Source organism: Cetorhinus maximus, chromosome 4 (genome assembly GCF_964194155.1).
Source record: "Cetorhinus maximus chromosome 4, sCetMax3.hap1.1, whole genome shotgun sequence".
Classification (NCBI taxonomy): Eukaryota; Metazoa; Chordata; class Chondrichthyes; order Lamniformes; family Cetorhinidae; genus Cetorhinus; species Cetorhinus maximus.
In genome coordinates, this window is record NC_135882.1 from 10,292,975 (window position 1) to 10,869,690 (window position 576,716).

A 576,716-nucleotide genomic window follows, 5' to 3' on the forward strand; every position below is an offset into this window, starting at 1 on the left:
GAACACTCAATGCACAATCAGGATCTCAGTCCACGCTACTGCACAGTAGCATCCAGTTACCAGTTTGCTTAATACTATGTGGTTTCTGGACTAGCTAGAATAGTAGAGACTTCTCTTAACTTACAAAGATAGAACATAACAGACTAGAAGTGCATTTCCTTACCTTTTGCAATTCTGCCAGCACTTTAGGAAGTACAGTACAAGACAGTACAAAGAAATCTGCCTCAGCAGGTAGTTTTAATATTTTTTTTAAAAATCTCAAGTCAGACTTAGACTTCTTGGCTCACAATGCTGTAAAAAGAATTTTAAACATTATCTTAAAGGCAAGCAACTGCTACTGGACTATTGCATTAATGGTATGTTAAATCTTTAAATATTGTGCTCTAGATAATAGTTGATCATAGTTTTGGTAGCTGAAATAGAATATCAGACCATATAGCTTAACTAGGACTAAATAATTGCTCTTTTAGGTTATGTTTTCATTATAGATTGAGTCTGATTTCATACAATAACTATGTTAATTGTTTCCAGTTTGAGTGCCTTAACCAGTAGTGCCCTCTCTAGGTTTTGCCCAGGAATTACATGGTTGCATTTCTTGGTTAATATATCAAGTTCCTGGATCGTGTTCACAGTATCTAATGATAAACTGCAATTGATAAGTGTGAGGTGTACAGTCACGCACATTACCTAATCAAAGAAGTGAAAATGGATTCATTGCTGTGCTCAAGCCATTGCCTTATTTTGATCCCTTGCCTCAAAAGCCACCCTAGTAGTGAAGAGTTTACAACATATTGTGGCAAAATGAACTCCCTTAAGAGTTATCAATAGGGCAAACTGCGGAGAACCCCACTTTCCAGGGGAAGATTCTGCTTCCCAGATTCGGGGAATTAAAAAGCAATGCAACCTCATCTGCTTACAAGTAATGAGAGACTGTCCCTTCAGTTGTCAGGTCATTGAATGCCTCTTATTCTTCTCCTGATACCTCTGATCCATTGTAGCCTGTTGCACCCTTATCGCTGTCCGCTGCCTAGATACCAATCAGTGCCACGTGTATTGGATGGACTCTGCTTAGGATCATGTTTGTCTGTTATTCAAGTAGTGGCTTTTGGTAAATAAATGTTAATTTAGGTTAGCTTTGAGAAGTGCCACTTGTAACTTAAAAGAAAAATGGGGAAACAAAGCTCAGTTATGCTTGGAGATAATCTCATACATGTTCTGCATTCTATTAAAGCTGTTAATGTAGGAGTACTAATTTTGTTTTTTTTTTTAAGATTACTATCACCCCCTAAGCCTGTTGTATAGAAGTATAATGAGAAATGCTGAAATGGTTGTTCATACAATTTGTATAGCAGGATGATCTTATTCTACTAATACTTGGACAGGAAGAGCAGCCAGCACGTTACAATGCTGCAAAATAATTGCAACGTTGGTTTTGTCTGCTGGTGTAAACTTGTAAAAAAAAAATGGTTTTAGCAAGGCAGCTTATTGTTGGCAATACAACTGCATTGTGTTATAGGTGAATACTGGCAGTTTTCTATGCTGCACTAGTCCAGTCCTAGTCAACAGGCCCTTGATGAGTGACAACCATTTCTGATCTCCTAAGATGCCAGCTGCCATTTTTTCCTATTTTTATTTGTATACTTTTCTTTTTGAATTTGTATTTTTGCTGCATTTATTTAGGGAAAAGAATGTCTCTGCTTTTTGGACCTGACCCCAGAAAGAAAGCAGAGGAGAGAGGCTGGACTAGGATTCTACTTTAGAATATACAATAACATTGTGTCACTGGTTAATATCTCTTGGGCAAAACACACTCCACTTTTTCACTTCGTTTCAGGAATGGCTGTTAAGTTAAATAGACAAAGTTCCTGTGTTGTGTGTTGTGTCTTTGATGTTTTCCAAAGCTTGGATTTTCCTGTATATTTGTATCAGTGTTTTTATTTTTTCGTTCTTGCTGTTAGTGTAACCTGTTTCATGGAAATTATGCAAATATTTTCTACATGTAATATAAAATAAAAGCACAGTTTGAAATATCTCATTGTTCTCCCTCTTTTTCTCTTCCTTGTTGAAAGTAAGATGGCATAGATGTTCTATATGTTTGGAATTATCCCTGTAATGTTGGATGCATGCATTTACTTAAAACTCGCCTTTTACAAAAAAGAACAACAACATGTATTTGTATAGCACCTTTAATGGTAAAATGCCCCCAAGGTAGTTCACAGGAGCATTATCCAAAAAAAATGGCACTGAGCCTCAAAGGGGGAGATGAGGACAAATGGCTAAAGGCTTTATTAAAAGGGTAAGTTTCAGGGTGCCTTAAAGGAGGAGAGGGAGGTGAAAAGGTTTACTGGGGCAATTCGAGAGTTTGGGGCTGAGGCAAAGCAAGGTGCAGTTGCCAATGGGGGAGCAATTAAAATCAGGGATGCTCAAGAAGTCAGTGTTGGAGGAGTGCAAAGATCCCGGAGGGTTGTAAGGTTAGCGGAGGTTACAAAGATAGGGAGGGGGCGAGACCATGGAGTAATTTGAAAACAAGAATGAGAATTTTAAAATTGAGACCCTCTTGGCCTAGGAGCCAGCAAGTCAGTGAGCGCAGGAGCGATAGATTAATGGAACTTAGTGTGAGTTAGGGTACAGGCAGCAGAGGTTCGGATGAGCTCAAGTTTATATAGCATAGAAGATAGGAAGCCAATATTTCATTGGAGGAAATTTCTGCTTATCCAGTACTGGGTGTTGGACAAGGATTCTGACAAGGTTCAAGACGATGGAAGGGTCGAGAGAGATGGCGGTGAAGTAGAGCTGGATGCCAGCAGCGTGCACATGGGACTGGATTTTCATCCTCAAGACAGATAGCGGAAGTTGGGAAAATTTGCTACTTGGCCCACCCGCCTTGGGAGAAAGTGCCAGGAAAGATGGGATTTTCATTGTGACGGGTAGCGGGTGCGGGATGCACTCAGGCCAACTGACCTGTGGAAAAAGTTCGGAGGCAGCCCAAAAAGCCCGCATCGGTGCTGTGGGACTTTGTCCTAGTTATAATGAAAAGCGAAAAGCCCTCTAGCCCTCATCCCCCCCTCACCAATCACACACTCCCCATGCCCCATCCATGCCACCTAATGCCCCACCCACCCACTGTGGACCCTTATGACCCCCATGCCAGTGTATACCCCTCACCCACCCCGATGGCCCCTCATGCCCCCATTGCCAAGCTATGACTCTTCCATGCCCATTCACCCAAAGTACACTGGTTAGAACCCTATACTGACAATAGGATGTGTAAAATAACTTTTTAAAAAGAAAGTCATTGATTGATAACTTCCCACTATCTTAAAAAAAATCTCCATTTTACTATAGGCCAATAAAATTGTCAATCATCCAGGCCCTTAAAGTATCAATAGCTGAAATTGCAAGCACTTGAAACAATTGTGCAATTGACAGAAGAGATCTGAGAGCCAGAGCTGTTAATCAAACAATGTTTTCCCTGGGGCTCGTGTGTTTCAGTACTCTAATGGATGTTTAGGCTCCCAGCCAAGAATGCATAATGAGGCATGGCTGACAGCCCAGGAATCGATTGCAATCTGAATCAGCCCACACCTGTAAAAGGCACACCTGAAAGTCAGAAACCCAGGGAATGGGATCGGGAACCCCGGAATCGGGTCCCAGCTGCCATTTTCACTCCTCTACGGAGTCTCCCAGACTCAATGAAAATCTAGCCTGTGGAACCTGACATCTTATCATATTGTGTTGCTGAGAGACATCGTGTAGATGAGAAATGGGATCAGGCCAAGGATAGATACCGTGCTGCTATCTAATATTCTGTGGGAGATAATGTCTGACCTAACATGTTAATGTTGTATAATCTTGTCTATATTCATAGACTCAGTGAAGTGTCCTTAAAAGGTTCAAATGTTCCCTAAAGGGACTAGTAAAATATTATACTGTTCAAAGAAAAACACTAATAAACACTAGATGCCAAAAAATATCCACATTCTGCAACTGATGCTGTCTCATGTGTGAACTATAGGGCAGGATCTTCTCCCCGTTGGGGGGGTTGTGCCTTGGCAGGCGGGTTCCCTATTGGCGCCCCCAGTCGGAGGGTGCCGCCATTTTACGTGGGTGGGCCAATTAAGGCCCGCCCAGCGTGACGTCCACCAGGAAGCGCTATGAGCTCCCTGTGCGGGCGGGGGGTGTTGGGGGGGGTGGAATTCCCTCAGCCGGTAGTGCACTCTTTCACGCATGCGTGGGAAAGAGGGAACAGATCTCCCTGAGGCTAAGTGTTGCCTCAGGGAGATCGGCTCAGGTTTGAAAGTTCCAGTAAAGAAGGGGAAAAAAATGACTGACATGTCCACTCCTGTGCCACTGTCACATGAGCTGGGACATGTCAATTTCTTTCATTTCAACATTTCATAAACATTTTAAATCCCTCATGAAACCTCATCCCGCCCATGGATGAGGTTTCATGTTTTTTCTGAAGGCCGCCTGGCTTCCTTGCCTGTCCGCCAACCTTATGTTAACTACCTTAATTACTGTTTTAAAGGCTTTAAGTGGCCATTGACAGTTCGGCGACGCGCAGTGATGCCGGGACACATGCCTGATGTCACCCCACTCCATTTAACGCGTCGGCGAGTGGGCCCCGCCCCCACTCGCCGACCGGAAAACACAGGCCATAAAGTTTCGATGACCAGCTGTGCCTTTGCTTTACTGTAGAAGAATGCCATAACAATAAGTTCACGCAGAAGTGCAGGTATTAATTCACATCCAGTACATCATTTCACTTATTCATCTTAATTGCTGTCCATTCATTCTGTAACTCTTTACAACACAGCAATTCAAATTATCCACAGATACCCAAAACTTCGAACAAAAGGAAAACTTCAACATTGTGAGATAGTTCTGGTCATCATATTTTAACCCCTTTTTTTATCAACTAGTTCAAATCCCAATAATCGGATATCTGTTCACTCTTGAGCAGGTAATCTGTTACAGAATAATGACCTTGTCTAAGTGGCACTGGGTATGATCTTATTCGTCTTTGCAGACCTTAGGACACATCAGCCATAGTATGAGCAGCCCCCAGTTATACTTAGGGCAGCTGTCATTCAAAATGTAACTTTTTTTTCTTTATTGGGATGTGGGCGTTGCTGGCAAGGCCAGTAGTTTTTGCCCATCCCTAACTGCCCTTGAACTGAGTGACTTGCTAGGACATTGCGGAGAGTAATTAAGAGTCAACCAAGTCACATGTAGACCTAAGATAAAATCAAAATACAGCGGATGTTGGAAATCTGAACCAAAAATAGAAAATGCTGGAAAAACTCAGCAGGTCTGACAGTATCTGTGGAGAGAGAAACAGAGTTGACATTTCGAGTCCGTGTGACCCTTCTTCAGAGCTGAAGAGATGGGAAATGTGATGAAATTTATACTGTTTAAGGCGGGGGGGTGGCGGTGAAGCAGGTGAAGCTGGATAGAAGGCCACTATCAGCATGTTTTTTAGCCCTTACCACTACCATTAACACTCCCTTTGTTCTTTTGTCCATGACATCTTTGTTAATCTCTCCTTTGCTCCCACCCATTGCTGGCCTTCTATCCAGCTTCACCTGCTCCACCCACCCCCTTAAACAGTATAAATTTCATCACATTTCTACTTCTCTGTAGCTCTGAAGAAGAGTCACACGGACTCGAAACGTCAACTCTGTTTCTCTCTCCACAGATACTGTCAGACTTGCTGAGTTTTTCCAGCATTTTCTATTTTTGTTTCCTATGTAAACCTGACTGGGTAAGGCAAGCAGATTTCAGTCCCTAAAGGGACAGTGGCAAACTAGATGGATTTTTATGACAAATGGAGATGGTTTTCTGGTCACCATAACTGAGACTAGCTTTCAATTCCAGATTTATTGATTGAATTTAAATTCCACCAGCTGCCATGTTGGGCTTTGGACCCATGGGGAGTATTTTCTCTTCGTCGGGGGAGCTGAGCGAGAGCGGGCGGGTGGGGGGGGGGGGGGGGGGCGCACAGCTGATCGCTGCCCACGATCGGCTGCGTGCCGCCATTTTACATGGGCGGGCCAATTAAGGCCCGCCCAGCGTGACGCGTACCCAGAAGCGCTGAGTGCTCCCTGTGCGAAAAAGCACAGAAATCTCCCTGAGGCACAGAGTTGCCTCAGAGAGATTAGTTTGATTTTGAAAGATTTAAATAAAGAAAAAATTGTCAAGTCATGAGCTGGGACATGTCTATGAATTTTATTAAAAATTTTTAATAAAGTTTAAAAACCTTCATGAAACCTCATCCCGCCCATGGATGAGGTTCCATGAAAAATGCGAAGGCCGCCTGGGCTCTTCGCCTGCCCCCCGGCCGACCTTAAGGTTGGAGGGCAGCTCTGGCAATTATTTTAATTGATATTTAAATGGCTTTAATAGGCCTTTGACAGTTCGGCGGGGGCGCGGCCGACTCGAATGCGCGCCTGCCAAACTGAAAGTCGGAATGGCGTGTGGCGACGCGGGACGCACACCCGACATCACCGCGCATCATTTTACGTGTCGGCGAGTGGGGCCCGCCCCTGCACGCCAACCTGAAGATTCTGGCCCATGTCACTAGAGGATTAACCTGGGTTTCTGGTCCAGTGACATTACCATTATGCCGCCCACGATCGGCTGCGCGCCGCCATTTTACATGGGCGGGCCAATTAAGGCCCACCCAGCGTGACCACCATTTCCCCAAAGTGTATCACTTTCAATAAAGCTTATTTGTCAAAACCTGTCACATCCATATATAAGCATGATACAATAGTGTAAATTCAACTGAAATTTATATCACATATACCTGCCTTGCTCTTGTACTCCCAACAAATCCAAACTATTAAAACACTTTTCTATGAAGTCAATGCCCTTTACACTACACAATTTTCATGATACCAAATAGACCATTTTGTCCAGCAAAAGCATGTCTCAGCACAATTAGAAAGCCCAATGGTTAATTTTTTTTTAAAAACTAATTTCCCACCAGCAAAACTTATAAGAAGTATCATTGTACTTGCAAATTCCACTCCTTGACCATATAACTTCTTTGGCAATTTCTAAGTACTCTTTGATAGCCTAAACATTCCACAAGTTATCACCTCAACAATAAAGCAGGTGAAAAGGAGCATTAAATTTTAAGGACCAACATAGTAAAAGAAAACTTTGTGCTTAGGAAGGGATTTAATAGCAACCATTTAGAAATAACAAATTACCTACTCATACCAATTGACCAATTTATTTAACGAGGAACAATTGTGTTTAAAAATATAATTTTACATTCTTTTAGAACTTCTTGCCAACTTATGCTGATATCAAGGAACCCCATGAAATGAAGTCCACTTGATGAAATATGTCCTTTCATGTTCTGTCTCAAAAGCGAGCGTGTATTTAGTTGTCTGATTGCTTCAGTCTGATCCCCGCTGACTTGCCCTCCAATAGTTTGTCCCTCTGTGGAAGAAACTACAGAGTCTCTGCTTAAAGCTTTCATACAGCAGCACCAAGATCAGCTCAGTGTGTGCGTGTGGAGCTGTAGACACAAATTCAAGTGGGACAGTGAGTTGGAAGTCAGTACTGCCTTCTAATAAAAAAATATTACAGATGATTTACTATTTCATATTTCAATTCCTTCACATTATTCGGGCCAAGGCATGCTCTGTCTGTTACTGAGTGAAGCAGGGCACTTTGCAGACAATAATTAAATCAATGTGTGGGATTTATTTTCAAAGCACTGAATATTCAGGCATTCTATTTAATGTGCACAGAGGCATCCTGAAGTTTAAGTTTATCCAAGCGTAGCTTGGCCAGCAGAACCAAGTCAAGTTCCTTAGCATTGAGCAAGAGGCAGGAAATAGCATTCATCAATATTTGGATTTCATCAGGGTTTGCGTTAGATTTGGCTTTACGTCCTTCTTAGGCTATTTAGTCATCCCCTCCATTTGATATTGAATGCCACTTTCACAGCAACCATATTCGCAAATAAAACACGGCATGGCCCTATTGTCCTCGAGGGCCATTTCTGAGCCGAGATTCAGCACAACTGTAAAACATCACAATTTGGTGCAGAATAATATCGTGTGACCCAGAAATTGTAGGAGAAGGAACGTTGTAGGTGTAATAAACCAAAGGAAAATAAGTCTGTGATTTTAGAGGATTTCATGATGAGTATGGTTTGAATTTAAGCTGTAAAAAGAGATAATAGTCGTTTGGAACTCGTTACAGTTGTAACTCGGAAGTCGTTACAGAACTTGAGTATTGCTTAAAAAAGAGAGAGACATGCTTTTCAGAGTCGATCTGCCTGGTTTGAATTTAAACAAAAGCTTGGAAGTTAACTGTTCCCTGGTGCATTCTCCATGGCCACACCCCTGCCAGTCAATTTCCACTTGCCAACCAATCAGCACTCACTCTCATGCAGGATGAATTGATGTCCCCTTTACAATTGATATTCTTGCATATCCTGCAAGACAAAAGCTTCGAAGGCAAGTCTAATTTTTCAGCAATTTAAAGAGATAAAGGAACAACTAATTGGAAATAACATACAAATTCCTTATCCACACAGTCATAAGTTCACTTTGTTTAATCAGAGACAATTGTTAAAAAAAAAGCTTCACATTTTCCAAGATGCCAAAACCGATACTACTAAATGAATCTAAATGTGACACCATTTCTTCTTTTATTGTGTGACATTGGTTTGAAATGCATCAGCAAAGTTTAAACTCATTTCATTCCAACCCAATTGAGGCAATAATGAACAATAAAGTGCGTCTTTATTTAGAGATTTGCTATTTGAATGACGGAATAGGACCTTCAAGGTTCCTGCATTAGAAGCAGAAAATGCTGGGAATGCTAAACAGGTCCGTCAGCATCTGTGGAGAGAGAAACAGAGCTAACGTTTCAGGTCTGTGACCTTTCGTCAAAACTGGGCAAAGTTAGAAATATGATAGGTTTTGAGCAAGTGAAGTGGGGTGGGTGGGGAAAAGGACAAAAGGGAAGGCCTGTGATAAGGATGGAGGGCAGGACAGACTGTATCACGGAAACACAAATGAGCCTAAATCTGCCTTCACATGCTGTCCATACAGATATATGTCCAGCATGGTTTGTTGTACAGAGATCAGGAGTAGGAACCATGCCCCGACACCCTTTCCCTTACATCATTAACCAGCTCTCTGGGCCTTAGCCAATTTTGTTTCTGGTCTCGCAGCATGCAAGTGTGCAAGAATGATTGGAGTTGACTTTCCCCAATAGTTCCCTTGCTCCTTCCAGAGAATCCTCCTCCCACCGCTTGCACATTTTTGTAAGTTACGTTCTTCTTGGACAGTATTCTGTGCAGTATTCTCTAACTTTCCGTTGCAGTGTGCTGCTTAAGTCGACTCTGTTTACTGTTGGCTGAATGAATGGACAGTTTGCTGTAAAATAGACGATTTACTGCAAGGCCTACCCTATGTCCCACCCTGCCTCTGACTCATGGGCAGACACAGTACGACTCATGTCAACACTCTCTTTGACATTTTAATGACCGTTTACTGCCAGCCATTTGGAATCCACCAAGTGGTAGGCTGTGCAATCCAAGAAGAGTCTCAGTGCACTTGTCTTTACCTGGGCAGGTGGAATCGTAGAGCGAGTCAACCTTTGTTGCACACACGTTTTTTGATAGCCGGTCCAAAGACAACATGGCAGAGGTCTGGGAATAGATTGTTTGCTTGCCCTCTCAATCAGTATGTTGTGCAGCTGCAGAAAGATCCAAGGAGCTGGGGAATAAATGGCTCCCCGAAAGGGAGAAGAAAAGATTTATTTTTGATTTTTAAATGGATAAACTCGGAATCGTCTATCTGCCTTGGCTATATTTGTGAAATGTGACGTGTCACCTATTAGCTTTTAAAACTGATCTTTGGATATCCCCCAATCCTAACAAGGAATTTCCTTTCCTTATCCCTTATCTCCTATAATCGTGTTTTGAAAGCTGACTCACTGGAAATTGTCAGTGAGCTGGGCAAGCAGCTGTAAATACATCCATGTCTGTTAACTTGATAAGGGACACTTTCTCATCAAACTCTAGCTTCTTTTGTTATTTGGCGACAGGAATTATTTCTGGCTGCAGTAGTATTTATAACCTGCCACCACATTTGCCCCTCCACCCCCACTTGCCACCTTCCCCATCGCCTTCCTAATTATTTCTCAATTAAATTACAGAAATAGAATAAAACCATTGTTTTCCCCTTCCTAACCCCAGGGAAAAGTTCTCCTTCCTTTCTCACCCTCGTTAGCACCACTGTTTGGGTGAACAGGTTTGCAACATCGGTAATAAGGGGCAGAATCATCCGTTCGGTGGCAGGCACAGAAGCGCAAGTGGTTCTTGCTGGGGAGGCGAGACTGTTGAGCATACGAAATCTCCGCTGTTCAGCTCACTACTTGTGCATTCATGTGGAGTACAGTGAATCCCGTGGCAGAGGTGAGCAGGAAGTTACCCTCCCCGTCATCACCTCATGGGCTCGAAGGTCCGGGTGCCATATTTAAAGGGCAGTTTCCCCCTTTCGCCACTTAGCCTGCCTCCCAGCTCCAGCCTCTGCTCCACCCTAACCAGCACCACCACCACACCACCCCCCCGCCACCCCCCCACCACTCCCCCCACCCAGCCACCTTTCCAGCCTTGCTTCTGGCACCCAGTATGAGTGCAGCTCCTCCAGGTTGCCCCCAAAACAGTAATGTGGGTCTCAGTGTATCACTTGCTGCAGGGCCAGAACCCATCTCTTCACCACCTTCTCAGGGTGACCTAGACATGGGCAAAATCTGCTGGCCCACCCAGCGAAGGACACATACAGTCAATGATTCAATGTAGTCACTACACTCAGACTTGGGGGGGTGGGGGGTGGTGCCAAGGGGGAAAGTCTACCTGCTGGGTTAAGTGACCAATGCCAACATGGTACTCACCCTTTTCGAGCGCAACAGGTCGTTGAAGCGCTTGTGACACTGGATCCACGTGTGTCGCACCACATCGCGGGAACTCATCACTCCCGCCACCTCCTCCCAGGCACGTTTGGTCATGTGGGGGGGGCCTCCTCCTCCTGTCCTGGGAACGAGGACCTCCCGCTGTGCTGCCACCTCCTTGAGGAGGGCAGCAAGGCAATCGTCTGAAAAACGAGGGGCACAGTGGCCCCCCTGCCCTACCCCCCTGCCTGGCCTGCTCACCAGCAGCGCTCTGGGGACCCCTTCCACTAGCTATGTTTCACAGCCTTTGAAAAGGCTGCAAAAGCTTTTTTAAACTGGCGGCCGGGTCACCATTGGACCCGGCGGCCATTGCAGCCCCGCTGCCTCCCGCCCACTCCCGCTGTCCTCGGGAGCCGCGTTTCACCTTAATTGGCCCGCCCGAGTAAAATGGCGGCGCGGACCCGATCGCGGGGGGCGATTGGGTCCACTCCCGCCCATGTCCACTTCTACACAGCCCGCCCGACAGGCAGAAAATTCTGCCCTTAGGGACCTTAATCAGAATCAATGGCAGTTACACAAATGCGATAGATTCCAACTCTGATCAACACTTAACTGAAAACAGGCTGATAGTCTTTCATCAAAAGGTTATCTCAGATTGAATAGCCTTCCACGATGGCTGTTTGAATTTAAGGCTGAGCTCCATAATCGTTTTTGACTGTATTAAACACAGTCTGATATTTTGCCAAGCTCCCATACAGTGTGAGATTGGTTTCAATTATTCTTCAATGTTCTCTTTGGCTTCTCTCTGAATTCTTAAGTATGATGGTAACAAGGATGTTAGGCCTCCTCTTCAAGATTTTTGTCATGACCAAATGTAAAGGTTTATTGTTTAATAAACATGGGCTTTCCCAATCTCATCTGTAAAGGTGCAATTTTTTGGAGCCATTTGTTCTTAGTGTTCTTCACTGCGGTCATCAAAGACAGACTGGTGAAATGGGCAGACATGTGGAAGATGAAACTTAACACCGAGAAGTGTGATGTGATACATTTTTGAAGGCAGAATGAGGAGAGGCAATATAAACTGCAATTTTTAAGGGGTTGCAGGAAGACAAGGTTGTGGGGATGTAAACGAATATTTGAAGGTAGCAGCACAGGTTGCGAAGGCTGCTAAAAAAGGACATGTGATCCTCATTAATGGAGGAATAGAGTACAACAAGAGGATGATGTGCTAAACCTTTATAAAACATTGTATTCAGGTTGAGTATTCTGTTCAATTATGGGCACCTCATTTGAAGAAGGATGTCAAGTCCTTAAAGAGCGTGCCAGAGAGATTTGGTATAGGAGATGAGGGTCATTAACATGGACAGACCGAATAAACTTGGGATGCTGTCTTTTGTGCAGAGAAGAGTGAGAGGAGATTTGATAGAGGTGTGCAAAATCATGAATGTTTTAGATAAAGTAAATAAAGAGAAACTTTTTCCAATGGCTGAAGGGTTGGTAACCTCTAGGTACGTGAACCCACATCTCCCCTCTAATATTCCCACCTCGAAGGTTCAGCCTGAACCCATCCAGATGGAGAAAATGGTCAAGACTCACAACTCTTTTTAACAGTTCATTGTAACATGGATTAACTTACAAATGTAAGTATCCTGCTCCCCTTACTTCCTGGGTTTGTGAATAGTCTATTAACATAACGAAGGTGTAATGATGGGGAAGATCCTAGTTTTATCAACGTGAAAAAGTTCTTTGGGATTAGCATTTCCCAGGAATGTTCAGGCATACGCCGACAACAATGGTTCCATACTTAATCAGCTGCAAATTCTTATTGACAGTTTAATAACAGTTCATAACAATCCAATGGTTGAGACAAATCATTTAAATCTTGGATAGACATTTCATTCCATGGCTTAATTTCCTCTGCCATCTGTTGACTAGCACATTGAAGAAGTCACTTATTATGTCTATGTGTGGCTTTCAAGGTCCAGTTACAAGGTCCCGTGGAATGCTGGGAGGCAAAGTTTGACCAATTTCTGAAAATTGTCCATTGTGAATGGCATTTTGCAGTACCTTCTTTTGGGCTTTTAAATGCTAGCTTCTTTGATGTTGAATGCGTTCTTGCTGAATGACTGCCAGAAAGCAGAGGCCATAGGTTTAAGGCGATCGCTGTAAAAACCAGGGGGCGACATGAGAGAAAAAAAATGTTACGCAGTGAGTTGTGACCTGGATGTGTTACTGAAAGGGTGGTGGTAGCAAGATTCAGAAGCAACTTTCAAAAGCGAATTGGATAAGCAGCTGTAGAGAAAAAAAGATACAGAACGATGGGGAAAGAGCAAGGAAGTAGGAATAATTCGATAGTTCTTTCAAAGAGTCAGCAGAGGCATGATGGGCCGAATGGCCTCCTTCTTTGTTGCACACCATTCTATGACTCTACAGTTTCTAGCTTATGGAGGTGGTGAAGCGAATTATTGAAAACATGTGCTATGGTAGCTTAACCTATTTGAAGAATAAAAATCATGTCCTTGGGAATTTTCTTGGAACTGCTCAGGCTCTGCAGAAGTCAGACGCCTGCAACTCATCCACTCGACTTAACTGAGGCCTTAACATGGCTCCAGCTTTTCACTCTCAGAATGGGCAGGCAGCCTGCAATCTACACCAGGCGGCCGTCCAAATGTTAAAATCAACCCCGATTTGAGAGGTTCTGGGCAGGGTTTTCAGACCCTATCGGGGGGGACAGGAATGGAGACAGACGGGGCCCGAAAATAACAGCGCCAGCCTGCGCGATGGTTTCACAATGCCGTTCCCAGCGCCGGCCATTCGGGGACGGCAGGACTATCCTTCCCCAATGTGGTGGGCAGCTATTTGGGCTTGTTAAGAGTCTGGTTAAGTCCAATTTAAGGAGGTTTCCAACTGGAGTTTTCTGAGTGGATGGGGGAGGGGGGGCAGTGCTTCAGGCAGGCCCAAGGTACCCCCTTGCCTGCCTGGGTGTGAGAGCAGCTACACGCAGCCCTGTGATGGGACTTCCCCCCTCCCCACTGTGGTGACCTGGCTGCCGAAATATATTTTTTAAATCAAAGCGTTGGCAAGAAGGTGCCTCCATGTTGAAGCGCCCTCAGTTACTTACCTGCCATCGTAGCCTGCTATCCCTCTCACACTAGGAGGCCTCTCATTGTCCCTGCAGCTTCGAGAGCCTGCCTACCATCCTTAATTGGACAGGGAAGCTGTCTCTGTGCCAACTAAGGAACACCCTCCGCAGAAACCTCAATGAGTTACTGTCTCCATCCCCTGCCCCCCTCCCCTACCCCTGCTGGGGGCAGGTTTTGGACCCGGAAACAATCCCAAATCCCGGTTCCCAACTCCATTGGGAAAATCCAGCCCTCCATATCTCCTACATTTCATTGCCTCATATCCTGCCTCTCAGCCACACTGCATGATTTTATTTGAACACCTCAGTTTTATTGCCACCCATATCACTTTGAATCTTTTCAAAAGAGACATCTTACAGAGAAAATGTGTTGCTTCCACAGTCCCCCCCACCTCCCCTTACAGTACCCTAATATCTCAGGATGGGGATTGACAGGTTAATTTTGCTTTGCTGGCTCTTTTTTCTTCCAAGTTTCCATTCCATTATTCAGCTGTTGAATCCACAGTGGATTAGGCAGTAACAAATATATTCCAGTAAACATTGGTTAGAAACTATTTCAAACCCATGCGGTAGTTGTATGATGACTGAACAGAGAGCAACACATTATCCTTCCCACCCATAGTCATGTGTCTCCTCCCTTTCAGGCTTTTAGCTATGACAATGGGCTATCTGAAAATCTAAAACAATGCTTGTTTTTCTTCCTTATAGCTTATATATTTTGGAAAATTATTAAAGGAGTTCCTCAAGGTAGAGTCCTGGGTCCAAACATCTTCATCTGCTTCAACAGTGACCTTCCCTCCAACATAAGGCTCTAAGTGGGGATGCCCACTAATGATTGCACAGTATTCCGTATCACTCACAACGCCTCAAGTAACGAAGCAGTCATATGTCCCCATGCAGCAAGAACTGGACAATATTCAGGCTTAGGCTGATAAGTGGCAAGTGACTTTCATGGCAGACAAGTGCCAGGCAATGACCAACTCCAACGAGAGAGAATCTAACCATCTCCCCTTGACATTCAATGGCATTATCGCCGCTGAATTCCCCCCCACCATCAACATTATGGGAGTTACTGTTGACCCGAAACTTAACTGGACCAGCAATATAAATACTGTGGCTACAAGAGCAAGTCAGAGGTTGGAAATTCTATGTGAGTAAGTCACCTCCTGATTCCCCAAAGCCTGTCCACCATCTACAAGGCACAAGTCAGGAGTGTGATGGAATACTCTCCACTTGCTTGGATGAGTGCAGCTCCAACAAAACTCAGAAGCTTGACACCATCTGAGACAAAGCAGCCCACTTGACTGGCACCCCATCAACCACTTTAAACATTCACTCCCTCCACCACTGGTGCACAGTGGCTGCAGTGTGTACTATCTACAAGATGTGCTGCAGCAACTGGCCAGGGCTCTTTTGACAACACCTTCCAAACCCACGGCCTCTACCACCTAGAAGCACTGGGGCAATAGATGCATGGAAATACCACTACCTCAAAATCCCTTACCATCCTGACTTGGAACATATCGCTGTTCTTTCACTGTCACTGGAACACGCTCCCTAACAGCACTGAGTGTGCCTATACCACACGGACTGTAGCAGCTCTTGGAGACAGTTGACCACCTTCTCAAAGGCAATTAGTGATGGGCAATAAACACTGCCCTTGCTCACAATCCAGGAACAAAGATAAAAAAGATTATTAAAGTAAGTGTCTGCTGGGCCAACACTGTACTTAATTTCGATATAAGAACGATATCATATGTAAACCGGACAGATTAGCACTCACTTACAAAGGTAACAAAATAATTCACTGAACAGAGGAGAACACAGACCCATTGGGGGTCATTCAATTGGTCATGCCTCTTGCGTCAGGGTGGATTGTGACCACGAAAGGCGTCACAGCCCAGCCTGATCCTGCCTTCATATCAGGTCCGTAATAACCCTTCTTCCGGTAGAGCTTATCTTGGCTGGATTCCCCCTGAATACAAAGGCCCCTCCTTCAGTCCCAGATCCTACTCAATACAGATCAAAGACCACATTTGGGACCTTTCAGGTTTGGATGCCTCCAATTTTCACGACTGCTACCAGCTGAGCCTTTGGTGGATCCTGGGTTTTGAGATTTTATTCATTTAACATGAATATTCACTTGTCTCATTCACTTGACTTAATTTTAAAAAAAAATATATAGCATGGTTTCATAATAGAATATGCTCAGTAAAAATGGAACAGTCATTTCTTTTCGAATGAACTGTGGCAGACTGAGCATTGTAAAAAATTTTGCTTCCATGCATTTGACACCTTATTCAGATGAAATAATTATGGCGTTAACAGACAAGCTTACTGTTGGTGAAGCTTTCTAGGCTTCAAGTTACTTATTGCATAGACCCTTACATATTTAAATGCATACTATTCCAAAGCAAGCCCAAGAAAATAAACTGCGTATTAAAATTTGGAATAATTTTAATCTGTCGGAATGTAGACAGGATGAATTTCACATCTCTAGCTCCTGAAAATTTTATTTGGCAGAAGAAAAATAGTGGTTGAATGATGACGAAAGGAGAAATTTGCGTTTTTTTTTTAATGCTGCTTTTTGATTGCACTTAATAAATGGTGTGGTTACAAGGACACACACAAGCCCAAGCACACACATAAACCCCAAAGCAATCAGCAACTCACAGGCACATTTGTAATTCAGCTCAACAGTACGTGCTAACAAGTAGTCTGGGGTCCAAGCTTTCTCACGTTGTTTAGTTGTTAACCTGGCCTGTTTCTTTCAGGCTGTTTCTTAAATGTACCTTGCAGGAAATCCAGGCAATTATAGTTACTTTTTCCTGGCTAACGCTCCTCGCTTGATCAACGCCACAAAAGAACTGATTATCTCATTTACTTGTGGGATCTTGCTGTGTACAAAAACCATGTGATAATGCACAATGTATTGCTTTGCTGCTAAAATGAAGCTGCGCCCCTTTAAGGCTGTAATGTCTAAATGGCATGCAATTAGCAAATCAGTTCAATCAGTATTTAATTGTTATTAAACTCTTAGACTGTTTATCTGACATCCAGTACAAAGTGAGCAAATATTTTCTCTAACTAAATGCTGGGAAGACCAAAGCCATTGTCTTTGGACCCCATGACAAACTCCGTTCCCTGGCCATTCACTCCATCCCCCTCCCAGGCAACTGTCTGAAGCTGAACCAGGCCATTTGCAACCCTGGGTGTCATATTTGACCTGACGGTGAGCTTCCAAACACATATCCAAACCATCATTAAGTGCCCATTTTTCTATCTCTGTATCTTCTGACTCTGCCCTGCCTCCGCTCATCTGCTGCTGAAACCTTCGTTACCTCAAGTCTTGACTATCCCAATGAACACCTGCCTGGCAGCCATGTTCTACCCTCCATAAAATTCAAGTCATCCAAACCTCTGCTGCTGGTATCCCAACTTGCACCAGGCGACATTCACCCTTTCACCTCTGCTTGCTGACCTATATTGGTTCCTGGTTAAGCATTGCCCAAATCTTAAAGCTCTCATATTTGTTTTCAAATACCTCCATGACCTCACCCTTCCCCACAATCTCTTCCACAAACCTTATTTATTGCCCATCCCTAATTGTCCTTGTTCAGAGTCAATCACATTGCTGTGGGATTCACAGGTAGGCCAGCAGATTTCCTTCCCTAAAGGGACTTAGTGAACCAGATGGGTTTCTACAACCACCTACAATGGTTTTCATTAAACTTTTAATTCCAGATTTTTATTTAATTCAAATTCCACCATCTGCCATGGCAGCATTCAAACCCAGAGCATTACCCTGGGTCTCTGGATTAATAGTCCAGCGACAATACCACTACACCATTACCTCCCCATAAGGTAGGGTTAGGTCAGTGCACAGGGTGAGGTCAATTACAATATGATTGATCTTCAGGTTAGCATGTCAATATCCAAAATAAATGTCTCGTTTTCTCTCTTATTTCAGTTTTTAAATTATTTTAAGTAATAGGCTACATACGATCTGATTCCTGTGTTAATAAGGTTTTTCCTGTTGGCAACAAAGCTTCTCTGTACATTTCTCCGACTGGCTTTCTAACCACTCTTTGACCGGAATTTTCCAGCCCCTCACACCAGCGAGATTTTCCGGTCCCGCCGATGTGACCGGAGATTTCAGTGGCTCTCTGGCCCCACCGCGAGGGAACCTGCTGCGGGAGTGGCTGGGAAATCCCAGCCTGTTGGAAGAAATTTACATGTAAACTAAACCATTACAAAAAATCTCATCGAACCTTTGAACAATACAGCACAGAAAAAGGCCATGTTGTGCTTATGACAGCTCTCTGAAACAGCTACCCATTGGTCCCACTCCCCTACTCTTGTAGGCCTGCAAAGGCTTTTTTTTCCCCAAGTATTTATCAAATTCACTTTGTAAAGTTTGAATCAGCTTCCACCACCCTTTCAGTCAGTGCATTCCAGATTATAACAATTCACTGAACAAAAAGTAATAACCTTATCTCCCCTCGGCCCCTCTCTTTTGCCTGTTATCTTAAATCTTTGTCCTTTGATTACTGACCCTCCTGTCACTGTAAACAGTTTCTCCTTATTTACTCTACCAAAGCCCCTTGTAATTTTGAATGCATTAAATCTTCCGTCGCTTTAATCAGAACAGCCCCTAGTGTCTCAGTATCACTCAGTTCTCTTAAATCTGTTTCCATACTGGCTCTTGCAAGTTGAGTATGTTTGACACCATCCAGGGAAGAGCAATTTTCATGGTCGGTGACTCTGCCACGGCATTCGTTAGCCGCTCACCCCACTACCAGTGCCCTATCACCACAGTGTGTCCGGGCTACAAGATGCACTGCAGGAACTCCCCAAAGTTCCTCTGATGGAACCACCCTTACCTCTATCGCAAGGAAAAGAAGTACAGTTATATTGTGGAGACACCACATTCCCTCCAAATCACTCATTATTCTGACCTGGATATACATACAGTTTCTTAATTATCACTGCGTCAGAATCCTGGAACCCTCTGGCTCAGAGTCCTGGAACCCTCTGCCGAGCACCATAAAGAAAGAATTTGCATTTATATTGTGACTTCATGACCTCAAGATGACCCAAAGCACTTTACAGCCTTGTGAAGTGTAGTCATTGTGGTAATGTAGGACCCGTAATTTGCGCATAGCAAGGTCCCACAAATGTTTTAGTGGCATTAGTCTGGGGATAAATATTGGCCAGGATATTGTGGAGAGCTTCACTGCTAATTCTTTGAAAAAGCACCAGGGGATCTTTTACATCCACCTGAGTGGAATCTTGGGTTACTGTCACATCCAAAGGATGGCACCTCAGACAGTGCTGCACTCCCTCAGTATTGCCATTACTTCATCACTGCCCAGAAAAATCAGACCATGGTTTTATATAAATTGTCTTTTTTATTCTGGGAATTTTTTTTTCCCATGAGGCGTCCTCTGTCAGAAAAGCTTTATATAATCATACAATATAAAACTTATTATATTTTACCAGTATAGTTGACTTTCACTGCCTGGTAAACTCTTCTAAGAGTTACTTTTAAAATTTAATTATGGGATGCCTTGATTGTCTCGATCAATAAGCAGAAAATCCAAAATCAACATTGTAAACCAGCCAGCAACTCGACATTTTGAGACACACAGCACATTGATTTTCTGTGGTGAACCTGCATTCAATTATTGCTATGTTGTGTGTGACTCAGAAAACACTAGTCACAAACTATACCCTATTTGCAGCTTCAATACCTGTAACTTTAATTCAAGCTGAAAATGGTTTCTGTTTATTTAAGATTTTGAATGTAAATGTTCGCCGCAGCATTGCTGTTATAAATGCACATAAAACATTATTACAATCATAAAATACATTTGCCCTGGTCTTCTTAGGTTAATTAACTTCATGCTTTTATTGTTTCTTTGTGATACTATCCAGTAAACAGGGTCCACACGGGTTATTTCATCAATCTGATGTAGTATATTTGCAGCAAGAGGGACTGATGTCGGAGCCAAATTTTAAAGTGATAGAAGGTAACTCATCCATTTTAGGTTAATTTGTCAGGAACTGAATTTAGCCCAGCTCCCATGAATTTGGGTAGAAGCTGGCCTAGCCTTCTAAAAATTGGCAGTGCACTTATAATTTTGCACTAAATATTTGTCTGCAATTTGTGGATGTGGAAGTTTTATCTATATATATATATATAGGCAGATGGTGGGGTTGTAGCTGTAACTGGCCACAGCCACACAACAGTATGTTTTTTAATGTTACCAGTATGGCTAAGTGGGAGCTCAGATTGCTGGGTATTTACTGGGAAGCAGGGTACTTGAAGTCCCTGGCATCTAGTGGGAAAAAGTGCACTTTGTTCTCCCTCGAGGAGTGGCTGATCAGATGAAAAGTTTTTTGGGGCTTGTGGTTCATAAATTACAGGTACTGAGGCATGGAGAGAGGGCAGATTTCCCAATGGGCAGCTCGACATTGTAGTGGAAACTGGATTTACCGACTTATTACCCAATGTGCTGAAAGTTCAGACAGCCAAGAAACAGCAGGCAGGTAGTGGAGGAGTACCCCACTCTCCAACCAGCATTCAGTCTGGAAAACTGATAAAGTGATTGTTCACGTAGGGATTGCAGGCGGATCCAAGTCCATGGTGCCACGGGGGATGGGTTCAGTTACACATTGGGGGAGTGGGGGTACAAGGAAGTCTGGGAGAGAAATAGTGACAGGTGATTTGATAGTTAGGCAAACAGATAGGCATTTCTGTGGCCACAAACGTGAATCCAGGCTGATGTGTTGTCTCCCTGGTGCCAGGGTCAAGAATGTCACGGAATGGCTGCCTCACTGAGGGGGAGGGTGAAAGGTCAGCTGTCGTGGTTCACATTGGTACCAATGACATCGGTAGAAAGATGGATGTGGTCCTGCAGCCTGACTTTAGGGAGATAGGTAGGAAACAAGCAAGCAGGGCCTCAAAACTGGATTACTCCCAGTGTCATGTGTAAGTGAGTACAGAAATAGGAAGATAAGACAGATAAATGCGTGGCTGGAAAGTTGGTGCAGGCGTTGCTTCAGGTTCTTGGGACATTGGGACTTGCTCTGGGGGAGATGATGGAATCTGCACAGGCTGGACGGGTTGCACCTGAACAGAGCTAGTACAGAGTCTCTAGCTAGTGTCCCCAGAGCAAGGTCACCAATCCAGCATAGGAGGCAGTGGCACCGGTGGTCAGCGCCAAAGCCCTGTAAAAGAGGACAGCCACCCAGTGCCGATAAAGGATGAATGATCTCCTCCATTACACCAGGGTAAGTCACTCTTCTCATCACTCTCAACTCACACATTCACAAACCCATCACACATCCACAGGGATCTCACTCACTGCCAGTTCAAGGGACATCACCATTCACTCTCTCACACACATCTTCATCTGCCCTGCGGATCATGTCCTCATCCTGTCAACTGACTACCCACACATGCCGGACATCCTTCTCACCTGGCCTGGCAGGTGTCCTGCTTACACTATCTCCATCTCTATTCATGCAAGACAAGCTGGCACACAACAAGAGGGAGAGGTCGCAGACTGGTGGAAGAATGTCCAACATTAAGGTCCTCACAGACTTTGGAAGTAGAGCTATCCAGCTGGCCAGTGACAATCTTGACGGTGGGGTCAGCAGTGCTCAACCAAGCAGTGCAACGTCCATCAGGCAACCATGCTGTGAGTCAGTTCCCCTGTTCCCCAGTCCCCTGCCATGCACTAATTACCTCTCCTTGCTTTCGCAGGCATGTCTGGCAAGCAGCTGAGGGAGTCCATGACCCAGGCCCTCTATTCAAGCCCCGATACACCTCAGAAGAAGAATCTGATGACACCGTAATTGAAGTCCCGTCACAGCGCTCACCCACACCCTCCACCAGCTCAGAGACACACACCTCGGTGGGACCTAGTTCTAGAGTAGCCTCAGGATCACAGTCTACTGCGCACATCACACTGTCTGATCCAAAGCAGGCAGCGACAGGGAATTCTCAGGTTCCTGGCACTCGGGGGACTGCTGGAGGCCAGAAATCTGCTCAGTCCGAGTCAGTTGAGGAGCCTCTGGACTTGATCATATCTCAGCTGCTGGAACTGCAAAGGCAAGTTCGGGAACATCTGGAAGGGATGTCCGCTACACTCCTCAGATTGCAAGGCACGATGGAGGCGTGCGTCCGCCTTTAGTCTGAGGTGATAGCACCGGCATGCCAATGCATGAAGGTCAACACTGGAAGGATGGTGGCCGCCATGGAGACCTCGGTTCAGGACATCACTCTTACACTGCTGCATGGACTCAACTCCATCACTGATGCCATAGTTGGCAAAAGGAGGAGTAGGGATGATGAGGAACCAAAAAGGGATTTTACACATGGAGACAGAGGGCATAGCTGAGGTGGTAAATTAATACTTTGCATCTATCTCTACCAAGGAAGAGGATGCTATTTAGGCCATGGTAAAAGAGGAGGTAATTCAGGCACTTGAAAGGCTTAAAATTGGTAAGGTGGTGGTATTAAATAGGGTGTCTGTACTTAAGCTGATAAGATGCCAGGGTTGGATGAGATGAATCCAAGATACTGAAGGAAGTAAGAGTAAAAATTGCAGGGGCACAAGCCATAATTTTTCAGTCTTCCTTAGACTCAGGGGTGGTGCCAGAGGGCTGGAGAATTGCAAATGTTACACCTTTGTTTGTAGAAGGATGTAAGGATAAGCCCAGCAACTACAGGCCAGTCAGTTTAACTTCAGTGGTGGGGAAACTTCTGGAAAGATTAATTCAGGACAAAGTTGTTAGCCACATGGACGAATGCAGGTTAATTAAGGAAGGAAAGCCAGCATGGATTTCTTAAGGGAAAATCATGTTTAAGTAACTTGCTGGAGTGTTTTGAAGAGGTAATAGTGAGGGCTGAGAGGGCTCTGCTGTTGATGTGGTTTACATGAACTTCCAAAAGGCGTTTGATGCAGTGTTACCTGTCAGACTTGAGAGCAATGTTATATCTCTTGGAATAAAAGGGACAATAGCAAAATGGATACAGAATTGGCTGAGTGACAGGAAACAGAGAGTAGTGATTAATGGATGTTTTTTGGGCTGGAGGTTTGTTCATAGTCAAGTTCCTCAGGGGTCAGTGTTGGGATCCTTGCCTCTTGATATATATTAAGGACCTAGATCTTGGTGTATAGGGCATAATTTCAAAGTTTGCAGATGATACAAAACTTGAAAGCACTGTGAACTGTGAGGAGAATAGTGTAGAACTTCAAAAGGACAAGTTGGTGGAATGGGCAGACAGGTGGCAGACGAAGTTCAATGCAGAGAAATGTGAGGTGGTTTATTTTGGCTGAAGGAACTTGGAGAGACAGTATAAATTACAAGATACAACTCTAAAGGGGGTGCAGGAACAGAGTGACCTGAGTGACCATATATCTGTATAAGTCATTGAATGTAGCAGGACAGGTTGAGAGTGTGCTTAATAAAGCATACAGTATCTTGGGTTTTATTAATAGGGATACAATAGAGTACAAGAGTGAGCAAGTTACGTTGAACTTGTATAAGTCACTAGTTCGGCCTCAGCTGAAGTATTGCAGCTGGTTCTGGGCATCACACTCTAGGAAGGATGTGAAGGCATTGGAGAGAGTGCAGAAAAGATTAACAAGAATGGTTCTTGAGATGAGGAACTTCAGTTATGAAAATAGATTGGAGAAGTTAGGACTGTTTTCTTTAGAGAAAAGAAGGTTGAGAGGAGATTTGATAGAGATATTCAAAATCATGAGGGATCTGGACAGAGTAGATAAGGAGAAACTGTTCCCACTCATGAAAGGATCAAAAATAAGAGGCATAGGTTTTAACTAATTGGTAAAAGTAGCAATACTGATATGAGGAAAAACATTATCACGCAGCGAGTGGTTATGGCCTGGAATGCTCTGCCTGAGAGTGTGGTGGAGACAGGTTCATCTGAAACATTGAAAATGCAATTAGACTAAGATGGAAGAATGTGCAGAGTTACAGGGAAAATACAGGAGAATGGAACTAGGTGAGTTGCTCGCTTGGAGAGCTGGTGCAGACATGATAGGCCAAATGGCCTCCATCGACGCCATAACAATTCTGCGATTCTGTGAAGAATCTCAATGGAGTATGTTTGAAGAAGTTCACAGGCTTTCCTTGGAATTTCCCCTCTTATTCCATTCCCCGTCCCTAAAATTAAGCCTATTGGAACTCACCAACTGAAAGCTAAGCCCAACAGTTACTAACATAAAGGTGATGAATCCTGAGGTGGACTACATCTTAAAAGTAATTATTTGGCTCTGCAGCCCTTTGCGGCAGCTTGATTATGTGAAAATATACAAGTTCTTTCTTCTTTCTGTCATTGCTTCAAATGAAGGTAAATGTGCTTTACAAGTTATGCTGGGGAAATTGTAGTATAGAGGTTTATACCCATTGTTCCTGCTGTAGTATAGAGGTTTATACCCATTGTTCCTGAGAAGGTGTATTTCTGGGCTCCTTGGATAGGCAAAATGCTAAAGCAAAGTTCTTTCTTAACACAAAGTGAGAGGTAGAAAGCTAGGGTATTTAAGTAACCTGTTCTTAGCTCCAAGTGAGTAACTACAGAGTAACACTGGCAGAGATTGTTTGTTTGTTAATGCAATAAGTTGGGGAATAGGTGGACCCAAAGACAGGGAAAGAAAATAATTTGGTTCAAAGGATGAATAAAAAGGTAATTGATCTAAACTACCTGGACATGATCAATCACAAACACTGCATTGTACGTTTTTCTGCAACAAAAGCACAATACAAACTGTGGAAAGTAAATTATGTACTAGATACCAAAGCTTATATAGTATGTTATTGTCCCCATAAAACTTGTGTACTGGCAACTGATTATGGGTTGGACCATCTCCACATGTGTGACCACAAAATGACAAATATTTGCCAATAATCCCGAGCTGGTAGATATTAACTCCTTTTAACATTTTTGAAAGCGTATGTAAAAGGTTTCAGCTATGTGTTGTGGAAACAACAAACTGTTGATGGAATGCTTAAGAGAAAATCAAGTGGAAGGCAGATGATGATTCCATAAAGTACTTGTCTCTGCAAATTCTTACTGAAGTAAGTTTTGTGGTTTAATGTGGTTTTCAGCTTAAAAAAAAATGTCAGAGCTCATTTAATTTAAACTGTCTCTTATTATTTGCAGTTGCTTGCTCCTAACCTCAATTGTGCAACACATGATAACATTTCAGGAGAGTTTTGAATATGAGTGTTCATTGAAAATGCATGGCTCAGGAACAGGACGAGGTTGGCCACTCCACTACAAAATCAACGTCCCAGTACCAAGCAGGAAATTCTTATTCTGTTTAGCAAAGTTTCGAGTTAAAGAGGTGGTGAGAGGAAGTGTACTGCTGAGCATCACAAATAAAGTTTTCCAGGGATTGGTTTTGACACGCCTGCAAATTGTTATTGTTCAAACGATTTTTGTGGGTGTTGCCACCCAAATAGTTATACAATTCACATTTTATGTCTAATAAGGAAGTGAATGCATGAGCTAAAAAAAGAATTCTGCTTCCAGCAATGGCTTATAATTAAAAACACATTCTGGCTCCAAATGCAATATTATCATTGCATCCAGGGAACGGAGGTTCTGAGGAGTAGCAGCATTGTAATTTTAAGTTTTGGTTAATTCTGTGTTGATCAAGGTGATAAGAAATAGGGGCAGGCCATTCGGCCCCTCGAACTTGCTTTGCCATTCAATAAGATCATGGCTGATCTTTTACCTCACACTCTATTCCCAGATTCTTGACTTCCTTAGTGCCCAAAAATCTTTCGATTCCAGTCTTGACGATGCTCAATTGACTGAGGGTGGGATTTTCTGGCCCCATCGTGGCGGGACCTGCCGCGGGAGATTTGGCGGCCCAGCCAAAAGCCCATTGACTTTTGGCGGGACCGGACGATTCCATCAGTGGGCGGGGCCAGAACATCCCACCCTGAGCATCCACAGGCATCTGGGGTAGAGAATTTCAAAGAGCCATGAAGATATATCAGTGCTGGACAACAGAACATCTTTCCTGTTTTCATACTTAATATCAGTGTTTAGTGTTTCTCAATTCTGTGTAGCACAAGTCAAACCCGCTGTCCCAATATAACATGCCTCAGTATCAACCTCAGCAGAATGCCCCATGCTGGGCCAGTGTCAATTTTCCCTCTTCCAACTCTACGGCATCTCGAGGTTTCACAATTTAGTGCCAAGAGAGGGGCGATTTTATGCCAATAGACCATCATTCACAAAATAACTAAGTTGAGAATGTGGGGCTCATTTCGTGTAGTAGCAAACAAGGCAAGGAGGTTTAAGTCTCCTCAGCCTGGGCTAAACTGGACTCAAACGTCAGAGGTGAAAAGTTGGTGTGCTAACCCACTATGTTACCCAATGGACTGAATTTTGCACTCGTCAGGCGCACGTGATCGGTGGGCCCGGGAGTGGTTGGGAAACGGGCCCCCGACTGCGATCAGCCCCCAACCGCGATTTCATGCTGGATGGCCAATTAGCGGCCAGCCAGTGTGAAACGGACCCTGAGAAAGGCTCAGTACTGCCGGTGGGGGCGGGAAGGGGGCGGGTGCTGGTGAGCGCTTCCACTGAGCTCCCTGAAGGCTGACAGCTCCCTCAGGGAGCCGCAGACCTCCAAATAATAAAAAAGAAGCCCAAAAATGCTGCAAAAAAATGTCCATGCAGCACAATCAAGCACCTGAAAGCAGACCCCATAAAAATGCTGCCCCCAGATATTTCTTTTTATTTTCTGTCCTATCGGACATTTCATCCCGCCCTTGGATGAGGTTCCATGAAAAAATGTAATGGCCGCCTGGTCGATTGGCCCGTCCGCCAACTGTAAGGTTGGACAGGCCACAAAAAATCGCTGACATTTGCACCGTTAATGAGCTTAATTTCCCGCTTAATTGTGGCGGGTGCTCCTCTGACTGCTGCACGCGCCTACCGAGTGAAATCTCGTGCGATTTTAAGTCTGTTTGGGTCGGGCATACAGCCACCCATGGAACATAAAATTTTGCGCAATAAGTTCTAGAAGCATTACCTATAAGAGTGGAGTAATTGGTCTCAGTCATTTTCCACTGCTTCCATTTTGCCTGTAGAGATGTGAACCTCATAAAATTCCAAGAGTTCATTTTATAGTTTTATTTCATCATTTTCAATCAGAGACTCGGGACCACTATTATTTTCAAAGTGTATTCATTTCCATTTCAAGCTAGCTTGATTAGCAAAGAGTGTAATTCTGTTGCAATGATGATATTATTTCAATCAGATCATGGCCCAGGCCATCAGGTAATGTATCTTTTCTGAAGCACTTGCCTGGTTCTTGTCTGAGACGCAAGAGAAAGATGCAGCCATATTTGGTGATGGTAATTCAGTGTTTATTATTGCAATCGGGTTTTAATTCTTCATTTTCCTTCAATTCTCTTTGCAACCTCATTAGAACTTCTCTCAATGTGGCACCTGCCTTGATGAATGCTTTTCACCCACCTGCTTTTAGCAATCTGATCCAAGAGTTTCACATGTTTTATTATAGTTACTTTTCAAATTGATGATCTTGTTTAAGTTCAAAGTAAAAGGACAATCTTGGCCGCCTATAATCAGACGTTGTCATGATATGCCCAGAACATTTCAACCGAGCTCTGTTCCTTGGTAAACTGGTAGGACCCATGGCCTTGCCATCTGATGTCAATGATGCTGAGGAAACAGGAATTTTCAAACCCTTTCTGTATACTGTCCAGGTCCTGCAGGTATAAAGATACAGCAGGGATATGACATTGTACACTTCAAACATAGCCTGGAGTTTATGGGATGAACTTGATTTTCAATCCATGTACATCCCATGTGCACCTCCTAAGGCAAGCCTTCCAAAATCAACAAAACATTCCTTTATTCAGATAGACATAAGAGCATAAGTACATAACATAAGAATATAACATAAGAATATAAGAACATTAGAAATATATATTGATGATTGGCTATTGCTAAGGTTGGCAATAGCCAATAAACTCAGAAGTGTTCCTCGATAAGCAGTGATGATGATGTGTAATGAAGACCAAGTGTTGGCTAGGACATAACCACGAGTCTGATGAAGACAGGGATTAAACTGTAGTTCTTGGCAGCAGATGTAAAATGATGCTGGTTTGGAAGCATTTTAATATTTAGAATAGAATAGAATCATAGAACCATAGAATGGTTACAGCACAGAAAAAAGCCATTCAACCCATCGAGTCTGTGCTAGCTCTCTGGAGGTGCAAATTTGGGCCACATCATCAATTCATGAATGGTGACTTCTTTCATGTTGTTATTTGTTTCTAGCTTGTTTAAGTTGAATAACTTTCAATCTCTTTTCAATGAGTTGTGCACTCATTCGTGGACGTCTTAGGTACTTTTAATCTAATCTTTCATGTTGATCAAGATCAGGCATTACCCCCAATAGAAATTACCCTTCCTGGCATCCAGCAATAGATTGGCTAGCACAAGTTTATCACTATAATATATTTGTCAGGCCATCCAAAATGGCCATCTACTGCTTACAGTGTCAATGCCCTTTGTCAAGTTGATGAAGGTCGTGTTTTTTGTTTTTGTCAATTCTTCTGATTTTGTCTTGTTACTAAGTTGGATGATTATTTGAACAGAATCAATGTACAAGGGTACAGGGAAAAGGCACTAGGTCATAATTCTCATTTGGAGAGCCGGTGCAGACATGATGGGCTGAATGGTCTTCCTCTGTGCCGGTAAGATTCTGTGATCCACCGTGCTTCACGGGTCGAGAGCAGCACTCGAAGAACAATGTTTGCCATGATTTTGTTCAATTAGTTCAGAAGAGACAAGAATATGCTGAATAGCAAAGAGGTTGGCGATTTCTGCAGTCGGAATGGTCACTATTTGTACAATAAGGTCACAAGCGTGTTCCTCAGCCAACCCCAGAGGAATGGTCTCTTCACTTTGAAATATTTAAAAGACTCTGAAGAAATATGTTACAATGCTGAGATTGCCATGTTTGGCGTCAGCCTAAATGTCATACTCAAGTCAAACTTGAACCCAAAATCTGCCAGTTCAGAGGTGAGAGTGCTACCACTTAACCATGGCTGAAATTTAAGTTGTAGATCTCCAAGATTGTGTAGATAACTTGATGAAAAATAAGTACCAAGCAACTGGACAAAAGACAAAAATAGCAGATGCTGGAAATCTGAAATAAAAACAGGAAATGTTCAGCAAGACTGTCAGCATCTCTGGAGTGGGAAACAGAGTTAGCCCAGGCCCTGCAGTTGGGTTACATAATGGTACAAATGACATAATGAATAAAAAAATCCACTTGTTTTGTAGGGCACATATATTGACCTAATAACAGACTTCCAACTCTGGAATGTAAGGGTTGTAATCTAAGGGCTAACACCGGCTATGATCAGGTTACTGGAAGTGAGCAGTCAAATCAAAGGGTTGATAGCCAGAAAGATTTAAGATGGTTGGCAAAAGAACCAGAGGTAACATGAGGAAAAGTGCAACAGGGGTTTAGGATATGGAATGCACTGCCTGATAGGGAGGTGGAAAAATTCAATGGTAGCTTGCAAAAGGAAATTGGATAAATACTTCAAGGAGAAAAACTTACAGGGTTATGGGAAAAGAACTGGTGAGTGGAATTAGCGGGATTGCTATTCAAACAAACAGGACATTTGATGGGTCTGCGCTGTACTATTCTATGATTCAATAAATCATTGGACTCAACATATGGCTTCAGGATTGTTGAAAAATGAAACTTCTTTTAATCGAGAATTGGCAGGCAATCACAGGTCATGGTAAGTTATTAAGGAGAGATAGGTTCCACTTCAACTACTTGGTGCATAAAGGTTGCTGGATGTCAGTGAGCTAGGCTTTAGGTAGCATTTAAACCAGTTCAGTCTGGAGATAGCACAGCCATGTTTAAAGATAACCTTACCGCGTTAAAGGGTCAGTACCTCGATACAAAAGATATATTTAACCTAGCTAGCGGGCGCATAAGAAAAAAGGGCTCTTAAAAAAAAGTAGTGGTAGATTTTTTAACTGCCGGTAGTTTTTGTACAAATGTGAGCAGCATAAGCAACAAATTGTTTGAGACCCAATCACATGCTGGAAAAATTAGATGTTTTGTGTATTACCTAAAAGGCTGCCTGGGATGCAGGGAGGATAAGAGGTCAGTGAGGAGGTGGGGTTACTGTCTTTGTCAGTGAGGACCTAACAGCTCTAGAGAGATAAAAACAAAAAGCTAAAAGCTACTGCGGATGCTGGAAATCCAAAACAAAAACAGAATTACCTGGAAAAATTCAGCAGGTCTGGCAGCATCGGCGGAGAAGAAATCAGTTAACGTTTCAAGTCTTCATGACCCTTCGGCAGATCTGAAGCATAGTTAGGAGTAAGGTGAAATATAAGCTGGTCTAAGGTAGGGGGGCGGGGGGAGAGAGAAGTTGAGGGTGGGGTGATTGTGGGGATAAGCAAGCAGTGATAGGAGCAGATAATCAAAAGATGTCACAGACAAAAGGATCAAAGAGGTGTTGAAGGTGGTGATATTATCTAAGAAAGGTGCTAATTAAGAATGGAAGACAGGACACTCAAGGTACAGCTCTAGTAGGGGTGGGGTGGAAAGACTAACAAAGTTTTAGTTTTAGATTTAAAAATAATGGAAATAGGTGGGAAAAGAAGAATCTATATAAATTATTGAAAAAAAAGGGAGGGGGGAAAAACGGGGTGGGGATGGGGGGAGGGGGAGTTTAAGATCTAAAGTTGTTGAATTCAATATTCAGCCCGGAAGGCTGTAAAGTGCCTAGTCGGAAGATGAGGTGCTGTTCCTCCAGTTTGCGTTGGGCTTCACTGGAACAATGCAGCAAGCCAAGGACAGACATGTGGGCAAGAGAACAGGGTGGAGTGTTAAAATGGCAAGCGATGTGATTTTGCTTCATAAGGTTCAGCTAAAGCTGTTTTGGTCCAAGTGGCTGAGCTCATAGGCGGTGGCCAATGATTGGTTAGTCCAGGATCCAATATGCCAGACACTATGGAAACAGATCCCTGGAGCATGCCATCTCGGTCTGACGGCAGGGTGGGGGGAACAGACTTCAATTTTCCTGGAATTCAGTGACATGATGGTTTTGCTCTGTTGTGGTGGGAAGTGCAATTGACTGTTTTCTGGCTTGATACGCCAAAGAGCAAGCCTGAGGTCATCATAAACTAGACTACTGTTTAATAGTAAAACTAATCTGGTATCAAACCTCCCTGTGGGTAAAGGTGACCACAATATTTCAGTTCCAAGTGGCTGATAGAACCAAAGGGGCTGAAAATCTATAATTCATTCTAGATTAAAGAAGGCCCAGATTTACTAAAATGGCAGAAGACTTGGAATAGGTTCATTGGTTAATCCTATTATGAACCTGATGCAAAATACAAATGGAAAGTTTTTAAGAGCCAAATAAAAAATATGAAAGCCACTTATATGGCTAAAATCAAGAGAAAGAAACGTGGGAAGGATAAGATGGCTGACTGGTTATGTACACAGACAAAAAAAAATGAAAACAAAAAAGCATTTTCAAATTAAAGTCATATATTACAAAACAACGATAGATAAGGGGAACAGTTTAAAAAGAAGATGGCTCTTAGGTTAACTACAAGGTTAGTGGGGAAAAAGGATCATTGACAATGGTGGTATAATGGGAACAGCTTTCTCAGCTATGGGCTAGCAAAGGACGTTGAAAGGACAGGTTACAAAGGACTCATGGGTATGGGCTAATATCTGTTTCCTCACCTCTCCAAGGAGATTATGGCTACTGGGTGGGGTGGGGAGTGTATGTATTGTGACACACAGGGCACAGCCATGTTGGACAAGCTGGATGGGACGTTAGGTCTCTTCTTGTACATCATTGTCCGCATATTCGTAAGACACCATGGCCTTGAGATTATTGTGGAATATTAGTGCATGTGAAATTCCTTCCAATGGTATTATATTAATATTTTAATTTCAAGGTCCATGTAATTCGCGATTATCTCACCTATGGGATTTATTAATGTTCTGAGATTCATTTTCCCACTGGCAAAGGAAATCATGCCCCTTAACCGAGTACAGCTACACCACTGCCATCTACCAAACAATGTGGAACAGATGTTTTCTGTCTACAACAAGCAAGGAAAATCCAATTCAGCTAATTACCATCTGTTCAGTCTACTCTCCATCATCAACAAAGTTATAGAAGTGCACTTACCAATAACCTGCTCACTGTTGCTCAGTTTGGTCTTCACCAGATCCATTCAGCTGCGGGTCTCATTATAACCATGGACAAAAGAGCTGAATTCCAGATATGTGGTGGGGGTGCATGCCCTTGTCATCAATGTAGCATTTGACCCAGTGTGGCAACAAGGAGCCCAAGAAAAACTGAAGTCAGCGAGAAAACTCTGCACTGGTTGGAGTCATACCTAGCACAAAGGAAGATGGCTGTGATTGTTGGAGGCCAATCATCTCAGCCCCAGGGCATCGCTGCAGGAGTTCCTGAGTCCTAGCTGCTTTATCAATGAACTTCCCTCCATCATAAAGTCAACAGTGGGGATGTCCACTGATGATTCAATTCACAAGGCCTCACTGAGACAGCCTGTGCCCACATGCAAGACATGGACAGCATCCAGGCTTCAGTTAACTAACATTCACACCACACAAGTGCCAGATAATGGCCTTTTTTTTATTGTGAGCATCACTGGCTAGGCCAGCATTTATCGTCCATCCCTTGGTCAGATGGCATTTTAAGAGTCACATGTAAAGGATATTAATGAACCAGGTGGGTTTTTACATCTGAATAATGGTTTCATGGTCATCATCAAACTTTTAATTCCAAATTTCTATTGAATTCAAATTTCACCATCTGCTGTGGTGGGATTTGAGCCCAGGTCCCCTGAGCATCACCCTGGGTCTCACATAATGCCAGCCTACTGACAATACCACTATGCCACTGCATCCCTCCAACAAGAAAAAGTCTAACCACATCCCTTTAATATTCAATGGCTTTACCATTATCGAATCCCCCACTTTCAACATCCTGAGGGTCAACATTGACCAGAAACTTAACTGAAGCAGCCACAAAAATACGATGGCTAAAAGAGCAGATCAGAGGCTGGGCATTCTACAGCAAGTAACTCACCTCCCGACTCCGCAAAGCCTGTCCACTATCTACAAAGCACAAGTCAAGAGTGTGATGGAATACTCTTCACTTGCCTGGATGAGTGCAGCTCCCACAGCACTCGAGAAGTTTGACACCATCCAGAACAAAAAGAGGCTGTTTAATCAGTGTCCCATCCATCATCTTCAACATTCGTTCCCTTCCCCGCCCTTGCAGCAGTGTGTACCATCAAAATGCAGTGCAGCAACTCATCAAGGCTCCTTCAACAGCACCTTCCAAACCCGCGACTTCTACCACCTAGATAAACAAGGCCAGGAGGTGCATAGAAACACCACCTGCCGGTTCCCCTCCAAACCGCAGATCATCCTGAACTGGAATTATATCACCGTGCTTCACTGTCACCGAGTCAAAATCCTGGTACTCCCTACCTAACAGCACTGTGGGAGTGCCCTACACCAGATGGACTGCAGCAGTGGCTCACTATCACATTCCCAAGGGCAATTAGGGATAGACAATGAATGTTGACCTCACCAGCCACAACCTGCTAATGTTTTAAAAAATCATTTTAATGGCTGTGCCCTTGCTTTCCATTGTACACATGGGAAATCACACATCATAACTGCAGGACTCCATTGCATTCACTTTCTACAACACAAAGAAAGGCACCCAAAATCCCAATTTTAAAAGGGTCAATTTATTTGGAACTTGTTTTTGAATTAATATGATACTGGAACACAATGTTTTGTAAATAGGATGTTGGACGGGAAGTTATTGAATTGGTTGTTTTTCTCCACTTGTGAAGGGAACTTTTCGAACGCAGATCTGCTTTTGTCTCCTGAACGAAGCAACTGTTCAACAACTTCCTATGTTGTATCCTTTATGTATCCAGGGGATCAAGCCTGGTTCAATGAAGAGTGCAGGAGGGCATGACAGGAGCAGCACCAGGCATACATAAAAATGAGGTCTCAACCTGGTAGCTACAACACAGGACTACTCGCCTGCTAAACATCTTAAGCTGCATACAATAGGCAGAGCTAAGCAATTCCACAACTAACGGATCAGATTTAAGCTCTGCAGTCCTGCCACAACCAGTCGTGAATAGTGGTGGACAATTAACAACTCACTGGAGGAGGTGGCTCCAGAAATATCCCCAACCTCAATGATGGGGGAGCCCAGCACATCTGTGCAAAAGTTAAGGCTGAAGCATTTGCAACAATCTACAGCAAGAATTGTCGAGTGGATGATCCATCTCGGCCTCGTCCAGAAGTCCCCAGCATCACAGATGCCAGTCTTCAGTAAATTCAATTCACTCCACATGATGTCAAGAAACAGCTAAAGGCACTGGATACTGCAAAGGCTATGGGCCCTGACAATGTTCTAGCAAAGTGCTGAAGACTTGTGCTCCAGAACTCGTCGCGCCCCTAATCAAGTTGTTCCAGTACTGCTACAACACTGGCATCTACCGGTAATGTGGAAAATTGCCCAGGTATGTCCTGTACACAAAAGCAGGACAAATCCAACCCGACCAATTACTACCCCTTCAGTCTACTCTCGATCATCAGTAAAGTGATGGAAGGGGTCATCAACAATGCTATCAAGCGGCAGTTGTGTAGAAATAACCTGCCACACCGACGCCCAGTTTGGGTTCCGCTAGGATCACTCAGTTCCTGACCTCATTGCAGCCTTGGTTCAAACATGGACAAAAGAGCTGAACTCCAGAGGTGAGGTGAGAGTGGCTGCCCTTGACTTCAAAGCAGCATTTGTTCGAGTGTGGCATCAAGGAGCCCTAGAAAATCTGGGTTCAATGGGAATCGGGGGAAAACTCGCCGCTGGTTGGAGTCATACCTAGCACAAAGGAAGATGGTTGTGGTTGTTGGAAGTCAATCATCTCAGTTTGAGGACATCACTACAGGAGTTCCTCAGGGTAGTGTCCTCAGCCCAACCACCTTCAGCTGCTTCATCAATGACATTCCTTCCATCATAAAGTCAGAAGTGGGGATGTTCGCTGATGATTGCACAATGTTCAGCACCATTCGCAACTCCTCATATACTGAAGCAGTCCATGTCCAAATGCAGCAGGACCTGGACAATATCCTGGCTTGGGCTGACAAGTGGCAAGTAACATGCCACACAAGTGCCAGGGAATGACCATCTCCAACAAGAAAGAATCTAACCATCGCCCTTGAAACTCAATGGCATTACCATCCCTGAATCCAGGGGGTTACCATTGACCAGAAACTGAACTGGACTAGCCATATGAATACTGTGGCTACAAGAGCAGGTCAGAGGCTAGGAATCCTGTGGCATGTAACTCACCTCCTGACTCCTTAAAGCCTGTCCACCATCTACGAGACACAAGTCAGGAATGTGATGGAATACTCTCCACTTGCCTGGGTGAGTGCAGCTCCAACAACACTCAAGAAGTGTGACACCATCCAGACAAAGCAGCCCACTTAATTGACACCCCACCCACAAACATTTGCTCCCTCCACCACCGACTTACAGTGGCAATAGTGGGTACCATCTGCATGATGCACTGCAGGAGCTCACCAAGCCTCCTTAGACAACACCTTCCAAACCCACAACTGCTACCATCTAGAAGGACAAGGGCAGCAGATGTTTGGGAACATCACCACTTGGAAGTTCCCCTCCAAACTGTTCATCATCCTGACTTGGAAATATATCGGCGTTCATTCACTGTCGCTGGGTCAAAATCCTGAAACTCCCTCCCTAATAGCACTGTGTGTGTATCTTCACCACGATCATGCAGCAGTTCAAGAAGGCAGCTCACCACCTCCTTCTCAAGGGCAATTAGGGATGGGCAATAAATGCTGGCCCAGCCAGTGAAGTCCGCATCCCGCGAATGAATAAAAAAAGAGAAAAACTTGAATATATGGCTCCCTGTTGCATTATCTAAATCATTAACCAGTATAGTGCATAGTTGAGACCCCAGCAAAGATCCTTGTTGGATCCCACAAATCAGTTTCCTCCAATTCAAGAGCATGCCTATTATCCCTCCTCTCTGTCTTCTACTGCCTATCAATCTTCTAGGCAGGCTAATAATTTTCCTTCAATTCCATGAGCTTTCATTTTAGCTAACAGCCTTTCATGTGGAACCTTACAAATGTCTTCTGGGAGTCCATGTTAACAACCACCAGTAGTAGTTAAAGCAAACAGTATAGATACTTTTAACTGGAAGCAAGACAAGCAAAAGAGGCAGAAGGGAATACAGGATTATGATGATAGATTTAGATTAGGAAAGATGGGAGGAGGCTCGAGTGGAGCATAAAACGGACATAGACTCGTGAGGCCAAATAGGCTGTTTCTGGACCGTATGTCCCATGCAATTCTATGTAATACTGTAAACGCCCCTGTAAAAATCGAGTTTCCAAGGCTAAATTATTAGTTAAAAGTAGGGGTTTGGCTTTTACATGAGTAATATTTTCGAGGGGGAAACCCACCCTCTCCCATTGCCTCGCTATCGCAGAGTTGCCAGGTCGGAAACTGCTCCCACCAACTCCACCCCCAAAAGTAATGCAAAAGGGCCCTAAACTGTGTCAAGCGCTTCCACCAATCTCAAATGTTCTTCTCTAATATCTTGAGCTCTCTCACTGCTGCACAATTCTCTGTCTGCCCTGCAATCTCTACCACTTTAAATATGAACTGGGCTGTGTATCTGCCATTCCTTCTTGATACCATGTTGACATGTTAGAGGGCGGGATTGGTGGGAACGCAGAATGCAGCAGTCAGGTGGCCACCTTGACATCATGCGTTGACAGGCGCAGACACGAGGGCCTGAATCTTTTGGGTGGTGGGGGTCTCGCTTCCCCCCACCCGAAGAGTCAGTGGGGGATACATCCCCACCAGCTCCGTGCCCCGCAGCCATATCATGCTCGACCGAGCGTTTAGCGGCTGCGGGCAGGCCCTCCCTCCGCCCCTCACTTGGGAGGAAGTCCTGCCTTAGAGAGCTGCCAGCCAATCTCTCCAGCCCCTGTAGGGGCCGGGTCTGCAGTGGACAGGAGAAGAAATGCGAGAGGACGCCTGAGACTAAGTCCGGGTACCTGAGGCCCAGGTAAGTTCAGAGGGTCCCAGGGCAGGGAAGATAGGGGAGGCCTGTGGGGAGGGAGGTGGTGGTGCGTGAAGGGGGCAATCAGGGTTTCAGGGAGAGGTCAGGGTAGGGGGGAGGGAGGTCCAGAGGCCACTGGACCTTAAGGGAGGGCACCAGACTTCAGAAGGCAAGGCTTCTGATGGAGGAACCCCCCCACCCACCTCCTCCCACCCACCTCCTCCCACCCGAGATGTAACTCTGTTGATTTTTGGGCTTCCCCCGTGCGGGACCAACCCTCCTGTCAGCCTAAAAATTGAAGCTGGGTGGGAAACGGCCCTTAAGTGGCCAATAGTTGGCCACTTAAGGATCTCAACTGGGGCCGGGCTGGGCTTCCTGTCCAAGGCCTTGAATGTCCAGTGTAAAATCGCTGGGCGTGCAGCAACCAGGAGGGAATCCTGTCCCTTCAATTTCACGCTCCCCCCCACACCCCCCGCCTAAAAACCCGCCAGTGCAGGAGCATAAAATTCTGGCTGAGGCTCCATCAATGGTGTGCTATTCTATGATCCTATGAATGAGTAGGTTTGCACCAGGGCGAGTTTCACTTCAGTGCCAAGCGGGTGGTAAGTACAAAGGGTGAGGTTTTCCGTCCCCCAGCCTGGCAGGTCCCTCCGCAGCGAATGCGGAGAGCCAGCCAAAAATCCATCGGCTTCAGCGGGAGCGGAAGACCCTGCTGGCAAGTCAGGGTTGACTTATACGCGAGATATATGAAAAACGAATGACATTTTGGTCAAAGTTTGAGGGTCGACTTATACACGAGGTCGACCATTACTCAAGTATTTATGGTATATCTGTAGGCATTCACCTGTCTACTAATTTAGTCGCTTCCTCAAAAACTTCAGTTACGTTCGTTCGACATCGCCTGCCTATTGTAAATCCATGTTGGCTCTCTCTCATCAGCTCAAATCTTTCCATCGCTCAAGTCACTGCACCACACATGCAAACAGAACCAAGCTACACCAACCTATATTTCTATTACTTCATTTAAAAAAAAATTGGACTGGAGCGATTCTGAGTGCAAATTCAGAGACAGAGCAGACAATCTAATAAAGAAAATCTTTCATTGTTTATTAGCCTAGTTTCCAGCTGGCCTGTCTCAGCCATCTCCGATCTCTTTCTGCTTCGCAGAGTATAAAGGTTACTCTCCGGGATTTATGAGGCAGTAAGTTATTCCAACGGTTCCGATGATGTCCAAAAGCGAGACTGAAGCTCCTATAATAGCGCATGACTCCGACTGTGTATATTACCTGTTATCATTTGAACGATGTACAAAGTTCTGAATGTTCGTACGGTATTGGGTTTTCTTGACATTGTAGTGTGACATTTCCTTCATCCCATTTGACCATTTCTCCAGCGTGAATTGAAAATTCCCGCCATGTGCAGCCAAACAGCAACAGCTTGCATTTATATAGCACCTTTGACATAGCAAAACATTCCAGGATGCTTCACAGGGGCGTTCGCAATCAAATTTAGACACCGAGCCACATAAGGAGACGTTAGGGCGGGTGAGCAAAATTTTGGACACTGGGTAACTCCTGGGGCTGAATTTTGAGGTTGGCAGGTGGGTGTGGTCGGCGGGCCCGGAAGCAGCCAGGAAATTCACCTGCGATCGGCCCCCAACTGCGATTTCATGCTAGTGGGCCAATTAGGACCCGCCCAGCGTGAAATGTGGCTCCTCATTGCTCTGGAAGGGGTGGGTGGGGGAGGATGCCTGTCGGGCACTGGGTCCAATGATGACCCAGCGGGTGGTTTACAAATGGCAACGGGCAGCCCCTGGCAGGCTGCCACGGAGAACTTCTCTGCATGGTCAATATTCAAGTTTTGGGGTCCAGTGCGGCTGGAAACGGCAGGTGGAGGGCAGATCGGGTGGGCACTCGGACCCCTGCTTTGCCGATGAGTGCCTCGCGGTCCTCCTGGTGGCTGCCAGGGGGGACACCCTTGTCCCCAGAGATGGGAGGAGGAGGCCACCGTGTCTCACAAAGAAGGCTTGGGAGGAGGTTGCAGCACTAGTTAGCAGCCATGATGTGGTGTGGCACATATGGGTGCAGTGCGGCAAGAGATTCAATGACCTGCTGAGCTCAGGAAGGGTGAATACCGTGTTGGCATGGGTCAGTGTGCCGAAGTGTTAGGGTGTCTCCGTCCCCACCGTGGACCTCAGGGGCGCTAGAGCCAACTGTCAGTGATGCCGGAGTTGGCCAAGGGGATGTACCCTGGCTGCTTGGACTGAGTGCCTTGTGGCTCGAGGGCCACAATTCGGATGTGCCCTGCGATGTGTTCCTCAGTTGGGGTCGGCCAGGCTGCAATGGCGCTGCAGGTAGAGAGTGGACTAACCAATGCTCCTCTGTCCTTTCAGGAGAAGACAAGCCATAACCAATTGGAGAGGTCATGGACAGACAGAGGCCCATACAACCTGCTGCTGCTCACCAGGTTCAAGCAGGATGCCCTTGAGCTGGAGAGCAATCCTGTGCAACCAGATGTGGAGAGGCGGGGGTGCCAGACAAAGTTAAGAGCACAGTGCACAGAGGTGCAAGTTTTGGATTGTGCAACCATTCTAGTGTAATCTCTTCATTGATGGGAGCCTCAAACCTGGCGTCCCCATTGAACATTGAAAGACGATGGCACCATGATGCAGATCTCCATTGTCTCACCAGGGTGCCTGCCATGCACTGTGACAGTGTGATCACTTAAACTAATGACATGTCCTTGTTCTCCTTTTTGGGTCTGTCAGCACGCAGTTGCTCTGTGGACCCCGAAGGATGCCGGAGGACCACTGGGTTTCATTTGCACCTGTGTCACACCCGCTCTCTGAACCAGGCACCAGCACAGGTACCAGCACCTTAGTGGGCATTAGATTTGTGGCTACAATGTCGGTGCACATTGGTGAGGTGCAGGCGGAGGCAGAGAGTGTCCAGGGTGCCGGCAGTTGGAAGGCTTCTGGAGATCAGGACGTTGCTCAGTCAAAGGCAGATGATGAGCCTCTGGAGTCGTCCATTAGGTGGCAGATGCTGGATGTCCAGCATTATGTGTGGGAGGATATGGTGGAGACCCATGAGGGTCTGTGTGCCATGGTCTCCTTTGTGGAGGAGTCCATGAGGAAAATGAGCGCTGTGTTGACCCTCATGGCCGAGCGCACTGCCTCCTCCATTGAGAGAGTGGTGACTCTCATGGAGAGGCAGCTCCAGGGAGAGAATAAGGGGTTCCTGGGGTTACGCTCGGACCTGCAAACCCTCACACAGGCAATGACCTCAGGTGGTCAGTGTCAGTGTGGGAGATGGATGGGGCACCCAGTATCCCAGCTAGGTGCCTGTCCACCAGTGGTGAGCAGGGAGGTCCAGAACAACTTCACGTTGGCGCACGAGCTGCCTGAGGTCTCTGCGGGCTCCTCTCAGGGTGCCCTCTGTGAGGGCAGTAGCTCCTCCGCCCCTCCACCAATGACCTTCACATTTGATGAGGCTGCGATGACTGGGGAGATGCCAGCCATAGCACTGTCCACTCCCTCCCAGGCGGGGCCAGCACAGGCTCCACTGGCCAGAGGACGACCGCCAAGGTCATCAAGACAAACAAGACATCAGAGTCAGCAGGCTGTCTCCAATGCCAGCTGGAAGGGGGAGCGTGTCAAGTCAGAGCACTCATAAACATAAGTTTAAGGCACCATGAGCACAAGGCGGACAGTTCACGGATGATTTTCTGTTCATTTATGTTTGGTTTATATGTCTGCTGGTGTGGACATCAACACCAGTAATTGTAATGTCTTTATGATTTCAATGTGACAATACCATTAAATTTGCTTTGGTTCTGATGGTCTGAGTATGCTTCACCTTTTTCTTTCCGGTGCAGGGTACGCCAGTATGTAATGCTCGATGTGAGTGGTTCGATTCTTTATTGCACAGGCATTGAATGGACTTTGAGTGCAAATGAAAGGATCATTTCAGACATCCAGGATGGAGGCGGCAGCCCTGGCATGAGGTGGAAGCAGACCTTTAGTAGCCTAGCTGAAGGAGTGTTGGATCAAGCTGTCCCTGGTGTCCCTGCTTCCCCGGAGGTTACCGAGGTTTGCCTCCACATCCTCAGTGTTCTCCACACCGTGCTCCTCTTCCTGACTCACTACTGGATTCATCACCTGTAGCCTGTGCAGATGGGTCAAGATCCTCTTCCTCTAGTGCATTCCCCCCTGCCAGATTGTGGAGAGTGCAGCATGCAACCACTGTCAGTGACACCCGTTCTGAGGGGTATTGTAGCGCACCCTCTTAATGGTTCAGGCATCAGATGTGCATCTTGAGAAGACCTATGGCCCTCTCTACCACCGCCATTGTGGAGTCATGACTTGTATTGTACAGTTGCTCTGCCTCTGTTCTTGGACGGCGGAGAGGCGCATGAGCCACTTCTTCAATGGTTAGCCCTTGCCACCCAGCAGCCATCCATCCATTCAGACTGGAGCACCGAAGAGCCTCGGGACCTGAGAGTGTCTGAGTATGTAAGCGTCATGGGAGCTGCCTGGGTACCTTGCACAGACTTGCAGAGCATGCATCCTGTGGTCACACACTATCTGCACGTTCATGGAGTGGAAGCCCTTCCTGTTGACGAAGGCACCGGGCTCACCTGCTGGCGCCTTGATTGGGAGACTCCACACAAATCCCCCACTGAGCCCTGGAAAGAGCCGGAGGCATAGAAGTTGAGGGTCACTGTGACCTTCAGAGCCACTGGCATGGGGTGTCCACCCACACATTCAGAGCTGATCTCAGTCCCAATCATCTGACAAATGGGGGTCACAGACTCCCTGGAGAGGCGGAGCCTCCTTCGGCATTGCACCTCGGACATATTGAGGTAGCTGCATCGCTGCCTGTAAACCCTGGCAGCAGGATAGTGGCATCTTCTGCGGCTCATTCTGCCTTGGACTCCCTGCTGGCCCTGCATCCCTTGTGCCTGCACCTCCCCTCCCACAGGTCCCTCCCCTGGAAGCTGTACTGGGACACCTGGCCTCCTCTCCCTTCTGCCCCTCTCTTCCTCCTCAGATGCCACCAGCGGAGACCACAATCCCCATTACCAGGGTAACAGAAGGCTGTCTGATACCTGGGAGGGTCCACATGGTCTGAATTCTCTGGGGTCCTTGGAGACCCCAATGAGTCCTGAAATGAAGTCTGGAAATGCTAACAATGAAGCCCCAAACAGAGATGAAGCTGCCAAGTACCAATAAGCAACCAGCAACAAACTATCTACCAAACTCCTCATTACCCACACTGGCAATGCTGCTGACCCTTTTTATCCCAGCCTTGGGTGAAGTTTTTGAAGGTGTCAGCTGCCCGCCTGCCCGTTTTGTCCGTGCGGCGAGCGCAAAATTGCACGGGCAACGTAAAATTGCCTTTTTAATGGCCTTAACTGGCCTCATAATTGATGGCGGGCCCGGCTCCGACTCCCGCCCGCCAAACGAAACAGCGCTCGAGTGCGCGATGACGTCGGGACTCTCACCCGACGCCATCGCGCGCTATTTTATGCTCGAGCGTGTCGGGCGCGCACCCGCACGCCAAGCGAAAAATCCTGGCCCTCAACCTGTGACAGAGGATCAAAAAATTGTGGTGCTTAGAGCCTGATTCTCTGACATGACCTGGAGTATTAACAGATTATTGAGTGGTCGCTGGCTGTCTAAAAGCAGACATGCTCGCTGTACCTTGGTAAATGTAGAACTTTGACCCAGCTCACCGAGAGATGGAAATCCCACTCCTGGGTTGGAATTACAAACAAAATATTATAGCACTAATACAGTAAAACTTCACAACGTTATATACAGTTAAAGCAAAACTCTTCTTATTGAATTATCACTATAAATATCTCCGGTTTAGTAAAAAGAAAATTAACTTTATATACAAAACAAAATATATGCCAGGTTTTTTTGAAGTTAATTTTTTGGCCTCGCTCCTTGTTCTCTACTTTTCCCTACAGACTTGAGGCTAATAATTCTTTTTCATGATTGTTGAAGGATGACTAGATTTAGTCATAAAGTAATTTTATAGGCAGTTCCAATATTAGATTTCTTTGCTTAAAAGTTAATTTTCAGACATGTACAGCTGCACTTTCACATGCACTGGCAGAAACGCATTCGATTGGCTTATCTTGCTAAATGCCTATCTAAACTCTCTCTTAGAAGTACCAATATCAGTTTCAATTGCCTTCCTGGGAGGTTATTCCATACGATTGTGTGAAGCCATTGGCCGGGATTTTCCAGCCCCCACACGGGTGGGACCCGCTGTGAGTGAGGTGGCGCCCCAGACAGAAGCCCATTGGCTTGCGGACCAGGGGATTGGGGTCCTGGGCGGGTGTTGGAAAATCCCTCTGATTGTCTCCGGCCAGTCCAGTCACCTGTCTCCTGAGATCCATCCTTTGTTCTCCGGCATTGGTTTTGGGGCAGCTGCTAACCTCAAAAGATAGCGCAACTCGTTGATGCCTTTGTGCTGGAATTTCGATTGCGGTTCAGGCAAGAGGCCTGGGCCTAAGGTGGGCCCTGCTGAACAGAGCTGCATGCCAACTTCATTACCTGGCGTCACTTGGCATTAAGGAGGCGAGGCCCAAGGGAATTCCCAGCGTGAGATTTCGGTCCTCCTGCCCAGGGGCGGGATTTTACGACCTGTGGGCAGGCCCACGCCCGACCTCATTGGGTGTAAAATCACACACAGTGATGTCAGGCGAGCATCCCGACGTCATCACGAACTCTCGCGGTATTTCGGTCAGAGGGCACGCGCGAGAATCGGCAGTAGGCCTGCCAACAATTAAGAGGCCTATTAAGGCCCTTAATCAATCAATTAATTTCTATTTCTCGCTGCGCGTTTGGTTGGCGGGCGGGCGAATCGGCCTTTGCATTTTTTACGAAACCTCGTCCACGGGCGGGATGAGGTTTCCAACAGTAAATAAAAAAGCAATTACAAATTTTTTACATCATTTTTAACATGTCCCTCTTGGCGTGACTGAGTCAAATTTTTGGGACATGCTTATATCTTTTGAAAAATCTTTATTTGTGTACGTCCAATTCTTCAGCTCCTTGAGGGCAGCTCTGTGTCCTCAGGGAGCTTTCACCGCGTATGCGCTGACTTCAACGCTCGCCCTCTTCCCGCCCCCACCCCGGCAGCACTGAGCCTCTCAGCGGGCCTTTCACTCTGGCTGGCTGTTAATTGGCCAGCCAGCATGAATTCGCAGTCAGGGGGCCTATCGCGAGCAGCGGACCATTCCCCCAGACGCTCCCGGAACCGCCCGCCGCGCCTACCCAACCAACAGGAAGATGGAAATGCCACCCGAAATGGGCCTTGATGGAAACTTGTGGCCTGGGTTGGGATAGCCCCTCCTCCCAATTTTCCATAGCTTCTGCTGAAATTTCGAACTCATGCTGGGGCTGTACCATGGAAATTTGGGGCCTATACCTCTAGTCAGTTGGTTACTAGTCTAATTCCATCCTGGTTATACTGTCCAACATTTGGCAGCGCTAGTAATCCAGAAATAAAATACACTACCCTTTTCTTTAATGTTGTACCTGGCACCTGTCGTTGTGGTTTCCAACCTTCCCTTGCCCCCGTCATTGGTTCCCACATGAATCACAACAATTAGCTGCTATCCTACTGCTATTCTCCCTTCTCAGGTGTTTATCTAGCAGCTGTGTGACAATTTTCACTCTGCCTTAAACAGAATGTGCAAAACTCAAAGCGGATAGGGTAAAGTTCACTTCAGCCACAGGCAGAAAACAGGCCTATGCGATCGGTTGCCCATTACACATTTTTCTCGAATCTCATGTCCATTGTAATTAAACTATCCATCACACCTTGAATAGCTCCTTTCTCCGTGCTGCCTCACTTTTGATCATCAGGACAACCATTCCCCAATCGACTACTGTTTCCTTCTTAAAAGCAAAATACTGCAGATGCTGGAAATCTGAAACAAAAACAAGGAATGCTGGAAAAGCTCAGCAGGTCCAGCAGCATCTTTGGAGAGAGAAACGGAGTTAATGTTTCAAGTCCGTATGTCCCTTCCTCAGAGAAGGCTGAAGAAGGGTCAGGCGAACTCGAAACGTTAACTCTGTTTCTCTCTCCGCAGATGCTGACAGATCTGCTGAGCTTTTCCAGCACTTTCTGGTTTTGTTTCATTGTCTCCTCCTTACCTGTTCATAATTGCCTGACTATTGAGCAGCTCCAGGAAATTGGGAAGGGATCCTGCATCTCCTGCTACTTCCTAAACCTCTCCTTTCCCTTTGAACCTTCTCTCTGACTATCTGCCTTACAGTGTGGCCTGACCACTTTCTGGCACGTGTGATCCAAAAACGTCTCCTCCCAGATGTTTTGGAATATGGATCTTAAGCTGAACAGTCTTATGCTCAAGGCTGCCGTCACTGTGGCCCAAATGAAGACTTATATATCCTCTATATATCTTCTGCTTCATGAATGCCCCACGTCTTATATTTCATATACATCCTGCCGTACATGGTACCTCTATTGCCGGTGTTATGAATTCAGCTGAAAACAAACTTTTACTCACTGGCCTACTTTCAACCTAAACTCCAAAGTAGCCCACTCTATTTTCCCTTGACCTTTATTTTACCCCTTAAAACTTGATTCAGGCTGAAGCCAATTATTACAATTTGAAGAAATATGATTATTCCCTAGCTGCGTTGCCTGAGTCATTTCTTTTTATAGTGATAAAATTCCTTTGACAAAAGCCAATTTCTGATTTTTTTTTTTCATTGCCATTCAAAACACAAATGTGGCTTTTGTAAATTAGAAACAGTTTAAGTTTAGTTCAGTAGCCAAATCTGAATTTATAGTTGTCAGATGGCTTGGAAAAAGCCCAAACTAATGTGATATAGAGATGGGGAGTATTCTGTTGCTTAGTCACCAATTGGCAAAACAGAAAGCATAAGGAAGTGCATGTATGGTCAGACAGTAATAAGAGCTTGTCTAGACGTAGTCAAATTCATGTCTTTGAATAACATTATTATTGTTATTTACAGAAAAACATTGTAATCGAAAAATCATGGCTGACTGACGTATTTTGTTTTGTCACTAATGAGGAACACATTTGCCTTCTTACATTTTAGTTTCTTTCAACTTCAAAGTGATTCGATAATCCATTACTGGATTAACACAGAAGGGACAGAATGTACTCTGGTTGGGGGACTTCAATGGTCATCACTGAAAATGGCTCAGTAGCACCATTATTGGCTGAGATCCTGAAGGGCATAGCTGCCAGACTGGGCCTGTGGCAGGTGTTGAAAGAACCAACATGAAGGAAAAGTCTGCTCCACTTCATTCTCACCAATCTTCTTGTAGCAGTTGCATTTGCCCATGGCAGTATGGGTAGGAGTGACCACCACACAGTTATTATGGAAATGAAGTCCTGTTCTCACACTGAGGGCACTCTGCATTGTGTTTTGTCGCATTACCACTGTTCTAAATGGCATAAGTTCAAATCCAATCTAGCAGGTCAAAGCTGGGCGTCCGTAAGGCACTGTGGACCATCAGCATCAGTAGGATTGTACTCAACCACAACCTGCAATCTCAAGGCCCAGTATATCTCTCACCCTACCATTACCATGAAGCCAGGTGACCTATACTTATTCAATGAGGAGTATAGAAGGGCATGCCAGGAGCAGCACCAGACATACCTAAGAATGAGGTGCCAACCTGGTGAAGCTACAACAAAGGGCGACATGCATGCCAAACAATGGAAGCAGTATACTATAAATCTCACAGCCAGTGGATCAGGTCAAATCTCTGTAGTCCTGCCACATCCAGTCATGAATGATGGTGGACAATTAAACAACTAGCTGGAAGAGGAGTCTCCAAAAACATTCCCAACCTCAGTGATGGAGGAGCCCAGCATGAGAGTGCAAAGACAAACCTTAAGGGTTCGCAAGTATCTTCAGCGAGAAGTGCCAAGTGACTGATCTATCTCGGCCTCCTCCTCAGGACCCTAGCTTCACAGAAGCCGGTCTTCAGCCAATTTGATTCACTCCACATGATATCAAAAAACAACTGAAGGCACTTGACACAGCAAAGGCTATAGGCCCAAACAACATCCAAGCAGTGGTGCCCCAGAACTTGCCACACCCCTAGCCAAGCTGTTCCAGTACAGATACAACACTGGCATCTGCCCAACAATGTGGAAAATTGCCCAGGAATGCCATGTCCACAAAAAGCAGGACAAATGCAACCCAACCAATTACCGCCTCATCAGTCTACTCTCGAGTATCAGCAAACTGATGTAAGGTGCCGCCGACAGTGCTATCAAGCAGTACTTGTTCACAATGTTCCACTCACCAATGCTTAGCTTGGGTTCTGCCAGGGCCATTCTGCTCCTGACCCCATTGTAGCCTTGGTCCGAACATGAACAAAAGAGCTAAATTCTAAAGGCGAGGTGAGGGTGACTGCCCTTGACATCAAGGCAGCATTTGACTGAGTGTGGCATCAAGGACCCCTAGCAAAACTGGAGTCAATGGGAATCAAAGGTGAAATCTCTCCACTGGTTGGAATCATACCTAACATTGGAAGATGGTTGTGGTTGTTGGAGGCCAACCATCTCAGTCCTGGACATCAGAGCAAGAGTTCCTCAGGGTAGTATCCTAGGCATAACCATCTTCAGTTGCTTTATCAATGACCTTCCTTCCATCATAAGGTCAGAAGAGGGGATATTCGCTGATGATTGCAGTGTAAAGCACCATTTTCAACTTCTCAGATAATGAAGCAGTCTGTGCCATATGCAGCAAGATCGGGATGCAACAGGCTTGGGCTGATAAGTGGCAAGCAATATTCGCACCACACAAGTGCCAGGCAATGACCATCTCCAACAAGAAAGAGTCCAACCATCGCCCCAACATCCTCCACCATCAACATCCAGGGGGTTACCACTGACCAGAAACTTAGCTGGACAGCCACTTAAATACAGTGACCACAAGGTCAGAGGTTGGGCATTCTGCAGCGAGTAACTCATATCCTGACTCGCCAAAGCCTTTCCACTATCTACAAAACACAAGTCAGAGTGCGATGGAAAACACCCCGCTCGCTGTAGAGGTTCATCAAGGCAGTGCCTGAGGCCCAACCATCTTCAGCAATGACCAATGACTGTAGCTCCAACAAAACTCAAGAAGCTCAACACCATCCAAGACAAGCAGCCTGCATCAATCACCTTAAATATTTGCTCTCTCTCCCACCGATGCACAGTGGCTGTAGTATATACCATCTCCAAGATGCCTACCTCCAAGTAGCAACTCCAACAACCGAGGGTCCTTCAACAGCACCTTCCAAACCTGTGACCTCTACCACTAAGAAGAACAAGAGCGGTGAGTACATGGGAACACCACCTCTTGCAAGTTCCCCTCCAAGTCACACACTATTATGATATGGAACTATAATCATCATTCCTTCATTGTCACTGGGCTAAAATCCTGATGTTTCCACAGCACTGTGGGCATTCCAACAGCAGATGGACTGCAATGGTTCAAGAAGGCAGCTCACCAACACCTTCTCAAGGGCAATTAGAGATAGGGAATAAATACTGACCTTGCCAGTGATGCCCACATCATACAAAAGAACAAATTTTTAAAAAATTACACTGGTACTTTTGAAAAATTGGAACAGGTTATCAAAATTGTGAACTAGCACAAGTTAAATTAATTTGCAACCCTGAAGAAGAGTCATATGGACTCAAAACGCTAACTCTGTTTGTCTCTCCGCAGATGTTGCCAGACCTGCTGAGTTTTTCCAGCATTTTCTGTTTTTAGTCAGATTTACAGCATCTGCAGTATTTTGCCTTTAAATTAATTTGTCCATTGTTGACATGAGGAAAAACTTTATCATGCAGCCAGTGATTAGGATCTGGAATGCACAGCCTGAGAATGCGGAAGAGGCGGATTCAATTGAGGCGTTCAAAATGAAATTAGATTGTTAACTGAAAAGGAAGAATGTGGAGGGTTACAGGGAGAATGTGGGAGAATGGGCCCAGGTAAATTGTTCAGTTAGCGAGCTGGTGCAGACATGAAGGGCTGAATGGCCTTCTGTGCTGTAACAATTCTAGGATTCTGAGATAGGTCAAGCTTGCGATCTCTCAATAATCAACCACAAATTATATCCTGATAAATTTAAGGTAACTGGTTGCTAAATTCGACTGTGCCTATTTACTACTCAGCCCTCAAATGACAGGCACAAAGTACGCACACATTTCCAGACAACAGCGCACCATCCATCATAATCAACACGGACAAAAAAAATAGCGTCCATCCCATGCCTGAAACAGGGAACTCAAACCTTGAGATGCTCTGTTATCAACAAGGTCTTTGAAATATAACTTCCTTAGCTGCAGAGCTGCGAGAGGTAGGAGTGCTTCCCCCAACCCTACAGTTAAAGAAGGGTGGACCACAGTTACTAACCCCAAATCACTGCCCCTACCTCCCGGACCTCCACCCCCACACTGGCCACGAATTAATCCCTAATCCTAACCAGCCAGCCTCCCAATCTCCCAGACCCGGTCTTCACTTATCTACAGTCCGCTAGCAGCAACCTGGTATTCGAATTCTCTTCACCACAGGCTGATTGTGCCTCACTTATGCCCAACTTTCTACCCCATTTTTGCATCTTCAGCCTAAACCCCATGGTGATTTTGGAAGCCAGTAAAGTTAAGTAAAAGGATCCCATACATTTTACAGCCCGCATAAAAATTACACAATTTCGGGATGATTACAACTTTTGAACTTAAAGTTCAGATGATAATTATGAACCACTTGAGTTTTGTATCAAAGTTCCTGTCATTTGTGTCTCTCCATTGGTCCATTTTCTAGCAGTCACCCCAGAAATTCATTATTCAATAAATTTTTCAATGAGAGAACACGTCTCCATCTAATAGAGAGCTCAATAAAGACACATTATCATAGTTTAAAGGATCGTCCTCTACCAGCCTCACAGGAGTCAACCTCTTCTATTTTGTAGCGCCCAAGAAGTATTTGGAGGCCTGTTCTTTTGCTGCTCACTGCAATGTTTTAGTCAGTGTAGCCAAACATGTTCTCCTTTCGTCTTACTCATTTCCTGAGTTTTGGTCTTGACTTTTGTGTTCACTTGAGAAAGCTTCTCCGTAGAACACGATTAACGGACTCAATTTGCAGGATTTTCTGTTGCCGGATGGGTGCGGTGGGTGGGCCCAGGAGTGGCCGGGAAACGGGCACGATTTCACGCCGGCTAGCCAATTAACATCCAGCCAACAAGAAAGGCGCGCTGAGGAGCTCAGCGCTGCTGGGGTGGGGAGGGGGGGTGGTAGGAGGAGGGCGAGCGGTGAAGTCTAGGCATACACTGGGGAGCGCTCACTGAAAGCTCCCCTGAGGGAACAGAGCTGCCTCCGCGAGATGAAGAATCGTGGAAACAAAAATAAAGATTTTAAAAATGAGAGAAACATGGCCCCACACGTGACTCAGGCACACGAACAGGGACATATGAAAAATGATGCATCAAAATTTTAATTTTTTTTTTAAATTACTGCTGGAAACCTCGTCCCGCCTGTGGATGAGGTTTCATAAAAAATCCAAAGGCCGCCTGGCCGATTCGCCTGCCCGTCAACTGGATGGGCAGCGAAAAATAGCTTTCAACTATTTGATTAAAGGCCTTAATAGGCCTCTTAATTGTCGGTGGGCGCGCTGCTGACTCTCGCGTGTGCCCGCTGACCGAAATATCGCGCGATGACATCGGGACGCTCGCCTGACGTCATCGCACGCTATTTGATGCCCGATCGAGTCGGGCGCGTGCCTGCCCGCATGACTTAAAATCCTGCCCAATGAATCCAAATGAATCTAGATATATGCTTCAGACACAGATTATCCCTTATGCATTTGAGCTTTATCTGTCTGCCATATTATTAAAATAGCAGCGACAGTAAAACTAAAAACATGTTACCATTTTCAGTTGTAGACATAATTGATTTCCTGTTTACGCAGGATTGTTAATTAAGCAGGATCTGAGGACAGATGTTATGTTAGATTTAGCATTCAGAAGGCCACCAGAAATGCCTAGTAACCTGGAAGTAGGTGGCGTCCTTTGGTGTCAGTGATCACAATATAGTTAGATTTGATATCAAAATAAAAGTTAAGGCCAAAAATAATAAATGTGCTCCACCTTGGAAGAACAAATTCTGGGCCAATGAGGAGAGCTCTGTGGAGGAATGAGTAGAATTTGGAAAATAAAATGGAAGAAAAATGGATTCCCCAAATTTATTATCCAGGATGCAGAAATGAGGTATGTCCCTACCAGGAAACGTTTCTCAGCAAGACCCAGCTAGTTAAGAATGAGGTTAAACAGCACAGTTGTTAAATAATTCCAATGGAATGATTTTAAGAGATGGAAGGAATAAGGTAGTGAAGACTAGTCGTCATACAAATGTCAGTTGTAGGTAACGAAAATGAGCATTCGAAGGAACAGGTGTACAAAGTTGTAGATTGTGGAAAGCATTAAAAAGGAATCTATTTATTTTTAGCTATAGGGCTGGTCTTGAATTCAATCCCCATACCCACTGAGGTTGTCCTTGGGAACGTGCCCATTCCACCTGCCCTATTGTGATGATATCAAGGCTTCATTGATCCATGATTAGCAACCCTCAGGTTACAAGGACCGACATGAAGAGAGAGAAGTAGCAGAGCGACATCTTTTGGGTGGAATTATTCAAAAATCAGGAATTGACCGATATGTCACATAGATTGTTCATATTAATAATTGGCTGTCGGATTTATGATACGTATGGACATCAGTAAAGCATTTGGTCTGAAGAAACTGAAGTAATTAACTGTAAAGAGAGTACCAAAACCAGATGACAAATACCTTAGAGTTCTGGAGGAAATGAATGCGGAAACAGGCAAAAAAAGGGTCCCATTTGGAATAGTCAATGGCTTGCGGAGTTGGAAAAACCCAAACCCATGAGGCTACATCATCATTGCCTCCCGTAAGACGGAGGCCATTAGTTTATACACCGAGGAGCTGGTCCACCCAAACTGATAATAACAAGGATAGGCATTGAAACAAAACAGTAATCTCAGAGGAAATAAGGCAAACAAGGAGTGGCTGCTAGCAAAGGCAGAAAAGGAAAGGGTTTAGGTGTGATGATTAACCATTAACTGAAAGAATGTAAACAATGCAAAGCTGTTATTAACAGTGCCATTCGAGAGTATTTTCAATGTACTGTTAACCTTATAAAACTAAAAAGCATCATTACAAAATTTACCAGAAGACTTAAGCTTAAATAATTTTTATCCCACAGGAATCTAGGCGCATCAAACAGGCTCTCCAAAAGTCAATTTTCCCCTTTAAAAAACAATAGATAAATATTTAATTAAGAACAGGATTGCAGCAAAAGTATAGGCAAAGATGATCCAATATTCCTCGCGAATACTGGGCCCTGTGCTGCTGACAAAATGGTTGAATGGTAAATGCTGGGCATGTTGAGAGACCAGTTAATAAAGCATGTAATACCTTAGGCTTTAGTAACAGGGGCATACAGTACATGAGTAAGAAGGTCATGTTGAACTTGTATAAGACACTAGTTAGGCCTCATCTGGAGCACTGCGTCTAGTTCTGGATGCCATACTTGAGGAAGGATATGAAGGCATGGAGGGAATACAGAGGAGATTCACAAGAATGGATTCCAGGGATGAAGAACTGTGGCTATGAGAATAGATTGGAGAGGCTGGGAGTCTTTCCTTTGGAGAAAGGAAGGCTGAGAGGAGATGATAGAGGTATTCAATATCCTGAGGGATATGGACAGGGTAAATAGTGAGAAACTGTTCCCACTCAAGAGAGCATCAAGAACTAGAAGGCACAGATTCAGAATAATTGGCAAAAGGAGTAAATGTGATATGAGGAAAATTTTTTTCATCCAGAGGGTGGTAGAGTCTGGAACAAACTTCCTGAAAGGGTGGTGGAGGCAGGTTCGATCAAAGTATTCAAAAGGGAATTGGACTGCTACCTGAAAAGAGAGAACGTGCAATGTTACAGGGGTAAGACAGGGGAGTGAGACTAGATGGAAGATCTTTCAGAGAGCCAGTGCAGAATTGATGGGCCAAATGGCCTCCTTCTGCACTGTAAAGATTCTGTGATTCTGTAATTAGACTGAATTGGTATCTTGAATCATAAAGACATTTAACAAAATTTTACTCAAAGGCTTAAATAAGTTGGATAATGTCAATGAACAGCAAATTGTACTTCATCTGTTGAAAGAGATGGCTTGGTGAGCTGAATTAATGTCCTTTTGTCCTTTTCCCATTTATTTTTGCCACATGGCCAAACAAAGCTACTGAGAAAGCTATATAACTAGAATTTGTTTGACTGATACAGGATGAACACATGGATCCACCCCGTACCTTTAATAAATGCAGAGATCTTAGGTTCAGCTCAATAATGGGTGAAGCTTAGAGATCCACCCAATACACAGGGTTGTGGCTTGAGTTTAAAATGTGCCACTTACTAGGCCACAACTACTGAGACCAGTTGCAGCACCCTGCCCATTTGGGCATTGAGTTGAAAAGTTAAATATTTCCAAATGAGAAGATATTCCCCATTAAGAGTCTTACCTTTGTAGGTCCCATTAATGAGTCAAGTTGACTGGTCATTCATTAACTGTATAGGATTATAATGGAGCTGCATTGGATAAAGTATCAGATCATTGATACTGCAGTAGGATGCTGACTCAGTATAAATATTTTACTGCTAAGCACATCGTTTTAGCAAAAACTCAACCCAAAGGGTCTCTGTTCATCTGCTCCCCTCCCACCTGCCACCTCATCAACAACAAGGACCTGAAACCTTAACTTTGTTCTCTTTTCAGAGATGCTGTCTGACCTGCTGAGTATTTCCAGAATTTTCTGTCCATGCTTCAGATTTCCAGCATCCATAGGACTTTGCTTAAGGGTAGTTATTGTTTGGTTAATGGTCAGATGGCCAGGTGATACCAAGGGCTCCTCACAAGATGTACAGGGCAGGCATCAGTTCCTTGAAACCATTCTCTTCAGCTCCCACACAAACTTTGTTCTCGACATGCCAACTCCATTTGCCTCCCTGGCAACTGCCTGAAGCTGAGACTGACTGGTTACATCCTTGGCATCATGTTTGACCTCAAGATGTGTTTCTGACCACATGTCCGCGCCATCTCTAAGACCACCTATTTCCACCTCCCTAACATTGCCCAATTCCACTTCTGCCTCAGCTCATCTGCTGCTGAAACCTTCATTCATGCCTTTATTACCTCTCGCTTGAGTATTCCAAAGCACATCTGACCAGCCTCCCATATTCTACACTCCGTAAACTTGAGGTCATCCAAAACTCTGCTGTCCATGTCATTATTTGGAGCAAGGGCGGAATTTAATGCCCCCTCCGGGTGGGTTTGGTGGTGGTGGTGGTGGTGTGGGGGTGCTGGTCATGTGATCAAGTGGGAGGATCCTCATATGAGGGATTTTGATGAATAGGTGTGCCACCATGTTGCTAGCTTTCTCTTAAGTGGTGAGTTGCAGGTCATGGGTCACAGGTCACAGGTAGTGGAGCTCTCTACCCTTGCAACTGCTATTCTTTTTCAACAGACTCATCTCATAATTTGGACCTTGCAGATGATCCAAAGGAAGTTCTTGAAGATTGGAACAATGAAGAAGAACCTTTTGGACAGATGTCTTGCATTCAATAAGCTATACCTGCATTGGGACTTTGAGGTCATTGCAGAAAGTTAAGAAAGTCAGGTGTGCAAAGCCCTAAAGCCCAAGCAACAAAGTCCCATTTGTTCTTAAAATTGTTATTAGCTGGTTTATTTCATAAATCTTGTTGGCCTGGGTGTTTGGATGGGGCCTCTTAGTGTCCCAGAGTCTTGGTTACAACAGACTAGGCTGCCACTCTAGAGCAATACTAAAGGGGGTGCTGCACTGTCAGAGGTGCCGTATTTCAGATGGGACTTTAAACTGAGATTCCGTCTGCCACTCAGATAGACAGAAAAAAATCTCATGGCACTGCTTTGAAGAGCAGCAGGGGAGTTATTCACAGTGTCCTGGCCAATATTTATCCCTCAATCAACATCAATAAAACAGATTATCTGTTGGTTATCACATTACTGTTTGTGGGAGCTTGCTGTGCGCAAATCGGCTGCCGTGTTTCCCAAACTATGATGGTATTTCATTGGCTGTAAAGCATTATGGGGCATCCTAAGGTTATGAAGGGTGCTATATAAATATGTTATTTCTTTCTAATGAAAGACACATTCTAAATTAAGATTGGTTCGTATCAGCAACTGGAGATAATGAAATTTATGGTAATGTCGACCTAAATTTAAAAATGTCCCTGAGGTACAATAGTGTGGGCCTATTGGCTCAGGAAGGCAACAGCTTGGACACTCCTTTTTTACGCTGTCCATCCAATCTCTCCAAGTGCCCTACCCATATGTTTTCTCATATGTAATCCTCTCTGAGCTGTGCACTGTTTTATGTGTATCTTGCCCTAAGGCATGTGTTTTTCAGTATATTCAGTGGGTACTTTCTGTCAAAGTTTGATCTGGTAGCTTTATTTTGTTGTGTTATGTCATGCTGCATTAGACAGCAGCCGTGGATTAGAAAGTCTACTTTAGAGTAGAAATTGCCTTTTCGTCTAACAAAGATGTATAATCCGGATATCTGAAGAACTGCAAGATGTTTGATGACCACGAAAGATTTCTTGTGGGTTAACAACGTTTTATTGGAGGTCTGTGCATCTGAAGAGTGAAACTTGGATCAATTCCACTTTTCGCTGGAACTCCTCAGTGAAGTAAGTGCCACATGTGTTAGCCAAGAAGAGGTCAACTAGACTACTGTTATCCTCTGGCAGAACTGCAGCAATAATGATTTGTCTTTTATCCTAGCCTATAGTTTTGTTTTGCAGAGATTGGATATTGAGGAAGCTGACAATTTGGACAAGTGCCAACCCATTGTAAGTCCTGTCAGTTTACTACTTGTCTTTCACTCATGTTGCTACGAGAAAACACTTCTAAATTATTTTATTTCGTCCTGCTGCAATTCATCTCCACAATTCACAGCCTTAGATCAGTTTGCCAACATATATGTGCTTTGTTGTTACAACAACAGCTACTGCTCCCATCATGATTACAGAATTATTTTATATAGATTCTGATCTCTGCTTTTTTTCATAAGTCACATCCTCTTATTTTTCCTTTTGGCCTATTGTGCCACATATTCACAAGTCATGAAGACACAGCACAAATTAATCACCAGATCTCTACGGATTTTGTGGATTATTCATTCAGCTGTTTCAGTCACCTTTTGCCTCGCTCCACCATTCCCAGCAGTGCTTCACAACATTCCCCTATTTACATCTCAGCAATCTAAATATGCGTTTATTTCATGAGCCCCACATCCTCCCCAACCCCTCCTCACCAAATGCTCACTTTTTAAATTCATTCATGGGATGTGGGTGTTGCTGGCCAGGCCAGCATTTATTGCCCTACCCTAATTGCCTTTGTTCAGAAGGCATTTAAGAGTCAGCCACATTGCTGTGGGTCGGCAGATTTCCTTCTCTAAAGGACATTAGTGAGCCAAATGGGTTTTTAACAACAATTTCATGGTCATCATTAGATTTTTAATTCCAGATTTTTATTGAATTTAAATTCCAACATCTGCCATGGCTGAATTCAAACCCCAAAGCATTACTCCAGAGTCTCTGGATTACTAGTCCAGCGACAATACCACTACACCATCACTGTCCCCCATATCTCCTGCTATATTATCCCCTACAGCCACTGAAAGCCTCATCCACACCTCCATCATCTTCAGGCACAAACAAATCCAAAGCTGCCCTCACTAATCATCGAAAGTTCCAGCCTATAGAAACTTCACGTTTCCACCCACCTGCTGCTTCTCCCATGTCCGATCTTGACCACGCCTGTTGGCTTTCTGTTCCCTAGTGTATCAATGTCTGAATCCTTGCCCGCGTCTTGTAATCACTCTGTAACCTTGTGCCTCCCTACATTACAGCCTCCTCTAGCCCTGAAGCCATGTCTGCACCTTTAGCGCTTTCAACACTGATCTAAGACATGTCCTCCCTCAGTACACTTTATTGTATCAGGCAATTACTCCATGCAGAATCATGTGCAGAGACTTGGAGGCGTAATTTACATCTCGTGTGTACATTAGGTGGATGTTAGGTTGGAGGAACATAACAAATTCAGAGGACAGGTAAGTAATGTAAATGGACTGAGCATTATCCAGTAAGGTGAGCCCACTGGTTTCATAATCAGGTTACATACGTACATACGAATTAGGAGCAGGAGTTGGGCATTTGGCCCCTCGAGCCCGCTCCACTATTCAATAAGATCATGGCCAATCCGAATGTAACCTCAACCACACATTCCTGCCTACCCCCGATAGCCTTTCACCCCCTTGTTAATCAGGGGTCTGTCTAGCTCTGCCTTAAAAATATTCAAAGACTCTGCTTCCACTACTTTTTGAGGAAGAGAGTTCCAAAGGCTCACGACCCTCTGAGAGAAAAAATTCTCCCCATCTCTGTCTTAAATGAGCGACCCCTTTTTTTTAAACAGTGACCTCTATTTCTAGATTCTCCAACAAGAGGAAACATATTCTCCACATCCACTCTGTCGAGACCCCTTAGGGTCTTAAAGGTTTCAATGAAGTCACCTCTTAATCTTCTAAATTCCAATGAATACAAGCCTAACCTGTCCAGCTTTTCCTCATAAGACAACCCGCTCATTCCTGGTATTAGTCTAGTAAACCTTCTCTGAACTGCTTCTAATGCGTTTACACCTTTCTTTAAATAAGGAGACCAATACTGTACACAATACTCCTGATGTGGCCTCACCAACGCCCTGTACAACTGAAGCATAATCTCCCTACTTTTGTAATCAATTCCCCTCACAATAATTGATGACATTCTATTAACTTTCCTAATTACCTGCTGTGCCTGCATACTAACATCTTGTGATTCATGCACTGAGATACCCTGATCTCAGAGCTCTGCAATCTCTCACCATTTAGATAATATGCTTCTTTTTTATTCTTCCTGCCAAAATGGACAATATCACATTTGCCCAATTATCCATTTGCCAGATCTTTGCCCATTCACTTAACCTATCTATGTCACTTTGTAGCCTTCTTACACCCTTTTCACATTTTACTTTCCCACCTATCTTTGTGTCATCAGCAAATTTAGCAACCATCCCTTCAGTCCTTATATCCAAGTCATTTATATAAATTAATAAAAGTTGAGGTCCCAGCACTGATCCCTGTGGCACACCACACTTTACATCTTGCCAACCTGAAAAAGACCCATTTATGCCAGCTCTCTGCTTCCTGTTAGCTAGCCAATCTTCTATCCATGCCAATATGTTACTCCCTACACCATGAGCTTTTATTTTCCACAATAATCTTTGATGTGGCGCTTTATCAAATACCTTCTGGAAATCTACTTACAGTACATCCACCAGTTCCCCTATATCCACAGCACATGTGACTCCTTTAAAGAGCTCCAGTAAATTGATTAAACATGATTTCCTTTTTACAAAACCATGTTGACTCTGCCTGATTGCCTTGAATTTTTTCAAAGTGCCCTGCTATAACACCTTTGACAATAGTTTCTGACATTTTCCCTATGACAGATGTTAGGTTAACTGGCCTATAATTTCCTGCTTTCTGTCTCCATCCCTTTGTGAATAAAAGAGTTACATTTGTTATTTTCCAATCTAATGGAACCTTCCCCAAATCTAGGGAACTTTGGAAAATTAAAACCAATGCATCAACTATCTCACTAGCCACTTCCTCCAAAACCTTAGGGTGAGGTCCATCTGGACCTGGAAATTTGTCAGCCCACAACCCCAATAATTTGCTCAATACTACTTCTCTGGTGATCATAATTTTCATGAGTTCCTCCTTCCCTTCCATTTCCTGATTCACAGCTATTTCCGGGCTGTTACTTGTGTCCTCTATAGTGAAGACCAAAGCAAAATACCCGTTTAATTCATCTGCCACCTCCCTACTTTCCATTATCAATTCCCCAGATGCACTCTCTATAGGACCAATGCTCATTTTGTTAACTCTTTTCTTATTTAAACATCTATAGAAACTCTTACTATCCGTCTTTATATTACCACCAGCTTTTTCTCATACTCTAATTTTCCCCTCCTTATTAATCTTTTTGTCATTCTTTGCTGTTCTTTATATTCTTTCCAATCTTCTGACCTGACACCCGTCTTTGCATAATTATATGCTTTTTCTTTAAGTTTGATACTGTCTTTAACTTTTTTAGGTAACCATGGATGATGGGCCCTCCCCTTGGAAATTTTCTTTCTCATTGGTAGACATTGGTGCACATGGTGCACATTGTTGGCACCCTGATCTTGTCAAAGCAGTGGAAAAATAACACACTGAAAGCCCACATAATTACATGAAGACAGAAGAGATCCATGTTGTTAGCCATCCAGGATAGCACTGCATGGCTTCATTCCAAGTGGCAAGAGAGTTCTGCTGGAATGTTTTTAATTACGCATCACCAGATCATCTGAGGTTGACCCAGGTTTGGCTTGTTGCCCTTTAATTGTATTGTGTTCTGACTCTGTGAGGTCTCTCTTACTCTATGAGTGACTTGGAGATAGTCAGTATTTAGGTTTTCGCAAAATTGTTTATTCACACTATTTACACCCAAGACCTCATGTTATTATTTATTAGCATAATAATAAGGAAGATTCCATCACTCACTTTGGGGTATGGTGTGTCCCTTTTTTAAAATTCATTCATGGGATGTGCGCATCACTGGCTAGGCCAGCACTTATTGTCCATCGCTAATTGCCCATAATAATTATTATCATAATATTATCATATTATTCTCTGGATACAGACTGTTCTGCGTCTTGTACCCTTGGAATCTCTTGGTCAACTGACCCTAGTGTCATGCTTAAATCATCATTAACATCATTGTCTAATTAACATAACCATTAATTATTTATTCTACAGATCCTGTGACCGCCTCCAATCTGGAACAGTTTGACGTCCCTTCCTGACCCCAATTCCAATCTCCGTTACCCGGTTTATTGGAATTTTGGCTCTGAGGCTGGAAATAAGACTAAAGATTTTCCAGTAGGACATGTGACCAAAGAGAACCCAATGGGAAACAGGGTCAAAGAGCACTTGACGTGAGATGGGACTAGAAAGAACCTGCAGGATGTAGGATAAAAGAGCACCTGTTGGGAGATGAAAAATCATGTAATGGACCCCAAAGAAAATAAAAACTTAGCTTAATCTGTAGGCGGAGACTGGAAACTCCAGTTCCCAGCTGGCCTTGGGGTTTCTGTGCATCCGCTAGCTGGAGGAGAACGGCTGCACACGCACAGTTGGTCCATTTTCCAGTCTACAGGCCGGGAGACAGCCCTGCGCACATGCACAGTTTGCTTCTTTTACATCTTCAAATCAGGAAGCCAGCCCTGCGCCTGCGCAGAAGGCAAAAACAAGATGAAAAGTGAAACAGCATGAAAAGGAGGTCAAATGACCTGGGAGAGGATCACCGTTCCAAAGAAGGTATCCCAAGGAACAGGACATGGGAGGGGGACAGGTAGAAGATCCCAAGCCCAAGGAGAAAGTCCCAAACCAGGAAGTGGGGCAGAAAAAGGTCCCAGGAGGAAGTCCAAATTAAGGGACAAGGGACAGGAATCTAAAACAGGTCCCGTTAAGTAGTTAAAAGTAAGGAGCTCCAAATTAAAGTGACAGAGCCGTGGGGAGCAGACTTGGAGCAAAGTGGGCTTGAGAGAAGCCTGAAGATCCAAGGAGACAGCCGAAGTTTGGTGAGTCCATGCTGTAGGCCTTAATGGCAAAGGTATCCTTTGGAGCAGCGGTGTTCTGCTTGGCATGGCCGAATATCTGTGATTGTGCATGGAAGGTGAAACTTGAGTGCATGCAGAGTTCCAAGGGAAAGGGACATAGGAAGGCAAGATTGAAACCCTGGAGTTAGATCCTTGTTGAAGATGTCCGATTGGAAGCATTGTTATGGAAAGAATTTCAAGGCGAGTTCTTCGAATGTGGTGATTGGAAGCCCACAGGAGAAAGACAGAGTTTCATTGAAACCAATTGGCTCACGGAGACAAGCCAAGAGTTGATGAGGAATCCATGGAATCTTCCTCGGTGCCATCCGTCACTCATTTTGGGGTGTGACTTGTCCTTTTTTTGTAATTCGTTCATGGGATGTGCGCATTACTGGCTAGGCCAGCATTTATTGTCCATCCCTAATTGCCCTTGAGAAGGTGGTGGTGAGCTGTCTTCTTGAACCGCTGCAGTCCATGTGGTGTAGGTACACCCGCAGTGCTGTTAGAGAGGGAGTTCCAAGATTTTGACCCAATGACAGTGAAGGAATGGGGATACATTTCCAAGTCAGGATGGTGAGTGGCTTGGAGGGGGACTTCCAAATGGTTGTGTCCCCATTTGTCTGCAGCCTTGTCCTTCTAGATGGTAGGGATCATGTGTTTTGAAGGTGCTGTCTAAGGAGACCTGATGAGTTCCTACTGTGCATCTTGTAGATAGTACACACTGCTGCCATGGTCTGTCAGTGGTGAAGGGGGTGAATGTTTGTGGATGCGGTGCCAATCAAGCAGGCTGCTTTGACCTGGATAGGGTCAAGCTTCTTGAGTGTTGTTGGAGCTGCACTCATCCAGGCAAGTGGGGAGTATTCCATCACACTCCTGACCTGTTCCTCGTAGATAGTGGACAGGCTTTGGGGAGTCAGGAGGTGAGTTACCCGCTGCAGGATTCCTAGCCTCTGACCTGCTCTTGTAACTGCAGTGTTCATATGGCTAGTCCAGTTCAGTTTCCGGTCAATGGCAACCCCCAGGATATTGATAGTGGGGGATTCAATGATGGTAATGCTATTGAATGTCAAGGGGTGATGGTTAGATTCTCTCTTGTAGGAGATGGTCATTGCCTTGGCAAATATTACTTGCCACATGTCAACCCAAGCCTGGATAATTGTCCAGGTCTTGCTGCATTTGGACACGGATTGCTTCAGTAACCGAAAAGTCATGAATGGTGTTGTGCATTGTGCAATCATCAGCGAACATCCTCACTTCTGGCCTTATATTGGAAGGAAGGTCATTGATGAAGCAGCTGAGGGCAGTTGGACCTAGGACACTACCCTGAGGAACTCCTGCAGTGATGTCCTGGAACTAAGATGATTGATCTGCAACAACCACAACCATCTTCCGTTGTGCTAGGTATGACCACAGTTTGCCCATTAGTTTACATGCACCGCATACTTACCCTGAATATTAGAGTATAAGATAGATATTGTAAATTGTGTTATCTTTATGAATTTGTATGTATCTGTAAAGGTATAGTTGGGGTTAAGGAATAACGTGATCTGAATAATTTACTGCTGTTTGTATTTAATCTTTCCAACCTTTTTGTCTAGTGTAATATAGTTCATTTTTCTTGTTTAATAAATGTTTTATTATTTGTGTTAAAAGTACACCAGCAGACTCCTATGAGTGTGTTCAGCACGTGTCCTCCATGGTTTCTAAAAAAAAAATAAAAGTTAGGATCTATCAAGCCAGGGTACACTCTGGGATCTGCCTTATCTAAGCAGTAATGTCAGCTGGGATCATAATAAACAACATGACGTCTTCAATCTTCTCAGGTCCAGTTCTCATTGCTAAATCTTTGTTGCCGGCAAAGCTGAACCACCAAGTTCCCAGTAGTTACCTCTTATAGCACACATAACTCAGGGCTAAACAATTGATTTCTGTTTATCAAAGGACACTTCAATGGATAAATTTAATTATGTTATTTGAAATATTTTTCAACGCTTTTTTTTGTGGCCGACAAAAACTTCCCACATGCTTCCAAAGAAGCACAACTTTGTGACAATTACATATTGGCCTGAATTTCCACCTCAGCCTGTGGGCGCATGCCTGACATGCACGAGTATGAAATAGCGTGCAATAACTTCGGGCAAGCGTCCCGGCGCCATCACACACTCACACGATATTTCGGTCGGCAGGCGCGCTGCCAACTCCCACGCACGCCCACCAACAACTAAGAGGGCTCTTAAGCCCAATCATCGATTGATCAACTAGAAATTTTCTCCTTATGGTTGGCAGACAGGTGAATAGGCCAAGCGGCATTTCGATTTTGAGGAAACCTCATCCACAGGTGGGATGAGGTTTCCGGTGTTAATTAAAAATAACATAAAAGTTTTCAGAGCTCATTTGCCACATGTGTCAGAGTCACATGAGGGACATGTTTTCCTTATTTTTTCAAACTTTATTTTTAAGGTGGAAAATCTTCAGCTCCCTGAGACAGCTCTGCGCCTTCACTGAGTGCACCCGCGCGCATGCACAGACTTCTGCGCTCGCCCTCCTCCCTTCCCCACCCAGGCAGTGCTGAGTGTTTCAGCGTGCAATTCATGCTGGCTGGCCGTTAATTGGCCAGCCCACGTGAAATCGCGGTCGGGACCCAATCGCAGACTGTTGCGCGGCCGCTTCCAGACCTGCCCTCCCGACGAGTGGAAAACCCTCCCCATTATAATGTCTGTTTGGCCTGGTTCATTTGCAGTTGAGATCCTCAAATTCCCCTACCTATCACATGTCCCTGTGACTGTCTCTGAAGACGGGACTTGTGTAAAAACTGTTCATTTCATTTGTGCATATTTTGTCATCTTTTGTGAGCAGAACAGGAGTAAGAATGGGAGTTTGCAGAACAACAGCACTCGATTCAAGAGGATGATCTTCAGATCAACAGCACTAACTTATTCAGAGCTTTAAATCCTCAAGGAATTTGGAAAACTATCAGGTCGCTTGACATGAGAAGCCTGAATTGACTTGAAAATACCACAACCCTGTTATACAGCGGAAAACCACAAGCACCAATGTCACAGAAGAAACTCCCAATAAAACGTTTTTCCATCACGATTTTTTGCCAAACGCCCACAATGATGTCTAATAATAGGCCAGTTTCACTTGATTTTAACAGTTTCTCCCAGCACAGTGACATAGCAGGGCGACTGAAGCCAAATAACCGTGTGTAGGAAGAAAAGTCACACATTTTGATGGATTTTTATGAAAACTGCACTCACTCTCTTAGACATCTGAAAAATTGAACCATCAGTGTTGATTACCATGGATGTAGTGGATGGCATTTGATTGCTTCAGACTTCCAATATAAATTTTGCTCTAATGATCTGCAATTCAGATTTCAGTGAAGCAGTTGATCAGTTGCTCATACGAATACAAATCCAGGTCAAAATTTCAGGTGTAAATCTTCATCAGAATGATTCGGATGAGTTCAAATGAAAAGTTTCTTTCAAAGTATTAATCTCTCCTTATTGATTGATTGATCAACAGCATGCATCCAACATTTTCTGTGTTCTTTTCTCTTTTAGCGTAACTAGCCTAAAAATCGCTTCAGGCATGAATGTTTACACTGGTTGTGAGTCAGTGTCAGTGATAAGCAATTTGGAGAGCGGGTTCCTTTTGCCCCATGCTTGCCTATTCTTAAGACACTTTTCTGGCACTCCTGTGCTTGCAGTGGAGAGACCTTCTTTTCATTATTAACTCAAGGTCTGCTGCTTGTGGAGGGAGATTGCACATAATTCTAATCCTCCTGCCGCACTTGTGCAATGCATTGGTTTAGTTCACATGAAAACTGCCATTACAGAGGAGGCAAGTATATACTCTAAGAGCTTGAAGTGCATTTTGTATAGATACAAACAGAGAGTCCTACTCAGCTAACAATCTCTATTATATAAACAGGTACAATGTGGCCAGGGTTCCTTTGCATGTGGCTGAGGAAAGGACTGTGCTGTTCTTTTGTCAGCATCACTTAGGTCTTCCTCTACAGTGCAGTGTGACTCATCTGATGCTCCTCTTCAATCACACTCAATGCCTTCTCTGGGTTGTGTCGCTGCACTGGTGCATGTCCAAGTTGGAGAGAACAGCAGGGTGCTACTGATAGTGGTTGAGATGGCACTCTGTTCTTGCCCCTACACAAATACAGAGGAGGAACATATATGAAAATGCTGCCTCAAAGAAACACCTCCAGTCTTTGCATTACAACATTCAGTGCATGGCTTTTTTTTGACTGTGAGTTTGAAGGTATGCCTGTGTGTCATTGGATGAATGAGGGGGGGTGGAAAGACATAATAGAACTTACCAGCCCTGGGTTTGAGGAAGGCAACTACCTTCACACTCCTTATATTACTTAATGCCTTCTTATCCAGTTTATTTTTTTTATTCATTCACAAGATATAGGTATCATTGTCAAGGCTAGAATTTAATGTGCATCCCTAATTGTCCATGAGAAGGCAGTGGTGAGCCACCTTCCTGACAACTGAGTGACTTGCTAGGCCACTTTTGAGGGCAATTAAGAGTCAACCATATTCCTGAGGGGCCAGAGTCACAGATGCAACGCAGGTTTGCTGCCCGAAAGGACATTAGTGAAGCAGATAGGTTTTTACAATAGACCAGTAGTTGCATTTGGGTAGGGAATTATGCTTCCTCTCCCAATGATGTTCTGAAATAGGAGCACAGGTTTGAGTTTTGCTCTGCTCCTTTTTATTAGATGCCCCCTTATCCAGCAAGCAGCAAGGGACCAGCAGCAGTCAAATTTTGCAAATTTAGAGAGCACACACAGGGCAAAATACAACTTCCCCTCCTCCAGCACATTCTAGTTGACACTAAAATATATATGTCGTGCAGCTACAGCCACTGTGCCAAGAAGATTTCTGTTAGCCTTAGGTAGGAAGCGTTCAATAGGATACTTTATGGTGGCAATGCTGCACAAGACAAGTTTCTAGGAAAGCGTATGGTGGTGGTATTTTATAGTTCGCTTGGAGCCCAAGTTGCTGTGGCAACATGCACTTTTACATGCTTATGGAAGTCTGGAGCTATGACTCGTGATGACTGACCAGGAATCTCTCCCACTCTTACCACCTGCCATTGGCATGTGTTGGAAGGATTTACCTATCTGTTTGGCTGCATTAGGAGTGCAACTTCCATGTCTATTAAGCCCTGGGGAGGGACTTGAACCTAGGGCTCTGGTTCAAAGGCAGGGGCGCTAACTACCACCCCACAAGGCCTCCTGGCAGTGTAGGGTGAATCATCACAAAATGAGCTACAGGTTATGAGTGTACATTTTTTAGTATGCCTATGTGATGTAAATGCACCTGAATCTTTGGCAGACGTTACACAGATGGGCTATCAACAAAATTTGACACTGAATCACCTAAGGAGATATTAGGACAGGTGAAAGAAAGCTTGACAAAGTTTTAGGGAGCATCTTAAAGGAGGAGAGAGAGGTAGAGGGACAGAGAGGTATAGGGAGGGAATTCCAGAGTTTAAAGCCTAGACAGCTGAAGGCACGGCCACCAATGGTGGAGAGATGAAAATCGGGAATGTGCAAAGATCTTGGAGGGATGTAGGGCTGGAGGAGATTCCAGAGACAGGATGGAGTGAGGGATTTATAACCAAGTATTAGAGTTTTAAAATCAAGTTGTTGGACCAGTAGCCAATGCAGGTCAGTGAACAGGACTTGATGCTTTAACAATAACAAAGAACTCTTTGTTTGAGCAATTCCTGCAGAAAGAGATTTGTTGCCTTCGCTTTGCCATTTATAGAGACTTGGTTAAGCTGGAGTGGAAATGACAGCAAGGGAAAGTTTTGTTTCTGAATTTGTTCCTGGAGATCTGGGTGAGAACAGGAAGTTCTGATTGTAAGTGCTTTCTGGTGCACAAGATAACTTGTTACAATGACTTCCTTGGTTTGTAACTAAACTTTATGGGGATAAAATTGTTGAATAACAAGGGCTTCCTCTCTCTTCTTATATTTCTGATGCTCTAAGGAAAAGGAGGAAAAAAATCTATTCCTGTGGTCTCAAGAATTTAAATGAAAGGCAGAGTTTGAAAACTTCAGGTTCAACTGAATCACTCTGAAAACAATGAGAAACTTCTCAATGAAAATTGATGCTTCAGCTCATACTCAGGTTATAATTCAGTATTGGTAATCTTTAAGCACAAGTGGCATATGGAATAACATGCTGGCAGATTACAAGTCTTTCAACAGACAGAAGCAGATGGCATCATTTCATGTCTTCATCTGCTCATGGGGTCTGGGACAAAATATTATCACCCGTCATTGCATGAATTTATAACTTTTTTATGTCTGACAGAATATCATCTCCGCTTCCCTCACCTCTTTCCTCCCTCAGCCTCTACAGCAAGAAGAGTCACATCTCCACTATTTCCGTTCTAAGCTAACTTGCAAGTGATGTGTGACAGTGCGCCAAGTGTGTTTGTTTGTGAGTGTATCAGTGTGTGTGTGTCGGTGGGGAGGGTTAGTGCGCATTCTGCTCTGCTCAGTGGCTTTTCACTATAGTATAGGTAAAGTTGAAAAAGTTCAAAATTTAAATAAAGTTGAAGAAAAGTTGAACAGGCTGTGTTTATGCCCATTGGAGTTTAGAAGAACGAGAGGTGATCTTATTGAAACATATAAGATCTTGAGGGGATTTGATTGGGTAGATACCAGGAGAATGTTTCCACTTGTGGGAGAGACCAAAACCAGGGGATACAGTTTAAGAATAAGAGGTCTACCATTTAAGATGAAGATGAGGAAAAATTTTCTCTCAAAGGGCCGTTTGTATGTGGAATTGTCTTCCCCAGAAATCAGTGGCGGCCAGGTCATTGAATTGATTCAAGGGGGAATCATATTTTTGATAGACAAGGGAGTCAAGGGTTATGGGGGGCAGACAGCAAAATGGAAATAAGACCACAACCAGATCAGCCATGATTTTATTAAATGATGGAGCAGGCTTGAAGGGCTGAATGGCCTACTCCTGCTCCTAAGTCCTATGTTCCCAAGCTGGGAACAATAATTACAACTTGCATTGATAGGGCATCTTTAACGTAGTGAAACGTTCCCAAGGTGTTTCACAGAAGTGTGCCTAGTAGATTTGCTCCTGTGAATCCTCCACATACTTAGTTATTGTTCCAAAAAAAGGTCACATTTGACTTGAAATGTTAACTCTGTTTTTCTATCCACAGATGCTGCCAGACCTGCTGAGCTTTTACAGCACTTTCTCTTTTTATTTCAGATTTACAGCATCCGCAGCATCTTGCCTTTACCTAGTTAATGATCCTTCGTAGTGGAAAGATGATAAGCAGGATCAAGGGGAGGGAAAAGAGCGAGGCGATTTCTTTAAGAAGAAGCAAGCCACTCCCCTAATGAGTCAGTAGGTTCAGGGAGTGAGTAGCTGAACCGTATGGACCAGGGAAGTACAATCTCAGAGGGACTGTTGGAGGCCACTCAGAACACAAGATTTCTTGGGAGGAATTTTCTGGTTCTAGGAGGACCATACAAGTATTCCACCCTCCGCTGGATAGGATCTAGCTCCCCCACTCCCCGATGTACCACTCCACTATTTCACTTCCAGCTTGGGTCTCTCATGGTGCTGGCAGGTTTTCAGCCCCCTGCTCCCTCTCCCCTCTTTGGCATGCTGCCGTCTCACACTCCTTGAGCACTGGGCAGCTCGCCAGCGATATTCCAATGAGGCCTCAGCCTAATATTGGCCCAGGCCTCAGTTTGAACCATTGACTACATGCCTGTTTTGAGCGCACATTGAAAATCAGCTGCCATATGGGCTCGTGCCCAGCACTGTCAAATTTAAAATGCCCCAGTATTTTAATCATTTCTCAGTTTTGCAGCTTGGGGATGTAATGACTACAAAAACTAAAAAAAAGTGTCTAAAATGTCTCCAGTGCATAGATTTAAAAAAAAACGGGAGGAAATGTCTGTTTAGTATCAAGTGACCTTTTCTCTAGCAAACCTTTATTTCTGTACTGATCCAAATTGTACATCTGTACTAGATGGAATGAAAAATGATCCTTCTGAACGTAACACTGCACTGGACACCGACAGACCAAAACACTTTGATCATTGTTGTTTTATAGGTGATCCCTGCTGATACTGTACCTACAAAGAAGGTATAAGCAGTTGAAGTTTTTTGAAGAAAAATTTGCAAGTGTCATGTGTAAGATTTGAGCTGCTCATCTGTGTCGAACTATTCAAGGTTCTATTGTAAATATGTAATTTATAGAAATGTACTTTAATGCATTAGGATCGCAGGCAGAGAAAAACGCCTCAACATCACTTTTGATGAGGAAATGATAAAAGATGTACAAGCAATTTCTGGTAAAAGTCGAGAATTATTTTCAATTTGGGGTCAGAAACTCAACGCCCGGATAATTGCCGGTTCCCAATTCCGTGCCACATCAGTGTCGCTCACGCGATACAATCATTTTGGAAGGCAAATGGAATGCTGGTGTTTATTGCAAAGGGATTGGAATATAAACATAGGGAAGTTTCACTGCAGCTGTACAGGGCCTTGGTGAGACCACATCTGGAATATTGTGTACAGTTTTGGTCTCCTTATTTGAAGAAGGATATAAATGCGTTAGAAGCAGTTCAGAGAACGTTCATCGGACTTATTTCTATGATGAAGGGCTTATCTTACGAAGAAAGGTTGAATATGTTGGACCTATACCCATTGGAGTTTAGAAGAATGAGAGGTGACCTTATTGAAACATATAGGATCCTGAGGGGACTTGATATGGTAGATACTGGAAGGATGTTTCCTCTTGTGTGGGAGACTAGAACTATGGGACAGAGTTTAGAAATGAGAAGTATCGTTTTTAAGAAGGAGATGAGGAGAAATTTCTTCTCTCGTTAGTCTGTGGAATTCTCTTCCTCAGAAAGCGGTGAAGGCTGGGTCATTGAATTTATTCAAGGCAGAGTTAGACAGATTTTTGTTTAGCAAGGGTGTCAAGGGTTATGAGAGGCGGACAAGAAAATGGACTTGAGGCCACCATCAGATCAGCCATGATTTTATCGAATGGCAGAGCAGGCTCGAAGGGCCAGATGGCCTACTCCTGCTCTTAATTCCTATGTTCCCATGTCAAACGTAAATGCCCTAATTTGGCCAATGGCAAGTTTGGTGCCCAATTAGTGGTGCAAAGCATTACCAGGAGGTGGGAGCTGCCTGCAGAGTACAAGCAGAAATAGCAGATGGCAGCCATGATGGAGAATGCCGCTGTCTTGTAGAAGGGAGGAGACAGCACAGCAGAGGGCTAGCAGCCTCACCACACACAAAAATGGCCAAATGCCCAACTGAAGAGCACTGCGCCCAATCAGGAGCAAGATCCCCCAGATCCCAAAAGTTTGCAGCATCAAAAATAACCTTCATTTCTGCCCACATTTAACCTGACAGTTGTGCACTAATGTGCACCAGACTGTTGACATTCTTTTTTTGTTACTATCCATTCACAGGATGTGGGCTTCGCTGGCTAGGCCAACATTTATTGCCCATCCCCCTAGTTGCCCTTGAGAAGGTGGTGGTGAGCTGCCTCCTTGAACCGCTGCAGTTCATGTGGTGTAGGTACACCCACAGTGCTGTTAGGAAGGGAGTTCCAGGATTTTGACCCAGCGACAGTGAAAGAACGGTGATATATTTCCAAGTCAGGATGGTGAGTGACTTGGAGGGGAACTTTCAGGTGGTGGTGTTCCCATCCATCTGCTGCACTTGTCCTTCTAGATGGTGGTGGTCGTGGGTTTGTAAGGTGCTGTCTAGTGAGCCTTGGTGAATTCCTGCAGTGCATCTTGTAGGTGGTACACACTGCTGCTACTGTGCGTCGGTGGTGGAGAGAGTGAATGTTTGTGGATGGGGTGCCAATCAAGCAGGCTGCTTTGTCCTGTTTGGGGTCAAGCTTCTTGAGCGTTGTGGGAGCTGAAGTCATCCAGGCAAGTGGGGAGTGTTCCATCACATTACTGACTTGTGCCTTGTAGATGGTGGACAGGCTTTGGGGAGTCAGGAGGTGAGTTACTTGTCGCACGATTCCTAGCCTCTGACCTGCTCTTGTAGCCATAGTATTTATATGGCTAGTCCAGTTCATTTTCAGCTATGTAGAAATTAAAAATCTCCTTCTCACCCTCCTGGCCTGTTAACAAGTCCCTCAAGGAGTTTAGTGGGCTGTTAGTTGGAGGCAAGCGGGTTCCTGACTCCCCGACACTCGCCCTCACTTTAGAAATTCCAGGGCATTCCAGAGGCATCCGAACACTGACATGCCATCTAGGAGCACTATCTTCAATGCGAGCCCATTCCTGTTGCTGCCCACATGGGTAATTGAAAATTCCAGACTTGATGAGGAGAACTGAAAGGCTAAGCTAACAACAATGTTCATCACTGTTGCCGCAAAACTGACATATAAGATCTCATTGGTTTAGTCTGTTGGTGTGCACATATTGAAGAAAAGAGACGGCCAGGAAAGGGTCCCCATCAAATGGTTGCGCATAAACATCCACCTGTACGCAAGACACATCCTCAAGCCATCAGATATTCCTTTGATTGGCCTCATTAAGCGGGTTTGGAAAGGTATTGGCCGCTGGAAGGGAAGTCAATTCAGTCATGGCACAACCTTTAAAATGCAGCAACTAAATAAAGAAGCACATGCCTCTTGGGAAGAGTTACCTCATGTTGGAAGTTTGAGTCATATAGGAGCAGCTTTGGGGAACGGTGGGGTGAGAATCAAGTAGGACCTTCAGATTGTCTGATACATTGGTTGTCATATTCCTTATTGAAATAAGACCAAGTCAAGAATAGGTGCTGGGGGCTGAAGGCGGGAAGCCCATTGAGACGGTGATAGAAAAGCTAAGGAGGGAGGTACAAGAGGAAGTCACCCTTCTCACATTCTGACACATAGTGCAGGAAGAGGTTTAATGGCTACCCATGGTTGGTTAAGGTAAGAGAAGGGAGTATTCCCCATAGAGACATCTCTTTAGCCCACACACACACCCTGTGTCCCAGGGGTTACAGGAAAACTGCACTATTCACCAGGATCCTTTGTAACACCATATAAAGTCACATTGATGCCATAAAGGGTTTGTGTTAGTCTTGAAGTAGAAATGTTTAAAGGGAGCAATGTCGCTCTCTCCCATATGTGATCTGGGCATCTGGCATTTAGGTGTGTGCTTGTATTTCCCAATATCTACACTGCCCAACCTAAGCTACAACAATAGGACTTCCTCTAGATGTCATCTTTAAGACAGCTTCTTGTAGGAGGGCAAACAAAATAAAACTTTTGATACAAACGTAGAAATACAAATATAAAGATACAAAACTGATGGGCAGGAAAAGACCAAACTCGTCCATCAAACCTGCCTTAAAAGTAAAGCCAAGCACCATGCACAATTAAAAGGGGTAAGGCTACTGTTAGATCAGTTAAATGTTTAAGAGGGTAGCGGACAATTATGGTAATAATGGAAATAGCTTTTTTGGGTATGCTGGGAGTCAGAGGGCCATCAAAGACTGTCAGGCCGTTGAAAGATTCTCAAGGACAGATTAGAAGGGACTCCCAGGGTCTGGCAAGAAAATTAAGTTTACTTTATTCATTCATGGGATGTGAGTGTCTCTGTCAAGGTCAGCATCTGCTGCCCATCTCAAATTGTCCTTGAAAAGGCGGCGATGAGCTACCTTCTTGAACTTTCGTAGTCCTGGTGGTGTAGGTACACTGTCATGAAACTACCATATTTTTCATGACATGATTGTGGTTTATTGTAAAGTAGGTTTACGAGTGTGAGTTTGTATGGTTCTGTCTGTGTGATTTAATTGAATTAGAGTCAGATAGGCTGCAAACTTGAAAATGTCAAAGGAAGTTAGGTGTAAAAAGACCTTTGAAATGCTAATGAGTAAACATGGATGAGGGCAGCATGTAGGGTGTGAAGGAAATTTGCATTTTTAGATAAGTGAAGGGTTTGTTTAGGTTTCAAAGGGATGATAGGATGTTTACAACTAACAAGATATGCAAGGCCAAGCAGTATGTTTATTTTTCCCAAAGGTGCTGACCATATTGGCAACATGAAAGATTTTTATATTATAGGAAAAGTAAATTTCCAAAGGCATATAGAACAATGGAATTTACAGATTAAAGAGAGAGAAACATATATAAAGAAGAATGAAAGGCTATGTTGTGTGATCATGTAAGATCTAAAGTATTGCATAAAACAGTCTTGGGAAAAAAAAGCCTCCAGGCACTTTTGCAGAAGTCTGCTGTGTCCAGTAACCAAAGTTTGGAATTTCACTGTCGAGTGGGCGCTGTGGTAAACTTGCTGGATTGCCTATCTAAATTTAAAATCCATTTTGGACCATTGCCTTAAAGAGGGTGTGTAATTGGGAGTCCATTTAATTAAGAATTTTGGGGTTTGTTATAATTTTAAGTAACTGTAATCTTATATATGTGCTTGAAATCTTTTCTTTTGTTAATAAATGTTTTAATTTAATTTTTAAAGTCTCTAAAGGTGTTACTGGACTTCTAAATTCAATGCACAAATCTTCTTGTAATAAATACAAATTGCAAAGACATTGTGATAGCGTGGCCAAGTTTGTCTTGTGGGTTTGGTTTGTCTGGCACACATCACCTACCACATCATAACAACACCCACAGTGCTGTGAGGGTGGGGTTCCATGATTTTGACCCAACAACAGTAAAGGAATAGTTCCAAGTCAGGATGGTATGGCTTTGGTGGTGTTCCCATGTGCCTGCAGCCCTTGTCCTTCTAGATGGTAGAGGCCAGGAAAGTGCTTTCAAAGAAGAGCTGGCAATTTGCTGCAGTGCATCTTGCATATGGCGGCACTGTGCCTCAATGGTAGGAGTGAATGTTTAAGGTGGTGGATGGGGTGCTGATCAAGTGAGAAATTATCAGCCTTTTCACTTTAAAAACACAGCTCAACTAACAGAAACCTGATGCAATATTAACAGTAAAATTGTTAATATTGTAATAGTTGATACATTATAAAATGTATGTCCAGTTCTCAGCACCATGCTTTAGGAAGGATGCAAAGGCTTTAAGAAAGAGTGCAGAAGAGATTTACTGAAATGGTTCCAGGGTTGAGGAACTTCAGTTACATGGGTAGATTGGAGAAACTGGAGTTGTTCTCCTTAAAGAAGAGATGGTTGAGAGAAGGTTTAATAGATGTTCAAAATGATGAGGGATTTAAACAGGGTAAATAAAGAGAAACTGTTCCCATTGGCAGATGGGCCAAGAACCAATGGACACAGTTTTAAGGTGAATGGCAAAAGCCAAAGGTGACATGGGAAAAAAACTCTTTTAGGGAGGGGTTGTGATCTGGAATGCACTGCCTAAAAGGCTGGGAGAAGCAGATTCAAGTCAGGTTTTCAAAAGGGAATTAGATAAATTCATAGAAGAAAAAAAGTGCTGAGCTATGGGTGAAGGGTGGGGGAGTAAGACTAGCTAAATTGCTCTTACAGAGACCCAGCACAGGCTCTGGGGGATGATTTTTTTTGTTTCTGTCTCTTTTTTTCTCTTTTTCTAATTCCCATCTTTCTTCCCCTCTCTTTATTTTGCCTTCTGTTCCTGATTTGACGTTGAATTAAATATTGTAACTGACACTTCCTGGTCCTTCCTGCTTCAATCTGGTTGGTTAAGAACCATTGCTTGCCCTGTTCACACAGATCACAGATCCCCATAGAGAGCGCTAAGCAGAAATGGGTTTCTAATCACCACAAGCTCCAATACAAAACCCCACAGAAAGTAATGTTAGTCTCACTCACACGCTGCTGACCACAAAATCAAAGCCAATGAGTTCGAAATATGAACTCACAGGAATCTATTATGTCTTGAGTCTTCAAAGACTTTAAATTGCTGAAGCAAGTATGAATAATAAAGACTAAATTGTTTGTTTAAAATGCATATGGGGGTAGACAGGAAAGTAGAGTGCAGGCCAATTCAGATCAGCCATGATCTTATCAAATGGCAGAGCAGGCTTGAGGGACCGAATGGCCTACTCCTATTCCTAGTTCATATGTTCATACATATTTGTATGTATAAAATCTACGTTTTCAATAGTGCTTTCTTTCTTAAACCCTAGAATCTCTCGTTGCATATGCAACAGTTAGAGATTTGTTGAATCATTGGAAACCTTGTCAAAGCAGTGCCTGGTGTGGAACCGATGACTGCTTAATTTGCAGTTGTACATGCAGCAGTGGTGATTCTATGCACCGTGGTAAGGGATGTCTTGTGCCACGTGTGCCTACCTCATCTGCTTCTTTGAATGCTCAATGCAGGCATCACACAAAAAATTGAGCCATCATCCTGTCACCCCCATCATGTTGGTAGATACGCTATCACCCTACCAGGCCTCCATTCTTCTTTGAGCATTCAAGGTTGCTTGACAACAGTGATACATAAGCTGGGGTCTGTAGACGTCCAGGAGTCAGTCGAGTTTTTCTGGAGCATCCATGAAGTAATGTGAATGGGCCAGTGTTCTGTTGAGTGATGTGTGCGTCGAGGGGGTGGATTTGGTGCAAGCCAGGAGGCAGGAGTGGAGTGTGGCCACCAAATTTGCAGCACCGGGTGTGCTGGCTGCCTCACCTAGGAGAGGAGCCACGGAAAGTGGCAGGAGGTTGAACACATCTGTGAGTAATCTGAAAGTAAATATCTGTAAGTGATTAGCTGGTTTTTTGAAATTATTTTAAAACACTTTTTACATGTGAGTAGTATATAGTATTATAATTTAGATGGTGGGGGTTCATGATTACTAATCCAATTGAAAAGGGGTTCCTCAACCAAAAAAAATTGAGAATCGCTGTTCCACAGTCCCAAAAGCTGAAAAGCTAATACAACCCTACCCAACACCCCTAGCTCTTTCATTATGAATTAAGTTCAACATTCAGCTATCAACATCCTGGGGGTTACCATTGACCAGAAACTGAACTGGACCAGCCATATAAATACTGTGACTACAAGAGCAGGTCGGAGGCTAGGAATCCTGCAGCGAGTAACTCACCTCCTGACTCCCCAAAGCCTGCCCACCACCTACAAGGCAAAAGTCAGGAGTGTGATGGAATACTCCCCACTTGCCTGGATGAGTGCAGCTCCCACAACGCTCAAGAAACTCCACACCATCCAGGACAAAGCAGCCCGCTTGATTGGCACCACATCCAACACCTTAAACATTCACTCCCTCCACCACCGATGCACAGTGGCTGCAGCATATACCATCTATAAGATGCACTGCAGCATCGACAGCACCTTCCAAATCCGTGACCTCTTCCACCCAGAGGGACAAGGGCAACAGACGCATGGGAACACCACCGCCTGCAAGTTCCCCTCCAAGCCACGCACCATCCCGACTTGGAGCTACGAGCGGGCATTTCTGGCCCCCGCCCTCCACAGAGATGGAAATTCACGCCTGAAGTCGACAGGCCTTTTGCTAGTCCATCAAATGTTCCGTTCCACCAGTGACGTTTCCCGCGGTGGGTGGGACCAGAAAATCCTGCCCGATACCACCCTTCCTTCACTGTCACTGGATCAAAAACCTGGAACTCCCTCCCTTAACAGCACTGTGGGTGTGCTTACGCCACAGGGGCTGCAGCGGTTCAAGATGGCGGCTCACCACCACCATCTCGAGGGCAGTTAAGGATGGGCAATAAATGCTGGCCCAGCCAGCGGCACCCACAGCCCGTAAAAGAATTTAAAAATATTCCTGTACCGTTTTAGAGATTGCCCACCCGATTTTCCAGTTAGTATCTCTGCACGCGTTTCTAAAGGCGCCAAGCGTATAATTTATGGTGCGTAACAGTGCTGGTTTACGCTGTTGTATGTTTGCTGGTGAATTTATTCCCCTTTACTCTCTGCCGGGGTAAACCTGGAAAAGAGAATCAGTCTTTTCACAAACCAACACGTTTTAAGTTTGTATCGCTAAATTACAAACCGGTTGGATCTTGAAAAGCATTGTCCACACGATGTGGAGGTAACTATCTAAATGTTGACATTGTAATCGCTTCACTGCCTCCTACATGGAAACGGGAAAGGCCATTATCAGAATAGACCTACACATACCCATTTCTTGAAGAGTTGATGTGAGGTAAGGTGTCAAAGGAATCACGGATGTAGGTGGGAAGGGACTGGACAAGGGGAGAGAGAAGGGAGTCAAGATAGCGAGAAATGAGTTCCGTGGGGCAGGAACAGGCCGACACGGTCGGTCTTCCGGGACAGTCCTATACATACCCAACTGCCTTCTTAAGTTAGACATTTATAACTTTTTTTCTTAAGTCGCAATAATCCAGAATAAACTCCTGCAATGGCCTCAACCTTAGTACCCATTGGGGAAAAGCCCTCTCGCTCGTGTATAATAATTGCTCTATCTTTGTAATTGGTGTTGATAATTCTTTCTAAGTCATAGTGGAACAACTGGGTTCCTCAGAAGGGTTATCGTTGTGGCCACGGTTTCAAAGATTGGCAGGGGAAATTGATGATTCACCAGTGATTTTGAACCCGTGCCACTTCCTGTCCCCTTCCCCTGGCAGAGGAGCCGTCTGGGGTGTGGGGTGTGAGCAGAGTGGGGCGCGGCTAAATGCTGAACCATGTTCCAATGTTTCCACAGGGTAGGGTGACAACTTGGGCCAAGGAGTGTGAAGTTCCGATTTTTTTTTTATTAATTAGGTGTGGGAGTATTTTTCCAATCAACTCTGGAGGGGGTAAGACATTTTCCTGAAGTATTTCTTTGCATAGCAATTTTACTTAATTCAAGCAGCTCGTGCAAAAAAAGAAAATGGGTGCATGTTGCCACCTGGTGGCTTCACTGAAACTTATACAGCTTCCCTGGTTTACACCTGGTTTGTTCCAAGTGCATCCACTGGTCTTTCACCGAGGGATGCACACAACAAATTGTGCACTGCGTCCCTCACAGTGCAATGTTTAAGGTGGGTAGATGTAGGAAAGGTGTTTCCACTGGTGGTGGAGAGAGCTGGGGTAGGGAACCAAAAATAGCGGGGTGATAAACACAATGTGGTGCGTTACAGTTCGCTCAAGGACTCGAAGTTGCTGTGGCAACATACGGCTTTTTACATGCATGTTGTAGTCTGGGGCTATGGATAGTGATGGTAGAGGCGCCAACATTCTTTCCACCACATGGCTAACCAGGAATCTCTCCCACTCTTACCACCTGCCATTCGCGTGGTTGGAAGGAGTTGCAGGTCGATAATCAACTTGCTTGGCTGCACTATGAATGCACCTTCCTTGGCCATCACTGGGGCGAGACTCAAATCCAGATCTCCTTGCTGCGTAACCCTAATGCGTTACCCACTGCGCCATCGGACCTCCTAAACACAATGAAGGCGCTAATAAATCCAACAGGGAATTCAGGAGGAACTTCTTTACCCAGAGTGATAAAAAATGTGGAACTTGCTACCACAGGGAGCTCTGGAGGAGGGAGCTTCCAGAGAGCTAAAACTCTGTCTGGTCCGTAAAAACGACAGATAGGATGAGGCCTCTTCAAACAGGGAGTTCTGTCCCTCAGGCTGGAAGGGAATGCAGTGTGTTCATAATCACTCCAAGACCCAGTGAGAAGGGGTAATCCTTTCTCCACAAACTGCAATGCAGAACCCATCAGCGGGGTGGAGGTTAGTCAAAAGAAAATAAAAACACCTGGAAAAACTCAGCAGGTCTGACAGCATCTGCGGAGAGGAACACAGTTAACGTTTCGAGTCCGTATGACTCTTCAACAGGACCACAATGTGGTTCTGTTGAAGAGTCATACGGACTCGAAACGTTAACTGTGTTCCTCTCCGCAGATGCTGCCAGACCTGCTGAGTTTTTCCAGGTACTTTTATTTTTGTTCTGGATTTCCAGCCTCCGCAGTTTTTTGCTTTTATGTGGAGATTGGTCAAGTAGCCTGAACCCCTAAAGATGTACAACTTTCTCTTGAAAAGAAAGCTCCCCTGCTTAGAGGGGTGACATGACCAGTGGGTGGGGCTAACACCACTCCGGCCAAACCCCAAAAGCAAACGAAAGATTTAGGTATCAGGTACATGGATAGTTCAAGTATTGTGGCAGCTGTGGAAAATAATCAAAAAGGTGAATGGAATGCTAATAATTACAACTAGAATATATGGGGGAGGAGGTTTGCTACTGATTAGGCCAGATCTGGAATACTGGTTACAATTTTGGTCTTTTTTTCTAGAAGGCTAGAATACATCAGGTAGAGAGTTATGCTACACTACACAAATACTGAACTGGACTAGCCATATAAATACTGTGGCTACAAGAGCAGGTCAGAGGCTGGGTATTTTGCAGCAATTAACTCACCTCCTGACTCCCCAAAGCCTGTTCACCATCTACAAGGCACAAGTCAGGAGTGTGATGGAATACGCTCCACTTGCCTGGATAAGTGCAGCTCCAATAACATTGAAGAAGCTCAACACCGTTGAGGACAAAGCAGCCCACTGGATCAGCACCCCATTCACGAACTTAAACATTCATTCCCTCCACCACTGTTGCACAGGGGCAGCAGTGTGCACCATTTACAAAGTACATGGCAGAACTCACCAAGGTTCCTTCGACAGCACCTTCCAAATCGGTGACCTCTACCACTTCGAAGGACAAGAGCAGTAGGCACATGGGAATACCACCACCTGTAAATTTCTCCCAAGCCACACACCACCCTGACTTGGAAATATATCGCCGTTCTTTCACTGTCGCTGGGTTAAAATCCTGGAACTCCCTCCCTAACAGCACAGTGGATGTACCTACATCACATGGTCTGCAGCGGTTCAAGAAGGCAGCTCACCACCACCACCTTCTCAAGGGCAATTAGAGATGGGCCATAAATGCTGGCCCAGCCAGCGATGCTCACAATCCGTGAAAAAATAAAAAAAGACAATGCCCTAGTTAGACCAGACAACAACAATTTACATTTATATAGCAACTTTAACACATGCTTCACAGAAGCATTATCGTACAAAGTTTGACACCAAGCTATATAAAGTGATTTTAGGGCAGATTGATCAAAGGGTTACATTTTAAGGAGCTTTTTAAAGAAAGAAAGAGAGGTGGAGAGGTTTAGGGAACAAACTCCAGAGCTTAGGACCTCTGCAGCAGAAGATATGGGCTGTCAATGTTTGAGCAATTAAAGTCAGGGATGCACAAGAGGCCAGAATTGGAGGAGTGCAGAGATCGCAGGAGGTTATAGGGCTGGAGGACGCTACAGAGATAGAGAGGGGTGGGCCCATGGGTGGATTTGAAAACAAGAATGAGAATTTTAAAATTGAGGCATTGCTTAACTGGAAACTGATGTAGGTCAGTGGATAGAGGGATGATGGATGAACAGGACTTGGTATGAGTTAGGATAGAGGCGGTGAAGTTTTGGATAACTCTCAAGTTTATGGAAGCTGGCAGACCACCCTGGAGGATTTTGGAATATCAAGTCTAGAGGTAACAGAGGCATGGATGAATGTTTCAGCAACAGATGAGCTGAGACAGGGCTGGAGTCGGGCAATATATTGGAGGTAGAAATAGGCAGTGTTAGTGATGGCTCGAATATGTGGTTGGAAGCCCATTGCAGGGTCAAATACAACATAAATGTTGCCAATAGTCTTGTCATTCCATTGTTTGCTGTGTATTAACAGCATCTCGCTCTTTGCCTCCCTGCTATTTTTTAAAACTTGCTGGATTTGCACTTTAATTACCCATTCCACTCACTGCAGAAAGTTAGGGCTGATGATTAAAAGCATAAGTACTCTTTTAACAACATGATAATTGTTATTACTGCGCCAATCTACCCAACTGGCTCAGAATGGGAACAATTTAAAACTTCAATCTCCTTCCTTCAGGAGTAAATTGTTGTTAGAGATTTGAAAAGTATCACATTTAATTTTTTTTTTTCATTTTTATTACTTTTACTTTCTGTTATTTTTTTCTCTTTTGTTTAATTCTATCCCTCTCTTTATTTCTCTTTCTCTACATGATTTGATCCTAATTTACCCTATTTCCTTCTCTGTCATGCCTCTGTTTCCTTCTGTATCCTTAAATCTCAGTGAATAAGGAGCTACGCTGTTGCTGCCTTTGTTCATCAAGGTCTCTCACTGTGACATTGTCAGTGTGCACTTAGAGAGCAAAAGGTTTCTGAGTTAAAGGGAGAGGGAATAAGTCAAATTGGCAAGGCACATCTGTTCCAGTAAATTCTGGGCCATGGATTAGGGCTGCTAAGAGAGAAAGAGGAACATACTGACACCCAATGGCCTGATTGGTAAACTACATTACCTAAAATTCTTACAGTTCTAAGTTTGTGGGAAATATGAGTGGTTGTCCATAATCAGTTCCATGTTTTACAGAAATAAGTGGAATTGACTGTTCCTCTCCCCCCACCACCTCTGTCCATCACCAGAGGTGAGTTCGAAGGTGGTGGGGGGAGAGGCCTGTAATCAGGTGGGAGGGTGCAGGATGGGCGCTCCGCCAACTTCCTGACTACCCCCGCCACCCGCCCCGATCAAGCTCTGGGCGGGAGAGGTGGAGGGACGACCTTCCCACCCGGAGGCCATTTTGGGCCCGAAAGTAGCCATTTGAAGGCCGCTTAAGGGTGCCCTCCTGCCGCCACTGGAATTCTACCAGCAGTGGGTGAGGAATTCGCCACCTGGGACAAGGCCAAGCAAACCTATTGGCTTTGCCTGCGGCCTACTGTGGGGATGGTGGTGATGGGGGTTGGGAGGGGGCAAGGCACACATTCAAACACTCTGTGCCCGATTGAGGGGCGCAGCATCAGGAGGGAGCGGACCCCGTGGGTAGGCACTCCCCTGTTCTTGTTGTCGACCCCCCACCCCCACCACTGCACCCCCCCTCGCTGGCGACCCTCTGCCTGTTCCCCTTATCCCACCCACAATTACCTCTCTCCAGGGATCATCCAGTGCAGGACTGGCAATGGCCAGCACTTTTCGTGGCACTGCCAGGGGTGTAATGCAGCCTAGTCAGCCCAGATTTTTGTATGGAAGTCGCTGGAGTGGGGCCTGAATCAGCCTTATGGCTCAGAGATGGGAGTGCTACCAACTGAGCCACGTGGGCTGACACAGGGGGCTGAAGGCGTCTCTGGGAGTTTTCCCTGGGTGGAGACTGACAGAGCCATGCAGCTTGAGGAGACATCAGGGGAAGCGCTGGGTGATGTTTCCATTACTGGAAAAGAGTTAACAACTCCCGCAGTCTCTTGAAATTCAATCTCCCCTAAGTAGAATTATACAGACCAGCAGTGCTGAGAAAATATGGGGAAATAATGCATTGAGATACCGGTAAATTAATATCAAAGTAAATATTCATGTGGATATCCTGGAAACTATCCCGTCCTGGGTCCCAGTGCTCCAGTTTATAATTACCCAGGTCAGTAAACTTGGGCAGAATTTTGCCCTTGCCAGGCAGGCTCGGTGGGGGCATTCGGGAAGCCAACCTCCGCCCGCGATCAGGGCCGACCCGCGATTTTACGCTGGTGGGCCAATTAAGGCCTGCCCAGTGTGAAAGGTGAGTGGCAGTGCTCAGCGCTGCCTGTGTCGGGGGGTGGTGGTGGAAGGAGTGGGAACTTGAAAATCTCCTTGAGGCACAGCAATGCCTCGGGGTGGGGTGGGGGGTGGGGGTGGGGTGGGGGGGGGGGGAGGGGGGGACAGAGTTTTGACCTGGTCAGGGAAGCTCGGCAGGGGGCGGGTGGTGACAGTCGGGGAGCCGACCTCCGTCCGCGATCAAGGCCGGAAGGCGGTTTCACGCTAACAGGCCGATTAAGGCCCACCCAGCGTGAACCAGCTGGAGAACCTCCGAAAAGGGGCCCCAGGGAGGCTGCCCACGCCGGAGTTGCAACAGCGACATGGCTACGATCCAGGAAGGCAAACCCATGCGGGAGGTGAGATCGGCTGGGCACTTGCCCCCCACCCCCTGTTCTCCGGTGAGTGCTTTGCTGCCCTCCTGGAGGAGGTGGCTGCCAGAAGGGACACCCTTGTCCCCAGAGATGGGAGGAGGAGGTCACCGCACCTCACAAAGAGGGCATGGGAGGAGGTGGCAGCCCGGGTGAGCAGTCACGACGTGGTGCAGCGCACCTGGCTCCAGTGCTGGAAGCACTTCAATGACCTGCTGCCCTCAGGAAGGGTGAGTACCATGTTGGCATGGGTCAGTGTGCTGAAGTGCTTTGGGCTGGCCATCCCCCTGTGGACCTCAGGGGTGCTAGAGTCTGAGCGCCAACTGTTAACGACACCAGAGTTGGCCAAGGGGGTGAGGCCTGGCTGCTTGGATTGAGTGCCTTGTGGCTCGAGGGCCACAACTCAAATGTACCTTGCGAGGTGTTCCTCAGGTGGGGTTGGCCAGGCTACAATGGTGCTGCAGGTAGAGAGAGTGGACTAATCAATGCTCCTCTGTCCTTTCAGGAGAAGACGTCCTATAACAGTATTGCTAGGTCACAGACTGGTGGGGACCACCGCACCACCTCATCCTCTCCCGTTATGAACAGGATGTCTTGGAGCTTGAGAGGCGCCATGCACCTCGATCAACCGGCCGCGGTGAGGTTGGGGTGTCAGACGAAGGTAAGAGTGCAGTGCACTGAGGTGAGAATTTCAGCTTGTGCAACAATTCTAGTGTAGTCCCATCAGTGATGTGAGCCTTGAACCTTGAGTCCCCATTGATAGTTGAACGATAAGGGTGCCATGAAGCAGATCTCTGTTGTCTCACCAGGGTGCCCAGCATGCACAGTGACAGTGTGATGACTTTAAATAATGACATGTTCTTCTTCTCCTTTTTATGTTCACCAGCAGGCGCTCGCACTCCGGACCCTGAAGGGCCACCCCTGACCCCGGAGGACCACCATGCTCCCCATGCACCCGTTTCACACCCGCTCTCTGAAGCAGGCACCAGAGCGCAGATAACAGCACCTCAGTGGGCATTAGATTGGCGTATAGTATCTTGATGTACATTGGTGGGGGCATTTCACACTCACTTGAGGTGCAGGAGGAGTCAGAGAGTTTCCAGGGCGCCGGTAGTCGGAGGACAACTAGAGACCAGAACGATGCTCAGTCGAAGGTTGATGATGTGCTTCTGGAGTCGCCCTGAGGCAACAGATGCTGGACGTCCAGCAGGGTGTGTAGGAGGATCTGGCAGAGATACATGATGGTATGTGTGCCGAGGTCTCCGTTGTGGAGGAGTCCCTGCGGAGCGTGAGCACTGCGTTGACCCTCATGGCCGAGCGCACTGCCTCCTCTATTGAGAAAGTGGCGACTCTCATGGAGAGGCTCCTCCAGGAACAGAATCAGGGGTTCCTGAGGTTGCACTCGGACCTGCAAGCCCTCACACAGGCACTGACCTCAGCTGTGTGTGAGATGGACGGGGCACCCAGTAGCCCAGCTACATATCCGTCCATCAATGGTGAGCAGGGAGGTCCAGAGCGACCTCACATTGGCGCACAAGCTGCTTGTCGTCTCTGCGGGCTCCTCTCAGGGCACTCTGGATGACGGCAGCAGATCCTCCGCCCCTCTGCCAGTGACTATGGCATCTGATGAGGCTGCGGTGACTGGGGAGATGTCAGTCTTGGCACTGGTCACTCCCTCCCAGCTGGTGCCAGCACAGGCTCCACTGGCCAGAGGACGACTGCCACGGTCATCAAGGCCAACAAGACAGCAGAGCCAGCCGGCTGTCTCCAATGCCACTGCCAGTGAGGGGCGAGCACCAAGACGTAGTACTCGTAAACGTAAGCCTAAAGCACCTTAAGCACAAGAGGAACTGGTCACAGGTGATCTTTTGTTCCCCCATTTAGCATTTCGTTTTTTAATGGTGTGATCACCAACACCGGATATTGTTCAGTTCAAGAATCAGAGTTCCAATATTAAATGACATTTGATTTTTTTGCTATTGGCTTGAGTATGCTTCATTTGTTCTGTAGGTGCAGGGTAGGCCAGTATGTAATGCTGGACTGGGTGTCTTGAAACTTTATTGCACAAGCACTGAGTGTATCTTGGGGCAAAGGAAAGGGTCCTTTCTGGGATCTAGGATGGAGGCGGCAGCCCTGGCATGAGGTGGTGGTTCTTATTTGGTAACCTAGCTGAAGGATTGTTGGATCAAGGTATCCCTGGTGTCCCTGCCTGCCCGGAGCTCACCGAGGTCTGGCTCCATGCCCTCAGCATTCTCCTCACCGTGCTCATCTTCAGACTCACTATTGGACTCATCAACTGTTGCCTGTAGAGCTGAGTCAACATCCTCTTCCTCCATTGTGTCTGCTCTTGCCAGTGCCAGATTGTGGAGAGTGCAGCATTATCAGCGACACATGGTCTGGGGGGTACTGGAGTGCGCCCCCTGAATGGTCCAGGCATCGGAAGTGCATCTTGAGAAGACCAATGGTCCTCTCTACCATCGCCCTAATGGAGGCGAGGCTCCTGTTGGAACGCTGCTCCGTCTCTGTTCTTGGGTGGCGGAGAGGCGTCATAAGCCACCTTTACAACGGATAGCCCTTGTCACCCAGCAGCCATCCCTCCAACCGGGCTGGAGCACTGAAGAGCCTCGGCACCTGGGAATGTCTCAGGATGTACGTGTCATGGGAGCTGCCTGGGTACCTTGCACAGACTTGTAGAATCTGCATCTTGTGGTCACACACTATCTGCACGTTCTTGGAGTGGAATCCCTTCCTGTTGACAAAGGCACCCGGCTGACCCGCTGGCGCCTTGATGGCCACATGTGTGCCTGGGCGCGGGGGAATCCAGCAATCACGGCAAAGGCTCTGGCTCGCTCAGCCTGGCTGGCCTCGTTCGTGTGGAAATGAATGAAAGTCAATGCAAGCCTGAACAGAGCGTCTGTCACCAGCTTAATGCAACAGTGGACAGCTGATTGGGAGACTCCACACAAATCCCCTACTGACTCCTGGAGGCATAAAAGTTGATCTTCAGAGTCAATGGCATGGAGTGTCCACCCACACAGTTGGAGGTGATCTCAGGCCTGATCATCTGACAAATGGAGTTCACGGTATCCCTGGAGACATGGAACCTCCTTTGGCATTGCACCTCAGACATATTGAGGTAGCTGCATTGCCACCTGTAAACCTTGGCAGCAGGATAGTGCCATCTTCTGTGGCTACTTTCGCCTTGGACTACCAGCTGGCCCTGCGCCCCTTGTGCCTGCACCTCTCCTCCCACAGGTCACTCCCGGAAGCTGCATTGGGACACCTGGCCTCCTCTCCTTTCTGCCCCTCTGTTCCCCTTCAGAGGAGGTGCCTTCAGCGGAGACCACAATCCCCATTACCAGTGTAAGGGAGGGCTGTCTGATACCTGGAACGGCCCACACAGTCGGAATCCTCTGGGGGCCTGGAAGACACCAGTGAGTCCTGGAATTAAACCTAGAAATGCTTAGAATGAAGCTCAGAACTGAGATGAAGCTGTCCAGTTCAAATAAGCAACCAGCAGCACAATATCTCCGAGCCTCCTCACTATTCACATTGACAATGCTGCTGACCCTTCTTATCCCGCCCGTGGATGAGCTTGTGCAAATTGTGGGCTGCCCGCCTGCCCGTTTTGCCCATGCAATGGGCAAGAAATCGCGCGGGCGACGTTAAATCACCGACAAGTAGGGTGTCAAAGGCCTTGACTGGCTTCTTAATTAGTGGCAGGCGCCGCTCCGATTCCCACACGCGCCCGCCAAGTGAAATATTGCGCGAGTGCGCATTGACGTCGGGACGCTCGTCCAACGTCGACGCGCGTCATGTTACCCTCGTTCAGGTCGGGTGCGCGCCTGCCTGGCAAAGTTAAAATTCTGCCCAGGGAGATGAACAGTTTTCAAAATAAAAAATAAATGTTATAAAACATGTCCCCTCATATGACTCTGTCACATGAGCAGGAGGGGACATGTTACTAAATAAATTTAAAAATTTTTATTTTATTTTTATTTGAAGTTGGGAACCTCATCCTGCTTGTGGATGAGGTTTCCAAAAAAATAAATGCAAAGGCCGCTTGGCCTTTTCGCCTGTGAAAAATTTCTTTTAATGACCTCTTTTATGGCCTTAACAGGCCTTTTAATTGTTGACTGGCGCACTGCCGACTCCAGGTGCTCGCCCGCCAACCGACATGTCACGCGAATGCGCAATGGCGTCGGGACGCTTGCCTGATGTCATCGCGCGTTATTTTACACTCGGTCGGGTCGGGCGTGCGCCCGCCCGCTGAGCTAAAAATTCAGTGCCATATCTTTTTAGGAATGGGGGTAATTCACTTTGATAACCTCTTACGAAAATAGACTAATCTTACCTCACATAAAATCTCAGGAAGACTCGACAGCAATGCACTTCTAGCACCAATAAATAAATGCACCACTACTGTTACACCTAGCTGGTATTCAGTGCATCATTTACATGCACAAACGTCTTGTGGTCTTTGTTTGATAAATATAATGTGGCGTCAATACAGAGGGCTCGATTGCACTCACAAGGAGATAAATAAGCTTCCGCTGCCTTATTGAAAGTGGATTATCTCGTAGTTATTTTTGAATTCAAATAAGAGAATGCTGTGAGTCATCCCTTTTTGTGAGTCATTTAAATTCTAGATTGAAACACCACATTTGTTTATAATATGGGTCGGTCCCGCGGAAATTCCTGCCCAAAGTCAACGGTCCGTCAAATTATCCATCCAGCCTGCAGCGATTCCCTCCATGGGCAGGACCGGAAAATCCCGCCACACAGAAAGTCAGTTTAATTTAGTGCCTATGAGAGTGGGTCAGAGGCTTGGTGTTCTGTGGGAAGTGACTCATCTCATGAATTCAGGTTGCGGTTCAGCCATGATCTCATTTATTGTCAGAACAAGTGGAAGAGGCTAAATAGCCTCCTCCTGTTCCTACGGTGCTACCTCCTAGGGCTCCCAAGATTCTTCCCACCAGCTACAAAGCACAAGTCAGCAGTGTGATGGAATGCTCCCTACTTGGTTTGGATGAGTGTAGTTCCAACTGCAATGGCTGCAGCCTGATTGGGCAATATATGCTGGTCTTGCCAGCGATACATACATTACATGATTAATTAAAAAAAGACAAAATATGCTCTGCTTCTTTACCGTTCTTTGCCAAGATGGTGTCAAACAATGTATGAGTCATTGTTTTGCAAGTAAGGGTAGGATGCCCCGGAGTTTCCTTCTTGGCTGCATCCCAGAAATTGCACTCGAAATTGTACCCAGTTAGCCAATGTCAAGTTACACCCAAGTATTTTCCCAACCCCTTTGGAATATACCCAAACTTAACAAGTGTATATTTACCAGAATGATGAAAGGGATGAGGGGTTTTAGTCACCAGGTTAGGTTGGAAAGACTTGTGTTGTTCTCCTGGGGGCAAAGGAAATAGAGGAGAGATTTGATAGACTTGACATGCCTAGATAAGGTAGACAGGGAAAAACTCTTCCCATTAGCTGATGGTCGGAGGACTAGGGGACACAGTTTTAAGATTTTGGGCAAGAGATGCGGTTGGGAGGAATGTGAGGAAGAACTGCTTTTATGCAGCGAGTGGTAACGACCGGGCACTCACTGCCCACGAGGGTGGTGGATGCGGAAACAATCAATGATTTCAAAAGGAAATTGGATGGGCGCATGAAGGAAATAAACTTGCAGGGTTACAGGGGTCAAGAAGGGGAACGGCGCTGACTGGATTGCTCCACAGGAAGCCAGCATGGACTTGATGGGCCAAATGGTTTCCTTCTTTTAGTTTAGAAGAATGAGAGGCAACCTTGTTGAAACATATAAGATTCTTAGGGGGCTTGACAGGGTAGATGCTGAGAGGTTGCTCCCCCTTGTGGGAGAGTCTAGGACCAGAGGGCATAATCTCAGAGTAAGGGGTCACCCATTTAAGACAGAGATGAGGAGGAATTTCTTCTCTCAGAGGGTAGTCAACCTTTGGAATTCTTTACCACAGAGGGCTATAGAGGCTGTGTTGTTAAGTATATTCAAGACTGAGATTTTTAATCAGTAAGGGAATCAAAGGTTATGGGGAAAAGGCAGGGAAGTGGTGTTGAGGATTATCAGATCAGCCATGATCTTATTGAATGGTGGAGCAGACTTGATGGGCTGAATGGCCTACTTCTGCCCCTACATCTTGTGGTCTTGTGGTCTTCTGTGCTGTAAATGACTCTATGACTCTATTGGCATGAATCAGCATAAAAAATTGAAGCCCAAGGAAATGTCAATCCCACACCAGTACATTTTTTTCAATGAGTCTTAAAGTTTAAATGTCAACTCATTCAACCATCACTGATCCAGATCAGGCAGAAACATTTTTAAGAACCTGCAATGGGGTAAGTTTTTCAGTTTTTATTGTGACTTACGCTTTGTCACAATAATCCAATTAAAGAAACCAGAAATGCAAAGCAGGTGTCGATGAGAATATTTTTTTTAACCACTCAAAGTAGTTGAAATTATAACACTTGGAAAATGATTTTCTGCACCTGAAAATCTGGTCATAATGTTGAGAGACCCCTCGGCCTGCCCTGCCCCACCCCACACCCCCACCCCCACCCCTTTGCACAAACACCATTCAACGGCGCTGACATAGTGTCATAATGGTGCAGAACAAGGCCATTTGGCCCATCAAGTCTATGCCCGCCCTCTGTAGAATGATCCAGTCACTCCCATTCCGGCTGTATCCCAGTAGCCCAGCAAATTTATTTCCTTCAAGTGCTCATCCAATTTCCTTTTGAAATCATTTGTCGTCTCTGCTTCCATCACCTTTGTACATATGAACATAAGAGATAGGAGCAGGAGTAGACCATTCAGCCCCTCAAGCCTGCCCCAACATTCAATAAGATCATGGCCAATCTGCCCCAGGCTTCAACTCCTATTTTGTGCCAGCTCCTCATAGCCCTCAACTCCCTGATATTTCAAAAATCTATCGATCTCCTCTTTAAATACTTTCAGTGATCTAGCCTCCACAACTCTCTGGGGTAGAGAATTCCAGACACTCACTATCCTCTGAGAGAAGAAATTCCTTTGCATCTCAGTTTCCCCTTCTTCTGTAACTATGTCCCCTAGTTCAAGATTCCCCCACTAGTGGAAACATCTTCTCAACATCTACCCTGCCAAGCCCCCTCAGAATCTTGTACATTTCAATAAGATCACCACTCATTCTTCTAAACTCTAATGAATAAAGGCCTAACCTGTTTAGCTGTTCTTGATAAGTCAACCACTTCATCCCAGGAATCAGCTTATTGCGTCTCTTTTGAACTGCCTCCAATGCCAGTATATCCTTTCTTAAATACGGGACCAAAACTGTACACAGTACTCCAGGTGCGGCCTCACCAACACCCTGTACAGTTGTAACAAGACTTCCCTATTTTTAAACTCCAACCTCCTAGCAACACAGGTCAAAGTTCCATTTGCCTTCTTAATTACTTGCTGCACCTGCATGCTAACTTTTGTGTTTCATGCACAAGTACACCCAGATCCCTCTGTACTGCACTTTTTTGGAGTCTCTCTCCATTTAAATAATAGTCTGCCTTTTGATTTTTCCTACCAAAGTGCATGAACTCACACTTTCCTACATTAAACTCCATCTGCCAAATTTTTGCCCACTCACTCAACCTATCTATATCCCCTTGCAGATTCCTTATGTCCTCATCACAACATGCAGTCCCACCTATTTTTGTATCATCAGCAAATTTGGATACATTACATTCTGCCCCCTCCTCCAAAGCATTAATATAGATAGTAAATAATTGAGGCCTTCGGACTGATCCTTGTGGCACTCCACTAGTTACGTCTTTCCAACCTGAAAAAGACCTATTAATCCTGACTCTCTGTCTTCTGTTTGTTAACCAATCCTCAATCCGTGCATTACCCGCAATACTGTGAGATCCTGTAGGCAGCAAATTCCAGATCATTACCACTCACTGCGTAAAAAAAGTTCTTCCTCACACCCCCAAGTGTCTCTTGCCCAAAACCTTAAATTTATGTCCTCCAATCCTTATACTATCAGCTAATGAGAATGTCAGAGACATGGCCAGTTTTTTGGGTGGAAATGCACTTGCGCAGGGAGTTTGATGAATGAATAAAGAAGGCTGGGGAGGCCTTAGTATATGTACCTACATGTGTAATTTGCTTGCTCCCAAGATTTTGCAATCATTTGAGTCAAGTCAATGCTAAACTTTAAATTGAGGCTCGTTCCCCGCTTCCCCACTCAGGTGAATATAAAAGATCCCACAGCACAATTTCAAAGGAGAGCAAGGGAGTTATCCCCGTTCATTCAATTTACCCCTCAATCAACATCACAAAAACATTTTGAGTCTTTGAATGTTTTTAAGGCAGAGCTAGATGGATTCTTGATTAACAAGGGGGTGAAAGGTTATTGGGGTAGGCAGGAATGTGGGGTTGAGGTTACATTCAGATCAGCCATGATCTTATTGAATGGCAGAGCAGGCTCGAGGGGCCGAGTGGCCACTCCTGTTCCCAATTCACATGTTCATGTGTTTGTATGCAAGTGCAGAGGAAACTTCAGGTCGATAAACTAACCTTATCGCTGTAATCTCCTCCAGCCCTATAATCCTCCAAGATCTTTGTACTCCTCCAATTCCGACCAGTTGTGCATCTGTTATTTTAATTGCTCCACCATTGGCAAACATGCCTTCAGATGGCTAGACCCTAAACTCTGGAATTACATGCACCCTCTCACCAACATCTCATAGAAAGATAGGACTTCAGAGCAGGAGTAGGCCATTCAACCCTTCAAGCCTGCTCTGCCATTCGATAAGATCGTGGCTGATCTGGCTGTGGCCACTACTCCACTTTCCTGTTTGCCCATCGTAATCCTTGACTCCCTTGTCTATCAAAAATCTATCCAACTCATCCTTGAATAAATTCAATCACCCAGCCATCACTCCTCTGTGGAAAAGAGAATTTCACATACTAACAACCCTCTGAGAGAAAGAAACTTCTCCTCATCTTACTCTTAAAAGGGAGACCTCTTATTTTTAAATCGTATCCCCTAGTTCTTATCTCCCTCACAAGAGGAACCATCTTCACAGTATCCATGCTCTTAAGTCCTTTCATGATTTTAAATGTTTCAATTGGTTCACTTCATTCTTCTGAACTCTAACAGGTATAGACCCAACCTGTTCAATCTGTTTTCACAAGAAAAGCCCTTCATCCCAGGAATGAGTTGAGTGTACCTTCTTTGAATAGCTTCCACTGCAATTATATCCTTTTTCAAATAAAGAGACCAAAATTCCACACAGCACTCCAAATATGGTCTCACCAAGGTCCTGTACAGCTGCAGTAAAACTTCCATACTTTTATATTCCATTTCCCTGCTACAGTGGGATTTGAACCCATGTCTCCAGAGCATTAGGTTTACTAGTCCAGTGACAGTACCACTACATCACCCTTTCCCCATTTATTGGTGTTGTTACAAACAAACACATAGATAAATTATTGCTGCAACATAGCTTTGTCAGGTAAAAACAACTGGTCTAATTTTCTTTCAACTGGTCTTGGTCAATTTCACCCAGTGTTACACATGTGGATTGAAGCAAGAATAAGACCAGTCTTCAGGTGAAGTGGGGTCAGAGCAGGGCCAGTCTTTGTTTTAACATCATAAGTTTTTTTTAATGTAATAATCTGATTTTATTTTATCTACAGTTAAGTAAGTTGTAGCAATGCTCCAAGTGGAGATTCAAAGCAGTCCAGGCTGCAAAACTAAATGCTAAACCAAGGCACTACAGTTTCACCACTGGTGGGAGTATATAATTACAGTGTGATAGGTTTATATCAGGGGGGTATAATTATAAATATGAGCATATAGAGATTTGTAATAGAAGAAAATTAACAACATATGTTTTAGACAGGAAATCTGTACAGATGTAAGACTTCTAATATAATAAATAGATTGTTAATTCTGGATTGATGAATGTATCTTGAAGTTTGTAATACATTTCAGATGCAATAACCACAACTTGTATTTATATAGCACCTTTAATGTAATAAAACGCCCAAGGTTATTTTGAGAAAAATTTTACATTGAGCCACAGAACTTGCTGTGCCCCTAGCCAAGCTGTTCCAGTACAGCTACAACACTGGCATCCACCCAACAATGTGGAAAATTGCCCAGGTATATCCTGTACACAAAAAACAGGACAAATCCAACTCATCCAATTACACCCCATCAGTCTACTCTCAATCATCAGTAAAGTAATGGAAGAGGTCATCAACAGTGCTATCAAGCGGCACTTGCTTACCAATAGCCTACTCACTGACACTCAGTTTGGGGTCTGCCAGGGCCAATCAGCTCCTGACCTCATTACAGCTTTGGTTCAAACATGGACAAAAGAGCTGAACTCCCGAGGTGAGGTGAGAGTGACTGCCCTTGATATCAAGGATGCATTTGACCAATTGTGGTATCAAGGAGCCCTAGTAGAACTGGAGTCAATGAGAATCGGGGGGAACCTGCCCGCTGGTTGGAGTCATACCTAGCACAAAGGAAGATGGTTGTGGTTGTTGGAGTTCAGTCATCTCAGCTCCAGGACATCGCTGCAGGAGTTCCTCAGGGTAGTGTGCTAGGCCCAACCATCTTCAGCTGCTTCATCAATGACCTTCCCTCCATCATAAGGTCAGAAGTGGGGGTGTTCACTGATGATTGCACAATGTTCAACACAATTTGCAATTCCTTAGATACTGAAGCAGTCCATGTCCAAATGCAGCAAGACCTTGACAATATTCAGGCTTGGGCTGACAAGTGGCAAGTAACATTTGCGCCACACAAGTGCCAAACAATGACCATCTCCAGCAAGAGAGAATCTAACCATTGCGCCTTGACATTCAATGGTATTGCCATCGCTGAATCCCCCACTATCAACATCCTCAGGGTTACCATTGACCAGAAACTGAACTGGACTAGCCATATAAATACTCTGGCTACAAGAGCAGGCCAGAGGCTGGGAGTTCTGAGAGTAACTCACCTCCTGACTCCCCAAAGCCTGTTCATCATCAGCAAGGCAAAATCAGGGGGTGTGATGGAATAATGTCTACTTGACTGGATGAGTGCAGCTCCAAAAATACCCAAGAAGCTTGACATCACCCAGGATAAAGCAGCCTGCTTGATTGGCACCCCATCCACAAACATTCACTCCTTCCACCTCTGACGCACAGTAGCAGCAATGTGTACCAGCTACAAGATGCATCAAGGTTCGTTAGATAGCACCTTCCAAACCCACAACTATTACCATCTAAGAGGACAAGGGCAGCAGATACATGGAAACATCACCACCTGGAAGTTCCCCTCCAAGCCACTCACCATCCTGACTTGGAAATATATTGCCATTCCTTGAGTCACTGGGTCAAAATCCTGGAACTCTTTTCCTAACAGCACTGTGGGTGTACCTACACCACATGGTCTGCAGTGGTTCAAGTTGGCAGCTCACCACCACCTTCTCAAGGGCAATTAGGGATGGGCAATAAATGCCGGCCTAACCAGCGATTCCCACATCCCATAAATGAATTTTAAAAAGGAGCTATTAAGGATAATGATCAAAAGCTGGGCAAAGCAGTTAGGATTTTAAAAGTGTCTTAAAGGACAGAGAGGTAGAGAGGCAGGGAAGTTTATCCAAATACACTATATCCATTGGTTCTACCTTATCTAGCATAATAGATAATGGAGAACCAGTGGATGTGGTGTATTTGGATTTTCAGAAGGCTTTCGATAAGGTTCCACACAAGAGCTTACTTAGCAAAATTAGAGGACATGGGACTGACGGCATTATACTGACATGGATTGAGGATTGGTTAATGGGCAGAAAACAGAGAGTAGGAATAAAGGGGATATTCTCAGATTGGCAAGCTGTGACTAGTGGGCTACCTTAAGGATTGGTGCTTGGGTCCCAACTAATTCACAATCTATATCAATGTTTTGGTTATGGGGACCAAATGTAACATTTCCAATTTAGCTGATGGCACAAAACCAGTTGGGAATGTGAGTTGTGAGGAGGATATAAAAGGCTTCAAGAGGATTTAGACAGGCTAAGGGAGTGGGCAAGAATATAGCAGGTGGAATATAATGTGGAAAAATGTGAACTTATCCACTTTGGTAGGGAAAAACAGAAATGCCGAGTTTTTCTTCAATGGTGGGAGATTGGGAAGTCTTATGTCCAAATGGTCCTGGGCATGAAAGCTAACATGCAGGTACAACATGCAATAATAAAGAAAATGGTATATTGGCCTTTATTGCAAGAGGATTTGAGTACAGGAGTAAAGAAGTATTGCTGCTCTATAGAGCCTTGGTGAGACCGACCCACTTGGAGCATTGTGTGCAGTTTTGGTCTCCTTACCTAAGGAAGTATATACTTGCCGTAAGGAGAGTGCAATTAACGAAAGTTCACCAGACTGATCCCTGGGATGGCGTGATTGTCCCATGAAGAGAGACAGAGGAGACTGGGCCTGTATTCTCTAGGAGAATGAGAAATGATCTCACTGAGACATACAAAATTCTTACAGGGCTCAACAGGGTAGATGTAGGAAAGATGGGGGCAGGGGGTCTAGAACCAGGGGACGCAGTCTCAGAATAAGAGGTAGGCAATTTAGGACCAGATGAGGAGGAGATTTTTCACTCAGGGGGTGGTGAATCTTTGGAATTCTCTACCCCAGAGGGCTGTGGAGGCTCAGTCATTCAGTGTGTTCAAGACAGGGATGGATAGATTTCTAGTTATTAAAGATATTAAAGGATGTGGGATAATGTGGAAAAATGGTGTTGAGGTGGAAGATCAGGCATGATCTGGTTGAATGGTGAGCAGGCTTAAGGGGCTGAATGGCCTACTCCTGCTCCTATTTCCTATGTTTGTGTGGGAAGAATTCCAGTGTTTAGTGCCAAGTAGCTAAAGGCATAGCTGCCAGTGATGGAGTGAAGAAGATCAGAGATGCACAAAGGCTAGAATTGGAGGAGTGCAGATATCTTGGAGGGTTGCATAGGGCTGGAGGAGATTACAGAGATAGGGAGGGGTGAGGCCATGGAGGGATTCAAAAATAAGGATGAGAATTTTAAAATAAATTAAAGATACATTTAGGGAACATAAGAATAGATTGGGTGGATTCAACTAAGTAATAATGATTGTGGTGTTCAGATGCAACTCCATCTCCCATTTCTTTTTCCAATCAATGCTCCTTAGGAGCTCTTGATATCTCAGGATTATGAGTCAGCTATTTCTGAGTGAGATGAGGAGAAATTTCTTCATCTAAAGGATTGTGGAACCTTTATTATTCTCTCACCAGGGAGTTAAATCAGATGCTCAGTTGTTGAGTATATTCAAATCAGAGATTGACAGATTTTTGGATATTGAGAGAATCATGCGATACATAGATAGGACAGGAAGGTGCACTGAAGTAAAAGATCAGCCAAAACCTTATTGAATGGTGGAGCAGGCCAAGAGACCAAATGGCCCACATCTGCTCCTTTTTCTTATGTTCTCATGTTCTTTCTACCCAACATATGACAACAACATTCTTATTGGAAATTTAAACCAGCTTATATTTCACCTCTTTTCTATTTTTCCTTAGTTCTGTTGAAGAGTCATACGGACTCGAAACATTAACTGTGTTCCTCTCCACAGATGCTGTCAGACCTGCTGAGTTTTTCCAGGTATTTTTGTTTTTGTTTTAGATTTCCAGCATCCACAGTTTTTTGCTTTTTTCTTATTGGAAATGTTAGCTTTAGACAGCCCCTTTGTGGAAGATGCTTTATATACACTCCAGGCAAGATCCTATTACATGACACTGTTGCTAAATATTGTCATTGCCCTGATGAATGCCCATGTTCAAACTAAGGATTGGATTTTAACATCCCACTCTTAGCACCACCATTATTGATGGTAATTTCATGACTTCCCCATGTTTCATCAGCTGCCCTCAACAGACAATACAAACACCTGATTTTAACAGGGCAAAGGTGTTAAATGGATTTGCATCAGTTTGTGCTACTCTTTTACTTTGTTCAGTCAGGAGAAAAGTCCCTTAAAATTCGGACACTGTTTTGTCTATGATACTGCAGCAGCTAAACAACAATTCACTCTGCTCAGCCAAATATAACATCTGTCCCTTATAAATAGAAATAAATGTTCCTGTGCTGAGGGCAAAGGTTTCTTGACTTCTCCTATTTTTGGTCTTGGTGGGGTGAGGGTGAAGAACTAAAAGTTATTTATACTCATATCAAGAAGCCACTTTGAAATAGGATTTCACAAGACCAATTTGCTTGAAAAATATTGTGGTATTCACTATCAAATTCAGGAATGACAACCTTTTCTATGAAAAGGCTGATAATCCCTTCATATGCTCTGCCTAGCAATCCCTCTAATCGTTCAGTATGCCTGCCATCATAAACCTTATCACACATTATTCTTTGGCAATCATGCTAACAGTCTAATTGTTGCTTCCTACGTGCTGAATAAATGACAGCAAAGATAGGTTAAATGAATATAACTCAACATTTCCTTCCTCATCGCACATGTTGCAAATTTAGGTCTAGTTTATGAACCTTCTCAGACTCAGTGGCGTCAGTTGTTCCTGTCAATGGACCCCACAGACCTTATATGCTCAAATGCACTCAGACTACCTACTTATATATTGGTACAAGGTGCAAAAATCATACCCCATGAGATCCAAATTGGACACTTAGGTCTTTTACACATGCTTCCTTTTGCTTCTTCAGTATCCTCAAAGGTGAACTAATCTTTGTTGATGTGGCCAGACACAAATTATTAAGCTGCTTTAGTTCACAGCAAATGAACATACAGACCAGCAGTTCTGATCAGATTCATTAAGTTGAATCAGTACAATTTGCATCTATGTAAAAGAACATGAAGATGCTACATTTGCCCACATCAGTGTATCAGCTTGCTCGACTTAGACAAAATAGCTTCTAACTGCCATCATGCATCGTAACCTTTTGACCCTGGTGAAAACTTGTACCCTCGGTTTTTTTTAAATCTTTTTTTAATCTGCCTCTGCTTTTTCAAAATCTTTATATGATAACAATGAAGGGGGGGAACCTATGCAAGACAACACTACTGAATCCCTGGAACCAGTGACCTCCGACAACAATAGGCGTGAGGCGTTTGTTGTTTGCCGAAATAGGCAATGAATAGATGATTGTTTTCAGTCCTTGAAGAAGCAACTTCAAAGCCTAGTTCTTTAGCATTCTAAGCACTTTTTGTTTCAGTGCCCTTTTAAAACGGATGTGAGTACACTTTGCTTTAATGCACAGCCCTGTAAAGCCTCAAAATGTGACAAACAACCTGTTTTACAGCGCTATCTATCCTTTGAAAATGAATAGATGGTTAATTAAAAACAAAAACAAAAATACCTGGAAAAACTCAGCAGGTCTGACAGCATCTGTGGAGAGGAACACAGTTAATGTTTCGAGTCCATATGACTCTTCAACAGAACTTTTTTTTGTTTTTATCTTAGATGGTTAATAAGTTAGTTTACGACACTGTGTTGGGTCAAGTAATTGAACTAATAATAGAATAACTTTTTTAAAAGTCTAGCAGATAGATCTAATTATAACCTTATATATTACCTTGGGGGTATTGGGAAGTCCACCATCAGTTATTGGAACAGTGTTGAATAGTACACTCTTAAAAATTTAGGCTCATGCCATCCCAGGTGGTTATACCTAATATTGAAGAAACTTGGGTGTTATTATTTTATTTTAATCTTTGAATTCATTAGAATGAATGTTCCAGTTACAATGTACCAACACAGCGATAACAACAATAACAACAACTTGCATTTAGATAGCACTTTGACACAAAGAAAAGAAATGACCCTTAGCACTTGACGGAGCTGTAAAGTAAAATTGAGCACAGAGTCAATTAAAGTGCCATAGAAAGGCTGTCAAAATCTTGGTCGGTGAGGTGTTGGCTTTAAGGAGAAACGTTAAAAAGGAGATGAAGGTGGCAAGATCATGCCTTTTTCATGCATGTGCTGGGTTGCACCACTGTTGAAGATGAGGATGTTCATGGACCCTCTGTCTCCAGTTGCTTGACTGTTCAGTCCATTTTTGATTCAAAGTAGTTTAATTAAAATATGGGTATCACTGATCCATTCATTTTGAGAAAATTGCTCTGTCAGTGTTTGCTGCTTTTGGTGTTTAGCATGCATCATTCTAAGATATGTCTGTTGCTTCCATTGGCATGCTCTTTTACACTCACCATTGGACCAGGGATGGTTTCCTGGTTTGATAGTGATGCAGGGTTGAGGAACACATTGGATCATGAGGTTATAGATTATGAAGGCATTTTGTGTTAATGGTGTATATTAATGATATTGCATTAATGAAGTTAATATGATTATGTTGCATGATCTAAACTCAGTAGTCTGAATTCCTACATAAGGTGCTGTTAGAAGACCTGTTCTCTTTATCTAAGTGCTGTTTATTAAGGATACATTGTTGTGACTGTGTGATTCTGCATTGGTTCAGACATGTTGGGCTAAATAACTTATACCACATGTTTTGCCTTTCTCATGGCTAATTAATCATCTTTCATCAGGTCTGCTTATATAGCTCTTGTTATTGTAAAGAAAACTTGTTGTCTAGTTATGGGTTTACATCTTTGCAGATGCTGAGAGAGAATGTGGAGCAGAGGAAGCAAGACAGGCTGTTGAGATGGCACCTTAAATGTTATAGGTGCATCGTTATGCTAACCCTTGTGTGTAGAGTGTCAGAGTCTCTTACCTCGAACCTGCCTGAAGAAACCTGGCTGTGTTGGCACATGGGGGAAGCCATCACTGAATTCTGCACAAAGACCCGGAGACTTAGAGAGCAGGTGGAATCAAGACTTACAGCTGATTGAACTTCTATACTGTAAGATTCTTCCATGCAACTGTTAGAGTTCCCAGTCACACCTCCCAGCCACCAGTCTACAATTGTGCCTAGCAGGCAATTGATACATTGTTTAGTACGCTTTAGGGATGTCCTCAAAGCATCCCTAAAGAGGTCAAACATCCCCATGGGTGCCCCTGGCTTATGACCGACCAAAATGGAGAAGGCTCATTCGGGAAGGCACCCAACACATCGATAGACTGTGTCTGGAAGATGCAGAGGTGAAGTCGAGGCATCGGAGGGAGCACACAAACCTCCAAACACGTCATCTACTCAACCCTTTGATCACCACCTGCTCCACGTGTGGCAGAGTCTGCAGATCACTCTTTGGACTTATCAGCCATCTCAGAGCCCATTGAACCTGAGTGGAAGCAAGTCATCCTCGGTCCTGAGGGACTGCCTAAGAGGGCAAAGAGGAAAGGTTTGTCAGAACCAGGGATTTCAAAACAACCGAATGACTGTTTACTCTGTAAACTGACATTATAAAAGTCAGCAAAAGTGTAAACAGCAGTTGAGCAAAATACTATGATGCTGAAGTCAGATATAAAAAAAGAGAATGCTGCAAACTCTCAGCAGGTCAGGCAGCATGTGTGGGGAAAGGTCATTGAACTGAACTGTTGCCTCTGTTTCTCTCTCCACAGATGATGCTTCCAGCATTTTCTGTTCTTATCTGTGAACATAACATTCACACGAGGTAAGTGCCAATGACCATCTTCAACAAGAGAAAATCTAACCATCGCCCCTTGACTTTCAGTGGCATCACCATCACTGAATCCCCCACTATCAATATCCCGGGGGTTACCATTGACCAGGAACTGAACCGGACTAGCTATGTAAATACTATGGCTACAAGAGCAGGTCAGAGGCTAGGAATCCTGTCAGGAGTTACCCACCTACTGACTCCCCAATGTCTGTCCACCATTTACTAGGCACAAGTCAGGAGTGTGATGGAATACTCTCCACTTGCCTGGATGAGTGCAGCTCCACAAAACTCAAGAAGCTTGACACCATCCAGGACAAAGCAGCCCTCTTGATTGGCATCCCATCCACAAACTTTCACTTCCTCCACCACCGACGCATTGGCAGCAGAGTGTGTCATCTACAAGACGCACAGCAGGAGCTCATCAAGCCTCCTTAGACAGCACCTTCTAAACCCACAACCACCACCACCCAGAAGGACAAAAGCAGCAGACGAATGGGAATACCACCACTTGGCCTCTCCAAGCCACTCACCATTCTGAGTTGGAAATTTATCCCCGTTCCTTCATTGTCGTTGGGTCAACGCCCTGTTACTCACTCTCTAACAGCACTGTAGGTGTACCTACATCACATGGACTGCAGCGGTTCAAGAAGGCAGCTCACCACCACCTTCTGAAGGGCAATTAGGGATGAGCAATAAGTGCTGGCCTTGATGGCAACATTGGTTGGAATTAGCTTTATGAGTGTGAATAATTAAACTAGAGGAAGATTAATAGTGTGGAACAAGGCTCTGGATTTTACAGGTTCTTGATCAAGTTATGGTTTTTGTTAAATCCCATATTATTTCATAATATAGTAGATTTATATGTGCAATTAGCTGTATTCTTGACCATACTTTGAAAATGCGCTAATAAACTTTAGTTAAGTGGGCATTCATGACCTGGAATATATGTTGAAGAATATGTAACTTGACAACGTATGCCACTTAAAATTCCATTTTGTTTAACTCACCGGGGGATGATTAATCTTTCAAACAGGGTCACAAAAAAGACTCTTTTCTTCTGGCTTTAGTTCCCGCTGTTCTTTTCTCTTAGGCTTTGTAATGAAGGTGTTTTATTTTTACAGTAACGCTCTCCTCTGCTGACGAAGGTAACATATGCTGAAGTTTGTTTTTATGATTTGACATGTTTTGGCAGTTCTTTGGTATCTCATCCATCCTTCATATGCAAAGCTCATACAATGTGCCAGAAAGATTTCTGATGATACTAAAGCTCTTTGGTTAATAATATATCCAGTGTTTATCATGGAGAGTTTCCAGCCAGTCATCACAGTGTGTTGTTAAGAGTCACATCGTCTACTGTGAGCACCATACCCCAACCTTTTACCATTTGCATTTGGTATCTTTGCCTTTTTGTTGAATTAGTAGCCAGTGGATAAGAGCAGATAATTTTTTCTTTATCAGAATGTGGGTATCGTGGGCTAGGTCAGAATTTTTTGCCCATCCCTAAATGCCTTTGAGAAAGTGGTGGTGAGCCACCTTCTTGAACCGCTGCAGTCCATGTGGTGCAGGTACTCCCACAGTGCTGTTAGGGAGGGAGTTCCAGGATTTTGACCCAGTGACAGTGAAGGAACAGCAATACAGTTCCAAGCCAGGATGGTGTGTGGCTTGGAGGGGGAAGTTGCAGGTGGTGGTGTTCCCATGCATCTGGTGCCCTTGTCCTCCTAGGTGGTAGAGATTGCAGATTTGAAAGGTGCTTTTGAAGGAGCCTTGGTGAGTTGCTGCAATGCATCTTGTAGATGATACACACTGCTGCCACTGTGGTCAGTGTTGGAGGGAGTGAATGTTGAAGGTGATGGATGGGGTGCCAGTCAAGCAGGCTGCTTTGTCCTGGGTGGTGTTGAGCTTCTAGAGTGTTGTTGGAACTGCACTCATCCAGGCAAGTGGAGCGTATTCCATCACACCTCTGACTTTTGCCTTGCTGATGGTGAACAGGCACTGGGGAGTCAGGCGGTGAATTAATCTCAGAATTCCCAGCCTCTGACCTGCTGTTAAAGCCATAGTATTTATATGGCTGGTCCAGTTCAGTTTCTGATCAATGCTAAGCCCCAGGATATTGATAGTGGTACTTCCAATTGATAAGTAGTTAGATAAATGCATGTTTTTAAATAGCTTCATTAAAGGCAACTTAAGCAAGTTTTCGAAGAAAGAATGTTGCATTTATTCAAGCCTTATTTCGTCCCCTGGAAAAGTCCCAGATGCTTCACATGGGGTCCAAATAGAGCGTTGCTTTAATATTTTAGCTGAACATCAGAAACATTCCCTCAGTCCTGCACTGGAACGTTGGGCTAGATAAACATAGGGCAAAATTTTCTGCCTATCGGGCGGGCCGGTCAGGAGCGGGTGCGGAGCCATTTTACGTGACGCACTCAATGCTACCTGTGTGGGCTGGGGGTAGAAGGAGAGTCAGAGCCTGCGTTCTTCCGCGCATGCGGGTGAGAGAGCGCAGAAATCTCCCTGAGGCAGCTCCGTGCATAAGTACACACTGAGAATTTTTAATAAAGAAAGATAAAAATTATTTACACATGTCCCCTCATGTGACAGTGTCACATGAGCTGGGACATGTTTAAGAATTGAGCAAAATGTATTGATTTATTTAATATAAACTTCAGGAAGCCTCATCCCGCCTGTGGTTGAGGTTTTCTGAAAAACTCGAAGGCCGCTTGGTCTCCTCGCCTGCCTGCCTGCCAACCTGAAGGTTGGAAGGACAGCGTTGATAAGTTCTTTAATTAGTCTTTGAATGGCCTTAACAGGCCTTTGACAATTCGGCAGGCGCGCAGCTGCCTCCGGCGCGAGGCTGCCGAACAAAAGATCTAAATGACGCGGGTGACGTCGGGGCGCACACCTGACGTTTCCGCGCATCATTTTACGCGTCGGCGTGCTGGGCCCGCCCCCGCAAGCCAACATGAAAATCCTGGCCATAGATTTTGTAGACAGCAGAGAAGAGATGACACTTGCTGCTGACAATGGAGAACACTGGACACAAAGATCCTGTGAGCTCTGTGGGGTCAATTTCACCTTTCCTGATGGTAATTTCATTCTGGCGTCAACAATAGGGGATCTCCACCATTCAGCAACAGTGATGTCATCAAGCAAGCTAAGCAGCCAATCATATTGAAGAATCCTCACGGACAGCAAACCAGAAGTAAAATGCACTGGTTATCCTTCACTTTTTAATCATTTTACAGAGAACAAAATACAGTTTGGGACATGCACATGGGTTTAAGGTAGAAGCTGAAATATCATGTACAAACTTTTTACCACATTAAAAATCTAAAAACCTGACATTCCAGAAATACAAAGTTTGTTTTTCAGGGCCAGAGAGATTGTTCATTAGTCATTATGAGCTTAATAGGTCATTGAAAAAGCCCAGTTATGCCTCATTCAACAAGTTGCAACTTTCCCAAGGATTTTAACAGCAAGACTAACAACATAAAAATTTAAGCATATGCCAGTTCAAGTGCTTCTAAATGACTTCCATCTATGGGCACTTCAGCAGCTCACCCTCTGGAGGAACAGAGAACCACTAACAGGAACTTCTGGGTTTTTGTCTTGAACTGCGCATGTGCAATATCAGAAGTGGCTAGAAGTTTTCTAATTGTAATGACAATGACTACTGACAGTTTTGCCATCATTACAACAGCAAAATCCACGCCATTGTGCTCAAGTCCCAGAATGGAGCTTTAACACAAAAACCTTCCCACTGAAGTGAGAAATCTGTCATCAGAGGTTAACTGGCACTTGAAATGTTAGATCAAGGCTAATTGTGGATTAAAAGACTGAATTTAATGACTGGCAGCTGTTGCTCCAATAGCTACCTAATTGAAAGCATTTTTTCTTTGCAGACGGTAAACATGGCTCGATTGCTTAATAACAGTTGGCGTTGTGTTTACAACAATTCTGTTTGTGTGAGCTTTATTCAGTTTCATGAAGCAAATGGAACAGGAATCCTGAGTCTTGTTCTGCCTTTTCCCCCACAGCAGAAATCAGTGCTGTAGAGGAAATGTGAGCTGGCAAATTCTACTGTGGACATTTAGCAACCTGCTGAAACAGGAGAGTTTCCCCTCTGTGCCTACTTCAATTACTTTATCACCGAGTTCCATTTTGCAAATGTTATTTCTTCAATCCTAAAATCCACAGCATTTGTGTAAAACCAAAGATGGTTTGGTTAGGGCCTTGTTTTCTGTGGTCAAGCAACGTGCTGTTGCCTCTATGACTGACCTTACGCATACATGTCCACGAGGCTCCGCATTTCCTGAAAGCAGATGCCAACCTTCCCTCATGCCCAACTGCTTACCTGACCATCTAACTCACCACAGATCAGGCAGTGAACCTATGGCCTTCTGAGTGTTGCCTTTACCTGCAAAGCTATTCAAAGGTTAAATTGCTAACTTAAATGCGCCTTGGCTTTCCTGTACAAAAAGCATCTCAGTGGGAGTCAGGACAGAAGTACCTTGGAACCACACAAGGTAAACATTGGAACAAGCCATTAGATAATACTAGAACATATTTCTTCACAATTATGTATTCACATTTCAGCCCAATTGGAGTGGCTTGACAGCATTTCCTTGCAGTACAGCCTTTAATTTTGGCCAGTTTGCTCTTTGACGCACCTCCCTACACAAGAAGAGGAGATGAAACAGCCCAAACTGCTACCAGGGAAAACAGGAGACGACCTTTAGCCCAGTGCTTTTAATTAATAAATGTTGGCGCGCCAGATAAAGTCACTTCACATTTGCCTGCTGTCTCCGCCCCTTACAAAATACTTTACTGCCAAAGATGCCAGCCTCTTTCCTTCATAAGAGGGAAGTCTACTCTTCCCTGCCATCATCCAGGATTCATAATTGAAAAAGCATACACATAAATGAACTCCGAACTTTAGGTGGTCAAACAGTTGTCATGAACATGCAGTTGTGATATTATAGATTTTTGTGAAAAAAGGCTAATCTTCCTTCTGTTCCAGTGAAGCCCAACGCAAACTAGAGGAACAGCACCTCATCTTCAGCTTAGGCACTTTACAGCCTTCCGGACCTAACATCGAGTTCAGCAACTTCAGACCATGAACTCTCTCCTCTATCCTCACTCCCTTTATATCCCCTTTTTTCAATGTTTATTCTCATTTCTTAATTTTTATTTTTTAATTTTTTACTTTTTATTTTTTATCCACTTATTTTTATTTGAATTCATTTTTATTCATTGTTTTATCCTATTTTCAATCTTTTTTCCCACCACTGTCCCCTCCCCCCACCCCACCTCCACAAGGGCCATCTGTCACTTGTTCATGCTGTCCTTTCTAGAGTGCTTACCCTTGTCCTCACATTCTGCTGTCTGACCTTAATGCCACCATCAGCACCTCCTCTAGCCAGCATCACTATCATTAACATCCCTTTGTCCTTTTGTCCATGACATCTCTGGCAATTTCTCCTTTGCCTCCACCTATCACTGGCCTTCTATCCAGCTTCACCTGCTCCACCCCCCCTTAAACAGTATAAATTTCATTACATTTTTACTTCTCTTTAGCTCTGAAGAAGAGTCATAAAGACTCGAAAGTTTAACTCTTTTTTTTTTCTACACAGATGCCATTAGACCTGCTGAGTTTTTCCAGCATTTTCTGTTTTTGTTTCAGATTTCCACCAGCCGCAGTATTTTGCTTTTAATCTTCCTCTTAAATGGGCACAGGAAGTCTTAAAGATCTTGAAGGTCAAAAGTCACCTGACCTTTTTCAACCACAGTGTGGTAAAGCTCTAGAAGGCTCCAAGTGGATTGCAGGTAGACCTATCCAGGCTTGTGAAGACATCTGTAATTCAATTCACAAGGGCAAACAGAAACTCATTCTGGCTTCCCTGGAGATGTGAGTAGCTCTTACTTATCTCCTTAAGCCTGGGAGAGATGGGAACCATTCAAGTTAAGGGCTAAGATATTTAAAATGTTAATTACATCGGCTATAAAAGCAATGGATGGGCCAATGACCCCCCCTCCCCAACCCCCACCCCCAGACCAGGCTAACCCAATACCTAATGTGGAAGCATGATTTGACAGTTTGGGATAGCAGCCATTTTAAGTTTTGGAACTGTATAAAGTCTGGCTGAGAACAGCCATTTTGTGTGCTAAGCCCTAGCAAGAACTCTGGGAAACAATATCAGAGAGGGACGACAAACAGCAAGGTATTAAAAATTCTACTGCTGTTCTGCGAAAAGAGTCCAGGCAATCCGCAAGTGCGGTAACCACAGAATTAACGAAGAATAGGAAACCTCTCTCTCCCAAAAACTGCTGACCTGCTGAGTCTACTGAAGAGGCAAACCTCTGAATAGTTGACTGCAGAAGTCATTGCAGCTGCTAAACCAAACCTCAAGATCCAACCCTCTTACTTTGGAAAAAAGGAACTCAAGCAATGGGCCCGCAGTGATATCTCACAGCTAAGAGACTGATTTAAAATGTCATCTTAAAGCATCTCTTTATCTTTATCTGCTTTTAATGTTTGGATCTACATTTTAGTTAATTATTTCATCACTTTTATCTAAGTAACTTTCAGTTGTAGTTTTTGTAATAAGCTAACCTTTATTTTGGTTTTCCTTTCCAAATTGAACCACTAATAAATTAAAAGGGGGCTACATACATACACACAAATTCTTAGCTCAATGCCTTTTGCATGGCTGCGGCACAGTGCTAGCTTCCACAGAAAAAAAACCACCTTTTACCAGCTAAGTTACTTGATGTCCCTCCTAATCTACAACTCCAACGAAGTTCTTCCTGAGTGAGATGAACTTGACCGGTGTGGTCCCTGGAGAATCACAGGCCTGAGATGACTCTGGTCTTGGGGAAGCCGCACTGTCGCAAGGAGAACATCTTCTGTCATCCTCTTCCTTGTAGCAGTAAGCAGTGCTGGGCGCAAATCTGAAGCTGCAATGTTTGGCTCATCAGTAATAAACCCTCACACATTATAGATGGTTAGTTTTTACTAATAGGAGAGAGAAATTATGATTCAAGCCATACTAGAATGCAATTCTCAAGTGTTAAGACTCCATTTGAAACTAATTTGTCAAAAACACATATAATAACTTCCCCAGCCTGGGTAATGCTGTTCAACTCTTTGTTTTTAAGTATGCTTGATCTCTAGATACTCTCTCATAACTGAAAGAGCTGGTCCAACAAACTGAAGTTCCCTTTTTAGCTCCCAAATCCATGCCCATCTTTCCCACAGCTCCATGTTTGAGCCATTCCAATCAGGGTTCCACTCCTGCCAGAGCACTGAAACAGCCTTGATCAAAGTCACAGATGACATCCTATGTGACAGTGACCATAGTAAACTATCCCACCTCATCATTTTCAACATGTCTGCAGCCTTTGACACAGTTGCCCACACCAACCTCCTTCAACATCTCTTCTCTACCTGGTTCCATTTCTGTCTATCCAGTTGTAGTCAGAGAAACGCCTGCAATAGCTTCCCTTCTCACTCTGGCACTATGAGTTCTCAATGGTTTATCTTGGCCCCTCTTAATTCTCATCTACCCCGAATTATCATCATGCTGCTCCTTGGCAATATCATCTGAAAACACATCAATTTCCATAAGTATGTTGACGATACTCGGCGCTATCTCTCCACCACCTCTCTCCACTGCTCTGATTGTCACGGTGTTTGTCTGATATCCAGTACTGGCTGAGCAGAAATTTCCTCCCACTAAATATTGGGAAGACTGAAGCCATTGTCATTCTCCACCACAAACTCCAGGTCACTAACTCCATCGGTCTCCTGGCCAACCATCTGAGAATGAATCAGACCATTTGCGACCTCAGTGTCCCATCTGATCCTGAGATGAGCTTTCTACTCCATATTAACTCCAGTACTAATACCATTTACTTCCACCTTTGCTACATTGTCCATTTCCGACCAGGCCTCAACTCATGTAATCCTCATCCATGTCTTTCTTATCTCTACCTTGACTTTTCCAATACTCTCATGGATGACACCCACCTTGCACATTCCATGAACTTGAACTTACCCAAGGCCCATTAACCCAGCACTCCCGTGCTCGCTGACCACTTTGGCTCCCGATCCAGCAAATCCATGCTTTTGACATTCTCATTCTTGTTTTCAAATCCAAACCGAGCCTTGAGCCTTCCTACCTCTCTAACATCCTCCAGCCCTACAAACATTCAATTCTAGCCCCTTGTGCCTCCCTGGTTTTAATCACTCCTAGTGGTCGTGCCTCCAGGCGCTGAGTCTAGGCTCTGACATTTCCTTCCTAAACTTCTCCCCCTTTCTACCTCATTCCCTTCATTTAAGATGTCATAGAGTTATACAGCACAGAAACAGGCCCTTTGGCCCATTATATCCATGCCGGCCATCAAGCACCCATCTATTCTAATCCCATTTTCCAGCATTTGGCCCAGAGCCCTGTATGCTATGGTGTTTCAAGTGCTCATCTAAATAGTTCTTAAACATTTTGAGGGTTCCTGCCTCTATCACCCCCTCAGGCAGTGTGTTCCAGATTCCAACCACCCCCTGGGTGAAAAGCATTTTCCTCAAATTCCCTCTAAACCTCCTGCCCCTTACCTTAAATTTAGCCTCCTGGTTATTGACACCTCTGCTAAGGGGAAAAGTTTCTTTCTATCTACCCTATCTATGCCCCTCATAATTTTGCATACCTCTATCAGGTCTCCCCTCAGCCTTGTCTGCTGTAAGGAAAACAACCCTAGCCTATCCAGTCTCTCTTCATAGCTGAAACACTCCAGTCCAGGCAACGTCCTGTTGAATCTCCTCTGCACCCTCTCCAGTGCAATCACATCCTTCCTATAGTGTGGCGACCAGAACTACACACAATACTCCAGCTGTGGCCTAACTAGCGTTTTATACAGCTCCAACATAACCTCCCTCCTATTAAATTCTCTGCCTCGGCTAATAAAGGCAAGTATCCCATATGCCTTCTTAACCACCTTATCTACCTGTGTTGCTGCCTTCAGGGATCTATGGACATGTACACCAAGGTCCCTCTGATCCTCTTTACTTCCTGGGGTCCTACCATTCATTGTGTATTCCCTTGCCGTGTTAGCCTTAAAACCTATGTCCTTGACCAAGCTTTTGGTCACATTCGATAACGCTCCTGTGAAGTGCCTCGAACCTAAAAGGTTTGAGGTTGATTGTTGTAAGAATGAACACAGACAAATGCTACGTCAAAAGCAATTTAACTTAGGTGCTACTGAGTCACGATAAAGGTAGAATTCAACTTGTCATGACTGAATATTATGGTTTGTGAAGTTCGGCTGATGTGCATAGAATCACAAAACAGGAGAGTAGGCCATTCGATCCATTGTGTCCGTGCTAGCTCTGTGAAAGACCTATTCAATTAGTAACACTCACCTGTTCTTTTCCCACAGCCCAGCAACTGTTTCCCTCTTAAATATATATCCGATTCCCATTTGAAAGTTACTATTGAATCTGCTTCTGCCACCTTTAAGTTCCTACTTAAAATATTTCACATAGGCCAGAATTTTTCCTTTGTCGGGCGGGCTCGGTGGGAGCGGGCGGTCGGGAAGCCGACTGCTGCCCGCGATCAGCTCCACACCGCAATTTCATGTGGGCGAGCTAATTAATGCCCACCCTGCATGGATTGTGAGTGGCAGCGCTCAGCGCTATCTGTGCAGGCGGGGAGGGGGTGGAGGGGAAGGGAGAGTGGGCCTGGTGCGCAGTTTGTGCATGTGCGTGAAAGAGTGCTTCAATCTCCACGGAGCTGCCTCAGGGAGATTGAAGCGCTTTTTAAAAACATTAATAATGACAGTAAAACTTTTAAAAAACATGTCCCCTCTGTCATATGAGGTGGGACATGTTTTTAATTCCAAAATAAAGTTTTTCTTTAATATTTATTTGCTTTAGGAAACCTCATCCCGTTTGTGGATGAGGTTTCCTAAAAAATGTAAAGGCCCCTTTATTTGATTTTAATCAGCTTGTTAATGGCCTTAATAGGCCTCTCAATTATCAGCAGGCACGCTGTCAACTTCGGCGCATGCCCGCTAAATGAAATATCGTGCGACTGCGCGATAACATTGCGATGCACGCCCGATCTCATCACGCATCATTTTACCCTCGAGCATGTTGGGCACGCACACACACGGCGAGTGTAAAATTCTGCCCATAGAGTCTGTTATGATCCCTGCTGATGTTACCACTGGAAAAGCCCGATCTCAGGATAGAACGCACTTGATAGACCCTAACTTTTATTTTCTTGTTTAGATACATGAAGAGTAGCTACGGAACTGAGTCACAGGAGTCAGCTGATGCACTTTTAACAAAAGAATAAAACATGTATTAAAAAAGATAAGGTGAACTATGTTACAATACTCCTTCACCCACCACTATACCTTTACAGATATATACAGATTTTTAAAGATAACAAAAGTTACAAAAGCTAAGTTATACTCTAATGTTCACAGTAAGTACATAGTCCATGTAAACCAATTGGCAACCTATGGTCAGACACACCACTCTCTGAAACCAAGCCATGGATGCCACCCCAAACAGATGCTATGGATCTCTCCTCTACTTCCCCCAGATGCTTGTCACACTGTGAGCCAACTGGTCTCACTGAAATCCATCTTTCACATGAGGGTTTCCAATCTCCACTCTCCAAGAACTCACTTTGGAATCTTCTCCTAAACCGACCCTTTATCCCAGATGCCTTCCGCAAGGGTCAACTCCAGGGTTTCAAATTTTCCTTCCGACGTTCTTCTCCTCCGGGTCACCACATGCATTCGAGCTGTCTTCCACACAGTCTCTCTCACCAACTCAGCCGTCAACAATACACCACTACTTCACATGCCCATAGTAAAGAGCTACAGACCTTCAGCTGCCCCTTTGGACCTTCTGGCTTCTCACAAGCCTTTATATTGCTTTAAATCTGTCTCCTGCAGCATTTATCTCTTTAAGCTTGAAGGTTGGAGCCTTCCTCTGCTCCTCACTCTGAGCTTCACTGAACAGGACCTTTTCCAGGTTCCTGCCCTTCCTTTGACTAAAAGGTCTGCTTGGGACTTTGTCCTGTTCCACTCCCTTGGATTTGGGGACATTCTTCTTTAGCTCGGGCCCTGCAGTCTATCCCCTTTGCTCCAGTCTCTCTCTGGCAGCTACTTTCAACCAGTTTTAGCTTGGGACTGGCTATCTGCCCCTTCTAGGTTGCTTTTGCATGGCAGCTACTCCCAAATTAACTCAAAACTGCTGTTTCTAGTTCCCTCTGTGTGTGTTTGCAGTAGGAACCTGCCTCCCTGGACCTCTGTTGCTAGGCAACTGCCCAGTTTTTCTACTCTTCTGTTTGCTTAACTTCTCTTAGAGTTGTAAAACTCATTAGAGATCCAGGCACCTTTTAAAGTGAAACTAAAACTCAACTTGACCTTTTCTTAACACACAGATACAGAAATAAAAATCAAACTTAAACTTTAAAGCTAAAACTCATCCCTAATGCCCACAAATAGAAATATAAACTACTTAAACTGTCTCTATTTCCTAACAAGTCATAGGGTGGAATCGTCCCAGATTTGCAGTAAGTGTGATAGCGGGCGGGTAAAACAATGTTTTAACTGCTGGCTGCAATGGTGGCTTTTCACGCTGTATTGTCCCAAACTCGTCACTTTAATTATGCATTCCTGGGATACAAGCTGTTTCCATGGTGGGCCGGCTCTGATTTTCCTGCTGTGCCATCACCTCCCTGCTTCATCACACCAGGCACCACATTTAAAGTACAGACGCACTCAGTGCTTCCAGCCCAGGGCTGCAGCAAAGAGAACATGGCCCCGAAAGGCAAGAAGACTGCAACCCTCGAGCACCTTTTGGACAGCGTGGAGGCCCGCTGTGATGTCCTCTACCCCTGCTCTGGCCGCAAGAGGAGCAGCAACTTTACCATTCCAGCTTGGTAGGCAATAGCAGTGGTGGTCAGTGCCAACGCTGCACAGAAGAGGCTGGCCATCCAGTGCAGAAAGAGAATGAATGATCTCATCCGTGCTGCCAGGGTAAGGCAACCATCTCATCACGCGAAACTCACACACTCACAAGCCCATCACACATTCACTGGCATCTCACTCAACTGCCAGCTCAACGGGCACCGCCACCCATTCTCACACACATACACTCATATGTCCATCTGGCCTCATCTCCTCTGGAGGCTGCCTCCTCAGCCCTCACCATCTTGAGGCCACTTGCCTCCACACACGCTCTGGGATACCCTCCTTCCCCAGTACAGCCCTCGCCCTGCAGCCTCTTCCCTTGCCTGAGGCCATTTCTCCCCCTTCCCCAAGTAAAACCTTTCCCTGCAGCCTTTGAAAAGCCGCCCACATATGGCTAATCTGGTAGGTAGAGACCTGCCCGTGAGCTCCCACTAAAAGTGATGTGGTGCTGCCTGTGAAGCCTGGCGCTGATGACTGCGAGTGCTGACCGAAGCAGAGTAGGCAGACGAACCTTGAAGTCCTGAGCGAAGTGCAGCCCGCCAGGTGCCCGCCTTATATATGTTGTCGTGAAACACATCGGCGTGTTTTCCTGCCGATGTGGATGGACAATCCAGCAGGGGGTGGATGAGTCCAGTGGGCTGGCCTTATCATGAGATGTTGGTGTATTACAATGAGGTTCCCGACGTCTGATGGCGGGGAACAGGGCCCGCCATTTGCCGGCTGTGTGGACGATCACAAACTGGTTTCACGTCGTGTGAAGCCGATTTTCGGCCTTCTCGCCACATTGTCCACTCATGCCACCGAACACGGCCGACACAGGCGGGCACGGAAATTCCCGGCCAAAATCAAAATGTCCGCGTGTCTGGCCTCAGGACTCCTTTGAACATAAGTCTCATATCACCTTTCACTAAGTAGAGGGGGCTCAACCGGGTGAGGATCTTTCCCCTTGTGAGGAAATCTAGAACTGGGGGCACAGATTCAAAAACATAGGTCTCTCATTTAAGATAGAGATTAGGAGGAATTTCTTCTCTTGGAGGGTCATTACTGTTTGGAATTCTCTTCAGAGAGCTGTGGAGTTTGGGTCATTGAATATATTCAAGGCTGAGTTAGACTGGTTTTTGATTGTCAAGGGAGTCAAGGGATTTGGTGGGGGAGGAGCAGGCAGCAAAGTGAAGTTAAGGCCACAATCAGATCAGCCATGGTTTTATTGAATGGCAGAGCAGGCTCGAGGGGCAGAACAGCCTACTCCCGCTCCCAATTCTTATGCCCTTATATTCACCACTACTGCAAAGTGTCCTTTAATCTGTTTACATTTCTCCTACAACAGACTGGATTGCTCTACAGGGAGGAGGCCTGAACTCAGTGGGCCGAATGGCCTCCTTCTGTGCCATAATGACAGGCGCCTTGGGGTTGCAAACTCTGGTCAACATAATCCCAGAAGTTTCATCACATCCATACTGTCCCAGCCCTTGCAACATTTCATCCCCACCAACAACACTTTGATAATAAATGAAAGCATTCAAGAAAATCCTACCCCTGTGTTTTTTTTCCCACCCCTGTGTTTTTTTCCCCCTTGGGTCACTTGTCTTGGGGAGTCCAGGCTAACCCTGCACGCAGACCAAACGGTCCACCTGATAAGCCCCTGTCCCAATGCACTTTTCAGTCTAACTCCTCCTTTTCAACCTGTCAAGAGCTGATTATTGACCCTGTCAAGTGTCTTCCCCCCCCACCCCTCTCTCTCTCTTTGGGGTTGGGTATGTTGTCTGTTTTGCTGAAGCTGTTGGCTCGGCTTCCTTGAATGCAAATGACAGGCTACAAACGCTTATGCAACAAGAAGGCAAATCGATGCTTGTGTGTGTGTGTCGGGGGCTGCTCAGTAACAGTTCGCATGCAGGTCTGTCTGCTGCTGTGCAACGGGACAGTGTGGTCGGAAGACATACTGTAAGATCCCTGCATGTGTACCGGAAGTTCCCTGTACAGGCTCCGGGTGTATTATTTCCTGTTTACAGGCGGGAAGAGTGAACCTTTTACTGCAATTTTGCCTTTGCACGCTGAGGATTTGTTTTTAAAAAGAAAAGAAATTATATTTTCTTCACCCCCTCCTCCTCCTCCTTTTCCCAGCGGTTAGAAGATGGCGGCGTTGGCGGAGGCGGGGGAGCCGGACCGGGACCGGGACCAGGACCAAGAGCAAGAGCAGGAGCAGGACCGGGATGGCCCGACGGCCGGGGCTGCAACTGGACCCGGCGCCGCCACCACCGCCCGGGCCGTGCTGGAGGTGGCGGCCCCGGGCTCCCGACCCCTGCGGCTGCTGGAGTGGAGCGTGAGGGTGGGCTGGCCGGTGCAGATCGGCACGGTGCTGGCTCACTGCCTCCCCGTGGAGCAGGAGAGCGGCGCCGAGCGCGACAGGCCCCGGTCTCGGCCGCAGGAGAAGCGGGTGAAGTCGGACCGGGCCGGGGTGGTGAAGGAGCTGTGCTGGCAGCCGGGCCAAGTGGTGCCCAGCGGGTAAGGAGCGAGGGATGGAACGTTGCCCGGGGATCCGGGGCGGCGGGGGGATACAGTGAGACCACACGTCACAATGGAATGGAACGTTGCCCGGGGATTTCGTGGGGGGAGATACACACGTCACAATGGGATGGAATGTTGCCCGGGCCGGGGATGGAGTTGCAGCGCGTGGCGGTGGGGGAAAGGAAACAAGAGCCCAGCCCATCCCATTCCACCCTCCCCCGAGATACTTCTCGTACTAGAAGCAAAACGTCCAAAGGCTTTCCCAAAACATGTGCTGATCGCATGAGGGGAAAGGGGCGTGTGTGTATCTTCGGGACGGGGAGGACGTTGGCTTTTTCCTGGGATGGGATTGGGGGCGTGAATTTTTTTTGATTTTTTTTTATTTCAAAGCATGCACGGTGATACCAGCGCTTGAGACGATTTCCATCCCCGTTAAGCAACATCCCGGTTAAGGGGAAGTGAAATTGACTTGACAGGTGATTGCGGCACTCTGCATTCATTGCCACTCTTTCTTGTATCTATTTATACATGACGAATGTGCGTTGGGTATGGTAATCTTGTAGGAGGATAAGTTTGCACGTGATATTGGTGCTTCTACCCTTGTCATGTTTATGTATTTTTTTTTCCCCACACATACTCTCCCGAATGGTATTTGCCGAGTTACTCTCCATCTGCAGGTTAATTGGCATTCACATTTTGCTTTCATGTAAGTTGGTGCTAGGAAAGTGTGATGCAAAAAGATGTGATGCAAAGTAACTGCTGAAACTTTTTAGTGTGACCGAACAGAACATTGTTTTAACTGTTACCTACAGTGTCTTGGTAACCGACTTAAAGCAAAGCTTCTAGGCAGTTCCAGTTGACTGTCTAGCTGCAGCTTAAAGAATCATAGAATGGTTACAGCACAGGAAGAGGCCATTTGGCCTGCATTGTCTGTACCAGCTCTTTGCAAGAGCAACTCAGCTAGCCACATTTCCTCCCCCCACCTCCCGCATTTATTACTTCAGGTGCCTATCCTAGTCCCTTTTGAAAGCCACAATCTGCCCCCACCACACTCTGAGGCAGTGCATTCCAGATCCTAACCACTCACTATGTAAAGAAGCTTTTCCTCATATTGCCATTGGTTCCTTTGCCAGTCATTTTCATAGCAGCGTCTTCTGGTTCTTGACCCTTCTGTCTGTGAGAATGGTTTCTGTCTATTCTACCTTGACCTTGCATGGTTTTGAACACTTGTGTCAAGTCACACCTCACCCTTTTCTCTTTAAGGAGAACAACGCCAGCTTCTATAATCTATCCATGTAACTGAAATTCCTCACCCTGAAAACCATTCTCACAAATCTTTCCCCCCCCCGCCCCTTTCCACATCCTTCCTGAAGTGCCCAGATATGGATACAATACTCCGGTTGAGGGTGAATCAGTGTTTTATAAAGATTCACCCATACCTTCCCTTGTTTTTTGTACTCTATACATCCACTAATAAATCCTAGGATGCTTTATGCTTTATTAACCACTTTCTCAGCTTGTTCAGCCACCTTCAATGATTTATGCACATATACACCCAGGTCCCTCTGCTATCCTCTTTAGAATTGTACCCTTTATTTTATATTGTCTCTCTGCACTCTTCCTACCAAAATGTATCACTTCACAGTCCTCTGCATTAAATTTCATCTGCCACTTGCCTGCCCATTCCACCAACTTGTCTATTTCCTCTTGAAATCTATCACTCTCCTCACAGAGTGCTATACTTCCACGTTGTGTCGTTTACGAATTTTGAGATTGTGCCCTGTACACCCAAGTCATTAGTACATATCAATAAAAACAGTGGACCCAGAACCGACTCCTGGCGAACCCTACTGTAGGCCTTCCTGCAGTCTGAAGAGCAACTGTTCACCACTGCAGTTGTTTCCTGCCACCCAGCCAACTTTGTATCCTTGCTGTTGCTGTCTCTTTTATTCCATAGGCGTCAACTTTGATGACCAGACTATTATATGGCACTTTTATCACCTTTTTGGAAGTCCTTTCACACCACATCAGCCCCATTAATCAACCCTCTCTGTTACCACCTCAAAAAACTCAATCATGTTAGCCAAACATGATTTACCTTTAACAAATCCATGCTGGCTTTCCTTAAATAACCCGCATTTGTCCAAGTGACTGTTAATTTTGTCCCTTAGCATCATCGCTAGCAGCTTTCTAACCACTGAGGTTAAACTGGCTGACCTGTATTGCTGGGTTTATCATTGCATCCTTTTTTGAACAAGATTATGGCCAGTGCAGACGCAGTGGGCTGAATGGCCACCTCCTGCACTGTAACATTGTGGTTCTGTGATACTGAGTGACTCAGCAATTTCCTCCCTTACTTTCTTCAGTATCTTTAGATGCACCCCACCTTGTCCTGTTGACTTATCAACTTTAAGCACAGCCAGCCTTTCTAATACTGCCTCTTCATCAATTTTACTCCATCCAGTGTCTCAAACGCTTCCTCTTTCACTATGACTTTGGCTGCAGCTTCTTCCTTGGTAAAGACAGATGCAAAGTAATCATTTTGTACCCAGCCATGCCCTCTACCTCCATGCGTAAATCTCCTTTTTGGTCCTTCATTGGCTCCATCCCTCCTTTTACTATTTTTATTTCCATGGAAGACTTTTGGGTTCCCTCTTATGTTAGCTGCCAGCGTCTTCTCATACCCACTCTTTACCTCTCATTTCCCTTTTCACTTCCCCGTTGAACTTTCTATGTTCAGCCTGGTTCTCACTTGTATCACCAACCTGTCATTGGTCATACACCCCTTTCTTTGTTTCAAGTTACTCTATCGCCATCCAGGGAACTCTGCTTGCCCTACCTTTTCCCCTTGTGGGAATGTACCTCAACTGTCCCTGAACCATCCCCTCTTCAAAGGCAGCCTGTTGTTCCAATACAGTTTTGCCTGCCAATCTTTGATTCCAGTTTACCTGGGTCAAATCCGTTCTCACCCTGCTGAAATTGACCCTTCTCGGATCAATTATTTTTACCCTGGATTGCTTCTTGTCCTTTTCCATAGCTAGCCTAAATCTGATGATACTTTCATCACTGTCCCCTAAATGTTTCCCATCTGACACTCCATCCAACTGACAGGCCTCAGAACCAGATTCAGCAATGCCTCCTTTGCCATTAGGCCAGAAACATACTGATGTGGAAAATTCTCCTGAACACTCTTCAGAACACTGCTTCCCTGTACAGTATTGCTATCCCAGTTTCTATGAGGATAATCAAAGTCCCACATTATAACTGCTCTATAGTTCTTGCATCTGTCTGTAATTTCCCTGCAGATTTGTTCCTCCATATGTTTCCCACTGGTTAGTGGCCTTCAGAATACACCCAGTACTGTAATGGTACCTCTACTGTTTCTTAACTCAAAGGCAATGGATTTTGCCCTTGACCACTTTAGGGCATCCTCTCTTTCCATCACCATAATACTATCCCTAATCATCAGAGCCACCTGTAGCCTTTCCTATCTTTCCTGAACTCCTTGTATCCAGGAATGTTTAGTACCCAATTCTGCCCTATCTTGAGCCAGGTCTCCACAACATTGCCACAACATCATATTCCCACTTGGCCATCTGTGCCTGCAGCTCACCATCCTCATTTACCGCACTTTGTGCGTTTGCATCCATGCATAGTAACTGAGACCTTATTGTATTCCCTCTTACTCTGACCCTACCTAATACCTCACCATTCCTTATTCTGGTAATATCCGTCTCTCTCAATTCTTTGTGGACCTTGCTTCTCCTTCCTAATGCCATTGGTTCCCGTCCCCCTGCCAAGTTAGTGTAAACCCTCTCCAGCAGCACGAGCAAACTGCTGTGCCAGGGCACTGGTCCCAGCTCTATTTAGGTGCAACCCGTCCGACCTGTACCGGTCCCACCTCCCCCTCCCCGCCCGGGACTGGTCCCAATGTCCCAGGAATCTAAATGTCCCACCTCCCTCTGCACCATCACTCCAGCCACGCAGTCACCTGCTTTATCCTCCTATTTCTATACTTATTAGTGCCTGGTACCAGAAATAATGCGGAGATTCCTGCCGTTGAGGTCCTGCTTCTTTCCTGGCCCCCTAAATTCTGCCTGCAGGACTTCATCCCTCTTTCTTCCTATGTCATTTGTACCAACGTGAACCATGACTGCTGGCTGTTCACCCTGCTCCCCAAGGTGCTTTGCAACCACTCAGTGATATCTTTGACCCTGGCAAGCAGGGAGGCAACATGTCATCCTGGATTCACAGCTGCAGTCTGTTTTGTCCTCTTGACTATCCAATCCCCGGTCCTTCTGCTCCCCTGTGTAGCTGAGACAACGCCCTGCTGTGGACTTGGCTGTGGCTGCGCTCCCCCCAGATGAACCATCACGCTCACCGGTATCCAGAAGTGAATACCGGCCGGAGAGCGAGGTGCACTTGGGACTCCTGTACGACCTGCCTGGTCCTCCTTGACTGTCGGCCAGTCACCTATTCCCTCTCTGCCTGCACGCCACCCTTCAGCTGTGGGGTTGAGCACTTCCTGAAATGTGCCATCCTGCAAAGCTCTCAGCCTCTCGGTTGCCAGCTGCTGCTCAAGCCCTGAAACCCAGAGTTCGCACTCCACCAGCTGACAGTGCTTCCTGCACACGTGGTCCTCCAGGACACGAGAAGTTGCTTAAACTTTCATTTTAATGCCAACAGAAAGTGGTGCCGAGCTGAATCTGCAGTGTACATCAAGTCTGCCTGGTCCATATTGATTTAACAGTTGTGCTCACTGGAAGTGAGACTTTTCTTCCCTTCACTTAGACACTGTTACTCTCCCACTAATATACTACCGGCGGACTTGAGGTAAACTTGCTTAGCTTGATCCTGGAAAATGAGATCTGTGTCTGCATGCCTCTTCACTTCTGACGGGGATGAACAGACTGGATGCAGGGATAATGTTTTCTCTGGCTGGGGGCGGGGGGGAGGTTTCTAGAACAAGGGCTCACAATTTCAGGATATGGTGTAGACCATTTAGGACTGAGATGTGGAGAAGCTTCTTCACTCAGTGTGGTGAGCCTGTGGAATTCCCTACCACAGAGGGCTGTGGAGGCCAAGTCACTGAATATATCTAAGAAGGAAATAGATTTCTAGACTCTAAAGGCATCAAGAGAAATGGGGTGAGAGTGGGAATGTGGTGTTCAGATAGAGGATCAGCCATGATCATATTGAATGACGGAGCAGGGTCGAAGGGCTGAATGATCTCCTCCTCCTATTTGCTATGTTTCTTCACCCGGTGTAGGATGTGGCCCTCCTCATGCCTTTCTCAGGAGGGAGTTCTGCTGTACACTGGCAAGGTGTGTTGTCAGTAATGGCTGGTCAGAAATCTCTCCCGCATTTATTGCCTGCCACGGAAGGATTAGCAGAGAGATTACCAACTTGCTTGGCCTCATCATGAACGCTCCTTTCGTTGCCAATAAATCCTGGGGTGGGATTTGAACTCGGAGCTTCTGTCTCAGAGGCAGGGACTCCACCCACTGCGCCACAAGACCTCCGTCCCTCTTCATTATTGCCAGCCCAGTGCTTGTCAAGTTGTATTGTTAACAAAAGGCCATTGTGATAGTTGGCTCTCTGGGAATGTTAACATTAGTGTAAGCTGTGACTCAGCTGGCAGCACTGCTTTTCTCTGAGTCAGGTGGTCGATGGTTCAAGTCCCACTTCAGGACTTGAGCAGAAAAATTAAAGCTGACACACCAGTGCGGTACTGAGGGAGTGCTACATTGTCAGAGGTGCCATCTTCTGGATGAGGCGTTAAACCTGTCTGCCCCTCTGGTGAATTTAAAAGACCCCACGGCACTATTTCAAAGAGAAGCAGGGGAAGCTCACCCTGGTGTCCTGGCCAATATTACCCCTCAATGAACATCACAAAAACAGATTGTCTGGCCATTATCACGTTGCTGTTCGTGGGAGCTTGCTCTCTGCAAAGTGCCTGTTGCATTTCCTACATTACAACAGTGACCACACTTCTAAAGTGCTTTGTTGGCTGCAAAGCAATTTGGGATGTCCTGTCATTGTGATAGGTGCTATATAAATGCAAGTGTTTCTTTTCCTCCTTTAAAGTTTAAATAGTTCTTCGACAGTGAATTGGACTGTCTAGGAACATTTAAACTTTGAAACACACTGGCAACCAATGTAGTTGATACACCACCAAAGGGGTGTGAAACTACTTGATTAAAGGTCCCTGCTTTGATTTCAGTCAACTTCATTCCTTAGTGAAACTGCACTTTGCATCATTGCAAAGTTGAAAACAGTGCCTGATGTTATTGACAAAGGAAAATCCTTTTATAGCATAGCCTATACTCTAATGAATACACAAATGATTCTTAAAAAACCGATTGGATTTGTGGATCTGTTGGTTTGTGGTTTTGTAGATTAGATTATAACTAGCAGATCTCCAATGCAGTTTGAGTTGAGGACATGAGGACATTTTCTTACAATGGCCATGTGACACACACGGCCAGGGCCGTAAATCTTTTGACCTGTTTTCTCTGCTTTTGATTTGTACCTTCCCAAAAACAGTAAAATACAGTCAACTGTTGTCCTTTAGAGAAATGTGGAAGTGATTTTACACACACAGTGCGATCCCACAAACAATGAGATACGACCAGGTAATCTGTTTTTTTTTTAAGTGACGTTGGTAAGTTGACCAAGGTGGTGTGAGGACTCCCCTGCCAGTCTTCAAAATAGTGTCGCATGACCTTTTGTGCCCACCTGAGATGGCAAACAGGGCCTTGGTTTAACATCTCATTTGAAAGATGGCAAATCCAACAATGCGGCACACCCTCAGTACCACAGTGAAGTACAGCTTCCGCCTTCTCCTTTATTCTCTCCCTTGTTTTCTTTGCACTTTCTTATATCTGGGGTTCAGCACATTGCTGCAAACCACTGAAGGTTTGTTTTCCATGTTTGCCCATCACCTAGAACCCTTGGTGAAGCTATGGCCTGGTAATCCATCCAGTTTCTATTATTTTTGATAATCAAATAAATGATGGTGACATTCTGGCCAAAACCCTCTTCATTAGGAAGTGTTATCATCTCTCCCTGTACCACGTGGGACGTTAGGAGTACTGAATCTGTCTTTCGGATGAGATGTTTAAATTGAGTTCCCTACCTGCTGCCTTAGATCGGCGTAAAGGATCCCGTGGAGTTCTCTTCCGAGAAGAGCAGGGGAGTTATCCCTGGGTCCTGGCCAGCATTTAATCCCTCAACCAATGGCGCAAAACATGCAGATTACCTGACCGTTAAGGCATTGCTGTTTGTGGGAGCTTGCTGTGCACAAATTGGCTGCTGTGTTTCCTGCATTACAGTGGTGGCAACGATTCCAAAAAAGGACGTCTTTGGCTGCAAATCTCTTTTGAGAGGTCAGGTGGTCGTGAAAGCCGCTACATAAATGCAAGTCTTCTTTCAAACGAGTATCCCAGTGGACCTATCTTACCTTGGTCAGACTCTCACAAGATCAGAGGACTGTTGGGTATTGCTTTAAACTCAAGAGATGTACTTTGTCGGTTTCACTGTTTAAAAAAAACCGCTCTTTCTATATATTTTTGTTATAAAAATAGGATAGCTAAGGTCGACACCAACTCAGAAAGAATACAATTGCATGTTTATCCTAGTCACTATCTTCTGTTTATCCGTTGAAATTACGTGACTACTGCTCTCTTCACATCATTTTCAAAAAAGTACAAAAATGCAGCAATAAATAGAAAAGTAAGCAGTTAATTGTTTTGCTCAATTGCTTTACGTAGAATTTTACAGTGTAGAAACAGGCTATTCAACCTGTGTTTGTGCCCCATATCAGCACCTCCCACCCTACATCATCTCAGCCAATCTGTCTGTCCCTCTGTACCTTTCCCCCTCATGTATTTATCTAGCTGCTCCTTATATGCATCTCATTAAAGCCTAACAGTGAAGATTTTCTCTAGCGATTATCTTCTTGTTAATTTTTTTTTTACTGAGAACCATTTCGGTCCCTTATTCACCCCACCGCCCCCCACAAATAAAAATAATAGAATCACTGTTAACAAGCGCGGCTGTTGAATTTAACAACATTTTAAAAAAACCTGGCACAAACCTGAAATTTCTGAAAGGCCCTAAACTGCTTTCAAATAAAGTTATATCAGGGTAACAAAGATTTAATAATGGGGCACTATTCTAAAGGAGTAGTCGTTTGGTAGTACAGAACTTGAGTGTTGCTGAAAAAAGACATTTTGTCGAAGCTTTTTGACTTGCATTCATCAGGACAGTCGCTAAGAATACCAATGTCAGGGGGAGCAACAACTCTATATTGTATGAGAAGAGAGCGCTGATTGGTTGGCAAATGAACTCTGATTGGTCGAGGTGTTGCCGTGGAGAATGCACCGGTTTATGGTGACTGAGTGTTAACTGACAAGCATTGTTTGAAATTTAAACCAAGCATAAGCCTGGAGTGCATTGGAACGGGCAGGCCTAGAGGGAACAAATGCATGGACAACAGTTTCATCAGGTAGTGAGTTGAGGCAGGGACAGAGTCAGGAAATGTTAGGGAAGTAGAAATAGGCGGTCTTCATGATTCCTGTGTTCCTATTCAGAAAGCAGTGGAGACTGGGTCATTGAATTTATTCAAAGCTGAGTTGGATAGATTTTTGATAGAGGGAGTCAAGGGTTAATTGGAGCAGACAGGAAAGTGGAGTTCAGGCCACGTTCAGATCAGCCATGACCTTATCGAATGTGGACAGGCTCGAGGGGCCAAATGGCCCACTGCTCCTAACCCTTATGCTCCTATGATGGTGTGGCTATGTGGTTGGGCGCTCATCTCGGGGTCAAATATGCTGCCAAAGTTCATTCTTAAACATTATGTTTAGTCAGAAGTGCAAAATGATTTATTGGTTTAATTTTAAAATTATTATTACGTTAAAATTCAATCCGAAAGGTATATCTTTAAAAAAAAGTTAGTGCTGATAAGTAAGGGGTGCAGTTGGTTGAATGTGGGATTCTTTATACATCAAATCCCTGGTTTCAACTTTACCTTCATAACTCAGAAATTTCCTCACAGACAAGCAGATAATTGAGACAAGGAGACTTTTAAAAAATTCATTCATAGGATGTGGGCATCGCTGGCTAGGCCAGCGTTGGCCTAGCCCTTAAGACGGTGGTGGTGAGCTGCCTTCTTGAACCACTGCAGTCCATGTGGTGTAGGAACACCCACAGTGCTGTTAGGGAGGGAGTTCCAGGATTTTGACCCAGCGCCAGTGAAGGAATGGCGATATATTTCCAAGTCAGGATGGTGTGTGACTTGGAGGGGAACTTGCAGCTGGTGGTGTTCCCATGCATCTTCTGCCCTTGCCCTTCTAGGTGGTAGTGGTCTTGGGCTTGGAAGGTGCTGTCAAAGGAGTTTCTGGAGACAACAATAATAACTTGTATTTCTGTGGTGGCTTTAACGCAGTAAAACCTCAAGAGGCTCTTCACTGGAGTGTTATAACACACATTATTTGGCAAAGAGCTACATAAGGAGATATTAGGACAGATGACCAAATGTTTTATCAACAGGGTAAGTTTTAAGGCACGAGAGAGAAGTAGAGAGACAATGTGATTTAGGGAGCAAATTCGGCCGCCAATGGTGGAATGATAAAAATAATTGGGAATGCAATGGAGACCCGAGGTGGAGGAGTAAAGGTATCTTGGAGGATCGTGAGACTGGAGGAGATTACAGAGCTGGGGCAGGCCAAGGTCATGGAAGGATTTGAAAACAGAATTTCTGGACACAGCTGTTGGCTTTCTTTTTTTTTAACTTAGTTGCACAGTGAAACTGGTTTTTGTTTTAGTTGGAGAGCAAGAGGGAATTTTTTGGCCAAGGAGCAGTATGTATAATAAGGCCAACGCCCATCCCCAGCTATGCTATGCCTCTTGAATTTGGGTAATGTTTGACTGTGAAAGGTTTGCCTGTGTGTTGGGTAATTAGAGGTTCTGCTATAACAAGAAATGAGCGAAATACAAGCCATTGGCAATTTAACATGGGCACGTTTTGTACAACTCTGAAATTTTAAGGAGGTGTAATTTAGGAGCTGTTATCTCAATGCACGTAGCAGGTTCTACAATGACAAGCAGTGAAATTCTTAATGAAAGTTAATGAAATTCTCGACCCAAAACTGTCCTGTGTGACAAGCTGTCAACATAACTTAAGGCCTATTCTTGAGGGAGAAACGTTTGGAAACCATACTTGATGTATCTTCTAATGAAATGACATATGCCTGTAGGCTTTAAGGAAGACTCCCAAAGGACAGAACTGCTTGAATTAAACAATTCTGTTGATCAAATGCTGCTCCCATTTGTACGTGGCAAAAGCCTAAAATGCTCACAGTGTGGTAATGAGTGCTTTACACTACAAAGGAAGGAATCTCCAACTCATTGAAGCACTTGGGCTCTGATTCATGGTTAAACTGACTCCCAACACCCATCAGCTCATTGTTGCAGGCATCACATTCGTGACTGTGACTAATTGATTTGTGTCTTGCAAAGGGTCAAACAGAGTGCACCAAACAAGCAGACTTGGGAATCTTAAACTCAATGTACTGTAGATTTCAAGACCAGCGTCATCGCAGTTAAAAATGAGAGACTAAAGGGCGCGGACTGGTTTGTGTTTTGACAACAATCGCGTGCATAATGCCAGGGAGTAGCTCACTATAGTTTTTGGGCCCTATTGTGCTTTTTAAGTTTAATTTAGAACATTTAGCCCTGGGGTAATGTGCAGTGAAACATAAATCTGATGTCATGCCAGTTCCGATTGTAAGATCACGTGATTGGATCATGCGAGGTCCTCAGTTTCTGCTTCATCACCAGATGCTGGGTTACAAACCTCCAGTAGGGGCATAAGCCAGCCTTTCCCCAATGCATATGGACAATTTCAGCATTTTGCTCATTCTTCATGTCGGGACCAAAGGTCTCGGCCCAGAGACATGAGGCCATGAGGAGGCTGTTTAGCCCCTCTGGCCTTTTCTGCCATTCAGTGAGATCAGGGCTGATCTGCGGCCTTACCCCAGTTGCTTGACCATGGGGACTAGTCCTGTCTTCAGCCCACCATCCACACAAGCACCTACACTTTCAGCAGTGATAGTGGGACGGGGATGAGGAGGAAGATCTTACCCCGCTCCTAACTCGGGGGGGCCCCGAAAGCTGATTGTAGGGGCCACAATTTCCACTCGAGCCAACTCATTATGGACCAGGGCTCAATTCTGGGACACTTCCTGGTTTGTATGATTCAAGTTACTCACTGGGTAAACTTGTCAACCTCTTCAGGAGCTGCGTATTTTCCTTTTTTACCGAGTGCAGGTTTTGGGCTGAGTGATAGCGATCTCACCTCTGAGTCAGAAAGTTGTGGGTTCAAGCCCCAGTTCAGAGTCTTGAGTACATCATCTAGGCTGACACTCCAGTGCAGGACTGGGGGTGTGCTGCACTGTCGTAGGTGCCGAGATATTAAACCTAGGTCCTGTATACCATCTCGGGTGGATGTAAATGATCCCATAGAACTACTTGAGGAAGAAGTTCTCCCTCAACCAACATAATTTAAAAAAAAAATCATCCTGAAATGTATTTAATTGCTGAGTGTGGGAGCTTGCCATGTGAAAATTGATTGTCATGTTCCCTACTTTAAATCAGTGACTGCACTTCAAAACGACTTTCTTGGCTGTAAAGTGCTTTGGGATGTCCTTAGGGAATAAGGCAGGAGAGTGGGACTAGGTGCAAAGTTCTTTCAGAGAGCCAGTGCAGACTCGATGGGCCAAATGGCCTCCTGCACTGTAAAGATACTGTGATTAGGTTGTTTAGGCGCTATGTAAAATGCAAGCTTGTTCTTTCAGCGAAATTTGTTGTATAATTGCGTCCAGGATCGGATCTAATTTTTATCTTCACAGTAGTTTGGTCTCCCATTGCTTCTTAAGTGAAATATTTGTATCCATTATTCAGTTGAAAACTGTAGCCCAGCTTGCTTGCTAGCTTTACCTGTGCCTCTATGGCTGCTGTGTTTTAAAAAAAATAATTTTACTGGTAACAACAACTTGCATTTATATAGGACCTTTAATGTAACTAAACAGTCCTACAATTTGGCACTGAGCTACGTAAGGAAATGTTAGGACAGGTGATTGAAAGCTTAGTAAAAGAGGTAAGTTTTAAGATGCGTCTTAAGGTGGAGGGCGAGATAGAGGCTGAGATGTTTAAGGGGGAGACCCTAGAGCTTAGGGCCAAGGTAGCTGAAGGCACAGTCGCCAGTGGTGGAGTGAAGGAAATAGGGGATGCACAAGTGTCAGAATTGGGGGAGTGCAGAGATCTCGGAGGGTAGTAGGCAACTGCAGAGCTAGGGAAGGTTGAGGCTGTGAAGGGGCTTGAAAACGATGAGTATTTTAAAATTGAGGCGTTGCAGGACTGGGAACCAAAGTAGTCAAGTGAGCTCAGGGTTGATGGTTGAATGGGGCTTGGTGGGAATTCGGATTGGGCAGCAGAGTTTTGGATGAGCTCACGTTTACAGCAAGGTCGTAAAGAGACCAGAAAGAATGATTTGATGCAGATAGGGCTATGAAAATACACTGGGAAGGGCACCGCCCTGTAAACAGCAAGCTAATGAATAGGGGGAAAGAAAGCTTCATTGAATCTTGTTAACAAATTGTTCAATTCTGAATATTAGTTCTGCCAAATCTTAACTGTAAATCTAAAAAACAAAAGGGACCTACTTGCAAAACCATCATGGTTTAGTGAAAAAATCTTCCATTTAACTTTCCATTCGGAAGAAAAGTACTTGTAAGGTGACTTTTGGTTGTAACTTGCTCCTTATTTTCAGACATACACTTCAGGTATCTCCGGGTAAGGCATTTGAGGGTTTGCAACCTTATATTCTGAACAACCACCTAACATGCCCTGGGGCTTTATTTACTTATTTGGGGTGGGGTGAGATTGGAACTTCAAAGACGAATAACGCAGGCCAATATCGGAGTAATTCATAAAGAATTGAAACGGAGGTTATAAAGCAACTTGCTCTGATAAATTGCAGTCAAATAGCTTGTTGGGTTGAGTGCTGGATTTAGGACTCAGGTTTGCATCTGGATAGGATGCGCTCAGCCTGTCATCCTTTTGAGCTTGTTAATGAACGCCATGTTTTTGGTGATGGTATGGGGTGGCAACAGCACTTCAGAATATGTGTGACTTGGCCACTAGATTGGGCTAATTTTGTTTCTGCATTGAGTTGAAAGTGAATAAACAGTGAGTGCCTTGAGTTTCTAAATTATACAGGTAGGTGGTGGAAAGTGAATACTATATTGAAAAAAAATTAATTCCCGTGGTGGGTTGATGGTATTTTCAATATGTAGGCAGATAACTCAATGATTTTATGGACTGGGAGGAGAATGGGGAAGTGCGGGGTAAGATCAAGACGTGGGTGCATTATCCTGGTGCATAATCGGATGATAATTAGAACCACCGATTTCTCATTGCGATTTGCTTTGGGAATGTGGGAGATGTGGGGTTAAGTGTATGCCACTTCACTGACTGATTTACTGCACTGAAGGATGGGAAGACATTGGAGAGAGTGCAGGAAAAAGATTCATGAGAATGGTTCCAGGGATGAGAAACTTCAGTTGTGAAGATAGTTTGGAGAAGTTGAGACTGTTTTCCTTAGAGATGAGAAGGCTGAGAGGTGATTCGAGAGAGGCATTCAAAATCATGAGGGGTCAGGACAGAGTAGATAGGGAGAAGCTGTTCCCACTCGTGAAAGGATCGAGAACGAGAGGGCACACGTTTAATATATTCGGCAAAAAGAAGCAAAAACGACACGAGGAAACGCTTCCTCACTCAGCGAGTGGTTAAGGTCTAGACTGCAGTGCCTGAGAGTGTGGTGGTGTCAGGTTCAATCAAACCATTCAGAAGGGAATTAGACTGTTATCTGAAAAGGAAGCATGTGCAGGGCTACAGTGGAGGAATGACGCTAGGTGAATAGCTCATGCGGAGTGCTGGTGCAGACATGATGGGCCAAATGGCCTCCTCCTGTGCCATAACAATTCTGGACGCAGGAGACTGCTTGCAATAATGATACAGTGCCTGCTTTCAAGGACTCCTTGCAGTTCCACAGTGGAAATAGATAGGGGGTTAAATTCTGTGCACTGACAAACAAAATGTAGATCTGAAGGAGAGGAGCTGTTCTCGTGTCCTCCTCCTTGCTCAGAACTTGTTTAAAGATAGGCAGAACTATTGGGAGACCCACCTATTTGCCTTTCCGATAAGCAGGCCAACTTTTGACATGTGGTGGGAAATATTCCAAACGGCCCATTGTGACTTGTAAGATTGAATCCATAGTTGGCACATTTTGAATTGGCTTCAGAGCCTTCCTATGCTTTGATCCTGCTGGACTTCCCATCTTTCCAGAATGTATCTTTGTGCGTTAGAATCAAAGAAGGGAGACTGCGAAAAATGATCAGCGTCATTTTGATGAAGTTCAATGAATTTAAGTTTACACGATAAGAATAGGTTCAGTTAACAGATCATGACTAAAACTAAAATTCAGAACAGTAGAATGCAAATCAGGTTATTGTCATTTGGGTACAAATTAGTTCCAGAATACCATTGGAAAATAAGTGTATAGCCAATGATTAATGTAAATAATGTGTGTTGTTTGGTACGTTTTACTTTACTGCCGCCACAATGATTGATGAATCTGTACTCGATGATACAGAACTCAAATACTTTCTTGAGGCACAAATAAAGCATAGGACAAAATTTATAATTGTTCAATTTGAAAGGGGGGGCGGGGGTGGTGTTAAAAGGCCTACAGTGTGGACATTTCACCAGACCAATCTTGCACTTTAGTGAATTTAGTGCTACCTATGTGTGTGTGTTCACTTCGAAATGGTAAATTTCCCCTCCCCCCCTCTCCGTTGTGCAAATCAATGATTGAGACTGGCACACAAAATTCTCATCATTGTTTTCAAATACTTCCATGGACTCGCCCCTCCCTCCCTGTCTCTAACCTCCTCCCAGCCCTGGCAACACTCTGAGATCTCTGCACACCTCCAATTCTGACTGTGCACTGCTGATTTTCATTGCTCCACCATTGTAGGCTGTGCCTTTAGTTGCCAAGACCCTAAGCTCTGGAACTCCCTCCCTCAACCTCTCTGCCTCTCCACCTCTCCTCCTTTAACATACTGCTTACAACCTACCTGTTTTACCAAGTGTTTGGTCACATGTCCTAATATCTCTTTATATGATAAAATTGTGTTTGATTGCATTTCTGTGGAACGCCTTGGGATGTTTTATTACCTTCAAGATACTGTGCAAAACCCAAGACGATCTTCACGCCGACCCCACGCTTGCGCTTGCTCATTTTGCTGATGCTGGATTATGTTGTTTTACAGCCTTCCATCAGATGTAATTTGCAGCAGTAATTTGTCAGATGTAAGCCATGTACTTGTGGTTTGTGTTCCATGCTGCAGCAACCTGTAATTTTCAGAAAAATGCCCTGTAAGGTATCTTTAGCAATTGAATAAATATTGTCGATCTGTTAGGACTTCCAGTGACAGAATAGGAACACCAATTGTTGACTGAATGAATTGGTTGTTATAAATTTCCACCTTGTTTACAAATCATTTTTTTTCTCAAAGCCTTGTATTCATTTTATCCCTATAAGTCCTTTAATTTTCCAAGTCATTGGATAATTAAAAGGTAATGACTGGGTAATTAAAAGAGCATGCCTGCAGCATTAACCTCAAAAACATTTGTGTACCTATAGAAAATCATCTTAGAAGGGGAGAAAGACTTGCATTTATGAAGTGCCTTTCAGGACCGCTTTACAGCCGGTGAAGTACTTTTGAAGTGCAGTCACTGTTGTTTTGAAGGAATGGTGGCAGCCAATTTGTGCACAGCAAGCTCCCACAAACAGCAATTTGACAATAACCAGAATTTCTTTTGTGTGTGATGTTGATTGAGGGTTAAATGTTGGCCAGGACACAAGGGCGATCTCCGCTGCTCTTCAAAATGGCCCCAAAAAGGCAGATGTGGCTTTGGTTTAACATCTCTCCTGAAAGTTGGCAGCTCTGACTGTTTTGTTGATAACAGAAGCTACTTGCATTTATATGGCACTTACAACGTCGAGAAATGTTCCAACGCTCTTCACAGGCACCATCAATCACAAAAAACAAATGCATATCTCGCCAAAGAAGATGCTGTTTAGTCAAGGGCCTAAAAGCTTGGTGGAAGAAGTGGGTTTAAAGGTGGAGAGGCGGTGAGTTTAGTGAGGGAGCTCCAGAGCATGGGGCATGGACAGCTAAAGGCACAGCCGCCAGTGGTGGGTGAAGGAATGGCGGGTGGGGGGGGGATGTGGGTTGTGCAGGTAGTTTGAGATGCACAAGAGGCTTGAGTTGGTGGAACAGAATTTGTGGGGATATTGAAGATGGTTACAGAGATGAGGAGCCACAAGGGGATTTAAATACTCGTAAGAGTTTTAAATTGGAGGTGTTGGGGGGAGTGGGAGTCCGTGTAAGTTAATGGGGGCGGGGGTGATGCACGGGCGGAAATTTGACGTGGGATGAAATGTGTGTGGCAGAGTTTTTGATGAACTGAAGTTCACAAAGTTTGATGTTGATAATGGCATGGCTGAAGGATTAAGCAGCAGATATTCGGAGGCTGGGATGGAAGTTGGCCATGTTTAGGAGGCTGGAATTGATGGTTTTTGTGATGGAGCGGATATGTGGCTGGAAACTCGTCTTGCAGTCAGGAGGACCCTGAGCTTCATGCCTGGGTCAGTCTGGGATGGTGGCCAGGGAGAAGTTTGGGCTCAGTGGAAAAAGTATGGAGTTTGTGGTGGGAACCGAAGACATTGTTTAACTGGAGGAAGATGGAGCTCTTTCAAGAACGGATGTCATCGCTGCTGACAACCACAGAGCGGAGGAGTAGAGAGGTGGGGGAAGAGATAGAGATGGGTGTCTTTAACGTACGTGTGGAAGCTGATCACAGTATGTGCAGATATGTTACCAAGGAGTATCATGTAGATAAGGAAGAGGAGGAGGCCAAGGCTAGATGGCAAAGCGACTTTGAAGGTAATGGTACAAGTCAGGAAGAGAAGTCATTGCTGAGGGTGATGTGATAGGATAGGCAAGAGTGGAACCGAGCATGGGTAGGCCCACTGAGCTGGTGAATGGAGGAAAGGCTTTGAAGGAGAATGATACTGACAAATGCAGGGAGGTCAAAGAAGCTGTGGACCATTCAAGGTTACAGTCTCAGAGAATGCTGTGTCTAACTTTAGTTGGTGCTGCTTTTGGGGCTTTGACAGGGATGGAAACCAAACCGGAGATATTCCAGTGGAGTTTTGGGAAAGATGGACTTGAATTCGAGGCGAAAACAAGTTGAACTATTTTGGGTCAATGATCAGAAAAGGCCATTTGGCCCATCAAAACTTCTTTCTGTGCTACCCCAACACTCTCAGGCTGGTATTTTGAATCCGCAAATCCCTTTGACTCTGCTCTTTTACTCAATAGTTTCCAAATGTTTATCGTCCTTTGAATAAAGATGTTCATTTCTAATTTCAGTTTTAAATTCACTCTTCACTAACCTAAACTCTGTGCCCTGTGGTCCTACTGGCAGAGCAGAGCAGCCATGTTTCTCAATCCATTATTTACTCTCTCTCTGAGCAGAGAGTGGCAACTTCAAAAAATCGTTCTGTATTAGCAATAAAACTGCATTCTTGACATCGGAACATATGAGCTTGGACCTTTGGGAACTGAACATGACCTTTATCTGACTGGGGCTGCCCATTAGAAGCCCCGATTGAAAGCTTAGCTCCATTCCATTCTGGGTTGAATTGAGAGACAGTACAACTCCTCTGAAGGCTTGGCCTCTAGAAAAGAACAGCAGTTGCATTTATATAGCGCCTTGCCCCTGTCCTGCTTGTAGCTACTCCAGCTACTCCATAGTACGTCGATGATTTTCCATGACTAACCATGGGAAATGAGTCCCAGACTCTTCAAAGGTGATTGGCCACTTGCCCTTACTAAAGGTCATGACAGTGTCCCAGATGTGTCACCCACATTGCTGGCCTTTGCCTTCTGAGCCATTGTCCTACTAACTTGATAGGGTCTTCTGCCTCATCCGCTCTTCCCAGTCTTCGTGTACATTAGAAGGGGTGATGTCTCCACAGCACTCCAGCTGAAGCTGATGAGTCCCTCACTGAGGTTTGCACGACTGTAGAGCCAAGATCCCGTGCTACGGCCGCTGGTGTGCACAACCAGCTACCTGGAGTCATAAGTGAGAGTCGTGGGACACCAGTCTCCTCTACCCAGCTCCTTTTGGCATGGTTGTGCGGCTGTAGAAAAATGTCCCAAGGTGCTTTCAAAATGATGGACACTGAGGGAAAGGAAATATTTTGGTCGCCTCATAATTATTCCCTTCAAGTTCACTGTGACTTCCTATAATGTCATAGTTGATAGCACTTGTGCCTCTGAGTCACTAGGTTGCAGGTTCAAGTCTCACTCTGGAGATTTGAGCACAAAGATCTCGGCTGATATTCCTAATGCAGAAGGAATGCTGCGCTGTCTGAGGTGCTGTCTTTGGGAGGAAACGGTAAACCGTAGCTGGTTTGGGTGGATGTGGACATGGCATTTTTTGAATTAAACAAGGGAGGTTCTGTCCCTGTGTCCTGGCCAATACTTATCCCTCAACCAATACCTTAAAAACTAATCATCTAATCATTATCTCACTTGTGGGAGGTTGCTGTACACAACTGGGTTGCTGCAGTTATTACATGACACTAGTGACTACACTTCAAAAGCACTTCATTGGTTGTAAAGCGCTTTGGGACACACTGAGGTGAATAAATGCAAGTGTCTGTTTTCTATGTCTTTTCCGATTTTGTTTAATCCCCTCTCCCCTCTTAAAGTACCTTCACAAGTTTTCTGCCTTAAATATTTTTGTTGTACTTATTTAACTGAATGCAATAATTGTGCATGTACATATGTTATAATATATTTGTATCCTTATAGATGTGTATGTTAGCTTTGTTCATATGCATTGTGTCCTGATTGTTACCTCGAAGTGTCTCAGTAGATTCCCAATACATGTTTACTGATCCATTAAGAGAATCTGTGTTCTCTAGATGACCATTGGCATTAGCACCACAAAGCATTTGACTGTGTTCGCCACTGGTGATGTTAGACAAACAGGTCAATAAAAAAACAGTGCCTTTTAATACACTCCGAATGTCCCAGAGTGCTTCACAGCTAATGAATTATATAGTGTTGCATAGAATGTATCACAGTATCACAGATGGAGTTTGTGTTCCTTTTTACTGCCTGTAATCAGCATGTTGGTATGTAAAAGGTGTGTGCTTTCTTACCCTCAGAATGTGAATCCCAATTAAATAATTCCAGCAGCAAGCTTTTTGTGAGCTTCAAAATAAAGATTATTTATTATTACACACTTGCCCCGAATTTTTAAAATGTGACGTCTCATGTGCATTCTCACACTGCAGAAGCTCACCAAGGCTCCTTAGACAGCACCTCTCAAATCCATGACCACTACCATCGAGAAGGACAAGGGCAGCAGATAGATAGAAACACCACCACCTTGAAGTTCCCCTCCAAGCCACTCACCATCCTGACTTGGAAATATATCGCTGTTCCTTCACTGTCACTGGGTCAAAATCCTGGAACTCCACCCCCCCACCCCAACCCCCAACAGCACTGTGGGTGTACCTACACCACATAAACTGCAGCGGTTCAAGAAGGCAGCTCACCACCACCTTCTCAAGGGCAATTAGGGATGGACAATAAATGCTGGCCTAGCCAGTGAAGCCCACATCCCTTCAAATAATAAAAAAAACACACATACAGGTTAGATACAGATGAAGGTAAAACAACACGTTGCAACTTATAATGATCTCAGTCCCTTTCGTGGCAGGCCTGTGGTTTCGTAGATGGAGATGATGCTTTAAAGTTGAAGTGAACGCCTGGTAAAGCAAAGGATTCTCAGTAAGCTGTGAGGTTTCTTGTAGTTGAATTTCCAGGAGATTGGTTGTCAGGTGAACTTGTAGTTGGAACAGGCTGGGGGGAGTCCTTGTTTGATGGCTTCTGGTGGAATTCTCTCTTCCTTTCTCGACAAGCAGCTTCTGCTGGTTTAAAAGTAGACAACCAAAATGGTTTTCTCACCATCTGATTTCCACAAGTTCAAAGTCCTTTTTTTCCAAACAAATGGTGATGTGTCTGTTTATTCCAAACACCCTGTGCGGTCGTTTGACATCTTTGAGACATCTGGTGTCTTTGTGTTTGACTGACCCATTCAATTTGAGATTACTCTTATGAATTAGTTTCAGGAGAGGGCTCTGATACATCAGACTGGAAGGTTCCTTTTGTTCCCTCTTGAGACAGGGGAGCGGCTTCAATCCATAAATGAAGTCAGATGCCCCGTGGGTGGCGATCTTTTCCAGACATTTGTTCAGTTTTGAAAAATATAAAGGATTGACTGAAAATCCATAATATATCGGAACATGACAACAGAAACAGGCTATTCAGCCCAGCAGCTTGATGCTGGTGTTTATGCTCCTCACAGAGATCTTCTCCCTACCCTCTTCATCTGACCTGAGCAGCATTTCTTACTTTTCCTTTCTCCCTCATGTTTTATCCAGCTTCCCCTTCTTCATAGCAGAGAATTACATCTGAAGTACAGTCACTGTTGCCTTGTTGAGAAACACGGCACCCAAAGCTCCCATAACAGTGAGATGAGTGACCGAATAAATCCTTTTTAACAGTGCACAAGAAGGACTCGTTTCTTTTCTTTGCGCAGTGTTCTGGGATCTTTGATACTCGTGCGAGCAAGCAGATGTCGGCCCCCGTTTAATGGCTCATAAGAAATAAGGCCCCTCTAACTACTCAGTACTTCTAAATTAAGTGCTTACTTCTTGGAGAGTGGCTCAAAGCTTCAGTCGAGGTGAAAGGGGCAGCTCCTGCTGGTTTTAAAAGCAGATTCCTTGATTCATATCCCATTTCTTTCTTGGTTGTTATGATTACATTAGTCATTCAGTAGACCCTCCAAAATGCTCTTTTTAAACCTTCCCTGGAGTCCTGCTTTTCCCAGAGGTTTCGATCCATTTGCTTGGCCCCAAATGCTTTGCAGGAACTGAATTATTTCACAATTCTACTTTTAAAAAGTTCAGAGCCAGTTTAACTGGATTTGTAACTGGTTCAGAATTTTCAGTGATAAAAAAATTATGTATCCCATATACAATTTCCTGATTTTTTAAAGGAAAAAAAAACCTTTAAAGACCTTTTAAACCTGTTTGGTCTTTAATCTATTCCCTGTACATAGCCAAAAATATTCTTTGATTTTTGATGGAACAGTTCAGAGTTGGATCAACCTTAAACTCTATGTTGTGATCAAGAAGTTTCATAACTCTGCCCTGAGATTTGAGTCAAATAGAATCCTTTTTTTTAAAAAACAAAGCAGTAGGATTGCCAGAATAGAGGTTATGTTACTGGACTAGTAATCCAGAGAACCCGGTTCAAACCCCATCATGTCTGCTTGAGAATACAAATGAAATGTTTTTTGAGAAAAAATATGGACATTTGAAACCCGGTTATCAGTAACAAGCTGTCCGATTTCCATTAAGGAAAAGCTAGAGGACGGGAAATCTGCCATCTTGGTCAAAAAACACAGGCCTCGCTTTAGGAACTGCAAAGTACTGCGGATGCTGGAAATCTGAAATAAAACAGAAAATGCTGGAAGAACTCAGCAGGTCTACAGCGTCTGTGGAGAGCTGTGAAGAACGGTCATGCTCCATAGATGCTGTCAGACCTGCTGAGTCTTTCCAGCATTTTCTGTTCTTATTGCTTCAGGAACAGTAACTGGACTTTAATTGGGGTCGGTTAGTCTTGCTTATTGCAACTGTGCTACCAGTCACGATCTTATTGAATGGCGACGCAGTCTCAAGGGGCTGAGTGGCCTCATCCTGCTCCTAATTCATATGTTCGTATGTGTTGGAATCATTATCTGGTGATTTTTGAGTTCTCTTTTGCTTTGATCTTGAAGGTATTCTGCGATTTGTTTTCCCCACTCCTCCCCCCATCTTGGTGGTGGTGCCGTGGCTGAGCCGAAATCTTGACACTGCCAATAATTGTGTATTAAAATGATTGGCAAAAAGAACCAAAGGCACATGAGGAGAGGCTTTTTAAAAAATTATTCATTCCATGGATGTGGGCGTTGCTGGCTAGGCCAGCATTTATTGCCCACCCCTAATTGCCCTTGTTCAGGGGGCATTTAAGAGTCAACCACATTGCGGTGGGTCTGGAGTCACATGTAGGCCAGACCAGGTAAGGATGGCAGATTTCCTCCCTTAAAGGACATTAGTGAACCAGATGGGCTTTTACAACAATCGACATCATTAACAACATCAGCAATATCATTAGACTTTTAATTCCAGATTTTTATTGAATTCAAATTTGAACCCAGGTCCTCAGGACACTACCCTGGGTCTCTGGACTACTAGTCCAGCGACAATACCACTACGCCATTGCCTCCCCTGGAGGTTGTGACCTGGAATCCTCAGCCTGCGAGGGGCTTGGAGGCAGATTCAGTCGTGGCTTTCAAAAGGGAAATAGATAAGCAACCGAAGGAAGGAAATTTTCGGGTTTCCGGGGGAAGGGTGAGGGCGAGGGATGAGTTGGCAAGGGCTCGACTGGCTGAGTGGCGGCCTCCTGTGCTGTCACATTCTGTAATTCTGTGCCACTCACTCTGAAGTGGTATTTCTGCCTTCATGAAATAATTCATCTCTGTTTATCCAAAATGTCATTGTTCCTGGACAGTATGTGGAAAATGAAAATCCCTGATTTCATAAATACACAGAGGAATTGAAGGTATACACCTGTGATATTGGTGCGCATGGAACAAAACCAAGACGCAGAGCTTTTCTTTACTAAGAGAGTTTATTGACTTTGTTCACTCTCATTGATCTCCTCCCTCTCCCCAGTGTCCCGGCTGCCCCCTATTTATATGTGCTCAAAGCGCTTAATTAAACTATGCCCTTCGCCTGTGTATCTTAACAGTATAATTAACATACCGTTAACAATTGACAGCTACAAAATGTTTCTGCAGTGAAAGTGAGTTTGACCTAATGTCGCTAGCTTGTTTTTAAAAAGAGCTCGCCTTCATATCCCTTAGCACCTTCACCCCACAGATGTGTAAGGATCTAATTTAAATGCATCTCACCGATCAGCATCTGGTACTCTTGGGGAAAATGCCGCTGCGGCGGCGCTGTTTGCCGGTGAGCGTTAGGTGTGCCCCTTGTTCTTCCCATGGCACATACCCAATTTTCTGCCTGTCCTTGAGAAGGTGCAGTTGGTTTTTGTGCCAGCAGCAGAAGGTTGACCCTAGGGCACAGTGGTGCAGCGATCCCAAGGGATCCAGATTGCGTGGGCTCAGGTTTCTTGTCCGTCCCTTAGATTGGGAAGCAAGGTTTATGAGAGTCTTAGAGGGAGGTGATGGACAAAACTGGGGGTTTATTTTCAATGCTTCCATTTGCAGTCCTCTCTTTCGAGTTTATAGACCCATTGTAGACATTGTCAGAGGCAGGGACGTTGGTTGTCCCTGTTACTGGTTTAGATCAAGCTGCTCGCAGTTGGAAGCGTAACCTTGATCAGCGACACTAGACTAAATATCCTCAATGACTCATGACCATCTGATGTGTATAGAGAGAGCGAACTCCCTTAACGTCTGCAGTACTGAATGATGAATGTGGGTGTGGGAAGAAGTTTGACGAATGCGATTAAACCACTGAATTGTAGGAACACTTATTTGCTTAAATTTAATTAGCCGTAACGAAGTTTTGAGGGTTGAAGTACAAATATAACCAAGTGAACAACCATCAGTTAAAAATTATTCAAACGCAGTGCTGGGACACTTCATGTCACATACTGCAGCATGGATGCTGCAGGTAGCTCCCACCTCTAGGGGCTGTGCTGTAAACACAATGGCTAATACTGCAGCATCAACAGACGCTCTGATGTGTTGGACACTGGGCAGCATGACTTGCAGAGAGAATTGCAACAGTGTATTTTACAGCAAAGCAAAGCGAAGTTGAGTTAAAAAGAGTCTCAACCGGCTGCAGGGAACAAAGTCCTGCTCAAAACTGCAGCAAATGCCCCGGCAAAATGCAGTGAATGGAGGATAGTTACATAAAGAGAAGAAGAGTTGCAGTCATATAGTGCTTCCCCCGACCAACTGGATGCCTCAGAGCGCTATGGCCATTGAAATACTTTTGAAGTGTAGTTACTGTTGTAATGTGGGAAACACGGCAGCCAATACGCACACAGCAGGATCCCACAGACAGTAAAGGACTAGATAAATATTGGCCAGGACACCGTGATGACTCCTCTGCTTTTCTTCCAAGCAGTGCACCGAGCAGGCAGGTGCGGTTTAACATCTCACCTGAAAGAAGGCCCTTCCAACAGGGCAGCACTCCCTCAGTGCTGCACAGGAATGTCCGCCTTGATTTTTAATGCAAATGATGTGCAGAACGTCCAGCCCAGTCACTTGCAGCTGTGTGGTCTCCAGGGGTGATTGACAGGGGAGTGACTCAATCATCTCCATTCTCACCGGGACTTGTGATGTAGCTCCCATATAAATCGGGTGACACTAAGTCTGTTTGTAAGTGGAGATCCAACTACTGGTGTTTTCCTGCACCTCCAGAGAAGAAATGCAGCTGACAGGAAGTGTGAATGCTTTGGGGCATGAAGTTTTCTGGCTGAAAAATATATATTTTTTTCATTCCTGGTTTGTGCTTTCAATAGCAGCGAAGGTCTAAGTCAGAAAGCTAAAACCATGATTGTGACCTTAAAAAGATAGCTGGCTACAGTGGTTACTGCAATGCCGCTTGGACATGTAACGTGTAGGGACAGAAGGAGGCCATTCAGCCCTTCAAGCCTGTTCGACCATTCGGTTTGATCATGTTTGGACTCGATCTTAAATCCGTCCACCTGCTTTGGTTCTGTGTCCCCTGATACCCTTATTTAGCAAGAATCTGTCAATGTGGGGAGACTGTGGCGCAGTGGTAATGTCATTGGACCAGTAATCCAGAGGCCCAGGCTAATACTTTGGGGACATGGGTTCAAATCCCGCCACGGCAGTTGGTGGAGTTTGAATGCAATTAATAATGACTAGATAAATAAAATAATGACTAAATAAAATGACTAGATAAATAAATTAATAAAATCTGGAAGTGTAAGATAGTCCATGGTGGCCATGAAACTATCATCAATTGTTGTACCTGGCCTGGCCTACATGTGACTCCAGACTCACAGCAATGGGCTTGACTCAATGGCCTGGCAAGCCACTAAGTTCAAGGGCAATTAGGGACGGGCAAAAAAAATGCTGGCCTTGCCAGCGATGCCCGCATCCCACGAAAGGATAAATAAAATCTCAGTTGTAGCGGCGTTTTGTTTAACCCTTTGCACACTTGTTAATTATCCTCCATTTATTTTGTGCAGAAGTGTACTGGTACGGCTTGAGGGATGCAGTCACCCCATCGTTATGAAAGGCCTCTGCGCAGCCTGTGGTCAAGACTTGACACAGTAAGTTGTTTGTCTTTTTTTGCCTACTCACCTTTTATTGGATGACGGTCTGCAGTCACACATGCAGCACCCAAACATGCTGTTTACAGAGTAACCTTTCCCATCCTGCGGTTCGCAATTACCTTGCTTAGGTAACCTCCTCAATCGATTGGCTAAAACTATTTTTTAAAGACGTTTACTACATCGTTTTTAGGAAGAAAAATCGAGCAGTGTCACCGTCAGGTTGCCCTTGATGCATTCAGAGCAACGTTGGCAAATCGTACAGGAAGGGCAAAATGACCTGGGTCAAAGAGTGCAAAGCAACTAGAGGGTCTAAAAATAGGTAGAAGTGTGGAATAATGGTTTTGTTATCCCCCAGAGAATGTTTCTTTTTTTTTTAAAACAGAAGCCGTTTCAAAATAATCTCCATGAAAAAAAATCATCATGCTTCAATTTAAAATCTTGTGTATGGATGTGTGTTATTATCTTGGTAACACTGTAAGGTCCTAATTAGTATTCCCGATTGCAGGAATTAGCAAACCTCTCGATATTTCAGTGCTTTAGAAAACTATGAGCATGAAGGATTTTTACAAGCAAGTAACAGCTGAAAAAAAAACAAGACACCAGTTCATCAGGAAACTGCATAAGAATGGTGTGTTAGACACTTGCCACCTGATAGTATTTTTAATCACTGCTCTGAAATGCCTGGCCTCTGGTTCAGTATTTACCTGCGACATCAGGTCTTTGACTCGGTGCCGATTGGAGCAGGGCATGTCACGTATATCGCAGTGTTCTGTGGCACTGCGTGCAGCATCGCTGTGTTTGCTGCAGGGTGTCATTATTCTAGCATTACTAGCTAAAGATTATTGAAGAACCCACTAAACTCGTGAAAAAAATGCCCCAGCCAGTTAGCTCAGGATCTGCTGCATTCCTATTGGTTGGTACTTCATAGTGCTTCACACTCATTATTGCATTGTGTGGCTGTTTAAAGCCACACGTCTCTGTTTGCTGCAACGCCAAGGCTGTCCCTACTTCCCCTACCCCCTGCCGACACTACTGCTTACATAATGCTGCAGCTGTGAGGAACAGAGAGGGCTAGTGGTGTATATCTGGTTGGGATTGGAACAAAGAAACAAATCTTTTATTTCCTGGCCTTGATATTGGTGCTGTTAGCTTATAACTGGAAACCACGAGGACTTTGAATGTAAACCACATCGGCTGGCACATTAAATATCGGGGTGTACAAGGTGAACTAGTTAAAATGATATGAATTGCACTTAAAACTGAGAGTCCAGATGATACCATAAATAGAAACAGGGTTTCTTCAGCTTTTTATCTGTATGAAAATATATATATTGATCAACTTTTTTGAGTTGGAATTGGAGCTGTAATGTAGCTGTGATATGGTGTGACAGTACTCTGCAAGGATTGTCATTGGTCTGTGCTGAACTCTTGTGATCTACTGCTGGTCTTTGTGGCCCTGATCTAGAGAACATAAGAAATAGGAGCAGGAGGAGGCCACTCGACCCCTCAAGTCTGCTCCCCCATTCAAGAAGATCATGGCTGATTTGCCCCAGGCCTCAACTCCTCTTTCGTGCCAGCTCCTCATAGCCCTCAACCCCTGCGATATTTCAAAAATCTACCTACTTCCTCTTTAAACACTTTCAGTGATCTAGCCTCTACAACTCTCTGGGTAGAGAATTCCAGGCGTTCATGATCTTCTGAGGGAAGAAATTCCTTCACATCTCAGTTTTGAATGAGGATCTCCTTATTCTGTAACTATGTCCCCTAGTTCGAGGTTCCCCCACTAGTGGAAACATCTTCTCAACATCTATCCTGTCAAGCCCCTTCAGAATCTTGAACGTTTCAATAAGATCATCCCTCATTCTTCTAAACTCTAGTGAATAAAGACCTAACCTATTTAGCCGTTCTTGATAAGTCAACCCTTTCACCCCAGGAATCAGCCTAATGAATCTCTTTTAAACTGCCTCCAATGTCAGTATATCCTTTCTTAAATGCGAGGACCAAAACTGTACACAGTACTCCAGGTGCAGTCTCACCAACACCCTGTACAGTTGTAACAAGACTTCCCTATTTTTAAACTCCAACCCCCTAGCAATACAGGACAAAATTCCATTTGCCTTCTTAAGTACTTGCTGCACCTGCATGCTAACCTTTTGTGTTTCATGCACAAGATCACCCAGGTCCCCCTGTGCTGCACTTTTTTGGAGCCTCTCTCCATTTAAATAATAGTCTGACTTTTGATTTTTCTTTCCAAAGTGCATGACCTCACACTCACCTACATTAAACTTCATCTGCCAAGTTTTTGCCCACTCACTCAACCTGTCTGTTATCCCTTGCAAATTCCTTATGCCCTCATCACAAGGAGCGGTGAGCAGTGGGTTCCTTCTGATCACTGTGCAGTGATACCTGCTACGTGTACAACCTGCAGTTGGTCATCGTTTACATTAACAATCAGGACTTGGGGATTGGAAGTGCACTTTCTAAACTTGTGGATGACGCCACCTTGACCAGGGAGGTGGGTGTGTGCAGTTAGTACAAAGGAAGAAGACAACTAGTGGGATTTTCTGCCCCCACCCGCCACTGGGATTGCCTGGACCTGCTGAAAGTCGGCTGGGCCACCGAAACTCGCGGGGCGGGCCCCACCACCACAAGGCCAGAAAATCCCAGCCAACAAAATACACAAAGACGTTAAAAAATTTACACAGCAAGAGTGTAACTGGCAAATTAATTACAATATAGTTAAGTATGTGGTGGTATATTTTGGTATGAAGTATATGGAGGGCGCATAGTGCTTGGGTAATGCGAGAGAGTCTGAACAGGTAGAGGAACAAAGGGATCAAGAGCACAGATACTTAAATTACTAAAAATGGTGGCGTACACTAATAAGACGATAAAAAAGCAAACCAAGCATGGGGGTTCATTTCTAGGGAGAGAGAATTGAAAACCTGGAAGCTATGCTAAACTTGTATAGAACCTTAGCTCGTCCACACTGTGCACAGTTCTATATTATAAAAATGGTTATGAATGCGCTGGAGAAGGTGCAAAAAATATTTGCGGAGATGATAATTGAACTGAGAAGTTATAAATATGAGGAAAGATTGAACAGGCTGGGGCCCTCTTTTCCCCTATAAAAAAAAGGGAAGACTGAGAGGTGATCTGATAGAGATCTTTAATTTAACAAAAGGGCTTGATGGGATAGATGAGAAAATGCTTCCATTTGTGGGGGTGTGATCATAAATATAAGATGCTCACTAATAAACCCAAAAGGGAGAAACTCCTTTAAGCAAGAATATTAGGATGTGGGACTCATGACCACAAGGAGTAGTTGACGTGAATAGCATAGATGTATTAGATAAGCACATGAGGGAGAAATGGATAGAAGGATATGCTGATATGGTGAGATGAAGAAGAGTGGGAAAAGGCTTAATTGGAGCATAAAGAAAGACATGGACATATCGGATCAAATGGCCTATTTCTCAGTTGTAAATATTTGGTAATATACTGCAGAGCACCACCCAACTTATCAAAGCATCTACCAAGAGACCAAAATGCCTGTTGTTTGGTCTATCACTTGTTGACACATGGGCCTCATTATATCTGTTGTGCCCCTCTATCTGCGAAAGCCTTACTGCTATCATCAGCCAGGACTGCAGGATATATATAACCCTGATCACTGAGCAATCATCACAGGACGGGCCAAACCTTCTGGCCTCTGGAGCATCAGAGACTGTACGTGTGACTGAAGACGCATGTTGGGACCCTGCGGAATCCCTGATACGCGTACCTATGTGGGAAGTGCTGAGGAAGTTTAAACTTGTGATGGCCAGCTCCCCGGGACCCTCCCCAAATGTCTCCAACTCCGAGTCAGATATGGAGACTCTGGATAGTTCGTGGGACTTAACTGGATAGTTATCCAGGAAGTATTAGACAGTTTAAACCCAGTCTAACAGGTGAGTAACTGCACAACTGAGCCCTTCCAATCACCCCCTGACCCGACCATTCCCCGACTACCTGCCTGACCCAACTAACCACCCTGACCTGATGACCCTACAACCCAAAGACCCCTCCCAGCCACCCTCCTGACAGGACCTGACTACCTCCACTAGCCTCACTCACCCCACCCACTTCACCCACCCTAACCACCTGCACATCTCACACCCGCTCACCCACCCATTCATCCATTTACTAATGTTTAGGCTGGACCTTTAAACAGCTAGTGCCACAAAAAGTGTGGGGGAGGTGTCCTCTCTCCCCCGACTGTACTCCGCTCTGTCGGAGCGGCGCTGCACAGTCCTCTGACAGCCATGATCGGAAGTTCCCTGAGGAAATGTGCTGCGGTGCCGAATTTGGGGGAGCTTTCAAATACAGTGGCAATCACTACTACTGCTGGGAAGATCTGGGCCATCATGTCCTTGAGGAATGAGGGAAGGTATAATCAAGGATTGTGCTTGCGTTGATATTCCTCTCTCCTGGATTGGCAAATAATCTGCTGGTGACCAATGTGTTTACCAATGAAGTTGGGGAAAAGCACCTGAAAACCACCAGTACCTCTACGATTTCACCTGAACGTGAACTGACGCAAAAGAGGATGGAGAAAGTTGGGATGGGAAAGATATGGTTTATTTTTAGTTTGGTTCTAGGCTAGTTTGCACCACACGGAGTTCAAGCCATTGTTCAATATTTCTTTTTCCAGATTACAGAAGAAGAATGGGAAGCAGATGGTGCCCCTATCCACAGCCACTGTTTCGATGGTGCACAGTGTTCCAGAGCTGATGGTCAGCTCTGAGGTAAGAGCTCCTAGAATTCAGAGGATTCAGCTTCTACAGTTCGACAAATTTGTGCGCTCACTCGCTATCTCGTCCCTCCTCTCTCTCCCCCCGTCTCTCTCCGCCACTTTCTCCCCCCTCCTGCCGGGCACCCTCAACCCCCCCCCACCCCCCCGCATGCATTTGCCACCCAATCTTTGTAAAAAAAAATTTGTTTAATTTACTTTGAATTTATTGCTTTGGTCAGACCCTGCGCTGAGGCATTGCTTTCAATTCTGGGTACTGCACATCAGGAGCAAACTGTTCCCCGTGGTGGGGGACCCCCTGAATACTGGGGCACAGCCTGAAAATCAACATTAGGCCATTGAGGAGTGAAATGCGGAAGCACATTTTTCACACACAGGCCGGCTTATAAAGAAGACCTGAAACACTCTCCCGCAAAAAGCCGTGGCGCTGGGTTAATTGAAACTTTCAAGTCTGAGATCAATAGATTTATATTAGGCAATGTTATCAGAGGATAGTGGAGTTTGGGTGTAGATCAGCCATGACCTGACTAAATGGGAGAACAGGCTCGAGAAGCTGAGTGGCTGCTCTTTTTTTTTTAAAGTTTCACTTACTCTATTCTGTTGTAATCCTTTTGATTTTCATTGTTGACAAGAATCTGCAAAGCAGATTGTGTTTTTGTAATCTTGGTTCATGATAATTAGTCTGTTTTTAAGTGGTCTTCAGTCCTGCGGTCAGATAGCTATCAATCAAGGGAATGGACATAATCAAACTCTCATAATTCATAAATCAGACTTCCTGGGTGAAGTGGGAAATGTAGAAACTAGCACAGGTGTGATGGGCAGAATGGCCTCCGGCTGTGACTTTATGATTCCAAGAACAGGAAAAAACGGGCCCAAAGTGTTAATGATAAGGTAACTGAGGGGGAAGAACTGTCAGTAAAGACTGAACAGGCATGTGCTCTTTTTCTTTAGACAGGAGAAGACTAAGTGATGACCCGTCTTTAAAATCAGGCAGGCAGTTGATGAGTGAGATGTAGAGAAGACACTTCCACTTTTGGGAGCCATCGGTATAAGATGGTCACTAACAAATCCAATAAGGAATTCAGAATAAACCTTCTTATCCAGAGAATGGTGAGAATATGGAACCCACCACCAAAAGGGATGAAGCGAACAGCCTTGACGCATTTAAGGGGAAGCTTGATAAACAAGTGAGGGAGAAAGAAATATAAAGATAGGGTGAGAGGAAGCTCTGGAGGAGTATAAACTCTGGCAATGGCCTGTTCCTGTGCTGCAAAATTCTATATAACTCTATGTACTGGTTATATTAATGGTGATATGCTGAAAAAGGAGACTGTTAGGCTTGCAGTGTGGCTCAGTTATGCTTGCTCAAAGCGACATACACTTATACGCAGGGACCTGTCCTCTGCAGTAAAAGGAACATGTCCAGGCATTGTACCTTTTTTGTATTAAAAGCATGGGTGACAGTAGCTCCTTGGTGCATTCTCCATGGCAACACCTCGATCAGTCAGTGCAGGGGAGCTGGTAGCATCGTGGTATTGTTACTGGACTGGAGACCCAGGGTAATGCTTTGGGGACCCAGGTTCGAATCCCACCACAGCAGATGGTGGAATTTGAATTCAGTAAAAATCTGGAATTAAAAGCCTAATGATGACCATTGTCGATTGTCATAAAAACCCACCTGGTTCACTAACGTCCTTTAGGGAAGGAAATCTGCTGTCCTTACCTGGTCTGGCCTCCAGATCCACAGCAATGTGGTTGACTCTTTTAAAAACAAAAAATGGCCTCTGAACATGGGCAATTAGGGATGGGAAATAATTGCTGGCCTAGCCAGCGAAGCCCACACCCCCATGAACAAATGAAAAAAAAAAACAACTCGTCAACCAATCAGCACCCTTTTCTCATGCACATAACTGCGTCACACAACTTCCACCGATTGGTGGTATGCGAGACACAGCTTCGTGGTGAAGTTGCAAATTGGGTCAGATTTTTCACCCGCTGAATTGTTGCTCCTTCTGAAATTTGGCATTCTTGTGTCTGTCCGGATGAGAGGAAGATAAAAAAGCTTTGACAACATGTTTTGTTTCTCAGCAATACTCAAGTTCTGTACTATCAAACGCCGTACTTATTTTTAAAAATTGCTTACATTCTCTCTCTCTCCCTTTTACACCTTGTTTCCCCCCCCACCATCCTCCCCATCATACAGCAAGCTGAACAGTTGGGTCGAGAGGATCAGCAGTGGTTACATAAAAACCGAAAATTAGTTTTGATGGTGGATCTGGACCAGACTTTAATCCATACGACAGAGCAGTTGTGCCAAAAGATGTCTAATAAGGTGAGACCCTGGTAATAATCTGTTGAAATCTGCAGTTAAATAGTATCCTTGCTCTTGAGGTGAGGCTGTGAGATTGTAGCTTGTTCTAGCAAACAGATAAATCACATCCCATTATCTCTGACTGTCAGTGAGAGATTCAGTAAGGAATACATACATATATATATATATATATTTTTACTTCTGTCTTTCTCTTAGTCTGCTACCTCTTGTTGGTGATGATGGCATTTAATTTTAGAGATGGGACTCTATTTTTAAAGAAAAAATAACTGCCGTCACTACCTGATAGGTAGTTACAACTTTGAAAAACACTAATTCAAGGGGTGCAGTTATGTGTTCGATAAACACCAAATCAAACCAGGAGGACCCATGATAAGTCTGTGCTATAGATGATAGATTTAGAAAAGATGCAAGACCTTCTTGGATTGCCTGGGGCAGTTACGCCAACATCTGTCACACATTACCGATTTTCACGAGTGATTAGCGCTTTTAAAAAAAAAGCGTTCTATACCTCGTTCCCCACCCCTTCCATCTCACTGTCCTAATCATCCTTTGTCAATGTTACCTTTTCTCTGCTCCCCCACCCCCCAACCCTCTAACCTCCCTTTTTCAGGCCTGTTTCTGTTTCATCGGGGTTTATAGTACAGAGGACACTGCTGTGCTGTTAGGTGTGTTATAGCTGTACACTGAGGCCAGTCGGTTATCACAGGCTGGAACCTATTGATCAGCGGGTGAAAAATCTGACACAGTCGCAACTTCACCACGAAGCTGTGTCTCGGTTGTCACCAGTCGGTGGAAGTTGTGTGACTTCTGTTAGTGAGAGCTGCTTATCCTTCCCTTTTTCTCTCTTCCCCCTTAACAATGCAGAAGTTGATGACCTGAGTGTTTGCCACTTTAAGCCATTGCTCCCCATGCCTGTTGCCTCTTGTTTTATGCTGCACCTTTGCAACACTGGTGTCAATTCCAACAATCTTGCTTTCTGTTGTTCTTTCTCACGGTATTCCTGATTGCCCCGGCAACTCAGCTAATGGAGTTTTTTTTTTTTTTGCCCTTTGCCTCCAGTTCTGACTCGTGCGCACTCTTTCCTCCAACACTAGGTTTTTCTGAACAGTGTCTTGCGTTCCTCGCTACCATGCAACAAATCACATAACTATTGCTGAAAAGAGAGACATGTTGGCAAAGCTTTTCATCTTGCACTCATCAGGACAAACGCAAGAATGGGCAGCACTTGTTGAACAATCCTGAGTGTGTTAATAGCTGCACTAACAATCAATTTAAGATAATCATTTGAGCTCGTAATGTGGCTCATTCACGCTTGCTAGAAATTACATACATTTATACACAGGCACCTGTACCCTCCAAGCAATAGAAATTGTTCAAGCCTTGCATGGTTTTTGATTTTTTTTAAACCGTTCGTGGGTTGTGGGAGTTGTTGGCCAGGCCAGCATTTATTGCCCATCCCTAATTGCCCTTGAGAAGGTGGTGGTGAGTTGCCTTCTTGAACCGTTGCAGTCCATGTGGTGTAGGTACACCCACAGTGCTGATAGGAGGGAGTTCCAGGATTTTGACCCAGTGACAGTGAAGGAACAGTGATATATTTCCAAGTCAGGATGGTGAGTGGCTAGGACGGGAACTTCCAGGTGGTGGTGTTCCCAGGTGTCTGCTGCCCCTGTCCTGCTAGATGGTAGCGGTCGTGGGTTTGGAAGGCGCTGTCCAAGGAGGGTTGGTGAGTTCCTGCAGTGTATCTTGTAGATGGAACACACTGCTGCCACTGTGCGTCAGTGGTGGAAGGAGTGAATGTTTATGGATGGGGTGCCAATCAAGTGGGTTGCTTTGTCCTGGATGGTGTCAAGCTTCTTGAGTGTTGTTGGAGCTGCACTCATCCAGGCAAGTGAAGAGTATTCCACACACTCCTGACTTGTGCCTTGTAGATGGCGGATAGGCTTTGGGGTGTCAGGAGGTGAGTTACTCATCGCAGGATTCCTAACCTCTGACCTGCTCTTGTAGCCACAGTATTTATATGGCTAGTCCAGTTCAGATTTTGGCCAATGGTGTGCTACCAGGATGTTGAAAGTAGGGGATTCAGCGATGGTAATGGCATTGAGTGTCAAGGGGCGATGGTTAGATTCTCTCTTGTTGGAGATGGTCATTGCCTGGCACTTGTGTGGCTCGAGTGTTACTTGCCACTTGTCAGCCCAAGCCTGAATATTGTCCATGTCTTGCTGCATTTGGACATGGACTGCTTCAGTATCTGAGGAGTCGTGAATGGTGCTGAACGTTGTGCAATCATCAGCGAACATCCCCACTTCTGACCTTATGATGGAAGGAAGGTCATTGATGAAGCAACTGGAGATGATTGGGCCTAGGACACTACCCTGAGGAATTGATGCAGTGATGTCCTGGAATTGAGATGATTGACCTCCAACAGCCACAACCATCTTCCTTTGTCCTTGGTATGACTCCAACCAGTGGTGAGTTTTCCCCCCTGATTCCCATTGACTCCAGTTTTGCTGGAGCTCCTTGATGCCACTCGGTCGAATGCTGCCTTGATGTCAAGGGCAGTCACTCTCACCTCACCTCGGGAACTTGGGGAGCCGACAGTTCCCAATTGCTTTCTCCATGGCAACGCCTCGGCCAATCAGTGTCTTGCTAACCAATCAGCACCCTTTTCTTTTGTAGTATAAATTGTTGTAATTGTTTGAAATTTGAAATCTTGAGTTTGTCCTGATGAGGGCAAGATGAAAAGGTTTGGCAACACTTCACTCTTTTTTCAGCAATATTCAACTTCTTTACTACAAAATCATATTAAGTTTCAACACTTTCTCCCTTTCGCATTTCAAACTTTGAATTCTGGTTGAAAGGAGGCATTTGGACTCTTCAGCTGGACGTCTGTATTGCACTTCCTGCTGTCCTGAATAGCCTGTGGCTAAAAAATCTAGAACAACAGCAACTTGGATATTACATAGCTCCCTTATTGTGTTTAAATGACACACAACACTTTACAAGAGAGTTATCAAACCAAATTTGACACTGAACCATGTAAAGAGATTTTGAGGACAGCTGACCAAGGGCTTGGTCAAAGACAAAGATTTTAAGGAGCCTCTTGAAAGAGGGGAGATGGAAAGGTTTTGGGAGGAATTCTGGAGCTTTAAAGACAGAGGGGTAAAAGGCTCAATTTGATGAGCTCTTTCTTTACACTCCTAACCTCTGTTTCTCTGGAACTGTCAGCCAAGCTAAAATCAAATTGATAAACTTTTAATTTCACCAGTGAAGTCATCACTCTTGGTATCTACAGTTTTACCCAGTGTTTTTGCTTCTGGCTTACTGCCAGATTAGAGATTTGATCTGTTGAATGACCTGTCAGTCAGTCTACCTGTGTGGTATTACCAACAATCCGTGGTAATTGAACTAATCTGGCCTCTTATTTTGTTTCCAGTCCTAAATCTTGCCCTGTTTTTACTTCACCATCACTGGGTTGCTCTGACCGCTAAGGCAAATCCCATTCCGTAACCCAATCCAGTCTTGTTAGACGATATAAGCCCCCTGACTGGAACGGCTGTCAAGCATCTCCTTGCTGCCTTTCTCATAACTTGGTTGCTGCTTTTTAGACCTCTAATCCTCCTGCCTGTTTCAAGTGAAGGAATTGATACTTTAGCTGACACAGAATGCTGCATAGCCAATTCTTCCTCCTGTCAGATTTACTCTGCAGCTTAGTTCAAACACACACACTTGCTGCTCTGCCGTGTCTCATCAATGTCTGCCTGTCCCACCTGACATTTTGATCATCCTGAGCTACGTCCAGCCGACGACATCACTGATTTTTGTCTCCTGGTAAATCCACTGTTGGAGATGTGAAGCTGAGTCATGTGGGAAGGGTGGATCAGCAACACTTGTCCTTTCTCTTATCCCTGCCTTCCACCCCTTCAGCATCTGCCTGCTTTTGGACGCTGCATTAAACTCTCCGGAGTTCTCAAACCTCTCTGACCTTTATCATTCTGCCCTGATGGTACAATTACTCACTTTGCTAAAGAGAAAATGACTTTGCTCTTCCAACTCCAGTCTCCAGTCAAGAAATGATCTTCACTAGTCCACTCTGTTCTACCTTTTAAGGCACTTTTTTTTATATATAGCTCTCTACAGTCCTATTGCATTCTCTGCTCTGAGCTCAGTGAGATCTATGGCCCTGATGTCCTCGTGATGTTCGCAGTTAAACTTTCCTTCGACATCACTTCAGTTTCCCCTCCTCCCAGTGGTCTCCTTCTGGCCATTTGTCCCTGTCCTCTCATTGAGAGTTGATCCATGTTGTTCAAGAACCAACTTTCATGTCCTTACTTTGGCCATTTCAAAGTTCTGGAATTTACTATAACTCTCACATGATCCACAGCACTTGAAAATTTTGACTGCAAAAATGGCTCAGGGCCTGGCTTGTGACCTTGTTGCTTGTATTGTTCACTAGCTGAGCCCCGCTGTCAAGCACTTTGGTGAATCATTCATCATTGCCAATCAGATTGGCGACATGAAATTCTGAGCAAGTTATGTAAATGGCAAGGTCTGTTCATGGCCCTCTAGTCTTCTTATAAATCGCACTACCCCTGTGTTGTAGTTGATGGTTTAACCTCTAGATTTTATCCATTTAATCTCTACTCACTAGATTGGATAAGTTGGGACTGTTTCCTTTGGAGAACTTTTTTACGCAGCGAATTGTTAGGATCAGGGATACACTGCCTGAGGGCGAGGTGGAGGCAGGTTCAATCGAGGCATTCAAGAGGGAGCTAGATTATTACCTGAAGAGGAAGACTGTGCAAGGTTATGAAAGAAAGGCAGGAGAATGGCTTGAAGTGGCGTTCCTTCAACGAGCCAGCACAGAGATGATGGGCTGAATGGCCTTCTTCTGTGTTGTAACCATCTGATTGTGATTCTGTCCTCATTCTGGCTATTCTTTCCTACCTCTGACCTCTACCATTCAAGACGTAACCCTAACTACTCTTTTGTTGTTGATCTGTCTGCTGCATTCATTAGCTTCTTGGGATTGTATGTCCTCTGTGCATTTGAGCTCCATACCTCTCGCAGTCTAATCATTGCATCTTGACTGGCCTCCGTGGAAGATTAAAAGTCTTTTAATTCTTTTGATGACATAACCTGCTGTCATCCCTTACCTCAAATCGTTGTTCATCATTCACCATTCTTGACCTCTTTGTTTCTTGTAGCCTTGAATGGGAGGTTCACCATATCTTAACGCTCCATGTGTGGGAGACTCTTCCGCATCCTTCTCACCCTCATGGACAAGATACAAGTTAACATTTATGTTTGTGATTCCTCGCCTATCTGTAACCTACAACCTATCTACTGTTGCCACCCTTTTTGTCCTTCAAATTAATGTCACTGTGACCTTGCTCAAATACACTATATGATGTGGTCTTCCTTTGCTTTCCTCTGTTGCAGTCTCTTACTCTAACTCATCTTTCTCAGGACTTCCAAACTACGAGAGTCCCACCTCCCTCAGTCTTTCACCTTGCCTGTAATCTGCAAGTTCCTGAACCCCAAGCACAGCATCCGCTAATCCTGCATCTACATTTCCTTCAGCGTGTCTTCTAGTACTCTGTTTAAAGCTGGTGCCTTAATCACTCCTCCCTTGGCGGCCATGTCTTCAGCTGTTTAGGCCTCTAAGCTGTGAAATTTACCCCCTAAACCTCCCCGCTTGTCTATCTCACTCGCATTTTAAACAGCTCCTTAAATCCTGCCTCTCTGACCAAGCTTTCTGTCACCTGTCCTAATGCGCCCCGAGGCGGCTCGGTGTCAAATTTTGTTTGACCATCGCTGCTGTGAAGCGCCTTGGGATGTTGTGTTACGTTAAAGGCGCTATATAAATGGAGGTAACTGTTTTCTTTTTTGCACTGTTGACTTTGAACCTTCATTTTGGTGTATACTTTTCCTGAAAAGAAATCTGGTATGAACACTTTCAGCTGTGCTGTAATGACTGTGATGTCACCGGAAGCTCTCGATGAGCGCTGTAATCTTTTGCTTATTGTGCGTTATTGTAGGACGGACAGACGTTTTATGGCTAACGATCAGTTTCACAGTATAAGTGGCCGGTAACTAACTGGCAATGACTTCTGTGTAATTGGAAAATAAATGGTGGGTCTTGTCCATTCTTTGCGATTAAATTGTGCACATTTTTAGTGTGTCTCTTTTTTTTTTCCAAAAACCACCTGCAGGGAATATTCCATTTCCAACTGGGCCGGGGAGAGCCAATGCTACACACTCGACTACGACCTCACTGTAAGGAGTTTCTCGAAAAAATAGCGAAACTCTACGAGCTGCACGTGTTCACCTTTGGCAGCAGGCTTTATGCACACACAATTGCAGGTATGCGGTGCGAAGTGGCTGATTAATAAACCTCTAGAAATGTTTTCAAAATCCGAGTTGCGATCTGAAAGTTTATGAAGGAAACGGCCCTCCTCTTACACAGCTTAAACCCTTCCAGGGATTTGTGTCTTATCAAGTCTGTATACGTACGTATAGAATGGGCAGGAGTTGACAGAAGGAATATTGCCCTTCTGTCTTGGAGCATGGCATTATTTGTGGTGGAGCACTATGACTGTTCAGCTCCTTGCTTAAGGAACTTTAATTCTCACCTAAGGCTGACTGTGGAGCATATTGTAACCGTTCCCTTAACTAGAAGGTGTACTGAATTTGGTGTATACGTGAGGGTCTAATTTGGATAGTCCCAGTAAACGGGCATTAGGATAGTTATGTTTGATTAACCCCCGCCATAATGCAGGCAGTGCGGCATCTCGATGAAGCCTGAAATCGTGCTGTTAAAGATGCTACGTTGATGCTCGAAAATATTGTGCCCGGATCTGCAAAGTAACCATCTTGAGACGAGAAATCTACTGCAAACCGAGATCGTTTGTGAATAGGGGATAGATAGAACAAAGGAGTATACGGTTAGCTGTCCTTTGGCTGGTCTCAATGCAATAATTCCACCTTGTGGCCATTTTGTTCAGTTGCCTTCCTGGGTGTAGTTGTACGGAGCAGGTTTCCATGTTTTATTCCCAAAAGAATCTTGGTTTGCAGTGGATTTCTCTTCTCAGAATGGTTACTTTGCAAACCTGGGCACTATACTTTCGAGAGAGAGAGAGAGCAAACAGTTTTTTTGCAGCCTGCTTCAGTACAGCTGATCTCTGATTTCCCTCCTGCTTGGTAACAGTCCATTAAATGACCCTACTGGCTGTATATTCCAGAGGAGTTTGATTAATCCATGTTTGCTGCAATCATTATTTTTAAAACACGTAACTACATTTTGAGTAACTTTGCAAAGTTTCAGGATAGCGTAAAGCCATCAGGAGATGGGGTCTTTCGTGCTCCCCAAAGGTTGAGTGTCTATTCTGTTTCGTCCCACTTGGAGGACTGCTAGGTGGCTACAACAGACAAGCCTGCATTCCACCATTGCCTTAAGAGGATTTCAGTTTATTTATAAAATCCAGCCAGAAAAGTAAAAATGAGAAATTATATTTTTTAAAAAGTACATCCTTGTAACACATTTCAGATGCTATTTATGAACTTGTGGCAGATATCAAACTATCATTGGTCCTTCGTTCAAGCCCTGGGATATCATTGGCACAAATGAGGAGCAGGTTTGAGCAGAGAACTGAGCTCCAGTGAATCCCTGCCATTGAGAATAACCCAGTGGCAACTCTGCTACCAATTGTGTATTTTCTGGCAAACCTGATATCCATCGCATCAGCTTACAAACATAAGAAACAGGGCAGGATTGGCCACAGGACCTCCTCGAGCCTGCTTTGCTGCATAAGAAGATATGGCAAATGATTCACCTGAACTGCACTTTCCCGGTGTATCCCCATATCCCTTGATTTCCTTGGTGACAAAAAAATGTCTTGAACGTACGCAGCGACTGAGCATTCCCAACCTCCCTGGGGCAGCTTACGAGGAATGTACAGCTCGGAGATGCCATTTTGGTGACCGTTGTGACAAAGGCTTGTCAGAAGCCTTTTATCACACCTAGGAACTCACCATTAAATGTTCACTCTCTCTACAGCTGAGGACATGCTCTGTAGGTTCTGGCAAGATGTTGCTGGTGCTTTTTCCTCTCCTGAGCCCTGCTCAATTCAACAGTTGAGTCCCCTTGAGCTGATATAAAAAAACCAGAAAATGCTGGAAATGCTCAGCAGATCAGGCAGCGTCTGTGGAGAGAGAAACCGAGTTAATGTTTCAGGCTGATGACTGCTCATCAGGACATCAGTTTGAACAGGATTGAGGGGTTGTTCCTATATTCCTATTAAATTGTACTGCTTGGCTGACTACACGACTGCTCCAGTGATAGTAAATGTCTTTTCAACAACTTTGTGGGAGAGGAGAAAGAGAAGACAAGGTAGTTTACCTCTGTGCTTCCTGCAGTGATGAGGTGCAGTCACCTTTATTAAAGAAAATGCTTGTTTGAACAGAAATGGAAACTCTGTTGGATATGCAAATCCTTAGTTTCTTTTTTTATTCATTCACGGGATATGGGTGTCGCTGGCTGGGCCAGCATTTATTGCCCATCCCTAATTACCCTTGAGAAGGTGGTGGTGAGCTGCCTTCTTGAACCGCTGCAGTCCATGTGGCGTAGGTACAGCCACAGTGGTGGTTGTCCCTCAAAGTTTACTCAGAGTCGTGAGGTTCTGTCTTCACGTGACTGAACAGGTCGATTCTGGACCCACAGATCTTTGGGCACATGGGGCAGGATGTCCCACGAGGCTGTGGGATCTGGACTGTAGGATTTGCTTCCTTTTCTGCTGCTGCTCTGCCTCTTCATTAAGACTTTGGAACTCGAGGCATTATGCAACTTGATGGACAGGTTGTCGCCATTCTGTGCAATTGGTAGCAGGCTCCTCTCAGTCACTAATGTCAATACTGCTGCACTTCAGGGACAGCTGCACACGAGGACTTCTGTTGACTTGCAGAAGCCTTTGTTGTCAAACACTCGTTGCCGTGGTTTGTAGAAGGATGAGCTGGCGCAGCTGATTCAGTGGTGGATCTCCTCCCCAATGTTGACCTTTTGAGGAAAGCGGTTGCCAAGGTATGGGGAAGTGCTTGACATATTCCAGAGTGTCTCCTTCAACATTTTATGGGAAATGGAGTATTTGGCTGACCGGGTTAGGGCTGATGTCAATTCTGTTTTGGCACCGCTCGAGGACAGGCTTAGTTTCTTATATGCGGAACTGAAGAGATTGTGAGTAGTTTGCAAATCTGGTGTAAATTGGGCAACAGTACTGCAGTCATTTGCAAACTGTAGATCATGTATACCTATGGTGGTCAGTTTAATTTTAGCACAGAGGTGACTGAGAAAGAGTTTACCATCTAAATGGTATTTAGTACCAGAGTTGATCTTTGATGAGGTGAACAGCCACTGTCAAGTAGGTTTTAAATAGTTTTGGGGGCTGTCACATGGCCTTGCTTAACCCCAGTCCAGATTTTGAAGGCATCTGTTTCAGATCACCAACTCAAGGCAGTTGCAGTCATATCGTCATGAAGCAATTGAAAGAATGTGATGAAGTTTCCTGGACATTCCAAATCACTGGAGCACAATTTGAATATTACTAGTTAGTATCTAAATAAGTTTTCTTTTGAACATTGATTCATAGTTTGCTTTTATGTCAAATTCCACATAAGTTCCTGATAAACAAGTTAAAACATTGAAAGCCAATGATTGTCTATTCCGAGGTTCAGAGAGCTATTAGCATGAATTGTCTTGTCCACGGGGCATTAAAGGATGGATTAGGCTTAATGGAGCGAATGGGTCTTCCTCGACCTTAGTTGAAGCACATTATTAAATTAACTGTAACGTACCTGTTCAGAAAACTTCAGGCATGTTTCCTCTGGCTTTGCTGGACAATATTGGCTTGCTAAGGATAAGTATTAATAAAAGAAATTCTAAACAAAAGAACTATACCACTCTTGCCCATTGTCTCGCATTTAACTTATACCTAGCCATCATATTCCATCCAAGTATTTTTAAGCATCGATGTGCATTTATCTAAATTTCATTTGGTTGAGGGGATTTGCGAATTAATTAATTGTAATGTTTTAAGTGAACAGTGGATGGCAGTATCAATCTAAAGATCAGCAATCCTCCGCAGTTGCATTGAACAAACTAGCCCAGTGAAGACCACCTTCGTTTTATTCCTTAAGAGGTTTGACCTGCTGTGTTTTTGTCTTAAAACAGCCACAACATCATTGACAAGGACGCTTGTAATTATTGAACTTCTGTTGAATTTTGGACATGGAACCTGGTTAGAATTTGGAGATCTTGGAATTTAAGGCTGTGGAAATTACATCGATTGGCTCCCACTCTCTTTCTCTCTCCCCACCTCCCAGCCCCGGCCAATCCCAGCCACAACAACTTTTTGGGAGAGAGTTCCAGATTTCCTCTATCCTTTGTGTGAGGAAGTGCTTCTTATTTGACCCTTGAATGCCTTAGCTGTAACTTTAACATTATGCTCCCTTGTTCGGGACTTGTCCACCAGAGGAAAATAGTGTTCTCCTTTTGAATACTTCAGTCGAGTCATCCTTAATCTTCATTCAAGGGAATACAAGCCTAACCTATATCCTCATCATTTAACCCTTTAGTCCAGGTATCATTGTGATGAATCTGCACTGCACAGCCGAGTGTTAATAACAGGACAATGAAACTCTGGCCCCACTTGTGTGCTTCCTTGTGTCTGGTTATCACTCAGTTTTTAAATTTAATCAGGCATATTATATTCCTTTGGTGTAAGCACATTGCTGTAGCATTCTCACTAAACTTCGTCCTCTGCCCTTCACCATCATTGATAACAGGATGAAGAAAATTACTTCACCCCCGGACTTTAGTTTCTCCAGCCAAGTTGAGAATGGAAGTGATGAGACCAACAGCAACAACTTATGTAATGCCGCAAAGGTTCTAAAACTTCCCAGGGCTGCTTCATAGGAGCGTTATGAAGCAAAAATTAACATTGAGCCACATGAAGAGATATTGGGTGAGATAAGATTCAAGAAGATAGGTTTTAAGGTGCGTCTTAAAGGAGGAAAGAGAGGCAGTAAGGTGGAGATATTTAGGTAGGCAATTCTAGAGCTTAGGGTCTTGACAGCTGAAGCCATGGCTGCCAGTAGTGAAGCGACTAAATCAGGGATTATACTTCATGTCATTGAAGAACAAGTAACTGTAGTCGTGTAGCTTAGAAAGAAGGAAACGCTTTGCTTTTGTACGTCCTTAAAGTGCGTCAAAACCAACAAATGAGGTTTAAAGTGTAGTTACTGTCTAGTGAGCAACCTTGGCGGCCGGCTTGTGTAGACCAAGGTCCCATAAAGAGCAGGAGTGATAAATAGCCAGCCAGCCTGTTGATTGGTGGGATGAATGTTGGCAAAGGATACCGGGAGATTCCCCTGCTGTTATCTGAGTAGTGCCCCGGGATCTTTTTACATCGGCCTAAATGGGCAGATTGGGCAGCGGTTTGACATCTCACTCTAAAAGATGAGCGCCGCTGACAATACTGTACTCCCTCTGCGCTGTGCTGAAGTGTTGGCCGCGACTATACGCTCAAGTTGTGGATTTGGCTGATTGCGTGACTCTCCAAATCGGGGGCAAGAATTGTCCCGCTAATTGGTGCTGACCACTGAAAGAGAAGGAAGACTCGCATTAATATTGGCCCTTTTGTGACTTCAGGACAGCTCAAGTGCTATACAGCCAACGAAGGACTCCTGAAGCGCTATGACTGATGTAGTGTAGGAAACGCAACAGCCAATTTACCCATAGCAAGCTCCCACAAAACGGCAATGAGATAACGACCTTTTTGTTATATTGATCCTGACTCAGTAATGTCACCCTTGCCCTTTAAACAACAACAACTTGTATCTATATAGTGCCTTTTAATGTAATAAAAGGCCCCGAGTCACTTCGCAGGTGCAGCATAAAACAAAGTATGACACTGAGCCGTATTCAGAGATAATTAGGTCAGATGACTAAAAGCATGGCGGAAGAGGTAGTGACTTAAAGGTGGAACGTGTGGTAGGGAGGCCGAGAGGGTTAGGAAGGGAATTCCAGAGCTTAGGGCCTGGGCAACTGAAGGTACAGCCACCAATGGGCGATTAAATTCGGGGATGCACAAGAGACCAGAATTAGGGGAGTACAGATATCTCGGAGGGTTGTGGAGCTGGCCAGGATTACAGAGATAGGGAGGGGGTAAGGCCATGAGGGATTTGAAAACAAGGATGAGAATTTTAAAATAAAGACGTCGCTTGAGTGGGAGCCAGTGTAGGTCAGTGAGGACAGGGGTGATAGGGACTTGGTGCGAGTTAAGACGCAGGCAGCTTAATTTTGGATGTCCTCAAGTTTGAGGTTAGAACACATTATCTGCGGATGAGCTGTTCTTGGTAGTGGAGCTGTCAGTTTTCCTTGGGGAAGGTTAGTGCCACCAGGTGAAAATTCAGTCAGAGCTCCTGTTCTGAGCCCTGCTTTGCTGGAAAGAGTACAAACCAGGAAGTTGGGTGTGCAGAGGATCAGCTGCGATTGCTCCCACCTTGCCAGGTTGTTTGAACTGACTGCCAACACTCACTGTTTCCACTCTGTATTGAAGAATAAGTACTGTGGGCAAGGTGTTCGAGAAGGTGCCGGCATTGGTGATATGACATCCCAGGAAGAGTCTGTGTTTTTGGATGGGGGTCATGAGTTTTGAGAGAGAATTTCCCATTAGACCAGGAAGGTGCCAAGTTCAGTTTCCCACCTGAGTTTAGTTCACTGATCTAACTCAAGGTGACGGTAGAAGTACAGTGTTCCTGGGTTAGCGAGGGGAAGTCATCCAGGTTTCCTAGTCCTGATCACTATCTGACCCCTGCAGCAAGTGTGCCTACTTGAATATCTGGCAGTCAGCTTAATATAGGTCTGTTTTTTTCTTGTGTGATTGTCAGTCGTAACCCATGCTTGGTGACAAGGCCATCTTATATCAAGTAGACTCTTTCCCTAACAAGTAAGTTGTCTGATTTTTAACTGCACACAGTCTCAGCTGGTATCAGTGTGACGCGTACGATACAAGTCATAAATTTCATTAGTCAGCTGGGGACACATCTGTTCTGGTGTTGTTTGACAGTGCCGTCTAATCGTTCCGCTCGGGAATGTCGGAATTGTGCTTCCAGGCCGTGACACAGACGTTAAGCACGTCGATGCTCATTGCACTGGCTTAAACAGCTGGCATGCAGCCTCGCTCTATTGTCATTTCTGCCATTGCTGTTGGAGACAGACATGTCCGCTGCCTCCAGTGTTTGGAAAAACCATGGATTGCTGCAATTCGATTGTTCCCCAAAGTTTTGTTTTGAGTTGTAGAGAAAATTGACCATGTTATTGCTGCCGATTTCTCTTGCGGGAGCACTCCTTCCTGAGTACGTGAAATTTTATTCTAGTGTATAGAAAAGAAGCACATTTCTTTTTACAAGGTTATGTGGGACCCTGCAGAGTTCAACTCTGTCATCCCAGCGCCTGAGAGCAGGGACCCATTATGAAGTCGAACCAAATCTGTGCTGTGATCCAGCCCCACACTGAGAGAGCGGCAGTTATTTCGCTGAAGGATGTCAAAGCGTTGTCATGGTTGCCTGAGCTTATTGTCTTTGTGGTAATGATTGCCAGCAGGTGATGGAAATGATTCTGCCGCCTGGCCAGCTGAGTAGTTCCAGTATTTTTCACTCTGTACTTCAGCTTTCCAGCAGCCACAGTATTTTGCCACCCTGTTTTCGTCTTTGATATTTTATTTAGAAGCACTTAGCAGAAGAACATCTCCACGTTTGACTTGACTTAATTAATTTATCTGTGGGTTTTATTCACAGTAATTAATGGTCGCAAATTGCATTGTGGCTGAAATTTCTTTGATAGCTTGTGATCTGCATTTTAATTGGAATTTTTGAAATATTGACAGCGGAGCAAAATACCGCGCGCTTTACCTGTCACCTTGGGCCCGCTTGTCAATAAAACCGCATCTCTCTATACCACTCAAAGCGCCGAAAACGTCGGGAAGCTTTGAAAAAGTTTTTAAAATGTGTAGTGTTATCGGGATCTTTGCGTTTATATTTTGTATTTTTAAAGGGGCAGAAATTTTTACCTGGGCGGGTGGGCGCGCGGCCGACCCGCTCGAGCGTAAGGCGACGCGCGTCGGGCGTCGGCCGAGTGTCCCGATGTCTCAGCGCGCAGCCGCGCGATATTTCGGTTGGCGGGTGCGCGCAGGAATCGGCAGCGCGCCCGTCGACAATTGAAAGCCGTTTAAAAAGATAATTCACTTAAATTTTTCGCCGACCTTACTGCCAAGCGGCCTTTGCGCTTTTGAGGAAACCTCATCCTCGCGGTTTGGGGTGAGATTTCCAACGGCAAATAAAAAAAATAAAATGAAACGTTTTACATTTCATCTGTAACGTGCCCCTGCTCGCGTGACAGTCACATGAGGGGGGCATTTTTATCACATTTTTAAAAATCTTTATTTATTTTATTACTTTTTTTTTTGCACACTGTTCACCTCCCCGAGGCAGCTCTGCGTGTGCCCCAGGAAGATTATCAAGCGCACGCGTGCGTCATGTTCACGGCCGCCTTCCTCTTCCCCGCCTGCACAGGCAGTGCTGAGCACTGCCGCTGGCCTTTCACGCCGGGCAGGCCTTAATTGGCCCCGCCAGCGTGTAATCGCGGTCCGACCCCGATTGCAGGCGGTGGCCGACCCCCCGATCGTCCCCGCTGAAGCCCACCTGACAACAAGGGCAAAATTCTGCCCAAAGCGTAATTTTTTCAGGTACCTAAACCTGAGTTTCCGCCTCCTTACCTGGAAATGATGATAAATTTGATTTGTAGCTTTCTCGGTCCAGTGGGAGCCCATCTACACCTGTGACTCTTGGAACACTGCAGCAGGATCCCTTCTTTTGAAAAATGTACGGCATTGGTAGCAATGAGGATTTATACCCACTGTCCCTTCGTGCCACCCCACCTCCTCGTTTCTCATAGTTCCGCTTTCAGAATTCCAAATTCTGGTGTTCTCCGAAGCTGAGCCCAACATCTAAACCCGCTGGCTGCGTGTGTGTGTACAGGAAGCACTAGAGAACTCTTTCACTGATGTGCTGAACTAAAGGTGGAAGTATTAATGGCTGCAGCTGCACAAAATAGTGGCTCTGCACGTTTTCAGCTAGACCAAGACCTTGCCTTGCAGCGTGTTGTCGACATGGAGTGATTTCCGTGTATTTATCATTCTCTTTAATGTTTATGTGGAATAGTAGCACAGTGGCAATGTGACTGGAGTAGTAACCCAGAAACCGTGAACCTGGAACTAAGAGCCCTATTATCTACCAACTGAGCCTAGCCAAGCAACAGAATTCCTCGTGTACAGAGCAGCTATTGTCACCACACTCCTTTACTGCAGTGAGACCTGGACTGTGTATCAGCGACACATAAGAGCGCTAGAGAGGTTCCACCGGCAATGCCTCCACCACATCCTCCGGATTCAATGGGCAGACTGTCAAGCAAACACTGGCGTCCTCCTTGAAGTCAGCTCCGCAAGCGTTCAGGCAAAACTCCTGCAAAGTCAAATATGATGGGCTGGACAGTGTGTCCGAGTGGCCAAAAACCATCTCCCCCCTCCCAACCCCCAGCCAGGTCCTGTTTTCTCAAATGGCTGACGTTCCAGGTGAGAACAAAGAAAACGTTTCAAAGACACTCTGAAGCTGCCCTCGAAGCGCGGCAGCATTGACATTAATGACCGGGAGGAACTTCCTACCCATTGTTCAGAGTGGCGACAGCTTGGCCATCAAGCCCCATCACCTTTTGAATCCAAACGTCTTAACGCTGAGGGAGAGCGGCGGCAGAGAAGCATAGAAAAGGGAAGCAAATCCTGCACTCCGGATCCCGCCAACTCGTGGGACATCCCCCCCCCCCACCTCCTGTGCCCAAAGACCTGTGGGCCGAGGATCGACCTGTTCGGTCACGTGAAGACCCGTGGCAGACACTCACCACCCTGAGCAGACGTCATCCTGGAATCGAGGGACAGCCGATGAATAACCCAGAGGCCCAGACTAATGCTCCGGAGACATGAGTTCAAATCCTGCCACGGCAGCTGAGGGAATTTTAATTCAGTTCATTAATAAACCTGGAATGAAAGGCTGATTTCATTGATAATGATCAGGAAACTGCCAGATTGTTGTAAAAACCCAGTTGATGCCCTTCAGCGAAGGAAAGCTGTCGTCCTTATCTGACCTGGGGCCACGTGTGACTCCAGACCCACGGTTGATCTGATCTGCCCAGTGAAATGGCCTAGCAAGCTACTCAGTTGTAGGCGCCTCACCACCAGCTGCTCAAGGGCAGTTAAAGGAATGGGCAGAAAACGCTGGTTCTGCCAGCCACACTCGCATCCTAACAGTGAATAAGTTTTAAAAACAGCAGCCAACTCTCTAATTGATACCCTGAGGTGATTGCAGGATTGGCACCTCATGAGAGGTATGAAATGGAGGAGAGCAGGCCACTCTTCTGGGATGGTGTTGGAACAAAAGTATTTGCTTTATTCTTTCACAGGATGTGGGGTGTCACTGGCCGGGCCAGCATTTATTGCTCACCTTGCAATTGCCCTTGAGAAGGTGGTGGTGAGCTGCCGCCTTGAATCGCTGCAGGCCATGTGGTGTGGGTACACCCACAGTGCTGTTAAAGAGGAAGCGAGTTCCAGGATTTTGACCCAGCGACAGTGAAGGAATGGTGAAACAGTTCCAAGTCAGGATGTTCTGTGGCTTGGAGGGGAACTTGCAGGCGGAGGTGTTCCCATGCGTTTTCTGCCCTCGTCCTTCGAGGCGGTAGAGGTCACCGATTTGGAAGGTGCTGTCGAAGGAGCCTTGGTGAGTTGCTGCAGTTCACCATGTAGAAGGTACACACTGCTGTCGCTGTGTGTCAGTAGTGTAGGGAGTGAATGCGTAAGATGGTGGCTGAGGTGCCAATCAAGCAGGCTTCTTTGTCCTGGATGGTGCTGAGTTTCTTGAGTGTTGTTGGAGCTGCGCTCATCCAGGCAAGTGGAGAGTATTCCATCACACTCCTGACTTGTGCCTTGTAGATGGTGGACAGGCTTTGGGTAGTCAGGAGGTGAATTCAGACCTGCTCATGCCATTTCCCTGTGATTAAATCTTGATCATTTGAAAGCCACTTGAGCAAAATTGTGTTATTTGGAATGTATTGCGAAAGAGCTTCCTCCCTATATCTCGAGGCTTTTCTCTTGATCCTAACCCTTGAGCCATTTTTTTCTGAATGCCTATTTAATATCACTTGAAATTGATCCATCCTTGATTGATTTTACTTTGACCCGTGTTACTTAAATTTAATAATGCATCTTGGTTCCTTCTCTACTTTCTTTCTTAAACTGAAGGATTTCTGGATCCAGAAAAGAAGCTTTTCTCACATCGGATTTTATCAAGAGACGAATGTATCGATCCATATTCGAAAACTGGAAATCTACGGTGAGTACTCTACTGACCACTTATAACCCATATCCTCATGAATTTGACCTAGGTACAGAGTGGAATGGCTATTTAACACCAGTATCTGCATCAACTGTGCCCAGGAAAGCAGCCTTGTTACCCTGGTTGAAATGGAGCTGGTGGGGGGGAGGAAATATCTACCTCTTAAATCACAGACTCTTAAATATGCTGATTAATTATTGTGCCTGCTTGAGAAATTAGATCAAAAAAAGTGTCCCATTTTAGAGCTGATTTTAAATCTGATTTCAATCGCCGAATATTAAATTGTGGAATATTATATTTCCTGAAAAATACCTCAAGTGGCACTAATTTGGATCGTGAGGCAGACATAATTGGCTATTGATTGCATTTGCCCACTTTTCAGTATCCCCCAACAGATTTTCATGAATTTGACTCCAGCGGGTTGCTAGAGTGGGGAGGTCTCATGGTGCAGTGGCAGTGTCCCTACCTCTGGGCTCAGAAGCTCCAGGTTCAAGTCCCACTTCAGGGCTTGATGGTCAGTGAAGGACCATTCATAATGTGGCCAACTAGGTCACCCTGTAAATCCTTCCAGTAGGCCTGCTGGCAAATGGTAAGAGTGGGAGAGTTTCCTGGTCAGCCATACTGCAGAAGGCATTGGCGAACCACTGCAGCACTTTGCCAAGCATAACCATGGAACAATCCAATGAAACTCTGTAGTCACCAACGTTAGGACTTGGTAACTGAAGCAGGAAGAAGCTTGCTAGAAGCAGAGAAAAGGCTGGAGATACTATACATTCAGATATTTTTTTAAGAGAGATATTTCTTGGGATATGGTCGTCAGGAGCATGCCCAGTTTTCATTGCTCATCCCTAATTGCCCTGGACAGCCACCTTGTTGAACCCCTGCAGTCCCTGTGGTAAAGGTACTTCCACAGTGCTGTTAGGTGGTGAGTTCCAGGGTTTTGAGCCAGCCACATGGTAGGAATGGCGATTATATTTCCAAGTCAGGGTGCTGCGCGACATAGAAACAGAAAATTAACGGCATTGAAGGAGCTCTTGTGGCCTGTCGTGCCAGGTGAAAAAGAGCGATCCGGCCTAATCCTACTTGCTAGCTCTTGGTGCGTAGCCCTATGGGTTACAGCATTTCAAGTGCGTCTCCAAATGTTTTTTAATGCAACAAGGGTTTCTGCTTCAACCACCCTTTCAGTGAGTTCCAGACCGTCACCGCCCCCTGGGTGAAAACTTTCTCCTCAACTCCCCTCTACTTCTGCCAATTCCTTTTAAATCCACCTGCCCTGGTATTGACCTCTACGAAGAGAAGCAGGACATCGCTACCCCCACTCTATCCAAACCCTTGGTCGTTTCGTTATATCCCAATTAAATCTCCTGTCAGCCTTCCTTGTTCCAAGGAAAACAACCACAGCCTTTCCAGCCTTTCCTCAGAGCTAAAATTCTCTGTTCCTGGCAACGTCCTCGTAAATCTCCTCTGTGCCCGCTCTAGGAGAGAGCTTGGAGGCAGCGGTGTTCCCGTGCATCTGATGCCTTTGACGTTTCAGATTTGGTAGGTTCTGTTGAATAATTGGTGAGTGGCTGGGCTGTCACATTGCAGCCATGGTGTGCCAGCATTGGAGGGGATGCGTGTTTAGGGTGGTGGGTGGGCAGATGCCTGCTTTAGCTGAAGCAGTGGACACAATGGGAAGAGTGTTCCTGAAGTTTGATTGCTGAACATTCTCGGCAGAACTTCTGGATTGGTGCGAATGTCGAAGTTCTTGCGCGACTTAGATGTGGAAGGGTTTGGCTTAAACTTTTGTAATTCTCCGCCACCCAGAGTCACATAAGTTGTTACGACGCACACGTTAGATGCTCCGCGGGAGAGTGGAGCACTCAAGAAAGAAAGAATTTGCGTTTATATAACGCCCTTCACAACCTTAGAGCATTCCACAGCACTTTGTAACCAATCTGAAAGGAATAGTCATATATTTGCATCCCTTGGAAGTGTGTAGACCAGATTGAGGCTTTATATGAGATTGCGGAACATTGCAAGCCTCGGGAATCTCTGTTGCAGGTTTGGGTGTTGTCGTGAATGGGATTGTTTTGGGGTGTGTATTCCAGGCACTCACGTTCTTTTACAGGTATTACCGAAGTACTGGCAGAATTGCCTCGGGATCTACTGTGTTCAGCTCACCTATCTTGAGCAATGAGCTAAGCTTGCAGGTGACCCCAGAAGCGGTGCTACGGTCTTGCCAAGGCTTCAGAGGTGACATTGAAGATATTGGCTGGGATTTTCCGGCCCCGTCGTGGGCGGGACCCACCGCAGGAGATTCGGCAGCCCAGCCAAAAGTCCACTGAGTTTCGGTGGGACCGGACGATCCCGGCAGCGGGCGGGACTGGAAAATCCCGCCCATTGATTGGAAAATTCGATGGTCATCTATCCATAGGAATTGATTTACATGGTTCAAAATTTGATAACCATGACTAAAGTAAAATGTTGTACCTGTTTCAATGTTGTGTATGTTTATGTGCTTTTCATGACATTTGAAAATTATTGTTGGAGTTGTTTTAAACTTTTTTTTTCAAGCCAATATATTTTTCCTGGCAGCCTCCAATCATTCTATTGATTTTTGGAAGGATTCGGATTTGGCTGTCCATATCTGTCTCTGTCGCACTGGGGCTCAGTAAGCTCGCTGTTCTTTTTGCGGAGTCTATCATCAAATTTAATCCAAACCTAGGGTCACAGTAAGGAGCCCGTAGGGCCTGTAAACGAAATGAGCACGGGTAGTCTCAATGCAGATTTGTGTGGGGGTGAGTCCATCGCCCAAATGTAGCTATTTGGAGCTATCAGAGTGCTCCAAAGCAAATGCAAGACATGGGAGGGGGGATCATAGCTTTTGAAATGCCTGGTGTTCTTCAGAGGTTAGGGTCGAGAACAAGGGACAATGATAGGAGCTTAACATTCCTGTGAGGTAGGAGGGCTTGAACAAAAACCCAACAGCAGCCAACGCTAAAAACCCAAAAGAAAAACGTGAAATTGCTGGAATCTCTCGGCAGGTTTTATAGAATGTTTTGGATGAGATGTTGAACTGAGACATCTGATGTCTAAGTCAGACGTCTGCCCCCCTGTGGTGGACATAAAATATCTTTTGGCACTATTTTGAAGAAGAGCAGGGGAGGTCTTTCTATTCTCCGGCCAATATTTATCCCTCAGCCGACAAAAGCTCGTTATCTGGCCATTATTTCATTACTCTTTGTGGGAGCGCTGGCTGTGTGCAAATTGGCTGCCACGTTTACTATATCGCAACGGTGACTACACTTCAAAAGCCATTCCATTGGCTGCGAAATGCTTGAGTGTCTTAAGGTGGTGAAAGGTGCTATATAAATGCAAATCTCTCTTTATGGAGGTCACAAACAAGTTAATGTTTTAGCTGTAACTCCTTTCTTTCTTTGAACTCTTTCCCACCCCTACTCTTTTTTTGTTCTGTTTAAACGCTGTTCCTTTATAAATTCTGACAAGTGGTTACACCTGAAATATTAACTTTGTTTCCTCCACAGATGCTGGTAGGTCTGCTGAGTGTTTTCAGTTTCTGTTCTAGGAGTACCTAGTGTTCGTAATGGAGCAGTGGCCGCTTGCATCTTGAGTGCAAAATTGAACGCACCAAGTTGTGCCTCATTTTATACACACGACTGGAAAAAATGAACAGGCGGGTGAAGACCAGCAGGTCCATCAAGCCTGCTCAATGTTGAGTCCAGAAGGCTGCATAGTGCCTAATCGGAAGATGAGGTGCTGTTCCTCTTGTTTGTATGATGCTGATCTTCTCATATCATCGTGTCAATCCTGTTGTTCTCTCTTTTATCATTCCTACCTCCCGACTGGGGTCTTGTTGCTGTCATTGTAGGGTTTTGGTTTTCTCCTTAATTGAATTAAGCCACCATTTGGGTTAAAAATAAGATTTTATCCCTGATAACCCTGAAACAGGGCAAAACTTTCCTCTAGCTACCTAGCGCAAAAAGGAAGATGGTCGTGGTCGTTGGAGGTCAATCATCTCAGTCCCTGGACATTGCTGGAAGAGTTCCTCAGGGTAGTGTCCTCGGCCCAACCATCTTCAGCTGCCTCATCAATGACCTTCCCTCCATCACAAAGTCAGAAGAGGGGTTTTCACTGATCATTGCGCAATGTTCAGTACCGTTTGCCACTTGTCAGATAATGAAGTAGTCCGTGCCAGCATGCAGCAAGACCTGGACAACATTCAGACCTGGACTGATAGTTGGCAAGTACCACACAAGTGTCAGGCAATAATGAACAAGGGAGAATCAAACTATCTCCCCTTGACATTCACCAACATGATCATTGCTCAACACCCCCAACAACATCCTGGGGGTTACCATTGACCAGAAACTGAACTGGACTAGCCATATACACACTGTGGCTATAAAAGCAGGTTGGAGGCTGGGAATTGAGCAGTAAGTAACTCATCTGACTCCCCAAAGCTTGTCCACCATCTACAAGGCACAAATCAAGAGTGTGATGGAATACTCTCCACTTGCCTGGGTGAGTGCAGCTCCAACAATACTCTAGAAGCTTGTCACAACCCAGGACTAAGCGGCCCACTTGATTGGCACCCCATTCACCACCATAAACATTCACTCCCTCCATCATCGATGCACAGTGGCTGCAGTGTGTACCATGTACACGATGCGCTGCAGCAGCTCACCAAGGCTCCTTCGACAGCACTATCTAAACCTGCAACCTTTACCACCTAGAAGGACAAGGGCAGCAGACACATGGGAACACCATACCTGCAAGTTCCCCTCCAAGCCACACACCATCCTGATTTGGAATGATGGCGCCGTTCCTTCACTGTTGCTGGGTCAAAATCCTGGAACTCCCTTCTTAAAACAGTACTGTGGGTGTACCTGCACCACATGGACAACAGGGATTCACCACCACCACCTCAAGGATAATTAGGGCAATAAGTATTGGACTTGCCAACGACGCCTGCATCCTATGAATAAGTCAAAAAAAAATTCCAGAAATCATTTAATCGGTTTCTAGCTCCTCCCCCTGCGTTTCCCCCTGGCTGTCCATTCCTGGTTGCATAGAATTATGTAGAATGTTATAGCACAGATACAGGCCATTCTGCCCAAATGGCCTATTCTGGTCTTTATGCGCCACACGAACACTCTTCCACCCTACTTCATCTAACCTCATCACTGTATCAGTGTTGGACAGTCTTACTTTTTTCTTGGGTTATTCTGTGCCCTTTTGGTGTTCTAAGAACAATCTTGAGTGGTTGAAGAAGCACAGCCTGACTACTCATGGCAGGTGGGAAAGAGAAGCAAAGGATCACAAGTGATTAATATGGCTTCAGGCTGGCCACAAGTGAATTGGTGAACTCATAAGGGAATAAGTAATGAGCTGAGGAAGCAGTCAAACATTAGGAAGCTGCAAGGGAAAGATAACCTTAGAAATACATCTGGCTTGAAACTATTTTTAAATGGGATTTACCGCATGTATCAAAAGTAATACAGAATAAATCACAGAAGCCTATCTTGTGATGAACCCAATGATTTTCATGGGAACTGTAATTTGTTTTAGAACTTGCAAACTTTATTTATAGAGCAGCTATTCAATTGACTCCTGCTCCTTATTTCATATGTTCGTATGACTCACGAATAATACTGACGCAATTGCTTACCTAAAAATGATTTCGTATGTTAGTAATCGCAATATCTTGCTTACGTCAATCAATGAGGAAAGTGTAAAAACAACATTTTGTCCTGCAGGAACCTTTATTTGTTGCCCATATATTTAAAGTGATGGGGTATATATAAAACTATAATCAATATTCTTAATGTGGGTGATGCAAATTAACTTTTTGTTCATTTTAAAGGTAGACAACAGAGAAGATTTTAATGTATATAACACTAACACCAAGAGCAGCACTTAACTGTAGTGCGATAGCCTTGCTCATTTTGATGAGCTGTCTTAAGACCATTATTAATTGGGTGGCAGAAATGTTTGGTGGTAAAGTGAAATAAGAATGGGATCTGCAGACAGATACGAGACACCCTGATTTCCTGATCGCCTTGTTTGAATTTCTTACCTGACATGCGGCTTGTGTCAGCTGTGGCTCAGTTTGTCGCATTCTCGCCTCTTGAGTCACAAGGTCCCAGAGTCAAGTCCCACTCCAGAGCTTGAGCACAAAAATCAAGGCTGGCACTCCCCAATGCAGTACGGAGGGAGTGCTGCACTGTTCGAGGTGCCGTCTCTTTCGGATGAGGCCTTAAAGCGAGACCCTGTCTTTCCTTGCAGGTGAATGTAAAAAAAAAATCCCGTGGCACTATTTCAAAGAAGAGGAATGGAATTATCCTGGCGCCCTGGCCAATATTTATCCCCAGTCAACGTCACCAAAATAGCTTATCTGGCCGTTATCACATTGCTGTTTGTGGGAGCTTGCTGTGTGCAAATTGGTGGCTGCGTTTCCTACATCACAACAGTGACCGAGCTGCAGAAGCACTTCATTGGCTGTAAAGTGTGTTGGGACATTTGGTGGTCATGGAAAGTGTTTATAAATGGAACCCATTGGTTGTGAATGAACAGAACTTCCAAATGTCACCTAAAATACCGTGAAAGCAATGATAAGTAATATTTCTCAACGCCTCCGTAATTTCTCAAACCAGCATAGCTGTCCAATTTAATTAATGTTATTAAGGGGAATTAGGATTTAAATGCTGGAGTGGAACTCTTCGCATTACAGAACAGCATTTACATTTTATGCACCTCTTTTTGTTCTTCACTTCAGAAATCTCTTTCCATGTGGTGACTCAATGGTTTGCATCATTGATGATCGTGAAGATGTTTGGAAGTTCGCACCAAATTTAATAGCAGTGAAAAAGTACACCTACTTTCAAGGGACCGGGGATATAAATGCCCCACCAGGGTCCAGGGATGCCCAGCCGAGAAAAAGGGGTAAGTGCAAATCAACCTGGGAAGCACTGTAAAGTGCCACAGCTTGAATATCAACCATTTAGAGACAGTGTTAATTGAATTCTTAAACCAGCAGTTGTGGCCCATACACTTTTTTCTGATTGAGCCTCTGCTCCTTTGCAATTGAAAAGCACAAACCAATGAGGATGAAGTCAGCATTTAATGGGGAATTGGCAACAAACCTGTGTTCGGACCACCTCTTAAGTCTAGGCCTGCTAACGTGCTGTAGGGGTCGGTTGTAAAATGGGACCTCAATAAGTTTGGGGTTTGTTTCCCAAGTCAATATTTATGTCGCAAGTTTGAGTAAGGGCACTGAGTTTTCTTTGTGAACGTTAGTGCTTGAATTCACTCTTGAGGCACTGTTCCAACTGTACAAAAATGGTCATGTTAAGATCACCCCCTAAAACACAGTCTGCTTTTTATTTAAACATATTACGCTCTGATTTCAGCGTTCCAGGAACCAGTCTGTGAAAAGCGATTAAACAAGTGAAATTCTACTACCTCTCAGAACACGTTTGACGAGTGGTTGTAGGCTGGGAAATGTGGATGTGGCTATAAGTTAACCTGTGCCCCACCAAAACCGTGGTCAGTCGGAATTCGCACAGACCGTGTTTCGTGTCTGTTTTCGAAAGAGTAAGGGGCGCGATGATAACTACAATTTCATTTGTTTAGTCCCCTTTTCACAAACTTGTTCCTGCTTACAGGATATGTCTCCTGGTGTTCGTATACATGCCTCTCCACAGTCCCTGAATCAACCTGTGCTGCCAAGCCTGGTTGAAGTGAGCAACATAAAATGGGTGAAAGGTTACAAGCTTCTCAAGGGCAGTTGGGGTTGGGCAATGAGTGCAGGCCTTGTCAACGACATCCACATCTGGTGAATTAATGAGGTTGCGCCACTTCTCTTGTTAGTAATCTGCTGTGTAAACAATTCACATTTGTGATGGGTGATTTCTTGAGATCTGGTGAGACCACATCTGGAATAGTGTGCGCAGATTCGGTCCCCATATTTATGGAAGGATATCCTTGGTATAGCGAAGGTTCCCTAAATTGGTCCCTGGGATAAGGGGGTTGTCCTATGATGAGAGGCTGAGTAAATTGGCCCTATATCCCCTGGAGTTTAGAAGAATGAGAGGTGGACTCATTGAATCCTACACAATTCTGAAGGTCCGTGATAGGGTGGATGCTGAGATTGTTCTCGCTGGTCGGGGAATCTAAAACACGGGGACACAGTCTCAGGATAAGGGGTCGATCATTTTGGACTGAGATGAGGAGAAATTGCTTCACTTAAAGGGTTGTGAATCTTTGGCATTCTCTACCCCAGATTGTTGCGAATCCTCCATCGTTGAATGCATTTAAGGCTGGGAGAGACAGATTTTTGGTCTCTCAGGGAATCAAGGGATATGGGGAGCGGGTGGGAAAGTGGGGTTGAAGCTCAAGATCAGCCACGATCGTATTGAACGGCGGAGCAGGCTTGACTGGCCATATGGTCTACTCCTTTTGCTTGTGGTCTTACGACAGTGAGCTACTCCTCAATGCCAGTATAACTTACTCCTTACTATGGTACTCTGAACCCTAGGAGGAAGGGTCCCAAGACGATGAAAGGGGCTTCTCGGTAAGTAGGGAAAAACCAGGGCTCAAGTCACACTTATGCCTGGGAAATCCGTAGCGCTGTAGGAATGCACTGCCTGGCACGATACTAGATGGAGATGATGCTAAGGGAGAATGTTTGCAAAATACAAGACTGGAATTTTCATTTCGCAGTGAGTAGGTTGAAGAGTTCTTTTCACTCCTGCTGCTGTTTGGTGACTTCGGGACCTGCTCCAGGAGCACCGGACTTGTCACTGGAGGACCAGGAAAAGGCAGTTGTAGTATACAGTCATAATTTGCCGGCACTGCTATCTAGTAGAATTATGAATAAAGGTGGTTTAGGCTTAGCAGGGAAGCATTGACAGAGCTGTGCCAGATCCTTCACGAAGATCTCTGCACTATATGAAGCATTCATATGGTGGCATGTGGCACGGAATTATGCATTGAACTTCTTTCAAGGTACCAGTGGGGACTCTGCAGCAATGGCTGGTGTGCTACGATAGACCTGTCACAGTTACAGGTGAATTATTCAGCAGGGCCCAACAGCTTCAGCCCTGTCGTCACGGACCAGTGCAGTAACATGGATACAAAAGAGTGGAATACAATTGTGGTGGGAGCGCGGGGAAGAGGCCAGAGGTCTCAATAACCGTGCACTTTTTGCCGTTTGGGCCCCTGGGTGTGATTTTGTGCTCGTCAACCCCAGAAAAGGGAGTTTTTTAAATTTTGCTTCATTGCTATGCACAGGTGGTATCTGTCTACCGGAGCAGCATCATGCAGGCCAGTGGATGCTGCAATAAGCTTGTCACTTTAAGGCATTCATTGCAATTTGGGATGAATGATGAACAGCACCAGGAAGAGTTGGGCTGCCTTCTGCAGTCTTAGTCTGTGGTCAGCAATGTCATGAGATTGCGGCATTCGTGCTACAGCAGGTTTATTGAACAGTGCTCCCGTGAGACTGTGTGCATTTTGTGTGTTGGCCCAATTGGAACCAGCTTTACACTGTACATATTTCCCCTTCCATCCCCGCCAATGGCACACCTCCCAACTTTCTCACGCTGTTGGCTGCATTGAGCGCATCCGGGACACCCAGAGTAAATTCCCTTCCAACCGCTCTCATAAAATGTTCAAAGTAGAACCTAATAGACTCTTTCTCCACCGACCACCCCTCAGTTCGTCAACCATCTTTATGGTTCTAAACATTCAGCCCAAACTTGGATCTCTGCAAAGTGGATGGCGACTTTGCACACACTTTTCGCTTAGCCTTACAAGTGACAGAACGAGGAAACTCTGGTCATTAGGCACATTAAAGGTCTTATTGCCGCACTTGCCGATGAGCAGAGATTTCTCATGGCTAACGTTGTTCTCTCAACCAATCGCACTGCCTCCCCCTGACCCTAACCGAGAAAAGGAACCGTTTATCTGGCCATTCATTAATTTACTGTTTGTGGGATCTTGTTCTACACAAATTGGCTACCCCATTTGCCTCTCGCTGTGGCTGAGTTTCGAAAGTAAGGTTTTGGAATGTGATAATGTGCCCTATAGCTGCCCTCTATGTTTAGGATCTACTTTGAACTTGGGAGGTCAAGATAAAAACGACAAGATACTGTGCCATATATAGCCCTCCTCGTGAATTTTATTTGCTGCCATGTGGTTGCTGCGAGTATCTTAGCCGTAGTAATTTTTGTTTACAGCCTGGCAGCTTCATTGCAGCATAAATGTAGTGCGCCAATTTTATTTTTCTTAAACCTTTCTCATATTTGTACTATTGACTTATGTTTCAGCCAAATGGAGAATAGCGAAATTAGACCACTTAACATGGGAGATTTATTGAACAGGATTCTGCAGCCCGCCTGTTGTATTGACAAAAGTATGAGAGGAAAGTGGGGAAATAATGAAAATATGGAGGACAAACAATGTGTCAAGCTGTGCCAATTTGCCCATTATTCCACCTCTAACTGAATTGCTATATTTAGTAATGTAACCTAAACTCAAATTCCTCATATTGGAGAGTCTAAACTAGAATGGCAGGGGGATGAGAACCTGAGCAGGGAGATGGGGTGGGGGGGAGGTGAACAAGGATAGAAACGAAAGACAAAAGTAAGAAGCAAAAGTGGAAGGCAGAAGAAACAAGGGCGAAAAACAAATGGGGTCATAGTACAAAATAAAGCTAAGATGACTAACAAGGTTGAAAAGACAAGTCTAAAGGCATTATATCTTAATGCGGGAGCATTCGCAATAAGGTAGATGAATTAACAGCGCAAATAATTATGAACGGTTATGATTTCGTTGCAATTACGGAGACATGACTGCAGGGTGACCAAGGATGGGGACTGAACATCCAGGGGTATTCAATATTTAAGAAGGACAGGACAAATAGGGAAAGGAGGTGGGGTATCATTGTTAGTAAAGGAGGAAATCAATTCAATAGTGAGGCAGGATATTGGCTCAGGAAATCATGATGTGGAATCTGTTTGGGTGGAGATAAGAAACACCAAGGGGCAGAAAACATTGGTGGAGGTTGTCTATAGGCCCCCAATCAGTAATGGAGATGTAAGGGAAGGCATTAAACATGAAATTAGAGACGCATGCATAAGGGTACACACTGTAATCATGTAGACTTGAATCTACATAAAGATTGGACAAACCAAACTAGCAATAATATTGTGGAGGAGGACTTCCTGGAGTGTGTACTTGATTTTTTGTTTAGACCAATACGTTGAGGAACCAACTAGAGAGCAGGCTATCCTAGACTGGGCATTGTGCAATGAGAAAGGATTAATTAACAATCTTGTTGTGTCTTGGGGAAGAGCAACCATAAAATGATAGAATTGTTCATTAAGATGGAGAGGGAAGAAGTTGAATCTGAAACTAGGGTCCTGAATCTAAATAAAGGGAACTACAAGGGTATGAGGCGCGAGTTGGCAATGATGGATTGGGGAACCTTACTAAAAGGGTTGATGGTGGATAGGCAGTGGCTAATATTTAAGGAAGGTATGCATGAATTACAACAATTATTCATTCCTGCCTGGCGCAAAAGTAAAACAGGAAAGGTGACTCAACCATTGATTACAAAAGAAATTAGGGAAAGTATTAGATCCAAAGAGGAGACATATAAAATTGCCAGAAAAAGCAACAAGCCTGAGAATTGGGAGCAGTTTAGAATTCAGCAAAAGTGGACAAAAAGATTGATCAAGAAGGGGAAATGGAGTATGAGAGTAAACTTGCAGGGAACACAAAAACTGACTGTAAAAGCTTCTATAAATATGTGAAGAGAAAAAGATTGGCAAAGACAAATGTAGGCCCCTTACAGTCAGAAACGGAGGAAATTATAATGGGGAACAAAGAAATGGCAAAAGAATTGAACACATATTTTGGTTCTGTCTTCACAAAAGTGGACACAAATAATCTCCCAGAAATGTTGGGGAACCAAGGGTCTGGTGAGAGGGAGGAATTAAAGAAAATCAGTATTAGTAAAAAAAAAATGGTGCTAGAGAAATTTTGGGGTTAAAGGCTGAAAAATCCCCAGTATGCAGTATTTCCAAGTTTGCTGATGACTCAAAACTGGGCGGAGTTGTGAGGAAGATGCAAGGAGGCTTCAGGGCGATTTAGACAAGTTGTGTGTGTGGGCAGATGCAGTATAATGTGGATAAATATGAAGTTATACACGTCAGTTTGAAAAACAGAAAGGCAAGGTATTATTTAAATAGTGATATATTGCGAAATGTGGATGTACAAAGGGACCTGAGTGTCCTTGTACACCAGTCAATGAAAGTAAACAGGCAGGTGCAGCAAGCAATTAGGAAGGCAAAATCCTTATAATCTACATCCCAGAGTACTAAAGGAAGTGGCCCTGGAAATATTGGATGCATTGGTGGTCATCTTCCAAAATTCTATAGTCTCTGGAGCAGTTCCTACAGATTGGAGGGTGGCAAATGTAACCTCACTATTTAAAAAAAGGAGGGAGAGAAAAAGCAGAGAATTACAGACCAGTTAGCCTAACATCAGTAATGGGGAAAATGCTAGAGTCTAATATAAAAGACGTAGTAACAGAACACTTGGAAAGCATAAAAACAAATAACTACTGCATTAATGGGATTAGACAAAGTCAGCATGGGTTTATGAAAAGGAAACCATGTTTAACTAATCTACTGGAGTTTTTTGAGGATGTAACTAGTAGAATAGATAAGGGAGAACCAGTGGATGGGGTGTATTTGGATTTCAAGAAGGCTTTTGACAAGGTCCCACATAAGAGGCTAGTGGGCAAAATGAAAGCACGTGGAATCAGGGGCAATATACTGGCATGGATTGAGAATTGGTTGGCAGACTGGAAACACAGAGTGGGAATAAATGGGTCTTTTTCTGGATGGCGAGCGGTGACTAGTGGTGTACCGCAGGGATCAGTGCTTGGGCCCCAGCTATTCATGGTATATGCAAATGACTTGGATAAGAAAACCAAATGTAGTATTTCCAGGTTTGCTGATGACACAAAACTGGGCGGGGTCGTGAGGAGGATGCAAGGAGGCTTCAGGGCGATTTAGACAAGTTGTGTGTGTGGGCAGACACGTGGCAGATGCAGTATAATGTGGATAAATATGAAGTTATACACTTCAGTTTGAAAAACAGAAAGGCAGGGTATTATTTAAGTAGTGATATATTGCGAAATGTGGATGTACAAAGGGACCTGGGTGTCCTTGTACACCAGTCATTGAAAGTAAACAGGCAGGTGCAGCAAGTAATTAGGAAGGTAAATGGTAGGTTGGCATTCATTGTAAGAGGATTTGAGTTCAGAAGTAGGAATGTCTTTCCGCAGCTATACAAGGCCTTGGTGAGATCACACCTGGAACATTGCGTGCAGTTTTGGTCTCACTACCTAAGAAAGGATATACTTGCCATAGAGGGACTGCAGCGAAGGTTCACTAGGATGATTCCGGGGATCTCAGGACTGTCGTATGAGGAGAGATTGGTTCGACGGGCCCTGTATTCACTCGAGTTTAGAAGAATGAGAGGGGATCTGATTGAAACGTATAATATTCTAACAGGGCTAGACAGACTAGATGGGGAGGATGTTTCCCCTGGCTGAGGTGTCTAGAACCAGGGGCCCCACACTCAGGGGCAGGCCATTTAGGACTGAGATGAGGAAAAATGTCTTCACTCAGAGGGTGGTCAACCTGTGGAATTCTCTACCACAGAAGGCTGTGGAGGCCGGGTCACCGAGTATACTCAAGAAAGAAATTGATAATTGTTTGGATATTAGGGGAATCAAGGGGTATGGAGAGAAAGCGGGAACATGGTGTTGAGATAGAGGATCAGCCATGGTCATATTGAATGGCGGAGCAGGCTCGAAGGGCCGAATGGCCTACTCTTGCTCCTAGTTTCTATGTTAAGTGGTTTTGAGCGGCAGGTGAACCTGGTGGTAAATCCAGCACTATGGAATTGGGGTGTCGTTTAAGTTCGCGAGCTATTAGGTTCCGGGATTCCTGCACTGCTGAATCTGTGAATTCCAGTGTTTTCTGCCTGGATGTGACATTGTGTACCCTTTTAAACAAAATGTGCGTTAGGTTAAAGACAAGAGGTCACACAAAGCCTGAGCTTGCAAACTGCGAAAAAGTAAAATCGCTTAACCTTTTTTAAATTATTTTTTAAAAAGTGGTTTAGTACACACGCTGAGATGCAGTACATTGTGATGCAGGATTCAGATGGCACGTGTTTTAAACCAGTAATCCTCCTCCTGGGTAGTTGCATTTACCTGTGCTGGGGCGTTGGAGCTTTAATACAGGAAGGAACAATTAGAGGGAAAGTCACCCCAGGTTAATTGCATTTATTTCTTAGTGCAATGTTTAGTATTACTGACAAAGGGCTACAAGCAGGTTGGCTGGTTGTCAGTCAGCCTTTCGGTTGTGGCCCTTGCTGTCTTATGTATTTACTCAGCCTTACGCTTGAGAAGATGCTGTAGGTGTGGTTCCTCCCTTGAAACATATCTCTGCATTGACATACGCATGCTACCCCTTTGGAAAGATCACCTAATGAGGGCATGTGGGGAATATGTTGGCTTTATTGGCACCAATTCTCCCCTCTTTCCATTATTTTGAACCACCAGCCTCTTGCCAAGATCTGCTTTGCCGTCCCTTTGTTCTGTCATGTTAAGAGCATTTTGACTCTCTCCTCAGATCATACCTGACCAGTTGACCAAGCAGCCATCTTCCTTTGTTGATGAAGGGGGAATAAAAACCAAGATTTTTATTTTAAAGTCTATAACTTGGTCTTACAGAATGTAGTCATGTGACATTTCTTTTTGTTAAATTGTGAAGACTTTGAAAACATTTTGGTAAAAGCAGGAACGTAGTGCAGCCTTGTGTGGGCTGATTTTAGCTACTGGTGAAGAGAAGGACCTTCGTGGAGCCAGGCTGTGCCATCTTCAGATATGCCCATTGACTTGCAGACTCATCACCACACGAGTGGCACCTTCTTGTTGCTGCTCAGTTTCTGTGGTTGCTGCCCCCTTAGTCACTGGGGAAGAACAGAAACATTGGGTGACAGACAATTTAAAAAGAAAAGTGACAGCAGTGGAAATTAAAAGCTAATACAAAAGCTCTGATGGCGTAAAATTGGTGGACAGATTGTTGACAGGTATGTGTGTTAAGAAATTCAGACCAAGATGGTGGAGTTGAGATGAAGATTAGCCATGATCTTACTGAATAGCGGAACAGGCTGGAGGGGCTGAGTGGTCTATATTTGGATCCGTGATCACAGAACTTGACCAAAGAAGGGCTAGTTATGTAGTTTGGCACAGTTTTAAAAGGTGAAAGCATTAGTCACGCCTTGTTTTAACTTATTGCATTAATGTAGCACAGAAGGAAGCCATGCTGGCACTCTTGTAGAGCAACCCAGTCGGTCTCATTCTCCTGCTCTATCCCTGTAGCCCTGCAGGTTTCTTTTTCTCAGGCACTCATCCAATTTCCCTTTGAAGTCGTTTGTCTTTGTACCGTGAGCTACTGGGAACTCGAGTAACCTAGTTTATTGAAAATGCCTCTGGACAGCGACTTTTGCTGCAGAACCAACATTTCTGCCGAAAAATAAGTAATTTTGTTTTCTTTCTTAATCTCCTCTTCAGTAAATCATTCATCAAAGCCCACAGAAGAGACAGAACGGGCGGCGTCCGCTTCCACCGACACTGCCGGCACGAGCGACAGGTGTAGTGAAGCGTCCGAGGCAAAGGAGCACAGTAATGGTCTTGGGGAATATTCGAAGAAACAAAATGGCAGCAGCGGTGTTCTAAGCGAAGAAGCTTTGAAATGTGCTGAACCTTTAAAGTGCAGTCCTAGCGCGAAGGATTCACAGGACAAAGCGAACGAGAGGAAACCTTTGTGCGATGCCGTTGTTTCTCACGCACAAACTGCTGCTGCTGACGCTCCTGTGAAAGTGGACGAATCAGAACACTCGCTTGAGTGTGGCGCTGTAGCGACGGAGAGTAACTTGGAACAATGCAGCAGGGAAGGTGAAGGTCAGTTAGCTCAGGCCGGCCGCGAGCTAGACTTTGATTTGTCAAGTGACAGCGATAGTGAGTCGCAGGAGGGAAAAAGAGACTCCGCGTCACCCTCGCCTACCTCGAGCTTAGACGCTGAAAAAGAGCAAAGGAGCTTGCCCGAGAAGAAGCCGAGGAAACAGAGGAAAGGGGGACCCGGGCAAGTGGAAACGAAACTCAATCACTCGGAGAAGGAGAAGGTGGGGGATTTACTAGAGCCCGAAACGCAGGATAAAAGCGCTGACCAGGGACCCGAGGGAGACGATGATCAGGACTCACTTGGCGATGTCGGGAATGGGTGCACTGATAAGAAAGAGGCTGAAACCGAGTCTCAAAATAGCGAACAGTCAGGAGTAACGATGGGCGAGTCTCTGGACCAGAGCATGGACGTGGAGGAGGAGGAGGAGGACCAAGACGAAGATGACCATTTGATGTACTTGGAAACCATCCTGGTCCACGTCCACACTGAGTATTTTGCCCAGTATGAGAAACACCTTAAAAAAGAGAGACAAGTGCCTGACCTGCGAAAGATTGTTCCAGAACTGAAGAGCAAGGCACTCGAAGGCACAACGATAATATTCAGTGGACTCTACCCAACAAACTACCCAATAGAAAAGACAAGAGAGTGGTATCATGCCACGGCACTTGGAGCCAAGGTTAAAAAAACCTTATGTTTAAATCCCAAAGATCCCAACAGGACGACTCATTTAGTAGCAGCTCGACCTGGTAAGTGCGTTCATGTCTGTGTCGTTGTGCTTTTTTTTTTGTAGGACATATGACGAATGAGTCCGTTAAAGCATACATGCTGGGTTGGATTGCCATTTTTACTTGTATATTAACACAAGGTAACGGACCGTTTGTTGCTTTCATTCACAACGCTGCATCTTGTCGCACATATGTGGCCGTCCATTCATGACCTACAGCATGGCTGCAGATATTAGAAATTGATTTCATTTCCGTTGTATCGATTTAGTTTTTTTAAAAAAAAATTGTGGGTTTGTGTGTCTAGAAATGCACCATTTACTCCAAATGCAGTATCAGTCCTGGTCACTATTTCATTGGTTAACAATTCGAACAACTTGCATTTATGTAGCGCCTTAAGCATCCCAAAGCGCTTCACAGGAATGTAATGCGAGAGCAACTGGCACCGAGCCAAAGGAAGGAGCTAGTAGGACAGGTGCCTAAAATTTTGGGCAAAGACTTTTGAGAGGAGAGGAGAGGCTCAGGGAGGGAATTCCAGAGCACAGGCCAAGGCAGCTAAAAACATAGCCAGCAGTGGTGGAGTGAAAAGAGTGGAAGATGCATGAGAGGTTGGAGTTGGAGGAATGCAGAGCTCCTGGAGGGTTTCAGGGCTGAAGGAGATTACCAAACTGGTTGTGGGGGCGTTGGGGGGGTGTCGGGGTTAGGAATGTGAAGGAGAGTCGAGGCCATGGAAGGATTTGGACATCAAGAGGAGAGTTTTAAAACTGAGTCTTTGGTAAACTGGAAACCAGTGTGGGCTATCGAGCACCAGGTGATGGATCAGCTGGTCTTGGTGTGAGTTAGGGTATGGGCAGCAGTTTTTTTTTCAGATGAGCTCAGGTTTTCAGGCTGGTGAGGCCAGTGAGGAGAACGTTGGAAGTGTCAAGTCAAGGGGTTAACCGAAGCATGGATGAGGGTTTCAGTAGCAAATGGACTGAAGAGACAGGAGCAAAGACAGCTGGGAGATTGAAAGTGTTGCAGGTAACCTGAGGGAGGGGTTTTTCCCAGGCTGGGATGGGGAGGTGAACGGTGGGGGATACAAGAAATAGCAATGTCTTTGTCTGTGATCGAGAGTTTGGGTGGAGGGAGGCCATGTGAGATGGCAAGATGGAGGGTATGGCTGTGAGTATGAGTAGAAGAACTTATGTGGAAGGAGAGACGCATGAGCACGGGAGAGCAGTGAACTCTGAGGAGAGCGGGATTGGCGAAGTTGGGTATACTTTATTCTTTTGAGACCGTTAAATTTTGCATTTACAGTCGATAATAGAAGCTTCAATATTTCCTTTGGATAATGGATTACATAGAATTGCTCATGGCAATTGATCTGAGGCAGCGTTGGTAAATTAGCCTTTGACCTGGAGACATGTTACTTTGAAAAAAAAATGTATATATTACTATAATGTCTTTGAGTTGATCCATGTACAATCAGACCTGATGGCCTACTGGACGTCCCTATTTGAAATTACAGTGCCACCAGGTCTCGAAATCGCCTCTGGGTCTTCATTGCGGGCAAGTCTCGTGAGATTGCTGCAGTTCCAAAATGTCTCCAGTAATGTGCAGAGTGAGTGGAGGTAAGAGCAGAGAACCAATAATGGGGTCTTTCTAATCTTTGCCCCCCCTCCTCCCCATCCACCCCCCCCTCCCCACCCCCGCCTTATTCTGGCACCAATCCTCCATCTTCACCCCTGGGGAGAACACTTTCTATTGACATTTTTAATTTGCGGAAAAAAAAGAAAAGAAAATGTGCGTTTCAGAGAGGAGAAAGGTCAAGGTTCAGACACTTTGTTACTATTAAATCATGTGCCTCCATTTAATGGACGGTTGATTGTATTTTTCACTGCTGTACATTTAGAATAAATTGCATGGTATTGCTCCAGTTATCAAACAATTGTACTATTGATGTTCCAAGAATATGACTATGAGCCTATGGTGCTTTGAGAAAACAGGCAATGCAAGTCCCGAAAAACTGGTGTTCACAAGCCTTAAGAGTATAAGACAGAATAAATGTCAGGGTAAAGTCACTAGCAAGCCTCCCTTTCTTTTCCCACTCTCCCTCTTGCTTTGCCGTGTTTTACCCCTCTTCCTCTTTATGCCGTTCTCTCATGTTTGTCTTTGCTTTGTTTCCACTTGCGGGTGAGACCAGAACTAGGAACCATAAAAACAAGACCATTGGGAATTGAGGAGAAACTTCCTTAACCAGAGAGTGGTGAAACTCTCTGCTACAAGGCATGGTTGAGACCGAAAGTATAGATGCCTTTAAGGGGAAGCTGGATAAGAGAATTCAGGAGAAATGATAAGAGTGTTGGCAAGGAACTTGGATGGAGCATAAACACTGGTTCATGGTCAAATGGCTTGTTTCTGTGCAGTAAGTACTTTGTAATGCTTCAACATGGAAGACAAGCAAAGAGAGAGACAGCACAATGATTCAAGCAAGCAAATGGGTAGAAGCCGCACATTGAGAGCATTGAGCTGAGGGGAATGGGGTTCTGGGCAGATGGTTGGCATTTCTGTCCTCTGTTGTGTGTTAAAATTATGTCTGTGCCAAAGTAATGGCCTTCTGCTATACATCTGTTCTCATGTAGTCCAAACCTGTGGGTTTTGATGGGTGCTCAGCTTATTAAAATGAAAGATTTTCAAGAAACAAATTCATTAAAAACACATTGCAAAGTGAAGAGAGATTTTCATTATTCAGATGATCTACAGCAGTTCTGCCCAATCTTTTTGAGCAGTGGGTCAGATTCTTGTGACAGTAATCAATCGACCGCACTTGAATTAAAGTGGGTTTTGAGTTGAGTAGAATTGTGATTAAGTACAATGTCCAACTCTGTTTTGTGTATCTTGGAATCCTTGGCCATACAATTTATTCCTCTGTGTCTCTGCCCCTTCCTCTCTGTCGCTTCTCTTTCTGCCACTCTCTGCCCCTCTTCTCTCTCTCTGCCTCCCTTTTCTCTCTCTCTGCCCCCTTCTCCCTCTCTCTCTGCCCCCTTCTCTCTCTCTCTCTCTGCCCCCTTCCCTCTCTCTGCCTCTTTTATTCATTCATGGGTTGTGGGTGTCGCTGGCTAGGCTAGCATTTAATGCCCATCCCTAGTTGCCCTTGTTGAGTGGGGCATTTTAAGAGTCAACCACATTGCTGTGGGCCTGGAGTCACATGTAGGCCAGACCAGGTAAGGATGGCAGATTTCCTTCGCTGAAGGACATTAGTGAACCAGATGGATTTTTACGACAGTCGACAATGGTTTCGTGGTCTCCCCCCCTTCTCTCTGTGCATTCCCCGTGAGAAGGTTCACAGCACCGTCTGGATGTTCTTTTTTTTAAAAATTGCCATGGCTCCAGGAAGAGCCTAGTAATCTGACCTGTCAGGAGGGATCGAAAGCCAGGGCTCTGTTGGCTGGCTGTCATGAAGTTATTAATGTATACAACATTATTGGAAAATATTTTTCTTTTAAAATAGAGGTTTAGTCTGTGAGTGTGTCTTAATTGGATTAAAACCAGCTAGTCTTGGTGCACCAGCTTTGAGATGTAAACGGAGAAGTAGAGGTGCATTTGCATTTTGTTGAATAGAGCATTCAAGAAGTGGGATGAAGTCCGGCACCGAGCTAGCAGAGACCAAGCAATGTTTATATTGCTAATAAAATTGGTACGATGAAACAGGTTTTATTGGTAGAAGAGGCGGACTTCAAACAAGCTGGTGGTACAATGAAAATTTACATTCAGTGAGATGTGCTGGATATAACCCACAGCAGTGTTTGTGTGTGCAGAGCAGAGGCTATGTAAGATAGCAGCTGTAAGCCTGCAACCGTCTCCACAGGAACCAAAGTGAAAGGAACCTCATTTTGAATTCGTACAGTGAAAATGCTTTGCCTGGGGTCTGGTTAAACCTAAGGGTTGCTGTTGCCCTAATGGAGATTAGTTTGGGAATTTGTTAAAAAGTTATGATAGTAATAAGTTGTAGCCATGTGTGTACATTTAACTTATGTAAATTATAAAATGTTTCATTTAGTTTAATGTAAAACCTCTCGAGAACTAGTGATCTGATTCCTGAATTTAGAGTTGAATCTGAAAAATACGACTTAAAAGTTTAGGTTATGACAGTTGCTTAAAGTTTCCCTCTGGGATTTTTAAATAACTCAGCTTTACCATCTGCTGGGTCATAACACTGGGCAAATTTGCTGAGATGCCCACTGATGTACAGGTGCAGCAATGGTGTAAACACAGAAATCAGCTGTCCTCCCAAACTTCGCAGCCTCATACGGCCCTTCCCTCATGAAAGGCATGGCATCAATTCAGTTCGACAGCATCACCTCTGGCAGCTTTGAGATTAAGAATGGGGTGAAACAGGGCTGCGTCTTAGCCCCTATTCTGTTTGGTATCTTTTTCTCTGCTTTCCTGACCTATGCTTTCCCTGCTGACATGGAAGGAGTGTACCTCTACACGCTATCAGACAGGGAGCTCCTCAACCTATCAAGACTGAAAGCCAAGACAATACTTTGGCATGCCCTGACCAGCGAACTTATGTACGCTGATGATGCTGCACCAGTTGCTCAGACAGAATAGCAGCTCCAAAGGCTCATGGATTGTCAGTTCCCATGCCTGTGTCATGTTCTCCCTCACCATCATTGCCAGGGAAACTGTAGCTATGGGACATGGTGCTGTGTCTCCACTTGTGATCAGACTCATCAACACACCACTGGGAGCAGTCAGCAAACTCTGCTACCTTGGCTGTGTGGTGACAACCTGTGGGAAAGCGCGAGACTGTTCACTTTGGCACGAAGAATAGAAAAAGGGGATTTATAAATGGATAGGGACTGCAGATTGCTTCAGTACAAAGGGATCTGGGGGACCCTTGTACATGAATCACAGAAAGTTAGCATGCAGGTACAGCGAGTTAATTAGGAAGGCAGATGGAATGTTGGCCTTTATTGCAATGGGGATGGAGTGTAAAAACTGGGAAGTCTTACTGCTGTATGGCATTGGTGAGGCTGCACCTGGAGTACTGTGTACAGTTCTGGCCATCTTACTTGCATTGGAGGCAGTTCAGAGAAGTTCACAAGGCTGACTCCTGGGCTGAAGGGGTTGGCAATGAGGAAAGATTGAGCAGGTTTTGCCTATACTCATTGGAGTTTACAAGATTGAGAGTGATCTTACTGAAACATATAATATTCTGAGGGGGCTTGACAGAGTAGATGCTGAGAGGATGTTTCCCCGCGCTGGGGGAATCTGGAACTAGGAATCTGGAACAAGGGGGTCTCCCATTTAAGACGATGAGGAAGAATTTGTCCTCTGAGAATTGTCAGTCTTTGGAGCTCTCTTCCCCAGAGAGCAGTGGAGGCTGGATCACATATTCAAGGCTGAGAGAGACAGATTTTTGATTGACAAAGGAATCGAAGGCTTTGGGGGCAGGCAGGAACCACAATCACATCAGCCATGCTCTTATTAAAGGGCAGAACAGGCTTGAGGAGTCTCCTCCTATTTCTTATGATCTTGTGATAATACTGAAGAAAGGTACCGACCTCAGAGGGAGCGAGTTTAAAATTTGCCTCAGATTAAATATGTCCTTGCAGAAATGCTTTTCGTTTTGGTCCGTTTAAACCTAAGATTTGTGACAGTTATGAATACTTAAAGGAGTTTCTTGACGTAACAGTGTTGTCAGGTGATTCTGCTTTGAGGAAAAGAACACTTGATTCACACACTTTCTTTTGCTAGCCCAGTTTGGTGTGTCCCCTTGAAAAGGCAACAGTGAGAAAAAGATGAAAAGCAGGAAGGCAACTTCTTCTTTTGGAATAAGCCTTCACTAACATTCCTCACACATCTAGAGAGTCCATTGGATAGTTTGCCTGGACACAGTGTCATGACAACTAATTAAAACTGTGTCCGATTTTTCTCAGTGGGTGTGGATTCACCACCTGGTAGTGCAAAGTGGAACACAGAAATGTCAAATCTATGGAGGCAGGAAGTATGGTTTGTGTGGGCTTTTTTTCCCTGGACGTCATATATCAAAAAAAAATCAGGCGTTTTCCACATCATATTCAATGCTTCTTGATTAAAAAATTCACATTCCGTTGGGTTAGTGACATGCTGCACATGAGGGAGGTTGTGGCAATGCAGGGATGTGGCATGTAAGTATAATCGGTGCAGCAATTCCACATCATAACAGATGATTAGTTGCTGAATATAAGACCACCGTTCAATTTTTGGAGTTATGATGATGCCTTGTAAGCCCCCGGAAACTATTCATTTGATGTACCCGGGTGAACCTGTTCTCTCAGTGGGCTACTGCGCTTGTTGGGAACATGGATTGGAGAATCATCTTAATTGTATCTCAAATGTGGTTAATTATATGCAAGTGGAGGGCATTAATTGGTCTTTCATTTGAGCACATAAAAAGAGGCACTTACTGAAACCTAGGGGGTGTGGTTGAGTTAGGAGTTGTATGCTTGTAATGTTTCACTCTGTAAATAAATGCAAGGCTGAGTAAACATCGGCTCCGGTATCATCCTTCACCCGCTGGCTTTTTGGAATAGAAGAAAATCGGACCTGTGATCCCGTGAGGATTGCAGGATCATTCCTCGTACACAGCCACACCTTCAAACTGTTTATGAGCTTTTTGATTCAGTAGCGATAAAGGCAGAATATCTGTACGAGTAACCGGAAAATATTTCACGTGGGCATTTTAAAACACAACACCCTTTTAACACCCTACAAGTGTACTTACACCACATTGCCTGCAGCGAGCGACACTCACACACACGGTGATAGAATGAAAAAACAGTAAGTCGATGCTTCCGTCTAATGCTCCTTTGGGGGCCCAGGATCCAATCTCGTCAGAAGCAAAGGAGCAGTACCGAGAGCCCGATCACCCTCTGCGGGCAGTGCCATAGATGCTGGCGGTGACCCTGGAAACTGGCAGAGCCACATAGCGTTCTCCGGCGGTCGTGCGTTCCTCTCGCCCCTTCGCCACCCGCTCACTTCCCTTTGATTGGTGCCTGGTGGAAGAGAACCAAGACCAAGGAGAAGATTCCCTCTGGAAGACTGGGAGAATGACTCTGCACCACAACAGGAACAAAAAGTGGAAGCTCCTCTTTCTGAGAGAGTCAATCTGGACACAGCGGAAGTGAAGAAAGGAGCCTGGTAATTAAAGCTGAACAGATGGATCATCATTGATATGGACTAATGGGCGGTAATTGGCCAGGTTGGACTTGTCCTTTATCTTTGTGGTCCTGACCTCTTTAGTATTTGCCTCAGGTTCTTTAATGTATTCAAGGTCTTCATTATTTTCAGGGTTGTTTTTAGTTCCAGGCTAACTGTACAGGGTGAAAGCCCAAATTCCGGGGAGATTGGAAAACAGGCACAGTCTTGGTCCTGAGGGTGCGGGATTTGGGGCACTACTTATATTTTAATTAGAATTTTCAGTACTCAACGCCGTTATCAAACCAATATATGGCAGCTGGAATCCACTCTAAAAAAAGATGCTGTTATGAGTCCAGACCAATTAGTTGCCCTGTTGTTTGATCACCTAGTAAAGTTTTTCAAATATATTTCAGACTTCTGGTGCCAAAGTGTGTAATTCACCGTTTATTTAGGTACGCCTGCTTGAAGCACTAGTGCATTTTCAAATTATGCATGTACTTTCCTTCCTTTGTTTGAACCAGTGCAGAACTACTTTGAAGAGATTTAGAATACTGCAGCTTGAGAAGCATTAATACTGTTGCCCAGTAGCGTACCTGATGCCTTACTTATAATACGCCGTCAGATAAATCATTGGCTTGGAGCTGACACTGATGATAAATCAGCTTTGGTACAATGTGCAGCAACTTGTCTCAAGTAATGAAAAAGTTGGTGTTTTTCTTCAGTGAGGTCCTTTGTGTATAAAGCCGTTGGCTAAATTAGAACACGGTATCTTGTTGATCGACGTGTGAAATTGAGTAATTGTGTGTGAATTTTTATTTAGGACAGGACAACAGAGAAGTGTTATGTAGAGCCTTGCATTAAATAACTTCCAGTGCAGGGATAACAATGTTAAGCTTTGAAGGTTCAAATGGATTCTGCTTGTTTAATGCTGTCTGAATGCAAAGTACTTCTGGGGAAGATAGAAAAATACTGGAATGGAAATAATGATGCATTCCATCAGGCCAGTTCGAAAAAGCTAATAATCTCTCAACGGAGGTTCACCAGACTTGAATCCTGGGATGGTGGGATTGTCCTATGAGGAGAGATTGTGGAGACTGGGTCTATATTCTCTAGGGTTTAGAAGAATGAGAGGTGATCTCATTGAAGCTTACAAAATGCTTAGGGCCTAGACAGAGTAGATGCAGAAAGGATGTTCCCGTGGGCTGGAGGCCTAGAATCAGGGGACATGGTCTCAGAATGAGGAGCCAACCATTTAGGGCTGAGATGAGGAGAAATTTCTTCACTCAGAGTAGTAAATCTTTGGAATTCCCGACCCCAAGAGAGCTGTGGCGATTCAGTCATTGCACATGTTCAAGACAGAGATCGATAGATTTCTAGATACTAGTGACATCAATGGAATAGTGCAGGAAAGTGAGGTAGAAGATCAGCTATGATCTAGTTGAATGGCGGAACAGGCTTGAGGGGCTGAATGGCCTACCCCTGCTCTTATGTCCCTAATTGTCCACTTTGTCAAGTATCTGCCCAATTATCTCCTTGGTTTGATTCCTCTAACTCCTGCGCACAATTATGCTTTTGGTTTCAGTATGTTATTTACCAGTGATAAAAGCAAAAAACTGCGGATGCTGGAAATCCAGTTTTTCCAGGTATTTCTGTTTCTGTTTTTGTTATTTACCAGTACCTGCAGACTTCTGTCCTGTGTTGTTGTCTTGTAGCCTGCGGCTTTTTATGTTTGCACTCTTGTTATTTTGCCTCTCTAGTCTCGTTACCTTCCCATTGAAAGAGCGATCCAATTAAATTCCACTACCCCACTCTTTCTCAAAAGCCCTGCAAAGTTGTTTTTTTTAACTGTGTATTGAATTCCCTTTTGAAAGTTGCTATTGAATCTGCTTCCACTACCCTTTCCGGCACTGCGTTCATGATCACAACCAATTGCCGCATAAAAAAGAATTCTCTTAATCTCCCACTTGCTCCTCTTGCTAATTATTTTAAATCTAGCTCCTGACTCCCCTGAAGGTAGAAACGATTCCTGCTTACTTACTGTCTTAAAAGCTCCTCGTAATTTTGAACACTCCTGTTAAAGCTTCCCTTAATCTTCTCTGCTCTGAGGGGAGCAACTCCAGCCTCTCCACGTAACTGAAGTCCCTCATCCCTGCTATAATTCTGATAAATCTCCTCTTCACCCTGTCCAAGGCCTTGATATTCTTCCTAGTGTGTGGTGCCCAGGATCGAGAGGACTCTTGCTGAGGACTAACCAGAGGTTCTTAAAGGTTTAGCGTGAGCTCCTTGCTTATGTGCTCCGTGGCCTCTGGTGACAAGCCAAGGATCCCATAAAGTTTTTTTTCAACACTTTTATCAACATGCCTAGCCAGCTGCAACTGCAAAGATGTGTATACAGACATCTCCAAGGCGCTCTGTCCCTGGAAATCCCTTTAGCATTGTACCATTTGATATATATCGCCTCCCCTCACTTCTTCCCCTTAAAATGCACCACTTTACGATTCTCTGCATTAAATTTCATCTGGTGTGTTTCTGCCCATTTCACCCATCTACAAGTCCTCCTGAAGGCCACTATTATCCTCACTGTTTACCATGTTTCCAAGTTTTGTGTCATATGCAAACTTTTGAGATTATGCCCCCCCTGTGCCCATGACAAGGCTGCTAACGTAAATCGAAAAGATCGGTGGCCTGAATGCCGACCCCTTGAAAATAGCACTGTCTACCTCCCTGGCCACTCAACCCCTCGTCTGAAAAGCAACAATCGCTGCTGCTAATTTCTGAGTTCTGTCTCTTAGCCGACTTTGTGCCCGTGCCCCTTTGTTTTGCTGATCCCGTATGGCTTCAGCCCGTCTCTAGTCAGGGTTGCCAACTGTGATTAAATGTATTCCTGGAGGTTTCATCATGTGACTTTCCCCCATGCTCCAGCCATTAGTTGGCCAACACATCATCCTGGTGACTCATTACCTTCCCACACCAACTGGAGAGCAAAAAGACTCATTACCCAATTAGATGATGCTTGACTGTCAGCCAAACAGCCTTTATTTTTCCCCATTTTCAATATTTTTAAACCTGATAAAGAGAAGTATTCAAAGAAAATGATTTTAAAAAATCTTTTTTAATGTCCCGATGATTTTTCTCCAGGTTGGCACACATCAGTGCCCTGGCGCTTGATCTTCGATTCCTGGAGACTACAAGCCGCTCCTGGAGGGTTGACAACCCTATCTCTAGCAAATGTAAACAGCTGTTACTCTCCCCAGGTCCCAATCATTGTTAAACGGTGACGCCCCTGTGCTGGGGCCCTGTGGCACTCTGAAATAAAAACAGAAAATGCTGGAAAAACTCAGCAGGGTCTGGCAGCATCTGTGGAGAGAGAAACAGAGTTAACGTTTCGAGTCCGTATGACCCTTCTTCAGAGCTGCTCTCTGAGAGCTGTGGCACTCTGTAGGGTCACCTGAAAGATACAGGTTATTGTCGAGTAAATGCTGCTTGATAACGCTTTTGTGAAGCTGGGGGCATGGGACTCGCTGAGTTGCTCTTGTAGAGAGCTGGCATGGACGCGATGGGCTGATTGGCCACCTTCTCTGCTGAAGCCATTCTACGATTCTATGATCCTGTGTCATGCTGAGGCTCCATTCACAATAACTGTTCACTATCCCTGATTTAACCTATTTATAATCTACCTCAGAAACTTCTCTCCTGAATAGGGGGGAGACGGTCTTGTAGTGGTAATGTTGCCGGACTAGTAATCCAGAGGCCCTGGCTAATGCTCTGGGTGCCTGGGTTCAAATCCCACCATGGCAGCTGGTGAAACTTAAATTCAATCAATAAATCTGGAATGTGAAACTAGTCTCAGTGATGGTGACCATGAAACTATCATCGATTGTTGTAAAAAAAAAACCCCATCTGGTTCACTCATGTCCTTTAGAGAAGGAAATCTGCTGTCCTTACCTGGCCTGGCCTACATGTGACTCCAGGCCCCCACAGCAATGCGGTTGACTCTTGACTGCCCTCTGTAATGGCCCAGCAAGCCACTCAGTTCAAGGGCAATTAGGGATGGGCAACAAATGATGGCCTTGCCTGTGATGCCCACATCCATGAAAGAATAGAAAATAAAGTTCCATGCTGGAACCTGGATAACGTGATTGTGTGTTGAAACTTTAGCTGGAATCTAAACTTTCCATTCAAATTTCCATTGTCAGCCAGATCCATTTCTCTGAAGGATCTGAGGAAATTTGTTAGACAGGACTTCACTCCCGTAAATACATGCTTACTCTGTCGTAGTGCACTATAGTATCAGGGTGTTCCATTTTTCTCTCTCTCAGTACGCTTTCTAACATATTACCTACAGCAGATGTTAGGCTAAGTAGCCTGTAGTTTTCAGAGTATTCCCTCTATCCCTTTATAGAGATTGGTGTTATGTTAACTGCTTTCCAAAGGCATCAACATTTCTAATGATTCACTGAAGCTCCTTGCAAGTATGTGCTGGTTGTTTTAAGTGCTTTTGTAAGATATTCATTTGAAGCGTGGTCCTTTTAAGTTTCCCAGCCTAATAGTGACTGCCATATCCAAATTTTCATTTCTTGTTAGTACCTGGGCAGTTGCAGGAGGCGGGGGAGGTGAGGAAGAACATTTTTACACAACGGGTAGTGATGACCTGGAACTCGCTGCCTTCAAGGGTGATGGAAGCATGGACGATCAATGATTTCAAAGGGAAATTGGATGTGGATGTGGGAGAAAAAAAACCTGTAGGGCTATGGGGATAGAGTGGGGAAAAGGGACTGAATGGATTGCTCTACAGAGAGCTGGCAAGAGCTTGGTGGGCTGAGCGGCCTCCTTCAGTGCTGTAATGACTCTCTGACTCCCTCTGTTTCCTCTGGATATTTAAGTTCTATGATGGGGAGACTGCATATGGTCATATATGTAGAAAGAAGAACTCATTCAGTAGATTTGCCATCTTTCTGTTACCCATCCGACCACCATTGGGATCATTCTGGGGCCCCACTTTCTCTGTGGTCATCTGCTTGCTGCAAACAGATTTAAAGAAATGCTTCATTTTTGTCTGATATCTCCACCTCATTTTCTATCTTCAAACCTGTCCCTTGTGGTACAATAAAGCACTCTCATCTATATCAATATTTCTTTAACATAAGGATTGCCACTGTTTGTATCCCCAATTTACAGAGGCCACAGTCCTGGGAGAACAGAGGAAACAGAAAGGGATTTGCTGATGGGATTAGATGAGGAGACTCATGTGGATCATAAACACAGGCATGGATATTTTGAGCTGAATGGCTTGTTCCTGTGCTGTGCGTTATATGTGAATATTGGTATCTATCTTTACCCCTGTATTGACATTGTCTGCCTGCCATGCTGTGTGGCGTGATCTTCCAAACCTCCCGATCAACAGTGGATGCCCTTCTCAATGGAGCTCTACTTAAACCAGTCTTTAATGCTGTCCAGCTGATTCCTTCGCTGTTGGCCTCTTCCTCCTCTCTCATTAATCCTTCCTGTGTATCCCTAGTTACATGAGGTTAAAAAGCAAGTTTGCTCAGAAAAAGGGCCCAAATTGATAGATTTCCTCTAAAATGTTTTTCTCTGATTGCTGTCCCTTTAATGCTGGTGTTAGCCAGTTTAAAATGAGTGCGCTGACACCAGTGTTAAAATAATGCAGGTCAGACCATCGCGGCTGTTGTGACCAAGAGAAGGGTCAATTCATTCAATTAAAATCCAGGCCTCTTGTGGTTTCATTTGTGTATCTGTTTGGTAGTTTTTCTGCTCTTAGTTTGAAATTGTACCAGCGCTTCTAGAGTGTGAAACAGTTTTTGTGACATCCCAATTGACGTTACAGAGCAAGATGTTACGAGGTAGAGAAACACATACTTACTGGCGATACTTAGGTAGGTGTCAGCCATGACTCGGTGAGTAACACTCTCCGCTGAGTCAAGGTCCAGAGTTCCACTCCCACTCCAGAGTCTTGACCGCAAAATCCAGGCTGACAGCCCAGTGAAGAACTGAGGGAGTGCTGCACCACCATAGTTCAATTATCTTTAGCCCCACCCCAACAAGAGTAAATCTTCCTTTTGAACTTATTGCTAGATCAAAACCTCAACTCAAAAGAAATTCTAAAGTATCGTAAGAGCTTAATCAGCTACACAAGATAAATAGTCTTTCTTCCAGGAGTTTTCAAACCAAACAAAATTACCTCAGAAAGAAACATAACAGAGCTGAATCTCTTACAAAAGTCTTCCTCTATCAGAACTTAGAATCTTATAATTAAGAATTCTAGAAGAATAATAGGGTTCATGAGGTTTACAGATTGAGGCTACAATCTGTTTAATGATGACTATAATTTATTTATTTTAAGTATATATCTTAGATTACATTAAAGTATTAATTTTAGTACTACAAGCTAATACAAGAATAATGCAAGATATACTAATTCACCTGAAAGTACTAATTTCAAATCTCAAATCCAGTTAAGAATGAAAATGGTTAAGATGCCCAAACAAATAATAAACTTGTTTTGCACTTCCAATCCAAAGAATAAAGCACAGCTTTTTGCTGCCTTTATCTCAATTTACAGGGAGATCGTTTCAGATCTCTACCCTGCTCAGAGCTGACCTCCTTGCAGAGCCCTCAGGTCTGACTACTTGTTTACCTCAGTTTCTAATTCTCAAAGAAAATCTATTGGTTTGAGAAAATGACCCTGATTTTGTGCTTATATTTCTGAGGCTCTTCGAGCAATTCTTTTGAATCAAAATAACATGCTTTTCTGAAAGCAGGTGTTATGTTATCAGTTTAAGCCTGGTTAGCTGTCTGGAAGTGCATGGTTTTCAAGGCCCCTGTCTGTTTTTCTGTGTCTGTGAAAGTGTATTGTATTTGTCACCGAGACTTCAGCTGTGTTTTTCATCCCGGTTAAATTTTTAACGTTTTCATAGACTGAGGCACATCTTTAACAATGAGACATTAAACTGATGCCCTGACTGAAGAAGTGGATGTAAAAGATCCCATGGCACTCTTCCAAAGAAGAGCAGGGGAATTCTGCTTGGTGTCCTGTCCCATATTGATCCCTCAGCCACATGACTAAAACAGATTACCTGGAAATTATCACATCGCTGTTTGTGGGAGCTTGCTGTGTATAATTTGTCTGTCATAGAAGCAGATGTATGTCGCTTAGCCCCTCAAGCCTGTTCCGCTCAAGCCTGTCTTGTTTCTTACATCTCAAAAGCACCTCATTGTTAAGTGCTTTGGGACATCCTACGGATGCTATATAAATGCAAGTCTTTTTTATATGTCAGGTGTGCGATTGTTAGTTTAGAAAGTTTTTTTTATGATCTAAACAGTTGGAACAGATTTGTGATTGAGAGGCAAAACATCCTTTTAATAGTGCATCTTTAACACCCTACTCTCAGCCCTTGCTTGATACCTACGTTAAAAAGCACAATGGAAAGCCATTAGCTCTGTGGAAAATAGTCACACAGAAATGTACTTCAAATGCATCTATATGCAGTTTAGAACAGCAAACTAATCTCATCATAGATTCAAAGAGCACATGATTTTCATCTCTATTGAATAAAAGCGTCGTCTGTCTGAACTTCAATTTGCACGTATTATTAGATCCAGCAGATGCAGAGCAGGAATGAATTGGATGCCTTCTTGTTTCCATGGCCTGCCTCTATGCACAGTTCTCTATTTATCCATTAGGACAGCTAACAAAACAAGTTTAAATTGGAAGTTGGGTTTATAACCTGCGGAGGGTGGAAAGAAGATCAGCTAGACTGGTTCCTGGGACGAGATCAAGTAGACTAGGCCTATACCTCTGGAGTTTAGAAGAGTGAGAGGCGATCTGGTTGAAACATATCAAAAACTTAAGGGTGGACACTGAGAATATGTTTCTTCCTGGCCGGGGCATCTAGAACATGGGGTAAGAGTCTCAGAATAAGGGGTCAGTCATTTAGGACTGAGATGAGGAGAAATTTCTTCACTCAAAGGGTTATGAGCCCTTGGAATTCTCAACCCCAGAGAGCTGTGGGTGCTCAGTCGTTGAGTGCGTTCAAGATCGAGATTGATAGATTTTTGGGCACGAGGGGAATTGAGCGATCGGGGGATAGTGTGAGAAGTTGGGAGTTGAGGTAGAAGATCGGCCATGATCTGTTTGAATGGCGGAAGCAGGCTCAAAAGGCCAAACAGCCTCCTCCAGATCCTATTTTTTTACTTTCTTGTGAATGTTATGTAGCAGAAGCCAGAACGACAGGCCTCATCTTCTTATGACTCAGCAATCCACTCTGTGCATTCCATTTACTCTAGCAACCCTGGGGCAAAAGCACTGTCTCTGCACACCCTGCTCGGATGTGTTTCGTACAGGGGTCCATGTATTCTATTGAAAGCTTCTACAGAAAGCGTGTCCAGTGGGATATCCCACTATATAAATATCCACATTTCTGTAACCCTTTGGATTTGATTCCGCCAGGTGACTCTGTGATAGGGGTGCCTTACCACAGCAACATGTTCTGCAAAGTACTCTGAACCATCTTGTCCCGATAAATCACTCAAAATGCTTTCTGGGAAGAAAAGAATGCCAGTTATTCCTCAGTAATTCAAATCTCTATTATGCAATATTATTTAAATAAAATATTGAAAATAACCAACATCTACTTATTTTTGAATGGAATTGCAAAGTACTTGCACTATAGGAACATTAGGCCCACTGGTCCATGTGGGTGTTTATGCTCCACACAATCCTCCTCCCAGCTTCCTTAATCTAACCCTATTAACATATCCTTCTATCCCTTTCTCCCTGGTGAACTTATCTAGCCTCCCCTTAAATGCATCTAATCTATTCACCTCAGCCACTCCAAGTGGTAATGAGTTCCACATTCTCATCGCTCTCCCGGTGAAGAAATCTCTCCTGAATCCCATATTTATCGGATTGGTTAGTGACTATCTTATATTCATGGCTGCTTGTTCTGGACCCTTTCCCAGCCAAATGGGAACATCTTCTCGATGCCTATGCTGTTGAACCCCTTCATAATCTTAAAAAGACGTCTGTCACCCCTCAAGCCTTCTCTTTTCTTGAGAAAAGAGCCCCAGCCTGTTCAGTCTCCCATGATGGTGATAACCTCTCATTACTGATAACCTCTTACTACTGATATCGTCCTTGTAACACTTTATTGCACCCTCACCATCATTGTAGCATTGTTAAATTTATTAATTGAACTGTGTTTTATGTCCTTTTGAGCCTTTATTGATGTTTTTATTTGAATAGTACAACCTCTCCTAAAAGCGTGAGCTCAAAATTCATGTTTCTTACCCAGAGTTGTAATGTTAGCTGAAATTGGGCTGTCCAGAATATGTGCCGTGGACTCGATGGATTTGAATTTCAAAGGATTTGGCTGGAATCTTTTTCTTTAGATTATGGGCTTCTGATCAACTGATTTTCAAAATTATTTGAAGAAAAGCTGATGGACAAACTATAAAAAAGTGTGTGTGTGTGTGATCATTTGACAAAAAAATTGAGGGGGACGTCTGTGTTGTGAGAGGAAAGTTGCTGCTAATGATTTAACATCTGTGGAGGCTTTTGTAATTAATCTATAGACTTCAAAAACTGCAATAAGCAGAGAGATATAGTCATACCTTGTTCTCATTTAAAGGTCATCTTTCAAACAGAAAAATTAAACTCTGAAGCAAATGGTCTCTAATTGCCACTTAATTACCACCGATTATATTGACGGTTATAAAATGGTAACGTTCCATTTTGTGACACTTGTCAGATGGAATTTGAGCCAGAGAGAAAGAGACTCTAATTATCACTTACTCATCATCTGTTACATTGATGGGGAAATGTTAAAATTCTAATTAGTTGATACAAAAGCAAAATACAAGTAGACGCTGCAAATCTGGAACGAAAAGAAAAAAAGCTGGAAATATTCATCAGGTCAGGCATCATCTGTACGGAGAGGAACAAAGTTAATGTTTCAGGTCGATGGCCCTTTGTCAGGACCTAGTTATAATTAGTTCTAATCACCAGTTCTAATTAGCGAGATTTTAGACAGAGAGAACAGGAGACCGACACAGAATTTCTCCCCTCTTAATGTGACTGTTCTTCAAACCCAGCACAAGTGAACTGAATTTTGAATTCTTTTTTATTATTCATTCACGGGATGTGGGCTTCGTTGGCTGGGCCAGGATTTATTGCCCATCCCTAATTGCCCTTGAGAAGGTAGTAGTGAGCTGCTGCCTTGAACCACTGCAGTCCCTGTGGCGTAGGAACACCCACAGTGCTGTTAGGGAGGGAGTTCTAGGATTTTGACCCAGCGACAGTGAAGGAATGATGATATATTTCCAAATCTAGATGGTGAGTCTTCCAGGTGGTGGTGTTTCCATCTATCTGCTGCCCTTGTCCTTCTAGATGGTAGTGGTCGTGGGTTTGGAAGGTGCTGTCTAAGGGGCCTTGGAGAGTTCCTGCATTGCATCTTGTAGACGGTACACACTGCTGCTACTGTGCATCAGTGGCGGAGGGAGTGAATGTTTGTGGCTGCGGTGCCAATCAAGCAGCTTTGTCCTGGATGGTGTTAAGCTTCTTGTGTTGTGGGAGCTGCACTCATCCAGGCAAGTGGAGAGTATTCCATCACACTCCTGACTTGTGCCTTGTAGATGGTGGACAGGCTTTGGGGAGTCAGGAGGTGAGTTACTCGCCGCACAATTCCAGCTCCCCCCTCGGGCCTGGCGGTGTTACCATCCCCCTCCACCTCCCCCCCCTCCACCTCCCCCCCCTCCCCTCGCCTGGCAATGTAGCACTGCCCCACCCCCCGCCTGGCTGCGTCTGGGGCTGTGGTTGTGTCAAACACAGTGACTGACAGAACCACACGGCTATATGTCCGGGGCCTTCATCAAGCTAAATATTTGCAGGGATCCCTTACACAGTCACCAATCAGTGCTAACGAGAGAAGGACTTGCATTTACATAGTGCCTTTCACCATTTCAGGACGCCCTATGCGTCTTAAAGGCAACTAAGTACTTTTGAAGTTAGGGCTGGAACGTAGGAAACAACGAGTCAAACAGATATATATCATTCTGCGACTACTTTCAAATCTTGCTTTGCTTCCTTGGTAACGGACATCGGAAAACTGTCAATTAGTCCAAACTTTTATTGTAACTTTAGTTGTGCCAAATCCTAGATTCCTCATCTACAATGACACCGGCGCACAGGGCTCCACGCTCCAACAAGATCAAACCCCAGAGCGCCAGTGCTACCAATGTCCACGGTTTGGCAGGTCATCTCGATTTCTGCTTCTGTTTGGCACGACTGCAACATCCTGTGGGTACTAGAGACCTGAATTTAAAAACAGAAAACGCTGGAAATATTCAGTAGGTCAGGCAGCATCTGTGGAAAGAGAGAGAGAAGAGTTAACATTTCAGGTCAATGACCTTTCAGAGTGCCACTTGGTATGTGGTATCTGCAATGTTGCTGTGTACTCACAACTCCAAAAGTGATGAGGAATTAAAAACAATATACCTATAAAAATATATCTTGGCAAAGGCACACACTTGTGTACTCACACATGTAGTTGGATGTGCATATAGACACACGTGGACAAATAGACATGCACATGAAGACATATCTGCCTACCTCCTCACCCAGTATACTTTGGCACTAGTGACCAAAGTTAACTTTTGCTTTGCACGAACCTGTGAGTTAGCAGCTATGTGGAAGTTTTACTAGTTGATCTTTGGAAGCTGTGTGGTAAAAGTTGTTTTGATTTATTGGAAATCGAAACGGTGTAGGAAAATGTCAGCGTAATTAAGTTAATCTGGCTATTGCCTGACACAGTGTGGAAAATGAGCAAAGCACATGTAGCTGGCAACTGATCAAAACTAATACATTTGATGATGACAGGAAATATAACTGTGGAGAACACGGTTAATACTGATTTTCAAAGGTGTTGAGACTTCAAAGTTTTATAAAAAATAGTTTTCAACGCTTACAGCATTTTCAATTGCTGGATTAACCAATGTCTCCTCCCTTCCCTGTGTCCAGGTTTGTTGCTTTAGTGTGGTTGGCTTTTTGAACGGAACAGTACATTTTCCAGGACTTGAGCACAAAAATCCAAGCTCCAGCGGCAATGAGCGAGAGCTGCACGGTCAGAGATGCCTGTTTTCTAATAAGATTTTAAACCAAGGCCCCCATCTGCCCTCTCAGGTAGATGGAAAAATCCCACAGGCACTGTCTTGAAGAAGGGTAGGAGGTGGGTGGTGTCACCCTGGCATCCAGGGCCAATATTTATCCCTTAATCAACATCACAGAGGCAGGTTGCCTGGCTCTTATCACATTGCTGTTTGTGGGAGCTTGCTGTGCGCCGGTTGGCTGCCGGGCTCCCTACATTACAGCGGTTGACTGCTCTTCAAAAGTGCTTCAGTGGCTGTAAAGCGATTTGTCATGCCCAGTGATTGTGAAAAGTGCTACAGAAATGTCGGTCTGTTTTTTAGCTGCTGCAGATAATTAGAAGGTGTTGCTTTTTGTACAAGAGAGAGAGGGGCTGCAGTGGTTCAAGAAGGCAGCTCACCACCACCTTCTCAGGGACAATTCGGGATGGGCAATAAATGCTGGCCCAGCCAGTGACACCCACATCCTGTAAATGAATAAAAAAAGCTGACTACATCTTAAGACTTTACCTCTTGATATTGACACAGAGGGAGCTATGTTGAAAGTGTCCATAGCTGCTCATGTTTAAACATGATAAGTACAAGCACGAAGTTCCATTGATACCTCCCATCCTCTTAACACATGCTGCAATTTCCAAGATTTGTGGGATGGGATTTGTTGGAAATTAGTAAGCAATTGTAATTAATATCAGCTAGGTACAAGAGCTTCACGTTACACATACTTGGCAATGCAAAATATCCGTTGTATTTTTGGATCAGAAAGTCCTAATGTCTTTGCACAGTTTTCGAATCAATGGCCCACAGGTTGGCAGCTTTAAATCTGTTTCAGGTGCAATTACAGTGCAAGCATTTTATTGGGTAAGAAGAAGTCTGGAAATGCATGAATTTGGAGTCCTAATTTTAAAAAGATTTGCGTTTATATCCTGTGAACTCTTATTTTCTCTAGCACCTGGCATAAGCAGGTAGTTATTTAACTCTTTTTTAAAAAAACAATACCCTGTGTTCACTTTACACAAGGTTGCTATAATTTTTAACGGGCAAATTTAGATGCGAAACTGATTTTACCAAGTTTATTACTGAACTGCACAGAGCCTCGGGGTTGACTGCCAGGCATGGCACAGTGCACTGCTTAGTTATGTTTCTGCTAGTATAGCAGGTGCAACAACTTTTCAAACAGCCACAATGCCTGTAAAACTCTGCTGCCCGTGTCCTAACTCGCACCAGGTTCTGTTTACCTATCACCCCTGTGCTCAATGAACTAAATTGGCTCCAGGTTCAGCCACGCCTCAGTTTTAAGATTCTCATCCTTGTTCTCAAATCCCTTCATGGCCTCGCTCCTCCCTCTCTGTGCAATCTCCTGCAACCCTGAGATATCTGCAACTCCACCTCCCCACCTCCAATCCTGGACTCTTGAGCATACCCGATTTTCATCGCTCCACTATTGATGGCCTTACCTTCAACTACCTAAGCCATAAGCTCTGGAATACCCTCCCTAAACCTCTCCAACCCCTTTGAGAAACTCTTTAAAACTGCCTCTTTGTCACTTGTCCGAATATCTCTTTATATAGCTCGGCGGTAAATACTGTGTGTAGTTCTGGTCACCATATTATAAAAAAGATACAGTGGCACTGGAGAGGATGTATAAAAAGATTGATAAGGATGATACCAGGAATGCGAAATTCTGCCCCTCAGGAAAGGATTGACAGGCTGGGTGTCTTTCCTCGTGAGAAAAGAAGACTGAGGGGTGACCTAATAGAGGTATTTAAAATTATGGAAGTTTCTGATGGAGTAGTCACAGAGGGTGGGTGTTTCCATTCTGGGGCAAAACATCAAGTAGACCACCAGCATAGGATAGTCACCTAAAGAACTCCAATCGGGAATTCAGAAGAAACTTCTTTAACCAAAGAGTGGTGAGAATATGGAACTCGCTACCATGGCGGTGAATAGTTTATAGACGCAGTTACGGGGAAGTTAGACAAGCATATGGAGGAGAAGGGGGACAGACGGTTAGGCTGATGGAGCTAGATGAGGAAGGGTGGGAGAAGGCTCGAGTGAGTGGTGGACGTTGACATGGACTGGTTGGGTCAAGTGGCTTGTTTCTGTGCCGTATATCCTATGTGATCTTATATGAAGAGGTTTCTACTGCATTCCCTATTGGAATTCAAATACTGTTCGACAGAAATTATTTTTGTCTGTGCTTTTTTTTTTACAAACTGAAGGATTAATTATTCCTTTTGAAGAAAATTGCTGTCTTTCAGGTATGACGATGAAACTTCAAATTGAACCTGACAACTCGATTAAGCTTTATTGCTGTGCAGCAATGAATTTGTTGGGAGTAACATGCAATTTTTCCCCCAGCATATATTTACATTAAGCCTGTTTCATCTGTTGCTACTTTTAAAGACCTCTTGCCTTGTTGATGAAATTAAAATGGCCAAAATGATAATTTGTCGTTGTAATTGAAGTGAAAGGAAGAAATGTGAATTGTGTTAGATATTGTCAGGGATCTTGCTTCACGTTATGTTAGATGGTTTTGTTCAATTTACGATGAGTTATTATTGTGTTTACTGTTGTTGTTCCGTTTTAAAAAGCATGATAAACAATTTTGCGTTTTATGGGGAGGGAAAATGGCATCAGCTGTAGATTCAAATTGATCATTGTAATAATTACCTCTTAGGAAGAACATTCTATGATGTTTTACTCATTGGATTTCAGACTAGAGACCTGATTTATTTGTTTAGCCCTTATTTGAATGCTGGTTTAGACTTTGTGTGCACCAGACTGAGTTTGTCATCGGTTTTGTGGGAGAGGTATGGGTGATGTGGTGTGTTTACAGTCTTTCATCTCTGCAATTAGAGGAACGAAATGTGTGTGATTGTGGCACAAAGGATCCTACGTGAAATATTTATGAGAATGGGAAGGTTATCAGAAGTAGAAGCTTTCCTGGGATTGGAGATACCACACCGGGAATGTTAAACTCTATCATGGCACCGTACAGTATAGACAAGAGGCTATTTGATCCATTGCATCAGTGCCAACTCTCTGAAAGAGCTATCCAATTAGTCCCTGCATTTTCCTCGTAGCCCTGTAAATTTTTTCTCTTCAAACGTGTCCTTCTTGAAAGTTACTTTTGAATTTGCTTTCAGGCAGTGCATTTTAGATCATAAACCCGCTGCACAAAAAGATTTCTCCTCATGTCATCTCTTACTTTTTTGCTAATTATCTTAAATCTGTGTTCCCTGGTTACTGGCCTTTCTACTAGTGGAAACAGGTTTCTCCTTATTTACTCTCATCAAATCCCCTCATAATTTTCAACATCCCCATTAACTCTCCCCTTAACCTTCTCAGGGATGAGCGTGAACTCAATTTGACTGGTCGTCTTGGATTCCTGTTTGCCCTGCGTTCTTTAAGCAGTATGAGAAGATAGCCTGGCTTGATTGGTTCTGGAAAAAATTACAAGTTGCGGTGGACACACAGGAAAAGGAGTCATTTTCAGATAGGTGGTGTTGCACAGGGCCTCTACTGCTCTGCACTGCCGAAAACCAGGTCAGCAGTTGGTTTTCCACAGCTGTTTCAGCACCTCTCATTGCCAAAGTTTGGGACACAGTCTCCAGTTTCTCCTGCTAGCACAGATTGGTTAAGGCAGGGAAACGTGCTGATACAGATAGGCATGCATATGTTGTCAGTATGAAATTTGGGTTAAGTATTGGTGATTACAGCCAATTCCCCTTCAGCAGGTAACTAATGATCATGTGGTATAGGGTGCCTTCCAGATGTCAACTCTGAAAGTCAAAGAGAAAAGCAAAGTTCTGATGAAGAGTCATCCGGACTCGAAACATTAACTGTGTTCCTCTCCACAGATGCTGTCAGACCTGCTGAGTTTTTCCAGCTATTTTTGTTCTTGTTTCTGAAAGTCAAAGGCCTGGTAAAGTGTTGTTCAACCAACACTGGTTAGCATCAGTTACCCTTTGGACTGAAGAGTCTTAGAGATAGTCGATGAACATGTATGTTCCCTGAAGCAAGGAGAGGCGGTGGCATAATGGTATTGTCAATGGACTAGTGAACCAGGGTAATGCTCTAGGGACCTGGGTTTGAATCCCACCATGGCAGACGATGGAATTTGAATTCAATAAAAATCTGGAATTAAAATGTCTAATGATGACCAAGAAACCGTTGTCGTAAAAAGAAAAAAACCCATCTGGTTCATTAATGTCCTTTAGGGAAGGAAATCTGTCGACCTTACCTGGTCTGGCCTACACATGACTCCAGACCCACAGCAATGTGGTTGACTCTTAAATGCCCTTTGAAATGGCCTTGCAAGCCAAACATCAGCTGTATCAAACCACATTGTAGTCAACAAGGAATGAAACTGGATGGACTACTCGGCTTATCTACACCACAGCAGTTCAAGAAGGCAACTCACTACCACCTTCTCAAGGGCAATTAGAGTTGGGCAATAAATGCTTGCCTAACCAGCAATGCCACATCCCATGAATGAATAAAAAAAATAGGTCCCAACACCAAGATGTTAAGTCCAAATGAGTCCACTGGCATTATTCGCCAGCATTACTGTGAAACTGATGCTATAAGATATGGACAGGTCACTCAATGTCACTTTACCTTTGTCTTATTCTGTCTTGTTCCCTGTGCAGGGTCCCTGTCGTTCTCCTTTCAGGGGTAGAGCTTAGAATTAGTAGCTTATCGTGTGGGGCATTTTGGACATGATTCTATCAGCTCCAAGTGAAACAGTGATTTACTCGTGCTTCTTTCAATTTAGTGTCGTGTATTCTCTGCTCACGGTGTGATCTCCTCTACCTTGGGTAGACCAAATGCAGATTGGGTTGACAGCTTCCAGTCATTTTAATTCTCCACCTTGCTCTCGCGCTGACATCGCTGTCCTCGGCCTCCAGTGAAGCTCAATACCAGCTCGAGGAACAGCACCTCATCTTCCGACTGGGCACCTTACTTCTGTACTCAACATTGACTTTAAAAATTTTAGATTGTAGCCTCTGCCCCGTTTTGTTCCCTGTTTATTGGCTGGTTTGTTTTTTTCTCTCTCCCTCTCGTTTCTCTTCTGTTTCCTTTACGTCAGCTATCCTGCAATCCGCCACTCCTCCAGACGCCCCTTTTGTTTCTCTACTTGTCCTATCACCACTCCTTTTGGCCTTGGAACCATGAAACATTTTGTCATTTAATCTATCACAAACCTTCCCCTTAGATTTTTTTCCTCACCCTCTCCCTTTCACTGGCTCAAAACTTATTACATTTCTTACTTTTCCCAAACTTGAGACGTTAACTCTGTTTCTCTTGCCATAGACGCTGCCTGACCTGCTGAGTATTTCCAGAATTTTCTGTTCTTATTTCATATTCCCAGCATCCGCAATATTTTGCTTTTGTGTAGTGATTCTGCCAGTGTTGTATGGCCTTTTTAAAGCGGTGCTTACCTTTTGTGGCTAGATTTTGAAGTGATGTTTCATTAAGCAATTAGGCATTGCCAATCTGAATTAACCAGATTTCATCTGTCTATTGAGCTCAACAAAATGAGGAAAGGTAGTTACTGAGAAGATCTTTGAAAATTGTAACATCTAGTTGGAATCTCACCATCATTACTGCTTTCAAAGCAAAAGTACCATTCTAAGAATTGACATCCTTGAGACCTGTATCCTCACCACTGACTTAATCCAACCCCACTCTTTGCAGTTTTGCCATCCTACTCGGCCCCAAGCTGAATTTTTGACGCCATGTACTGTCCATCACCTAAAGCTCCTACTTCTATCTCAGTAACATCGAATACCCCCACCCTTCCCTCAGCCCGCCTGCAGTGGCAGATGTCATCAGTGCCTTTGTCACCTCCAGACTAGATTATCCCAACGTACACCTGGCCAGCCTCCTACCCTTCACTCTCTGTAAACTACAGCTCACCGAAAATTCTGCTGCCCTTCTGCTATCACCCTGGCAAGTCCCGTTCACCTTGTCGTTGTTGGTTTATGTTGACTTCCAGACCCCCAACACTCAAATTTAAAACTGTCACACTTGTGTCCAAACCCTTTCACAACCTTGCCCCCTGCCATCTTTGTGACCACCTCCAGCCCCATAACTTTCCTACCTCAAGCTTTCTCTTCCTCTAACTCTGGCCTATTGCCCCTCCTCTCATCCCCCTAGGGCGCAGTGCCTTTGGCCAAATGGAATTGTCTCCCTCAAACCCTCCATCTCTTTTTCCCTATTCTTCTTCTTTAAGCCACCGCTTAAAACTCACCTCCTTGGATTGAGGCCAAGATTCTCCTTCCTACCATCTCCATTCTTTGACTAGGTGTCCATTCGCATCTGATTACACCTCTGTGAAACACTTGTGCCAATTTTTATCCCCAGTGTGAAAGTTGTACACAAATGCAAGTTGTTGATTTATTGCTTGTCATGGTTTTCAGTCTTGGATGTGCAACTGAGGCAAATAACTTGTCGGGGGGGCGGGTGGTGTGGTGGGTGCGGACTTAATGTGGCACCACCACTGTCTCTGTGGGTTGCGGCAAGCCCTGGCTGATAATTTACCCCTAATTTATTGTGTGGCTGCAAAATATCTCCTCAGTCTGCTGACCCGATAGAAGGAATAAAAAGGAGAAAGAGTCAATATCAAAAAGATGTTTGCTAATCCCATGTCTGTAACGTTTAAATTTTGCATAGGGGTCCTCAGCAAGACTTCTGTTATATTTCAAATTGGTTATTGTGTCTTTGGTGACATCCATCATGGGTTTACCTGGGATAGAAACTCTTGCAGTAACTCAAACGTTCCTTCTGCCTACAGTGTGATAGTGGAACTGCTGCAGTGTCTAGTTTGTGGAGTTTTTCTGATCACACTTGAGCACAAAAATCTAGGATGACACTCTAGTGCAGTACTAGGGGAATGCTGCACAGTCAGAGGTGCCATCATTCAGTGAGACAGCCTCACCTCCCCTCTCACATGGATGTAAAAGATCCTAGGTTACTATTTCAAAGAAGAGCGGGGAGTTATCCCCAGTGTCCTGGCCAATACTTACCCCTCAATCAACATCACAAAAAACAGATTATCTCGTTGTTATCACATTGCTGGGAACTTGCTGTGTGCAAATTGGCTGCTGTATTTGCTGAGGTTAACAGACACTTCAAAAAGTACATAATTGGCTGTAAAGTACTTTGAGGTGTCTGATGGGTCATGCAAAGCGCGATACAAATGCAAGTCTTTTTGTTTCTGGCTGTTGCAAGCAGCTATCTTGCGTCTTTGTATTTTCTGTCAATAGTCAATATTGCGGAAAATCAATCAAAATGCTGTATGGTGAAAGTATAGTCGTGGTCATTTAAACTCTGAGCATCATAGAATGGATCAGTTGTAGCATATCTTTCTAAGTATCGTATATATCAGTTTCATTGTAGTCATTGATCTCTTTGCAATGGTGGCTATTGTGTGAGAGGGCTGCTGAGAGAGATGGGTTTGTGACTTATCAGTGTATCTTGGGAATGAAAGATTGCATTTGAGTACACAGGATTCATCAAAGGTTTTAGGAGGAATCTTGACTTGTGACATATTTGTAACTACAGGTGTAAGGGTGTCACTTACCCATCACGGTTGATGTATATTTTCATTACTTGCTTTGTAGAAGAGGTTGTATAGTTGGTTGGGTGGATATTGATTGTGTGTTCAGTATTTGCTGAATAGTCTGAAAGTAATGGATGAGTAAGTTGCTGGTGAACTGGTGTCTGATTTCACATGGCTATCAATTTATTCCTGCAGGATTTCCACCCAGATGTTGTACAGGAGACTTCAAGAAATCCATTTATACTCACTGATGGTGCAATAATTGACTCTTTGGTAGCCCCTTGAGATTGTTGTAGGTCATAAACTCTTGTTATTTTTCATCAAAATCACCCAGATGTATGTAATCCTTAATGGTAGCATATGGTTTGTAAGCAAAAGAGCTATGGTATATCAGTCAAATTGCTTGTTGATTAACCCCTAATAATACTAGTTGTTCATCTGTTTGAAGGACTATACTTTATTAGTACTGATTTCAAAGGAATAATCTAATCTGCTGTTTCAGATAACTGTTACATGATACTCAGGATTCATTCTAAGAGTTTAGACTTAAAGATTGTGCATTTTATTTTGCTCTCTGAAGCCTTTAATCAGATTAGTACCTGGCACAATAAAATGCAAAGAAATACTCAGCAAGTCAGGCTGCATCAGTGGAGAGAGAAATAGAGTTAACCTTTCAGACTGGTGACCTTTCATCAGATCTGCATGAAGTTTAGAGATTTGACAGTTTATGAAGGAAGGTCAGAGGCAGGGAAAGAGGTGATGGGAGGATGTGTCCATGATGGAACAAGAGGGAAGGTCTGTGTTTAGGTGTGTAAAGATGGATGTTATTATTTTAATATTTTTGGGAATATGGTGATATTCGGTAAAGAAGGCTATGTGTGTCTATGGGTAAGGAAACTGGAGGGAAGTTGAGTAAAGACAACTTGTCTGAGGGAACTGAAAGATGAAAGGTAAAGGTTCTAGATGCATGCATTTGTAAAGAGAGGCTGTGGTGAAGTTGGAATTACAAGTAAATAAGTTGGGTTTTAAAATTTGCATTAGGCGATAGGCAAGGACTTGACTTTTCAGCTGCTAAATCTCAAAGGGAGTTTAAGGCACTTTTACAGCTTACAAAGGTTTCATAAATAAACAAGGGAAGGTTATTGCATTTCATTAAACTTGAAAATGGAGGCAATAGGAAGACATGAATGGTTTTTATATTTTGGATAAGTTGAGTTCAAAGAGATGCTTAGAGCAATGGAGTCTAGAATGAAAGGGACAGAAAGATATTGAAGGAAAGATGTTTAGTTGAGTTGTGGTGGCTGTGTGGGGGAGATGTCCTGAGACCTGCTCTGTGCTGAGAAAAGTTGTGAACTGGAAGCAGCTATCCAGATTCAGGCCAGAGAAGCCGTTTGCAGAAAGCAGTCTGTTTCTGAACTTCCTCCGGATTTTCACTGTAGAGTGGGAGAGAGTGAGAAGTCGTGTGGTATATTTTTATTAAAGTAGCAACAGATTTTGCCTTGGGTAATATTACTGGATTTTTTATGGTTAGCAATCCATAAGGGAGCTGTTGCCGGGTAGTTTACTTGTGTATTCTGACCAAGTGGATTTTTTTTTTTGGGAGAATGTTTTGTAAGACTGTTTCAACTGTGTAATTTTACCCTTGTGTGTTTGAGGTATTTTCCTTCTTGTTAATAAATCGTTTGATTTTAAAATCCTAAGAGTGTTCCTGGGATTCTATGCTTCTGAGATCACTAACTTTCCTCTCATTTTCAAAATACAAAAAATAAGTTAATATCAGTAAGACAAGTCTCCCTCTGAGATATGGCTTGCTCAGCGATTAACATCATCTGCGGTCATAACAGGGTGGAAGGTAGGAGTGATTAAATGACAGAAGGGTTCATGGTGCAACAACAACAGCTTTTATTTATAAAGGACCTTTAAAGTAATATAACACCCACGGTGCTTCATAAGAGCATTATAAAACAAAATGTGACATTGGTCCCCATAAGGAGATATTAGGTCAAGGTCAGGTGACCTAAAGCTTATAGAGTGCCTTAGAGGAGGGAAGTGAGGTGTAGGGAGGGTATTCCAGGATTTAGGGCCTAGGAAACTGAAGGTATGGCATGCATTGGTGGAGAGCTTAAAATTGGCGATGCTCAAGAGGCCAGAATGAGATGGCGCAGATATCTCAGAGGGTTGTGGGGTCAGAGGAGATTACAATGATCGGAAGAGAGCGAGACCATGGAGGGATTTGAAAGCAAGGATGAGAAATTTAATTGCTTGACTGGGGCCCAATGTAGGTCAGCAAGCACAGGGTGGTAGGCGAATGGAAATTGGAGCAAGTTAAGACACGGACAGAAAAGTTCTGGATGACCTCAAGTTTACAGAGAGTAGAATGTGGGAGACCATCCAGGTTTACATTGGAATAGTAAAGTCTAGAGATATCAAAGGCATGAGTGAGGGTTTCAGCAGCAGATGAGCTGAGACAGGGATAGATTGGTGCAGTGCCATAGAGGTGACAGATAATCTTTGTGAAGGGTCCAATATATTTGGAATGGGGACTGAAGACAATGGCTGTGATTTTCCAGCCGCCCCTTGCTGCCAGGATGGTCCAGTCCCATCGTAAGTCAATGGACTTTTGGATGGGTTGCTGAATCTCCCACGGCGGGTCCTGCCACAATGGGGCCGGAAAATTCCGGCCAATGGCTAAAGTTCTCCCAGTATATAATTGGTGGAAATTTCTGCTCATCCCATACTGGATGTCAGGTGAGCAGTCTGATAATTTAGTGTTAGTGGAGGAGTCAAGAGAGGTGTCTGTGAGGTAGAGCTGGGGGTCCTCAACGTCCTTGTGGAAACTTAAGCTTTTGGATGACGTTGCTGAGGGACAGCATGTATATGAGAAATAGGTGGGGGGGTGGGGCGAGGGTAGCTTCTTGAGGGACACCAGAAGTAATGGTGCAGGAGCAGAAAGAGAAGGCATTGCTCGTGTTTCTCTAGCTAGGACTAGACAGGTAAGAATGGGACCAGGTGAGTGCAGTCCCACTTAGCTGGACGGCAGCAGAGAGGCGTGGGAGGAGGATGGGATGGTCAGCCTTGTCAAAGGCTGCAGACAGGTCGAGAAGGATGAGGAGGGGATAGTTTACTTTTGTCATGGGTCACATAGGATTTCATTTTTGACTTCGGTAGGAGTTGTTTCAACACTGTGTCAGGCGTGAAAATCTGATTGGAGGGATTCAAACGCGGAGTCCTGCGAAATATGGGGCAGCGATTTGCAAGGTGACAACACTTTCAAGGTCTTTGGAGAGGAATGGGGGGTTGGAGGTGGGGGCATTAGTTTGCAAGGATGCCCAGGATTGATTTTTTTTTTTGAGGAGAGGTGACATGATGAGAGATGAATTATGTCAAAACTCAGTGTTTGAATCCTTCCAATCAGGTTTTCGCTCCTGCCACACTATGGAAACAGCTCCTATCAAAGTCACAGTTCGCTTCAAGTTAATATCAACCTTGATGAAAACATTTAGAATTATTTCAGGATGGAGGTATGCATGCAGCATCTTGGTGCTAAAAATACAAGATTGCTTCCAGTAAACCTTGTAGGGAAATTTCTTCAATTGGAGAGTGGTTAGAATACGGCACTCGTTACCGCAGGAAGTAGTTGCGGCAAATAGTCTTGATGCGTTCAAAAGGAAACTAGATGAGTACATGAGAGAAAAGGGGATAGAAAGATATGCTGAGAGGCAGGAGATGGAATGGCAGGAGACTTGTGTAGGGCATAAACACTACCACAGTAGTTGGGCCAAATGGTCCACCTCTGTGCCGTATATTCTAAGTAGCAAGAAGCAATAATGTAGGCAAGCCATTTTATTGAACACCTAAGGACCCCTTTTCCCCCCCAACACTACGCATAGCTCAATGACAAAAACTGGATTTTTATGCTGCAAGTTAGGACATTTGTACTTTGACCTTGTTAGATTTATGGGCTGACGTTTGCATGAATTTCAATTTAAGTTGATTTTCTGCATCAAAATCGCTTGACAAAATTGATTTGATGCAAAAAAATGCTGGCAACTTTTGAGTTGCAGAAAATATTTTTTGTCGTGTCAGTAATGGTGATTTCTGGTTGAAAGGAACTGCAGAATGTGCAATAACAGAATCCCGAGATTCAACCTTATCCTGTCCTGTGGCGGCTAACAGAACATTCAACCTCCTTTCCTGCTGTTGACTCTCCTGCAGAGAATCTTTCATAGAAAAGGACTCCTACGTTAAAGATGTTGCTGCCCCTTAGCCTAAACACCAATTATCTTTTCAGTCGCTTCCTAGATTCAGTGGAAGTGCTAATCTCACTTGGTTCCTGTTACATCGAAATATATTTTCAATGGGAGCATGACAGAAACTCTTTTGATTTTGAGGATAGCAAGCACTTTCTGCCATATATAATGCAGAATTGATATTTTTTTAATACACATTTTACATGGACAAGTCAGCATGTTTCGGGTCAAGCCTATCTGTTAGACAAGTGCAGCTCCCACCACAGCCTCCCACAACATTCTAAACGACCCAGTATTTAGACCTCCTCCCATTTGCCACTCTCTTGGCCGTGGCCTGGGAGTAGAAAGATGCAGATTTTTTTGTTTATTCTTTCGCAGGGTGTGGGCGTCGCTGGCTAGGCCAGCATTTAATCGCCCCTTCCTAATTGCCCCCGAGAAGGTTGGTGGTGAGCTGCCCTTCTTTGAACCGCTGCAGTCCATGAGGTGTAGGTACTACCCTGTTAGGGAGGGAGTTCTGGGATTTTGACCCATTGGGTGATATTAGAATGTAAAGCCGCATCGTGTGCGAGACGGAGGAGAATATTCGGAGTGACTTAGCTTGTGTTCGTGGGGAGACGGTGGTTGGAGAAGCTGAGAAAGACCACGGGCTGCCTTGCAGAAGGAGAAATCTGACGGCAAAAAGAAAATACTTGGGCTGCTGGAGACCTGAAATTAAAAATAAAATCTGAAAATGGTGGAAATTCTCAACAGGGTCAGGCAGCGTCTGCGGCGAGAGAAATAGAGCTAATATTTCAGGTCGATGACCTTTCGTTGGAGATCTGATGAATTGATCTTATTCCTAGTGCGTCTCCGCGCACACTTTTTTTTCCAATGTGGGAGCACTGGGAAAGTGGTGGAAGGATTCTCGGGCTCGTGGTCAGCATGTTGAACTGCGTCAATGAACAAGTCAATGAACTGATCACGTCATGGTTTTGTTGAAGATGAGCAATGTAGCTTGGTTTGGGCGTCTTGAACTAGGGGGCAGCCTAAAAGTTAGAGTCAAATCTCAAAGTTGCGGAGGTAGGAAACACTTCTACACTCAAAGGGTGGGTAGATGTTTGGAATTGCCTTCTACAATTAGCAGTTGATGCTGAGTCAGTTGTTAATTTTAAATCTATGATTGATAGATTTCTATTAACCAAAGCTATTACTGGGATATGGAGTTAGGTCACAGAACAACCCTGATTTCATTTAATGGTGGAACAGGCTGGAGGGACGAAATGACCTCTCCCGCTCGGATAAAACATTACAGGAGCAGAGCATTAAAAACGCCAACAGTTAAATTTTTACAATGGAATTGACGCTTATCCCTAACATTCTATAAATGCTACATAATTTAATCAGGTTTCAAAAGCTGAACTCGTTCGAATGGCGTAACTGGTGAGTGGTAAAATAAGAGCAAATTATTTTGGGAAATGGGCAACTGTCATTTTAAAATCTGAAAGGGTTAATGTTATTGACAAGACCCTTCATCGGGATTGGCTGACTGAATTTGAAGCCGTTGAATTAAAATGTTAGCCTAACTTTCTCTCGGGTCCTGAGTGACCTGGTTTGCAGGTCCAGCTTTTTTTCATTTTTATATGCGCGCTGTGTTACACCACAGTAGCAGCTGATGCATTAAACCTTGTGCTTATTTAGTGGAGGGATATCAATGTTCGGGGTCGCAGCTTTTCCTGTTTCAGACATCAGCTGTGCAAAAACAGCAGAATGCATTTACATAGCGCCTTTAACATATATCTCTATCGTGCCAAAACACTTTACAGGGGCATGATCAGACAAAACCCGACACCAAACCACATGAGATATTTGGACAGCTTGGTCAAAAAGAGGTAGAATTTAAGGAGTGCCCTAAAGGCACGGAGGGAGGTGAAGAGGCTTAGGAGAGGGAGTTCCAGACATAAGGCCTTGGCAACTGAACCTTTGGCTGCCAATAACGAAGCGAATGAAATCAGGGGTGCTCAAGAGGAGAGTATTTATTGCAAGAGTGAGATATCTCAAAGGGTTGTAGGGCTGGAAGAGATTACAAAATTAGGGAGGAAGTGTGGCCATGGAGGGATTTGAAAACGCGATTGAGAATTTTAAAGTTTGAAGCGTTGCTTAACCAGGAGCCAGCGCAAGTCGGAGAGCTTAGGGTTGATGGCTGAACGGGACTTGGCGTGGCTTAGGATGTGGGGAGCAGAGTTTTTGGATGCGTTCACGTTTATGGAGGGTGGGAGATGGGAGGCTGGCCAGGAGGGCATTGCAATAATCAAGTCCAGAGGTAACCAAGGCCTGGTCGAGGGTTTTAGCAGCAGGTGAACTAAGGCAGGGCCAGAGCTTGATGATGTTATGGAGATGGAGTTAGGCAGTCTTAGTGATGGAGTGGAAGTTCATCTCGGGGTCAAATACAACACCAAGGTTGCGAACAATCTGGTTCAGTCTCAGACAGTTGCAGGACAGAATTACACTCCTTTTTTTTTTAAACATACCTAACCTCAAGGTGACCGCTTTCCCGTCCTTCACTCCAGCTGTCCTGTCTTTTTGCTGAGTGAGATGGTCAGTTAGTGTCAAATTAGCGAGTTTTTCATGTAGGCATAAGTGCACTAGGATCAGGACTGAATTATACAGACTCACTACACCGAATTATACAGACTCACTACACAGAATTATACACCCTCACTACACAGAATTATACACCCTCACTACACAGAATTACATAATCTCACTACACAGAATTATACAGACTCACTACACAGAATTATACACCCTCACTGCACTGAATTATACACCCTCACTACACAGAATTATACACCCTCACTACACAGAATTATACACCCTCACTACACAGAATTATACACCCTCACTACACAGAATTATACACCTTCACTACACAGAATTATACACCCTCACTACACAGAATTATACACCCTCACTACACAGAATTATACACCCTCACTACACAGAATTATACACCCTCACTACACAGAATTATACACACTCACTACACAGAATTATACACACTCACTACACCGAATTATACACCCTCACTACACAGAATTATACAGACTCACTAAACCGAATTATACACCCTCACTACACAGAATTATACACACTCACTACACCGAATTATACACCCTCACTACACAGAATTATACAGACTCACTACACAGAATTATACACCCTCACTACACAGAATTATACAGACTCACTACACAGAATTATACAGACTCACTGCACAGAATTATACACCCTCACTACACAGAATTATACACACTCACTACACAGAATTATACATACTCATTACACAGCATTACATAACCTCACTACACAGAATTATACAGACTCACTGCACAGAATTATACACCCTCACTACACAGAATTATACACACTCACTACACAGAATTATACATACTCACTACACAGCATTACATAACCTCACTACACAGAATTATACACCCTCACTACACAGAATTATACACCCTCACTACACATAGGACCCTTGCAGAAAGCATACTGAGGAGACCCTTAATCTGGGACGGATTTGAACTCAGGCCCCAAGGCTGAAAGATCAGTGTTAAAACAATTTTTTAAATGATAAATTAGCAGAATTATTGTGCACTTTTACTTGGTTGATTTACTTGTGAATGTTTAAATAATGTTTGTTTTCCCGTGTAACATTATATTAAGTAATATTGATTTTTACAGAGTAGCTAACTAATCGGATTAATCCTGTCTCATAAAACAGACCTGTCGGTAGTCACTTTATGATCATGGAGGGGGGAGGGGGAGGATGTGAGTGGCCTACATTATCCCAACTCCTAATTGTTGTGAGGATTGTCCAAGTTTGCCTATCACTTTATTTTGTTCTGTTCATTCCGCTTACTGTATTTGTTGGACCATTAAAATGCACTTATTTTCTGGAAAAAGTGTTATAGTCTGAAAGTTATTCTTGTCGTACAGATCATTGGCATGTGTTTCAGAGTTACACACGGTGACTAGTTTGTTGTCTTTTGGTAAAAGTCTGGCGTGAACCCCGTGGTGATAGCTGTTAGAATCATATCTCTAAGGGCTGATGTTTTCTTTTACAAAATGGAAGGACACGGCATGACCTGGATGCTAACCTGGGATTTTCTTTTTTTGGAAAAGAAAGTCAAAAGTTCACCTTGGAGCTGTCAACGAGCAGGCCTCTTCCAAGCAACCACCCGACCTATGTGGTGCTTGAGAAGGAGTTGTTTGTTTGTTTGAACTGCAAAACGCTTTACTTAATGAAAAGCTGGAAGACAAAAGGCAGCTACAGTACGGGGGAGCGGAAAAAAGCTGAAGCTGTGAACCTGCTTGTTTTGAAGGCAGTCTGGTTGGAGAACGAGCTGGGAAAGGAAGGCTACCTTGACTGACTCCCTCTCTCCACCCTTGCCAAAAATGGTGTAGGGCCATCAACCTGCAGTCAGAGAACCCTCATCTGAGTGAAACCAGTCTGCAATTGGACCTGTAAAGCTGAGACCAGTGGTGAGAACTTCCAGGCATCGACCAGGACCAGCACAGGAGAGAACTCGAGACCCTGCAGACTTTATTCTTTATTTATTAACGCCCATCTTCCAAAACCCATTTCTGCAGAGAGACTCTTGTCTATTTGTCCTCTGTCTGTGTGCGCGCCCGGGGAATTCTTTAAGAAGAGATAAATAGTCATACTTCCCGATTATAGCTGTGTGTTAACCAGTACTGGCAACTTGTTAAAAGAAGTTTTGTTTAAAAATAAATTAATCATTCTGAGCTTTTGAAAGAACCCTGGTCAGAGTCTCTTTTCTTCTGGGTACTGGAGACATAGGTACACAATTGGCCATTTCGGTGAGAAAATTAAACATTTAAATTAATGGTATGGCCTGCGGAGTAGTGGGGCTTGATAATTCGCCCACTCCTCCCATCCCGGTCATAACAATAGCAGCGTTGAGGACGTTTTAGGATCCTACGATGATTAAAACTTCATGTTGCATTATTGTTTTGGGGTGCTACATTGGGTATTTTTGTTCCGTAATGATAAATGTAAATATTGCGTACTCTACATGGAATAAAATAATTTTTTCCTACATATTTTATTTTAAAATCCTGCTGCTTCATGTGGTCCAGGGTCTATCTTATGGTCCAGCAAATACGGTACTTTTGATGGGTTCTTGAACCTTGGTGGGTGGATGGGCCTGTTTTGTGGGGAGAGACGTGGTGAAGGTACAAAATCAAAACATTGAAAGAAAATCCTCCAAAAGGACAGAAAAAAGTGAACTTTGTGAACGAACGGATGAAGAATGTTGAAAACAGAAGAAGAAATAAAGCAGAGGTCGACAGATTTCTAAATACCAATGAGAGAAGGAATATGGGGATAGTGTGGAAAAAAGGCATTGAAGTGGATGGTCAGCTCATGATCGATCGTATTGAATGGCGGAGCAGGCTCGATGGGCTGAATGGCCTACGCCTGCTCCTCTGTTCCTATGCACCATTCAAAACAAAGGCTAAAAAGAACAAGAAAAAGTAGAAAGAAAACTGTCGCTTCAATTTGCCTATCTTAAAGATTGTTGATTACATGCAGCTCTAGGCCCAACTCCTGGAGTGGGACGTGAACCCAGATTGATATACTATATGTAGACCAAGACATTTCTTTTGGCAGGTCTGTCTGGTGAAGTCACGAGGGTATCACTTCTTGCAGCTGTGGCAAGCGATGGACAGTGATATGAAGGGATGCATGGTGATTGGTATATCTGTATTGGTCGTTTACATTTGAGCACAGTTTGGTAACAGAAAGTCTTTCTTATCATTGCAGGGACAGAAAAAGTTCGGCAAGCGCAAGCGTGTAAACATCTCCACGTGGTAAATCCAGACTGGTTATGGAGCTCTCTAGAACGATGGGAAAGAGTTGATGAAAAGTTATTCCCGTTGAAAGAAGACTACGTCAAAACGCAAAGGTAAACAACAACAACAACTTGCTTTTACGTAAGTGCTTTTGAATGTAGAAAAACATTCCAAAGTGCTTCATATAGGCACTGTCAGGCACCATTGGACGCTGAGCCAAAGGAGACGATAATTGGCAAACCGAAAGCTTGGTCAAAGAGTTGGGTCTTAAAGGAAGAGAGGAAGATGGAGAAGCGCAGGGGATTAGAGATGGAATTCTAGCTTGGGGGAGGGGGGAGGCCAACAATGGTTGGGTGAAGGAGGTCAGCTGTGCACAAGATGCCAAAGTTGGAGGAATGTAAATTCCCCAGAGGTTTTTAGGCTGCATAAGGTTACAGAGATGGGGAGGAGCAGGGCCCTGAAAAGATTTGAATGCGCAGCTGAGAATTTTAAATTTGAGGCGTTGGGGGACTGATAATCGGTCCAGTTCAACAAGGTGGTGGGTGATTGGTGAGTGCGACTTAGTCCGTGATAGGATATGGGCAGCCTAGTTTTGGGTGATTTGACTTGTGCAAAGGGTAGAGGTCGATAGGATGGCTAGGAGATCATTGGAAGGCTAACACAAAGATGATTGGCGGATGGGCTGAAACAGGGTCAGAGGTGGAAGTAGGCAGACTTTCTGAGGGTATGACATAGGATACTTCATTGGAGTTGAATAAACTGCCTATAATGTGAATAATCTGGATCAACCTGAGCTGAAGGCCAGAAAGGGTGGTGTCCAAGCTATAGGGTTGGAGGCAAGGGCTGAAGATAATGACTGCCATATTCCCAATGTTTAAAGAAAAAAAAAGAAAAACTTACTTATTTATATTTGGCATTTATATAGTGTTTTTCATGACCCCTGAATGTCTCAAAGTGCTTTACAGCCAATGAAATACTTTTGAAGTGTAGTCACTGTTGTAATGTAGGAAATCGGGTAGCCAGTATGCACACAGCAAGCTCCCACATTCAGTAATGTGATGATGACTAGATAATCTGTTTTAGTGATGTTAATTGAGGGATTAAATATTGGCCATGGATAACCTCCCACTGCTATCCTTTGAAATAGTGCTGTGGGATCTCTTAAACCTTTCACCTGAGTAGGCAGATGGGACCTCGGTTTAACATCTCATCCGAATGCACCTCCCAACAGTGCAGCGCTCCCTCGGTACTGCACTGGAGCGTCAGCCTTAATTTCTGTGCCCACCCCCTGGAGTGGGACTTGAACCCAGAACCTTGTGACTGAGAGGCAGCGCGCTACCCACAGCTACCGCACAACTGGAGCAAATAGTGGCTCATCCAAGGCTGAATGTTGGACAAACCGTCTGACAATACAGAAGCGGTGGGGAGGGGGAGCTGGGTGTCATCAGTGATATATAGAAGTTGACCTCACGCCTTTGAACAATGAAGTTATTTGGAATGTTTTATTTTTATCCAGAATATAGCTTCTAACAATCTTTCCCAGCAACTGAACAATCATAGCCAATACATGTCTATTGCATGTGAAAAAATGGTTAAAATATAGGAAAAAGCCAAGGTGTATGTACTATTCTATGTACTTCAGTTATGTCACCTTAAACACCTTATTACTGTGTTGCACTTCATATGCTTTGGCAGTTGAAAGACTTGTTGCTGGGGCCTGCAAGTAACACCTCTTGATACTAATGACCCCAATTTCTTTGACACCGTGTCAAAGATCTCTAAAGGAGAGGACTGAAATGTTGCAGGTCCTCGTTAATAACTAAAATATGCCTTTCATCATCTGGATAACCTGGTGAGCAACTCTTTGCGTCATCAGTTGCATTTTGAGCACTGCTTCCCTCAATCTCCGACACAACTAACGCACTCAGAAGGCTGATGGTGCAGGAGTTATTGTGGTTATGCGGAAGCGTATAACCTTGAGGTTACCGGTGATGACCCCCACCTGGAGACTCATTGGCCTGTTCTTTTCAGCACAATTTGCCAAAACCGTTGCAGAAGATTGTGACCTTTTGAGTGCAAATTATGTCCAGCACAAATGGGAGTTTCCCAATCTCCGGAGCTTGTTTAAAAAGCACGTGCTAGAAGCAGCACCGCTCACAAAACAGGCCATGCTCCCCTCCCCCCCCCGATCACATTAATCACAAGTCAGGAGTGTGTGGCAGCTCCAACAACACTCAAGAAACTTGACACCATCCGGGACAAAGCAGCCCACTTGTTCAGCACCCCATCCACCACCTTCAACATCCACTCCCCCCCCACCACCGACGCACAGTGGGTACCATCTACAAGATGCACGACAGCAACTTGCCAAGCCACCTTCGCTAGCAAGTTCCAAACCCGCGACCTCTACCACCTAGAAGGTCAAGAGCAGCAGAGGCGTGGGAACACCACCACCTGCAAGTCCCCCCCCAAGCCACACGCCATCCTGACTCGGAACTCTGTTACCGTTCCTTAACTGTCGCTGGGTCAAAATCCTTCCTAACCACACTGTTTGTGTGTATCTGCTCCATGTGGACTGCAGCGGTTCAAGAAGGCAGCTCACCACCACCTTCTCAAGAATGGGCAATAAATGCTGGCCTAGCCATTGACCCCCACATCCCTTGAAAGAATAAGGAAAAAATCAGCATGGTGAGTTTCTGCTACCTTCAGTCTGCTTGTGGGCCTTGGATGAGGTTTTTAAAATGGAGCTTTTCTTAAGACGCAAGAACGTTAATAGGCGTGTTTTAAACCCTTTTGGTTATAACTTTTCTTTAAATTTACTGAGGGACTGACTACATCAATATAGCTAGCAATTGGTTCTGTATACTTTTTTTCCAAGTAATTTTCAGTAATTTAAGATTGGGTTACTCACAGGTGGTGGATTGACATTGTGACCAAAAATTGGTTGTGTTTTTTCGCAATAAACCTATTTTCAGCTCTTTAAGTAAAACTGCGTCAAATTACCACTCTTAAGTATGTTAGAATGTTTTTTAAAGCAAAAATTTTTCTTTTGAAAGAAAAATTACATTCTGAAGCACTGCTTGATTGCACTGGTTTGTAGTGGGTTTTATAATCAACGATATGCATGAAACTTTGAGCAGTAACTTTGCAGAATGAGTGCAGTTTTTGCCCAGGTCACCGACTCTATCTTCAGTTGAGTAATTGGAGCCATGGGCAGATATGTTCAGAGATCCACACGCTCTGTTTTGACTATACAATGGGATTTTCAATGTCTACCTGAACTACCAGAGCAGGCACGCAGGATCTCTGTTTTACTTCTGACCTGCAGGATGGTGTCTTTTTGACAATGTAGCATCCTCTCAATACTGCGTCAAAACATTAGCTCGGTGAGTCCTGGAGTGGGGCATAATCCCACGACCAGCTGATAATGTCACAAATTTTCACCCTGTGAAAACGTAAAAGAAAAGGACAAAAGGTTGACCATGTTGATAACAGAACGCTTTGTCTTGACAATCACTGGCAAACCATGTTTGTGAAGTACTGTTTGAGCGAAAATTACACAAGAATTGCTTTTCACGAAATACATTTGAATTCTCTATAATATTTTCAGAAATACCGCTGGAGTCCCCTACCAAGGATCTATAATTGGCTCCCTCTTTGTCTTCATGTAGACCAATGGCACATAAGGAGAACTCCCTCATGTATGCTGCTCTATCTATTCCTCCACTGGCTCTCTCACCCTTTCACTAGCTCTGTGCTGTCAGGAACTTCTTCAACATCCAGACTTGGATAAGCCACAGTTTCCTCTTTTTAAACATTAAGAAGACCTACTGCCCCTGCCATTTCCACAGATTCCACCTCCATCCTGAGCCATTGTCCTATCTGATCCTGAGCTGAGATTCCCATGCCAACCCATATCCTCTCCTTCATCAAGTCCCCCTACTTTCACCTCCATAACATGGCTTGTCTCTACTGCACCTCAACCCATCTGCTGCTGCCTTTGTCACCCCCAGACCCAAGTGTTTCAATGTTTCCCTGACCAATGTTCCAACTCCCATCCTCTGTATACCTCACCTTATCCAAAGCTGCTGCCCATTTCCTAACTTGCATCAAGTTTCACTGACCTACATTGGCTCCCAGTCCCCCCAACATATCAAACTTAAAACAGCCATGCTCGTGTTTAATTCCCTTTGTGGTATCACCCCTACGTACCTCTGCAATCCATGCGCACACACCTGTACTTTGTGTCCCTAAGATTACAGCTTCTTGTGCAACCTCCTTCCCTGCATTTCATCATTGGCTTCAGTCACTCAAACTCCAGAGCCTGGAATTCCCTCTGTAAACGCTGCCTCTCTCTCTCTCTCTCTCTCTCTCTCTCTCTCTCTGTCTTATAAAACCTTTCTTTAACCCAGTTTTTTGACCAGATGTTTGGTCACCTCTCCTAATATTTCCTTATTTGGCTTGGTGCCCGTTTCTTCATCTGATCATGGTTATGTGATGCTCCCTAGGATGCTTTCCTATGTCAAAAGTGCTGTATGTATGCACGGCAGTGAGTAACTCCGCTCCACGTACTGAACGATCAATCAGGCTGCTGTGGAAATTGGCCGCTATCAGTTAAAAATGTTTATTTTTGTGCCTTTTTTGCAGAACCAACAGCCCTGCCAGTTTCCCTGAAGCCCAAGGTGGTTTGCAAACACCACTGTTTCATCCGACTCCCATTCACCCGAAGACTCAGCCCGGACCTGAAGTCCGCATTTACGATCCCAACACAGGAAAGCTCATCCGGAAAGATTCTCAGGGGAACAGGCAATCCGTGTGTATCCAACCTCCGGCTCCACCGGTCACGTTATCCGTTCATGGGGAACAGTCGTCATTCAGGTAACGTTCCCGGGAAGAGTCTGAACGTTCCGTTGTAGGTTTAAGTCAGAAGAGTACAACATACTGATCGTAAACAGCTCTCCCTTGAAGATTATGGTTAGAAATGGCATCTCTAGGATATGGTGGACACTTCCCACAGAAACAGCATTGCTATTAGCTTCCAGCGACCAACTCTAGGGATTAGAAATGAAGTAGAGAAGGCAGACTTTTGGATGGAAATTTGCAATGGGTTATCTCCGGCAGTTTGGGGAGCTTGGTCTGAACAGTGTGCTCTTTGAAATGCACCATGACTGACTTCCATTCCTTAATAACAGTCGTGGAGCAGCATGACCTGTAACCTCCAACCACCGCAAAGCCCTGTCCCCACCTGCCCATTCCACACACACACAGACACACACACACACAGACACACACACACACAGACACACACACACACAGACACAGACACACACACACACACAGACACACACAGACACGGACACACACACACAGACACACACACACAGACACACACACAGACACACACACACAGAGAGACACACACACAGAGACACACACACACACAGAGACACACACACACACAGACACACACACACACAGAGACACACACACACAGAGACACACACACACACACACACAGAGACACACACACACACAGACACACCACACACACACAGACACACCACACACACACAGACACACACACACACAGACACACACACAGGCACACACACACACTTTCCCCATGTGACTTATCACTGGCAGAGACTGGGTGTGTTCATTCATACAGAGAAGGGAGGAGGGACAACCACCCCGCGCTACCCTTATGCACTGCTTGATGGCTTGTCAGAGGCTCAGGGGACTGTTTGCTTGTCTGTCCTTTCACCTCGGGGCAACGTGGTTCTCAGTGACCACAAAGACAAAGAGAGAACTTAACGCCATTAAAAAAATCTGTTGATTCATATGCATGAGTTTGGTCTAATTGTAAACGATTTTAAAAATATCTATATTTTTTTAAAAATCTGTTCTTGCAAGTGCAAATATCACTATGATTTGCAAACACTAACATTGTTTTTAAACAAAGGGTAATTTCTGTTCTTATTTCATACACATTCCTGGCCATATATTAGAGAATTTATTAAAGGAAGCCCATGTGGTTCACCTATTATGAGCAGATAGTTTTATTCACCTCATCAGTTTATTGGGTTTGAGTTGAAAACATGTGACGCTTCTCTTATGCAGGGTGGGGCTCAAGTTAGTGTTTCTCAATGCACAGAGCCATTGTTGTGAAGGAAACATGTTCTGAACCGGTTTTCCTTGGTTGACTGCGCACACCATTCTCCATGAATGATGGCTGTGCACATTGCCTTCCATGTTTGCTCCTAGCTTGTACCATCACCCTGCATGCAACCTGTGCTGGTTAAGAGAGCAGAGTGAACAGAGCAATCTCTCAGATGGCTGAAGCCTTCATCTTAGTGGAGAGAACAAAGTTGTTGTTGAAAGAATTAAGTTGGCTCCTTCCTGATGTTATATATCAAACCCTTCCACCCCATTGGAGAGGGTAAGACTATTCCCCAGATGCAGTTGTCATCTCACGGGCTGACTTTGGAGGCTTAAAAAATGGCTAAGTGGAGTCTTTTCTGTTCTGTTGTCTAAACCTGTCACAAGGACTAATGTGTGGTTTGGAAGAGCAATTCCTTCTCTGGAAAGAAATCATCATGAGAAGCACAATAGTGGCAGAAGGAGCAAAATGACTGAAGAAAGACATATTATTCATCATCTAGGTTTTAACAGTTATTCTTCTAAGGGTTGATTCCAAATAGCTGCTTAATCCCTCCTGGATTGACCATCAACCTTCTAGAGTATTCTATTTGTTGCTCTTTTATCTTTGTTCTCGAAGTGAAATTGGCAAAATTGTTTTTTTTTCTTTTCCTTCTCATCTTTATTTTATTTGCTCACTTATTTTCTCTATTCTAATTATTTTTCCCTTCCTACCCCACCCCACCCCATCCCATAAAACAGACTTCTGATTCATGTTGCAACCACTTGATCTCGGTGAAATTTCTCCCATATTCCACAACTTTACACTCTGTAGCCAAGAAAGAGGCTGCTGTGTATTTTTGTGAATCATCTCCTGGCTTAATGCAAAAATGAAAGTTGCTGCCAGATGGTATAGCAAGAGCATTGAGGGTCATTTAAACAACAAAGATACAGCCTATGGTATACGGAATATACTTTTGATGAAAGAATGGTAATAATGCACCCAAGGTTAAGGTTTCTTTCAGTAGCTTATATAAGGTGTGTGTGAAGCTGTTTTGCTGATGTTGTAATGACCAAACCATTATGTATTCTGATTGGTGTGTCTGTTTAATTTGTTACTTAACTGCATCTGAAATAGAATTGGCAAGTGGCAGCCTTAACTTTTCCCACATGTCAGTAAAATTCTGTGCAGTGTTGGATGAATAGAAGCAAGGAAAATGTTGAATTTATGACCGTTAACATTTTGACAAATTCAGCTTTGAAACGTTGGATCTCAAATGGCAGTTGCTGTAATTTTTGACATCCACATCTTGGATGCGTGTCAGTTTTTCAGAGGGAAATAATAACGTTATGTGACCTTGACCATATGGTGAGGATGAACATGTTCAGTTATTTGATTCTTCTAACTATAGAATGCTAGTCTGCCTAGATAAATAAAAACACCCAGGACCAAGGGAAAATTGATGCTAAGCAGCTGATCACTGGTATGAATCGCTAAGCTTCATAATATTCTGATGCCAATGTATCCTTCCAAGGACTTCATATTTAGTATTGCAAGCATTGCCTTATACATAAGATTGGATCTTTTTACCTGGTATTTCTTGCAAAGGTAGTGGACAATGGCCCAGACCTTCTGAAGCAGGGAATCTGTTTGTTAGATCTTTGTCCCTCCGCCTTGAGCTCAAAAGAAACTGCACTACAGATTGCTGGAAGTGTAAGTGGATAACTACACGGTGAGGACCACAGAGCATCTGAGACCTTGACGAAGGACAGGACCTACAACCTATCTCCTTAACCAGCGAGATTCATGGATTAAGATAGAGGATGCAAGTAACATCCCAGAAATAGCTGTAAATCAGGAATTGGAAGTGAGGGAGGAACTCTTTACAATCACCAGGGAAATCACCAGCAGATTGTTGGAACTGCGAGTTGACAAGTTCCAGGGTCCTGATGGATTTCATCCCAGGGCCTTAAAGGAAGTGACTAGTGAGATAGTTGATGCATTGATTTTAATTTTCCAAAATTCACTAGATTCGAGGAAGGTTCCATTTGATTGGAAAATAGCAAATGTAACTCCTTTATTCAAAAAGGGAGGGGACAGAAAGCAGGAAACTATAGACCAGTTAGCCGAACATCTGTCATGGGGACGATGTTAGAACCTATTATTAAAGATGTTATAACAGGGCACTTAGATACATTCAAGGTGACCAGGCAGAGTTAACATGGCTTTTTGAAAGGGAAATCATGTTTAACCAATTTATTGGCGTTCTTTGAAGAAGAAACAGGTGCTGTGGATAAAGGGGAACCAATGGATGTACTGTACTTGGGTTTTTAGAAGGCGTTTGATAAGGTGCCGCATCAAAGGTTATTGCACAAAATAAAAGCTCATGATGTAGGGGGTAACATATTGGCATGGATAGAAGATTGGTTAGCTAACAAGAAACAGAGAGTGGGCATAAATGGGTAATTTTCTGCTTGGCAAGATGTGACGAGTGGTGTGTCACAGGGATCAGTGCTGGGGCCTCAACCCTTTACAATTTATATAAATGACTTGGATGAAGGTACTGATGTTATGGTTGCTAAATTAGCTGAAGACACAAAGGTAGGCAGGAAAGTAAGTTGTGAAGAGGACGTAAGGAGGCTACAAAAGAATACAGATAGGTTAAGTGAGTCAGCAAAGACCTGGCAAATGGAGTATAATGTAGCAAAATGTGAGGTGGCCCATTTTGGCAGGATGAATAAAAAAAGGGGCATATTATCTAAATGGTGTGAGATTACAGAGCTGAGATGCAGAGGGAGCTGGGTGCCCTAGTGCATGAATCGCAAAAGATTTGTTTGCAGGTGCAGCAAGCAATTAGCAAAGCTAATGGAATGTTATCGTTTATTGCGAGGGGAATTGAATAGAAGAGTGGGGAGGTTATGCTTCAGTTGTACAGGGCACTGGTGAGACCATATCTAAAGTAGTGTGTGCAGTATTGGCCTCCTTATTCAAGGAAAGATGTAAATGCATTAGAAGCAGTTCAGAGAAGATTTACAAGATTAATACCTGGAATGGGCGGGTTATCTTATGAGGAAAGTGCTGGACAGGCTATGCTCGTATCCACTGGAGTTTAGAAGAGTAAGAGGCGACTTGATTGAAACATATAAGATCCTGAAGGGACTTGACAGGGTGAATGTGAAAAGGATGCTTCCTCTTGTGGGGGAATCTAGATCTCGGGGGGTCACTGTTTAAAAATAAGGGGTCACCCATTTAGCACAGAAATGAGGAAAAAAAATTTCTGAGGGTTGTGAGACTTTGGAATTCTTATCCTCAGAAGGTGGGTGAGACAGAGTCCTTGAATATCTTTAAGGCAGAAGTAGATAGATTCTTGATAAGCAAAGGAGGGGGGATGGTGAAAGGTTATCAGGGTAGGCAGGAATATGAGGTTAAAATCAGATCAGCCATGATTTTATTGAATGGCGGAGGAGCTGAGTGGCCTACTCCTCCTGGTTCATATGTTCATAGAAACAGAAGAAAGATAGAGAAGGAGAGTGAATTAATTCAAGTAGGTGCAGAAAGAGAAATAAAGCGAGGGAAAGAAATATTGGATCGAAAGAGGGAAAGAAATGAGACAAAGGAAAAGGTGAGAAAAAACATCAAATAAATTATTGCTCCCTTTCAGGGCCAGAGGGGTTGAGTAGCATTGCAGGGACAGTAAATCTCATCCTTAAAAGCATCCTTGCATTGTTAAGTACTAGCCCTAACTACTTTTGGTGAGTTCCATTTGTTTTAGCAGTAGAAATGCAACAAGTTCTTGAAATTCATGGGGAGGGTGAGGGTGGTCTCCTATTTTCACGAGGCTGAGGGGAGGGCATCACCAATCATCCAGCAGTGTGTGGCGATTCACATCTCATGAACTATCTCTTCCTCACCGTCAGTTGCTGGGTTATTGAGCATGGTGTGCGCATTAACTCAGCTACTTTTTTCCCGCATATTCTGGCCTGATATAAATGGTGTATTTGTTCCCATTGATTGTGTGTAACTGCGTGTCATAGCTCGTACTTGGCTTGTGTATTCTTCCTCCTCGCAGGAGGTGAGCTACTTGGAACCAGTGCATCATTGTCTTTCCAATGTTGACAGATGTGCACGCAATACTCAAATAAATAGCTTTTTTTTTAAAAAAAAAACTTCACAATGACATTGGCCAGAATTTTCCCGCCGGTGATTTGGAGGCGGGGCCCGCTCGCCGACGGGAAAATGACGCGGGATGACGTCGGGAGGAACCCCCGACGTAATCCCGGTCCCTTTAAATTTTCAGGAAGGCGGGGGGACAGCGAAATCAGCTGTCCACCCGCCGACCTGTCAATGGCCAATTGAGGCCGTTGACAGGGTAGTTAAAGTGATTGAAGGCCCTGCCTGTCCAACCTTAAGGCTGGCGTGCAGGCCAGGAGCCCCGGTGGGCTCCTGATAATACATAAAACTTCATCCACTGGCGGGATGAGGTTTTGAGGTTTCATGTTCCTTTTTAAAAACTTTAATAAATGTAATGTTATATTTATTAACATGTCCCATCTCGTGTGACATTGTCATATGAGGGGGACATGTTAATAATATTTTTAATTTTCTATTTTTTCATTTTTGTACCCTGTCACTAATCTCCCTGAGACAGCACTTAGCCTCAGGGAGCAGTGCGCTCTTTCATGCACATGCACGAAAGAGCGCACTTTGACAGCTGGGGATTCCCTCCCCACACCCGCACAGGAAGCGCATAATGCTTCCCGTCAGGCAGGCCGCTGAGCGGGCCTTAATTGGCCCGCCCGCTCAAAATGACGGCGGGCCCCGCACGCCCACCAAGGGCAAAATTCTGCCCATTGAATTTTACCTGAATAAGGTGTTTTCAATGCAACAGTCTAACTCTGTTACAACCTCAACTACTGATGATTAGAAAAGGCCTGATACTTTGAGTCGAAATGAGTTTTAGTCCCTCTCTTTGACCCTTAGGTTTGCTGTTGCCTTGCTGTTGCTGCTCTCTTGTCCTGTCCAGGTTTACTGGTGCCTCCTATTCCATCTTGGATTGTGTGTCCTCGACTTCAAATTAATAGGAACTGACAACGATCTTACTGAAGTACAGCTATTTTGTGTAAAATCATTTCGGAGGTCTCGTGTTTTTGTGTTAAGTCATCAAGACTCATTAAATATTCTTGGGGAATAGGATAAGTGCCTGTTTCTTTAGAACAGGTTAATGGGTATAATTAGCAGTGTCAGGTAGTTGCACAAATGATCGTGAACCGTGGCATAAGTTGTCATTTGACAGGGAAGTCAGAAATGAATCATGGTCTGAAAATACAGTTTAATTGTCTAGGATGACAAATATGCCCCTTTAACATTTGTAAAATGTAGTTTTGTATGCAACATGAGAGAAAAAAAAATCCTCTTTGCTATTAAACAACTGCGCTGCTGAACCATTTTAAATGTGAAACCCATTGCTGCAACTTCGCAAAAGTGCAAGTCTATATTTTTACTGATATACAAATGTCACTTGTGTCAGTGAATCAGAATTCATGAAGGTTCCTGAATCGCTGATCTTGCATTGTTGGTTTATAATAATCATTTACTTGGTCACAGTTGAGTTGGTGTTGTTTCTCTATTCCGGCTGCTGACCTTGTGGAATTCTGCTCCCAACAGCATGGCCATCAGATCCAGAATTTATACACCCTGCCTGTCAACGTGTAGATAAATTTAAGTGCCGCTGCTGATTATTTATTATTCATTGCAATGTAAGGAATACAAATCAAACAATCATTACAAAAAGGCACGCAACAGACGACTGGCTACAGCCCGTCAAGGGATGGGCCATGGATTTACCCCTGTGACATTTGTCACATGCATCTTTTGTGTGGGATATTAGGCATTCTTTAGTAATGAAATAATTTCTTGGGGAATGTAAAGGTAAACTAGCAGCCGTTTCACAGCAGAACTGTTACTATAAATTTGCATCTGGCATTTCTTTTGGCTGGTGTGTGTACAAGTCGCAGCACGATGACATGTGGCTTTGGATCAGTCCTTTTCTGTACGAGAGTGACCTGACCGGAGGCAGCGAAGATCGAACACAGTAATTCCTTGCTTAGCATTGTAGTTGTGTTTCTGAAAGTGCAACTTGAAGTGAAACAGCTTTTAAGGGTATCGGATTTTCTCATTACAATCGATGTAAATGCTGTAGCTGGCTATGTAGGACCCTTTTTTGTCAGGAAAAACATGAAAACATGATATCCTGTAAGCTGGAATACTATTGATTGCTAAATTCCCATATTTGTAAATAAAGTAACCTACAAAATAAAATAAATTAAAAAATATAAAAGAAATATGCTAACTCTTTCCACTTACTTCCCGCTTTGCCAACCCTCTTTCTCTCTCTCTCCTGCTCGCCAACTCTCTCTCTTTCATTCCCTCCCCCTCCCTCACCTCCCCCTCCTGCCAACTCTCTCTCTCACTCACCAATTCTCTTTCTCTCTCTCTCTCTCTCTCTCACTCTCTCCCTCCCACTTGCCAACTCTCGGTCTCTTGCTCGCTCCCTCTCTTCCCTTCTCTCTCCCCATCCCCTCTTTCCCTCACCCACTCTCCCACACACACACACACACACTCTCTCTCTCTCTTGCTTGCTTGACAAATCTTTCTCTCTCCAGCTCGCCAACTCTCTCTCTCCACCTCTCTGCCACCTCCCCCCCTCCCCATCTCTTTCTCTTTCTCTCTCTCCTCGCGAGGGCTCAGGAGAGTCGTGACGAGAGGGTGTAAGTGAGCAAGGGAATGAGAAGGGCTGTAAGTGAGACAAAGTTGGGGAGGGAATCAGGGAGGGAAGCGGCATTACCTGAAGAGCTTTGCCAGGGACTGTACCCATACCTTGGCAGCTGTTAGACAGAAGGAACCTGCACTTCCACCTTGCATCCTCAGGACATCTTAAAGTGCTTCTCAGCCAGTTAGTTATTTATTGAAGGACAATTAGTTATTTAATATAGGCAATTTGGGCACTCAGCACCACCAGGTCCCACACACAGCAAATGGAGGAAAAAATGGAGTCTCTTAGGACTGTCTGGTCAATGGTTCGAAGCTGATACTGCATTGGTAACAGTTATAATTTTATTTAAGCAGAAGAGAGGCTTAATACATTACAGCAACTGTTTACAAAGAGCAATTGAAAATTATTACCTGCTATTATCCTTTCATAGTAGGTATGGCCCATTTCTTGTTCTTTCTAGCATAGGTGTTTGTACCGTGTGCCTCCTGACCCTACTAAACTGATAATGACCCAAATTCACTAGGATATATTTCTGAAAACCAGGTTTACAGAAATACCCATCCAATCATGTGTCTTCCATGCCCTCCATTTTACCCAATCAGGAACCTGGCAAGACCTGTGTTCAGCACAGTCCTGAGGCCCCCCCCTTATCTACTGTTCAGCCTGAGCACAAGTGTTTTTTCTGTTTCCATGGTGATGTAAGCAAAGACCTTGGCGACAATGGGTTTTAATTAGAGGCTGGTTTTTAAATTTGCTTTAAACTTAACAAAAATGAGACCAAGTCAACAGAACTGCAATAAATAAGAACTATAAACTGGCAATTTTAAGTATTAAACTACAGTCTAGCAAAGCTTAATGCTGAAAATTAACAACAGAAAGTTTACGTTTGGTTATATTTTTTGCCCATTTCCAACGAGATGGGAGATAAAGCCTGAAAACAGCCCTAAATTTCACCCTGTACTGGTTTTTCTCTCTCACCTAACAAAAATAATAGTTCGTACGCAGTAACAAGGCCACTTGTGATGCAGCCATCTCTGCAGCAGCAGAATGTCCAAGCAGTGTGCTCTTAAAGAAAGGAGCTTTCAGAGAAAAGCTTAAGATCACTTAACTCTTGCAGTGCCTAACCCTTCAAAAGCCCATACCCGTACAAAGGCCCATGTCTTGTGTGTGCGCATGTGTATCCCTCCTAATTTTCTCACTCGCCTTTCTTTTGTGCTATCACAGCTCCCTCATTTTGAAATGTCATTTATTTTCCTTGTTTTACTTTCTGCATTTAATCAGAATGCTAGTGGAGATCTGGTCAGAATTAGATAGAGAGAAACTCTTCCCGTTGGTGGAACGGTCCAGAGCCGGAAGGTACCGATTTAAGGTGAAATGGCAAAAGAATCAAAGGTGGAACGAGGAAGAATCCTTTTACGTAGTGCGAGTTCGCGACCCGGAACGTATTGCCCAAGAGTGAGGTTGAGGCAGATTCAGTTGTGGCTTTCAAAAGAGAATTGGATAATTATCTGAGGAGAGAAAATTTGTAGATCGACGGGGAAAAAGACGGGGTGTGGGTCTAGCTGAGTTGCCCTTGAAGAGAACCAGCAGACACTGACGCTCTGAATGGCCTCCCCCTGTGCTGTAACCATTCTATGATGTGCATCAGTTCCTTAGACTTGTAAAGGAAGTGCACATATTAGCTTTACTTCAATTCAACAAAGCGTACAACTCCCAATTTTCTTTTATCAGTCCATCTTGTCATAGTTTCAGATTTGTTTTTCAATTCCAAACTCAGAGGGCAGAAATTAGTGGAAACGGTGTCATTGTATTCCCCTGTTCTTGCCTCTGAAATGTACGTTTTATCATTGTTGAGTCAAACCACAAATACATATAGATTCGAAAAAGAAACTGGCAGAGGGCTTGCAACATTCCTGCTCCTTCATCTACCTACTGTATTGAGATGGATAGACTGTCATTTTGACTTGGATTTCTGTGCCTGACCTCCTGAGAGTTACCTGATCTCCTGTGGTCTACAAGGTCTCATTACAAATTTGTACCTCAAGGCTTTGAATCATCTTTTTTGGTTACTGTACCATAGTGGATCGATGCTGAATTAATTCATCATGAAACATTAATCATGTTCAATTGTATGCAGGTGGTAGGTATTCACTGAGGATTCGCTCCTATAAATAGGCACAGACGGAAATTGCAGTTGTTGGATTAGGAGGTGTATGCTTGTCATGTGTAACTCTGTAAATAAATGGAAAAGTGCATAAAGATTGGTTCCAGTTCTGTACTTCGCCAACTGCAGTCAAACATGGGAAAAAGTTAACTGTGTTCCTCTCTGCAGATGCTGCCAGACCTGCTGAGTTTTTCCAGGTATTTTTATTTTTGTTTTGGATTTCCAGCATCTGCAGTTTTTTGCTTTTATCTTATGGGGAAAAGTTTGATCATGGCTTATGATTTAATCACTTAAAATTGATTAATTGCTAAAGTGATTCGCTGTTACAGGTAACTTTAAAGCACTAAGTTGTTGGGCAACAAATATTGCTCTTCGGGAGGCCCCTCTAGCATGTACTCCAACATTGACTTTCTCAGTGGGAAGGGAACTGACCATTGCATGTTCCATCGGACCTTAGGGGCTGCCGACAATTGAAGGATGTTGAAGCCGCATTACATCCTGTGCCCTGTTTTAAATGCCAGCTTGGCTCCGTTGGTAGCACACTCATCCCTGATTCAGGAAATTATACATTCAGGTCAGCGAACACATTAAACCGAGGCTTCATCTGCACTAATCAAAGAACAGGAGTCTAGAATAGGTTTAGCTTCAGAAGATGGGATAAAACTGAAGAGGAGACTTAAATGGACTGCAACTGTTGCTGGACAACTATTGTGATTACATTCGGAGAATGATGATCTTTGGGTACAAGATGTCTAGCATTTACCACTATGGGGCAATTAATTATGTTATCATTATCATGTTTCCTGGTGAATATTTATTGTGCTTTTTTGACATACCTTGAACATTGACTCCTTTCATGTGTAACCAAATGACATATTTTTGCACTTGATTTGTTTTTTGGTTTACAGTGCATCTACGCTGCAACACAGTATTCTATTTCTTCATGCATGAATAAAGTTATGGTATAAATCTGGAGCAGATTTCTTGACTGACTTCTGGCCTCTTTTGTAAAGTTACTAACCGAGAGTCATCTTTCGCACTACTCCAGATAAACCCTTACTTTTTTTTTTCTCTCTCCTTTCCCAATCTTATCTCTTTAAAGATTCTTTTTTGAAAAAGGCGATTCTCTTTAAGACTTGCGTAAGGACTGTGACATTGTACAGGAACATATTTTAACTCCCCCTGGATACGAAAGTTGAGGGAAGTTGGTACACGCACTTTCTTCACTGCTCCGACAATTCCTATAAATGGCTGCAAAACGCATTGGACCCCTGCCAGACATCACAGATGACTTCCTCTCCCTGGTGATGGGGGTGTTGATTTGAATGACATCCTTTTATGCTGTAATTTCTATTATTTATGAAACCTGTGGTTTCTGAAAATGAATGTGATAAAAACGTGCCTGTATCCTTCATGATTTTTATCTTTTTTTGAAAATAGTCGTGATGGTCTCTGTGGTGGCGCAATTTAAAGAAGTGCTGCTTTAAATTGGAGTTTTTAAAATGGCCCATTTAGATGCCTTAATACTTTAGCCATCAGTCTGAGACAGCGGTAGCAATTAGCTTATATAATAGCTATCACACACTTTCTATTCTTAATTGAAGTCTAAAATACCACTTGCTGTATTATTGGTAACCACGTTCTCTTTTAATTGGTGTATTATATACCACGCCACACATTATTCTTTTAGTTATTATATTGTATGCTATATCACAAATCTGATTATTTTAATTGGAGGAGATACAGGTGGTTATTTGTCCAGGCTAAAGGCCAGCCTTGGACTCATTAACAAGTTGCCTAAATTTATGACCCTCTTAAATCGGTGAATAATACTTTTCTGAATTGATTAAACTACGGTGTGCTGACTTAGGAAATGGAAAAGCTCAGAAGTCATGGAGCATTGGAACTCATTGTGAATTGGGGTTTCTTGGCTACATGTTTCAGGATTGTTGAGGCTACATTATCAAACTTTAATTAGTTTGATCATGTATAGAATGTTGAATGATCCTAACTAAAGCAGAAAGACGCTCAAAATGACTATTGAAATGAACGTGAGATTTTATGCTGCTCTAGGCAGATGCTTCTCTCACCTTCCTGGTGTGATTCTGTCATGTTTCTGTTAATTTTAGAATCCATCTTTTGTGCATTAGACCACAAGTAAGTTATGGGTTACTTAGGAGTGTGAAGAACAAAATCTATGCCTGGCCTTGGCTCTTAATAGATAAAAGATCAATTTAAAAACAGAGCGGGGAAGAAAAAACCTTTTTGCAAATGAAAAATGTTCAGTGAAGCAGAAAACCTGTTAGTGGATCCAGTGATATTGTAGTTTTGAATCAGTCGTTTGAATGGGATGAATTCCAACCTGGACTCTTATCGCTTGAAATTGGCCAGATTTATGTACCAAATTAATCAGAAAATAGCTGATCTTAGTTGGGCCAGATTCTGCTAACTTGTCCTTTGCTAATGTTTTCTGTTTGACAGCTGATTCACACCCCATCCAGCACTGCTTCCCTCTAATTTGACACGGTGTTGTACTATTTCCCTATTGCATGCTGCAGCCACCTTGCTGTACCACGTTGACCTAAATGTGTCAATTGAGTAGCTTTTGAATCAAAGAATATTTAATTCTCCAGAGCTGCTAATGATTTTTGACACAGAGCTTGCTGTGTTTGGTTCCTGGAACTGTGCTTGCTGACATTCAGTGGCTCCTGGTCCGACAATGCCGCAATTTTAAAATTCTCATCCTTGTCTTCAAATCCCTTGATGGCCTCTCCCCTTCCTATCTCTGTAACCTCCCCTCAGACCTACGATTGTCCCAGATCTCTGTGGTCCTTCAACTCTGGCCTCTTGAATAGCCCTCAGCTTCCAACGCTCCACCAGCTGCCAAGGCCCTAAACTCTGGAATTCCTTCTTTAAACCCCTCCGCCTCTCCACCCTCTGTTAAGCCGCTCCTTCAACCCTATTTCTTTGTTAATGGTTTTGGTCTTTTTCTTGTGGCTTGCTGTCATTTCCTAGGCACAGTTTATTAATAACTCAATGTCAGTATAGTTTAAATGCTGGTAAGGGTGTGAATGAAGTTTGCTCATCGTAGAATCATAAAAAAGGTCACTGCATAAGAGGGAGACATTTGGCCCTATTGTGCCTGTTTCTGCACCTGGTTAATGGACTTACAGCAATTTGTAAAGCCTGCAATTATTGATTGTAGTCGGTACAGTTACTACATTGCAGCTCTCGCAGTAATTTAGAGTATTAATTGCATTAAAAATATGATAGTACCAACCTAATACTTTACCCATATTCTGTTCTACTATTACTGAAATAAAGCATTCAGATACATTAAATTACTAAAGTCGGCATCTTTTTTTTTGCAAGAGAAGACAGCATACAAAATCAAATCAAGCATGATTGGAATATAGTGCATGGTATAACATAAAGCCTTTCTTTCATGAAACTTTTAATTCTGTTGAACTCCTCGCCAAATGGTTACTTAATGAAAGCAACTCCAGTAGGATAGTCCAATCTAAGAGAGCAGTAAGTTAACTGATAACTGAAGGGTCCCCAACTTTATTGACTTCTGTAGAAATTTGTAGTGCTATTGAACTGTAATAGCTCCTGAATCTGTCATGGCGACTATATTTCATTAAAGTGCACTTGGGAGTCCCACCACATGCTCCCATTAACTCAACAGCAAAGTAGTACATCACTCAGCTACTGCATGAATCCCACAGAACACTTGTCCACGTTTAGCTACAGATAAAATAATAGACAACAGAAAAGTGGGTAAGACACTATGGTAGCACAATGACCAAAGTAACATGGGCTGAATCTTGATGGATAAAAATGGCATGTTAATGATGCCGTCTATATTGAGTGCAAAAACTCGGCAACAAGTTCAGGGAATGAGAGTTGAGAATCTCCTGAATCTGTTGGTCAATTTACGCCGCTCCACCATTTTGCATTGCACAAAGAGCATCTCGCCCATAGCCCCTCTGTTATTGTTAAGAAGTTGCTGGATGCGTGCATTAATTACCTTGTAAGATTGCTGCAGAAAGTCAAATCTGGTCATTGGTAGTGTAAGTACCTTTTAATGATGTGATCATTGTCAGTGCGACGCCAATCAACCTCTCTGGCCCAGAAAGTGGACAGTTTAAACTGTTCAATCTCAACCTTGCAGTCAGTTGTCAGAAACTCAACAAAAATGCCAAATTTTAAATTAGTTTTTCTTATTTTCCTTTCTTGTTTCTCTTTATTAATCCATAATCCAATCTTTCTTTTCCTCTCTTTCTGTATCTAATTTGACTCTAATTCAACCTTTTTCTTTCTTTGCCCTTCCTCTGTTTCATTCTCAGTCCTCAAATCTCATTGGTTAAAGTCAAATGGAACTCTCCTGCTTTTGTTGTGTGTCAAGCACAACCGTGCCATAACCAATACCATGTTCCACCTGAAAGAAAAATACAAATAACCTGCCAACACCTACAATCTAAGCACTGGCACCTCCTTGACCATGTGCTTGTCAAATGGGAGGAAGAGCCTTATGTCAGGATAACTCATGCCATGTGAGGAGCTGACTGCTGATGGACCACCTCCTGAACTGCGCCAAGCTGAGTCTAAAGATCAGGCAAAACATCGTAAGTCAACTTGCCAAACATGGCCATAGTTAGATCTCTAAACTCCTCAAGGACCCTTCTATTGCCACACGACAACCACTGTGCAGTTTGACCTTCCTCCCCCAAGTGACGTAAAAGATGAATGGAAACTGCTCAGCGATCAGATCTTCAAGACTTCTGCTCAGGAAATAGATAGCTAGTCCCATTGCTCACCAAGGTACCAGATGCCCTGTGGCCCTCTCTACGCTGTTATCAGCTCACACCTCCAACAAATTGTGGTGCAAAAATATTTTGAGCTGAAGGGCGCTGGAAATGTCTTAACAACACAGAGTGAGATCCTTCACTGCAGCAAGTTCAATGTACCTGTCGATACATTGAGTTGATTTAAAGGATAAAAGCATTGATCATCCTTCCAGTTCTTCACAGAGGAGCTGAATAGGTTCTTAATAGGGTGTCTGATGACATTTGCAAAAGATCACTTTGGAAGTTTCTACTGAAGTTTCTCTTCACCTGGAGAAGAGCTGCAAATAGAAGACTAAAGATCATGAGAACATACCTGGATTACAAGCACATTTTTTTTTCCTTTGATGCAGAAACAGATTCTTTGGAGATGGTTTTGAATAGGCCAGATCTGAGCAGACAACAATGAGTTGATGGCCCAGGGAGGGAGAGTGTCTTATCTTGGTGGTTATGATGTCCTGGCAAGTAACCTGGCTTTAACATTTGGTGTTCTCAAACTGTTATTACCAAGACAAATTCACAAAAGAAAATAATATGGAGGATTCTGTATCAGTATGCATTGAATTTTGTTTTGGCCAATGCATTGAAACAATGACAAACCCATTTATGATGGATATTTGCATTGAATAATTAATGAGTGTAATTCCTGGCAGAGGCCTTGTGGTGCAGGGGTTAGTGTCCCTGCCACTGGGTCAGAAGCTCCGGGTTCAAGTCCAGGACTTGATGGCCATAGAAAGTGCGCTCATAATGCAGCCAAACAGGTTGATTGTCAGCTCGTAAATCCTCCTAATTCGCCTGATAGCAGTAAGAGTGGGAAAGTTTCCTGGTCAGTCAGACTACAGAAGGCAATGAAAAGCCTCTGCAGTACTTTCCCAAGCATAATCATGGACTAATCCAAAGGAAGTCCATGATCCAATGGAAGTCCATGATCCAATGGAAGTCCATGATCGCCAACTCCCTCTTAGGGAACGGTACCTGAAGGAGGAGGAATTACAATTCAACCAGCAAGTCTTTTAGTTGAAAACCAAGGAAATCTCTTACAGATGTGGGCAACTCCCACAATATTTTTAATTTACCTACCCATGTAAACTTGTGCAATACTAATAAAGTCCTATTTTGCCACAGCAATGTGAACTGTGAAAGTACCCTGCAATGCAATAATTGATTTTGATCTTTAAAGCATAGGGACTGTCTTGGGGTACTTTGAACATCCAGCATTGAGGCACGAATCACTCAAAACCAGCTCAGCCAGAGCGGAGCGTGTCATTGTACGCTTGTCACATGACTCCCGAAGCAGCTGCTCTACTCGAAACTCGGTCATGGCAGGAGACTCCCAGGAGGACAGCGAAAACACATTAGGGATGTCCTGAAAGTATCCCTGAAGAGGTCAAACATCCCCACCAACTCATGGAGCCCCTGGCTTGTGACCAACCGAAGTGGAGAAGATTCATTCGGGAAGGCGCCGAACACATCGAGAGACTTTGTCAGGAGCACACAGAGACGAAGTGGAGTCGTCGGAGAGAGCGCACAAACCTTCAAACAACTCGACCTTTCAAGCACCACCTGCCCCGCATGTGGCAAAATCTGCAGATCATGCATTGGACTTAGCAGCCATCTCAGAGCCCATCAAACTGGTGGGAAGCAAGTCACCCTCAGTCCCAAGGGACTGCCTAAGTAGGAGAGGAAGACAACTTTGAGATGCCATGTGTTGCTACTCACAGGTCTGGCATTGGTGCTGGAAGCAAATTGAGGTGATAATTAAGGATGCCATACATTAAAATGTACCGAATTTCTCTAAATTATACTGGTACTAATATACTGAATAAGCTGAGCGATAACATTTGTTTTCTCTATAAAATAAACTGTTATGCAATGTCGATGATCACCTGATTCTAAAAGGGGTGAATATTGTGTGAAAAATTGCCACAGTGCAAAGTATAAAGATAATCAGAAATATTAAGGTTCCCATTAATCATTTTAACTGAATATCAGTGAGATATTATCGTATCATCATTGGATTTTTAACATTTCAGCATCTACATCACTCTCAGTTTTGCAACAAAATAAAATTAACAGACACTGATTGATGGCCTTTTATTTTTTTTTTTAATCATCGGGGAAATTGTATTATGCTTCCCTGTTTGACACCAAAATGATTGCCAAGCATGCAAGAAATGTCCAGACCCATAATCCAACTCCATGTTTCTTTCCTCTGTTAAATTGGGCAATAAAACTTGACGTAATAAAAATTACATGATTCATCTGTGCCTTAGTAAAACGGTAATGTGTAGGGGAAAGAATGTAATTTCACGCATGTACTCAGCGCCTCATTCAATTCACGAATATGTTGTGCATTTTTCCAGTCAAAAGGTGGAGTCACATAATTGATCCACTTCTTCAATAACTGCAATAACCACAAAACATTTGAAAACGATTTGGATTGGCTCCTGTGATCGCCTTTAGGAAGACCTGTGCTAGCAAAATTTAGGAATGGCGGATCCCTAATATTCTTTATTAGAGTGGACGTTAGAACACAGTTAAATGCTCAATACACTTTAAACAGCTGAAAGGTGCCCTTAGCTTTAGTAAAAGGCGAATTTTCTCAACCCAACACTTGCAACAGGAACAGTGCAGTTTAGGTTAGGCCTCTTGTCTATCCCTGATTTTAAGCGCTCCAGCCCTGGTGGCTGTGCTTTCAGTTGCCAAGGTATAAACTCTGGAATTCCCACCGTAAACCTCTGTGCCACTCTACCTTTTAGTCTTCCTGTAAGATGCTCCTTAAAGCCTACTTCTTAGACCAAGCTTTTGGCCATCTGGCCTACTATCGCCTATAGTGCCTCAGTATTAAACTTTGCTTTATCATGCTCTTGTGAAGGTCCTTGAGATGTTCTGTTACATTAAGGATGCTATGTAAATGCAATTTGCTTTTGAAGTGGACATACTTCATATTTTACTGAAATGTTGCTGATAACACTACTGTATAAATGGGAAAGAGTTACTGAACGCGTTAATGGTTGTGGATTTCCTTTTTCACCTAGATTACTTTTACGATTCTTTGTACCAAGTTTATCTCCACAATTATTTTGAAAATACTTGCCGCTGTATAAGGTACTGCCAAAAGCCTATCAATAGTACTGCAGCAAGGCATCATACAACAGTCACTACAACTCACCCCATTTTTTCCCAAGATGAGGTTTTCATTTGGGTGATGAGCAATTTGCCAGGCGTTATGAAATTTCAGCAAGTTGGTATTGACTTCAGTAAGGCCTGTGTCTTAATCCTTTTTCGAATTCATTCCTACACCAAACAACACGAATGTGATCTGATACTTTGAGAAATGAAACAGCACTATGGGTGTACCTACACCACATGGACTGCAGCAGTTCAAGAAGGCAAGACCACCTTAAGGATGCCCACATCCTGTGAAAGAATACATTTAAAAAAGTAATTGATCTCTGCATTTATGTGTATTCAAGCTCAGCAGTGATAGCATATCTACTTGGAATGGTTGGAGGCCAGGGTGGGGAATGAAGTTCTGATACAGATCAGCTGTGATTTAATTGAGTGGCAGAACAAGCTCAAGGAGCTGAATGGCCCACTCCTGTTCATGTGTTTGCATCCTGTCTTGGAGTTTGTCTGTTCACTGGAAGGCTGGGATTGAGGAATTTAGAGTCAAAAGAGGTCTACAGCACAGAAATTGTCTGACACCTGGACGCCATTCTTAAACCATGGAGCGTATGAAAGGATTGACGAACTTCGTCTATTCTACGAATTATTCGGGAGAGAAATGAGGAACAATCTTTCACTTTGGGCGCTCTGTTGGCAATGAGGGGTCCAAATATAGCACAGAACAGATATAAAATAAAACTGCTAATTTATCCCAGCAATCTGCTGTATAATCCTTCTGGAAGAACCACTACAATTTACTTCAATCTTTGCTGTAGTTAGTGGCATTTGCTTGAAAGTGTCAATTGGATACCAATTGTCCATTATGGTGAACAGTTACATTTTCTTTGGACCCCTCCTGACCAGTGACTAAAGGGAGATTGTCTAGGTGCATTTTACAATTAAGTCGCTTCAGGCAGCGGAAAGAGGGGAGAAAGAAACCATCAGTTTGGATTGATTTCCATCTAAGCGAGTGATTTAACTCACTGAATAATTTAGTTTTCTCAGCACCATGCCATCTTCTTTAGTGTTTATGATAACTTGACAATTCAGTTGTGTACGGCTTCCCTCCTCTTCCTCTTTTGTGTTCCTTTTTCTCAAAGGGATTTGAACAAAAGTAGAATAAGTCGGTTGATTTAACACTATAGATCTTCAGCATAACTTAGGTGCAACTGTGGCATCCTTTTACCATACAGTAATATGTTTTGAATTTCAAGATAGCCCAGGGCAGATGGAGTAACTGTTTCAGATAACTTGAGTTACCCAACCCCATTTTGAAGACCCTTGTTCCTAATGGGCCCCCCCCTCTCCATTTTATTCTTATTCCCAATTCCAATTGGGCTGGGATGGTTGAAAGAAATCTATTGGGTTCCATTAAATGTTTTGGGGGTGTGTGCACGCGTGCCTGCATGTTTGCACGTGTGTGTGTCTGTGTTGTGTGTGTACTATTGCTGTTGCAGGTTTAAACTGGAAAAGTTTCGGGGGGGAAAAAAAATGACCCTGCCTTTCTCTTCCTGTCACACTCCCCGTGCGATCAATCAGAATCCTAGCAAGTAGACAATTTGCCTTCACCGAGGTCGTGTTGTGTGTTGCAGAGTTGTACAGCCGCACCAGCATGAGATGTTAGACGAAGATGAGCTGCCGAACTCCAGTCAGAGTGAGGAGAAGCCTGGCCCCTCTCGAGCCAGTGCTCGGAAACGTCAGCCGAGCATGTCTGAGACGATGCCCCTCTACACGCTCTGCAAGGAGGACCTGGAGAGCATGGACAAAGAGGTGAGAGAAAGGAAATTAGAAAGGGAGCAGGTTCAGACGGAGAAAGGGAAGTGATCGCTTGCAGCATTTGTGAGCTGTGATGGGAAGGTCAATGCACAAAATTATGCGGTTAAGATATGAGATTTACCAGTCGAGTCCTTCACTGATTTCCATACTGTTCTGTTCTAAATAACATGCAAAAAATCAGAGCGCACGCTGTTCAGACACAGAACTGCAATCTGAGACAGGATTCAAAAGAAATTCACTGAAACATCTCTATCACCAGTTAAGGTGCTGGATACAGATATTTGTTTAGCTTTGTGCTGATCTCTGACCGAATCAATTTCGGATCCAGTGGTGCTAATGAAACTAATGCATGCAAGTAATTTACTTATGGAGATGAAAACTTTTTTGTTACCTAACAGTAGAGTTTGTCGTTTGTATTATCTCTTCTTGCCTTCACTCCTTATTGTGATGCGGAGAAATATTTCAACGCAATTTGCGGTTGCAATTCAGATGCTTGAATTAACACGTAGAAAATGATCAGGTTTGCTTCAGTGGCCCAGAAACCTGAAATGGTCCTGGTATGAATTTGTGTCTTGTAAACTTGGTTATGAAAACTTTGTCTTGGCATTCATGCTTTACTGCAGGTTCTGCCAATATATAGGGCATAATGTACATAAGCATTTGATAGCTTAGCAGTCACGGTCCTAATATTAAACCTCATCAATAATCTTCAAAAGTGTTTAATGTATCAAATTTAGAAATATGTAAAACTTCATTTTCCAAAAAACATTTAAGCGAATTTTCAGTCTTGCTGTGCAATCAAACTAATTTTGCTTTTATTTTGTTCACAGTTGATGCAGGCACTATAATTTAAAACTAAAAAGCTGCTTCTGTAGTGATTTAATGCGATTTGGATTTGATTCAGTAAAGTAGATGTGCACAACAAGACAGAGACTGATATTTTAAAAGAAGCATTTGCATTAATATTGTTCCCTTAAATAAAAGAATGGCTGTGAGTCTTTTAAAGGGAGAAAGAAAGATGCCAGATAGGAGCCATTAAAAGACTGAGGAGGGAGTGAGAGTGGGTTGTAAAATAGCAGCGAGACAGAGACAGAATCTTAAGTGGTTGTGTTTCAGACTGTGTAGTCCAGAGCGGAAAATTGATGGAGAAGAGGAGTCCAAGAATGAAGCCAAGCTTGACAGATGATGTAGATTAGGTTTTTCCATATGTCGCAGATCGGGAAAGAAAGAAAACAAATAGCAGCAGATTCTGGCAGAAGCGGGGTCTTATTTATTTCCGACGTAGTCCAATGCAGAAGCGTGGGGCTGGATTTCACGGGGAGGGATAGCGCTCGATTGCTGCCTCCCCCACCCACCCACCACACCCCGTGACTAAAAAATGTCAGCCAGAAACTGACTGCTGGGAAAATGTCTACCCCGCAGCCATAACCAGCTGCGGCAGCAACGATAAGGAACGTTTGAGACTTCCGCTCCTCACTGGGAGGAAGTCCCGCCCTTGGAAACACCACAGCTCAGTAGTGGCACCACTGGGACTGCAAGTAGGCCCAGGATGAAGGCCCCAATGGCTCTTGGCTTCAGGTAAGTCAGGGGTATTGGGCAGGGAAGGATTGTGCACCATGTGGGGTGAGGTGGGGGGAGCGATGGGTGTGGGATATGGATTTTTCACTGCAGGCTGCCACTCTCACCTGTCTGTTCATGCCAACCATGTTATTACGTGAGCAGTGTAACATTGGGGTCAATTGGCTTGTAAACAAGCTCAATTGACCCTTAATTATTTATTTACATAGGGCCTCCCCCCCCCACCCCTGTCACTGGGGGACAACTTGGGTGTGGGCGGGAAGGTAGTTAGCCTCTCCTCATATTTGATGTACTCCTTCCCCCACCCCAAGAGGTGTCAGCTGTGGCTCAGTTCATAGCACCCTCGCCTTTGAATCAGAGGGTTGTGGGTTCATGTCCCACTCCCGGAAACCAAGAACTGTGATTGTACTCGAAAGAGTTACAATCTGTGACTGTTGATAACTCGAAAGAGTTTCCCCCACCCCAGACGAAAACATGTCCGATTGGTTGGGTGGGGGTGGGGGTCTGTAAAATCCAGCCCATGGTCTGATCTGGTGAAGCCTCGGAGCTTAAAGCCAGATCAGGGAGAAAATCTGCAGCCAGGTCTTGTTCAGATCTAACAAGGTGTGTTGGGGATGGACTTTGAACCATTAGAGAGCGAGGCTGCTTCTTCACATCACCTTACGATTTTAGACAGTATTTCATTGGCAGTTTAATGAATGGATTCGGCATTCATTTGCTCTGGTGGAATTGCTAAGTTACTCAGTGACAAGTGTTATAGATTTGGTCCCTGGAAATCATTTTGTTTTTTTTTTAAGTGAGGGCCTTGTTAAGAATAGAAAAAAAATGAATTGTCAAATAAGAGTTGAGTTTCAACTATAACTGCAGTGTGGAATTTGCACCCATTTTTTTCCCCTTCATTTTTTCATGGGATGTGGGTGATGCTGACGTTTGTTGCCCATTGGCTTGCTGAACTATTTCAGAGGGCATTTAAGAGTCAACTACATTGCCGTGGGCCTGGAGTCACATGTAGGCCAGACCAGGTAAGGAAGGCAGACTTACTGAATTAGTAAACCAGGTGGGCTTTTAACCACATGATAGCCTCATGGTCACCATTACTGAGACTAGCTTTATATTCCAGATTAATTAATTGAATTTAAATTCCACCAGCTTCCCAGAGCATTGGCCTGGGCCTCCAGATTACGGGTCCAGTGACGTTACGACTATGCCACTGTCTCCTCCTAGCCTTTGAATAGAATCATGGAAAGCTTATGGCACAGGAAGAGGCCACTTGGCCCATCGTGTCTGTGCCAGCCAAAAAAAACGAGCCACCCAGCCTAATCCCACTTTCCAACATTTGGTCCGTAGCCCTGCAGATTACAGGCACTTCAATGTACATCCAGGCACCTTTTGAATGAGATGAGGGTTTCTGCCTCTACTACCCTTTCAGGCAGTGACTTGCAGATCTGTGCTACCCTCTGGGTCAAAATGCTTTTTCCTCATCTCTCCTCTAATCTTTCTACCAATCACTTTAAATCTTTGTCCCTCGTTACTGACCTCTCTGCTAAAGTAAATAGGCCCTTCCCATCCACTCTATCCAGGGCCCTCACAATTTTGTACATCTCAATCTAATCTCCCCTCAGCCTCCTCTGTTCCAAGGAGAACAACCCCTTTCTATCCAATCTTCCCTCATAGCTGTAATTTTCCAGTCTTGGCAACATCCTTGTAAATCTCCTCTGTACCCTCTCTAGTGCAATTACATCCTTCCTGTAATGAGGTGACCAGAACCGCACACATTACTCAAGTTGTGGTCTAACTAACGTTTTATATAGTTTCAGCATAACTTCCCCGCTCTTAAGTTCTATGCCTTGGCTAATAAAGGAAAGGATTCCACATGCTGCCTTAACCTAACCACCTAATTACCCTGTCCTGCTACCTTCAGAACTCTGTGGACATTCACTCCAAGGTCTCTCACTTCCTCTACACCTCTCAGTATCCTCCCATTTGTTGTGTATTCTTTTGCCTTGTTTGACCTCCCCAAATGCATCACCCCACACTTCTCCAGTTTGAATTCCATATAACACTTTTCTGTCCACCTGACCAGCTCTTTGATATCCTGCAGTCTACAGCAATCCCCCTCACTATCAACCACGTGGTTAATTTTTGTGTCATCTGCCAGCTCCTTGATCATTGCCCCTACATTTATGTCCATATTCTTAATATATACCACGAAAAGCAGGGGACCTATTACTGAGCTCTGCAGAACCCCACTGGAAACAGCCTTCCAGTCAAAAAAAACACCCGTCAACAATTACCCTTTGTTTCCTGCCACTGAACCAATTTTGTATCCAACTTGCTCCATTCCCCTGGATCCCATTGGCTTTATTTTTTAAAACCAATCTGCCATGTGGGATTTTGTCAAAAGCCTTGCTAAAATCCATATAGACCACATCAATGGCACTACCCTCATCAATCCTCCTTATTACTTCCTCACAAAATTCAGTCAAGTTAGTCGGGCTCGACCTTCCCTTAACAAATCCACGCTGAATATCCTTGATCAATCCTTGCCTTTCCAAGTGACAGTTTATCCTGCTTCTCAGAATTGATTGGAATAATTTGCCCACTACCGAGGTTAGACTGACTGGCCTGTAATTATTCGGTCTATCCCTCGTTCTCTTTTCAAACAAACGTACAACGTTAGCAGACATCTGGCACCCCACCTGTATCCAGTGAGGATTGGAAAATGATTGTCAGACCTTGCGCTATTTCCACCCTGACTTCTTTTAACAGCCTGGGCCACATTTTACCTGGCCCTGGTGACTTATCCACTTTCAAGGATGCTAACCCTTGTTAATACTTCCTCTCTCCCCATGTTTATCAAATCCAATACTTCACACTCCTCCTCCTTGACTACAGTGTCTGCATCATCTGTGAAGACAATCTCAAAGTATTCATTAAGAACCATACCCACAACTTAACACCTCTACACACAGGTTACCTCTTTGGTCTTTTATGGGCCCTACTCTTTCCTTAGTTATCCTCTTCCTCTTAATGTATTGATAAAACATCTTTGGGTTCAGCTTAATTTTGTTTGCCAATATTCTTTCAGGCCCTCGCTTTGCTTTCCTAGTTTGCTTTTTGATTCCACCCTCCCACTTTCTATATTTCTCCCAGCTTTCTATATTATTGAGTTCTCGGTGCCTGACATAAGCTTTCCTTTTTTGCCTCATCTTACTCTTTAAGCTCCTTGACATCCAGGGGTCTCTATGTTTGACCATTCTACCCTTTTTCTTTGTGGGAACATGTTTACTTTGAACCCCTTGAATCTCCCCTTTGAATGCCTCTCGCTGCTCTGACACTGATTTACCTTCAAGTCGCTGTTCCGGTCCACTTTTGCTAATTCACTCCCCAGCTCAGTAAAATTGGCCTTGCCCCAGTTTAGAACTTTAACTTCTGTTCTATCTTTCTCCTTTTTCCATAATTATGTCAAAGCTAACTGGATTATGATCACTACCAACAAAATGCTCCCCCACTGCCACCCCTCCTACCTGTCCAGCTTCATTACCTAAAACTAAGTACAGAAGTGCACGCTGTCTTGTTGGACTTGCTACATACTGGCCAAAAAAGGTTCTCGTGAATGTAGCTTAAGAACTCTGTTCCCTCCATTCCTTTCACACTAAAGCAATTACAGTTAATATTGGGGTAGTTAAAATCCCCGATTATTACTGCCCTATTGTTTTTCCACTTTGCAGAGATTTGCCCACAGATTTGCTCTGCTATCTCCCTCTGACTGTTTGGGGGTCTGTTGTACACTGCCAGTAGTGTGACTGCCCCTTTTTTTGTTCCTAAGCTCAATCCATAAGGCCACAATTGACGATCCCTTTAACATGTCATTCCCCCACCCCCCTTGCAAAACATTGCTGTGATTGAGAAAGGTTCCTGATCAGCACCTAAACTGTGTAACGTGGAACAGACATAAAACATCAGCTGTGGTAGTTAAAACTATATTCCCTGATGGGGCCGAGTTTTCAGTATAAATTGTTATTTCAAGATATTTTACTGATCTCCCATGATGTGGCTCATGGGCTGTCTAATGTTCAGACCATGGTTATGACGTTTAACTGCAATGTCGTATCTTCCCCTGCAACTCGGACTAACCTCTGAAGGTCATTGCTCAGGTACTGTCACAAGTCAGAACTCAAGTGGTAAGGAATGTAGAAATTAATTGTGAAAGTAGGACTAGCCATATAAATACTGTGGCTACAAGGGCTGGTCATAGGCTAGGAATCCTGAGGTGAGCAACTCACCTTCTGACTCCCCACAACCTGTCCACCATCTACAAGGCACAAGTCAAGAGTGTGATGGAATACTCTCCACTTGTCTGGATGAGTGTAGCTCCAACAACACTCAAGAAGCTCTACAACATCCAGGACAAAGCAGCCTGCTTGATTGGCATCCCATCGACAATTATTCACTCCCTCCACCAATGACGCACAGTAGCAGCAGTGTGTACCATCTACAAGGTGCACTGTAGAAACTTACCAAGCCTCCTTAGACAGCACCATCCAAACCCACAACCACTACCATCTAGAAGGACAAGGGCAGCAGACACACGGGAACACCATCACCTGGAAGTTCCCCTCTATGTCACTCACCATCCTGACTTGGAAGTATATCATTGTTCCTTCACTGTCGCTGGGTCAAAATCCTGGAACCCCCTCTCTAACAGCGCTGTGGGTCTACCTACACCACATGAACTGCAGTGGTTCCAGAAGGCAGCTCACCACCACCTTCTCAAGGGCAACTAGGGATGGGCAATAAATGCTGGCCCAGCCAGTAACACCCACATCCCATGAATGAATTAAAAAAAGGCAAGCCTCCAATTGCGAACTACTTAAGCACACATGAAGACCATGAATCAAACATGAGGAGTGAAAAAAAAATGTACCAATAAAACAAAGAAAAAAAGGAATGAATCGAATCACTATAAAATATTTTTGGGGTCTTTTTTGGCTGCCATCCTGGTTTCTTCACACATTTTGTAAAGATATTAGAAGATCTGCAACAGTTAGAAGATGATTAAGCTTCTGCAATAGCATTTTCTTTGCTTGCCTAAACCTCTTGTTTTCTGTCACCTGTGTGAGAAACCTGACTCTCAAGTTTGAATGGGGTTCACATAGAGTTAGCTGTGCATTGAAGAACCTCAACAGGGCAACAGGCTGGAGCTTCCAGTCCAAATCAGCGCCTAACACTTCTTGAACGTTCCTCATGATGCAACCACGAAATTGGTCATTAACAAAAGGGTGACAGAAGTTGCGGGTTGTCAGCCTCATCCTCTTAAGTGGAAAGGTTCTGAGAGTTAAACCTTTGAACGGAACTGTCATTAGTTTCTTGGTTTAATTTGACATAAAACATCAGAACAAGATGAAGCATGAACTGTTAAACTTTTTCTGAGGTAACTTTGAAAGCAAAGTTTGCATGGTATAATAATTCAGCAGCTACACTTGCTGAGTACGGTAAGATGGATAATGACTCAAAGGGGATCTGAATAGTTTACTTTTGTTCAGACTACAGTATCAAGGATTAGACCCGCAAAGCGGATTATTCAGATTTGAGGGCAAATTCTCAATAAAAGTCTTGAGTTTTATACAGTTTATCTTTGTTAACATTTAAGCGCTGTGGCAAAAACATAAGAAGAAATAGTGCAAATGCATTTGACATTTCAAACATGGCTTGGTGTTCGCAAAAGGTATGAAGGAAGATATTTCTCCTACAATGAGGAAAGAAGATTCACTGCTATTTTCCGGGAACCAGTCAGGCTGGGCTGGGGTGGGGCAGAGGGAGAACATTTACACCACCGTCTTCGGAGAGCACTCTTACAAATTTCTTTCCAATTCCTTTCAGTAGAGGTGAACACCACTCTGCACAATTTTCACACACCAGCACTCCCTCCCACAGCACTGTGCAGTGAAGCCATACCGCAGCATTTTGTACAACTTTTGCAGCAGCTAATGCACTTTTTAAATGAGCTGGTAGCTTTCGGAGGCTTTGGTTTGTGGCTGGAAGGCCGGAGATTAGCAATTACTGCAAAACCCATTGTTGGGAGGGGAGAGTAAGTATTTCTTCTAGTATTGCAGACTCAAACAAATACCCAGTTTGGGCAGGTGGAATTGCATTGTTCATGAGTATAATTAAATGTAATCACAGTTTTGCTTTGCAAAATGGGGTTTCTTTGCAAAGAAGTCAGTGCAGTACTCCTGTGGATAAGGCTACTGCTATGCAGTTTTAGAATTTACAATCTGAATGTTCTCTGTCTGAAGCAAATGGTCTAATTCTGCAGTCCTGTTACTTGTTTTGCATCTTTTAAAATATTGAGTGTCTCATCAAACATACTTTTTAAAAGATGCTAGAAATCACATTTCTACCCCACCTGACCATTTTATTGAAATTATTCTTAATATTTACAGGCGTGGCTGAGCTTCTGGCTGCATAACTGTTTCATCAGGAGGTCTTCTTACTTCTTCTGTAATATCTTTTGCCTCACCCATCAGCTGCTGAAACGATCATGCACACCTATGTCACCAGTTGACTACATTCACTTCCAATTTAATGGCCACATCCCTACCGATCTCTGTCACCTCCTCCAGCTCCCCAGGGCTCCCCATTCTCCGACTCTAGGCCTCCTGGATATCCCCCCTCCTTCCTTTCCTCTCCTGTTGACAGCCCTGCCTGCAGCTGCCCAGAGCCCCGTGCTCTGGAATTCCCTCCCCAGAATGCTTCACCTCCCACTCCTCCCTTAAGACCCTCCTTAAAAACCCACCACCTTAATTACACTTTTGGCCATCCCCTCCTAATATCCCCCACCTTTTAATTTGACCATCCGTTTTTCTGTTCAACTACATCCCTCCATCAAAGGAAAATGCAAATTCTGTGCAAACGCCCAGCTTTCAGAACACCGTACATTTATCACCAGTTTGCTTAGTTACTCCCAAGTATTAGACGGAGCACATTTCAGCAAATGAACTTCTCAGCTGTTCAGGAAGTAAAGTGCATCTGAATTCAAAAGCCTCTGGGCATAATTTAGCATGCAAGGTGATCTTAATTGAATGGGATATGTTGCCTGCAATGTACCTGTGTATTGGAGCTGTTAAACTTCTGTACCTTCATGACTTTGTCAGTGTGTAATTTATGGCAATTATTATGTCTTTGGTATTTGGCTTCATGTTGAGTCTGGCTCCACCTCAGATAGGTGGGGGAAGGAACTAGCGATTCATCTTGCACTTTATTAAATTTATTAGTAGCTGCAGACTAATCACCCTGTTGAGTTTTGATACGATGCTTCCTCCTTTCAGTTCTAACCGCTCCACTGGGATGTGACCTATTGCATCACTGCTTCAACGCCTTGTTGAGGGCCATAATTCACATTTCACAGTGATGTTGTTAAGGAGACGTCTTGAGGGGAAAACATTTGTGCTCTAACTATTCCACCGCACTGATGGAAAAACGCTCTGTATTAAAAGAAAACACATGTTGAATTCCCCTTAGACCACACAGATCTGTTGCTGTTCATTGAACGCCCTCCAATTTGTTCCAATTATCGATTAAGGTTCCACCCCCTCCCCCCCCCCAACCAACCCTGGCTCCAATCGTTTTAACAGAAAGGGAGGCCTGGCCTGAGTAATCCCTTGAGCTTTCTCTCCCATTTCCTACATTGCAACAGTGCTGCACTTCTGAGGGAGTGCCGCAGTGTCAGAGGTGCTATCTTTTTCATGAAATGTTATGCCCGAGGTTCCCCGTCTGCCCCCTCAGATGGGAGGAAAAGACCCGACGGCGCTATTTCACAGAAGAGCAGAGGGAGTTATCTCTGGTGTCCTGGCCAAAATTTATCCTTCAACTAACAACACTAAAACTAGAACATTGTCACATTGCTGTTGGGTGCTTGCTGTACACAAATTAGCTACCAGGTTTATTACTCTTCAGAAGTCCTTCATTTTTTGTTAAGCGCTTTGTGAAGCCCTGAGGTCATGAAAGGTGCCGTATAGATACAAGATTTTTATTGAGAATGGGAAGGGTTAATCATTATAAAGAAAGAGCAAACTTGCATACCACTGGGCATCCCAATTACAGTCAATTAAGTACTTTTGCAGTGTAGCCACTGTTGTAATGTAGGAATTGTTGAAAAAACTAAAGGGATTATGCTGCAAGTACAAGGAAAATCTTTGATGTATAACACATAAGACAAAAGAAAACCAATTATTTTATTGAACTTGGCAAAATGTCAAAGTAGCTTCAGCTGAGATATTGGAAATTATTCCCAGTGTGGGTGCTAAGTGGGTGTGCACACACACACATATAGGGACAAACATACACACACGTATAGAGACAAACACATATCAGTACTTTATATAAAAACAAAAGCTTGGGGATTGTTCAAAACCAGTGTTGTGGATTGTGTTTTATTACCAGCGAACAACATTAAAAGCTTCCCTCTGTGGAGTGTTAACTGGATCCAAGCCGGAACCAAGACAGCGTTTTTCTTTTACTGAGAGTTTATTGACTTGTTCAATCTCTCAGCTCTTCTCTCACTCAACCCAGTGTCCCAGCTATCCCCTACCTATATGCGCTTTTGAGAAAAAAACAATAATAAAATAAGAGGGGTGATGGCCCCTAATGTGGTACAGTAACAAAATTAAAACTCTAAAAGGAAACTTAATGAATTAAATTTAAATAGTGTTTCAGCCCTGACGATGCTCTCCAGACCCCGCGGTGCCCACTGGTTGCTGAAGGTCTCGAGCGTACCAGTGGACACTTAGCCACGAACATAGCTGCGGAAGAGGGGCAGACAGTCAGGATGGACGACCCCCTCAACCCCCCCCCCCCCCCCGCCCCTGCTGTCTGGACCTGTTAATGGCCACCTTAGCCAGGCCCAGGAGCAGGCAAGGAGGTCCTCCTCTCTCCTCACCTCCCACCTCCACCTCCACACCAGGTGACCAAAGATCAGGAGCGTGGGGGCGGAAGTGGAACCAAAATTTGAGGAGCAAATTCAAATAATCAGAAAAGGGGCTGAAACCTCTGGCAATCTATAACAAAATGGAACACGCATTCCTCAAGGCCGCAGAAATCACAGGCGGCCTCTGCACGCTCCTATTGCACAGAACAGCTGCATGCAACACCCTCCACCCCAAAATCCCTGATAGTAAAAGGGAGGACTCCCACATAGAGAGCCTTCCGCTGGGGGCCCCTGCCACCTTCGGACTGTAGGACAGAACACGTAGGAGACGCAGCAACCAATATGCGCACGGTAAGGTCCCACAAAACAGCCATGCGATAATAGCCAAGTAATATGTGTTTTTTTTTATGATGTTGCTTGAGAGATAAATATTGGCCAGGGACACACCCCTGCTCTTCTTTGAAATAATGCCATGGCATTTTGACATCAGCCAGACAGGGCTTTGGTTTAGCACCGTGTCTGAAAGACTGCCCTTCCACACTGCAGCACTCGCTCAGTACTGCACTGGAGTGCTAACCTGGATTATGTGCTCAGGCCTCTGGAGTGGGCCTGGAACCCACGACCTTCTGACTCAGAGACAAGAGTGCTACGCTCTGAGTTACAGCTGGCACGATAGTGGAATACGCTGGAATTACCCTCTCTTCCCTTCTCTTCCCCCCCGCCCCCCCCAACCTCCCAACTCAAGGAAGAATCGAAAATAGAAGTTTCCCGGGCAGATTATTGAAAAGTGCAAGGAGACTGGGAAGGGGTGAGATGCCGAGACCGGATCAGGCAAGGAAGGAAATTCAGGAGAGATTTCAGTCAAACAAATTGTAAGAGGGATTGCAAGTCGAACCAGATAGATTAAAACGTTCGAGTAACCAAATAAATGTGGTTTGTACAGTGCAGTTGCCTTCAGAAGCTCGATTGTCCTGACAACTAATTTGTTGTCAAAGGTAGAGGAATAGCACATTATGGGGAAACATCCAGGGAGAGAAAAAGAACTGCTTTGTAACGAAGGTCAAGTAAAGCACTGAGCTATACACTTTGGGCAATGTTGAAGGGTAACAAATGATTGCATTCAGTGGATGTTCCCTTCATCATTTTGTACCTCTTGAAATAATCCATTTACATCACAATCCTGGGGGTATAGATGCTGCGAAGCAACATGAAGATTTGATTTTCAAGCCAAGTGTTCACCGCACATTTTAGATTGGTCGGGGGGGAGTGGGGGATGGGTGGGCGGTGGTTGTTGTGGTGGGACTTGAGCCTTTACCCATGCAATGGATTGTGAAATCTGGGAAATGGATTAAACCATAAATAAATTTCAGTTTTGGTCTTTACAGTGTGATTGTAAATACATCTTCTGCTGCCACATTTGTGCAAGTGAGTCATCTAATTTATGTATCAGAGTTTGCAGTGAGGAACAGTACAATACACACAAATGTATTCTCTTCTTAACCAATGCTTGACCAGAACTGCGATTTGTAGCCACGATGAGAGATGCTAGAGTGTTAATTGTATTCGCTGAGCAGTACGGAGGACATGCACAGTGCACACCTCCAGAAAAGTTGATATGTAAATAATGAAACCTTGAGGTCAGTGCCTTGTGGGACTCCTCACTATCAGGAGAAGGGAGGAATATGATTTCATTAGCAGTGATTTTTGTAGTCATCTGAGCAAGTGCACACTTTTGGATGACCGTATCATTTATTACCGACAGACATGAGCTACGCTTTGATTTGTGGTTCATTATCGGCATCTATTACACGACTGTGTTGTTTCAAGTCCATCTGTGAGAGGTGTCAGGGAAACATTTCCAATATTGGCTTTGGAATTTGTCCGCCGGACTAAATGGGGAAGAAAGAACAATGCACGTCGATGTAAATTTAGATTTAATCTTAATAATGTTGATGCAAACCCATTTAAAATACTTGTGTTCATGGCAGTGTCAGTGTCAGCCTCTGAGTCAGAAGGTAGCGTATTCAAGCCCAACTCCAGAGACTTAAGGATGTATCTAGGGTAACATTTCAATTCGGTACTGAGAGAGTGCAGCACTGTCAAAGGTGCAGTTTTTTTGGGTGCGACGTTAAATTAAGACCCTGTCTTCTCCCTCAGGTGAACATAAAAGATCCTGTGGCCCTGTTCAAGGACGTGGTGGGGATTTTCCTCGTACCCTGTACCAGGAAGACCCCCACCACTTCTATCCCTCAACCCGCATCATTTTAAACAGATATTCTGATTGTTTATCTCATTGCCTATTGTGGGACGGCGTTGTGTCCGAGTTGGCTGCTATGTTGGCCTGCAGTACAACAAAAACCTTAAAAAGAAAAGTACATCATGGTTGTGAATACACCCTGAGGCCATGAAAGGTAAATTACAAGCATGAGTGCTCCTGCAGTCTGCACAAGAAAACCAAGGGCCCTTTTCACATGGGGTGGTCCCTTCACCCCTCCCCGTGAATAAGGCCAGGCACTCGAAACAAACTGCAAGTCGAAACAGGAAAAGGGATGTCCTTTTAATAATTGATTAGCTACCCAGGCATAAAGGCTGTTTCCAGTGGGGCTCCGCAGGGCTCAGTACCAGGTCCCTTGCTTTTTGTGGTGCATATTAATGATTTGGATGTAAATGTAGGGGGGAATGATCAAGAAGTTTGCAGATGATGCAAAAATTGGCTACGTGGTAGATAGTGAGGAGGATTGCTGTAGACTGCAGGAAGATATCAATGGACTGGTCAGGTGGGCAGAAAAGTGTTAAATGGAATTCAACCCAGATTAGTGTGAGGTGATACATTTGGGAGGTCAAAGAAGGCAAAGGATTATGCAATTAATGGGAGGATACTGAAAGGTATAGAGGAAGTCAGAGACCTTGGAGTGAATGTCCACAGATCCCTGAAAGTAGCAGGACTGGTTAATAAGGTGGTGAAGAAGGCATGTGGAATCCTTTCCATTATTAGCCAAGACATAGAATATAAGAGCAGGGAGGTTATGCTGGAACTATATAAAACACTAGTTAGGCTACAACTTGAGTACTGTGTGCCGTTCTGGTCACCTCATTACAGAAAGGATGTAATTGCACTAGAGAGGGTACAAGAGGATATTAACCAGGATGTTACCAGGACTGGAAAATTGCAGCTATGAGGAAAGATTGGATAGAAAGGGGTTGTTCTCCTTGGAACAGAGGAGACTGAGGGGAGATTAGATTGAGATGTACAAAATTGTGAGGGCCCTGGATAGAGTGGATGGGAAGGGCCTCTTTACTTTAGCAGAGCGGTCAGTAACGATGGGGCATAGATTTAAAGTGATTGGTAGAAAGATTAGAGGGGAGATGAGGAAAGTTTTTTTTCAGATGGTTGTGGGGGTCTGGAACTCACTACCAGCAAGGGGAGTTAGAGGCAGAAACCCTCATCTCATTGAAAAGGTGTCTGGATATGCACCTCAAGTACCGTTACCTGAAGGGCTACGGACCAAATGCTGGAAAGTGAGGTTATAGTCTGGGTGGCTTGCTTTTCGGCCAGCACAGACACGATGGGCCAAGTGGCCTCTTCTCTAAACTCCCTACGATTCTGTGTGAAATATATTTAAGTACAAAATTTAAAAATAGCTTCATAAGGAATCGTGTGGACTCGTTTTCATCATGTTATATTCATGATGCAGTATTTATGGAAGGGTATATTTCTACAGCAATTTAGCACACGTCAGATCGGGGACAACATCACCATATCCAAGTGCTATCCCACCTCCTCGAGGGCTGGTTTTTGGACCGGGTCACTTGTTTGTGGTCTCTGACTGGTGGAAATCCCAATGGAAACAGCCGTGCCTTCCATCTGTAGGACTGGTTTGTGAAAAGTCTTTAGTAAAGGCCTCCCTGAAATTCTCTGCCTAAGAGAGCTGTGAAGGCTGAGTCATTGAATATATTCCAGGCTGAGACAGGCAAATTCTTGAACTACAGGCGAGTCCAGAATAATGGAGAACAGACAGGAAAGTGGAGTTGAAGCCAAGGTTTGGCGGTGGGGGGTGGTGATGAGGTTTCGCAAAAAATCCAAAGGCCGCCTGGCCAATTCGCCTGCCCGCCAAGCGTAAGGTTGGCCAGACAGCAAAAAATTTCATCTAATTATGACTTTAATGGCCTTAATAGACTCCTGCGTGCGCCCGCCGACCGAAATATCCACGCGAGCGCGCAATGATGTCAGGACGCTCGCCCAATGTCATCGCACATCGTTTCACGCTCATTCCTCGGGCACGCGCCCGCTCGACAAGCGAAATATTCTGCCCCTGGAATTAGAAGCCTGATGATGACCATGAAACCATTGTTGTAAAAACCCATCTGGTTCACTAATGTCGTTTAGGGAAGGAAATCTGTTGTCCTTACACAGCCTGGCCTAAGTGTGACTCTGGATCCTCAGCAATGTGGTTGACTCTTAAACGCCCTCTGAAATGGCCAAGCAAGCTACTCTGTTGTATCAAACTGCTTAAAAAGTCTAAAAGGAATGGAACCGGACAGACCACTTAGCGTCGACCTAGACACCGAAAAGACAACAGCAAACTCAGCCCTGTCGACCATGCAAAGTCCTCCTTACTAACGTCTGGGGCCTAGTGCCAAAATCGCGAGAGTTGTCGCACAGACGAGTCGAGCAACAGCCTGATGTAGTCATACTCACAGAGTCATACCTTACAGACAATGTCCCAAACACCATCATAACCATCTCTTCAGAGGTGGCAGCACAGGGGTATACAATCGGGAGGGAGTTGCCCAGGATGTTCCCAACATAACTCCGGATCCCATGAAGTCTCATGGGCAAGGAAACACCCTTCTGATTACCCCGACTCTCAGCTGATGAATCAGTGCTGAACACAACTTGGAGGAAGCACTGAGGGTGGAAAGGGCGCAGAATGTACTCTGGGTGGGGGACTTCAATGTCCATCACCAAGAGTAGCTCAGTAGCACGGCTACTAACCGAGCTGGCCAAGTCCTAAAGAACGTGGCTGCTAGACTGGTTCAGCGACAGGTGTTGATGGAACCAGCAAGAGAGAAAAACATACTTGATCTCATCCTCACCAATCTGCCTGCCGCAGATGCATATGTCCATGACAGTATCAGTAGGAGTGACCACCGCACAGTTATTGTGGAGGCAAAGCCCCATCTTCACATTCAGGATACCCTCCATCGTGTTGTGTGGCACTACCACCGTGCTAAGTGGGACAGATTTTGAACAGATCCAGCAATTCAAGACTGGACATCCATGAGGCACTGTGGGCTATCAGCAGCAGCAGAATTGTTCTCCACCGCAATCTGTAACCTCATGGCCCGGCATATCCCCCACTCTACAATTACCATCAAGCCAAGGGATCAACCCTGGTTCAATGAAGAGTGCAGGAGGGCATGCTAGGAGCTGCACCAGGCATATCTAAAAATGAGATGTCAACCTGGTGAAGCTACAACACAGGACCACTTGTGTGCCAAACAGCATAAGCAGCAAGTGATAGACAGAGCTAAGCAATTCCACAAAAAGTATATCAGACCCAGGCTCTGCAGCCCTGCCACATCCAGTCATGAATGGTGGTGGACGATTAAACAACTCGCTGAAGGAGGAGGCTCCACAAGTATCCCCATCCTCAATGATGAGGGCACTCAGCACATAAGTGCAAATGATAAGGCTGAAGCATTTGCAACAATCTTCAGCCAGAAACGCCAGGTGGATGACTTATCTCGGCCTGCTCCAGAGGTCCCGAGCATCACATGCCAGTCTTCTGCCAATTCCATTCACTCCACGTGATATCAAGAAACGGCTGAAGGCACTGGATACTGCAAAGGCTATGGGCCCTGATAATATTTCGGCAACAGTACTGAAGACTTGTGCTCCAGAACTTGCTGTGCCCCCACAGCCAAACTATTCCAGTACAGCTACAACAATGGCATCTACCCGGCAATGTGGAAGATTGCCCAGGTATATCCTGTACACAAAAAGCAGGACAAATCCAACCCGGCCAATTACTGCCCCATCAGTATACTTTCGATCATCAGTAAAGTGATGGAAGGGGTCATCAACAGTGCTATCCAGTGGCACTTGCTTAGTAATAACCTGCTCACTGGGTTCTGCCAGGGCTACTCAGCGCCTGACCTCATTACAGCCTTGGTTCAAACATGGACAAAGGAGCTGACAAAAGAGGTGAGGTGAGAGTGACTGCCCTTGACATCCAGGCAGCATTTGGCCATGTGTGGCATCAGGAGCCCTGGCAAAACTGGAGTCAATGGGAATCCAGTGGAAAACTCTACACTGGAGTCATACCTAGCACAAAGGAAGATGGTTATGGTTGTTGGATGCCAAGCAACTCAGTTCCAGGACTACAGGAATGCCCTTGGCCCAACCATCTTCAGCTGCTACATCAATGACCTTCTTTCCATCATAAGGTCAGAAGTGGGGATGTTCACTGATGATTGCACAATGTTCAGTATCATTCGTGACTCCTTAGATACTGAAGCAGTCCATGTCCAAATGCAGCAAGACCTGGACAAGAACCAGGCTTGGGCTGACAAGTGGCAAGGAACATTCCTGCCACACAAGTGTCAGGCAATGACCATCTCCAACAAGAGAGAATCTTACCATGTCCCCTTGACATTCAATGGCTTTACCATCACTGAATACCCCACCATCAACATCCTGGGGGATAAGTACCATATAAGTACTATGGCTACAAGAACAGGCCAGAGACTAGGAATCCTGTGGCGAGTAACTCACCTCCTGACTTCCCAACGTCTGTCCACCATTTATAAGGCATGAAGCAGGAGTGTGAAGGAATATTCTCCACTTGCCTGGATGAGTGCAGCTCCAACAATGCTCAAGATGTGCGACACCATCCAGGACAAAGCAGCCTGTTTGATTGGCACCCCATCCACAAACATTCACTCCCTCCACCGCCGATGCACAGTGACAGCAGTGTGTACCATCTACAAGATGCACTGTAGCAACTCACCAAGACTCCTCAGAGAACATCTTCCAAACCCACAATAACTCCATCTAGAAGGACAAGTGCAGCAGACGCATGGGAACATCACCACCTGAAAGTTCCCCTCCAAACCACTCACCATCCTAACTTGGAAATATATCGCGTTCCTTCACTGTCTCTGGGTCAAAATTCTGGAACTCCCTCCCTGTCAGCACTGCATGTCTCTACACTTCAAGGACTGCAACGGTTCAAGAAGGCAGCTCATCACCACCTTCTCAAGGACAATTAGGGATGGGCAGTAAATACTAGCCTAGTCAGCAATGCCCAGATCCCATGATGAGCTGAATTGCCTAATCCTATTTCTTAAGTTCTTGGCTCGAGCAAAGACTCCTTGATATTTCGCACTACTGGGTGAATGTCATGCACATTGTGTTTTGACTGGCAACTGTCCCACAGTTTGCTTAATCCACATGGGATGAGTGGGAGTAGGATTTCAACATCTTGGAGCAATGCATCTTGTTGTGTTAGTCTGTACAAATATCCATTGTTTATTGTTATACAGTGAAACAAAGAATATAAGAAATAGGAGTAGGAGTAGGAGTAGACCATACAGCCCCTCGAGCCTGCTCTGCCATTCAATACGTTCATGGCTGATCTTCAGCTTCAACTCCACTTTCCTGCCCATTCCCCATATCTCTTAATTCTTGGAGCGACCAAAAATCTGTCTATCCCTGCCTTAAATGTATTCAGCAATGGAGCATCAGCAGTCCTCTGGGGTAGAAAATGCTGAGTGAAGTAATTCCTCCTCATCTCAGTCCCAAATGATTGGTCCCTTAAACCTGAGACTGTGCCCCCATTTTCTAGATTCCCAAACTAGGAGAAACAACTCAGTGTCTACCCCATCAAGCCTCTTCAGATGTTCCGTTCTTTTAAACTCTAGAGAATATTGACCCAGTTTACTCAGCCTCTTATCATAGGATAACCCCCCCTCATCCCATGGACCAATCTAGTGAGCCTTCACTGTACCGCCTCCAATGCAGGTTTATCCTTTGGTAAATAATGAGACTAAAATCTGCACACAGTTCTCTAGGTGTGGTTTCACCAAAGCCTTGTACATTTGTGGAATGACTTCTTTACCTCATACCCTAAACCCCTCACAATAAAGGCCAACATACCATTTGCCTTCCTAATGGCTTGTTGTACCTGCACGCCAACTTCCTGAGTTCCTTGTACAAGTGCACCCAAGTCCTTCTGGACATCAACATTTTCAAGTTTAATGTCTTTTAAAAATATTCTGCTTTCCTATTCTTACCAGTGAAGTGAATAACTTCACTTCCCCACATTATACTCCATCTGCCACCTTGTTCTCCACTTACTTAACCTGTCTATATCTCTTCGAACCTTATTGTGTTTTTCTCACAGAAAATGTGCAAAACCATAGTCCATTTGAACATCCACAATACCGTTGGAAGCATGTTAAAAAAATTGTCAGAATTTGGGGTTGGAAAGTGAAGTTAAAATGTTGGTAGTGCGTTCCCCAATAGGGTGTACTGAATAAACTAAAATAAACATTAGTCAGATTAATGATTGATGCTGAATGATGAGTAATGTGCAATTGTTAATTTCTCTGCACTGACACATCACAATGAAGCTCAAAATCCTTTAATAAAGCAGTTGAGACCACAACAAAATTGAAAAATGGACTTTAAATCATAGAGAATATGAATGATCAAAAAGAATTACATGTCTTTTTTTGAGCATCAGACACAAAATGCCTCAAAACAACTAGCAAACATCTGAAGTTGGATGCATGCAATGGGATACAAACTCATCGGTTGTATTTCGTTTTTTAAAAAAAATGAAATCGCTCAAAACAATTCTGATGTTTGGTTTAGGATTTTTGAAGTAGAAACGCAAATGGTTGTGGGCCTGTGAAATCGTGTTTGTATTTGAGTTTACAGGATAAATTCAGATTATTCTGCATTTAAGTTAACCGTGTTCCGCCACTGGTACACTAACGAGGAAAGTCACTGTCGTGAGAAATGGGAGCAGAAATAGGCAACCAGTTCCTCAAGACTGCTCCCCCCATGCTTTAAGATCATGGCTGATCTTATGCCTCAACTCTACTTCCCCAACTTATCCCTAAATCCCTTGATTGCCAGTGAAAGCTCAAACCAGATGAAATGAATTTGATAAGCCCTCAACATTTGGTTACACGCTTATCCCTGTACTTGGTGCAGAAACTATAGATTTAACGCGGATAAGGGCTGTTAAACATGAGCTCCTCACAGAGAGCGTACAGTCGAGGTGTCTGATGATTATGCATATTCTCCAACTTTCAAATTTGTTGTCTACTTCTTTCTCCATCCAAACCTTGTGTACCGCTTTATGATGCATTCAGTTCCAATTTTCTCGAAAGTGTAAATTTCCCTTGCGTGTAAAGGCGCTCAAGTACTGGTAGAAGTAAGAATTTTTCTTCATAGGTGTAAGCAATCTCAAGGAACATGCAACATGATGAGTGTTTCGAGGTGTTTTTTTTTGCAATGAACTATCTGTAACTTGATTGGCATTACAAAGCATTTCTCTTTGCGGTGAAACATAGGGAAAAATAATGAGCTACAGATGTGATAGATAATCCCACCTTTGAACAGACTGACCCGGGTACCTTTCAGACAAGTCATCGACTATATGGCACAGAGCCATTTTATATTCGCTTTTTACTGTCACTGCCAGTGAGGGGAAATGAAAGAATAAAAGTTGGATGGAAACCTTAAAAAGGGAATTAAATAGATCAGTTGACTATGGGCTGATTCCAGTGTTATTTCTGGAAAATGTGTTTTTTATTTCCCCACTCTTGATTGGTTAATGGAGCTGACAGATTGTGTGGTAGAATGCAGACAGTTCACACTTCTATAGAATAATGTCATTTCTAATTTGCCAAATGAATAATGCAATCCACCACAAATCCCTTTTCAGAATAGGGACTTTTTTTTTGTGGATGTGACCTTAAACAGGCGTGTTGGGGACAATTTCAAACCACGGGCCGAATTTTTCGCTCGGCATGCAGGCGCGTGCCCGACATGCTCGAGCGTAAACCAGCGCTTGATGACGTCGGGCCAGCGTCCTGGCGCCATCACGCCCTCGCGCGATAGTTTGGTCGGCCAACATGCTAAATTCTGGAGGGCTCCCTCCAACAATTAAGAGAGCTATTAAGCCCATTAATGGCGCAATTAACTGGGACTTTTCACTGCCCATCCAATGTTACGTTTGGCGGGCGGCCGAATCAGCTGTTGTATTTTTCAGGAAACCTCATCCAATTGTGGGATGAGGTTTCCGATATTAATTGAAAAAAAAAAGCATGTTTGCGCAGAGTTTTTATCATCTGTATGTTCCGGTGATTGATTCTGATGCGTGGGCATTTTTTTCCTGCTTTTTAAAATCTTTATTTTTTTTTTGCATTTAAATTCTTCAGCTCCCCAAGGCAGCTCTCTTGCCTTCAGGGAGCTTTCATTCCCTGACTGACTGCAGTGCGCGTCCCCAACCGCGGCAGCGCTGATCGTATCAGCACGCGCTTCACGCTGGGCCTGGCCGTTAATTGGCCAGCCCAGTGTGAAACCGTGGTCGGGGGCCAATCACAGCCGGCGGTCCGTTTCCAGGCAGCCAATCGCGCCCGCCCGCCCGCCATGATGAAAATTCAGGCCTTTCTCTCCAGTTGGGATCCTGACAGGGATCGGGCGTAGCATTGGCTTCACACCCCTTTTTAAAAACTCCTTTTAAAATCTACCAGTCACATTGGGCGAGGTGTAAAGTCAGTATTCCACCTGAGTCCCCTTGGTTTTACACCCAACAAGTTAGGTTGAATTTGCCCCCTTTTATCAATGGGGTCCAATTCATGTCAAAATTATACTGAAGCAAAAATGTACATTAATTCAGCTGCACTGGGAAATGTGACAATTTTTTATTTTCTTATGAATGGTTATATATTTGGAAGATAAATAACCAGAAGTTGTCCTAGCAGATTTGTTCAAAAGAAAAATCCTACATAGTTCTATCCTAGACAGTGACATACCATTTTATATTATGCTGCGTATGTAACATTAAATGTGAAATGTCTCATTATTTTTAAGCCATCCATTAATACACCTTAAAAGAAGGAATTCAATTCAGCATGTTTTGCAGCAGCGCCAAATTTAGTATTGCAAAATAATAAGTACATGTTTTTACTGTCCTTTCCAGTAAGAGGGTGGTTTACCCTTACTTCAGCGAGTAGTTATGGAGAGGGTCTCGAATAGTTGTAAGAATTGTCAAGATTTTGCAAAGTTAATTTTTATGGGTTGACTATAAATTTTTAAGTGTAAGAACATGATGTTGGTCATAGCTTATGAGCCTTTCATCTCCGCCCAAGAAACAGGCAGGAGTTCATTGCCGGTTACTCCAATTCAATCTAACGTAAATGTGACAAATGCAAATATCACCTACAAGCTGAGATCATCACAGAATTGTACACCACATTCTTCTAATTTTATATGTGCCTAGCTGTTTTGAGAAGGATCATTACCCATCTTATCTAGTGCAGTGAAGACCATTTTACTGAGCTAAGCCACCGAAGTATTCCCTAGTGTCCTGGATCAACATTTGTGCATCAACCAATCAATATCTGAAACATTTTATCTGGCTGTTTATCACATTTCTGTTTGTGGGAGCTTGCTGTGTGCAAATTGGCTGCTACATTCCCTACATTATAACAGTCACTACGTTCCAAAATGCAAAAAGTTGGTTTGTCAATCCGAACACTCACACCGAGCAACACTTAGGGCTACCTACCTCTAGTTGGCAAAATATATTTTCTCACTGGCTGCCACTTGGCCCTTCCTGCTTTTCCTTACTTTCCTCTTGCCCTCTTTTGGAATGACTGAATTTTGGATGTCACTGATGTATACCATTCTTAAACAGTGCAAAGCCTGTGAAGTACTTTGGGACGTCCTAAGGTCACGAAAGGTGCTACATAAATGCGAGCCTTTCTTTTCCTTGCCTTTGTTTTTTTTTTCCCCTCTCTTTTTCTTCTTTTCTAACTGGAATGGGACTGCGCTGGAATCGACGTTAATCATTCTCAACTTCGATTTTCTTCAAAAAGCAACTGACTCTTGGAACCCGAAGCGAAGCAGGAGATACTGGACATAGACACCGTGACTGCATCGACGAAGAGAAAAGTCGGGGTCACATTTCCTGTTGAAGGGTCACAACCAGAAAGCATACCCTGCGTGCATTTTACTTTGCAGATGCTGGTGGGCCTGCTCTCTTTTCCCAGCATTTCTGTACATTGATTGGCATGCGTGTTAGCATGAAGGCCAGATCACTGCAGTTTAGTCAAGGTTATGCATCAGTTCATAAACTTGGGCCGCGCCATTTGGTATACAGGGTCCTTGTTGCGCATGGGTTTCTATCTCCCCAAACTACAGTGCTTTTCCTTTAATTATACCCTGCATTCTGTGACCAGGAAAGAGCGGTGTAATTACTTTCCAAATGTGGAAATGCGGCATGAGTTGGGCACGTATAGAATTGTGAAGTAGAATGGTAAAGCAGAGGAGGAGACCACTGGGCCCATCATGCATGTGTCGTCTCTTTGAAAGAGTGATCTAATTTAGTGTTAATGTTGTGTTAGTTGTATTTTTTAAAGTTAAGGATAAACAGGTGGATGGTATTGATTGATTAAGAATCTTGAGCGCATATGAAAAGAGACTGCTGAGACACTGGTTAATAGATGAAAGGCAGAGATATATAATGGAGGTGCCATCTTCTGACTGAGGGGTAAGGATTAGAGTAACCCATATGGCCCGTTGAGCCTGCTTCATCGTTCAGTCAGTTCATGGCTGACCTCTGACCTCAACTCCACTTTCCCGCCTTATGCCCGTAATCCTTTGATTATAAGAACATAACCTTAAACTCAGGCCCATCTGCTCTCTCAGGTGGATGTAAAAGATATCGTGGGCAGTATTTCAATGAAGAGCAAGGGAGTTCTCCCTGGTGTCCTGGGCAATATTTACCCCTCAATCAACATCCCTTTAAAAAACAAATCTCCTGGTTATTATCTCATTGCTTTTTGTGGGAGTTTGCTGTGTGCAAATTGGCTGCTATGTTTCCTATATCATAACACTTCAAAAGTGCTTCATTTTTTGTCAAGGGCTTTTAGATGTCCTGAAGCTGGAAAGTGTGTGTATGTGTGTGCGTGTGTGAGAGAGAGAGAGAGACTGTGTTTGCAATGCATTGAAATGATTTGCATGGTTCTGCGCATACCTTGGCCACACTTTCACTTGAGTCATTTACCCAGAAGCTGGCAAAATGGCAGCAGAGGTTCAGATTTCAGGTGCACACACCATCCATGTGACACATTCTAGCCTCCCACACTAAACAATCTCTTGGCAAAACAAGATTTGTGGACGATCCAGAATCATTCGAAAGAATCTGGAAGGTTACTAATGGGCAATGACTCGGACGGTACCTTATTAATGGCTTCTTATATTTGGAAAAGCAGTTAAACTTAATTTAGGATTTGTTGCTATTTTTACACAGGCAACTTGGAAGATTAATTGATCCTATCCAGCATTATTACCCATAGTTAATGAGCTGTTTCTGGAACCGATCAGAAGCGAAATGATGTAAGGCTTGCCTTTGTACTTAGTGGCCAGTATGGAGCTATTTGTCATGGGAATATCTCCATTCTTCATGTCTTTCTTCTTTGTAGAAGTTTTCTGTACTTCTTATGATGAGCTAAGTTATAGGTGAATATTGAACATTTTATTATTTTTATCTTCTGGAGTCATGTAGTTCCAGATGAGATACAGCTTATTGTATCCTAACAGCAATAACTTCTATTATATCACACCTTTAACATAGTAAGACATCTTCAGGAACGACATCAAACAAAATTTGACATTAAGCTACATGAGGAGGCCAGGTGACCAAAAGCCTGGTCAAAGAGGTAGGTTTTAAGGAGCATCTTAAAGAAGTAGAGGCTGAGAGGGAGGGAAAGATCTAATGGTAGTCTAATATAGTGGTTGTTACTGGGCTCGTACCATATTTGCTTGACTATAAGACACACCTATTTTCTGGGGAAGGAAAGTCGCCTAAAGCCTTATGGTCTGAAGGTTACGCCCAAAGATTTCCTGAATATTTCCCTTTAAAATCCTGGTGCAACTTATGACTCAGCAAATACGGTAACTCAGAGGCCTGGAGACATGAATTCAAATTCCACCATGTAGCTGGGGGATTTAAATTCAATTACTTAAATAAATCTGGAATTAAGAAGCTAGTATCAGTCGTACAACCAAATTGTTCCGGGAAAAATAACCCAAGTGGTTCGCTAATGCCCTTTAGGAGAGGCAATCTGCCTTCCTTACCTGGCCTGGTCAACATGTGACAACTGCAGCAATGTGGTTGACTTTTAACAGCCCTCTGAAATGGCCTAGCAAGCCACTCAGTTCCCAGAGATGAGCAATAAATGTTGGCCTTTTGAGCAATGCCCATATCCCATGAATGTAAAAGGTAGTAGTGCACAAGGGCTTGGGATCGCAGGCTTGGAGAGGGTTGGATTAGGGTTGGTGCTTGGTCACTAAGGAAATTGAAGGAATTGGGGATAGTTCGGGAAGATATGACTGAGGTAAAATATCAGTCATGATTGTTTGAGCAGCCTTGAAGGACCGAATGGCCTACTCCTGCACCTATTTCTTATGTTCTTAAATTTCAGGATTTTGACCCAGTGATGAGTAAGAAATGGCGGTATATGAGCAAGCTAACATGATGTGTTAAGTAGGAAGTAATGAGTGTTATGAGGCACGGGTGGAGCCTTTCAATATCTGTTGCAGAACTTTGGCCTGATCTTTTGGTTGTAGGATGTGAATACCTCTGAGTATGCTGTCGTTGCTTTGGCCTTGTGCAGCTCCAGCAAGTTGCCATCCGTTCTCAGAGATGCCTGGTGCTGTGTTAACATTTCAAGTCGAATATGATTCCATATATAGTCATATTCATATTTGACTCGAAACGTTAACTCTGTTTCTCTCTCCACAGATGCTGAGTATTTCCAGCATTTTCTGTTTTTATTTTGGATTTCCAGCATCCGCAGTATTTTGCTTTTATGACTGGTGCTGTTGTGAGCAAGCTGTTCTACATTCCTGATTGAACTAGATTAGGTTTTCATTAAGTCAACAGCGAATGGGTCTATAATTAGTGATGGTGAAAAATTTTATTGCATATGATAAGCTTAGAAGAGACAAGCCAATAAAATGCATTAGCAAGCCCATTATGCCCTCTGAATTGTGCAGAATTGCATATATATAATCCTGTCAAAATGATTAAAATAAACAAAATATTTTGAGCAGTAAAAGCACTTGTGTTTGTTTAGTGTCAGAATGGGGAATATAATAATGTTGATTATTCGCGGTCCATTCTCCACATTCTCAGTTAACCATTAGGGTTTGCAAATAATGGGATGTTTTAATTGAAACCCATTCCTAATGCGCTCACTCACGCTCACTCTCATTCTTTCTCTCTCTTCATAATCCTTGGCAAATTGTAGTGCCCATATGCAGATCCACATTCATTGAAGCAACCCCAACAGCCTCCAACACTGCGGTGCATGGCAATAGTGCACCTCAAAGTTAACAATATATCATTATCGCATGTGATTTACATGAGGCAATTATGCGTTGCCCACCTTACATCCCCCCCAATCACTTTGATAAGTGGATAAGCACAAGACTGAAAAACTGTATATTTAGGACTCAGAGACCATCGATCGATACAGCTAGCCAGAAGCTGCTGGATCTGAGACACGCTCCACAGGTTATCCCAGCGTGGCAGACATTTCCCAGCTCCATGCCCGAGTGCCGGAGGCGCAGTGTATGCTCTCCTTCAATAAACCGGTTGTCAGCCTCTAACAACCTGAATATCAGTACAGAGCCTCCCTCTTCCCCTCTGTTCTCGAGTCACTTAGTTTAAGTGATTAATGTATGAGGTGCATTGCAGAGATTGATGGATTACTGCAAATTAAATCATGAGCTTTGGGTCTATAAATAGTTACGGACCAACCCAAGAGATTTTTTTTTTGCTGCTCTTAGTTAATCATCTCTCCCTCATTAGGAGAAATAAATTAGATGCGTGTTTTGAGATGAAAATTAATAAAGTTTATTTTGCGAAAAATATCATTCTGTTTTATTTAATTTTCCACTTGCAGAAGAAAATTGTTAATGTAGAGCAGTACTTATGTAGAACAGTGACAGATTAGGGTTTTATTTTATTAGCTATTTTATGCAGAATGGGCTAGAGGGAAATAGCACATAATGAGGGCCAATTTGAAAAAATGTCCCATCTTCCATGCACTTTAAGCTTGAACTCATCGAAAACTGTGTCCATATTCTAACCTGGACCAAGTCCCATTCGCTCCTACCCCTTTGCTCGTTGACCTGAATCGGCTCCCATTCTGACAACGCCTTGATTTTAAAACTCTCGTCCTGTTTTCAAACCCCTCATGGTCCCTCCCCCTCCCCCCTCTCTATCTCTGTAACCACCTCCAGCCCTGGTAATAATAAGAGTCTCATACTGCAAGTGCAAGTGATGCTTTCATGCAAATCGCAAGTGGCAAACCCAGGTTTGGGGTGTGAGTGTCACTTGCAAAGTTTCACTTAGGCTCGGAGCCCTTATTCTGGAGTCAGGCCGGGGTTTGCCCATGCGCGATTCGCTGAGGCAGCTGGCCATTTAAATCACCAGCTGCCTCCACTGAAGTGGGATTTTGGAAGATCAGGAGAGTGGAATCCGGAGTGTGCAGATTAGAACAGGTGAGAGGGGGCCTGAGCTTGGTGGATTCTTATGAATGGCCAGGGTACCCGTTTGGAGAGGTAAGGTACCCCTTTGGGTACCAAGGGACACCTCCTGGGACAGCTTTTGGAGAAGCAGGCATCCTTTGGGAGAGGTAAGAGACATTTGGGGAGAGTTAAGTGAACATGATCATGCACTTTTTACGAACAAACTCATTGGAACTTTCGAGCTGCCCGGGAGCTGTCCAGCTTTCAAGGAAATGTTGAGGCGCTTTCCAGCTGTCACATCTGTCAGAGTTCTCCAGGAAATGTCAAACCTGTTAAAGCGATGCAGGAAGTGTCAAAGCTGTCAAGGAACTGCCTAAGAATACTAGGTGATTTGGCGTGGAGGGAGTAAAGGCAAAGGGTGGTGGGGGCATGAGTTGGCATGGGGAATGGTGCAAGGGGAGTGGGCCGAGGGGCATTAAGTTGGTAAGGAGGCAATGGGGTGGATAGAGGGGGCATTAAATTGGCATAGGAGTGTGAGGGGCCATGGGTGGGTAAGGGGCATGGGTTGGCATGGATGGGCCATAAGGAGTGTACAGGGGGTGGTGAGGGCAGGAGGAATTTTTTTTTAAAATTATTGTAACATAGTGCTGGGGCACAGAGGCTGGCCTAGTGCCCAGCCTGGTAACCAGCAGATTCTTGCCAGGGTTGTCTGTCTTGACTCCTGTTTCAGCACCATCCACACCCCCGTACCCCCCACCACCGAAAAATCCCCACTCGTGGGTGGGCATATTTAAAGGTCAGGTTCGCCAAGCCAGAGACCCTTGCCAGGGGTCGGAAATCTGGGCCTGAATTTGAATGGTGCAGTGTAACTAATTTTCTGGAATGCATGAGTACCAATTAGCAACTAGGAAGGCAAATGGTATACTGGCCTTCATCGCCAGGGGATTTGAATACAGTTGTAAAGATGTCTTGCTGCAATTGTATAGATCCTTGGTGAGACCACACCTGGAGTATTGCATACACTTTTGGTCTCCTTACCTAAGAAAGGATGTATTTGCCATGGAGGCACTGCAGCGGAGGTTCACCAGGCTATCCTGGGATGGCGGGATTGTCTTATGAGGAGGAATTGAGGAAACTGGGCCTGTATTCTCCAGAGTTTTGAAGAATGAGAGGTGATCTCATTGAAACTTGCAAAGTTCTTACAGAGCGTGACAGGGTAGATGTGGATAGGATGTTTCCACTGGCTGGTGAGTCTGGAACCAGAGGGCACACTCTCAGAATAAGGGGGAAGGCCATTTAAGACTGAGATGAGGAGGAATTCCTTCACTCAGAGGGTGGTGAATCTTTGGAATTCTCTACTCCAGAGGGCTGTGGGAGCTCAGTCATTGAGCATGTTCAAGACAGAAATCGATAGATTTCTGGGTACTAATGACATCAAGGAATATGAGGATAGTGCAGGAAAGTTGCGTTGAGGTAGAACATCAACCATGACCTAATTGAATGGCGGAGCAGGTGCGATGGGCCGAATGGCCTACTCCTGTTCCCATGTTCTTATTACCATTCAGCCTTAATAATGATGATTGTAGCAGTTTCTGCTCAAAAGCTTTTCAAAGTTATTTGAAGAAATGCGAGAGGATAAATTTCAAAATCTTTAGCCAGGTAAAATGTATATTGAGTCATTTTAAAACGGATGCCTTTTTTTAAAAAATGTGGTTTTTGGAGAGTGAGCAAAATTAGACTTCTGGTGATGTACCTGTTTTTGTTTTGTGTTTTATAATCTTCATAATATGCATTAAACTCAGTGCAATGGCATTTTCCTCAGTTGGCCGTTGAACTATTTTATAGAAAATAGCTAGAATCATGTGGTCAAATTAAATTTTGGCATTTGATTGCCATATGTTGGTGGTTCAAAAGTATAAATATTCCATTCGTTAACAGGGACACACGGGATGTCCATGACTTGCAGTATCTTCTCAACAAAATTGGCACTTAACAGACAGAAGTAATCTTTCAGGGCTACGGGGACAGATGCCATCTCAACCAGACGCTATGGATCTCTCCTCAACTCCCCCAGACACTTGTCCCACTGTAAACCAGCCAGTCTCACTGAATTTCGCCCTTCATACGAGGGTTTTCAATCTCCACTCTCCAAGACCTAGCCTTGGAATCTCCTCCCAAACCGACGCTTTCCGCAAGAATCCACTTCCAGGGTTTCAAACACTACTTCTGATGTTCCTCTTTCCTCGATCACCACATGCATTCAAGCTGTCTTCCACACACTCTCTTACCAACTCAGCGTTAACAGTGTACATCACTGCTTCACATGCCTATAGCAAAGAGTTACAAACCTTCAGTTGTCTCTTTGGGCCTTCTTGCGTCTTGCAAGCTGTTCTCGCTTTAAATCTGATTTCTGCAGCTTTTGCCTCTTTACTCTGATGCTTGGAGCCTTTCTCTCTGCCCCTCACTCTTAACTTCCCTTGGCAGGACCTTTTCCCAGGTTCCTGTCCTTCCTTTGACTAGAAGGTGGTCTTTGGACTTTCCCCTCTTCCACTCCCCTGGATCTTTTGTGGTTTTCCTTAGCTTGGCACTGGCTACCAGTCTCCTTTGCTCCAGTCTCTCCTGGTAGCCACTTTCCAAAAAAAACCAACTGAACTCCACAGCTTCCAAACCAAAACTGCTCTTTTTCTTAGATAAAGGCAAAATACAGCAGATGCTGGTAATCTGAAACAAAAACAAAAAATGCTGGAAAAACTCAGCAGGTGTGACAGCATCTGTGGAGAGAAAGACATAGTTACCGTTTCCAGTCTATATGACTCTTCAGAGCTCTGAAGAAGAGTCATACGGACTCGAAACGTTAATTGTGTCTTTGTCTCTACAGATGCTGCCACACCTTTCCTTTTTCTTGTGTGTGTGTGTCTGTGGGAGGGACCTTCCTCCCTGGCGCCCTGTTGCTAGGCAATAGTTCAATTCTTCTACCCTTGTTTGACTAACTTAGCTGCAACAGTTGTAAATAACCTCATTAGAAATGCAAGCACCCTTTTAAAGTGAAACTAAAACTCAATTTTTCCTTTCTCAACACACAGGTACATAAATACAAATCAAACTTAAACTTTAAAACCAGAACTCATTCCTAACACCCACAAATACCAATATAACTTACTTAAACTATCTCTATTCCCTAATAAGGATGGGGTCGGCTGCATATCCTGGATCAGGCATTATGCTCCGGGAAGTCATCCAAGCTTTGATAAGCTTCTTGACACAGGAAGGAAACTATGTCTAAATTTAAAACAACCGAATCTGGCTGCTGACATTGGTTCACACCAAACTGAAGATAACCTCGCCATTCAAAGACATTAGTCCATGCAGGTCTTGACCAGCATAATGCAAAGCAAGATGAGTTCCATACCCAGTTGGCAGCGAGAACATTGAAAAAAGCTCTTCTTTAAAAGGAAAATTACAAGAGACTGAAAAACCTATTAACTTGATGTCACCATTGGCAGGGAACATGGGGACAAGAAACTTTGACTTGTTTGCTCCCAAAAAACAAAAACCTGTGAAACTGGAGTATAATACCTGAATTAAGCTTTCTGGCGTCTTTAGTCAGCACAGTTATTTGGTATTGAGGTCTGGCGTGATGCAGTCTCAGATCGCTGAGCGTTTGACAGAAGAAAGCATAAGGTGAGAAGCGGCAGGATCAGTGCAGTTCTATGCAATGCCCAAGGATGGAGCTCAACTCTGATTGAATCTGTGCAATGTCCATGAACAGCCTGGGAGACGAGTGCCTTCACATATTACAGACTTGCACCTGTGTACGCTGGGAAAACGTGGAATCTCATCCTTGTTATCAAAGCCCTTCTGTAGCTGCGCCTCTTCCTATTGCTGCAACCTTATCCAGCCCTCCAACCACCCCGCCCCTTATCTGTGTTGCTCCAATTCAGGCCTCTTGAGCATCCCTGATTTCCATTGCTCCACCCTCGGTCACCGTGCCTTCAACTGCGTCGGTGCTAAGCTCTGGAATTCCCTCCCTAAACCTCTCCGAGCCTCTACCCCTCTTGCCTTCTTTAAGATCCTCCTCGCAGCCGAACTCTTTGTCCAAGCTTTTGGTCGCCTGTCCTAATATCTGCCCACGTTGCTTGACATCAGGTTTTGTTTGATAGCTACTATGAGTGCCTTGGGGCAGTTTTCCTACATTAAAGGTGCTATATAAATGGAAGGGGTTGAAGCTGTGCCAACTTTGGATCAAATGAATGCAGCTGGATTGTCATTTCAAATTAATCATAACAATTATGACAAGTTCGATGACCTGTTTTTTTTCCCCTTATTTGTACACCCTCCACAGCTCTGCAGTCATTACTTCCAGCTCCATATTCTTCATTATTGTGTGGCAGCTCGGAACATTCAGAAAAATCAGAGGTGGCAGATGGAATAGGATGTGATCACAACCTTCTGTTCAATAAGGTTCTTTTGTTTCTTTATTTAGCAAGGAATGATAGATGTGACTGTGGATCAGACAGTGACAGAATGCGTTTTGCAGTGACCATATTTAACACTGTTCCTTGAGCAAACAGCACGGAAGGCAACAACCCATAACATTTACAGTGTTTTCTTTTCTTCAGTCTATGTTTTAAGACCCTTTTTAACTCCAGCACAACTAACATTACTTGTGCACTGCTAGCTGAGTGAGTATGGCGTTGCTGCTCTGTTAGGGCATGGACATGTGAGGCCAAATGGCCAGATTCTGTACTGTAAATATTATGCAATGCACAAAGAACGAGGTGTCTGCATTTATCATAACAAGTCAACACCAACCCTGGTCAAGTTGAAGACGGGAGCAGTGTTGGGGTCTTATGCTGCTGTGCATTGTGATGCACACAGTAGACTTGGGCAAAGGTTTAGAGTGAGTCTGTATACAGCTGTTTGATTGTAGCGTGCTGCAGATGTATGAAAGAAACGGAGTGATTTAAGGAGTCAGAGGGAAGGAGTCAGTTCATGGTGGGTAAGTCTTTTGGAGCAGTTTTAAACTGATCTGTCAGGCGGGAGCCCATTAGGTACGCCAGCTTCACATCCTGCCCGGTGCTGCTTCCGCTGACTCCTCCTGAGTTGTGGGTTGTGGGTTCAAGTCCCATGCCAGAGACTTGAGCACAAACATCTGGGCTGGCCCTCCATTCTAGGACTGAGGGAGTGCTGTTCTCTCAGAGGTACTGTCTTTCCAAAGAGATGCTGAACCAAAGCCTTGTCGGCCCCCTTCGGGTAGATGTAAAAGATCCCTTGGGACTAATTCGAAGAAGAGCAGTGGAGTTCTCCCTGATGTCCTGGCTAATATTTATCCCTCAACCAAACAGATTAACTGGTCATGGACACATTGCTGTTTGCGGGAGCTTTCTGTGAGCAAATTGGCTGCCATGTTTCCTCCATTACAGCAGTAACTGCACTTCAAAGGTACACCATTGGCTGTAAACCACTTCGGGACATCCTGAGTTTGTGTCTGGGGGATTTTTTTTTACATCCACTTGAGAGGGAAGCTGGGCCCTCTGATGTCTCATCAGAAAGATGGTACAACTGACAATGCAGCACTATCGCAGTACTGCATCGACAGGTCAACCTAGATTTTCTGCTCATGTACTTTTAATGGACCATGCAAAATGCACACTGTTGAAAATCAGGTACAGTACTATTAAACTGGATGGTTATTGACCCCTGTGTTTAATGCAGTTGATTGTAGATGATGATGAAGGGCTTTTATTGTTTACTGGTTAAGCATATGTTCTTGTGTGAGTCATTTTGTTACTGGGTGTATGAGAGAAACTCTCGCCTGTTAACCAGGTTTAGTTTCTGTTGGTTAAACTGTGCTGCCTTGTTGACTATAGACTATAAACATTTCAATCATTTTAAATGCTCGATTTTGCTTTTAACAAATTGACTCTATAAGATGGCGACCTGGATAAGTAATCCCAGGTCCTGAGCTGCACTTGCTTCAAATACCACTGCAACAATTTGAATTCATTTCTTTTCTTTTAGAAAATAATCTGGAAATAAAAAAGTCAGCCTCAATGAAGTGACCGTGAAACTGGCACACTGTTGTAATGAAATAAACTGTGACTGCTTCACTAATCTCCCTTTACAGAAGGCAACCCTTGCTGTCCTGAGTCAGTCTGGGCTGTACGTGATTCCAGCCCCACACCAAGCTGGACGACTTCGGACTGCCCTCTAAAGTGACCTGGCAACTTACTCAGTTGTACCAAACCCCTCGACGGTCCGAGGCCCGCTATCGTCACCTTGGGGCAGCGAGGGATGGGCAGTAAACGCCATCCGTGCGAGTGACAGCCCCATTCCCAAGCATGGCTTTATTTTTTTAAACCATATATCACCTCATATCCTTGGAGGTGGTAGGATGTATTGAGAAAGCGGTTAGCAAATATACATGGGACCTGGGGCTTGATACACAGACCTATTGAGAGTTTTAAAAGCAGGGAGGACATGCTGAACCTTTATAAAGCTCTGGTTCGGCCACAACCAGGGTATTGCATCCAGTCCTGGTCACCACACTTGAGGGAAATGGGTGCAGAGGAGATTTACCAGAATAGTTCCAGGATCCAGGGGTTTTAGCTACAAGGTTAAGTTAGAGGAGCTGGAGTTGTTCTCCTTGGAACATAAGAGACTGAGGAGAGATTTGTTGGAAATCTATAAGATTAAGACAGATTTTGATAAGGTAGATAAGGAAAAACTGTTCCCATTAATTGATGATACGAGCACTAGGGAAGACAGATGTAAGGTTTTTGAACAAGAGATGTGGGGGGGAATGTGAGCAGGAAGTTTTTTATGCGGTGTGTGGTAATGACCTGGAAATCACTGGGGCTGATTGGATTGCTCTACAGTGAACCAGCATGGACTTGATTGCCTGAATGGCCTCCTGCTGTGCTGTAATGACTCTGACTCTATAACTCATAAAAACCCATAAAGAGAAGTGTAAGAAGTACTATTCGTGTTAATAAACCTTCAGTTAACAGAAATTTGGAAACAGTATCCATCAAAGGTTTCACTTGTAACTTTGCAGAACTAAAAATGTGCACTTGTGCTTGTGGTGTGGTGACGTTTCCGACATTACCTGAACTCCAGTATTATGTCCGCCTTTCAGAGCTCTAGAGAACTGTGAATTAGGAACCCTCCCATCTTCTTTTCTGAGGAAGGGTCCTGCGGACTCGAAACGTTAACTCTGTTTCTCTCTAGACCGAGGCTGCCAGACCTGCTGATATTTTTCCCCAGCATTTCCTGTTTCTTCTCAGATTTCCAGCATCCGCAGTAATTTGCTTTTATTCTTTTCTGAGGGCCTTGTTAACTTAAATTTGCTTTTCAAAGGTCACATTCGCTGGAAGAGGCATCGAACTGATTTCTGGTGAGCCCAAGGCATCAAAACGTGAAGCAGCAAATATAAAAGTTCCTTATTTGAAATGCCCGGTGTATTTGCTCTGAAGCCTGGGGCTAATTTCCACAATTGAGCCTTGAGGTCCTGGCCAAGGTCAAAGGCTCCTCTTGCTCCTGTCTCTGACGGTAGCCAGACTCTGGTTCCTGGCGTTGGCTGCAGCGGTGTTAAGGTTGTTTGAAACGTTGGCCTCGAGAGTGTAAAATTAATGAGCTGTTGGGAAGTAAAGATGTGCTGTTCACACGCACTTTCACCCACGTGTGTTCCTGCGTGCTGCAGCAGAAATAAAAGTCGTTAAAGTATTGGCCCCAGTTATTTACAGAAACACCTTTTTGATTAGATTGTGCCTTTTCAACTCTTTGCATGATGGTTTGCTTTTTTATTGGCATGATGTTGTCAGGTGGACAAGTTTAAAGTTAATATGAGAAATGGGCAATTGTCCTGTTGGTTCCATGCTTCCATTATTCAAGATGCAACAAGGTACCAAGGTAGAGTGATGGATCTACAGACATACTGAGGAGTCCCATCCAGTTACTGGGGGGAGGATTTCCCCCATGGCGGGCGGGCAATGGTTCGCCGACTGCGATCGGGCCCCGACCGCGATTTTACCCTGGCTGGCCAATTAACGCCAGCCACTGTGAATCGCACGCCGAAATGCTCAGCACTGCCCTGGGGGTGGGGAGGGTGCGCCCAGAAGTCAGCGCATGCACCTGGGTGAGCTCACAGAAAGCTCCCTGAAGGCACAGAGCTGCCTCAGGGGAGCTTAAGATTTTTCACATTAAAATTAAAGTTTAAAAAAATAAGGAAAACGTGTCTTGGAAATCGCTGGGGCTGATTGGATTGCTCTACAGTGAACCAGCATTGGCTTGATTGCCTGAATGGCCTCCTGCTGTGCTGTAATGACTCTGACTCTGTAACTCATAATCCAAACCCTAACCCTGCCCACACATGAGCAGGGACACGTTGAAAACGAGTTCAGGAAACTTTTATTTTATTTTTAATTAACGTCGGAAACCTCATCCCGCCCGTGGATGAGGTTTCCTTAATAACCCAAAGGCCGCTTGGCTGATTTGCCCACCCACCAACCGTTGGCGGGGAAAAATTCTATTTCATTAATTGATTAATGGGCTTAACAACCCTCTTAGTTGTTGGCGGACGTGCTGCCGACTCCCACGTGCGCCCGCTGACCGAAATATCGTGTAAGTGCGCGATAACGTAGGGACGCTCACCCAACGCCATCGCGCGCTGTTTCACCCTCGCCCGACACCATCGCGCGCTGTTTCACCCTCGCCGACACCATCGCGCGCTGTTTCACCCTCGCCGACACCATCGCGCGCTGTTTCACCCTCGCCGACACCATCGCGCGCTGTTTCACCCTCGCCCGACACCATCGCGCGCTGTTTCACCCTCGCCGACACCGTCGCGCGCTGTTTCACCCTCGCCGACACCGTCGCGCGCTGTTTCACCCTCGCCGACACCATCGCGCGCTGTTTCACCCTCGCCCGACACCATCGCGCGCTGTTTCACCCTCGCCGACACCATCGCGCGCTGTTTCACCCTCGCCCGACACCATCGCGCGCTGTTTCACCCTCGCCGACACCGTCACGCGCTGTTTCACCCTCGCCGACACCGTCACGCGCTGTTTCACCCTCGCCGACACCGTCGCACGCTGTTTCACCCTCGCCGACACCATCGCGCGCTGTTTCACCCTCGCCCGACGCCATCGCGCGCTGTTTCACCCTCGCCGACACCATCGCGCGCTGTTTCACTCTCGCCCGACGCCATCGCGCGCTGTTTCACCCTCGCCGACACCATCGCGCGCTGTTTCACCCTCGCCCGACACCATCGCGCGCTGTTTCACCCTCGCCCGACACCATCGCGCGCTGTTTCACGCTCGCCCGACACCATCGCGCGCTGTTTCACGCTCGCCCGACACCATCGCGCGCTGTTTCGCGATCGCCCGACACCATCGCGCGCTGTTTCGCGCTCACCCGACACCATCGCGCGCTGTTTCGCGCTCACCCGACACCATCGCGCGCTGTTTCACGCTCACCCGACACCGTCGCGCGCTGTTTCGCGCTCACCCGACACCATCACGCGCTGTTTCACCCTCGCCCGACACCATCGCGCGCTGTTTCGCCCTCGCCCGACACCATCGCGCACTGTTTCACCCTCGCCCGACACCATCGCGCGCTGTTTCACCCTCGCCCGACACCATCGCGCGCTGTTTCACGCTCGCCCGACACCATCGCGCGCTGTTTCACGCTCACCCGACACCATCGCGCGCTGTTTCACCCTCGCCCGACACCATCGCGCGCTGTTTCACCCTCGCCCGACACCATCGCGCGCTGTTTCACGCTCGCCCGACACCATCGCGCGCTGTTTCACGCTCGCCCGACACCATCGCGCGCTGTTTCACGCTCACCCGACACCGTCGCGCGCTGTTTCGCGCTCACCCGACACCATCACGCGCTGTTTCACCCTCGCCCGACACCATCGCGCGCTGTTTCGCCCTCGCCCGACACCATCGCGCACTGTTTCACCCTCGCCCGACACCATCGCGCACTGTTTCACCCTCGCCCGACACCATCGCGCGCTGTTTCACGCTCGCCCGACACCATCGCGCGCTGTTTCACCCTCGCCCGACACCATCGCACGCTGTTTCACCCTCGCCAACACCATCGCGCGCTGTTTCACGCTCACCCGATACCATCGCGCGCTGTTTCACCCTCGCCGACACCATCGGCGCTGTTTCACGCTCGCCCGATACCATCGCGCGCTGTTTCACCCTCGCCGACACCATCGCGCGCTGTTTCACGCTCACCCGATACCATCGCGCGCTGTTTCACCCTCGCCGACACCATTGCGCGCTGTTTCACGCTCACCCGATACCATCGCACGCTGTTTCACCCTCGCCGACACCATCGCGTGCTATTTCACGCTCGCCCGATACCATCGCGCGCTGTTTCACGCTCACCCGACACCATCGCGCGCTGTTTCACCCTCGCCCGACACCATCGCGCGCTGTTTCACCCTCGCCGACACCATCGCACGCTGTTTCACCCTCGCCGACACCATCGCGTGCTGTTTCACGCTCGCCCGACACCATCGCGCGCTGTTTCACGCTCACCCGACACCATCGCGCGCTGTTTCACGCTCACCCGACACCATCGCGCGCTGTTTCACGCTCACCCGACACCATCGCGCGCTGTTTCACCCTCGCCGACACCATCGCGCGCTGTTTCACCCTCACCCGACGCCATCGCGTGCTGTTTCACGCTCGCCCGACGCCATCGCGCGCTGTTTCACCCTCACCCGACGCCGTCGCGCGCATGCCCACGCGCTGAGCTGAAAATCCAGCCCTTGGTTTTAAAGCCCTTTAGAAAGGGGGAGGAAAATGTCCCAACAGTAATGGGCAACTTGAGTAATGCAAATTACTCACAGCTAGTACTTTCTTGCCTGTTAAACCAACTTGCGAGCAGACTAGAACAACAAAATAAACTATGTAAATATAACAATAAATATAAAGTAGTTACTAATAAATCCAGCAGGGAATGCTGGAGAAACTCCAGAGTTACTCAGAAAACGGTTAGAATGTGGAACTCACAACCACAAAGACTGATTGAGGCGATGAACATAGATGCACTTGAAGGTGGAGGGAAGCTAGATAAACACACGAGGAGAAGGGATAGAGGGATGTTGATGGAGCGAAATGGTGAAAGGTGGGAGAAAGCTGGTGTGGAGCACAAACACCAGTATGGGATTCGCTGGGCTGAATGGCCTGTTTCTGTGTTCTAAGTCCATGCAAGGCTATGTGAAGCACACGTCCAGTCTCCCAAATTTGCTTTTAGAGGGTATTTTGTATTGGCTGTAAAGTCCTTTGGGACATCATCAGGTCATGACAGGCACTATATAAATGAAAGTCTTCATGAGACACTTGGGTGCTTCAAAAATCTAACGATTTGGCTCCTTCGTCATAAAATTGCCAAGTTTCAGTGTCCACCACCTACTCCTCTTTTTGTTACTTGTTGAATGGCTTCCAGATGCCGCCTTATAAAGGTGGCGTGTAAAATCGGAATAACCAACAAAATCAGTGAGTGATGCATGACAACACACACACACACAAGCTCCTTGTGCACAGTGGTGCAGCGAGATACAGAGGAAGGCTAGATTTGCGTGAGCTGTGGAACTTGGCTGGTACGAGTAAGGCAGCTTTATTTCACGCAGCCCTTGCCCATTTCGCGGTGACAAGGGCATCACACGGTCCCGATGGCGAAGGAACTCTGTTACATAAATCACTTAAGCGTCAGCTTAGTTTATGTGAAAACCTCTTTTTTTATTTTTTTTCCCTGCTGTTGTCTTTTAGCCCACTGATAGATAATCTGTGTGTAGTTACTAAAATCATCGCTTACTAAATGGCACTGCTTCTAAACTGTTTGAGCAGCAATGGTTCGCAATTATTAAATTCTTTCAGCACACTTTATTACCAATAATTTTGCTCCTCACCAGGATACTTTTAGTTTATAAAAACAAAAAGCTAAACGCTACTGCGGATGCTGGAAATCCAAAACAAAAACAGAATTACCTGGAAAAACTCAGCAGGTCTGGCAGCATCGGCGGAGAAGAAATCAGTTAACGTTTTGAGCCTTCATGGCCCTTCGGCAGAACTGAAGTTAGTTAGGAGAAGGGAGAAATATAAACTGGTTTAAGGTGGGAGGGGGGGCGGTGGGGGGAAGAGAGAAGTTGAGGGTGTGGTGATTGTGGAGATAAGCAGTGATAGGAGCAGATAATCAAAAGACTTTTAGTTTATGTTAGCTGCGGGAACAGCCCAGTCGCAATTATGGTGAATTTTGGGACATGCAGTTGCCGTGCAGGCGTTTGATCATCTGTTTAGCACATTCTAAGTTGCATTGTATTTACAAAACATAAACAGGCCATTCGGTCCAACAGGTCCGTGCTGGTGTTTATGCTCCACACTAAAGTGCCCTCCCACCCTTCTTCATGTGACCCTCTCAAGATACCTCTACCCCTTTTCCCTCGTGTTTATCCAGATTCCCTTTAAATGTATCCATGCTGTGCGCCTCAACTAACCCTGGTGGAAGCAAGTTCCACATTCCAACCATTCGCTGGGTGAAGAGGATTCTCCAGAATTTCCACTTTAATTCATTAGTGGCTATTTTATATTTATGGCCCCTGGTTTTTTGGTCTCACCCGTAAGTGAAAACATCTTTGCTGCATCTAACTTGTTGAACCTTTCATAATCTTAATGACCTGTATCGGGTTTCTGTGGAGAAACGAGCCCCAATATACCCTGATTGTTATAACACCATAGGTAGGAGATCAGCCAGGGATTTATCAATTGGTGGTGCAGGCTCTAGTATCAAGAGTGCTGAATTTTTTTGCAAAAATTTGCTGTAAATGAAAACTTTTATTTTCCAAATAACTTCCTGGTGAACAAAAAAAAGACACCGAAGAAGTGGCTACCTCATGAGTATAATCATACAGATTACTTTGAGTGAAATTTAGAAAGCAATCTGCATTTGAGTCCCCCTACATGAAACTTTGAGAGTCGGTAGGCTGTTGGTTCCTATCCTCGATGCTCCCAATCTCACCTTGTGTTGGTGGGAGCAACTGGGATGTCCTCTTCAGAAAGGAAGATGAAGAGGAGATTTAAAAACTCCTTTCATTTGAATCCAAAAACATCCACTGGCAAAGTCCCACAAACAGTTTGAGATGGAGAGTGGTGGGACAAGCGCTGGAGAAAGGGGAAGAGGGGGGAAAATACCTTCCTTTAAAAGGCACCTCATCTTGAACAAGAAGAATTCTTTTAAAAAAAAATTAAGATGTGTGAATGAATACTTTGCAACACAATGGATATTTCATTCAGTTGCTTAGAACTATGTTGCAGCTAAAAAGGCAGCTTAGTCATCCCTGGCTGCCACTGTGACAGAGGCGTATTTACATCTCATTAGTAACGGCTCTCCTGTATAAATGTGCGTAATTTGGAAGCATTATTTTAAACACAAGGTTTGGGTGTTGAGAGGGAGCAGCAGAGGGATATTGATACGAATGGGGAATGGGCTTAAAAAGTGGCAGGTGGAATTCCATGTCAGAAGGCACCATGGGCCATGTGGCCACCCCCTGTGCTGTAACAGGTCTGTAGCTCTGTAATTACACTTGGAGTAGAAGGTAGGTTTGGTGCTGGGGAAGAGCAGTGGGAAGGAGGGGAACAAGTTCACAGGAGATTAAAGGCAACAGGTCCGGCTAAGATCGCTGAAACCTGGAGTTCTATTTATTTTTTTTGTCGTAATCACAAAATATGTAGGAATTTAAAAGACAGGAGTAATTATTAGTCAATCTAAAACTTTAAGACATCAGTTAGAATACTGGGTCTAAGATGTATCACGGGTATCTCAGGCAGCGTCAGAAGGAGGTTGGAGGCTAGCCTTTTGTGCAGTGATTCCTCCAAATGAACCCCACCCCTGGTTCACATTAGAAGGGATAGATTATTAATTCAAATTGGTGGCTTACTCTTGCTGTTGGTTCTCAAATTAAGGCAAATTAAACTCAGGTTGTTCTTTTCTAGACATCTGGCTATTCAGAACCCCCTCCCCAACTTTGGGATGGCCTGGGGAGAATTTCAATTTAGGGCCAAACCTCAGCTACAAGGAGCCAGAGCAGGATCTATCCTTTGAGGTGCTCAATTCATGACTCTAGGCTTTGCAGTTATTGAATTTGAATGCTTTGCCTTCAAAGCGAGAAGCAGGATCTGGATGCAACATTGTTTGAATACTGAGGCTGAAGGAAGCAGCTTTGAACTGATGTCAGAAGTGGGAGAGCTGTCTCGCAGACCAGTCAAATAACAGCCTGACAATTGTGGTGGGTGATAATCAGTTATTCACGTCCGATCTGATGCCCTGAGACTTCATGGGGTCCGGAGATAATTCTGAGGACTCCCAGGGTCACTCCCCTCCTGACTGCATAACATTGTGCTGCTACCTCTGGTGGGTCTGTCCCACTGGGGAACATGTGATACAAAGGGATGGTGATGGAAGAGCCTGGGCTGATAGGTCTAATTTTGTAGGAATTTCCTACAATATAATTTCCTACCTACCTTTGTGTCATCAGCAAATTTAGCAACTATACCATTGGTCCCATCATCCAAATCATTTATATAAACTGTAAAGAGTTGGAGCTCCAGCACTGATCCCTGTGGCACACCACTTGTCACATCCCACCAACCAGAAAATTAGCCATTTATGCCTACTCTCTGGTGACTGATTGTTACTGCTCAATGACTGGATGTGCTCAGTGTTCATTCTATCGTCACTCATATCTCTTTCAGCTCTCCCACAGTTAGCTCATACACCTCTCACTGAGTAATTCAATTGCCCATTTTTCCTTTCACCCTACTCATGCGCAAATTTTACTGAAGCCTTTCTGCAGCTCCAGTGTCTTTTTCTCTGTACCGTAACCTTATGTTCCCCCATCAAGCACACACACCGACTGTTTGATTCTTTTTCCCCTAAATTCCAGTTGATTCTCTCCGTACCGTTAAGAGATCTGAAGCTAAACATGCCTGTGAAGCCTCCACCAAGTTCATGATCAGTTAGAGTCCACAACACAAAACTGGCTTTAATTCAACAATAACTGTCACCAAATTGACAACCTGGCTCGGGAAAATCACAAGGATCGCTCGCGTAAGGAATGCAAATATATCTCTCACATACAGCACTATCTGTCAATTTGTTGAAGAAAATTTTCTTCAAAGAGTTATTATCCTGACTGCTCACAGCTCCAGCTTGTGTATGTGCCAAAAGCTGTGTGGGTGGTTTTATACACCTTTGAAATGTTTGCCCCGTCTTCCAGAGGATGAGGTCAGTCAATAAGTTAGGGCATGAGATGAAAGAGGGAAAAGCAGCCATTGTCTGCAGAGCACATCTCCCAATGCAAGCCAGCCAGAAAGATTAACCATCTCATGATTGGTCTCCAATTCTATGAAACCAATCTGATGATGTAATGTTTGGCTGCAGTAGTTTCATGAAGAACCTCGTGTTGAAAGACAAACTCAAATTCTTTTTTTACATTTTCGGGATGTGAGCCTTGCTGGCAAGGCTGGCATTTATTGCCTGTCCCGAGGTGCCCTTGAGACGGTGGTGGTGGTGGTGGTGGTATTGCTACGTTATCAGAGGAATTGCAAATCGAGTTGAACACTCTACAATCATCATTGGAGAGCTTCACTTCTGGACTTATGATGGAGAGAAACTCATTGGCGAAGCAGCTGAAGTCTAGTTTAGAACAATGCCCACAAGTACCTTTGTAGTGCTGTCCTGGGACTGAGATGATCGACCTCCAATCTTCCTTTGTGTCAAGTATGACTCCAGCCACTGCAGTTTCTCCAATTCCCACTGATTTCAATTTTACCAGGGCTCCTAAGTGCCACACTCGATCAACAACTATCCTGATGTCATGGGCGGCCACTCTTATCTTACCTTTTGAAATTCAGCTCTTGCGCCTAAGCTTGGTTTAAGGCTGCAATGAGGTCGGAAGCTGAGTGGTTCTGGCAGAACTCAAACTGAGCAGGTCGTTTGTGTTTTGGGTTGCTAGATCTGTTCTAATCTAACCTACTTGATATGGTAACATGATGGAGGGTGCCTTCCATGTGAAAATGGAACTTGGTCTTCATGAGGACTGCGTGGAGGTCATTCCCATCAACCCTGTCAAGTGCAGATCTATTTGTGGCAGGTAGATTGATGAGGATGAGGTCAAGTAGGTTATTCCCTCCTGTTGGTTCTCTCCCCACCTGTCACAAGCCCAACCTTACCGATATGTCCTTCAGGATCCGGTCAGCTTGGTGAGTGAGTGTACACATTGAAATTCCCTACGCAGCCTGCCTCGGGGCTTCCTCCAAGTGATGTTCAACATTGGAGCGTTGTTTCATCAGCTGAGGGAAGGTGGTGGGTGATACTCAGTTATTCACGTCTGATCTGATGCCCTGAGACTTCAATGGGGTCCGGAGATAATTCTGAGGACTCCCAGGGTCACTCCCCTCCTGACTGCATAACATTGTGCTGCTACCTCTGGTGGGTCTGTCCCACTGGCGGAACATGAGTGCGGTGATGGAAGAGTCTGGGCTGATAGGTCTGATTCTGTAGGACAATTATCAGGCTGTTATTTGACTAGTCTGTGAGACAGCTCTCCCACTTCTGACATCAGTTCAAAGCTGCTTCCTTCAGCCTCAGTATTCAAACAATGTTGTATCCAGATCCTGCTTCTCGCTTTGAAGGCAAAGCATTCAAATTCAATAACTGCAAAGCCTAAAGTCAAGAATTGAGCACCTCAAAGGATAGATCCTGCTCTGGCTCCATGTAGCTGAGGTTTTTTGTGAAGGGAACATAAGGAGGCTACAAGAGGGTATAGATGGATTAGGTGAGTGGCCCAAGATCTGGCAAATGGAGTATAATGTAGGAAAATGTGAAATTGTCCATTTTGGCAGGAAGAATACAAAAGAAGCATATTATCTAAATGGTGAGAGATTGCAGAGCTCTGAGACAGAGAGGGACCTGGGTGTCTTAGTGCATGAATTGCAAAAGGTTAGTATGTAGGTGCAGCAAGTAATAGCAAAGCTAATAGAATGTTATCATTTATTGCAAGGGGAATTGAATACAAAAGTAGGGAGGTTATGCTTCAGTTATACAGGGCATTGGTGAAACAACATCTGGAGCACTGTGTACAGTATTGGCCTCCTCACTTAAGGAAAGATGTAAATGTGTTGGAATCAGCTCAGAGAAGGTTTACTAGACTAATACCTGGAGTGAGCTGGTTGTCTTATGAGGAAAAGCTGGACAGACTAGGCTTGTATCTGCTGGAGTTTAGAAGAGTAAGAGGCGACTTAATTGAAACATATAAGATCCTGAGGGGTCTTAACAGGGTGGTTGTGGAAAGGGTGTTTCCTTTTGTGGGACAATCTCGAACCAGGGGGTCACTGTTTAGAAATAAGGGGTTGCTCATTTAAGACAGAAATTAGGAAAAAAAATTTCTCTCAGAGGGTTGAGAGACTTTGGAATTCTCTTCCTCAAAAGGTGGTTGGGACAAAGTCTTTTAATAACTTTAAGGTAGAGCTGGATAGATTCTTGAGAAGCAAGAGGGTGAAGAGTTGCCGGGGGTGGGCAGGAATGTGGGGTTGAGGTTTAAATTAGATCAGCCATGATCTTATTGAAAGGTGGAGCAGGCTCGAGGGGCCGAGTGGCCTACTCCTGCTCCTAATTCGTGTGTTCGTATGTTCACTTGGGAGAAGTATCAGAGAGCCAGCAATGTCCCATGGAAAGATTAAGGGGAAGAAAGCTTGGTCCGTTGGCTTTAAAAATAAAATACCTCCTTTAATGAAGAAAATCCAGGGTTTGTTGGCATATATAATGAACTTAAGACAATTATAAATTATTTCTATTAAATTATTCTTTGCAACACTAGACATTTGTGGAAAAATCTGCTTTACTAATTTCATCGGGAGAAAAAAGTGTGAATTTTGGAAATTTAAGGCCTGAACCCAACTAATGCCCTTTTAGAGGGGTAAAAAAATGACCCATCAACAATAGGTAGGGTATTTGAAGGGAACAAAAGGTATCCGCTAAGATGTCAAGATGTACACTTGTTCTGCAGGCAGCGAGACTGGTTATTCATATCAGGCGTTCTAGTACAGAGCTGCACCACGTTTAGGGGAATGATCGGGCTGAAAGCAACATGACAAGTGTTCTTGAAATGCTGGTATTATTGTTTCAGAAACTGTCATATCCAACCATCCAAACATTATAATCTGACCGGCTGCACATTACTTTGGAACGTTTGCAGATGGAACTCTTTAATGAGCCTGTTAAAAAAGGGGTAAAAATGTCACTAAACTAGAATGCGGAAGAAAATTATATTTATATTGACTGAAGAAAAGAGAGCTCTTGCACTATTCTGAAACTCTATGCTGTAACGGGTGAAGGGTTAAGTTTGTTTTGTAAACTTCATTGAAAAGCCAAATGTATTATATTAAAAAAAGACTTGCATTTATATAGCGCTTTTCACAGCCGCCGGATGTCTCAAAGTGCTTTGCACCCAGTGAAGTACTTTGTCAAATGTAATGTGGCAGCTAATTTGCATTTAGCAAACTCTTACAACTATATGATGATGACCACAAAATCTGTTTCTCTGTGATGTTGATTGAGGGGTGAGTATTAGCCTGTACCCTACGGATAATTCCCCCGCTCTTACTGGAAATAGTGCCATGGGGGAGAATTTTCTCCCCATTGGGCGGGCCGGTCGGGAGCAGGCGCAGAGCTGATTGCTGCCCGCGATAAACTGCGCGCCGCCATTTTGTGTGGGCGGGCCAATTAAGACCCACCCAGCGTGACGCACGCCCAGAAGCGCTGAGTGCTACCTGTGCGGGCGGGGGCGCGGAGGGAGAGTCGGGGCCTGCGCTCTTACGCACGCGTGCGCGCGAAAATGCACAAAAATCCCCTTGAGGCACGGCGCTGCCTTAGGGAGATTAAGTTCAGTTATAAAGGTTGCAGAAAAATAAAATTATTCGGATATGTCCCCTCGTGTGACAGTGTCACATGAGCTGGGACATGTTTATGAATTTTGAAGAAAAATTTTATTTAATTAATAAACACTTCATGAAACCACATCCCGTCCGTGGATGAGGTTTCATGCAAAATGCGAAGGCCGCCTGGGCTCTTCGCCTGCCCACCAACCTTAAGGTTGGACAGGCAGCCCTGACAATCACTTCAGTTCGTTTCTTAATGGCCTTAACAGGCCTTTGACAGTTCGGCGGGCGTGCACCTGACTCTGGTGCGTGCCAGCCAAACTAAAGGCCACATTATTTCGAGTGTCGGCGTGCAGGGCCCGCCCCTGAGTGCCAACCAGAAGGTTCTGCCCATGGGATCTACTCCCTCAGTACCGCACTGGAGTGTCAGTCTTGATTTTTTTTTTTATGTTTGCTCGAGCTCTGGAGTTGGACTTGAACCTGGAACCTTGCAATTCCGAGGCAAGTGTGCTACCAACCGAGCCACAGCTGACACATGACATAAACCAACTGGTTCACTAATGTCTTTTCAGGGAATGAAATTTGCTGTCCTTACCTAGGCCCCCCTGTATGTGACTCAAGTCCCACACCAACATAAGGGACTCGCCACCCAATTATACCAGGACCCTACCATCCACATCCCGAGAATTCACTTTTAACGGAAGTTCTTCCTCTTTCCCTCCCTCCTACTCTTCACCCACGTTTAGAGTGATGAGGTTAAAATTTTGATGCTTCCCCCCACCCCAGCCCTCCAAATAATTTTATATAAAGGGCAGACTGGCAAGTAGCCTTTTTGAAAATTGAACAATTTTGATGGAAGCAGTTAGCTAGGAAGATAGGTTTGAACTCACACATCATATTCTGCTAACTTCCACTGACAACATTGTCGTCTTCATTTATAAAACCTCACGATGCCGGTTGTAATGAACTATTGTTCATTTGTAGTTTTGTCAGTGACTAATATTGGTTCCAAGGAAATTCACCGTCCAACCCGCCCCCAACTTCGTTCTAAATTAGTCGACGAATTACATGTTTTTATTCTTTCATGGGATGTGGGCACCACTGGGCAAAACCAGCATTTGTTACCCATCCCTACTTGCCCTTGAACTGAACACTTAAGAGTCAACCACATTGTTGTGGGTCTGGTGCCACATGTAAGCCAGAGCGGGTATGGATGGCAGATTTCCTTCCCTAAAGGACATTAGTGAACCAGATGGGTCTTCCCTGGTTATCATTACTGAGACTAGTTTTATATTCCAAATTTATTATTTGAATGGTGGCGTTTGAACCCAGTCCCCAGAGCATTAGCCTGGGCCTCTAGGTTACGAGTTCAGTGATGTTACCACTATGCCACCATTGCGGGTACTAAATATTTTAATTCTTGTTCCCACTGTTTAGGATTATAACAGACCTGTGCCGAGCGAGTTTAGCTGTCATTTCGGGCTCAGTTCACATTTTGTTTCATTGGTGAATTTCTCATCTGTTTGCACATTTTGATTTTCCGCCCTGCTGTCTGAGTGACACATCTGAATACTTCTACTGTATAATTATATTTTTGGAGCGGTTCAGCTATTTTGCTCACAGCCGTGGGTGCTTGTTAAACAAAGTGTTTTAATTGATTGACATAGTCCTGTATGTCTTAAGTGTTGGAGACTTTGCAGTTGTGTTCTGACTGCATTCCATCCAGTACTGTCTACTCTCTTTGCAAAGTAGGGATGTGAGTGTATGCTGCAGAATGGGTCCCCATGACAACTAAAACAGCCGTGTAACAAGGTTTTATATCCATCAGAAATCTAATCAACTCTTAAATTTGGAACATTTTATTTTCTGTGTTTGAATGAGTATCCATCAGCTCTGGGACCATGTGAGAACCCATCTTTTTAGATTTCTGTTTTTTGACAATCCTGCTGAAGAAAGGGTCATATCTTGAAGGAAAAAAAATGGTAATAAACTGATTTTTAGAGTTGTTTAACACCTGCTGTAGAAATGGAAATAAACACGTGCTTGGGACAGAATGTGGAAATTAACAGCAAGTCAGTCAGTATTTGGAAAGAGTGAAAACATAGCTAAAACATAGCTCCAAAGAAGACGTGAAACGTCAACTCTGGTGTTTCTCTCTCCATGAATGCTGTCAGATCTGCTGAGTTTTTCCAGCATTTTCTGTTTTTGTGTAAGACATAGCTAGTGCTTGGGGTGTTCACCCTTCATTAACAGAGCATATATATCTAACCTGTCCATCCCCTGTTTAGATGCTGACTGACCTGCAATGTGTTTCCGGGTTCTTCTTCTCAAGGGCATTTAGGGATGGACAATTCGCCTAGCCAGCGAAGCCAAAATCCCAAGAACAGATATTGTGGGAAAACAAGGATTAATTGAGGCAACTAACATAGGTGCATTTAAGGAGAAACCAGATGAGGGAGAAAGCAATCGAGGGATTTTGATCAGGTTATATGAAGAAGGGTGGGAGGATACTTGTGTGGAACATAAACACCAGCATGGACCAGTTGGGCCAAATGGCCTGTTTCTGAATTGCAAATTCTATGTAGAATTCCAAATTTGTGGAATTGCAAATCCCACCTCAAAGGACAAGGCCAGCAGATGCATGGGAACACCACCACTTGCAAGTTCCCCTCTCAAGACACACACCACCCTGACTTCGAACTACATCGCCGTTCCTTCACTATAGTTGGGTCAAAATCCTGGAACTCCCTTTCTAACGGCACTGTCGTGTACTTAGAACAGATGGACGGCAGCGGTTCAAGACGGTGGCTTAACACCACTTTCTCAAGACCAACTAGGCTTGGGCAATAAATGCTGGCCTAGCCAGTGACGCTTAAAAAAAGCTAAGACTATGTAGGAAACAAGTCCAATATTAGGCTTGCCTTAAGAGAGTATTTTACGTTGGCTGTAATTACCAAGGGTCACATCTTATGTCACCGTAACTCAGCAGTCATTATGATGTTAGATGTTGCTCCGTTTCATAGGGTTAATAATGTTCAAACCCTCATCGAGTCCAATCCTACACATAACTATAATGTTTTTCTAAATCACAACTGCTCAATAATTCCAGTAAGTTCCTTACAGAGAAACAAATTTAAGGATAATTTAGAAACAAAAGAAAGTTCAGCAATTTTGTTATGCATCTGTCAATGTATTAACCAAGCCTACCTTGTTCCCTGTCTATTTTTCCATGTTAACTGCGCTGACACTTAGCTATTACGTTTCTGATTGCCTGTGATAATTGTAGGTAGAACTCCCTATTGAGTTTTCTCCTTTCAGTGCACGTGGTCATGTGTCTGCTGTCACACGACATCTGCCGTCCTCCTCCTCCTCCTCATCCTCGGTTGACAAACATTGGGTTGAATTTGTGTGTAGTTCCTGGTGAGTGGCTTGGATCAGGACTTCCAGGTGTTGTTCCCTGGTTGCACCTGCTACCCTTGTCCTCGATGGTGGCAGTCGTGGATTTGGAAGGTACTGTCTAAGGAGCCTTGGTGAGCTGCTGCAGTGAACCTTGTAGATGGTACACACTGATCCCATTGTGGAGGAAGTGAATGTTTGTGGATGGGGTGCCATTCAAGTGGGCTGCTTTTTCCTGGATGGTGTCAAGCTTCTTGAGTGTTGTTGGAGCTGCACTCACCCAGGCCAGTGGAGAGTATTCCATCACACTCCTGACTTGTGTCTTGGTGGACAGGCTTTGGAGAGTCAGGAAGTGAGTTATTCGCCGCAGGATTTCTAGCCTCTGACCTGCTCTTGTAGCCACAGTATTTATATGGCTAGTCCAGTTCAGTTTCAGGTAAACGGTAACCCCCAGGATGTGGATAGTGGGGGACTCAGCGATGGTAATGCCATTGAACATCATGGGGCGATGGTTAGATTCTCTCTTGTTGGAGATGGTCATTGCCTGACACTTGTGTGGCACAAATATTATTTGGCACTTGCCTAAGCCTGGATATTGTCCAAGTCTTGCTGCATTTGGGCATGGACTGCTTCAGCATCTGACGATTATGTAAAAATGGCCCAAGGTGATTACACAGTCTTTCATCCCAGCCTGTTCTTGATGTGCTGTGGTCTTCTGGCTATAACCTATTTTACTCACTCACTCCTGGCCTGTCCATTCCTGCTTTTTTGTCCTGCTTTCTCTTGTCTCCTTCAGTCTACCTACCCCCAACCCGGCCCTTGCCACCAACAACCTCTGGCTTTAATTTTGTCATGCCAATGCTAGCAGTCGCCCTGGATGTCACCACATTTCCATCCTAAATCTCCTACTCAGTGCTCACGTGTTAGTACTGCCCCTCCTGTTCCCAAGTGGCATTATTTTAACTGTATCACAATGTCACATCAGTGGCTCAATATAACATAAAAGGGAGATCCACAAAGATGTACATTTCTTAAATATGGAGTGCTGTGGCAATGGGCCGCTGAGAAACATGGAAACAATATAAATTTATAGAATAAGATGATGCACAATTCAATAAGGGATACTTCCTTATCTATCCGTGGCCAGGATTTTTCGGATTGTGGGTTTCTCTTCCCGCTGTCTGAGGAGATGGCGGTGAACATCCTGCTTGATCAGCCACCCCAATCCACAAACATTCACTCCTTCCACCACCGACGCACAATAGCAGCAGTGTGTGTACCATCTACAAGACAGTACACACACTGCAGCAACTCACCAAGGCTCCTTAGACAGCATCTTCCAAACCCATGACCACTACCATCTAGAAGGACAAGGGCAGCAGGCAGATGGGAACACCACCAGCTGGAAGTTCCCCTCCAGGCCACTCACCATCCTGACTTGGAAATATATCACTGTTCCTTCACTGTCGCTGGGTCAAAATCCTGGAACTCCGTCCCTGACAGCACTGTGGGTGTACCCACACCACATGGACTGCAGCAGTTCAAGAAGGCAGCTCACCACCACCTTCTCAAGGGCAATTAGGGATGGACAATAAATCCTACATCCCATGAATGAGTAAAGAAAACCAATCCTGCTGATACTGCCTACCCCACAGCCATTTAACACTCAAACGAGTGATAATTGGCTGGATGCGGGACTTCCACCCCTCACTCGGGAGCAAGCCTCACCTCAGAGAACTGCTAGCCAACCTAATTGGCGGCAGCTCTCTGGTCCCTGCAGTGCCAAAAGTTGCAGTGAACAGGACTGGGACTGCAAGCAGTCACCAGCGCCCTACGTCCTGGGAGCCCAGGATCAGGTATGTAAGGGGTCTGAGGGTGGGGTGGGGTGGGGAGACCTGGGGGATGGGTGATGAGGGGTGGGGATGTTGGTGGAGAGGCCAGGGCGGGAGGGAGCACCCTACAGGGGTCAGGCCTTTTGAGGGGTGAGACATTGGTGAATTTGGCGGGGGGAGATTTTAAAAGGGGGCTGCTGATTGAGGTGCCCTTCCTGCCTGAGCAGCATCCGTTTTTCGGCATTCCCCCTGCCCCTGAATCCTCCCACCAGCCTGAAAATTGAGGCTGGGCAGGAAACGGCCCATAAGTGGTAAATAATTGGCCCCTTAAGGATCACAGCTGGGACCAGGGCGGGTGGGCCAGCCTAGGCCTCATCTGTCCCCAAGTAAAGTTGCGGAGAGGTCTGGGCGGGTGGGAACACGGCGGGAAGGCTTTATGGCCACACCCCTCCCTTGCCTACAAACCCACTGGCAGGGGAACCTGAAATTCTGCCCCATGGTTTTTATTTTGTGCCAATAGTACACTTACTCGTTTATTTGTGGGTGGGGTTTGCGGTCCACGCTGTGACCAAACTCCTGGGGGTTTTTAACCATTAAAGGTGCTATATAAATGCAAGTTGTTGTTGGAATTGTATGTGTTCCACCTAATGCTCCCTGGCTCCAGCAGGTTGATTATTTTCTGTCAGCAGTAGCTAATTACATTCTGGTTGCCTTGTGTACTTAACACCAACATTAATCATAGCAACATTCCACAGAAAATAGTATGAGTGCAAAAACACAAAGCTTGTATTTTAACGGGATTCAAATCTTTTCATTTTTCTTTGACATTTAAAACACTAAGGCTTCTTTTTAATAAAAGGCTGTGAAATGTGTATAACCTTTATACTCACCTGCACAACCTTTAACCCTCTATTCCTTCACCTCTCTCCATCCCTCTTTCCAGCTTCTGCCTTTCTCCCCATCTTCTCTCTTCCTCTCCTTTTCCTCACCCTAGCCTTCAGCATTGTAACCTTCCCTTGGTAACGGTTAACTTATTTTCCCCGTCCCTTCCTTGATCTCACTACCCCCCCGCACCCCCCTACTTGACCTCAAGGGTGAGTGCCATCTCGACCCCCCACCCCCGATATGTAGTAGCACTGAAGATCAGCTAGCACGAGAACATGTGCCTTTTATAATCAATGTGGTTGTTCACTGGCTATCCACAGCGTGCCGTAGAATCCGACAGTGCAGAATGAGGCCATTTGGCCCATTTTGCCTCTGCTGGCTCTTTGAAAGTGTTATCCAGTTAGTCCTACTCCCCTACTCTTTCCCTACAGCCCTGCACTTTTTTTCCAATTCAAGTACGTATCCAACTCCCTTTTACTGTTGAATCGGCTTCCGCCGCCCTTTCGGGCAGCACACTCCGCGTTGTAACAGCTTGCTGCGCAAAAAATATTTCTCCTTATCTCACCTTTGGTTCTTTTGCCGATTACCTTAAACCTATGCCCTCTGGTTACTGACCCTCCTGCCATTGAAAACAGCCTCTCATTATTTACTTTGTAATTTCGAACACCTCTTATCAACTTTCCCCTTAACCTTCCCTGCTCTAAGGAGAACCACCCGAGCGTCACTAATCTCTCCACGTAAGTGAAGTCGCTCATCCCTGGTACCATTCTAATAAATCTCTTCGGCACCCTCTCTAAGTCCTAGGCATCTTTTCTAAAGCCCAGAATTGGATGCAGTACTCCAGCTGGGGCCTAACCAGTGATTTATGAAGATTTAGCATAGCTTCCTTGCTGTTCTAACAAATATAAAGTTCTTTTTTTTTTTGACATGTACATTTGCACAGATTAGATTTGCCATTTCATTGAGTAAATGCCCTGAAGCTGAACTTTGATGAATCGGCCTTCCACCTTTCCTTTGGGGATACAGTGATCAGATGCTAATTTAACTGTTGGTGTGGTAATAAATCAGCCGTGCAGTGTGATTGACCGTTGTTCTAGCCTTGCGATTTCCTGAATCTTCATGGGCTTCCTTTATGTTGATGCATAGACCCTTGAGAAGCTGTTTGTTCTGATAAGGGGAGGTTGAGTAATTGGTTGAATGCACACACTATAACCATGGCTAGAGTGCTGCAAATTACAAAGGAGGTCTCACCGGAATAATTGCATTAGGCTGCGTCTGCAGAACACACTGGAAGGAAGTGACATCCGATTCGAATTCTCTGGGATATTCAGCAGTGTTTTTGCTGTTCGTTCGTGGGACGTGGGCATTGCTGGCAAGGCCCATGATTTATTGTCCATCCCCAATTGCCCTCGAGAAGATGGTGGTGATCCATCTTCTTGGAGCACTAGCGTCCGTATGGTGAATATACATCCATAGTGCTGTTAGAGAGAGAGAGAGAGTTCCAGGACTTTGACCCAGCGACAGTGATGGAATAGCGATATAGTTCCAAGTCAAGATGTGTGACCTAGAGGGGAGCTTGGAGGTGGTGGTCTTTCTATGTGCCCGCTGTCCTTGCCCTCCTCCTGTTATCATCAATGTGGGTCTTTGCTTGGGTTTTCCTTGGTTAGGATTTATAGAGACTGCTGGAAGCCTGTTGGTAAACAAAGGTTGGTAAACTTTAACTTCTATTACACATTCTTCTAATTATATACAGGATAAGGCTTAGCACAAGGCTTCACACACAACAATCTCGCAATAAACTCTGTTGACATGTGATCTTACATCACTGATGATGCAGACTGTCTATTTACAAATTTAACATTAACCCTTTGCACCACGCTTCTAGGTGGTAGAGATCGCAGGTTTGAAAGGTGATGTTAAAGATGCCTTGGTGAGTTGTTGCAATGCACCTTGTAGATGGTACACACACTACTGCCATGTTGAATGCTTAACCAGCAGCTCAAAAATTGTTCTCCTGATAGTGGTCAGGCTTATACGATCAGTAGCTGAGCCAGTCTTGTGCCGAGTTCAGCTGACTCATTCATGGGAGTCTCACGATAAAGCCTTAGCACCCTATTGGAGAGGGGAGCATTGAAAGTGTTCCTGCTCCTTATCACTCTAGTACCCCTCCCTGCTGGAAATGATGCATGTGTGGACATCAGAGGAGGTTAGGATAGGACTGAACTGATACCACCATGATGGAATAGGCTGCTGACATTCGCTGGCAAGGTTCAAAGATAATTATATCTACAAAGATGTTTAGACAAGGTAAGAATGAGGTGATTGTAATGGGCAATTGAGTAAACCAGGCCTGCATTCCTTGGAGTTTAGAAGGATGAGAGGTGCTCTCATTGAAGCACATTTCAGGGCCTTGACAGATGCTGAGAAAATGTTTCTCCTAGCTGGGGAATCTAGAGCACCGGGTCAGAGCCTCAGAATAAGAAGTCAGCCTGAGAAAGACTGAGATGAGGAGAAATTTCTTCACCCGGGGTTATGAACCGTTGGAGTTCTCTACCCCAGAGAGATGTGGATGCTCAGTCATTGAACATATTCAAAACCGAGATTGATAGAGTTTTGGACACCAAGGAAATAAAGCAATATGGGGATAGTGTGGGAAGGTAGATTTGAAGGAGAAGACCTGCCATAATTGTATTGATTGGTGGAGCAGGCTGGAAAAGCTGAAAGACCTTCTCCAGCTCCTGTTTCTCATGTTCCTATTAAGACGACCAGTGCCTTTGGAGTTGATGAGTTATGGAGTTCAGAGAGGAAGGGAGGGGACAAATTTAATAGGGAGGCAAAAATAAACCAAGAAGATGTTTAATTCTAATCAGTGTTGGCTGCTCGAATTTGTTTGCTTCAGACTGGGTTGACTTTGGCAAGATTGAATGCCATGGAGAGACATGAATTTCATACTGTAGCAAAAGAGTGCGTCACTGAAGTGTCTCGCACAATGCACAGGTCTTATTCTCTGATAAAGGGTGGAATATCCATTGCCGCAGAGTATCCCATCCCAGTTGGATGCTAACCCAACCTTCAAGTGATGGTAGCCAAAAGAGAACCTCAATACATGGAGCCATAGCATCACCTAACTTAATGTAGAAAATAAATTCAAATAAATACTGGTTGACGCTCATTATTTCAGGGCGTTGTTTAAGCTTTCAACAAAATACTTCCAAACTTCAACTTCTATCTACAAAAGAGCAGGATAAAGTTAACCTGAACAAGGCAAGTCAATGGGGATTCCAGTGGCCCTGGTAGCAAAATCTGTTTGCATGCCTATCACAAAGAATACACAGGAAATTTCAGTCTGTGGGGTGGGTCAGGGATGCAAGAAAGAAACTTAGTGGCAGAAATAAAATTGATATGCAATATATGGGTCACAGAGTATATGTTAGATTGAGATATTGATATAATATTGTAACAGTTAAGGCCTAATTATAAAGAGTTTAACACAATGCTCGCAAACATTGTTGTTTCACACATTTGTCAAGAAACTGCACGATATGACAAACTGCTGCCATGTCGTTTTAAGTTATGGTTGCTGTGTTCCCCTAACTCAAGTACTTGTATAACACAGAAGTAATGAACAGGGTATCTCTTGCTTTGATGCTTGTGTGATGTTTTTGTGCATCGCTGCGTAAAACTCAGCTTTTACTTCGTTATTGCAGATTAAATTTGATCTAACAGCAATGAAATGTCAAACATAAACTTATTCTGTGCAAAAAAAAAGCATGTGACAGTCTGAGTCTGTTCTGGAAGTACATTATCTCAGTTTTGCAAATAGAAGTCCTCCTGAGCAGCCTGTATTCCGATAAAGTAGTACTCCTAAGGAATTTATAAATACTAAGTATTGCATTTTTGGGAAAACTTTGATTTAAAACAGGCTTTGAGGACACAATAGAACACTTGCCAAACTGCACGATTAACTTAACAGTAAGGATCCCTGTCCAATACGATCAATGATCCACTAGATTGGGAAAGATAAAGACCTCTTTCAGACCAATTTATTACGGTGCAATACTGCAGATGTTGTGGAAAGTTTCCAAAATTAGCTGCATGATTACAGAAGGGTAATGCATGATATAAAACAACTGTAATTCTAACAACTGGGGGAGACAGTCACGGTAATGTCACTGGACTAGTAACCCAGAGGCCCAGGCTAATGTTCTGGGGACACGGACTCAAATCCAACCACGGCAGTTGGTGGAGTTTGAATGCAATTAATAATGACTAGATATACAAAATAATGACTAAATAAAATAAAGTGACTAGATAAATAAATTAATAAAACTCGGAATTGTAAGCTAGTCCATGGTGGCCATGAAACTATCGTCAATTGTTGTAAAAAAAACCAACCTGGTTCACTCATGTCCTTTAGGGGGGGGATATCTGCCATCCTTATCTGGTCTGGCCTACATGTGACTCCAGACCCACATCGATGTGGTTGACTCTTAACTGCCCTCTGAAATGGCCTACCGCCCACTCCTTTCAATGGCAATTAGGGATGGGCAACAAATGCTGGCCTTGCCAGTGAAACACACATGAACGAATAAAAAAATAAACTTTGTTACAACACTTTTTAGTGGTTGCCTGCTGCAGTGATCCTTGCTATTTTGGCCTGAATGCTGTGACATCCACCATGTGTACACACGTACATTTTAGGGCAGAAAATATTACTCTGTGGTTTAAATGAACAAAAAATTAATTACTTCATATTTGCTTTAATAACCCTAATGACTGTTGTTGCTCCAAGTGCTTTGCTTTAAAAGCTAGAGCCACTGCATCAAAGGAATTAGATGCCCATTCTAATCAGCCTACGCAAATGGAATTTTTTCTACGTAGTCCATTCCCTTTAGTAAACATTATTATTTTAAAATTATAGCTGTGGCTTATAGTAGGAGCACTCTTGCCTCTCATTCGAGAGGCTGCAAGTTCACACAAAGATACGAAATAGGAGCAGAAGTAGGCCATTCGGCCCCTAGAGCCTGCTCTGCTATTCAATAAGATCATGGCTGGTCTGTCCCTGTTTCAAATTCCACATTCCTAACTAACCTCGATAACCTTAGATTCTTGTTAGGCAAGGAAATCAATCTTCCTCCGCCTTAAAAATATTCAATGACCCTGCCTCTCCCACCTTCAGAGGATGAGAGTTCCAAAGTCTCTCTCTGAAAGAAAAGAATTCTCCTCGTTCAGGACAATGTCTGATTTTAAAACAATGCTCCCCTAGTTCTGGACACCCACAAGAGGAAACATCCTTTCCACATCCACCTTGTCAATACCAATCAGGATCTTATATACTTCAACCAAGTCACCCCTCACTCTTCTAAACTCAAGTGGAAACAAGCCCAGTCTGTCCAACCTTTCCTCATAAAACAACCCACTCATTCCAGGTATCAATCTAGTAAACCTCCTCCGAACTGCATTCAACGCATTTGCACCCATCCTTAAATAAGGAGACCTAAACGGCACACGATATTTGAGATGTGGTCTCACCAATGCCCTGTATAACTGAAGCATTGCATCCTCATTTTTATGTTCAATTTCTGTCGTAATAAAGGATAGCATTCCATTAGCCTTCTTAATTACTTACTGAACCTGCATACTAACTTTTTGTGACTCATGCACTAGAACACCTAGATCCCTCTGCACCTCGGAATTCTGCAGCTGTTCCCCGTTTAAGTAATACTCTACTTTTTTTTTATTCTTCCTGCCAAAGTGAACAGCTTCAGATTTTCCGACATTATACTCCATTTGCCAGATTTTTGCCCACTCACTCAACCTATCTATATCCGTCTGCAACCTCCTTATGTCCTCTTCACAAAATACTTTTCTACCTATCATTGTGTCATCTGCAAATTTAGCTACCATGCCTTCACTCCCCTCATCTAGGTCATTGATATAAATTGTAAAAAGTTGAGGCCCCGTCACAGACCCCTGCGACTCCACTCAACACATCTTATCAATCAGCAAAAGACCCATTTAAACATACTCTGTTTTCTGCCAGCCAGCTTCTACCTATACTAATACGTTACCCCCTACACCATGAGCTTTTATTTTCTGCAATAACCTTTGATGTGACACCTTATCAAATGCCTTCTGTAAATCAAAGTACAGCATCTCTACAGGTTCCCCTTTATTCACGGTGCTTGTTACTCCTTCAAAGAACTCCAATAAATTAGTTAAACGTGATTTCCCTTTCACAAAACTAGGCTGACTCTTCCCCGATATCCTGGAGTTCCTTAAAGTACCCAGCTATAACCTCCTTAATGATTGATTCTATCACCTTCCCCACGACAGACATCAAGCTAACTGGCCTATACTTTCCTGTTTTCTGCCTTCCTCCCTTCTTGAATAGAGCTCTGGGTTATATTTGCTGCTTTCCAGTCCGATGGAACCTTTCCAGAATCTAGCGAATTTTGGAAAATTAACACCAACGCATTTACTACCTCATTAGCCACCTCTTTTAAGACCCTAGGATAAAATCCATCAGGATCCGGAGACTAGTCAGCCTGCAGCTCCATCAGTTTGTTCAGCACTGCTTCCCTAGTGATTGTAATTTCACCAAGTTCCCCTCTCCCTTCCACTTCCTTATTTACAGCTTTTTCTGGAATGTTTTTTGCATCCTCTGTAGTGAAGGCAGAAGCAAAGTGTTTGTTCATTTCATCTGCCATTTCCTTATTATCTACTATTAACTCCCCATTGTCACTCGCTGGGGGACCAACACTCACTTTACCTACTCTTTTCCTGTCGAAACTCCTTCTATCCTTTTTTACGTTTCTAGCTAGCTTCCCCTCATACTCAAATTTCTTTCTCCTGATTAACCTTTTAGTCTTTCTCTGCCATTCTTTATATTCTGACCAATCATCTTTGCTTAAGTTTGATGCTTTCCTTAGCTTCTTTAGTTAACCACAGATGATGGGTCCTCCCTTTAGAGTTTTTCTTTATAGTAGGATTATACTTATTTAAGTATATATAGGTATTCTGAAATAGCCTCTTAAATGTCTGCCACTGCTTCTCTGTTGATCTATCCCCTAGCCTAGTTCCCCAGTTCACTTCAGCTAGCTCAGCTTTCATGCCCACATAGTTGCCTTTATTTAAGTTTTAAATACTAGTCTTAGACCCACTCTTCTCCCTTTTAAACTGGATGTAAAATTCAATCATGTTATGGTTGTTGCTACCTAGGGATGCCTTCACTCTGAGGTCATTAATTAACCTTGTCACACTACACAATACCAAGTATAATGTAACCTGCGCTTTGGTTGGTTCCAGAATGTGCTACTCCAAGAAACTATCTCAAAAGCATTCTATGAACTCCTCATCCAGGCTACTACTGTCAACCTGATTTTTCCATTTTATATGTAAATTAAAATCACCCATGATTATTGCTGTCCCTTTATCACAAGCACCTAATATTTCTTGTATACTTTGTCCTACATTGTGGTTACTGGTAGGGGGCCTGTAGACCACACCCACTAATGACTTCTTTCCCCTACTCTTCTCCACCCAAACCGATTCTACATCCTGATCTCCTGAGCCAAGGTCATCTTTAACTATTGCACCAATGCCATCCTTGATCAACAGTGCTATCCCTCCACCTTTACCTAGCTTCCTATTCTTCTTGAATATCGTATACCCTCAGTATTCAGGACCCAATCCTTGCCATCCTGCAGCCATGTCAATGGCTATCAGATCATGTTTATTTACTTCAATATGCGTTATCAATTCATTTACTTTGTTATGAATACTGCGTGCATTCAGATACAGAGGCTTTGCTTTTGTCTTTTTGTTGTCTTTGTAATATCTAGTCTTGACTATTGGTGTATTCTTAGGTTTTATCTCTCTGTCCCTTCCTGCTATTCCATGACCCTCATTTCCTATCTTACTATTATGGTTGCCTGCCTTAAATCTACCCCATGATTTGCCACATCTATCCAAGCTTGATCCCTCACCCCCGCCCAACACCACCACCACCGCCTTGTTTAGTTTAAAGCTCTCTCTACTTCCCTAGTTATGTGATTCACAAAAACACTGATCCCAGCATGGTTCAGGTGTAGGCCGTCCCAATGGTAAAGCCTCCACTTTTCCCAGCGCTGATACCAGTGCCCCACGAACCAGAACCCACTTCTCCCACACCAGCCTTTGAGCCACGCATTCGTCTCTCTAATCTTATTTTGCCCTGTGCCAATTTGCATGTGGCTCAGGTAATACTCCAGAGATTTGAGCACAAAATCTAGATGAACAATCCAGTGCAGTGCTGAGGTAGTGCAGCACTGTTGAAGGTACTGCCTTTAGGGTGAGACATTAAACTGAGGCTGGGGAGCTACAGGTGCCCATGAAAGCACAACCACTGTGGAAGGCAGCATCTTCAGGAAAGGGAGGATGAACTAGGGGCATAACTGAGCATTTGTTTCTTCCCCTCTTCAATGTAAAGAGCTTTGATGCATCTTCTAGTGCATGTGGAGAGCTATTGAGAGGCAGCATCTCTTGGAATTGTTCCATTGTGTTGGTGTGGTTCAGATCACTCGGGGAGTCAGGGTTGCTGTGGCAACATGCACTTTTTACATCCATGTTGTTGTCTGGAGCTATGGATAGTGACGGTAGAGGCTCCAACCATCACATGGCTGACCAGGAATCTCTCCCGCTCTTACCGCCTGCCATTGGCGTGTGTTGCAAAGAGTTGCAGGTTTGGTCACATTACAAACACTCCTTCCTTTGGCCTTCAAGACCAGGGGTGGGACTTGAACCCGGAATTTCTGGTTCAAAGGCAGGACGTTACCCACTGCGCCACAGGGCCTCCTAATTATTCTGCAGAAGGGAAACTTTAGCAAGCGGCTGAATTGTCTACTCTTGTCCCCATGTTCTATTTGGATTTTTCCAAAACCTTGCCTTGTTTGAGATGCTGCAGCAGGTACCGATCAAGGTTATAAATGTATGGGAATATTATTTTACTATAGTAGAAACATATAATTTGCCTGAACCTGTTGGTTCAGTGAGTGAATCCATGATCTGATATTTCCACACTTGAGCAGAACTTACAAGAAGCATATCTTGGGAAATTGGGGAAAGGGTAGCCCATCGTTTATCCTTCATTTTACTGAATGAAAAATCTACATCCACTATGGGGTGAGTCGAAATACTTGATAATGCCTTTCCTCACTGGAACGCTGGATTGGAATACCCACCCCCTCACCACTCCCATGTCTAGTCATAGAATCATACAGCACAGGAAGAGGCCATTCGGCCCATCGAGTGTGTACTGGGTCTTTGAAAAATCTATTCGGTTAATCCCAATGCCCTGCTCTTCCTCCATAGCCCTGCAATTTCCTCTACTTCAAGTTTTTATCCAACTCCCTTCCGAAAGATGCTGTTGAAGCTGCTTCTACCAACCTTGCAGTCAGTGCCTTCCAGATCACAACAATTTGTACATGAAAAAAATTCTCCCCATCTCTCCCCTGGCTCTTGTCAATTCTCTTCAAATCTGTTTCCTCTGATTACCAACCCTTCTGCTCGTAGAAACAGTTCCTCTTCAGTTACCTTAGCAGTAAACTTCATAACTTTCAACACCCCTACTAAGTTTTCTTTTAAACCTTCTCTGCTCTGAGGAACGCAATCCCAGCTCGCCTAGTGTCTCCACGTAGCTGAAAGTCCCTCATCCCAGGTGTTTGTTCAGACAGACTTCCTTCTCAATCAACCCAAATCAGTTGTGATTTAAACATTAAAGGAAGTGATTGAGCTAATGATAAAAAGAAACATCTATCGCGGTAGATAGTGTTTGAATTCTGTACCTCTTGCAGATGTTGCAGAAACGTTTTCCCCACTGAAGGCTTTGTTTAAAAGCGTTTATGATTGTTCTTGTAAAATGGAAGGAAAAACGACTGTAACATCTTAACTGGAAGTTCAGGTATTGAGTGTTTCTTTTGACCTTCAGATCCCATTTATATAGAAACAGCAATTTATATTTCTGTAGCGCTTTTAAGGTAATAAAACTTCCAAGGTGCTTCATTAGAGCACTTGACACTGTTCCACGTGACTTGGTCAAGGAGGCAGGTTTCAAGAAGTGTCTCCTCAGTGTTAGAACTTATAATCCAAGTGTTAATACTTCGAACCTACAATCCTTGTCTGTTAACATTCTTGTATTGGCACTCCTGTTGATTTCCTTTGATGTAACACGATATTTTGAAAAGTAGCTGGACAATAGATTGATTTTAACTGGGATCCAATTTGTAAATTCGTAGTAATTTGAAAATTCTTGCATTCGTCCCCCATTTTTAAGCAGAAACAAAATTAAACTTGGTTTATATTTTAATGAAGAAAACATTTGCAAACTTATCCAAGTAAATATTAAGTTACTGAAAAGATGCGCATGTTCTACAATATAAAATTGAGTACTTTAATCATTCAGGAGCCACAAAGTTACATTATTTTAGTTGGTGGAATTTTAGTTGGTGGAAAATGTTTGTTTCCCATGAGATGGTGCCTGCAATCATTGAAAGTGCTTTTCAAACAACGTTTCACTTTTTTTTTCCCCCTACAGAAGTGTCAAATAAAGCCCGTTATATCTGGTAGCTGAATTTGGATAATTACTGCACAATTGTCCTAACGTTGATGGCCCTGCCTTCAGCTGCCAAGGTGCTAAGCGGTAGAATTCTCTCCCTTAAGCAGTTCCTTAAAATTACTCCTTAAAGCCTACCCTTTTGACCAAGCTTTTGGCCGCTGTCCTAATATCACTTTATATGTCTCGTTGTCAGATTTTGTGTGAAAACGCCCTTGTGAAGGACGTTTTCTACTTTGTTGAAGGTGCTATATAAATGCAAGATGGAATGACTTACAGTCTTGAGGCTGCTTACCTTGACCTTCAATATGCTCAATTGTATAGAACCATAAAATGATGTCTCTGCAAAAGACATGCAAATCAGTCCCCCTCCCTTGCTCTTTCCCGACAGTCCTGCAGTTTTCTCCTTTCAAGTATTTATCCAGTCCCTTTTTAAAAGTTATTATTGAATCTGCTTCCACCACCATTTCAGGCAGTGATCAGGATTCCAGATCACAACAACTTACTCAATTTCCTCATGTCGCCTCTTGTTCTTTCGCTAATTGCTCTAAATACAATTCCATAAATATAAATATATCTGAAGTATAGTGTTGTAGAAATAATTAAGTGTTTCAAACAGAATAATTATCTGTATATAATAAATACAGACACACATGGTTTATTGTAATAGTATCTTTTTTTCATGACCAGGAAAGGTGGATAGCTGGATAGAAGGGATTAAAACACAGAGCAGATCAGTTCGTCCGGGTGAGAGGAAAGATGGATTCATGTTTCAGATGGAACCGTTCGTCAGTTCAATATATGAAATAACTTGGTCGAAGTGTAATTTTAATGTGGCCTATTAACATTCCGGGTGAGCTAGTGTGTAGTGACTTTTACACAAGGCTTTACTGGGCTCTATTAAGAACTGATAGCGGAAATTACAGGAACGGCTGAACTCTTAAGAGGGCATTTGCATTGAGGTTTTTTTAATTCGTTCATTGGGATGGATCATTGGCAAAACCAACATGTACGGCCCATCCCTAATTACCCTTGACAAGCTGGTGGTGAGCCGCTGCCTTGAACCACTGCAGTCCACGTGGTGCAGGTACACCCAGTGCTAATAAGGAGGGAGTTCCAGGAATTTGATCAGCCACAGTGAGGGAATGGTGAAATAGTTCCAAGTCAGGATGGTGTGTGGCTTGGAGGGGAACTTGCAGGTGGTGGTGTTCCCATGTGTCTGCTACTCTTGTCCTTCTAGGTGGTAGTTGGAAGGTAATATTGAAGGAGGCTTGGTAAGTTGCTGCAGTACACCTTATAGATGGTACACACTGCAGCCACTGCACTGGTGGTGGATGGGGTATTAATCAAGCGGGCTGTTTTGTCCTGGATGGTGCCGAACTTCTTGTGTGTGGTTGGAGATGGACTTATCCAGGCAATCCAGAGTATTCCATCACACTTCTGACTTGCGTCTTGCGGACAGGCTTTGGGGAGCCCGAAGGTGAGTCACTCTCCGCAGAATTCCCAGCCCCTGACCTGCTCTTGTAGCCACAATATTTATGCGGCTGATCCAGTTAAATTTCTGGTCAATGACAACCCCCAAGATGTGGGCGTGTTCACACTGTTGTTGCTGATCCGGGAAGAGTAGCTGCAGTTTGGGTGCCATTGCTTTTCCTCGACTAGTTGAAGCTCTTTCACGTCAAGTTGGAAGCAGCCTGCCCCAACAGTTATAAATGTTTCGGTAGCGCAGAGGCAAGAATCTCTTGCCCTGAACAATCGAATTGAGGTCACATTGATTTACAGAGAATCCACTGGACTCACTGCACGATTCGTAAATCAGAACGACGATTGCACAGAACTTCCACTCTTGTGGGTGTCAAACCAATGGAGTGTGCAACAGCCCCTCCAGACCCCCTGCAGTCTGATTCTGACCTCACTGCAGGTTTATTATGGGGACAGAAGGAAAATTAATATGCACCAGAGTTAATGGTGCATTGTGCAATGTAAAAAGATCAGAGGCTGGGGATCCTGCGGCGAGTAATTCAGCTTCTGACCTCCCAAAGCCTGCCCACTATCTACAAGGCACAAGTCAGAAGTATGGTGGAATATTCTTTCCTTGCCTGGATGAGTGCAGCTCCAACAACACTCGGAAAGCTGGACAAACATCCAGGACAAAGCAGCTCGCTTGATTGGCACCTCATCCACCACCTTAAATATTCACTCCCTCCACCACCGACACAGATGCAGCAGTGTGTAACTGTTAGGACACAGCAGTTGGTAAAGGCTGAGTTGTTTAAATCCCAGGGGGAAACTTGAACAAGTATCGTAATCTATATTTTCAATTGGTATGTTTGAGGTGCAACTCTGAATTCAGGAATAAGACTACTGAGCCTCAAGAGGTTTTTTATATAAAACTAAATTAAACATTTATTAATTTAACAACAAATTAAACACACACACGTGTCTACAGATTACCACCATAATAACTTTTAAACAAATCCCCAAATTAATCACCAAGGCAACAGTAACCCATAGACTTCAAACAGACACCAGGCAAAGCACATTTGACCTTACGAATTCAAAATGAGGTTCCTTTCAGTTTGTTTCCTTTGCAGACACAGTTGTTGGTTTACAGGTTGGTTAGATCTTAAATGCCTCTGACTCACACACAAACTCCTTTCAGTTTATACCTAGCTTCCCCTTTGAATGTAAATTTTTCATTGTGTTACTAGGTTTTTTTAATTTTACCTCTCCTAACAATAATCCTTTCATTCCACCAATTTTAATAGTAATATAAAACACATTGCTTGGTGTCTCCCAGCTAGGTGCATGATTTTACCCATTCTTTTGAATGGTTTACTTAAAAATGCAAATTGCACTTTATCTTTTAACTTTCTTATGTTTATCTAATTGACATTTCAACTATACATCAAAGCACCCAGACTAGCTGGCTTTAAACCAATTAAGACACACACAAAGACACAAACCCTACTACAATTCCAACTTAAAAAATAATTTCCAATAACATTATAGACATTAATATCTCTTCATGACAGTACCATCTACAAGATGCACTGCAGCAACTCGCCAAAGCTCCTTTGACAGCACCTTCCAAACCCGTGACCTCTATCACCTAGAAGGATAAGAGTGGCAGATGCCTGGGAACACCAGCATCTCCAGGCCACACAGCATCCTGACTTGGATCCATATCGCCAATCCTTCACTGCCACTGGGTCAATATCCTGGAACTCCCTTCCTAACAGCACTGCAGGTGTACCTACATCACACACCACCCTGGCTCCCTTCCTAACAGCACTGTGGGTGTACCTACACCACACGGACTGCAGCGGTTCAAGAAGTTGACTCGCCATCACCCTCTCAAGGGCAATTAGGGATGTCCCAGCCAGCAACACCAACATCCTGTGAACGAATAAATAAAAAAAAATAAACACAACCTTAGTTTGTTCCTGTTGAGATTTTTGCATCAAAGGTCTCTGAGAATTGAGATTAGAAACATATCACTATTCTTTCTCTCTCTCCCGCCACTTGAGTCCTTTTGAGCCCTAGTGCCAATTGAGGTTTAAACAACAATTGCTGACAGCACCATCTCTGGCATGGATATGTTTCCCAATGGGAACTTGCCCTACCTGAGATGCGGATTGATGAGACACTCCGAAGTGATGCCCGGAACATTGGCGTTCTGAGCCTTCTTGCCATTACCCCTTTACCTACAGACCAAGGAGGAATGGCCTTGCTTTTGAAAAAAAGACTAGCATTTCTATAGCACCTTACACGACCACTAGACGTCTCAAAGGCGCTCTACGGACAATTAAGTACTTTTGAAATGTCGCTAATGTTGTAGGAAACGCAGCCAATTTGTGCGCAGCAAGCTCCCAGAAAAATGTGATAATGACCACCCCCGGGCCCGCCTTCAGCCCTGCCCACCCCCACTTTCGCGCAGTTTCCCGCCTCTACCACTCGGGCACTGCTGCTGAAATCTGCATCTGGAGCTGTGGATGGTTGTGCAAATGATCTGAGCCGGAATGTGTGGCTGCTATTAACACATTATCACCCATGAGGTTTTATAACATTTTATAGCGATGATTTATAGCAGTAGAGGAATGGTGGCCCCAATAAAACCTTTCCGTGCTTACTGAAACACACCCAATTGTTTTAGATGTTTTTTTTTTACACCTCTGATTCAGTGATGCCTAGTGTTATTTACCATCAGATCGCTTGTAATTCCCATCTCATCGGTCAGTTCGGTACTTCCGGTGGAACAAATTACACCCTTATCCCAATAATTAATTTTTTTTAAAAAAACCTATTAGTTCTTGCACGATATTCCTTTGCAAGTTTTCCCCAGAAGAAACAGTAGAAATCAGCGGCGAACGATGGATTCTCTCTGACTCCATATAGATTTGAAACAGCCAGCGCACAGACCAGTCACCCCTTTGACACGATCAGTGGCTCAGTGAGCAGGGGCACGTCACGATACGTTGGACCATACCGACCCAGAGCGACACTGCTCTCTGCTGAGTCAGTGGGTCGGCAGTGGGGGACACTCGGGCCAGGATTTTACAGTCGGCGTGCGAGGGCGGGCCCCACACAAGCCAGCACGTGAAATGACGTGCGACGATGTCGTGCGTGCGTCCCGACGTCATCGCGATGTTCCGTTCGGCGGGCACGCGCTGGAGTCAGCTGCGCGCCCGCCGGTAATTGAAACGCCCGTTAAGGCCGATAACGAAGTAATTAATTAATGTCAAGTTTTCGCTGCCCGTCCAACCTTACGGTCGGCGGGCAGGGGATAAGGCCAAGCGGCCAAGCATCCACGAGCAGGAGGAGGGTTTCTTAAAGCTTTTGCTACTTAACTAAAAAGTTTAGATGAAAAATAAAAATATGTCCCATCTCACGTGACACAATTTTTTAAAAAGCCGCTTCAATCTCCCTGGCATCAGCTCTGTGCCTCAGGGAGATTGAAGCGCTCTTTCACGCGCATGTGACTGTCCCTCCTCCCCCTCCCCTGCCCGCTCAGGCGCTACCGCTCGCGCATTACGCTGGGCGGGCCCGCCCGAACCGACACAGGAAACATTCAGGCCTCCGTTCCTGTGCTAGGGAGTTTACAGTAAAACTTGTTTGGCCCTGCGTAATTTTTCCTTGTTGCAACCAAACAGGAAGGGAATTATTTTAATCAGAACAAGCCTCATACATTCCAATTTAAACAGCAGCGCTCAGGACTGCTATAAATGTGCCAGATGTAATTACAACACTCAATCTAATGCTTCACCGAAAGAAAACATTGACAGTGGAGGCATTTGTTTCGTAAGCCTGGTACAAAACACAGCCTTATTTAATTAAAAACATTCAATAATTTACTCATTGCTGTGACTATGATGTCCCCAGATGTAGCTGTGCTGTTACAATTTTTGATTTATTTTTCTAATTGAAATGACGACTTACATTTCCGTCGTGACTGCAGGACATCCCAAATCGCTGCTCCTTTGAAACGCAGCCCCTGTCGTGTGTAGGAAATGTGGTAACTAACTGGTGCATAGCAAGATCACACAGGCAACAGTGAAATAAATGACAGGATAATCTGGGAAGTTTTTTTGGGTGTTACAACTCCACTGCTCCTCTCCAAGTTGTGCCTTGGTAACTTTTGCGTCCTTCTGAGAGGACAGACCCTTGTCTCGCCACCGAAAGACGGCACCGCTGGCAGTGCAGCACTCCCTCAGCACTGCTCAAAAGTGCTGGCCTGGGTTATGAGTTCAAGTCTCTGGAGTGGGGCCTGAACCCACAACCTTCTGACTCAGAGGTGAGGCTGTTGACCACTGGGACAAGCTGAAACTTGAATACATTGGGCTGCATTTTACCTATGTCAGGTGGGGGGGAGGGAGGCAGGGAGCTGATCGCCGCCCACGATAGGCCACGCGCCGCCATTTTTCGTGGGTGGGCCAATTAAGGCCCGCCAGGCGTGACACGCGGCCAGTAGCACTCAGTGCTACCTGTGCGGGCGGAGGGGGAGGAGGGAGAGTCAGGGCCTGCGCAGGCGCCCGAAAGAGCGCAGCAATCTCCCTGAGGCATGGAGCTGCCTCAGGGAGATTAAGTTGATAATGAAAATCTTCACTAAATGATCTAAAAAAATTATTTAAACATGTCCCCTCATGTGACAGTGTCACATCAGCTGGGACACGTTTGCGCATTTAGCAAAATTTATTTAATTATTTTATTAAATCTTCAGGAAACCTCATCCTGCCCGTGGATGCGGTTTCCTGAAAAACGTGAAGGCCGCTTGGGCTCTTTGCCTGCCCCCCCGCCAACCTTAAGGCTGGACAGGCAGCGCTGTTAATGAGTTAAATTACTTTCCTAATGGCCTCTGGCAGTTCTGTGCGTCTGCCGAACGCAGTATCAAAATGGTGTCGGGGCATACGCCCGACGTCATCTTGCGTCATTTTACGTGTTGGCATGATGGCCTCCCTCCCCAACGCGCCAACGGCAATATCCTGGCCATTGGATGGGAGCTTTCTGCTCTCCCTCCCCACATCCCTCCTCCTCCTTTTCTGCCAGCAGATTCCTTTATACACAGGCTTGGTAAAAATCTGATGAGAACAATACGTATCCTTGTTCATTTGTTGCATTTGTGCATGTGTGTGTATATATATATATATATATATATATACTGAAGCACCTGCTCCTAGATGGACAGATATGGCAAGATGCTCTCGCTTGTGTGGCGTTATAACCTGTGGTTTCTGGCAGCAGTGCATAGACAACAGCAATTAATTGAGGAGCAAAAAATATTTTAAAAATATAATTGTGAACCTGAGCCATAAAGCTGAAGGAAGTCCCAGGTTTACACCCCAGTTGCTGCTGGATTTGGTGTGTAGGATGGCAGCATGAGGCACTATGCTTAGAGCCAATGACCTTGCGATGAACAACAACAATTTAGATTTGTATGGCACCTTTAAAATGACCCAGTGCACTTCACAGTGGCATTACCAAACAATGTTTGGCACTGAGCCACATAAGGAGATATAAGGACAGATGACCAAAGGCTTGAGCAAAGAGTTAGGTTTCCAAGAGCCTCATAAAGGAGGACCTAGAGGGAAAAGAGGAAGAGAGGCTTAGAGAGGGAATTCCAGAACTTAGGGCCACCAGTGGTGGAGTTGTTGATATGGAGGTGCACGCGAGGCCAGAATTGGAGGAACACAGATATTTCGGAGGTCTGTAGGGCTAGAGAAGGTTACAGAGAAAGGGAGGAGGCAAGGCCATAGAGGAATTTGAAAACAAGGGTGAAAATTTTAAAATTGCGGCGTTGGTTGACCGAGCCAATGTGGGTCAGCAAGTACAGGTAAGTAGAACTTGGTGTGAGTTAGGAAGCGGCAGCAGAGTTTTGAGTGACCTCAACTTTGACTTTAACCCGTCAAGAATTTAACAACCACGCCAGTGCCTCCCCACAGTCTTCCCAACATTTAGTTGGAGGGAATTTCTGCTCATCCAAATTTGATTGAATTTTTTGAGGAGGTGACCAGGTGTGTAGATGAGGGTAGTGCAGTTGATGTAGTTTATATGGATTTCAGCAAAGCCTTTGACAAGGTCCACATGGGAGACTTATAAAGAAGGCAAATGCACATGGGATAAAGGGTAATTTGATAAGGTGGATTCAGAATTGGCTTAGTTGTAGGAGGCAGAGGGTGATGACAGAAGGATGCTTTAGTGACTGGAAGCCAGTGTCCTGTGGCGTACCACAAGGATCGGTGCTCAGTCCCCTATTATTTGTCATTTATATAAACAACATAGATGACTATGTGGGGGATAGGATTAGTAAGTTTGTGGATGACACAAAGATTGGCCGGGTGGTTAACAGTGTGGTTGAGTGTCTTGGGCTACCAGAAGATATAGACGGGATGATCAAATGGGCAGATAAGTGGCAGATGGAATTTAACCCTGAAAAGTGTGAGGTGATACACTTTGGAAGGAGTAATTTGACAAGGAAGTATTCAATGAATGGCATGGCACTAGGAAGTTCTGAGGAACAAAGGGACTTTGGCGTGTGTGTCCATAGATCCTGAAGGCGGAGGGGCATGTTAGTGGGGTGGTGAAAAAGGCATATGGGACACTTGCCTTTATCAATCGAGGCATAGATTACAAAAGTAGGGAGGTCATGCTGAAGTTGTATAGAACCTTGGTGAGGCCACAGCTGGAGTACTGTGTGCAGTTCTGGTTGCCACATTATAGGAAGGATGTGATTGCACTGGAGAGGGTGCAGAGGAGATTCACCAGGATGTTGCCTGGGATGAAACATTTAAGTTATGAAGAGAGGTTGGATAGACTTGGGTTGTTTTCGTTGGAGCAGAGAAGACTGAGGGGCAACCAGATCGAGGTGTACAAGATTATGAGGGGCATGGACAGGGTGGATAGGGAGCAGCTGTTCCCCTTAGTTGAAGGGTCAGTCACAAGGGGGCATAAGTTCAAGGTGAGGGGCAGGAAGTTTATGGGGGATGTGAGGAAAAACCTTTTTACCCAGAGGGTGGTGATGGTCTGGAATGCACTGCCTGGGAGGGTGGTGGAGGTGGGTTGCCTCACATCCTTTAAGAAGTACCTGGATGAGCACTTGGCACGTCATAACGTTCAAGGCTATGGGCCAAGTGCTGGTAAATGGGATTAGGTAGGTAGGGCAGGTGTTTCTCACGTGTCGGTACAGACTCGATGGGCCGAAGGGCCTCTTCTGCTCTGTGATTCTGTGATCCAGTACTGGATGTCGGACAAGCAATCTGACAATTTGGAGATAGCGGAGGAGTCAAGCGAGGCAGCGGGTGAGGTAGAGCTGGGTGTTGCCAACGTATGTGTGAAAAATGCTTGTGCTTTTGATGATGTCACGAAGGGGGCAGGAGAAAGACGTGAAATTGGAAGGGACCAAGGACAGATCCTTGGGGGCACCAGAGGTAATGGTGCAGGAGCAGGAAGAGAAGCAGCTGGTGTCCTGGCTATGACTGAATGGATAAGAATGGAATTAGGCAAGTGCAGCCCTCGCCAGCTGGATGACAGAGGAAAGCCATTCAGGAGGTTGCTTGAATCGAAAGGGCCTAGGGTCAGTAGGACAAGGAGGGATAAGTCTATCATAGTCAAATAGGATGTCACTTATGACTTTGGTAAGAGTCCTTTCGGTGCCGCAAAAAGTGCGGGCAATTTTGAATGGGATTGGAGTTGGCCCTCCACATTCAACAACCTCCTGACATTTACTGTCCGGATTTGCCTCCCTGGGTGAAGGTTGTCAGGGTCCCTGAAATAATACCTCAGGATGAGTCACTGCCTTCAGGGGAGGAGGAGGGAGGGAATGGATAACAGTGAAAGCAGGATTCACTCCCCCATTCAAGTGCTGAGTTAACATCGGCAACTCAAAGCACCACAAACGGGTTTTGCTCTTCTGACTTCCTCTCCCATTGTGCCACGTTTTGGTCTCCCTGAGTGAACACAGTTTTCAGCCGTAACGCAGTTAAGGTACAATTATGGCATGTTTGCTGGGGCTAGGATGGTGATGAGAAGGTGCCGTTTGGGCAACTAATTGGATTCGCTGAGTTGGCAGATATCATTGGGCTCTCTTATCTGTGCTGAGGTGTAACCTATGAACAGCATAGAAATTAGTTTGTAGACCCGTGTCTCAAGCCACTTGTAACAAGAGATTAGTCATGGTTTTAATCACAACAAATGTCTAAACTTGTTGTGCACCCCCTCCCAGGACCATCAGGCTGCCCTTGTACCCCCACCAGCAGACTATGTTTAACATTTTAACCCTTTTTTTTCACGATTAAATCCTGGCAGATATAGTTATCACGCAGTGTGTACATCGGAATAAAAACCCCACTTAGTTCAAAGATTAGTTCGATTAAGACAGTTGCTGGGCAACTGAAACCACAGCGTGGTGTACTGCAGTTGAAGGTGAACACTGTGCACACCATGTGTTTTTGTTGTACATGTTGAAGTAAATTAACCTCTGTATACAATGGATTCCCACAGTTTTAAAGTTCTGCCTGAGTAGCCTATTATATAAATGCAGTCAATAAACAAAATAATTAATAAATAATATTCACCGTAGACCACTTCTTTCCCCCCCGTCCCCCAACCCCGCAAAGATCGCTCCCGTATGTTTGGGACTCCCTGTCTTAAACAAGGAAAAAATATTGTGAGCAGGGCGCTGACTTGCAAACTATTTATCCAGGACCTGCTAATGTTTCAAACAATACAATGTATGGTAGCTGTGCTTTGGTTGGAAGCGCTCTCGCATCAGAATCAGGAGGTTGTGGCTTCAAGTCCGCTCCAAAGACCTGAGCACAAAATTGAGGCTGACTCTCCAGTGCAGCATTGGGAGTCTGTGGGGGGAAAAATGCATTCTGTCCAGGATTAATAGTTTGAACAGATATGTGTGTCCGTCTACTGCCCCCTCAACTGCCGAGGCTCTGCCTAAGGTGATACGTACTGGAACAAATATTATTTGACGGCATAAGTTTTTTTTAAAAAAAGGTTTGTGGGTGATGGATGCTTCAGTGATAGTATTCAGTTAATGCAAGATTATTGATAAGGCCAGCTGTTCATTTGTTTGCAATTGTCTAAGGCTTTTGCCATAAGTAGGTTGAGGTGCTTGAGACCGGGATCCTTGACTCTTTAAATGGAAGAGTGGGTGCGCATTTCAAACAGAGCAAGGAAGCGCTGTTGCTTGGCACCGCGTGCATGCACAACGACTTCAAGTCAAGGTTGAGAGGGTACAGCTATCAGGAAAGACTGAACCGGCTGGGACTCTCTTCTTGAGGAAAGTGAAGGCTAAGAGGTGTTCTGAAAGAGGTCTTGAACGCATTTGATAGAGAAGACGTAGAGAAGATGTGTCCGCTGTGGGAGAGGCAAAGACTAGAGGCCATAAATGTAACATAGTCACTAAAAATCCAACGGGAAATTCAACAGAAACGCTTTTCATCCTGAGAGCGAGTGGTTCTTCTTTCATCTGTCCTCGTTCCAAGGATTTGCCACTCCAATGATATCCGCGGCCCTCACTGCCTGTCCCGTAGAAAGGCCAGTCCACATTCTGATATTATCCGTCCGTGCCATCTTGTGTCTTCCTTGTGCATGTTTTCCAGGTGTTTTGTCTTGCTTTACCTCTTTTCCCAGACACTCCCCTCCTGTTCGTCGTCCAAAATGCGTGAGCTTCCTTGATATCACTGGCTCAAGCAAGTTCCTCTTAACACCAGCAGGATGGGTTAGAATGTGGAATTTGATGGAGTGGCTGAGGTGAATAGCAGAGATGGATTTAAGTGGAAGCCAGATACACACATGAGGGAAAAGGGAATAGGAGGATAAGTTGATTGGGTTAGAAGGGGGAAAGTGGAAGGAGGATCATGTGAAGCATAAACACCAGCATGGACCATTTGGAGGCAAATGGCCTGTTTCCCTGTGCCCTGTGTAATTGGTATTGACTTTATTTAACGGTGCAACCCCGTTTGGCAGGTGGACGACATCTTGGGCGAAGACAGTGACAATGAAAGTGAGAGCGAAAGGGAAGAAAGGATGGAAGAGCAGCATGAACAGCCCCAGGAGGAAACACAGCAACAAGATCAGCAGACCATGCAAAGTGGAGTGACTGAAAATCTGAAGCCCGAAATAGAAACAAGACCTAAATCATCCTCGAGTGAAGAAAGCTTAACGGGCAGAGTTCCCAGGTAGGCGTTGTTCTGTTCTTTTAACTTCTGGAAGGAGATCTTTACTGTTTCCAGCACCAGATTAATTATGACCTAGAAGCTTCCATCAAATCAGGCGTTTCGCCATTTGCTGGAAGTTTAACTTCACAATGACTTTGAAGACTGGTGATCCTCACCAGCTGAACGCTAAGGCTTCAAAAGAGGTTTTGTTTCTCGGTTGTTTAGCAGCCAGTGGAACTCCTTAGTTACGCAAAGTTTATGCAAAGTTACGCCCTGAAGTGTTGTTTAAAATCCTGAACCGTATAATTATAGCTGCTAAAAACCACATAACTTGGGTGAAGAAGGGAGAGAGCAGGAGATGCAATGGCGTAATGGTATTGTCGCTGGACTAGTACTCCAGAGACCTAGGGTAATGCTCTGGGGACCCGGGTTCGAATTCAATAAACATCTGGAATTGAATGTCTGATGGTGACCATGAAACCGTTGTCGATTGTCATAAAAACCCATCTGGTTCACTAATGCTCTTTAGGGAGGGGACTCCTGCCGTCCTTTCCTGGTCTGGCCTACATGTGACTCCAGACCCACAGCAGTGTGGTTGACTCTTAACTGCCTAGCAGAAATGGCCTAGCAAGCCACTCAGTTGTATCAAACTGCTAAAAACAAGTCAATAAAATGGAATGAAACCAGACAGACCACCCAGCATCGAGCTAGGCACCAGAAACAACAATGGCAAACCTAGTCCTGTCGACCTTGCAAAGTCCTCCTTGCTAACATATGGGGGATAGTGCCAATATTGGGAGAGCTGTTTCACAGACTAGTCAAGCAACACCCTGACATAGTTATACCCACGGAATCATACCTTTCAGATCATGTCCGAGCCACCACCATCACCATCCCTGGGTATGTCCTGTCCCACCGGCAGGACAGACCAACCAGAGGTGGCGGCACAGTTGTATGCAGTCGGGAGGGAGTTGCCCTGGGAGTCCTCAACATCATCTCTGGACCCCATGAAGCCTCTTGGCACCCAGGTGAAACATGGTCAAGGAAACCTCCTGCTGATTACCACGTACAGTTCCCCCCCTCAGCTGATGAATCAGTGCTCCTCTATGTTGAATATCACTTGGAGGAAGCACTGAGGGGGCAAGGACGCAGAATGTACTCTGGGTGGGGACTTCACTGTCTATCACCAAGAGTGTCTCAGAAGCACCTGAGCATCACAGACTGAGCTGACCAAGTCCTAAAGGACATAGCTGCTAGATTGGGTCTGCGGCATGTGGTGAGGTAACCAACAAGAGGGAAAAACGTACACATCCTCAACAGTCTGCCCTTGACAGTATCGGTAGTAATGACCAGCACACAGTCTTTGTGGAGACGAAGTTCCGTGTTCACATTGAGGATACCCCTCCATCATGATGTGTGGCGCTACCGCCATGCTAAATGGGCTATATTTCAAACAGATCTAGCAACTCAAGACTGGACAAACATGAGGCGCTGTGGGCCATCAGCAGCAGCAGAATTGTACTCAAACACAATCTGTAACCTCATGGCCCAGCATATCCCCAAGGCGCGAGAATACACACTGAATGGTAGGACCCTGGGAAGTGCCAAGGAACAGAGAGACCTTGGTGTACATGTCCACCAGCCCCTTAAGGTAGTGGGACAGGTAAATAAGGTGGTTAAGAAGGCATATGGGATACTTGCCTTTATTAGCCGAGGCGTAGTATACAAGAGCAGGGAGGTTATGCTGGAACTGTATAAAACGCTGGTTAGGCACAGCCATAATATTGCATGGAGTTCTGGAATCCGCATTATAGGAAGGATGTGATTGCACTAGAGAGATTGCAGAGGAGATTTACCAGGATGTTGCCTGGGCTGGAGAGTTTAAGTTATGAGGAGAGATTGGATAGACTTGAGTTATTTTCCCTGGAGCAGAGGAGATTGAGGGGGCGATATGATTGAGGTGTATAAAATTATGAGGGGCATAGATAGGGTAGACAGGAAGGAACTTTACCCCTTGGTAGAGGGATCAATAACCAAAGGACGTAGATTTACGGTAAGGGGCAGGAGGTTTAGAGGGGATTTGAGGAATAATTTTTTCACCCAGAGGGTGGTGGGAATCTGGAACTCACTGCTTGAAAGGGTGGTATAGGCAGAAACTCTCATAACATTTAAGAAGTATTTGGATGTGCACTTGCGAAGCCATGGCATACAAGGCTATGGGCCTAGTGCTGGAAAATGGGATCAGAATAGTTAGGTACTTGTTTGACCGGCGCAGACCCGATGGGCCGAAGGGCCTTTTTCTGTGCTGTAGACCTCTATGACTCTAATATCCTCAAGTATGGTACCATTGAGGGGCTTCAGTTATGTGGAGAGACTAGAGAAGCTGGGATTGCTCTCCTTAGAGCAGAGAAGGTTTAGAGGGAGATTTAATGTAAGGTGCTTAGAGTTATAAGGAGTTTTGATAAATGAGGGGAAACTGTTTCCATTGTCAGAGTGGCCAATAACCAGAAGACACCGACTTAAGATAATTTGTAGAACAGCCAAAGGAGACTTGATTTTTTTTTCAACACTGCATGTTAATATGATCTGGAATGCGCTGCCTGAAAGGGCGGTGGAATCCGATTGAGTAGTAACCTTCAAAAGGAAATTAGATAAGTACTTGAAATGAAAGCATTTAGAAAGTTGTGGGAAAAGAACAGGGAGCGGAACTGATCAGATATCTCAAAGACACAGCACAATGGGCTGAATGGCCTCCTTCTGTGCTGAAACATTCTGTGATTCAAGGATGGAGGTGAATGAGGTGAAAATTAGGGGAGGTGGTGGCATAGTGATAATGTTGCTGGACTGGTAATCCAGAGGCCCAGGCTAATGCTCTGGAGACATGCGTTCAAATCCCACCACGGCAGCTGGTGGAATTTAAATTCAATTAATAAATCTAAGTCCATAAAGCTATCATCGATTGTCGTCAAAACCCATCAGGTTCAACAATTTCCTTTAAGAAAGGAAACCTGCCAACCTTTACTGGTCTGGCCTACATGTGACTCCAGGAGTGTGGTTGACTCTTAACCACCCTCTGAAATAGCCTAGCAAGTCACTCAATTCAAGGGCAAAAAGGGATGGACAACAAATGCTGGCCTTGCCAGCGACACCCTCATCCCATGATAGAATTAAAAAAGGCGTAACAGCAGTGCTCTTGTCATGCGGTTGACGACACAATAAGCATGTATTCAATATTTAAGTATCTCAATGTTTTGCGCCAACAGCAGGAAAGGAGTTGAATCACTATCTCGTATTTTTCTTAAACAGCGAAAGATGAAATTTTATTAGAAACACTGGATGGGAGCTCTGAGTTCCAGGCCCGTACTTAGCTGTTGCTAGGAGGTAGTAGAAAACCATGGAAACAGACTTATGAGCATCCAGGAGCGATCTTTCGTAGCTTTGACTTTCTTGGAAAACAATATTTACTTTTAAGATTGCATATTGTAAGAATATTCAGTTGCCCGCATATTTCTGTCATTAAACCTGTGGCCTGTTAAATTAAAACAATTTAACACTTTTTTGGAACGCTCATTAAAGATCTAATTTTTTTCTATAATAAGTATGCCCAGCTGTGTTTGTATTGCCAGTGAAGGTAATGCTGCTTCTGAAGGCGCCCGACAAAAGCATATTTTCAGATATTGCAGCCCAAGAATGGCAGCAAACTAAATGGAGCTGCGTTTGGGGGTAAATCGAGGTCCATCAAGCACAGTGCGAGGATGAATTGAGCCCTGTAAAACCATGCATCAACAAAGGGGAAAGGACCTGGTGGTGGCAACTGTTGTCTGTAAACAGACTAACTTTACTGTGGACAAAAACAAAAATACCTGGAAAAACTCAGCAGGTCTGGCAGTATCTGTGGAAGGGAGGAGCACAGTTAACGATTCGAGTCCGCATGACTCTCAACAGTCATGCGGACTCGAAACGTTAACTGTGCTCCCTTCCACAGATGCTGCCAGACCTGCTGAGTTTTTCCAGGTGTTTCTTGTTTTTGTTTTCGATTTCCAGCATCCGCAGTTTTTTGCTTTTAACTTTACTGTGGTTCTGGCATAAATACAGCCATTAAGCTGAGGCAAGGTCGATTGTATCTTCTGAAAAGTTACCTTGCCAGTGTTGAAGATGTACGGTACAAGAAGTTGGTGGCTGATGAACAGCTGTTGGAGGGGAGGATACCCGGTGCTCACATAGTAGTGGGGGGGCGAGTATTTAATTACATAACTCTTGATGCTGACTTCTATATGGATTTGCTGATGTCCTTTTTGAAAATGTGAAGCCAGCAGTGATACTTGAGGACCGTTGCAGTTAATAAGCTGTTCAAAGCTGCTGAAAGGAATCTGTGTAAGACCAGGTTGTAAACTTACATCATTATAGCTCAATTGCACCTCAGTCTCACTTTCACAAACAGCAACATCTGTGCCTGTACGATGCACAGCATTTGCAATGAACAAAAAAAAATCCATTATTAGTAATAGTTAAGAAAGTACTTAAATTTAAACGCTACTTCCCAGAAATATCCAAGGTGTTTCACATAGAATGCATTACTAACCTCTTGTAGTCTCGTAGTGATGTCCAGAATCACTGCGATTAAGAACTGATTAATCTACTTTGGCCAAAGAATGTTTGACAGTGCCAATGGATCGATATTTATGTATGTTCCTTTTTAAACATGAAACGATGCAGGTTACGTACAAAACATTGCAGAAGTACAGAAACTATTTGAACACTGATTGGTAAAGTATTTGGTGTCTCCCCATGTTTTGTGTTGCAAGAGAAATGGAGTATGCATTTTATGTGCTAAGTCTTTGGTAAAGGAAGAAAAATATTTAACGGGGAAAAATTGTCATTTGATTATTTTCGAAATGGCGTGCGACGTACTGCAAATGCTTATTTTCAATTATGATGAATCCTCTCAAATTGGTTATAATCTTAAACTATTCCTAGACAAGGCTAATAGATAGCTATTGCCTCTGATTCTTGTTGTTGGTAATTACCATGGAGTTATATGTAATCACAATGTGCTCATCCACTGAAATGTTTCTCAACACTGTTAAGAACAACCATTTTATGTCCATCGCTCTCGCTCATTCTAAAACTTCTCTGATTGTAACTACTATTTAGTGGTGTCATATACTTCACTTTCTACATTCAAAACATATTTATGAGCAGGTGAAGCAATCTCGTGGCCATCCGCGTTTAATATTTGGATGAAGTGCTTAGTTTGTGCTTCTCAATTTTGTTTTTACTATTTAAACTAATTATGTTGCCAACATTTAATTGTTACACTCTGATGCAGAATGCATTAGCTTTATTTTGTGTGAATGTTAGCAACTTTGTTATGTAAAAAAAAAACCAAATCATCAAAGTAGCTGTTTCTGAGAGATAGGTGCAAATATAATTTATTTAGGCTTTAACTTTAACTAACTTAAAACAAAATGTTGATAAGTTGGAGCTCAGTTGGGAGGTGTAAATATACAGGTTAAGAAAATGCGCTAAGTCAATTTAGCTGCAGAGCTACCAGACTTAGAAACAGAAGTGATTCAGATGTTCAAAGCATTATTTAATGTTCTGGTTATACTACACCTTCCTGATGCAGTACGAATAAAAGAAATGCAATTTAATCCTGTCAAGACCATCATTTTGGGGTTTTGTGTCAGGTACAAGTTTTGTATGTAGAGGCAATTCTCTGTTGGAGCCGTATGCATCATCATAAGTAGAAGCGCTGCAATAATATACTGTTCTGAAAAATTACTGGCTTTTCATATTTTCTGTGGCTTTCCTTGTATCCTGTTGCGATACCAGTCTTGCAGAAACTTCTTTTTATAAAAATAAATCATTGACGCAGTTTGTGATAACAGAGCATTATGTCCATTTTTTGCCTCTATCTGTAATATGTATTCTGACAGATTGGTACATGGGCTAGGCACTAATTCACACCTCTGTAGAACTCCTGGGAATGTGAATAGAATAACTACTTGCTTTGCTATGGTGCGGTTCAAAAAATTGTATCGCTGCATGTACCAGGTTTAGAAGCTGTGGGTCAAAGATAATTATTTTGTGAACATCACTTACGTGTCACAGTTTGAGCGAGGTACAGCAAAAGATGACAAATGAGTGAAGCATTGTTATCCATTTAGCGATTGGTTGCATCTAATATGATGGTGAATAAGCACAAAATACTGAAGATGCTGGAAATTTGAAATAAATGCAGGCAAGCACTCAGGCAGCATCTGTGGAGAGAGGAATGAACAGGGTTCATGTTTCAGGGCAATGGCCTTTTATCAGAACTGGAAGAAATTAGAGATTTAACAGTTTTTGAGCAAGTGCAGAGGCAGGGAAAGGTGGTGGAGGAGTTATGAGCAAAGAACTAAAGGGAAGGTCTGTGAGGTTGGAAGATAGGGAGATTCAATGACAAAAGGGGTGATAGTGCGAGGCAAAGGGGGTGGTAAAGGGATAAGTAAAGGAATAAAAGATGAGTCCAGAGGAGGTGTAAATGACAACAGAAGAGTCATTGATACTGCAATAATTTGATTGGGCAATTTTAATCTTCATATAGACTGAACAAATCAAATTTACAAAGGTAGGCTTGAAGATGAGTTCATTGAGTGCATTCTAGACAGTTTTGTAAAGCAATATGTTGTGAAACCAAGCAGGGAACAGGCTATTTTTGACCTGGTAATGTGCAATGGGATAGGATTAATGAATGATCTCACAGTAAAGGACCCTCCAAGGAAGAGCGATCGTAGGATGGAGGGGTTGTATATAAGGAAAGGTTGAGCAGGTTGGGCCTCTACCCATTGGAGTTTAGAAGAATGAGAGGTGATCTCCTTGAAACATATATAAGATACTGAGGGAGCTTCACAGGGTAGGTGCTGAGTGGCTGTTTCCTCTCCTGGGGGAATCTAGAACTAGGAGCCACAGTTTCAAAAAAGGATGTTTAAAATGGAGATAAGGAGGAATTTCTTCTCTGAGGGTCATGAATCTTTGGACTTCTCTATCCCAGAAAGCAGTGAAGGTTAGATCATTGAAGACATTCAAGGCTGGGTTAGACAACATTTTGATCTACAAGAGAGTCAAGGGTTAGTGAGGGCAGGCAGGCAGTAAAGTGGAGTTAAGGCCATAATCAGATCAGCTATGATCTTAGGGAATGGCAGAGCAGCCTCGATGGGCCGAATGGCCGACTCCTGTTCCTATTTCTTATGTTCTCACCAGCACCTGCTGCCTGAGAAATTGGGAGCAGTGATTATGATCTCAAGTTGTTTATACATGATTATCATGCTTTGCTTTAAAATCCATATGCATTAATGAAAAGAAACAGCTCAACTCAGCAAAATCTTTTGTATAGAACAATAAATTAAAAGGGAAGATATTGCCTTTCACGGAAGGAGAGAGGACTGGTATTTATAGAATGCGTTTCACGACCTCAGGAAGTCCCAAAGAGCTTTCCAGCCAGTGAAATACTTGTAAATTCTCATCCTTGATTAATAAACTACCCTATCAGTCTCAGAAAGTCCCAAAGCACTTCACACACAATGTATTACTCTGAAATACATTCCGCTGTCATGTAAGTGAGTGCCGCATCGGTTCAGAAATAGATTAAAAATAGAAATGATGTGCACAGTTGAGGAACTGCGTTGCATTGTAAGAATAAGCAAGCAGAGGAAAGAAGGGAAGAAAATTGTGGGAGGAGTAAACTATAGGCCCTCTAGTTTTCCAAACTGGACATGTGAAGAGAAAATTAACTTAAGTGCTGTTTATGATATACAGTCTATTATATGTATGTACCTGTGTAAGGATATGGGTATATATGTATGGATATATGAATATATATCTACAGTGCGACTATAAAGGAATTGTTAGGAAGGGTTGGAAGTGTAAGAGGAGATCTGTTGATGTAATTGTTTCATGTTGCGCAATGAAGGGCTGATTTGTCACTTTGAAACAGCCACATTTAGAATTTTATTTGTTGGGACATTTCGGCTTTTTATTTTAGAAGGCTTGGCTAAAGATTTCTTGCAGAGTTCAGTAGCTTTGATTTATTTGTTTGTGACATAAATTAATTGTTGTGTACCAACTTGTTTTCAGTTTATATTTAATACCATTATTTAGTACCATTAATACACCATTCAGTACACTCAGTACTGAGTTCTACTTCAGAAACCCAGGTGGTGAAGGATAGAACTGGAGCCAATCTTTAGACATCTTACAAACTTTATTTACAGAGATACACATTACAAACATGTACCTCCTAACTCAACGACCACAGTTTCAGTGTGTTCCTATTTAACTCTTTCGAGTTATCAACAGTCACAGATTGCAACTCTTTCGAGTACAGTCACAGTTCTTGGTTTCCGGGAGTGGGACATGAACCCACAACCCTCTGATTCAAAGGCGAGGGTGCTATGAACTGAGCTACAGCTGACACCTCTGTGTTCCTATTTAAAAAAATTCTTTCGAGTTATCAACAGTCACAGATTGCAACTCTTTCGAGTACAATCACAGTTCTTGGTTTTCCGGGAGTGGGGCATGAACCCACAACCCTCTGATTCAAAGGCGAGGGTGCAATGAACTGAGCCACAGCTGACATCTCTGTGTTCCTATTTAAAAAAATTCTTTCGAGTTACCAACAGTCACAGATTGCAACTCTTTCGAGTACATTCACAGTTCTTGGTTTCCGGGAGTGGGACATGAACCCACAACCTTCTGATTCAAAGGCGAGGGTGCAATGAACTGAGCCACAGCTGACACCTCTGTGTTCCTATTTAGAGGAACACAAGGGAATCCCCAGTTAATGCCCACCAACTGCATACAATTAAACATGATTGATAAACAATTAACATACTCCACTGGAGGGTCAGCCTGGATTTTGTGCTCAAGTCTCAGGAGTAGAACTTGAACCCACAAGTTTTTGACACAGAGGCAAAAATGCTACCCACTAAGCCACAGTGGCAAAGGCCTGGCACACCCTTTGAATGGACCTAGCAGAGTCTGATGTCATATTGTAACACAGTGAAGCAAAACTTTGCTTAGAAACACAGAAGTATGGATGCTGTTGATCTACACCTCAATTGGAACCACTTCCATCACTTCTTTAGCAGCGTTTTTATTTGACAGCCTGTGGTATGTGTTCAGGGTAATATGTTGGACAACTCGACAATTATGCTAATTTTTTTGGAACAGCATTAGCTGTCCACTGTATTTCTAGCTACAAGACTGGGGCCGAGGCTGGTACTCTGGGACAAGTGGTTCCCTTCCTGGCCCCTCAAAGCCTCTTAACCCTTTCTACAGGCTCCAGTCAGACATGACGGAATATTCAGCACTAACCTGGATCGCTACAGTGCCAATAATTCAACAGCATCCAGGACAGAGCAGTTCACTTGATCAGCACCCCAAAGTTGGGTTAAACATCCACCTCTCCTTCACTAATGTACTCTGGCTGCAAGTATGTATTATCTACAGGCTACACTACAGCAACTCATCAGAGCTACAACCTCCCCTTGCGGCATATACCATGGAGAAGGAAAGTAAAAGTGGTATTGCGCGAACGCTATTGCATCCCAATTTCGTACTATACTGACTTGAACATGTATCGCAGTCCCTTCATTTTTGCTAGGCCAAATCCTTGAATTTCCCTAATGAACAACATTGTAGGAGCACCATCATCACAAAGACTGCCACGGTTCAAAAAGGCAGCACATCTGGGCATTAAATGCGCCCTTCTCAAGATTGTCAGTGTTTCAAGAACAAATATATATGAAAGAAAATGCTGTCTGGTGTGTTATACTGGTTTCATATTTGTGCAGCTTTGATGACAAGGCAGCGCTTACAAACTCCCTCATCATAAATGGTGAGCAGAAGCTTTTCCGCCATGGCAGCCATAGCAAGTATGACACCTTGTATCTCTCGTCCTTGGCTCACTTATGTGTCAGAGTCTTGGCTGCGTTCTGCCAGAGTTCAATGATTTTAATCATTCAGCGTCATCATTGAACTTTGTGCATTTAACTTGACGTGTTCAGAGATGGCCTTGCGACTCCTTTTCTGGAGTTGCACTTTGCCGGTCGCAGCGAGTGCGTGCGGACAACCAAGAATCAATGCTCTTGTTCTCTGCACCTTGAGGTCAGGGGAAATCAATGGGAGCTTTCTTGTTTGTCCTAGCCTCCAACTCCTTCATGTCAGTCATGGACATCACTGTGCACTCAGTGCAGTGGGCAATGGAGTAAACCACAGAGTAGAAGGAAGGAAAGATGCGACATGAAAGATGTGAGCTTTTCCAGCTGGCTGTTTTATTTGTTAAATGAGCTCAACTGTTGGTTTTGCAATTCACCATTTGGGAGGTAATGGGGATCCTCCTAGTTTTACAAATCAAGTCTCATCCTTTGTTGAGCTCTTTCTTAGCTCCCTTTTTAAGTAAACGTGTGTGGTCGTGGCCCTATGGATCCCTACCTAAAAGCAATCTCTTAAATAAGTCAAAATTCAATTCCTCCTGTTGAATGAATTAGTGTTTGGCGTGTCAATAGGCAAAATGATGAGCCAGCTGACATTGACAGGACTATTTAAATATTAAACCTTATTCAACTACATTCCTCTAAGGAAAGAACAAAAGACTTGAATTTATTTCCTGCCTTTCACAACCTCAAGACATCCCAAAACATTTTATAGAGTTTTACAGGATGGAAGGAGGCTAACTACATAGTGAGCTATGATGATCTGGAATTGCACCACCTGAAAGGGCATTGGAAGCAGATTCAGTAGTAACATTCAGAAGAGAAGTAGATAAATATCTGAAGGGAAGAAAATTTCAGGACCATGGGAAAAGAGGAGGGGAGTGGGACTAATTGGATCACTCTTTCTAAGAGCCACACCCCTGCCCTTTCCCCGTAGCCCAGCAAAATTTTCCTTTTCAAAGGCTGGTCTGAGTGTAATCCCTCGTCCACTTCCTACATTGCAACAGTAACTGCATTTAGGGGCTCCTTCAGTGTCTGTGAAGTGCTTTGGGATGTCCCGAGGTCATGACAGGGGCTATATCATTTTGTGATCCTATACTGTTCCCCGATGGCAGAAAGGTTGAGAACCAGAGGACACTGGTTTAAGGTGATTGGCAAAAGAAGCAATGGTGACACAAGGAAGAACTGTTTTTTACACAGCAAGTGGTTAGGATCTGGAATGCACTGCCTGAGAGTCTGGTGAAGGCAGGGTTGATGGGAGCTTTTTAAAGAATATTGGATAATGGTTTCAAGAGAGAAAATTTGCCAAGGGGAAAAAGCGGGAGGAGTGGAACTAGGTGAATTTCTATTTCTGGCAAGCACACAACAGGCTGAATGGCCTCCTCCTGTACTCTGATTTCATGATTCTGTAAGTACTTGTCCAATTCCCTTTGATAATTATTGTTCAATCAGCTTCCACCGCCCTTTCAAGTAGTGAAGGTCCTTTGAAGTCTAGCCACTGTTGTAATGTAGGGAGGAAACACGGCAACCCATTTGAGCACAGCAGGATCCCACAAAATAACAATGCGACTAGTTTTAGTGAGTAACCTCATGGGTAAGGGGTGTTTTCTTTCCAGAATTGCCATTTGCTTTTTTCTTGCTACAAGTTATCTTCCTCTTGCATGCTGATTTGAATGAAGAAAGAATATGAAAGCCAGAAACATGAGAGAAAAATTATTTCAGCAGCTTGTTTCCTTTGGTGATCAATGCTTGTTCCTTGTTGTTAGATTTGAAAAACGGCTTGATTGTTTTGGCTTGTGACATTTGCCCGACTCTAAGTGGCAGTAAATTGGAAGTGTTTTTCGATTTGATTTGCATTTAGAGAGTTGCATATTTCAGTGAATCGGCCTCATTAATTTTATAGTGGGTACTTCAGCCAATCATGAATTACTTTGCCTCATTGATTTGCCTTTTAATATGGCTCTCCCTGGAAACGTGGGTTATTTATTATTTCTGGACCGGACCTATCACCAAAGCTGTGTGTGAGGTGGGGTGTGATGTTGGCCATGAGGCGGTGTTTCTGTTGCATATATTTTGGGAGTTTACGCATAAATGCAGTGTAATTGCCAATCACCCCAATGGGATAAATGAGAATCCCCTCTCATTACCCATCGCTGCATGCACACGATGGGCCGAATTGCCTCCTTCTGTGCTGTAAACCTCTCTTTCTAAATGCTTGGGTGTCTTGAACTAACGCTGGGCCTTGACTAACATTTCAAAAGGTCCGGTGGCACCCCGAGAGATTTCAATTTTATCGAGCATTGTTTTTACTCTTGCTGCATTGTGTAAAATGGGACAGTGCAGCAATATAATGTGCCTGGGCTTCTTCAGAGGCTGATTTAAATCAGAGCAGGGATTGACAAGCTACGCATTTGTCCTTTAATCAAATTTGAATGTTAAGCAATCAGCTGCTACTTCCTATTAGAATTAGTTTGCCAAAAATAAGTGATATCCTTGCCAGCAGCCAATCTTTAATTCATTGAAGGGACTATATGAGCACAAACAGACTCAAAGACTCCCTGTAACGATCTCTTGTACATTTTGGGCGGGGGGGTGGGGAAACAATTTGAATAAAATACTCATTTCAGCTTCTGCAATTTAAAAGTGGTTATCAAAACTCTTTAAGAAACGGTGTGTGCATCCTCGACTCTCTTCTGAGAGGCATACGGCAGATAGTGATTCTGAGCAGGATACGATCCCATTCCCAATTTCTCAGCCAAGTTGTATTCAAGTGCAGGGTGGTGCTGATTTTTACAACAAGGCAATGAGTAACTGTCCTCATCTATATCTCACCATTGGTCTACCGAATTAAAATTCCTTTCACGTTGCTCCTTGTTTTCAGACAGTTGGTATAAGCGCCGTGTCAATTTAATCTCTTGTTGTATAACTCGGAATACAATTTTTCCCTCAGTACCAATGAGGATGCAGTTCATATGCAAATGGTTGCTAATTTGAAATCTGCCTCATCTGTGGTGCTATCGCTTTGAACGCAAGTGATAAGGTTTTACGTTCATCCCAACCTGTTGCATGGAACCGGATGCCTCCAAAGTTTTGTTCCAAGGTTGTAACTCCTAGCCTGTGGCAAAACAACGTTGGGCCAACTAGAAACATAAACAGAAAATTCTGGAAAAACTCAGCAGGTCTAGCAGCATCTGTGGAGAGAGAAACAGAGTTAACGTTTCAAGTCCGATTGACCCTTCTTTAGAGTTTGGCAAATTAGCTTGGTAATATTACTGGTACATTTTAAGCCTACATTGGAGGACGCCACAGAGTTAAGATACAATTAGATGATCTCTAAAGTTTGTCTCCAGCTCACTGTGTCCCATGATCACAGGGAGACAGTGGCATAGTGTGGTAATGTCACTAAATTAGTAATCCCGAAGCACAGGCTAATGCCCTGGGGAGCACGAGTTCAAATCTCACTATGGCGGCTGGTGTGAATAAACCTGGAATTGAAAACTAGTCTCAGTAATGGTGACCATGAAACCATCATTGATTATTGTAAAAACCCATCCGGTTCACTAATGCCCTTTAGGGAAGGAAATCTACCATCCTTACCTGGCCTGGCCTACATGTGACTCCAGACCCGCAGCAATGTGGTTGACTCTTAATTGCCCTCTGAAATGGCCTAGCTAGCCACTCATTTCAGGGGCAATTAGGGATGGGCAACAAATGCTGGCCTTGACATGAAAGAATAAAGAAAAGAAAATAACCTCGGTTAGACTATAAAGTGGTGGGAAGATTATCATAGAATCGTACAGTGTTGAAGAAGGCCACTTGACCCATTTGCCTGAGCCAGCTCTTTGAAAGTGCTATCCAATTAGCCTCAATTTTCTTCATAGCCCTATAATTTTTTTCATGAAATATATGTCTGGTTCTACTTTGAAAATTACTGTTGACTCTCCTTCCACCATGTTGTGAAGGCTAATGAAATGTTGACATTCAGCCTGGAATGCAAAGGGATGGGAGTTATGCTTTGGTTAGATTCCATTTGGACTGCGGTATACAGTCCTGGGCACCATTTCGCAGAAAGGATGGATTGACTGTGGAGGGTGTGCAGCACAGAATCATCAGATAGTACCTGGGCTGGAAGAGTAAAATTACCACGGTCAAGTTACATAGATTAGACTTGTACTCTCTTGAGTGCAGAAGAATAAAGGGTGGTCTTTTTTAGGTGTTTAAGATGACTATACGTTTTGTTAGGTGGGAGATATGCACCCATATTTTCATAGAGGGTATACAGCAACAACTTATATTTATATAGCACCTTTCACGCAGTAAAACATCCCAAGGCACTTCATGGTATTACTAAACAAAATATGACATGAAACCACATAAGGAGATATTAGGTCAGATTATGAAAAGCTTGATCAAGGAGTGCCAAGAGTTCTAAGGAGTGTCTTAAAGGAGGAAAGCGAGATAGAAAGGCAGAGAAGTTTAGGGAGGGTATTCCAGAGCACAGTGCCCAGGCAGCCAGGGGCATGGCCACCGATGATGGAGTGATTAAAATCGGAGATGCTCAAGAGGCCTGATAAGGGGAGGGGGCTTCTGGGCGGTTTGTGGGGCTGGAGGCAATTATAGTGATGGGGAGGAGCAAGACTTAGGAGGGATTTGAAAAACAGGGATGAAAATGTTAAAATTAAGACATTATTTGACAGATGAATAATGCCACTGTAGCCATATTGCACAATTGGTTTCAAACTGTGGTTGCTGACTGATTGACATGTTATGTGAATAGATGGTACCCAACCCAATGGTGCTGTAAAGAAGTACTCTTCTCCCGAATATCTTTCTTATGTAATTCGTAATCTGATAGAATAGAAGATTTGTCGCTGATTTTGAAACGAGATGAGGGTTTGCCAAATCCACAGCAACTTTTAGGCGCAATGCATTCCTCCAGCTGGCAGGATAAAATAATGTATGACATCTAAGGAGGGAGCAAATCAGTCCATCTGCTCCTGGATGTTGACATTGGCGGCGAGACAGGCTTAAAAAAGCTGGAAAAGGCAAGGATTTAAACAGCTCGCATGAACCGAAGAGACGCAGCACATTCATAAAAGAAAGAACTTGAATTTATATAGCGTCCGTCCAAGATGCCCTGAAGCACTTTACAGCCAACAAAGCACTTTTCAATTTTAGCACAGCAAACTCCCACAAACAGCAATGTGATAATAACCAGGCAATTTTTATGACGTTGGTTCAAGGTTAAATATTGGCTAGGACACCAAGGAGAACACCTCTGCTGTTCCTCGAAATAGTGTCGTGGGATCTTTCACGTCCATCTGAACGAGCAGACAGGGCCTCGGGTTGATGGCCCACCTGAGAAACAGCCCTTTAGACAGTGCAGCACTCCCTTGGTACGGCTTAGATTGTTGGGATAATCTGTTCGCCAAATAGGATAATGTAAGTTTTCAAATTAACCAGAGTCCCAAACCTAGAATATTCAGACTAAGTTTAAATATATTTTTTCTGTTTATTAACTGTACTTTGTTAAATTTGGAAAATAATACAATATACTTTCCAATGCAACACATGATGTTGATTTCCCCTCTTACTTCTCATCTGTAATAGACAGCAATTTTAAGTAATAAAAAAAACACACTTTGGAGATTTCAAATGTAATGTTAAATTCAATTACCTGTTCTTTATTCACTTTAATAATGAGAAGCCACAGACAATTACCCATGTAAGGAGTCTCTCCTGCATTTACCAATGGAAGGACGATTTTATACAGAATTTAATTTCCCCTCAGAGTTGCTCAGCGAGACAATTGCCTTTCTTAGGTTAGTGATGTGGGAAATGCTGCTAAACCCATTCACTGCTGTCTCTTTGCTCTGGTTCAGCTGCTACTTTTAACAACAAGAACTTGCATTTGTATAGCACCTGTCACATAGCATAATGTCACAAGGTGCTTCACAGGAACTTTATCAAACTAAATAAGCCACCGAGCCACATATGGAGATATGAGGACAGGCGACTGAAAACTCGGTCAGAGATACAATTTAAGAAGTGTCTTAAAGTAGGAGAGAGATGTAACGAGGAGGAGTGGTTTAGGGAAGGATTTTCGAAGCTCAAAGACCAGGCAGTTGAAGGCACGGCCGTCCACAGTAGAGTGAAGGAAATCAGGGCTGCACAAGAAGCTGAAATTGGAGGAACACAGAAATCACGGAGGCTTGTGAGGCAGGAGGAAATTGTACAGGTAGGGAAAAAATGTTATTATGCCCTTAGTCAAGCTTTTCCAGTACAGCTACAATACTGACCTCTACCCGACAAGGTGGAAGATTACTCAAGTATGTCCTGTCCACACAAAGCAGGACAAAACCAATCCGGCCAGTTATCTCCCATCAGTCTACTCTCGATCATCAGCAAAGTGATGGAAGATGTCGGTAACATGTATCAAGTGGCAATTACTCAGCAATAACCTGCTCGCCAATGCTCAGGTTGGGTTCTACCAGGATCACTTGGCTCCAGGCCTCCTCATAACCTTGACCCAAACATGGACAGAAGAGCTGAATTCCAGAGGCGAGGTGAGAGCAACTGCCCTTGATGGCAAGGCAGCATTTGACCGAGTGTGGCATCAAGGAGCCCTGGCAAAACTGGGGTCCATGGGAATCAGGGAGAAAACTCTGCTGGTTGGCAAAGAAAGAAGATGGTTGTGGTTGTTGGAGGTCAGTCATCTCAGCTCCAGGACATCACTGCAGGAGTTCCTCAGGGTAGTGTCCTAGGTCCAGTCGTCTTCTGCTGCTTCATCAATGATCTCTCCTCCATCATGAGATCAAAATTGGAGTGGAGATGTTTGCTGATAATTGTACAGTGTTCAGCATCATTCAAAGCTTCTCAGATAATTAAGCAGTCTGTGTCCATATGCAGCAAAACTTGGGCAACATTCAGGCTTGGACTGGTTAAGTGACAAATAATATTCAAGCTGCACAAGTGCCAGGCAATGACCATCTCCAACAGGAGAGTACTTAACCACCTCCTCTTGGCATTCAATGGCATCACCATCATTGATCCCCCACCATCAACATCCTGGAGGTCACCGTTGACCAGAAGTTCAACAGGACTGACCAAACAAATACAAATGAGAGCAGGTCAGAGGCTGGGAATTTTTTGGCAAGCAACTCACCCCCTGACTCCCCAAAGCCTGTTCACCATCTACAAGGCACAAGTCAGGAGTGTGATGGAATATTCTCCTCTTGCTTGGATGACTGAAGCTTAAATAATACTCAAGATGCTCAACACCATCCAGAACAAAGCAGCCCATTTGATTTGCACTCCATCCACGCCCTTAACATTCACTCCTACCACTGATGCTGCACCATGGCTGGGGTTTGTACCACATACAAGATGCATTGCTGTAACTCACCAAGGCTTCTTTGACAGCATCTTCCAAACCCGTGTCCTCTACCACCTAAAAGAGCAAGAGCAGCAGGCACATGAAACGCCACCATCTGCATATTTGCCCCCAAGCCACACACCATCCTGACTGGGAATTATATCCCTATTCCTTCACTGTTGCTTAGTCAAAACCCTGCAACTCCCTCCCTAACAGCACTGTGGGTGTACCTACACCGCAGGGACTGCAGCGGTTCAAGAAGGCAGCTCACCACCACCTTCTCGAGGGCAGTCAGGGACGGGCAATAAATGCTGACTTTGCTAGCGACAACCCACATCCCATAAATGAATTTAAAAAACAATAATTAAATCTGTAATGCTTCTTGTTATGAATTGGAACGCCATGGGTTAGTTACTCGGTATAACCTATTTACTGGCATCTGTCCATCTCGGGAGACAACGGACTGTGCCCAGTGTATGTGTCACTTCTGGATTGCTCATCGCCTGGCGTGGCTACAGAGGGCGATTTGTGAGTGGCAGCCCGCAGTTGGCACAGATGAATAGCATTGCCTGAGACCGACCGAGGCTTTTTTCACCTTTCAGCAGGGCCTCTTTTTCGCCATCTGGTCATTTCTTCCGTCCGCGCGCTTCCTGGCGGCTTATCTCCAGGCACTGGTCAGCAGCGAGGACTTCCCATGTATCGACTCAGATCCCGGTCTCGCTTGCAACATCCTTGTGTCGCAGGCGTGGGCGACCTGTGGGTCTCGTGGCCCACAGGTCGGCCCCCGCCCTAGAGCACGCCTTTTCGAGATGCGGCCGCAGTCTGTTCAGCTCACGTGACTCAGCTGACGGAGTCGCCGCTGACTCAAGGGGGCGGGCACGCTGAGGACCCCTCCACGCTGGTGTACTTCCAAGTTCGACACTCTGCCCTGCCAGGAAATGCCCAATACTCACCTGAGGCAGCGGAGGTGGAAGCTGCTCGCCACTGTAAAAGAGGGTGCTGAGAACACAAGCCGGGTACACACAGCTTCTCGATTAGTAACCCAAAAACTACCCGGAGTAGATTCCTTTAAAAAAAAAAGCATTAAAAGATATTTTTCACGCTTTGTGTGCCGTTTCCAATCAATGTACAATAACCTGTTTTTGCGGCAAGGCGCTGGCGCGTTTGTGTGCTGGGTCCTCAGTACAACGCAGCTCAGGCGAACAGAATCTTGGTCCAACGTGCAGCTCTTTATAGGAACAGGCGCAGGCCATTCAGCCCCTCTAGCCTGACCCGTCACGGCTGCTCGGTGGTCTGACTCCCTATATGGTGCGTTCCCGATCCTGGCAGGGTGAGAGGATGTGAAAGAGAGAAGTGGTTTTTGGGTTACTAAAGGCGGTGCTGGATGGTGGGGAAACACTGTGGACGGATCCCGTTCTCGCCCTGGAAACCTGGTTATAATGTGCGTAGGGCAGAGAAACTGATGCGAGGGGAAAAACGAAAGCATTGAAAATAGTGTTTACATGTTACTGGCACAGCCTTATTGATGTGTTGCTGATGTAACACGCGTGTCATTATTAAATGATTAAGTCACTACCAGTGAGCAAGCTGCCAAAGGCAATCGCATTCCCTTTCTACCCATTCAGATAGAAAGTTCAGTAATGGATCCCTGTTGTCAATATTTGATGGGGAAAATTGAAAATGCCATCAAGGAGCTGTAAAATGCCATATTAATTTGAACAGTTTGACTCTCGTGCCATTTGGTTATAATTGCTTCCGCCAGTGCTGAGACCAGTGGTCTCTTTAATAAACTTAAACGATGGATGCTCCACGTTTCAGCTCATCAGACAGTTTACACAATTCGGTCAACAGCGCTGAGAATACACATGCCCAAAGAAGAACTGTGATGTTGTTTCTGTCACATGACAAGGCCATTGACTGCTTCGTTATATAAAAATGCATTCAAAACGTAAAGTGCTGCTGTGTGTGGGGAAAGAAAAGTCAGATAACGTGCAAAGTACTGCATAGAAACTGGCTTTTCAGCCCATGGGGTCTGTATTTATTTATTTCTCCTTGCGTGGGATGTGAACCTCGCTGGCAAGGCCAGCATCTGTTGCCCATCTCTGATTGCCCTTGAACCGAGTGGCTTGCTGGGCATCTGGAGTCACATGTAGGGCGTGATCGCCCCAGGTTTGCACTAAGTGCGGTAGCGGGCGTGAAAAATGTTTTACCCGCCGGCCGCAGTGGCGGGTTTTCACCATGGATCGCCCACTTCCCACCTCATTAATTACATAGTCACAGAAAACATGCCGTCTCGCTGGCAGGCGGCGCCTGAATCGTCCGCCGCGCAGTTAGCCTCACCATTTCCTCACTCCGGGCACCATATCTAAAATGCAGCCACACACACTGTTCTCAATGCTTGCAGCCCAGCGCTGTACCAGTGAAGACATGGCCCTGAAAGCCAAGGAGAGTTCAGTGACCTATCGCTGGAATGCCTATCGGAGGCCCACCGTGATGTCCTCTACTCCCGCTCTGGCTGCAGGAGGTGCAGCAATCTCACCACTCCGGCTTGGGGGGCGGTGGCAGTGGTGGTCAGTGCCAATGCTGCACAGAAGAGGTTGGCCATCCAGTGCAGAAAGAGGATGAATGATCTCATCCATGCCGCCAGGGTAAGGCAACCATCTCATCACTCACACATTCACTGGCATCTCACTCACTACCAGCTCAAGGGACATCACCACTCACTGTCTCACACACACCTTCACACCTCCACCTGGCCTCATCTCCTCTGGAGGCTGCCTCCTCAGCCCTCACCATCTTAAGTCCACTTGCACAGATCAACATGTGCCCCCACACACATACCCTGGGATACCCCCCTTCCCCAGTACAGCCCTCACCCTGCAGCCTCTTCCCTTGCCTGAGGCCACTTCTCCTCCTTCCCCAAGCAAACCCTAGCCCTGCAGCTGTTGAAAAACCATTCCAGCCTTAAGGCTGGCCTCATAAGTAGAGACCTACCCATGAGGCCCCCCTAAAAGTGATGTGGCGCTGCCTACGAAGCCTGGCACTGACGACCATGAGTGCTGCCTGAAGCAAGGTGGGCAAACAAACCTCAAAACCCGAAGCAAAGTGCAGGTCGCCGGGTGAACGTCGCTTAAGTACAGTTGTGAAACACTTCAACGCCGTGCAATCTCGCCGATGTGCCGGACGATCCAGTGTGGGGAGATGGCGCAGGTGAGCTGGGCTTATGATGTGATGCTGAAGTATTGGAATTTGGTTCCAGATGTGCGATGATGGGCAACGCAGCCCCGCCATTGACAAGTGGAGCAAATGAGCACAAACTAGTTTCACGCCATATTGTCTGCTCAGGCCGCCAAACATGCTCGCCACCCCCCGCCCCCCAAACGGGACCGGAAAATTCCACCCATAGGCCAGAACGGGTAAGGATGGCAGATTTCCTTTCCTGAAGGGTATGGGTGAACCAGATGGATTTTTATGACAATCAGTGATCGTTTCACAGTCACCATAGCTGAGGTGAGTTTTTAATTCCAGATTTTATTGACTGAATTCAAATTTCTCCAGCTACTATGGTGGGACTTTAACTTGTGTCTCCAGAGCATTAGCCTGGGCCTCTGGATTATTAGTTCAGTGACAATAGCACGATGGCACCATCTCCCCGTGACCTGGATTGGTATTTATGCTCCACATGAGTCTGATCCCATCCTTCTTCATGTAACACTATCCACAACACCTCCTATTTCATTCTCCCCTTTAATTTTATCCAGCTCCCCCTTAAATGGGTCCATGCTTCAACTACTCCTCGTGGCAGCAAGTTCCACATTCTAACCTATATCTCGGCGAAGAAGTTTCGGTTATAATCAGATCAGCTATGATCTGATTGAATGACAGAGCAGGCTTGAAGGGCCGAGTGGTCTACTCCTGCTCCTAGCTCGCATGCTAACAAGTTTTTGATACATCTTGGAACCAAAGAACAAATGCTCACGTTGTTTATATGGCTGTCTCCGGCACCTGGTAAATGAAGAATTAATGTCCACGTTGCCCAGATATGCTTGACAAATTGTTATACTTAAACGTACGCTCTGTCAATGAACAAAGCAGCCTAACTTGTCACGGGGAAAACACCTGCATGCCATTTTTATTCGAACAAAACCGACCTCAAGCGCTGTGACAATGCTTTTGGATCAATCATAGTGACCAGCAAGGATCTCTGTTCTGGGCTGTTAACCCAGATAGTGACAGGCGCATTAATTTCCCCAACACCCTCTTGGTGAGCGAAGAGGCGGAGAGTCAGGATCCTGCTCTTGATGCATTTTGTGCAGCCTTCCCTGTGTGTGCATTTAACAGGATCAAGCCTCAACTGTCAAGCAACCTACGTTTGCCACCCTGGCTTGTGTCACCGCACTCCAAAATTAATTAATTGCATGGAGGCATTTCATTGTACTAAGAGGCTACAGTTTACTCCCTGCCTAACAACGCTGTGGGATTATCTTCACTGCAAGGACTGCAGCATTTCAAGAAGGAGGTTTATCACTACCTCAAGGCAATTTGGGATGGGCAATAAATACTGTCCTTAGTAGCAAAGCCCATATTCCGAGAATTACTTTTATTTTAAACTGTTAATCTAAAGTTTATAATTGATACACACACACAAGTTGAATTAACAGGTGTGCAAACATATACACCTTGTTATTTATTAGCTTACCAACACTTAGTAGCCAAGTGTCTCTGCTGCTGAGAACATATAAGGTGCTATATTAATACGGGTTCTTTCGTACTAAGTTGTGTAAAACCCTGTTCAGTCCCCATCTGCGTTCAGTTTTGGCCACTGACCTCAGGAATGATATGAGTGCAGCCTTCCACCAGAATGATAGCAGGGTTACATAATAAACTTTGTATTCCCTTGAGTTTGGAAGGCTTGAGGGGTGATTTATTTGAGGTGTTTAAAATAAAGGATTGTATAGGGTAGAAAGGAAGACCCTATTTCCTCTGGTGTGTCAATCCAGAATAAAGGGGCCCAATCTTAAAATTAGAACTCGGCTGTTTAAGAGGCACTGATTCCCAGAATGTAGTGGAAATCTGATACAACTCCCAATAAACGCTGTACGTGTTGGATGAATTGGAATTTTCAACATTGAGGTCTACAGATTTTTATTAGACCAAGGCTCTCTAGGGATATGGAACAAAAACAGGTGGATGGAGTTGAGGTACAGATCATCCATGATCTAGTTGAATGTTAGAATAGGTTTGAGGGGCTGAATGGTCTCCTATTCCTATGTTCCATTTAATGTATAAACAGCTTCACTTTCCTACCCCTCCCCTTTCTGTTGGGGCTTCGATCTTATTATTTTTAATAATTAAAGTATTCAAATTTTAATAACCTATTCCCACAAGCCATATTCTGCAAACAAAAGGAATATGTTCAAGCCTTGTGCCTTTTTGGATTACCGGGAGCTTGAGGAGCCCGTAGTTCCCCATTGCTTTCTCCATGGTAACACTTCGACCAATCGGAGTCAACTTGCCAACCAATCAGCACCCTCTTCTCCTGTAGTATAAATTGTTGTGGATCATTTGAAATTTGGAATTCTTGCATTTGTCCTGATGAGTGCAAGATGAGAAGCTTTGGCAACACATCTCTCTTTTCAGCAATATTCACGTTCTCTACTACCAAGCGACTGTTCGAAAATCATAGTAATTCAAGTTTTGTGATGTAGTCTCCTTTTGTTACAAACTGATCTTTATTTTAAAACTTAAATCTGTTTCTAACTAAGGACATTCTTGGTTGCTGCTCGGTCCTGTTCACCAAAGACGAGGAAGTGTTGGAAATTGAGTAGGCCTGGCACCGTCTGTAGAGAGAAACCAAGTTAATGTTTTGGCTTGGTGAAAATGTTCCAATGAGAAACCACATACCTGAAACATTACCTCTATTTCTCTCTCCACCGATGCTGCCAGACCTGCCGAGTCTTTCCAGCGCTTTCTGTCTTTATTTCAGATTTCTAGCGGCTGCCGTGTTTTGTTTTTGTGTCCTCTAAAGGCCGTTGCTTAATCTGGAATGTGCTGCCTGAGGGTGTCGTGGAGGCAGATTCAATTGTTGCTTTCAAAAGGATAAGATGGAGAATTTGCAAGGGTGAAGAGGGAAAGGGCAGGGGAGTGGGACTAGGGAATTTGCTCTTGCAGAGAGCTGGCATGGACTCGATGGAACAAATGGCCTCCTTCTGCGCTGTGTAACCATTCTATGATTAGATATTGGGGCTCTGAGGCTATTGTTTAAGAGTTTGATGCACTTCCATAGCAATAAACAGAGAGAAAGGAGCACAAAATGCACATCTAGAGGGGAAACCCCCAACAAGACAATTACGAATGAAACCAACAAGACAATTACGAATGAAATGCTGTAAACTACCAAGCTGATGTCTGCCGACCATTGCTTACTTATCATCAACAAGATAGCTCTCAAATCTCTAGATCATTATCCAAGTGACAGCTTCTGTTGGTGTTAGGACATCAGAAATGGTAAAAAAATATATATATAATATAGTCGACACGTTTAATTTGGCCTTCAAAAAAATTGCTGATCTGATTCCTCGCGTTTCTGCAAATTGATCCCACGCTGCTGGATTTTAAAAAGTTTACAGTGACTTCTTTCTCTTCTCGAAAACAATTGGTGTCCGACATCTGCCCGCAGTGAGCCCAGCATTTATAGATGGTCGTTGGCTTTGCTGTGGATCACTTATGGGCCAAATGGCCTGAAGCTTCCTGCATAAATAATAAACAAGAGGGCCTCCTATAATTTCATTGACATTTTAAAATCCCCTGTAAATTGGCATTTACCATTTATTAAACAGAAATGCTAGGGGTCAGCAGTAACCTTGAGTAATGAAAGACCTAATCAGTTGAATTATTGAGCAATCACATAATACATTCGTATCATAAAACTCAGAACAGTACAGACAACTCATAAATCACATTTGTTACTTCAAAAAAAAACCTTTGGTTAGTGCTTTTTCACGGTGAAATCTGGAAAGTTCCCTAAATAAAAAGCTGTTCTTTTTCACACGACAAAAAGCCTAAAGTGAAATGTGTTTAACTTGGTTTGTTTGCTGACAGATATTGACCACTGCATTAAGCTCGCTCCTCAGTTCACGGATAAGCTTTGGTGCTTTATTGGGTAATTCCATAATAGGCAGAATGGTTATAGCACAGAAGGAGGCCATTCAGCCCAACGTGCCTGTTGTTCGCAGTCTGTAAAAGCAGCTCTGCTGGTCCCGTTGTCCCCTGTAGCGCTGCAGTTTTTCCTCTCTTCAGTTGCTTACCCAATTTCCTTTTGAAAGCCCCTATTGAATCTGCCTCTGCCGCAACCTAACCCCTCACTGTGTAAAAACGTTTTTTCCCCCATCTGGCCGATCTTAAATCTCTGGTTCTCAACCCTTCGGCCAATGGGAACAGGTTCTCCCCATCTATCCTGTCTCAAGCCCTCATGATTTTGAACACCTTTATCAAATCTCCTCTCAACCTTCCCTTCTCCAAGGAGAGCAATCACAGCTTTACCAGTCTATCCCCGGAACTGAAATCCCTCATCCCTGGAACCATTTTCGTAAACCTTTTCCGCACCCTCTCCACGGCTTTCACATTCTTCCTGAAGTGCAGTGGCCAGAATTAGAAAAATATGTAAAGCGGCTTCTGTTTTCTTGGTTACTTTTTTGGAAAAGGTCAAATTAAAAGAATTATGGGGATTGGGCAGGAAAGTAGAGTTAAAGTGGAAGAACAGTCATGTTCTCACTGAATAGTGGAACAGACTTCAGGGTACTTGCCCTGCTGCTATTTCTCATGTTCTAACCATTTTTTTTTTAATGTTGTTGCTGTACTCACGCTCTTATAGTCTCAATACATTAAGAAATTACCGGCCTATAAATTTGGCTGTGTGGGGCCCACTGTTTGGGCACTGAATGGCCTATTAAACCTCCAATATGACGGACAGGAAGCACGTGCTCATTACAAGCCAAGGGTGCGCTTTCCACCATATTGATTAAGGACAAAAATTTGGCCAGCAGTGCCCACACCTGAACCAGGTGTTAGGACCCTGCGTGTATGCAAACATGGGGCCTAGGCGCTGTTTAAAGCCCCCACTGTGAGATTGGTTGGTCCCGAAGCAGCTGGTTCCAGTGCTGCCTGCTCTCAAACACCAGGCCTACGTGCGGCCCTTAAAGGGACAGGCCCGTCAGCCACAACAAAATTCTGCCTTTAAAACTTGCTGACCCTGAATGTGGAGACAGGAGGAGCAGGATGGCTGCTCCCAGTCACCCATTCAAAAAAAAACATGGGCACTGCAGCCACTGACCCCCACCCCCGCCTTCACCCTATTGGTGCCACCCAAACTCCATCACCGCTTCTGCTCTCCAGCGAGCTCCAGCCCTACTTCAGCTACCTCGGAGCTCTGCACCCTACCAGTTTGCACCACAACCTATCATACAGGTTCCCCACCCCCTCCCCCCACACTTGCCTGACAGGGTCATGACAGTCCCCTTCAAGCCTGCTTTGCCAGTGTGCTTTCTCTGGCTCCGTGGAAGTAAAGGCATGAGGCCCAAAATCAGGGATCCCCCAGTTCTCAACATTCAGGCACACGGAATAAATCCTGCACCCCCTGCCCCAAATTTCCAGGCCACATTTAGACTTGCTGCATAATTCTGATTGAAGGAAGAAGGCCATGCACATTAGTAAACAAAAAAAACACTTGCACTCATACAGCACTTCACACGAGCACAGATGCCTCAAAGCACTTTAAAGCCAATTAAGTGCAATCACTGTTGTATTGTAGGAAACACGGCAGCCAGGATGCGCACAGAAAGCTCCCACAAACAGCAACTTGATAATGACCAGATAATCTGTTTTAATGAGGTTGATTGAGAAGTAAATATTGGCTAGGACACCAGGGATATAACTGCCTTGCTCATCTTTGAATTAGTGCTGTGGGATGGTTTACATCCACCCAAGCAGGCAGATAGGGCCGAGGAACTTGCAATGGTTTCTCTTCCTACTCCCACATAGTTAGCGCTGATGTCCCCCAAGGATCTACCCTTGACCCCCTTTCCTTTCTCATCTTGCTGTCCAAAAGCGCAGCGTTCGTTTTCATACACATGCTGACAACACTCAGCTCGACCTCACCACCACCTCTCTCTCAGCTCCTCCACTGATGCTAAATTATCAGATTGCTTATCTGACATTCAGCACTGGATGAAAAGAAATTTCCTCGAATCAAATATTGGGAAGACTGAAGACATAGTTTTTGGCCCCCATTCCAAACTCCATTCCCTTCCTACCAACTCCAGCCCTCTCCCCGGCAACAGACTGAGATTAAACCAGTCTATTCATAACAAAAACAGAATTACCTGGAAAAACTCAGCAGGTCTGGCAGCTTCGGTGGAGAAGAAAAGAGTTGACGTTTCGAGTCCACATGACCCTTCAACAGAACTGAAGTATAGTTAGGAGAGGGGTTAAATATAAGCTGGTTTAAGGTGGGGGGGCGGGGGGAGAGAAGTTGAGGGGCGGGGTGGTTGTAGGGACAAGCAAGCAGTGATAGGAGCAGATAATCAAAAGATGTCACAAACAAAAGGATCAAAGAGGTGTTGAAGGTGGTGATATTATCTAAGAAAAGTGCTAATTAAGAATGGATGGCAGGACACTCAAGGTACAGCTCTAGTGGGGGTGGGGTGGAAAGACTGACAGGGTATTGGTTGTAGATTTAAAAATAATGGAAATAGGTGGGAAAAGAAGAATCTATATAAATTATTGAAAAGAAAAAACAAACAAAAGGGAGGGGGAAGAAATGGGGGGGGAGGGGGAGTTTAAGATCTAAAGTTGTTGAATTCAATATTCAGCACGGAAGGCTGTAAAGTGCCTAGTCGGAAGATGAGGTGCTGTTCCTCCAGTTTGCGTTGGGCTTCACTGGAACAATGCAGCAGGCCAAGGACAGACATGTGGGCAAGAGAGCAGGGTGGAGTGTTAAAATGGCAAGCGACAGGGAGGTTTGGGTCTTTCTTGCGGACAGACCGCAGGTGTTCTGCAAAGCGGTCGCTGACCCCCACCCCCGCCTTCACCCTATTGGTGCCACCCAAACTCCATCACCGTTTCTGCTCTCCAGCGAGCTCCAGCCCTACTTCCGCTACCTCGGAGCTCTGCACCCTACCGGTTTGCATCACAACCTATCATACAGGTTCCCCACCCCCTCCCCCCACACTTGCCTGACAGGGTCATGACAGTCCCCTTCAAGCCTGCTTTGCCAGCGTGCTTTCTCTAGCTCTGTGGAAGTAAAGGCATGAGGCCCAAAATCACTGGATGATTTTGTAACTTGGACTGACCAAGGCCTTGGTAGGTATGTGACATGTAAATGATGCATGTATGATCTGTTGCTCTTTAGCCATGATATTCAATACCTCCTCCAAGATCAGCAAGAAAGAAAGACTTAAATTTCAATAGCACCTTCTAATGGCCTCAGAACATTCTAAAGCACTTTGCAGGTAATGAAGTACTTGTAAAGAGTAAAGTAGGAAATGCAGCAGCTCAATTGTGCAGATCAAGATCCCATCAACTGCAGGTGAATACATGGCCAAATCATCTGTTTTCTGTAGTGTTCCGTGCTCTTCAGATCATGCCAAGGAACCTTGCACATCCTCCTGAGAAGGCAGACGTTCATTTAATATCTGTTCTGGAAGATTCTGAAATGGTAGCCCATTTGAGATGGAGATGAGGTGGAATTTCCTCTCCCAGAGGGTCACTTGGTCGATTCCTGGGATGAAGGAGTTGTCTTATGAGGAGAGGTTGAGCATTTTGGCCTATACTTATTAGACTTTAGAAAAACAAGAGGTGACCTTATTGAAACATGTAAGATCCTGAAGGATCTTGATAGGATAGATGCTGACAGGATGTTCCCTCTCATGGGGGAATCTCGAACTAGAGGGCATAATTTCAAAATAAGGGGCCTTCCATTTAAGACGGAGATGAGGAGTAATTTTTTCCCCAAGGGTTATTAATTTTTGGAATTGTCTACCCCAGAGAGGCTGGGTCATTGAATATATTCAAGGCTGAGTTAGGTGGTGTTTTGATCTACAAGGGAGTCAAGGGTAATGGGCGGGGAAGGCAGGAAAATGGAGTTAAGGCCACAATGAGAACAGCCATGATCTTACTGAATTGGCGGAGCAGAATCAAGGAGCCAAATGGCCTCCTGCTCCCTGTTTCTTATGTTCTTAGAAGGCACCTCCAGTAGTGCAGCTCTCCATCAGGACTGCAGACTTATCGTACTAGACAATGGACTCACATCCAGAGGAGAACATGAGCCCACAACCTCCTGACTCAAAAGCAAGATTGCCACGAAATGAGCCAGTTGGCCTTTAACTAGTGAATTTGGGGAGAACTGAAGTTGAGGGGGGGAGATCTGGTGCACACATGAAAAGGCCTGATTGTGCAGTAATATTCCACCAGAGAAAAATAAATTGGCTCCTTTGCAGTGCACCACTGACTATAATGGGTATAATTTGTGCGCTTTATTTTCCTCACTTCATGTTTCTTGAAACGTAATTAGCTTAGGGCACTCATTATCTTAGACCATCTGTCGTGACAAAACAAAAACACTGTTCGTTGGGCACTTTCTGTTGCTCGAGGCCTTTTCTGTGAATATTTTCGCTTAATTGACGGAACGTTTGCGGTAACAAGCAACGTCACATTTTAGGCACGGCTCAAAAAAATTCAGCTGAAGAAGCAAACGTTAGAACTTTTCTTCTGTGCACATTGAGTCATGAGACAGTCATTGAGCATAACGTTCCACATGCTCTTTTAGTTCATCTGATTTAGTATATGCAGCAGTTGTTTTTTTTAATATATTACCAGGGCAAACTGGTAGCTAATTGAATAATTTTTTGATTGAAGAAATATTGGATGCCACATGCTGATTTAGTTTACAAATATAAAATCATTACTTCCCTGTGGGTGTAATTTGTCGTCGCACAAATTCCACCCTACATTTCTAAATGCTAACAGACATTAAACCGAGAAACCAGCGGCTCTATTGTGTGCTTGCTTTCCTGCTTCAAGCGTCCTCCGAATGTGCAACAAAATCAGAAAACAAAAGCCTTTATTGGGTGATAATGTCTCACGTCATTCCTGGTTAGGTTTCTTCATGGCGCTTAGCAGAAATACATTTCAGTAATGGTATATAATGAAAAAGAAAAGTGATTGAGAGAGAGGTAACCCTGACTGCGAGTCAGTGGCTTCCTGCTGTGTAGATGTCTGGTGACTACTGCCTTAACAACAACAACAACAACAACTTCTATTTCTATAGCATCCCAAGATGCTTCACAGAAGCATTACGAAGCAAAAAAGACACCCGGGCCACATGAGGCGATATTAGGCCAGGTGACCAAAAGCTTGGCCAAAGGGGTAGGTTTTAAGTAACGTCCGAAAGGAGGGAAGTGAGGTAGAGCAACAGAGAGGTTTAGGAGGGTTGAATTCGGAGCTGAGAACCTGGACAACTGAACATGGGGCCAGCGTTGGTGGAGGAATTAAAATCGAGGATTCTCAAGAGGCCAGAGTTAGAGGAATGCAGGTATCTGGGAGGATTGTGGGGTTGGATGAGATTACAGAAATAGGGATGGACGAGGCCAATAAGGGATTTGAAAACAAGGATGAAAATCTTAAAATGATGACGTAGCTTGATCGAGAGTCACTGTAGGTCAACAAGCACGGGGGTGATCGGTGAATGGGACTTAGTGTAAGTTAAGATGTGGGCAGCAGAGTTTTGGATGACCTCAAGTTTTTGGAGGGTCAAATGTGAGAGACCAGCCATGAGTGTGTTGGAATAGTCAAGTCTCGAGGTAACAAAGGCATGAATGAGGGTTTCAGCAGCAGATGAGTTGAGACAGGGGCAGTCAGAGGATGTGACAGAAGTGGAAATAGGTGGACTTAGTGATGCATAAATATGTGGTCGGAAACGTGTGTCAAATGTGACATCAAGGTTATGAATAGACTGGTTTAATCTCAGTCTGTTGCCGGGGAGAGGGCTGGAGTTGGTAGGAAGGGAATGGAGTTTGGAACGAGGGCCAAAAACTATGTCTTCAGTCTTCCCAATATTTGATTCGAGGAAATTTCTTTTCATCCAGTGCTGAATGTCAGATAAGCAGTCTGATAATTTAGCATCAGTGGAGGAGCTGAGAGAGAGAGGTGGTGGTGAGGTAGAGCTGGGTGTCATCAGCCTGCATAAGAAAATTAACACTTTTGGATAATGTCACCAAGGGTGACAACAAGATGAGAAATGGGAGGGGGGCGCAAGGATAGATCCTTGGGGGGCACCAGCGATAACTATGTGGGAGTAGAAAGAGAAACCATTGTAAGTACCTTGGTTATATAATGCTTCCTTCATTCACAGTGGTGCTCTGACAGTGCAGCACTCCCTAGGAGGAGTGTAGCCTAGATTATACACGTGGGTCTCTTAACTGGGGCTCAAACCAATAAGCTTCTGACACTGGCTGGTATTGAGGAGGTGCCTGAAGGCTGAGGGCCGGTCTACATATTGAAGCCCCAGCAAGAGCAAGTGCCTTCAGGTGAAGAGATTAGATCCTGTCAGAGAAAACAAAATAAAACAAGAAATCTAATCAGCGGTAACTTTGTTGCTAAAAGCCAGCTTCCCCAAAATGGAGCCATTAATTTTTTAATTTATCCTTACCCCCAAGGCAAGTCTGAAACAGTGAGTCCAGTGCTATGGCATAGATGCCCCGCTGCTGGGCACCCATTATACTAGTGTGAATTGAGCGCTCAAAAGTCTGCCCACTTCATATCATAAGCTACCTCGAATTTGCAGCACAGAAACAGACCATTCGGCCCAGCTGGTCAATGCTGGTACCTATGCTCCACACCAGCCCCCTCTTGCCATAGTTACTTACTCTCAACATGTCAGCAGCATATTCCTCTCTCCTTCATGTGTTTGTCCAGCTTACCCTCAAATGCATCTGTGCTATTCCCATCAGCCACTCCGATTGGCAGCAGGCTTCACTTTCTCGTCATTCTCTGGGTAAGGAAGTTTCTCCTGAATTCCCTATTTAAATTTATCAGTGACTACATTATATTTATGCCTTTAGTTTTAAATTCCGCTTCCCACCCACCCCTCCATACACCCCCCTGCCAAACAGACAAGTGGAAACATCCCAATATCTGTCCAACAAACCCCTTCATAATTTTAAAGCCCTCGATCACATCAGCTGTCAGCCTTTTCTAGGGGAAGAAAAGCCCCAGCCTATCCGGTTTCATGATACAGCAGTTCTAGCCCTTTAGTTTTGGCATCACCCTTGTGAATCCTTCTTGTACTTTCTCCAGAGCTTTTATATCCTTTTCTTTAAGGTGAAAAACGTGGTGTCATTTCTGGAGTTTGGGTTTCAACCAGACAGGACATGCCTCCCACAAACAGGCAGACACTTGGTCATTGCTGGGTTGAGATGTTCAGACACTCAGGACTTGCAGTGTGTTTTTTCTGTGTAAAGTGGTTACTTCAGAGTTGTCAGACGAGCGTTGTATCCCCGATGGCTCCAGACTGACTGCAGTCTTTAGGAAATGCTGCCTGACGTATCAGTGCAAATTCTTTTGAAGATTTTCACAAACAAAGAGATATTGAACGCAATGTATCTCTTAATGAGATTAGTGGCTCTCCATACCCACAGTGTTTTCCCACATGAGCCTAACTGTCACATAAATATAACTGCTCCCCAGGATACTTGAATTTGCCGTAGGCTCTTGCACTGGAGGAGCACCACCAGCAGTGCCTTCACAAGACCCTCCAAATCCACTGGCAAGAAACGCAGTCCAACAGCAGCGCTCTCTGCCAAGCCCAGCATCGAGGCACTAATCACTCAAAACCAGCTTCACGGGGCGCAGTATGTCATTGGTACACCTGACACCAGATTCCTGAAGCAACTGCTCTACTGAGTCGTGGCAGATTTCCAGGAGGGCAGTGCTTTAAGGATGTCCTCAAAGCACCCCTAAAGAGGTCAAATATCCCTGCCGACTCATGGGAGGCCCTGGCTCGTGATCGATCAAAATGGAGAAGGCCCATGCGGGAAGGCACTGAACACATCGAGAGACTTTGTCGGGAACATGCAGCGGTGAAGTTGAGACACACAAACCCCCAAACGACCCATCTGCCAAATCCTTCAAGCACCACCTGCCCCACATGTGGCAGAGTCTGCAAATTGCGCATTGGAATTATTGGCCATTTCAGAACCCATTGAAGCAAAGTGGAAGCAAGTCATCCTCGATCCCCAGGGCCTGCCTAAGAAGGAGAGAAGGCTGGTACTTGAATTATACGATTGGACCTTTTTCAAACGCTTTGAAGAAACAGCTGGTTGGATCCCCATCCAAATACAATGACAGTACTCAAGCCACAAGTATAACTCGTCTCAGACTTGTCTTCTGTACCGTTTGCGGGAATAGCTAGCAGTAATCAGTTTTAAACATTTGTTCCGTGACTTGCAAAAGTTAAGCCAATTAATATATTGAGTTTGGCCCCAAATCAGACTTGGTATTTGTGAATCCATTGATCAGCTCTTGGCAAGATGACACTTTATGGTGGAGCTTTCTGCTTTGAAAGTGAATCATCGGTTCCACAAATACACGACTCACGCGTAATTCTGTTTTGTTTTAAGGTGCCCAGGCTGCTTGGACAGGGTCATGTTCTTTCATTAGATGTAGAGTAGAGAGACACCAGTATTGGAATGCTGCTACTGTTGCATAGGAATTCTGGCATCAGGGCCACCATTTTACCAAACTGCTGGACTGGGCAATTTTCTTAGTTTTACAGGTTCTCGAGTGCATCAATGTGAAACCATTTAAAGCACATTTGAGAGAGCTTGAAGAGCGTGGATATCTAGCTAGCCAAAGAAAGGCCAACGGAAATTGAAAAAAAGAGCATCCCTCGGGTCACTCTGGAATACAATGTACTCGAGAAAATAGGAATGCTGCAACCATATGAGAAGCCGCAACCTGTAATAATTGAAGATGAAACATCAACGATGATGAACAAAGCCGTGATACAGTGCAGGGTTCTTAATGCAATTGGTCCAGATGGTGGGGCGTTGAACATGTGGAAATTAGAGATAAGTCTTTAAGAAAGGCATTTCCTAAGATATGGCAATATATTTTACTCTCATTTTTTAAAAATCCAACGACTCGAAGCGCTACAGCCTACAGGGCTATGGACCCAAGAGCTGGAAAATTGGAAGAGACTGCATGGCTCTTTACAAGCTGGTACCACCACGATGGGCTGAATGGCCTCCTGTGCTGCAAATTTTCGACATTCTATGTTTAAAGTCTTAGTGATTGGAGAAATCCCACTCCTTCCCACCTCTCCGTATTAAACACTGTCACATCTGGCGGTGATAAGAGGATTTTTTTTGTCATATCTTAACTTAATTTCTATTTTGCACGTTCTAGTTACCACAATGCTGTATTTTTTTTTAATGAGTGTTGCGTTTTGTTTCTCATGGTGGTTGATCCTTTCTAAACAAGAATTTTGGCCAGTTTCTTGCTGGGCAGTTACATCCTCACAGAAACAAAAGGTTGACGATACAAACCTTTCCCGGTTTTTTTTTACTTCAGATGGATTTCAAGAAGTGTTTTCTAATCTATAGATATTCTTCATTTGAACTTTGTCAAAGTGTGTTTCAAAGTGCCTTGCCTAAGTAAAAAAAACAACGTGATGTAGTTAGCTCACACTCGCAAATAGGGTTTGAGCGCTTATCAGTCCCGTGCCAGAGGTTGTGGTTGGTTTCACGTTCAGTGTGTGTGACATGAGAAAAATATATCCTTACCTCTACAGAGCAGAGGCTGAAGCTGGAGTGTTCTTGATTTTTGTGGCTGAAGACCACACTGGATAGTACAGTTATTCAGCGACATCATAGAAGCTTTAATTGTACATATGGTGCCAGGTTTTGTACAATGTTTGAAGGAACTCTTAACACTTACAACATAATCCATTTTGGCCATCATCTCACCTCTGAATAAAACGACTGCATTTTGAAGGACCGGTTACCTTTATACCAAGCCAGCACCTGATGCCCAACTACAAATGAAACCACAGGTCTGTGATTTGGTGAATTTGGGCTTACACAGCTGTTTCTTTGGAGGGGGGTGGGAAGGAAAGCCACTGGGGAGAAAACAGCTTAAAACTCAAACTGTATGAATACAGCATCATTGCATTTCACAGGAAGAGTAGGACTTAGGAGCGGGAATAGGCCATTCATCCCCTCGAACCTGCTGTGCCATTCGATAAGATCTGGTTGTCCCCTCGACTCCACTTTCTCGTCTACCCCCATCAGATGTCGTTATCTTTTAATCATTCAATGACTTGCAAAATTAAAGGATTTATAGGGATGAAAGTAATGCAACGCTTTCCAAAAAAAAAAGTGGTTTGTAAATGAGTTATTTGTAAATTGTAAAATTTACAACAACCCCTTCCTTCAGTCAACAATTGGTGTTCCTATTTCTGTCACTGAAAGTCATGACAGATCTGCAATATCTATTCAAGTACCAAAGACATCCTTTAGGGCATTTTTCTGAATTAGAAATTAGAATGACACAGCACAGTCGGAGGCCATTCGGCCCATGGTATCTGTGCCGGCTCTTTGAAAGATCTATCCAATTCATCCCATTCCCCTGCTCTTTTCCCCACAGCCCTGCAAATTTATTTTTTTTTCCCTTTCAGCTATTTATCCAGTTCCCTTTTGAAAGTTAATTTGGAACCTGTTTGCACCGCCCTTTCAGCCTGTGCATTTCCAGATCATCGTACGTGGCTGCCTGAAAATATCCCTCTTCAGCGCGGCGCTGAGAAAAATCACTTGGTGTTCTGCTGTCTCCAGATAAGCTGACTTTGCCCCAGTCCCTATTGTGTAGAGTTTTATTGACTCCAGTCTACCTTTAGAATGAAATCAATATCCTTTGTAAAGATCAAACTCGAAATGTCATTAAAGTGAGATTCCTCTCTTCCAGAGTTGTGTACACAGTACAAGTTTTTAATATCAGGCTTCTGATTATTCATAGAGACATTTGTCTGTAAAAAGATTCACACAGGACAAAAGGTCAATAGATCTAAGCAGCCTTTCTCTCTCTTTTCTCCTGCTTCAGGCTCTCATACCAGCTTTTTCAGCCCAAACCACTACCATTCCCCTCCCTCCCACCCCGACCCGTACACTTCTAGGTATTACATCCTGAGTTATTGCACCGTTGAAATTAAAGTGTGATGTGTTGCGTGTAAGATTGCTGATATTGGCAGTTCACATGCCATTTCGACTCAGGGAACATAGACAATCCGAAATCAGCACTGAGCAATTTGGGGGGTTTTTTTTTGCTGCTTTTCCCACCCTCAGTACTTTACGAGTACCAGTTCAAAAGCGAAATGTTGCGGATGATGGAACTCTTAAAATAGAAACAGAAAAGGCTGGAGACGCTCAGCAGGGCAGGTCAGACAGCATCTGTGGAGAAAGAAACAATTAACATTTCCAGTTGATGCTCTTTCGTTAGAACAAACCTTTCTGGGGCAAGGCCGTTGACCTGAAGCAACTACCAGTTCATTGCTCACCTGTGCATTTGCAACTTTTTAATTTGATCATCCTGCATGGTCATGTACAACATTAAATATGGTGGAGGACAGGGTCCAGTTTGACTGTGATATTCACTCCGGAGTCAAATGGACTCGTCAATCTCACCATCTAGGCTCCCATTTGAAAAATAGGCCCTGGGGTGAGACTGTAGAAAGCTTTGAGGGGGCGGGCAAGGGAAAAATGAAAGAACTACCAGGCAACACTGAGGTTGCAATCTATTTAACATGGTTCTGTTTATTCTGTCAGCCTTGCCCACATTGCGCAATGAAATTACACCAACAACAACTTGTGTTTATATAGCACCTCTAACACAATGAAACCTCTCAGGGTGCTACACAGGAGCATTACATAGCAAAACTTGACACAGCCTCATTAGGAGCTATTAGGACAGGCGACCAAAAGCTTGGTCAAGAGTCAGGCTCTAAGGAGCATCTTAAAGGAGGCAGAGAAGTTTAGGGAAGGAATTCTAAAGTTTAGGGCCTGGCAGCTGAAGGCACAGCCACCAATGGTGAAGCAATTTAAATCGGGGTGGGGGGGCTGGTGTGCACAAAAGACCAGAATTGGAGGAGCACAGATATCTCTGAGGGTGGTGGGGCTGGAGGAGATTACAGAGATGGGGAGATTTGAAGATTTCCCCATTGGACATAGACTCGTGCATCTCGTAGCAAAATAAAATTTCATTTCCTACACCACATGGTTGTTATTTATTAATGTCAGAAAAAAGTACTCACCTTAGTGCTGAATTTGGCAAAGTGTTTCCTTCTGAGTGAGTCCTTTAGCACTAAAAGCAGCAGACAAAAGTGAATGTGCTGTTATCTTCAGAACAGATATGAAAACAGATTCAATTTGGCACAACATTGAATGCTTTGTGTTGGAAATAAGATGTCTAATTGTTTAGCCTTCCCTTTTATGTTTCTCTCCTTTTTATTCTTGCTCTCTAACATGTGGCTCTAGGACACGCACTGGGCATTATGCCATGAACTCTTGAAACTAGACCTAGGATGCAATGATTAGAATGAGGGAAAAGTTGCTATTCCCCTTTTCCAGCCTTTTCATTTTGGAGTCGTTGAAATTAATGCGTTGGTCTCTCTTTAAGTTTGCTTAATGCAAAGGGATGAAAAGTGGGTTAGTTCACGTTGGAACGGTAGACTTTGTACTTTTTGCTCTCGTACTTAAAAATTCACATCCTTGCTCTGCCCTCCAATCCCTCATGGCCGATCTTTGTAACCTCCTCCGGCCTTGCGACTCTCAAAGATGCCTGAACTCTCCTAATTCTGGCCTCTTACACGTTTTCTAAAATATATGTTTTATTTTCATTTCCCCATCGTTAGTGCCAATGTCTTAAGCCGCCTGCGCCCCAAAGCTCTGGAATCCCCTCCTTAAATGTTTCCACTTCTTTACATCTCTTTTCTCCGCTAAGACACTCCTTAAAATCTGCCGCTTTGACCAAGCTTTTGGTCACTTACCCTTCTGTTGCCCGGTGGCAAATTTTGTTTGATAATGCTGCTGTGAAGTGTCTTGAGGTGTTTCAACAAAGCTATAGAAATCCAAGTTGTTGTCCAAAATTGTCCAACTTTCAGAATTGTCATTGATGGTTGTCGACTGTACGGGGTTCAGATGTGTTTGAAAGCGATTTTCCATCTGAAATTTAACACTGAAATCAGTGGGTCTAAGGCAGTTTCTATAAGGGGGTGTTCAATCCAAAACTCCAGTTTCATGCCTGAGCAGCAAACTGAAAATGTACCTCTGGGCTATTTTCATTCTTAAGCTTGCTGCTAAATATCACCATTAGCAAGAGAGGAGAATCACAAAGAAATCCAGACTCTTTATTCTGTTGAGCTTCAGTCGTGCATTGATTTTTGCTTTCTTTGTTGCACAATTGTATTCCCTTCTCTCCCAGCCAACCCCTGTCTCTCCTCCCAGTGGGTTGGTGGGTGAAGCGAGATCAACAGTAATACTCACTGTCAGCACCCGTCTCCTTTATTCTTATTCTTTGAGGGGAGATACGGGTGTTGCTGGCTAGACCAGCATTTATTGCCCATCCCTAGTTACCCTTGTGTAGATAGTGGTGAGCTGCCTTCTTGAACCGCTGTGGTCCATGTGGTGTAGGTACACCCACAGTGCTGTAAGGAAGGAAGTTCTAGGATTTTGACCCAGTGACAGTGAAGGAATCTCGATATATCTCCAAGGATGGTGAGTGGCTTTGAGGGGAACTTCCAGGTGGTGGTGTTCCCATGTGTCTGCTGCCTTTGTCCTTCTAGATGGTAGCGGTCGTGGGTTTGGAAGGTGCTGTCTAAGGAGCCTTGGTGAGTTGCTGCAGTGCATCTCCTCATTTGATAATATGTGATATTTACTGGCAACCTCAAGAAAGATAATAGCTCAGAGATAGATTTTCAGCTTACTGCTCAGGCATAAAACTGGAATTTTGGACTGACCGGCCCTTATAGAAGCTGCACCTGTGGTGGAGGGAGTAAATGTTTAAGATAGTGGGTGGAGTTCCAGTCAAGCAGGCTGCTTTGTCCTGGATAGTGTCGAGCTTCTTGAGTGTGGTTGGAGCGGCAGCCATCCAGGCAAGTGGAGAGTATTCCATCACACTCCTGACTTGTGCCTTGTAGATGGTGGACAGGCTTTGGGGATTCAGAAGGTGAGTTATGCACCACAGAATTCCTAGCCTCTGATCTGCTCTTGTAGCCACAGTATTTATATGACTGGTCCATTCAGTTTCTGCTCAATGGTAGCCCCCAGGATGTTGATAGTGGGGGACTCAGCGATGGTAATGCTATTGAATGTCATGGGGAGATGGTTAGATTCTCTCTTGTTGGAGATGGTCACTGCCTGGCACTTGTGTGGCACGAATGTCACTTGCCACTTGTCAGCCCAATCCTGGATATTGTCCAGGTCTTGCTTCATTTGGACATGGACTGCTTCAGTATCTGAGGAGTCGTGAATGAAGCTGAACATTGTGTAATCATCAGCGAAGTCCTCCACTTCTGACCTTATGATGGAGGGAAGGTCATTGATGAAGCAGCTGAAGATGGTTGGACTGTGGACACTACCCTGAGGAACTCGTGCAGTGATGTCCTGGAGCTGAAATGACTGACCTCCAACAACCACAACCATTTTCCTTTGTGCCAGGTATGACTCAAACCAGTGGAGAGTTTTCCCCCTGATTCCCATTGACTTCAGTTTTGCTAGGGCTCCTCGATGCCACACTTGGTCAAATGCGGCCTTGATGTCAAGGGCAGTCACTCTCACCTCACCTCTGGAATGCAGCTCTTTTGTCCATGTTTGGACCAAGACCATAATGAGTTCAGGAGCTAAGTGACCCTGGCAGAATCTAAACTGAGTGTCAGTGAGCAGGTTATTGCTGAGTAAGAGCCGCTTGATAGCACTGTGGACGATACCTTCCATCACTTTACTGGTGATCGAGAATAGGCTGATGATGCAGTAATTGGCTGGGTCGGATTAGTCATTCATTTTGTGGACGGCACACTCCTGGGCAATTTTCCCCATTGCCGGGTCAATGCCAGTGTTGTAGCTGTACTTGAACAGCTTGGCTAGGGGCGCAGCAAGTTCTGGAGCACAAGTATTCAATACTATTGACAGAATGTTATCAGGGCCCATCAGCTTTGCAGTGTCCTGTGAACAAGATGGATTATCATGACAATCGTCAATGATTTCATGATCGCCATTACTGAGACAGCCTTTTAGTTATTTATTAATTGAATTCAAATTCCACCAGCTAATGTCTCCAGAGCATTAGTCAGGGCCTTTGGATTACTAGTCCAGTGACATTACCACTAAGTCACCACCTCCCCTCACTAAGGTTCCAGTAAACTGTGAAATCCTGACGAATGATGCACAACTGTTTCTCTTATGTCAGCTAAAGGGTGACTTGTTAGACTAGACAGGTTGGTGTCTTCAGTCAGTTGAACCGTTACCTTCCTTTGCAGCTCAGCAATGTACGTATGCAGATACAGTACGTTTACTGCCCTCTTTGCTGCCAAGGCTGCCCCACTAGATATAGATGGGGACGGATTTCACACAATAGAAACCCCAGCAGTGTTCTGAGCTGGCTTCACTGAAAGCGATGGAATTTGAATGTAAGCTAATCCAAATATGAAATCTGCCATCACCTCACAAACAGTTTGCTTGAAACCGAAAGACAGCCAACAGGCGAGTTGGCAAGATTCCCTTGTCCACGTTTACGCCTGCAGTTGTTAAACATTAGTTTTGAGTTTTGGTAGCGGTGGGGTGTTTATAAAACCGGGATGTCTGCAATTTTCTTTCAAGCTCAGAAACAATTCTCAGCAGAGCTGTTTCAAAAGATTACCCCTTGCTGTGTGGAACCTGGCGCTGCTGTTGTTAGTCCGGTTACTATGTGAGCTGCCAAGACATAGCCATCACCTCGTGTCTCCTGTCACAAATTGTGTCCTCTTTTCTGACAGCTTCATAAATACTTAAGAAACCCACTCTGTGCATTGATGACCTGATGCAACTGTCCATCTATTTGTAGAAATGGTTGATGCATCAAACAATCCACATAAAAGCATAAACTCTCTGGCCAGAAATACTCATCGCTGCTTTATACCATTCACACGTCAATGCTGAAAGTAATCTTCCAACACATGACTTCCAAAGAGCAGGCCTCCGAGCCATGTTTCACAACAGTTTTATGTGGCAACAGGGACTCTCTTAAGAGTTTTTTTTATTTGTTTGTATTTTATTTTCAGCTGCAGCCAAAAATTATCTGAAATGCAAACAGCCATCCCTCCTCTGTGTATGGTAGGTCACTGACTTGTCGATTAATGAAATGGGTTTCTTCTGGCAAATGCCCAACTTGACACCTGTGTTTTATGGGTCTTTGTCTTTGCTTTCTCCGAGGAATGTATCTGCTCTGCTAACTTTAAGAACGTAAGAAAATAGGAATGGCCCCTCGAGTCTGCTGCGCTACTCGCAGCTGATCTACATTATCTCCATAAGTTTGAAAAGTTTAAGAGTGGTATACACAGGAGTGGTGTACTGTCTGTAAATGAGTTACCTTTTTGTCTGTACAGAAAGATTTCTAATCCATAACTTTAATGAACTGTGATGGTGTAGAAATGATTAAGAAGCTGCCTTTCCCAGTGAGTTTTTGATGGCTTCCGTTCAACTTACTTTGATACTCCATATTACAGTCACTGCAAACTGTGCTGGAGACTGAAAATGTCACACATCTGTGCCCACCAGCCTTTCAAACGTAGACCATCAGCCACATCAATGATCGTTTTAATCTAATCTGGTGGAGAGGAACAGGAGGTTTTACATGCTGTCTAACTGCATTGTGTTCTTCATTAGCCTCCGTTCATCCACCCACCACCATCTCTGTGTCATCTTCTCCAACCTACAACCTGCCCTGAACTCTCCATTCCTCCGACTCTAGCACTCCCCCTTACCCATCATTGACGGACGAGGAGTGGAATTCTGCACAACCCCAGGAGCGAGCTGGCAGGGGTAGATGGGGACTGTAAAATTGAATGCCATGGTGGCGTCGCTGCCGCCTACCCACCTCTGCTGTGATTTTACCCAGCTTGCTCACCTGCCTTTGGGCTCTTAAGATGGTCAATTAAGGACCTTTTCCTGTGCCACTGGTATTATCCTGGCAGCGGGGTGTATATGCGTTTGCAGACTGAGGAGAGTGTGACCCCCTCTGTGCAGGGACCCTGCACCCAGTGGAGGCCCACCACTGCCACCCAGCCATCCTAAACCAGCGCTCCCAAACTTGGTCCTCCACCACCCCCCCTTGCCAAGGCCTGCCAGACAGCCCTTGGTGGAACTTACCTAATTAACTTCTCATCCGGTTTTATTGGCGATCATTGTTGGGGTCTGCCTGTAGTCCCAACAGTGACCACCGCTCCCGATGGGAGTGGTAAGATGCCAGCAGCTCTCTGAGGCAGGACTTTCTCCCAGGTAGGGGTGGAAGTCTTGCCCCGAGCCGATTAACGGCCCGAAGACCATAAAATGGCTGCAGGGCAACCCAGTTAAGCAGAGGCTGCCTTGCCCCTGACTTTTCAGCTGGGAGGCAGGGGCCACCACCTCCATGTAAAATTCCGGCCATGTTTGCAGTCATCCAGCGCCGCACTGTGTAATTCTCTCCTTAGACCCCCCTATCCATCCTTCTGCCCCTTTCACACGTTCCTTCAAACCCACTCCTTTCACCATTAGCTATTGGTCGCTTCTCCATAAAGCCCCTTCTTTGGCTCGACATCCATTTCTACCTGATTATGTTTCAGTGAAGGGCCTCGAGGTGATTTTCCTACACTAAAGCCTGTATATAAATGAAAACTTTTTTCAACTTAAGAACTGAAAGACAGTAAATGTCTCCATCCTTTCATTGTTTAATGGATTGTCTGTGCACCTTTACTGACAATGGTAGTATTTTGAAACGGCATTCCATATTGTACCCACTAGAACTGTTCCATTCTGCACCTGAATAATGTTGGACTAAAGCACTCGGTACATGAAGCACAATGCAGGGATTCTGATATAAAAGCAGAGACGGTTATTGTCAGAAATGGGAAAAGAAATGTGAAGCTTTGGGGGTGTTGTTTTCATCAGAACTATTCTCCTATCATGTTATAACCCGCAGTTTCTTGTTCAAGATACTGATTGACCTGCCGTGTAGTCCAAGTTTTATCTGTGTGTTTGTAACACGTCTTTATCCTAATCGACACCAACCCAGGCTGATGAGCTGAGATGAACATTTTCCCCTTTGGTGGATCTATTAGTCCTGAGTCTGGAGTGCAGAATTTGTCATCTCATTTGTAGAGGTCTGAAAACTAGTCAGGTTTGATGTACCTTACGATTAAAGTACGTGGTTGACATTGAGTAACACTCCCAGCTTGCATAATTGCAAAGGGATACTTTTTTTTTTACATTTTCGTTAAACACTTGCGATCTCGTGGCATTACCTCCAACAACAAAGATTTAGAGATTCTAAAGCTTCTGTACAAGTTCAGATTCTCCTCACAGTTCACCTGTGCCACAGTAGCAAACAGTGTGGAACAGACGAATCATTTTTTTAAGTTCAGAACTCCACTTCTGACAGCTCCAGTGACTTGCCAAATTTTGGAACAGTTATGAAGTGAAACTGTTGTGATCAACATGAACGGACGAGTGAGCGGTGAAAGAAAGAGACAGAGATTGGTAAACAGTAGAGCAGATGCCTGGACACCTTTTAACAGTGTCAACAGTGCAAGAAAGTAAAGGCAAATGCACTGCTGCCCCTGAATTCAGGCTGTGTTAGAACAATGTGTATCATTCAAGGGAACAGAGAAAAGATCTTTCCTGATGCTGTTTATGCTGGGAGCCATTTTGAGTTGTGGACATTGGGCAGGAAATATGACCTTTGAAACTGCTGTGATAAAAGAAAATGGCAAACTGCATTGCACAGAATTATCCCTGATAGACCTCAAGGTGAACTAAGCTAGCAAGGTTTTGTGAACCCACACATTGTGTTGAATGTACACATATTGTGCCTACTTCATTGCGCCTATTTGCGCTGGCTCATTCCTCAGGGCAATGCCTTGACCAATCAGAGTCAAGCTGCCTCATTTAAATTTCAAACAATGCTTGGCAGTTAACTGTCAGCCACCATTAACTGATGCATTCTCCATGGCAACGCCTCTACCAATCAGAGTCCACTTGCCAACCCGTCAGCACTCTATTTTCATTCAGTATAAAGTTGTTGCTCCCCCTGACGTTGGTATTCTTGCAATTGTCCTGATGAGTGCAAGACAAAAAGCTTCGACAAAATGTCTTTTTTCAGCAATACTCAAAATCAGAAGAATAATTGCCGAGCTAACAGTAGTACATTAGTTTTTGTTTTCGTCATAGAGTGTGTTGTTAATGATGCATCCCTGCCATTAATTACCTCACCATTGGCACTCATGGCTTCAGCTGCCTAGGCCCAAAACTCTGGAATTCTCTTCCTAAAGCTCTCTGCGCCTCTCTACCTCTCTTCCCCCTTTCAGGGTGCTCCTTAAAACCTACCTCTTTGTCCAAGTTTCAGGTCACCTGTCCTAATAGTTCCTTAGGTAGCTCAGTGTCATAGAGCCAGAAGGAGGCTGTTTGGCCCATCGAGTCCATCCCGACTAACCACAAAGCAATCCATATACTCCCTGGTCCCTGTAGCCCTGCAATTTGATTCCCCTTTGAGTGCCCGTCCAATTTCCTTTTTAAAATCGTTGATTGTTTCCACATCTGTCAACTTGTGTGCGGCAAGCTCCAGGTCATTCCCCCTGCATCGCTCACCCGAAATCTTAAATCTGTGTCCCCCCCAGTCCTCATACCATTGGCTAATGGGAAGAGGTTTTTTTTCATGTACCTTATCTAAACCTGTCGTAATTTTGTGACTTCTGTCAAATCTCCCTTCAATCTCTTTTGCTCCAAGTGGAACCACCTCAGCCTTTCCCAAGTAATCTTGTAACCAAAACGCACCACACACCGCACCCCCCTCCCACCCCCCAGCACCCCCATCCCTGGAACCTTTCTGGCACATCTCCTGTAACCCTCTCAAGAACCTTCACATCTTGGACCAAAACTGGATGCAATGATTAGTTGAGGCCTAACATAGGTGCAGCATAACTTCCCTGCTCTTGTACGCAATGCCTCTACTTATGAAGCCCAAGACCCCATGTACTTTGCTAACCGCCCTCTTCATATGTCCTGCCACAAAAGATCTATGCGTATTCACCCCCAGGTCCTTCTGTTCCTGCACACTCTTTAGAATTGTGCTCTGAAGTCTGTTTTGCCTCTCCCCATATCATCTGCCAAAATGCATCTCCTCACACATCTCTCTTTAAGATTCCATCTGCTGCTTGTCTGCCCTTTCTGCTAGTCTCTATAGCTATGTTGCAGTCAATTCATATCATCCTCACTGTTTGGCACTCCTCATGTTCAAGTTTTAGACTGAAAATCACTCCTGTGAAGCGACTCCGGACATTTCGTTAATAAGGGCAAGGAGGTTATGTTGAACTTGCACAAAGCACTGATCCAGCCTCAACTGGTGTTTTGTGTCTAGCTCTGGTGCTGCACTTTAGGAAAGATGTGAAGATATTGGAGAGAGAACAGAAAAGATTTATGAGAATGGTTCGAGAGATGAGAAACTTAAGTTATGAAGTAAGATTGGAGAAGTTGGGACTATTTTCCTTGGGGAAAAGAAGGCTGAGAAGAGACTTGCTAGAGGTATCCAAAATCATGAGGGGCCTGGACAGAGTGGGCAGGAAGAAACTGTTCCCCCCGCTCGTCAAAGGATTGAAAACGAGAAAGCACAGATGTAAAGTAATTGGCAAAAGAAGCAAAAGTGACCTGAGAGAGAATTTTTTTCATGCAGCAAGTAGTTAAGGCCTAGAATGCACTGCCTAAGAGTGCAGTGGAGGCAGGTTCAAGCGAGGCATTCAAAAGGGAATGAGACTGTTCTTTGAAAAAGGAAGAATGTGCGGAGCTATGGGGCAGAAGCTGGGAGAACGGCACTAAGTAAATTGCTCATTCAGAGAGCCAGTGCGGACATGATGGGCCGAATGGCCTCCTCCTGTGCTGTAACAATTCTGCGGTTCCGTGCATTTACTTTGATAAAGGCACAATATGATTGCAAGTTGTTGTATGTTATTGCAATTAAAGTTAACGAGGCGTTTAAACCTAGAAACTTGTGCTTTGCGTGAATTTGAATTTTTTTTTTTGGTAGAGATTTTGATGTTAAGTTGTCAAGAGAAGCACAGTCTGTATACATGTCGCTATGATAATATTGAGCTGAGGAGACCTTGCGCTGACTTTAAAGCCTGTTCTCTGCATGTGCATTTGAGTCATCGGTTTTCCTCTCCATTAGTCAAGGATCAACAAGCACCCAAAGGCTGAATCCAAGACATTTTTTCAGTCCCTTTAGCTCTTGCACTGTGTGCGTTTTTTTCCCCCATTGCTCATGAAGATCAAACTAGGAATAAATACATCAGTCAGGGCTTTAATGGGCTCGCTTTAGGCTACGGTTCAAGCAATGCCATTTCCCTTTTGTGAAAGTGTAATTAAAATTGAAGGAAGCAAAGAAGCACAAGAGTACAAAAAACTGAGCAAAGTTGCTTCTTTTTATTTCACTCACTTCATTGTGTGTAACTACCTGGGCTTAAAACTGGGCTTGAATTGTTGCTCCTTTCCCCAGATTAGCAGAGTTGTGGCCTTGGCAACTAGGCTAACCGCTGGAGAAGGCCCAACAGGTGCTGTTCCTGCAGCAGGGCTCTTAAAACTGCCCGGTTAAAAAAAATAAATGGAGGCAAATTGTGAGCAATTTTGGGCCCCGTATCTCAGGAAGGACGTTCGGGCCCCGTATCTCAGGAAGGACTTTCTGGCCCCGGAGAGGGTTCAGAGGAGGTTCACGAGAACGATCCCAGGAATGAAAGGCTTAACATCTGAGGAACGTTTGAGGACTCCGGGTCTATACTCGATGGAGTTTAGAAGGATGAGGGGGGATCTGATTGAAACTTACAGCATACTGAAAAGGCCTGGATAGAGTGGACGTGGGGAAGATGTTTCCATTAGTAGGAGAGACTAGGACCCGAGGGCACAGCCTCAGAGTAAAGGGAAGACCTTTTAGAACAGAGATGAGGAGAAACTTCTTTAGCCAGAGAGTGGTGAATCTATGGAATTCATTGCCACAGAAAGCTGTGGAGGCCAGGTCATTGAGTGTATTTAAGACGGAGATAGATAGGTTCTTGATTGGTAAGGGGATCAAAGGTTATGGGGAGAAGGCGGGAGGATGGGATTGAGAAACTTATCAGCCATGATTGGATGGCGGAGCAGACTCGATGGGCCGAGTGGCCTAATTTCTGCTCCTATGTCTTATGGTCCTGTGGCTTGTATTTTCGTAGCACCTTTCGTGAGCTCAGGGCGCCCAGAAGCGCTTTGCGGCCGACGACGTGCTTTTGAAGTGTTAAGCGACTGTCATCAGGTAGGAAACGCTGCAGCCCATTCTGCGCACAGCAAGGTGCCACAAGCAGCAGTGTGATAACGGCCAGGTAATCAGTTCCCCACTAACTGCACAATTTCTGATTAATCTGTATGTGCATGTTCCTGATGTGTGAAATAATTAAAATTGAGCTTCTTTCAGTGTTCAGGAGCAGAGTAGTCTCTGCAGGAAGATTTACCTCCAGCTCTTACTGTTTTATCTCCACTCCAAGCTAGCAAGATGTCCTCAGCTCTGATACCAAATTTCACATGAAATTGGATAGAATTTGTGCTTGTACAGATCTTCCAACTGCTGTATATATATACAAAAAAAAAATAAGACTCGATTGTCTCTATGGATTATCATACAAGTATTTATTGGATCCTTGGGGAGGGGGAAATATCATTTTCATATTCATATACTTACAGGGGTTTATGAAGATTTCTCCTGAAGTAGTGCCCCTTTCAAGATGTACACTTTGTGACCAGTCATGTTGTTAATGAAGTGGACAATATGGAATTAGTAAAAGGTATTTCTCAGTTGCATACAGATGTATTATCATGGAATTTCAAAGAGGTTTTGTTTCCTTTAATCAGGCTAACTATGACTGACAGCAGTGCTTTTTTTTTAAAAGGGAAGGTTTAAAACCCTCTCCGCTGTGACAGTACAGCAATTGCAAGTGAACGGAGTATGGGCTGTAATTACTTCTAAGCGTTATTCCCCTTAAAGGGAAGGTTTAGATGGCCACATATGATATTCATTATTCAGTCTCTTAGAATATTGGCAGCTATTGTCTTGATTAATAAAATGCTAGTTGTACAGAACAAGGTGCATTTCCCGCATAGAGAAGGCCATCTTCATGCAATTTAATGCAATTGAGAAGCAGTTAGCAAAAGTAGAGGTAGCTTGAGAAATGGGACAGCACTCTCGCGCAAGGTCGCCTATTTAATTAACTCTACCCAAGCTCAAAGAGAGCCACGTTATCAGTTTATCCCACATGTAAACTGGTAGTGCGAGCAGTCAGGTACTCCAAGCCCTATCACTGTCGATTCAGCTTGGGAGCAGCTTGCTTCAAACACTTTAAAACCAAGTTTGTGCCTGAATGCGTCTGACTGACAGCTGTCTAGAAACAGATTAATGGGTATCAAAATATTTCAACTAAAAGATGAAGAGGAATTTTCAAGACACTAAAGCAATTGAGTTAAGCAGATTTGGTCATTTATATATATGTTTTAAAATGGTGTCAACATGTGTCAGTGTAATGTGAAGTAAATTATGCTGATAACACTTAACTGGATTGTAAAAACATAATTTGTAGCCACGTGGTACAGAGTTTTTCAATGCTGCATTTAAATACACTTTTATAGATGTATTTAAGGGGAAACTAGACAAGCATATGAGGGAGAATCGCAGAATTTTTATAGTGCAGAAGGAGGCCGTTTGGCCCATCATGTCTGCACCAGCTCTCCAAATGAACAATTCCCTTAGCGCCTTCTCCCCGTAACCCTGCACATTCTTCCTTTTCAGATAACAGTCTAATTCCCTTTTGAATGCTTCAATTGAACCTGCCTCCACCACAGCCCCCAGACAGTGCATTCCAGATCCTAGCCACTCACTGCATGAATAAGTCTTTTCTTGTGTCTCTTTTGCCAATGACTTTAAATCTGTGCCCTTGCATTCTCGATCCTTTGACGAGTGGGAACAGTTTCTCCCTATCCACTCTGTCCAGACCCCTCATGATTTGAATAACCCTTTCAAACCTCCTCTCAGCCTTCGCTTCTCCAAAGAAAGCAGTCCCAACTTCTCAAATCTATCTTCATAACTGAAGTTCCTCATCCCTCTTGAATCTTTGCTGCAGTCTCTCCAATGCCTTCACGTTCTTCTCAAAGGAACTAGATGGTGACAGTGATAAATTTAGATGGAGAAAGATGGGAGGAGGCTTCAGTGGAGCATAAATGCCAGCATGGACTGGTTGGGCCGAATGGCCTGTTTCTGTACCAGATATCCTATAACTGTGAAGTAAGAACACAGACGAAATGAGATGGAAACCTGAAAGTGAAAGTCAGGGGGAGGCAGCGGCTTAGTGGTTATGTCACTGGACCAGTAATGCAGAGGCCCAGGTTATTCTGGGGACACGGGAATTTAAATTCAATAAATAAATCCGGAATTGAAGCTAGTCTCAGTGATGGTGACCATGAAACTATCATCGATTGTTCTAAAAGCCCCACCTGGTTCACTAATGTCCTTTAGAGAAGGAAATCTGCCTTCCTTACCCGGTCTGGCCTACATGTGACTCCAGACCCACAGCAATGTGGTTGACTCTTAACTGCCCCCTGACATGGTTCAGTTCAAGGGCAATTAGGGATGGGCAACAAGTGCTGGCTTTGCCTGCGACACCCACATCCCATGTGAAAGAATAAAAAGAACTGCTTATGGCAGTACTGCACATTCTGTGACACAGTACTTGTCACTGTGCTCTATCAGTTGAGATGTTGGGCATGGTGTCATAGAGTCATTATAGCACAGAAGGAGGCCATGCAGCCCATCGAGTCCATGGAGGAATCCAGTCGGTCCTATTGCCCCGTTGTATATTCCCATAGACCTGCAAAGTTTCCTTTTCCCCAAGTGCCCATTCAGTTTCCTTTCGAAATTATTCACCGTCTCCACTACCACCGCCCCCCCATAAGGCGGCGAGTCCCAGGTTCAGGTTATTACCACTGGCTGCGTAAAAACGTTCTTCCTCGCTCCTCGCAGCCCCCACCACCCCTCACCCACCTCTTGCCCAGAACCTTCAGTCCATGTATCCAATTTGTACATTTGGTTGGGATTTTCCGGCTCCCTCCCCCCACCATCACGGCGGGAATTATACAGGAGGGACAGGAAATTTGACGGACCAGCCAAGGGCCCGTTGACTTCGGGCGGGAATCTGTGATCCCGCGGGGTTGGGGGCTAAACCTGCAAATCCCGGCCTTTTGTATTTGACGTTGTGCTTTCGAGATTATTTTTCGTAAAAGAATTGAGATTTAAAGCATTAGAAAATGGAAAGGGGGCAAACGAGCCTGTTAACGGCTTATCTTAGCGATAACGGACTGCAGGCAACACTACAGCGGATGAAAGGAGAAAAAGATTATCAAGAAAAGGATGTGCCGTTGTGTACGAAGACTCTGGGAATGGAAAGGACGTGGCAGGCTCATGTGTTGCAAATCAGGGAGTATCGCCGCTGCCTATGCGGCCTCAGCAGTTAACCTTAAAGATGAGAGATTCCTGCCAAATGCGTAGTGAAGTTACACTGGCGGAGCATGAGAAGCCCGAGCAAATTCACCCCCCAGGGTTATAAGAAGCTAAATCAAAGCCATCAGTACATGCTGTCGCCAAAATGGTCAGGAGCAAAATAATCCAGTCTTCGGGCTTCACGGACCAGCTCTCACAGGGCAGATGAGCTGTTAGCGTTTCGTGTTTGGGTTTGGCCTGATAAAACTCAGCAGAGTCATCGTTAATATTAATAAACACGTGGGAGAAGTGAAATAACCCGAGATCGTCAGATTTATTCTTGCTCTGTTGCAAAACTGGTTTCCTGTTACGGAGTTGGGTTTGGCCTGATAAGTCAAGATGTCATTTATAATGCAAAACTGACGCAGCCTTGTGCCAGGACTAAATGACTGCCCAGTCCAACTCTGATATTTCACCGCAATGTAGATTTTTATAGAAGGGAGATTGTTAAGTAGTCACTCGAGAAGTTGGGACACTTTTTAATCACTGTGGAAGTGAGTTAAAGTTAAGAGCCCTTTTCATTAGAACATTTGGGATACTCTGCAAAGTAGCATAAAAAATTACTTCAAAAGGCAATGTGGGAGGAGAGCTCCAAAACCTTTGATATTTTGACTACCACAAATTTCAGAACAGTCAAAATATCATATGGTACCTCGGTAAGACAAATCCAATATTGTCTTAGCAATTTCAGTGGCATTATAACCCTTCACAGTTAATTAAATGTGAAAGGAGTAGGCAGGAGAGAGGGATTAATTTTAAGTAACGTTGTGGAATTCTGTTTAGAGAAATCATTGCACATAAAAAAAATATTGGCCAATGTCTAATAATGCACTGAATTTTAATACACTCAGGAATTGAAGGATTATATTAAGTAAGAAGGTGCTGCAGTATGATTTTCCCATGCGTATCCAAGGTGTAGGGAGCTATGTTTTATAGGTCACATGGAAGATGGTTTGTTTGACAAAGTATTAGGTACTGCCTTGTTTTCTCGGCGATTGGCTTGACATGAAGGAATTCACACACCTTTGCAAGTTGGTATGATTATCAATCAAGTTAATAATGGTCAGTCTGGAATAATTATAGCACCTTTTATAGTTTGCCGCAAGGAAACAATAGTTAAAAGACGTTTGCATACATTTTCACCATTTTCTATTTTGGAATTTCTGTTTAACTAGCAAAGAATGAATTGAGGGTAAATTGAGAGTTGAAAAATTTTCCTATAGACAGATTTTATATTGCATTACATTACGTTTGCACTTTATGTTTTCCAAACAGCTTTAAGGTGATAACATGTTCTCAACAACTCTTCAGCTTCTGAATGAATTCACATTTCCTGTAGCTCGATTGAAGGTTCCACTAGCACCTTTGATCCCAACACCCTCTTTGACCATGATGGCCCCTGCGTCCAGCTCTGGATCATTGTCTGCTGTTTCTGCCCCTCCCATACCACATTCACCCACTGCCAAGTAAATCAACTACTTGATTCTTCACATCAGTGAGCTTCAGAACGGAGATAATGCAAATTGCAGGCTGATGGTCTATGCTGTAAAAAGGGAAATGTATTTAGAATAAGATAACCAGCCCAGGGGAATTGTAACACCAACAACTGAGTTTAATTAAGACTTGAGGAAAAGCACTGTCACTTCCAGCTTCTGGCATTATGAAACTCATAGTGACTTGCTTATCACCTCCATTTATAACAGGTTACATCTGAATAAATGTGGGAAGTTTACATTAATAAAATGTAAGCTCTTCTGCAATAGATCTGGCTGAATCCAGAGATAGTTATTGGTGGAAAGAGCAGTCAGAGGAACTATACCAGTGATCGCTCACTTCTAGAATATGAGTTTAAATCTGAGTGAGAATTCAGAAGTAGAAGTATCCAGTTTTCTGGAACTCCGAAGTGAAGTGAATTTGGGTAGCTTCAGCTGAGTCCTTTGTGGATGCATGAATCATCCCAATAATTTATCAGTGAATTGGCAATTTTGGTTAAGGAAATCGCCAAATATGAAGAAATACTCTATACCCCATACTGTCACTCGTCATCTTAAGGAGCACAGAAAAACAATCTAACTTAACATAACTGGGCAGAAATAAAGATATAAAATCCATTTCATACTGGTCTAATACTTGTATATTGAAGAGGACATTGGCATGCTTAGTAAGATGTTTAACAGCAAATCGATCCAGTGTTGAACTATATGTTGATCTTCCTGCTCCATCACTGCTTTTCGCTGTGAAATGTAAAGTACAGCTTTAATGGTACCAAACAAAGCTTAACTGATCAATGGAACCACAATGTATAAATCACCAGATGATAAAGGCAACTTGTGGAAATAAAAATGCGTAAACTCATTTTGTTGTGCCAGTGGAGACAGAAGTTTCCATTTGACTGCAGCGACATAAGGCATCACACAAATGGCATATAAATGTGTTAAAAGCAAAATACTGCGGATGCTGGAAATCTGAAACAGAAACAGAAATTGCTGGAAAAACTCAGCAGATCTAACAGCATCTGTGGAGAGAAAAGCAGAGGCAACGTTTCGAGTCGGTATCACTCTTCAGAGCTCTGAAGAAGAGTCACACGGACTCGAAACGTTAACTCTGTTTTTCTCTCCACGGATGCTGTTAGACCTGCTGAGTTTTTCCAGCATATAAATGTGTACTTTGTTGTCAAATGAGGCTGGGCATGAATTGTTTCACCACTTCGCAGGCGGTCAGTTTTTTCCCCAAACGGTAGAAATAAATGCCGGAAATACACGGCAGGGTGTCAGTGGCTAAAAGATATTTTTTAATAAGTTAGCATTTAGGATGGGACTCTTCAGAACATTTTCTCCTCCCCTCAGTTTTATTATCAATTATAACTTGAGCTTTGTCATTTGGCTGCATTGAGTTGTCAACCTTGAACTTGTGTTAGGGAGAAATACTTGCAAGTTGAGGAACATAGGAACAGGAGTAGAGCATTTAGCCTCTCGAGCCTGTTCCGCTGTTCACAGAGATCGCAGCTGATCTACGACCTAACTCTACACACTTGCCTTTGTCCCATATCCCTTCATACCTTTGGTTTTCAAAAATCCATCAATCCCAGTTTTAAAATTAATAATTGATCCAGTATCAATTGCCATTTATGGAAGAGAGTTCCAAGATCCTACCACCCTCTTCAATTATCAGTTAATGTGAATCTGTCAAATAGTGCGTTATGGTGGGGTACCCTGTATTCTGCTGTATTTTGAAATAAATAAATCTCTACCTTTGAACCAGTGCAGTAGAACTAGTTTAATTTAGGTGAGTGATGCCTTTTAACCTGCAAAGCCTTTGCTATATGGTGGTAAGACTTAAACAGTTGAATGGCACACCGGAATAATAGACTGCCCTTCACTCTTAAAGAACTATGATCAATTATTTTCAAGAAGAATGCAGCAAAACTATCGCCTTAATCCAATGATTGATCTTAAGAGTCAAAGGAAATGAGCTTCAAGATTCCAGATGATAAAGCCACATGCCCTACAACCCAAAGCCAATTGCTTGTCTTAAGCTGGATTTGAGGCTGTACTTGCAGCACTATTCACGGCGTGCAGCACTGTTGCTGAACCTGATTTGGGAGCAGATGTTAGTGAAGGGAGAGATTTGTTCCAGCTCACTGGCGAAAACAGCAAAACCTTTCAATAAGTGAACGAATGGGATTACATAAAATCCAAAACAAAAACAGAATTACCTGGAAAAACTCAGCAGGTCTGGCAGCATCGGCGGAGAAGAAAAGAGTTGACGTTTTGAGTCCTCACGACCCTTCGGCAGAACTGAAGTATAGTTAGGAGAAAGGTGAAATATAAGCTGGTCTAAGGTGGGGGGCGGGTGGAGAGAGAAGTTGAGGGTGGGGTGGTTGTGGGGACAAGCAAGCAATGATAGGAGCAGATAATCAAAAGATGTCACAGACAAAAGGATCAAAGAGGTGTTGAAGGTGGTGATATTATCTAAGAAAAGTGCTAATTAAGAATGGATGGCAGGATACTCAAGGTACAGCTCTAGTGGGGTTGGGGTGGAAAGACTAACAAGGTATTAGTTGTAGATTTAAAAATAATGGAAATAGGTGGGAAAAGAAGAATCTATATAAATTATTGAAAAAAAAAGGGAGGGGGAAGAAACGGGGTGGGGAGGGGGGAGGGGGAGTTTAAGATCTAAAATTGTTGAATTCAATATTCAGCCCGGAAGGCTGTAAAGTGCCTAGTCGGAAGATTGAGGTGCTGTTCCTCCAGTTTGCGTTGGGCTTCACTGGAACAATGCAGCAAGCCAAGGACAGACATGTGGGCAAGAGAGCAGGGTGGAGTGTTAAAATGTTAACATAAAATCCAGCTGCCTTACTTATGGAATTTTAAAACGTGTATCAAATTTTGAAGCGTTCTTAGAAAACAAAACTGAAGGTTTCAAAAGATTCCATGTCTGAGTAAATAAATGTATAAATAAATATATATATATATATAAGCAAATATATATATATGTATAAAAAATGACGTAGCATATACTGCTCGTTATGCGCCATTCTGTTTCTTGCCTTATCATATTTCACATTGCGCTCAAATTATGGTGTTACGCACAGTGTATTAAAGTAATAAAAGCTGAGGAAAACATGCATCACCATTACAGTATTTGAGAAAGCAAAAAGCCCTTAAAGCAAGATCGAAAACATTAAAAGGGAAGGTGAAGTAACTTAAGAAGTAATGATTAGGATTTCCTCCCAGCATATGGTATTTAAGGATTTGAAGCAGGTGGGAAAATGGAAAGACCGAAGAAGTTAATTAAATTAGAGGCCGAATGAAAACAGCATTAAAATCAGTGACGATGGGCAGAATGTTTACTACCTCTCCCGACCCCTCACTCACCCCTGGTCTTGCAGCCAGCAAGTGCAGCCTCGGGATCTGCTTTTTTGCCCCACCATCGGGGTCTCGAACCCCCTGTGGTAAAATTCAGCCCTACGTTTCCTTGCTTTGGGTACGATTAGGCTAGAAGAATATTCGATTGGCCTGCTTGGAATTCAGGAGGAAGAGAGGAAACTTTACTGGAGAGCCACCAATTGTATTGGATGAATGAAGACATGGGTGGCATGGGAAAAGTACTCAGGCCTTTGGTCTCAGGATTAGGGCAACATGAAAAGTTAAGAAGTATTTGAAGGTATGGCTAGATTTTCAAATGCTGGTGTGGGCGCAATATAAAAATCGCGGTCCCAGAGGTCATCTCAGGATCCCAGAACCCCCAGGCAGTCTGAAATTTCCCAATTGCTGCCGGGAGCCGGAAGAGAAAATTGCTTTCTGCCCATTAGGCTCCTTCGGGAGCTTGTTACTGGGCCAGGGAGGTTGGCTCACCAATTTTTACTGCTTATTTCGGCAAACTCAGACTGTCTAGTGCATGTTAGTGCACAGTTGTCAGATTCCCCACAGGGCCAAAGAAGAGTTCTCGTTCTCATGGTCAAAATTCATCAGGGAGACACCTGCACCAGAAAGAGTGCATTGCCTCTGTTTGGCCTGCTCGCCCTCAGTCTTGAGCATTTGTCCCCCTGGCCCTCTGAGAAGCTGCCTCTTGTCTTCAGCGGCAGATGGTGGCGTAATGGTAATGTCACTGGGCTGGTAATCCAGAGACTCAGGCTAAGGCGCTGGGTACACGGGTTCAAATCCCACCACCGCGGCTGGCGAAACCTAACTTCAATTCACCAAAGCCTGGAGTTTAGATCAAGTCTCAGTAAAATGGTGACCATGAAGCTATTGTCAATTGTCGTAAAGGTCCATCCGGTTCACTAACGTCCTTTAGGGAAGGAAATCTGCCGTCTTTACCTAGTCTGGCCGACATGTGACTCCAGACCCACAGCAATGTGGTTGACTCTTAACTGCCCTCTGAAATGGCCCAGCAAGCCAAGGGCAATTGGGAAGGGGCAACAAATGCTGGTCTTGCCACCGAGGCCCACATCTCACGAAAGATTAAAAAACATGGCTGCTACCTGCCTTTGGCTACTGGCGCCAGGTCGGCGGCACCTCCCTGCTGGAGGCACTCGAGGCCCACCACCTGCCCCAAAAAGGGCACTTGCATTCAAAAATTACATCATGGGGTCAGGGCCCGGAATTCATCCGCGTGTCGGATTCCCGACCCCACTTTGAAAATCCGGCCCCAAGATTCTGAGTGTCAAGTTTTGGCAATGGAGGAGATGTGAGGGTTCCATTTGAGAGTGGACTGGAGAGTGAGTTAAAGAATTTGTTTTTGATAAAAAGAAGAATTATGTTGAACTTTACTGCTCAAGCCATCAAATATAAAAGCTTTGACTTTGCTGATTAGACATGGGAGATCTGAAGAACCTGGGTGATCAAACGAGTTTTGAACTCAAAGCCCCTACAGCTAGTGCTATGTACGATGGCCTAAATTTAGTTTTGTTAAATCAGAATGTTTGCCATCGGCATGTTAGGATATTATCTTTCATTTGCATTAAAATTCCTTATGTAGAGTTTTTGTGTCTGCTACCTGCTATTTTGTCTTCCTTAATAATGATCCTGTGCCTCATATTTTTAAAGATAATTGTCTTTTATTGGTAGGGAATAATGGCTACAGTGTCACTTTTAATATTAAAGCTGTGGTATTGCTTTAATCTAAAAACTCAAGCAAGGCTACTTCCTGCCACAATTGAATAGAATGAAGGAATTAATGAGCAGAACCAACATAAACAATGAGACATTAGGACTGAGGCCCCTGTCTGCTCTCTCAGGTGGGTGTAAAAGATCCCATGACATTATTTCAAACAAAGAGCAGGAGAATTTTCACCGCCGTCCTGGGCAATATTTACCCTTCAACCAACATCACCAAAATAGATTATCTGGTCATGATCACATTACTGTTTGCAAGAGCTTGTTGCATGCCATGTTTCAAGCAACAGTGACTACACTTCTAAAGTACTTTGTTGGCTACAAAGTGCCTTAGGGTGCCCTGAACTCATAAAAAGCACAGTGTAAATGCAGACTCGCTCGCTCGCTCTTGTTTCGTGAAACTTCTCGAGAGCTCCCATTTTTTTTCCTCCGTTTCCTAACCACCCAAACAACTATTTTGAATCAAAGGTTTCAATCTTTTTCACTTACCCCCTGACCAAAATTGTTCAGCAAGTGCTACCCAAATCGTGGAATCACATTTAACAGTAGTCGTTTTGTTTTGGGTTTTGCAAAGCACGGGCTGGTCGATCATCGTCTATACTCTGCCTGTTGTGAACAAGGAAAGGAGCATGTTGTTCGATACTCACAAATTTCCTTAAACAGTAATACACCTTTATAACATCAGTCACAACTTAGGCGCTCTTCCTCTTCAAAAAAAAAATCAGAACTATATCCCTTTCATCAGCAAGCAGAAAATGTATTTCCAAAATTTTTCGGAAATGCTGCATTACCCCAAAGTATTTGGTATTTGGTGCCCCCAGCTTATCTCCTTTACCTCATACCTTTAACGTGGCAAACATTCTAACGTGCTGAACCAGAGCATTATCGGTAAAAAGAAAATGTTGAAATTGAACCACAGACGGACGTGTCAGGATAGATGATTGAAAACTTGCTCAGAGAGGTGGGTTTTAATTTTTTTTAATTCATTTGCGGGATGTGGGCATCACTAGTGAGGCCAGCATTTATTTTCCATCCCTAATTGCCCTTGAAATAGGCAATAAGTGTTGGCCTAGCCAGCGACGCCCACATCCCACGGATTAATTTTAAAAAGGAGCATCTTAAATGGAGTTAGTTTGTTTGTTTGTTTGCGTATCTTCTCACTCTCCGTGGAGAGCGTTGGTGGGAGCGTTGGAAGGATTAACAGTCTGCGTTACAGCCCATTGAACTGTATCCTGAGCACCCCTTCCGTGGTCCTCAAGCCCTGGAGTCGGCCCCACCCCGTCCCCCCGGCTCAGAGGCAAGAGTGTTGCCAGCAAAGCCACAAGGCCTCCTTCAATGTAAGGGAGAGAGGTAGACAGTTGGAGAGGTTTTGGTTGGGGGTGAGGGAGGAGGGGTGGAAATCCAGAGCTTGGGGCCAAGGCAGCTGAAAGCACAGCCACCAATGGGGGAGCCATTAAAATCGGGGAGGTCCAAGATCCCAGAACTGGAGGAGCTCGCTTAGGTTCGGAGGTTGGGTTTGGGGACGAGGGCTTTGAAAACAAGAATGAGGATTTTAAAATGGAGGCGCTGTCGGATGGGCAATCAGTGTAGGTCGGCTAGCGCAGGGGTGATAGGTAAACAAAACTTGGAGATACAGGAAGCAGAGTTTCAGTTGACTGTGTACAACATATCGGTAAAGGTATTAAATTGACCAAAACAAAAAACTGCAGATGCTGGAAATCCAAAACAAACGCAGAAATACCTGCAAAAACTCAGCAGGTCTGGCAGCATCGGCGGAGAAGAGCAAAGTTGACGTTTCGAGTCCTCATGACCCTTCAATCTGTTGAAGGGTCATGAGGACTCGAAACGCCAACTGTGCTCTTCTCCGCCGATGCTGCCAGACCTGCTGAGTTTTTCCAGGTATTTCTGTTTCTGTTTTTGTATTAAATTAACCATACCTGTGACCATACCTGACTGAAATGTGGTCAGCGCTGGCTGCCAAAACCAGCCAAGCAGTGACATATACGGATTTACCCAGCAGTCAAAAGGAATCTTCAAGCTGTTCAAGCCACTCACAATTGAGGATGTTAGTGATTTATATATAATGAATCATTGTCTCCACAGATTCCTTTATGATCCTCAGGTGCATCCATAGATCTGTTCTAAGCTGTGGAATTTATTGTCATTCCACTGAGCATTGAAGCAAATAACGGCTAATCCGCAGAACAAGATTGTTAGTCTTTAATTCCCTTTGGGGCATAAGAAATACAAGCAAAAAAATTGCCTCATGAATTTAAGCTGTTTTTGTGTCAAAAAGCAAACCAACAAAATTAAACAAAATTCGTACAATTTCACTGTTCGTCGGATAGTTAACAAAAACAATGCACCGAAATCACTGTTAAAATATTTAATTTTGAAACATTTAGCTCTGTGAGATGAAGGAAGTGCAAGTTTATTTGAAAGAAATAAGCACAATTGTCAAATGTAAAATCCAGATGAGAGTGTCACACTCGTATTTCCGACAGATGCTCATCAGCTTACTGTGCATTGCTAGCATTTTCACCTCTATTCTAGCTTTTAACACGCACATTAAAAATATACGCCACTTTGCAGTTTAAGGTTAATAAGTGACCTCCTCATTGATATGAAGTGAAATTTCCAAATGGCTGCAATTATGATTCCAATTGGAGTGAGACTAACCTGTCCTCCTATCATGTGATAGCCTTGAAACAGTGTTTTGCACACAATCCTATGAATGAGACTGACTGGCCAAATTAACTTACAGCATTTACTTCTTGATACAATTCAGAATGAATTGTGAAAAGAATGCCTCTTTTAAGGATTGAGCGTGTGCTAGGTTAAGCGATAAATCATCAGTTTAAAAAGTTTTCCAAAAAATTAAAATGCAGAATGAGTGACTACGTAGAACCATAGCTCAGAAAAAACGCTGTGCAATATTGTCAAACTCCTTGTCGCCATGTAGTTGCCCTTTGACCTCTGAATCAGAAGGGAGCAGGTTCAAGTCCTACTGTAGGACTGTGGCAGTTAATCTCCAGTGACACTGCGTGGCCAGAAATGCCACTTTTTGTGCCATGTTTAGTGCTAACTAGTGATTTAAATACAACAACGTCACACCCTTAAATGCACTTCAGTGCCTAGTCTATTGCTGAGGTACTGTTACAGCTCTCCCTTCACAGGGGCGGGGTAACTCGAACAGCATCTTTCGGACCTAGCTGGGCGTGTGTGTGCAAACTCCAGAATTGGCTGTCCAATTTTCTCCATAATAACGATGAACGCTGGTAACCTCACTGTTGTTCTCAAAGGAATATCTGGGCAGTTTATTTTAAGAACGTTAACACTTCCAGTTGAACAGTAGATTGTTATGATCTGGCTAACGTTAGTACTGGACAAGTCAGATCCCAAAGTGGAACCTGGCTTGATAAACCATAATTTTTTTTTAAACCCGCGGAGAGCACTTAACAGATTTACAGGAGTCTGCTGTTAACTTTTTTTTAACAAAATGATAAAACAGTCATTAAGCAAGAAACATTAACTATATTACACTAGACAACAAAAGGGCTGGAAAGATTTCAACACAGACACCAAGAGAAAGATGATTCAGATTCACTCTGGACCTTTTATCCCAGCAATACCCTTACAGTCCAAGCACTCCTGTGAAGATCTACCACTATTTCCACACCAAAGGCAGAGCTGGCTTGGTTTCAAAGAGTTTTCTTTTCTAGTGGACTTCTAAGCATTCACTCAATGTCCTCCCACAGTTAGTATCACCCCTGAGACATTCAAAGAACCCACTATTATTTTAACTTTAGAGCAATACATATGAGTTCCCTAAACTTATTTCCACAGCAGCCTGGCACCATTTTCAACTAGATAGCCTTAGACCTTTCTTTCTTCACTCTCTGATGTACACATGCCAACTGAACTAACTGAAGCCTTTCCGTCTGTCCCTGTGGGTCTCCCTCCGGACCCCTTGTTGCTAGGCAACAGCACATGTTTTTTCTAGCTGCTTGTTTTTGTTTAGCTTCCTTAGACTACTAACCCCTTGGTAACCCGTCTCTTCACTTCAAGAGTTGCAAAACCTCATTAAAAATGCATGTAGACGCACAGGGCCCCAGAGTTGCCGGCAGCCATCTCTCAAATAAAACTCGAAATGAAACTAGATCCAGGTTTCACTGTTATTAACACACGCATGCAAAATATATATTAAACTTAAATCCATATCTGGTTCCTCACAAGGGATTTAGGCAACTTCTTACAGGGCAGATGGTGGCATGGTGATAATGTGTCTGGACCAGTTATTCAGAAACCCTGGCCAACGCTCTGGGGACATGGGTCCAAATCCCACCACGGCAACTGGTGGAGTTTGAACTCAATTAATAAAATCTGGATTTGGAATGCTAGCTTCGGTAATGGTGACCATGAAGCTATCATCGATTAGTCATGAAAACCCTTGTGGCTCACTAATGTCCTTTAGGGAAGGAAATCTGCCACCCTCACCTGGTCTGGCCGACGTGTGACACCAGACCCCACAGCAATGTGGTTGACCCTTCACGGCCCCTCTGAAATGACCTAGCAAGCCACTCAGTTCAAGGGCAATTAGGAATGGGCAGGACATGCTTGGCCCTGCCAGTGACGCCAACATCCATGAATGAATAAAGAAAAAAAATACAAATGTAACACTGCACCTGGTAATTTCAAGGTCTCCAGGACTATCATCCACAACTGACACTTCACAAAAGTAGCAGCTCACCAAAATAAGTTAAACCTACAATTAACTTGTTTCATATTTCCATGCAGTCAGGCAGATAAAAGCCTCTACCTCAAGACCAGTGGCATATTTATTGCTATTACAATGAGCACTAATTGGATAACTAGTGGCTGCTGTATAAGTACTTGGTTTACGATTCAAGGCTTTGCAAGATTTATTGTAAAGTCATAAGTCGTTTCCCCCAGTTTAATAGCAAATTCGCCTGGGCTGGTGGATCATTGGTGCTGCTCCACATCAGGCGATAGCTGTGCTGCATCTGCCCTGTGCCCTGTGCCCTGCGGCTTAAGCTAGTGCCACCCACAGCCGAACAAGCACTTCCTTTCTATCATAAAAGCAAAAAAACTACGGGTGCTGGAAATCCAAAACAAAAATAAAAAATAATTTATAAATTAATTACTGTACCTGCTGGTGTTACATTCTGCGTGTGTTCCAGTCACTGCAGCAGGAACCCGTTAAGACCCGCACACTCCACCACATGTTCAAATCCAGCTTTTGCGAGGCCAATTTTAAACTTAGCTGTAGAGTTGTGGAGGGGCTTTGGTACATGTCACTTTTCAAAAACAATTCCAGTCTCACGTGCTTGGGTTTACAATCTGTGTTATTCTTGCTGATGATAAGTGTTCCTCCCAAAATTACTCTGATGTGGACATATGCAAGAGTACCCATGGGAATTAATTTTTGTATGGGTGTAATTAATATTCAGTTTTCTCTGTTCTTTGTACTCCATTTCAATGCTTCCTAATGAAAGGCTGCAGGGGCAGATTTATTTCTGTGGTAACTATCGTTTATATGGTATTATTCTGTGTTTGGGGAAAAACTCGATAGACTAACGACATTTAAAATTTTAGCATAAGCTTGAACTTTTGAGCTCTGTTGCATATTTTTGTATATGTTATTCAAGCAAACTTCACTGCATTTAAGATCTTGCATAGAATGATCTTGCTATTTGAAGCATAATTCCTCACCTTGTTACAGTGCTAAGAGAACCATAGAAAAGTTACAGAAGGAGGCCATTCGGCCCATCTTGTCCATGCCAGCCCGAGGACACCCAGGTGCCCTTTCTAATCCCACCTTCCTGCACCCGGCCCATAGCCCTGCAGCTGACAGCACTTAAGGTGCAGATCCAGGTACTTTTTCAAAGAGTTTAGAGTTTCTGCCTCTACCACCAACTTGGGCAGCGAATTCCAGACACCCACTACCCTCTGTGTAAAAAAAGTTCTTCCTCATGTCCCCCCTACATCTTCTGCCACTTAGCCTGAATCTACGTCCCCTGGTTCTAGAGTTCTCCACCGAGGGAAACAATTTTATCCTGTCCACTCTAACTATTCCCCTCATAATTTTGTACACCTCAATCAAGTCACCTCTCAGCCTCCTTTTTTCTAAGGAAAATAACCCCAACCTATCCAATCTCTCCTCGTAGCTACACTTTTCTAACCCTGGCAACATTCTTGTAAACCTCCTCTGCACTCTCTCCAGAGCTATTACGTCCTTCCTGTAATGTGGTCTTTGAAAAGTTAAAATATTTCATTTCAGTCTAAATAACGCGTATAGTGTAAACTTGGTATTCCGACCCATGGAAGGTTGTACCTCAAAGACACTAAATATATGTAACTTTATACCAGAATTTATTTTTGCTAAGCAGTTTTAATAATTATTAAGGCATTTAAAAGCTTTTTTAATGCTAGCAAAGTGAAAACACGTTATATTAGTTTGTTATATTAAACTAAAGGGGAGCTTTAGAACTTGTTTTTGGACAAAATGGGTGTTGTTTGTAACTTCCAAAATCGCAAGCCTATTAACCAAAAAAAAAACACTGTGGAAATCCTCCAGTTACGAGATTCATTCAAACAACCATAGCTCTGAAAATTCTTTACGTGTAATTTTACAGCCGTTCGGCCTAACCGATCTATGCCAGTGTTATTGCACCCCATAGGCCTCCTCCCGCCTTACCTCATCTCACCCTATCATCATATCCTCCAAACAATTTCTTCCTTGCAGCCAATTATATTCTCTCACGTTGGGTTGTCACAACTGGTTTAAGATGAGAAAGTTTTACTCCTGAGCTTTGAATTACAAAGAGCATTCCATCACAACATGCATACTTCAGTCATGCTGCTAAATACTGCATTCAATTTGACTCAACAAGATGTATTTTCTTTTTGGTATTATGAATCTTCTGTGGCTGTACAGGTAGAACATTTAGACACTTCGATTTAATGCCTGGGTCTGTTTGTTTAGTACTGGCAAAGTAATTAAATACGGATTAATCAATGATTATAGACTGAATTTTAAGTGCCCCTGAAGGGTGTGTTTCCCACAGGGTGGGGTGGGAGGAGACATAAAATAGGTTGCCTGTCCACCCCACCAACTTTCCCGCCCGCCCCCATAATACGAAGGGTGGGTGGGTGACAAAATCGGCAGCCCACCTGCCATATTTAAATAAGTACCTAAGGGTCAATTAGGCGTGTTTCGTGGGTAATGTATTATCAGGATCAGTTGGCATGATAACAAGTCCAATTAACCCTGATAATGTGTTGCCCATGCCATAAAATGGTTGGCGTGGGTAACTAGGTGGAAGCGGGCAGCCTGAATTTTTTTTCCGTTGAGATGGTTAAAGGGTGGGAAGGAAGGAGGTGGTCACGGTTCGAGCCCTTTGCCGATTGCGAGGCAACCCCCCCACCCTAAGGTTGAACTCTTTCGCCCCCCCCTCCTTCCTTCTTACCTACTCCCTCTCTCAAACCCACCCCCTCCCCTCCCCAAGCCCCCTCCCTAACGTACCCAAATCCTCCCGGCCCAAGACCCCAGACTGACCTGCTCTGGGCATCCACCTTCTCCTTCAGCTGCAGCCCAGGCAGCGATCGCCAACGCCTTCGTGGCACGGCCGGGACTGATGGAGCTGCCGCCCAATCAGATTGGCCGGCAACGCCAGAGGGCGGGGCTTCCTCCCCAGCGAGGGGCGGAAGCCTCACTCGGCCCTCGTTAATCTGCCCCGCAGCGCTTCATTGCTGTGGGGCAGGTCAGTGTGGAGCAAGTCGGCTCAACGCAATTGTTTCCCAGGGGTGGGGGGAGCTGTGGGGGGTGGAGGTGGGGGGAGCTGTGGGGGGTGGGGGGGGGGTGGGGAGCTGTGGGGGTGGGGGGAGCTGTGGGGGGTGGGGGTGGTGCAGTCCACCATGTATTAAACCTGCATAGGCAGATGTTAACCAGTTACAGCCTAAATGTGAACATCAAAATTAATTATTCAAATATTCCTTAAGCACTGAACATTATCAAGTTATGTCGCCTTGTTCTCAGAATTCAAAATAATGCCACTTTAATACTCAAAGTGCCGGAGGTTCACCGAATGCATCTTTTTCACCTCTCCCCGTGGCTGGTGGACTGATACATTGTCGCTCGGCCGCAGTAAATGGGGCATCTTGGATGTACATCCGCATAACATTTAGTTCCTAGCCCTTTAGCAAAGACCATGACCATGTAACAAATTATTTGCTGTGAGGAAGCAGCTTGTTTTAATTCAGTGAATTTGAATCAGTTCAGCGATCGGTGAGGCAGCGCAGAGGAGAATTGAGGCTGCAGAGCTGTGGTTTTTGAGGTGAATAATGAAGATATCTTGGACAAGTCAAACTACCAATGAAAAGGTACTAGTAAAATCTTTGAGACCAAAAGAACTCGGCTGACCAAGAGCGAGAAGAGACAGTCGGAATTTCTTGGGCACCTAATAAATCACGATTTAGAAAGCCTGGTGCTGATGGGAAGGATTGGTGGTAAAAGAGATCAAGGGTAGACAAAGGGCGACCTTTCGAAAAGAGCCTCACGAACTGGATGAATGAACCATCAACGAAGATTATCAGGAGCAAGATTAACATTGAGGTCCGTGGTCACCAGTGCTCTCGTTGGGCGTGGTACCTGACGAGACAGAGTTCTGAGTTTTGATCTGATGAGCCACTTTACATACAATTATCTGGCATTTTGTATTTAAAAAGACAACCGGAATTTCCGGCCTTCATCAGATTTCAGGTTATTTTCAGTGTCCAGCGGATTTATTTATTTTTTTTTTACAAGTTTTGTATTTTAAGCATCTGTCACTGAGCATTACTTGGGCTGTAACTCCCTAGCTCCAGAGCAGTGTAACCGGAGGGTACCCCCAAAAATGTGCTGGGGACCACCACCCCCCCCCCCACCCCCTCGCGGAAGTTCCCAGGCAAGGATTGCAGGGCAAATGCCCGGGAATTATAAGCTTCCAATGGGAAATTGCCCTGCACTGGGAACCATCCGAAAATGCGATTTAAATCCCGACTGGGTTACATCAATATTTACCCAGAAAAAGTTAGAAGAATTAAAACCACTTCTAGGTAACTATTGTACAGACCCACACCGAACCCCCCCACGGGACTCCCCCCACAACCCCCCTGCCCACCGACTGCCTGACCCCACCCCTCACCACCACCACCCACCACTGACGGCCAGACCCAACCCCCCAAATTCTACCCACTTATCTCACAAACCTACCTTCTCCCTGGCTTGAAAGCGGCTGGGCCTTTATAACCTCACCTGGTTTACGGCAGCCTGTGCAATAAAAAAAGGGGGGCAAGCCCTCCTTGCGACTGACTCTGGAGCCCTTGACCGAAGGCTTCCCGAGCACCCTGCCCCTGCACCGTTCTCGCCCGGCCTGAGTTTGGAAGGTCAAGGCGAGGTAAGATCGAAAGGATTTTGAGGCAGGAAAGTAGTAAGAGCGGAGTGGCGGCCTGACCCTAATGGCCGCTCCATTTAAGGTCAGGCCCCTTGTGTTACAAGGTAACAAGACAACTTCAAATGTTTACGCAAGAACGAATTACACGTTCTTCATAGGCTTTCTGTTTATTTACAAACAGGGGCTTAGTGCATAACCCCACAGTGTGCTGCCATAGTAACCCTGGGTTACTTGATTTTACCCTTACTTCACCCTCTTCCCGTCCCCGTCATTCTTGTTTCTTTCCCGATCTTTAAAACTCATTAGTTAAAGAGGGTAGACTGTCGGTCCCATCGTTAGACAAGGTCCCAGAAGCCCTGTTGCCTCGGGCTCCGGTTCGCATTCCCAGAAACTTGCAGGACAAGAGCGTTTTGCGCTGGAGAGTGAGGAAGGAAGTCTCAGCAGGTCTGGCAGCATCTGCGGAGAGGAGCACAGTTGACGTTTCGAGTCCGCATGACTCTTCAACAGAACTAATTAAAAATAGAGAAGGGGTGAAATATAAGCTGGTTTAAGGGTGAGGTGGGTTTGAGAAAAGTAGAGCTGGATAGAGGGCCAGTGATAAGTGGAGATAACCAAAATATGTCACAGACAAAAGGACAAAGAGGTGTTGAAGGTAGTGATATTATCTAAGGAATGTGCTAATTAAGGGTAGAAAGCAGGACAAGCATGGTACAGATAGCCCTAGTGGGGGTGGGGTGGGGTGAAGGAATCGAAAAGGGCTAAAAGGTAGAGATAAAACAATGGATGGAAATACAAGACCCCCACACTAGGGCTATCTGTACCTTGCTTGTCCTGCTTTCTACCCTTAATTATCACATTCCTTAGATAATATCACCACCTTCAACACCTCTTTGTCCTTTTGTCTGTGACATTTTTTGGTTATCTCCACCTATCACTGGCCCTCTACCTAGCTCTACTTGTCCCACCCCCCCTTAACCCAGCTTATATTTCATCCCTTCTCTATTTTTAATTAGTTCTGTTGAAGAGTCATGCGGACTCGAAACGTCAACTGTGTTCCTCTCCACCGATGCTGCCAAACCTGCTGAGTTTTTCCAGGTATTTTTGCTTTTGTTTTTGTTTTGGATTTCCAGCATCCGCAGTTCTTTGCTTTTATCTCTGAGGAAGGAAGTCTGACTGACTGGGCTCAAAGGTTGGGCCAGTGCGTAAAAAGAAAGACGTGGCCCCAGTGCCCAAGATCAGGAAGAAACAGCTGAAATTCCTTGGGCGCAGAATAAGAACGTACGAGTTGGAAAGTCTGGCGAATTCTGAAAGATCGATGGTAAAAAAAAAAGTTTGAGATAGACAAAGAACCATCTTTTTAATAATAATCTGCTTTTTTTTGCACCATTTCCTTTGTCCACGGCTGCATTTGCCACGCATTGAACTCATTGTGCAAACGCTGCAAAATTAACTTAGCTGTGTTAAAGAAATGAGTTCTTACACCTGCCTTATACAATCGAGTTATCTGTAACAGGAAATGTTCAAACACAATCCTTTAATATGACGAATCAAATACTGTAGTTGGAGGCGTTAGTCCAAACCCTTCCAGAGTGGGGACCAGAGTGTGTCTGATGACCTTAATCAGAACCACCAGCAGCAACAATATAAATATCTTGAGCCTGCGATATTCGATGTTGGGTTGTTGTTGTGATATAGAATTACGTAGAGGCCCAGATTTTCACCGTGTTCGAGAGGCTCTCCGTCAAGGTGAAAATCCCGGAAATGACCGAGAATTGTAAGCCCGACCCCCTCCTTCCCACCCACCCCACACGCACCCCTCCCCCCCTCGTCAAACTTGGCATGTTCCATTTTAATGGGGACAGGGCTGGAGTCAGGCCACGGTCCACAGAGGCAGCTGGCCATTTAAAGCATCAGCAGCCTCCCCTGAAGTGGGATTTTGGTAGGCCAGGAGTGTGAATCCCAACGTGTTCAGATTAGACCGGGTAAAAGCTGTTCTAAACTCGAAGGTTCGTTTGATTCACCAGAGTACCCCTTTGGAGAGGTGAAGTACCCCTTTGGATATGTTCCCGAGATACCTTTGAGAAAGGTAGGCACCATTAGGGTTGTTAAAAGTAAACATGATTGTGCGTAAAAAGTGCACAAACTCATTGGAACTGTCAAGCTGTCAAAGAACCGTCAAAAGACTACTTGGTGAATTGACATGGAGGGGGTAAGGGCAAAGGATGGTGGATAGGGGCATGGGTTGGCATGAGTTGGTACTAAGTTGGTACGGGGCTAAAAAGGGCCATGGAGATCTGGGGGGACATAAGAGGGTATGAGGGGTCATGGGGGTAGGCTAGAAAGGCATGGGTTGGCATAGGGGATATGAGGGGCCATGGGGGTGGGTGGAGGGAATGAGGCAGCATAGGTTGGCATGGAGGGGCATGGTGAGAACGGGGTGGGAGGTGTAGGATGTGAGGGCTAGAGGGCCGTTTTTAGTGCTTTTTAATTTAATTCAGTGCCGTGGCACAGAGACAGGCTTTACACACAGCTCGCCTCTCCACCCGACAGCCTCTGCACCATTTCTGAGGCAGCGCCCCCCCACCAACCCCCGGAATTAAAATTTGACCTGTGGGCAGCCATTTTTAAAGGTTGGATTCGCAGAGCAGGGCAATCTCCCACTTCTGCGCACCAGATCCGGGAGTGAAAACCTGAGTCCGGAATATTCAGCACAGAAACAGACCATTCTGCCCAGCAGGTCTATTCCAGTGTGAATGCTCCACACGACCCTCTTTCCACCCCCTATTTCATGTACCTCTATAAGTATATGCTTGTTTTCCTTTCTCCCTCAACCACATATTCAGCTCCCCCTGAAATGCGTCTATCCATAACTCCCACCGTTGCTAAATTCACTGCTCAATATAAACAGGACAGCTCTGGTACAACAGAAATAAGTGTGTTAAAGAATATATTTTTTTTTAAATAGCTGACACAGTACATGGCAACTTGTCAGCTGAAGGAAAATGTTTCCTAGGATGCTAGTTACATCCTGACCATGGGTAATTCTGTTTATGACTCCCTTACTACTGTTGATGTGGACTCAAAATCTCTGCATTTAATCAGTTTTGTCTTGATCCATCAATCAGCTGCTTGTGTTAAGTAGAATAATACAGCTTCGAAGGGGGCCATTCGGCCCATTGTTGTGAGGTTGGGTAGCGCTCTACCCAACCCCATGGCTCAATGGGCCGAATGGGTTGGCATAGAGGATCTGAGGGCTCATAGGGGTGGGTAGAGGGGCATGGATTGGCATAAGGGGTATGAGGGGCCATGGGGGTGGGCAGAGGGGCATGGGTTGGCATAAGGGGTATGAGGGGCCATGGGGGTGGGCAGAGGGGCATGTGTTGGCATAGAGGGTATGAGGGGTCATCGGGCTGGGTAGAGTGGCATGGGTTGGCATAAGGGGCGTGAGGGATCATCGGGGTGGCTAGAACAGCATGAGTTGGCATGGAGGATCTGAGGGGTCATAGGCATGGGTTGGCTTAATGGGTATGAGGGGTCATAGGGGTGGTTAGAGGGCTTGGGTTGGTGTGAGGGGCCATGGGGGTTATGAGATGGTATAGGTTGGCATGCCTGGGGCATGGGAGTGTATTGGGGGGGTGGGGTGAGGGCTGGAGGGCTGTTTTTATTTGTTTTATTCTTTGTTTTTTTAATTCAACACAGCCCCGGAGCATGGAGACAGGCCTTCCACCCAGCAGCCTCCACACTCATTCCAGGACTCTCAGAAGTAGCAAGTCATGCCCCTGTTGGTGTATTTTTATTCCAAGTTGTGCCGTATAACAGATTTAGATCTGTTGGCATTTATTTGGAGGTAATCAACGTATATATTTCATCAGCAGTGTGCCAAGTCGTTAACTTAAATATCCCCTCAGAGAATCTGTGCTTAAAGCTTTAATACTTCATAGCTTAAGGCCTACAGGGTCAGCTACGAAATTTATTTATCAAGCGTTAGGCTATAAATATGCATCTTAATTTTATGTCATTCCATAATTATCCTGTAAAATATTCATTTGGATTTGTACAGATTTTTAAAAATTGTGTGATAAACTGTTTTGGCTAAAAGGCGTTTAGCAGCATCCATCAACTTTACAGCAATTAGAACAACTTATTTAGGAACCTCCATTAAAGCAAATATAGTGTTTCATTGGGTGCTAATCTCCTGAGGTGCATTAATGCAGACAAGTAATAAGTACAATTCATTTCAACAGCAAAGGGGAAATGTGTTTTTAAATATGAGTGACCCATCAATAACTCATCGTTCTGTCAGGCTCAGCGGCCATTTAATCGTGCATTGGCAGCTCAATAGTGGCATGTAGGTCCAAGCCATTGCTTCAGAATATGGAGTGCCCCTTCATGCCAGCCTTTGCACATTGATACTCTAGAACATAACACTGCAAGGCGATTCACACCAACTGTTGTCCATACATTGATTTACCACTCGGTGCTGTGATGCGGAGAGAAATACTGAGTGAAGTCCAAGCGCTTCCCACACGGAAGAGAGAGAAATTTGAAAGCATCGGTCTCCTCAACCTGCTCGAATGCACCTCCAGCAGCCAGTGCCGGACAGCGTTGGTGGCTGACTGAGTGAAGGTTACCCAGCCCAGCCACTAAAAAAACCTTTAGCCAATGCTTATTATTCCTACAGCATTCACTGTAACAAAGAACCTACAGGAATAGCACAGTCGTTAAGTTGTTTTTGAAGAGGATAGGGTTATTCAGCAACTCAGCCACCCACCTTCCGACCTTCTTGCCACATTCATCTATCATCTGCTGTTCCAGAAACACATCTGATCATCTCTTAAATGCGTTCTGCTGCTGATTATTTCAGCGTCCGTTTCTGTTCGACTTTTTATGGGAAGTAGTTCTTCCTGACTTGCCTACTTAATGCTAATTTTTAGCTGATTCTCTCTACTCTTTGAAACCTTTGGCAACATGAGCAGTTTGTCTGGATCAGCTTTGTCAATTCCCTTCAGAAAATATAAACACTTCAGAAAGGTCAAGTTGACCTAATTAATGTTAACAAGCCCAGCCTCCTTCACCTTTCCTTCGAGTTTACATTCTTGACATGGTACATCATCATTGTTGTTCTTTACAACACCTTCTTGAGGACTAAATATTCTTCAATAGTTCAGGACTTAACCTAGTACTTTATTTGAGCTGCAGATATTGCGCCACAGGGAGGGGGGAGAATTACCTGGACACTTTGCTCCAGGAGGCGGTCACATCCCTCAGATTAGGTCATTCAAATTTGGTCTGAGATCAGGGATAGGTGGGGGTGTGACTCCAGGTGAGGCAGGTATGGGGACCCAGGGGGTAGCATTCAAGGAGCTGCGGCCCCTGCAATTGTCCGACAGTTACAAGGTTCTTGCAAGCTGTGTGGATGAGAGTGGGGACTGCAGGGAGGATGACCATGGCACCATGGTACAGGGAGCCATTCAAGTGGGGGGGAGGAAATAGGAACGTAGTAGTGGTAGGGGACAGTATAATTAGAGGGATAGATACTGTTCTCTGCAGCCGTGAGCGTGAGTCCCAAAGGCTGTGTTGCCTGCCCGGTGCCAAGGTGAAGGGCATCTCCCCAGGGCTGGAGAGGAACTTGGAGTGGGAGGGGAGGGATCCCGTTGTCGTCATCCATGTTGGTACAAACGACATTGATAGGACTAGAAAGGAGGTTCTGATTAATGAATTTGAACAGTTGGGAGCTAAATTAAAAAGCAGAGCCTCCAAGGTAATAATCTTGGGATTACTACCTGAGCCACAGGTAAACTAGCATAGGGTAAATAAAGTCAAGGAGTTAAATGCGTGGCTAAGAGATTGGTGTGTCAGCTATAGTTAAACCCTTCACTAAAGCTACTTTGGAAAGTCAGATAACAGTCACTTTACACATTAATAATTTTATTTAAATTCTAAAGATTCTCAATTCACTCCACGTGATATCAAGAAATGGTTGAAGGCACCAGATAGTGCAAAGGCTGTGTGCTCTGACAACATTCTGGCAAGAAAACTTGTGCTCCAGAACTTGCCGCGCCCCTAGCCAAGCTGTTCCAATACAGCTACAACACTGGCATCTACCCAACTATGTGGAAAATTGCCCAGGTATATCGTGTACACAAAAAGCAGGACAAATCCAACCTGGTCAATTACCGCCCCATCAGTCTACTCCCCATCATTGGTAAAGTAATGGAAGGGGTCATCAACAGTGCTATCAAGCAGCACTTGCTTAGCAATAACCTGATAGATAGTGATGCCCAGTTTGGGTTCCGCCAGGGCCACTTAGCTCCTGACTTCGTTACAGCCTTGGTTCAAACATGGACAAAAGAGCTGAACTCCTGAGGCAAGGTGAGAGTGACTGTCCTTTGACTGAGTGTGGCATCAAGGAGCCCTAGCAAAACTGGAGTCAATGGGAATCGGGGAAAACTCTCCGCTAGTTGGAGTTATACCTAGCACAAAGGAAGATGGTTGTGGTTGTTGGACATCAGTCATCTCAACTCCAGGACATCACTGCAGGAGTTCCTCAGGTCCTAGGCCCAACCATCTTCAGCTGCTTCATCAATGACCTTCCATCATAATGTCAGAAGTGGAGATGTTCACTGATGATTGCACAATGTTCAGCACCATTCACGACTCCTCAGATACTGAAGCAGTCCATGTCCAATTGCAGCAAAACCTGGATAATATCCAGGCTCGGGCTGACAAGAGGCAAGTAACACTCGTCCCACACAAGTGTCAGGCAATGACCAGCTCCAACAATAGGGAATCCACCCATCGCCCCTTGATGCTCAATGGCATTACCATCACTGAATCCCCCACTATCAACATCCTGGGGGTTACCATTGACCAGAAGCCGAACTGGACTAGCCATATAAATACTGTGGCTACAAGAGCAGGTCAGAGGCTAGGAATCATGTGATGAGTAACTCGCCTCCTGACTCCCCAAAGCCTGTCCACCATCTACAAGGCACAAGTCAGGAGTGTGATGGAATACTCTCCACTTGCCTGGATGGGTTGCAGCAAATACAACACTGAAGAAGCTGGACACCGTCCAAGACAAAGCAGCCCGCTTGATTGGCACCACATCCACAAACATTCACTCCCCCCATCACCGACGCACAGTAGCAGCAGTGTGTACCACCTACAAGATGCACTGCAGGAATTCACCAAGGCTTCCTAGAGAGCACCTTCCAAACCCCTGATCACAACTACCTAGAAGACAAGGGCAGCAGATAGATGGGAACACCACCACCTGGAAGTTCCCCTCCAAGTCACTCACCATCCTGACTTGGAAATAACTCGCTGTTCCTTCACTGTCGCTGGGTCAAAATCCTGGAACTCCCTCCCTGACAGCACTGTGGGTGTACCCACACCACATGGACTGCAGTGGTTCAAGAAGGCAGCTCACCACTAACTTCTCAAGGGCATTAGGGATGGGCAATAAATGCTGGCCCAGCCAGCGAACCCCACATTGGGGAATGTTTTAAAAAGCAACAAAAGATGACCAAAAAAATAATAGAGGGAGAAAATAGACTTTGAGGGTAAACTAGCAAGTAATGTACAAACGGACAGTAAGAGCTTCTTTAAATGTATCAAAAGGAAGAGAGAGGCCAATGTGAACATAGGCCCTTTAGAGAATGAGGCTGGGGAAATAATGGGGAACCAGGAAATGGCAGAGGAGTTGGATACTTTTCTTTGGTCTTCACGGTAGAAGATGCTAATATCATTCCAAAAATACTAAATAATCAAGGGGCAAAAGCGTGGGGGGGAGGAAATAAATGCAATAACTATCACCAGAGAAAAAGTACCAGGGAAACTGATGGGGCTAAAGGCTGATATGCCCCCTGGACCTGGTGGGTTGCATCCTAGGATATTAAAGCAGGTAGCTGCAGAGATGGTGGATGCACTGGCAGTAATCTTCCAAGAATCCTTAGATTCTGAAAAAGTCCCAGAGGATTGGAGAATGGCCAGTGTAACACTCTTATTCAAAAAGGGAGGGAGACAAAAAACAGGTAACTCTTGGTCATTTAGCTTAACCTCTGTCATTGGGAAAATGTTGGAGTCTATTATAAAGGATGTAATAACAGTCCATTTAGAAATACATAATCTAATCAAGCAGAGTCAGCATGGCTTCATGAAGGGGAAATTATGCCTAACAAATTTATTAGAATTCTTTGAGCAGGTAACAAGCAGGTTAGATAAAGGGGAACCAGCAGATGTAATATATTTAGATTTTCAAAAGGCATTCAATAAGGTGCCGCACATAAGGCTACCTAATAAGATAAGAGCCCATGGTGTTGGGGGTAGCATATTAGCATGGATAGAAGATTGGCTAACTAATAGAAGACAGAGAGTTGGGATATGGGGGGTGCATTTTCGGGATGGCAGCCTGTAACTAGTGGAGTGCCTCAGGGCTCAGTGCTGGGGCCTGAATTATTTACAATATAAATGACTTAGATGAGGGAAGTGAATGTACCATCGTCAGGTTTGCAGATGACACAAAAATAGGTGGGAAGGCAAGTGTAAGGATGACACAAAAGAGTCTACAGAGAGATATAGACAGGTTATGCGAGTGGGCAAAAACTTGGCAGATGGAATACAATGTAGGAAAATGTGAGGTTATGCACTTTGGCAGGAAGAATAGGGGAGCTGAATATTATTTAATTGGAGAAAGACTGAAGAAGGCTGCAGCACAGAGGGATTTGGGAGTCCTTGTGCATGAATCACAAAAAGCTGACATACAAGTTCAACAGGCAATAGGGAAGGCAAATGGTATATTGGCCTTTATTTCAAAGGGAATGTAATATAAAAATAGGGAAGTCTTGCTAAAACTATACAAGGCACTAGTTAGACCACACCCTAGAATACTGTGAACAATTTTGAACAAGATATACTAGCATTGGAGGCAATCCAGAGAAGGTTCACTAGGTAGATTCCGGGTATGGAGGGATTTTCTTATGAGGAGAGGTTGAGTAGGTTGGGCCTGTACTCATTGGAATTTAGAAGAATGAGAGGTGACCTTATTGAAACATATAAGATTCTTGAGGGGGGCTTGACAGGGTAGATGTTGAGAAGTTGTTTCCCCTTGTGGGAGAGTCGAGGACCAGAGGGCATAATCTCAGAGTAAGGGAGCGCCCATTTAAAACAGAGATGAGGAATAATTTCTGTTCTCAGAGGGTAGTGAATCTGTGGAATTCTTTACCGCAGAGGGCTGGAGAGGCTGGGTCATTAAGTATATTCAAGACCGAGATATACTGATTTTTAATCAGTAATGGAATCAAGGGTTATGGGGAAAAGGCAGGAAAGTGGAGTTGAGGATATCAGATCAGCCATGATCTCATTGAATGGAGGAGCAGACTCGATGGGCTACTTCTGCTCCTACATCTTATGGTCTGTGGTCTTATTATATTTGGAAAATCGGCTATACTGATGATAAACAATATTATTGTATCATTGTCTTTTATACCTGGTTCAGTGCTGGGGAATATTATCTTGCCGTTCTCTAAGAAGACCAGCAATGGAGAGGTGATTGGTCACATTGAAACTCTAACCTAGTGCACCACAGAATAATGGGACATTGGTTTCCTGCTTGTAAAATCTCAGCTGTCAGAGGGAGGCATTGAACAGGGGCCAGACTCCCTCTCCAATTGCATGCCCTTGAGTGGCCTGTTCCTCCACAGCAATGGTATTGATAAAGACACGGGAGAAAATCACTAAGGAGAATGCCTGAGGTTGCGTGGTTCAGGAACATGTCGAAAGCCAAAAAAAATTATGGCTAGGGAAGGCTCTCTACTTTAATACCATACTAAAGCTAGATGGAACACAAATCATCGAGACAGGAAGCTACCCATTTACTGAGTGATTCAGTGGCCCACTGAAAATTGTTGGTTGGAGCTGAGCGACTTACGTTTCTCGTTGAAATATTCCTGTAGCATTGCAGCTCGGCTGTAACCTATCTTGCAAGTTATGAAAATAAACTAATGTCACAACATTGTTCTAAAGTGAATCACCTAGATGCCTTCTTTTTTAGTGCACTTTCCCCCATAAGTAACCAGTTTCCCCAAGTCAAGATCCATTAACTTTCACTCTGTAGTTAATTGTGTTCCTAGTAAATATATTTCCAGTGAAGATGCATGTCCTCATTCAATGATAGTTTCCCTATTTCTTTAGAGAAGAATAAGACCTATTCATGCAGGTTTAACCGTGATGATGAAATGTTTTGGAAAATTGCGTGTGCGACAATAGCAAAAGTAAGACAAATCTAATGTGCTTTAAAAGGCCATAACGGGGACAGACCATTAAGATGTATGGCTACGTGGTGACAAACGCTAATTTAAGACATCAAAAGCATCAAGAACTCAGTTATGTTGTGTTTCATTTCCTTAAGGATTAAGGTACTGCTTCTTGTCCATAACAATGAAAAGCCTTCAAAACCTGTAGCATGTTGACACGGAATGCTGCTGGCAAGTTAAGTCTTTTCCTGTACTTAAAGTAAGGTTAGAATCTGTTGGTTTCGGAGCCTTAAAGTAGCGAAGCTTTTTCCAGTGATGGGATTTGAGTTTGTCCAATTGCTCTTGTGTGAGTCTTCCTTTCTGTCATGCGAGGTGGTGAAAGTGGACCCCAGATGTTCTTTCCCCCTTTCTCCACTGGAGCTCAGCCAAGAATTCATAATAAGGCCATCTAAAGAAACGGATGTCTAGGCATCTGTTTCCGTTGATACCATTCTTAATGGTTTAGTTTATTTCTTTGAGCTGCTTCTTTTAATGCCTGCATGTTTATTTGGGCAAGAGTAAGAGGGTGCGAAGTGTGGTGCAGCTGCTGTTATTGACGCTGTAATGGCTCTGTCTGATTGACACTTTTGTAGGATTATAAGAGCAGCAGTTTTTTTTTCAAAGCAGATTTTTGAATGGGTATATTTTTAAGTGTATTTCAAGACTTGCCGCTGTTATTATATGGGTCATTGGTATTATAGTGAGCGTGAAGAAGAGGCATGGGGGAATGGGTGAAGGCCTAACAGCTTTCAGTACAACTGGGACAAAGCCCCAGAGAACCAGGGCAAGCTTTCTAACCAGCCTGTCTCAGCACTCACACGCCTCCGTGGTCGCATCCAAACTGCTTCCGGGTCTGCGGGCCCAACTCGATCCTGCTTCCCCATCCCTGGAATAAAAATAATCTGGCAGGTGAGTAGGGAATGTTTATATGGAGACAGGTCAGGAAATTTCCCAACTCGTGCTTCCTGACTTGATGGCAAAAAATCCGGCCCGTGGTCTATTTTCCACCCCTCCCCACCTCAAAACCTCGTTCTTGCGGGTTATTTAGGTGATTCTGAAAGATTTTTGTTCTCTATTCAACAACAATTAGGGCCTTGTAGAGTCCCATGGCAGCACGGCCACTATTTCCAATTTGCGTCTGTGTTTAGCAAATGATGCTTAAAAAGGGAGAACTTTGCCTCAAGTCAAAAAAACATTTCGAACCACACTAAAAGGCACAGCCCTGTCATAGCTGCAATAATACTGTTGAAATTATCATTCATGTTAAGCACTCTCCACAAAACCATCTATGCAAATGTTGGGAGGAGACAACCCACTAGAGGCAAAGGTATTCTTACATATTTACACATATTTAGCACCTCCTAGGTTAGTGTTTTTATAGACGTGAAAGATATTTGTGTATATGTGATGCCATAGGATTGTAATAATACATGAGTAGCATTAATGCTGATGAAAATAAACACTTTAAAAATTTATTTCAACTCTAAGGTTAGTTTGGAGAAGCTGGGGTTGTTCTCCTTGGAGCAAAGGAGATTGAGGGGAGATTTAATAGAGGTGGACATGATTATGACAGGTTTAGATAAGGTAGACAAAGAAAAGCTATTCCCATTAGCTGAACCAGGTCTAGGAGATACAGATTTAAGATTTTGTGCAAGAGATGCAGGGGGATATGTGAGGAAGAACTTTCTTGTGTAGGGAGTCGGAATTAGCTGGAACCCACTGTCTGTGGGGTGGTGGAAGCAGAAATGATCAATGACTTCAAAAGGAAATTATGGAGTCAATGGGCTGAATGGTCTCCTTCTGTGCCGTACTGACTCTGAGCTGGATTCCAAAGGATGCTCTGTAGACCCAGCAGTGCCAGGTGGAGCAGTCCCCAGTATTGTCTGTTACTGGAGCCTGACACCCAAGATAAGTGGAGTGGGGTGGGGGAGATGGGAGAGGTGGAATTTCACCGGGGTCAGGATGGTAGGTCCCGGTGACAGGGGGTGAGTTGTATCTGACGTGTCAGTTAACACTGGGAGCAGTTTCCTGTTCCTGCTCTCAGACTTCTCACTGTTTGGCTCAAGCTGAAAGAGCAGACAAGCTAATTTGACAGAACAGGCAGAAATTTCTTGTCAGCCTGGCAGGGATTTGAACATTTAGACATTCTAGTAATTTAATAAGTGATTCATCCATTGTCAGTATCAGTAAAACCTGATGGCACTAGACTAGCTAATCATTCCCTTTAAACTCAAAGGCAGCAAAAAAGTAATTAGACTATGATAAACCTCAATTTTCCTGAATATTGCAAGGAAATGCAGGGAAACTAATATATCATTGGCTTATTTTTTATTTATTTGAAGTCATCCGTTAGTTTTGCCATTTAATTTATCTGTTGCCTGTACTTTATGATGGTTAATCAGATTTTCTTTTGTGACAGAAATATTATGAAGCATAGACTTGTTATTTGAAATAAAAGCACCATTTGTGCTTTTCCCATTTCAGGAGATGGCAAGGCACTGGTTAATGTGGCACATAACCTGAGTGACCAACTTTGCCCAAGTATAATCACTTTTGTACTGGCATTGAAGCATTGTTTCAGACTGATCCTTTAGTAGTGTTTGTTTCATTGCTCTGGAGATTACTGTGGCCAAAAAGCTGCATTGTATAAGCTAATGGGAAACATTAAACCACCATCTGTGCTTAAATGGGTTGGACTAACAAAATTCAATTATTTTGTTTCCCTCCAATGTTACAGATGAAATTTGCAAAAGGAAAGGATAAAAGTTCAGTGCATTTCTCATGAATTGTATAACCTTGATCTGTCGCTCTTGCACAAACTCATGAAATGAATTGGTTGGTTTATTTTCACTTTTGCCAATTATTGTCCACTCCTGATTGCTGCAGTCTTCTTGACACAACAGGTTTATCCCTTTATTAAACTGTAATTAAAAATGCCACACTTAACCTGCATGAATAAGGGCAGATTTTTAAAATTTGTTCGTGGGATGTGGGTGTTGCTGGCTAGGCCAGCTGCCCTTGTTCAGAGGGCGTTTTCAAGAGTCAACCACATTGCTGTGGGTCTGGAGTCACATGTAGGCCAGACCAAGGTAAGGACGGCAGATTTCCTTTCTTAAAGGACATTAGTGAACCAGATGGGTTTTTACGACAATCAGCAATGGTTTGTTTCATGGTCATCATCAGACTTTTAATTCCAGATTTTCATTGAATTTAAATTCCACCATCTGCCGTGGCGGGATTGGAACCCAGGTTCCCAGAGCGTTACCCTGGGTCTCTGGATTACAGGGTAAATTGATGATTACCCTGACGCTCTTCAACGCTGTTGATGCAAAATCAGTACGCCCTTTCTGCGTGGCCTCCATTTCTTTCTCGGTTTTCGAGAGCTCAGTGTGGGGAAAAAAAAAAACACCAGGAAGAAGCAAACCCCGCTTTTGTTTGGTTTTTTATTTCCTTCCGGTAATGTGGGATTGTTGTTTTTTTTTGTCGTTTGAAGGGGGCACAAGCGAAAGTTGGAAGATGATGGGGCAGGCAGCGACTCCAGCAAGCTGTCCAGCAACGAGGATGACAGCAGCTCCGAGGCTGACGAGATGGCAGCAGCGCTTGAAGCCGAACTGAATGATTTCATTTGAAGCAGCTGCTTGAAAGCAGTTTACTTAATGTAACAGATCTCAGACTTTTCACACAAGACCCTGGAATGTTGTAAATTTATTGCCAATCTGTACGATCATTGCGCCAGAATCAGTAACCGGATTCGACACGAACCCTCTTGCGAGCATTCTTTTTACCAAGGGAACAAAATTCCTGTCTTTCCTTTCTCATTTTAACTGTAAAAATGTTGGGGGGGGTGTGGGGGGGCGGGCTAGGGTTGGGGGTGGAGGGGGAGGGTGGGGGGAGGGGGTGTGGAATGGGGCAGAGGGCCAGCTCTGGAATGTATTACAGTAAGGTTGGTGTGCCAAGCCAAAGAACGGGGATCACCGCGGCAGTGAGGAACGCTCGTTAAGCACTGAACGAAAGCAAAAACTTTGTGATCTGTTAGCATCAAGTAAATTCTTCCTTGACCCTTTCACGAAGTGGGGTCCGGGACTGATAACGTTTCCTGGGAAGGGCAGGGGGCTCGGGATGCAGTGATTTGATTCAGTAAATAGTTTGTTGTTTTCCATGGTTTTAAAGCAAAGTTGTGTTACAGACAAGTTAGGTTCTTCAGAAGAACATTGTGTAGATTTTTAATTCTGAACTCCTTTGTAACTCGGGATCTTGGCACAGTGTGCTGTGCAGTCCTAAACTGCCATAAGCCTTTTTCCCCTTCTCATTCGTTTTTCTCTCTCGTGCAGAAAAGTAACAATAGGATTTCCTAGTTGAGGGTTTTATTTTTTTTTTTCCTTGTTTGCAGGACTGATGTAAAGTTTTTGTATATCCAATTTCATATTTGACACACTGAAAATTTCTTTCATTAAATAAAGATTTAAAAATTATTTTGTACATGTTGTGCAGGTGATTTTTTTTTTCCCCCTCTTGTCGTCGCTGGACTGATTTGGTAAATAACAACAGAACTTGCAATGGTGTGACACCTTCGGCACGGTGAAATGTCCCAAGTGGCCATCTTCCACGTTTTTTAATTCCTACATTTACAGTCAGAATCACGATGAATTTGCAGCACAGAACCAGGCCATTTGGCCCAACTGGTTTGTGCTGGCGTTTATGCTGTACACAAGGCTCCTCCTACCCTCCCTCACCTCACCCTATCAGCACATCCCTTCTATTCCTTACTCCCTCATGCACTTACCTAGCTTCCCCTTCAATGCAATTACTTGACTTGAGATGCAGAATTTTACCAGTTTCCTTTGTGGTATTTTTTATCGGCCTTGCAAGGTACCTGCAGCTATGTGGAATCCTACATCACAGAAAGAGGCCATTCGGCCCAATTGATCTCTGCCAGCATTGATGCTCGACAACAGCCTCCCCCAAACCTCCCTTCATCTAACCTGACCAACCCCTGACAAATTCCCGAAAATAGATTATTTTTTTCCTTGCTGAATATATTTTTGCCCCTTATAGGTATAAGAGCATAACGTTTGCAGCTTTCTAAACCCCCGGAGGTGATTGAATTCTCCTGGAAGAACAGCAAGGGAGAACTTTGTGTACCATCTTCCCTTACTGTGATGTTATTGGTGCTAACATTTGTACACTGTATAGTGGCAATTTACCTCTTCTTAATCTCACTGGCGTTAGGAAAAGAACATATATATGTCAGGAAGCAGTTGCATCTGTTCTTTCCCTTGAATAAATTATTCTCTTTGTAAAGTTTTCTGTCTGATTAATTTATGATCTTAATTGTGTTTGCATTTAAGGTAACACCATTCCTCGGGTTAGTTATCTTTTTTCAGGTTTCTCTCTCAGTTTTCGCCTTTCACCTTTCACCTCCTGAAGGTGACCATTTCCCGTGTCTGATTCTCTGGCGCTGTGACTAAGTAGCCATTATTCAGGCATCAGTTTTGGTCGTCTGTTCACCCACAGTGGCACCCACAGCTTACTAAACCAGTCCTCATTGGATAATCACATCTTCAGGCTAGCAGCAAAAGAAGCTCGATAACAACCCATAACTGGGGAGGGGGGGAGGTGAGGGCAATCGTTGCAGCCCTAATGCAGCACAGGAATCGAACCCGGGATGATATTGCTCTACAAGACTCGGCTACACAATGGACAGACACGCTGACTATCAGAGGCCGCCCCACACACACACACACACACCTCGCCCCCGCCTCGACAAGCAGAATGAATCTTTGTTTATCAGACATCCGGTTTCAATACAGGGGGGGAGAATGCTGACAGAATTCATCAAGAAATAGCACATGCCCTAAATGAAATTTAAGAACAGCTGTAAATATCCTACAGGTGATTTGATTATTGTTGTGGGCCCCCCCCGATATAAAATTCATGTGATCTCAATTCCCAAAAATATTTATCAAGCCTAACTTGCAGATGATTCTATGTTGTTTTTTTTTGCCCCAAGTATGAAATGTTCATTGTACCCTTCCTTCCATTCATATAGTATAACTGTTTACTTCACAATCTCATTAAATTGCAGCTCCAAACATGTGATATTTAATTGACACCTGAGTGGCAACACAAACATTTTATTTTTAAATGAACTTTTTCAAATACTAAAGCTGCAAGACGCAGCCTTTCCCTTCTGGGTGACAAGGTCCCCAGTTTATTTATCGAATCTCGGTAATCTATGGGCCCATGTCAGTGCTTGTACTTTGTGGGAATTCACAACACGAATAATATATTTATCGATAAATAGTAATGGCTCGAAGGGATTTGGTAGGCTTCTATTCACAATGCAGATTTGGCTCGATGCATCTTCTTTCTGCTGTCTTTTTTAAGCAAGGTTATTTTCGCTGGTGCACCCGTCAATTTTTTTCCCCCTCAGATGCTGACTCTACTACTGAGATCTGATAACTCAGCACAGCCCAGGAATTGGACCTGCGATGATCTTGGTTTGGACGATTCAGCTACTCAATGTGTAAACATGCTGACTATCAAAGGCTACCGCTACTTTCCAGCATGTTTTGTTTAAACAGAATGAACCTTTGCCTAACAGACATCCGGTTTCAATACAGAGGGAGAGAATGCTGACAGAATTCATCGAGAAATAGCACATGCCAAATGAACCTTAAGACTAGCTGTAATTATCTTACCAGTGGTTTAATTATTGTTTCGGCTCCAACCATAATATTCACGTGTTCTCAATTTCCAAAGCTGCTGAGCAAACCTAACTTATAGATCTGCATTTGTGCTTGATTTCTAACATTGATATTTTCTTTTTACTCATTCTGTATTTTTGCAGGTGGTACATCCGTTCACATTTGAACTTTTTTTATAAATTGTAATGTGTTTGGTGTTCAAATTCCTAGCAGTATATTTAGCCTATAACAACTAGTCTAACACACAGAATAGTCAAGACTGTTGCTGAACAGTTCCACAACCCCGATGAGAAAGAAAGATGAAGATGTGTGGCTGATAAAGTCTCAAGTATATGGGGTAAGAAAGTGATTTTAGTCATTGACATGAATGTACTTCCAGTATTAAAAGTTTCTACAGAGCCGTTTTCGATCATTATTTCTTTACGTCCCTGCAGATGCTCGGTTTATCTGTACACAGAATGATGCAGCACAGAAGGAGGCCAATCAGCCCATTGTGCCCATGCCAGCTCTTGGAAAGAGCTATCCAATTATCCCTACCCTTCCCCCGTAGCCCTGCAAATATTACTCCTTCAAGTATTTAGCCAAATCCCTTTTTGAAAGCTATTGAATTATGAACATTGAATAATATTCAAATTTGACATTCTGATTCTCTGATCTAAAGGAGTTCTGATCCTGCCAGTGAATGCATTAGCAGTAGCGAGCATTATGGATTAAGAAGCAGTACATTTAGAATACAGTTAGACAGCAATGTAATGACAATTCATCAGAGGTAAATTTTTGAAATGGAATATAACGTTCAGATGATGTAATAATGTAAGCAACAAAAGTAGAGCAATGAACGCTGAGAGATATATTGAAATAACCTTTGTTTAAGTATATAGCAATAAGTCAGTGCAGAAATTGCAGATTACTCTTCACCACCTAGGGGCCTGTAAATTCCGAGCTCCGCAGTATCGGATTTGCGGGGGTTGGGGGGTACCCCAAAGGTGCACTGAGGAATCCCTTTCGGAAGTTCCCAGGTAAGGGTTTGCATGGCAATTGCGCAGTACTGGGAACCATCCAAAAATGCGGTTAAAATCACAAACTTCAGATAGTTCCACCAATAGTTGCTCAGAAAAAGTTACAAGCATTAAAACTTCTAACTTCTGGGTAACTATTGTAAAGACCCAGACTGACCTCACAGGACAATGCCACATGCATGACCCAACCTCCAACAACCCCTACCCTCCCATCCTCCAAACCCCACCCCCGATCTCCAATCCCCCACCCCGACCTCCAACACCCCGCCGACCTCCAATTCCCCACAAACCCCAGACCTTGGACTTTCACCTCCAGAACTCAGTCCTGGGGATCCTCCGGACCTCTGCCTCCCCGCACCCCCTTGGAACTCAACAGCCCCCCCGGACTTCTGACTACCCCATCAAACCCCATCCCCACCCCCCCACCCAACCCAACCCAACCCCGGGCTTTGACCAATCTCCCACGCCAACCTAGGACACTCCCTGACCAACCTCCCATCCCGGCCTTGGACCCCCACCTCTCTCCCCAGACCTCCAACTCCCAACCCCACCCCCACCCACCCCCAGACCTCGGACCCCCCCCCCCACTTCACACACACACCTGATCCGCACCCCCTACCCCACCACCTTCTCCCTGGCCTGTCAATTTCCCTGGCCCTTTAAACTTACCTGCTTTACGGCAGCAAATGCTGTAAAAAAAAAAGGGGACGTGGCCTCCTTGAATCCACCGGAGCTGCACTTGGCTGGGGCCTGCGAGGAGCCTTTCGATGCAGGCCCCGAGCAGCTCCGGCAAACAGAATGGTCAGTGTAATTTACAAGACCAGGTAAGTGTGCATTTATTTCTTCTAATTCCTGCAGGCCTGTACGTTCCGACGCTAGTTGGAAACTATGACCCTACATGTCCAGGACAAGCGCACATTCTAATCAGTAGAAGCATTTACTTATAGATGTTTAAGAACTTTTGGAGCATATTCCTTTTGCCCGCAAAGGTGTAGTTTATACAGAAACCTGGTTTCCTAGACTACATTGATGAACGGGCACCATAGTCTGTTTTCAATCTGCCCCAATGAAATCCCAGATGCCCACATATCGCTGTTTGGGGTGCTGTGCTATATGTGACCTAATTAGCAAAATAACGGGACATAAGGTTTGAACTCCAATTTATCCATTGAATGTTTTTCAAATGTGCATTCCTCATGCTTAAAACTGCGACCCTCCATCCTCGCCTTTCATATCTTCTATGATATATTGCCAACTCTGTCTCCTATCCACTCCTATCACTATTTTTTGGTCTCCCATCACCCCAACCACCTCCTATTGTATGTATCCAACTGTCTTCTCCATCAAAATGGCTCCATGGAATTCAGAAGAATCGTTACCTTTTTCTATTGTTACATCAGTGTTGTGCTCTGAAGTTCAGGTTGTTTATTTTTATCATTTACATACTCCTCTCTCTGTACCTATCTTTCTGCCCTCCTCATCTTTGTGGACTTTTACTAGTTAATATCTTGTGGTGACTAAAGAATCCTTTTTTTTTTGTTTTCTTTTTTTGAAAATATCCTCAAGCTTCTTCAAGTTCTTTTGAGGAAACAGTTTTTTTTTATATTTCTTCTTGGGATATGGGCAATGCTGGCTAGGCCAGCATTTATTGTCCATCCCTAATTGCTCTTGTTCAGAGGGCATTTAAGAGCCAACCACATTGGGTCTGGAGTCACATGTCGGCCAGACCAGGTAAGGACGGCAGATTTCCTTCCCTAAAGGACATTAGTGAACCAGATAGGTTTTTACAATTGGCCAATGGTTTCATGGTCATCATTAGCCTTTTTAATTCCAAACACTCCTCAGAGCTAACGGGGTTTCCACCCCTCAGTTGGGTGCAAGTTCCGCCTCAGAGAGCTGCCGGCCAATCAGATTGGCCGGCAGCTCTCTAGGTCCAAGAACACCGGTGGCAACAGTGACTGGAATTGGGACTACAAGCAATCCCCAGTTTCTAAGTCCCAGAGTCCAGGACCAGGTAAAGTGCAGACCGTATCACAGCAGGGAGGGGAGGTAAGGCTCTGGGGTAGTGGGGGCGGAGTGAAGGGGGTGGCAATACCAACCGGGTTAGACCTTGGGGAGGGGATGTTTGATAAGGAAAGGGGGCCCTTGCGGGAGGCCTCGCGCCCCTTCCCCCGCCCCACCACCACATCGATAAGGCTTGAACATGGTGACCCATTGGCCTTCCCCACTGCCCCTGAACTCCTCCCACCAGCCTCAAAATTGGGGCCAGGTGGGAAGCGGCCCTTCGGCGGCCACCCTAGGCCTCACCTGCCCCACATAAAATTGCAGACAAGTCAGGGGCAAGCAGGGGGACAGTGGGAGGGCCACCCAGAGAATTTGACGGGATCCCCACCTGTAAACCCACTGGCGGGGTACCTGTAAGGTTCTGCCCTATGTCTACCAGAGCAGCTGTTGCCGATCTCCAGCTTCTGTGCTAATTTTGCAACGTGGTGCTCAGAAATGATAGCCCCACAATAGGCCTTGTACTAACCTCCACTTAAACGTACTGCCCAATGGAAGGATACGAATCTAATCCAATAAAAATGTTTGTAGGAGTTCCTGCTGAGCCCAGCAATGATGGTTGGGAGATGATGGTGCAGTTGTGCCCTCCTGTGTTGACAGCACATTGGGAAAGATTGCAGCCACCCCAATGTGTAGCTCTGCTGTCAGATGAACACGTCACAGAAAATCTTTTTTAATGGATAACGAAGCTGGAGTGTGACCCTGGCAGCTTTGCATTTCAGGAGCTTATTGTTGGTACACAGCTTATATTATAATGAGTAGATTAATAATGCAAAGCCATCATTACCAATTATGAAATATATCACATCCATTTTATGAAAGTCGAGTTGTTGTATTCCCCTTCTGCTACATAATGAGATTCTTAGTTGCTAGCTTTTGACATTGTGTCTATATGTATTCTCCATGGCAGCCTTGACTCCAAATAGACCCAGCTTTTTAAAAGCCCAATGGGATTCCTAATTGCCTGAGGATAACCATTTTTGATGAGATGTTAAATCAGCCAGAATTTGTCCCAAAACACATCGACGATTAGTGAATAATGCATTTTCTATTTGTTTTGTTGTGTGAAATAATGTAAGCCCTTTGGGTGTTTGACAAACGAACCCAGTACAGAGTCTGCCTGTGTTACACCTGACATTCTTATTGAAAATATATGGTGATCCCCGATAGCGCAAGCCAGCTTGAGAGCAGGTAGTTTCTTGTTTCTTGTTTCTGTTTTTTAATGATGCACACAGGCTGTTGACTTTGTAGCTCAGCTAACTTTATTGATGAGACATTTTCCTAACATGGACACGTATCTGCAGTGTCTGAACTCTATACTCTATCAAGACAGGCTGCAACATGTGCTGTCCAACCTTCAACCCCCAGGTCAGGTGACCCCATATATATAGTACCGTATAGTATCTAATACTGGAGTCCTCAACCATAGTCAGCTATTATCATGACAGGTAGGTCTATTGAGATGGGGGTGGGAGAGATTGTGTGGTGCGGTGGGAGGGGAGGGTGTACCGATCATGGAGTGGGGAGGGGTGGTGATGTTTACGATTGCGGTGGAGGGTTCCAATCACGGTCAAGGGTTCTGATGGTGGTTCGGGGGTGGGGTGCAATGGTGGTTGGGAGGAGCAGAAAAATTGCTTGTTAGACCTGCAGAAAGCACTCTGGCTCCTCCTGTCCCACAAGCAGTGCCATGAAGACACTTGCCTCTTGGATGCAGTCTTTCTCGTCTCCATTCCCGAGGCCGGGGTAACCCAGCCATTTGTGGTTGAAAATAGAATCACTGTTAAAATGAAGGCAAGCATCCTCGTTAAAATATTTTAATAACCAACCAACTTGATTTCCGGAGATTACACATTTGATTGCTGAAACGAATGTGTCAGAGCACTCACATGCCCAATTCTTTTCCTTTTTAAGCAAAGAGCTTGATTTCTTCAGAGTACGGAGCCTACATCACATGCATTGACATACACAGAAGCTAAGTGACCACAGAACCACACACCCACATTCACTCCAATCGCACTTTTTTATATCCTTACTGTGGATCAAAAACTATCAAAACCTCTAAACCAATCACCATCTTACAAGCAAAATTCATGGCCTAATTACAGAGATGCCAGGGATAAAATGTCCCTGCATGCAGAGGTTTCAATCTTCTCATCCCCTTATATCATCTATTTTGACTGATAGGGCAGTTATCAGATGCAGTAGCTGTAACATAAAGGTGGTATGTTTCTTCACTAGAGACCATGGGGTGGCATTCAATGGAGGTATTCTGGGTCTCACCCACCAACAGGAGACTCAGTAAGAGCCCCGCATATCCTCTTTTAGGGAAGGCCAACTGCATTAAGTGCTACTCAGGCTCTTAAGCAGAGAGCAGTGAGCTCACCCGGAATCAAGGAGCCTGAGGGCAGAAGTTCCCGCCTGCCGAGAGCTGTATTGAACGGAGGTGCCACGGCAGAGGTGGTGTCTGCTCCCAGTTGGACACCCACCCGAGGCTGAGTTTGTCACTGGATCCCAGGCCATGGGTGGGTGACGGTGGTTGGGGGGGTAGGTCCTGGAGTGGAGGTCACAGGGGAGAGAGGGGTCAACAGCAAGGGCAGGCTCTCTTGGACTCCCTTCCCAATGCCAGATCTCTTTAAAAAGGGACCCCCTCCCACCCCCCAACCCCTACCCCACCCCTCCACCTCCACCCAGGAACCCGCAAGCAACCACACACAGATTTACTTGTTGTGCTCCCTGCAAGGCAAGCTCCCTGCCTGCCTTTGGGCTAATACCAGCAGCAATGGGATGAAGTCCTTAAAATGGGCATTAATTGCCCTCTTAAGGGCCTCAATTGGCAGCGGGGCAGGGCCTCAATCGGCAGCGGGGCAGGAAGGCCATCCACGGGCCTTCCTGCCGCAGACTTAATCAGGCTGGAGATGAGAAGTCCACCCTCCCGCCACCAAACTCATCACGGAGGAGACCATTAAATTCCACCCTGCACATCTAGGTCATGGACTAGTTTCCGGTCATTCGGATAGAGTCTGTCCAAAGTGACGGCAGGAAGTGATGAAACAAACATGGATTTTCAGGGCCAATGTCCCTAAATTAATACGGGGGATGCAGGGGCATTAGGAGATGGCAGGGATCTGCTGGACCAAGCGGCAGCACTGGGAAAATCTCAGTAACCTCACCAGGAGGAGCAACATGAGCTCTTTCTTAGGCACTCTACCAACTTTCATCATTCCGGACTGTATTTTAACTTCATCGCTCTGCCTTGACCCCTCAGCACCCTTTCTTAACCAAAATTTGTCATCCTGTTTTGAAGTTTTCAGCTGATCCCCAGCCTCAACATTTCCTTGGCGGGGGGGCGGGGGGGGGGGTGAGATTCCTAGTTTTCCACTACCCTTTAAAGGCCGGGATTTTCCGGCCCCATCGTGGGTGGGACCCACCGTGGGCGAGGCGGCGCCCCAGCCAGAAGTCCATTAACTTGCGGCAGGACCAGAAGATCCCGGCGGCGGGCGGGTGTGGAAAACCCCACCCTTTGAGCAAAGAAGCACTGCCCGTCATCAACTTTGAACAGCCTGGCTTTAATTTTAAGGTTATGTCCCCTTGTCCTAGATTTTCCCACCAGAAGAAATAATTTCTATCTAGTTCCACTATCAAGTCCTTTAGTTATCTTAAACACTTCAATTACGTCATCTCTCAACATTCTACAGTCAAGGGAATACATAACTAGTCGAAGCATACTGATTAATGTCTCCCAAACTACCCAACTCAGCTAAATCCATGACTCCCAATCAACAATGAGATGTACAAGCAGCAGAGTGACCCAAATTGTTTTCAACCTAATTAGACTTCCATTCAAAAAAGAAGAGTAACAGTCCATCTCTCAGAGGAAATAGTGATTAGGAATTATAAATCATTTAATAGTAATGCCATACATAATTTAGCACTTAATGCATATACATTTTTCCTTCATACCTTTGAAAATAAGTCTAACTTCTGGGTATAATAATACAGACAAAATCTATTGTCATATTTCACATGTGCATATATGATTCTGTAATTTTATTTTTGTTTCTTTAATTCCTTTCTACAAATAACAAGAAACAACTTGCATTTATATAGAGCCTATAATGTGGTAAAGTGTCCCAAGGGACTTACTGGATCCATCCTTTGCCTTCATGTGAGTAACTCCAACGGAGATCAGCCACTAGACATCCAATTAGCTATGTAAGCTGCAGGCAGTCTGCCCAACTTCTTGACTAGAATAGATTCCTGACAACAAGTTCAAATTGGTTGGCTAACAGACATGTATTCATAATAGATGCATTTGGATAATGAAACAAGTTACCCAACCATAGATTGATATGACCGGAATTAATGTTGCAAAGATGTTTTATGTCGCAATAGGGGAATGCAGGCTAAGTTAAGCATGAGACAAAATAGCATTTAAAACTGCTTAGGGTCTCCGGCTCAGTACAAAGCACTTCAACATTCATTATGACTTGGAGTAGAGAGATCAAATTAAATCCTGATACACCCATTGAGAAGTGACAATCAAGTAAATTCTAGCAATGGAGACTTTTCCCAATCATTAATCCTCCTTTCTTGCGGAATCAGGTTGTTTCTTTATGATTAACTCATTTCTAATCATAGGAGGCCTTTTTACCTCTGCTGGGTACTTTGGACATTTAAGATTTGAGTCTATGATTCCACTCAGCTTTACCTCTAATTGTAGCTGAAAGGAAGAAAGCTGATCAGACATGCCAGTCTATTGCAATGCTTGTACTAAAAGGAAAACTACTCAGTAAGATGGAATGGATAAACCCTCCAATATCTAAGTGAGGGTGCCAATAAGCAATCTTCTGTAATGAGATCGTTTGCACATTGTTTACATCTCACTAACGAATCTTTAGAAAGCACTAATGGAATAGTGTTCAATAAGCAATTTGCTTTTGAGACTATCTAATTTAATTACAAACACAATTGTCCATAATTATAGTTGTAGTAGTGGAGAATCGTATCATTGATAATTGGTTTAATTTTATTTAAAATTGTAACATAGTTTACTTGTGGAATCAATTCTTACTCTGAGATTAATATAATGCCAAGATATTTGGGTATATTTAACCTATATATAAAACAGAAACATCTTCAATATGATAAAGGCTTATGATTTTTAATATACTTTCAAAATTAAGACGCAGTGGGTACAGCGCAGTTGCATGAGGATTGATTTAAATCAAATATATTGTACACGAACAGACTAGGAAAGGAAAAAGAATCACAAAAGGTTGACATCTGTCTCTAAAATTTCTCAATAAGCAGGGATGTTTGTTGGATATGGAAAGGTCATCTGCCAGCAAGTTTAATTGTTTTGCATTCTAAAAACAAGGAATTAATGCCAAGTTATCATTTTTCATCCAGAGATGCTCAGTCGGCAGTGGAAAACTTAGGTCATTTGTTATGATATAATGATCAAGCAGTGGCCACGAATGCATTAGCTTTGCAATGTTGATACACCACCACTTGTATGAAACCAGCAAACTAATCACCAAACCAATTAGTAGTACCCTAACTCCAATAACACCAGAGGCACAAGTTACTTGTTCCCATCATGCGCCAGGAACTGGAAGAGTTCCACAAAAAAGATCACTTCAAACATAATTGTTTCCATTTTGTAAAACAGTCAAGTCCTAACGTTCAGTGGTACTCGTAATGTAAGGTGTTGTACATGAATAGGTTCCAGAGTTATGAATATCACACAATAAAGCTAAAAGTAGAGTTCCTTTGTAGTCCTCAAATAGATAGTGGGCTTGGTACCATAAATTACGGAAAAGTTTTTTAAAAATGGTCACATTAATCACCAAACAATATAACCAGAAGATAACTGTTTGTTCTCCATTAGCCATTGGTGAAACCCACAGGGAGTTTCTAAGTAAAAACAGAAAATGCTGGAAAAGCTCAGCAGGTCTGGCAATATCTGTGGAAAGAGAAACAAAGAGTTAACTTCCAAAGAAGGGTTATATTAGACTCGAGGGTTATATTAACTCTGTTTCTCTCTCCACAGATGCTGTCAGACCTGCTGAGTTTTTGCAGAATTTTCTGTTTTTATTTCAGATCTCCAGCATCCGCAGATTGTGCTTTTGTTTGGGAATTTCTAAGTCCTGGCAGTATGCTACAACAATACAAGAAATCGTACTTTTTGGTTTACCATCATTAATCAGGCTTTAAAAAGTGGAGAAATACATTTATGTAGCCCCTTTCATGACCTCGGGATGTCCCAAAACCAATGAAGTACTTTTGAAGTGTTGTCACTGAGAATTGTGGGAAATGCAGCAGCTAATTTGTGCACAGCAAGCTCCCACAAGCAATGTGATGATCTGTTTTTGAGGAACAAATAATGGCTAGGACACTGAGGATAACTCCACTGCTCTTCTTTAAGTAACACCATGGGACCTTTGAGTTAAACCTGGGAGAGCATGTGAAGCCTAAGTTTAATGTCCTATCTAAATTGTTGGTGATGGTCTCATGCATGTGTCTAAAGTATGGAGATTGAGAGAGATCCTCTCTCTACATTACAGGCCGATGGGACCTCGCTCTCAAAAATTAGGTTAAACAGTCTCAGTCTAACTAGGACTTGTCCGAGTTCACCATCAGGTCCAACTGCTATAGATACCTTCTGCAACCTTTAGTGAATGAAAGATATATCATTTCTGTTCAAAATGTACTGTTCACTGCAACTTATTTCAGACAGCTTAACAGAGATTCGTTTTTTCTTCACCACATGGAATGTTGGAAATGTTACGTTGGGTTTAATTCAAGTGTGGTATAAAATTGTCCCAGAATGAGTGGAGTTGTACTTGATCTATGTCATGAGGTATTGGCGTTATATATTTTCAGTTTGTTATAAAAACAAATTCTCATTAAGTATATACTTTTCTTAGATCCCATCATTACTTTTACGATGCTGTTTTTTTTAATAATGGTTATTTGACATAACCATATTAATCAGCGCAGAATGAATTATGATCCTTTTAACATGCCTTTCCAATGTTGTCCACATGATGTATGTATTGACTCCAGATTGTTTCATGTACCAATCCTTGGAAAACTGGGTTATTTACCAACCTTATTCCCTGTCTAACTTAAACTGAATTCTGATGCAATGCCAATCATCTGAAATGTTAACTCTGTTTCTCTCTCCATAGATGCTGCAACATCTGCTGAGTATTTCCGGTACTTTCTGTTTTAATCACAAGTGCAGCAGTAGTTCTCCATTTCCAATATAGGTGCAATCTAGTGTCACAGGTTGCATAATGTTTTTATTGCCTTGACAGAAGAGTCACCCTAATGCAGCTTCAAGGCTGTACCATCTTGGATTTCAGAGTTGAAATATAGGGCGCCAAAGGGTATTCTGGGGAGCGGAAATCACCAACAATCACTGATGAGCTACCATGCAAGGTGGAGGACTTTCAATATTTTGCTGATGAACAGAAAGATCCATCGTCAACCATTAGCAGATCCTCCAAAATACTGCCTTTTGGGGATATGGCAAATGCTCAGGTAGGTCTTCCATTATATAACAAAGGAACATGTCAGCCAAATTAAGCAGATGCTAGTCCATTGCCCTCCCAGAAATTCAACAGCGCGTTGATGATATCCATGCTAGAATCCAATTTGGGATGCCTTAGTACACAGAGACATGGTACATTGTATCATATGATATGCCACTGGGCTGAATATCATTGGCAGACATTCGCTCCCTAGTTAATTTGCTTGCCACACTTGTGGCAAGTATACTGCTATACTGCAAGTAAACTCTATACTGCTTGAAATGTTACCATTCACTGAAATCTCCTGCAAGGTATCGAGGGCCAATGACCCCTTCTTTGTAGCTGGAATTACTTCTTTCTCTCTGTGAACAATGGCACCTCCCTAAGTTCAGATACCCATTAATCATAAACCTGCAAATAGATCAGCTTTACTTTTAATGCACTCTGAAATGGCAAGCCTGTAGTTGTAAAAACAATCGCAATAGAAGGCCCATCACTATCCTTTTAGGGTAAATAGGGATGTGCAGTAAATGCAGCCCACACTCCGCAAACAAATTTGAATAAAGGGTAATATTGAAGCCATGTGAACCAATTTAAATTTAATGATATTCTTTTTAAGAGGTCCAGTGGCGCAATGGGTAGCATCCCTCTGTCTGAGCCAGAAGCTCCAGGTTCGAGTCCCATCCCACAGGACTTGATGATCACGGAAGTTGCGTTCATAATGTGGCCAAACAGGTTAAATGTCAAGCTGCAAATCCTTCCAAGACACCAATGGCAGCCAGTAAGAGCAGGAGAGATTCCTGGTGAGCCATGTGATGGAAAGCAAGTTGGAGCCTCTACCATCACTATCCATAGCTCAGACTACAACATGCATGTTGCCATAGTAACTCAGACTCTGTGAGTGAAGTGTAACACACCACTCTCTTTTAATCACTGTTTATCTTTTGCGCATAATGCTACAGTATGGATTACAGGTATCGTACAGAGAAATGTATTATTATTTGTACTGATTTGTAAGTTAACTTAGTCTGTAGTAGTGAAGACTAAGTATATTTACATGTTAACTTTAAAGTGTAAATCAATATTTAATTTACCTGCTATATTGTTAAAGTGTTCTGCTCACTTAGGTCTCCAATCTCACCTTTTCTCTCTACTCCAGCCTTTCAATCTGATTTTATAAATAATTGGATGCTCTTCACCTTTTTGGGTACACTGTAACAGTTTCTAGAATAGCCAGTTCCACAAGGACTCCTTTTTCCTTTACCTTGTGCATTCTACTGATTTCATGTATTGACATCAAGGTTATTCTTGAGCTATGCCAGTTTCTACATGAAAGTGAATAGGTAAAGGTATCAAGGAATATGGAACAATGGCAAGTAAATGGAGTTAAGGCCCAGCTCAGTGATCCTGAAGAGAAATAAAATGTGGTGGGTGCTGGCAATCTAGGAATGTTTGAATCCTACAGGGTGTGAGATATCTGCGTGTGCAGAAAAATACAAGTCTGCAACAACAACTTACATTTATATAGTGCCTGTAACAGAGATCTTGGACAGTTTCAGCTTGAAATTAGAAGGTCACATAAGATCCCCACTTAAGAGATTTGTGGTGAGACTGTTTAAAGAGGCCATTAGAGTTACCTGAAAGTTTATCACACAGTTGGTTATGAGTTGGGCATGGTAGCTGTCCTGTCACAAATTTGAGTATTATGTGCTGCGTTCTGGATTTCTATTTGGCTAATAACAGAAAGCTAGGTGTTTCCACATCAGAAATGAGTGATAATCGATGATAATCAACTCAGGTTACCCTTGCACACCTCCTAGTGATTGGAAAAGCACACTGACAAAGGCCTGGTGCAGATTCCTCACATACATATTCTGCGTTTAGGAATACCATGGCACAATGGGGGGAAAAAAATAGGAGGTAAAAATAATTGAATTGTGGAGGGAACAATTGTAACTTTAGAAGGATGGAAGTCCTCAGATCAGTGTAGCATGTGAGGGAGAAATGAATTCAAAGAACTTTTGATAGTTTGTGTTACTTGCAGGGTTTTGGGGAAAGAGCAGGAGGACATGGGATTAGCTAGATAGCACAGACATGATGGGCTGAATGGCCTCTTTGTGCTGCATGTTTCAATGTTCGGTATCTTGTGTGCATTAGGGAAGATAATTACCTATCAGTTTTCAAAGTCGCCTGACTGATGAGAGTTTGGATGCACATATGATGTGATTTAGGATGAACAAGATGAATTTCAAACAAACATCTGCAATCCAACTCGACAAATTGGTTTCCTTGAACGTATGGTGAACCTTTGACCTAAACATTGATTAAATCCATAAGGCTTGTAGAAATGTGACCGAGTGTGACCTGACACCTTGGAACATGTAATCAAGCAGTCTGCACAATGTTATAAGCCATGAGAGCTAAGTTTAAATGGTTTATAGACATGACTCGAACTCTAAGGTTAATTTATAATCCATGGTTTATGGTTTCCTGTTATTTTTCTAATGAATATTATTTGTGAGGCCAATCATTTTTATGCTGCTTTGAGCATGAACTCATGCACTGCGTCCTTGACAGATGATACAGTTCACAAAATGGCATTAGCGGCATGGGGTTTCATCAAAACAGTATTCTCCTTTAGGTGGCTTGGTGAATAAATGCATGACCCAGTGTGCAGCTGAGTCAAACAGACTAGGAAAGTCCAGATAAAAGCAAAGTACTGCAGATGCTGGAAATCTGAAACAAAAACAGAAAACGCTGGTAAAAGCTCAGCAGGTCTGACTGCATTTTTGGAGAGAGAAACAGCGTTAACGTTTCAAGTCCATATGGCTCTTCTTCAGAGCAGGAGGAAACTCCAGGATTGATCTCTTGGTGTGTGTGTACTGCATTAGCTGATTGGACTTTAAGCGGAGGTACGGGTACTATGATGGTCTCCGTGCCAGGATGGGAGGGGGTTCAGAAAATTGGAGCCTGAGCAGAGTGAGCAACTTGCTACATCCTTTACATGTCGGACTGACTGAGGAGCAGGAATTACTCGCCATTTAGGTCAGTATATTTGTTGGCGATAGGCATGTTTCTCCCAAGTGTGGCTGGCACTGGCTGTCTAATGGCAAACCAACCTTACAGTGAAGGCCTCAAACAGGCTTTAGACCCCTTATTAGTATATGGAAAAGGCCTCATGCCTGTTTGAGACTTGGGCACTGCACGACCAAATTTTGTATTCTCCCAATATGAAGGACAGTGGATTTCTAGCTGGAAATGATTGCGCTTCTCCTGTCCACCATTCTGGGGCGTCAGTAGGTCTGATAGGGTCCATAAATGGGTGCTGCATGACTGAATTTATAATCTGTGTGTTTCTTTGTGATCAGTTGAAGCTTGCAAATGGTTAACGTTGGGAGGTCAGCCATAAGGATATTGAGGCAATCGAACCTTGAAGTGATGAAGGAGTAAGTAGAGTCTTTGCCATCTGAAGGGGAAGAACAGAAAAGGGGAAGGCAACATAATGGAGGCGAAATAAAAAATAAAGTGAGTGTGAAGGATGAAGCTGAGATTGGGGTAGAAAAGAACACAAGGTTCCACACTCCCTGATTCACCATGAGATGACTGCTGGGGAGGCTGGTAGAGTCGTGGCCAGAGACTCTGAGACTCTGAGGTGCTGAGAAGATGGTTCTGAATTTTGCCAAAACTCAGCTGGAGGACGTTTCTCTCTGACAGGCCATTTGAGAGTCCAGTAATTACCTTTGGGTCAGTGAAGGAGACAGTGAGGTGGAGCTGGTTGTGATCAGTATTCATGTCAACCATGGACTATACAAGAGCTAGGATAATTGTCCAGCTATGGCTCAGAGTCCAATTTACAAAGCCAGATTTGATGACTGAGATCTGGTGGTGATAGCAGGTGGCATGCTGAGAAAATAAATGATGTTTTTTAATCCATGGGGCAGCCAATTATAACACAAAGTCAACAAAGAGCATAACAATACTGGAGAAATTAATGTCCAGCATAGTGAAGATGTGAAAAGATGCCAGAAAACCTTTCACAACACAGTGTAAGAACACTACATCATGACAACGTTACTTCAAGACCCCAATAATAGAGATATATGGTATGCCATATGAGCACACAGGTGGGTGTATACATACTATGTGTGTGTGTGTATATATATTGTATGTAAAATGTGTATGTGTGCGTTAATTGTTTTTAATGACTGTGATAAATCAGTTTCTGTACTTGTGCCAGAATACCTGTGTGTGTATATATAATACTTCTTCATTACTGACAGTGTGAACGAATAAATTTCAAACCACCCGCATCACTCTATAGCGATTTTATTTCAAAGACAGAAGTAGCACGCTACAGAAATGCAAGAAAGCAACAAGTGGCAGAGCCTCCAGGAATAACCATTAGCTGTATGAGAATAGATTTCTTCAACTATCCTAGAGGGAGACTTTAGAAGACAGCCTGAGGACTCTGGAGAGCTGCACAAACACATGTGTGGACCAAATGGTATTTACCATACTAATCCAAGTTCTATGATTCATTACAATTGTCCCATCATGGTTCATGGAGTGACAATAAAATACTAAATGAATAAGATATTTAAATAAGATGATTCTTTCTCTGTTCTTTTTAAAGAGCAAGAAGGATTAAGATCCCAGCAAAGCAAGACTTGACTATATGTCAGCTGTAGCTTGGTGGGCACTGCGCTAGCTTCAAGGTTGTGTGTTCAAGTCTCACTCTAGAGACCATATGCACAAATATTTAGGCTGACACTCCAGTGCAGAGAAAGCTTGAATTTATATAGCACCTTTCACAACTTCACCATGCCCCAAAGTCCTTTACAGCTAATTAAGTACTTTTGAAGTCACTATAGTGATGTAAACAGGAAGCAGCAATGTAATAATGACCAGATAAAGGCAAAATACTGTGGATGCTGGAAATCTGAAACAAAAACAAAAAGTGCTGGAAAATCTCAGCAGGTCTGACAGCATCTGTAGAGAAAAAGACAGAGTTAATGTCTCGAGTCCGTATGACTCTTCAGAACTAAAGAGAAGTAAAAATATGGTGAAATATATACTGTTTAAGGGGGGTGGGACAGGTGAAGCTGGATAGAAGGCCAGCAATAGGTGGAGACAAAGGAGAGATTGCAAAAGACGTCATAAGCAAAAGGTCGAAGGGGTGTTGATGGTGGTGATACTGGCTAAAGGAGGTGCTAATGGTGACATTAAGAGTAGAAAGCAGAATGAGCAAGCGATTGGTGGCCCTAGTAGGGGCAGGGTGGGGGGAGGGGATGGTGCGGGAAGAAGATCGACATAGGCTAACAGGTGGGAATAAAATAATGAATAAAAATGGAAATAAATTTTTAAAATAATAATAAAAATAGGTGGGAAAATATATATATATAAATTTAAAAATAAATATTTGAAAAAAGGGGATGAGCAGATAATCTAGTTTAACAATGTTGGTTAAACTCCTCTACTCTTTTTCAAATAGTGCCATAGGATCTTTTACATTCGCCTGAGAGGGCAGACAGGGTCTCGGTTTAGCATCTCATCCAAAAGACGGCAGCTTTGTTGGGGGGAGGGTGGTTTCAGCCTGGATTATGTTCTCAAGTCCCAGTTGAACTAAGGATAGAATTCAGGTTCTGCCTGGAGTGTTTAATTGTTCTGTATTTGATTATGTGAGCCTGGTAACTGGTAACCGGTAACTATGCTTACTGTACTTGATTAGTTAAGCCTGGGTGTGGACTCGGAGATAAGTAAACAGACAAAGAAGCTACTAGAAGCTAAGCTGGAAGGCATTTAAAACATTGTATAAAACACTGTAGATAAAGTTCCTGCACACTTAGAAACTAGTGCCACCTGCAATGCTTTGAGACTAATCAAATATATAAAATATACAACACTAAATAAAGAATTCTAGGAGTCAGCAAAATGATGACGTTTTGTCAGGCCCTAGCCAGTACAGGAACAGTCAGATAAAAGAAAGCAATGCATGACACATGGTCAAGAGGGGAAAGCTCAGTTTCCTGGAGCATTGGAACCAGTTATAGGGCACAGTATATGATACTGATTGAGTAACCTATTCCTGAACAGAAGACCAGTATCCTCATGGGAACATTAACAATAGAACGTAAGGCAGCTTAAGACAATGGTCCAGATTTTGCTGGAGTGAGGCATCCCGGATGAGTATCATTAGACCTTTACTTTCAACCGTCAACTCAAAGATGCTAGACGTTCTAGCTGATAATGCTGCATCGAGGGTATCTGTAACCTTAGTGAATGGTGGGACCAACAGTGTACCTCTTTAAGCAATGTGGTTTAAGGATTGAGAAAGAGACAGAGGAATGATCAAAAAAGAGGGGAATTATATGTAAACCAGGTACAGATAAAGAAATAAAAGAAAGACTGGTTTGAGAGAGAGAAAGTAAAAGAGACAGGGAAAGGAAAAAACAATTTTTAAATCTTTAAGAAGAATTTACTACACGCACAATTGACAATAAAACAGGTTAAATATTTCTCTTTCCATGCTGGAGAGATTGATTGTCATTGCATTAACAATTATCACGTCATTATAAGGGTACTTAGGCTGTTTATTACTAGCTCTAACATCCTGCAATGTGTCTCTTGTCCAAGTCAACCAAATTCTTCGAATTAGCGGGAGAAGCTGAGGGCGAGTTGCTGTTTTTGTGAGGCTAACTGCAGAGTATGCATATTGGCCGGCAGATTGTGCCAATCTGTAATTCACAGGGTGTCTCTTCCTCACCACAAGTTGCTGGTGATTTACACATTAGTAAAGGACTGTGCTGTTAAGCTCTCTGTTATTTTTACAGTAAATTCTGGGCCAGCATCATGTCTCGAGGCCATAAGGATATAAATAGAATTGTGGTCCGAACAGACCTCATTTAGATTTAGCTGAGGAATAGCAAGAAATCAAGCACAACACTGAACTGCCAAATAATGGAGAGGAATAGAAAATACTCAACTTGCAGATAGAATCATAATGTAATAGACTTCGCTGATCAAAGATAAATTGAAATAGGGAAAACATTTGCAGCGAGAATGGGAAAGTGTTTTTGCATGTGTTTGGGGGCATTTTCATGCTTAACATGCTACTGGTCTAATGAGGTAAAAAGGGCAATTTGACTCAGTTCTAGATAATCAAATTGAACAAGTCAACATTCCGAAGTAGTGAAACATTTGGTGAACAATGACCACAATAAAATTAAATTCAGTTCAAGAATAGAAAAGGGAAAAGAAAGGTCAAGGGCAAGACTGGAAAAAATAATCAAATTACAATGAGCTAAAAAGAGACCTTGACTAGATTAAGTGACAAGAAAAATTGTCAAACCAAGCCATAAATCATTGATCATTTAAACAGAAACCTACTGAGAAAGTCCATTGCAATAAGAAAATAGGGAGTGTGGCCAAAGCTGAGGTTCTAGACGTGAATAGGAAGATTAGATCAAATTTGATACTTAAAAAAGAAGCGATAATAAATATAGAAAAGGTACAAAATTGCAATTGGAAAGGCTAAGAGAGGGTATGGGAAAATTGACAAAAGAACAAGGAGCATTAAAAAGGCTTTCTATTGACACACCTGTTAGTAAGAAACTGGTCTACATGGGGATAGATCTGCTAAACGATGATGGAGACAAACTCGCGGAGAAAATTACAAAAAAATAAAACAGGTACATTGCCATGTTTTTGTCAGACGAGATGACCACTGAGGTTTTAGAACCGCCTGAGTTGGTTGTAGAACAGTTAATGGAGTTTATACACAAAGAGAAATTAAACTAAAGAATCTAAAGAGAAAGCTTGCATTTATATTGGACGTTTCATGTCTTCTTGATGTCCCAAAGTGCTTTACAGCCAATTAATAGTGTACCCACTGTTATTTCATAGGCAACTGCATGCTGAACCCATAGTAAAAGAAACAGTAGATGAAGACAAGTGTCAAAGTAGAAGGTTAAATGGTGAAGATAGTGAGATTTTCAGTTGACCACATCCTAGTTGCAGGCACAGCAGAAGATCTACAGATACTAATGAATCAAGTGAATTAAGTGATGAAAGCTTATGGAATGAAAATTAATGTAAAAGATTGGAAGAAATAATGATGGGAAAGCAGAGGTCAAGTTAAATGGTCAACAGCTGGAACACATATCACAATTTAAGTGCTTGGGAAGCATCTTGTCAGAAGATGGCCACTGTCATAAAGAATCAGAGCTAGGATAGCAATGGCAAAGCATGCATTCTCCAAACATAAGGAATTACTCAGCGTAGGAATGAGTGGAGGTCTTAAACAAAGCATTGCCAGGACTGTGATTTGGAATGTCTTGTACGGGGCTGAAAAGTGGACAACCAAAGGCTAGAAAGTTGCGAAATGTGGTTCTGGAGCAGATTGGAGTGGGTCACTTGGAGAGAACACAAGAGCAATAAAGAAGTTCTCAGGGTGGTGGAGGAGGAAAGATTATTAGTGAATATCATCAAGAAAAGACAACAAGGTTGGATTGGCCATATTCTAAGTCAAGAGAACGTGATTGAACGAAGATTAGAGGGAATTAGACCGAGAAGGGGGGAATGCGAATGCTGATATTGGACAACATGAGAATGGGATTGAACGAAGATTAGAGGGAATTAGACCGAGAGGGGGGAAAGCGAATGCTGATATTGGACAACATGAGAATGGGATTGAACGAAGATTAGAGGGAATTAGACCAAGAGGGGGGAAAGCGAATGCTGATATTGGACAACATGAGAATGGGATTGAACGAAGATTAGAGGGAATTAGACTGAGAGGGGGGAAAGCGAATGCTGATATTGGACAACATGAGAATGAGATTGAACGAAGATTAGAGGGAATTAGACTGAGAGGGGGGAAAGCGAATGCTGATATTGGACAACATGAGAATGGGATTGAACGAAGATTAGAGGGAATTAGATTGAGAGGGGGAAAAGCGAATGCTGATATTGGACAACATGAGAATGGGATTGAATGAAAATTAGAGGGAATTAGACTGAGAGGGGGGAAAGCGAATGCTGATATTGGACAACATGAGAATGGGATGCCCCTATGAGCAATTGAAGAGGAAAGTGCAAGTGCGCAGGGTGTGAGGAAATGAGCAGGGGATCTGCCCTTCGGCAGATCACCACTACAACAATCTCCCTGGGGAAGAATTAATGGCGGGTAATCTCACTATTCATCTCTAGATCCCCAGCCTTTGACACACTCCCCGTTTCCTTATTGGAATACACTTTGATTTATTTGCTTCTGTTTAAATATTATATGGCTAGTCCAGTTCAGTTTCTGGTCCACTATCAACCATCCTGGGGGTAACCATTTGAATAGCCATATAAATACTCTGGCTACAAGAGCAGGTCAGATGCTAGGAATCCTGCGGCGAGCAACTCAACTCCTGACTCCCCAAAACTTGTCCACCATCTACAAGTCAAGAGTGTGATGGAATACTCCCCACTTGCCTGGATGAATGCAGCTCCAACAACACCCAAGAAGCTCGACACCATCCAGGACAAAGCGGCCCACTTGATTGGCACCCCATCCACAAACATTCTCTCCCCCCACCAACGGCGCACAGTGGCAGCAGTCTGTATCATCTACAAGATGCACTATAGGAACTCACCAAGCCTCCTTAGACGGAACCTTCCAAATCCACAACCACTGCCATCTAGAAGGACAAGGGCAGTATAAACATGGGAACACCACCACCTGGAAGTTAACCCCTTCAAGCCACTCACAATCCTGACTTGGAAATATATCGCCGTTCCTTCACTGTCATTGGGTCAAAATCCTGAAACTCCCTAACAGCACTGTGGGTGTACCTACACCACATGGACTGCAGCGGTTCAAGAAGGCAGCTCACCACCACCTTCTCAAGGGAAATTAGGGATGGGCAATAAGTGCTGGCCTAGCCAGTGAGGCCCACATCCCAAGAATGAATAAAAAAAATTTCCCATTCCAAAATTCTTTTGAAAGGACAATTGTGCTAGAGGATTGAAGATTGCCAAATTTCACACTCCTTCCTAAAATAAAGGAGACAGAGATAAGCTAGACAACAACAGGACATTTAGGGCAGAATTGTCCATGCCTGCTGGAGTCGGGCTTGTTCAGTGGCATGAGCAGACAATATGGTGAGAAGGCCAAAAACCGGCTTCACGATGTTATAAAACTAGTTTGCAATCGTCCACTCCGCCTGCTCATGACGGGCCACCTTTCCCGCCATCAGACGTCGGAACCTTATTGTAATATATCAGCATATAATTGTAAGGCCAGTCCGCCGGAATCTCTGGATCGTCCACCCACATCGGTGTGACTACATACCAAGCTGTTTCACAACAGCGTATAAAAGGCGTACACTTGGCGGGCTGCACTTTGAGAGGGACCCGGAGGTAAGTGCACAGTGACGTTGTGGAGCGCTTGCAAGGGACACCTGTTGGACTTCAAGGTTGAGGCGCATTGGGGCCGGAGGGGGGTGCAAAGGCTGCCCTCTGGTTGAGGCAACTTTGGGGAAGTGGGGCAAAGGCTGCCCTGTGATTGAGGTGACTTTGGTGGGGAGGCAAAGGCTGCTCTGCACTTGAGGCGACCTTGGAGAGACAGGGGTAAAGGCTGCCCTGCGGTTGACGGTAGTGCACAAGCACATGCAGGGTCGGGGGTGGGGTAGCTGGTGGGGGGTGCGTGGATGAGGGAAGTGGCCATACAGAGCACGAAGACAACGGATAAGAGAGTGACTGAAGCACCTGGCTGGGCAGAGGGAGGAGCAGTGCCCTCAGGGTGTCCACCATGCTGCTGAAGAGCCACAGTGAGCTGTTGCTGGTCGGCGCCTAGCTAGACCCAGGGTGTATAGACGCCACCTTTAATTCCTGCAGATGACCAAGAACCAGTGTTGCCAAAGACTGTGCATGTCTAGGGAACTGGTCGATCACATCTGCCAACTACTGTAGGATTTGGTGCCACGTGGACATGGAGGGCATCCACTGCCAGTGGCTGTGGAAGTGACAGCCGTGCTCAATTACTACACCGATGGCTCCTATTAAGGCTCCACAGGTGACCTCTGTGGGATCTCACAAGCCTCTCCCCACAAATGCATCCATAAGGTCATGGATGCCATTTTGCAAGGGCACACAACTTTGTGCATTTCGCCCGGGACCAGGGCAGCCAGGATGCAAGAGCGATTGGATTTGCCCAGATCTCGGGTTTCCCACAGGTGCAGGGTGTCATTGACTGCACTCACGTAGTGCGCAGGTCTTCGTCGCAACATGCGGTCCACAATGTCAACTGCAAGGGGTTCCACTCACTGAATGTGCAGCTGGTGTGCGACCACCACAAATGCATCCTGCAGGTATGCCCAGGTTTCCAGGGACTGTGCACGATACCGACACTTTCAGTCGGTCTCAGATCACTGACCACTTCCAGGGTCCACAGAGGCTGCAGGGATGGCTCCTCAGGGACAAGGGCTACCCACAGAGGACGTGGCTGATGACACCCATGCGACGCCCTCAGACTGCAGCAGATCATTGGGATGCTGAAAATGAGGTTCTGGTGCCTGGACCGGTCTGGTGGAGCCCTGCAATATAGCCGACAGAGGGTATTACATATCATTGTTGCCCGCTGACCCCTTTACAGCCTGGCGCTGCTACGGGGAGAGGAGCTGGCTGAGGAGGAGATGAGGAGCCAGAGGTCTCCTCAGATGAGGAGGACATCGATGAGGATGAGGAAGATCTCGAAGGCAGTGATGACGGGGGTGAAGCCCTCGCACTGGCCAGGCGAGGCAGGTTCACCCGGGAGGCCGTCACAGCTGCTAGATTTGTGTAGGATGATGGCGACATGCAGTGAGGATACCCCATAGATCCTCACATTGCATCTGTGAATGTTTGACTCCATTCTGGCTTATGGCAGCGCACATACCCTCTGTGATAAGGCTCCTGTCATGGAGACGCAGTGGAGACCATAATAGTTACTCGATTGCAAGAGGATGATGACAACATGCAGTGAGGACACTCCATAGATCTTCGCATGGCCTCTGAGAATGTCTGACTCCTGTCAGGCTGAGGGCAGCTCGCTTGCGCTCTGTGATCAGGGTCATATCATAGGGACGCAGCCATGAAAATTTAGAAGTACCTGATCCTTTGTCCACCTTCAGCACCTGAGCCCTTCAAGAGCACAGCATCACTGGGCACAGATGCTGGTGTGATGGGGGCCAGCCCCACCTTAAAGGTGCTGAGAGCTCACAGAGGGAATGATGGAACCCTGTGACGCCTGCCCACGACATTCAGGCAACAATGATAAGCACTGCCGAGGTGCAGTAATGTGTCCAGGGAGTGTGAGGTCGGACTATTACTTTGATCTGAAGACTACACAAAGCACAGGGAAGAGGTCCTGGACTGAGACACCTGCCTTTATCTTGTGCAGAAAGGTTTCACGCCTGAGTGACATGAACACTGCTCATCAGAACAAGGATCCATAGGCAGGGAGACATTCTTGGGGGTGTATTGACAATGGTGGACATTATGTACAAGTGATTAACACCCATGCCCAGGCTGTGCAACTACATCTTCTTAACTTTCCTAACCCTGCCGCTATGTCTTGGTGCTCCCCGGCCATCCACAGCGGAGGTGAAGGCAGCCTGCTGACTGTGACACCCTGTTTGTGATTACCTTGGTGGGCATCCTCTGGAGGGCCGAGACCTGGAGGGCCCCGGCCTGCTTTCAGGGTCCTGCTGTGTGGCAGTGGCCCCCCTCCTCGAGCTGTGGAGCTGGAGCTGCTGGGGTTACAGTAAAAGGAGATTTGGATGGGCTGGACAATCCCAGAGCCACCTGGATGGATGGCCCACGGGTTTGCACCTGCTGATCCTCCTCCCTATGGGTGCCCAAGGGCCCCTGGCTGACTCTATGAGTGGAAGGGGTAGCTGGAGTGAGATTGAGCTGCCCAGCACCCCTCTCACATACACACTGTTGGAGGCCAACTATGGCATCAACAATGGAGTTCAGCCTGAGCAGCAGTGCAGGGGCGACGTCCTAGACCAAGGTCTCCATGGCGGCTGCCATCCTACCAGCGTTGACCTCGGTGCGTTGGCATGCTGGCACTATCATCTCAGCCTGAAGGCAGACAGATTCCTCCATCATGCCTTGTAATCTGAGGAGTGTAGCGGACATCCCTTCCTGATGTTCCCGAGCTTGCCTTTGCAGCTCCAGCAACTGTGACATGATCGAGTCCGGAGGCTCCTCATCTGACTCGGACTCAGCAACGTTCTGGCCTCCAGCAGTCCTCCGAGTGCTGGGGACCTGGGAAGCCCCTGTCTCCGCCTGCTGTGGATCAGATAGTGTGACGTGCTCACCAGATTGTGATCCCGAGGCTACTCTAAAGCTAGGTCCCACCGAGGTGTGTGTCTCTGTGCTGGGGAGGGTGTGGGTGAGCGCTGTGATGGGTCTTCAGGGAGGGTGCCTTCAGATTCCTCTTCAGTGGTTTCTTTGGGGCTTGACTGGGGGCCCTGGGTCATGGACTCTGTCGGCTGTTTCCCAGATGTGCCTGCGAAAGCAAGTGGAGATAATTGGTGCATGACAGTGGCCTGTGAAACAGGACACATCACTCACAGCATGGTTGTCTGATGGATGTTGCACTGGTGGATCCTCACTTGGTAGAGCACCGCCGACCTCACCGTTAGCACAGGAGTGGTCCAGATTGTCGCCGGACAGCTGGATGGCTCTGTTTTCAAAGTCCATGAGGACCTTGTTGTCAGGTATTCCTCCACCAGTAAGCGACCTCTCCCTCTTGTGTGCTAGCTTGCCCTGCATAAATAGAGAGGGGGAGAGTGTAAGCAGGATGCCTGCCAGCTCAGATGATAAGTATGCCTGGCTTGTGTGGGTGGTGAGTGGTTCCATGGATGGAATGAGGACAATGAAGGTGTTGTGAGAGACTGAACGGTGATGTCCCTCAAACTGACAGTGAGTGAGACCCCTGTGGATGTGTGATGGGTTTGTGAGTGTGTGAGTTGAAAGGGATGAGAAGAGTGACTTACCCTGGCGGAATGGAGGAGATCATTCATCCTCTCGTGGCACTGGGTGGCTGTCCTCTTTTGCAGGGCGTTGGTGCTGACCATCGCTGCCTCCGCCTTCCAAGCCGGATTAGTGATGTTGCTGCCCATCCTGCAGCCAGAGCGTGGTAAAGGACATCACGGCGAGCCTCCAATGCATTAAAAGGCCCTCGAGGGATGCATCATTGAACCTGGGGGCTGCAGTCTTTTTGCCTTTCAGGGCCATGTCTTCTTTGCAGCAGTCCTGGGCTGGAAGCGCTGAGAGGTGTGTGCGTGGCTGGACTTTAAATATGGCACCCGGCGTGATGAAGTGGCGAGATGTTGACATGGTGGGCAAATGAGAGCCCGCCCGCCATGGAACGCGGTGTTTTCCGTGAATATATAATGAATGCGGCGGGTTTGGACGATATGGAGTGAAAAGCCGCCATTGTGGCCTGTGGGTAAAACATCTGTATTTGGTTAGAATGTGGAAATTATGGAGTAGCTGAGGTAAATCGCACATGAAGCACCTGAGGCGAATAGCAAAGAAAGTTAGATAATCGCATGAAGGGAGAAAGAAATAGAAGGATATGGTGATAACATTAGGTGAAGTAGACGGAGGGGGGGGGGAGGCTAATGTGGAGAATAAACACCAGCATAGACCAGCTGGGCTGAATGGCCTTTTTCTATGTTGTAAATTCTTGTCAATAAGGACAAGTTGGTGTGTATGTCTCTACTTGAGCTGCCTTATAGAATTCTTCGAAGAAATAACAGAAGGGTTAAATGATGGGTGTGATTTATATTGATTTGATAATTAAAACATAGAATCAGAAAATCAAAGAATGTCAGAGCACAGAAAGAGACTTCCTGTTTCTTGTACAAATAGTTCCTGTTGCTGAACTACACTTTCATGAGTCAATTTATCCTGTCACTTAATTTAGGAAAAGTTCATTTTACCTTCCTTTGTTTTGCTGATCAAACACCATGTCCTCAGTTTTTCTTTTATCTGCTCCAACCCTTAAACTAAATCTAATGACGTTATGATTGCTGTGTTACAGTTCACTCAGTGAGTCGGGGTTGCTGTGGCAACATGCACTTTTAGCTGCACGTTGTACACTGGAGCTATGGATAGTGATGGTAGAGGCTCCAACTTTCTTTCCAACACATGGCTGACCAGGAATCTCTCCTGCTCTGACCGCCTGCCTTTGGCGTGTGTTGGAAGGATTTGCAGGTTGATAATCAACCTGTTTGGCTTGTGTTATGAATGCACCTTCCTTGGTCATCAAGTCCTGGGTTGGGAGTCCAACCTAGCACTCCTTACTCAGAGGCAGGGATGCTACCCACTGCACCACAAGACCTTCACGACATTATGATTACCACTTCTCAAATATTCCACTATCTTTAGGTTATCTGCTAGCTCCACATTATGACCCAAACCAAGTAAAGTGTATCCTTCCATGTTGGAGTAGTAACATCATTAGGCTCTTGACAGGAGCATAACAATTTGACACTGAGCCACATAAGGAGATATTGGCTTCGATGACCAAAAGCTTGGCCAAAGGGATAGGTTCTAAAGGATGTCTTAAAGCAGGAAAGCGAGGCAGAGAGGTTTAGGGTGGGTATTCCAGAGCTTGAGGCCCAGGCGCCTGACTGGTGGAGCAACTAAAATCAGGGCTACTCAAAAGGCCAGAATTAGATAAGTGCAAATATCTCAGAGGGTTTTGGGGCTGGAGGTAGTTACAGAGATAGGGAGGGGCAAAGCCATGGAGGGATTTGAAATCAGGGATGAGAATTTTAAAATCAAGACATTGCTTGACTGGGAGTCAATGTAGGTCAGAAAGCACAAGGTGATAGGTGAATAGGATTTGGTGCAAGTAAGGATATGGTCAGCAGGGGTTTGGGTGACCTCAAGTTCACAGAGGGTAGTCCAGCCAGGAGTGCATTGGAATAGTCAAGTTTCGAAATAACAAAGGCATGAATGAGGGTTCCAGCAGCAGATGAGGCGGGGGCGAAGTGAGCAATATTTTGGAGGTGGAAATAGGCGGTCTTAGTGATGGTGCGAACATGAAGTTGGAAGCTCATCTCCAGGTCAAATATGACACCAAGGTTGCGAACAGTCTGGTTTATTCTCAGACATTTGTCAGAGAGAGACAGAGACAACGAGAAGCAGATCTGAACTTGTGTAAAATAGCTTCTTTTCACTGACTGCAATGGCCCAGATCTTCTGGTCTCCGGATGGTCAGAGAGTTAAGAGTCTGAGACTTTGGAGGGTTCTGACTTATTTACCTGGATAGTTACCCAGGAAATGTTAGAGAAAAAAAACCCTGTCTAACTCCTGGTTCACCATATAACTGACCCCAAAATCACTGACACTGACCCACTTCCTGATTCCCCCTTTGACCCCGCCGACTATTGCCCCTGGGCCCCCAACTGCCCCTCAATCTGACCTGACTAGACCGCAACACCCGACTCCCCCTCCCGACCCGACCTGGCCCAACCCCCACCTGACTCTGCAAACCTCCAACCTACCATCCCCCTGACTACCTGACCCAACCTGACTCCCCCAACCCAACCTGACTAACCCTGATCCACATAATCATTCACCCACCTGCCATCCTACCCACCTCATCCACCTATCCACCTGCCATGCTACCCACCTCACCCATCTAACCCACCTCACCCATCTTTCAACCTGTCATCCTACCCACCTGCCACCCTACCCCGCTTACCTTACCCACTTACCTTAGCCATCCTACCCTTTACCCACTCTACTCCCTTTAACACCTTAACTCAGCATCCTATCCCTTACCCCCCACATCCCCTTACCCACTTAACTTATCCACCCTGGCTCCTTACCCATTCTACCCGCTTACACACTTAACTTCTCTCTGTAACTTTTCAAAGGAGCTTCGGAGTGTTTAAACTCTTTACTTACCGGAGTACGACAGCTAGTGGCGCAAAAAGTGGGCATGGCTTCTGTGCAGATTCTCTGCGCTGCTCCCTTCAAGGTTTGCTGCACTGAGTCAGTTGTGAAGGATCTTCCATCGGGAGGCTAGCCAGAAAAATCAGAGAAAGGTAAGTGTGTTTCAGAAAGATGGTTTCAGATCCTGATCGGAAGATCTGGGCCAATATTTTAACCCTTTCCATCTACTTTTCCTACATGAGTATCTAGATTAATGCAATGCTTCAAACTCCTTATCCCCTTTAACATTCCTTTATAAAAGTCTCTACTTTTAAGGACTCTTAGAGAATTTTACGGATTCTGCTTCAACACAGTTTATGCCAGAGAATTTGACCTCCCGACCACCCTCTAACAGATGATTAGTCTGAATCTGTGTGAAGAGAATTCTGTTTCTGGTTTAGTTTTGTTGGCATCACGGACTGATATCCATATTCTGCCAACATTTATATGGGTAGGTCTAGCTAAACCATGCACAAATGACCCAATGAGATGTTAGTCCTGATAATGAAAGCTTTTAAATGGAAATAATCTAAAGATTTAATTAATTACCTTAAATTAATATCAATCTAATTAAATTATAAGATATAATGTAAATACATAATATTAATACAACTAAATCAAATTACTTTAATTATCTTAAATCAGTGTCCTCTTATTATCATCAGTGGCCAGTGGAAATGATCTCTCACTACTTCTCTTACTTTGTATTATTGACCCCTAAATGGTCAAAGACAAGGAAAGAAGACACAGAAAAATACCTGTTTCATTTTCACCATCCACAGGCACTGACCTATCAGTATGTGACAGCAGATCTCTGAAAAGGTCTTCTAGACATATAAATGGATAACCCTCTGTGCAAGAACACTATAGAATCTAGCATGGTGTGAAATAGCCACGTTACAAGTCCTTATAATGCACTCAGAGTTCTTTTTGTAATTTTAGGTCACAAATATCGTCAACATGTGAAGGAAGCTGCTTCTTAAACCATGATGCACAAAGCATGTAAGGGACAGTGAGGGGCAGGAGGAGGACAGTCAAGTTTGATATCACATGAATAGCAGCTCAGTAGTCCCTCTTCTTGACTGGATTCTATGTTTGATATGCCAAGCTTCTCCCCTCAGCAGAACTTCCCATCAAGAATTATGCCGATCCTGACAGACCTTCAATAACTTATTCAAGCTCTTCAGGTGTGAGATTGGAAAGTTACTAGTCCATTGTGCTCAAGTCTGATTATGTCCTTTCCCAAAATCGATGTGCTGCACTTCCAGGAGATCTCACTGAATAAGACACCTAGGGCAAAGGTACGGCTTATGGAAATTAAGGGGCAAGATGCAAGAATATAAAGGTTGGCTAAAGACTGGTAAGCAAATGGTGAAAAGAAGATTTTTGAACTGGATGGATGTGCTGTGTGATTTCCACAAGGGTCCATGTTGCGATCATTCTTGTCTCTCACAGGCGTAAATAACCTGGACTTCAGAATTGAGGGAACAATATCCAAATTTGCTAACGGTACAAGCTTGTGGCATTTGGAAAATGATGATGTGATGACTGCCACAAATGCATTTCAATGAGGAAAAATATGAACTAATATATGTTGGAAGTAAGAATAGAAAAAGGAAATATACCTGAAATGGTAATGGAGTAGAAGAGCAGATATCTTGGTTATTAAAGGTGGTAACATAAGTAGATAAGGCCACACAAAAGACAGAAAGAACCCTTGGTTTTGTATCTAGAAGCATGCATGAACAATGACATCGTTTTGAATTATCCAAGGCCATAGGCTGCAGTTGGAGTGTTGAGTACAGATTTTGAAGCCAAACTATAGGAAGGATATAAAAGTAATTGAAAATGTACAGTGTAAGTTCACAAAGATGTTACTATGAATGAGGTGGTCAGCAAAAAGAGAAGTCTGCAGATTTTCATGGACCAAGATTATAGTTCCACCATAGCCACAGTTCCATCTTGCACTGGTCCTTATCTTTATACCAAGGTAATTGACTCTGGTGCAGTGAATTAACAACCTGAGATAGTTTGCTTTGTAGTGGAGGTCCTGCACCCCCAATTCACGATCTCCTCCTGCTCCTGCCTCCTGTGTGATGCTGACAGTTGCCACTGCAGTCATAATGTGAATGAAAACTACTCTGTACTGTTCATTTACAATATATCCATACCTTGCCCCTCATTTGCATGACTTGCCTTTATTCTGAACGCAGGACTCCCATTTCATTTGTATCCCCTCCTGGACAATACTGTGTCATTTTCTCAGGATAGGCCTTCAAAAAGGTTTTCAATGAACACATTTTTTATTTTTTATCTTTTTGCTAATTTATATGACGTTCATTTAAAAATTGGAATAAGACTGAAAGTAACATGAACAGCAGATGGAATCTATAGTACTATTTTCAATCAGTCATGTTAACTTGCTTAATTATCCACTTTTTCATTTAAATTCACACCAAAAGAGGGAAATATATTCCTTAATGATCTGAATTAATAACTTGCATTCAAGTGTTATCATTTAGGGCTTACCTGTATTTCATGCCGATGAATTAATAAATAACATTCACCAATGGGCAAAATGCAGATCAATAATTTATTATTGTATGAGTATGCCTAGCAAACAACACTAGTTGCACCTCAAAAGTAATTTTCTGTGTCTTGGCTTTATAATTCCTGTCCTTGTCTTCAAACCTCTCTATGGCCTCACCCCTCCCCATCTCTGTAATCTCCTTCAGCCCCATAACCCTCTGAAATATCTGCACTCATCGAATTCTAGCCTCATATACAGCCTTAACTTTAATTGCTCTACCACTGGTGGCTATGCTTTCAGTTGCCTGGGCCTCAAGTTCTGGAATCCCTCCCTACATCTCTCCACCTCTCTACCGCTCTTTCCTCAAGATACTCCTTAAAACCTACCTCCATTGACCAAGCCTTTGGTCATCTGGCCTAATATCTCCTTATGTGGCTTGGTGGCATACTATTTTATAATGCTCCTGTGAAGCACCTTGGGACGTTTTATTACATTAGAGGTGCTATATAAATATAAGTTGTTGTTGTTACTGTATGGAAAGCGATTGAAAGTGTGATAAAGAGAAAATACATTTTCTTCCTTTGGACTTGAATTCCAATGTGCCTTTGCAGCAGCTTCCTGCACAAGCCCTTCCACTTTTCCTGGATTTCCAGCTCCATAAAACGTTTCAGAGGGAGACAGGCCTGTATGAGGTGGAACCTCAGTCTATCCCATTTGGGTCCCTTTGCAAGAAGGCTCTTAGGCCCTTATGTGACTGGCACTGGAGCCAAAGTGGACATACCAAGTGGCTAAATGTGATCTACTCTTCCAGCCCATCCTCACATTAATGGGCACCCCAGGCCCAACCATAGTAGCTTAGGTGTGTTTTTTTTAACTCATTTACGGGATGTGGGCATTGTTGGTTGGCCAACATCTATTGCTCAACCTAATTGCCCCGGGAAGATGGTGGTGAGCTGCCTTCTTGAACCGCTGCAGCCCATGTAGTGTAGGTGCACCCACAGCGCTGTTAGGGAGGGAGTTCCAGGATTTTGACCCAGTGACAGTGAAGGAACGGTGATATATTTCCAAGTCAGGATGATGAGTGACTTTGAGGGGAACTTCCAGGTGGTGGTGTTCCCGTGTGTCGGCTGCTGTTCTTCTAGATGGTAGTGGTCGTGGGTTTGGAAGGTGCTGTCTAAGGAGCCTTGGTGAATTCTTGCAGTGCATCTTGTAGATGGTACACACTGCTGCCACTGTGCGTCAATAGTGGAGGGAATGAATGTTTGTAGGTGGAGTGCCAATCAAGCCGGTTGCTTTGTCCTGGATGGTGTCAAGCTTCTTGATTGTTGTTGGAGCTACACCATCCAGGCAAATGGAGAGTATTCCATCACATTCCTGACTTGTGATAAGATGGTGGACAGGCTTTGGGGAGTCGGGAGGTGAGTTACTCGCTGCAGGATTCCTAGCCCCTGACCTGGTCTTGTAGCCACAGTATTTATACAGCTAGTCCAGTTCAGTTTCTGGTCAATGGTAACCCCCCCAGGATGTTGATAGTGGGGGATCCAGCAATGGTAATGCCATTGAGTGTCAAAGGGTGATGGTTAGATTCTCTCTTGTTGGAGATGGTCAGTGCCTGGCACTGGTGTGGTGTGAATGTTACTTGCCATTTGTCAGCCCAAACCTGGATAATTGTCCAGGTCTTGCTGCATTTGGACATGGACTGTTTTAGTATTTGAGGAGTTGCGAATGATGTTGAACATTGTGCAATCAGCGAACATTCCCCACTTCAGGCCTTATGATGGATGGAAGGTCATTGATGAAGCAGCTGAATATGGTTGGGCCTAGGACACTATCCTGAGGAACTCCTGCAGTGATGTCCTGGAGCTGAGATCATTGATCTCCAACAGGCACAACCATCTTCCTTTGTGCCAGGTATGACTCCAACTAGTGGAAAATGTTCCCCCTGATTTCCATTGATTCCAGTTTTGCTAGGTTTCCTTGATGCCACGCTCGGTCAAAAGCTGCCTTGATGTCAAGGGCAGTCACTCTCACCTCACCTGTGTCTGCCTGTAATATTTATATTATGGAACCTGATCGCAGACAATCCGCCAGGTTCAGCAGCAGTGATTTCTTCCTTTCTTCCTCTCTCCCTCCCTCCGTCTGTCAGTGTATAAGGTACTGTATAAAATAAAAATGGCAGTCTCATTATGTTTGAAGCAATAATTAGAGCTGATTAATGATAAAAGGTTCTGTTGCTTTCACTTGTAACTGAAGAATCACTTTCTGACTGTACTGTCTGTTAACCCTGAATCTTGATAAATGTACTGTTATTATGTGATATGTTAGTCTTGGCCAGTACTGAAGTATTCATTTGTTACTATGGTATTTTTGTGTAGCGCGCTGTTTGTGATATTAGTCTTGTCTAGTCAGAAAGATTGTTGTGTTATTATATGCAAGGTCTGTCTTTTCCATTCCTTAAGAGTTAATCTGTTACTAAGTGTTTGTCCAATCCAAAGAATTGGTGCTCCTCTCCTCTGAAGAGTCATGCGGACTCGAAACGTCAACAGTGCTCCTCTCCACCGATGCTGCCAGACCTGCTGAGTTTTTCCAGGTATTTTTGTTTTTGTTTTTGTTATGGATTTCCAGCATCCGCAGCTCTTTGCTTTTATCCCAAAGAATTGGTGTATTGACATGTCTATTACTGATGAGGAACCTACTTCTGTGTGCTTATATGAAGGATTAGTTACTATTATACGGTATGTTACAACCACTTTCACTTAGATAGCGCTCTTTGTAGGTGTATTGGCATTCACAAGAAATGTCTCAGAGCACTTAACAAATTTAAAATGGGTTCCAACAGGAATAAAATCAATAAAGAAAACTTGCTTTCAGAGGCTTTTCACAGTCCCAAAGCATTAAATAGCCAATGAAGTGCTTTTTAAAGTGTATTCATCATTGCAATTTTGGAAACGTAACACACAATGTGTTCACAGCAAGTTTTGCGTGTTGGTTGAGGGACAGGTGTTAGCCAGGACACTGGGGAAATCTCCCCTGCTCTTCTTTGAGATAACACCATGGAATCTTTTATATCCACCTGAGAGAAAAGCCTAGGTTTAATATCTCACCTTAAAGGTGGCACCTCCAACAGTGTGGGACTCCCTGTGCTGCACTAAGGTGTCAGCCTAGATTTTGTCCTAAAACCTCTGAGGTGGGACTGGAACCCGCAACCTTCTGAGTCAGTGGCAAAAGTGCTACAACAGAGCCAAGGCAGATATCTAGAAAAGTGAAACTTAGATAAGAATGGAGATCAAAATCATGGGCAAAGAAAAGTTTTGGGAGTCAGAGGAGAGAGAATAACAAGATGAGGTGGTTTTATTAATAGTCAGCTTTAAGAGTAAAGGAAAGGGAATGGGAAATTGAACTGTAATCTAAAATTAGAGGAATGAAAGATGCAGGCTGGGATGACCGATTGAAAAAGATCACTCAGACTGGATAAAGGAAGTCATGGAGATATGGTCCAGTGCGAAAGGTCAATCAGTGATTATGAATTGCACGACTCCTGTCTAGTCTGAAGGACTAATGTGTTCTTGTAAGATGTGTTATTGTTGTCCAAAACTTTTAATTATTTTACTGATGATAACTGATCTGTTTTGTTGTTGCTATCTGTGGCGTGGACTGCTTGGACACCATGGTCAGGATATTTTGGATGACAGGGTTTCCCATCCTGCAATCTGAAGAGTCAGTGGGGAAAGCATTCTGGACATGATGGGCCGAATGGCCCCCTTCTGTGCTGTAAATGTCTATGAGTCTACCCCGCAGCCATTTTAGGCTCAAATGAGTGCCAATTGGCTGCAGTTGGGACTTCTGCCTCTCATTCGGGAGGAAGTCCTGCCTTGGAGAATGCCAGCCATACTGACTGGCCAGCAGCTCTCTGGTCCCTGGAACAACAGAAGCTGCAGGGACCAAAAGCGGAAGCTCATAAAGACGATGGAGCCTAAGTCCCGGAGTGGAGGAAAAGATGAGCCTTTGGGATCTCAGGGCAGGGAGGGTTGGGAAGATCTGCGGGGGCGGGTGGTGGATAGTGGAGGATAGGGCTTTCAAGGAGAGGCCAGTGGTGGAGGGAGGTCCAGCAGCCACTGGACCTTAAGAGGGCATGCTCAAAGTTGGAAGGGAGCTTCTGATGGAGGCTCTCTTTCTCTCCCCCCACCCCCCCACCAGCACTCCCCCCCCGCCCATACAACCTTCCCCCCGAGGCCTGAGCCCAATCATTTTCGGGCTTCCAAAGCTCCCAGAAAATCCTTCTGGCAGCCTAAAAATGGAGGCTGGATGAGAAACGGCCCATAAGTGGTCAATAACTGGCCACTTAAGGGCTTCAAATTGGGCAAGTGCGGGCGGCCCATCCAAGGCTTCGCCTGCCCAGCGTAAAATCATTGAGAGGTCAGGGCAGGCGGGAACCTAGCGGGAAGCCCATTTGTCTTATTTCACACTCCCCCCTCCCCCTGCCTAAAAACCAGCCAGCGATGGAGTGTGAAATTCAGGCCCATGAAGCACTTTTGTAGAAGTTACCAAGAATTCCTTATTAACATTACTGAACTATGGACATATTACAGTATAGGGTATGGGTATGGAAAGGAATCCGGGCTTTGTCCTTACATGTTACTGCCTATCCCAAAATTGACTAAGCTCTAGGTCATATGCCTTCTTACATCACCGGTGTACTGTACCCAATCCTATATTAGCCCTTAAGATACCAGATCCTTCCACTACATTAACATTAATAATTTTATAGTGATGTCATTACAAAGCAACTCAGTCCCTTACACTCTGATTACTGTATCTATGTGCAGATTTAGGTTACATGGTCTATTTAAGTGGGTATCCCTGCTAATCAGTGACTGTATCTGGAGCAATTGCATATGTTTACCATGTCATCAGTGGTGGTGTGTTACAGTTCACTCAGGGACATACGAACATACGAATTAGGAGCAGGAGTAGGCCTTTGACCTCTTGAGCCTGCTCCACCATTCAATAAGATCATGGCTGATCTGATTGTGGCCTCAACTCCCCATTCCGTCTATCCCTGATACCTTTTAATTTCCTTGTTAGTCAAGGATTTATCTCCCTCTGTCTTAAAAATATTCAATGGCCCTGCCTCTACCACTCTCTGGGGAAGAGAGTTCCACAGATTCATGATTGTCTGATAGCAAAAATTTCTCCTCATCTCTGTCTTACATGCAAGATCCTTTACAAGGATTTATCTCCCTCTGTCTTATAAATATTCAATGACCCTGTCTCTAACATTCTCTGGGGAAGAGAGTTCCACAGATTCATGATCATCTGATAGCAAAAATTTCTCCTCATCTCTGTCTTAAATGCAAGATCCTTTAGTTTGAAACTGTGTCCCCTAGTTCTGGTCTCTCCCATAAGGGAAGACATCCTTTCAGCATCCACTCTGTCAAGCCCCCTCAGGACCTTATATGTTTTAATGAGATCACCCCTCATTCTTCTAAACTCCAATGGATACAGGCCCAACCTGTCTAACCTTTCCTCATAAGATAACCCCCTCAACCCAGTGATCAGTTGAGTGAACCTTCTCTGAACTGCTTCTAATGTAATTATGTCCTTTCTTAAATAAGGAGACCAAGACTGTACATAGTACTCTAGATGTGGCCTAACCAATGCCCTGTAAAACTGTAGCTAAAACATCTCTACTTTTGTATTCTATTCTCCTTGGAATAAATGCCAACATTCCATGTGCCTTCCTAATCACTTGCTGTACTGCAAACTAACCTTTTGTGATTCATGTATCCAGACACCTAGATCCCTCTGTACTGCAGAGTTCTGCAATCTCTCTCTATTTAAATAATTTGCTGCTTTTCTATTCTTCCTGCCAATGTGGACAAGTTCACATTTTCCCACATTACACTCCATCTGCCAAATTTTTGCCCATTCACTTAACTATCTATATCCCTATGCAGGCTCCTTATGTCCTCTTCACAACTTACTTTCCTACCTAACTTTGAGTCATCAGCAAACTTAGCAACCATACATTCAGTCCCATTATCCAAATCATTGATATAGATTGTAAATAGTTAAGGCCCCAACACTGATCCCTGTGGCACTCCACTCATTACATCTTGCCAACACAAAAAGGACCTATTTCTGCCTACGCTCTGTTTCCTGTTAGCTAACCAATCCTCCATCAATGCTAATATGTTACTCCTTACACCATGAGCTCTTATTTTGCATAGTACCTTTTGATGTGGCACCTTATCAAACGTCTTTTGAAAATCTAAGTAGAGCTCATCCATAGGTTCCTCTTTATCCACATTGCTAGCTACTTCCTCACAGAATTGGGATAAATTAGTCAAAAATGATTTCTCTTTCATAAAACCATGATGACTCTGTCTAATTGGAATAAGATTTTCTAAGTGCGCATCTATAACCCCCTTAATAATAGGGTCCGGCATTTTCCCTATGACAATTTATAAGCCAACTGGCCTGTAGTTTCCTGGCTTCTGTCTCCCTCCTTTCTTGAATAATGGAGTTATAGACACTATTTTCCAATCTGATGGGACCTTTCCAGAACCTGGGGAATTTTGGAAATTTAAAGCCAAAGCATCTTTTATCTCAGCAGCCTCTCCTTTTTGGACCAGAGGATGAAGTCCATCAGGACCTGGGCACTTGTTAGTTTCTAGTTCTAATAATTTTCTCAGTACCCTTTCCCTGGTGATTGTAATTTTTTTAAGTTCCTCCCTCCTTGTCACCTGATTCACAATTATTTCTGGGATGTTATTTGTATCCTCTAAAGTGAAGAAATATTTGTTCAATTCATCTGTAATTTCCTTATTTTCCATTATTAGTTCCCCTGACTCACTCTCTAAGGGACCAATGCTCACTTTACTTACTCTTTTCCTTTTTAAATATCTGTAGAAACTCTTACCATTTGTTTTTACATTTCTAGCTGGTTTTCTCTCATACTCTAATTTCTCCCTCCTTATTATTCTTTTAGTCATTCTTTGCTGTTTTTCTATTCTGTCCAATCTTCTGACCTGCCACAAACCTTTGTGGAATTATATGCTTTTCCTTTCAATTTGATACTATCATCATGAATGAGATGAAATATATCCTTAAATGTCTGCCACCACATCTCTACTGACCTATCTCTTAACCTTTTTTTAATTCGTTCATGGGATGTGGGTGCCCCTGGCTAAGCCAGCATTTATTGCTCACCCCTAACTACCCTTGTTCAGAGGGTATTTAAGAGTCAACCACATTGCTGTAGGTCTGGAGTCACATGTAGGCCAGGCCAGGTAAGCACGGCAGATTCCCTTCCCTAAAGGACATTTGTGAAACAGATGAGTTTCTCTGACAATCGGCAACGGTTTCGTTGTCATCATCAGACTTTTAACCCTAATTTCCCTTTAGCCAGCTCTGTTTTCATACTCTCAGAATTGCCCTTAGTTAAGTTTAAAACACTATCTTAGACCCACTCTTCTTTCCCTCCAAATGAATGCAGAATTAAGTCATGTTATGATCACTGCTACCTTGGGGCACCTTTATTATGAGGTCATTACGTAATCCTGCCTCATTGCACATTACCAGATCTAGAAAAGCCTGGTTGGCTGTAGAATGTTCTGAGTCCAAGCTGCTGTGGCAACATGCACTTTTTACATGCATGTTGTAGTCTGGAGCTATGGATAGTGATGGTAGAGGCTCCAACATTCTTTCCATCACATGGCTGACCAGGAATCTCTCCCGCTCCTACCAGCTGCCATTGGAGTGTGTTGGTAGGATTTGCAGGTTGAAAATCAACCTGTTTGGCCATGTTATGAACACACCTTCCATGGCCATCAAATCCTGGGGTGGGACTTGAACCCAGGGCATCTATTTCAGAGGCAGGGACACTACCCACTGCACCACAAGGCCAAGTTGTGCTGTCAAAATCATTTTCAAAAAATGTTATCACAATAAAACTGGGATTTATTGAAATGTTAGTACAGGAGATGAGAGAAGTGGAATTTACACCCATCATGTGGCAGATCACAGTGCCATGTATATTCATTGGCTACACATAATAAAAGCAAAATACTGCTGATGTTGGAAATTGCAGAATCAAATCTAGTGTTGGACACTGTGTTTTGAGTTTTGCAAGCACGGGCTTGATGGGTACGGTCTGTACCTTGCCCATTGCAAACAGCGGAAGGGACATGCTGTCTGATACGATCTGCCAGTCTTTGGGACATATGGCCTACATACCTAGCATCACACTGGTACTGAAATTCATATACCACATTATTCATTTGTGTGGTAGGCAAACTCAAAACACAATGTCCAACATTAGATGTGATTCTGCGATTGGACAACATTTGCATAATAATCCTCAATGTGCTAAGAATTATGCTGACAATCAATTTAAGATTTTCAGTTGGACTCGCAGTGTGGCACATTTGCCTGTACTAGAAGTTACATATATTAATGCACAGGGCCCTGTTCTTTGTAGACAGAAAGACCACGTACACACATTACGCCTATTTCAGCTAAACAAACTAAGTGACAGCCATTCACTGGTTCATTCCTCAGGGCATTGCTTGACCAATCAGAGTCAAGCTGCCTGGTTTAAATCTCAAACAATACCTGACAGTTAACTGTCAGTCACAATCAACTGGTGCATCCTTTATGGCAATGCCTCTACCACTCAGATTCCACTTGCCAACCAATCAGCATTGTCTTCTCATACAGTATAAATTTGTTGTTTCCCTTGACATTGCCATTTTCTTACGAACTGTCCTGATGAGTGCTGGATGAAAAGCTTCGACACACGAATCTTGTTTTTCGTCAATACTCAAGTTTTGTACTACCAAATGATTAGTTCTTTGCTTCTTGCGTCGTCAAGCTGCCTTTAAATTCCATCCCTCAATCAGTCAACGTTCCCACGTCTAAAACTTCTTTAAAATACCAAAGAGCACTTTGATGGACGATCCCTACACCTGAAGGGGACTGGCGTGTGTCTGGTCTGTTTCCATCGGGTCAAACGGAAGAGAAACTAATATGGGAGGGCTAGACAGTGGAGACTGTGGATTTCCATCACGAGCTCACTGCGTAGGAGATCCTAACATGCTTTCCTGTTCATCTTCTATCTTAAAGGCTCTGGTTCCAATTGCTGAAGGGGTTTGAACGTGGAGAAACCTCGGTGAATTGTTAAAATGGGCTTCTCTTTTTTTAACTGGAAGTCCCGGGAAATGTGAGTAGGTCTCGGCCATTGGCCCCAGTATCGGGAGCAGTGAAGCTTCAGGGAGAAGCTAGGAGTGAATGCCCGAGTTTTATGGAGACCCGGGTATGTGGAGGTCCTTTAGAGAACCCCCACTTGTTAATTACTTGTCATGAAGGCGTGTGCAGAGTTCTGCTCTAGGTTGGTTCCTCTTTCATCTTTTCTCCAGGTTACATGGGTCACTACAATGCTGGTGATCATATCAACCATCATTTTTTGGATTTGACGGTGGTTTTATAATGGATGCCCGTTGCTGTTAACCCTCCCCATTTATCTGGGCGGGGGGTGGCCCGATACACTCTGGCTTGCTTGCACTTCTGGCTGGGATCTTTTGTAGCCAAGAAGTCCGGGACTGGACTTAAACCTGGGCCCTTCTGGCTCAGATGCAGGAGAGCTACTCCCTGTGCCACTCCAGCTTTCTCAAGTCCTTCTGTAGTGTCTTCTGTAAAGGTAGGCATAAACCTGATGAAAGGTCTTTTAAGTGTATGAAATGGGTTTGGTGGGGTAGACTTAGAGATGTTTCCACTTGTAGGGAGTCAAGAACTAGGGGTCATAAATATGAGATGGCCACTAATAAATCCAATAGGGAATTCAGGAGAAACTTCACCCAGGGAGTGATGAGAGTGTGGAACTCACTATCAGAAGGGGTTATTACTCTCTAAGTGCCATACCCAGTGGTATACATGACCGTGGTCTTCCAAGTCTTCCGATCATCGCATCAGTGGATGCCCTGGTTGTTGGAGTTCTGGTTAGGCCAGTCTGTGGTAATTATGGTTTTCTCAAATGTGTAATATACCTTTAAGAAGAATGTTGCTAAGGAAGATCACATGATCTTTGATACCCATTGGAGAGTAGCGCGGGCTACCTCTGTAGTTAGTAGTTAGTAGTGTAGAGATAGAGCTTAAAGTAAAAGCACCCATGTAGTTGCTGTTGAGTACCTTTGTAGATAAACTAGAAGCTTTCCACCTAAGAAGTGTCTGCTGGTCAACTCTATCAATAGTAGCAACTCGGTCACTTCTCACAACAAACTGACGATGAGGATAAAACAAGATTAACAGAAGAAACCAAGTGAAACGAAATCAACACTGTACCTCACACAGTAATTGTAAGTAGAAGTCCATTTGAATCAAAGAAGTAATCCCCTCTCAGGATGCCGCAATTCGGAAGAATTGATCCTTGCAAACCAAGCACAGATGATTGGTCTTGTTACATTAAATGCCTCATGTCCTTTTTCCAAGTGAGCAAGATTATGGGGGAAAAGAAGAGGCGAGGGATCCTCTTAAGTACATCTGGGAATAAAACCTATGGCTTGATTCGAAGTTTGATGGCATCTAGTGTTTGAAACATTTGAATGAATTGGTGGACCTCGTGAAGGGTCATTATCAACTAAAGTCCTCAGTAACGATGCAAAGGTTCATGTTTAACTCGAGAAATAGAGCCCCAGGGAGTCAGTTGCTTGTTCTGTGGCAAGTTTGAAGCAGTTAACGGAACATTGTCAGTTTGGCACATCTCCAAATGATATGCTCAGAGATCGTTTAGCGTGTGGTGTGAATGAGAACACGATTCAGAAGAGATTGTTATCCGAAGCAAATTTGGATTTCAAGAAGGTGCTAGAGATAGCACTGGCCATGGAGAGCACAGTAAGAGATTCAAAAGCTATACAGGACACGCAAAATGACCTGTCCTCCACATCGGGCAGGAAACCCCAGCCAAAAAGGGCGCAAAAATGCAAGACTCTGCGAAAAGTGGGAAACAGCCCCCACTAGCCAGAAAATTAGAAAAAATGACAGCAGCGAAAACAAGGAATAATTTCAATAGGGGTGGAAACAAACAGTTAAAAAAAAAAGAATGTTTTTATTGTCATAGAAATGGACGCATAATGAGGCAATGCAAGGAACGAAACAAAAGAAGAAAACCCAATGAGATCCACAATGTAGAAGAGCCTGAAACTCATTGTTTAATTTGAAGGCTGGAAAGCCAGAACCAATATAAGTAACAGTGAAACTGAATGGTAGACCTGTTAGAATGGAAGTAGACACAGGAGCTTCCACTACAGTAGTTGGGGAACATACCTTCAGGTATCTGAATAATGGGGAACATCAATTAAATTTAGACGAAACAGCTGCCCAGTTAAAAACATACACAGGGGGAGACATTCAAGTCAGAGGCGTAAGTAGAGTAACTGTTCATTATGGAGGCCAATTGGCAAAGCTACCCTTGATGGTGGTAGAATGCGAGGGGCCAAGCCTCCTTGGGTGAAACTGGCTAAAGGAGATTAAGTTAGAATGGGCTGAAACTTTCCAGTTTAGAGCAAGTTACCAGAGCTACTTAGAAAGTACGCCACAGTCTTCAAGGACAAACTTGGGAAGATCCAGGGGCTGCAGGCAAAAATTCATGTGGATCCAGAGGCAGCACCCTGATTCATGAAGATGAGGTCAGTACCTTACACACTGTGAGAAAAGGTCAACACCGAACTGGACAGACTAGAAAAACTGGGCATTATGCAACCTGTTCAGTTCTCAGAATGGGCAGCATACATTGTCCCCGTCCTTAAACCCGACCAAAGCATCTGAATTTGTGGAGACCACAAATTGACGGTTAATAAAGTATCTAAGCTAAACAGACACTCCATACCAAAAATCGAAGACCTGTATGCCAAATTGGCAGGCGGAACCACCCACATGAAGCTTGATATGAGTCATGCTTATCAACAACTAGAGTTAGATAATGCCTCCCAGGAATTTGTCACAATTAATACCCACAAAGGGTTGTACCAATATACTCAGTTGCCTTTCGGCATCCCCTCAACTTATGTCATCTTCCAGAGAACAATGGAAAGTTTGCTGCAGGGACTGCCCCAGGTTGTAGTCTATTTAGACGATGTATTGGTGACAGGATTCACTGAAAAAGAGTATTTGGAAAACTTAGAAGAAGTCTTAAAACATTTCTTGCAAGCTGGAGTGCATTTAAAAAAAAAGTCCATGTTCCAAGCGAGGGAGGTAATCTATTTGGGTCACCGGGTAGATTCACAGGATCTCCACCTGATTCAGGAGAAAGTGAGAGCCACAAGAGAGGCACCTGTGCCAAAGAACGCCTCAGAGCTCACATCATTCCCAGGAATGATCAATTATTATGGGTTGTTCTTACCCAATTTGTCTACAGAACTGGAAACCCTACATTGTCTACTCAAAAAGAACCAACGTTAGTCTTGGGAGGCGCCCCAGAAAGAAGCCTTCATAAAGGTGAAACAATTGTTGCACTCGTCCAAACTATAAGTACTTTATGACAAGAAGAAAGAATTAGTGTTGACATGTGATGCATCCCCCTATGGAGTGGGAGCGGCGCTCCCTCATCAGATGGACGACAGCACGGAACGGCCAATAGGTTACGTATCAAGGCCACTCATCACAGTGGAAAAGGGATACTCACATATAGAAAAAGAAGGCCTGTCAATCATCTTCGATGTCAAGAAATTTCACCAGTCTATATACAGTCGCCATTTTACAATCGTTTCACACCACAAGCCATTACTAGGATTATTTAGCAAGGACAAGGCTATACCACCCATAGCCTTGGCAAGAATACAATGATGGGCTTTAATCCTGGCAGCTTATGATTATTCTTTCGTACATAGGCCTGGCAGTCAAATCGCAAACACTGATGCACTGAGTCGTTTGCCTTTACAAGAAAATGATGAGGGTGTCCCCATTCCATAGGAACTTGTTTTATTGTTAAATTTCTTATATTCCTCACCGGTATGTGCTCGACAGATCAGAGACTGGACAAGTCGGGACCCAGTCCTATCTCAAGTACGAGAACAAGTGCTACATGGTTGGTCACAACAGCCTGTATCTGACGAAATGAAACCATACTTTAACAGAAGACATGAAATAACCAGCCAGGATGGTATCTTATTGCGGGGAGGGCCAGTGATAGTACCTCCAAAGGGAAGGGAGCTACTTCTAATTAAAATACACAGCACACATCCAGGAATATCCCAAATGAAAAGCATAGCTCGCAGCTACCTATGGTGGCCTGGAATGGATGGAAAAATAGAGAGTTTAGTGAAGAATTGTGTGCAATGTCAGCAACTGCAAAAGTTACCTTCAAAAGCTCCGTTACACCCTTGGGAGTGGCCAGGAAGACCATGAGTGCAATTACACATTGACTATGTGGGACCTTTCATGGGAACAATGATTCTGCTCATTGTTGATGCCCATTCAAAATGGATGGACATATATGAGGTGAAGTCAGCAACATCTTCTGCTACAATAGAAAAGCTACATCAAAGTTTTGCCATTAACAGGCTACCAGAAGTAGTCGTTCCTGATATCGGCATGGCATTTATGAGTGCTGAGTTTCAACGGTTTATCAGCCTCAACAGTATCACTCGTAAAAACTGCACCGTACCACCCTTCCTCAAATGGACTGGCCGAAAGGGCGTTCAAACATTCAAGGCAAGCATGAAGAAGCTAACTGGAGATTCCTTAGCATCCAAGCTAGCACACTTTCTTTTCCATTATAGGACCACCCCTCACACAACTAGAGGTGTCACACCTGCAGAGTTATTGTTGAAATGCCATCTCAGGTCGAGATTGAGCTTAATAATGCCGAATTTAGAGGGGAAGGTGGAAAGGAGTCAGGGAAGCCAGAAAACTAGACATGACTGGCATAGTGTGCGAGGAAATTTACCGTGGGAGAGACGATATACATGAAGATCTTTGGAGGAGGACCAAAGTGATTACCAGGTGAAATAAGTGGTGACTGGACCTCTATCTTACCACGTGGAGATGGATGGCTGAGTCATAAGGAAACATGTGGATCATCTAAGGAAGAGATAAACAAATCACCAAGAAATGATTCCACCGGTGTTCACAACCGGGTCAGTTTTTCCTATTGAGGGAACGCAACCCAGTACAGACATGTCTGATTTTCCTGTAAGAGTTGAGGACACAGATCTTCAGGTGCCCACTGAAGCATTTGATGTTCAGGCAACTCCGGAAAAGAAGGTTCCTGACAAAGCATCTGAAGTTGTAGAGCTGAAATGTACTACACGCCTAAGGAAACCACCAGAGACACTGAATTTGTAAATGACCTACCTGTGTAAATATTTTGCTATCTTAAGAAAATTGTACTTGTAAATATAATATGTATATCCGAGTGAAGGGGGAGGGATGTGGTAATCATGTTTTTTTCATATTGGGTAATATACCTGTAAGAAGAATGTCATTCAGGAAGATCACATGATCTTTAATACCCAATAGGAGAGTAGCACGGGCTACCTTTGTAGTTAGTAGTTAGTAGGGTAGAGATAGAGTTTGAAGTGAAAGCACAGGTGTAGTTGCTGCTGAGTACCTTTGTAGATAAGCTAGAAGTTGTCCACCTAAGAAGTGTCTGCTGGTCAACTCTATCAATAGTACCAACTTGGCCACCTTTCACAACAAACTGGCGATGAGGTTCCAACACAGTCTTTAATGTTGTCAAGCTGCTTCCTTCACTGTCGGCCTCTTGCTCTTGTCCCATTTATCCAGCTGGTGGTGATCAAGCTCCAACCCTTCTGCACGGATAACATGTCTGATAAACTCCATTTGTCTTCTTTTGATATTATTTAAGAATTCTCTTGTTCTTCCAGCCTTATTCAGTACTTCCTCATTGGTTCTTTTCTCCACCTGGCTTACCTTAGGATCCTTCCTAAGCACCACATTTCCAAGTGGTTGACTTTCTTATCTTCCTCTTACCCAATGCTCCAAGCTGCACATCTGTAATTCATTACTGACCAGGCAGAACATTTTAGTACACGGATTCTCGTTTCTCAGAGTGTTGCTTAATTTTGTAAAAACACTTTTGGCTTGTCTAATCCTTTTACTGATTTCAGTGCTGTTTTTGACATCAGATGTTACTCTGCTTCCTCCAAGTTGAATTGAGTGATGTGTTCTAACTTGCTTCTATTTACTGTGATGATGTACACTGGAATGTCCTTTTCTTTGTCATTACCCTAGTATGCGTTTTCTTGCAGTTGAGTGTAAGCCCACTTTCCTCTGCCACTGTATCGATTAATTTTTGTAAGTCTTCTTGATTTGTTGCTCTAAGTACAGTGTTGTCGGCAGGGATCGATGTTGATGACTCTCCCTCCTCCCTTTGCACCATCCATCCCTGCAATTCTTCTGAGAATGTATTTGCTACGCGGGGAGAAACAGTCTGTTGAGAGAACACAGCCTGGTCCAACCCCTCTTCTGATCGCCTTCCAGTGACCGAGTTCGTTTTCCCATCTGATCGTCGCTAACTGATCCCAGTAAATATTCCTGACGAGTTAAGATCTTTCACATCCATGTTAACTAATGTCTTCCTGCAAAATTTACTTCTACCTAAATTGTATTCATTATACTATTTGATAAAGTCCAACACAATCATCTCAGGAGGAGTAATTGAGGCAAATAACATGGATGCATTTAAGGGGAAACTGGATAAATACAGGAGAGGGAAGGGAATAGCAGGATATGCTACTAGATTGAGATGAAGAGGGGTCGGATGGGCCTGGCGTGAAGCACAAACATTGACATGAGTCGAATGGTCTGCTTCAGTGTTGCAAAATACTAGGTAACTCAGTCTAGTGCACACGCACTCAGCTGTCTGAGCGCAAGTACATGCTAGAGGCCAAGTATTAAAGCAGCAGCTGTATCTACCGATTGGACATGTGGAGGCGCCACATTCATCTCTTTGAACACGGGCGGCTGCAGCTTCAGGAGCGATGGTGAGAGTTTAGATTGAAGCAACAGGTAAGGAGGTGTGCGGGTCCCGGGGAGCCGGTTACAGAGCAGGCAGAGGGGCAAGTCTTGGAACAGGGACAGCCGTCTCCGACCAGGACAAGGCAAACTAGGGGCATTGTGTACAGCTTATAGACAGTCTGTCTGAATCTGGGGGGTGGGAAATGCAGCATGAACGGGGTTTGAGTGGACCTCAGCTCCGGAATATCAGCGGCCAGCGACAGGGTAGCGAGTAAATCTTCCACCGACGTCTAATTGTACCGGCTTTGAATGAATTGTGACTGTGAGACTGGACCGTGGGAGAATTTGCCTGCAGAATGATGTCTATAAAGTAAGTGCAGTTTGAAGGGTTATCTTAACAACGCGGTAGCTTGCTGGCCATTCCGTTTGTTCGGGGTTGTTTGGTCCAAGTGTGCTTTTTCTCCTCTGGGCTTTTTTAAAAAATGCTTAATTTCATTGCATAGAAGTTGTGGGGTGGGGGTGAGGGGAGTGGGGGGAGGTTATTTATCTGAAACCTTGTGCATAGATCAACCACGGACCATCCTTCGGCAATAATAATACACCTTCCACATTTAACCTCGGGTCTAACTTCTTATGTAATACTCGGGATGAGCCGCTCTGTCTTATATAAGGGGAGATGGGGAGATCGAGGAACGTTTTGAGCCGCGGAGACTATATTGTGATCTTTACATTCTGAGCATCTTATGACCAGACACACATCGATTCCAATCACACCCCCACCCCCCCTCACCCCCCCTCACCCCCTCACCCCCCCTCACCCCCTCACCCCCCCTCACCCCCAACCCCCAAGTAAAAGATGAATAATTAAGGCCATCTGGTTATTAGCAGGTTCGGTCTTATTCAGGTTGGACGTTCAGGGTCTTGACTTTTCTCAAAGGATCAGAGCAGGAGTCCGTTAGTAACTGAAGGTTCGTAACAACAGCCAGAGAGGTGTTTTCCTAGGATTCAGTTAAAGGAATGAATTTTATCTCTGCAACATGTTTGTGTCTACGTGTTGTAAGCTCTGTGACTTTCTGTTGTGTTTATGTATGCTACTGGGAGGCTCGTGTGGTCCATGTATTTGTGCATCGGGGCTGAATTGATTGCGTTGTGTTACTGGGGGCTCTGAGGTTTATGATGTAGTGCATGTGTATTGGGGTTCTGGGGACTTTTTTTCGGTTTTCTGATGCTCTACGGGCCCTGTGTGTTTTTCTGTTCTGTTTGTGTATTGGGGGCTTTGTGCTTTTATGATGTTATGTTTTTGTATCAGGGGCTGTGTGGTTTTATAGTGCGTTTGTGTATTGTGTGTTCTGTTTGTGCTTTTATGAATTGCTCATATCTTGGGGGTTTTGTGGTTTTATGATGTATTGGTGTTATGGGGTTCTGCTTGTAGAATGTTTGTTCCCCTTGTGTGTTTGGGGGCTTTTTGCGTGTAGTTTTGTTCTATTTGTGTTTCTGGTTTAACTGTGTATTGGAATTGTTGTGGTTGTACATATATTTGTGTATTGAGGGCTCTGTTCATGGTTCAATGTGTTTGTGTTCTGGACCCCTGACCACTTCCACAGTCTGTCTATCCCATACCTTCAACACTATAAAAAAATGTATTCAAATGTTCCATTGCGATATTTTGCCAAATCTGAATTCTACTTGCTAGGAATCTCTGGTCCCTGCTTTAAAGTGCATAAATCAAATTGGAATAGGTATCTGATAAATCTTTATCAGTTTGCCCATTGCAGGGAAATTAAACCTGAAAATGTGGAGATCTTGTCAGAACTGGTGGATATTACGTCTCTCCATGATTGCATGTAAACAGATGTACTGAAACCTTTACTGTTCTGATCATACTTCCTACATTGCAATAGTGGCTACACTTCAAATGTGCATCATTGGCTATAAAGAGCTTTGGGATGTCCTGAGATTATGAAAGGTGCCATATAAATGCAATTGTTTTCTTTCTAGTGTTACTTGGTTCATTTCATTTCTCAATTTGGGCAGTTTTCATTGATATCTTGCCAGCTCCATTGATTGTTCTCTCTCTCTCTCTCTGAATATTTTTTTCTTTCTTGTAGTGTGCTGGGAGTATATCATTGTGCAGAAAACAACTTCAATAGAAAATGCCAGTTTTAGACAATTTGTGGAACGTGTGGGCTGGTAAATAGTGGTTTATCAGTGAATCTATGGCTCCAGGGAAAGAAACATCACAACCCTGCCCAATTCGAGAAGAGTAGGCAGGATCTTCAAATATTGAATCTCTGCTTCCATTTCATATCAATCTGTTCTGATAGTCGGACTCTGAAGTGCTCATTGCCTCCTGTGTACAGATAAGGTTTACCAGGGTGATATCGGGGATGGAGGACTTCAGTTCTGTAGAGAGGTTGGAGAAACTGGGATTGTTCTCCTTAGAGCAGAGGAGGCAAGGAGAGACTGAGTTCCAGATGTGCTGAGGACACATGCTTCCATTTGTACTGATCAGGGTAGAAACTGGATGTTTGGGCTGAGGTGTAGAATCATAGGATCTTACACAGGAGGCTATTTGGCCTGTTATATCTCTGCCAGCTCTTTGACAGAGCTGTCCAATTTAGTCCCACATCCCAGCTTTCCCCCCAGAATATTACAAATTAACCTTCTTTAAATACATTTGCAATGACCTTCCGAAAGTGATTCCTTCTCTCTTTTAGGAATTATGTTGCTGATCTTAGCCCTCTGTGTGAAAAAAAAATCCTCATTTCCCCTTTAGTTCTTTTGCCAATTATTTTAAAGCTATGACTTTTGGTTACTGAGCCACTTAAAAGAAGGAATAGTTTATTTTTATTTGCTCTGTCAATGCCTCTCAATTTTGAACATCTTGATTAAGTGTCTTGTTAACCTTCTCTGTGTTGGGGAGAACAACCCAGCTTCTCCACAGAATGGAAGTTCCTCATCCCTGATATCACCTTGGTAATGCTTCTCTGTACTCTCTCCAAGGCCCTGACATCTTCCTAAAATGCGGTGCACAGAATCGGATACAATTCCGAAGCACAATTCCAAAGGCTGAGGCCTAACCAGAGATTTGTAAAAAGTTTTTTTTAATGATGTCCCTGGTTTTTGTATTCAACGGCTCTATTTAGAAAACTGAGTATCCCATTCACTTTCATAACCACATTACCATCTTGCCCTGCCACCTTTGAGGATTTGTGAATATTCACATCCAGGGGGTCCCTCTGCTCTTTGCAGCCCCTCAAAATAGTATACTTTAGATTGTACTGCCTCCCAAAGTCCATCTTGAGCAGCATTAAATTGCATCTGCCATGTGTCTGCCCATTTCACGGAGTCTATCTTGTCCTCTTGTAGTCTGCTCACTGTTGACTACATTGCCGCGTTTTCTATCAGCTACAAAACGTTGAACTTCTGCTCCTTGTACCAAAGTCCCGATCATTGAATTGGGCAGGAAAAACAATGGTCAATACCAACCCCTAGGGGACCCTCCCGCAAACATCTCTCCAGTCAGGAAAGCATCCGTTCGTCACTATTCTCTGCCTCCCAATCCTTAGACAATTACGTTCCCAAATTACCACCATTCATTTGTGCTTCCTGTGATGGCTCCATAATGCTGAGGAAGTCCGTGAATGTGGAACCGATGGCATGCAAACTTAAGAGGAAAGGACATAGACGTGGACTGTGTCCGCCCTAACTTTAGAATTTGCAAAACCTGTCAGGCTGGACATAAGAGCTGGAGTTGTCTTCACCCCACGTCCAGCCACACAGTCTCGCCAAACAGCCTTTAATTCACGTCTACAATTAATATATATATATAATTAATTCACAAAAGTGTTCGAAAGAAAATGAAAAGCACACCTTGTTTTCTAAATGTCTTCACGGTTTTTCTCCCGAGTTGCTCACAGCGGTGTCCGAGAGACCAGCCTTCGACTGATAAAGACTCCAGGACAATCCCGGAGAGTGGGAAACCTTGCTTCCCAGAATAGAGAGAGCAGGTTCTGTTGAAGAGTCACACGGACTCGAAACGTTAACTGCGTTCCTCTCCGCAGGTGCTGTCAGACCTGCTGAGCTTTTCCAGGTATTTTTGTTTTTGTTTTGGAGAGAGCAGGATTCGAAGGTGAGATATCAATCAATAAGCTTTTTTCGGCTGAAGAGGTACCTTTGCTGGTGGTAAAGGTAAAACAGTATCACACGCGGCATTGTTCCCAGGCCATTATTTTACATTAGAAACATGTCTAAGGAAAGGATGCAACGATTTTGAGTCAACAGCACAGTTAGGAAGCTAGCTTATGCATTAGAGGCACTTAATGAAAATATATAGGAAGATAGGATGACCTTCGTGGGCAGCAGTGAACGGTTAATGTAGAAGAGATTTGCAGAAAGCCCATTAACACCAGTAGGCAAAGCAATTTAAATGGACCCGATTGGAATATAGTGGTGTAGACAAGGATGATGGTTTTAAATGGAACTGCTGTTGATGGCGATGCTTTAACTAATTTTGCACTTAGGCTTTGTGATTGTAACACCGCCATTATAGGGTGGGTAGAATGATTGATGTGAAACAGGAAAGTTGATGTTCAGATTTCAGAAGACGCCCTCGATTTTTTTCTCTCTCCCTCTCGCATTTACCAATGTCAAAGCTGCTGCGGATTTTGCATCTGATCACAAAACTATCCAGGGATCCGCCGACAGGTGCTTTTCACTTTTCCTGACCCAGATTAAAGTACTTTCTTTCCCTGCTTTTATTACACTGGAGATTGCGTGTATGGTATTTTACAATTTCAACATTAATTAGCTGTTTTCTTTTATTTTTGTTGAACGCTTTCGTTCTACTTTGGCGTGTAGGAGAGGAGCAGGGATTGGGGGTGAGGGAGGAATGGACCTTATGAGAAGTGTTGATAGATACTTGGAGCCGCCTGGGGTGGGGTGAGAGAGAGAGAGAGAGAGGTTAATTTAATAAATGAAATTCGTTGCATTTAGAACCGTCTGGCTGCCTTTCAATCTTGTAACATATTCTGTTCCAGGTTGTGTGTGTCACGGTGCAGTATATTACACCCATAAAGTGATTGGATGGTCGACAGGGGTTCAGCTTTCATTTGCTTCTGAATTGCACTGGAGATTGGGGGGGGTGGTGGTGGGGTGGGTTTGCTACAAATGCGGCCTCGGCTTCCAGCCAGAGCTGGCACCCTCCTCAGTGCAGCCAGATGTTGTGTGCCCACTGGAAATCTCAGTCTTTCCGGGAACACCATCATTCAGGCAGCCAGCGCGTCGTAAAGTCAAAATGATTTAACCTCGAATGTCACAGGACATCAGCACCACCAATTTAACCCGGCTGGAGGGATTGGGTGTGGTGTTTTGCTTTTAACTGTCTCTCTCTCTCTGTAAACGACGACGATAAATCTTGTCAAGTGGAACACGACTTTAATATGCACCAGAATACGGTCCAGGCTATGGTCCAAATCTGTCACCCAGATGTCTGCTGCTGATTTATTCGGATCACAGTAACCTTGCATTGCAACAGTTTGAACTCGCTTCCTCCAGATACTTTGTAGTTCGCCTGCTTACTTTTATATTTCTCACGCTTTGTACCATGGAGAAGTTTTCTTATCAAACTAAACTGGAGCCGAACAAACAATTAATGCGCCGCTTGCAGTTTCCCTCCGTCGGGGCGAACCGGGGTCTTAACTTTTCTCGCACTGTTACCACAATGAATGTTTCTCTCTCTCTCTCTCACACACACACACACGAGAGGCGGATTCTGCATTTGATTCTCGTTCGGTGCAAAGTCACCGAGTCCCTTTGGGGACAACACAATTGAATCAGCAAATCAAACCTTCCGTGTTGCCCTGTGTAAACCGGGAGTGATCCCGAATCTCCAGCTGTTGCTTGGCTGGACTCGATGGTCCGGAGTGGCGCAGGTTTTCATGTCCAGTGGGCAGTAGCTTGCTCCCGGACACAGAGGACCACTTCCACCCTGATTGAGTCAGTGCTTCTGACAGATGTTGACAGGTCGCCTTACAGCGGCTCGGTCCATTTACTCTTCCAGATAAAGTTAATTAGGCCATTCGGCATCCAGCACTGAAAACTCCATTAGTTAGAAGTGGGGCGCCCTCCACGACCAAACAAAAGGGGATTTGGCAGGATAGGTGGAGAGAGGGAGCGGCTGAGATTGAAGGATCTCTGTGAAAAGAAGAGCAAGTTCATTATCACCGCAAGGAAAAAGGTGGGTTAATGTATGTTCAGTAGAATTAGCACATTTAGGCTGTGAAAACACTTAATATAGCAGTATATTCTTAATTTACTCTTAATGTAGGAGTAAATACTCTTGCTATCGGAGTAAAGATGCCCCAAGGTAGCAGAGGGAATGGATGAACCCAAGGGGAGGGTCGTGAGTGTTTGGAACTCTCTTCCTGAAAAGGTGGTGGAAGCAGAGTCTTTGAGTATTGTTAAGGCAGAGGTGGATAGATTCTTGGTTAGCAAGGGGGTGATAGGGTATTGGGGGAGGGGAGGTGGGATGCAGATTTGAGGTTACTGTCAGACCAGCCATGACCTTATTAAATGGCAGAGCAGACTCGAGGGGCTGAATGGCCTACTCCTGCCACTTGTTCGTGTGAGGGATCAAGAGTTCAGATGTAATCATTTCACAAAGAAACAGCTGATCTGTGTGCTAGACAATTGAGTTAATTTACCGACCCCCCTTTCCAGTACTGCAACAACTTTGGTGGTCTCCTTTCTTTCTTGTTTCTGGGAGTGTTCTTGCTGTCTTACATGGGGATTCCTGGAGTCACATCTTAGTGAAGGGTCATTGCCGGACTGTGTATCCTTACATCCACTGGCTTCTTGGGGAAAGTGACTGCAGGGTGTCTCTTGCCCAGTCGTGCGTGTGAGCGATCGCTGCCGTGTTACTGGCCCGTACCTGTGCAATATCGAGACCCAGAGTGCTGGTCTCTCACTTTAAACGTTATTAAAACTAGGAGCAGCAGCGCATTGGCTATCGGCCAGGCAATGCATGTTGCACACTTCGGTAGCTTATGCTGTTGGAAGGAGGCGGAACTGCCCGTTTGTTGTCAGGGATACTTCAGTAATTCCAAGTCACCTTTTCCTCTTCAAGATGCCGAGTTGTGAATTTCCCGTTATTTCAGAAGTACTAGATTTTTTTTTGTGTTACAATATATGGCTGTAATGGCTCAAACCAAGTCATGTCAGCGAGTAAACAATATTTATTTTTAAAAAGGGCTTTCCTGATTTTTTTTTTAAAAAATGGAAATGGCACCATTCAACTCAAACCATAGCACCTTAATAATCCAGGGTGAATAAAATATATGCCAGAAAACAATTGCGGGATTGACTTTTGAGATATTCAGGAGAGATTCAAAGTACACGAGGCACGAAAAATACGGATCATCTCAATGCAGCGCAAATCAGATGTAATCGTCTTAATTTACTCAAACTGTAAAACAAAAACAAATGTCTGACTTTAACTATGAATGAAATACCCAAAAGATTCCAAGACACTATTTCGAAGATAATTAGGGAAGTTGTCCCTGCTGTCCTGGCCAATATTTATCCCTTAATCAACATCACAATCTGATCATTATCATAGTGTTGTTTGTGGGAACTCCAGTGTGTACAAACTGACGAGTGTATTTCTTGGATTCCAACAGCGACTACACTTCAAAAGCACTTCAGTAGCTGTAAACAACTCTGGGCTGGCTTGAGGTCACGGAAGGCGCTATATAAATGCAAGGCCTTCTAGGTAGTATATGGAATGAAAAGGAATGTAACCACATCGAAAACGATGGTTAGAGGGCAGAAGGTAAAGGGAGGAGAAAAAGGATGTTTCTCTAACTGAAAGGATACGGTATGTAATATTCCACAAGTGTCTGTGTTGGGACCACTTTTCATTACAGTACCATATGTTATAAATAGTCTGGACTTTTGGAATTCAGAGAAGAATACCAGATTTGCTGATGATATCAAATTATAGGATATTGTAATTGGTGTGTGGATTGTGAAAAGTTATAGGACATAAACAGGATGAGCAGACAGATGTCAGATACACAGAATCACAGTGCAGAAGAGGCCCTTCGGCCCGTCGAGTCTGCACCGACATGTGAGAAATACCTGACCTACCTACCTAATTCCATTTGCCAGCACTTGACCCATAGCCTTGAATGTTATGACGTGCCAAGTGCTCATTCAGGTACTTTTTAAAGGATGTGAGGCAACCCGCCTCCACCACCCTCCCAGGCAGCGCATTCCAGACCGTCACCACCCTCTGGGTAGAAAAGATTTTCCTCACATCCCCCCCTAAACCTCCTGCCCCTCACCTTGAACTTGTGTCCCCTCGTGACTGACCCTTCAACGAAGGGGAACAGCTGCTCCCTATCCACCCTGTCCATGCCCCTCATAATCTTGTGCACCTCGATCAGGTTGCCCCTCAGTCTTCTCTGCTCCAACGAAAACAACCCAAGTCTATCCAACCTCTCTTCATAACTTAAATGTTTCATCCCAGGCAACATCCTGGTGAATCTCCTCTGCACCCCCTCCAGTGCAATCACATCTTTCATATAATGTGGTGACCAGAACTGACACAGTACTCCAGCTGTGGCCTCACCAAGGTTCTATACAATTCCAACATGACCTCCCTACTTTTGTAATCTGTGCCTTGATTGATAAATGCAAGTGTCCCATATGCCTTTTTCACCACCCCACTAGCATGCCCCTCTGCCTTCAGAGATCTATGGACACACACACCAAGGTCCCTTTGTTCCTCAGAACTTCCTAGTGTCATGCCGTTCATTGAATACTTCCTTGTCAAATTACTCCTTCCAAAGTGTATCACCTCACACTTTTCAGGGTTAAATTCCATCTGCCACTTATCTGCCCATTACAGTTTAATACAGAAAAATGCATAGTAATACATTTTGGAAGTAAGTCTAAGAAAGAAAATTTTCCTTAAAGGAGGACAAGGGCAGCAGACACATGCGAACACCTCCACCTCCTAGCCAATCTGTTCCAGTACAGCTACAACACTGGCATCTACCCGACTATGTGGAAGATTTCCCAGTTATGCCCTGTACATAAAAAGCAGGATAAATCCAACCTGGCCAATTACCGCCCCATCAGTCTACTCTCAATCATCGGTAAAGTAATGGAAGGGGTCATCAACAGTGCTATCAAGTGGCACTTGCTTATCAATAACCTGCTCACTGACACCCAGTTTGGGTTCCGCCAGGGCCACTCAGCTCCTGACCTCATCACAGCCTTGGTTCAAACATGGACAAAAGAGCTAAACTCCAGAGTTGTGATGAGAGTGACTGGCCTTGACATCAAGGCAGCATTTGACCGAGTGTCATCAAGGAGCCCTAGCAAAACTGGAGTCAATGGGAATTAGTGGGAAAACTCTCCTCTGGTTGGGGTCTTACCTAGCACAAAGGAAGATGTTGTGGTTGTTGGAAGTTAGTCATCTCAGCTCCAGGACATCACTGCAGGAGTTCCTCAGGGTAGTGTCCTTAGTCCAACCATCTTCAGCTTCTTCATCAATGGCCTTCCTTCCATCATAAGGTCAGAAGTGGGGACATTTGCTGATGATTGCACAATATTCAGCACCGTTCATAACTCCTCAGATGCTGAAGCACTCCATGTCCAAATGCAGCAAGGCCTGGACAATATACACGCTTGGGCTGACAAGTGGCAAGTGACATTCGCACCAAACAAGTGCCAGGCAATGACCATCTCCAACAAGAGAGAATCTAATCATTGCCCCTTGATGGTCAAAGGCATTACCATCACTGAATCCCCCACTATCAACACCCTGGGGGTTACCATTGACCAGAAACAAAACTGGACTAGCCATGTAAATACTATGGTTACAAGAGCAGGTCAGAGGATAGGAATTTTGCGATGGGTAGCTCACCTCCTGATACCCCAAAGCCTGTCCACCATCTACAAGGCACAAGTTAGGAGTGTGATGGAATACTCCCCACTTGCCTGGAATAGTGCAGCTCCAACAACACTCAAGAAGCTTGATACTGTCCAGGACAAAGCAGCCCATTTGATTGGCACCATCTTCACCACCAACGCGCAGTAGCAGCAGTGTGTACCATCTACAAGATGCACTGCAGGAATTCACCAAGGCTCCTTTGACACCACCTTCCAAACCCATGACCACTACCATCTAGAAGGACAAGGTCTACAGATAGATGGGAACACTACCACCTGGAAGTTCCCCTCCAAGTCACTCACCAGCCTGACTTGGAAATATATCGCTGTTCCTTCTCTGTCGCTGGGTCAAAATCCTGGAACTCCCTCCCTAACAGCACTGTGGGTGTACCTACACCACATGGACTGCAGCAGTTCAAGAAGGCAGCTTACCACCACCTTCTCAAGGGCAACTAGGTTTGGGTAATAAATGTTGGTCCAGCCAGTGAACTGCACATCCCATGAAATTAATATTAAAAAAAATCAAAGCAATGGAAAATACATTACCACGTATGAGGGGTTAGTTATGTCAAGAGTTTTGAAGCCTTTTTCACTCAAGCTGACTGAGTTAAAAGCACACCTGATAGTGGTCTTCAAGATTACAAAAAGGCATGATGAGGCTCAAAGTCTTTGATTATCATCTCACCAACTTGCAGAAAAAATCTGAGGGAAAAATTGTACGATAGTCACAAAGAATGGGAAGGGAGGATCAAAAAACATCTTTACACAGAGATGGCTGGAGTTTGGAATTTTCATATTACAAGTTGTTCAAAAGCCTGGAACTAGTTGCTTGAAAAAGACAATTATTAATGGATTTGGGGAGCAAACAAGTGAAATTAGAATAGGCGAGTCATTTGTCTAAAGACAGCACTGAATTGATGAGCCATTGCTTAAAGTTCAAGCTATGGAACCCTAGGATAAATCTTGGGAATAGATAAGAAATTATCTGAAGGACAGGAAGCAAGAGATACTAGTTAAGAGTAATGTCAGCGTAGAGGAAAGTAATTGTTCAAGTACCCAAGTGCTCACTATTGAATCTCCAATTGTGTCTAATTTGTATCAATGACTTTGATTCAGAAACTCAGTATAAATTAGTCAAATTTGCAGATGCCAAACCAGGAGAGCAGTAGAACTGAAGGAGTTAGTTTAAAAATACAGAATGCCATCGGGTCCCTTCTCTCCCCCTCCCCAGCATTACATTAAGCATAATTTTGTTTGTGTAACAAATCCAATTAATTTTTGCTTTCTGCTACATTTTTTGTTGGTAAGATGATGAATTCCAGCATGGTCATTTAGCTATTCTCATATCGGTTTAATTCAGCACACGTTGAATGAAATGATAGAGGTGTCAGCTGTGGCTCAGTTCATAACACTCTTGCCTTTGAATCAGAGGGTTGTGGGTTCATGTCCCACTCCTGGAAACCAAGAACTGTGATTGTACTCGAATGAGTTGCAATCTGTGACTGTTGATAACTCGAAAGAGTTTGAATGAAATGATGGCTTCACTAGGGGCAGTGCTTGTTTTAATTAGTTCCCCTGCTATCAGAACTTAAAACTTTTCTTTCTGTTACTTTTTTTATCTTATGCCTTACTTTGCAGCCAAGATGATGAGTCTCTTTAGCTGAGGTTAAAATGCTTTTCCTGTCATTTTCCCTTCTTAAGGCATTAAAAGTCTTTCCGTAAAGCTGTATATTACTTGTTTTAATACTAACTTGGTGCAATTGACAATCTCCCAGCAAAGCATTCACTTCCTCTGCTTTTACTGCCTCTATATTCCATAAGTTTCATTGAGTTTCCTGCATCTGATCATCAAAAATTTATGCCTTTTGTTATTATTTATTGAGAAACCAGGGTGAAGAACCTAAGGCCCATAGTGCAGAACACCACCAAGTTTAAAAACAGCAGCAGAACATGCAAGGGGAATCAGAAAGGAGTGGTGACTTAACACCAAACTTAGATGCTAAAATATGAAGATTATAGGATGGAGGAGAGGCTGAGAAAGGTTGGGACTTCCACAGGTTTAAGGTCCTAGAAAAGATTAAATTAGACTGTAACAGATCTCCATTTCCACACAGACAGAATTTAGGCAGGAACAAGAGGATATGAGATGATGCATTTAGTGTTTCAAAGGATCAAAGCAGAAAAGTTCAGAGGGGCACTGATTACAGCAACATTAATATAGAGACAGGTAAGAATGGATTGATGGAACAGTCTAAGAGGAAATTAGTGGCCATGAATGTAGCTTTAATAGAAGATCATACAGTGGCAACTTGTTTAAAAGTGTTTAAATTGATTTGCAGAAGTGATTTCTCACAGAATAATCTGTGAGATGCAAATATAGAAGAGCGGTCAGAAAACAGCTCAGAAATGCAAATACAAATATCATGAAAGAATTGGGATTGGAAGTGAGGTCTCAGAGATTAACTGAATAACTAGAACAATGAGTGTTGATTGCTATTCTGAACGACATTAAAGAGCACATCAAAGAATTTCAGCTTTGCCAGTAGTAGAAAAGCAAAGCTATTGCTGATGGTGAACATTGAAGTCACCAGGAATAGTGACTTCAACAGAAAGGATATTAGGGTTGATCTATTTAATTTTGATGAGCAAGAATCTGAAAAGCTCCAGAGTGTTGTCAAGGTTAGAAGAGCAATGAAGACAGTGAATGAATTTGGGAGGTAAGTGATAGATATTTGTCTAATGAATAATTTTGTTACACCATTGACTTATCGTGATTCAAAGATTATTAAAACCAAATGCCCATATGTTAAACAGAAACTGTGCTCTTCTCCGCCGATGCTGCCAGACCTGCTGAGTTTTTCCAGGTATTTCTGTTTCTGTTTTTGTTTTGGATTTCCGGCATCCGCAGTTTTTTGTTTTTATGCCCATATGTTAAGTTAGTTAGGACAAAATGCTAATGCCATCGAGAGAGAATTTAGCAAGTGAGTCATTTTTCTTTATACCAATTGTCAGCTGTTTTGGATTATATTCGAAAGGAAGATAAAATTAATTGATGTAAAATCCTGTTTTCAAAAGGTAGCTAAATAAAATTGCTAAACAAATAAAATTGCAAACTAGTCTGCAATGTTTTCTTCTGGCCTGCTTAATTCCCAATGTTTTCTTCTGGCCTGCTTCATGTCTCATCCCACACTATACCTGTTTAAGTAATGGGCTCATATATGAAGTCCGCTCAGTGACTCGCTTCTTCTGATTCCTGTTGCCTGATTATGGAATTCCTGCCTGGGGGATAAACACCAAAGTGTACTGGATATGTCTATGGAGTAGCTAATGATTGTTTTTCCCACACCCACACAAAGTAACAAAACCTACATAATATTTATATACATTTTGGTGAGTATTTCAATATTTTGAAACCAAACCAATTAGCACGATGATCTAAACTCACCCTCATTACTTGCATCTGCTTTGTTTTAATCTGTATGCACAGTGTAAGAAAATATTATAGCTTGCCACTTTAGTGAGATGTTGAGCCATTCCCCCATTGGAAAGAAGGAACATCAGAGGGATAGGCACCTTTGTCTTCTCTTATGCACTTCTTAGCAATCAATTTTGAAATGGTACAACCCTGCGAGCAGATGGCCCATTCGCCTCTTGGCTGTGGTTAATGTTTGGCCTGGAAGAGCAATAGGAGGGAAAAGGGGAAAATGTATACTCCAAGGAGGAAGCCTCCGATTAAAATTAGCAGTAAGTGAAATATCAGGAGATTGATTGAATACTTTCCACTTGCCTGGATGAGTACAGCTCTAGCAACACTCAAAGAAGCATGACACCATCCAGGACAAAGCAACATGCTTTCTTGGCACCCCATACACCACCTTAAACATTCACTCCCTCCATCACTGACACACAGTGGCAGCAGTGTGTACCATCTACAAGATGCACTGCCACAACTTACCAAGCCTCCTTTGACACACTTTCCAAACCCAGGAACTCTACCATCTAGAAGGACAAGGTCAGCAGGCACAAGGGAACACCACCACCTGCAAGTTTCCCTCCAAGCCACCCACCATCCTGACTTGGAACTATAATCCCCATTCCTTTGCTGTTGCTGCATTGAAATCCTGGAACTCCCTCCCTAGCAGCACTGTGGGTGTACCTACACCACATGGACTGCAGTGGTTCAAAAAGGCGGCTCACCATCACCTTCTCAAGGGCAATTAGGGATGGGCAGCGATACCCATATCCCATGAAAGAATAAATATAAAAGAAGTCAAGCAGAACCACTTAAATGACTGTTCACAGAAACTCTACAAGCCCTGTGATATCTTAAAAATCCAATTTTTTCTTCAAATTTCCAATGGTTTGGAGGCCTTTCTTAATCCTGCCCATGTGTTGGTGTTTGCGTGCATGTTCCTTTCTCAGACTAAAAGGCAAACTGTCTCTGCAGTGCCTGGGGACTCTCCTCTGTTAGCAGATGTTTGCCGGAGTGGATCACTTGTCTGCACAGCTCTCTAAATGCAAACCTCATCCCAAATTGAAGGGAGAGTCCCATTTGTATGGTTGGGTCATTGCTTCACACTTGCTAAGAGTTTTCAGTGGCAGTCACCATGAATTGCCAACCCACCGACAGAGGAGAGCCCAGCAAAGGCCCAATGGAAAATATACTTCTTTGCTCTTCTGCTCCCAATCCAGTGAGTAGGTCGGTTGGGCAGATAAGTCATTCTCTTTGATTTGGGACATTCTTAAGATCATGAAGGAACTCACATCAGCTCTGAGACGTTAAGGGTGGAATGGGTAGAATTTTACAGGAAAATCCTGGAACACAAACTGCCATACCTAGTTGACATCTATTTGGCTGTGGTGGGGTGGGGTGGGGTGCGGGGGCGGTGGTGGGGAAGAGGGGGGGTGCGGAGGTGGCTGTGGAAATGGGGTAGGTTAATAAAAGATCAATTCATTTGAAGGGGCACCATAAATGGGATGGTATCCACATGAAATGAAGTTTCCCTTGTCAGGGGAAAATCAACTCCTCCTGGATCCCAGGAATTTTAGAGAGAGTTGTTTCCACCTGGAAAAATAACTTGAGAGCATTAAATAATGAGTGGGCTGGGAGTGATGAAAACCAGAATATGACTTTAGCTTTTCTGAGAAATAGCCAATTGGGCACTCAATTCCGGAGTAATGTTTCTGGAGTTGGACTGCTCCTACTCCTATTTCGCTTGTGTTGATAGCTATGCTAAAAGATTTACTGAAGTTTGGGGGTGGCTAGTATGGGTTCGTTTGTCAGGATGGCTTTTAATTTCTTAAAAGCCTTTAGGCACACGTCTGACCACACTACCTTTGTGGCTTGTAAGTCAGTTAGTAGGGCGGCTAGGGTGCTAAAGTTTTGGGACAGACTTTCAGTAGAACCTGCACATTCCCAGAAATTGCAGGACTTCTCCCTTTGTTTTGGGAATGGCAAAATTGACCAGGGCATGTATTTTTGCTTCCCAGGGTGACTATAGTGACTGGACCCTATGTCACCCTGTAGCTGGACCTCATGGAGGAGAATGGGCATCCTCCCAATGGGTATCCTCTTCCAACTCCCTGGATTAGCATCTTGACCTCCATGGATGTTTCTGAGGGAAGAGTCAGGTCTTTCCCCAGCTTCAAGGATTGAGTGGCCCCTGTATCCCTGGGCAGTACAATGGACTTGCTCATTTCTTTAGAGGGGTAAGGGAACACCATTCCTTGAAGGATAAACTACAGTAGCTCTCAGGAACTTTGTCAGGCTCTGCCATGCATAGGGCAGCACTATTGAGGGGGGCTTAATTTCTACATTTAGGGCCATTGCATGATCTGCTTCACCACTTATATAGGTATCCTTCTTGGGACTGATCTTGTGGATTCCTATGAGATCCACAGGCTTCCCCTTGAGCTTCCAGCAGTCAGGTCTGGTGTGTCGTATTTTATGCCAGTGAGAACACATGAGCCTCCGTATGTCAACCTTGTCCCACCACATGCCCCAGGTAAGTTACCTTTGCCTTAGCAAACTTGCACTTAGCTTAGGTCACAGCAAGGTTAGCCCTCTGTAGACCCTGGAACACTGTGTCCATATGGTTCTTACATGTATTACTGAATATTAACATGTCATCCAGGTGTACTGCACAGTTGGTTAATCCAGCTACTGCATGGTTTTTCAACTTCTAAAAGATTGCTGGGCCATTTTTAAGGCCAAAGGATATAACTTTATGCTGCTATAGGCTGACAAAGGCCAAGATTTCCCTAGCTGTGGGGGACATGGGGACTTGTCAGTACTGTAATGACACAGCAGTTGGTAAAGGGCTGAGTTGTTTAAATCCCAGAGGGAAACTTGAACAACTGTCATAACCTATATTTTCAATTGGTACGTTTGAGATGCAGCTCTGAATTCAGGAATAAAACCACTAATATTCCAGTAATAGTACTGAAAACATGCTCCAGAACTTGCTGCGCCCCTAGCCAAGCTGTTCCAGTACAGCTACAAAACTGGCATCTACCCGGCCATGTGGAAAATTGCCCAGGAATGGCCTGTACACAGAAAGCCGGACAAATCCAACCTGACCCATTACCGCCCCAGTAGTTTACTCTCCATTATCAGTAAAATAATGGAAAGGGTCATCAACAGTGTTATCAAGTGGCATTTGTTTAGCAATAACCTGCTCACTGATGCCCAGTTTGGGTTCTGCCAGGGCCACTCAGCTCCTGACCTCATTACAGCCTTGGTTCAAACATGGACAAAAGAGCTGAACTAGCAAAACTGGAGTCAATGGGAATCAGGGGGAAAATTCTCTGCTGGTTGGAGTCATACCTAGCACAAAGCAAGATGGCTGTGGTTGTTGGAGATCAGTCATCTCAGCTCCAGGACATCACTGCAGGAGTTCCTCAGGGTAGCCTCCTCAGCCCAACCATCTTCAGCTGCTTAATCAATGACCTCCCTTCCATGATAAGGTCAGAAGTGGGATGTTCGCTGATGATTGCACAATGTTGAGCACCATTCGCGACTCCTCAGATACTGAAGCAGTCCATGTCCAAATGATGCAAGACTTGGACAACTATCCAGGCTTGGGCTGACAAGAGGCAAGTAACATTTGCGCCACACAAGTGTCAGGCAATGACCATATCCAACAAGAGAGAATCCAACCATCACCCCTTGATGTTCAAAGGCATTACTATCACTGAATTCCCCACTATCAACATCCTGGGGGTCACCATTGACCAGAAACTGAACTAAATTAACCATATAAATACTGTGGCTACAAGAGCAGGTCAGAGGCTAGGAATTGTGTGATGAATAACTCACCTCCTGACTCCCCAAAGCCTGTCCACCATCTACAAGTCACCACATCCACAAACATTCACTCCCTCTACACACAGTTGCATCTACAAGATGCACTACAGGGATTCACCAAGACTCCTTCAACAGCACCTTCCAAACCCACGACCACTATCATCTAGAAGGACAAGGGCAGCCGTTAGATGGGAATACTACCACCTGGAAGTTCCCCTGCAAGTCACTCACCATCCTGACTTGGAAATATATCGCCGTTCCTTCACTGTCACTGGGTCAAAATCCTGGAACTCCCTTCCTAGCAGCACTGTGGGTGTACCTACACCACATGGACTTCAGCGGTTCAAGAAGGCAGCTCACCACTGCCTTTCCAAGGGCAACTAGGGATGGGCAATAAATGCTGGCCCAGCCAGTGAAGCCCACATGAATGAATTAAAAAAACAAGCTTCAAGAAGTTTTTTTTACATAAAATGCAATTAAACATTTCTTAATTTAACAACAAATTAAACACATACACGTGTCTAGAAATTACTATCATAATAACTTTTAAACAAATCCCCAAATTAATCACTCCTAGGTAAATCTTCACCAAGACAGCAATAAACCATAGACTTTAAACAGACCCTAGGCAAAGCACATTTGCCTGTTTGAATTCAAAATGAGGTTCCTTTTAACTTGGTTCCTTTGCAGACACAGTTGTTATTTTACAGGCTGGTTAGATCCTAAATGCCTCTGACCTATACACACAAACTCCTCTCTGTTTATACCTAGCTTCCCCTTTGAATGTAAATTTTCTATTGTATTACTAGGTTTTTCAATTTTACCCCTCCTAACAATAATCCTTTCATTCCACAAATTTTATTAGTAATATAAACACATTGCTTGGTATCTCCCAGCCAGGTGCAAGATTTTACCCATTCTTTTGAATGGTTCATTCAACAAATGCAAACTGCACTTTACCTTCTACTCCTTACGTTTATCTAATTAACATCTCAAACTACTACACTTCAAATCACCCAGACTAGCTGGCTCTAATCCAATTAAGACCCACACATAGACATACACATAGACACAGACCCTACTACAAGCCCAATTTAAAAATAATTTCCAATAACATTATAGACATTAATATCTCTTCATGACAGTAACCTTTCAAAAGGTCGATTTTACTGAGGTAAACAGAGTGACCCATCTTATCTATACAATCCTCAATGTGAGGGATTGGATTTGAATCAGTTCAGGCCGCTGCATTTACTTTCCGATAGTCAGTGCACAGCCATTTTGATTTGTCCAGTGTCAGCACTAGTACTGTGGAGGAGCTCTAGCTGCTCTGGCTATGCTCGATTATATCATTGTCTAGCAGGTATTTGATTTCTTGTCTGACCTGAACCAGCTTGTTGGGGTTTAGTCAGTAGAGATTTTGCTTTATTGGTGGGGCATCCCTTATACCCACATCGTGGTCTGTCAGTGGGGCATGTCCCAGTTGGTCTTTACAGATTTCTTTAAATTCCATGAGCAGGGTGGTTATATCCTTTTGCCACTGTAGTTAGATAGGTTAATAGGGCGTTTAGGTTTTCCAGAATTTCTATGTTTGCCAGCCTCACAGTCGGGGTTTTGACCCGAAATCCCCCAGTCCTGCCTCCTCATCTGACTCTCTGTGGCCATCCTCTGCTATCTCTATCCTCTGGCAAAGACCTACTGCTTGATTAGGCTCTGGGTTGTGATATTTCTTTAACATATTAAGCTGGCATAACCAGTGCTTCTTTCTCCGGTCAGGGGTCTGGATCAAATAATTGACCTCATTGATCATTTTGGTCACCCGATACAGACCACTGAATTTGGTTTTGAAAGGATCATTTGACAGTGGCAGTAGAACTCGGACCTGTTCTTCCGGCTGGAGAGTTCGGGTCTCAGCCTGTCTGTCTGCCTGCCTTTTCATAACTTACTGGAAGGCTTTTAAATGTTTCTTGGCCACAGCACAGGCATTAAAGAGCTGTTCCCAGAATATTAATCCATACTCTGGCTGCGAGGCGTCCACCCTGGGCCAAGAAACCTTTATTGGCTTCAGGGGATCTGGCATCTCATGTCCATAAATTAATTCAAATGGACTGAAGTCTGTGCACTCGGTAGGGGAGTCCCTTGTGATGAGCAGTAGGAAACCAAAGCCCTTATCCCAGTCATGAGGGTATTCTATGCAATGGGTCCAAATCATAGTTTTCAGGGTCTGATGATATTGCTCTCATGCCCTTGGGGTTTGAGGGCGATGGGCCGATGACTTCAGCTAGGTTATTCCCAGTTTGTGGACAACCTTCTGGAACACATGAGAATGATACTTGTCTCCTGATCTGATTGTATCTCTTGGCAGGCCCTGCTGGGTAAAAAAAACTAGGTCAGTCCCTCGATCACAGCTTCGGTTGTGATCCTTTTAAGGGGAATGGCTCGGGTAACTGGCTGACCAAGTTCATTACGATAACAGCTACTGATAGCCTGCCCTGGTTTTGGGTAGCTGCCCTATACAGTCTATCAGGGTTCCATTAAAGGGTTCACCAAACTCTGGTATGGGTTTGAGAGGGGCAGGTTTAATTGTGGCCTGGGGTTTTTCTGCAACCTGACGATTATGACAGGTTTTGCAGTATGTAACTGCATCAGACCGAAGGTGAGGCCAAAAAGAGTGCCTGCTTATGTAGGTTAAAGTTTTGTGGGTATCCACATGTCCAGCCATCGGAATCGCATGGGCAATTTATAAGATTTCCTTGTAATATTCTGGAGGCACTACAAACTGGTGGAGAACCATCCAGTTCTTGTCTTCAGGTCTCCCAGAGGATCTTCACTTCTGCATTACGACCCGACCTTGTAAGTAATAGCACTCAGGGACCTGGGTGCACTTTAATTGGGGATCTGCCTCCTGAGCTTTAATTAAGGAGGCTCGCCTGAATACCTCCTCTTCTCCAGCCAGGTTCCCAAAGAAAGTCTCAGCCAGCCAGACCTCTGGCTCATCCAACAGGGGCACTCGCTCCTTCTTGCCTAAATTAGCTGTAATACAATTGGGGAAAAATCTGCAGAACTCCCTCCAGTTAGCTGCTTGGTTTCCCTTTTCTCGCTGGGTTGGCCTATAACTAGAGTTGCCACTACCACCTTGCTGCCACCCAAACAGGAAACTTATCCCTGCCACTGGCAGCTCAGGGACAATCCCCACAGTGACTTCACCGGAGACTAGTTGGACCCGTTGGAGGAGAATGGACATGTATCCTCCTACAACTCCCTTGATTAGCACCTTGACCTCCATGGAGGTTTCTGGGGGAAGGTTTAGGTCTTTCCACAGCTTAATGGATTGAGTGGCCCCTCTACCCCTGAGCAGTATGATGGACTTTCCTTAGAGGGGTACAAGGACCCCTCGAAGGACAAAACTCCAGTGGCTCTCGGGCTTGAGCCATGTACTAAGAGAAGGGCTAATTTCTGCACTTAGGGCCACTGACTGATCTGCTGTGCCACTTATGGGGGCATCCTCTCAGGACTAATCTTGTGGATTCCTATAAGGCCCACGGGCTTCCCCTTGAGCCTTCAGCAGTCAGATCTGGTATGTCCTATTTTATGCCAGTGAGAACATACGGGTCTCTGAATGTCATTTGGGCTCCCAGTGCCTCTCTTTTGGCTCAGGGAGGACTTATCGCATCCTCATGTTTATTTTCTTTCTCATGGCTACCCCACCTCCTATCATACTCCCCCTCCTTCTCTTTCCCAAATTTCTGGGGGTTATTAAGGAAGGGTCTGCCTGAGTTCCCTATGGGTGAAGTAATGGTCAGCAGTGAGGGGGATGGGAGGGAGCAGCATTCCTGGCTGCTAAAACCCTCTGTTCCTCTGCATGAGTTTTGAGGCCAGATAGGAGGCAGTTTTTAAATTCCTCTAACAAAATTATTTCCCTTAATTCCGTCATAGGCACAGTCAATTTTTAGGGCTTGAACCCACCTGGCAAATACTAACTGTTTAATTTTTGTCGACTTTGAGGGGGCTTTTCACGAGAGTTCTGGAATTGTTGGCGGCACGCCTCCGGTATGGGCTCTTAGGCCCTTAGGATAGCAGTTTCTGCCTGTTCATAATTTGCAGAGCTGTCTGCCGGCAGCATAGAGTAGAATCATGGGTTCTGCCTACTCACTGACCCTGCATTAGGAGAGTGCAAGACGCCATTGGCCACTTGAACTGACCTACCAGCTTCTCAAAGGCCGTGAAGAAAGTTTCCACATCCTCTTCTTTGAACTTGGGCGCTAGCTGGGAACACCTTAAGATATCAAAACTTGTTCCTGAGCTTGGTGAAGACAGATTTTCCCTAGCTGCCTCAATCTGACTTAATTCTCTATCGTTTTGTGCCTGTAATTCTTTCACTATCTTCGCCAGCTGGAAGGCTCACTCCCATTCTCACTCCTGGAATCCTTTCTCCTCCCTTTCTTTCCGTGATTCCTTTCTTCTCTCTTTCTCCCTTGCCTGAAACTCTAGCCTCGGCTCTTCTAGACGAATTTTGGCTAAGGGAACCTGGTTTGTTCCATTTTCTACATCTTCCGTCTGTTCCAAATCTGGGCTGAGATGTCCAGCGGCATCTTTAATATTTAATATTTTGGGCTTCCGTGCTTTATTATGCATATTAAGTTCTACCTGCTTAGCTATGGCTTCTAGCTATTCTGTGGTTAGGGATACTAATTTAGCCCAAGTTAAATCCTCCTGTTGCATGAATGCTTTTACATCAAAGTCAGCCATCTTACTTTCTATTGTTAGTATTCAGAAAGCTTACTGCTGTAGTCCCTTTTGTTTTTGTTTCAACAATCTTGGCTATGTCACTTTTCCCTTCTACTTCCAATTCTCCTATAAAGTCAGATTTGGCTCATTTGCTCCAATGGATTTAAATCTTAGATGCAGTCCCCAGTTGTGTCACGGACAGAATATTTTTTAATGTCCGTAATCAGTATGTCTTGTATGGAAATACGTGTGTTTTTTCTTACCTTAGGAGTGTGTATTCCAATTAAATAGTTTAGCAGCAAACCTTCGTGAGCTCAAAATAAAGAAAGCTATTGATTTTCATACACGTACCCTGAATTAATGCAGCGTTACACACGTGGTCTCACTCACATACGTGCACACACACACATACACACAAAGACTGGATACAGACAAGGATAAAAACAAAAAGCTAAAAGCTACTGCGGATGCTGGAAATCCAAAACAAAAACAGAATTACCTGGAAAAACTCAGCAGGTCTGGCAGCATCGATGCTGCCAGACCTGCTGAGTTTTTCCAGGTAATTCTGTTTTTGTTACAGACAAGGATAGTTCACTTTTACAGATGACAGTCAATTCAGTCTCTGATTTACAATTTCTGGTCTTCCATATGGCAGGCCTATGGTTCCTTGAAAGGATTTAATGATTAAAAATTGAAGTGAGATTCTTGTAAAATAATGGGTTCACAGCAGGCTGTGAGACTTCTTGTCACTGAATCTCTGGGAAGTTGGTTCTCAGATGCACTTTAAAACTGGAACAGGTATAGCACTTTGGCTGCTTGATGACCTGAAGCTTGTTTCAGAATCTGGTTCTCACACTGGCTGATGACTGTTGGATCTGCAAGGTCCTAGAGTAATAAGGTGCTCCCTGGAACCAGCTTTGATCACATGACCACTGGGTTAATACTTATGACGCCTACCCAGTCTAGTTTGGATGGGGGAGGCCATCATGGTACAAAGGGAAGTTGATAGTTGCCACTGAGTTTCAATCTTCCCTTTGATCTAATATGAAACATGGAGACAGGCAGTATGGAAACTCCATAGTTTTTAGGTGTTGGCCCATCCTTAAACAATGAGATGTGTGAATTTCAAAAATGGCTGTGAGGCACCCTCACCTATGTCCATATTTAATTAGGTAAGTCACATGATTTATAGCAGCCATTTTAATAGCTTGTTTGTGTCCAATTTTAAAAAGTATTGACTGAAAGTTCATAATCTGATATGCTGTACTGTGCATAACAAGAGTTAATGTTTCATGTTGATGATGACCCCTCATCAGACTGAGGAAAGAACCAATCAACGTGAGGTCTTGCTTACAAGACATCCATGTATAGATGTGGGCAGCCTGTTGGTCTTGTGTCGAAAGCAAGCTCGCCACAGAGCATGTCTTTGGAGGTGCAGCCATCATCCAGTTGGCTCACATGGCCTAGCCAATGGTGTCACCGCTGACTCCAGAGGGTAAACATGTTGAGGATCCCTCCACGCTGTTGTACTTCCATGTTCAGCACTCTCTCCTGCCAAGAGATGCCCAATACTCATCTGAGGTAGTGGAGATGGAAGCTGTTCAGCTGCTTTTCTTTGCTTGCATAAGTTATCCCTGCTTCATTACTGTAAAGGAGAGTGCTGAGAACACAAGCCTGGTAAACATGGAGTTTTTTTTTATTTTCAGTTAGTTTTCTATTGATCCACACTTGACTTGGCAATCCTAGTGCTCATTTTAGCATCAAGGGACAGGTTGCTGGTAATTGTTGATCAAAGGTATGTGACTCCTTTGGTAAGTCATCATACGAGACACTATACTGTAGTGAGCAGACTTGGCACCAGCAGTGATCAATTATTGCTTTATCAAAGCTCAAAATTATTAGAGCAGAAATGAAATCCTGGTTATCATTGCTATTAAAAATATCTCTAGCTATTAAATTATAGCTATTCTCTTGCAATTGAACAAAATATATTTCATTTTTCTCAACATTCTAAACTTGTTTTTCTCTTATTAACAATATTTTCCGCTTTCTCTCAAAGGCATTCACATCTTGCCGGGTTCCTTGTTCATACTCACCGGTCATCTTCTGGTACCAGGTAGCCAATTTTCAAGCCACATGCTATTCATTCATAGGAAGCAATATCATCAAACCCAGACCTACTCCTACCCTATATCTATGTGCATTTCCTCCATAGTGTACTGGATAATAATTATTGGGGGGGGTGGTGGGGGAAGTCCAATAACGCCTGTTTTAGGGTGCAGGGATCACATTGTGTGATTATTCTGTGTACCACTCCCGTTGAGGTAGGCAGCATGCAAAATTAGTGCTGTCTGCTCATCAACATGATTGCACTATGCAGCCCATGAAATGTGCTGCTGACTGGCTGCACGCTCAGCAGGGGGCCCAGTAGCATGCATAACTAGCACAATGTACAGCTATCCTGCACTTCTTAAAGGCGACTTGCTGCTCTTAAAGGGCAGGTACACTGGTGGAATAGTCTCAAGAAGGCTTGGACGGAAGGAAAAAGACTGGTAGTGGAGAAACAGGCCAGAGAGTGGGCTCCCAAAGGTCAGGCACTCTTGCATCTTTTGAATCCTTTGAGAACAGGGCTGCACACTATAGGGCCTGCAGTCACTGAGACTGTCGCATCCGGGTTGCCGAGAACATTGAGGATGACCATCTGTTCCCATCCTATGCTTCTTCTCAAATCCCACTTCATCATGAGTTGATAGCATAGTAGCTGATGAGTTTTAGCAGATAAGTACATAGCACATTGCATCAAACATGTCACAGTCTCCATATACAAGTTAATATTTTAACAAGTTTCTCTGCCTCATAATTTTACCCTTCTTTCCTGTGTATTCATTGCAAGCACTGGTATCAGAAGGTGATTTATCTAAGTCAGGTGTTCCAGGTTTCTTATGTGATCTCTGAAAAGCAAACAAAGTGACTTTACTTAGTGTTTCCATACATGGAACAGTATGCTGCTAGAAATTATTTATTAATACTATGGGGAGCAAGGGGTGATCTTTTTTCAATGTTAGTGATGTTAGAAGACAAAGAACAGTGGGCATTTAGCTCTATTCAATCATTGGAATTTATTTTACTTCCCTTTATTATTTTTTTCTAAACTTTTAATATTGTGAAGGAAATGGAATAATATATCTTCGCTTTTGATTTTTCATTTTTCCCTTTGCCCTCATTTTCTGAAACTGGTGTTTGGTTGCAGTTTGTAATAACCAAGTTGTATTATGTAACTATCCTCCACTCACTACATTTTACTGAAGAAGTTACTATGCTGTTATTAGGAGATGGCTATATTTTGGTCATGAGTTCTGTTTCCTGTTTTTTTAAATTCTTTTGTGGGATGTGGGTGTCACTAGCTAGGCCAGCATTTATTCTCCATGCCTAATTGCCTTTGTCAAGGTGGTGGTGAGCTGCCTTCTTGAATCACTGCAGTCCAGTGGGTACACCCAGAGTGCTGTTAGGGAGGGAGTTCCAGGATTTTGACCCAATGACAGTGAAGGAACGGCGATATATTTCAAAGTCAGGATGGTGAGTGACTTGGAGGGGAACCTCCAGGTGGAGGTATTCCCATGTATCTTCTGCCTTTGTCCCTCCACGTGGTGAGGCTGCGGGTTTGGTGAGTTTTGAGCCTTGGTGAGTTGCTGCAGTGCATCTTGTAGATGGTACAAATTGCTGCCACTGTATGTCAGTGGTGGATGGGGTGCCAGTCAAGTGGGCTGCTTTATCCTAGATGGTGTTGAGCTTCTTGAATGTTGTTGGAGCTGCACTCATCCAGGCAAGCGGAGAGTATTCCATCACACTCCTGACTTGTGACTCGTAGATGGTGGACAGGCTTTGGAGAGTCAGGAGGTGAGTTACTCTCCGCAGGATTCCCAGCCCCTGACCTGCCCTTGTAGACATGGGGGAATTTAATGGCTACGTGGAGGCGGGGTAAAATGCAGTGAGCCGTTTAAAAGTCCATTGACTTTGGCGGGACTGGAAAATCCCACTGATGGGAGGGGACGTAAAATTCTACCCACAGTATTTATATGCCTGGTCCAGTTCAGTTTCTAGTCAATGGTAGCCCCCAGAATGTTGATAGTGGAGGATTCAATGATGGAAATGCCATTAAATGTCAAGAGGAGATGGTTATATTCTGTCTTGCTGGAGATGGTCATTGCCTGGCACTTGTGCGGCGTGAATGTTACTTGCCACTTGTCAGCCCAAGCCTGAATATTGTCCAGTAAATAGAGTTTGTTTGTTTTGCTGCTTGTTGAGTCAATAGGCTGTATGAATTCTGATGTATGTCTTCCCAGTGGTGTCAGTTGATAACTCTGAAGTATTTTGATACCAAGCTATAAAGCTTAGGACTAGCTAGGTTGGCTGATCACAACTGGCATGGCAGAAGGGATGCTCCAACGGCCTTGATGTTTCTGGGCTAAGGAAGAACATCATCATCTGGGGTACCTGCTTCCAATTGTGACCCAGTGATTCCTGGTGGAAGTACATGCATGTGGACAGCAGATTAGGAAATAGATCAGAACTGAGGTGTGCTGTCACCCAGAGTCCAACAGCTCAACAGTTATTTGAACAAGATCATGGAAGCTACCGCTACCTTGCCAGCAAAATGCAATGAGTGGAGGATAGTTACAAAATACAAATTGACTATTTCTCCATCAAAATACAGTGACTGTGAGGGTGATTCCATAATGTAAATTATGCATGTAAAATCAATCCAAGTCACTTACAGCAAAGTGGTCTCCAGATGTGATTGACGTGGGAATTATTCAATCATCCCACTTCTAATTGGGAATAACAGTGCCAATATGTATAGTGATAATACTCGGTATACTTAATCCATGGAGAAATTCAGGAACCCCATTCTTCACATAAATCAAAACATAAATCAAATCAAAACAAAGCTTTTTCGATTGCACTGGTTTTATTGAAATTATCCGCATGTTAGTGACATCCGAATTTAATTTGCATTTATGACTGCTGGTTTCTACTAATTGCAAATTGATGACATCTGATCCAGGATATTTTAAATAGAATTGTTAGTTCCACCTATTGATGGTTGGGTTAGAATTGATTTGCATATTAATTTTTATGCCTGAGTTCTCAGAAGTGTAATAATCTTGCACATTTTTTATATGATTTTGTAATTTGTAATGGATTGTAATCAACTGCTGATATTATAAAGTAGACAAAATTGAGATTAAATGTGTTTCCTTTTCCCAAATGGTAACATCTAAACCCGAATATACAACTACCTGATGGAAGTGCAAGATTATTTCCTCTTTAATCAATGTAGAATTTTTCTCCTTATTTAATTACATTTTAGAGTAGATAATAGTACTGAAGACTTGTGCTCCAGAACTTGCCGTGCCCCTAGCAAAGCTGTCCCAGTACAGCTACAACACTGGCATCTACCCAGCTATGTGGAAAATTGCCCAGGTATGTCCTGTACACAAAAAGTAGGACAAATCCAACTCAGCCAATTACCGACCCATCGGCCTACTCTTGATCATCAGTAAAGTAATGGAAGCGGTCATTAACAGTGCTATTAAGCGGCACTTGCTTAGCAATAACAGGCTCACTGATGCCCAGTTTGGGTTCTGCCAGGGCCACTTAGCTCCTGACCTCAGTACAGCCTTGGTTCAAACATGGACAAAAGAGCTAACCTCCCGAGGTGAGGTGAGAGTGACTGCCATTGACACCAATGCAGCATTTACAGAGTGTGGCATCAAGGAGCCCTAGCAAAACTGGAATCAATGGGAATCTGGGGAAATCTCTCCACTGGTTGGAGTCATACCTAGTACAAAGGAAGATGGTTGTGGTTGTTGGAGATCAGTCATCTCAGCTCCAGGACATCACTGCAGGAGTTCCTCAGGGTAGTGTCCTCGGTCCAACCATCTTCAGCTGCTTCATCAATGACCTTCCTTCCAACATAAAGTCAGAGGTGGGGATGATTGCACAATGTTCAGCACCATTCGCGACTTCTCAGATACTGAAGCAGTCCATGTCCAAATGCAACAAGACCTGGACAACTATCCAGGCTTGGGCTGACAAGTGGCAAGTAACATTCGCGCCACACAAGGGTCAGGCAATGACCATATCCAACAAGAGAGAATCCAACCATCACCCCTTGATGTTCAAAGGCATTACCATCACTGAATCCCCCACTATCAACATCCTGGAGGTTACCATTGACCAGAAACTGAACTGGACTAGCCATATAAATACTGTGGTTAAAAGAGCAGGTCAGAGGCTAGGAATCTTGCGATGAATAACTCGCCTCCTGACTCCCCAAAGCCTGTCCACCATCTACAAGGCACAAGTCTGGAATGTGATGGAATACTCCCCACTTGCCTGGATGAGTGCAGCTCCAACAAAACTCAAGAAGCTTGACACCGTCCAGGACAAAGCAGCCCGCTTGATTGGCACCACATCCACAAATATTCGCTCCCTCCACCACCGACGCCCAGTAGCAGCAGTGTGTACAAGATGCACTGCAGGAATTCATCAAGGCTCCTTCGACAGCACCTTCCAAATTCATGAACTCTACCATCAAGGGCAGCAGTTAAATGGGAACACCACCACCTGGAAGCTCCCCTCCAAGTCACTCACTGTCCTGACTTGGAAATATATCACCATTCCTTCACTGTCACTGGGTCAAAACCTTGGAACTCCTTTCCTAACAGCACTGTGGGTGTAGCTACACCACATGGGACTGCAGCGGTTCAAGAAAGCAGCTCACCACCACCTTCTCAAGGGCATCTTCGGATGGGCAATAAATGCTGGCCCAGCCAGCGAAGCCCACATCCCATGAATGAATAAAAAAAATGCAAAGTTTCTGTATCTATATATTTATAAAATTCTTACATAAAGTAAAATCTTATTTGCTATCTACAAGCCTTACTTCCTGATGTTTCTAATTTTACTCACGTTTTTGGTAATATTTACCATTCTAAATTGTAATGTTAATATTTATCTTTCAATATTGCTATGTCAACTTTGTGTGGTTGTAGGCTCTGATTACTTGGTGGCTCTGCAGAACAAATTTCTTAAGTTGCTCTCCCAACTCCATCATCATCTTGTATACTGGTGTAGGTAGGTGAACCCACACCTCCCCTCTTATGCTCCTATCTCTAAGGTTCATCCTGAACTCCTCCGGGTGGAGAAAATGATCAAGGCTCAGAACTCTTCCCTTTAGTAGACTATTGAAACATTGATAAACTTACAAACGTCAGTACTCTGGTCCCCTTTGAAGTTAAATCAGTATCATACTCACAAACACTGGCCCCCGTAACTTCTGAGCTGCACCCACACTGTTAACCCTTGGATTGCTGCTTTTAAAAAGTTGCTGCTTCAGTCCCTGCTGTTTCTTTAGCTTAGTTGTCCCATTTTAGTCTGTCTGATTCCCTTATCAAACTTATTTTCTGAGATCTCTACACTGTGTAGTGCTGCCACTGCTGTTGGCTGCTGCTTTTCCTCTTGTCTGCTTTGACTGCTACTTACCACCTCTACTGCTCTTAGCATTGAAACATACATTTCTTGAAACGCCCAAAAATGACACCTGTGACAAAGATTGGTGCAAAAACCCTTCCCCAAATCTCTGCCTTCTTACACATTGCAACAATTTCATGAATAGTCCATTAACATATCAAAGCCATTTCACTGGGGAAGCTCCTGGCTGATGCAGGTCAGTTTCACTTTCATCAAAAAATTCTCTGGTTCATGAATAATCAATTATAATACGAAGGTGGTTTCAAAGGGGAAGACCCTGATTATGATAGCTGGTAGGTTTCGTTCTAATCAAAAAGCTCTCTGGGATGAACATTTGCAAGGAATTTGAGGGCACATTCAGATGCAATGGTTCCAAATCTGTAGTCATTATTTACAGTTTGTTGACACATACTCATTGTGTGGTCTGATGGTTTTATTAGTTGTCTCTTAAACAGCTTATTGAAAAAGTCACTCAGTGTGTGTTTATCAGACTTTCAATGTCCCATGGAATGCTGGGATGCAGAGTTTGGCCAATTTCTGAAAATTGTCCATCACAAACAGCCTTTTTCTTGCAGTATCTGTTTGCTTTTGAATGTTGGCTTCTTTTAAGTTGAATGCATTCTTGCTGAAGGCACAGGGCAAAAAAAACTTGGTTTCATCAATTAGCCATGGGCAATGCCAAAGGCGATTCTCTACAGGTATATATATATTTCAAAATTATGGAAATGTGCTGTAGTTCTTAGGAAGACTCAGATAAAGCTCAGTAACTATAGACCTTTCCATTCAATCCACAACTTATACTTTTATTAACTTTAGAAACATAGAAAATGTATGGCACAGAAGGAGGCCATTCAACCCATTGTTTGTGTGATCAAGAAAGAGTGATCCAGCCTAATCTAGCTTTCTAGTTCTTGGTCAATAGCCCTGTAGATTATGACACTTCATGTGCATATCCAAGTATTTTCTAAAAATGTGAGAGCATTTTTTCCTTTATCAACCTTTCAGCCAATGAGCTCCAGATCCCCACCACCCACTGGGTGAAAACAAAAATTCGCCTCAACTTCCCTTTAATCTTGCCATCAATTACTTTAAATCTATGTCCCCTGGTTATTGGCCTCTCTGCTCATGGAAAAAGATCCTTCCAATCCACTACACCTAGCCCCTCATAATTTTACACACTTCAATTAAACCATTCTGTCAGCCTCTTCTGTTCCAAGGAAAACAACCCCAGCCTATCCAATCTTTCCCCCAACTAAAATTCCCCATTCCTGGCAACATCCTTGTAAATGTCCTCGGTGGCCTCTCTAGTGCAAACATATCCTTGTTCTAGCCATTCATTATTCCAGCAGAGGTAAAACACAAACTGTAGTTTCAAACATGAGCTTGGATGTTCTGTGGTCACTCCCAAAAGTAAGATGGGATGGCACAACTACTCACCCAACATGCTGAGCACTGATTCCACTAACATTCTGGGATCGATCTTGTTTGTACAATGTCAGCAAGCTTGAAGAGTTGGAATTGCCTCTGATTGGGAGATTTCCCATTTGAGGGCAGGAAATAGCATGCTGCTTATATTGAAGGATCAGGCATTAGCCAACCACCTTTTGCTATCAAATGCAACAGGCATGCAGCTCTTGTGGTACAGTGGGTAGTGTCGCTGCTTCTGAGCCAGAAGCGCTGGATTTGAGTCTCACTTCAGGACTTGATGGCCAAGGAAGGTGCATTTATAATGCAGTCAAACAGGCTGATAATCAACCTGCAAATTCCAACACATATGCTGATGGCAGGCAGTAAGTGCAGGAAAGGTTCCTGGCCATCCATGTGATGGAAAGAAATTGGAGCCTCTACCATAGCTTGAGGCTACAACATGCATGTAAAAGTGTATGACCCACAGCAACTCAGATTCTCTGAGTAAACTGTAACACACCACCACCACACAACAAGTATGTGCATCATACAATATCTCAAATATTTGCTGTGCAATACAAGATCTTACTTCCTGATTTGATGGGCAAACGCAGAAAGGTTCCTGTTAGCAACAGGGAGCAGTGTCCTTTGGAACAGGCAATCAGAGGGCAAATGAAGGCAGCTCAGACCCAATAGAGGAGGTGACCAAAGCAGTCAGTGCAAATTTCATGCCCCCACCCAAGCATTGCCTCTTGGTGCAGGATGAAATTTAATGACCTTATTAATTCAAGCAAGGTAACAGGAATCAGCCACACCTTCCAAGAATGCACTGTGCTACAAATACTTGCCTTCTTACAATCACCTCTCTTTATATGTTAAAGTACATCAGTTGTTTACCAGCAATGTCTGTGATGTAGTGTGCTGCCCTTGATACCTACGGCCTTTACCTGGGAGTGCAGCTTCATGGTTATATTCTTACATGGATTTACTCCACAATAAGCCTCAGAGCAAATGATATGTAATTACTTGTTGTATACACCAATTCTTAAGCCTGATACAGGTTTCATGTTGACACCTGGACATTATTATGTCAAGGTAAGTGAAGGTTAGTTTTCGTTTTCTTTATGTAGGATAGGAGCAGGGAGATATCAGCCCAAGTGGTGGCCCTCCCTAAGCCTGGACCACTAACTCCCTATCAGGAGGAAGCCCTGCATATTTTAGGGAGTGAGGCCATTGAGAATATTGGAGATGGGTATAGCAAGGAAATATGTGCTTACTTTGATGTTCATTAATTGTCAGTGAACCATATCATGGAGCCCTCATGTCATTCCTGAGAGAGATGCTTTGAGCTGCATTCCTCATGAAACCATTCTAACTTCTTTCTTTCCCCTGCCCAAAGCTTTTTATTCTTTCATGGGATACGAGTGTCATGGACAAGGCTGGTATCTGTTGCCCATCCCTAATTGCCTTTCAGCTGAGTGGCTTGCTGGGCCATTTCGGAGGGCGGTAAGGGTCAACCACATGGCTGTGGGCCTGGAGTCAATGTAGGCCAGACCAGGTAAAGATGCCAGACTTCCTTCCCTAAAGGACTTTAGTGAACCAGATTCTGAGATTAGCTTTATATTCCAGACTTATTAATTGAATTGAAATTTAATTCAGCCACCATGGTGGGATTTGAACCCATGTCCCCAGAGCATTAGCCTGGTCCTCTGGATGACCAGTTCACTATGCCACCTTCTGTTATCTTTTCTCTCTCTCTTAACCCAACCTTTCTTTCCTTCTCTTTATTTGTCTTTCTGTTCCTGATTTGACAGTGGACCACCCACTCTAATTCACCAACCTTCGCCACCCTGTATATTTTTCAATAATTAACTCTCATTGGTTAAGAAGGTGCCATGTTTGTCCCATTGTTTACCATGTTCCAGATGCTGTGGTGCTCTCACACTGTTATCAGCTCACACCTCCAGCATTTTGTGGGCAAATTTAAAAGAATAAAATAAAACATGCAACTGTAAATCTAGTTAAGTCTACAAGTTTATATTTGATGCATTAGGGACCAGGATCCAATGCCATCCCCTTGCCATTGTCTCAGGTTGAACCAGACTATTTGCAATCAAGACACCTATTTGAGCCTCCAACCTCAAACATTCCCCTTCACAACAGACTACCTACTTCCACCTCCATAATACCGACTGCCTCTGTCGCTTCCTCAACCCATCTGCCACTCAAAACTCTCCTCCATGCTTTTGTCATAGCTAGACTCTATTATTCCAATGTTCTATTGGCTGGTTTCCCACCTTTCACTCTCTAAACTTCAGCTCATTCAAAACTCTGCCATGTGTATTTTATCCAGCACCAACTCTCACATGCCTATCATTTGCAAATCTACATTGGGTGCTGGTCCCCATGTATAAAATGTTCATCTTTGCATTTAAATCCCTTCATGGCCTCACTCCTGCCCATCATTGCAACATTTTCTCTCTCTCCTGCCAGTCAGGAGTTTCTGCCTAGTGTTATACCTGACTGCCCTACTGATTTCAGCAACTTGCCATATTAGGGCAATTGCGAAACAAGGCAGATGCCTAAATCTTCTGATAGAATGTGCTAATACAATTCACTGCCAAATCCTCCAAATTAATCACTATTGTAGTGATTAACTTAGCTGTTTTATCAGAAGGGCAGTGGGAGATATCAAGGTCGATTTTAACCCTACGCATCCAACAGAAACCTGGCAAGCAGGCAGTTAAAATCAACCGAGTGAGCTATCCATTGGTATCTCATCTTTATCCCGCCATTTTCAATTTTGACTTGTTCTTCTGAGGAGGCAGCAAAGAAGCCTGAACCAGGCAGGGTCCTTCTTTAATGAGACAATTGGGGTCTGATCACATCCTTGGGCTCCAACATCAAATTTGATTCTGACCCAAGTTTCCTGCCAGGCGAAGCCAAGTGAAAAGGGAACTGGGAGCAGAAGAGGCCATTTAAGGTAGGTTTTTATAAACCCCTTTAATGATTTCGGATGTCCTGAGTGCTTCACAGACTCTTGAAGTGCAGTCACCATTTTTTTCTTTTCTTATTTATTCATGGGATGTGGACGTCACTGGCTGGGCCAGCATTTATTGCCCATCCCTAGTTGCCCTTGAGAAGGTGGTGGTGAGCTGCCTTCTTGAACCGCTGAAGTCCGTGTGGTGTAGGTACATCCACAGTGCTGTTACGGAGGGAGTTCCAGGATTTTGACCCAGTGACAGTGAAGGAACAGTGATATATTTCCAATTCAGGATGGTGAGTGACTTGGAGGGGAACTTTCAGGGGTGGTATTCCCATCTATCGGCTGCCCTTGCCCTTCTAGATTGTAGCGGTCGTGGGTTTGGAAGGTGCTGTCGAAGGAGCCTTGGTGAATTCCTGCAGTGCACCTTGTAGCTGGTACACACTGCTGCTACTGTGCGTCGGTGGTGGAGGGAGTGAGTGTTCGTGCATGTGGTGCCGATCAAGCGGGCTGCTTTGTCCTGGATGTTGTAGAGCTTCTTGAGTGTTGTGGAAGCTGCACTCACCCAGGCAAGTGGGGAGTATTCATCACACTCCTGACATGTGCCTTGTAGCTGGTGGACAGGCTTTGGGGAGTCAGGAGGTGAGTTACTCGTCGCACGATTCCTAACCTCTAACCTGCTCTTGTAGCCGCAGTATTTATATGGCTAGTCCAGTTCAATTTCTGGTCAATGGTAACCTGCAGGATGTTGATAGTGAGGAATTTAGTGATGGTAATGCCTTTGAACATCAGGGGCGATGGTTGGATTCTGTCTTGTTGGATATGGTCATTGTCTGACACTTGTGTGGCGCAAATGTTACTTGCCACTGGTCAGTCAAAGCCTGGATATTGTCCAGGTCTTGCTGCACTTGGGCATGGACTGCTTTAGTAACTGAAGAGTCGTGAATGGTGCTGAACATTGTGCAATCATCAGCGAACATCCCCACTTCTAAGCTTATGATGGAAGGAAGGTCATTGATGAAGCAGCTGATGATGGTTGGGCTAGGCCATTATAATTTCTATTGTAATGGAGGAAACGCACCAGCCAATATGTGCACAGCAAGCTCCCACCAACAGCAATGTGACAATGACCAGATAATTTGCTTTAAGATTGTCATATTGGACTCAAAAAGTTAACTCTTGTTTCTCTCTCTACAGATGCTGCCAGACCTGCTGAGTTTTTCCAGCACTTTCTGTTTTAACAGATCTTGATTAAGGGATAAATGTTGGCCAGGACACCAAGAATAACTCATCTGCTCCTCTTCAAAATAGTCCACTGAGGGAGCAGACAGGGCCTTGGTTTATTGGCTCATGCAAAACATTCCCTCAGAACTACACTGGGGTATCAGCCTCAATCTTGTGTGTTTAAGTCTTTTGAGCTGGACTTGAATCTACAAATTCCTGAATCAGAAACAAGACTGCTACTAACTGGGCCCATGGCTAACATGGACTTTACTTGTGGGACCAAGAGGAGCAGGAGTGCTATTTCGGCCCCACAAAAACGCTTCTCCACACCCCCACCCTCTTCTGTACCACGTTATTCCTCAAAATCCAAGATCACACACTTAACTGAGTGTTAACTCAGCCAGCGATTGCCCAACCTCCTGCAAGCTGGCAGCTTCTCCCTGTCCACTTCCCACCTGGGATGGGAAGAAACTAGGTTGACATCAACTTAATGAGGCGAAAGGGCTAAAATCACCATGGCCTCGTTTTTCCGTGGGCAAGAATATAACTGAAACAAAAACAGAATTACCTGGAGAAACTCAGCAGGTCTGGCAGCATCGGCGGAGAAGAAAAGAGTTGACGTTTCGAGTCCACATGACCCTTCAGCAGAACTGAGTGAAGTTAGGAGAGGGGTGAAATATAAGCTGGTTTAAGGTCGGGGGGGGTGGGGGGGTGGGGGGAGAGAAGTTGGGGGTGGGGGTGGTTGTAGGGACAAGCAAGCAGTGATAGGAGCAGATAATCAAAAGATGTTACAGACAAAGGAACACGGAGGTGTTAAAGGTGGTGATATTATCTAAGAGAATGTGCTAATTAAGAATGGATGGCAGGACACTGAAGGTACAGCTCTAGTGGGGGTGTGGTGGAAAGACTGACAGGGTATTATAGTTATAGATTTAAAAATAATGGAAATAGGATCGTTCCCTCCGGGACATCCTGGTCCACTCCTCCATCACCCCCTACTCCTCAACCCCCACCCATGGCACCTTCCCATGCCTACGCAGAAGATGCAACACCTGCCCCTTCACTTCCTCTCTCCTCACCGTCCAAGGGCCCAAACACTCCTTTCAAGTGAAGCAGCATTTCACTTGCATTTCCTCTAACTTAGTCTACTGCATTCGTTGCTCCCAATGCGGTCTCCTCTATATTGGAGAGACCAAACGCAAACGCTTTGCAGAACACCTGCGGTCTGTCCGCAAGAAAGACCCAAACCTCCCTGTCGCTTGCCATTTTAACACTCCACCCTGCTCTCTTGCCCACATGTCTGTCCTTGGCTTGCTGCATTGTTCCAGTGAAGCCCAACGCAAACTGGAGGAACAGCACCTCATCTTCCGACTAGGCACTTTACAGCCTTCTGGACTGAATATTGAATTCAACAACTTTAGATCTTAAACTCCCTCCCCCGTCCCCAGCCCCATTTCCGTTTCTTCCCCCTCCCTTTTGTTTTTTCCAATAATTTATATAGATTTTTCTTTTCCCACCTATTTCCATTATTTTTAAATCTATACCTGTGATGACCTGTCAGTCTTTCCACCCCACCCCCACTAGAGCTGTACTTTGAGTGTCCTGCCATCCATTCTTAATTAGCACATTCTCTTAGATAATAATCACCACCTTTAACACCTCCCTGTTCCTTTGTCTGTAACATCTTTTGATTATCTGCTCCTATCACTGCTTGCTTGTCCCTACAACCACCCCACCCCCCTCAACTTCTCTCCCCGCCCCCCCTGACCTTAAACCAGCTTATATTTCACCCCTCTCCTAACTATACTTCAGTTCTGCTGAAGGGTCATGTGGACTCGAAACGTCAACTCTTTTCTTCTCCGCCGATGCTGCCAGACCTGCTGAGTTTTTCCAGGTAATTCTGTTTTTGTTTTGGATTTCCAGCATCCGCAGTAGTTTTTTGTTTTTATAAGAATATAACTGAGCCCATTTGTTTCCCGCTGGAAACCCATTGACAGTGGAAATCCCACCTCCCTTAAATCCGAATGCAAAAGAGAGTTGAAAATAATAATTTTCTTTAACCATAACAATTCATAATTTTCTATTTTCTCCTTTGATTGTAAACACAATGCACATTCCCACAAAGACGTAGTTACATTTAAAATTCTTAATGAACTTTGCATGGTTGTTAGATTTATTTCTCTTTGGAAGTTTACAATAATCGTGCTGTAACATCACACTGGAGGACCTTCTAATGTTTCTCATCTATAATAGTGACTAATGGGTATCTCAGAGGTGGGAATAACACCTGAACAAAATGAGGTTTTTATTGTTAATCTGATGTTTGATGGTGCGATAAGGTATTTTTTGCTCCAATAAAATAATTTTTTTAATATTTGAAAAATGATTGATATCTACAGCAGTAACCTGTTTCTATACATATGCCTTTAACAAACGTAAACATCTCAAGGTGCTTCACAGCGGCATAATAGTGAAAAAACAATTTTAAAAAATTTGTTCGTGGGATGTGGGCATTACTGGCTAGGCCAGCATTTATTGTCCATCCCTAATTGCCCTTGAGAAGGTGGTGGTGAGCTGCCTTCTTGAACTGCTGCAGTCCATTGGGTGTAGGTACATCCACAGTGCTGTTAGGGAGGGAGTTCCAGGATTTTGACCCAGCGACTGTGAAGGAACGGTGATATATTTCCAAGTCAGGATGGTGAGTGGCTTGGAGGGGAACTTCCAGGTGGTGATGTTCCCATGTGTCTGCTGCCCTTGTCCTTCTAGGTGGTAGTGGTCGTGGGTTTGGAAGGTGCTGTCTCAGAAACTTTGGTGAATCCCTGTAGTGCATCTTGTAGATGGTGCGCACTGCTGCTATTGTGCGTCAGAGGAGAAGAAAGTGAATGTTTTTAGGTGGGGTACCAATCAAGCAGGCTGCTTTGTCCTGGATGGTGTTGAGCTTCTTGAATTTTGGAGCTGCACTCACCCAGGCAAGTGGAGAGTCTTTCAAATGTTCAACCAAAGAAGGAAATGTTAGAAAGGATCAATGTCCTCAGAAGGAGCTTAAAGGAGAAGAGGGAGGTGGCGATGCACAGGAGTTCAGGGAAAGAATTGGGTTTAGGCAGCTGAAGGCATCACTACGAATGGTGGCTTGAAGGGAAGAGTGGGGAAATACTCAAAAGGCCAGAATTCAGGGGTTTGTAGGAATGTAGGAGATGACAGAGATAATAGGAAGGGGCAAGACTTTACAGGGATTTAAACATTGCAATGAAATTTGTAAATTTAAGGTTTTGGGGCATTAGGAGATGTAATCGGGTAAACACGATTAAAAGCAAATGAGGATAGCCCCACTGAGCTGTACTGAGAAGGAGAGGTGTTGGAGGAGGATGATGTGGTTGAACATGTGAAAAGCAGCAGGGAGGTCAAAGAGGAAGAGGATGGATAATGTATCATGGCCACTGCCACAAAGGTTGTCATTTGTGACTTTGGCCATTTTGTGGAGGGTTTATTTATTGCTTGTGGCTGAAAAAAACAGCAAGTCATTTTGTTTCCTCGTTTTACCTCCTTCCTTCCCTGGGTCGTGCTGTTGTCCAGTTCCATTGATGCTGATCAGCCACAGATAAATTGCAGAAGCAGTCTTTCTTCATTTAAGCTTAAACAGTGAATGTCAGTGGGCTTTTTGATAATGCGACAAAGAAGGGTTCACAGTCATGTTTTGTCTGGTTCTTAACACAAAGCTCATGTAGGTTCTTTTCCATTGCTAAATTATTTTCTTCCAATAGTCCATCTACCTCAGAATTCTTCAATTTATAGGGTTTACAAAAATATAATTCTGAGGTTTCTGGTAATGGTACAATAGAATATATGCTGGAGTGTGTGAAGGGAGATGATGACGTAGTGGTAATGTCACTGGGCTAGTAATCCAGAGGCCTAGGCTAATTCTCTGGGGACATGGGTTCAGAACCTACCATGGCAGCTGGTAGGATTTGAATTTGATTATTAAATTTGTAATGCAAATCATGATGACTCTAGACCTTCAGCAATGTGGTTGACTCTGAAATGGCCTAGCAAGTCACTCAGTTGTATCAAACCACTACAGAAAAGTTGATAAGGAATAAAACTGGATGGCCACCCAGCATTGACTGAAGGCACCAGAAACGACAACAGTACACCCAGCCCAATCGACCTTGCAAAGTCTTCCTTATTAACATCTGGGAGCCTGTGCTAAAATTGGGAGAGCTGTCCAACAGACTAGTCAAGCAACACCTGATATAGTCATACTCACAGAATCATACCATACAATACTGAAGACTAGCTGTGTCCATAGCCAAGTTGTTCCAGCACAGCTACAACATTGGTCTTGTATGTCCTGTCCACACAAGCAGGACAAATCCAGCCTAACCAATTACCATCCATCAGTCTACTCTTGATCATCATCAAAGTGATGGAAGTTGTCATCGACAATACTATCAAACTGTACTTACTCAGCAACATGCTTACTGATGCTCAGTTTAGGTTCCACCAGGGACACCCAGTTCATGATCTCATTACAGTCTTGGTCCTAAAATGGACAGAAGAAGTGAGGTCAGAGTGACTGCCTCTGACATCAAGGCAGCATTTGACCGGGTGTGGCATCAAGGACCCCTAACAAAACTGGAGTCAATGGGAATCAGGGGGAAAACTCTCCACTGATTGGAGTCATACCTAGCACAATGGAAGATAGGTGTGGTTGTTGGTGGTCAATCATCTCAGTTCCAGGCTATCACTGCAGGGGTTCCTCAGGGTAGTGTCCTCGGCCCAACCATCTTCAGCTGCTTCATCAATGACTTTCCCTCCATCATAAGGTCAGAAGTGGGGATGTTTGCTGATGATTGCAAAATATTCAGTATCATTCGTGACTCCTCAGATACTGAAGCAGTGCCTATATGTAGCAAGACCTGGACAACATTCAGCCTTGGGCCTATTAGTGGCAAATAACATTCGCGCCACACAAGTGCCAAGCATTGACCATCTCCAATGACAGAAAACCTAACCACCCACTCTTGATATTCAGTGGCATTACCATCACTGAATCCTCCACTATCAACATTGTTGGGGTTACCGTTGACCAGAAACTGAACTGGAGAAACCGCGTAAATACTGTGGCTACAAGAGCAGGTCAGAGGCTGAGAATTCTACAGTGAGAAACTCACCTCCTGACTTCCCCAAGCCTGTCCACCAGTTACAAGGCACAAACCAGAAGTGTGATGGAAAGCTCTCCACTTGCCTGGATGAGTGCAGCTCCAACAACGCTCAAGAAGCTTGGCACCATCAAGACAAAGCAGTCCACTTGATTGACATCCCATTCACTACTATAAACATTCACTTCTTCCACCATTGATGCACCTTCCAAATCTGTGACCTCCACCACCTAGAAGCACAAGGGCAGCAAATGCATGGGAACACCACCACCTGCAAGTTCTCATCCAAGCCACTCACCATCCTGACTTGGAAATATCTCGACATTCCTTCACTGTCGCTGGGTCAAAATTCTGGAACTCCCTCCCTAACAGCACTGTGGGTGTGCCTACACCACATGGCCTGCAGCGGTTCAAGAAAGATGCGCACCACCAACTTTTCAAGGCCAATTAGGAAAGGGCAACCAATGCTAACCTAGCCAGCGACACCCACATCCCATGAGAGAATAAATAGAAATGTAGGATAAGTTTCCTGATTTCTGTTTTCTTCATTTTCATGCTCTGGTGAAAACTTTGCGGGATTCCATTCCTGTTTCTATGACCTGCTTGTCACTGGAAGCACTCATATAGGGAGCAGTCCGCAACACTCCATGACATTAACATTCATCCCCACTGTTATGCTGTTTTGAATCTTTAATAGCATGGAAGTGTTCTTTTGCAGTTGTCAGTGCTCCGAAAGTGCCTTGTTTGAAGTTGCCAATACTTCAGAAATGCCTTTCTTCAATTCCTTTGTGATGCAGTGTATCGGCACTTGGTTTATCAAACGCTTAGTCTACATTGCTTTTTTCTTTCATCTGTCTATTTCATGCTTACTGACTTCCCTATCTTTCCTGTTATTTCACCTCAAGATTGTAGTTACATGCATCTGTGAATGGTAGCTTGTCTACTTTGACAATTCCTAACAAGCAATATCCATGGCACCAAAGACCACCTCCAACAAGAGAGAATCAATCCATCTCCCATTGACATTCAAGGGCATTACCATCGCTGAATCCCCCACTATCAACACACTGGGGGCTACCATTGACCAGAAATTTAACTGGACTAGCCTTATAAACACTGTGGCTACAAGAGCGGGTCAGAGGTTTGGAATCCTGCAGCGAGTAACTCATCTCCTGACTCCCCAAAGTCTGTCCATCTGCAAGGCACAAGTCGGGCGTGTGATAGAACACTCTCCACTTGCCTGGATGAGTACAGCTCCAACTACACCTAAGAAGTGCAACATTATGCAAGAGAATGCAGCCTGCTTGCTCAGCGCTCCAACCACTACCTTAAGCATTCACTCCCTCAACAACGGTGCACAGTGGCTGTAGTGTGTGTCATCTACAAAATGCACTGCAGCAATTCGACAATGCACCTGTGACAGGAATTTCCAAACCTGCAATTGATACCACCTAGAAGGAATAGGGCAGCAGACACATGGGGAAAAATTTTCCTCCTGTCGGGGCTGGGGGGGTGGGGGAAGTGCAGGAGCGGGTGCGGGCGCACTGCCATTTTTCATGGGTGGGCCAATTAAGGCCCGCCCAGCATGACGTCCGCCAGGAAGTGCTATGCACTCCCTGTGTGGGCAGGGGGGCATTCCCTCAGCCAAGAGTGCGCTCTTTCGTGCATGCGATCTCCCTGAGGCTAAGTGCTGCCTCAGGGAAATCGGCTCCAAATTTAAAAATGTTAAAGAGACAAAAATAAAATTTCCCTGACATGTCCCCTCATGTGACACTGTCACATTAGTTGGGATATGTCCATCACTTTCAGTGAAACCGTTATTAAATATTTTAAAACCCTCATGAAACCTCATCCCACCCGTGCATAAGGTTTCATGCTTTTTCTTAAGCCTGCCAGGGCTCCCGGCCTGCCCGCCAACCTTAAGGCTGGATGGGCAGGTCCATGAATTATGTTAAGTACTTTTCAAATGGCCCCAATAGGCTGTTGACAGGTCGGTGGGCGCACAGCCAACCTGAAAATGGAAATGACGCGGGCTGACGTCGGAAGTTCTGCCCAACGTCATCCTGCGTCATTTCATGTGTCGGTGAGTGGGCTGACCTAAAGATCCTGGCCATGGGAACACCACCACCTGCAAGTTCCCCTCCATCCTGACTTGGAACTGGATTTTCATCCTTGAGGCCAGTAGTGGAAGTCAGGAAAATTCCCGACTGTCCACCTCAGGAAAACGTGCCCTCAAGGATGGAATTTTCACTGTGAGGAGGAGGAGCGATGGTCGGGTGCGGGCTGGACCCCACCCAGGAGAAAGTTCAGGGCCGGCCACAGGGGCTGCCAGCTGCAGAGATGGGCTATTTGAAAGGCCTACCTTGGCGCTGTGGGACTTTGCCTTAACTATAACAAAAACAGAAAGGCCCTCTAGCCCTCACCGCCACACACTCCCCTTGCCCCATCCTTTTTGCCTCATGCCCCCCCCCACCCACTTCCTATGGCCCTTCATGCCCCCATGCCAAAGTATGCCCCCCAAACAACCCCTATGGCCCCTCATGCCCCCTATGCCAAGCTATGGCACTTGCATGCCCATTCACCCACGATACACTGTATGGGACCAATGAACCCTATAGTGACAGTAGGATGTGTAAAAAACGCTTTAAAAAAATAATTCATTGATAACTTCCAACTTTCTTAAAAAAACACCACTTTTTTCCTACAACCCAATTAAAGTCTCAATCATCCAGCCCCTTTTAAGGTTTCAACAGCTGAAATTGCAAGCATTTGAATCCTTTTGATCTTGTGTAAATAAAAATGGTGAAATTTACCACGTAGATCAGAGAGCCAGGGTTGTCAATCATGCAATGTTTTCCCTGGGGCTCAGGTATTTCAACAGACTAATAGATTTCTGGGCTATCAGCCAAGAATGCATAATGAGGCATGGGGGCATAAGTGGCCATAGGAGTTCTACAGGGGCATGCTTTGGTATGGGGACTTGAGGGGTCATAGGGAGTGGGTACAGGGCATACATGGGTATGGGGTGCATAAGGGGCCATAGGGATGGGTGGGGGAGTAGCTTGGCATTGGGGGGGGTGGGGCATGAGGGGCCATACGAGTTGTTTTGGAGGCATGCCTTGACATGGGGGTGCCTGATGGGCAATAGGAGTTGCTGGGGGACATACCTTGGCATGGGGGACATGAGGAGAACCTTTTCAACTTCCCTTTCAAAACGTTCCCTCGTGCAAACTATGGTTCATGACACTCCGAGGGGCCGTGAATCACAACTCTTTAAAAAGCTGGCCCAACTCGGTGAAAATTGCAGAGGACCATGACGTGCCTATCACTACAATGGAGCGGGCCAGGCTGGGAGTGCAGGGCGCTGGCTCATAACCTGAACCAGCCTGCACCCTTAAAAGACACTCCTGAAAATCAAAAACCCCGGAATGGAGTTGGGAATCCTAGAATTGGGACTCGTCCGTCATCATTAAAGGGCTCCCAAGTCATCCCGACTCAGCAAAAATCCAGGCCAATATCACTGATCCTTCACTGTCCCTGGGTCAAAACCCTGGAACTCCCTACCTAACAGCACTCTAGATGTACCTACACCAAATGGACTGCAGCGGTTCAAGAAGCCGGCTCACCACTCCCTTCTCAAGGGCAATTAGGGGTGGGCAATAAACGTTGGCCTTGTCTGTGAAGCACATATCCCAGGAACAAATAATAAAAAAAATCTTCTGCTTTCTATGGCTGGAAATCAAGAGGAAGTAATAGACCTCCTGGAGTTTCAGTATGCCAGGTGTCCTTGTGCCAGTGAAGGCCCTTTTTAAAAATAGGAAAGTCCATGGTTTTTACAGAGGATGTGATAAAATCAGATTTAATTCTATGTCAGACAGGACAATGAATATATCTTCATAAGATTTTAGATACACAGAGTAAATGCACTTCCCTTATTCCAAGATGGAGTCTAGTAAAAACACAGAGAGATTCTTTTGGTCTGTAGATGATCCTGGATGCTAATCTCATTCCATTGTTCAAATCATTAACAGGGACGTGAACCTGGACGGGGTGTGCACTGCTAATCCTTAAGTGATTCTACACACACTATGCACCATGTACCAATCTTTGAATTTAACTGACAGACACATTTAGAGGATATGTAGTTATTTTGATATCTTTGGTTCATTGTTCACATTGAGTGTTGAGTTTTCAGCTTTGCTGCTTGAATTGAAATTCGGGAATATCACTCCACCCACACACAAACAACACATTGAAATGTCTTTGAAAGACTGTTTCCTCCAAAAGCCTCATAGAATATTAGATTTTGTAACAAATGTTTTTTCTATTCATTCATGGGATGTGGGCATCGTTGGCTAGGCCAGTATTTATTGCCCATCCCTAATTGTCCTTGCCATTAAGAAAATATATTAAGCCCTTGTTGAATAATTTCTTTTCTAAGTATTTGAATTTATAAGTATTTGTGAATAACTTACTCTTTTTTTTACCTTTGTGATTACTTTTAAATAAAAATGACTATTAATCTTAGACTTGATGTAAGCATCTGATACTGAGTGATAACTATGGCCTTTCAGAGTAGACTAGAGTGCAATATGCCACAATAAAATTGTAATAGTTAACACTGTGGCACACTGCCAGTGCACAGCGTGTATTAGGGTACAGTTTGATAGGAGACTCAGTCTACTTATCAAAAACTTACTTCACTAATTAGAATATAGAGCACAGAAACAAGCCATTTGGCTCACCTGCTCTGTGTTGGTGTTTGTACTCCACATTCTATCTCTCTTAACTCAGCCTTGCAACATACCTTTCTGTTCCTTTTCCTTTCATATACTCGCCTAGTTCCCTCTTGGAAACATCTAAACTATTTGCCTTAAATACAAGTTTCACATTCTAACCATTCTCTGAGTAAAGAAATTTCTCTTTATCTCTCTGTTCAATTTATTAGCAATTATCTTGTAATCATGGCCCTTAGTTTTGGATTCTTCCACACTCTCTCCATGTCTACCCTGTCCAACTTTTATGTCTTGGGCAAATGAGTTCATTGGCCAACCGAACTCTAACTGCATGCCTTCCTATGTTCTCCTCAATTGCTGCTTGCAATCAATAACGGGGAGAGAGTGACATAAGAATAAACAGTGATGGTTTATTGAGACATAGGACAGATCACCAGATCATACGTGCTCACTCAGAAACCTCCAGAACTAGACTTACAGTTCCCAGTTGTCCACGCTGTATAGTGATTTGTCAGTGCTATCACATGATCAGTACACTTGCATTCTCTTAAAGGGACAGGGTACCTCACTTTACCACATCCCTCTCCCTTTACTTAAAAGTACAGCTAACAAGCTTAAAACACATTAACTATTTACACAATAACTATTTACAGGTCAAGTCTCTCGGGAGGCCCTTCTTTGACGGGTTAAGCGTCGTAGCCCAACAACCTCGGCTGGTGTTTCCGAGACTCCTTTTCAGGGGCAGCTGCTCACTATGTCCCTCAGTGGATGATTTCACCATCTTCTGGGTGCAGTCACATTCACCCCTGCTGCCCCGCCTCTTCAAGCTGAAACAGGTAAAGGGCGACAAGCACAAAGCAACACAGTGATCAGCTACATGATGTGCGAGGAGAAAGAGGAAAAGGAAAAAAACCTTTTGTTTTTCTTTCCGAGATTGTCAATAATCTCTCTTTTCCTTCCTGTGTGTTATTTACTTGGTAGCACTGACCCATATCTCTGTCTTCTCTTTAAATTTGCTGTTGGCTGGACTAGACTCAGACACGAGCTGAACGTGAATGAGCTCAGTAATTGGGTTTTCCGACAGCTCTCCTGAGAATTCAGGGCCTTCTAGCATTAAACCTTCAGGGCTTTTACACAGCTTCTGCTTCAGCTCTTCCAATTCTTTCCTATTCTCATCAATAGTTTCCTGGAGAGTCACATATCATTGCCCCTTCTCAGCTAATTCGTTCCTTAACTCGGCCAGAGACAGGCTTAACTCTTCCTTTTCTTCTTCATATCTTTTTCATGGCACAAATTGGGAGCTGATTGAATTTTATAGCCCACCAAAGTCCTTTAATAGATTTTTCATTTCCTTTTGAAGAATGCTGACTTCAGCTTGAACTCTGTCCCTGTGTAACACTTCCATGGGCTTCTCCCATTGGGTGTTTGCATACTAAATTTGTCTTGCACCAACACTTCTGCTTTTAAATTGCGAATTTAGCGAGTCCTCAAGATTTATCTCTCCCAGCCAGTTCCTTTCAAGGAGACTCAATCCCCTGCCTGACATTACAAACAGGGGTAATTTTGCAGACTTTTTGTCATACTGCACCGTGACTTGATATATCCCTTTAACATTTATTTCTTCACCTGTGTATGTCCTCAGCTTTGTGTCCAAAACTTTTAACTTCAAAGGATTTTTTAAAAATTAATTCACGGGATGTGGGCGTCGCTGGCTGGGCCAACATTTATTGCCCAAACCTAGTTGCCCTTGAGAAGGTGGTGGTGAGCTGCCTTCTTGAACCGCTGCGGTCCATGTGGTGTAGGTGCACCCACAGTGCTGTTAGGGAGGGAGTTCCAGGATTTTGACCCAGAGACAGTGAAAGAATGGCGATATATTTCCAAGTCAGGGTGGTGTGTGACTTGGAGGGGAACTTCCAGGTGGTTTTGTTCCCATCTATCTGCTGACCTTGTCCTTCTAGATGGTTGTGGGTTTGGAAGGTGGTGTCAAAGGAGGCTTGGTGAATTCCTGCAGTGCATCTTGTAGATGGTACACACTGCTTCTACTGTGCGTCGATGGTGGAGGGAGTGAATGTTTGTGGATATGGTGCCAATCAAGCGGGCTGCATTGTCTTGGATGGTGTCAAGCTTCTTGGGTATTGTGGGAGCTGCACTCATTGAGGTAAGTGTGGAGTATTCCATCACACTCCTGACTTGTACCTTGAATATAGTGGACAGGCTTTAGGAAGTCAGGAGGTGAGTTACTCATCGCATGATTCCTAGATTCTGACCTGCTTTTGTAGCCACAGTATTTATATGGCTAGTCCAGTTCAGTTTCTGGTCAATGGTAACCCCCAGGAAGTTGATCGTGGGGGATTCAATGATGGTAATGCCATTGAATGGGGCAATGGTTGGATTCCCTCTCTCGTTGGAGATGGTCGTTGCCTGACATTTGTGTGGCACAAATGTTACTTGTCACTTGTCAGCCCAAGCCTGGACATTGTCCAGTTTGGGCTGCATTTGGAAATGGACTGCTTCGGTATCTGAGGAGTCATGAATGGTGCTGAACATTGTGCAATCATCAGCGAATATCCCCACTTCTGACCTTATGATGGAAGGAAGGTCATTGATGAAGCAGCTGAAGATGGTTGGACCGTGGACACTACCCTGAGGAACTCCTGCAGTGATGTCCTGGAGCTGAGATGACTGATCTCCAACAACCACAACGATCTTCCTTTGTGCTAGATATAACTCCAACCAGCGGAGAGTTTTCCCCCTGATTCCCATTGACTCCAGTTTTGCTAGGGCTCCTTGATGCCACACTCGGTCAAACACGGCCTTGATTTCAAGGGCAGTCACTCTCACCTCCCCTCGGGAGTCAAGCTCTTTTGTCCATGTTTGAACCGAGGCCATGTTTGTAATGAGGTCAGGAGCTGTGTTGCCCTGGCGGAACCTAAACTGCATCAGTGAGTGGATTATTGCTCAGCAAGAGCTGCTTGATAACACTGTTGATGATCCCTTCCATTACTTTACTGATGATTGAGAGTAGACCGATAGGGCGGGTTGGATTTGTCCTGCTTTTTGTGTACAGGACATACCTGGGGAATTTTCCACATAGCCGGGTAGATGCCAGTGTTGTAGCTGTACTGGAACAGCTTGGCTAGGGGCGTGGCAATTTCTGGAGCACAAGTCTTCAATACTATTGCTGGAATATTGTCAGGGCCCATAGCCTTTGCAATATCCAGTGTCTTCAGCTGTTTCTTGATATCACATGGAGTGAATAGAATTGGCTGAAGACTGGCACCTGTGATGCTGGGGACCTCCAGAGGAGGCCAAGATGGATCATCCACTCGGCACTTCTGGCTGAAGATTGTAGCAAATGCTTCAGCCTTATCCTTTGCGCTGATGTGCTGTGCTCCCCCATTATTGAGGATGGGGCTATTTGTGGCGCCTCCTCCTCCAGTAAGTTGTTTAAATGTCCACCACCATTCACGACTTGATGTGACAGGACTGCAGAGCATAGATCTGATCCATTGGTTGTGGGATCGCTTAGCTCTGTCTAGCACTTGCTGCCTATGCTGTTTGGCACGCAAGTAGTCCTGTGCTAGAGCTTCACCTCATGAGGTTGACACCTCATTTTTAGGTATGCCTGATGCCTCCTGCACTCTTCATTGAACCAGGGTTGATCCTCTGGCTTGATGGTAATGGTAGAGTGGGGTATATACCGGGTCACGAAGTTACAGATTGTGTTTGAGTACAATTCTGCTGCTGCTGATGGCCCACAGCACCTCATGGATGCCCAGTTTTGAGTTGCTAGATTTGTTCGAAATCTATCCCGTTTAGCACGGTAGTCGTGCCACAGAACATGATGGAGGGTATCCTCAGTGTGAAGGTGGGACATTGTCTCCGCAATGACTGTGTGCTGGTCATTCCTACCGATACTGTCATGGACAGATGCATTTGCGGCGGGCAGGTTGGTGGGGATGAGGTCAAGTATGTTTTTCATTCTTGTTGGTTCCCTCAACACCTGCCGCAGACCCAGTTTAGCAGCTATGTCATTTAGGACTTGGCCAGCTCGGTCAGTAGTGGTGCTACCGAGCCACTCTTGGTGATGGACATTGAAGTCCTCCACCCTGAGTACATTCTGCGCCCTTGCCACCCTCAGTGCTTCCTCCAACATGGAGGAGCACTGATTCATCAGCTGAGGGTGGACATTACGTGTGTAATCAGCAAGAGATTTCCTTGCCCATGTTTGACCTGATGCCATGAGACATGGAGTCCGGAGTCGATGTTGAGGACTCCCAGGGCAACTCCCTCCTGACTGTATACCACTGTGCCGCCACCTCTGCTGGTGGACAGGACATACCCAGCAATGGTAAAATATGATTCTGTGAGGATGACTATGTCAGGCTGTTGCTTGATGAGTCTGTGAGACAGCTCTCCCAATTTTGGCACTAGGCCCCCAGATGTTAGTAAGGAGGACTTTGCAGGGTCAACAGGGCTGAGATTGCTGTTGTCGTTTTCAGTGCCTAGGTCAATACCAAGTGGTCCACCTGCTTTTGTAGCTGTTATGGTACAACTGAGTGGCTTGCTAGGCTACTTAAGAAGGCACCACATTGCTGTGGGTCTGAAGTCAATGTAGGCCAGACTGAGGACAGCAGATTTCCTTCCCTAAGGTGTATTAGTGAACCAGATGGGTTTTTACAACAATGGTTTCATAGTCATCATTAAGCTTTGAATTCCAGATTTTTCTGCTGTGGCAAGATTCGAACCCAGGTCCCCAGAGCATTACCCCAAGTCTCTAGATTACTAGTCTAGTGACAATACCACTACACCATCGGCTCCTTCACTCAGATATCTAAATGTATGCTCTCCAATGACAGACATTGATGCTCCCATATCAACTTCCATCTTAATGGGTTGTCCGTTAACTGTAATGACTACCTGGATTGACTCGGTTCTACCCACTTTGAGGTTATATAACGATTGGACGTCTTATTCTATTTCCTCTGGTTCTTCCATGAGGCATATTTCACAATTTTTCCTTCTGCCTTTTTAGTGTTGTTTTGGCCTTTCTCTGCAGTGCCACATTATGTGGCCATAGCAGTGGCAGAAAAAGCACTTGACTTGTTTGAGTTGTCGTTCGCTCAGTGGAGGCCTGGATGTATTTCTCTCATTCATTTTGTGGGTTTTCATTGCAAAACCGTTGTTTTTCAATGGTCTGGAGCTAGAGAGCGTTTCCCAGCTTTCTGTGGAGTCCGAAGTTTTCGTGCTAATTGTTACCGGATTGTCCCGCTTGACCAGATGGACATTGCCATTTTGTGTATCTTTTATAACTTCGGAATTTCTAACAGCACTCTCCATCATGGTAGCTTATTCTAATGCCTTATTGAAGTCTAGACTAGGTTCGGCTAGCAAACACCTTTGGATGGTATTGCCTCCAGTCCCGCATGTCAGCTGGCCTCTCAACATATCACTAATGGACGTTCCGAAGTCGCAACACTATGTTAATGCCTTTAAAATGGCCACATAGTCAGCTATTGTCTCCTCCGGAAGCCTGTTCCTTGAATTGAACTTGAAGCGCTGCATAGTAACTGAGGGCTTTGGTCTCATGTGGCTCTGTACAATTTTTATTAACTCGTCGAAAGTCTTTGAGTCTGGGGTGCTAGGTTACCTAAGGCTGAGGATCAGCCCATACGTTTTGCTCCTGCATAAGGACAAAAGAATCGCCCTCTTCGTCTCCTCCCCAACGATGTTGTTAGCAGTAAAAAAGAATGCTAGGCGTTCGACATACTGAGATCAGTCATCTTGAAATGGGGTTGAATGGATTGACACGTCCGAACTGCGGCATCGTGAATGACTGCAAGGGGACTGCACTTCCGATGGCTTCCCAGTTCATGACAAATTCAGGTGTTTGGCTTACCGTGTAGTCTCCCTCCCTCTGGGGTCTCTTATAATTTTCTGCCCATAGCCATTTTTTATGTATTTACCCTTTTAAATGCATTACCACTTTAAGAGCAGTCACTTTTTTTCTCAACTCTGTCTCTGCCGCTGTCGGCTTTTCTCAACCGGGTTTTGCGTTCTTTTCGAGTTTTGGCGGGAGCCCCGTGATCGCGATTCTGCAGGGTTTTTCTTAAATTTCAAACTTCAGCACTGTTTTCTGCTCCGATTGCTGGCTGTCGCCTATTTTGTTAGTAAGTACAGATGCTCCTTCCAATGCTTTGCTCACCCATCTTGAAATTTATTTTCTTTTGTTCTTTATCCTTGTCGCCACTTTTATGTCTTGGGTAAGTGAGTTCGTTGACCAACTGAACTCTAACTGCACACCTTCCTATGTTCTCCTCAATTGCTGCTTGTAATCAATAACGGGGAGAGACCGATATAAGAATAAACAGTGACGGTTTATTGAGACATAGGGCAGAGCACTAGATCATACGTGCTCACTCAGAATCCTCCAGAAATAGCCTTCCCGTTCCCAGTTGCCACGCTGTACAGTGATTTGTCAGAGCTGTCACATGATCAGTACACTTGCATTCTCTTAAAAGGACAGGGTACCTCACTTTACCACACTAACCCATTCATAATTTCATCAGATCTCCTCTAAGTCTTCTCTTATCTAAAATACAAAACCCCCAAACTGTTCAATATTTCCTGATAGCTGTAATCTCCCAGTTCTGGTGCCATCCATGTAAACCTGTTTTGAATTTTCTCCAGTGCTTTACGTCCTCTGTACAGTATGGAGAGCAGAACTGTGCACTGTACCCTATATGTGGCCTGACCAATGTCCTACGTATCACTACTTTTGAATTCCATAATTCTAGAAATAAATTACAGTGATTTGTTAGTGTTTTTAATTGCTTTGCTGATCTACAAAGTTGTTTAATGATTTCTTTACCTATATCTCTAAATCTTTTTTCTTCAACCTCATCTAGTTTCTTACTTTGTAAGGGTTTTTTTTTATTCATTCATGCGATGTGGGCTTCGCTAGCTAGGCCAGCATTTATTGCCCATCCCTAATTGCCCTTGAGAAGGTGGTGTTGAACTGCCTTCTTGAACTGCTGCAGCTCATGTGGTGTAGGTGCACCCACAGTGCTGTTAGGGAGGGAGTTCCAGGATTTTGACCCAGCGACAGTGAAGGAATGGCGATATATGTCCAAGTCAGGATGGTGAATGGCTTGGAGGGGAACTTCCAGGTGGTGGTGTTCCCATCTATCTGCTGCCCTTGTCCTTCTAGATGGCAGTGGTTGTGGGTTTGGAAGGTGTTGTTGAAGGAGGCTTGGTGAGTTCCTGCAGTGCATCTCGTAGATGGTAAACACTGCTGCTGCTGTGCATCAGTAGTGGAGGGAGTGGCTGCAGTGCCAGTCAAATGGGCTGCATTATCCTGGATGGTGTAGGTGATGTTTCCAATTTTCCCACCGAAGTACATTAAGCCAAAGAACTTTCATTATGAATGTAAGGGTAATTCTAACTCCATAACCATCTATTGTTTTCATTCACTGTCCATGAAGATATTCTTCCCATACCAACAAGCAAGTGGGTTTTGAAAAGACACAGAGAAAATGACAACAAAAAAAGCCAAAGGGAAAAACGAAGTTAGGAAAGAGAATATATTAATACTGTTTGACCATCTCCAGTGCCCATGTGACAGTAACAGCCTCCCACTTTTTTGCCTTGTCTATACTTTTTTCCTAAGTAAGTCCTGTGGAGCTGTGGGTCGAGTCCCTGCCCCTGACCAGGACTTTGGGTTCGAGTCCCATCCCAGGATGGTCAAGGAAGGTGTGTTCGTAATGCAGCCGAACAGGCTGAATATCAACCTGCAAATCCTTCCAACCACACCAATGGCAGGTGGTAAGAGTGGGAGAGATTCCTGGTCGACTTTGTGATGGGAAAGAATGTTGGAGCCTCACCCATCATTATCCAAATCTCCACACTACAACAACTCGGACTTCCTGAGCAAACTGTGACACAGTACCGCCATAATTGTTTCTGACTAATTAGATATGATATGATTAGATATTTAGCTTTAAGATCAATCTTTTCTCATTACAGATGCAACAACTTTATTTCAGTGGATCGTTTTCCGTGAGGCGGAATGACTGAGTAGCTCTGCAAAGCAGTAGATGAAGTTACGATGGCTCTGCTGGCTGAAGGCAGATCTGAGCGGGAGCTCAAGTCCTTTGCTTGCAATGTGGGAAGTGTGGAGAGCTGTACCAAGAAGGGAAGTTATTACCATAAAGTCAAACTGCTTCAGCCAGATGAGGACGTCTGCTGCGTCACTCAACTCAACGAGAGAATTCGGTGTGCAATCATTAATGTTGGAGGCATTAAGTATAGGATTCCATGGATTACACTTGATCAGATCCCATTAACACGTCTAGGCAAACTGAAAACATGCAGCGGCTATGATGAAATCATGGACATCTGTGATGATTACGATGTAACTCACAATGAATTTTTCTTTGACCGCAACCCGTGTGCCTTCAGGACTATTATGACTTTCCTAACGGCTGGGAAGCTAAGGCTCCTCAGAGAAATGTGTGCTCTCTCCTTTCAGGAGGAGCTGATTTACTGGGGCATTGAGGATGAAAACCTGGAGTGGTGTTGTCGCCGTAAACTGTACCGGAAAGTGGAGGATCTGGAAGAACTCAAGAGGGATTATGAAGTGCTACTTACTGAAGAATCACAGGGTGCCTTCGATGACACGACTCGCCTGGGTCGCTGCATGAAGAACCTCAGGGACATGGTGGAAAATCCCGATTCAGGGATCCCAGGAAAGATCTTTGCTTGCCTTTCTGTTATATTTGTGACGATCACTACAGTAAGTCTCTGCATCAGCACCATGCCTGATCTGAGAGAGGAAGAGGAGCGGGTGAGTCTCTTAAGCTTCAAACCGCTTTATCGGTGTAGCAAACTGATTCTTTTAGGTCACTTGGTATTTTACAAATATTGCAAATGTTTCTATATGTAAAAGTTCAGTTCTTTCATTTTTGTTTTGTAACAAAAATTAAGCCACATTGCCTGTTCTGAGCAATTTATTGACTTTCACCGCGCCACCATTTGCAGAAGAATGTTCAGCTGCCCACTCAGATCTAAGCTTTCAACAACAACCTGTATTTGTATGGCATCTTTAATGTAATAATATGCCACAGGGGATTTATAAAACAAATGTGACACTGCGCCGCGTAAGGGGTTATTATGTCAGATGGCCAAAAGTTTGGTCAAAGAGGTAGGTTTTAAGGAGTCTATTAAAGGAAGAAAGTAGTGCAGAGAGGCGGAGAGGTGTAGGGAAGGTATTCCAGATCTTAGGGCCCAGGCAACTGAAGGCACAGTCACCAATGGTGGAGTGATTAAAAGTTGGGATGCTCCAGTGGTTAGAGTTGGAGGAATACAGGAGGAGATTATAGTGATAGGAAGGGGTGAGGCCATGGAGGGGTTTGCCTACATTACAATAGCGAATACACTTCATAAAGCAATTAATTGACTGAAAAACTCTTTTGGACATTCTAAAGTTGTGAAAGGTGCTCCCTCCTCCTTTAAAAGATTCCTTAATCAACCTTTGGTCACCTGTCCTAATATCTCTTTACATAGTGCAATTTTGTCTGATAACACTTCAGTGTAACACTTTAGGATGGTTTACTACACTGAAAGTGCTATATAAATACAATTATTGTTGTTGTTTCTTTCTTACTGGTCCCAGAACCTGGAGGGTTAATAATTGGTTATTGATAATGGTTTTTCAGGGCTAGTGAACATACATGCCAGACTAATATACCTGGAGACAAGGCTCTAACCTGCATAGTAAAGCATAAAAGAACAATCAAAGACCTTGCAGCATCTGCGGAGAGGAGCTCAGTTAACGTTTCGAGTCCGTATGACTCTTCAACTCGAAATGTTAACTGTGTTCCTCTCCGCAGATACTGCCAGACCTGCTGAGTTTTTCCAGGTATTTTTGTTTTTGTTTTGGATTCCCAGCATCCGCAGTTTTTTGCTTTTATCAAAGACCTTGCCTTTTGTCTTCCCCCACCCCCTCCCTTCTCTGCCTTTGTAGTTGCATAGAACCTACGACACGTCTAATTGTTCTCCAGTTCTGAGGTAGCTCAGCGACCTGAAACATTAACTCTGGTTCGGGATCTTTCTGGTCCCAGCAGCGCAAGCATCCCGTGACGAGTGGGATGGGAAAATTTGGAGAGTGCACAAATTGACTTTTGGCCACTCTCCAAATTTTCCTGCCCTGCCCGCAGCGATACATGTGCGGCCAGGACTGGAAAACCCTGCCCTCGGTTTCTCTCTTCACATATGCTCCTAGACCTGCTGAGTATTTCCAACATTTTCTGTTTTTGTTTCAGATTTTCAGCATTTGCAGTACTTTACTTCTGTCTTAACCTGTAGGTTGGTTGCTGCCATTGTCCTTGGATGGGGAACTATCTTATAAGTGTTTACAAACTGATCAAATGGTTCAAAACATCCCATTAAATCCACGCCCTTGGGTGGTTGACATCCTGGAAGACTTTTTAAAGTCATAGGCAGCTGTATCTCTACTGATGACTTGCATCAGGTCCGGGGAGGAATTGGGCTATGGTTCTTTACAGACCTGGTCCAGGATTTTACGGCCTCTCCTGCCCGGCAGGATACTACTGTCCCGCCGAACTGAATGGAGGTTTAAATGGCTCGCTGCATCCGGCGGGGGAGACATGCCATGGTGGGATCGTAAAATCCTGGCCCTGGATCGATAGCCAAGTGATATAAGTTGCAAGTTTCTACTTATCTGCCGGTGCCCTAGCACACTAACCATTCTGAAGCAATGAGGAGTCTAGAACTAATCAAAAAGCTCCTTGGTAACATATAGCCACGTAACAAAATGTTTTCACAATCAATTTTATGTCAAGGATTAACGCAGGAGAAGTGTTTTGACGTTTTGAGAATAGTAATGATTTTAATTACAGTAAAAGCTCTATTTATATTAAACGTTTTGCATTTATCCGCTTAACGTTCGATAGATTTTGTCTGTTGGTTTAAAGACTGCGCTGTAGTTTGGTAGAGTCTGTGGCTGGGATTTTCCGGCCTCACTGTGGTGGGACGCGCCGTGGTGGGGATGCAAAGGCCCAGCCTAAAAGTTCATTGACTTTCGGTGAGGCTGGACGATCCCGGCGACAAGTGGGGCCAGAAAGTCTCGCCCTATACTCTTCAACTTACCAAAGACAGGGAGAGCACAATGCGGTAATATATTCCAGTAAATCAGGGTGCAATGATAACAACAACTTGCATTTACATAGCACTGTAAAATGTTCCAAAGAGCTTAGCAAGAGCAATTTCAGGCAACAATTGACAATGAGCCACAAAATGGGACATTTGAGCAGGTCAGGTAGGTTTTAGGGACAGTCTAGGTAGAGCTTTAGGAAGGGAATTCCAGAGCTCAAGGCCTTGGCAGCTAAAGACACAGCCACCAATGGTGCAGCAATAAAAATTAGGAATGCACAAGAGGCCAGAGTCGGAGGAGTGCAGAGACCTTGGAGGGTTGTGGGGCTATCCTGGTCAGGGAGGGGTTAGACCATGGAGGGATTTGAACATAATGATTAGGGTTCTCAGTTTGCCCTCCCAGACTTCCTACATTTATCTAGATATTGGCCAGGTAAGGGTACACACTTGTTTGTAAGGTGAGGCACATCTATGGGAATGGTGAGTATTCTACTGAACCAATAAAAATATCCAGCTTTACATGCCACCCCCGCCCCCCTTACCCCCTTCCCCACCCCCGCCAAAGAATCATAGATAAACTCAGGAAACCCATGTTGCTGCTGTCCTAGCTTTTTAATCTTGGGTTGCTTAACATGATTATTAAAGATCCCATTTTCCAGCCAAGGAATCATGTCTCTGCGGTGTGAATTAAGGAAGCCCAAGTTATTTTTGAAAAAAAAAGATTTAATAGGATAACTGATTTAGAATATTCTACTTGAATTATTCTGCACAACTTCCTCACCAAACTTGCTTCAGGAAAGTTCATAATGAGGCTATTGACTAGTTTCAGTTCCTTTCTCAGATTAGTTTTGTTGATTTAAATTGACTGCAGCTGTAGAATCAATTGTAACACATTTAAATCTTAGAATTACCAAGTGTCTTCTGATTTAATGAAAGTTCCCATTAGTACTACAAGACTTCTAAAGGCAATCAAGCAAAACTCCAGGGGGTAGCCAACACTCCATATGTAAATGTAAAGAAAAATTATTGTGTTGATTTGTTATTTAAAGCTCCAAAGTTTAACAAAATATTTTTCTTAACTATATACTTAGACTAAAACACATCTCCAGAGTGTTTCGTATCTCTATTCAGCTTTGACAGGCTAGTCTCCATAAAAGCTAGTGGACACGTCTCCTCTGGATCTAAAACAAGGTGAGCCAATTGCTTCATCTCTGGATAAAATTAACAGACAAGGAAGTTATTCTCTGTGGAGAAAAAGAAAACAGGCAAGCAAGTGTTGAACTGCTGGCTGTGCAACAACTACAGCTTTTTAAAAATTCGTTCATGGGATGTGGGTATTGCTGGGAAGGTCAGTGATTATTCCCCATCCCTAATTTCTCTCAAGAAGCTGGTGGTGAGCCGCCTTCTGGAGCTGTTGCAGTCCACGTGATGAAGGTACAGCCACAGTGTTGTCAGGTAGGTGTGTACCCTTACCTGGCCAATAGCTAGATAAATGTAGGAAGACTGGGAGGGCAAACTGAGGACCCTAATCATTATGTTCAAATCCCTCCATGGTCTAACCCCTCCCTAACCAGGATAGCCCACAACCCTCCAAGATCTCTGCACTCTTCCAGAATTTTGACCCAGTGATGCTGAAGGAACCAAGTCAGGATGGTTTGTGACTTTGAGTTCTTGGGCTTACTGCCTGTGTTTGTAGCGCTGGTAGTGATCGCAGGCGTGGGAGATGCTGTCAAAGAAGTCTTGATGAGTTGCTGCAGTGCATCTTGCAGTTGGTCCATACTGCAGCTCTAAGCACCGGTGTGGAGAGAGTAAATGTTTAAGGTAGTTGACGGGGTGCCAATCAAGCTGGCTACTTTGTCCTGGATGGTATCAAACTTGGGTGATGTTGGAACAGCACTCATCCAGGCAAGTGGAGGGTATCCCACTATACTCCTGACATGTGCCTTGTAGATGGTGGAAAGTATTTGGAGAGTCAGGAGGTGAGTTACTCACAGCTGAATTCCCAGCATCACTCCTGTTCTTGATGACACGGTGATTATGTGGCTTGAGGTCAATGGTAACTCCTAGAATGTTGATAGTGGGGATCTTAGCAAATGGAAATGCCATTGAAAATCATGAGGTGGTGGATAAACTTTCTCTTGTTGGAGATGGGCATTGCCTGGTTGTTGGGTAGCTTGAATATTACTTTCCCACTTTGCAATCCAAGCCTAAATGCTGTCTGGATCTTGTTGCACATGGACTTGAATTGCTTTATTAACTAAGGAGTTGTGAATGGAACTATTATGCTATCATCAGCAAACATCCCGACTTCTGACTTGACTTTATGATGGAGGGAAGGTCAATGATGAAGCAACTGAAGATAGTTGGGCCTAGGATACTGAGGAACTCCCGCAGTGATGCCCTGGAGTAGCGATTATTTATCTATTTTTTTCATGTCAGCACAACACAGCTCGATCACACTGTTTATTGGAATTTCTATTGAAGGGAAAGTAAATATCTGGGTTCAGGGTGTGGCATCAACTAATCAAAATCCGTCTCAAAGTTTCTTCATTCGCTTCTGCGTCGGTCCGATTTTGTCACACGGATGGGCAGGAATGTCGGGCATATTCCCATCATCCTGGATGGGAACTGGATAATTAAATGGAACTGCCTGGTTCAGCCTGGCTTGTGTGTCAGCCATTGGGCTCTCTGCAGTGGTGATTAAAGCAATCAAACCAATGCCAATGGATGCGACTATGACAGGCTCCTTGACTTAGGCATTCTTCACATAAGACTTGATTTTCCACCAACAATCACAACCATCATCCTTTGTGTTCAGTATGGCTTTAGCCTGTGGAGATTTTTCTCCCTGATTTTCTTCTTTATTCATTCATGGGACGTGGGCTTTGCTGGCTGGGCCAGCATTTGTTGCCCATCCCTAAATTGCCCTTCAGAAGGTGGTGATGAGCTGCCCTCTTGAACCGCTGCAGTCCCTGTGGTATAGGTACAGCCACAGTGCTGTTAGGAAGGGAGTTCCAGGATTTTGACCCAGCAACAGTGAAGAAACGACGATATATTTCCAAGTTAGGATGGTGTGTGGCTTGGAGGGGAACTTGCAGTTGGTGATGTTCCCATGCATCTGTTGCCCTTGTCCTTCTAGGTGGTAGAGGTCACAGGTTTGGAAGGTGCTGTCAGAGGAGGTTTGGTGAGTTGCTGCAGTGCATCTTGTAGATGGTACACACAGCTGCCACTATGCATTGGTGGTGGAGAGAGTGAATGTTGAAGGTGGTGGATGGGGTGCTTTGTCCTGGATGGTGTCAAGTTTCTTGAGTGCTGTTAGAGCTGCACTCATCCAGGCACGTGGGGAGTATTCCATCACACTCCTGACTTGTGCCTTGTAGATGGTGGACAGGTTTTGGGGAGTTAGGAGGTAAGTTATTCTCTGCAGAATTCCAAGCCTCAGACCTGTTCTTGTAGCCACAGTATTTATATGGCTGGTCTAGTTCAGTCTCGGGTCAATGGTAACTCCCAGGATTTTGATAGTAGTGGAGTCAGTGATGGTAATGCCATTGAATGTCAAGGAAAGATGATTAGATTCTCTCTTGTTGGAGATGGTCATTGCTGGCACTTGTGTGGCGTGAATGTTACTTGCCACTTACCAGTCCAGGTCTTGATGCATATGGACACTGATTGTTTCTACCTGAGGAGTTGTGAATGATGCTGAACATTTGCAATCATCAGCGAACATCCCCACTTCTGTCATTATGATGGAGAAAAAGTCATTGATGAAGCAGCTGAAGATGGTTGGGCTGAGGACACTACCCTGAGGAACTCCTGCAGTGATGTCCTGGGACTGAGATGATTGACCTCCAACAATCACAACCATTTTCCTTTGAGCCAGGTATGACTCCAACTAGTGGAGCGTTTTCCCTCTGATTCCTATTGACTTTAGTTATACTCGGGCTCCTTGATGCCACACTTGGTTAAATGTTGCTTTTATGTCAAGGGCAATCACTCTCACCTCAGCCAGGAGTAAAGCTCTTTTGTCCACACTTGGACCGATTCTGTAATGAGATCAGGAGCTGAGTGGCCCTGGCACAACTCAAACTGAGCATCAGTGTCCAGGTTATTGCTGAGTAAGTGCCGCTTGATAGGACTTTTGACAACACTTTACATGACTTTACTGATGATCGAGTGTAGGCTGATGGGGCAGTGATTAGCCGGGTTGGATTTGTCCTGCTTTTTGTGAACAGGACATACCTGGGCAATTTTCCACATTGCTGGGTAGATGCCAATAGCTGTACTGGAACAGTTTGGCTAGGGGTGCGGCTAATTCTGGAGCACAAGTCTTCAGTACTATGACCAGAATATTGTCAGGGCCCATAGCCTTTGCAGTATCCAGTGCCTTCAGCCATTTCCTGATATCATGTGGAGTGAATCCAATTGGCTGAAGACTGGCATATGTGATACTGGGGACCTCAGGAGGAGGCCAAGATGGATCATCCACTTGGCACTTCTGGCTGAAGATAGTTGCAAATACTTTAACCTTGTCTTTTGGACTGATGTGTTGGGCTCCCCCATCATTGAGGATGGGGATATTTGTGGAACATCCTCCTTCTGTTAGTTGTTTAACTGTCCACCACCATTCACTACTGGATGTGGCAGGACTGCAGAACTTAGATCTGATCCATTGGTTGTGGGATCGCTTACTGTGTCTATTGTTTGCTGCATCCACTGTTTGGCACACAGGTAGCCCTCTGTTGCAGCTTCACCAGATTGACACCTCATTTTTGGGTGCTGCTCCTGGCATGCCATCCTGCACTCTTCTCTGAACCAATTCCCAATGAATTCAATTTTCCTAGGGCTCCTGGATGCCACACTCAGTCAAATGCTGTCTTTATGTTAAATGCAGCCACTCTCACCTCACTCTTTTGCCTACATTTCGACCAAGGCTGGAATGAAGTCTGGAGCTGAATGGTTCCGGTGGAACCCAAACTGAGCCTTGGTGAACAGGTATCTGTTGAGTAAGTGCTGCTTGATACCACTTTGGATGGTGCCTTCCATCACTTTTGCTTATGATTGAGAGTAGGTTGATGGGGTGATAAGTAGCCTGCTTTGTGAAGACAGGGCATACCTCAATAATTTTCCACTTTGTCAGGTAGTTGCCAGTCTTATAGTAGTATTGGAGCAGCTTGACTCCAGGCATGGCTCATTCTGGAGCACAAGTCTCCAGTGCTACAGCTGGAATGTTATCGGGGCCTAAAGTCTTTGCTGTATCCAGTGTGCTCATCCATTTTTTGATGTCACATGGAATGAATCAAAATGGCTGAAGACTGGCTTCTGTGATGGTGGAGACCTCAAGGAGGCTGGGACAGGGCTTGCATGTGGCACTTCTGCCTTAAGATTGTCGTAAAAACCCATCTAGTTCACTGATGTCCTTTAGGGAAGGAAATCTGCTGTCCTTACCTGGTCTGGCCTACATGTGACTCCAGAACCACAGATTAACTGTTAAATGCCCTCTGAACAAGGGCAATTAGGGATGGGCAATAAATACTGGCCTAGCCAGCGATGATCACATCCCATGAATGAATAAAAAAAATGGTTGCAAATGCTTCAACCTTGTCTTCTGCACTAATGTGTTGGGCCCTAAGGATGGGGATATTCATGCAGCCACCTCTTCTCATTAGTTGTTTAATCATTCACCACTATTCATGATTGGATGTGGCAGGACTGCAGACCTTTTAATCTGCTCCTTTGGTTATGAGAGTATTTAGCTTTGTCTACCGAATGGCGCTTCCACGTTTAGTATATATGTAGTTCTGCATCGTAGCTTCATCAGGTTCACACTTCACTTTTAGATATGCATAGTGCTGCTCCTGACGTGCTCTTTTATACCCATATTGAACCAGAGTTGATCCCCAGCTTGATGGTAATGGTAGAGTCAGGGATATGCTGGGCCATAAGGTTACTGCTTATGATTTAACACAATTCTGCTGCGGTTCATGGATGTTCAGTTTTGAGCTACTAACACTGTCATAAACCGATGCATCTACAACAAGTAGGCTGGTGGGGACAGAGTCAAGTAGGTTCTTTCCTCTTGTTGGTTCCCTCACCACCTTCTGTGGGTTCATTAGCAGATATGCCCTTCAGGACTCATCCAGTTCAGTTGGTAGAGGTGCTACCATGCCATTCTTGGTGATGGACATTGAAGTCCCCTACCCAGAGTATGTCCTTTGCCCTTGCTACACTCAGTGTTTCTGTTCTAGTTCTTTATCCCTGGAATCATTCTTGTGAATCTCCTGTGTACTCTGTTGAATGCCTTCACATCCTTCCTCAAGTCTGGCACCCAGAACTGGATGCAGTACTCCAGATGAGGCTTAAATAGTGTCTTATGCAAGTTCAACATGACCTCCTCACTCTTGTACTCAATGCCCCTATTAATGAAGCCTGAGATACTATATGTTTTATTAAGTGTTCTCTCAACATGCCCTGCCATTTTCAATGACTAATGTGCATACACACTGAGGTAGCTCTGTTCTAGCATCTCCTTTATAGTTTCTTTTATTTTATACTGTATCTCCATATTTTTCCTGCCAAAATGAATCACCTCACACTTCCCTGCATTGAACTTCATCTGCCACTTGTCTGTCCAATCCACCAACACGTCTATGTCCTTTTCAAGTTCAAGATTATCCTCACCACAGTTAACAATGTTTTCAATTTTTGTATCACCTGCAAATTTTGAAATCATGCCCTGAACACCAGGAAGAGCAAGGGTCCCAAACTGATCCCTGAGGAAATCCACTACAAACCCTCCTCCAATCGAAAAACAACAATTTATCACTGCTCTCTGTTTCTTGTCACTCAGCTATTTTTTATCCAAGTGCCTACTTTCCCTTTTATTCCATATGCTAGAATTTTGCTCACAAGTCTGTTGAGTGGCACTGTATCAAATGCCTTTTGAAAATCCATACACTCCACATCAACAATGTTTCCTTTATCAGCCTTCTCTGTTACCTCCTCAAAAAACTGCTGCAAGTTTGTTAAACATAATTTTCCCTTAATGAATCAGTGCTGGCTTTCCTTAATTATCCTGCACTTGCCTAAGTGACGTTTAATTTTTGTTCCGAACTATAATTTCCAGAAGTTTCCCTACCACTGAAGTCAAACTGACTGGCCTGTAGAGTTGCCAGCTTTATCCTTGCATCCCTTTTTGAACAAGGGTATAAAATTTGCAATTCTTCAGTCCTCTGGCACCTCTCCTGTGTCTAAGGAAGACTGGAAGATTATCACTAGTGCCTCTGCAATTTCCACTCTCACTTCCCTCAGTACCCTAGGATGCATCTCATCTGGTCCTGGTACCTTATCTATTTTAAGTACAGATAGCCTTTCTAACACCTCCTCCTTCTCAATTGTAAATTCTTCAAGTGTACCAGTTACCTCCTCTCTCACCTGGGCCTGGGTAGCGTCTTTATTTTTGTTTTTTATTTTTGTTCAGGTATTTTTGTTTTTGTTTTGGATTTCCAGCATCCGCAGTTTTTTGCTTTTATCTGGGTAGCTTCTTCTTCCTTTGTAAAGACAGATGCAAAGTACTTGTTTAATACCTTTGCTATTTCTCCTACCTACACATGCAAGTTCCCATTTTTATCCCTAATTGGTCCTACTCTTTCTTTTATCACTCTTTTACTATTTATATGCTTAAAGAAGACCTTGGGATTCACTTTTATGTTTGCTGCCAGTCTATTTTCATGCTCTCTCCTTGCTTTTCTTGTTAGTTTTTTCACTTCTGCTCTGGTCCTTCTATAGTCAGCCTGATTCTCCATTGTATTTTCTACCTGACATCTGTCGCATGCGTAATTCTTCCTTTTCAGCTTCACCTCTGTCTCTCTTGTCAGCCAGGGCACTCTGGATTTATTTGACCTACCTTTCCCCTTCAAGAGAATATACCTTGACATTGCCTGCAATACTTTTCCTTTGAAAGTGATCTATTGTTCAGCCACTGTCTTTTCTGGCAACATTTGATTCCAACTCACTCGACTCAGATGCATTCTTGTCCCATCAAAGACGGCCTTCCCCCAATTAATTATCCCTGTCCTTGTTTGTTCCTTGTCCCTTTCTATGGCCAGCCTAAATCCTACGATACAAAGATCACGGTCCTCTAAATGCTCTCCCATTGATATTTGATCCACCTGGGCCAACTCATTCCCCAGAACCAGGTCCAACAGTGCCTACCCTCTCATTGGTCGGAAACATACTGCTGCAGAAAATTATCTTGAACAAATTCCAGGGACTCATGCCCCCTTGACCCTTTGCACCATTTGGATAATTGAAGTTCTCCATTTTAATTTCTCTATAATTCTTGCACCTCTCTGTAATTTCTTTGCAAATTTGTATCTCTACATCCCTTCCACTAGTTGGTGGTCTATGTACTACACCAATCAATGTTATTGCATCTTTTTCATTCCTTACCTTTAGCCAGAGAGATTCCGTCCTTGACCCCTCCAGAATATCCTCTCTCTCCAGTACTGTAATGCCATCTTTAATCAATACTGCCATTCTGCACCGCGCGCCCCCCCCCCCACCCCCCCCCCACCCCCAAACAAAACCTCATTTTCTTCCTTTCCTGTCTCTCCTAGGAATATTTAATGCCCAGTTCAGCCCTTCTTTGAGCCAGGTCTCTGTTATAACAATAATATCATAATTCCATTTGTCAACCTGTACCAATCTTATTAACCACACTCTGTGCATTCACATACATGCACATTAGTCCTAATTTAGGCTTTTCTTTACTTTCCCCTTTACTCTGATCCCATCTAAAGAATTACTATTGCCTACTCCAATTCTGTCAAACTCTCCAAGTATTCTATTTACTTTGATACTATTTTGCTTTTATCTCCAAGTATTCTATTTACTTTGATACTACTCTCTGATATATCCTCCTTATCAGTTAGTACTTCTCTACTTCCCACTGCCAGTTTTTCTCCTCTCTACTCTGAATTTCCCTTCAGGTTCCCATCCCCCTGCCAATCTAGTTTAAACCCTCCCCAAAAGCACTAGCAAACCTCCCCGCGAGGACATTAGTCCCAGTCCTGTAAAGGCGTAACCTGTCCTTCTTGTACAGAACTAGTCCCAGTGCCTCAGAAATCTAATGCCTTCTCTCCTATTCCATTTCTCCAGCCATGTGTTGAACTGCTCAATCTTCCTATTCTTATGCTCACTAGCATGTGGCCTAGGGAGTAATCCTGAGATTACTGCTCTAGATGTTCTGCTTTTTAATTCCCTTCCTAACTCCCTAAAATCTGCTTTCTGGACCTCATCCCTTTTCCTACCGATGTCATTGGTCCCAATGTGGACCACGCCTTCTGGCTATTCACCCTCCCCCAAAAGAATGTCCTGCAGCCACTCTGTGACATCCTTGGTCCTGGCACCAGGGAGGCAACATACCATCCTGGAGTCATGGCTATGGCCATAGAAACGCCTGTCTGCTCCCCTAACTATGGAATCCCCTACCACTATAGCACTTACACTCTTCGTCCTCCCTTACTGTGCAGATGAGCCGCCTGTGGTGCCACGGACTTGGTTCTTGCTACAGTTCTCTGAGGAACCATCTCCCTCACCAGTATCCAAAATGGAAAAACGGTTAGAGAACGAGATAGCCTCGGGATTCCTGCACTACCTGCCTATTTCTCTTAGATAGTCTGGTGGTCACCCATTCCCTCTCTGCCTGTGTGCTTCTTAGCTGCAGTGTGACCACCTCTCTAACCCTGCTATCCACGTAATCCTCAGCCTTACAGATGCACCACAGTGACTCTAGCCACTGTTCGAGTTCCGCAACCTGGAGTTCAAGTTTCTGCAGCTGGTGACACTTCCTGCAGATGAAGTCATCGAGGGCATTTTGTGCCTGCATGACTTCCCACATCCCCCAGGATGCACATTTCACATGGCTGAGCTGTGCTGACATACCTTAAACTTTATATAAAGTATGGTATAATATAATAACTTACCTGTCACTCACCAATTGTCTCCTCTGTGCTGAGCCTAGTGGTCCAGAGACAATATTGAGGACTTCCAGGGCCATACCCTCATGACTGTATACCATTGTGTTGCTACCACTGGTGAGTTGGTCCTGCTGATGGGCCGGGATATACCCAGTGATGGTGATGCAGGTGTCTGGGATATTTTCTGTAAGGTATGATTTGGTGAGCATGACAACATCAGGCTGCTGCTTGACGAGTCTGTGGGGCGGCTCTCTCCACTTTAGCACAAGGACGACTTATCTTAGTGTTAGGAGGATCTTTCAGGATCGACTGGGATGATTGTGTCTTTGTCAAGTCTGCATCAGTGCCCAGGCTTTGCTGGGTGGTCCATCCGGTTTTATTTTTATTGTAGTTTTAACTTAAGTTTATATAGTGTCTTTAAGATACTGAAATATAAGGTGCTTCACAGGACTATTATTAAACAAAATTTAATATTGAATCACATAAGGAGATATTAGGATAGGTCAAAAACTTATCAAAGAGCTCAGTTTTAAGAAGCATCTTAAATGAGGTGAGAGAAGTAGAGAGGTGAAAAGATTTCACAAGGGATTTTCAGAGCTTAGGGCTTAGGCAGCTGAAGGTACAGCCATCAGTGCTGAAGCAGTGATAATCAAGAACGTGCAAGAGGCTAGAATTGGAGAACTGCAGAGATCACAGAGGGTTATAGGGCTTAAGAAGGCTGAAGAGATAGTGTGGGACAAGGAAATAGAGGGATTTGAGAACAAGGATGAGAATTTTGTTATGACACAGCAGTTGGTAAAGGCTGAGTTGTTTAAATTCCAGAGGGAAACTTGAACAACTGTCATAACCTATATTTTCAATTGGTGCGTTTGAGATGTAGCTCTGAATTCAGGAATAAGACCACTGAGCCTCAAGAGGTTTGTTTTTAAATAAAAATAAGTTAAACATTTATTAATTTAACAATAAATTAAACACATACACATGTTTACAAATTACTACCATAATAACTTTTAAACAAATCCCCAAATTAATCACTCCCAGGTAAATCTTCACCGTAGACTTTAAACAGACACCAGGCAAAGCACATTTGACCTTACGAATTCAAAATTAGGTCTCTTGCAATTTGGTTCCTTTGCAGACACAGCTGTCGGCTTACAGGCTGGATAGGTCTTAAAAACCTCTGCCTTACACACACAAACTCCTTTCTGTTTATACCCACCTTTTCCTTTGAATGTAAATTTTCCACTGTATTACCAGATTTTTAATTTTACCTCTTTGAACAATAACATCCTTTGATTCCACCAATTTTATTAGCAATATAAAAACATTGCTTGGCATCTCGCAGCTAGGTGGAAGATTTTACCCATTCTTTTGAATGGTTTATTCAACAAATGCAAATTATACTTTACCTTTTAACTTCCTTACATTTATCTAATTGACATCTCAAAACTACTATACATTAAAGCACCCAAACACTAGCTGGCTTTAATCCAATTAACACACACACAGTCAAACACATAGACACGGACCCCATTACAATTCCATTGAAAAAATAATTTCCAGTAACATTATAGACACTAATATCTCTTCATGACAATTTGTAAATGAGGCATTGCTGGGCTGGGAGCTAATGTAGGTCAGCAAGCTCAGCGGTGATGGGGAATATTTGATGTGAGTTAGGATATGGGCAGCAAAGTTCTGGATGAGCTGAATTTTGCAGAGAGTGGAAGATGGGAGGCTGACCGGGAGGGCATTCGTCAACTCTTGAAGTAACAAAGGCATAGATGAAAGTTTCAGCAGCAGGTGCACTGAGGCAATGATGGGTGACTAGCAATATTACATGGGGCTGAATTATACAAGGCACTGGATTCCACACCCACACCGGCTAAAGAGTCGGGGGAAGCCCGCTGAGTGGAACACGGTCTGCTCCGCAGTCATTTAAATGGCTGGAGATGGATTTTCCACCCCTCAGGAACAGGAAGTCCTGCATCAGAGAGCTGCAGGCCAATCAGATGTTGGCAGCTCTCCAGCACTTTGGGATAGAGGCATGTGGCATTAGACTGGGATTTGGGTAACAGTATAGGTGCCAAGTTAGCAGACCTCAGCAAGGGGAGTGAGGGGGGTGGGGTCTGCGGTTTGAGAAGCCATGGGGGGGGGAGGAAGGCAGCCTTGGGGAGGCATAAAAGCTGGTGAGGGGGTGGGGTCCTCGATGGGCCCGGGGGGCCTGTTAAGGATGGACTCCTCCCCCCACCCACCACCAGCCTGCACAGGGAAGCCTGCTTAGCTGGGCACTTGGCATGGGCCTCTCCCACCCTGCTTAAACCCCAGCAGCAGAGGGATGAGACCTTTAAATGGACATTAAATGCACGTTTAAGGACCTCAGTGGTGGGCGAGCTGCCTGATGCTACTCCTGCCACTGGTATAATTGTGGTGGGGGCAGAGCTGGGGGGTAGGCAGCAGACTGGCCGCCCACTGGATTTAACAAGCCCCTCACCTTGAAACTTGCCGGCAGGGGAGCATAAAATTCAGTCCAAGGAATACTGAAGGGAAGTAGGCAGTCTTGGCAATGGAGAAGCTATTTTGTCTAAATAGTGCTAGTGTAGTGTGAGTGATATATTCCATAGGAAAGCCAACAATTCCGTGTGGCTGTTCCTTTCCTGATTCTGAAGCATTGAAGACCTTCACCATTTTAAACTTAGGTATGATACACAAATACTTCAGACAAAACTAGCATTGTGAGGACTGTGAAATATTTACTTTTTGGAGATAATTGCTATCCATTACTAAATACTCATGGACCCTGGGACTCTGATCATCATTAACTATATGTAATGATTACGTCTTGGGACATCTCTCCAGGATCAAACTGTTAGGTGGTGAAATCCAGGCGGATAATCTACAAAAGGAAACCAGTTTTCTTCTGGTCTGAAATTGTTCCTTCATCACAGGTCCTTGAAATTTAAATAATTGACTGGTCTCGTTAGCAGAAGAAGGTGGTTTAATCCTGCTGATGTCACAGCTTGCCCTAACAAAACAAATTTTGATTAGGACGACCCCTATGGTAAAGAATGTGATAAACAAGCTTGCTAATTATCTGAACCTCTTTTGCAGTTACATGCTGGAAAATCATCCTCAGTCAATGAGCTCTAACAAGGATCTTGTTAGAATACTGATTGGTGAATATTATTTTTAAAACTGACAATGGCAACACATGAAGGCAAATATAATGCAGCATAATCTCTTAGTTTATAGTTTGCCTGAAATGGTAAAGAAAGCAGATTCAATGGGCTGGATTTAGTTGGTCTCCCCATAGGTTCCATGGTGGGGGGGGAGGCCTGATGGTATTAAGTTCCCTTCAGGCACTTTGGTGGCCACTGTCCGGCCTACCCCCGGGGACCTCAGCAGCAGAAATCCTGCCTGCCATCAGAGGCTGGCAGCTCCCCATTGCTCGTCAGAGCAACCAGGAGTGGTGGGGGCTGCCAGCAATGCAACCACTAAAGGCCCAGAATCACCAAGGGACTCCAGGCCAAAGGTGACTGAAGGTGGGATGGGGATCATGGGGTAGGGGTCACGGGCGAGGAGGGATGGGGGGTGGGTCAGAGCCTTTCAGCGCCCGCCCCCTACCCTACTTTCCTTGATCAGGCACTGAGTATCATGATAACGACGTACCCCACCTCCCAGCCCCGCCCCGGGGGGCAAACTTGACAGCCACTGCTGAATTGCGAAGCCTCAGGGATAATGGTGTGAATTGGCTTATTAATGAGCCTTAATTGACATCTCGCCGCAGGCAGCTGGGAATCCCGCATCAGCCCCTTCTGACCTCTGACTTAATTGGGGGAGGTTTGGCCGCCATTGGGAGACTGATGGCCATACCTCTCCCATGATGACGGAGGCCCAGCTGCCATGGTTGCTCCTGCAACGGCCTGCATTAAATGCAGCTCAATAATAAAGGGAATTGGATAATTACTTGAAAAGGAAAGGATTGCACAGCTGTGGGGAAAGAGCAGGGAAACTCTTTCGAGTTATCAACTGTCACAGATTGCAACTCTTTCGAGTACAATCACAGTTCTTGGATTCCAGGAGTGGGACATGAACCCACAACCCTCTGATTCAAAGGCGAGGGTGCTATGAACTGAGCCACAGCTGACACCCGAAAGAGCAGGGAAACTCTTTCGAGTTATCAACAGTCACAGATTGCAACTTCTTCCGAGTGCAATCACAGTTCTTGGTTTTCCAGGAGTGGGACGTGAACCCACAACCCTCTGATTCAAAGGTGAGGGTGCTATGAACTGAGCCACAGCTGACACCTCCTAATGATTGGTAAGGGATGATACTCTTTCGAGTTATCAACAGTCACAGATTGCAACTCTTTTGAGTACAATCACAGTTCTTGGTTTCCGGGAGTGGGTCATGAACCCACAACCCTCTGATTCAAAGGCGAGGGTGCTATGGACTGAGCCACAGCTGACACCTCGAAAGAGCAGGGAAGTGGGACTAATTGGATAGGCCTTTCAAAGAGCATGATAGACCAAATGACCTCCTTTTATGTTGTAAGGTTCAAACAGTCTATGAAACAATGATTCTGAAAAGGGATTGATTCAGTAAACAACAACAAATTACCCTTAAAAGGTATCTGTGCACTGGAGGGCCTGTATATAGTACTATTTTTCTGACTTGTCCTCTGACTGCCATCTATCATAACTCAGTAGAATTATTCTACCACCGGTTTGATGCGGTGTGGAACACTTAGCTAATCCTTTGCTCTGTTAGTTTTACCCTTTTTGTTGTAATCCCAGATAACATGCAGCTAGCAGTTAAGACTTGCACAGGTCTCTTCCAGCATAGCTGTAGTTCCTACTCTTAGTGCATAATTAATGGCTGTTAACTGGAATTCTGTGATGAAAGTTAAATCATTCCAATTGTCAGGTCATCTCCTGATGGGATAATCGTTTATTTCTATTCCCAAATCTGATCTTTTTTTTTCCCGCTGTCAGACTATGCTTCCTTTATTTATGATTGCCTATGTTTCGCCTTGTGTGACTATAAAAGTAAAACCTTGCTCAGTATAAAAATAACTACATTGTTCTGATGATTTGCAAACTGGTTAGTGACATGAATTATATGAATATTTAATTGCATTCATTAATAGTGTTGTGCAGTGAATGTACAAGTCCCAGAAAAGGGACTGCATTGAAAATTGGTACATGTTGACTAGATGTGTCACTATCAAGGCTGCACAAATCCTATGTGATTTGCATAAGGATATCACATTTTTAAAAATGTTGCAGCTAGTTAATTTACTATTAAATAGACAGTCTCTCTCATATTTCTGTAGATGGCTGGTCTTGCTTATTTTTCCGCTATCTATAGCATGAATAATTTCTATTCCTGTTAATAAAAACAAATAGAACTTGGCTGAATGTGGTACCAAGGAGCCCTAGTGAAATTGAAGGCAAGGCAGATCAAGGGGGAAAATTCTCCAGTGGAATACTTGGCTCAAAGGAAGATGGCTGTGATTGTTGGCAGCCCAACATCTCAGCATATCAATGCAAGTCGTTCTTCTGGGCTGTGTCCCAGACCCAACCACCTACAGCCACTTCATCAATGACCTTCCCTCCATTATAAAGTCAGAAATGAGGATGTTCGCTGATGATCACACAGTGTTCTGTTTTATTTGCAATTTCTCAAGAAACTGCAAATAAAACAGAACACTGCTTCTCCTGCTCACATGCAGAAAGATCTGGAAAACGTCAAGGCTTGGGCTAATAAGTAGCAAATAATATTTGGGCCACACAATTGCCAGGCAATGACCATCTCCAACAAGAGAGAGAGAGTAGGCACGTCTCCTTGACATTCAACAGTATTGTAGTATTGCTGAAAAAAGAGACACGTCTAAGCTTTTCATCTTGGACTCAACAGGGCACTCGTAAGAATACCAATACTTGGAAGTTAACTGTCAGTCACCATCAGTGGTGCATTCTCCATGGCAATGCCACTTGCCAACCAATCATATCTCTCTCTTCACATACAGTATAAGTTATTGTCTTCCCTTTATGTTGGTATTCTTAAGAGTGTCCTGATGAGTGCAAGGTGAAAAGCTTAGACATATCTCTTTGATCAGCAATACACAAGTTCTGTACTACCAAATGACTATAAGTATTGTCGTAGTGATCTGCCTAAGGAGTGATCCTCTGCTCATTTCTCCACACCTCGCAGTCTTGCGTTTTTCTCTCCATTTGCTCGTAGGAGCCTCCCATTTTTAATTTCAAGTTGTCTAACATCAGTGTCTATTCTAACATCATCAACATCATCATCATTGCTGAATCCTCCACCAGCTGGCTTACCATTGACTAAAATTTTAACTGGACCAGCTACATATATACTGTGGTTTGTTTTTGTCTCATTACCACACCCTACCTCCACCTCGCCACACAAAAAAACTTTAAAAAAACTTGCCAAGCCGAATTTGGAAATGGAATTTTTCAATGTTAAGGTAAACACCTGTATCATTAATTATGCTGTAAAATTGGAATGATATTAAGAGCTTTTACAGTAGATCTTGTAGAATCTTCTTCAATGAAGCTACATGATGAGCCACACTCAATTATTAGGAATCTTTGCAATCATGTTAGTAGCTTGCTGCACTCGTGATTTATAACTGAGTAGGTTAAACATTAACAACAAAAGCTGAAATTTGTGTAGCGCCTTAAATGTAGTAAGACACCCCAAGGTGCTTCACAGGAGTGCCATCAGCCAAAGTTTGACACCGAGCACGTAAGATATTAGAACAGTTGACCAAAAGCATGGTTGAAGAAGTAGGTTTTAAGGCACATCTTAAAGGAGGAAAGAGTTCAAGAATCTGAGAGGTTTAAGGAAGAAATTCCCCAATGTAGGGCCTAGACAGCTGTAGGCATGGCCACCAATGATGGAGAGGAAATCAGGCATGTAAAAGTCTTGTCCCCTCATTTGGATCTAAATTTAATCCACATAAATTAGTTGCTAAGCCTGTTTCAGATTCCTCCAATTGTTAATGAAAGAGGTCTACATCCATCAAACTTTGATGGTTCACTGCTCTGGGTAGTAGCTGATGCCATAAAATGGACAACTCCAGGTGCCAAGTTTATTCTTCACAACCTTTACAACTTTATAACCTTTCCTTCTTAAAAAAAAATCAACTTCCTCATTTGGATGTAATCCCACGGATAGCTTTCCTAACTATTGTCATTTAACACTGACAGGATCTGTACAAGTAGCACACCCAAATATTTTAATAATTGTTCAGTCAGGTTTGCTTCCTTAGCACTGATTTACATAATTGTTCCTTTTTCAGGATTATTAATATTTTCTATTCACTTTCATAGTTGCTACATGTGGGTAGATTTCTAACTGATTTGCCTGGTTATCTCACAGCAGCCTTGTTATAACAATGGATGTGTATGGAATGAGAAAATGGAGCGGCAGGGATTGAAAATTGATAGATGGACAGGAAACAAAGGGTTGTGATTAATGGATGTTTTTCAGATTGGAAGTGGTGTATGCCAGGGTTCAGTCTTGGATCCACTTTTGTTCTTGGTATCTACAGATGTTTTGAACTTGAGAACATAATCTTAAAATTTGCTGAAAGGAGAAATGTGGGGGACTGCAAACCTCAGAGGACATAAGCAAATTTAGACCCAAATGAGGGGACAACGCTTTTGCACCCCTGATTTCCTCTCCATCATTGGTGGCCATGCCTACAGCTGTCTAGGCCCTAAATTGGGGAATTTCTTCCTTAAACCCCTCAGACTCTCGAACTCATTCCTCCTTTAAGACGTGCCTTAAAACCTACCTCTTTGACCATGTTTTTGGTCACCTGTTCTAATATCTTAGGTGTTTGGTGTCAAATTTTGGTTGATGGTATTCCTGTGAAACGCCTTGGGATGTCTTACTACATTAAAGGTGCTACACAAAAGATGTCAGGAAGACATAAGCAAATTAAGGGAACGAACAGACAGATGGCAAATACAATTTAATATGGAGAGTGTGCATAATAGATCATGGATGGAAAACGAAGGAATTGGAGTCTGCACTCAAAGAAAAGATGCCAAAGGCTATTGGTGATATAGAAAATAAATAGAAAAATAGAAAAACTACAGTTGCTAATTCCCTGTAAGTGCAAGTGCAGGTAGATAAAGCCACAAGAAAGGTTAACAGCTTCTAGACTTTCATTACTAGTGAAATAAAACCTGTGTGTCTGACCAGGTTTTAGATGCCCTATCCTAAAATCCCCTGATGTGGTTCGGTGTCAAATTTTGTTTGCTCCTGTGAAATACTTTGGGATGTTTTAATACATTAAAGGTTCTATGTAACAATAGATTGCATTTATATAGAGTACAAAGGAAGTATTAATAAAGTTATATAAGGCATTGGTTTGGCCACTGTTGAAGTTCTGGGCAGTTTCTTATCAAAGTGATAATCGAATCATTGGGAGAATACAACGTAGATTCAACAGGATGATGCCAAACCTATGAGCCTGCGGTAACAAGGGGAGATTTTGAAATACTGGACTATTTCCACTGGAAAAGAGAAGAGTGAGAGAAGGTTTAACACAAACTTTTAGAATTATTCAGAGTTTTGATAGGCTAATTGTGAAAAGCTATTTCCCCATGTTTGGGAGGCAGTGATGAGGAATCATCAACTTAATACTGTCACTGAGAGGTGGCAGAGAAGCTAAGGATAAAAATTAAGGGCAAATCGGATAAATATTTAAATCAGGGCAGTGTGGTTGGTCTTGGATTGCTCTAGTGCACAGAAGCACAAACTCAGTGGGCCAACTGCCCTTCTTCTACGCTGTAAACCTATGTGACTCCTCTCCTTAGAGGAGAAAGCTTTCCTTCTGGGTTGGAAAATGCGCTGTCTCGTGTGGAACAGAGCCAGAAATGTCTTAGGTTTGTGTTGGGTTAACTGGCACCAGCCGACGTTATAACTGGCCTTGGTACTAATGAAAGAAAGAGGAGAAAATTAATTTTGTGTTCCTGCTTCTGACCTTTGCTGCCAAGAGATTGACCGGGAATTTCCTCCATGCTTGCTGCTCCCGCTCCACTATTGCAACTTTGCCGAATGTGTAGCATGGGGCAAGAGTTTTGTTTCATGTCCTGCCAAGGTAAGAAGATTGGAGCAGGAGCAGCCCTGAGGATGGCTCTGGCCATTGTTGGGTTCGGGTCGGGGTCTGACGCTTCCTCTGATTGGGGAGCCTGCTTGACTTTTTCGCTTGACTCATCAAAGAAGGATCATACCTTGGGATGAGGGAATCAGTGGATGTGAAAGAAACCTCAACTTGAGACAACGTGCTGGAGAAAATGGATTGTAAGACTCCCTGAAACAAGGATTGCCAATAAATTTGTTTGATATGAGTTTACTTTTCATAAACTATTCTTGGTTTGGATTTACTGCCTAGATTTTTATTATGTGCTTTTGATAGTTAGTAAATGTCAGCCTAGTCCTCTGGTATAAGCTCTGCACAAATTTCTAACGCTCGTGTGTGTACTTCCACCCTAATTTCTCTCAGTTCTCCCAGTTGCATTTCATACTGACTTGTTGATTTATGAACCTTCGAGCTCTCCCAATATCAGAACCATCAAGTCATAGCTAATTATTTTCTTCATAACTTATGTTGCCTGATCCACTACTGTAATGCCTGCAAGGGGATCTGACCAGCATCCTCTGTAATCAAAAATGCTGTGCAAAAATCACAACTTCCTTCAATGGCAATCCTTTACCAGCTCTGAAAGGATATTAATAGCTGCTCATAATGCTGCATCTCTAAGTGAGCAGCAACCTGAGAGCACAGTTCCCAGCTTACGACCAATAAGGAAAAGAATTGTTAATGGAAAAAGTCTCCTGTAATAGCTCCCACACTCTCCTCATTGTTTTATTTATCTCTTCTTTTCCCTGACTTTTCTCAAGTGACTGAGCCTTTCCGGAAGTGGTTCCACGAATTGTAGCTACCTTTAGATATGAGGGCATTCATTACATGCATGTTGGACAGGGAGTGCAGGAAGGCTGCTCCACCATCACAAGGGACATCACAGTCAAGCGTGATTCAATACTCATCAGACATCCCCGCAAATGTTGTAGATATTCTCCAACACTGATTACTGGATTGGCCAATTCCTCCTCCCTCGTCCCCACCACCCCCAGTTATAGTGCCCTATCTAACTACTGACTCAACTGAGTTCAGCAAGCTTCAATACTGAACAAGAATCAAACTTAGAACCTCCCTTGTTCTGTAAGGGTTCAGTACGATACCATGAGGCACTTTCACCCATCAAGTCACGGCGGGAACATAGTAATCAGCTTTTATCAATCTAAAATCATTAAGTAATAGAAAGTTTAACATCTTCACCAGGTACATAACTATTTTGATTTTCTTTTTTCTCTTTCTCTAGGGTGAATGCTCCCAGAAGTGCTACAACATCTTTGTCCTAGAAACAATCTGTGTGGCCTGGTTTTCATTGGAGTTCCTGCTGCGATTTATCCAGGCACAGAGCAAATGTGCGTTTCTGAGGACTCCCTTGAACGTCATCGACATCATGGCCCTTTTGCCTTATTACATCAGCCTGATCATAGATGCCCTTTCAGTTGATGGGAAACCAAGTGGTCCTGGAAACCTGGATTTGGAAAAAATAGGACTAGTCCTCCGGGTTCTGCGGGCTTTGAGAATTTTGTATGTGATGAGGCTGGTTCGTCATTCTCTTGGGCTTCAGACTCTGGGGCTCACAGTCCAACGATGCACAAGGGAATTTGGCCTCCTCCTCCTCTTTCTCTGTGTGGCCATGGCACTCTTCTCACCTCTGGTATTTTTAGCAGAGAGTGAATTGGGCGCCAAACATGATTTCACCAGCATCCCAAGCAGCTACTGGTGGGCAGTGATCTCGATGACGACTGTGGGTTACGGAGACATGGTCCCCCGCAGCATCCCTGGGCAGGTGGTAGCTTTGAGCAGCATCCTGAGTGGCATTCTCCTCATGGCCTTCCCGGTTACCTCGATCTTTCACACCTTCTCGCGCTCTTACATGGAACTGAAAGATCAGCAGCAACGCATTTCAAGCAACAGAGCCCAGCTCAAAGGAAACTCTAAATCCCAAAACAGTGACAGCTCTCAGGAAACAGACATCTCATTTCCTACAGACCTTGGAGACTCTTCGCTTCAGAAGAAGAGAAGAATAATTACACAGAGGGTTGAAGAGCATTAATCAAGGACCTCCAGCTCTTTTCAAATCGGGGAGCAAACACCAGCTCCAAACAAAATAGTTGCTGAAACAGATGTTTATCTGACCATATTATTATTTGTGATTGATGTGCTAATATGGCTGGGCTAATGTTCATTTAAAACACAAGGAAAAGAGAATAGGGTTAACCATTTGTAATGCTGAATGTTGCAAAAAGAGTAACCCTACTGAGAAACTCATTTTTACATGTTAGTTTTGTAGAGTTTCAAGTGGAAAATCAAATTATGCTCAAGTGCTTGGCAATTAACGATTCCTGATAGACTGTGATATTGCTGGCACAGTGCATGTTCTGATATTCTACCTTCGTTTAATTATAGTTGGTGCATTCTGTAACTCATTTAATTAACCGGGACCTACACTTCCCAACATATTGACATTATATTTGAAGGGAGAGATGACTTTGAATTCATGGTGTATTAAAATTCCCATTTTTTTAAAAAAAACTATGGATTGAAGCAGCCTGCTTACTTCTTGACCAAAGTCCCATCACATGGAAGATTTGACCCAAATATTGAGAATTAACAACGATCAAATCGGCTGTTAAATTGTTTATTTCAGGAACGTACATTAAAATTGGAAATTCAAAGCTTGGATAAACACATTCATCTAAGTTAGCGCTAAGCTTCATTGAAACCAATTAGAAGTAAGCACTCTGCTTGTGAGAGGATATTTGGCAACCTCAAATAAATGCTAGCAGCTGGCCTCTGGGTGACGGAATAAATTAGCACTTTCGAGTAAATTTTCAAAGGATTCACTCTCAATGCAATTGGGAGAATCAGATGTACAAGTAATATGCTGACTTTGTGGCATTCCAAATTTTTTAATCATTAAAGTAACTTTGAACTTCTGGCCCAGTTCTCCACTCTGTAACCAGGTGATATGTTATTAAGCCTTTTGAGCCTGCTCCACTGTTCAGTTAGATCATGGCTGATCTGTAGCTCAACTCCGCTTATCCCCCTTTCTTCCAGGTTCCCCCAATTACCAACCACGGGGCACGGCTATCTGTCAATCACAGTCTTCAAAACTTTAAATGACCCAGCATCCACAGCCTTTTTTAAAATATTCGTTCACTGGGTGTGGACGTCGCTGGCAAGGCCAACATCTATTGCCCATCCCTAATTGCCCTGGTTCAGAGGGCACTTAAGGTTCAACCACACTGCTGTGGGTCTGGAGCCACATGTAGGTAAGGACAGCAGATTTCCTTCCCTCAAGGGCATTAGTGAACCAGATGGGTTTTTACGACAATCAGCAATGGCTTCGTGGTCATCATCAGACATTTAATTCCACCATCTGCCGTGGTGGGATTTAACCTGGGTCTCTGGAATACTAGCCCAGTGACAATAACACTATGCCACTGCCTACCCCATTTCTCCATCGCTCGTGGCATGAGAATGCTTCTTGATTTCACTCCTAAAGGGCCAGCCTCTAAATTTAAGAGATTATTCCTTCTTGTCCTGGATTCCTCCACCAGAAAGAAAAAATATCCCTTTACCATTTCAAACATCTTGATTAGATTAGCCCTCAACCTTATAAACGCAAGGGAATAAAGGTTTTGTATTACACCCTCACAATTTAACCCTTTATCCCTGTTAGTATCCTGGTGAATCTGTGCTGTGCAACCTCTCATGTCCAAATATATTTTCTGAGGGTTGGTGTCTAAAACTGAAAGCAGTACTCGCGATGGAGTCAGATCAAGGCTCTGTACAACTGAAGCACTACTTCCTCACTGATGTGTCCCAATCGCCTTGAGATAATTTTTGATTACTCCTTGTATCTGGCTCCTTGTTTTTAGTGGCCCGTGTACACAGGCCCCTAACTCTCTTTGCTCTCCCACAGCTCCTCATGTCTTGCAACTAAGAAAATATTCTGGCCTCTCAGTCCCCGACAACGAACTCATTTGCCACCTGAGTTCTGATGAAATGTCACAACCTGAAACGTTGGGCTGTGGTCCCTGACCCTGCTGTGGCTAAAAGGTCGGTGGGGAACACCACCCCCCCAAGGCAAGAATAGCTGCCCTGCTGTCGTTTAGCGGTCAATTGGCCGTTAATAGGCTGGAGGATCTCCTTCCCCCTCAAAGACAGGAAGTCCCGCCTCAGAGAGCTACCAACCAATCGGGATGGCTGGTAGCTCTGTAGTGCCAGCAGCACTAGGCAGGAGCAGTGGCAACTGCTGGAATGACAGGAAGTCCCCAGTGGAGATTGTTGCTGGATCTAGACACCAAGGTAAGCGGGGGGGAATTTCACTAGGGTCAGGATGGCAAGCCCTGGTGACAGGGGCTGAGGGTGGTGGGGGGCGGGTTTGAGAGACCAGGGCTTGGTAAAGGGAAAGTGTGATCTTTGTGGGAGCAAGGCGGGGTAGGTGGGTGCCTTCAATGGGCACAGGGGGCCGACAAAGGAGGTAGCCAAACCTCCCTCACCCGACACCAGCCCACACAGCTAAAGCTACTGGGGCTACTTGCTTGGTGTGTGCCTCCCCCTGCTGTGGGTAAAATAAGGTTAATTGGCCACTTAATGGCCTCAATAGGCCCAAAGGCGGGTAGGCGGGCAGGCCATCTGACTCCTCCAGCACTCCCTGTTAAATTTCACACAGATGAGGGGTGGGCGGCCAGGCAGCAGCAAGGCCACACGCTGGATTCTACCCGCCTCCCTGCCTTCAAACACGCCGACAGGGGGTGCATAGCATCCAGCCCATTTAACTGTTTTTCTCTCCATAGAGATACTGTCAGGCCTGTTGAGTGTTTCCGGCATTTTCTGCTTTTATTCCATCTGTCCACACAGGTCCTCGGCCTCTGTGCTTTTGTAGAATTTTCCTCTCACTCGCAAAATTTACTGTGCCTCCTAAACTTAGTGGCAGCTGGAAACCTGGATATAAAACGACTTTTTCATGCAAGTCATTGTTATACATGGTGAAAGTTAAAGGGGCCAGCGTAATGAGTGTCTGAGCCATCTCTGAAAACTTACTCTGTTGTCCTTTTTAACCCCTGAGACTTCAGTTAGAATATCCAGCCCAGGCTGAAGGGATGAAAGTCTGCTTTCTCTCTCATCTAAACAGATTGAGTCTGTGTCAATTCTAACCCAGTTTTCTAAGCCCAAAAACCGCCCTTTATGTGGCACAAAGTAACAATTTTGGCCAGATATTTATTGTAACTGTTATTAAATGTAAGGAAATTTAGTCCAAATAAACTTTTTGTTGCAGATACTTATGCTTATCTAAGTTTTATTCTTCACTGAAATATATTTTCAAAAAGCTGCTAAAGTCCTGGCCTGCAAAGCAATTTCTGCAGTTGCAAACACCTGTTTTTAGAAATTGTTTTAAGTAGCTCCTGAAGATTGCCACGTTTGCCAAGGTCATATTGTCACGTGAAAGGAAAATCCAAAAGATGACGGAGGATTGAATTCCTTTGTCCCCTGGTCCCAGCTTTGATCTTCAATTATTTTCAAAATTTTGCTCTTGAGGTGTGGACAATGCGGGGAAGGCTGCATTTATTACCCACCTTTAGTTCCCCTGTAATGGTGATGGGCCTTCTTGAAATTTCATTTCTGATGGCCCGCCCTATGCCATCAATCCCCAATTTTAAGTTGCCATCTTTGTCCTAGCATGGTGGTAATGCCACACTGCATTAGCTTTGGGATGAAGACATGACTTTGTCTTCGGAGAGAAGTGTTGTTGATGGTCAGGTGGAATAAGTTGGGGCCTTTCCTTGTTGAAGGTGGCCATTGATTGACAGGCATGTTAACATGGCATTTGGCCACGTTTTGGATGTTCTCCAGTTCCTGATGAAGGCTGGGAAGGGCTGTCTTGTTATTGAAGAAATTGTGAATCAAGCAAAGCTTTGTAGAATTGCCAGTAAATAGCTCCACTGCTGACTTTCAGCTTGGCTCAGTGACAGCATTCTCACTTCTGAATCACAATGTCATGGATTCCACAGGTCTTGGGCCTCAGCACAGCCAAGATCAGAACTTTTGTCGTGTGAGAAACATCCCTGCAGTGCCAATTATAGAAATGCTTCTTAAGTACAGAGAAATCATACCGATTATCCTTTAAAATTAAATCCATGCATGGGCACACGTTTCCTGAAGAACAGCTTCTTCTTTTGGCCTCTCCCATTTTACATGGGGTCACCACAATGCTGGTGGATCACCCTCCTCCATCTCCTCCTGTCAGTCACCCCATCCTCTTCTGATCCCGCTGCATTTAAGTCTCTCGCCGTTGCATCTTCCCATCTGGTCTGAGTCCTTCCTCTTCTCCTCCTTCCTGGCAGCCCCATCTCCATCACTCATCCAACCACATGTCATCGTCTCTCTCTCTCTCCACAACAGATGACTATACCATTTCAAACCCTTCTCAGCTAATTTCTCCGATGCTCCCACAATCTTCGCTGACCCCCTCACAGAATCTTAATGGCACAGAAGGAGGCCACTCGGCCCATCCTGTCTGCACCAGCTCCCCAAATGAGCATTAAGACCTAGTGCCATTGCCCTGCCTTTTCCTTGTACCCTTGCACATTGTTTCTATTCAAATAATCATCTAATGTCCTCTTGAATGCCTCATGAACCCCCTGATGTGCTGGTTTCTGATTCCCTCTTTCTCATCACTGCACACATCGTCTCACCATCTGTATCTCATTAGTATCCAGTCACTGTTCTTCCCTTCTTGATCTTGCCCAGGTTCCTGCACCATATAGCATACAATTCCTCAAGAATATTCCTGTTAAAATGTTTCCATTTCAGTAAGGGAGAGAAATGTTATTCCAGATGGCACATAATGGAAAATTAGTAATGTGAAACTGTGATGAGCAGTTGGCCTGCTAAAATATAACTCTTAAGGTAAAGAGTAATCAAAGTAGCCGAATGTGTAATCCTACACCATGAATAGTTAAAAGAACTTGGAGCAATTAATCTTAGTCAGTCTGAGATATCGTTGGCCTGACCCTTAATTAAATTAAATCACTTTTCTTAATTAAAATTCATACTAACAAACAACTTGAATTTATATAGCATGTTTAACATAATAAAACATCCCAAGGTGCTTCACAGGACTGATTATAAAACAAAATTTGATACCAAGCCTACAATGAGATCATCGGGCAGGTGACCAAAAGCTTGGTCGATGAGGTAGGTTTTAATGAGTGTCTCAAAGGAGAAAAGAGAGGCAGAGAGGGTTAGGGAGGGAATTTCAGAGCTTAGGGCAGAGGTAACTGAAGGCACAACCAACAATGTAGAGCAAAGAAAATATGCAAGAGGCCAGAATTAGAGGAGCACAGAGATCTGAGGGTTGTAGGGCTTGGGGATGTTTTATAGATAGAGAGGGGTGAGGCATGGAGGGGCTTGGGGGGGTGGGGGGGTAAAAAAGGACGAATATTTTAAAATTGAGGTATTGCCGGGCTGGGAGTCAACATAAGTCACCGAGCACTGACAGGGATGAAGGGAATTTGAGGCGAGTTGGGATATGGGCAGCTGAGCTCAAATTTATGGAGGGTGGCAGATGGAAGCCAGCCAAGAGAGCATTGGAATCATTGGGTATAGACGTAACAAAGGCATGGATGATACCAGAGTAAGCTTTTGCTTTTTAAGGTTCCTCTCTTTGAATTGTGACCTGTAACTTCAGGCCAGTGCAAAAGTATTTTAAAATGTGGTAGGGCGAAAGTCTTAGTTGAATGAGATGAGCATCCTACATCTGTGAGTTTAAAAAGAACTGATTGATGTTCCTTTTGGTAAAATTATGTAGGATTCAAAGCCACTAACCTTTAACATTCAAAATGCCATTGTTCTAGTTTAATGGATTTTCTTCTTCACAAGTCTTTCAAATACAAGACTTGGTAAGTACCAACTCTTGAGGAATATTATTGCATAACTGGCTTTTATCAAAGTTAGTGGATAGAGTAGTGCAATTAGGCCATTTGATTTGCTGCTGAACTGATATTTATTGTTTTAAACGTCTACATTCTTTTGAAGGTTGATTTAATTTTAATTATGGCAACATGTATGTGACGTCTTCAGGAGCTGGTCATTATCTAGGTACTGATGGATACAGCGCAGAAACATGAGGGCCTACTGAAATAGAGGACTTGCAGTGAATTAAATCTCTCTTTAATCATCTAGCATTCCTTCATGAAACCTGCGTGTTCTGTCACAAATGATGGCTTGTTTCATTACGTGAGCTGTCTGTTAACCAAAGGAGTGTTATGCAACAGGTACAAGACCTTAGCCTAAAATGTGAGCCTGCAGTTCACACAGAGCCGGTACTCACTTAGACTCCTATGCACCAGCCTTGCAACAAAGCTTCTCCACTGTGTATGGTACTAGAGATTGTGAGATAATGTTTCAGTAATCTAATACATACTAGATGACTCAAGTAACATAAAAAGTGACCAAACATTGAATAAATAAAGGAGAATAGATTAGAGTTATGGCATAAAGCAGTAACTTGGTAACAAGTCCATTTAACATAATAAGCAGAGAGAGAAAAGCTGCATCAACATCATAGAATTATACAGCGAAGGCCGAGGCTTGGCTCATCGTGCCTGTGCTGACTCTTTAAAGATGGTTCTTTGTCCCACATCCTACTTTTTGAATGGAACCCTGAGAGTCAAGTACTGTCCAACTTTCAACTTATTTATGGAATCAGCTTCCACCACCTTTTCAGGTAAAGAGATCCAGATCTTAACTCCTCTCTGAGTGAAAGAATTTCTCCTAATCTCTCCTTTAGCCCCTTCCCCAATGACTTTAAATCTGCGACCTCTGGTTGTTGCCCCACTTGCCAGGAGGAACTGTTTTTCTCCGTCCTACTCTATCAAAGCCTCTCATCATCTTGAAAACCTCTATTCGGTCACTTCTTAACCTTTTCTGTTCCAAGGAGAGCTGTCCTAACTTTTCCCAACCTTTCCCCATTACTGAAGCCCCTCGTCCTTGGCAACATCCTGGTAAACCTTGTCTGCACCCTTCCTAAGGACTTTACATTTTTCCTGGATGGTGGTACCCAGAATTGGGCCCAATACCCCAGCCGAGGCCTAGCCAGTGACTCACGTTAGAACTTTATATTAGGTACAAAAGTAAGGAAAGCAATGAGAAGTTTTTATAAAACACTGGTTAAGCCTCAGATGAAATATTCTGTTCATTTCTGGGCTCCACACTTTAGGAAGGATGTTAAGGCCTTAGAAAGGGTGCAGAGATTTACTAGAATGGTATCAGGGATTGTTCCAACTCCACACTCCGCCTCTTTCCTCATAGCCCTGTTTTTCCCCTTTAAGTATATATATCCAATTTCATTTTGAAAGTTATTATTGAATCTGCTTCCACCAACCTTTCAGTCAGTGCATTTCACATCACAACAATTTGTTGTGGAAAAAAAATGCTTCCTCATGTCACCTCTAGCTCTTTTGCCAATCACCTTAAATCTGTCTCATTTGGTTATTGATCCTCCTGGCACTGAAAACAGCCTCTCCTTATTTACTCATGATTTTGAACGACTCTAGTAAATCTCATCTTAACCTTCCCTGCTCTAATGAGAAGAACCCCAGCTTCTCGAGTCTCTCTACATCACCCTTAGTGTATCTATTAAATGGCTTCGGCACTCTAAGAACTTGACATCCTTCCTACAGTGCAGTGCCCTGTATGGAACAAAATATTGTAGCTCAGGCCCAACCAGTGACTTATTAAGGTTTAGCATAACTTCCTTACTTTGTACTCTATGCCTGTCTTAATAAAGCCAAGTGTCCCAAAATATTTCTTTTAAATAGATTAGAAGGGCTGATTTATGGACCAAAAAGGGGATTTATGCATGGAGTCAGGGGGTATAGCTGAGGTATTAAGTGACTACCTTACATTTGTCTTTACCAAGGAAGAAGCTGCTGCCCAGGTCATGATGGAAGAGGAGGTAATTCAGACACTTGAAGGGTTTAAAATTGATAAGGAGGTGGTTTTGGATAGGCTGTCTGTACTTAAAGTTGAGGCACCAGGACCAGATGAGATACATCCAAGGATACTGAGGAAAGTGAGAGTGAAAATTGCGGAGACACTGACCACAACTTTCCAAACTTCCTTAGACTAAGAGGTGGTGCCAGGGGACTAGAGAATTGCAAGTGTTCCACCCTTGTTCAAAACAGGGTGTAAAGATAAGCCCAGCCACTACAAGCCAGTCAGTTTAACCTCTGTGATGGGGAAACTTCTAGAAATGAAAATTCAGGACACGATCAACAGTCAACATTGGGCAAATGTGGAGTTAATTATGGGCAAATTGTGTTTAACTAACTTGCTGGAGTTTTTTGATGAGGTAACAGAGAGGGTTGATGAGGGTAATGCTGTTGATGTGGTGTACACGGACTTCCAAAAGGCATTTGATAAACTGCCGCACGACAGACCTGTGAGCAAATGGAATAAAAGGGATGGTAGCAACATGGATATGTAATTGGCTGAGTAGCAGGAAACAGAGAGTAGTGGTTAATGGACGCTTTTCTGACTGGAAGAAAATTTATATTAAAGTTCCTCAGGGGTTGGTGTGAGGAGTTCTACTCTTTCTGATATATGTCAATAATCTGGACCTTGGTATCCAAGGCACAATTTCAAAATTTGTGGATGATACAAAACTTGGAAGTACCGGGATTGTGAACTATGAGGAGGATAGTGTAGAACTTCAAAAGGGTATGGACAGGTTGGTGGAATACGCAGACAAATGGCAGATGAAATTTAATGCAGAGAAGTGTGAAGTGCTTCACTTTGGTAGGAAGAACACATAATATAAAATAAAGGATACAATTCTAAAGGGGCTGAGGGACCTGGGTGTATATGTGCATAAATCATTTAAGGTGGTAGGACAGGTTGAAAGAGCATTTTTATTTATCACTCCTAGGTTTGGAGTCACTGGCTAGGACAGTATTTATTGCCTATCCCTTCCTGCCCTTGAGAAGGTGGTGGGGAGCTGCCTCCTAGAATCACTGCGGACCATGGGGTGGAGGTACACCCACAATGCTGTTAGGGAGGGAGTTCCAGGATTTTGACCCAACGACAGTGAAGGAACGACGATATATTTCCAAGTCAGGATGGTGAGTGACTTGGAGGGGAACATGAAGGTGGCGGTGTTCCCATGGGTCTGTTGCCCTAGTCTTTCTAGATGATGGAAGTTGCAGGTTTGGAAGGTGCTGTTGAAGGAACCTTGGAGTGCATCTTGTGGATGGTACACACTACTGCCACTGTGCATCGATGGTGGAGGGAGTGAATGTTGAAGGTAGTGGATGAGATGCCAATCAAGCATGCCAGTAAATAAAGTATACAGCAGCCTAGGCTTTATTAATAAGGGCATAGAGTACAATAACAAGGAAGTCATCTTAAACTTTTATAGAACACTATTTCAGCCTCAGCTGGAGTATTGCATTCAGTTCTGGATACCACACTTTAGGAAGGATGTGAAGCCACTGCCTGATAGTGTGGTTCAAGAGGGAATTGGATGGTTACCTGAAAAGAAAGAATGTGTAAGAAGGCGGGGAGTGGCACTAGGTAAATTGCTCTGTTGGAAAGGCAGCACAGACACAATGGGCCAAATGGCCTCCCTTTGTGCTGTAACCATTCTGTGATTCATTCTGAGATTCAAATAGCCTTCTCAACTTGGCCTGGCACCTAAAAAGATTTGTTTATATGCACCCCCAAGTCTCTCTGTTCTGCACCCCTTTAAAATCATACCATTTCCTTATATTGCCTGTCCTCATTCTTCCTACAAAAATGTATCATTTCACACATCTCTGGGTTTAATTTCACATGTCATGTGATTTGTCCATTTCACTAGTCTGTCTATGTCTCCCTGTTACAATCCTCCTCATTATTTACTACATTTCTGAGCTTTGTATCATCTGTAAATTTTGAAATTAACCCTTGTATACCCAAGTCTAGGTTATTAAATATATATATCAAAAAGAGCAACGGTCTCAACATTGATCCCTAGGAAACACCGCTGTATACCCTCCAGTCTGAAACACCACTGCTTTCTGCTTTCTGTCCCTGGACAGCCACTGTCCCTTTAATCCCATGGGCTTCAATTTTTCTAACAAGTCAATAAAGTGGTATTTTGTCAAACATCTTCTGAAAGTCCTTATACACAACATCAACAATGCTATCTTTATCAAACCTCTCCATTACTTCATCGAAGAACTCAATCAAGTTAGCTAAACACAATTTGCCTTTAACAAATCCTTTTCTTATTAAATGTATTTGAATGATTGATATTATGCCCCATGTGTTTATACAAACCCATGAGCATAATACACTATTTAGTTCTATTTCAGTCTGAGCCAGTGCATTCATTCTCACACACTAATCGATAATATATGAGCAATTCCACCTGAAGCCTTTAAAAAAAAAATAAACGGCACACCTCCCAATTTCCAAAAATAGCAATACTTCTAGATACAACATTTCTTTTTGTGGGGGAAGGGGTACTTATTGGCCAGGTTAATAACCGCGAGGCAGGAAGCAAGCAGAAAGGAGAGGTAGAGGCTGGGAACCTCAGAATTATGAATTTCCAATTATAATTCAGCAAATAATTTCTGGCAAACTCAAGGGTGTGCGTATCAAACTAAGGAGCAAATTGTATCTGGCTGTGATGTTCCTTTCAAGGAGCCTACTGACATTTAGTGATTTGCTTCACACATGAAGAACAACCACATTAGGAAGGTACCGCGGGGCTGCCCAGTTACATGGAAACCATACTATACATGGCACACGGCTCATTAAGTTGGAGAGGGGGAATTCAGCAGTTTGCATGATGCTAAGCAGAATTAATATCATTAATCATAGCAGTAAAAGCACACGGCAGCAGTGCAATTAAATAAAATCTAGCCAAGAGTAGGAACATTATTTCCTTCCATGCTGTTTCCTGTTTTTGTGTTTTCCCCAAAGCTCAATGTCACGTTCTTTTGTAGGATTTTCAGGTTTTCCTGGCCCGAACATCATTCATAGAATTTTACAGCACAGAAGGAGGCCATTCGGCCTGTTGTGCCTGTCCTATATCATTGAAAGAGCTGTCCAATTTATTTCCATACCCCAACTTTTCCCCCCGTTATTCAGAAAACCAATCCTCTTCAAGTCCATGCCCAATTTCCTTTTGGAAGTTCCTACAGTGTCTGCTTTCACCGACCTTCCTTTCCAAATCTTGACAACCCTCTGTGTGAAACGAAATCTCCTGATTCCACCTCTAGTCCTTTTGCCAATCATTTTAAATATACAACTCACTAGCTAGAGGAAATCATCTCTCCCTTCCTGCTCTGTCAAAACACCTCAATTTTGAATCCCTCTATTAGGTCCCTGCTTTACCTTCTCTGGCCTAATTTGAATAATCCCAGCTTCTCCAATCTTTCCGCAAAACTGGAGTCCCTCATCCTGGGTGTCACCCAAACCCTTTTCATCCTCTCCAAGACTTTGACAACCCCTCTAAATTGAAGTGCCGAGACTCCTGCTGAGACCTGACCAATGATTTAATCCCGCATGAGAAGTCAGGCTGTGGGCCTGCTCCTGGGCCTCTGCCATTTTATAACAGTCTAGTAGAAAACCAGCCCACAGTAACTCAGTCAACTGTACTTCTCCCAATTTAGAGACTTGACTTCTGCTCACTATCCGTTTCCGATGGCATGGCTGAGATCACATTTTGTACATCCATGACTTTCAATAAAAATAAAATGACATTTAAAGCCTATCTCTGAATTTTATTCCATCTCCGATCCGATAATGACTTTGCTAAGTTTTAATTTCCTCAGTCTTATTTTTACGTAAATTACTTACATCTATTTCCAAATATATTACGTTAAAATGACAACAATGGGATAATAATTTCAATGGATCAATAAGCAAAGTTTAAAACACAATCCATAAGCAAAATCTCTTACAAGACATGTTACAGTATGTAAGGCATATTTCACATCCAATCAAATTGTGAAAAATCAGTGAAGACAACTTGAAATTGCAGCTGAATTGCGACATCAATTTTTTGTAAGTGCCACTTATGCCAACTTTATTGCATGAGTACTTACAGGAACTGAATTTACCTACAAATTTCTCTAAATAATGACACTAATTCTCAAAAAGCACATATTATCTCTGTTAAATATGGTGGGAGATGCATCAGGATTATTTGCACAAAAACGAAAAATCAAAACTTCTCGTTACCTGTCGGTGTTCAGTGGTGTCACAAATGGTAAGGCAAAGATTATGGTCATTCTCTTATCCGCCTCTGCAGTTTTCATATTACTGATTCCCTCTCTTCTGTTTGTTGTTTTCTTTTCTCTCTAATTTCTCACATCTTAACTCTTTTTTTCTTCTTTCAGCTTGGAGATGGTGGGTGAAATGGCAATGTAAGACAGGGAAAGGAGTACCAACAGATGTATGTTGTAATTGGAGTGGAGGCGGGAGGGGGGGGGGGATGTTATTGGGAAAATATGGCCCTCACAGTGGTGCCTTCAATTTCCCTCAACTCCCATTATGTCCCTTTAACCACCCCGTTATTTACCACTTCCACTCCAATCACTGTCTCTACCTCTTTGAATGACCCACTCGACCCCTCTCCAACTTGCTCCACTGTCACTCACCTCAAACTCTGCAACGACTCTCCTGTCTCCCACTTGCTCCCCTCACCAATGGGTGGCAAGATATAGCCCTTTCGCCCTCAGTTTGCAGCCTACTCTTCCTTTGTATCAACTTCCATCAAAGAGGCTTAATTCAACCTGTTTTCTTCGAAAAATAAATCAGACTACAGTGGGAAAAATTACCTCGCTTCCTTCCTCTGTATTTTTGCATTGCTGTCTCTCACAGGTGTACATGATGAGCATTGATTGTTTGTCATGCGCAGATAATCTGTTGCCTTCAAAATTCGATTTTCTTTTTAAATTGACCATTTTACTTAAAGAAAGCACTTTCATTTTTTTTTAAACCTCTTTTTTCTCAATAACCATTTCTTTACCCCACTTTTAAAAATGAATGCGTTCCAACAGATGGGTAATCAGAACATAAATTTTTTTAAATCACTTTCATGACTCTTTTTTTAGAAAAATCTATAACTTTTGCCTCAGTACAGCTTTTGGAACTTGTCCAAAATTATTTGAAGAAAAGTTTTTGCTGGAAGCGTTTGGAGCTAAGGAAACATATCCCATCAGTAGAAATGACCACACACAACACTGGTGTACTCTGAGAAATTAGGTTCATGTTAAACGTGAACAGAGTCATTGGCCTGGGCAAAATGATCAAATCTAAGCTAAAACCTTTTCAGCCTTCAAGTAAAAACTTTAATTAAAGCATTAAAAGAAAAAAAAGAGATGACTTAAATTAACAACCATAGTCATATTATTATAAAGTGTATATTTTTTTCTGTTTAAAGTATCATTTCATTTCATTTTAATTGTTGAGAAAAATGTTGACTGAAAATAGTTCTCATGAAGCATTTTGAGCAACATGAGAATCTGGTCAGTTTAAACAATGGCACAGTGATACAGTTTATGAATAGCAACTACTGCATATTACAGTGTGCAACCTTGAAAATACCTACCATAGCGGATAATTATAAGTTTTCAATCAAATGCATGCTCCAACTTGCTAAATTTAATATATACTAGTTGACCTCCTTAGTCTAGATTCTGTATGCAATACCCAAGTGCAATCTTCTGCAAGGTTGGAGTGTTTGACATAATTCAGGCCAAGCCATGCAGGAAATGTGGGAGAATTGGAGGTGTGGTTGTAGCGTTGGGAGGTAGAAATAGTTGGGGAGATGAAGGCAGGAGAGGAAAGGGGTCAGAGGAAGAAGAGGCAAAGGGAGTGGCTAAATATATGCATTTCTCAAACCCAGGAACTTCTAACTGTAGTAGGTAGAGGATGTCCTCAGTCACAAAATTCTATTCACTGGAGAGGGAGGGAGGTGGGGAGGGGCAGATCCAAGTTTGCAGTTGCCATTCAAATGTCCATCCGCGGTTAGCGGGAAACAAGTTGTGAAACTAGAAGATATTTCATGGATAAACTTATCGTTGGCGAGTTCCCAGATAGCCAGTTGAGGTCATTCATCGAGTGCAGAAATATCACATCCCAAGCCTACGAAGAAGTAAAGAAAAACTTGCATTTATATAGCACCTTTCAAGATCTCAGGTTGACCCAAAGCAGTAGGGGATTTTCTTTCATTTGACTAAATGATTCCAGTAATTATGATAGGCTTTAATCATCAGTCTTTGTTTAATCCATTTAAGATTTATTGATACAATAGAGCTGCTGGTTGGCCCTGCAACTGGCAAGTGAGATCATTTTGACTCAAAAAAACTCCCATTTCATTGTCACCTGGAGGCATAACTGGTATTGCAGGATACACGATGGTTTGGGCCAAAGTAACCTTGAAATTTTTCAATGAAATACACTTTGCTTGTAGGGAATTTGCTAGAGAATAGATTATCTTACTATTCCACAGTGTTTCTTCATGTTCAGCATTACTTTGGCCAGTCATATCCTATAGAACCTAGCCAAATTTAATACTTGATCAAATTGTTTCACCTGACGCTCATCTTCACTGGACCAAATTTAAATTTACCGCTATGATTTGCTTCCCAGCCTCCTTCCTTCCAGGCTCAATGTTAGACATTGCAGTCCCAGTGAGGGATTTGCACTTGGACTTCCTCGGAGAGTAATATTGCTTGATCCTGCTTCAGCTCATTTGTTGCTGAAACCCTCATTCGTGCCTTTATTGCCTCCAAACTTGACCAATTCCAATGATCTCTTGCCTGACCTCCCATCTTCTATTTCCATGAACTTAAGTTCATCCAAAACTCTGCTTGCCTATATCCTAACTTGCACTCAAGTCTCATTCATCCAATCACTGACTTATATAGGCTCCCAATCCAGGAACAACCCAGTTTTAAAATTTGCATCCTTGTTTTCAAATCCTTCCATGGTCTTGCCCTTCCCTGGCTTTATAATGTCCTCTAGCCTTATAACCCTCTGAGATCTCAGTCTTCCTCCAATTCGAGCTATTGCTCATCCCTATTTTAATTACTCCATCATTGGCAGTGGTGCTTCCAGCTATATAGGTCTCAAACTCTGGTATTTCCTCCCTAAATGTCCCCACCTATCTATTTCCCTCTCCGCTAATAAGATGCTCCTTAAATCCTACCTCTGACCAAGCTTTTGGTCATCTGCTTCCCCATGTGATTCAGTGTCAAAATTTTGTTTGATAATGCTGTGAAGTGCCTTGGACGTTGCTCTACGTTAAAGGTGTTACATAAATCCAAGAGGTTATTGTTGAATGTCCCACAGCAAATACTGTGGCTGGCAAAAGTGCTGTGACAGTGATGTATGATTCCCTTTGCTAGAGCAAAGTCATAAACATAAAGAATAAATGTACAGTTCCATTAAATCCAGTACATAGAAACACCTTTCCCAATGTGGCTATTAATACCAAATACAATGATTTTGTGTTGATGACAGCAAAACAGCCAGTGTTCTCCGTCATTACTCCATTGAACTGACAACATGTGTAGAATAACATGGAAATCCATAAGTTGCTGTTGGTGATTGTACACTTCTCCAAAGGGCACGCTGTTGAGACTGCAATCAATGGAAATCAATTAAATTGACAAACACTTCCACTCTTACACACTTAGTCTTGCTGTAACAACCCTTGAAACGTTGTGCGTCATGGAATATGTAACTACATTTTTAATGGTGTACTCATTATTACTGTTAAACGCTCTCATTGGACTTGAAGACTAATTTTATATTTGTGGGAGGTCAAATTTCTCCATAATGAGAAAACAAAATCCACATTTTAAAAAAATATTTTATTTTAGTTTCCATTTTAATACAATCATATTCATTTTATTCTGCCATCTGAAAATTTCAGCTAAAAGTAAAGGACGTTAAGTGCTTTTACGTTCCTGTATATGAATTTCAGTGTGATTGGCTGCTCACCTGCTTGCTGACATCACTGCTGTTGCATGCCAAGTCACTGCCGTTGACTTAGCACTGGATTTAAACTTCCGTCAGAAAAGGGAAACACCACACCAAAGATCACCAGATCTTTGTGGACAACTTTGCCGTAGACTGCAAAGATCTGGGCCTTCACTAGAAACATATTATTCCAGTTTATGATTTATAAAGGGAGGATGATATGAACATTAAATAAATTTACAAGAGTCCAACTTGCACAGTTCCAACTGTTTATTACACTTTAGGTTTCAGTTTAATACACCGACACACATGACAGACCGAGTATGTATTTACATTTTTAACATTTCCTCTTACGCAGACTTCTTTCGACTCTCTTTTATTTCGCATCCAAATATGACGTTGAATGGCAGCACATACTTAAAAGATTTAGGGAAGGCTGATTATAGTATTGTGCAACATTCCTTTGCTGGTTAGGCATGTTCACCTGCCTTCTTTTGGCAACGAAGAGTCTTTTTTTTTGGTACAGTTGACAGAAGAATACAAACAGTAGTGATCTTCAACACTTATAAATAAATGTTCACAAATGTAAATCCTAATCAAAATAGTGTAAACAAGCATTTCCTACACCTCCCAAGTAATCCTTAAAATAAAACACCTCCAACAGTTCCAAGACAAGCTGTGAAGTGTGAAATTCCAATATACCCTTTTGACTATATTCCCATGGTATATGTTTCTGAAACCAATTAACTGAACACCAAGTGAGCACGAGAAAATTGTGCAAACATTATGGAATCAAAGATCATTATACCTGTGGACTGATAAGACAACACAAAGGGACTAATTTTTATCTGCTCTTTGAAAGCAACAAGCGACATAACATACTGCTGCCTACTAGTACCACAAACACATGGTCCACAGCCTGTGGAAAACAAATCAGAAGAGGCCAATTTTAGTTTTAAAATGTGTTCAACAAATGCTGACTGCAGAGCTCGGGCCAGCAAGAAACAGAAGGCTTATCCAGATCACAAAAAAGTGACGGACTTGCTCAGCAGAAAGGAATTGATAGCTATTTTATTACTAGAGCTCTACATTGCAGTCAACTAATGTAATCATTCTTATGTCTTGATTTTGAAAAGTATATTCTTAGAAAATATTTAAGAAAATTGAGATTGTTTGATAACCAACAAAGTAGAAAGGTCAGTATTTAGCAGCCCCCTGGCTTTGAATACATACATACATTTTGCTGTCTGAACACAAAAACAGAGACAGACAGATAACTTGGCTTAAAATGTTCACGCTTAAATGGCATACACTAAACTGTAAGGTCACTTAGGCCCAAAGCAAAATATGGCAACCAGCTATGGATCAGAAAGACCAAAACCTGTTGTAGAACAAATGTCACTCAGTGACAAAATTTTTAGTAACAATCCAGTGAATAGTTCCTGAGTGAATAAGGAGAATGATAGTTGAAAATTAGGAAGACCTATTCACTTCACCAGGTACGGTTCTCATTAATAGGTGTACAGAGCCCAAGGCTTGTCACCTAAACTAATAGTTGGCTTAATATTCCATTTCAGCTATACTAAACTTATTATTTACAGGTTTCAGTCGAATTCTTCCTAGCCATTGTAAATTAGCGTGATGTTGCCCCATTAACTTCAGAGAGATAAAGACAATTTCACAGATTGCTGGCAACCTGCGAATGCAAAATAAATAACCAATTCAACAAAAATGTATAAAAGCAAAACAAAAGGTTCAGTTAAATACAATTGTACAATGATCAGGACTATTTCTACATAAATACAGTAAATTAGAGGGGCTTGGTTAAATGATTGTTAAAAACACAGGACTGTAATTGATCAACATCGCATACTTATACTTGGATTCAGCAGCATAAGCAGGTTTAGTGGTGGATTCACGATTCACAGATAACAAGCCCTCCTTCATAGGCAACAAGAAAGAATATCAACTCAATTCAGTGAGCTGGATTGATCATGCTGGATTTTCCGACAGCAAACAGATCAGATTATTAAACTAAATTCAGGTTGTAAAACCCATCTGTGGCTCTACGTGCTGTACCACAGAATGCTGGGCAACAAGTCTACACTTCCAATTCCCGTGTAACCTGGCTGAGAACAAGAACTCACAGGGTGTGGAGGAAATACCCAATAGTAACAAGATGCTTTCCAAATGGAAGAGCAACAGGAGGGAAGTGAGAAAGGGAGGAAACAAAACACTGTCTGTGGCCACAAAGAGCTGGTGGGTGATGTACAGCAGAGCAAGTATCAAAGCAGACTTTTCCTTTTAGCTTCCTCCCTAATATACAAATGCTTTCTTGAAACAGTGCTGTTTATTTAACCATGACAACTGTTCTTTAAATGTAGGCACATTTGAACTGTACTGATTCAAACTGGCAGCTGTCGGGCAAGCGAGACGTGCACTGGGTCACCTGTGATTAAGAATGATTCCTACGCCAAAATTGCTGAGTGATCAGCATACTTCGAGAAAATAAATGTTGCAAAGGAAGGAGGCAGTGTCAATATCATTATGTACATTTTCATTAGGCACTATTTCACTAAAAGTCAATTCTCACTTTACTTAAGTCAAAAGTGATTATAATTAACTTTTTTCATTCAATCTGTACCTTTTTAAATGCTATTCTCTTGTTGGCATCTCCTCATCATTAAAAACTGAGCAGACAGCTAAGCTACCCTCAAACTTGTACCAGTGTTACTCTGAAGCTGCTTGTTCTGTGGGGATTGTGGCATTTCTCCCCGCTTCCAATTCCCCCTCCTCGTGGGGAAGTACCTGGTTTCAGCACAGTTGCGATCAGGAGCTTTGCATGCGGAGGATTCCCAGCACAAATTTATGTCCCACCACTCTAATCCATCTCACACTACACCCAATTCCAATGTAAGTTATCACCACATAGCCCAACTGTAATCAAACTAAACAGCCTCGCGCTGCCTCCCAGTCCTTCTCCACTCTGTTGCTGTGGGTTAACAAATAACTTCTGTGGATTTAATTTTAAATGCATGCTGATGTGGTTAACAATTTGGCTTACTTGGACACTCAAGTGTGTGAATGTTATATCATCTCCCTCCCATTACAAATTACAGCTTCTTCAAAGTTCATCACATTAAAACAGAAATGTTGTTAATGTTAACTTGATGGTCCTTGAAGGCAAAACTCTCTCTCTTTGGATATACCCAAGGATTTACATCTCAAACTCACAATACTGCCATGAAGCAAAGCTGTATTAGTGAAGATGATACAGCAAGTGATAAAAAAAAAACAAATTAAACAATGTTAGGAAGAAAAAAGAAAAGTTCTAGAAACAGTAACATGTAAGGCATTTATGTAAACTGGTCCAAAAACATTGGTTTGAGTTATGCAAAATAGAAAAATATATAAATAATCATGAACATTCAACTAATAGTTCAAATGTTTAAACCCCTTTACCAGAAAGTGACTTTGAAATCCTTCCAACGTGCTGAGAACCGATGTAAAAGTTACTGGCTTGGGTTCAACAACATGGGTTTCGAAGTTCTTTCCAGCAGTTGACCACTTGGTGCACTTGTTGAATATGCCGTGGTTAAAGTGCCTTGGTACTTGTGGAAGGAACAGTGTGGGAAGACGGTTTTTGAGGGTAGCGGTCATAGTAGTAAGCTTGAAAGAGAATAGTGATATCGACACATACTTGTAACAACCCACATATCCAGAACTGGAAAGGAGCCTGGTTCAGAATGAAGTACGCAGTCTTGAAAGTGTCACCGCTTGCCCACATCAGCACCATTGTAATACTTTTTGGGGAGGAAAGATTGCAAAATTAATCAAAAGCTTTACTTACAGTGAACCAATAGATGTCCAATATAACACTATATATAGCATTACTGTAATAGATCCATAGAACTCACCTCTAGTAACTCCCACAACAGTCCTGTAAAACTGACTGTTGCCATTAGGCCCTTCCTACCATTTGCATTGCAGTCCAACTCTACAAGTGCGGATTCAAATACAGGCACTTTACCATCCTCTTACTCTGATCAGCATCGACCAGTTTGAGGACAACTCATGAGGCAGTTGGCTCTACTTTAAAATTGTAGGAAACCATAAGCCAGCCTGCAATACCGCCAAAGGCGTTTTCCTTTTCAATAGTGTGAAGATGGATTTTTAAAAATATTTTTGGGAATATGGTGGTATTCTGTGAGGGAGGGAAGGAGGGTGTGTAATTAAGCTGGGGGAAGGTTAGTAAAGACAGATTGACCGTGTGTCAGGAAGATATAATTTTCAAATGTTTTTGGAATTTATTGTAAAGTACAGTAATGGTGGGGTCTGTGCCTATGCATGTGTGTGTGTGACTTAATTGAATTTAAGACAGCTGGTCTGAAGGCTTTGATGTATCAGTAGATAAGCTAGATTTGAAATATCAAGTAGGTTAAACATGGGGGAAGTTTTAGAATGTAAGATGTTAAGGAACATTTGCATTTTTAAATAAACCAGTCTGGCTTGAATTCAAAAGAGGGGGTGAAATGTTTCACCCAGCCAGGAAAACTTAAGAAACAGTGTGTTTATTTTTCTCAAAGATTACTGGTAAAATTAGTACTAAGATAGATTTTATTATTAGAGAGATAAAGTGCAAAGACATAGTGTAACAATGGGAACTTGCATTCAAAGGGGAAAATATGTATAAAGGAGGGAAGGCTGTGAGTAAGGGCAGGCATTCTAAGATCTAACACAAGTGTGAAAAGCCTCCAGCATCTAAGCCTCAAGCTGCTGTCTACAAGGAACTGAAGCTGAGAAAAATTCACTTTGAATTCGAATGTTCAGAGTATTGTCTGTTACTTTGCCTGGATCTTTTAAAAGCTATGTGTTTCGCTGTTGCCTTAATGGACGTGTAATTGGGGTTTAGATTAATTCAGGGATTTAGAAGTTTTCATAGTAGTAATTTGTATATTCTATGTACGTGCTTAAGATCATTTCTTCTATTAATAAAGGTTTAATTTAGTTTTAAGAAACCTATAAGACTTGGTGGTCTTTTTACTGAGTTCAAAGCCAGCATCTCGAAATAAGTACAAATTGCAAAATAGTTGTGGCAGCTACTTCAAGTTTCCCTCTGGGATTTGGGTAGCTTGGCATTTACCATCCGCCTGCCATAACACCGTGGGAGCAGAGATATGAAAAGTAAAGGTGTTAGATACATGCATTTGTAATGAGAAGTTATGGTGAAGTTGAATAAATGAGTAAATAGGTTGGATTTTAAAATTTGCATTAGATGATATGTAAGGGCTTGACTCTTCAGCTGTTAAATTTCAAAGGGAGTTTAGAAGTGACAAGGGACTTTTATAATTGACAAAGGTTTTATAAGTAAACAAGAGAAGGTTATTGAATTTTATTTGACCCGAAAGTGGGGGTAATAGGAAAACATGAAAGATTTTTATATTTTGGAAAAAGTGAGTTCAAAGAGGTGCTTGGAACAATGGGCTATTGATCTAAGGAGAAAAGGATATTTAAGGAAAGATATTTAGTTGAGTTGTGTTGGCTGATTTGAGGGGAAATGTCCTAACACTAGTTCTGTGATGAGAAATGCTGTAAATTTGTAGCAGCCATCTAGTTTCAAGCCAGATAAGTCTTTGTTTTCAGTCTGTTTCTGAACCTTTCTTTCTGGGATTTTCACTACAGAGCGGAGGAGAGTGAGAAATAGTGTGGTATACTTTATTAAAGTGACAGCAGTTTTGCCTTGGGTAATTTTACTGGATTTTTATGGTTAAAAATCTAAGGGAGCTGTTGCCAAGTAGTTTACTTGCGCGTTTTAACTATGTTTTTTTATGGGAATGTTTTGTAAGACTGTTCAACTGTGTAATTTAACTCTTGTGTGCTTAAGTTTTTTTTATTGTTAATAAATCATTTAATTTTAGTATCCTAAAAGTGTTACTGGGATTCTATGTTTTTGGGATTAGTAGTTTTTCCCTTCTTTTTCAAAATACAAAAAAAGCTATGATCAGTAAGACAAGTTTCCCTCTGGGCTTGCTCAGTGAATAACATCGGCTGCGGTCGTAACAATAGATAGAAGGTGGGTCTTGTGCCTTTTGGCAGTTGGGCTGTCACTCAAAGGAACTGAGATCATGCAAGGAAGTTGGTAGTCTTGGTGAGAGGATGTGAGGTTGGAAGCTCAGCTCAGGGTCAAATATAGCAAGGATTTACTTGGAAACGAGAGACAACTGCCTGCTCTCTATGATCAAATGATTGCCTGAGGAAACACTGGCTCACTATTTAAAGAAAGAAACAATGGCTGGGATTTTGCTAATTTTGCTAATAAATGGCAAACCTTTACTGAGATCATGGTTAAGGAGGGAATAGTAGACAATAGTTATCCACCATATCGCACTGAAGACCAATGAAAAATTCAAGTCTTGTTCAATCAGGAGTAACTTCGTTTTTAATAGCATGGGAAGTCATAATTACTGGTGAACAATCTTACTGGCCCTGAAAATTAATTTTACAAGTGTAAAAGAAGAAAATTCATGTTGCCGATTTTTAAATAAATCTTTTTAAAGCGTTTGAGTTTTTCTATTTAAGTTTCATCCTTAATCCCATAAGCAAGTCACAACCTTCATTTCTCTTTCTATAAGATGATTTAAATGTAATTTATATTTTCTGCTTTTAACTTCCTGTTTTGCCATCTGTGAGGATCCTGCAACACGATTGGTTGATCAGCCTCCTTGCCGCCTGTCCTATTTGAAGAGGCCACATTTCCCTTGTAGAAGAACACTGAATTCAAACTGACACTGGAAGAGAGGAAATCTGCACTCTACAGTGCACTAGAACTTTGTGGGAAGCTTTTTCCTTCACTGCTGACACCAAACTCCAGGTCAATGTTCCTGTACTAGACTAGATTTTCCCAGTTCATTTCTGCTTACTCAGAAAGCGCCACACAATATCTAGCTAGGTGGCAGAAAAATAACAGACCTCATTTCAACTCACTGGAACCCAACAGTATTATAGTAAAGGACTCCCATGATTACCAAACAATCAATTGCTGACAAAGAATGCACATGCACACAAATTCCATGGCACTACTGCACAACTGGAGACACAGTGAGGCAGAATTTCTGCTAGTGCTTGGGCCTGGCTGTGACCCTTCCCCAAATACTGCAAACAGGGCCACTGTAAAAACTGGGGGAAATACACGAGCCTACTGAGGAGCAGCAGAAGAACCCCTCCCCCACATCACTACACAAAGCCAGAGGTTCCTCCCGCTGAAGAAAGTGGTGGGCGGACCAGACAAAGGACCGAGGTTAAAATTCTTGGTCGGAAACAGTAGACTGCTGTTCATCTCATCATCCGGAGTTGTAAATTTTTTAAAAGAGCTATAAACATCGAAATTAATTACTTTCCTTTGTGCTCCCCATTAAAGGTGTGGGTTTGTAATGATGTATTGTTCTATTGAAGCCAGTCAGCCTCCACTCTTCTCCCCAGTAGCTAGTTTTCGTGTGTATACAATAAATGTCAGTAGACTATTTAATCACAACATAGCCTGAATCACTAACTCTTCTCCCATAACATTTCCCATAAATTTTTCTTTTTCAAGTGCTTATCCAATACCCTTTTGAAAGTTACTGTTTTTGATTCCACCATCCTGTCAGGCAGTGCATCCAGATAATAACTCAGTGCGAGGAGAAAAAAAAATCCTCAAATTCCCTCTGGTTCTTTTGTCAATTTTCTTATATTTACTCTATCAAACCCCTCATATTTTTAAGCGCCTCTATTAAATCACCCATTAACCATGTCTGCTCTAATAAGAACAATTCCAGCTTCCCTAGTCTCTCCACATAACTGATGTCCCTCATAGAATCACAGAATTGTTTACAGTGCATGATGCGGTCATTTGGCCCATCATGTCCGCACCACTCTCCGAATGAGCATTTTACTTACTGCCATTCTCCTGCCTTCTCCCTCTAACACTGCAGATTGTTTCTTTTAAAATAATTGTTTAATTCCCTCTTGAATGCCTCGATTGAACCTGCCACCACCACCATATTCCCAGGCAGTGCATTCCAGACCCTAACCACTCGTTGTGTGAAAAAGCTCTCTCTCATATCGCTTTTGCTTCTTTTGCCAATTATTTTAAATCTGTGCCCTCTTGTTCTCGATCCTTTCACGAGTGGGAAGTTTCCCCGCCCCGTCTATTCTGTCCAGACTCATGATCTTGAGCATCTCTCAAATCTCCTTTCAGCCTTCTCTTCTCCAAAGAAAACAGTCCCAAATTCTCCAATCTATCTTCATAACTGAAGTTTCCCATCCCTGGCACCATTCTTGTAAACATCTTCTGCACTCTCTCCAATGCCGTCATATCCTTCATTGCTGGTATCATCTAGGTTTAGAATGTCAGTCCTCATTTTGTGTCCTAAAATGCATTATTTTACACTTTTCTACATCAAATTTAATTTGTGTTTCTGCCTGTTTCACCAGTCTAAGTCCTCCTTAAAATGGACAATATCCTCGCAAATACTTGTTTGCAAGTTTTGTCTCATCTGCAAGTCTTTAAATTATGCCTCCTTATACCCTAGTCCAGGAATGATATGAATATATCATAAACCAAAAAGAGCAGTAGTTCTAAAACCGACCCCTGGGGGCCACCTCCAGTCCGAAAAATAATTGTTTTGGCTCAACTCGCTTTCTACTTTCATTTCCCTTCCAGATCTAGGCTGTCTGTAGTACAATCCCATCAATGTGACAATCCTTTTTAATCTTTAAAACAATGTTTAGCCTCATCTACGTCGAATGCATTTCAGATTCAAACCGAGGTGTTCGATGTCTCAAGCTCAACTGAGGGGCAACTGATGGATTTTTGACTTTTAAAGAAAACTAAAAAGGATGGGCCAGAAACCCTGGATTACTCAAAGAACATAATCTAAGTGAAAGTGTTTATTTGTAGTCTTAATTCAAAATATTCCTTGCTTTTGAAGGACAAGAGATAAGCAAGCCACGTAAAAGACAGCTGCCTAGCTAGGCCTCAGAAGGAAACTGTCAAACGTGAGCTAACTACCTTTGTATTAGTGAGAACAATAAACCCAGCCACCATAAAGTGAAATGTATAGACTTGCAGTCTACAAAACAGAAGAATGTCAGTGAAGAATTCACTCATTTTCCTTTCACAGAAGAATTTGGCCATTCTGACTTCTGAGCTGTATTACTGAGTGACCACCCCTCTACCTACTGAATTTATTACTCGCGAGTCCCTAACTGAATTCCCTATCTTGAGTCATCTTTTTACCCATGTGCAGTACTTTACACTTGTCTAGGTTATGTTTCATCTGCTGTTCTTCTGCTCATTTCCATACTGTATTGTCTGAATCGTTCCATAATAACCAAGCTGCCTCTTCTGATTCTACTGTCCCTCCTAGTTCAGGATGAACTGAGGATGTGGCAACTGTTCTTTGAGTTTCTGAATTCAACTCACTGATGTGAATTAGAAAAAATAGTGAGCATCGGGAGCCCCCACTCAGACATACCTCCTCTAACAAGTACTTGGTTTTTCTCGGCCTTCAGGTGATTTCTTAACTGTCCCCAGAGATTGCCCTGAATTTACACAACTTTCAATTTAACAGATGGCCTTTTTAGCGGAACTTTGCCAAATTCTTTTTGAATGCCATGGTCTAATTGAATGGCAGAACAGGCTCAAGGGGCTGATTGGTCCCATGATTTGATACACCATGTTTTAGGGCTTTTCACAACTGATTTGACACTTGTGTAAGGAACATATCTTTTTATTTCTGTTGGACTGTGGATTCAAATTACAATGGCTGCAGGTTGAAAGATATGTCCATTTGAACAGGATGAGAGATATATACAATGTTGCAGTCCTGGGACAGAGCATGCCATGAAAGAGGGGATGGTGCCGGAAAGGAGTCCTGGACCAAGGGAGCTGCCTACAACAGCATTTTAACTGGCTCCTGACCAGGTGACCAGGGCTTGTGTGAAGAGCAGTTCAGCTGAATAGCTCCTAGCCTGAAAGGGAAAAGACCTAAAAGCTCTCTCTCCTATGTATGCAAGATTCCAGTAATCCTACAGGAATAGCTAGCTGGCTTTTTCTTCTCATATCTCTATAACCTGCTCTCGCTGAAAACCCCCGTCAAGAGGCAAAGGGGAAAATCACTGTTAGAGACATTGAAAGGCAAGTGCTCAACCAGTTAACTAAATGCTGAAAGTGCTGGAAGATCACCTCACGTCATCAACAAGAACTGAAAGGAATTTGGAAGATATCAATCAAAATCAACCCATCGAATCCTGTACTCTGGAATTGGTGCTATTGAACTGTTTTGTCCCACCCTTAAAATCCATGATTTGTGTGTCTTATGTGTTGTGTGTATGTGTGTGTATAGGGATTTAAGAAGGGTGTAGAGTTTAAGTTACAGTGTTAAAAGTTAGCAGTTCATATTTCTTTCTTTTGCCACTGGTTAACAACAGTTTGTTCAATAACCAGTTATTTACTTATTAAGTTTACAAACATCGTGCTTGTATTCTGTTAACCTAAATTAAAGAGTCAGGTAGAATTGGGGCAATCTGGTGGTTTGGTCAAACTTTTCACATTTGTCGCGGCTCGGGGAACAGTGGGGCTGATACTACAGTGCACCATCCCCAGTGAGTCGTGACACTTCTGCAAAGTAAAGGCTGGTCAGACAGGTACTTCTCCTCTGAATCCATGTTGACTGGATTATCATTGTACAAATTTGCACAATGTACATTGCCAAATTTACTGTTGGCAACAGAGTTCAAGTTTCTATTTCTTGAAAGCATTGTGTGTGACTTTAAACTGGCGGCTACTGCTAGGGATGGTGGGGTGGGGGTGGTGGGGTGGGGTGGGGTGGTGGGGGCTCTAACTTTCTGTACTCCTCGCCAAGTTATGTAACTTGCTGGTAAAGATTCCCTCAGTGAATCGGAAAGAAAATAAATTTCGCTCAGTCTAGTTCTCATCTCAGCAATGTGTGCCACTCTCTTTAAAATGTCTAATTGGAGGCACCAAAAGCAGCAGCAGCAGCTTACATGTGGAACTACATGTGGTAGTGGACTTGACCGCGAGGACCCAAAACTACAGCTGATAAGGTTAAGATTTAGTAACCGTAAACCCAAAAATCAGGTAATGGCAGTGACTTTATGGGGGGAAAAAATCAAACAGGGAGATATATTGTTAATCTATTAAAATGAATAAGTATTTTTTAAATGAAATGCCAAGTTTTTTTTTGGCAAGAAACAATAATTATGACTGGAAGAGTCAAATCACTCGACAGTTGAGAGTATTTTGATGGTCTCTTCAGTCAGGCCTGTCAACTCTCAATCACTTGGATTTAAAAACACAGCCTATTTCAATGTCTTTCACCATGAAAAATAAAGACATCTCCATACATTTATGTTTGCAACCTGTCTCATTCTTTTTGACTGTAAATCTCATCCTTACCTTATGTTAACAGCTCTGGGCATGACAGTTGATGAACCTGGAGGGAGAGTTGGTCCTGACTAGTTAGTGAAAATGTCATAACTAGAATTTGCCCAGCTCGAGTTATTTTTAGTTATTGTGAAGTACCTCATAATTCACTCATCTCATCCTTTGTGTCACTCGTGAATTCCAAGGTATTCACATATAAACTAAGCCCAGTTAATGCATTGCTGCAATTCTCCTAATGAGTGAGGACTAGCTCCTTGCCTTTTTGGCCTACTTCCTCATTCACTGGTTATAACACTGAAAGACCAAAACAGAATATTTTCTCAATCGTGAGGTGCTAGGGGATATGAAGGAGCAAGGGAATCTAGGTGTCTGTAAATAGCAAATGCAAAGGTACAAAAGGCAATCAAAAAAGCTACAGGAATGTTGGTCTTAATCTCTTATGATTGTGAAAAAGTGAGGAAGTGATGCTTCAGTTGTACAGAACTTTGATTAGACCCCATCTGGAGAACTAAATACAGTTTTGGGTACAGAATCTGAGGGAAGGTATATTGGCCCTAGAGTGGGTACAGCTGAGATTCATCAGAACCCCAGAGCTTAAATAATTAAATTATGAGGACAAGTTGCATAAGCTTTGTTTGTATTCCCTTTAGTTTAGAAAGTTCATCAGTAATCCAATTGAGATGTTGAAAATGAAAAAAAGAATTCATAGGGTAGATACAGAGGAATTATTTCCTCTAGTAAGGGAATCCAGAACAAAGATATCAAAGAGTATACTATTTGTAACTATCATCTGGAGTCTTCCATTCCTAATTGATACTCAACATTGCATTCAACAGGAACTTTAAACTTCAGTAATTTTATATTTCTCATTTTAGCAGTTTAATAACTTACTGGAGACGAGGGGGTGGGCAAGTGGAAGAGAATGTGAGTGAGTGAAAGAACATGAGAATGCTAACAAAAAGCAAGCGCCAGAGTGAAACTGTAAGAAAAACAGAGACAAAGAGAGAGATTGAGAGACCAGACGTCTAGGCTTGGTTCACAAGTGTTGCCTACATTTGAGTACTGCAAAGGGCAGTTGATTCAAAGTAGCTATGAGGAATACAGTTCTAAAAAAAAGGTTCTCTTGTTTCAGTATATCTTCAAAGGATTCTAAATGATACATCAATGCCTGACTCAATACCAGTTAGCAGTCAGTCTGAGGTCATCATGTTCAAGCACCAATTTTATGTTGACAGGTAGCTCAGGAGAAGTGTCTCGGTTTGACATTTCAAGGATAACAAAATGGCTAAATTATCATAAATATGCTGCTTACACTGAACATTTACTAGCTTAATTTAAATAAATCTGTCTGGTAGATGGATGGATTACCATCCGGCAGGCTGCAGCTCAACCTATAAACCAACAAGGACAAAGAGATATTCTAATAAGTAAGAATGAAGTGGCAAAAATTCATAGTTTGATCTCAAGGTCTTGCTAATTTACTTTGCGCAGATAAAAGCATACTCTGGTTCATAGGGGAGATGAGGTCTGTCCATGAACTCATCACTGACACTGAACCCAAGTAGCATCTAATGTAAAATCCCAAAATATAACCACAGTCTTGATTCACTATGGAGTCAATTCAGGCCTTAACACCCAATTCCATTCCGAAGTTTATCACTGTTGAGAGGTGAAACAAATGCGAAACTTGTTCCATGAATGCACTGTTATGAATACCGTGTTCACTACTACTCACAGCATTAATTTTCTATGCTTCTAAACATGTTGACTCAGCAGAAAAGAGCACAGAGAATGAAATAAGGACAGGTTATGAGAAAATATTAAAAGACATTCTAGCTTTACAATCCAGACTGAAAATATTTAAGAGGCTATCTACTAAAGTACACCAATTATGAAATGGTATAAGTAAGATAATGGTACTTTGAGGTTAGCCAGTAAAGAGGATAGAAATGGAAATAAGTAAAAACGAATTACATTAAAAACCCTATCTAAAAGAAATCAAAAAATGACAAATATTTGTAATAATTTGCAAAGCACAATAGCACAGAGAAAAACACTGGGGAATTTCAAAAATAAAATTGAATGGAAGAGCATAGTGATAATAGAGCGATGGGTTCTGATTAGCTAAATCACCTTTCTTCATTTTTGATCTTTGTTCTTGTGTGCTGAAAACTCGATTAGATTGGTTTGGAAATGTAGAAGTTAGTGAGATACTCCTCAAAAAAGATGATGGTGGACATTGGGATCTGACAGGACCTGCCCACTACTTAATCCATTAGAAACCCAAGTCAAGCAGTAAATATTGTTTTGCATTCTGGTCATACCTAAAACTTTAAAGTCGCTTTGTTCTGTTGGTAGCACCCACACCATTGACTTGTGAATATTGTGTCTTCAAACCCCACTCTAGGACTTGAATTATATTATGTAGGTTAACACTTCAATGCAGTGCTGAAGGAGTGCTGCATTGTTAGAAGTGCCATATTCCACACAAGGTGGTAAATCGAGGCCCTGACTGCTGGTGAGGTGGATGCAAAAGAGGAGCGGGGAATTCTTCTGGTGTCCTGTCACCAACATTGACCACCCAACAACCTATACTAAAAGCAGAAATTGTCATTCATTGCTGTTGCTACGTGGAAACTGGCTGCTGCTTTATCCTATAGTGACGGCACCTCAAAGTGCAATGAACTAGCTGAGGACATGGTAAATACAAGTTATTTTTTCCATAAGATCTTATTACAGCGCTACATGGGCCCTCTTACCTCATGCCTTCTGTTGATTTGTTCTCGTAATTGCGATACAGTTGTGGTGTGCCAAGCATCGCCTCGGTAAAGACAGCGAAGAAGCCAAGCGTTTCCACAAAGAGTGAAGAATCAATAAGGAGGTAGGTTATGTATGCAGCAACAATAGTGAAAGCCAACACACACTGTATGTAATCAATAAATCTGCTCCATAGCCAGAAGTACTGCAGATCAAAGTCTAAAAATAGAAACAAAATATTAAGAAAAGTATCTAGGCAAATTTTTAGAATTTTATGAGTGCTAAATTAACATTTTTAATTTATGATCATACAACACATTTATCATAGGCCAATTGCTAAAAAGGCAAACAGGATTTCAAATGTGCACCTCACTTTATTTTGCCTGCTTACTCAATTGCAACTGTCTCTGCTACTAAGACAAGGGTTTCCCTGCTCCTTATTTTTCCTCTTCTCCTTTTACCAATTCAGATGCAGGTCACTAAAAATAGTATCAATTTTGTTAGCTTCTCTAAAGGGAGTTCAGTCACAAATCTGGATACCATTCGATGACTTATCGCCACACTAAAGCCTTATCTCCACACTGAATTTGTATTCTCGACATCTTGCAGTTAAACGGCGTCTTTAACCTAGAACCAATGACCCAAACTGCTTCACAGAAGCGCAATCTGGCAGTAATTGATGCCGAGTCAAAGGAGGAGATATTAAAACGTTGACAGAAATGAGGCAGGTTTTAAGGAGGCTCTTAAAAGGATTAAAAGGGTTGGAAAGCCAGGGAGGTTTAGGGAAGAGAAATTCAGAGAATAAATGGCTGATGGCAATGCCACCAATAATGGAGCAAAGATTGAGGATGTACAAGATGCCAGATTTGGAAGCATGGAGAGGGTTGCAACCTCCTGTTTCCATCTCCCATACTAAGTGCCATCTGCAAACTTAGATATACACTTTTCTATTCCTTCATCCAAGTCATAAATATATGTGAATGTATCTGGTGAAAAGCTGAAGACCCAGTAGAGAACCCTGAAGGGCACTTTTCACATCCTACCAATCTGAGGACGTTCTCTTCATCCTTTTTCTGTCTCCTACCTCCCAACCAATCACCAACACATCACATGGTTACCTCCAATTATGTGGACTTCCATTATTGCTAATAATCTTGTGTAAAATCTCATCAAATATCTTTTGGAAATCTATATAGAAACATCCATAGGCACTCCTCTATTCGCCATTCCTCAAAAAATTCAACTGGATTAGTCAGACATGACGCGACACATACTCATCAGCTCATATTTGTCAAATGCTCACTCAATCTTTCTCTGATGATTGATTCTGGTGTATATCCACAACTAATGTTAAACTGACAGGTCTATAGTTACTTGGTTTCTTCCTCCTTCCTTAAATAATAGTGACATTTACAATTTTCTACTCCAGAAGCACAACTCCTGAATCTAGAGGGGAAAATTATGACGAACACATTTGCTATTTCCTTACTTTTAATACCCAAGAGTGGAACCAGCTGTTCGTTTTGTCTATCTTGTGTCATTACTTTCTCCACCAGCATATTTTACTAGTATTAAATCAAAGTTCCTCCATTTCGTATTTAGTTTCCTTGTATGACTAGTATTTTGTCCTCTTTACCTACTGTGAAAATGGATACAAAGTACTTATTTCACAAGCCTGCCATTACCTCAGTCAATTATAGTCTCACACGCATCTGACTTAATGGGCTCACATTTCCATTTACCGCACTCTCAATATATTTATAAATGCTTTTTGTTAACTTTGATATCCTTTGCAAGCTTTTTTTTCCCATATTCTCTTTGCATCTCATTGGTTTATTTGAACCCCTGTTGCTTTACTAGTTCTCTTAGTCCACTGGATTTCCCATTATCCTTGCACATGTCTCTTATCTTTTAGCTTGATGCTTGCTTTCTGCACTGAAATAATCTTAGGCATCAAACTGTTCTGATTAAAAAAAGAATACACACAATTTGGGATGGTTGATTATTTGAATTTTCCCCTAATGATTGGATTTTCATTTTTCCATGATTTTGCATAAAGCATCCCCACGAGCTAGCAATTATGTTTATGGGGGATGGAGAATGGCAGGTCAGGAGTGCATTGAAATAGTCTAATCTGTGGGCAAAGATGTGGAAAAGGGTTTCAGCAATTGATGAGATGAATCATGGGTGGAGGTGGAAAGAGTTAAGAGGATGGAAGGCAGTGGTTGTGATGAAGTGGATTCTGGTTGGGAGCTCAGCTTGGGGTCAAACAGAATGCCAAGGCTGCAAATAGTTTGGTTCAACATGAGACAGCGGCCAGGAGGTGGGGTGGGGGGGGTGAAATCATGGGCAGGGTTTTATGTCCCACGGGTGGGCACATAGCCAACCCAATCGGGCAAGCATCCAGACGTCATTGCACATTCATGCAATATTTCGGTCGGCGGGCGCGCACGAGAGTTGGCAGCACGCCCGCCGACAGTTAAGAGGCTCATTAAGGCCCTTGATCAAATGGTTGAACGCTATTTTTCGCTGCCCGTCCAACACTATGGTTGGCGGGCAGGTGAATCGGCCAGGCGGCCTTTGGATTTTTTATGAAATCTCATCCCCGAGCTGGATGAGGTTTCCAGCGGTAATTAAAACAAAATTTCAAAATCATTTTTAAAATGCCCCTCTTCATGTGACTGAGTCACATGCGGGGGGGACAGGTTTATATCATTTGTAAAATCTTATTGGTCAGTGTCCAATTTTTCAGCTCCCCGAGGCAGCTCTGTGCCCGCGCGTGCACAGACTTCCACGCTGGCCCTCCTCCCGTCCTCACCCCGGCAGCGCTGAGCATTTCAGGCCGCCTTTCACATGGGCTGGCCGTTAATTGGCCAGCCAGGGTCAAATTTCGGTTGGGGCCCAATCGCAGGTGACGGCCCATTTCACGGCTGCTCCCGGGCCCGCCCGACCAAGGGGAAATCCCGTCCCATCAGTTTGTGGGAGGAACTAAAGACGATGGATTAGTTTTCATAATGATTAAGTGGAGGAATTTGCAGCTCCCTTCTATGCGCTGTCTGAGATCACTCTCAGCGGGGATAACTGAAATGTTGGATATGAATTCAAAGCCCTGTAACGACTCTGCCAGCCAACACCCTAAAGTGGACCACATGTGGACAGTGCAAACACTGCCCTTTAGGCCCCCATTTTCTTACACTGACTGACTGTTTCCACCACCCCCAGAATGCCAGACCCTTCTCATTTCACTCCTCCATTCCCCGCACCCAACCCTCCGTCCTCCCTTAGATCCCTCCTCCACGCCCCGACCCCACTCCACAATGCCCCGCCCACACCACCAACTCACCCGTGCCAGTCCCAAGCCTCCCTGCGAGCTGCCAGTCTCCTGCTCCCCCCACCTTGTGCCGCAGTGTTCAACAAGAAAAACCGCTGACCTCAGGCACAAAGCCAACTGTTGCACGCCATCTTTAAAATGAATGTGAACCAGTGCCACCGAGATTCTAGTGAGCCGATGACTTATCATGAAGGTAGGACGTAATTAGAAACAGTTTTAATATAATGAATATTGATAGCATGCAAATGTATTGCAAGTAGGAAACCACCACAGAATGGTGTGAGGCTCAACACAGCACAAACATGCCACTGGCTTAATCTCCAAATTTGAATCCACTGTCAGGAGAGTAAAATTTCATCTCTCGCCTAATTGAGTCATCCCACCCACCACATTTCCCACTCTTGCAGGCCCCACAAAATCCCCACCCCCACCCCAGTGGCCTTACAACACAGAAGCTGTGGAATACAGGTGATGGTGAGGTACAGCTGGATGTCAACGTGTTGATCCCATGTCTTTGGGTGATGATTCCAAAGCGCAGCATGTGACTATGTGTGGCAATGCATTGTTAATTTAGGTGGCAAGATCACTTCTCTATTTGCACAAAATCATAAGAAGATGGGAAGAAAGAGAAGGCCATTCAGCACATCTAGCCTGTACATCTAGCCTGTTCTGCCACGTGGCTGATCTGATTGTGGCCTTAACTCCACTTTCCTGCCTGTCCTCCCATAACCTTAATTCCCTTGTCAATCAAAGGTCAGTCTCTAATTCAGACCTGACCTCCACTGCTCTCTGTGGAAGCGAATTCCAAAGACTAATAAGCATACAAGAAATTCCTCATCTGTCCTAAATGGGAAACCCCTCATTTTGAAACTGTGTCCCCACCAGTTCTCATTTCCCCTATGAGGGGAGACATCCTCTCAGCATTTGCCCTGTCAAGCCCTCCTCAGAATCCAATGTGTTTGAATAAGATCACCTCTCATTCTTCTCAACTTCAATGAGTATAACCTGGTAAGCTTTCCTCATAGACAATCCCTTTAACCCAGGAATCAGTCTAGTGAATCTTCTCTGAACTGTTTCCAATGCAAGTACATCCCTCCTTAAGTAAGGAGACCAAAACTGTACACAGTACTCCATGTGCGGTCTCACCAATGCCATACAGCTTCAGCAAGACTCCCCTACTTTTATACTCTGCACCCCTTGCAACAAAGAACAATGTTCCACTTGCCGTCCTAATTACATGCTGTACCTGCATGCTGACTTTTTGTGGTTGATGTACAAGGACAGTCAGGTCCCTCTGTGTTGCAGCATTTTGCTGTCTCTTCCCATTGGAAAAATATTCTGTTTTGCTATTCTTCCTGTGAGTGGACTACTTCACATTTTGCCACATCATACTCCATCTACCACTTTTTTTGCCCACTCACTTAACCTATCTATACCTCTTTGCGTCCTCCTCACAACTTGCTACCTATTAGCAAACTTGGCTACAATACAGTCTATCCCTTCATCCAAGTCATTAATACAGATCGTAAATAGTTAACGCTCCAGCACTGATCCCATTGGCACTCCACCAGTTAGTTTGCCAAACTGAAAACGCCCCAAATATCCCGATTCTCTGTTTCTTGTTAGTTAACCAATCCTCTATCCACGCTAATATATCACCCCAACACCATGAGCTCTTATCTTGTGCAGCAACCTTTTATGTGGCACCTTATCAAATGCCTTTTAGAAATCCAAATATGCTACACCTGCTGGTTTCTTTTTATCTACTCTGCTTGTCACATCCTCAAAGAACTCTAATAAATTTGTCAAACATGATTTCCCTTTCACAAAACCATGTTGACTCTGCCTGATTGTAATGTGATTTTCTAAACGCCCTGCTATAGAGTACAAGGTTGCAAATCCAGCTATTCAAAAACCGGAGTTGTCTGAAAAATTTTTTTAGAGTGTGCCATGCATCAAGTTTAATTGCGTAAAATAAAACCTTACCTAGACAATTTGGTGACAGTGCTGCATAGGCGCAGTGTGGGACTGGACTAGTTATCCCCTTTGCTGTTTGTATGCTGGTCTATTCCTGCACACCAAACGACCCTTGATCCCGCCCAACCCAGCTTGACCCGACCTGTCCATGGCCCGACCTAAGACCCAGCAAGATCTGAAATCCAGCATGGCCTCGGTCCCAAGGTTGCCGGTTTTGAGACACTGTATCTGTACTTCCTTAATAGTGGATTCTAGAATTTTTCCAATGACATACGTTAGACTAACTGGCCTATTGTTTCCTGCTTTCTGTCTCCATTCTTTCTTGAATAGTGGTGTTACATGTGTGATTTCCCAATCCTCTGGGAGCTTTCCAGAATCTAAGGAATTTTGGAAGGTTATAACCAATGCATTCATCATGGCACCATGCAAGGCAAGAAAACAGGCAAAGTTAGTGTAGAGTTCTAAAATGGCAAGCTCTTGACTCACTTGGAGGAGTCCAACCTGAATGATCATTAAGAGCACTGAGGGAGTAAGAGTAGGTGAAGTTTCACAGCTCCAAGTTATGACCAATGTCATCCAGTTTTCATTATGTAATCTCATTCGCTCAGGTATGCACACAACCAGCCCATGCCGTTTGTGCCTTATAATATGAGCTCTATCGAAAGACGTTCTTGAAAACTGCTACATAACATGAACCACTTTTCTGTAATCGTAGACATGGCACTGCTATTTGACACATCTTGTTCTGGCATGCTCGTCATCCCTCTCATTAACATTTTAAGCACCCACAAAGCTGTACTTGTACTGGAAGATACAGTTAGTGAGTTAAAGGAGCTGTCTAGAATGATTCATGTGATGCATGTGAGTGGTGATTTGGCTGAGTCTACAGGTGATTAGTTTGCTCGCCTCGAAGGTGAAGCACAAAAGTTCAATGCACAAGTGATCTTGACTACCACCAATAGTGCCAATTCTGTGGTGCAGCTTGATAGCAGATATCCTTGTAGCAGACGGCATAGCTTTGCAATGGCTATCCTGCTGACCTACAGTCTACAAGTCAGTTACATATGCTAATCACCAGGTAGGTGGTCCAGGGTCTGAAGATTTGATTGATGACATTACAGCAGATGCCAGTCTTGGAGGCCTAATCAAGTCTTCTGTCATGCATCGCTTTAAGAATGTAAAAAAGTGTGATGGCGTGCTTCGAAAGTCTTTACGCATCTTCCCATAATGCAGAACCCATGGAAAGAGTTTCTGTGATATTAACAATGATTCTGCTGCTTCTCTTAATAATTAAAAAGATCCATTGTGGTCCAATTCTTAGACGCAACAATGCAGAAATTAATGAAAATAATACACTCAACAGCTGCAAAATAAACTTATACATACACTAAACATTGCAAAGTAGAAAACTACCTGAAGCATTAGCTAAATAAAATCAAAAAACTACTGCGGATGCTGGAAATCCAAAACAAAAACAGAATTACCTGGAAAAACTCAGCAGGTCTGGCAGCATTGGCGGAGAAGAAAAGAATTGACGTTTCGAGTCCAAATAACCCTTCAACAGAACTGAGTAAAGTTAGGAGAGGGGTGAAATATCAGCTGGTTTAAGGTGTGGGGAGAGAAGTTGGTGGGGGCGGTGGTTGTAGGGACAAGCAAGCAGTGATAGGAGCAGATAATCAAAAGATGTCACAGACAAAGGAACAAAGAGGTGTTAAAGGTGGTGATATTATCTAAGAGAATGTGCTAATTAAGAATGGATGGCAGGACACTCAGGGTACAGCTCTAGTGGGGGTGGGGTGGAAAGACTGAGAGGGCATTACAGGTATAGATTTTAAAATAATGGAAATAGGTGGGAAAAGAAAAATCTATATAAATTATTGGAAAAAACAAAAGGGAGGGAGAAGAAACGGAAAGGGGGTGGGGATGGAGGAGGGAGTTCAAGATCTAAAGTTGTTGAATTCAATATTCAGCCCGGAAGGCTGTAAAGTGCCTAGTTGGAAGATGAGGTGCTGTTCCTCCAGTTTACGTTGGGCTTCACCCTCCCGGCGGCATTCCGTAGGGATCGTTCCCTCCGGGACACCCTGGTCCACTCCTCCATCACCCCCTACACCTCAACCCCCACCTATGGCACCTCCCCATGCCCACGCAGAAGATGCAACACCTGCCCCTTTACTTCCTCTCTCCTTACCGTCCAAGGGCCTAAACACTCCTTTCAAGTGAAGCAGCATTTCACTTGCATTTCCCCTAACTTAAAAACAAAAAACTACTGCGGATGCTGGAAATCCAAAACAAAAACAGAATTACCTGGAAAAACTCAGCAGGTCTGGCAGCATCGGCGGAGAAGAAAAGAGTTGACATTTCGAGTCCTCATGACCCTTCAACAGAACTGAGTGAAGTTAGGAGAGGGGTGAAATAGAAGCTGGTTTGAGGTGGGGGGGTGGGGGGAGAGAAGTTGGGGGGGATGTGGTTGTAGGGACAAGCAAGCAGTGATAGGAGCAGATGATCAAAAGATGTCACAGACAAAAGGAACAAAGGGGTGTTGAAGGTGGTGATATTATCTAAGAAAATGTGCTAATTAAGAATGGATGGCAGGACACCCCAACTTCTCTCCCCCCACCCCCACCCCCCCCCCTCTACCTTAAACCAGCTTATATTTCACCCCTCTCCTAACTTCACTCAGTTCTGTTGAAGGGTCATGAGGACTCGAAACTTCAACTCTTCTCTTCTCCGCCGATGCTGCCAGACCTGCTGAGTTTTTCCCCTAACTTAGTCTACTGCATTCGTTGCTCCCAATGCGGTCTCCTCTACATTGGAGAGACCAAACGTAAACTGGGCGACCGCTTTGCAGAGCACCTGCGGTCTGTCCGCAAGAAAGACCCAAACCTCCCTGTCGCTTGCCATTTTAACACACCACCCTGCTCTCTTGCCCACATGTCTGTCCTTGGCTTGCTGCATTGTTCCAGTGAAGCTCAACGCAAACTGGAGGAACAGCACCTCATCTTCCGACTAGGCACTTTACAGCCTTCCGGACTGAATATTGAATTCAACAACTTTAGATCTTGAACTCCCTCCTCCAACCCCACCCCCTTTCCATTTCTTCCCCCTCCCTTTTGTTTTTTCCAATAATTTATATAGATTTTTCTTTTCCCACCTATTTCCATTATTTTAAAATCTATACCTGTAATGCCCTGTCAGTCTTTCCACCCCACCCCCACTAGAGCTGTACCTTGAGTGTCCTGCCATCCATTCTTAATTAGCACATTCTCTTAGATAATATCACCACCTTTAATATCTCTTTGTTCCTTTGTCTGTGACATCTTTTGATTATCTGCTCCTATCACTGCTTGCTTGTCCCTACAACCACCCCCCGCCCCCCCCACCAACTTCTCTCCCCCCACCTTAAACCAGCTTATATTTATTCACCCCTCTCCTAACTTTACTCAGTTCTGTTGAAGGGTCATGAGGACTCGAAACGTCAACTCTTTTCTTCTCCGCCGATGCTGCCAGACCTGCTGAGTTTTTCCAGGTAATTCTGTTTTTGTTTTGAGCTAAATAAAATGTTTCCTTCTGCCTATTAAATAAGCTGAGATTTTAAACAGCTTTCCTTGAATGCCTGGCTTTTGTCAGTAGAAGTTCCATTAGGAGGGATTTATGCTCAAACAGCAGCAAAAGCACAAAAGTGCTCTTCTTGCCATATTGTTTAATTAGGCTGACAATAAAAACAAGTAGGAGTGAACTGTGCGGGTGCACAGCTCAGAAGAAACTGCTACATGCTGCATTTTCAGTGGGGACCAGGTGGAATCACCAGCCTCCCAGTTTCGTGCAGCGATCTGCTGGTTTTTTTAAAAAAGTCAATTGTAATAAATGGGAACTTCCCTACATAAGCGTTCATTGCTCTTGTAAATAATCTACTATTTTGCAGTTCAGGCTCTGTACAGTTTATTGCTTACAAGCAAAAATAAGTCCCAATATCCCAAAATTGAGTGATATAGAGCCAAGGAACTCCCAGATTTGATCCTGGTCTGCGCTGAGTTAGCTAACATAAGCTACAGTTAATGCCATCCCCAATATTCTCCAGCTGGAGATGGAGATCAGGCTTCATATTATGTGCATATGTAAATGTTGGACAGGACAGAATGGAGAGTGATACCCCTGGTCAAATAGGCTACTGACTTTTGAGATGCTGACAAGAATGATAATTTAGAAAAGAAAATATCTTTCTATTGTGCAGTGAACATGTCATTAAGTTTTATACGTTTGCTTTATAGGCTTCTTTTAAAGCTAGAGGTGGAAAAAGATATAGCTGCTCCTGGATCTCTGAAGGCTATTAAAATTTATTATGTACGTTTGATGTGTATGCTTGGACATTTCTGGATTCTGTACTAATCGAGTATATTCAATATGCAAACCCCATTTGCTGGTTCAACTTAGCATCTGCTTATAAGATGAAGCAGTTATCATCAAAAGTGTTGAAAAAACCTGAAGGTTAGGTTAACAGATAAAAAATGACCATCCAACCAAACTCAATTGCTTAGCTATTTTTTTTTATAATTTGTGCAATATTTAGGGAAGGTTTCCCCCAATGCTGGCTCGCTCAAGGCTAACCAATGTTGTAGTGGGTCCTCAAGCAGCTGTATTGCCCTTTACTTGTTTATGCACAGGAGCCAACTCCTGCTACAGGCATGGGGAATGAATGCCTCTTGGTTGCTGCAGTGCTTCCTGCCTGCCATTTGGGAACTTCGGAGGCCATGAAGTGCTTGGAAAACAGAGGCTGTACAGGCCAATTTAACTCTCATAGTCTCTACTCATTATCCAGCTGATGGTTACTTTTTAAATCACTTTACAATTTTGCTAGAACTAGGAAGGGTGGTAATTGCACTTCCAGTGTAGTCCATTTGCCAATCTGCCAATGACTTGGTTCTGTCTGTAAAGTTACATGGCAAATCTACTGTGGCTAGCAATGACTGTAATTTCTCAATAGATTTTTTTTTATTAAAAAGCTATTCGAGTGAATGGAGTACTTGAAATTTGGAAGCGCATTCACCAAGTTCAGTTTCCCCCAATTTTTTCCCCATACTCTGCAGTAATTGAAAGGATGTTATTCACTCTGAAGCATGGTTTAGGTGCAAGTGAGACTAATATACAGAACTGCAAAAGGCCTATTGCTGAACAGTCTTACAGTTGTCTATTTCCATTTGGCAAGCATTGGCACTTAAAATTATGCTTAAAAGCAATATGCCTTTAAAGTCAAAACCATTTTAGCTCCATTTCAAGTTAAGTATTGTTTCAAGCAAAATTGCACCCATGTTTTGATAAATTGGTCCAAATCATGATGAATCAGATCTTCATTATATATCTCCAATGAAAATGCATTGGTTATGACCACAACATCTGCTTGGATAAAAATAGTCTATTAAATTTATAGCAATCACTATCAAATGCTGACCCCTAGAGGACTAAGATGGCATTACATTCTCTTTACAAACTTCCATTATTTAAGACTGAAGTTTCGCTGACTCCCATTAATTATTATAATTTTTCATTAATATAGATAAGAGAGAAGTGTATTTCTGCTAAATAAACTTTTGTGCCATAAAACACAAAACCCACATGTTTGAAAGACAAGTTGATTTTATAGCCCAATATTAAATCATCTTATAAGTTACTCCTCTAACTTGACAATTTTTTTAAATACCTATGCTGTGCAATTTGTCATGATTTAAGAAAGATAATCTTGTGCTTTTTTGTGGTATGAATCAGACATAGGCTAAAGGTATCATGCAACTCAGCATATCTACTGAAAGTACCATTTAAGTTAAAAACGTTCGTGCTCCACATGTTATGTTAACTGCTTGAATTGTCTTCAAGTTTCAGTGTTTTGTAAACTCTACAGAAGAAGCCTTGTTTAATAGAGGATTACTTAAACCCTCATTTAATCCCACTGCATAGACTTGAGCACAAAATCTAGGCTGACACTCCACTGCATTACTGAGGGAGTCAGAGGTGCCACCCTTTGGATGAGGCGTTTAACTGAGGCCCTGTCCACACTCTCAGGTGGACGTAAAAGATCCGTGACACTATTGCAAAGAAAATTGGGGCCCATATTTATCCCTCAACCAACTTCACTAAATCAACTTATCTAGTCATTATCACAGTGTTGTTTGTGAGAGCTTGCTGTGTGCTAATTGGCTGTCACATTCCCTATGTCATAACCGTTGTTATGACTTAATTTCCTTTCCTCAGGAAATTAAACGGGTTGAATATACGCAACCAAAACTGGCTCCAGCAACATACATTGCACATTTGATCCATTCCACATAATCCTAAAGCAGACAAGTTTTTTTTTTGAGGGACCCAATGTTTGCCGTTAGACCACAAGGTGGAAAACCTGAACCGGGAAACATTCCATGTCAAGAATAAAATCAGTTTTTGAAGATATTGGAAAGGGCAGCTTCTAACTAGTTCCAAACACCACACAAAAAAAAATCATGTTGAATCAATATATGGATCCATTTCTAAATTCTAGCAGTAAACAGGGATTTGAAACAAAAATAAATCACTTAGTTATTTTACAACTACCACAGAACGGAATACTGAAGTAAGGACTAATTAGAATTGAAAAATACAAAATAAGCTTTCATTATACCCTTGGTAGTACGAACAACAGTAAATTTATCCTGGGCTGCAAAAAGAAAGGAGTCCTGCACACAAACTGTAAAAGAATGAGGTCTCTTATTACCTGGAATATCTCAGGATAACTATTTCATACCCGTTTATTTAAAGTGTAGATTTTCAAATTGGGGTCTCCAATTCTACCGGAGTCATCATTGAATCCCAGGGATTACCAAATCATTAGATTTCCCTATCCGTTGGCTCACTAATATGTAGTTTCTGTTGCTGTACAATAATGAAAGACGTTATGTAACAGTAGCACTGTTTTGCTTTTGGAAGTCGAGAGGGCCAATGAATTTGCGTCAATATTTGCAAGGTATTTGAACACGGTTGGTTTTAACAGCTAGTTACATCAGAGAAAGCAGGTTTGATGTTAAAGGCTCAATGTTAAGCAATAATAATGATCATTAGTGCAGTGCTCCTGATACCATTTATTGAATATGGCTAGGGTTTACAGACTTAGTGCATGGTTTCAGTGAGCAGTCTTTCATACGATACTGCACAACTTTGTATTTAACCTGTAAATCTTGAATAAGTTAATGTGAAAATTTCCACTGATTCACTGCATCAGAACTAGGTCACTGGAATGAATTGGGTTCTCCTACTGCAACATTCCAAAAACAAAGAGAAAACAGAAATGTAAACCTTATTCAAGTATTGCAGTACCACCAATGCAGCAGGGTCAATGAAGACTGCTACTCACTGCAACCTTGCTGTATCAAAACACTTGGAAGAGTCAACAGATTGGAACATCACAAAATAAGTCTTACTACTGGCTTTCTGCCAGTTTGTCATGTTCTGAGTAGCAAACGACTTCCTACAGGTGACAAGTGAAAATGACACAACACAGATTTTAGTTGAAGGGGATACATAAGACGTCCCAAGATGTAACATGAAAAGCTCCAAGAATTATTGCATTAACAAGGCTACACTATAGGATGCAGGGTGGTAACAGCATCAGCCAAGACAAACAAATGTCAGCAAGTTTTTCAAAATACTTTATCCAAATATTAGTCTTTGCAGAACAATCTGAAACACCAAGAGACCTATGGTGTACACTAGCTTGCATCTCTCAACTTACTGAATTTGGTTAACTCTTTATAAATTTCTATAATCTTTAATAATGGTTAAGATATTGGAAAATTATGCAATCTTTAAAGTTGTGATTTTAAGTGTAATTTTTTAAAGGCTACAAATTATGCTGTTGCTATCGATATTTAACATGCATATGCAATTACTTTACTGCCTCAATCAACATATTGCAAACTGGTTAACAACTCCATGAAAATAACAATGGTAATTTTTTTCCACCATATTAAACATTCGTACACTAATTTCTAGACTTTGGTCATTTTGTTCTCCACCAATTAATATGTTATTCTCCACAAATTTGCAGACTTTTACAGGGGGTCGACTTATTAGAAAGGATAGTAATTTGCATCCGCGTAATGAATTCCCATTCTTAGCCATGCCAATGTCGGCTGGCACTGACAGAGGCCATATGCTGGCCACAGGGAAGAAACAAAAGTCTTTCAAGCCCTTCTTAAATTGAAAACTCTGTCACTTGGTTACAATAGAGAGAGCTTGCTGAATAATGTTACAAGCTGTCGTTCTTTGTAGCTAGACCTGCAAACATTTAATTAAAAAAAGCTCTCAAAATAAATAATCATAACAGCCATATGATTAATTCTGCATATTCTACACCATAACATTGACCTAAAAGGTGGTCTAAATTGATGCTAATACTCAGATGTGATACAATTAAATTTAGTATTACATCTTCAACACTTATCAGTTTTGGCTGAGGCTGCATAGATATAGTTTTTAAAAAATCAGAATTTGTAAAAAAACAAACATCGCTATGAATTAAGACCTTGGAATGCGCAAGCCTTTCACATAGAATAGAGGAAGAGGAGTTAAGTTGTGCATCCACATGCTCAATATTCCCTTAGCAATATATTCAAGGCCTTGAATGATCTAACTGCACCCATTTTATTTCGACATGTGCTGACACTCCCCTCTAATGAAAAGAGGCTGCGCACACCAAGTCTTTCTACACAAAAACATTCATGCATTCAACAGCAAAAAAAAAACTGTAAAAAAAATGCAGGCTCAGGTAAATGCTATGGGATAAATCTTGGGATGTTTACATGCTACATGGGTGTATACATACCCAGAAAGAACTTCCTAGGAGTTTTGATTTCTTCATCTTTACTGTCTATTAACACATACCAAAAGCCAGAAAGAAGAGAAGACAAGAAGCAAGTTGAATTTGATTCAACCCAGTATTTTCCAGCAACCATTGCACACTGATATATTTACTGGACAGCAGGGATGTTAGTGAAGAATTTTAGCAAGTTAATAATATTTAACCCATGCTTTTATCCATTCACACCCAAGACCAGGATTAATTATTTTCCCCTTTAAATCTGAAACAGCCTTTAGTTGTCCATCCCTTCATAATAAGGTTCTAAATTATCTCATTATCTGAAAATTGAGAATTGAATAGTTTAAAATAAGCACACAACAGGTTTGTATTAGACCGGATGAAACAAACATGTTTTGTTGGGAAAATTACACTTCAATTTCTTTTTAAAAAATTTTGTTTAGCAAGAGCATGAAATAACACTGAATCTGGAGCATTAAACTCAGAAGTGTAGACCTGTGACAGCAGCAGCCTGAATTCAGACTTTGCCAGGTTGATCAAGTTTAGATGTGTGTGTGTGTGTTTTTTTTTTAAATCTTACCTCCTGGCTGAGATTAAGAATTTTCTCATCTCACAGAAAATTTCCATTGAGCATCACCACTCGTCCAATTCAACGGGTACCTGACATCCATTCTTTAATGGCCAGTGATTACTGCAGAGTGTATTCAGGGACTTTAAAGTCTCTCCCCAAGGCTATACTAGGGTACTTCAACAGGTCAATGACCACAATGTGATAGTGAGCCGTACAGATCAAGATAACATGTACTGAGCAAACTGATCACATGCATCTGAGCTTTGGGATGCCACAAATGGACTTACCACCCTTGAGTTAGGGAGGGGGAAAGAACAGAATTCACAGAGGGGTTTCTTGATCCTGATTACCATTCGGCAATGCCCATGTGAAAGTGAAAGTGCACATACTTGCATCGTTAAGAACAAGATCAGACTTGGCTGTGATATTTCCAATGGTGAGAAATCATAAAGAGGCTCATCATCCAGGTGCAAGTAAGATACTCTTGGGTGAAGTACCAGAGGACACCCATTATACAGGGAAGCATACTGCAGTTCAATTCAATGAGCTGTCGGAAACCAGAACATTAGGGGTAAAATGTCATTATTTAATTTAGATCTCTTTACCCTCCCTTTTGGTTTTACACCATTCTCTTTAATAGGCAAACACTTTGTGTTGTAGTCAACCTCACCCAATAAACATACCACATTCTAAAACAAGACTAATTTAATACAAGTCTAATTTCTTGGGCAAATTCACTTGACTGCTGTATCTGAACTGAGACTGAAGTAAGTGACTGCACTGTTCAACCCTCAGCTCCTCCCAACCACGCAACATTTGTTTAATTTATGCCTTCTTATAAGCTAAGTACTAAATTTTCTAGATGTTTATGTGCAATGGATAAAATCCAAATCGAGGAACTAAATTTGATGCTGCAGAACTATATATTTACAGTTCTTAATATCCGGTACAAAGATGTGCTAGAGTCTTGGTTCAAAGCATGCCCTGGGAAACAACTACTATTCAGTTAGGCACAGTACAATGGACACTGGTGTAAAGGGCAGCATGATTTATCCAGAATCGCTATTACATGTCACATTTTACTGCTGCCCGCCACTTAATGTTATCGCCCCAAATAGGGAAAGACAAGGACAAGGGTGCAGAGCACAATCCAAGATGAGTGATGATTTATAGTAATGTTCAATATAATCTTCTAAAATTGCAGGGTATATGTTTTGTACATTGCTCTCTGGATGGCACTCTGGTGTTTAGTTTATGATATAAACTACATGTTTTGTTTAATTTAAAACTTACCAGGAGGTGATGCCCTTCAGTCAGTGTTGCCAGCTTTGCAGTATTTAAAGCAACACACAAACTTGTCTTTTGTTTAGCATCAAATGTCAGCATTTCCCTCCTTCTCCTCCCCACCTCTACTGCCAACATCCCACTGGAATACTTAAGCTTAGAAATGTGGAAAAGTTGGCAAACTATTTGGCACCAGTCAAGGTAGGGCTGAAATTCCTCCTATGGTGGGCTTCCAAAAAGAGAATGTAATGCATATGCTGAGCGAAACAATTACACATGGTTGGGAATAGGGAACAAGGAATGGGAATAGGACATGGGGGTGTTGTGGGGGGGAAAGAATAGTTTCAATGAGCAGTGGGAATTGCTGACAGGCATGTTTAACAGAGCCTCTTACTTTCACACCCTAGCCTTGAGAGTCTAGTAAATATAGCTCCACTGGATTAAAAGGCAGCACCATCACAGTAAGTTTGTTCAAATTTAGAATTAATATTTAGGAGTACATTTTGCATAAGGATAGGTCATTGCAACCCCTTTACTTGGACCATTCCTTTAAAAATCATTTCTTCCCTACAACCCCCCCACCCCCGTTAATTGTATCAATTGAGGTTAAGTACATACAGGTGGAGGGTGTTGATTGGTTACTTGAACACATATAAAGAGACACTTCCTGACACAGGAGTGGAGTCAGGAAATATATACCTGTAATATTTCACTCTGTGAATAAGTCTATTTCAAATAAAGACTGGCTCTGGTTTTTTCCTTCACCAACTGGATATCAGGGGTATAATACTCAGCACCCCCGCTGCAACGATGAATATACGACAGTAGTAACGTGTGACTGAATCATAGAATTAAGCAACTCAGGAAAATAATTCCAAAGTTACTGTAATTTTTAAAATCATGAAATTTAAAAACAGAATTCTTTCCGGTAATAATGTTTCTTTACCCCTGTGGGTCTTATTAAAAATGGTTTACTTGTTTTGCAATTGTATAACCAATCTGCTGGTGTTCTGGTTACCTTTATTGCATTGCCACTAACCTGTAAAGGCACGGCGTCGTGTGGTGAGTTCACTGGCTACACGAACAGCAGTACATAACTTCAACATCACTAGCATGGTAATAATCATGATTATACTTTGTAGCAAGAGGGGTGGTTCAAAGTACCTTCCAAACCTTAAAAAAAGAGGGAACATATTAGATTCACACTTCAAGCTGCACAAGTTCTTTTAAACAGTCATAATACTAAAGGAATTAAGAATATTCGTCAGTAAACTAGAAATACGTAAAGAATTATACAGTATCTAGGCACAGAAACAGGTCATATGGCCCAACTAGTTTTTAGGATCTGGATGCACAGCCTGAAAAAGTGGTGGAAGCAGATTCAATCATAACTTCCAAATGCGAATTAGATAAATACTTGAATGGGAAAAGTTTACAGGATATGAACATATGAATTAGGAGGAGTAGGCCACTCGGCCCCTCGAGCCTGCTCCGTCATTCAATAAGATCGTGGCTGATCTGATTTCTCAACATTCCCGTCTACCCCTTCTAACCTTCAACTCCCTTACTTAGCAAGAATCTATCTACCTCTACTTTAAAAATATTCAAAGGTTCTGCTCCCACCGCCTTACGAGGAAGAGAGTTCTGAAGAGTTATGACCTCAAGAGAAAAAATTTCTCCTCATTTCTGTCTTAAATGGGCAACCCCTCATTTTAAACAGTGACCCCTGATTCTAGATTCTCCCACAATAGGTAATATCCTTTCCACATCCACCCTGTCAAGGCCCCTCAGGATCTTATACCTTTCAATCAAGTCACCTCCAGCAGATACAACCTAGCCTATCCAATCTTCCCTCAAAAGACAACCAACCCATTCCAGGTTATTAGTTTAGTAAACCTTCTCTGAACTGCTTCCAATGCATTTCATCCTTTTTTAAAAAAGGACCAATACTGTACACAGTACTCCAGATGTGGTCTCACCTAAGCCCTGTATAACTGAAGCATAACCTCCCTAGCATTATATTCAATTCCCCTCGCAATAAACAACACTCTATTAGCCTTTTTAATTACTTGCTGTACCTGCACACTAACCTTTTGCAATTCGTGCACCAGGACACCCAGATCCCTCTGCATCTCAAAGCTCTGCAATCTCTCACCATTTAGATAATATGCTTCTTTTTACTCTATCTGCCAAAATAAACAATTTCACATTTTGCCACATTATACTCCATTTGCCAGATCTTTGCCCACTCACTTAACCTATCTATATCCCTTTGTAGCCTTCTTATGTCCTCTTCACAACTTACTTTCCTACCTATCTTTGTGTCATCAGCAAATTTTGAACCATAGCTTTCCCTTCATCTCAGTATTTTATATAAAAATTATAAAAAGTTGAGGCTCCAGCACTGATCCCTGTTGCACACCACTCGTTACATCTTGCCAAATGGAAAATGATCCATTTATGCCTACTCTCTGTTTCCTATTAGCTAGTCAATCATCTATCCATGCCAATATGTTACCCCCACACCATGAACTTTTATTTTTCGCAATAACCTTTGATATGGCACCTTATCAAATGCCTTCATCGACCAGTTCCCCTTTATCCACAGCACATGTTCCTTCCTCAAAGAACTCCAATAAATTGGTTAAACATGATTTCCCCTGCACAAAATGATGTTGACTCTGCCTGATTACCTTGATTTTTTGTAAGTGCCCTGATATAACGTCTTTTAACAATGGCTTCTAACATTTTCCCTATGACAGATTTTAAGCTAACTAGCCTGTAGTTCCCTACTTTGTCTCCCTTTTTGAATAAAGGCATTACATTTGCTATTTTCTAATCTAATGGAACCTTCCTGAATCTAGGGAATTTTGGAAAATTAAAACCAATGCATTAACTATCTCACTCGCCACTTCTTTTAAGACCTTAGGATGAAATCCATCAGAACCCACAGACTTATCAGCCTGCAGCTTCAATTTGCTCAGTACCACTTCCTTGGTGACTGTAATATTCCTGAGTTCCTTCCTCCCTTCCATTTCCTGATTTACAGCTATTTCGAAGATGTTACTTTTATCCTCTATAGTGAAGACCAATGCAAAATACCAGTTCAATTCCTCTGCCATCTCCTTTTTTTCCATTATTAATTACCCAGCCTCACTTTCTATAGGACTAATGCTCACTTTGTTAACTCTTTTCTTTTTTAAATATCTATAGAAACTCTTATTGTTTTTATATTTCTAGCTAGCTTTCTCTCATACTCTAATTTTTCCTTCCTTATTAATCTTTTAGTCATTCTTTGCTTTTTTTAAAAACAGCAATGTGAGGAAAGAGTAGAGGGGCTGAGCTTATTGGATAGGTCTTTCAGCACTAGTGTGATGGGTCGAATGGCCTACACCTGCACTATATGATTCTATGATTCTAACAATTCTGGTGACATCCTTATGAGTCTTTTGTACACCTTCTCCACTGTTTCAATGTCCTTTTGTAGCATGGAAACTAAAACTACACACAGTACTCCATACAACCATAGTTTTATATAAATTCAACACTACATTCCAGCTTTTCTTTTCTAGTTCTCTTGAAGCTCAGTATTTTATTTACTCCAGCTGTTGACATAAATTGTTTTATCCCCAAACTGGTCATTACTTCCTTAAACAGCTCTGACATAAAATTTGAACCCGGATATAATTGTATTTCCATACTGTAAATCATATCTTGAAAAAAATTTAGTTAACTCCTCCACAATCTTCTTGGTTGTAGTATTTCTTAAAGGTATCATTTCAGGAAACCTGGTAGACACATCCATTATTGTAAGTACTGATTTCCACTTTTAGTCTTAGGGAGGGGTCCTACGCAATTAATCATGATCCTAGTAAAAGGTTTCTCAAATGCTGGTATTGGGATTAAAGGCGCAGCTTAATCGCTCCTTGTGGTTTCCCTGTTACCTGACATGTGTGACATGTTCTACAGAATTTGGCTACATCCCTATGCAATACTGGCCAATAATACCTCTGTATCTTTTCCTGTGTTTTCCTAATTCCTAAATGCCACTCCCCCCCCAACCCATTGGAATTTTATGAGCAATTCTCAGAATCTCACTTCTATACTCTAATGGGATAACAAATCGGATGCACCTCCCTCCGGCTTTGATTTGCTGAGATATGATCCAGCCTCTATTTTCTGATTAAAGTATCTCCCTTAAGGTAATAACATACTGGAATATTTTTTGCTTCTGCTTCTGAGTAAGCTGCCTGATATAACTGTTTTAATTGCAAGTCATTTTTCTGTAACTCCCCCAACCTCCTTGAGTTAAGCACTTCGGCTGAATTGTCCTGTATTCTTTCCTCCTGAACGATGTTATTAAACACCATGCCAGCTAATTGGATTTCGACACCTTCTTCCTGCCTTTGAACTGCCTGCCTGCCCTTGTTTTTCTTATTTCAACCTGTGTGCTTGTGATCTTGTTATCACGCAATCTAGAAACAATCCAGGATGCTCCTCCTGTAACACCTGTTGAAAACGCCTCTACAGGCTGCTCAACCACCATGGGCATTACCCAAATCTGTGACCCAGCTATATCATTACCCAAAATAAATTGAACCCCTGCAATGGGCAATTTTTCCACTACTCCAACAATAGCTTCACCTGCCTTCCATTTGCTCTTTAAATTTATCTTCTTCAAGGGGATATGTTTAGCATCTCCATGAACCTCATTATTATCACCTGCTCCTGCAATACTCCCTCTGAACAACAAATGTCACTGTCCCACAACATTAAGGATTGACTAGCCCCTGTGTCTCTTAAAATTTTAACACCTTTACCTACTCCACCCTGTACACATGGAAAGACTTTCCCTTCACAAGCAAAATCTTTAAACATATCTGCAACTTGCCCCTCAGAGTTCTCTTGAATAAACTGTGAACGCATTCCCATTTCTTTACCTATGACGGATTCTCCCTGCTTTACTTGTATACAAACCACTGGTATTTCCTGTGCCTGAACCTCAGAGCCCACAGTACTTTAATTTCCAGAACTTTTCTGCACCCCAATAATTCCAACAGATTTTCCCTGCA

The 576,716-nt window shown here is 43.8% G+C and overlaps 3 protein-coding genes across 6 annotated transcripts in view; 2 read left to right on the forward strand and 1 right to left on the reverse strand.

The window, feature by feature from the left end:
- Positions 1-114,635: 114,635 nt before the first annotated feature.
- ctdp1 (CTD (carboxy-terminal domain, RNA polymerase II, polypeptide A) phosphatase, subunit 1) lies at positions 114,636-399,745 on the forward strand. 3 transcript variants are annotated; one of them, XM_078539924.1, is made up of 13 exons: positions 114,636-115,209; positions 140,718-140,801; positions 145,498-145,591; positions 147,800-147,928; positions 154,141-154,291; positions 165,328-165,418; positions 172,200-172,366; positions 181,083-182,219; positions 219,166-219,307; positions 223,842-224,072; positions 243,877-244,054; positions 318,483-318,694; positions 398,760-399,745. In XM_078539924.1, exons 1-13 carry the CDS (start codon positions 114,839-114,841, stop codon positions 398,893-398,895), a joined length of 3,123 nt encoding a protein of 1,040 aa, XP_078396050.1. In that variant the 5' UTR covers positions 114,636-114,838; the 3' UTR covers positions 398,896-399,745. The 3 variants fall into 3 exon arrangements, with proteins under 3 accessions (XP_078396050.1, XP_078396051.1, XP_078396052.1); XM_078539925.1 differs by lacking the exon at positions 398,760-399,745 and adding an exon at positions 366,055-366,156; XM_078539926.1 differs by lacking the exons at positions 243,877-244,054; positions 318,483-318,694; positions 398,760-399,745 and adding an exon at positions 235,372-237,610.
- A 101,426-nt stretch (positions 399,746-501,171) lies between these two features.
- Positions 501,172-525,504, forward strand: kcng2 (potassium voltage-gated channel, subfamily G, member 2). The gene is made up of 2 exons (XM_078539764.1): positions 501,172-501,966; positions 524,698-525,504. The coding sequence occupies exons 1-2, from the start codon at positions 501,229-501,231 to the stop codon at positions 525,502-525,504; spliced, it is 1,545 nt and encodes a 514-aa protein (XP_078395890.1). The 5' UTR covers positions 501,172-501,228.
- A 16,187-nt stretch (positions 525,505-541,691) lies between these two features.
- Positions 541,692-576,716, reverse strand: part of slc66a2 (solute carrier family 66 member 2) — a 39,442-nt gene continuing 4,417 nt past the window's right edge. Inside the window, exons 2-5 of one of the 2 annotated variants that reach the window (XM_078539927.1) lie at positions 572,684-572,817; positions 569,796-569,840; positions 555,645-555,861; positions 541,692-545,242 (exon numbers count right to left, since the gene is read on the reverse strand). In XM_078539927.1, coding sequence (XP_078396053.1) covers positions 545,035-545,242; positions 555,645-555,861; positions 569,796-569,840; positions 572,684-572,817 — 604 coding nt within the window. In that variant the 3' untranslated portion in view covers positions 541,692-545,034. The remainder of the gene's footprint in view (positions 545,243-555,644; positions 555,862-569,795; positions 569,841-572,683; positions 572,818-576,716) is intronic. The other variant, XM_078539928.1, reaches the window with a different exon arrangement.

Coding starts and splice junctions, on each gene's coding strand:
- ctdp1 (XM_078539924.1), top strand. CDS start 114,839: ATGGCGGCGTTGGCGGAGGCGGGGGAGCCGGACCGGGACCGGGACCAG. Junction 145,592..147,799: donor AGCTGATGGTCAGCTCTGAG/GTAAGAGCTCCT, acceptor CCCATCATACAG/CAAGCTGAACAGTTGGGTCG. Junction 147,929..154,140: donor GCCAAAAGATGTCTAATAAG/GTGAGACCCTGG, acceptor AACCACCTGCAG/GGAATATTCCATTTCCAACT.
- kcng2 (XM_078539764.1), top strand. CDS start 501,229: ATGGCTCTGCTGGCTGAAGGCAGATCTGAGCGGGAGCTCAAGTCCTTT. Junction 501,967..524,697: donor TGAGAGAGGAAGAGGAGCGG/GTGAGTCTCTTA, acceptor CTCTTTCTCTAG/GGTGAATGCTCCCAGAAGTG.